At 41.7% G+C, this 404,751-nt stretch overlaps 5 protein-coding genes, 3 long non-coding RNA genes and 1 pseudogene across 22 annotated transcripts; 4 read left to right on the top strand and 5 right to left on the bottom strand.

Annotated features, from left to right (window-relative positions):
- Positions 1-32,381: 32,381 nt before the first annotated feature.
- LOC143841813 (uncharacterized) lies at positions 32,382-36,351 on the top strand. Its single transcript, XR_013232857.1, has 3 exons — positions 32,382-32,494; positions 33,088-33,222; positions 34,131-36,351. It is a non-coding gene; the product is annotated as an uncharacterized LOC143841813 (long non-coding RNA).
- Positions 36,352-144,066: 107,715 nt separating this feature from the next.
- On the bottom strand, positions 144,067-238,569 carry AGTPBP1 (ATP/GTP binding carboxypeptidase 1). 9 transcript variants are annotated; one of them, XM_077344625.1, is made up of 27 exons: positions 238,437-238,569; positions 218,578-218,649; positions 200,795-200,922; positions 198,577-198,644; positions 197,594-197,657; positions 195,124-195,270; positions 193,522-193,653; positions 191,726-191,819; positions 190,574-190,611; positions 188,577-188,785; positions 186,409-186,586; positions 184,960-185,057; positions 175,177-175,293; positions 171,967-172,673; positions 171,413-171,451; positions 169,697-169,780; positions 168,253-168,339; positions 168,021-168,169; positions 164,078-164,165; positions 163,621-163,765; positions 159,446-159,599; positions 158,860-159,040; positions 155,800-155,929; positions 154,429-154,560; positions 150,712-150,888; positions 148,721-148,881; positions 144,067-147,232 (listed from the first exon to the last, which is right to left on the bottom strand). In XM_077344625.1, the coding sequence occupies exons 2-27, from the start codon at positions 218,607-218,609 to the stop codon at positions 147,055-147,057; spliced, it is 3,717 nt and encodes a 1,238-aa protein (XP_077200740.1). In that variant the 5' UTR covers positions 218,610-218,649; positions 238,437-238,569; the 3' UTR covers positions 144,067-147,054. The 9 variants fall into 9 exon arrangements, with proteins under 9 accessions (XP_077200740.1, XP_077200741.1, XP_077200743.1 ...); XM_077344626.1 differs by having other exon boundaries at positions 238,260-238,440; XM_077344628.1 differs by lacking the exon at positions 238,437-238,569 and adding an exon at positions 238,247-238,428.
- On the bottom strand, positions 213,540-218,531 carry LOC143841033 (peptidyl-prolyl cis-trans isomerase A pseudogene; annotated as a pseudogene).
- NAA35 (N-alpha-acetyltransferase 35, NatC auxiliary subunit) lies at positions 238,506-273,412 on the top strand. Of its 2 annotated transcripts, none has more exons than XM_077344634.1 (23): positions 238,506-238,626; positions 239,138-239,271; positions 240,068-240,101; positions 241,433-241,547; positions 243,027-243,101; positions 248,125-248,292; positions 250,487-250,553; positions 250,823-250,866; positions 251,388-251,438; positions 251,774-251,857; positions 252,912-253,026; positions 259,445-259,623; positions 262,315-262,374; positions 262,456-262,562; positions 263,063-263,129; positions 264,185-264,283; positions 265,065-265,243; positions 266,315-266,451; positions 267,518-267,585; positions 268,325-268,465; positions 269,044-269,166; positions 271,506-271,586; positions 272,676-273,412. In XM_077344634.1, exons 2-23 carry the CDS (start codon positions 239,148-239,150, stop codon positions 272,733-272,735), a joined length of 2,178 nt encoding a protein of 725 aa, XP_077200749.1. In that variant the 5' UTR covers positions 238,506-238,626; positions 239,138-239,147; the 3' UTR covers positions 272,736-273,412. The 2 variants fall into 2 exon arrangements, with proteins under 2 accessions (XP_077200749.1, XP_077200748.1); XM_077344633.1 differs by having other exon boundaries at positions 238,601-238,761.
- A 288-nt stretch (positions 273,413-273,700) lies between these two features.
- GOLM1 (golgi membrane protein 1) lies at positions 273,701-304,260 on the bottom strand. Of its 4 annotated transcripts, none has more exons than XM_077344635.1 (10): positions 304,051-304,260; positions 294,869-295,013; positions 291,537-291,716; positions 289,068-289,122; positions 287,793-287,895; positions 286,953-287,079; positions 282,439-282,613; positions 278,192-278,515; positions 274,982-275,107; positions 273,701-274,692 (listed from the first exon to the last, which is right to left on the bottom strand). In XM_077344635.1, the coding sequence occupies exons 2-10, from the start codon at positions 294,995-294,997 to the stop codon at positions 274,685-274,687; spliced, it is 1,227 nt and encodes a 408-aa protein (XP_077200750.1). In that variant the 5' UTR covers positions 294,998-295,013; positions 304,051-304,260; the 3' UTR covers positions 273,701-274,684. The 4 variants fall into 4 exon arrangements, with proteins under 4 accessions (XP_077200750.1, XP_077200752.1, XP_077200751.1 ...); XM_077344637.1 differs by having other exon boundaries at positions 273,701-274,689; XM_077344636.1 differs by lacking the exon at positions 304,051-304,260 and adding an exon at positions 300,248-300,266.
- Positions 304,261-304,590: 330 nt separating this feature from the next.
- On the top strand, positions 304,591-310,046 carry LOC143841034 (uncharacterized). The gene is made up of 2 exons (XR_013232534.1): positions 304,591-304,985; positions 305,551-310,046. It is a non-coding gene; the product is annotated as an uncharacterized LOC143841034 (long non-coding RNA).
- A 10,777-nt stretch (positions 310,047-320,823) lies between these two features.
- On the bottom strand, positions 320,824-326,892 carry ISCA1 (iron-sulfur cluster assembly 1). The gene is made up of 4 exons (XM_077344622.1): positions 326,650-326,892; positions 325,519-325,572; positions 324,206-324,311; positions 320,824-322,689 (listed from the first exon to the last, which is right to left on the bottom strand). The coding sequence occupies exons 1-4, from the start codon at positions 326,728-326,730 to the stop codon at positions 322,541-322,543; spliced, it is 390 nt and encodes a 129-aa protein (XP_077200737.1). The 5' UTR covers positions 326,731-326,892; the 3' UTR covers positions 320,824-322,540.
- Positions 326,893-328,491: 1,599 nt separating this feature from the next.
- TUT7 (terminal uridylyl transferase 7) lies at positions 328,492-378,405 on the bottom strand. Of its 3 annotated transcripts, none has more exons than XM_077344618.1 (29): positions 378,238-378,405; positions 374,964-375,479; positions 372,764-372,942; positions 368,660-368,776; positions 366,739-366,916; positions 366,028-366,116; positions 365,119-365,170; positions 362,776-362,845; positions 360,944-361,070; positions 360,077-360,196; positions 354,848-354,982; positions 352,880-353,060; positions 349,592-350,673; positions 346,881-347,031; positions 345,632-345,718; positions 344,806-344,906; positions 343,871-343,928; positions 342,499-342,602; positions 341,651-341,740; positions 341,447-341,560; positions 341,272-341,349; positions 338,209-338,386; positions 336,967-337,014; positions 336,794-336,885; positions 332,926-333,041; positions 332,365-332,690; positions 330,849-330,922; positions 330,118-330,181; positions 328,492-329,474 (listed from the first exon to the last, which is right to left on the bottom strand). In XM_077344618.1, exons 2-29 carry the CDS (start codon positions 375,457-375,459, stop codon positions 329,407-329,409), a joined length of 4,575 nt encoding a protein of 1,524 aa, XP_077200733.1. In that variant the 5' UTR covers positions 375,460-375,479; positions 378,238-378,405; the 3' UTR covers positions 328,492-329,406. The 3 variants fall into 3 exon arrangements, with proteins under 3 accessions (XP_077200733.1, XP_077200734.1, XP_077200736.1); XM_077344619.1 differs by lacking the exon at positions 378,238-378,405 and adding an exon at positions 378,033-378,186; XM_077344621.1 differs by lacking the exon at positions 378,238-378,405 and having other exon boundaries at positions 375,190-375,339.
- A 14,497-nt stretch (positions 378,406-392,902) lies between these two features.
- On the top strand, positions 392,903-404,497 carry LOC143841027 (uncharacterized). The gene is made up of 3 exons (XR_013232533.1): positions 392,903-396,053; positions 397,274-397,398; positions 400,029-404,497. It is a non-coding gene; the product is annotated as an uncharacterized LOC143841027 (long non-coding RNA).
- Positions 404,498-404,751: the final 254 nt, after the last annotated feature.

The following is a 404,751-nucleotide window of genomic DNA, read 5'->3' as shown; positions in this document are numbered from 1 at the left end:
CCCAGTTGTGTGAAGCACTCAATTGTGTGAAGCACTCAATTGATACCTGGCTCCTTAATCCTGCTTGTCAGTTGACCACATGGGCAGAGCTGAAGAAAAAATTGAAGAAAAAAACAGAGCTGAAGAAAAAACCACTGCCTTGCTCCCAAACTAATTCTGAGAACGCCAATGATTAGGGCTGAGGTCTGGGGCCAACTCCTATATACAGGGGAGGGGTGGGCAAAGCTCACAGTACCACCTGCAGCCCTCCCCCCTGATGCTAGCACTGCACACAGGGGGCTGCTGGACCTTGCCCAGACCATGCAGGCCACAGAACACGGCTCTGATGCCCTCCTCTCAGCTCTGGAGCCCACAAAAGCAGCAGCAGGGTAAGTCCCAACCATGTCTGGTGCTTGCACTTCCTGAACAATTTTTAAATAAATATGATTCTGGGCAGTGATGTGCAAACAGTGCAAAAACAATGTTAGTTTCCAGGGATCACTTAAGATTTCACTTATAAGAATGAGTAACCATGTGTTAATTACCACTCTGAAATTATGTATTCTTTGAAAAAGTTTTTATGAACTAAACCTTATTATTTCCCTACTCTTTATATGTCAATTCCCCTCATGATAAGGATACAATGGATGAGAGGAGAACATTGTAAGCTGTCAGCTTCTCATCGCAAAGTTAGGTGTGGTATAAATGAAATAAATAAATAAATTCATCTTCCAGGTTCTTCCCTCCTTTCCCAAAGCTCAGGTTACTGTTTGCTTACTTATATAGATGCCAAAATTGCTGTTTACCATTACAAATTGCATAAAGTTCAGCACCCAAGCCAAATGATAGAACAGGAGATACTTTGGTTTCTGTTTTTCATCACTATTTCAGTCATTTAATAGTTATTTCGGGAGGGTGGGGGGGCCGAGAAAAGGCCGTTTGTGTCTTTCGGGAGGGTGGGGGGGCGGGAGCCGGCCTTCTCTCGGCCCCGGGAGCTGCCTTGCTGCGGTGAGGCTGCTCCCGGGGCTGAGAGAAGACCGGCTCCTAGCGCCCATTTTATTAAATAATAAAATGGGCTTTATTTCTAGTATAGACATATATTCAGAAACCCGTGTGTGTTTGTGTGTGTCTGAATGGAAGCCAGGATTTCCTGAAATACCAGGAAATCAGTGCTCAGAAAATCCAAGAAATATTCAGTGGTAACCAGGAATATCAGGAATCAGCATTTAAAAGCTCTCAAGTCCATTTTTCTTTAATTTTGATTTTACTTTGTGTCTTTCCAGTGCTTGGTATTGGCTTGTCATGGTGGTTTGACTTTCATTCTGCCCTTTGAAATTGTTTTCCTTGGACTTGCAACATTATGTCCTTTGCTCAAGTTGGTTTGTAGTGGGTTTGCAGTTTGTAGTGGATTCTTGGGTTTGAAATTGTCTTTTATTCTCAAGTTGTATGGTTTTTGGACTATCTGATTTTAGATTTGTTTGACTTTCAACAGTATTCCAGTTTAGTTTGGCTTGGAGGATTCTCTGATTTTACATTGGCTTGAATTCTTGGGTTATGCCTTTGTTGTATTAGGTTTGCCACATTGTCCTGCCCTTCTGCTGGGATTCCCTGGTTCTGCATTGGTCCTGTAAGCATGTTAGTTCTGACTGCTTTAAGATGCTTTTGGACAATAGTTGCTTTCAATAAATGTATATATTTTGCTGGTTTTGCCCTGGATCAAGAATGAGAGCTTGGTGGTTATTTAATGGACAGTAACCAGTAGCCCTGCTGCAATTTTGGTGCCATTTTCTTATAGAACATCCCCTCCAGCTCTCCAGAAATATTCTCTGTAGGGAATACTGGAGTCAAATGTTATTGGGATCCCAGAAACAAGCCAGATCTAAATACCAAACAAGTATTTGGAATTTGGTTAACTGGAAATACCATTTTTTTCCAGTTCTCTGACACTGAGATTTATAAATACTGATTTTTTTAGGTGCACATCCCAGAAAGGATGTGAGGATTTCCCTTTTGTCCTTCTTTGCAAGAAACACAGCAGTCTAGCTCTACCCTGCTAGTTTCAAATGGAATGCTTCTTCTGCTTGCACTGCAAGAACTAGTGGGATCAGCTTTCTCAAGCCCTAGTTGCTGTGTGGAACATACAAGTTAGTATGCTGTCACAAAAATGTAGTGCAGGAATAAGTGTCCTAATGGATTATGTCACTCTTATGTGCTCCAAAATACATTGTAGCACATGGATCAGATTGTATTACCATTTCAACATTAGGTTTTTTTCTAGCTATGCTGATGGATAAACTCTCCCACAAGACCTGTAAAAACATAGTGCATCTGAATTTGTTGTTAGCTGAATTGGTTGTTTTCTGTTTCAACAGACTGAAAAGAAATAGAAGGGCTCTGGAGACCAGAGCAGAAACTGTACCAAATGTCCCAAGAGTAAGCTGAAAATATGTAATAATAAAGACCATATTCTCCTCAGATTTCCTCTCCCCTTGCTTTTCCATTTTTTAAAAACCCCTTTGGCTTAAAACCTTTCTAGACCTCACACCACAATCATTAGCAATAAGACAATTAATCTTCTTGAAGACTTTCAGACAATAAACCACAAGCAGTAAAAACAGCCAGTTGGGAGTGATAAAATGTTAAAAGGATTCATCTTATAGACTTGGTGTATAACCGCAGTAGGACAGCTGAACCTCAAGGAAAGAAAAGCTTTTACAGTCTGCTCACTTCCTAGGGTGAAAGGCTGGAATGAGGAAAGTAGATGGTCACCATAACTGAAAATGTCTAACACCAGCCAATGTGATCTAAGATCCCTTTGAGCCCATTTGTCAAATAAACCACAATTTATTTTAAGCTAAGAGTGATACTCCCCCCCATTTTCCATGCAGTTTTGTTTCCCAAATAAAAGGACTCCTGAATTTAATTGGGGAAGTTGGAGGTTTAGTTGGAGACTTAGCGAGTGGTGAATAATTATGGGATATCCACCTATCTAAATAAACCAGCCAGGTGTAAATTGGGAGTTATCTTTATTAGAAAGAATCAAAGTTGTACAAGCACACAAAAAGCATGTAAAACATCCCCAAGCACTAAGGAAAACAAGGGGTGAAATTGTATAGTTTTCTGGGAAAGAGGCAATATTTACCTTCATGACATGAAGAGGGAAGTCCACAGATTCAGTGAAACAGCCAGCGTTTTGTGGAAAGAAAGAAGAAAGCTTCCACACAAGAAGGCAATGTATACAAGGCACCCAGAATACACACAGAGAAGAGGAAGGCAGGCTCACACACAACTGAGGTGGGTGTGTAAAGTGTAAACAAACTGACCTGATTGGTCCTAGGTACTCTATTTTTGTAAGGGAAATGTTACCTTGGGCTATGCTGACATGTTAGCCCTAAAACAATACACTGATGAAATTTCTGGCATGTGACACTGACTTTAGGAGGCATGTGATGGGTTTGCCTGTGTATGGACAATGTTTCTGGGAGAGACCCTGATGGGCTCCCAGGAGGCAGACAATAACAGTGATTGCTCCGCTAAGTAGAAATAATTGTTGTTGTGATTATTAATTCAATTTATTGGCCACCCCTCTCTGACTGCAGACTCAGGGCAGGAAACAACAATAAAAATCCATACATAGTAGATATAAAACCATCTTATCCATTTGGTGCCTCTTAATAATTGTGAAACAGCCTTGGGGGATGAACTGTCTGGTCTCTCCAATGCCAATCAGGGTGCAGCTAACTGCACCGTGATTGGCCCTGCTCCTACAGCTCCCGCCCTCCCTGTCCGAGTTGGAATAGGGCCAATCAGGGTACAGCTGGCTGCACCTTGATTGGCCCTGCTGCACCCTTATTGGCCCTGCCCCTACAGCTCCTGCCCTTCCTCACCGAGCCCTCACCCCTTGCCTCACAGACGTGCCTGGCTGTTAGAGCCAGGCATGTCTGTGACTCCGCCACTTCACTTGCAGGGCCCCAGGTAAGAGGCCTGGCCGTGGGGGGGGGGGGGAGGAAGGGAGTGCTTACCAAAGGCCTGGAAAGCACACCCGGGGCCTTGCAGAGCCCCTGTGTGTGCTTTCCAGGCCCCTGGGAAGCCATCTAGCCGGGGGGGGAGAGGGGGCGCTTCCCAAAGGCCTGGAAAGCACACCCGGGCCCTCGCGGAGGCCCTGGGTGTGCTTTCCAGGCCCCCGGGAAGCGCTCCCTCTCCCCCACTCCCCCTCGCCTTCAGTGCTTTCCTGCAGCCTGGAAAGCAGCCAGGACACTAACAGGGAGGACCCTTTCAAGCTAGTTTATAAATAACTATTTAAAATCTGAGTTCCCTATTGTACACATGGATCAGAACAATTCTGGATTAAATTCTAGGTCCAGATGGGGATGGAGGTGGAGAAGAGGGGATGTTAAAGATGTTAATGTTTTGTGGTGACCCTTGAATCCTGGATGGAAAGCTATCAAGATGGGGTAGGCTGTTAGGAAATGCTAACAGATGCCTATGAAAGTGAAAGAAAGGAAAGCTTGAGAAATTGACAGGATTAGTTACTAGTTCTCAGACAGTCTATTGCCCCAAAGGTATGCATCTTATTTAAGTATTGAAACAGCCCCTATATTCCTACAGAATCTAAGTGTTCATTTACAGTTATGTCCTGAGAACTGACATCTAGCTGATGTTCATTTATTTATTTACTTATTTATTTACTAGTAAAAAAAGCCCATTGCACTTTGAAATGCAATGGGCGCTAGCAGGCGGGGACCAGAGCGAGGGGCAGGCGAGGGACAGAGCGAGGGACAGGCTACCTGAAAGAGGAGGCGGGCGGCGGCTCCTCGGCGTCTCGTGGTTTTTCCGGGGAGTCCCAGGCGTGGTGCGCTGGGCTGCGGCGGTTCCTCCGCGTTTTTTTGTTCTTCTGCGGCTTTCCCGGCGGCTCCATTGTGTTCTGGGGCCATGAGGGCAGGGAGCTCCCAGCAGCCGCGCTGTGTGCGGCTGCCGGGGCTCCCAGGGCGGGGGCTTGAAGCGGCGAGAGGCTGCTCCTGGGGGTTTTTTTTGTTTCCTGCTGCTTCTCGCCGGCGCGCCGGCTTAAAGGGGGGAAAGGCAGCTCCGTGTGTGTGTTTTTTTTTCCCCTTCCGCTTCTCGCCGGCGCGCCGGCTTGAAGGGGGGAAAGGCAGCTCCAGTTTTTTTCTTTTTTTCCCCTTCCGCTTCTCGCCGGCGCGCCGGCTTGAAGGGGGGAAAGGCAGCTCCGTTTTTTTTTCTTTTTTTCCCCTTCCGCTTCTCGCCGGCGCGCCGGCTTGAAGGGGGGAAAGGCAGCTCCGTTTTTTTTCTTTTTTTCCCCTTCCGCTTCTCGCCGGCGCGCCGGCTTGAAGGGGGGAAAGGCAGCTCCGTTTTTTTTTCTTTTTCTCCCCTTCCGCTTCTCGCCGGCGCGCCGGCTTGAAGGGGGGAAAGGCAGCTCCGTTTTTTTTTCTTTTTTTCCCCTTCCGCTTCTCGCCGGCGCGCCGGCTTGAAGGGGGGAAAGGCAGCTCCGTTTTTTTTTCTTTTTTTCCCCTTCCGCTTCTCGCCGGCGCGCCGGCTTGAAGGGGGGAAAGGCAGCTCCGTTTTTTTTTCTTTTTTTCCCCTTCCGCTTCTCGCCGGCGCGCCGGCTTGAAGGGGGGAAAGGCAGCTCCGTTTTTTTTTCTTTTTTTCCCCTTCCGCTTCTCGCCGGCGCGCCGGCTTGAAGGGGGAAAAGGCAGCTCCGGTTTTTTTCTTTTTTTCCCCTTCCGCTTCTCGCCGGCGCGCCGGCTTGAAGGGGGGAAAGGCAGCTCCGTTTTTTTTTCTTTTTTTCCCCTGCCGCTTCTCGCCGGCGCGCCGGCTTGAAGGGGGGAAAGGCAGCTCCAGTTTTTTTCTTTTTTTCCCCTTCCGCTTCTCGCCGGCGCGCCGGCTTGAAGGGGGGAAAGGCAGCTCCGGTTTTTTTCTTTTTTTCCCCTTCCGCTTCTCGCCGGCGCGCCGGCTTGAAGGGGGGAAAGGCAGCTCCGTTTTTTTTTCTTTTTTTCCCCTGCCGCTTCTCGCCGGCGCGCCGGCTTGAAGGGGGGAAAGGCAGCTCCGTTTTTTTTTCTTTTTTTCCCCTGCCGCTTCTCGCCAGCGCGCCGGCTTGAAGGGGGGAAAGGCAGCTCCGTTTTTTTTTCTTTTTTTCCCCTGCCGCTTCTCGCCGGCACGCCGGCTTGAAGGGGGGAAAGGCAGCTCCGTTTTTTTTTCTTTTTTTCCCCTGCCGCTTCTCGCCGGCGCGCCGGCTTGAAGGGGGGAAAGGCAGCTCCGTTTTTTTTTCTTTTTTTCCCCTGCCGCTTCTCGCCGGCGCGCCGGCTTGAAGCGGCGAGAGGCTGCTCCGGGGTTTTTTTTTTTCTTCTTGGTTCCATGTCGCGGCTGCCGGGGCTCCCAGGGCTGCGGCGACTGCCGGGGGCTCCCTCGGGGCCTCGGAGGCTGTGGCTTTGGAGGTCAGGTGAGCGGCTGGAGTCCTGTTCTTTTCGCGAGTGGCTGGAGTCCTGTGTTTGTGGTGGCAGCGCCTCTCGCCGCGTCAGGCCGCCGGGCAGGGAGCCCCCGGCAGCCGCGCTCTGCGCGACTGCCGGGGGCTCCCTCGGGGGCCGGTCTGACACGGCGAGAGGCGCTTTGTGCCTCTCGCCGCATCAGGCCGGGAGCAACTGCGAGCCGCGCTGCACGCGGCTCGCAGTTGCTGGGGCTGGGAATCAGAGGGACCAATCGGCAGGCGCTTTGCTTTGCGCCTGCCGATTGGTCCCTCCGGTTGTCTTTTATGAGGAAGGGTCCAATCCGGACCCTTCCTCATCCCGGACACATCCCGCCCCAGAACCCCTTACTCTTTTATTTAATCCGTGGCGCCCGCGGGCGCCACGGGCGGTGTACAGATTTATTTATTTATTTATATGTATATTTTTATACCACCCTTCCCTACGGTTCTGGGCGGTTTACATAAAACATTTTTGAACATTCACATAGAACACTATCAAAATCAATATCAAAAATCAATATAACAATATAACAATAACAACAAAATATCAACTGGAACAATTAGAACGGCACTTCAACAATAACTTGACAATCCCTCAGTGGGTTCGTTCCCTCAGTCTGGGGGGCACCTGTAGGTGTTATGGCTCAGTCAGCCCCACCAAATGCCTGGTGGAAGAGCTCCTTTTTGCAGGCCCTGCGGAATTGTGGAAGTTCCGGCAGGGCCCTGATCTCTTTGGGGAGCTCATTCCACCAGGTGGGGGCCAGGACAGAGAAGGCTCTGGCCCTTGTTGGCCGCTTTTCCCAGGCCCCCCAGGCATTCCAGACCTGCCTTTCTCTCCAGGGTACCCTCTTTCCCCTGCAGATCCAGCTTCACCCTTCTGTCCTGCTGGTCCGGTGAGGCCTGGTTTTCCAGATGGACCCTCTTTGCCAGTTTGTCCATCAGAACCTGGCTCACCCGGTGGTCCTTGGTGGCCGGGTGGCCCTGGCTGGCCTGGAATCCCACTGAGGCCTCTTTCTCCAGATGCTCCCCTCTCACCCTTCAGTCCAACTCCAGCGAGTCCAGCTGGGCCGGGTTGCCCAGGGCTTCCGGGAGGACCAACGTGCCCAGGAGGACCTGGTCTACCTTGAGGCCCCACTGGACCAGGCTCTCCCTCAGCCCCAGTCCGGCCAGGATTCCCAGGGAGCCCAGGTTGGCCACAATCGCCCTTTTGCCCTTTTCATGTCCATGCCTTTAGTCCTGCTTGGGAGCAAACACTACATCTGCATTTGAGAAGTAACTGACATCTGTTCCAATGTCAAATTTGGCCTGGCAATGTGCTGCAAATTAATATTTGATGCAATATTAAAGAAATGTGTTTCTTTGTGTATATAAAGTATCCCTCATTGTGACAGAAATTACCTCAGTGCCACACAGCATGAATCCAAAGCATTACTTTAGTCAGGATTTACAGTACAATCCTAAAGAGAGTTACTCCAGTGTAAGCCTATTCACTTCAATAGACTTATTGGAGTAACCCTTTTTAGGATTGCACTATCCACAGTTGCATAATGCTTGGAAGAATGATTCTGTATACATTAACCTGGATTATATGCAAATCACAACAGAAGAGGCTGATAGAAGTAATTTTGCCCAATTACCCCTTCCCCAAGCATCTAGCCTCAAAAAAGTGATGCCAAGGATGGATGGTATATGTGAAAAGTCTTGTAACAACCCCAGAAAACAGAGATAGAATTCAACGACCAGGGTTTATGTTAGGGTTAGGGTTAGCTTAGATATCGTTCAAATTGGGGGGAAGTTAGGTTTAGACAGAAGGTCGGGGCAAAGGAATAATTAGAGGCATGGTAAGGAAAAGCCATGGGTACTATTATTTGTTTAAAGCCCGTTCCATGCTATTCCAGGGTATTCCAGAGGCATTTTGACTTGGAAAGGGTTAATAAAGCTCCTCTAACCTGCCATGCGGCCCTGGTGGTGGTGGTGGGGGCTCGGGGCGACCAGCGGACCCTTTGCCCCACCTCCTCCCACCGCCCCATCCTCTTTACTCTCGCCTTCTTACCTTCCTTCCTTCCTTCCTTCCTTCCTTTCTCTCTCTCTCTATCCCTTCTGTCTGTCTCTTTCTCTGCACTTACTTTGTCTATTCCATTGTCAATCCTGTTGAATCCAGATCTTTTTGAACTCTCTTCCCCCCCCCTTCCCCATTGAAGCAGGAAAGTGTTCTGCACGTGTAGTTCAGAAGGGGAGGGGCAAGCCTCTTTCTTTTCTTGAAGGGGGGTGAGAGGAGCCAAGCAGGGAGCTTCTTTATTTTCTTGGAGGGGGGAAGAGGGTCAAAAAAGGCAGAGAAGGGAGAAAAAATCCAGGACCGACAGAAGTTGAGAGAAATTAGGGGCTTCTCCTTTAAGGCAAGTTTGTCACATGAGCAGGTGTGGCCTATTAGAGGTTCTCTGCCACAGAGCTTGCTTTCCTAATCCTGATTTGAAAAATATTGAGCGTTAAAAGCACTCTAAGATATCGCACAATAAAGGTAGGGTCACTCCGGATCTATCCTTCTTGCTGCAGAAGGAAAATTTAAATCGCCCAAAATCCAAACTGAAATCGCATTCTGTGTAGAGGGCAGGGACTGAATCGTTCTGTGCAGTTTACACCCTTCACATTCTTGCCTGTTCACCTTCCCCTGCCTCCGTCCTGGTCAGCCCCATCCTCCCCAAACACTTCTCCCCTGCACTCTTCCATGGCTCTGGCGCTTGCCTCTGCCCCCCCCCCCCCAACTTTCCTGTTCTCCTGGCTAGCTCTGGCACCTGCTTCGCATTCAGAGGACGGGAGGAGAGCGACTAGAGTGGCGGGAGCTGGAGAGGAGTGGATCTCTCTCTGGTCCCCCCCCCCATCTCCCGTCTTCTTCCTCTCTCTGGCATGCTTCTCTGCCTTTCATGCCTCTGATCTGGAGCAAGGCTGAGGAGTCTCTGTCTGAGCATCACAAGGACTGTTCAAGCCCCCCCCCTCATTCCGTAGCTCTGGTGGTTTGGCTTGAGACAGCCCTGAGCATCCCGGTACCCCCTCTATGCAAGCAGACAGGGGCCGCTGCCGTGGGGCACCCCCCCTTGCCTCAACCCCCACATGCCTTCTCAGGTAACAATTCCAAACAGAAGACTCCACCCACCCACCAGGCTAGCGCCCGTTATATTTACAGCAACAACGGGCTTTCTCTCTAATATAGGTATAGTCTAGTCTAGTCTAGTCTAAAAATTCATTAATAATTCAATTGGTATTCTGCCTCTCTCACATAGTGGCTCGCAGTAGGTAAGAATAATCATAAACATCACAATAATATCCCATAAAATTACAAAATCTCCATCTCCCTGCCTATTCCCACCCAAAGAGCCCAATGGTCTGCCACAGCTGGTGATCTGGGGCTGGTGATCCCTGGCCCCAAAGAAGCATGCCATACCTCAACCAAGACCAGAGCCTTCTCAGTCCTAGCCCCCACCTGGTGGAACGAGCTCCACAAAGAAATCAGGGGCCTTCCTGAACTACCACAATTTTAAAGGGCATATAAAAGTAAGCTCCTCCACCAGGCATTTGGTTGAGGCCATCCCATTGAACAACATCTGTTGGTCCCCCAAACACCTGCTCCATGTTCTGAGCCATGCTGACCTTCCACAGGTCCATGTTAAAAGTTGAGAGTAAATCTCTTATAGTATTTTGTTATAATTTGTTGTGTTCAATTTTGGAACCACTGTTAAGGTTATTATCACTAGATTTTAATGTATACCCAGGACGTTTTATGTAAACTGCCCTGAGCCTTATGATAGGGCGGTATGGAAATTTAATTAATAAATTAAAACCCTCCAGCAGCAATCTAGCTTTCCTCCCACTTGTTTCCAGACTTGCTTCCAGTTACACTTCTTTTATTAGCCACAGATCTTTTAGATTTGAGTCTATAGATTTATGAACAACATACATAGCTTCTTGTCTGCCAGTGTGTTACGCCTTCCATGATTTCTTTTTGGGGCAGGAAGATGCACTATTTCCAAAATCTAGCCATGTGCCCTCTTTTATGGCAATTATAGCGTTACACAACTTTATTCCCATGTCTTAATTGCAAGACAGACATGCTTTCAGATGCTTCTTCAAGTGACCTCCCAGTCTATTCATCTTTAATGAAGGTTAAAGTAAATGGGACCGTATCTTCTTCCACTGAGTCAAGAATAGCAACTTGACTGGCATGTGATTTTGGAAGATTAGTAGTTATTATAGCCTTGGTTTCTTCTGGGGGAACAATCTTACCAGCAAGTTTTAATTCATTTATCATTTTCATCATGGTGTTTAAATGCATATCCATATCTCCATCTTCTCTTAATTTGAGGTTATGTCACCTCTTTCTCGGAAGCTGGGTATGCTTTTGAGATTTCTTAGCATATATCTTCTCTTTAGTTTTCCAAACCTCTTTTGCAGTCTCTGATCCAGTGAGGAAGCTGCTTTGTGTATCAAGTAACAAATTTGCTATTATAAAATGTGCCATACCATCAGCTTCTAGGAATTTTTCTTTTTCTTGAGAATTGCTGGGGGGGGGGGCTCTTGAATTGCACACAGTGCCTTTTGGACTCCTAATGCACTATTTTATTCCTCAACACGGAATAGGTCTGATCTGTAAGTTTAGCTATCTGGGGCAGAGAAGGAATGGATTCACTTATGACCTGTTGAACAGAAGTGCCTTCCTCTCCAGCTACTGCAGATTCTGATTCAACTGAGGTGTCAGTGAGTGCACTGTTTGAAATGGTGTTTGCAGGTTACTGTTTTAGAGATATTTTCCTGTTGTTCCTTGGCTTGAAGCGAACAGGAGGTTCCTCCACTGTCTCACACGGGTAGGATTTTCTTCTGCTTGTAAGTTCTCAGCCTGTGCTGCAAGCACCGAGTCATGACTGACCCTTGGGGTGACGCCCTCTAGCGTTTTCATGGCAGACTCAGTACAGGGTGGTTTGCCAGTGCCTTCCCCAGTCATTACCGTTAACCCCCCAGGAAGTTGGGTACTCATTTTACCGACCTCGGAAGGATGGAAGACTGAGTCAACCTTGAGCCGGCTGCTGGGATCAAACTCCCAGCCTCATGGGCAGAGCTTCAGACAGCATGTCAGCTGCCTTCCCACCCTGCACCACAAGAGGCTCATCCAGCCTGCTGACATGGCTGCTGACCACAGCCTACCAATGAGCTCCTAGTACAATGGATGAAGTATCTTTTTACTTGAAGAAAGCTCTCTCAAATGCATAATCCTTTATTCAGTCTACTATGATATGCAAAAAAACCTCGCATGTTTTAAAAAGGGGTGATTTTAAAAGGGGTAATTTAACAGGCAAGTGATATTCAGGGGTGGTTTGCCATTGCCTGCCTTCAAGTCATGACTTGGAGTCTTCCATCCAAATACAAGCCAAGACCAATCCTGTTTACCTTCTGAGATCTCACAAAGTCAGGATAATTTGAGCCTACCTATGAACTTAGAACTGGTGAGTCACTGCTTTATGTTTCACCACACTCAGGTTTAGAACGGCCAGTTGTCAGAAGCCTCCCCAGAAGTCCCAGTTAATTTTTCAAACATTTTTGAAGGCTGTATTTTTTCAGTATTTAGATTGGGCTGATGATACGGTGGTTAGTTCATACTGTTTGGAACATTTTCCTGGTTTTAAATTCTTAACTTTTAATTCTTTGTTTTATATGCTGGATCTTGCCAGTCTACACAGCTTCATCTGGTGCAAGAGACCTTCTTACAGAGGAGGAACTTTTATCCCAGGCAATACAAATTATTCCTCTGGTGAAACGTTCCTTTGCTCAGGATGAAGGGTCTTGAATTCAAGACTACCCAGTATTTTTACATGTTCTGGTTTTACTCATGGCTGGTTTATAATGTGCCATTTTATTCATGTTTTTATTCTTGTTACCTGCATTTGTATCCTGTTGTTCTGTCTTTTTGTTGTTGTTGTTAAATAAATTCATTAACATTATTTTTCATTTTTTTAAAATTATACTTCATTAAAAAAAAATCAAATTTGAAAATACTCTGGAAAAGGAAGGTGCATATTTAAACAAATAAATATAGAGGTTGAAAACTGTAGAATAAGAAAAAGCTGCAATGTTATGTTGCCTTCTCTATCTGGGATGTGTCTTTTTTCAGTGGGGCTACAATATCTGCTGTTTCATGAACTATGAAAGGCTAGAGCCAGTTTGCTCCAGTAAGATCTGTGCTGCAGCTGTTAAGGACAAACAACATGGAATAGTTATAGCCTTGCCTATTGTCTGAACTTCCTAAGGACATCTGTCTGACCACAGAAACCTGGCTTAGAAAGAATGTTGGTCTGATACAGCAGGGCTATTTTCATGTTTATGATCTCTGAACAAGGATGTTCAACATATTCCGTGAAATCTTCCTTATATCCAGATAAAACTACTTCAGCTGTACCAAAATAAATGGAGAAAGAATGTGGATGGATTCATCTACTGAGTTTGGGGAAAGCTACATTAAAAAGCTGTTCCATATGTTACAGGTATTCAGAATTTGTTCTGTGGCCCTGAATTCAACATTTTGAGAATATTTTCTTTTTAAAAAACAATAAACAATTTTTATCTCCCATTATTACAGAGCAAAACTTGAACATTTCTTGTCTCTACTTTCCTTAGCTTCATTCTTTTCTGACTACATTCTAACAAAACTGAAAAGGTGGACCATGGAAGCATAATTAATGTATACAAAATTGCACACATATGTGCACATTTGCTCAATTTGCTAATTTATTTATTTTGCTAATTTAATTTAGATTTCCCACTCATAGAACAGGAGTGAAGACTGTATGCAGCAAACACAATATCCTGATCTGGAAAGTGTCAGAGGTCTTTCCTAGCAGTTCTGTTGCACAGTTTGGGGCCAGAATGCTTTGGGGAGTGGTGTTAATTCATTCATTTCCTTGCAAATCTCCTTGTTTTGTCTGTGTAAAAATCTGACCACATCATTCATATAATATCCAACCATTCTTTTACAGGCAATTTGGTTTGGTTACATTGTTACCTTTCTTGTTCCACCTAGGATATGAAATTTCGATGCAGATAAGTTAAGACTGTCTTTCCCTCCTTTGTATTGTGCATCAGACCTGTGCAAAGCTATTGTAAAGAATCTCTGGTCTTCATACAAAAGACTGGCATTGAAAAGAGAAGAGAATCTGTTTCAAGGCCATAGCCACAGATGGGCAGGAGGAGCAGAACCTGCCCTGAAATTTCCCCTGCCCAATCATGTACCCACCCACTACCCTTATGGTTGGCTGGAGGGAGTAAAAGTCTCCCCACATTGGAGTACAGTGGTATGAGGCCATTTATCTCCCAGTGCTGAGGGGAGGAAGATAAAGGAAGCCAGTGGGGCTGCAGCTCTCACCAAATTTTCTATGGTGGCTGATAGCGGACAATACAAAAAGATAGCCTGCCTTACTACTTTCAGCTTCTGATTGGATGTGGCAGCTGGGAACAGGGATTATTGGCCTCCTCGATGCTTTGCACGGGAGATTTCAGAAGCACCCGCCTTCTTTCTTCAATACACATCCTTTGCTTTCCTTCCCAGTCTCCAACACCTGCCTGCTTGGAAACAGCACAGTGCAAAAAAACATATACACACATTTATTATCTGCGCAGCCCTGGGGTTCAATAGCAAGAGCCCCACAATGGCCACCTACATGCCAGATGCCTTTCTTGCTGTCAGAAGTCTGTTCTTGCTTGGGAAGCAAGCAATCCAGAGGTCTCCTCATGAGCAGCTATCTTCCTTCAGGAGCTGCAGACTCATCTCTTTCTCCTTGTAGTGCTCTGCTCTCTATTCCAGCAGTAAGTGCTAATGGCTACCTTGCATCTAAGGACTGTACAAAAGTGGTATACTCAAGTGCTGGGGGTTGGGTGCAGAATAAATGTCCATAAGACATTGGTTTGGATAATCACTGTGTTGAAGATTTTAATTAAAGTGTTCATTTGTCCATCATTGTAGCAAAATGGATAGTAAAGAGTTAACTGGAACCTGATTAAGAATTTGTTGTATTCTGCTGCTTCAGACCAACACAGCTACGGAACAAATAATACTGCAAACAAGCAAACAAATTTGAAATGATGCTGATGGTCAGTTGTACTTAGTGTTTTGCAGAGCAAGGGACAAAAACAAGTTTTCTTTTTAGTCAGGAAACACAGAAATCACTTGGTAGCCATTGTATTATCTTTTAAATGTGGAGACAAACTGCAAATGCTATATGGGGTGTAAAGTCATTTGAAGACCAAACTGGATGGTTTTGCTTTGTGCTGTATTCTTTTATGCACATGAGCTTGCTGGTCCATTTGTCAGATACTTTTATTTAGCTGGATAATAATAGTAGAAAAGTGTTTAGGTGTGTGTGTGTTCACCGATTTACTCTTTTCACCGATTTTCTCTTCCTTCTGTATTTAATCTCTGAAACATTCGTTATAAATATATAACTCTGACTTGCATATTGGGTTATTTGGCAATAGTTCAATAACTTCTATATTTTTTCCTTAGAAAATGGTCAGGTTCATAACTAGAAGTGGAAACCAACAATCACTCAGTGACAAGTGTAGAACTGCAGGAGTCTAGAAGTAAAAGGTAGGGTGGTTCTATACAGACACATAATGGGCTGCTGTCCATTTTGCTCTACTGCCCCCTCACAATATTTATTTCTTTATAAGTTTTATAGTATAGTCCACCTTCTACAACAATCTTGAAGTGGCTCACAATAATTGGAAAAATAAAAACCTGAACATAAAATGGTCTTAAAAATGTATCCATCCAAACACTTTCTAAAACACTAGGCACTCCATATTTGCTCATTTTTGTTTTATAGCTTTTGCCTGTTTTATGAAAATTTTCTGGCCCTGCCCTGTCTCCAGTCTGAAAAGACCCTGATTAAAACTTACAGTGATCAGAGCCCCCCTAATCTCATCAAAGTACTTTTTGCCCTAAGAGGACCCTCCCACCATCATTAGCATAGCCACTTGTTTACCATCATGAGCACACCCATTTCATTCAGAATTCATGCCCAGATTTGGACCAGTGTACTTCCTCCACAGGCACAACCGAATTCTATATCATGGTCATACTTTGATTACTTACATATCCCCCTCTCCCGTCTCTTTTGTTCCCATGTTCTGGTAGGAATATTCAATTTTTACTAGAAGACAAACTTCCTATTGGAAAAGAGAAGGTGGCTGACTTTTTGGCCACAGTTCTGCAGGACAAAACTTGCACCTGCAGGGAATAACTTGCCTCTTATATCCCTTTAGAGTGGTGTCTGTATAACAATTTTCCCTCTAGCTAATTTTATTAGCAACTAACTTTCAATTCTCATTTAAAATGTTCTATGAATGTTTCATTTAATTTAATTTATATTCTAATTTATTTTGTTATATCCATCATTCCATGTTTAGTTTTTATTATTACTATATATCACAAATATCTGTTTATCCCAAGTAGTCTGAATATATCTGATTATTATTATGCACTTGGATTATTGTTACTCTGCCATTAAAGAGTTTTGAAATTTGAAATTCTGAGAATATGCTATGCAGACAGTTACTACTTATTGAAGACTAGTGACTATTATCCAGAAGTGCTGCTGAAATACTGAGTGCCTTCCTCGAAATGCTCAACAAACTTGTACTTGCTTACTTGCTGGAGGCCTTGAAACTTGGACGGACACCCATGGGCTTGGGCAGGAACTTAGCCTCATAGTGTAGCCAATACAGTTTGCAAATACTAGCGTACAATCGGACAGTAACAAACATTAATGATCCAGACAAGGAGTATGTAAGATACCATCTACAAAAGATTAATGTGTTTGTACATGCAGTTTCCTTCCATTGAAAGACAGGAGACTTAAATATACAACACTGCATTGCAGTAATGGACAGTGAAAATAAATCCTGGTGCTGCCTTTGGTCAAGTGCTATTATATGAAAAAAATTTTAAGAACATTCTTAAAAATGGTGACATTAAAAAAAAACCCTATATAAACATAACACATGATTTTTACATCATAGAGCATGAAAGAGAACTTGAGTTCTGCTAAGTAGGAAAAAAATGATGCCACTGTATTCCATATCTGCCTCTCTATTCCCCCTGGCCGCTACAGTTTCCCTCCCTTTTCTCAGCTGATCAGTTGGGCTCCCTCCATCATAAACAATTTATCTTGGTTTCTGATGGACAAATGTCTGCTTTTCAAGTCTAGTTAAATAACTAGAAGTTTTTTGGGGGAAGGGGATGAGATAAAAACACCGGGCTTTTCTGCACGTGATAAATTTAATGAAATGGTTACCTAATATAGGCGTTATATTCATGCTGCTCCACATGACGTCACCCACATCCAGCATTTGGCCAGCCAACAGTTCACCACATCATCCATTTGGAAGTGTGAGTTTGGGAATCGCAGAAAGTGGATCCATGGTAGAGAAGCCCTGATTGGCCAGAGCTGACCTCGTGGTAGAGAAGCCCTGATTGGCCAAGGCTGTAAGCTTTTTTAAAAGGGGAAGCCCTAATTTTCTCTCAATTTAAGTTCTAGAAGCCCTAACTTCTGTGGGTAGAGATTTGCCTCGTGTTTTGTTTTTCTCCCTCCTCAGCTCCCCCTCCCCTTTCAAGAAAAGAAAGAGGCTCCTGCTGTACTTGGCTCCCCCCTCCCCTTCTGAGCCTCCCTAAGCATGTACAGAATACTTTTCTGTTTCAATGGGGGGGGGAGGAAAACTGAGTTCAAATTGATCTGGATTCAGCAGGATCCACAACGGAATAAACAAAGTAAGTGCAGAATCAGCCCTGGTTCCAGATTCAATTCAAGGTGCAACTTTTGATGTTTAAAAACCTACATGACCTGAGACCAAGATACCTGAAGGACCAGCTCTTTCCATATATCCCTGTATATAGCTTCAGGTAGCCATCTGTGGCTATCCTATCACTTAGAATGGCACTGACCAAAGCATGGCTTCTCCTCTGTGAAATGGGCTCCCTGAAAAGGTGAGAGGGATCTTTCCTTGGAGATCTTGAGAAGATGCTGCAAGTAGAGTGTGTACATTTGGAAATTCCTGAGCTGAAGATACACATAGAAATTGATGGCCTGAGTTGTAATCATGATTTACTCTTAGGATAACACAAATCCATAACTCTTAGGCATTATGAATCCCCCTATTAATTTGTTTTTTGTCTTTGATTGCCACTGTCTAACTACAGTTTGTTCTCATGTTATTTCCTGGGCAATAGCATTTTCCCCTTACAATCTGATTCTTACAAGCCAAACACCATTAGAGAGTAGCTGAAATAAGTCACAGATCCCTTTCCCTCTTGCTTTTGTGTAAGTGGAGCCCTTGTGTTTTTTGCAAACACTGGGGATGAGAAAATCGAATATCGAGGGAAGTTTGTTCAGAGGCCCATAGGGTTTGACCACTTAGATTAATTCTTTTGGAACTGGAGGTATAGTATTTAGAACATTGGACAAGAAGTGACCTCTGCCATGAAGTCTCATGTTTTCTCATCTTAATTTATTTTACATGGTTATGAAAATAAAATGGAGACTGGGAGAATCATATTTATTTATTATTTGTATTCTGCCATTTTCTGTAGACTCGTGGTAGGCTACATAAAAATAGATAACCCCCTTAATAAAACCCAATCCCTTAAAAACAGATCCAAGAAAGCAGCATAATCCCTCAATTACCCTCCCCCATCCTCATCCTTAGCCAGCATCGCAGAGTGCATTTGCAGGATGTCAAGCGTTGTCCGGAGGGGGCCCCCAGTTCTTCCTGACCCCACTGGTCCCACTGGGATGAAGGGATTCTCTCACTAGAGAGGTACTGTCAGCCCCATCCCTTCTGGCTTTCTTCATGACCATTCTTATTCAGATGGCATTGGGGATTTCTTTATTTTCATGTGTAGTTTGTAATCAATTCTTCAGTGTTGGATTGTTGGTTACAGCTTGTTCACGTCTATTTTTTAAAATGTTGTTTCATTTTAACTTGCATAATAAAGGAATAACATGTTTTATTGTAGAGGAAAGGTGAAAGGAGCAGGTAAGGAAAGGGTTGAATAATTTCCCACATGGCTATCTCTTCTTCTACTTCTTCCTTTGGCAGCAAGAGAGAAAATGCAAGCCTGGGAATCCCCACTTTGTTTCCTGGGTTCTGTACTGGTAATAAAGGCAAGGTGATCTGACCTAATACCTTGTGTGAGGAGTGGTGGCCCTGGGCAGAATGTGGCAGTGTTGCCAGATGAGTAGTCCTGGAGGGTTTATCCCTGAATTCACCAAAGGGTATTTCCTATTTGTGCCACCTGCTGTGTGCAAAAAAACTGATCAGACCCAGTACTGGTGCTTGTACATGAATATCCCAACAATACGGAACTAGGAGAAACACTTTTGTTTAATGATCAGATGTTACAACACTCTAATTGAGAGCAGGCTGGTCCAAGGCAATGTCAACAACCATTTTTTAATCCAATTTTTTAACAGTTTGGAAGAAGAAAAGGGAGGTCAGTCAATTATGCTTTGAAACTGGTGCCAAATTGCAATCACTGTCAAGTATAAATAAAGTTGGAGATGGTATCTGTTTTTCAGTGCTACAATCCTAAAACAAAACATTTATTAAATAGCAAATCTCTCTTTGTCCATTTTACTTTGAGACTTTATTGTCATGCAGCCCATGATACAAATGACATCAGCATACTAAAGAATACCCTATGAAACAGTTATGCAGAAGCTAACTTTTGGCAGCCCATAAGAAGGACACTTCTCCAGCTAAAGTATGTTGAGGAAAAATACTTCCGAATTTTTTGTTTTTGAAAATCGGCCTTTGTGTACAAATTCAAAACAGGTGCACAAAGTCAAACAGCTAAAATCCTACCAGTTAAGTGGCCAGTTTGGAGGAAATGTAGGGACAAATAAATATAGCCACGTGTTTCCTCTACACACAAAGACAAATATCTGATTGGTGAAATGTTTAGCATTTCTGAAAGATGCATGAGAGCATGGACTGGGGCAGGGAACCATGCATGCAGAGCACATTCATACATAAGATTCCTCACCTATATGCACATAATGACTCTAGCTAGACTAGGACATGCCAATATTTTAATTTCTTCAGATTTGCTACATTTAGGGGGAAAATACATAATTTGACCTTTTTAGATCACCCCATGCATTTATTAGGTTCAGCAGCATAAGACCTTTTCAGTCTGTTATACTGGCACACATTATTTGTATTGATCTGTGATATCTGAGTCTCCCATATGTTATGCAGAAAGCATACACAATGATGAATAATAAATGGTGAGCCACAGAGTTTTATAGAATGATCGACGCCCTTTACTGGTTGATGGTAGAGCTAATTGAGTAAGATTGGTTCTGGTGATTCTCTTGGGCTGTTTCTTTTTAAAATAGCTACCAGGGTTATGGCTATTTTACAGGCTTTAGAAAACCTCCTCTAAGTACAGCTCTTTGGGAAAAGATTCCCTCTCAGACTATTTTCCCCTGTACAATGCCTCTTATAGATCTGGCAAACAGAAGATAATCCATGTTGCCATATTGCTCAGTAATGTTGCTATGTAAATAATATGGTAAGGGTCTGCATTACAGCTCTTTTAATCTTATTCAGATTTACCCGTATATTAGTAAAGGTAAAGGTATCCCCTGTGCAAGCACCGAGTCATGTCTGACCCTTGGGGTGACGCCCTCTAGCGTTTTCATGGCAGACTCAATACGGGGTGGTTTGCCAGTGCCTTCCCCAGTCATGACCGTTTACCCCCCAGCAGCAAGCTGGGTACTCATTTTACCGACCTCGGAAGGATGGAAGGCTGAGTCAACCTTGAGCCGGCTGCTGGGATCGAACTCCCAACCTCATGAGCAAAGCTTTCAGGCGGCTGCCTTACCACTCTGCGCCACAAGAGGCTCTACCCGTATATTACATTAACAAAATAAGATTCTTGTTAAAGGCATCCCCCCTTCAAGTGCTCTTAACACTAGTCTGATTTCAGCTGATCCCTCACATTTACATTGGATGCTATGGTGTAACCTAAGGAGACATCCCAAGCCAAACAAGTAACTGAACCAAAGGCTGGTGGGCAAACTGGAAGAGCCATGAGGAGTGATATGTTTAGGCCTCATATACCTATGGCAGGTGGAGCCTCACAATCCCAATTGTGACTGACTACATGCACAGAGACAGATCATTGAGTGCTCTTATCCAGCCACAGTTTCATTTAGCTGGTGATTTCCTTTTAAACACCATATCTGCTTCCCATTGCAGCCCCAAATATAAGTGTTCACAGTGAATGATCATACATCACAGCAGCCATGCTGGGTCACCGCGAGTTTCTTGCCCCGCTGCTTCCTGTGTACCAAGAGGAGAAGAAATCTCCCTGAGCATATAGTCTGCCTTGGAGTTGTGCATGCACATGCACAATTTTGGGACAGAAAGGGTCTGCTGAGCCTCACCATGGCAGCAGGGGAAGGAAGGGGGGGGGGTTCACTGCATGAAGCTGGGATAGGGGCCCAATGTGATTCCACCATTGTGGGGGTAAAAAAATGCCATGTTCAGCTCTATGGAACCGTGAAGCTGAACAGGGCATTTTGTGTCCCTGCTGGAAGAGTGTGGAAGGAAGAGTGTGATTAGGTTGCACTAGTTGGAAATCTCTTGCCAGTTCATGATGATGGAGAAAAGTTATTTTATCATCAAAAACACGGGGGGAAACCACATAATCTAACATACGTGTAGAGTAGGTGTTGATCATGGACTGATCCCACATAGGGCTGGAAAAACTCACCTTTGCTGCAGAAGCAGCAGTGAACGCTGTGGGGGTGGGCATTCCCTATCCCTATGGTGTTTGCTGCTAATGCTGCTTCCATGCAATCCTTCCCTCTCCTAGGTTTCACATGGCCTAGCAACACTATTCATAGCTGAACTGGAGAGGGAGGAAGGGAGGAAAAGAGAGAGAGTGTGTGAGAGAGAGCAACACATCACTTGGAGTGAGAACAATGTCATGTAAATGCTTCTCAAAACAGTAGGGACTTTCCATGGTCTACATCAGTGGTCCGCAACCTTCTTCAGGCTGCAGACCGGCGGTGGCAGGGAGGGCGATTGCCTGGCTGCGCATGCCGTGCATGCATGGCACTCCCGCTCATGCATGCATGTGCAGGAGTGCCTCGCATGCACATTTGCGGCTGCGCATGGTGCAAACACACATGCATGGCCCTGCTTCCCTCTCCCCCCTCCCACAAAAAGAAGCTTGCTGGGCCGCAAGCTAATCGGCCGCTTTGGCCGATTTTTGGGGAACTTTGGGGAAGTTTCTTACTGGAGGGGGGGGGAGAGGGAGCTGCGGCCCGTGCCGGGCCACAACCCGGTGGTTGGGGACCACCCGTCTACATGGTGTAGGGGGAAATCCTCATTTGGAATCAGCTAGGAATTCTTCTTAGTTTGCTTCTACAATTAGGGGCTCAAAAGGATTGATGCTAGATGTTCTACTGAACTAGTAGTATGTTCTTCACACACCTTATTAAAAATGGGATCTGCTTTGATAATCTTTTGCTTGAAAAAAGTGACACTGGACAACTATTCAAGTAGCCTGTCCAGTTTATAAATGGACAAAGAGGGGACATACGTGATGTTTTTAGGGATAAACAGGTCAGTATTTAAGAACCTCTAAGAGTCCTTTCACTTCATGTGTTCCCAGAACACTTTTCTATTTCCAGGTCCTGCCTTTCTTGAAACAAAAAAACAAATGAATAACAGATGTCAACTTCTATTGAAGGCTACTTACTGAATGTGAGCTGTTCTCACTTATGGGAAACCCTTTTAGAATGATTTCTTTTTTTCTTCCTGTTACCATGACAATATTTAGCCTAATCCCATGGCTTTTTTCCCATCTAAAGAACATTGTGTAGGCAAGTTATTATCATTAAAATGAATAGTATTCACAGTTCATAATTAATTTCTTTAAGATATCATTCCTTCTGAGTGTATACTGTCGAAATGATTTCATCCAGCCAAGCAACATGTGATATACATACAACCACAGCTTTCTTTGGGAGTGCTTTAGCAATGTAATCTTATGCAATGTTATTTCAGTGTAAATATATTGAAATCTAATGAGTTAAGGTGGAGTAAGTTTGTACAGGATTGCATTGCAAACAGGCTTAATCTTGACTAAGTTATGTCCAGAGATTTTTAAAAACATGTCTCCTGACCTTCATCTGGAGATCTCTCCGGGATCTTGTTTGGATCAATAGACAGGGCAATATATTGGCTACCGGGTTGATCCACTCATGGTAATGTGCAAGTATGGTTCATATTGCTGCAAACCTTGCATTCGATTTACTGGCCAGTTGTCTCTTTGATCATTATTAGATGGGAGGTGCTAGAAAGTACTTGAAAGGAGAGAAGTAAATGGCTCCATCACAATGGAGTGGAAAGCACTTTGGCAGGAATGGGGGCGGAGGCAGAAAGGAAGCAGGAGATGACCAGTACCACCACTATAATCAACAAGATTCTGTGTCCTGCAGAATTCTGCTTTGCTAGCAGAGATTTAGATTATTGCTTTTCTTTTGGCCTTTATTGAAACCACCACGCACACTCTCTGCTCTTGGAATTAGCTGGCTGTTTCTGCACTCACTTCTGCTTTGTAGAGCTCAGACATTCAGCTTTAATGTGTTCCATGATGCATCATTTTTGATCTGACATTCACTTTGAATTTTAGTGGGTGGATAAAACAGGTTAAAAATTGCCAAGTGTTTATTACTGTCATTCTTCAGGAAATTCATACTCCACAAGGATCTACTATTGAACAGAAACACACTAGACATATGAACTAGAATATACCCATCAAACTATATCTGTTTATGGAACACAATGGGAACAGAGGAACATAAAAGCTCTCCCATGGGATATTATGGGTATTTCTTTTAAAAGAGACATGCATTAATGGCCCTGTTGTTAAACTACCCTACTAAAAATGGCATTCACTAAGGTTTTTTGCCTCCTCTAAATGGAATCTAGGATGAAGTGAAAGTCATTGGAAACTCTTTTTTTTAATTGTTTTACATACCCTAAAGCAGTGGTCCCCAACCTTTTTATCACTGGGGACCACTCAACGCCAGGGACCACTCACCGGGGACCACTCAACGCCTTTTACTGAGGCCCGGTGGGGGGGGTAGTTTACTCCTCTACTCTCAACCACTGCCCTAACGCTCTCTGATCGCTATGGTAATGTTTAAACATCCCTTCAAAGTAAGATATAGACATGCCACAACAATGAACATAAGGAACATTTTATTTTCATGGAAATTTTAACTCATGACAATGACAAATCAATGGGAACCCTGAGCTTGTTTCTCTGCAACGAGATAGTCCCATCTGGGAGTGATGGGAGACAATGACACCCGAAGTGTGTTGTAAAGGGCCAGGGGGGATGAAGTAAAGGGCTGGGGGGGGGAGAAGGCGTCCTTTGGGGCCCACCTCCAATTAGTCGAAGGACCACATGTGGTCCGCGGCCCACAGGTTGGGGATCGCTACCCTAAAGTAGCGATCCCCAACCTGTGGGCCGCAGACCACACGTGGTCCGTCGACTAATTGGAGGTGGGCCGCGAAGGACGCCTTCTCTCCCCCCCCCCGGCCCTTTACAACACACTTCGGGTGTCATTGTCTCCCATCACTCCCAGATGGGACTATCTCATTGCAGAGAAACAAGCTCAGGGTTCCCATTGATTTGTCATTGTCATGAGTTAAAATTTCCATGAAAATAAAATGTTCCTTATGTTCATTGTTGTGGCGTGTCTGTATCTTATTTTGAAGGGATGTTTAAACATTACCATAGTGATCAGAGAGCGTTAGGGCAGTGGTTGAGAGTAGAGGAGTAAACTACCCCCCCACTGGGCCTCAGTAAAATTGTAAAGCGTTGAGTGGTCCCCGGTGATAAAAAGGTTGGGGACCACTGCCCTAAAGAATAATTCAAAAGACAATGGCATCTAACTGGGTTTTGTAAAATCTGGATCAGACACACATTGAAAACAGAAAAGTTTAAATTAATTATTTTGTATCAATGCAGCAGGATTCTACCTCACTTTCAATATATGAGGAATAATTAGTTAAAGGTAAAGGTATCCCCTGTGCAAGCACCGGGTCATGTCTGACCCTTGGGGTGACGCCCTCCAGCGTTTATATGGCAGACTCAATACAGGGTGGCCTTGCCAGTGCCTTCCCTAATCATTACCATTTTACCCCCCAGCAAGCTGGGTACTCATTTTACCGACCTTGGAAGAATGGAAGGCTGAGTCAACCTTGAGCCGGCTGCTGGGATCGAACTCCCAACCTCATAGACAGACAGCTTCAAACAGCATTTCTGCCACTTACCACTCTGCGCCACAAAAGGCTCTTTGAGGAATAATTACATAAGCCTAATTTATTCCTAATTATAATTAGTGTTTAATCATGATTGATTCCAGAAACAGGAGTCAGTATCAATTGAATGAGTTCTTGGACTTGTAGTTTAATAAGAATATGAAATCTAACTTTTTACTGAATAATGCACAGATAGTTTTCTCAACTCTGCTTCCTGATCACCCAGTGCAGGAATAGCATTAAAATGTGCAAAGCATGATGAGATATTTTTTAAGTAGCTTTGTATGTGCTCAGAGGAAACAGTGAATACTAAAAATCAGGGAGTCCATTTGGAATGCAAAACTTATATGAGTAAATAACATTCATAAGAGTCTGGGTGTTTTGATTCTGTTTGGGAAATGTCTGGATGGCAAAATTGACTCATGCCCCTACTACAGTAATTTGCCTGAAGGAACTTGTTCCGGCAGGAAGAGTGTGTGCCTGGCTATGTTTCGACCGCTCTGCTATCTGTAGATTTCAGGTGCCCTGCTCTTTGTTTAAGGTGTCTGCTGATAATATTTTTGTTTAATGCTTGATATATTTTGCTGGTGCTTTTAAGGTTCCTTCAGTTTTCAACTTGCAAGTTGCCATTGGTTATGTATTTTGTATATATTTTCTTTTTCTTTTCTTTTTTGTATGCCTTTAATTTTATTATAATCTCAGTAGTTAAGAAGGTTGCGATTGCAGGATACAAATAATAAAATAGACAAATGCACCATTTCTTAAAGGTGAGCTTTGCATGCCATCCAAGAGACAACATCACAGGGGTTGTTTCAGTTAACTCATAACTGTTCCAGCAATAGCTCTGTACATTGTTAATCCTATCACCCCCTTTCCCATGGAAGTGAAGCAAAATGATATGAGGATTTAGGGGATAGATGCTGGAGGATAGGGGAACAGGAGATGCTCAAGAAAGTCATGAGAAAATAAATTATAAATTATCATGTCCCTTGAGTTAACAGAAAAAGTAGCCTGTTTCCAACCCTAGTGACTAGTCGCCACTAGCAGGCCCTTCATGAACCTCCCTTTTAAAGCCACCTATGCTCATGGTCTTCAGAATGACTGCTGGCTGTGAATCACACAGACTATTCAAATTACTGAGTGAAAAAGTATTTCCTTTTGCCATTTCTGCACCTATTATCCAACAATTTTATTAAGCAATCCCCAAATTGTAAGATTATAGCACTAGGATTATGACAGAAGTATTTACTTCTGCTATCCCTTGCATAATTTTATAAATGACTACTGTCCTCATCTTTTCCCCCAGACCCTCCAGCCTTTCTTCATAGGAAGAGTGCTCCGATCATTTTGGTCATCCTCTTCTATATTTTTCCAGCTCTGCAATATCCTTTGTAAAATATTGTGACCAAAACTGCACACAGCATTCTAAGTGAGGCTGTGCCAGAGTTCTATGAAAAGGCATTATAATATTGGCAGCTTGTTTTCAATCGCTTTCTTAATGATTTGTAGCATGAAGTTTGCCCCTTTTACCACTGTTACACACTGAGTCAACAATTTCACCTAGCTTTCCACTACAGCCTCTAATCCTTTCAATTTCAATCTGAGCTTGACCTCAACATGTATTTAAATTCACAATTTTTTGTTCCACTGTGTGTTATTTGACACTCAATGAGGCTGAATTTCACTTGCCATATTGTTGCCCACTCACCCAATTGAGAAGGGTGATCCTAGAACTCTTGGCATTCATTATGTGGAGTAATTTGGTATAATCTGCAAACTACATCAGTGTCACGTATGAGTAAATGGCATGCTGAAGTCAACTAGAAAATATTCCCTTGGTACTTCCATTGTAATAGGATATTGACTCCCCCCCTAAAAAAACCACAAATTAGAATTTTAGAAGCAAATTCATGTAATGGCTCTAATTTTGTTAACTGCTGTCTGCATGCTAATCAATGACAGAGGGAGAAATCAGGACATTGTAAGTTGCACAAAGCCCAATTAGAAATATCCTATAATATTTAATGTTACTTAATTCATGATTGAAAATAAATTAAAATTTAATCATAATCTAAAAATAGTCAGAACACATCAGACCTTCCAGTGCTTTTATACTGACTGGCTAGAGCAATTCGCTGGAGTTATATAAGGCTGAGCTTCTTTAAAAAACAGGAATGCATTCATCCCCAACATGGAGCCCAAGGGTATCATGGTGTCCATCAGTATATTTCCTGGCATCCACTTGCTTCATACCCAAAGCAAGACTCCTACCTTGACTTTTCTGTATTTCATTCAAGTACAAGGTACTTCAGAGGAGCACAGGCAGGGCTGGCTTTGGATCTGCAAGGAGTGCCTATTTGGAAACAGTTTCCTTGATCATAGGACATGGGCCTTTCTGATCCTGACCCTCTGGGGGACATCCCAATTGTTTTAAATTATATCTAGCCCCCATAGCAGTCATTTTGGGCTTAGCATACAGGTTCTCATATCAGGGCATCTCCTCCACCCATTTCTGCATCTCTGGATGTAACTGTATTACACATATGGGGAGACACACACACACCTTGCTGGCTTTTTTGCCACCACTCTGCTGGGCAGCAAGAGAATGGGGGGGGGGATTAGCAGCATCCTGGCATAATGACATTACTTCCAGTGTGACTAGGCAATGCTTTAAACATTTATTAAATGGTGGCGGAAAGTGCTGTCAAGTCACAGTGGACTTCTGGCACATTTGAAGGGTTTTCAAGGCAGAGGTGGTTTGCCATTTCCTGCCTCTGCATAGCAACCCTGTACTTCCTTGGTGGACTTCCATTCAAGTACTAACCGGGGTTCACTCTGTTTAGCTTCCAAGATCTGACAAGATTGGAAGCCTGGACCATTCATATGAGGGCATTCAGTCAATACTCTATGGTTAAACCATAGAGTGCCAATAACATCAGTGACAATAACAGATTCAAGTGACAATAACATTCATTATTAGGAGACAGGATCCTAACAGCTGTATCCATGAAGACCTGGTGGCTCACATCTGAAGTGAAGAGGCAGATGTATGACTGAACAAATAGTTTTTGAGTTTGAAACAGAGAGATGCAGAGAGAGTTTGAAACAGAGAGATGACTTAAGGATTCATGGGGCCTGTAGTAACAGAGACAGTTCGAGCATTTGCAGGGCTCAAGCAGCTACCCCTCGGGGCACAATGCCCCTCCATTCCCCATGTATGGTGGGCATGCTGGGCTGCCCTGGTGTAGCGAGCGTGTGCTTTATGCCGGGGCCAGGAGGGCCGGATCGCCGCCAGCCAAGGTAAGCAAAATGGTGGGGGAGGGGGGGCAGGCCCCTTCCACACACACTGGGGGGGCAGGGGGTCGCCCCTGCCAGCTCCGTGGCTCCATGGAGCCCGCAAGGGCATGCAGTGTCCCTTCAGGGACGTCGGGGCTGGGCGGGCCGAAAGACCCGCGCTGGTGATTATGCACAGCGCTGGCCTGCCTCAGCCCCTGCCAGCCCCCGGAAGCTTACTCAGGAAACTGCGGAAGTTCCCGCGTTTGCTTAATGCGGGCCTTCTGTAGCCCTGGGCCGGGACGTGGCGGCGAGCATTATCGGGGATTTTCCCCGAAGCACTGTCATCGCCAGTGCGGGCATTATGGCCCGTGCATAATGGGCCTCTGAGTGTCCTTAAAGAGTGAAAAGGTAGGGGAAGTAAGGATATGGCCTTGATCCATGGAGGATAAGGCAGTGCGCAGGGCACCGGGAAGTGTGGGGCCTGTAGCATGTGCTACATGGATAAACTGATCCTGGGTCTTCCCATCTTATCATCCTAGAAGAGCTGGAATTCAGCATTTTACCAAGACCAGTTTCACTTTCAAAGTCACACTTTCCACTTTGGCTTTTCCTTTCAGCCCATTGAATTCAAAATTTCCTTCCAATTTGCCTTTGTGGTTACACAAAAATGAATTGTTGCTTATATACCTTCTACAAGGCCTCTGATGTTCAACAAAAATGCAAGCTGTCTGTTGGATAAAGGGGGTGAAATTAGGATTGCCAGAATAAAGCTGGCAACTGGCTGGAGACACACCATTGGGGGTGGATTGCCAGAAACATAAGGATGCTGCTGCTGATGCACTCACATCTGTTCCAGCATTGGTGACATTCTAGCATTGTTTTAACTTGAAACAGATCTCTCTCTCTCTCTCTCTCTCTCTCTCTCTCTCTCTCTCTCTCTCTCTCTCTCATAAGTCATTCTGCTCAGCAGTTTTAATTCATATTTAATTTGCTCTTTTATTTGAAACTAATTTGACCAAAGCTGTTTAAAAATGAATGCACGATTTTGCATTAGATCCTCGGGAGGGAAAATTGTTGATTTAATGCACTCTGTGGCACACAGCATGCTGTTCAGAGAGAAGTTCACAGGGATGTAATTCCAAAAAGTCAGGAAACACTAGAATTTCCCCAATTGTCTGTGAAGCCTGATGGCAAAGTGGAATTCATGATTCATAGAAGGAGGAAAGTGTACATCTGGAAAAGTGACAAGAAGTATACTTTCCAGTCTGAAATGATATTAGCTATGAAAGAAAATGCCATTTTTTCCTGCAAGTCATTAGCAACAGTAAACATGTTGTATACAAAGGCAGTCTTAACACAGAAACACTGAAGGGGGAAATGCTGAATCGCATATAATTTCCCATGAGATAGATTCAGAAGCATATGTTCATGTCCTCTTGCATTAGAGAGACTGAAAGCTAAAATCCATTACTATTTGAGATTCTGTTAATATTGCACTAATAATTTTTACTTCAGCGAGGGGAAAGTCTACAGAGAGAATTAACATGTATGCCACCCAGCACAATTCTTAATATCCTCTCCACCATACTGCCTAGCTGTGTTGGGAAATTCCTGGAGATGAGGCAGCTGATCCTAGGGTGGGCAAGGCTTGGACAGGCAAGGGCACTCAGTGAGGTATAATGCCATAGCATAGTGAGGTATAATTGCCATGAAAGCAAGCGAAAAGCTCTCGGGGAGGAAGGGGATTGGTGGGCACAAGGGAATATTATGGAGACTATTCCCATGTGAAAGCTCTGCGGCCACCGCAAAAGCATTTGAAGTAGCAATGGGAGCAGAACAGGAAATAAGTTTAATAAGGAAGGGCAAATGGGGGACCAGCAACGATTTGTGGGGGCATCTTATTTTCTCCCCCCTTTATCTGTAAGCCCCCATAGCCCATCCTTTCCCTGCCTTCTTCTCTCCTTCCCACCCATGAGCCAACCTACCCAGCAGCATCTCCCTGGAATTCTGCAGTGCTAACTGCTGAACCAGACCCAGTTTTGTGGAAAAAATGGGAAACCCACAAGGACTTTTAAGGATTCTCTTGCTTAAATGTACAAGTGCTGCTTTTAGTTTGTTTTGTGTTGAGTCCAAGTATACCTTTAAGATCAACAAAGATTTATTCAGTGTGTGAGCTTTTGAGTGCATGAACTCTTTGTCAGACAATGGAACAAGGATCATAAGAGTACAGATATAAGGAAAAAGTAAATTAGTAGCAAATAAGTAAACTGTGTCATAATATCCAAATTATGCCAAAGCACCCATGTTCTTCAGGGGAACTGATCTCTGTAATCTGGTGATCAGTTGTAATTCTGGGAGATCTCCAGGCCTCACCTGGAGGCTGGTAACCACACTTTCAGGGGAGTCACTTTGAGAAGATTGCTACTAACACACAGTACATATATGTCCATGTCAACCCTCACTCTCCCCAATGGCCGATGATGGGCTTGGAGGGGTGGGAAGGGGATGGGTCCCAGGTGGGTCTGTACACAGCTATACTTCCCAACCATATTCTGCACGATTGTGCCACTCCTGGGATTTTTTGACACCTGAAAAATGTTTCAGGGGGGTTCTCAATAATAAAAAAGTTAAGAGAGGCTGCATAGAACCTGCGACTGCTGCTCTAGAAAGTAACTAAAATTATGGTTTTCCAGACCCAGCAGATGTGTGGCAGGCAGTTCCACAGAGAAAGCTTGCAGAGTGACTTACCTCTCCAATTAGCCTCCTTGGCCTATAAATCTGGAGCCAGGCCATAGATCAGCAGCAGAATATCTCCTTTGTACATAGAAAGTCCCAGCTTCTGTTCCTGGCATCTCCATTTAAGGTGAGATGGAAAACCTCGGAATGAGACCCTAGAAAATTGCTAACAGCCATTCTTCACAAGTGATGAACATATGTATAATCAGTGTATACTTGTGTGAGGCAAAGCACCCAAATTTCCTACAGGGGTTAATATGAATATTAGCAGGCCTGCTGTGGCTTGCATGTATGTATAACTGAGCCTTCCTGCTGACACTATCCTTATCTTTTTGAAGGTGGTAATTGTAAAGGCCTGTGAAATTGGCTAATCGTGAGAACCTGTGTTCAGTTGGGAGGGGGGAAGCAGGAGTGGATGTCATCATTACCAGGAAGGTTTCAAGAGAGATCCCTGATTGGATTTGGGAGACCCCCTGGTGCCACATGGCCAAAGCTTATAATTAAACCATAGGTAAGAGGCATGTATTATGGCAATAACAATTAAAATAGAATACTAATTAAAATAATTTAATAATAATAACAATTTCAAAAAACAATAAAATTTGGCATCCTACAAATAGTATAGGCTATAACCGCCCTGAGCCTCTTGGGAGGGTGGTATATAAATATAATAAATAAATGTGTTTGAGAACAATTAATATGAATCAAATCTGATTAGTCACTCTTTCTCTTTCTCTTCTAGATCATCGGGGTACACTACGAGTGGTAAACATCTAGTATAGTCAGATCTGCAATGGCAATATGAGCACCAATGTGGACTAGGAGCTCCCAGCCAACTTCTCTAAAGAAGCAAGAAGGAAAGAAGAAGGGAATCCAGATAAGCATACTGAAAAAGGACTAGATTAGGATAATTCTAATAAGACAGGAACCTAGCTGGATAGAACAATTGAATGGAGGGGGAATGCGAACAACATTGGTCTGAACTCTGTTGAATGTAATATAATGTGAATTGCAAATATGTATGACTATTCAGAAAATAAAAAATATATTAAAGAAATAAACCATAGGCAAAAGGAAAGCCATGGTATGATTTGACCAGGCTTTTGCCCTATGTTATGCTTCACTATGATGGACAGCAGTGTAGATAATTATTAAAGCTTATGCTTGAATTCTTGCATTCTAAGGAAGTGTGCCATCTAATACCGGGTACTGATGTATTAGTTCTCTTTGTTGTTTTCCTACTGTCTTGCTTAGTGATCTTTTTGAAAATACTTAATAAACATTTATATATGTTTAAAAGCTCTGTTTACTTCTGTACACATAATCTCTAAGGCCTATGGGCTGGGGAACTGGATTGGTTGCCCAGGGGAACATAAACTTATGTCCTTGACAACTTGATCTTTGTATGAGGTTGAGTAATTCTCATCTTACAGTTAATGTTTATACAGCTGAACATGTGATACAAATCCCACATTCATCCAGGTACTGGTCATTGGATTCATTTGTAAAGTGATCATGTGTTGGGTCTTTGTTATAAGTAGGCAGGATATAGGCATATTTGATGTACAGTACATGGGTTAGTATAAGGCAGGATCACTGGGCACAAGTTAGCGGCAACAGAGACCACAGTATCCCTTTGTAAGTCATTTTTCATCTTTCTAATTTTCTCCACTCACCACAAATGATCACTCTTCACTGATAGCTAACTGATATTAATTACACTACAGCAGCTATTGTGGTCTGTGTGTAATATTTGTATTTCTCATCTCTTATCTCTGGAGTGTGCCTGTTTGGTGCTTTTCAGAGCCTAGTTTGGTCATTCTCTACAGTCTTCTGTCTCACACCACACTATCTCTCTGTCACACATCCCTGGTATATGAAAGTGTTTTGCTCTTCATTGGGTTCTTTGGAATATATATTATTTTGCTTCTGTATGATGTAGTGGATTAAAATGAGAGCATAACATAGGAAAATTTATTTTTTTTATTTGAGCTGTGGAAAGTACTTGTTAATAGAACTGTTCTGGGCAAAATTCCGGGTTTGGTTTGACTTTGTCCTAAGTAACTTACCTACTGGTGATTCTGTTGACAAATCTTTTGTTTCTGTTGTACATCTGATTATATACTGTCTTATGTCATATTATAGAGACTTTTTGTTTGGCTTGTGAGCTCAATCAAAGAAAGAGTATAGAGTAATCTTGCTGCTGACTCTGCTGGAATTTGTGTTCACAGTTCATTGACAGACAAAAATGTCAGAAGAGGACCACACAGCAGTTTTGTAGGCATCTTTCAGCTGGATATCATGTAGGAAAGCAGCTGATGAACCCTGATGGAATGCACTTTAATGGACAGTGGAACTGCTTGTTGGTAACAAAGTCTAATTATTTGAACAATGTTTTCAGAAAATGGGGAATGCCTTGTAGCAATAAATACTCGCTAGTCTCACCACAATTTAGCCCAACGTGACCGCCTAAACTTCTGTCATCTATACAGGGCACGTGGGCGACAAGTTATGAGCTGTTGCAAAATCAGTTAGGCTCTATATTACATTAAATCAAAAGGTAACATTAATTTCCCTATAAATATAAAAGAGAGGAGCAATGAATAGGTGTTCATTTGCCAATCAAACGTCATTTTGGAGACCGCCAACTTTGCTGTGAAAAGAATATTTTCAGTATGCGCACAAAGTGCACTATTGGTCCCAATTTACAATGAAGTCCCCCCCCCTTCTCTTTTGTTTTTGAATGGCTGGAAAGTACAGGAAGCCGTGATTAATGTTCACTTAAAGATGCTTTAACATTTGAGCAACAAATATGCGCTCCCTCCATTTTTTACTGATGAAGCTAAAAAGAAGTTGGGTCCTGATAGTTCACCCAATACCACAACCCATGGTTAATAACATTGGTGTCCCAAAGCATGTAGATGAGAGCTTTGGGCAGGTCCCCCCCCCTCTTGTTTTTTGTTTGTGAATGGCTGGAAAGAACAGCGAAGTGTGGGCTAGGTTCGGTCAAAACCATGAACAACGAAAATGTATTCCCTCACCTACCTCTTTTTTCCTTCTAGGGTTGACAGGTCCCCTCTGGCTGCTGGCAGGGGAGGGTGGGTGGGGTTGCCAGATCCAGAATTCCATCTGGAGGCTGCCATCCCTATTTCCTTCACATTGTGTGGATAAAAGTGGATTTTTTAAAGATTACCTATGCAACCGTGAATGAATGAATGAATGAATGAATGTTCATTGCAATGATTAATTCTGTTTTTTTTTTTTCATTAAAAAGGGTTGCCGATGGGCTCTGCGCACATGAGTGATACTGATCGGTTGTCGGAAGTTATTGGCATGCTCGAGCTGAGTACACATGGCTAGTGGCTGAAATGGGAATAACATCAACTGTGATACTGAATCCAAAACCTCCTATATTCCTTGCTGGGTTGGCTATTTTATCCCCACGATTCCTCTTGTTACTCTAGGCTGGGGAGTTATCACCAATCCTTGGGCATTTTTTCCTTAGTCTCCTTCTGTCTCAGTACTTAGAGAGCTTCTCCACTCTTCTTCCTCCAACTCTGCCCAATGTTGTTCAGCTCCTTAAGATCCCTTTACTGTGACTCACTTTATGTGGGTTTACCCTTGGCCCTGACTGGAAACTACAGTTGGTACAAAATGCAACTGCTCGGGTACTTATCAGGACACCATAGAAGGCCTGCATATGACCTACCCTCCAGCAGCTGCAATGGTTGCCAGTTGAATTCTGGATTAAGTTCAAGGTGTTGGTTTTAACCTTTAAGACCATATGCAGTCTGGGCCCTTTGTATCTAAGGGACTGCCTCTCCCAGTATGTTCCAGAAGAACCTTAAGATCATTCATCCCTAACATGTTGGTGGCCCTCGATTTGATGAAGGTGCATCTGGCCATGGAATATGGGGTATTATCGACAAGAACATCTTTTTCAGCTGTTGAATTTTCTGGATATCCCATACTCCAGAGCCATTTGCGACTGAGTTTTCTATGAGAAAACACAGGAAGAGAAGTATTTTTTTCTTGAATGTCCAAGGGCATGTTCAACCTAGAAATGTATGTGTGTGTGTGTGTGTGGATCTCACTATTTAAGTACTACTATTTTTGCTCTTTAAATATTACAATGAAAAGCCATTGTTTCAGATTTTCCCAGTTTCTGTTTGTGTTTTTTAAAAGGAACTATTTGTACAAGCCAATCAAAGGCTGCCAGATGAGATTTCACACAAGAATCTTTCATTTCCTCCTTTACCCAAGAGAAAATTAGAGTGCCATTTTGAGGAAGAAATGTACTTCCCAGCAGAGATGTCTGATTGCCCCCTCAGAGCAGTGGATTGGGAAGGAAGCAGCCCCTGTGAGTGAGTGAAAGAGTTTTAGTCACAGTCCATTACTTTGCTCTCTGCATTACTGTCAAATGATTCCTAATAAGTGATACTTTAGAGTGTCCATTGCCTTTTACTTTGACATTCCATTGCCAAATCCCCCAAATGATCTTGTGCTATTACAATTCTGACATTATTTGATCAGCACTGCCAGCTTTGTAACAGAAATAAATATGTCTCAGATGCCCAACAGGCCATGAGCCCCCTTTCATGGGACTTCCTGTCTGAATTCAGCAGTATGTTTTCTCTAAAGAGGACAAAAAACAAACATTTTTTTTTACAGTAGATGACAACCAAACACACTGTGGGCTTATTTTCTTTGCATACATGTGTTGCTTTATGAGTGTACAGACCAGGAAAGTTTTTGTTTGATTGATGTGACTGAATGAAATCATTGCAAGATGCCAAAAGAACAGCAACTCCATCTCCCCCCCCCCTCCTTCACACAAACATACTGAATTCTCATTATGGGATGATGTTATCATAACAGGAAGAATATGACTGAAAGAACACAGAGTCCTTTCTAATATTTGACTTATCCCTCACTGGATGGAACAATAGTTGGAAAGCTTCATTTCTTCCAGTGACTTTGAAAGTGTTCCAAGAAACTCCCGCAAATGGATGGGGTTTGGATGTTTGTTTCATATAAGAAATTCTATGAGGGGGATAACAGTGCTAGGGAGACTTCCCTTGCATTTCATGCATGAAAAACACTAAAATCTAGCAGAACACCAAAAGAAAGAAAAAGGACTGCACAGTGCTGGGCAATACTTGTGATAACAGGCAGATGACTAATATTGTTGCATGTCACCTCCTGGGATGTGGTGGGGACAGAACAGGATTGAATTTAGTTCTCTCTTCTCCTCAAAGTCCCATCTCAGATGGGCACAAACTAACAATCCCTTCTAAAGAGCATAGTCAAAGAAACATAGGGGCCATTTCCGCACAAGATAAATGTTCCCGGACAGCCTTTCCATGTAGGCTGCATAATGAGCCCCTTCCACATGATGTCACCAACATCCGAAGACTGTCCAGTAGCTGGGTCGCAATTTGGCCATTTTTATGTCATGGTTTTGCGAATCCAGAAAACTGGATTCAGCACCCTAAATTGTGTGAACCACTGGTGAGCAACCAGGGATAAGACTGTATGGAGGGAGAAACTCTCAATAGTCTCAGCAGCTTTGTCCCACCCTCACACCTGCCCTCTCCTCTCCATTTTTTGCTCCAAGTAATTTTTTTTAATGCCGAGGTCAGTGTTGCAGCATGTCCGCAAACCTACATTGTAAAAGGTGAATTAAAATCTTCTTTAAAGTGTCCACAGTGTTTTTGAGATCGGGCAGGCAAAACATAACCTCTTTTCTGTTTTCTGGAGATAGGGAGTGAGCTGGGAAAGAGGGGTGGGTGGGTGATCTGGCTGCCTTCTCCCAACCATACAGGGGTCTGATCATTGTTTTAAAGTCAACCATTAGCACAAAATGCTAATGGTTGACTTCTTAGTGTGCTTAAGTCAGAATGTTTTCTTTTGATATGCCATGAGTTTAATTTTAACTGGATCTTTCTTTCCTTGCTAGCAACTTGCCGAGAATGAAAGGCAAGTAAGCAAGGGAAAAATGGTCTCAATCAGCCATATGGCACACTATGGGGGAAAAAGAAAGAATCATTTTCCAAGCTGGCTGTGGGAGATTTTGGCTCAGTTTTGTCTGGGACAAAAACATAGTAGAAAAGTGTACATTAGGGAAAACCCCATTTGAAGAAACTATTAAAAGTTCCATTCTAGTAAAAATGACCATGTTCTACAAATACAAAGTAGTGTTGGTGTACTAAATATATATCATATTTCATTAAGGAGGGCCATTAAAAGCTGTAGACAGGCAATAGAGTTTGCAGTGAATGGGGGGGGGGAGTCTGACCATGAGATTGCTTCTTCTAATGTGTTCACTTTCCCTTTTGCTGTCTCGTGAGCTGCAGGGTTGCTGCAGGATTGCAGGGTTGCTGGCCAAGTGATGGTGGGGATCAGAAGCCTGACATGAGAGGGAAAATGCCTTGACTCTGGCTCCTGGTTTCCCTGTTTTTTGCACTTTGTAGCTCCCTCAAACAGAAATCAAGGTTTAAATGGTTCTGAGCCATTTATACCAAACAGCTGAGCAGTAGGGAGCTCCCCACTGGTCAGCTGCTTTTTTATGAAGAGCAAAAACCAGAGGTAAACCCTGGCTTTCTGATCTTCATGAACTGTGCCAGAATTCATGAAAATTTGAGGCAGTTCTTCAGTTTGCGAACATCATTTTTCAAATGATGAACCAGAAAAGTTGTGATGAACTTTAGTTTGTTTGCTGGTTCATGCTCATCTCTAGAGGGAACCTTTCCAATCAGTGTAATAAAATAAACCTTACAACAGATAAGTGGGGGTTTTTTTTGGAGGGGGGGTAGATCTTCCTTTCTGCAGTTCTCCTCTAATCACTGCTAGCTTGGCAAAGATTTTCCCAGTTGTTTTGCCTGTGCTCCTACTGTTCTAACAAAGACTGTATGTTCATAGATTGTGGAGTTCTATAGAATGTATAAGTACTTTGTAACTAACCTATGTTTGTGTTAGCGGTATGTTTAGTTTGTGTAAGGTTTGCCACATTATCTTTAGCTTTATCCTGTCAATTCTAATTTAAGCCTGTCTGATCATTCTGAACTCTGTGCTGTTGCCACTATCTCTGACCATTTTCGCACGGAGGGGTAAAACGCAAGTGGCTTCCTGTTTGCAAATGTGGGATGGTAAATCTTGCGTTTGCAGCCCTCCTCATGGGGAGACACCTCCCACATTTTCCCTCTGCCCTGTCATGGCTTTTTGCCACCTGACGAGGCTGCATGGGAAAACAAGCCAAACTTCTCCCTGTGCTCCTTCACTTGTCCATCACAGCAAGCCACCAATCACAGCACAGCAGTTCTCTTGTGAACTGAAACTCCACCCCAGCCCTGAAATTGATTTTTTAAAGATATTTTACATTGCTGTGCAGTTGCTATGCAGTAATGCCACAACACAGATGCGTTTTAATTTTAAAAAATCAACACTGATGCATTGCTATGGAGAAAAGCCAGATTGATACACCATCCCCCCCCCCCCCTTTTGGAATTCCTGTTCTTTGGGACTTTATTTCTTTCTGGGTGAATTTCTGAGATGCTGAACATGGTCCCTGGAGCCCAAAAAGATATTTTGTGCTAATGATTTGCTTAAAAACAAGGTGCTCAGACCCCTGCATGATCAGGAAGAAGAAGAAGAGTTGGTTCTTATATGCCGCTTTTCCCTACCTGAAGGAGGCTCAAAGTGGCTTACAGTCACCTTCCCATTCCTCTCCCCACAACAGACACCCTGTGGGGTGGGTGAGGCTGAGAGAGCCAAGATATCACTGCTCAGTCAGAACAGTTTTATCAGTGCTGTGGCGAGCCCAAGGTCACCCAGCTGGTTGTACGTGGGGGAGTGCAGAATCGAACCCAGCATACCAGATTAGAAGTCCGCACTCCTAACCACTACACCAAACTGGCTGCCTGAGAGAAGGCTGCCTGATCATCCGCCCACTCACCCGTTTTCCCAGCTCATTTCCCACCTCCAGAAAACAGAAACGGGGCTGTTTTTGGCTGCCTGAGTTGTGAGAAGGCTGCATATGGTTCCTGGAGCCCAGAAAGACATTTTGTGTTAATGGTTGGCTTTAAAACATAGTGTTCAGACCCTGTATAATTGGGAGAAGGCTGCCCAATCACTCTCCCCTCTCTTTCCCAACTCATTTCCCACCTCCAGAAAACAGAAAAGGGGCTGTGTTTTGTCTGCCTAATCTCAAAAAGACCATGGACACTTTAAAGAAGATTTTATTTTACCTTTGTAGATTTGTTGTTGCACTGCAACACGGACCATGCCATTTACAAAAACATTACTTGGAGCAGAAAATGGAGAGGGGAGGGTAGTTGCAAGGGTGGGACAAAACTGCCGAGGCTATTGCATGTTTCCCCCTCCATATGGGCTTATCACTGTTTGCTCCCTGGTTGCTTACCAAAGGGATGCAAAATTTAGGGATGTAAATCCAGTTTTGGCTATTTCTGAAATCACTAGTTAAAAATAGCAAAAACTCGACCCAGCTACTGGACATCCTCGAGATGCAGGCGACATCATGTGGATACGGCTCTAAAACTCAACAACATTCAAAGACTGTCCCAGAACAGATTCCTCATGCAGAAATGGTCTCTGTGTTGCTGTGATTATTTGCAGTACAAATATTCAGTTAATCTATGTTCATCACACCAACTTCATAAACACCAATAGTTTGTGTGTATATGCATTTGTAGTGATTCCCACCAAGTACTCTTTATTTAATGTTTGTTTTCCACTAAGCACACACAATCACTGAGGAATGAAAAAAAGACGGATTGTATAGTTTAAAACCAAACTGTGTTTTTTCAACATTTCTAATTAGGGTGGGGGGGAGCATGCCAAACACATTCCCTTGCTTCCCCTGCTTCCTTGGAAGTGAGAGGAAACAAGCTCCACCATGTGCCTTTTCTGTATTGTTGCCTGGTTACAACTGCACAGCAAGTGAGAATTTGTTTGTCTATAAACTTGGAACTTTTTTCTATGTGCCTGATTTTGGGCAGGGAGGATCACTTCAGTAATGAGTACAATCCATTAAAATTTTGTCCCAGTTGAATAGAAAACTCAGATGTTACAGATACTGAAACTAAGAAAAACTAAAATAAAACTAATTCATGCAAAAAGGAATAAAATAGAAAAATGAAAATTTGGAAACAAAATGAAAACAATCAAGACTCCATGTTCCCTTACTGCAGGCTATCCAAGGGCCTGAGATGGGCCAGGGCAGGACTGCTCCCGGGATAGCGGCAACATCAGGCATAATCATGGGTTAGCCCCACAGCCCTGTCGCCACCAGCCCAGGCATTCTGCCCTGTGCATAATCAGTCACAGAGAATTATCTGAGATATGCATATTTTGCCTCCAACAGTAAAATAAGTTGGCAGGGGATGATTTTTACTGGGGAAAGCTATGAAAGAAGAGAGTTACATACTTGCCCCCTGATCACCCTTTAACTTGTAGCACCAGCAACTATATTGTATAAAATGTTTTAAAATTTGGTTAAAAGGACTGTGAAACTTCACAAGCCATAGGGGTCTACCAATAAATGTGCTTAAATTTTCTGGATTGGTGTTTTTAAAAATAGCTTTCTTGTGTTTACTATTTTTACTTGGGTGTTAGTTATGTAATAAATTACAATGGTAGAATCAGACAGTTCTATCAGACATTTCTCACCTATTTTACCAAGCTGTAATGTTCACAATTCAAATTTTGACCAGCTAATAGGATTGAAAATGCTCCTTTGATAATAATGGCACAAGGAGGAATCCATACTAATGACATTAAGGTAGTTATCGGCCTCCCACTTATGAAGAGTAATGGGGGCCTACTCTCATGATTTATCTGATTTATCATAATCAGAAAGGCTAATATGCTCATGATGATAACTCTCCTAGCAAGAGATTATCTTTCAAGTACATGATTAACAGGTATACAGTGAAACTTGCAAAATGGCATCAACCAGGTTCAAATGAATAAGTGTAAGTATGAATCATCCAGGAAGAAATGTTTGTATGTAGAATTCATGCTAAGTATTCACACAAACATATCCCCAATCCAGGAATCAACTCCTTTGAACGTCTGAAGGTATTCACCCAACTGAAATTAATAGTTCATATGTGAAATACAAGGGGAATAAGTAATCATAAATTACATAGCCATAAATCAGAAAATGTCCTTTTATACCCATAGCAATGTTTCCAGAACTGTACAATATAAAATTCTATTTGGTGTGAACAAACAATTCTATCTGTACTCATCAGACTGTTAGTCTGTCTTTCCAGAGGTATCCATTGGATATGGCCATCAGTGAAGCTGTCCCAAGTAGAAATCCTGCATCACTGCCAAGCATATCTAAATAAGGTGTAAGCTTTCATGTTCATGCACAGTTCTTCAGATATAATCTGCATGCACATGAAAGCCTATCTCTTGAATAAAACTTTGTTGGTCTTAAAAGTTCCAGTGGGCTCATACTTTGTTCTTCTGATTCAGACCAACACAGCAACCCCCCTGAATCTAAGTGCATCTAGTGATTCCAGGCTTCAGGAGATCAGCAGAGTGGCTTTGGGGCTGAAACCATATTTTGAGCCCCAAAGCCAGACTTTGTCAGCTAGGCAGTGGAGGGACTCCATGGTGGCTGGTGTGGCAGTATCTGCCCTGTCTAATACTTTATCAAACATGTTAACCACTACAGCTAGGGTTGGTGGTATCCAGGCAGGACCTGGAGATGACCTAGAATTACACCTAACCTCCAAACTACAAACATCAGTTCCTCTGAAGAAAATATCTGTTTTGGAAAGTGGACTCATGGCATTCTCTATTATTTATTTATTATATTTATATTGACCGCCACTCCCGGTCCAGCCAGCTCATGGTGGTTTACACAATATTAAAACCCCACATAAAAATATCAATACAACCCCCTCCCCCCCCCCCCCCGCATGGCGGTCAAAGCACAATCTGCAGGATGTCTCTCTCCTTCACTCCCTCTCTCCACCCCAATATACACATGCATCAGCCCTCCAGGAGATAGTTTGCATGGGAGCCTGGTCCAGCAGATTTAGTGCACTCCATTATATGAACATGCCCTTACATTCCATGTGAGGATCAACGCTGCGACAAAGTGGTCCTTTCTCTGGATGTGTGTGGATGTGGATGTGTATCAGAATGGCAAAAATTATGCAACCCCAGTAGAATATTGCTTTGTAATTTGGAAGCATGGAGAGTTTAACGGCGTTTAGAGCTAGGCTGCCAGGCACCTCTGCTGTTTAGTCAGTGGGCTGGGAAAATAGTACATGGCTGTGTTGGGGTGGATTTCCTACATGATCCTAATGAGACGTCCCCTTAAGGGACCGAAGGATATGGTGGCCAGCTAAGGGGTCAGTGAGTTGATCATGCTCCCAGGAGGCTAGTGACAAACATAAATACTGTTGCCTATCTCTTCTTGGCTGATAGACAATTCTCTTTACTTGGTTAGCCACCAAATACTTGTGTTGGAGGCTTCACCGCTAGCAAGAGAGCTGGTAGCACCACCTGTTGTTTCCCTCCCATGTTGCATCAAGACCTACGAATCTGTAATCAATAACCTTGTCTGCTAATTCTGTGACATCCTTCTCTCCACTTCAGGCATAGTTCTCCTGCAAAGCAGCTATAAAATGGCTTCCTGTTCATTGCCCTTGTCCTTGACCTGGAAACTGCAACTGGTGTAGAATGCAGCTTCTAGGATCCTCACGGATACTCCTTGGAGGGCCCATATCCAGCCGGTGCTGAGGCAGCTGCATTGGTTGCTAGTTCTGGCCTGGATCATCAAGTTAAAGGTTTTGGTTTTAAAGCCATTCGTGGCTTGGGCCCTACCTATCTGAGGGATCACTTGTGTCCGTGTGCCCCCCACAGGGCTCTTTGCTCTGCAGATAGCAATCTGCTAGAGGTCCCTGGCCACAGAGAAATACACCTGGACTCAACCTGGGCCAGGGCCTTTTTGCCCCTGGACCCAACCTGGTGGAATGAGCTCCTGGGGGAGCAGAAAGCCCTGACAGAACTATCAACATTCTGCAGAGCCTGTAAAATGGAGCACTTCAGCCATGTCTTTGGTTGAGGCTGGGTTCTTAAGATCATCGGGGCCCTCTCAGGCTATACCATATCATTGAGTGAACCCCCTGGTGGTTGTCTGTGTGTGGGGGAAGGAACTATGTTTTATTGGGGTGCTGGTTTTAGAGGAGGGGTTTTAATTGGGAGTATGATTTTTCTGTAACCTGCCTTGAGCCTGGGAATAAGGCAGGCTATACATTGAATACTTAATAAATAAAATTCTAAGAAGGCTGCATAGAAGAACATCCTGCTGGATGTGGTCCTATGTATTGTGCAAAGAGCTTGTTCATGTTCTGATTTTCATTTCTGTCTCCAAATTAGAATACAGAGATTGAAATGCCAGTCCTGCAGCCTTTATTCAGTGAAACAATAGTGAAATCTTACTCCATCGAAAATTCTCTAATTATCCCCACATGGCTCCTTTCCCACTAAAGATCCATTATTACAAAACATGTGTAAGTTAAGACAAACACCATGCTTAAAGCTCATTCAACGGTATTGGCACTCTCCCTCCATAACTCTTCGAGACTGGAGAAGAATGCTACTTCCCATAGCTAATTGCATTGCCTTGGCAGAATGCAAGATGTCAAGAGTAGTTTTGTAAGTGTTGATGAATAAAAGGATTTATTCAGGCCTGGCATAAGTAGGAGCAGTTCCCAAGGCTATATCTGAACCACAACATCAGGGAGAAAGATAAGCATCTGCAAGCTTTACAGTGGACCTGCTCTTATAGGCCAAAGCTCCTTTTCACCAGCAGAGATAAGACATTCCCGCAAAGTTAAATCACTCATTCGTGGACATTTCTTCTCCCCTCCAAATCTGAGCATTGTTTAAGACACTTTTTCACAGTCTAATGAAATATAACTTGTTTTCTCAGGAACTTGATACCCCATTATTATCCTCCTTCCTCTTCCTCTGTGATTCAAATGAACTTACATGAAAAGATTCTTGGTCTACCACCAGCTTCATGAATCAACTTATACCTACACAAGAAGTCTTTAGTCCCCTTGAATGTTTTGTCCTGTGCCAACCACTGAGTTGCATAGAAACTTTTCTGCTGGGATCTTAAGAAATCATTTGGAAAACATCCTGTCACCTATCAAATCCCAAAATTATACGTAGAAATCTCAGAATTTACATTGTTGTGTGAGAATATTCTAACAAAATCACTCACAGAATCCAGTCCATCATCTGAGATAAAGTGAGAACAAAATCTCCTAGCCAGACACAAAGAACTTTGCACTTTTTAGCCATCAGGTTTTCTTACGCAGAATTGGGCACCTAGATATGGCAGACGTTAAGGCTGTGTATACTGGCAATCGCTCGTGAAGAGCAATGGCAAAGACTTTCTTCCGATTAATACTATGAAACTAAGCCCTAATCCAACACCAGCAACTTGATAATAACTGTGCAGACACAATGGGCAACAGCCTTGTTGCGGGGGGGGGGGGTTCATGTACTAATTGAAACCTAATTAATTCATCTAGTAATTGAAACCTTGTTCCCTATACAAGTCAGTTATGCAAGTCAGTTGAGTGATGATGTTGACTAGATGGGAATTGCCATTTTGTGGTCTAGTCAGTTTACTTATGAAAGAAACCAAAAAAAATAAATTAAATGTTCTTAAATTGGAAGCGGTACCTTTCTCATTTTCCCCTTCTGTTCAGAAAAAGGGTAAGTATTCATCCTTGCACATGATTTAATATTTTACATCAAATCTCAGAAATGATGCTGTCCAGTACAGGCTTACAACAATCACACTGAAATATTTATGTCTGTGTCCTGTGTATTCACCCAGTTGTATATGTAGTGCTTCTTCCATCCATACAGGTAAATTAGGTTTGAAGTCCATGTTTCACAAGCCAATTCTGCATTCACGATAGACCCATTAATAAAACCCAGTGCACAAATCATTTAATTCTGGGAATTTGAATTTAAGGTCATTCTGGACAATTCTTTTTGATTACCTTGTGGATTCCCTGTGTACATTGGCTCCAGTGAAATGTAGCAAAACCACATACACACAAATTAATAGCAAATAAATAGTTGTGGTGTTGCTAATTAATATGAGATCTCTGGGAGGTAACACCACTGGGACCTAATGCCTGCATTATCCCACAAGTATCCCATCTTTGCCCCACTTCCCATCCCCCTCTATGAGATTTTTATTGGTGGAATGACTGTGTTGCAAGTTATTTTTTTTCTGCCGTATTTCCTTTTTTGTTACTGTGATTAGTTGGATCTGTGTTATGTCTGGGGTTTTAATGGGGGTTTTTATTGGGATTTTATTTAGACTGTTGTAACCCACCATGAGCCACTTGGGAGTGGTGCGTAATAAATTGAAATCATCATCATCATCACCATACTTTGGGTGACAAGATAAATTCCAGCAGTTACATAGTGGTTATAATTATGTTGGGAAAGTTGTGGGAGTTGAAGCATTCCATAGACAAATTGGTGTTCATAATGTATGCTGTCGTGTATGAAGAACTGCAGAGAGGTCATGGTTTAGAAACTAAATGGTCCTAATGGTATCTACATGTCACAAAGCATCTATGAGAAAGCAAAATTTTAGATAACAAAGGCTTGGAAATTAATTTGCTTGGGACTTTAGAGAGCTGCTGTCCACAAGAGGAGACAATTGTGGGTGATACAGTGTGGCACAGTAGCTGTACTAAATAGAAATGGAAGATCCAGGCTGAAAGTCTGCATTCAGCCACAGAGCTCATTAGGGGACCTTCAATCAGTCACCTTCACTCAACTTGACTTGCTTTACAGAATTATTGTGAGGACCAAAACCAAAGAGGGCAGAACGAAGTGCAACCCTAAGAACACCTTACACGACATGCAATGAAAGGGTAATTTTAAACTTTTCCCATGCTCCTCCTGGCTCTCACAAGACTATGCAAGGCTGAGCTATTCAGGAGTCATTAATTAATGTATTCATTTATTTTGGCAATTTATCCACTGCCCACCAGCATAGCCAGCTCAAGGCAGTTTTCACCATTCCACCACATATACAATCTGTAAACCGCCCAAGGAGGGGTATAAATAATTCACTAAGGCTAGGGGGGGGGGGCTGAATCCAGGATAGGAAACAGGGGCCATTGGCCCCTTGGCCCCGGACTGACAATTGGAAGGACCAATCAGAAGGTGTGAAGTGCCTTCCGATTAGGCTGTGACCAGGACAGACCAGAGTTCTATCAGCCCAGCCAAGGGCAATCTGTAGACATCGCTGCCAGTCTGCTCCTGACCACCACAGGGAGAGGAGGTCAGTAGGGCAGCCAAGGGGGATGAGAACAGAGGCTTGGACAGGCTGCACCAGCCCTTTTTGCCCCAAGGCTGTCCTAACTGTCATGTCCAACTGTCAATTGCCTCAGAACCCTGACAGAGCTGGCAGGAGGCTGGTGTGTGTGCTCCCTCCCCCTCACTTCAGGCCTGCTGGGAAGGAGCTTTTAACAGCCTCTGACTGAGAGGAGGGAGGCGTTTCCGAGAGCAACACTGGGGAGCCTCAGGGCATGGGGGTGGGCATTCCTTTTGAAGGGGGGATTTCTCCTTCTGCCAAACGGCTGACAGGGAGGCCACAGAAAAGCCCCTTCTCACTTAAAATACTGCTCTGGCCAGGAATTAGACACAGCCAAGTCATGTGTATTTCTTCTTTGCAACTCTCTGCAGAGTTGAGGTCACTGCACAGTGTTATTCTGCAGACAAAACTGGATGCTGTTGCAGAGGTTCTTTTGTCTCCTGTTTCATCTTCACAACAACCCTGTGCAATAGGCCTCGAGTATTCAACAACAACCTGTGTAGGAGGTCTTAAATGTTTCTTCTGTTCCACAACCCTGACCAAAGTAGCCCTTTCTGCCTGGGGGGGCTGATCTTTATACTTAGAAGATGAGCTGTAATTCCAGGAGTTCTCCAGGCCCCACCTGGAGATTGGCTACCCCTGGGTTGGAAATATTCCTCGAGTTTTGGAGGTGGGACTACAAAATCGTATAATGCCTCAGAGTCCAGCCTTCAAGGAGGCTGTGGGTGCACTTCTGGGCCCGGGGGAAAGACCACGCCACTCCTGGGGGTGGGGGGAAGGAAGCCTTCCCCCAGGCCCCAAAAGCACACCTGGCACTCATTGTATTTACAAGTACAACGGGCTTGGTCCCTAGTTGCTTCATAAAACAATACAACACAAGCAACATTAAAACATAGTATTAAAACAGTAACATCACTTGATGGCCCAGTTTCAATTTTTGGTTTTGAGGGCAGATAGAAGGGATTCATTATCTGCAGTGTTCAGTTAGTTCTTGTGGTAGGATAGCGGTGTTTAAATGTTGTATCATAAACCTCTGTGATGGATGAAAAGCAAAAGAGAACAGTTTTAAATAAAGCTATGTGTCTCATTCTCAGCTGGGCCCCCTCTGTAGATATGACGTTTCCCAAAAACTTTGGGGAGACCTTCCAAGGTTTGCAGAAAAATCTAAGAATTTCCACAAGTGAACAGGGGTCTACTCCCTCCAAGAAACTTACCTGCACTTAAGCAGAGCTACTGCCAACATCAGGCCTGCCATTGCTCTCTCTTCTTAGCAGCAGTGATATACAAAGGAGGGTCTGTGAGCAGGTGGAGGAGGAGGAGGAAACACATCTCCCACAGCAGTGCTGTGGTCCAGCAGAGGAGGAATTGCTACTGCCACCCCAAGGTCCCAAACAAAAAAGAGAAAATATCCACCTGCAAGCCCACCATCTCTGGCTCCTTGATGGTAGTGCTGTGGTCAGAGGGAGAGGGAGAAAGAGAGCAAAAAAGTGATATGAGAGGGAGAAAGAGTGATGGAGTGGGAAACAGAAAGTGGGAAAGCAGACCTTGCAGGAAGGGAGCATGAGAGAGAAAGACTAGCATTAGGGTGAGGGAGAAAGAAAAAGAGACTGAGAGAGAAAGTGAGAGTAGGGCTGGTGGGAGGAAGAGAAGAAGAGTAGTTTTACATGCCCTGCTTTTTACAACCTGAAGGCATCTCAGAGTGGCTTACAATTCCCTTCCACTCTCCAGAAGGCCCAAAGTCAGCCAGCTGGATGCATGTGGAGGAGGTGGGAATCAAACTCAGTTCTCCAGATTAGAGGCTGCCACTCTTAATCAGTACACCAAGGGAGGAAGCAAAGGTGGGCGGAATGGGATGGTGAGTCCCACAAGTGCCTTATGGGTCCCTGCTAGTAGTCTCTGATCTCTATACATGTGCAGTAGGGATACTGACTTACAGATATTAATATGGAGTTAAATGAAAACAAAAGTGACAGATTTTAAAATTGGATTTGCAAACAAACAAACAAACAAAACCCTTCACAGGAATGCAAAAATTATCACTGCCTAACAAAAATGCAGTCTGCAAACTTAGCTTTCCAGAATTTACACTTCAGAGCCATGTCAGCTGTACTAAGAAAGCTTGTGAGTATTCTTAGTACAAACACAAGGGTTTATTGACAGAAGGGGCCGGGAATTGCTGGTAAGAAGAGATCCAAAAACAAAAAACAAAAAAACATGGAGGCTGTATAAGGAAGATGTGTGCCAATAGGACACTCAGTAAAAAAAACTGAAGTCTATGTTCAAAACGTAAAGCAGAAGGTGAAAATCCTTCAAAGAGGCAATTGGGGGGGGGGGGGAGAAAGTCACTCTTTGCAAAGAGAGAATTAACTGTACTCGGAAATTAGACCAGAGCAGTTGGAATGCAGAACGGAGTCAAATAAATCTTAGGCACATGGGGGGAGGGCAGAATCAATAAACAATTGAAATTGGGGATTTTTACATTCAAATGAAATAAATGAGATCTTTATAAGAGCAAGAAAATGTTCTGAGGCATGTGGAAAGGGCTGTGAGTTGAGAGAAGGACCATTTCTTCCCTTACACAGTTTAGATGGTGTTTAAGGCAGACCTCTTTAGGCAGAAGAGTCAGGAAACATTCTGCTGTTTTCATTTATGTCTGTGCTCTGATCAGGGTTTTATATTGGAAGCTACACTAAGCAGTGGGGGAAATGGTGTAGAAATATATTAAACAAATAAAATCACCTTATTTTTGACAATAAACCATGCAAACTTGCCTTGTTTGGCTTGGGCCTGTATAAATCCAATTAATTAAATTAATTAAGTCTCCAACTGCCGCTACTGAAGCTCTCAATGGGAGGAGAGAAAGTTGCCAGGTACCCCACCAGCATTTCTGGACCAGGCTTGGGCTGAGTTCCCTTCCCACTCCATCCAATTCCAACAGCACTGAAAAAAATTAGAAAAAGAGAAGGAGAAGAGGAATCTGCCATGATCTCCATTGTGCTTGGTGAGAAGAAACACTGCCCTTGTGGAAACAGGAGGTTGGAGTTGGTTCCTTAATCACAGTTCCTAGATTTCCTATTTGTGAATCCAACTGCAAATATTAATGATACTTTAAAAGCTCTACAAAAGGGCTTTGGAAAACCCCAAATTATATATCCTGCAACTAAGAGGACTCTTTCTTACAAGGAGATATACATGGGTGCTCTGTTCAAATACTGGCTTTGGTACTAAAATTAGAGTGTAAGGACAAATGAATATAAAGACATTGGGGCAGCTACACACCAAAACAGCTTTAGATTACCTTGAGGAATATGTCTCCAAACACTACAGATTGTACCCTGCAAGGAGATGTACATTCAGACACTACAATTATAGAGTGATGTGACAGACTGTCAAGGGTTAATGCCTAACAGAGTCTGAGACCGATTGTGCATAGACACATAAAACGTGCTCCGCCTCCTGCTTGCAAATGCATGATTGGAAGCTGCACATTTGCAAGCTTCCTGATGAGAGACCCCGCCTGAATTTTCCTGCCTCCTCATCACGGCTTTTTGCCCCAACAAGGTGGCAGAGAAGCCAAAAAGAGAACAACTCAAAATTCTCTCCCCGCTCCTCAACTTGTCAATCAAGGCAAGCTACCAATCCCTTCACAGGGACTCAATGGTTGGGAACTTAAACTGCCCCCCCCCAAAAAAGCCCCAAAATCAATTTTAAAGAGGTACTTCTATGTTGCTATGGGGAAATGCCATAACTCCAAAACTTTTAAAAAAACAAAAACTTTACACTTCTGCATTGTCCCGAGATCACACCACAACAATGAAACATTCCATCTATTTTCAGGATTCTTATAATGGTCTCTCTTTATTTTCGGGTACATTTGTGATAGGCTGGCTTTGGGAACTGGATCCTGACAATGGTGTGTTCACAGTAAAGATTTAAAACACAGAGCATGGATGCCAAGCGAATAGGGAGAGGGCTACACCCCTCTTTCCCTGTTAATATCCAAGCTCCAGAAAACACACACAGTAACGTGTTTTGGGTCCCTGATCCCAAAATTACCGAGCACAATGAGGACATTTCTTTATTGCTTGGAAAGCTTGGAAAGAGTTAAGCACTGATTGTGGACTAGGAAGGAGGCTAAGACAGTGAGTGGATGAAGGAGGAACTTCATTCAAGCCAAAAAAGAGAGACAGAAATTACTTCTAGTAAAGAGAAGTGATCCTTGCCCAGTTAAGAAGGGAAATAGCCACTGGTCTGTGAAAAAGAAGGATTTGGAGAACTCTGTTGTGTGTTCATGGCTCCTAAACATTTTGTGCTAGTGAAATTCAGAAACATATCCTTGAGTATTTATACAGAAAATGAAAAGGTTTCTCTCCTCAAAGTTTTAAAGATCTTGTTGAATAGCAGAAATGCTTGCTTTCAACAAATTATCTGGTGTTTGTGTAAATACAAAGTTACCTCAGTTTTATTATCTATTAATTCCTGATTCCACCTGACCTCCTCCCAGTTAAAAAAAACATTTTATTTATTTTGAACTTTCAAAAGCCTCTCATGTTCCATTTCAATTGCAGAAGAGAAGGTGATTTTGTTTTTTCCCTGGAGTAAGCAACCATATCCCAGAATGACTCCTGAGCTTCTTAATATTATGAATTAATTGCTATGAATATAATGAAGCTTGACTGCCTATTTAAAAAATAATCTTCCTCCCCATTTTTAAGTAAACAGCATTTCTCTCAGTCTATCTTAGCCTGATAAGGCAAGTTGCCTGGTTCTCTGGGAGGGAAATTTTAGATTGCAGCTGTCTGTTACAGAAGCCATTCTGTACTACATGTGTGCTATGTATGTGCTTTGCTCAATGTTCCTTGTGTCTTGAAGGAGATGCCTTGCTTGGCTGGCTAGAACTTGCTTAGACAGTGCTTCTCTACAGACTGGTCTGAATAATTCATTATTACTAGCCTTTCCTCTGTCCTTTTCCTCGGGGGAGTGTAGATGGGGTGGGGGGACATTTGGTGACTGGAGAAAGTTCAGTAGAGGTATTTTTTAATTTTTAAAATTTATTATCAAATTTCTAGACCACCACTATCAGCATTGCCATCTCAGAGTAATTAACAACATTATTAAAATACAGTGACAATTAAGAACATTAAAACAATTAAAAATGAGTAGAACAGTTGAATCAATCAAACAATTGGTTATATCCCTGTATGGTTCTTTTCATTGGGGCAGGCAATATGAGCTGTTGGATTGCTGTGGGGGGAGGCCTCCTATTGTTCATAAGTTCATTTATGCAAACTGGACTCAACCGTACGTCCAGTAGAAGAGCCCTGTCTTGCAGACCCTACAGTTCTCTGTGGCTTAATATATTGTACTACCTTCTGCCTTTTGTGTTTCTGAGGTTATATTTTACTAGCATCAAAGCCCATTTTAAAAATGGACCTTGAAAGGAGAGGTAGGCAGGAGGGCCTGTGAGGGTGCTAGTGCCAGTGCCAAAGGGAAGGGAACCCCCCACCCTGCAGTGCCATGGCGATGCTAGCTTCCCTTTGGACTGCAAAATACTCTGCTGGAATCACAACATATCTCCTGGAAGCACAACATATCTCCTGGAATGGCAATGGATCTGCATACAGCAGAGGACAGTTCTCCTGGGGAGGGGGGGAATGGCAACCTGAGAGGGCAGACTTGCTGTCTGTATTGCTTGCTGAGGTCCCCCAATTCCATGCCATGATACCTCCAAATCTAGAAATCTCCTAACCAGGAAGTGGCAACCCAAACTACTGCGAGAGGAAGAAACACCCTGCCAACAGAGGATCTGGGGCTCCCTCACCACACAGCCCACAGCACCTTGGCTGTCACTTAGGGGAAAGCTGTGCTTCTCTCTCCCGCTTGGATAGCCCCCAACTGAAGCAGCACCGGTCGATGGCTGGAGCAGCTGCGATAAAGGACGCCCTGGTGCCCTTAAGGCATGCTGAGGCAAAATGCGTGTGCAGAGCATCTTCCTCAAAGCCCATGGGCAGACGCAGAGGGTGTGGCGCGTTTCTGCAGCTGCATTCTGGTGTATCGAGCATTGGCGGTAGCCTGATTGAGAACCGCCAAAGCCGGGGAATCCCAGGGAAGGGGGCGGGCATGGGAAGCTTTGGCATGGCCCTTGTAGCAGGCCCACTGTGGCAGGCCTGCTCCAAACACCGCGCCCCGTGCAGAGGAGGGGGTGGCCAGGGGAGACTTCGGCGTGGCCCTTGGAGCAGGCCCGTTGTGGCGGGCCTGCTCTGAAGGCTGCAATGAAACTGGGGGCTCACAGGGGAGGGGTCATCCAGGGAAGGCTTTGGTGCAGCCCTCGAAGCAGATTCACTGTGGTGGGCCTGTTCCGAGGGCAGTGCCGAAGCCAGAGTCTCGCGTGGAAGGGGGCGGCCAGGGAAGGCTTTAGATCGGGCCTCAGGGAGGCTCACCATGGCGGGCCTGTTCTGAGGGCAGCAGCAAAGCTGGGGAGTCGCGGGGAACGTGGTGGCCAGGGGAGGCTTCGGTGCGGCCCTTGGAGCATGGCAGGCCTGCTCTGAGGGCAGCACTGAATCTGGGGACTCACGGGGGAGGGGGGCAGGGACTGGAGGCTTTGGCACAGGCCTGCTCCAAGGGCCACAACGAAGCTGGGGACTCGCAGAAGAGCGGGGAACGTGGGGGAGGCTTTGGTGGGGACGGAGGGTGGGGGGACTAACCTGGCCCTTTCTAAGCTTATTGCTCCCCACCCCTCCATCGGCCTGCCTCCTGCACCCAACCACCCGCGCGCTAGCGCCCGCTGCATTTGGACTACAGTGGGCCTTAAACCTTGTTTACTATATAATTATAAATTATTTAAAATTTTAAATTGCTTTCCATAGAATCATAGAGCTGGAAGGGACATCCATGTCATCTAGTCCAGCGGTCCCCAACCTTCTTGTAGTCGGGGACCGCCTCCGAGGGTGGGAGAGAGCCGGCGGCCTGGCCACAGCAGCTGCACGTAAACGTGCACGCACAGTTGCCGCACATGCATGTTTTCGCCACTAGGTGCCGCTAATGCGCATGCGCAGAACAGCCGCACGTGCGTGTTTTCGCCAGCAGGGGGCGCAAACACGCATGCGCGGCGGCTCCGCTTGTACACGTTTGCGTCACTGGCTTGCCAGCGGCCGTGCCTGCCTCTTCCCCCCTCTCGCTGCGGGGGGGAAGGCAGGTGCGGCCGCTGGCGGCCCGGTACCATGGTCTTAGCGGCCCGGTACCGGGCCGTGGACCGGGCGTTGAAGACCCCTGATCTAGTCCAACCCCCCTATACAATACAGGAACTCACAACTACTTTTCCATCCAATATGACCCCAATTTAATTCCCAAGTGATTTCTCCACCAAAAATATCCTGAATCCAGATGGCCTGTAGAAAATTCACCTACCCTCCCACAGTGGTGATCAGCAATTCCCTGGCAATCGCAGTGGCAATAATTATTTTCATCCTGTATTTTTCTCTGCTTTCATAATTCTCATCCTATATTTTTCTCATCCTATATTTTTCTCTGCTTTCATAATTCTCATTCTATATTTTTCTCTGCTTTCAATTTCTCCTCAAACTTCGGAATTGTTCAATTTTTCAATGTTACTTTCACCATTATTGCATGCTCAGTCAAATTATGACAGCTCTAGCCACTGTCACCATGTATTCAAATTTCTCTTCTAAAAATATGGTAGTTTATTAGGCAATATTTGTAATAACATATTCTTGGCTTCCATAGGTAATTTACATTTTAATATATTCTGCACTTTCCTGTGTTTCTTCTTCTTCTTCTTCTTCTTCTTCTTCTTCTTCTTCTTCTTCTTCTTCTTCTTCTTCTTCTTTGTTGCAAGTCCACCAAGTATGGTAGAAAGTTCCACCAATTTTTTGACATTTCCAACATTTTCCTTTATATTTTTATCTATTTTATCTATTACACGGGTTAATATAACATCTAAAAATATTTTATACCTATTTTCCCTTAGCATCATGCTGGCTGTGAATTTGTTTTCTTTTTTCCATAACTATTCCCATTGGTACTTGTTCATTAAAATCCTGCATCCATTTAATCATGCATTTTTTTCACTTGCCCTTCTTTTTCAAACTGAAGCAATAACTATCACCATAATAAATTATATTTTGTAATAATTATCTTTTCATAGTCTTCTCTCTTAGAACATCTTTATTATTAATTATTTTCTTTAATCTTGATACTGATTTATAACGTATTAGCCATGGAACATTAATACCTTCATCTTTTCTTTCTTGCCAAGATTTAAACTTTCCCATATCATTTAACATGTTGCCATGTTAAAATGCCACCTTTATTTCTCGTAGTTTTCTCATAGTATTCTTTTGATAGGGACATAAGCTTAGAGTTTGTAAGGCTCAATAAATCCTGTTTTTTTCCTAGTGTTCTGATCATTTTGATTGATTTCTTCACCCATAAAAGATTATGTATGCCTTCATCTAGGTCTGCTGACTCAAGTTTTATTATTCTTTGTTTTGGATTCCACAATCCAGACCAGACCTGTCACTTGATAGTACAATTTTATATTTGGAACTGCTAAACCACCTTTCCCCCCTCATCTTAAAGTATTGCCATTCTTGCTAGTAGGTCATATTTTTGATGGATTTTGTAAGCTACTTTGAATACAGTACATGGTAGGAGGAAAGGAAGGAAGGATACTGTTGCTATTTATCTGGTTTTCATCACCCTTCAGCTTCATTAGTGGTTTTTAAAGGTAAAAATACAGTGTGAAGAGTCATAAAACAAGCCTTTAACTCTTGGCAACCTGTTTTTCCAATGCCATTGTTACCCTGAAATTTGGGGAACACTGCTGTACTAAATGAGAAAAGCCAGACTTGGATCCCTGAGTATTATTGCATCAGCCATGTACTAACTAGAAAATGGACTTTTTATTTTCTCCCACCACACAAAAAAATTAGTTCAGTTAGGAGGATTTGTTTACTGAGTCTCTTAAGTAGCAATTTTGAAGCAGTAAAATTGTTTTTGGATGAGAACTGAGCACATAAACACATGCATTTCCTTACTCTGATCCAGAATGTAGAGAGCATGATGAATTAGAGTTCATTATTTTGATTTTCATTGTGATTTGGCCTTTTGCTGGAATTTCAGCACATAAGAACACTGCTACAGCATACACAGCTGCTATAATAAAAAAGATAGACACTTCTTATAGTATGCATGCATTCTATAATTAATTCTTCAAAAGTGTTGAATGCACAAATTATGGCTTATGCCATAATCTATTATTCAGGGAGTGAAATTAAGGAAACAATATAGAACATTAATTCCAACTAGTCCTTTGCATCAGACAAAATAGCACATAATATTATGGAATGGGTGGCTACATTATTGTTTGCCTTGAATCCTATTTTGTAAGCCCTGTCAAGAACACCTTATGGCAGTACCACTGGGCCCCCAAGATTCTCAAATGGCCCTCTTCATATAACCCATATAGAACCCAAATGTCTAATGACAGGAAATCAAAAGACCAATTCCGCACGGAGGGCTAAAACACATATGGCCTCTGGCTCACAGATGTGGAATTGTAAACCTTGCATTTGCGGCCCTCCATACAGGAAACCCATCCCACACTTCCCATCTGCCATGTTGCACCTTTTCCCCTCCATATGAGGCAGGGGAGAAGGCAGAAGAGAGAGCAACACAAACTTTACTTACCGTTCCTAGGCCTATCAATCACTGGTTGCAACCAATCTCCTCTCAGCAGAGGTTTGGGGGGTCTATAAAGTTTTCCTGAGCACCAAATTATTATTTTTTAAATTGAAACTTACATGTAACAATGCGTTAACACCACCACACTGAAGCATTGCCTTGTTCCATGATAGGGATTAACTTTCTCTTTTCATTTTTCTGGTCGTTGTTCTGTCGAGTACGTATCCCCGCAAAGAACACCCCCCCCCCTGTTACCTGTATAAGCTCACCAAGCAGCACACCTCCCCAACATTTTCCTTTGTTTCTTGAGTGGCCATTTCAGGCATATATTCACAATGGAGAATCTTTTGATGGCCATGCCGGCTCACTTGGCATTGATCGTCCAACTAATTTCTGCTATCCTACCTTGGGTCAGAGAGGACACTGCTCTTTTTCATGAGAGGATGATCCTGTTAAAGTGCCAGTGGACCCCGTACAGACCTTTCTTCATGTGTGACTGGCATAGCCAGTACATTAGGATCTTCGTAAGGTCTAGGAGAGCTGCAAGGTGAAGGTGGTACACATTTACAGATCCTTAACTTCAGGATGACCAGAGGAACCTTCAGGGAGATTGTCTCCATGCTCAGAGGGAGGCTGCAGTGTCAGGCATCCAATATGCACCTGCCCATCATGGTGGAGAAGAGGGTGGCCATGGCTCTATGGTACCTTGCGAACAGCAACCCATTCAGACTTGCCTCCCATCAGTTCGGCTTCAGCATGTACACTGGTGGAGAGATCATGCTGAAGCTCTGCTTCACAATGGAGGCCAAGCTCTATAGCAAGGTGGTGTGCCTAGAAGAAGAAATTGGCAAGGTAGGTAGGCTTAGGTCCTACTGTGTTTGTTACTTTCCTTTTTTTTGCCTAAAAGTAATGCATTAATGCATATGCACTGCTATGACCCCTGGGCATATGTAGGAAAGAACAGTGTAATTTGAGGCATGAGATTGCTTTTGTCTCAAGGGTTTGCTTTGTTTCTGTATCTCCTGCAGAACATCAATGGGTTTGGCCAGCTGGAATTTCCCCACTGCATTGGAGCTGTAGATGGCATCCCACTATGAGCCCGAAACAGGAGCATACAGAAGTATGGTAACAGAAAGAACTTTTGCTCCATACTCCTGCAGGGGATCATGACCACACTGGACGGTTCATAGATGTGGAGATGGCTGGAATGGCAGGAGACATGATGCCTTCATCGTTCAGGAGTCCCATGTGCGCACTGCCATGGATGCTGGGGTCTTTGTCCCTGGAAACCCTATGATCATGATAGAGGGGGTCAGGTGCCAGCCCTGATCTTGGCTGATGGGGCATGCCCCCTGAGGAAATGGCTCATGACCCCCCACAAGCAGCCTCGCACCAACCAGCAGGGTTACTACAACTTGAGGCATTCCCAGGCAAGGAATGTGGTGGAGCATGCCTTTGGGAGACTCAAGGAATACTGGAGGGGCCTTCTTGCTAGGCTTCATGTTCACATGGACAATGTAATATCTGTGGTCATAGCATGTGTTATTCTCCACAACATTTGCGAGAAGTGGCATGATGAGGAGATGGACACTATGTTTGTGAATGAGGAGTGCCCCTTAGTCCCTTGGCCCATCCCAGACATTCCAGACTCGGGGGGGGGGAAACAGGTGGGCACAGAAGGCTTCAGAGTGGGGCTCCGAGCCCCGCGCTGAAGCCAGAGACTTGGGGGGAGGGGGCGGGGGGGGACAGGGTTCAGCACAGGGCTCATAGCAGGCCCACCACGTCCCAGATGCGGCAGGCCTGCTCCAAGCCCTGCACTGAAGCCGGCAACTTGGGGAGAGGGGGGCGGGCGGGGCAGGGGGGCACCCAGGCCAGGGTGGTGGAAGGGCTGGGAGGGTCCTCCACACCCAGCCACTGCCCACTAGCGCCTGCTGTAATTTGGCTACTGCAGGCTTAAATTGTAGTCCGTAATAAATAAGACAGATGCCAGCTTTTAGTTAAATCGTCTGCTATATATCAGTTTTTCAATCACTAATCTGAATATAAGTTCCTTAAAATAGGTATTTGCCTCTTATGTTTAACCTAATCTGTAAAAAACAAGATACGCCTATTGATAGTGCTATATAAATAATAATAATAATAGGTATATAAAAACATCTCCAGCTTTACAAATAATTTCCTCCTTCTACATCTTATGAATTTCCCATGGGACAGTTCTGTTAAGGAAAGATCAACATCTGTTAAAAAAGGAAAATGATAACATTGCTCATTCTCAGAAGCCTCAAGGGGAGCTGCCTGGGCAAACAGAGATATTAAGAGGAGCATACTCATATCATGGGGGTCATGCCTGCAGGCAGCAATAGAGACCTAGGGTCACAAAAGGTAATTATTCAAGTCCGGACTGGAAGAGTTTGTATTTGAACAACACTGTTTCTTTAGCCACTTTTGTTAGTCAAATGTTGTGAGCTGGATATTTTTAATTACTTACTGAATACAAGACATTCATGGAACTTTCTTGATTCTAATATCTAGAGAAGTTGCTCTGGTGTCCAAGTGCTTGCACAATGGAATGTTATGAGAATCATGAGATTCTTAAGGAACAAATCTGGCCATGAAGAGAAGGGATTTTCCATAACTGTGTAATTAGCATCACACCTTATGGGCCCTAATTCACACATCCAGTTGTAAGTGAGCCCATTTCCCTGATACGCAATCCAACACTATTATGGGAATGTATGCATGAAACACTAGGCTAATTGCAAGGGACTTTCCTCTCCAGCTGCTATCTGTAGAATCAACGATAATAAACCAAAAAGGAATGACCCACATTATTCACTAAAACAATTTAATTCACACTCTCCCAGGACATCATGTGATCACATTATAGAGGTGGTTCCAACAAGTGTATGGGGGTTTATCGGTTTCTTAATCTGATTCTACAAACTAACATATTGGAACACAAGATGGATACAAATAATTATTTACCAAATAAAATGTTCTCTGGAATATAGTGTGACCACTTGATAAACCATTTGTCTGTGTCATCCTGCCAAGGCAAAATATGGATAATTTCATTGTACATCAGGGGCAGATATGGATTTTAGATGTGTGATAACACTGTAACCTGTATCCACAACTAACTTATGTTACCCAACGTATTTGAAAGTAAATGTTTAGGTGAGGACACATGATACAGAGCAGCAGCATTATATATTTTTCTCTTTCCAGGTGCAGCTTCCTTCCCAGATCAGATGGAACCAAGTCAAATGCATTTATATAAAAATTAACTTTAAAGTCTAGTGTCATGCTAATGAAACCATATCCATATATTATGACCATAACCATATTATATACTTCCTACTTCTACTGGTTTTAAAGCAGAACTTGTGATCCCAATGGTATTAAAACAAGTGTGCATGTTTCGTTTGGGTGATACAGGACTCAAAATGTGGTTGAAAAGGCCAGAAGATTTCTAAAGCCCACTGAGCATTCATCTTGATTAGGTATTTGCCTACAGTCTCAAGAGGTTTTCCTAGTATGGCAGCGTTCATTGTATAATAGTGCTTTGGACACATATTACAAAAACTCATAAAAAAACACACTCTCAGTATAATCCCATTGATCTCACACCAGATGGAAATTTCTCCTTACTTAGCAGATTCACACATGCATCATTTGCTCTCTCTTAAAGTTGATAACTCATAGCTGAAGATGTGCACAGCTTTCCTTAAAAACTATAAAATTGGTTGCAATGGCAGGTAAGATATAAAGCTGTCTGTTATATTTGATCCTCAACTGCTGTTTCTCATATACATCTTATTTCTTTTTAAAATGTTTGCATCCAGTGTTTCTCCAAAAGGGTTCAAGGCTGTTCATAAAATAATAACCAATGATATATATATAACCACAATAAAAAGACACATTTTAAAATATCATTAATATACATTAACAGCAATTTGCCGCTTCATCTACATGAAGGGGAAAATAAGCCAAAAACCAATCTAACTAAATCTTCTAGATCATTAGCAACATAATGTTGACTGGTTATTCTGTCATTAATCTTGATTGATGTACATGATGTACATGTACAGGTATGTGTGAATTCATTGTTCATCATTGTATGTGGATGGAAATGTATTTTATTTGGTGGTTTGGACTTGTCCATTGAGTTTTAAAATGCCCCCCCCCCAGCTGAATACAGTTGCTCCCAATTGCTAGTAAGTACTATCCATCAAACCTTTGGAAATGTTAATGGGGTTCCTGGCTACAGATAATGAAACAGCCAGTTCACGCCTTAACTGATAAGTCCTAGAAGGGACACAGAAATTTTGGAGTACAAGAGGTAAGATTGTATCTTCCAGAAGATCTCAAGAAAGGATTACTTGAGTAGGCCGGAGTAGGGGGGAGCAGAGACAATAAAATCCCTTGGCATGGAAGGAAAGGGGTCAATTTCTCAGGTTCATCTGTGTTCATTACATCTGGAGAAAGGAACTCTTAAACCTGAGCTCCATCTTGATGGCTGCCTTTGCAGACAAAAGGCTGGCTGCCTAGACAAGACTTCAAGGTAATGGGAAGCTTTTGGAGCTCTGTATCTTCCAAGTTAAAGAGACTCCTTTAGAACTAGATCAGCTAAGGAATGTACACAGTGAGGAACAGGGAGTTGCATGTTTCATCTTTCTTTTGTATTCCTTGCTCAATCTGTATGTATTTGTATTTGTATTTTACTTTTAACAAGTTCTGTAATACCTATTTTATAGTCATCTGACAGATATGCTGATTTTATGAACTTAGACTGTGAGTAGATGGGCAGGAAGGAATGTGTCTGTGTTTGTCTCTTGTGGCCATTCCTTGCCTGCCCAGTGAATTTCCTCTAGGCCAGGGTGGATTCTGGAGACTTTTGGTGGGGGTATCTCTTGGCCAGGTAGTTGTGAGTTCCTGCATTGTGCAGGGAGTTTGACTCTTCCAACTCTATGATTCTATGAAAGGGAGGAGATGAAGTTCTACATTCCTCTCTCTCTGGGAGTGCACAAGTATGGTACACTATCTCCATGTTGTCACTGCATATTAGAAGCCACAGGCACTAGGCAGAGTCTTAGAACAACAATACAGGAAGGGAATCTGAGAGTGCAGGCCTTCTCAGCAGGTAATTCATAGGGTGTTTCCACACAAGGACCAATGTTGCCAATTGGGCTCACAAAGCGGAAACGCTATTTTTAAAAGTGCAACCTCAACGTTACGCATACCTGCTTTTTTTAGTGGAATCCAGTGCCGTTTCTTTCGTTTCCCACAGGTTTCCGGTCTCGCAAAAATCGCTAGACAGGAAGCGATTTTTTCTGTGCTTTGTCCAGCCCCTGGCCATCAATCAACTTTCGGCCGAAAATAAAGGGAACTTGCAAACAGGGCTGTGTTGTGCTTGGAGACTTAGGGGAGCTTTAAAGCACTTCTGTGGAGGGACTGTAGCCGGAGAAGCCTCGCTGGGTGAATGAAGGCTCGCTGGTTCATTGCTTTCTGCTCGCTCTGAGAAAAAAAATGGTGATTGCTTTGCTGGAAGTTCAGAGGAGAGAGCCAGGGGGAGGGACTTTGTTGGAACCGCAACAATGGGAACACACAGGTCTTTTTCGCTAGTGTTGCAGATTGTTTGCAAGAGTGTAGCACTTTTTGGAGGGTGAATCCACTTTTCCCGATTTCCCTTTAAGTGCTACAACGAATCACTTTTTGCGGGACTGTTTCAGGAGTGTGGCAGATAGTGTGCGACGTCTTGCAGAACTGCAAATTAGTAGCGTTTACAATTTGCAAGCCTTCTGCTACATTAAAGTCATGCGGAATGGCCCATACTGTTAATGACAGCAGTACCAAAAGAACAAGAGAAAATCCCTCTGAATTTTCTGAATGGCTGAATGGAGAAGTACTAACAGGGCACTGGGGCTGTTCCACCAGTATGCTTCTCAAATCCTCTGCATTACAAGACTCTTTGGCCAGGTTCCATCTGTTGTTCAAGAACTAAGCCTGAGGGACAGGAGGCTTGCAAAAACATGAGGCTTGCAAAGAGCAAGAGGAGACACTCAACATCCAAATAGTAAGAATTCCATTATTTTACTAAAAACAAAGCACTATCATTAGGAGAACAACATCATGAGATACAATGTTGGTGTAATATTATGAGTGTGTGCTTGTATATCTCTTAGTGGAGTTGTATACCATAATTAGGAAAATCTGGTTCTAACCTGTGGAAAAGCAAGTTATATTCCCAGACCTCATTTGGTCTCCAAATGCCTGTGTGGGAGTCTTCACTGTATTACAATGTGACAGGTCCAATAAAGTTGTTGACTTGTGCTTTTGTTTCCTACAGAAATCTGTTTCTACACAGAAAGATTACCTTTCTTTGGGGACCTAGCCTGTATAACTCCACACGGAGTTTCAAGAACCAGATGCACAGAAGGTTTGGGGGATTTTTTGTCCTACAGGACCAAAAAGGGAGGAAATGTTTCAAGGTAGATTTCCACCGATGATGGTTAGGAGGAAGTCCAAATGTCAGAAATAATATCCTTGGCAAGTGATGAAAATAAGATAGACTAGAAATGTTTTTAACTCCTTGAAAATGTAATCCAGTGCACAAAAATGTTTATGGATTAGGCATGCTTGTTAATGTATTTTTTTCTTGTTTATTCAAGTGGAGTGCCGTTTACGTAGTCCTGAAAAACAGATTGTGCACCAGTTTGGAAATGTTTTAGCAAATAATGCTGTTGAAAAACAAAAATAATTTGAAAGCAAGAAAACATTTGCAAGACAGAAATAGATAAAATTAGGAACTTGGGCAGGGGGGATGAATTGAACAATGTTCAATACCCTGTATGAATATATTGTGTTACTAGATGCTTGTATATCCCGCCTTACTTTACTTGTATCAATTCAGCCCATGGATTAATAGGGTCATCTATTCAGGCCCCTGGCTGGAACAGTTATTCGTTCCATAGGAGGTTTTTAGGAAATATTATGCCGCCACTTACTTTTTCTATTTCCATTTCAATTTTACTGTTAAGGAAGGAAGGAAGGAAGGAAGGAAGGAAGGAAGGAAGGAAGGAAGGAAGGAAGGAAGGAAGGAAGGAAGGACACTGTATGTTTCCAAAACGCTCATTGTGTTGAATCTTTTGCAGCATAATAAAACAGATATTACAACATTATTCCAGCATAAGCATTTTGTGGGCCAGAGCTCACTTCATCAGAGCAGTAAAAAAGATCTGAATTTCTAGAGTTGGTTCACAGTCCAGTGTTTGTAAGTGGTCCTTGGGGGCACAAAATCAATAGGGGCGCTACAAGTAAAAAAAAACAACTGATGTGGCATATGCCCATTTTAATATCCCAGCCTGGCCAGTTCCAATGTGGTACAGAGATGTCATGCATTTCATTGATGCTAAGTGGCAAAACTATGAGTAGAGAAGGAATACAGCCATGTTGTTGCACAGTGCCCTTCCGTGTGTTTATCAACACTTAGGGTGGCAAAATGTGTACAGAATTCTAGTGTAAGTAGCAATAGATATAAAATACACTAATATTATTTTGATCTGAATGTATGCAATGCCTTTAAAAGACATTCTGAAGGTAACTTTAAAAGACATTCTGGGATTTCAATGACATTCAAAGATATTCTGGGATTTTAAAAGACATTCTGGGATTTCATAGGACCAAGCCCTATGAAGATAGGTTGAGGGACTTGGGAATGTTCAGCCTGGAGAAAAGGAGGTTGAGAGGGGACATGATAGCCCTCTTTAAGTATTTGAAAGGTTGTCATTTGGAGGAGGGCAGGATGCTGTTCCCATTGGCTGCAGAGGAAAGGATCCCAGTAATGGGTTTAAACCAGTGGTCCCCAACCTGCGGGCCGCGGCCCGGCGCCGGTCCGCAAAGGCCATGGCGCCGGGCCGCGGATCCCTCTCCCCGCCCCCCCCGCAGTAAAAAACTTCCCAGGCCGCAAACTTGCGGCCCGGGAAGCTACTTACTGCGAGAGGGCGGGGAGAGGGAATCAGGGCCGGGCCGCGCGGGCGCGGCCCGCGGGCGCGGCCCGATCCGCGGGTGCGGCCCGTGGGTGCGGCCGGGCGCGGCCTGCAGGCGCGGCCCAAAGCGTGGGCGTGGCCCACGCGGCCGCGGGCCCTGCGGGCGCAGCCCGATACCCTGCCGGTCCCCAGCCTAAAAAAGGTTGGGGACCACTGGTTTAAACTACAAATACAACGATATAGACTAGATATCAGGAAAAAAATTTTCACAGTCAGAGTAGTTCAGCAGTGGAATAGGCTGCCTAAGGAGGTGGTGAGCTCCCCCTCACTGGAAGTCTTCAAGCAAAGGTTGGATACACACTTTTCTTGGATGCTTTAGGATGCTTAGGGCTGATCCTGTGTTGAGCAGGGGGTTGGACTAGATGGCCTGTATGGCCCCTTCCAACTCTATGATTCTATGACTTCCCAATTTTGTTCCTTAAAAAAAAAAGGGATTGTACATTTCCCTAGACAGCTTTCCTCTATTGTCTCCCCTAGTAGATTCGTCCTTGGAAAATTGCATCTTCCCTGACCTCACAATGTACACTTCCTGAGAAACGTGAACATGCACTAAGAACATGCTGGTAACTGCAATAATTGCATTACTGAGTGGATTTTGGTTGTGCAAGTACCATACATAACAGCAGGTTGTATGAGTGACATTGCTGTGACTAGCAGCACAATTCCCCTTCTCTGCCAAAACCAATTTATTCCTTTTGCATTTTTTATTTCTAGCCTTCCTTCCTCTTTTAGTTCTTTTTCTTATAAACACATAAGAGACCAAGTGATGTGCAATTGTATCATTGAAGCCTGGAACATTCAGGCAATTCTTTAGAAAAAGGATGTGAGGAGTATCAGCACGCCCTTCCACCCACTTCAGAGCCCCAAACTTTCATCAATATATTTCTTTTCTGTGTCCTTTAAAAATTCTTTGGCACCTGTATATTCTCAGGTGAGAAAAGATGCCTCAGAGATCCATCCACAGGAATCAAGAATTCTGCTTTTCAAGAAATCTTGGCCACTTTGATGGGTCACAGGCAGTTTGTACATACATTGGCTCTATATAGCTATTGCATTGAACACATGAAAGCAGAGGAGCAATGACAGTTTCCCCTTCTGCACATATTTTATATGTGTGTGGATAGGGAATGTACTTTTGATTCACGCAGAGCTCAAATCAGGTCCCTAGGTTGGAATGGGTATGAACCAGGTCACGAAGTGAAGTTTATCATGAATCTGGCCAGTTCATGCTTCACAACACAGTGAAAGGTGCCAGACATGAACATTTCACAAACTTTAGTTCTGTCCATGGCAATTCATACATTTTCATACAGAATGTCTTCACTCAATTAAACTGTTTACAAAACTCCAAAGCAACAGGGGGTGGAATTCTCCAGCCATGGAAATGCCAATAGGAGTCTTCCAACGCTTAATGGTTCTGCTGCATGCACAGGGGATGGATGCAGACTGCACAGAATAACATATTGCTGCAATGATACTGAGTAGCCTGAGGGAGGACAAGGGCAGCAACAATATCATCCTTGGCTGCATGGTCATGGACACTGATGCCAACATGATGGCAGAGGTGATGGCTGTGCACCTCAGGGGAATTGTTTGCCTGGCACACACATTTCAACTGAAGGATGCTCTGGAGCTGGTGAGAACTGTCAAGGACGTCTGGAACACCATTCCTCTTGCTTGAGACTTGCAAGCACTTGGCTGCCCATTTATTGAGCAGCATCAAATCTGCCCATCTGCTGACATGCAGGAGGAGGGAAATAAACCTGAACACCAGCTCATCCTGGACTTACCTACCTGCTAGAACTCCACCTACACCATGATTGTGTGTTTGATGAAGTAGAAGAATGTGGTGCATGATGTCATCTCCTCCAAGACCATCCTGCATGGCAAAATGGAGCTCAGCATCAGGTCCAATGACCTTCCTCTGAATGGTGTGTATCCTCAAGCCCTTCCAAGACACCACCAATATGCTGCATGCCCATACAGCCAGCCTAGTGCAAGTCATCCCCTGATTCAAGGGCTGTCCTCTCTGTTTTCAAAATTGCAAAAGTTCCCACTAGAGCTCAACAAGATTGGAAATCTGTGTTCTAAAATACAATAGAAGAGATGGGAAAAGCAGAAAGACAGGGGAAGTAAAATATGTCAAGGGTGAGTATGACCAAATGTACCTGGATGCTTTGATCTGACAAGTTGTGAGCCTTATTCAGGATACTGGTTTCTCAAAAATCTCAGCAAGGTTAAAGATTAAGGTCCCTTATTGTGAATTCACTTTGTTCGATTGGCAGGGATAATTTTGTTTTGACAGTCAAGAGTTTTTTATTTATTAGTTCTTTTCATAGCCAAGAAACTGTTAATAAAATGAGCTAGGGATAATCATCATCTGATCCCAAAGTTAGAAAAGCAGAGGACTGCAAAACCATTTGCTTCACACAAAGGCACTAGGCCCAGCACAATCTGGCAGGTTTATTGCTGTTCCTTCTATGTGTTGCCAAAGTGAAATTTTGTTCACATTCTCATGTGATACACAGCGTGAGTGAAATGTGACAGACGAGTTGGATGGGCTTGAAGGTGCAAACTAAATCCAAAAGAGGAAAAGTTAGTATGCAAAATAGAAACCAGGCAGTCCTAAAACTTGGATCCAAGGTGATTTAAATTGTGTGGAAATCTAGGAAGATAGCAGCACCTTAAAAATAAACAAAACCCTCTGTAATTTCAGCTTAACAGTTCTGCTTCCTTTGACACATCTGGTTATAATTATAGATAACTGAAATGCTTGTATCTTTGCTTCATTTATGGAAATGTGTTATTAGAAGAGATTATTCCTCAGTCCTGTATGAAAAGGGCCATTCAGACATTATACTGGGGCATGTTTTCATGCATTCTCACATCTGTACATCAGGGAGAGCTGTAACATGTAAGCCCGAAGATCAAGGATAACAGCATAGCACATTCCATGATCTGTAATCCTTAAAAATGTGCATCTGAAGGAAAAGAAGCTGCCATGGCCAACATCTGTGAGCTGCTGGCTCTTGTAATTACATGGATTCTGAAAACTGGAATGCAAGTGCAATGCCCATGGATGAGGGGGGGGGGGATGTCCCCATACTTGGCTTGAGAGTTTTTCCTAAGGTTTTGTCTCCCCCAAGACTGTTCTCCTGAACTCTGTGTTACCAATCTTCTCCTATTCTCTTATATCATTTATGATTAAGCCAGTGCATTTTCCTAGCTAGTACTCCAAATATTTTGCATGATGACAGGGACTGAGAAAAACTGGATTAGAAAACATATTTTCTTCTCCTGCATGAGCTGAGTACAATTTTCCAATTTGTTTAGGTTTCCAAGTGTCAAACTCAGACCCAATCTAAAGTGAAAGTGCTAGATGCATGTTTTTAAACCTTAATCCATCTGAGAGAGGAGAAGGTCCAATTTTTAAGAGGGCAAGGAATACACGAATAGCAACAGTTCTCATCCTTCCAGTCTGTTCCATGGTGTTTCTTTTTCCTCATCTTGGAAGTGAGTCTCTGAGAGAAGAGAGCTTGGAAGGGGGTTAGTGAGTAGTGAGTAGCAGGTGGGGGAAGGTTTTGGCAGTCTTTAACTATATGATATGATTGCTCATCCTGTCCTCTCCCATCCTATATGTGACTGTGGCATGTCTGGAAGAGCCACTGTTGCAGTTGGCTTTAAGTACTTCTACACCAAAGACTTCAGTACATAAGAGCAAGTCTGCCTCTCCTTATTTTATCTGCCCTTTGTGGAGCTCCACGAGTTGATTTTTATGCAGTTACATCTAAAAAATCATAGTTTGTTCACAGATGATTTCAACATTACTTTCCCAGTCAGAAATTTTTCACAGAGTAGTTCAGCAGTGGAATAGGCTGCTTAAGGAAGTGGTGAGCTCCCCCTCACTGGCAGTCTTCAAGCAAAGGTTGGATGCACACTTTTCTTGGATGCTTTAGGAAGCTTTGGGATGATCCTGCGTTGAGCAGGGGGTTGGACTAGATGGCCTGCGTGGCCCCTTCCAACTCTATGATTCTATAATTCTATGATTCCCCAACTCTCTTTCATATTTTGTCTGTCATAGATGTTAAGATCAGGGTGGGACTCATTATACCCCCCTTCTCTACTATGTTCTCATAGCAACCATATATAATATAGATTAGGCTGATTTCCAGAGACTCAGGATACCAACTGAGTTCAGTGCTGCATGAGGATTTGAACCCACTGACTTCAATTTTAGACAGGATTCACAGATTGCCAGATATTGTGCTATTGTATTAATTCACTTCCTGAATTTTCTTGCCCAGACTGAAAAGTCAAGGAGATGAATGAGCACAGTACCTCAGTATTCAATGATGAATGATCCAGTAGACTTCCACCACATTATTGCACCCACTCCTGGCCCTCTCCATCTGGCTTGGTATCTGTATGCACAAATTGTGAGCTGACTACTAAAATCTTAATTTGCAGGCCTGGCCATCTCAGTAAACCTCTGGAGGTTTAGATTATTTGGGAGTCCGCTTCAGTGCTAGACATCGGACAGGGGGATTTGGGAGAAAGGTGAACTTGGTTTCTTTTTGATCTGGGAGAGAAACATCCTCAGCTACTACAGTCCCATCCAAGTTTCTTCCTCACTTTCAGAATGCCAATGTATGTGTGGTGCTGTTGAGAGGCAGAAGACACTGAACATATTTTATATTCTAGATTCTGATTGGAAATGTGCAGATCTGCACAAGACTTTTTGTTATAGCAACATTCTTTACTCAAATCAAAATTCTTTTTTCCCCTGTGGATAAATCATTTGACCAGGAGCTTCCAAAGCTGCCTCTCTCTCTGTGTCTCTGTCTTTTTTGCTAATGGTAAAAATGTAGTGGACAAGACTTCATGTTGATTACAGGAATTAGATCTGTGTTGTGTTAGTTGTTAGTGTGGTGAATCCTTAACAGGCAGGTGTAAAAGCCATGAGTTAGTGTATGATCTCCAAATGAAGTCCTATGTGGTTATCTTTTCAGTCCCCATGCTCTACCTGGCTGTAATAACGCAGCCTTTCCTCCATCAGATACCCCCAGCCACACCATTCAGGCATTCCTCAGAGTTTGCAGGGCAGGAGCACAACTACACAGTCCATGCCAGTTAGATGAGCATCAATGTGCATCCATTTGGCAGTGCCCTATGGCATGGGCCTTAAACAAGGCAATGCATGCCTTGCTTTAAAGTCACATGCCAGGTTAATCACATAACTGAATACAGCATCTCAGGGTCCATATAAACAATCAGTGCAGTCTGTTCATGGGGTCTGAAAAGAGCACTTACCCGAGCTGTTTCCTTACCTGTGTGTTTAATTATTCTATCTTCCATACTCCACCCTACATTTATGCTGGTATGCTTTATTATACATTTCATACAGTGGTCTTTTGATGATGATCCCCTTGGGAGAGTTTACTAGAACATGACGTATACAGCCATTCCAAAAGCAAGGTATATTGATATAGAGGAGAAAGTCTTCAGATTAGGAGAAAAGGATCAATCAGACATGATTTTGTATTGCCTGATTTGTCATTCTCTGCATTTCTAATGTGAACAACATGGGAATTTCCGCACATTAGTAAAAATAGTGTTATGCCCATGGAATCTCAAAGCGCTAAATTATATCGCACCTCCAAGGCCCTCCTCACTTTTTTGCTGTCTCACCTTTGTCTGCCATCTGTTTGCATGTCTCACCCTCCTCATCTGCTGCTGGTGGAAGAGAGCAATGTGACTTATACGTGTTGCGCTTCAGCCTGAATCAATTCAGGCAACCAATCCCCTTGCTCCTTCCTCCATATTTTGATGCAATTTAACGGTCCCGCGATGCCTGCTAATTTTTTTTAATTCATGCTTATCTGTTGCAATGCCTATGCATGGAATCATAGATGCATAGTGCTTTTTGAATGCCATGACTTATGGGATCACAAGTCCTCTTATAAATTAATATCATTCCTGATTTTGGGGGAAGAAAACTCAAAAGGCACACTTTGTGTCACAACATTGAATAAAATATTCTTTTATTTCTGGCATCACATGCACACGTGTCTGCCTATTCGTTATTCCAGATATGTCATCATTTTTAAAAAGAAAAGAAATTCCTGGTCTTGGGGAAAATGGAGAAGGAGGCAGGCTCGAGGGTGGGATGACGTAGATGACTGTAGCATGTTTCAGCATCCATACTTTCTTTCTGCTGGTTTCCTGCTGGTTGTCTGCCAGTGGATCATGATTCTTAGGGTGGTGAATCCACTTTATGAGATTCCCAAAGAAGTGCTTGAAAATGGAGGATGTAGTGAGCAGTCAGCTGGCCAGATGCTGGATGTGGGCGATGTCATATGGAGGGGTCAGAATATTCAGCTTCCATTTGGTGGGCATGACACTATTTTTTAACAGGTGTGGAAAAGCCCCATGTAATCCTCAGAAGAACAGCAGTCAACATATTTGTAGCTCACTCTGTATGCATTTCATCACTCATATCTTTGGGGTTGCAAGCATATACGCTTTCTGACAGAAAGAGTAAGGTAGATAACCAAAATCTTGCAGTAAAGTATTATCTTTAATTTTTTTTAATTACCTTTACCACAAAATTACCTTTACCGACACCACAAAATCTGAAAGACCTCTCTGAATCTTTAATTCAATCCAGTTATTTTGTGCATGGGCTCCAGTGTTGAAACTGCTTTTAATACTAGGAGCTCAGAGGGCAGCACTGCAGTATCCATAAGAGGTCTACTTCTTACAGTGATCCAAAAACTCTCATAAGACATGAAGCAAAACATCTTGCTAACCTTTTCTTCACTCCATCTCTATATTGCTTGTCAATGTCTTTATGTTCTCCCCCTCATCAGTGGGATAAGCAGGTGGGTAGCTGACTTCAGTTCATGATCATTGTGTAGTGAACAAGTGTAGGAAAATAAATACACAGCAGCTAGCATGGGAAACTTCCTGAGCAATCACCTTGTATTGAAATGACACTGTCCTCCTTGAATATTAAGGCTCCATCCATCTGCCAGAGCAATTCAGCTAGAAAATCTGCAGCTGTATCTAAATTGCTCAGGAAGATGTACTGAAAATTGCCACATTCTGTTATTTCATTGAAATGATGATCGTTGCCTCTGATTTATCATTCAGTTGCAGAGATAAGCCAGGTGACAAAATACATACACAGCCTGAAATACTTAAATGATCCTCAATTCATTTGTCCTTAACTTCTGAGGCCAACAATGGCATTAATCAGCAAGCTGCTGACAATGCTGAGTGAGGGCTAGTCCACTGAAGGCATTGGGAGGACTGTGGAATGAATGGATTGTAGGCAGTAGCCAATAGCAGTTTACAACAGTTAAGACACCAGTGGAGTGATTAATCAAAGGTTGTTGGACAATATACAAATAGAGACTCCACAAATGGTGGCATGAGGCTCTTTCACCTTCAGAAGGCTCCCCCCACTTGTGCACCAGTGGGAGACTGTTAACAGAATAGATCTGTGGATTCCTCCCCACAAATGCTGGACTATATAAATTCACTCCTTACTAAGCAGCCTGTACAACATCTATACAGTTCATGTGGATCTAGCAGTATTTTCATTGCAATTTTAAATATATATTTGATGCTCAAAACATGCTATCCTGAAGGGATACTATTCATGACCAAGCTGAGTATTATTGGACCTTAAGGGTATTTGCTTGAATGCCCACCCCTTAAAGCCATGCCGTGTGTTACAATAGAGCTCCATGGAAATATGCCCAAACAGCCCCAAGGGATGTATTTGTGTGAGGTCTATGCCCCCCCCCCAAAATAAATATATAGCTGGAGCTTCCCAGCAACCGTTTCTGCTATGACTACAGGATCAGTCACTAGAAAACTGGCTTTATTCTCAAAAGGCTCAGTTCACATTTTCCACAGAAAGGCATCCTGCAGGTCATTCAGAGTGCATTTTGTCAACTTATTTTGCAGTGTTTAAACTAGATCTGGTTCATATCTATACAACCTGTTGTAGGCTCTCCTGCTCTATATCAAAAATAAAATTAACTTCCCTCCTATATATATCAACAGTGGGTTCCCCTAACATTCAAGGTTTGGGGAAGGAGCAAGGTTTGCGGAAGTGGACGCATATGCACACAGGTACCTCCTCTCTATTTCCCTGCCACCTCTATATATCTAGAGCAGTGGTTTTCAACCGGGGGGTCACGACCCCTTTGGGGGTTGATCAACTCTTTTCCCAGGGGTCGTCGAGCCTGCTGCCGCCATGCCACTGCAGTTCCTCTGCCACTTCCTCGCTTTGCAGAGCAATCACTTCCTCCCCTTCCTCCTCCTCCCTGGGCCGGGTGTTTTGGAGGCTGCCAGGGGGTTGGTGCCTGATGCTGCTTTGCCGTTCTGGTTGTAGCAGCACTGCTTTCAAATCCGAAGCCCGGCTCAGCAACAGGAGGGGCGCAAACAGAGACCCTTCTGGGCCTCCTCTCCTCCCCCTGAGACAGAGCAGCGTGGGAAGGTGCATGGTGGGAAGGGGCAGTGATGGTGGGGGCAGGATGAAACCTCTGAGGCTGCAGCTGCTGGAGGGGCGCTGCGGTCAGGCCATGCAGCTGATGCTCTCCTGGTTTTTGCTACAGCCTTAAACCAAGGCAAAAGGATATACCAGCTGGAGCTTCCCCTGCCATCATAGAAGAAGAAGAAGAAGAAGAAGAAGAAGAAGAAGAAGAAGAAGAAGAAGAAGAAGAAGAAGAAGAGTTGGTTCTTATATGCCACTTTTCTCTACCCGAAGGAGTCTCAATGCAGCTTACAATCACCTTCCGTTTCCTCTCCCCACAACAGACACCCTGTGAGGTAGGTGAGACTGATATTACTGCTCTGTCAGAACAGCTTTATCAGTGCTGTGGCGAGCCCAAGGTCACCCAGCTGGTTGCATGTGGGAGAGCGTGGAGTCAAACCTGGCTTTCCAGATTAGAAGTCAGTGTTCCTAACCATTACATCAAGCTGGCTCTACCTGGCAGAAGGAGGGAGTGAAAGAAGGGTGAAGGCTGTGAATGTGGGTGATTATGTCACTTCTGGGGGCATGGCAGGGAGACATAGCCAGCTGACATCAGTTCTGGGGGTAATGAAGCCTGAAATTTTATTTTAGGGGCTCTTCCATTATCAAAAGGTTGGAAAAGGCTGATATAGAGGACTGCTAATCCAGTTGTATACAGGGAAATGTTACAAAATGTAGCAAAGCTGTTTGGTGTTATGCAGCCTACTTATTTGTTTCCTAATCCTTCTCTGTTTCTCTGTTGTCCCATTTCCTGACCTTCTTTGATATGCCTTCCTTATCCCTTGTCAAGGTCAATTTCAATTTCAATTTTATTGTTACGTTCTTAGACCAATCAAAGACATTTATTCTCTCTCTTGTCAAAGTCTATTCTTCCATTCCATTATGTGAATATTACAGATGCTGAACAGGGCCTGGCTTGAGTACCATTTCAATTCCCCAAAGACCTAAATAATCTATATTATTCAGTAGAAATAGGAAGTGAACAGGATGGCTTTTTTAAACCAGCTGTTGAAATTGCCATGCTATATTCAACATTATTTGACCTACCTCCTGTGTTTCTGACATCCAGACTTGTTTTCCTTTATTGTGGAATTGTTTGAGAAGGAAGGCACTGTACCAGTTATCAAGAAGGGAAGGGTCAAGTGTTATAACCTTTTCGCTGGTGCTATTATTGTCTGTATGAAGCTTACTGTTACTAAAGCTGAACATTTATACCATTTGGAATAAGCCTTAAAGTACTAAAGGGCCAGGAACCAAAATTTGACCTCTACTATATTTTCTTATGATTGTGGCTTGGCCAAGTAATAGGGGAAATGCTTTTTTTTTTAAGATACCTTGTTCAGTCCATTTTCTGCAGTTATTCTCTTTCTTATATATATAGTCACATGTGATCCAACCATCTTGCTAAAGTTCCAGTAGAACAATTTTAAAGTAGTAGAATGAACAATCAAGACTGTAAGTATGGGATGTCATTTTGAATGTAATTTGGTAAAAGTTCAGGAAATATTTCTAGTGATGTTATATTACTTCACCAACACTAACTCTTAAAGTCAACCTAGGTAGTAGTAGTAAAATTTATTAGTAAATAGCCATAGGCCTTTTGGAACAGTCCATTGAGTTTTCTTTGGCTACCTCATGAGAAGGAAGGACTCCCTGGAGAAAAGCCTAATGCTTGGAGCGATTTAGGGCAAAAGAAGAAGGGGACGACAGAGAATGAGGTGGCTGGATGGAGTCACTGAAGCAGTCGGTGCAAACTTAAATGGACTCCAGGGAATGGTAGAGGACAGGAAGGCCTGGAAGATCATTGTCCACCTAACAACAAAAACAAGCCATAGGCCTTTACAAAATATAACATACATGTTAATAAACAATAACACAGAATAAAACTGTATAAAAACATAACATTTAAAACCATAGAACTATGAAATATGCATGAGTTGGCTAACCTATGATTTTTCCACAATTTTAGAATTGCAAAATATACTCAGGTACTAAGAGATGGTAGACCAGTTTCTGCTCTCATCAGAACAGCAGGAGTTCCCCTAGGTAAGGCTAGGATTCGCTTCAAGGATATATTTTAAACATTTTCTAGCCTAGATATGATGTTTTCCTTCCATCCCCAGACCTCTACTCCATACAATAGATGAGGGATGACCTTGCACTTGTATAATTTAAGGACTGGATCAATGAGGAAGCCTCCTTTTGTATAATAAAACTTCAGAATAGCGCCCACTAAGCTTGTTGCAGAAGCTCTAACTGTGGTCAGGGGAAGTTTCCAATTCAAATTTAGTCATCAGTCTTTTATTATAATGTTATCTAAGGATCCAGCATGGTATTGCCTTATTAATAGTCTTCTTGCATGGTACTCCATCCCCAATGACCTCTTAAATCCCTTAGCTAATAACTCCCAACAGACTAGATCTTCAAAAGTGATGCCCAGATAAATAGATTACAAATATTGCAAACTAAATCAGCATCACAGTTCAGTTTAAATATGGCCACCGTAGATCCTCTTATCTAATACTTTTTATCTTAGAGCAGCTTTCATATCACTTTGTTTTGAAATGGTGCCCATAGAGGTCTTAGCTGGTCATTATAGCCATATGCCAAAAAATCAGCGTTTTTGTATTTGTGGTGGACAAGCTATAGAGGATTTACCCCATTACATATTCGACTGTTCACTTTATGCTCAACCAAGGGCCAAATTCCTTGATGAGATCTTATGTGGCTCTAACTTTCACTCTGTTGCTGAAAACATAGCGTTACATATAAAACCTCATTATTTGCTTTGGTTACAAGGAAAATAAGGGCCAAAGCTATCTCCATTAAGACAGGCTCTTAACACTGTTGCATCTCTGTATTTTTGCATGCTGTTTCATATTTACCACCTATTCATTTCTCCAGGCAGTTTGCTTCAAAAAAACCCCCATCCCCAGGAGAAGGAAGAGGGAGGTGGGTGCAAGGCGGGCACTAGAGGTGGAGGTAACACTACTTCGGCTCCAGTTAAAAGATCTGGCAGTAACTAATGTGAAAGACCTCTGCCTGAGACCTTGGAGAATTGCTGCCAGTCTGAGTAGACAATACTGACTTTGATAGACCAAGGTATAAGGCAGTTTCATGTGTTCCTATGTATCCTATGTATCTACAGCAACCAGCACCTCTTGTTAAGTGAAATGTATATGCGGCTACTAATATCTTCTCTCGACAGAGTGGCATTTGATCTTGTAAGACAGATGGCAACCTCTAACCTCTTTTGCATTTCTAGACTTCTTGCTTATTGGGAGCAGCTCCCTCACAACATGAGTTAAAAGCAATTCCTAAAAACACTCCCCCTCCCTTTTTTTGTTTCCTTTAAAGTGACAGGTTCTTTATTCTGAAATCTTATAACTTATTTGATATTTTCACAGAAATTTTTCCAGGTTTGTTTTGGTTGGTTCAACAATTGTTTTTGTCGCTGATTTATTAGCTTACCTAATAGCAAAACCACTGGATTCAATATTTACTTCACATTAAGTTTATGCTTTATTGCTGTTTGCCCTATTATGAGCTTTTTCTTAGAGTGGTTACTTTTAATAAACAAGCAATTACTGGAAAATGGCTTTGATACCCCTCATAACCCTTTGAGACAAATAAATCTTTTCATAATTTTTATTTGTAGTTTTCTCCCACCCCCTTCTTCCCCTTTCTCTACATGGGGAGTGAGGGTAATAGCAAATAACATCAAGCGTTATCAAGGAAATTATGAATCAATTGATCAACCGGCCGAATCAATTGTTCTGTTTTGACATTCTGCATTAATCAGTAACTAATTGCCCAATTTTAAAGGCTTTTAAAAACGTATTCGGGGGAATCAATAATGCAGTAACTGCTTTCTAAACCAAAGAATGAGCCCTGCTATGAAGAGGAAATGGACAGGCAAACCTGAGTCGGTTCTGCAGGGTTGCCGTCCTCCTTCATAGGCCACTCAGCTTCCCTATGCCTAGGTTCACATTTGATTACTGACAAACGCTTCCATTTGCAACCAATCAATAACTTGCCTAGAATTTCAGTAACTGAGTTTCAGGCACACAAATCTCTGGCCTCCTCTGCTCACTTGCTTTTGGTCTATGAAGAACTCAAGAACGAAAGTATGGCTTCTGTGACCAGTCATTGCTATATCTGGTGGCTGCTTGGGAAATCTGCCTTTGAAGCAGAGCTCAGTTGCGTTGCATCCTTCAACTTCTGTTGTTTTTTGTTTTTCTCTCCACTCTGCATTAGTTAAATGTTGTACAACTTCAGGGGGTGAGGAAAACCTGCCGCTCCCAAGGCTCAGGCATTCTTTCCCCTCTGCCTTCTGCTCTTTCTGCTCTTTCAGCTCCTTGGATGTTCTCATAAGAGACACAGGACTCCTACTGAAGGGTGGGGACAGCCTTTTGCAGCGCAAACCTTGTTTGACTTTAAAGTTGGGCATTCACTTTGCCTACATTGAAATCACAACAGAAGCCTTTGATGAGTAGTGAACAACTGTGATTCTTTTTAGGTACTTGTTACAGTACATAGTTGGACACAATAAATTCTCCTTTAAACACCCTCACACAAACAACTGTGCACTTTTTCATGGGTGGCTTTCAAGAGTCCCATAATTAACGTATTGCCTAAAGTTAGTATGGTATGTTAGGTTTGTCGAACATCACTATTAGAAATCTCTTATAGAATGAGAATAATTGCTGTTTCTTCTGAGCTGAAGTCGTATATTCTTCACACATTATGGAATACACAGGGTCTCTGCTCTGCATCCAAGGTAACAGTGACCTGTGACTTGTCCATGTGGCACCTGATTTGGATTATGACTGTGGCATGCATGGGGAAGGGCTTTCAGCCTTTCTCCCTGCACTCTTTTCCTGACCATCAGCAGTCTCAGGTGTATGCTATTTGCCCCACTGGGGATGCCCACCTTTATATCTGTTTTGTTCTTGTGAAAAGAGTTCACTGGTAAATCTTTGAATTTATTTTAGCAGGCTCCTCTTCAGATGATTGGCTTTGCTCTGTTATCTCACCCTCTAGAAATACTTCCTGCAAAACAGAGAAAATATGTATTCTGAAGGGACACTGCATGGGATCTATATAGTGGATTGTTGATACATTCCTTGAGTAACCTTGTGCAAACATCCTTCACTAGAAACCCTTTATTAGAAATGGGAGGGGCAATTCCAGAATACATTTCTCCACAAGGTTAATGAAATAACAGAAGCTGATGAAATAACAATGCGAGCCCCAAAATGCAAACCTAGGCAGAGCTAACCTAGTCTAAATTTACTGAGTTACTTTTTATAGGACTGTACTATCAATATGTAAAGAGCTGTGCAAAGTTAAGACTTCTTCCCTGTATTTTCATTTCTTGAAGACAAATCACATAATTGGGAAAACTGTGGCTCAGTGTTTACATTAGCTTTTTAGTCTTGTGTCTATAAGAGCTTTGGTTCAATTTTTGGCACCTCTAGTTAAAACTATCTCAATTTCCTTAGGCAGAAGACTTGGTGGAAATATCTGCCTGAGAGCTTCAAGAGGAGCATAAATGTCATAATGAAAGACTGAATAGCTTATAATAGTTGCAGCTCAGAAGCTAAACAGGTCAACCTTGGTTGGTACTTGGATGGGAGATCAACATCGAAGACCAGGGCTGCTATGCAAAGAAAAGCACTGATGAACAACCTCTGCTCATATCTTGCCTTGAAACTTCTATAAGGGGTAACTCAGTTGTGACTTGATTAATAATTATTACTACCTTTCTACCTGGAGAATGTGGGGGTTGAATTGGGCCTTTTCCATGCAGAACAGATGTTTTGTCACTGAGCCATCCCCCAGTGGTTATGCCAATCTGAACACCGCCCGTGGCGCCACGAGCGCCACGGACTAAATAAAAGAGTAAGGCGTTCTGGGGCGGGATGTGTCCAGGATGAGGAAGGGTCCGGATTGGACCCTTCCTCATGACAGACAATCGGAGGGAACAATCGGCAGGCGCAAAGCGCCTGCCGATTGGTCCCTCTGATTCCCAGCCCCAGCAACTGCGAGCCGCGCGCAGCGCGGCTTGCAGTTGCTCCTGGCCTGACGCCCGAGGGAACCTCCGAGGGAACCTCAGCAGAGTGCAGCTTCCCGGGGCTCCCTGCCCGAGAGAGCCATCGCAAGAGCCAAAAGAGAGCCAAAAGAGATGCAAGCGATGTCCTCTGTGTTTTCCGGCAACATTCCTCACATTGCCGACTGTAAGGCATTAAAGCATTTTAAAATTTGGGGGGGGGAGAGGGGGGCGAAAGGCAAACAGCCTCTCCGCCTAAAGCCCGCTCGAATTGTCGCAGAAAGAAAAACAAAACTGGGCTGCGGACTTCACAATCCAGAACCCTCCAAGGAGTGGGGAGGATTCGGGGCACGGCGAAGCTCAGGAGGGACCGCAAACTCGCATGGCAAAGCGGAGAAAGAGGCCCCGATCTTCCCACGCAGGCCGCAGCCCCCGCGCACCACCCCCTCGCCCCCAACTTACAATGGTCTCCGCCATGTCCTCGCAGCCGCTCCCGGCTCGCTTCCTGCCCCGGCTTCTGCAGCGCCGCCTCTTGCGTTATCGTGCAGCCAACAAGGTTCCAGGAAGAAACAGTCCACCAGCGGCCCTGCCAGCCAGCGGCCCGATGGGCAGGCGCGGCTCGCGGGCACGGCCCGCGGGCGCGGCTCGCGGGCGCGGCCCGGGCGCGGCTCGCGGGCGCGGCCCGGGTGCGGCCCAATGCGCGGGCGCGGCCCGTGCCGGTCCCCAGCCTCAGAAAGGTTGGGGACCACTGCATTACAGAGTGCACAGATTTCAGAGTGCACAATGATTTCAGTTGTTAGCCAGGGCTGCCTACTTAGCATTGCGGAGCGCAGCTGCCCGAGGGAACCCTGCCCGAGAGAGCCGCCGCCTGCCCCAAAAGAGAGCCGCCGCCCGACAAGGTCAGTTTCTAGCGCCCGCTGTATTCGGCATACAGCGGGCTTTATTACTAGTAAAATTATAAAGCCTGTAACTTAAAGCCAAGCTCCTCTAAGTAGGTTACTGAACCATTATAAGCCATGATAGACTCCCTATACAGTGGTTAATTAGAAAGGAATGGAAGACTTCTGCTTTATGTATCACCCAAAAAATGGCCCAGTCACTTGCCAGCAAAAATAAGTGGTCTTTGAAATGCAGAGTGGGTCAACTAATCTTAGCTGACCACTTAAAAATAGAGACAACATATATTTGAAAATAACTACCCGTATTTGCCGGCGTATAAGACGACTGGGCGTATAAGACGACCCCCCAACATTTCCACTCAAAATATAGAGTTTGTTATATTACATTACAGTACTATGGGCCACTATGGGCAGCTATGTCTATCCCAACTGAAGTGCACCCGGCGTATAGGACGACCCCCCCACTTGGAGACATGTTTTTCAGGGGGGAAAAGTAGTCTTATACGCCAGCAAATACTGTATGTAATGGGAGAAAGGAAGACCAGAGTGCGTTAGGTTTGCCAGTCTCCTTTATGTATGTGTATCATCCCCTACTGATGATGCCATGTGCTACTTACATCACAGGTTGGCCACTTGTGGATTTAAATATAAAAATCATTAATAGAGAATATATGTGAAAAGTGAGGATCTAGTTAAATTCAGCTGAGTTATTCTAAAAATGATCAACTTTGTATATTCAGAACTGTGTATATAATTTACAGTATATTCTATAGGACAGTCAGATATTACACATTCCAAAAATATGATTTGTATAAGAAAGGGATAATTGAGAACAAACAGCTGCACTGAACATTTGTGAGGTTATTTGTCCTCCAGGAAAAATTAATCATTTTAATTAACACCAAATCGATCTAAGAAGATTTCTTAAGAATAGGGCTGTTGAAAGTGAGACTCATTTTCTGAGCTGAGGATCTTGGCAGCAATTCTGTAAGAGCTCAGGGACTGCACTGCCAAAACAATCAAAGAAGCTGTAACACAAAGGAATCAAACATATTCATAATAGAAAAATACATGTGTCAGTAGGTCTTTACTGGAAATGCTGGGTTATGTTCTTATATGCAATGGCCAGCCAGGGAACAACTAATAAAAGAGTAAGATAATAATGAAGAACTTTTATGTGATCTTATAAAAAGGAAAGCTGTTGCTGAGCAGCAATAGGGTAAGAGGTGAAATTCACTCCTCAGCTATGAGAATACTTCACAACAAGGCTAGCATCTAGTACTCAATTGTAGTAATTTCAGCAAACAACAAAATGGTAATTAGACAGAATATTCTGGAACTTTGCAAATATTCCATGGTGGGGTAAAGAAAAATGGAAGCCACAATGGGGAACATTACTCCAGGGGTGATTATGCATGCTTCAGCTCCATAGATCTCAATAGGACTTTACATGGGTTTCCACCCTTGCTGAGACATTTGGAATTTTGTAGTGGGCACTACTGCAAAATGACTATTATGGGGGCAGAGTCAATAATAAAAAGGCATTCATAAGGATGAAGCTACTCATTTAATTTGTGAGATTCCAAGTCAAGTGTCATTCTGCTACAGGAGAATGAGTAAGACATCTGAGTGACTTTTCAGTCCTCCTACTGTATCCTATCTTGGTAAGAGACCCCTACTAAATTAAATTAAATCTGACCTTGAAATAGGATTGTCTTGGAACAGGATGCAAAACAGTAACACTGATCTGACATTTTATTGTTTTGCTGGATAAATAAATGCAACAACCTAACAATGGTAATACTGCTGCCTACTTCAGATCCTCAGTCTTTGTGTACTTCAGGCCTCTTACCACCTTTTGTAGTGATTAGATATGGGAACTGCTGGGTGGGGAACTGCTTTCTCCCCCCTCACACACACACACACACCCCACTGGCAGACAACTGTCCACTTGTTTTATAACAGAATCAATGGGACAGGAAGGAAATCTAGATTCTCAACATCCTTAAAGGGACACATATTGCTAGACTACACTCTGGCTGTAAAACTGCAGGGATGTTTAACTCTTAATAGATGCCTTTTAAAAAACAGGTCTGGAATACTTTATATCTTATTGCAAGATTTAGGTCTGAGTCTCCAATCCTCTGCCCTTTCCGTGGTCATTAACCTCTACAAGAAGCAGGGACCACATGAACATTTTGCAATCATTTGTATACTCTCTTTTTAGCTCACAATAACGAAGGATGGACCCCGTGACCTTCCAAGTGACAAGCGACAGACAGAAAAAGGCTTCAGGTTGCAAATCATTGTCTGAGCTATCCAACCATATTAGAGATGCTCCTACATCTCAATTAGAGCTTTGAATAGTCTCTCTTTTGCTATTGTGTGTGCAATAATTGGGCATGTGGCTTTTACAGGCACAAGACAGATGTGCATTTCCTAGAGGCAGTAAAATGCCTCCAAAACAGGGATAATCCCTAGTGAGCCTCATAAATATTTAACTTCTCACCTAAAAAGAGATGTTTGCAGAGAAAGGAAGGTGAGCAAATTACTATCACACTCTTGAGGAAAATACTAATAGATAACCGCACTCTGTAAAAGATGTGTGATATTCTTCTACTCTGTGTTAATTGAGAACATTTACTTTGATAAGGACTCTGTTTAAGCTTATTCCACAACAGGCTGTAAAAAGGCAATGTTTGAAATCAGGTAACTGTCAATCACATTGTTCTATCTGGCAAATCCTTCTTTTACATGGTGCAACTTGATTCTCTGCAATGGGTAATAATAAACTGATGGTGTCCAAAGAATCTGAGGTGTAAGACCCAGCAATGGGGGGATGTGAAGCCACAGGTGTGTTGTGTTGAAAGCAGCAGTTTGGGGAGGGGACTGATTTGAAGTTGACTGGATGTTATTGTGAATCTAGTACAGCAGTGATCCCCAACCCCCAGTCCAGGGACTGGTACCGATCCGTAGATCAGTCGGTACTGGGCCATGGCTCCTCCTCATCCTCTTCCCTGGCTGCTGCCTCAGGGGCTGCCCTGCCACTCTGCCACTGGCTCAACTTTGGTGGTCTCTGGCGGTCGCCATGGCTGAGGCTCCCCCTCAGCATGGCACTGTACAGCTGCTGCTGGCAGCGCCCCCCCAGCGGGCGGCGGGAAGTCAAGGGTGCTGGCCGGAATACAAGTGGAACAGGGGCTCAGGTGGCGGCGACATCCCTCAGTGGCGACATCCCTCAACCCCCCCCCCAGGCCTCAGTAAAATTATCAAGCATTGACCGGGCCCCTGTGATAAAAAGGTTGGGGACCACTATAATACAGCATGCATGCTCATTTCTGTACCCAGCTTACCACTCAGCCTGTATGCTCATAAATAAAGATCATTCAGAAAATCTCTTAAGTCTTCAGTGCTTCTGTTTGCAAAGGGAATCACCCCTGTAAAATGTTCTTTTGTAATAACTATCAAGGCCACATTACCTAAGAGACCCACAATAAGAGCATGGAGTTCACTTGTCACTACCAGATATCCCAGTGATAGAGATGATGGGTCCTGACTCGTGCAATGAGTCGGCTTCAGTTTAACAGCTGGGAAAAAAAATCCCCAGCAGGGTTCAATTTCTGACAGCATTCATAGACCAGGGCAGAGTCTGCACTTACTTTGTTTATTCCATTGTCAATCCTGTTGAATTCAGATCGCTTTGAACTCGGGTCTTCCCTTCCCCCCTCTCCCCATTGAAACAGGAAAGTCTTCTGTATGTGGTTAAGGTAGTTCAGAAGGTGGGGGGGAGCCAAGCCTTTTTCTTTCTTTTCTTGAAGGGGGGGAGGGGAGGGGAGCCAGGCAGGGAGCCTCTCTCTTTTCTTGGAGTGGTGGGGGAGAGGATCGAAAAAGGCAGAGGAGGGAGGAAAAATCCAGGACCGACAGAAGTTGAGAGAAATTAGGGGCTTCTCCTTTAAGGCAAGCATGTCACATGACCAGGTGTAGCCTATCAGAGGTTCTCTACCATGGAGCTTTCTTTCCCAATCTGGATATTGAGGATTAAAAGCACTCTAAGATATCGCACAATAAAGGTAGGGTCACTCCGGATCAATCCTTCTTGTTGCGGAAGGAAAATTTAAATTGCCCCAAATCCAAATGGAAATCGCATTCTGTGAAGAGGGCAGGGACTGAATTGATCTGGGGTTGGAATAAAAGCTCCGTGCAGTTTACACCTAGGACTGAATCTGCATGGAGCTTTTTTTTTTTTTCTGCTTTCAGTCCTGCTGAATTCAGATCGATTTGAACCCGAGTCTTTGTGCTCCTCCCTCAACTTGAAACAGAAACCCATCTGCACAAGGCGGTAAGTGGGCGGGGGGGCAGGCGGGGGGCAACTGAGATGAGCGGAAACAAGGACCCTTGATTTCATCCTCCAGAATTAAGAGAACTGACTCCCATGCTGATCTCTCAGCCTCTCCTTCCTAACAGGGGCTGAATCTGCAAGCGGGTCTATAGATTTTGGACCTGTTGCCCAATGCAAAAAGAACTGGATGCACATGGTAAGCTAGGAGATAGTTTTCTTCAAAGGCCTTATGTTTTTTGCATGCATTGATTGACATGATAATTCCAACATGAGGCTAGCTACTTTAATCAGAGATTCCAAATATTCCAGAATATAATGACCATTATTAATTACATGTCCCTTGAATAAGAAAAATACAGTGTGACAATGTTATAACATTTTCCTGCTGTGTCCTTCAAAGAGGAAGAAGTTGTTTGCTCATTCTTTAAATGCTTACACATGTCTGAAAGAGTCTGGCTCAGGTTATTCCACATTTTAATCAAACAAAGCTCCCAGTTGCCTCTTTTATTTTTCTCACCATTAATACAGAAATGAAAGGCCATAACCACCTTCCTCCCCGTTCTTCAACTGCTTAAGCATGAGAGAGAAACACAAGGTGAAGTCTCAATGACTTACTGTCGCCTAAGGAGCCTGTCCATGATGAATGCTCGAAATGAGAGGAATCTCTTAGGCATTTATGTGGCCAGAAGGCTAAGTGAGCCACACGTTTCCACTGAGTAAATCTGTGGTCAGCTTGATGGCTTTAATATGGCAGCAAAAGTGGCAGCAAGAGAAAGGAATGAGATTGATTTCAAAACAGGCTTAAATATGGTTGTGACCGCAGACAGTTTCTTATGTCCCCAAAGGCCATTTCTTATTCTTTTTTTCCCCTCCTCTGTAGAAATCTTAAAGTCTTCTTCGTTGTTGTTGTTAATGTGATGGGATTAGATGGTAAATAATACACAATAATAATAATAACCAGCTGTCTTGTGCAGAATAGGAAGTGATGGGCAGGCCAGCTGTCATTCTGTTTTCTTTCACTCTGGTTGTCTCTGATGCAGCGTCTGTTTCATAAGGATAGGCTAACAGCCTTATAATGGGTGTAAAGTTTAAACCCAGAACCTCAAGGGAGGCTCTCTTTAGTGGCTTTTAAAATTTTCAGGAAGTGAGCTATTGAAGGGGTTACCATTAACACTGTTATACAATATTCCTTTCTCAGGAATAGATGAGTTAGTGGTCCATGAACTAGCCTAATCTTCAGCTTGGTAGCAACACATACCACAAGAACCTTTGATGCTTCTGTTACTTCCCACGTACCTCTGCATGAGCTGACCAGTCATTCCAAATGGTAACCTTTGAAAGCAGCACTCTTGTGAAAGTTCATCAGGAGAGATCTTTTGAGACCTTTTGTGAGAGGACATTTTTGACATGGTTCTCTAAATTGACCTGCCATTGCATTGTGGGATTTTGTATGTCTGTTCTAATTATCCAAAACAAACCACTACCTGTATTATTAGAGCAATTATTCAAAACTGGGAACATACATCATTCTTATTATAATCCCTCAGAGGAAAGATTATGTTGCCAAACTTTCTGTGAAGGGAAACCCATGGGATTTGTCTTTGTTTATGCTCTCAGGCCCAAACCAAACTCTGTTTTAGATTTTCGTGCCTCCTTGTCCTTAACTAATTAATGGATAAAATTCCAATGATGTCTGAAGTATACAGCCTGACTGTTCAGCAACTTGGAGTGCATCACATGCTGGCACCAAGGCAACTGAGGGACAGAGACAGGGCAAAGTGTGCAGTAGTCTGAGAAAAGCACGCACACAGTGGGGAGGAAGAGTGTAGTATAGCAGTCCAGTGATTACATAGGATCTGTTATCCAATATCACTCAGAAGGGCCACTGTGTATCAGCTCCTGGAATACTTAGAGGAAACCTTGGCACTTGACCCATTCCAGTTTGGCTTCTAACTTGACCATGGGGTGTAGACAGTGCTGGTCACCCTTATGGACGATCCCCAGTGACAACTGGACAGAGGCAGATTGGTGCTCCTTGTATTGCTAGACCTGTTGACTGCATTTGGCCAGAATATGAGGAACAGCCTTGTAATGGCTGATCTCTTTTCTCTAGAACCGCACCCAGAAGGTCGCAGTGGAAGAGGAAAAATCACACAGTTACCAACCTCCATGCAGTGTCCCGCAAGGGGCAGTTCTCTCTCCCATATTGATTAACATCTACATGCACCCTCTGGCCCAGCTGGTCTGCCATGAATATGCTGATGACACACACCTTTATTTCCTAATGGATGGCCCACCCAACTCCCCCGGATAAATTTCCCAGTTGTTTGGAAGCAGTGATGGTTTGGCTCAAGCAGAGCTGACTGAAATTCAGCCCTTCCAAAATGGCTAGGTAGGAAAGGTCCAGAACAGGAAGCATGTCTCCCTTGCAGGTGGAGATCTCACCTCTAGCCAGAAATTTAGGGGTGACCTTTGATGCCTCCCTTTCCATAGAGGCCCAGGTCACAAAGGTAGATAAGCTGGCATTTTCCCCTCTACACCAAGTGAAGCTACTAGTGCTCTACCTGGACCTAGCCACAGTGATCCATGCAATGGTCACCTCCAGGTTAGACTTCTGTAACTTGCTCTACACATGCCTGCCCTTATCCCTAACCTGGAAGCTGTAGCTATTACAAATAGCAGCTGTGAGAGTTTTCACAGGAACACCATGAAGAGTCCACATCCAGCCTGTGGTGCGGCAGCTGCATTTGTTGCCAGTTGTGTTCCAGCTCAAGTTTAAGGTTTTGGATTTGACCTTTAAGGCCATTCGCGGTCTGAGCCCAGCTTACCTAAGGAACCATCTGACCCTTTGTGCCCCTCGCAGAGTATTGCGCTCTGTGATTTTAAACAGGTTGATGGTTCCTGGTCTTTGAGAAGTACATCTGACCTTGACCTTTTCAGTCCTGACCCCAAACTAGTGGAATGAACTCCCTGAAGAGCTACAGACCAGTCAGAGCTTGCCTGTAAAATGGAGCTCTTTCACTAGGTGTTCAGTTGAGGCCAGGTGCTGGAACATCGTCTGAGTCCCTCCTTTGCATGAGGTTGTTGGGGCAGTCTTTGAGCAGAAGAGTTGGAAGGGGGGAGGTTGGGTAGGATCATAACTTTAACTCTTGTTTTTATGCTGATGTAAACCGCTTCAAGCTGGCTGGCTGGGAATGGCAGTAAATAAATGTAACTATAAATAAATAAAATTAAATTAAATAATTGGTTTTGTTTAAAACCACTTGGTGCAATGCTGAGACTGGGAGTTCTGTGACATAACAGTTTTTAATGTCATATTTTATGGCCTTGATTTTGTTTTCCCTCATAATAGCTCCAAGGTTGGTTGCTTCCATATGAGAAATAACAACGAACCTCTGAATGCTCCTGTTAAAAGGGTCAGGTAGGGGGTGATGTAAAAACCTCTACTTAACCTGGAGAGCTCTTCCTTGACTGACTGATTATCTGACTCAGTATAAAGCAGCTGGAGATATATTCATGTGACTACAGCTGGTCCTGAGTGACTCCTATGCCTAAATTGGGATGCTGTTCTGATACTGTTGGGTGATTTTCAGGGGGTCAGCAGCCACTCAAAATGCTATTTTTAATTCTGATTGTCAGACCTAGAAGGAAGTGGTCTGGCCAAAGAAAGGAGAAGATTAACACAGAAAGGTACAAGAGTCTCAGGACATACTTTATTTGTTTGTTTGTTTGTTTGTTTGTTTGTTTGTTTGTTTGTTTGTTTGTTAGATTTATTCCCCACCATTATTAGTGAACTTTGCAGCGGGTTACATAAAAAGATAAAACCTCACATAAAAGTTACATCCATCCACAACCCCCCATTACAAAACAGAAACAGGCAGTGATAAAATGAACCCCAACCTCCTCATCCTATTTCCCAACAAACCCCACTTAGTGCCTCAGGGGAAAGTCCAGGGTTGCCATGAATCCACTAGATGTATAACCTGGAGACATAACCCTGCGATATTCTGCAGCCTGGTCTCAACCGAAGACCTGGCAGAAGAACACTGTCTTATAAGCTCTGTGGAACCACAGCAGCTCCTGCAGAGCCCTCAGCTCTTCCAGGAGCTCATTCCACCAGGTCAGAGTCAGGACTGAAAAGGCCCTGGCCCTGGTCGAGGTCAGACAAATCACTTGAGGGCCAGGCACCACCAACAAATTAATACCTGCAGAGCACAAGGCCTTGCAAGGGACATAGGGCAACAGGTGGTCCCTCAGACCATGAAGGGCCTTGAAGGTCAAAACCAATACCTTGATCTTGATCTGAGCTGCAACCAGCAACCAATGCAGCCGGTTCAGCGCTGGCTAGATATGGGCCCTCCAAGGTGTTCCAGTTCTGCATTTTGTATCAGCTGCAATTTCTGGGACAAGGACAGGAGAAGGCCCATGTAAAGCAAGTTACAGAAATTAGGTTTGGAAGTGACCATCACATGGATCACCATGGCCAGATGTTCTGGGGACAGGTAGAGTGCCAGTAGCCTTGACTGGCATAAATGGAAAAAAGCCTGACGAGCTACTATCATGACCTGCATGTCCATAGAAAGGGAGGCATCAAGGATTACCCCCAGATGCCTGGCACAGAGCATGGTGAAGAGGACTGCCCCATGTGGTTCTCCACATGGGAGCTGAAAGGGCTGCAATAACTCTTCCCCCACTGCAGTGGTCCCCAACCCGTGGCCTGCGACCCGGCGCCGGGCTGCGAAGGCCTCGGCGCCGGGCCGCAGCTCCTTCTTCCCTCCCCCCCGAAGCAAGAAGCTCGCCAGGCCGCAAGCAAATCGGCCACCAAAGCGGCCAATTTGCTCGCGGCCCGGCAAGCTTCTCGCTTCGGGAGGGGAGGGAAGAGAAACTTGCCGAGCCGCAAACTAATCGGCCGCTTTAGTGGCCGATTTGCTCGTGGCCCGGAGGGGCCGAGAGGGGAAGCCGCGGCCACCGGCATGGCGGCAGCGCAAAGGCGCATGCCTGGACTGCCGCGCATGCGTGTTGGCGCCCCTACCAGGTGCAAACGCGTGTGCGCGGCAGTCCGCGCATGTGCATTTATGCTGGGGCTGCCGTGCGTGCGCGGGCCCCCGGGCCGCCCTCTCTGCCCACTACGCCGCAGCGGTCCGCAGCAAGCGGAAGCTTGCGGACCGCTGCCCCACTGCATCCCTCTGTGTCTAGTTCTGCAGGAAGGAGAGCAGCCACTGAAGGGTTGCCCCACGTATCTCAGCCCCGGAGAAACAGGGGACTAGGAGCTTGTGGTTGACCATGTCAATTGTGGCCAACAGATCTAACATCACAAGAATAGTCAAACTGCCCCTATCCAGCTAGTGCTGGAGATCATCCATCAAGGTGACTGGCACCGTCTCTACCCCATGGCCAGGATGGAAGCCCAACTGGGTTGAGTGCCAAAGTCTCCCCCAAGAAAGCTAGGTCTGCGGTGGCCCTTTCAGCTACCTTACTCAGAATCACAAGATATGAAACTGGATGATAATTGGCCAGGTCTCACAGATCCAGCAGTTTCTTTAGCAAGAAATGAACCACTGCCTCACTGAGCACCTCAGGGAACTTCCTGGTAGACAGGGAGAGATTGTTCATATCCCTGAGTGAAAAAAAGAAGGCTGATATTTTTGTGTAAATGGATGTTTTCAGGTTATCTACAAGTGCTTACAATATTTTAATCTGTCACTTAGAGGTTTACAATGGCTTGAAATCCAAATGGAGGGGTGGTATCTCAGCAGGAAGCAAACAGGCCAGCCCCACCCCTCTAAGCAACAAACCAGAAAGCCAAGATGCTACTGAATAATAACATACTTCTTCCTGCATCCCACAAGTACTCAGAAATATGAGTTAATTCTTGTAAAGTGCCTTGAAGATGCAATCTAAGTACTAAGAATGATTAAAACCTTCAAAAGAGATATAATGATGGACTAAACATGCCTGGGATCACTCCTTCCCTGCATTCTGTCTCAGGTGTCCTTCATGTGAAGGTCTGGAAAGATTTGCTATAGTTTTATGCAGGACAAAGAACAACAATAGGAATTGGTAGGATGCTCAAGATGTCTCCGTATTTATTTTGATTTTCTCAGCTTCCATACTGCTTTATGGTCATCTACTCTGGAAGCTATTAACAAGCTTATTAGTACTAACAAATCCTTTTATGAGGCCTTTCTAGAAGGCCGTCCCTTACCAAGGAGGAATGAACAGTTAATTTCCCTTCCATGCTTTACTTTCTGTACGTAAATAATTAATCACATTGATATTCTATCAATACATCTTTCTTTAATGTTTAAAGATGTGTTAATAATTCAGATATCTATGGGTGACCTCTCTGCACTCCTGTGATTTTTGAAAGCCCCAGTGCTCTTTGAAGGAAGTCTATCATTATCATGTACAGCACAAGTTAAAAGCCTTTTGTTCTTGATCTCCCCCCCCCCTTCTGACATGTTTCTTTTCAGAAGGTGTCCTGTTTGCCCGCACAGCCCCAATGCAATTTTTAATGGAATACAAAGTTCAAGGAGTTCGAACCACCAATTCAATTATAATAAACAGGCACAAAGAAGACAGGCATGTGCTGATTGACAAAGGCAGCTCTGTGCTAAATCTTTTTACATTCATATTTTGAGGCTTTGTTCAACAACAAAATCTGAGACATCAAAAAAAAAATGGCCTAAACATTTTGACTCAGTGTACATCTTGCATAAGCCTGGCTTGCTGTAACCCAGGAGATTTTCAAATCATACTAAATAGATGTGTTTTTTTCAAGAGTTTTCTCATTTGGACTGTCCCTGTAGTAATAATGACCATATACAGCCATACAGTTTCCTTCAGCACTATGTTTATCCATCATTATTGTGGCCAGTTCCAGTTAGCCTACAGACTTCTCATATCAAGACCTAGTTCTGTGGGTTCCTTTAAAGATGCAAGATCCGAACTAGAGTAACTCATCTACCTCACCCAGGGTTGCTCCCAGCATTTGCAACAATCTAGACAATAGAGGATAAGATAGCAGGTGGTGGTGGAAAGTCACAGCTTTCCCATAGCACTTCCCATGGGCAACCCCATAGAATTTTCAAAGCAAGAGGCATTCAGGGGTGGTTTACCATAGCCCACCTCCTTCCTTGGAGGTCTCCCATCCAAATAACTAGCCAGGGCCAACCTTGCTTGGCTTCTAGGATCCCATGGGAATGGGCTAGCCTAGGTTATCCAGGGCTGATTATTCACTTACTTTGTTTATTCTGTTGTGAATTCTGCTGAATTCAGATTGATTTGAACTCAGGTCTTCCTCTAACCCCTTCCCCCCCATTGAAACAGAAACAAACATTGCCAATAATGCCCGCTTTAAATCATAGCATTTTGCCCAAATGCCATAGCATCTCCAGTGTTCCCCGGTGATGCACAGAAGTCATTTCCATGGGGATTGATAATAAGATGCTGTTGTGCCCCCTCCCCAATTTTTGGAATCATGCTCCCAATTGACCAGCTGAGAAATAATGGGGAATCCTCACTCAGGGTGGGTATCCCTTGCCCCCAGCAGAAGCCTAGAAACCCTATTCTATGCTGGCCAGAGGTTATATAGGGCTATAAAGTTCAATACCAGGACCTTGGATTGGGCCTGAAAACAAACTAGGAATGACTATAGATGGAACAAGACTGAAGTGATATGGTCCCTGCAGCCTGCTGCAGTCAGTATTCTCTGGTCACTGCATTCTGTACCTACTGAAGGTTCCAAACAGTTGTCAAGTGCAGCCCTATGAAGAGCACAGTGCAGCAATCTAATCAAGATAAACCAGGGCATGCACCAAAGCATCAAAACTTTGCCTTTATGACTATATGTCTTTCAAATATTACAGTTTTTGTGAGTATACAGCAGGATTTCTCAACAAGGGTTTTGTGAAACCATGGGGTTTCTTGATGACCCTGGAAGAGTTTCCTGAATGGGTGGGAATTAATTAATTTTAATATATTTTTAAAATTTGTTAAACATTTATCAGGTGATATGACCATATAAAACCATAAAATTTGAAGAAGTCTTTAGAACACATATAAAACTACATAAAATGCTATTTTAATTTCTGTAAGGTCACTGACATAAGTCGTCATTTTACACTTAGGCAAATTGGATTAAAAAGCTACACGCAAGAACATCAATTCAATTTCAAAATGAGTCTCTTCCACTTTCTATACTCCATTAATAATAATCAGGCCTACATGGCAGCTGTGGAATAAATTCTGCCCAACTGAAGCTATTAGTGGCAGCAACAAAATCTCCCCCTTTGAAAAAGTGTAAAGAATTGTGCTGAAGATGTATTCAGCATCACTGATTGGGACTTCATACAATTGTGCATATGTGCTGGCACTGCACATGCATAACCCCCCAATCAAATTATAATTAGCCACAGTGATCTGCTTGGGGTCAAGAGTAGAGCAGCGGGATGGAATGCAATCTCTTTTTCCCTCCGCACTTATGTTAGTTGATCAGAACTATCATTAATAATCTTATGTGGACATCCCCTGCTGCTATAATCAAACCAGGAACTGAATATCCAGCATCTATTTACTCGAGTAATTTCTTATCCTGCAAGAAATATACACACAGAAACCTGCTTTCATACTCACCTGGCCCAAGAAGGATCAGAGTTAATGTGGCACAGGTTCACTAGAAAAACATTTTCCTCTCTCATCCCCCCCCCCCCACACACACACACACAAAGACTGTGCCTGTATATACATGAGCAGATTGATCCAGAAATAGAGGAGAGGGAGGAGTTGCCAGTATAGCTATAGAGCACTGCCACCAAGTGATTAACTGATTTAACTCTCCAGCATATTGTACAGCAATGGCCCATTCCAATAGGTAAAACCAGAACATTATTATTGTTTGTCTTAGACACCAGTACTCCTGAGACATTTGACTTTATGACTTGTACCTTCCAGACTTTGAGTGTTTAAGAAATAAACACTGATCATCAGAAAATAAAAAGGACAAAGAGAACAATTAGGCAAGAGGCATGGTAAGTGGAACTGGAAGTAGAAAAAATGTGACTCTGTATGTTTCAGTTATATTAGGAAAATTAGCTTACGGTTAGTTCTTATAAAAATAAAGAACAGCTTTTCACCTACCTTAGTGTCCATATCCTGTGCTATTATATCTATTTCCTAGTTTCAGTTTCTTTGCTCTTCTTGTCTTCATTTCTGGGTATCAATATGTGTTCATTGAACTCACTAGATAAAGGGCATTCCAGAAGAGAGCCAGTTTGGTGTAGTGGTTAGGAGTGTGGACTTCTAATCTGGCATGCCAGGTTCAATTCTGCGCTCCCCCACATGCAACCAGCTGGGTGACCTTGGGCTCGCCACGGCACTGATAAAACTGTTCTGACCGAGCAGTGATATCAGGGCTCTCTAAGCCTCAACCACCTCACAGGGTGTCTGTTGTGGGGAGAGGAAAGGGAAGACAACTGTAAGCCGATTTGAGCCTCCTTTGGGTTGAGAAAAGTGGCATGTAAGGACCAACTCTTCTTCTTTTACTCGTGAATATCTCTTCTAAACACATTTAGAGTTCTACTACACATATTGAGTTCTTTGATTCTTTCTTCCTTTTAAATTCAAACCTTCCAAAGCTAGGGATAGCACATAAAGGGTGAAAGGGAGAAAACTGTATAACCTTTCCCTCCCCCCCTTCCCCCCCAGCTCAGAATTATCCTCCACCTGCTGGGTTTAAAGCTCAGGTAAACTATAATAATTTGTTAAACTTGCATCAGTTGATAAGACTATATACGGTCATGTCGTCCCACCCCCTCCCTCCCAAAATTAGCAGTGATGGGCTTGGAGGAGTTGGGAAGCAGAGGGGTCCTACATGGGCCTGTACACAGTTATGCTTTCCAACAATATTCTGCAGGATTGTGTCACTTCTGGGGTTTCCTGAAGCCTGAAGAATGTTTCAGGGGTTTAGACTGACAAATAAGCTTCTGCCTCCCCCTGTCCTACATGGTGTCAAAAAGTATTGCTGTTAAGATTCCAGTTCCTATATGCACAGGCCTATTCCAAACAAAACAATTTTCTCAAAAGGCACAGAATTATCACAGGGGCTTATTACTAAGAATGTTTAAGAACATTGAAAACTGGAATGGTGAGAAAAAGGAAGAGAAAGTAATGATGAATAAATTTTTTTTTTACATCATGACAATGTACCCACTCATTCTTCGAGGGTAGCAAGGGCTGAACTATAAGAATTTTGTTGGGAAATCTTACCCCATTCACTCTACTGTCCTGATCTTACCCTTACAGACTTTTTTGTTCCCAAAACTCTAATAACATATAAAAGGAATATGATCTGAGTCCCTCAAAGATGCCCAAAATCCTGTTTTGATGTGGTGTAAATTGAAGAGTGCAAAATTCTTCAGGAAAGGGTTGGAGAGATGGCAGCACCACCTTCAGAACTGTGTAGACCTAGATGGAGGACGTGTTGAGAAGCAATAGCTTCACTTAGACCCATTATGCACACGTTCGAGGTGGAATGGCGGCGACTAAAATCACCGATAACGCACGGAGCCGGCTGCAACCGGCCGCAGCTTCGTGCATGCCGCCGAAAAAGCTGCGTCAGCGAAACGTGGAAGAAAGCGCAGCTTCTGGGTGACCAGGGCGCAACCAGAAGTGGCGCCGGGATCGCTGCGTGCATATTCGGTTACTCTGGGTTTTGCCACCATCGTGCCCCCTCCCGTGCATAACCGGTGTGCTTCGCGTCTTCCCCCTCTGCGTTTTCCATGTGACCCGAAATCGCCGTTTCGGCGGCCATGCATAATGGGCCATTTTGATCTTTTTCTTTATTACATTTTTGTAGCAATACTTGTAGACTTACTCTCACATAACTTTTGGCCAGGGTTGGTTCTCAATACTGGATACAATGTTTATATGGAAGATGCTTTTCTATACTCACATGTGACTTCAGATAGCCATGTTGGTCTGAAGCCGCAAAACAAAATCTGAGTCCAGCAGCACCTTTAAGAGTTTTATTCGAGGTATAAGCTTTCATGGACATGCAGACTTCCTCAGGCATAATGAAATGGAAGTTGCCAGTCTATACATAGAGATAGAGGATGAGCAGTAAATTAGCATCCAACATCATGAAGATGTTTAACAGATCAGGACAAAGGAACTTAGGATGTTTTTGGATGTGGAATTGCTTAATTTACCCCTGAGAGTTCCTTTCTTGAAATCTATTAAGCTTTCCTTCCAATCTGGAGATTACACTGTGAACAATTGCTGACATGTACAATCTTCTTTTCAGCATTCCAGAATTCCCTCTAGATCTTCAAGAAAGCATTATACATATGGTCACTGGTTGATGGTCCCATCAAAGATAAAAAATGGGATGAACAAATGAAGCAGCCTGAAACCATTGATCCATCTGTCCCAGTGCTGGCTAATCTGGCTATCAGAAACTTTAAGATTGCAGCCACAGATCTGCTGTCTTTTAATTGAAGATTCCAGATGTTAAATTTGGGATGTTATTTATTCTGCCACTAAGCAATTGGCTTCCCACAAGTGTAAGCAACCATACATTATAAGGAAGTCACAAAAATATAATGAAAGTTTTCCAATATGTATGAGAAAGATAGCAAATATGAAGATTATGACCTATGGCAACATTATGGGGTTGTCATATCTGCTCTCCTGCCAGAGCCAGGAGAGTTGAGTTTGAAGGCTTTTGAGCTCCACCCCCTCCCCCAGTGAGATTCCAGGCATTGCTCTGAATCTTCTTGTGCCTCCTTGGCCAGGTTTTATTGCTCTGAGAGGCTTTCCCTCCCCCACTGTGAGAACTCTTTCTTATCTCCCCATGTCCTTGGTCTGTTTGAGGGATGCTGGAAATTTACTGCCGAGAACAACAGTAAGGGCAGACCAGATGTCTCCAACTATTCGCACCTTTTTAGATCAATAGCCGTTTTCTATGTGAACCCCTCTTTCTGCCTAAATTACTCCCCTATAAATACCTTTACGGGGAGGGGGGTTACCCATCCCTGTCTCTGTCAATCCATCCTCTGCACCTACCATGCTCATCTTGTTTCACCTTATGGAACTTTTTCTGAATAAAGACTGAATCCTTTGCACCACCTGTGTCTGGAGTGGCTTTGTAAGACGGGTTCTCTTCTGGTTGAGCAGGCCAGCCCATGGTTCATGACAGGGGGGTGGGGTGGAGGTGAAAAGTGCCTTCAAGTCACAGCTGATTTATTTATGTATTATCCCATTTCCTATACTGCCCCTCTCAAACCAGTCATCTTGGGGCTATGTACAGTATTAAAAACATACTGTCATAGTGATAAAACCACATAGAACTGAATAGAAATCTATATTAAAACCATTTAGACAAAAGCGCTAATCAACAGCCAAATTATTTGAGATGGTCCCACTGAAGAGCTGGTCCCAATTATATATTCATTTTATTTATTTATAATTGGATTTATATGACACCCCTTCCAGGCAAGCTGACTCAGGGCAGTTAATGTTATAGTTAAATAGCATTTAAATAGCAATTAAACAATCATTAACTGAAACCAATTAAAACTATCTCTCTCAAATTCCACTATCACGACAGTTTCTGAAGCCATTACCTGTAGATGCTTGTCTTATTCCAGGGAAGGTCTCTTGCAGGAGGGGACTAACTTGCTGATGTTATGAGTCATTGGTCCCAACCAAATGCCTGGTGGACGAGCTTCATCTTGCAGGCCCTTCAGACTGAGCCAGCTCTTGAAGGGCCTGCAGCTCTTCCAGGATCTTGTTCCACCAGGCAGGGGCCAGGACCAAAAAGTCCCTGGCCCTGGTTGAGGCCAGACACACATTTCAGGGGCCAGGAATCACTAGTCTGTTGATATTGGCTGAGTGCAATGCCCTGGGGGGCAGGGTGTAGTCAGTTAGGTGGCCCTTCTGACATGTGGGGCTCAGGCCACAGATGGCCTTAAATGTTTAAACCAAAACCTTTAACTTGATCCAGAATTCAACTGGGAGTCAATGCAACTGCTTAAGGACAGCCCTAATATGGGTTTTCCATGATGTTTTAGTGAGAACCCAGGCAGCTGCATTTTAGACCAGTTGCAGTTTCCAGATCACAGACAAGGGCAGGCCCATGTAGTGTGAGTTAATCCAGTCTGGAGGTGACCATCACAAGGATAAGTGTTCCATGGATAGGTGTTCCATGGACAAGCAGAACACTAGTAGTTTTGCTTGTTATAGATGGTAAAATGCCAGCTGTGCTACTCTAGTGACCTGTACTTCCATGGACAAAGAGGAACCAAAGATTATGCCCAGATTCCTAGTGGACTGTGCAGTCATAAGCTGTACCTCATCTAGGAAGGACAAGCATGCTTCCTCTCTCGGTCTTTTCCTACCCTGTCTCAAAGGAGAAGAAAGATTTATGATGTCCCATTGGGGTTTTCGAGGCAAGATATATTCAGCAGTAGTTTATCATTGCCCGACTCTTTGACCAATTCTGCACAGAGGTGCAAAACTTGAGCTGCCTGCTGCTTGCAAACACACGATTATAAGCCACGCATTTGCAAGCTTCCTGATAGGAGACCCCCTCCCACATTTTCCCACCACCTCATCATGGCTTTTTGCCTCTTGATCAAACAGCAAGGGAAAGCAAGTCTAACGTCTTTCCCCTGCTCCTCAGCTTCTTGCTCACAGCAAGCCATCAATCATAGCACAGCAGTTGCCTTGGGGGCTCAAACTTTCATCCCCCCTGAGCCCCTCTCCTCAAATTTTAAGATAGCTTGACTCAGTTTGCAAGACCTAAGCAAGACTGTTAATGATATGACATTTTGGAGGTCATTAATTCATATGGTCACCATGAATCAGAAGCGACTTGACAGCACTTAACACATGCAGAGGAAAAAACAGAAAATGCACTTGTGGTACCTCCAAGAAAAGCCTCAAGATGGTGAGCACCTGGATTCATGCCACAGTAAGGTTGATACTATACTCTAATGCACTATACATTGGGTTCCCCCTCAAAATCAGTTTGGAAACACCTGTTGGGGTAGAATGCTATCACTTGGCTATTATTGGGAGCCAGGTGGAGTATACATATTGCTTCCATCCTGCTGGGATTTCAATATCTGCCCATCAGATACCAGGCTGAATTTAAGGTATTAGCTATCATATACAAAGCCTTGAACCCTCATATCTGCAAGATCAGCTTCCCCTATGCTCCACCATGACAGCTTCACTCAGTGGAGCAGGGTCTTCTGCAAGTGCCAACCTACAAATAGGCAAAATCAATAACTGCCCACTCACATAATTAATTTCCACCCAATTGATGAAACCCCTCCAGGGCCATCAAGAAACCCCAGAGTATCATGGAACCCTTGTTGAGAAAGCCTGAGCTATGGAATGCACTAGCTGCAATCTGAATACCAGATTGTACCATCACAAGATCCTCTCATCTCATTTTACTTTACATGTATGTGAGGCAAATGATTACAAATTAGTGTGCACATTACTAAAGAGAGAAGCTGGCAGTCCACAAGAAATCACTGGAAGGGGGACCAACCAAGGGTCCCCAACAGGGTCCTTGTGAGTGCCATTGCACCTGCTGGCAATTTTCCTTGTTGTTGTTAGGTGCAAAGTCATGTCCGACCCATCGCAATCCCATGGACAATGATCCTCCAGGCCTTCCTGTCCTCTACCATTCCCCGGAGTCATAGAATCATAGAGCGAGTCCATTTAAGCTCGCACCGACTGCTTCAGTGACTCCATCCAGCTACCTCATTCTCTGTTGTCCCCTTCTTCTTTTGCCCTCAATTGCTCCCAGCATTAGGCTCTTCTCCAGGGAGTCCTTCCTTCTCATGAGGAGGCCAAAGAATTTGAATTTCATCTTCAGGATCTGGCCTTCTAAGAAGCAGTCCTTTTCCTAGTACCCACCAAATATTTTTAGAAAGTGGGTGTGGCCAACAGAGCTTCTCATTGGTCATTGATGATCTGACAGCTACTGCCAGGTGATTGTTTCTTAGGTAGTGCTATCTGCATACTTCTGTGTGGATATGAGAAAATCTTCTTTAACAATGTTCATTTTAAAAAGTATCCTGTTAAACAGAGCTTCCACCTGAAATGCTAAAGAACTACAGTGAGTTAGGCATAGCATCACTCTCTAACATTTTGTGGTTGGCTCTACCACCTACAACAGTTGTTTTGTGGTTGTGCTCACCATCCAGTGTCAGCTTTCCAAAGGTCCTCACTGGCTCAAAAAGTTTGAGGGGCCAATGATTTAGATATCTCCCCCTATCTCCCCTGTAGTCCCAAGAGCTTAAGCAGACTGATTTCTTCTTTTCCTTAACTGACATGCAGCTGCTTTCAATATTTCATCCCTTCTGGAGGACATTCTGTTCTCATCAGGCTTTTTGAGGTTCCCTCCCCTCTTTTTTTGGTAAATTTATAAAATCATAATTTTTATATAACTGAGGAAGCTGTCAAGTGTATAGAGACCTCTGCCTTGCTTCTGGCTATCCTACATTTGCTGCTTTCATCATCTACATGGAGACCGGCCAGTTTACCATTAGAAACACTCACACGGGGGCCTGCAAGAACTATTCCCCCATTTTTTCTCTCCCCCACTATTTCCTCTTTCCTTTCCTTGAAACCCCCCATTGTTTCTCGTCTTTTCCTGCTCCTTTTGCCCCTTCCCATCCACCAATCAACTTTATCTTCAGCTCTTCCTCCCTCCCTATCCTGGCTCTACCAGTTGCATCATGCTGGCTACCGAGCAGTGCCCATCCATGCCATGCAGAACCCACAGAGACTTGTGGGGGTGCCTCACTTCGCCCTGTATCTCATTCCTTACAATTCCCTCTTTCCATCCTCCTCACAACCCCCCTATGTATACCTTTCCTTGCTTCCTTCCTTCCTTTCAACCACCAATTTGCCTGTCATTTATCTGGCTTCCCATCTACAGCTGTGTTTATTTATTTCATTTATATCCCCACCTTTCTCTATAATAGGGACCCAAAACAGCTTATGTCATTCTCATCTCCATTTTAGAATCACAAAAATTTTGCAAGGTACGTTAGGCTGAGGATCTGTAAGTGGCCCAAAATCACCCAGCAAGCATCCATGGCAGAGAAACCTGGGCCTCCCAGATCCTATTCTGAAACTCTAACCAATACACCATACTGGGAGCTTACTATCACATGTAAAATACCACTTTCCAGTCTCTCCCCTTGTACCCAGCCTTGTGAAGCTTAGACATTTTACTGAAGTGAGCTTTGGCTCTTTCTCCAAGGAAAATCCATGTACCATGCTTTGTAGACTAGTTTGCTTTGCCTCAATGAAAATCTGATTCCTGAATCCAGTTGTGTACCGTTGACTGAGCCCAGATGTCTGACCTTAGCATGCATCCCACCTTTTTCTTTACTGTCTTCATGACTTCCAGTCCTGATCCTATTGTCTTTGTCCTTTATGCCAGTTCTGAGGTATGTTTTTACACCAGCACATAAATCCACACTTCACATACCTCTTCACTGAGCCATACAGGCACAATCTATTTTAGGGTTTAAAATCATATTTAGAAGCCCAAGCCTCTTTCACTGTTGCTGTGTACATGCATCTTGCTCCCTTATCTTATAGGACAGGTCTAATGGGAAACTGAAGACATGACATAATATTGTAATGTTTCCGATCTAACAGTATCCCTTAAGAATGCTTTAACTGGTAGAATTTTTTTTAAGCTGTGCATTCATCACACTGACAATAATGGAAATTATGGGTGTTCAACCAACTCTCAAAATTAGCTGAAAATGCTGACTCTTTTTAGAAACATCACTTTTCCCAAGAAGAGTAATTTTAAAAGGACTCGATTAATGCTGACAGAATAGCCTTATTTCACAAAGTAAACATCAGTATTCTGTGCCCCTCCAAATTGTATTGCTTAATGCAGCCACCTGATTAGAAGTGCAAACAAAAATGGCTATATCTCATGAATCAGTCTTCCTCAGTTTTGACTGCACTGTGTGATCCATCTGCAACTTCTCCAGATAGGAAACTACCAAAGAAAAATGAGAGTGAGAATATCATATATTTTCCCACTCCCACAAAGTAAGGAAAGAATCAAGGGACTAATGAATATGTAATGATTTGTGCGCAAATCTGGCAATTAACCAGCTTCTTCCGCCTCCTTTGTACACAGAGCTGGGGCCCACCTGCTTCTCTCCCACCCAGATATATTTCTGACATCCTTTCCTATTAGAATTCTGCACCAAAATTAAACTCATCTAACAATCAGCCTTGTTGCCGAGGAATGTTCCCACGTCATCTGTGTGTCATGACAACAGATGATAGAAACTGAGCTATTCAGGATTCAAAGTGCGTGTGTTTTCTCTCCCTCTCTTTTCCCCCAATAGCTTTTAAAAGAATTTGGAACAAAAGTGCTCACTTAGTGATGCAGTGCTGAGCTATCTAAAGCACTTAGGGCAGGTAGGCCTGCCTACATCTCAAGAGACAAAAATAAGCAGAGTGGGTTACACTTCCTGTTAAGTTGCGGGGGTGCAGGAAAAGGCACTTCCAGTGGAAAGAGGATGGCCAGAGAACAGAAAAAGACTGTGTAGAAAGAAACATCTAGAAACAATAAATACTCATCAGAAGAGAAACGGGCTATTACAGAGGCTGTAAACAGATCGCTGTAATAGGATGAGCCAACATAACGATTTACAATACATATTTTTGGACCTCTGAATGGAGTATTCTTTAGCTGTTTGTCAACATTTTGCAATGGGCAAGTTGAAATTTGTGTTGCAATTTTCATGCTTTTAAACAAGATGAATATATGAAAATGAGAAACAGCTAGTTTCCTACTCTTTAGAAGATATGTCATTCTGCAGCCCTGGGAAGAACACCAGGCAGAGTAGGGATGCCAGCTTAGGGTTGGAAAATACCTGGAGATTTGGGAGTAGAGTCTGAGGAGGGCAGGGTTGGAGAGGGGAGAGACTTCATTAGAGTTCAATGTCATAGAGGCCATCTTCCAGAGCAGTCTTTTTCTCCAGGTGAACTATTCCCTGTTTCCAGTTTGTTGTATGGCAAAAAGAGGGGAGAAGTGAGGAGAAAGACGAAAGTAGCAGCTGCCTAGACTGGCCTTTGTCAACCTTTTGGCCATGGAGGAGCCCTGGAATACTTTTTCAGGCTTTGAGGAGCCCCAGAAGTGATGTCAGCTGGCCAAGTCTCCCTGCCACACCCCTATAAATTGCATGCCATCAGAAGGACATCTCCATCTGCGTTTATAGCAGTCTTGAGGAGGACTGGGAAGGGGAGACAGAATGCGGTTTTAGGCAGGAATAAATGTGTTGGCTTTGCCCCCTCCCCAGCACAGAAACTTCAAGAGAGTTCACTAATGCTAGGGAGGGGGCAGGGGGAGCAAAGCAGCCAGTTTCCTAGCTTGTGTCTGAGTCCATTAAGACAGGAGGGGAAAAGCTGTGACCCCCTCTGGATCTACCACAGACTCCTGGCTGGGAATCCCTTGGGGCAATATTTTTTTCTGCACGGGCAACTATATTGCAAGGTTATGTCACAGTCCTTCAGATATGAGCTATCTAGACATTACCATAGTCAAAACTTTGCAAGATTCTGATATATATAGTATTCAAGTGCACATTTCAAACAGTTTTTTGAGTGAGGATTAGCTTGGGGGAGAGACTATAACACTTCTTAACTCCAAATTGACACATACTAAAGTGTCCTTTCCTTTTCATTTGTTTTAAAAGATCTTCTCCTGAGGCTCAAGATAAATTATATTAAAATGCAAAAAACAAACAAACAAACTATTGTTCATAAAAATGCCACAACTAAGCAAAACAAGCCATCAAATTATACTTTCATAGCAGCCCTTTTTAGTTTTCTCTTGCAAGGGGAATCATGCTAAGGGCCATGTTGGAGCTCTCTGGGTTCCGCAGGGGCTGCAAGCTGGATCATTTCTGCCAGGTGCTTGGTGAGGTCAAGTGGGAGGCCAAGAATGGGGTCCCTCCCTTCCCCTCTCATGATCAGGGCCCCTAGGCTGACACTGCCTTGGACCATCTTTAGTGGATAGACTGTGAGCAGCAGAGTTGAGGTTTTATAGGAAATAATAGCTTTTGTTGTTGCTGTCATCGATGATTTGTATTTGTATTAAAGTTTAATGGTTTTATATTTTTATTGTAAATTGCCACGGGCTGTCCTGGCCAAGAGTGGCAATCCAGAAATTCAATAAATAAATAAATAAAAACAGGGCAAAATCATTTCATGTGATGAGGGATGGGAGTTGTGACCTAGGATCACTGTAGGGTTAGTCTATAGTTTCTTTAAATGAAACCAAATCTTCAGGGTTATATGAATTGCATCCAAGATACTAAAAGAACTTTCAGTTGTAATTTCTGGGCCTCTGTCCATTATTTTTGACAATTGGTGGAGAACAGGTAAAGTGCTGAAGATTGGAGATGGGCAGATGTCCCCATCTTCAAGAAGGGGAAAAAGGAGGCTCTGGGTAAGTACTGACCCATCAGCTTGTCTATCGTTGGCTAATATTTTAGAACAAATCATCAAACAGCCGGTCCTTGAGCAATGAGAGCAGATGTCTGTAATTAGTAAGAGTCAGCATGGCTTTCTCAAGAACAAGTCGTGTCAGATTAACAGTCCTGTTACTCTCTTTTTTTGAGAAAGTTACTACCTTGCTAGATTATGGGAATGCTGTAGACATTGTTTACTTGATTTCAGTAAAGCTTTTGATAAGGGTCCGCATGATATTTTTATCGGCAAGTTGGTAAAATGCAGTATGGATCCTATTAGTTAGGTAGATCAAGAACTGGTTGACAGATCATACCCAAAGGGTGCTTGTAAATGGTTCGTCAACTTCCTGGTGACAAGTGGAGTGCCTCAGGAATCTGTCCTGGGCCCTGTCTTATTCAACATATACATAACTTATTTGGATGAAGGAATAGAGGTGGTGCTTATTAAATTTGATGATACTAAACTGGGAGGGGAAGCAAACACACCAGAAAACAGAATCAGGATACAGGATGATCTTGACAGGCTGGAAAGCTGGGCTAAAATGAATAAAATGAATTTTAATAGTAAAAAATGTAAAGTTCTGCATTTAGGTAGGAAAAATCAAATGCATCACCATAGGATGGGTGAGACTTGTCTTGGCAGTAGCACATGTGAAAAGGATCTTGGAGTTTTAGCAGACCAGACACTGAACATGAGTCAGCAGTGTGACTTGGTAGCTAAAAAGGCAAACAGGATTTTGGGCTGTATTAAAAGAAGTATATGTCCAGATCATGCAAGGTGATGTTACCACTTTACTCTGCTCTGGTTCGACCTCACCTGGAGTACTGTGTACAGTTTTTTGCCACCACAACTGAAGAAAGATGTAGAGAAACTGGAGTGTATCCAGAGGAGAGCTACAAAGTTGGTGAGGGGTTTGGAGACCAAGTCGTATGAGGAAAGGTTGAGAGAGCTTGATCTATTTAGCCTGGAGAGAAGAGAACTACGAGGTAATATAACCATCTTCAAATACTTGAAGGGCTGTCACATAGAAGATGGAGCAGACTTGTTTTCTATTGCCTCAGAGAGTCAGATCAGAGCCAATGGGTTAAAATTAAATCAAATTAATTTTCAGCTAAACTTCCGGAAGAAGTTCCTGACAGAGCAGTTCCTCAGTAGAATAGGCTTCCTCGGGTGGTGGCAAGTTCTCCTTCTTTGGAAGTTTTAAAGCAGAGGCTAGATAGTCATCTGACAGAAATGCTGATTTAATGAACTTAGGCAGATTGTGAGTGGGTGGGCAGGTAGTTGTTTGTTCCTGTATTGTGCCAGTGCGCCTCCCTCCCCCCCCCCCCCGGTCCCCAGCCCAAAAAAGGTTGGGGACCACTGGACTAGATGACCCTAGAGGTCTCTTCCAACTCTGTGATTCTATGATTCTATGATTCTAAATCATCCACCAAATGTTAGTCATGCAGCTTTCTGGAAAATCATATGATTATGGCCTACAGACAATTGCACTGAAGGTCTAGCTTTAACTGCTGGTTTTATTCATCTTAATAAGAGGAAACCGAGCAGGGCCTAATCTGAAAATCTTAACTGATACACAGGAAAGGGGGTCTCATGAGTATATTATTCCAGGGTTGCAATAGGCTATAAAGATCTACCACTTTGAATCAAGTGGCTGCAAAACTGTTTTTATATGTTCTCATCTCCCTTGTCCATCCAGAGGCTGCATGTGCTGTTCTACTCTGTGCATTTCTGAGTTTTCTCCAGGAGCAGCCTCAGATAAAGTAAGTTACAATAGTCAGTATTATACAGTATTATATACAGTAGTCATTGCATAATAATCTGCAGGCATGGTGAGATGTCTAAAAGGGTCAGAGCCTGTCCAGCAGATTATGGATGCCTGTAGCTACTGCCATCCCATTTTCCAAGGAGTCAAGTAGATTCCAGAAGAAACAAGTGGTTCTGAGTGTGTTTACTGGAGTATATTAGGTATGCTGCAAATTTTGCCATGAGTGTTTTTTGAAATCTGCACTTATATGTTTAAAGGTGTTGGCCAGATGTGAACCAATCACCCAGGCTGTTTCATTTGAGCTAAACAGCTGTGAATATCTGCAAGAGAAGTTTGCATTGGGGTTTTGCAAAACTGTGCAAGTGCAAATGTAACCCGATCAGCAGCCATTCCTGTCGCTAGGAGGAATACTAGAGGGACACTCAATTTATTTTATTTATTTATATGATTTGTGACAAATTCATTTATGTAATGTGCTGAGTGGAGCAGTTAAGCAGCAAGGACATGGCATAGAGGAACTTAACCTGCATAAGAATGTGCATTTCATGAAAAGCTAATTGCTCTGTACTGCATGATTAAGATGCAATACACAGAAGCAATGTGCTGAACAGTCATGAAGGGGCAATGAATAGTCAACCTGATCATCAAGAAATCAACTTTCTGTTCACAGCCAGCATACGCGACATGAGCTGAACCAGCAGGTATCTGGGCATCGCCTAGAGCAGGGGTGGCCAAACTGTGGTTCTCCAGATATCCATGGATCACAATTCCCATGAGCCTTTGCCAAAGTAAATATGATCATAGATATAACAATTCCCTCAGGAACATGAGGCTATCTGCATCAACTATAATGTATCTTCACAATACAGTACTAATCATACAATATTATTTCTTCACAATAAAGAATTTCAATTTCTTTAGTTATATCCACTTAACCATGGATTCTAGACCCAATTGAGGGCTGGGTGGCCACACTGGGTACTTAAAAGAAGAAGAAGGGTTGGTTTATATAACCTGCTTTTCACTACCTGAAGGAGTCCTCAAAGCGGTTTATGATTGCCTTCCCTTCCTCTCCCCACAACAGACACCCTGTGAGGTAGTTGGGGCTGAGAGAGATCTGTCAGAACTGCTCTTTGAGAATCACACAATCAGAACTGTGACTAGCCCAAGGTCCCCCAGTTTTCTGCATGTAGAGGAGGAAGAAATCAAACCCAGCTTGCCAGATTAGAAGCTGCAGCTATTAACAACTACACTACGCTAGCAAAGAACCATCGAGCCATATAACATTAGAATTTTGATGACAGTATACCCCAAAGCTCTTGACGTTTTTTGCCCATTTCCTTTACTTCTGTCTGTTTGTCTGTCTAACTCAGGGGTAGTCAAACTGCGGCCCTCCAGATGTCTATGGACTACAATTCCCATCCGCTGGCAGGGGCTTCATGGGAATTGTAGTCCATGGACATCTGGAGGGCCGCAGTTTGACTACCCCTGGTAACTAGTACATTTTACATGCCTTTCCTCCAAAGATGTTACACAGATATTTCACTTAATATTTCTGGTAAGACCTTGAAGGAGGAGCGTGTCTCATAGCTTAAGTGCCACTCAGCACTTAAAACCCACTCAGGGCGGTTATCCTGCCCCTACGTGCCTCCTCATCCAACCGGCTTGCCTGTCTGTCCAGCAAATTGCTTTCCGTCTCCCACCCCTTACCATATCTCCTCCTCCCGCTTCCCTCTGAGGCTTGGAGGCTGCAGATCCCTGCTGTGTGAGAACTGCCCCTGCTGGTGAATTTCATAACAGCTGCCTGCAGCCTTTGTAGGTCCTGGGGGGAGGGGAAGGCACTCCACAGAGTTCCTCCACTCCACCTCCCTAATCTAGCACCTGTTGTATTCCTGAATGCTAGAGCCTCGGCCCCTAGTCAGTAAAAATACTGAGTTTTTGGGACACTGAAGGTCAGTCTCCATGGTGCTGAAATAACCTCCCCAAACATGACATTCTGAATTCAGTCAGAGCTACATTATTTAGACTATTGGAGCACCAGTCTAGTCACCCAACCAGATAGTCAAGATAATCTTTCACAAAGAATATGCTGTCAAAAGCTTCTGAGAGCATAATTAAACCAGACAAGGAGTTAAAGGACTACTAATGCCATTCATAACCAAGCTGAAAACCAAGGGGAAAGGAGTAAAGAATGATTTGAATTGCTCTGATATCATGAATTCCCAAGGGAATGGAAGGGGCAGATCTAAAACCGACTGGGTCATCTTTTCCTAATTATCATTTTAAAGGAGTGAGTGAATACTATCTGCCATCCTCTCAAGTAGCATCCTGCACTTATGTAAAGAAGAAGCAGAGATCCTAGCCACCTGTTATTATATTTATGGAAACTAGAAGCAAAATTTAAGTCTGTATCTTTCATTCAGGAATATATCAAGACACCCATAGACACCCATATGTAAGTAGTTATGATTTATTACAAGTTGCTCTGTGTGTAATTAACGCACATTCTCATTTGTCACCAATCACATTGAAAAGAATGGGTCTGATTTTTGAACTCTTTGAAGTATTAATTTTGAAAATGCTTTTTCTCTTACATCTTTGTAAAGTTAAAATGCCCAAATAAAATTCAAGCAAATTGTGATTTAATGATGTGGGTAAAACCAAAACCAAAAAACTGTATTGACAAAGACATAAACTAGATTCATGTTCAGAAATTAAATGTGGAAAGAGGGAAACACACACACACACACACACACACACAAAACCAGAAAAAGAAAATGAAAAATATGGCCAAATATATTCAAAATACCAAGGCTCCATTTATATTGAAAAAGAATATTGTTTTCTTTCATTAAATAAGTGTTACATGGGAATAAAGCCACATCTCTTTTCTACTTTTAAGGACAACAGGTTGAGCACAGTGAAAGTTGGGGAACCCTCAAGACATGGTAGGATAAATGCAGAAGGCTGCAGCTTGAATTGGAAAATAATTTTCCCAATGTTGTATAAACTTTTGCTCCTTGTGGAAAGTTAGTAGAAAAGCCAATGGTTGCGAGAAGCCCATGAGGAAGTATGAGACACGATATAGGAAGCTGAATATACAGTTAGTTTTAATAATTACTGTTTGAGAAGATACATCCTATTTGCTAGGTGTTATGTGGCGCAGGTAGAGCCTCTTGTGGCGCAGAGTGGTAAGGCAGCTGTCTGAAAGCTCTGCCCATGAGGCTGGGAGTTCAATCCCAGCAGCCAGCTCAAGGTTGACTCAGCCTTCCATCCTTCCGGATGCAGGTCGGTAAAATGAGTACCCAGCTTGCTGGGGGTAAACGGTAATGACTGGGGAAGGCACTGGCAAACCACCCCATATTGAGTCTGCCATGAAAACACTAGAGGGTGTCACCCCAAGGGTCAGACATGACCCAGTGCTTGCACAGGGGATACCTTTACCTTTATAACAAATAATAAGGAAGGGTGCTTGCCTCCAATGGCCAGATAATGCCCTGCATATTTATTGTGCTGTTTTGACTCTTCCAGCTTACCAAAAAATACTGGAATGCAACTTGTTAGCATGTATATTTAGAAAGAACCTTTATTGTAAGATTCTTGGATCTGGATAGTGCCCTGTCTTTAAGGCGGATTGTCTTCTAGAAGCTAAGTACTAGAGAAAGAGAGAAAGAGGGGGGGAATACAAGATATTTTTAGCTGTTCATTCTAAAATAAACAATTCTACATGTAACATTTGTTATTCTGGTCCTACAATTCTGTTTCGCTAACAGTGGTCCACAGGTCTAAGGTGACTTGCTGTAGTACCATGCCATTACCATCCTCCTATGCATGAAAAATGCAGTTTGTTTCTATTTGGTCAGATATAATCTTTTAATAGAGTTTTCTTTTCTGAAAGCATGAACAGTATCATTCATAAAGCTGTTTTAAATCATGACAACAGTATGTTAACCATCATCAAATATATATAAATACTAGAAATCAAGCCCGCTGTAATTTGAAGACAGCGGGCGCTAGCGGAACTGTGTAGTTTCGCAGCGTAGCGGGGACGGATCGGAGGCCGGACGGTGGGTGGCCTGTGAAGTGGTGGCGAGTGCCCCCCCCGGGCCGCATCCTACCTGTCTTTGGAGGGGCAGGGAAGAACCGGCAATGGGCGGGCTGGAGGGCAGGAAGCAGCTTGCAGGCTCGGCGCGGCTCCTCCAGCGCAGGCGGGTGAGGTTCGGCTGTCGGGTGGGCGGGGTGGTCGTTGTCGGTGCTCCAGGATGGGTCGCCAGCGGCTGGTCCTGACTGCATGGGCCAGCGGGCAACCAGCAGAGTGTTTTGGTGGCACGGCCAGCAGGAGCAGTGACGCAGCGGCTTCTTGCTGTGGCGGGTGGCACCACAGGCCGTTCCCAGCCACACGTGGCTGCTGCGAGGGGTCGCAAAGTGAGGTGCGGCGGCAGGTGGAGGTGGGGCGATGGCCGCGGCCGCTGGGGGCACCTGGAGCCACAGGCAGGCGGCGACCTGCCTCGTGGAGGGTGAGCGATGGAATGGCGGCGGCGAGGCAGCTGCGAGCACAGCCGATGGGGGGTGGATCGGGAGACGCTTCGCGCCTCCCGATTCGTCAGTCCGGCAGCAAGGGACCATTGCCGCTGGATTGACAATCGGAGGGCACAATCGGCAGGTGCAGAGCGGCTGCCGATTGGGCCCTCTGATGGTCAGTCCAGGGGAAGGGGCCTATCGGCACCCTTCCTCATCATGGACAGGACCCGCCCTCAGGGTCCTTAACTGATTATTTTATCCGCTCCGCTAGGAGCAGTTAAAGATAATATCATGAAGCTGTCTTATACTGAATCAGACCTTCTGCAGTCAGTAATTGTCCACACAGAGACTGTAAGTGACTCCCCAGGGTCAAGGCATTTCACATCACCTCCTGCCTGGTCTCTTTAAATAAGATGCTGAGGACTGAACCTAGGACCATCTGCATGCTTGTAAGATGCTCTGAGCCATGGCCCATTCCTCCTGAATTAAGTTGGGGGCTATATATAGCAGAATGCTTTTACTGCTTTTGTACCATTTTTAAAGATTTTATTGTTATTAATTGTTGTTACCTGCCCTGTGTGTAGGAAGGGCGAGATACAAAAATAAACATGATGATGATTTAAGCGCAAAGATCAGAAGAGTAACATATCACTCCAGTAAGTTGATATTTTCTGCCATAGATGTATTTTAAAAAACCTCCGAAAAGAACATTTTACATTTAAAATATATTTTGTTTATTTAACATACACTGCGTATTATAGAACTACTGTTATAAAAAGTGTTACACTGCCATTTTTATAACACATAATAAAAAGAGAAATATATAACTTTATCTGGCGAGCACCAGCATCATATCCCATAACACATTACATCCTTTCCAATATTTACATATGCAGTCTATAAATCAGTTGTTTCTTTCCATCTTATTTTACTAATCAATATTATCAATATAATCAAAGACAGAACTCCATTTGCTAAGAATACTTTAGTTAACTGACAGCATGAGCCATCCAAAGTCGATAATTTATAAACGCCATGGATTTCATAGGCATGGATTTCAGCAAGTACTTGCTGAATCTTCTCCCACTGAAATTCTCCCACTGAACTTCAAATGATTAAAAAGTGCATATGAGGGTGGGGGGAAGGAAAGCATACCAAAGTGTTTAACCTCTGAATAGCTACTTCCTCTTTTCCATATTCAAAATCCCCATTGTTAGTTCATCTGCACTCCAAAGCACTCTAGTAAAGGCCTCATCTGAACTGTATCAAGAGAGCAGGCCTTTCAATATCTCTCCAAACCAGCAAGGCTTTTCTTAATCACCCTCTCACTGGCTACCAGGACATACAGCCTCTCTCTTTGTATGAGATATTAGCAGCATGATGGACTACAGCAGAGTTCTCATCTAATGAGATTTTGTTTATGAAACCCTTTAATAAAGCTGCAGAGAGTATATTTTCGTTCCCAGTAGATTCCAGCTCTCCTTTGAAAGAAGCAAAATTACTACAATTAATAATACCCTGTTATTCTAAATAATTCCAACAGATTGCATTCTTTGCGATACCATTTATCAACTGGAATTTTAAGTGTGTGTGTGTGTATCTACCTCAGATCCATCTCTACACCCACTAATACTCCTCGAGAACTAAAATGCATTTTATGCATATTAAAAGTACTGAATGAATCACATGATTTCTTGCTAACTTTCCACAGTTTTTTTCTACTGTGCAAAAGAAATGAGGCCTTTTTGAAAAACTATTGTTATCTTGCCTTACGAATGGGGATAACTGTGCCACTCAGCCCTGCCGCCACATCTCTCAATACTTCCTTCACTGTACTATCACATATAGTTTTGGCTTTGTTGACATCTTTAAATTAACAAGTGTTAAAGTAAGAATTTTCCAAAACTATTAATTTAGTTCAATAGTCTTGTTGAACTTTTGTAAGGGCTTACTAATGAGAGCAGTTAATTTGTATTTGGCTTTTATCTTCATAAATCACTGACTGCTTATTGCAGTCCTGTTTTCTTTATTAATATGCAAATATGATAAAAAAAAATTTTATTATAGTTATATACCACCCTCCCTTGCAGCTGAGGGCAATTTACATTAGAAATCTCTTTCCTATAGCAATTATTTTGTGTAAATGCCCACCACTGTCCACATGGCTAAGAAACTAGAAGCATTTCCTTCAGGAAAAGCCATATCTTTTGGGGATACAACTCTGCAAGTCATTGATGTTCTGTTTATGTCTAGAGCGTGTTAGGACAAGGTTGGATCATGGAGCAACTCCTCTAGCTATAAACCTGGAGGATTTGTACTCTGTTTCAAGATCCCTGAGGTCATTTGTTGGAACTCAAAGGTGGAACTGTAAGGACAGTGAGAGGAAGGTTCTGCTTAGTTGATCAAGCAAAGGCAGAGACTGGAATATTAATGCTCAGTGAGTTTGGAATCTCCATATGGACTGCCAATCTCAAGGGCCACTTCCCTATTCTCTTCTGGGCATAGGTAGCTCAGGCCTGGCTCAGGCCTAGCCCAGGCAGTTCAATCCCAGGTAACTCACTGAACTAGATCCTAATCTCAGACAAAGAGGTTCCCAGGAGTCCATGACAATAGATGTATGTGTTTCCTTGTTAAATTTGCCAAACTCCAGGTCCTATAGCAGATCAAAAACAAAATCAATTGTCAAGAAGTGGTTTCTTCTCCTAATTTATTAACTATAATCCTTGTTATTAAATGTATCAGCAGCCAAAATGGGGTCCCAGGTATATTATCCCGCTTTATTAATCTTCGTCAATGGTTGCAAGTCCTTATCTTAATATGAACCTTCAATATCAGAGTAGTCACCAACCAGTTTAAATTCCAGGAAAGTAAGACATATCACATAGGCAAAGACTTTAAAGTAACGGGGTCCTACCTTGAGATCGCCCAGAAGTACAACTACAGAGATGATACATTCTGCAGGAAATGGCTGCTTTGGAGCATCAATGCTATGACATTATACACCACTGAGGTCCTTCCCCAGATTCTGTAATGTCTCCCTTGGCTGTGGGTTCCCAGGTTAGTTCTCATTCAGGTATCTGTTCTTGGGTCATTCAGCAGAGACAAGCTGGCTCAAAGCATTGTTTATTTGGAAGGAGCCAACTCCAACAACCAACAATTTTATCTAAAATACAAAACTGGAAACTGAAATAAGAGCTCCACCCAATAAGACCAAACTAAATCACACAGACATTAGGAGTGGAGCAGACTGTTCCATTACATACATACATGTATACAATAAATACACCACAAGTTTTATCCATCAAACCTCCAGGAATTTCCCAGCTCACAGCAATCGCTTGCTGTTATGAGGAAATGTATGCCAGAAATTATTTTCTGTTTCTGTTTTTGGAAGGTACACTTGTTCATCTGAAGAAGTAAGTGCACATGCACACAAAAGCTTATACTCAGAATTAAACTGTGTTGGGCTTAAAGGTGCCACTGGACTTAAACTTTGTTCTGTTGATTCCAACCCACTTGGATCTATGCACAGTTGTAGGCAAAATTGTGTCATCCATTAAAATAAACTGGAGTATACACACATTTAGGATCTCCATATATAGATCAGTCCACATGACTCTGGAACATATATCTGTGCATAATAATGATGTATAGGAGTCATCCCATATCTGTTAAAACAAACTCAAGATCTGGCCAATTCTATAAGGCAAAGGGCTGTCTGCTTACACTATTTAACACAGCCTACAGTAAATGCACTCATTTGTAAAGTTGACCAGGAAAAGTTCTCTAATGTATTTCCCTGTGCAGCTGTAATGATACATGATAATACTTATATGTAAGGCAAGGAGATCCTGAAATACAGAAGCCTTAGCAAATTGGTTTTCTACCATTCTTTAACCACCTGTACAGAAGAAATATAGCAGTCCACAAAAACATACACAAGAGAGATGTTATTTCTGATGTTATACTGTGTTTTATTCTGCTGTTTTGTTTTAGGCAAAGGGAAAGATACACATCAGAGAATATTTATATGCTTTTTATGTTCCCAAATGCCTATTAAGTATGATGGAGCTTGTAACTAGACAACATTTGGCATTAATGAGGACTTCTCATAGGAAGGGGACTTTTATTTATTGCAATAATAAACAAACGAGAAACTAAAATTAACATAGATATTAATCTTGAAGGTTTGAAGCCTCAATAATGGTACTTCATTGATATATATCAGTGATTGTGAAATATTCGCAGAACTAGAACCTTTGAAAGGATTGTAATAGCTATTAGTAAGAGACAACATCTATGTTGTTTTTCCTGCACAATGTATAATTGGTCGAATCAAGATACCTTCTGTTGCAGTGCAAAAATATGCAGACCACCAGCAAGATTATGTCTTATTCTTTTGTACTCCATCTTTCCCTCCAGTGGGGCTCCAAAGCAGCTTATATTTTTCTCCAGTCCTCTGTTTTTTTCTTCTTCACACCAACCTCGTGAGGCAGGTTAGACTGAGAGAATGGCTGGCCCAAGGTCAGCCAGTGAAATTCCATGGCACAAGTGGGGATTCAAACTCAGGTCTCAAGAGGGAAAAAAGTGGGAAGGACAAGTTAAGGGAGGCCCAAGGATGGACTACAACGTTTTCTAACCTCAACCATAGGCCTGATGGAAAAGCTGTAATCAAGCTGTAGAACAGAAGTAGTCAAGTCTAGGGGTTATCGTCACATGGATCACTGTGGCCAGGTGCTCCAGGGCCAAATAGGGCACTAGCACTTTAGCTTGGCAAAGATACACTACCCTCATGACAAGCCTCCATAGTCAGGGAGGCAGCGAAGATCATGCCCATGTTTCTGACTTTCTGTGCAATTGTAAGCTGCATATCACCCAGCCTGGGGAGGAATGTTTTCTGATTTGGTCCCTTCCTCCCTAGCCACAGGACCTCTGTCTTTGAAGGGTTCAATTTCAGGTGTCTTGCTTTGAACCACTCTACCAGTGTCTCCAGGCACTAGACCAATCAGCTCAGAGGGACATCCAGCCGATCATCCAGAGGGTGAGAGGGTGCATGAAGAATAATGTCAAGGATACCTTATTGAAGGGACTGGGGATTTTTCTCTAGGCCTGTTTAAAGCCCTAATAGCACTGTGGGATAGAGATACATATAAACAATCTGTGTGCCGGACCCTGGGAGAATGGAATAGTGCCTCTGCTTAAAACTGGGCAAAGGTAGGGAAAGGTATGCGTAAGGCATTACTAAGTAAAGCAAATGGATGGATGACCTTACTCTGCCAGCCTGCTCATTTCAGGACACCCTTATATTCCCCCCCTGCCCATTGTTAATTGGCTGTGATTGATGCATCTTGTAACAGCAGACTGCATTAGTAATCCTTTCCTCACCCCTCCAGTTTCAGGCAACCTATCTACATGGTTCATGTCACACTAGAAACTGTTAAGAATCTGCCCCATCACTCATTCTGGTGCTTAAGGAGCAGGGAAAGCAGATGGGATGGGTCTAAGCAGCATCTTCCTCTCAGTACACAGTCCTGATGAAAAACAATAGGCATTCCTAAATGGCCAGTAGGGAGGGAAAGCAGCCCGATACAGCCTTGTCTCATCCGAACTTGGAAGCTAATCAGAGTCAGTACTTGGAACAGAGACCACCAAGGAAGACTGCAGAGGAAGGCGGTGAGAAACTACCTCAGCTTCTCACTTGCTTTGTAAACCCTTTGCTGGGGTCGCCATAAGTTGGCTGGGACTTCATGGCATTTTACATATACACAATTGGCCACTAAGTAGCCATAATCCACCTTTATCCTAAATCACTTGTATAATATGTGAAAAGCCACAGATGAGTATAGGGTGCAGACTGAAAACAAGTATTTAACAGTGAAAACTCTAACCAGCAAAAGGGGACAAAAAAGACCCAGATTCAAATCCTATGCTTGGTTTGTTCCTTGTTCTCATTTGTTTTAATTCTAATTTCAGGTTTCTGGATGCTACTACATTGAGTGGGGTAGTTAATACCATGGAGGACAGAAATAGGATAAGATGACCAGATTGTCCCACGTTTGGGGGGACATCTGGGGATACCTGGCAAATTGTACTTATGTTGAAATTAAAATATGTATATATTACAATACTATTTTTGCGTTCTATGCGTTCTATGAAACTTTTTGTTGCTCCATATAGACCAAAATTTTAATCAAGAACCCCCCCCCCCGTCAATGGTGTCCTGCTTTACCAATGTTAAAATCTGGTCACCTTAAAATAGGAGCCAGCATGGTATAGTAGTTAAGAGCAGCAGCTTCTAATCTGGTGAGCCAGGTTTGATTCCCCACTTCTCCATGTGGAGCCAGCTGGGTGTCCTGGGGCTAGTCACAGTCCTGTTAGAAGCTGTTCCAACTGAGCTGTCCTGTCAGAAGCTCTCTCAGCCTCACCTACTTCACAGGATGCCTGTTGTAGGGAGAGGAAGGGAAGGCACTTATATGCCACTTTGAGACTCCTTTGGGCAGTGAAAAGCAGGGTACAAAAGCCAACTCTTCTTCCAAGAATAAGGTGACCAGATTGTCCCACTTTTGGAGGGACATCTAGGGGTACCTAGCAAATTGTACTTATGTTGAAATTTAAATATATATATTACAATACTATTTTTATGTTCTATGCATTCTATGAAAGTTTTTGTTGCTCCATATAAACCAAATTTATAATCAAGACCCCCCCCCCAGTCAATGGTGTCCTGCTTTACCAATGTTAAAATCTGGTCACCTTATCCAAGAAGGTTCAGGGGGGGGGGCTGTTCCAGTGTAATTCAAAGCAGACTGGCTCTGACTTCTACTCAAATCTACTCAGGGGGAGGTCATTCCCAACTTGCCCATTGATCCTACCATAGCAAGTAGTTGTGGCAATAAAATAGTGATGTCCCCACATATGCTGCCTGAGCTCCTTTCAAGAAAAGTGGAATAAAAATCTAAATGGATAAAAGGTTTGTGCTTTGAAGATGACTGGAAAAGATTCAGTAATAACAGTGCAATTATAGTTGTAGTATAATATCCAAGGATGCTTTGGGCTTTTGATTTGTCCCTCTGTTTCTTTCTTTCAGTCTCTCATGTTGTTGTTGTTGTTATTTTGCTAATCATGTACTATTAAGCTTCTTTCTCCAGTTGCACTTCACATCTCTCTTGAGGGGAAAGAGCAAGGGCAATTTTGGCTAACAGAATGATTGTGAGAATTGGAACTAGTATCTTACATCTATAAGAGGAGACAGTAGAAGGAGATCCGAGGTATGCTTGGGGGGTGATTGTGGATATCTTGCAATCCGGTTTAGTAAACTGTGGCTTTTTAAAAGGTCCATTGTTATTATATAAATTGCCTTCAAAAACACTAGAGGGCAGCGAAGAGGGAGCTGCAAATTTCTCTCTCTCCAGCAGATTCCCAAGAGCTCCATATTACCTAATTCCTTATCTCCAGTGAATGCCACAGGGTGACAAGCAACAACTCCTTTCTGTTTGGAGGACAGACCAAGTCTGCTTGCAAGACTTTATAGAACCTTAGGAGATGACACAGCTGATGTACTGCGCTATTCTTTTCCAACTGGATTCCCATATGGATTTCTGAAGACATCCTCTTCTGACATCAAAGAAGTTCTGTAACATAACTGCACACACAGAGGGAGTGCCAGCATGAGAAACAGATCATACAGAGACAACAGACCCACAGTCCTCTGTAATTACAGAGGATGGATGATCAAAAAGCAGAATTGTTTTAAAATATTGCCAGAATCAGGGCAGCATGAATAAACAACCATTGCAAAGAATCTGGGTACAGGGTTTTTCAATTGCTTAGGTTTTAGAAATGTAGCAGTTTGTTGTTGTTGTTGTTTAAAAAAAAACATTTTGCTCTTCCAAAGGTGGCTCAGATTTTTCCTTTTAACTTTTGTATGAGAGAGGCTAGATAAGAATAGGGATTGTCCTGCTATGCAGTTGCAAGTGACAGAACCTACCAAACGAAAGCTATTATTAACTTCCATCTGCTGGAAGGAAGCTGCAGCTTTCTGAAGAGGTTTTGTTCCTGCAAACTATGCAGATCTGCCCAGAATTCTAATTCTTGTTTACCAATTGAAATGTACTTTCGGAAAGAGCAAGATGTTTCTAACCAAATAAGGTGTGAATATCTATCCACACACACACACCATGAATATTTTTTCCGTATTGAGCCCCAATTAAGCTCTCTGCAGTATTTCAGGTTTCAGGCTGTCTCTTGTTAACCATTTCTACTAACATCTGACTCCTTTTTTTGTTTCGTTTTTTGTTTTGGTCTTTATTGAGTACAAGAAATATGCACACCCTACCAGGAAACGCATCCTTGTACAATGGCAAAAAGATGCAGCCAAACAAGCTCTCTTATCACATTTCGATTAAAGCCTTCACTATTTCAGACCACATGTTCCCAAACATACCAGCTTCCTTCCCTTGGAATTGTAGGTAGTGAGGTAGGGGGATGTTTACTGTAGGGGTAAACTTGAGAAAGGCTCTTGTAAGCAGTGGTCCCCAACCCCCGGTCTGGAGACCAGGGCCAGTCCGTTGTTCAGTCAGTACCGGTCCGTGGCTCTTCCTCGACCTCCTCCCTGGCTGCTGCCTCGGAGGCTGCCCTGCCACTCAGACGCTGGATCACCTTTGGCGCCCTTCGGTGGCCGAAATGGCTGGGGCTCCCCCTCAGCATGGCACTGCACAGCTGCTGCTGGCAGCGCCCCCCAGTGGGCGGTGGGAAATCAGGGGTGCCGGTTGGAAAGCAAGTGGAGCAGGGGCTCAGGCAACAGTGACATCCCTCGGCAAAAGACTACTCACCCCCGGGCCTCAGTAAAATTGTCAAGTGTTGAACGGTCCTCGGTGATAAAAAGGTTGGGGACCACTGCTTGTAAGGATTGACCACTAAATGAAATTGTCACATGAAATTCACAATGTGTTTAGATGAAAAGGTGAACAGGTATAATATCAGAAATTCATTGCAACAACAAAAAAATCAGAGCATTTAGGAGGAAGGATGGGACAATAGTTGAAGATGGAGCGCATAAAACCCTTGGCCTTAAATCTTATATTATTTGAATTCCCACATTTCATTTTTTAAAGTTGTTGTGCATCACCTTTTAAAAAATAGGACTATAACTAAAAGCTTCAGTAATGGTAATCCTCATGTAATCCAGTAAGACACTTTAGCTGTAGTAGCATAGTACATTTTCCTGTCTTTGAAGAATGGAGACTGCTCTACTGCTCTATTTTCTGTCACAGAAACTTCTTCTGAACCATGGAAAACCATGAGTTACTAATCTTTTACTCACTATGTACCAGGGTTGCCAGTCCCCTTAGTCACCCATAGGGAATGGAGAGCAGGGTTGCCAGAGCCAGGCTGGGAAACTCCTCAAGATATGTAGAGCCTGGGGAGGACACGGACCTTGGGGTGAGGGAGTAAATGCCATAATGTCCACCCTCCAAAGCCTCTATTTTGCTCACTTTAGTTTGTAGAGGAACTGCAGTTCTGGAGGATCCCCAGGTCCCACTTGGGGCCTGGCATCCTTGCTGCGCACTGTGTGTCCAGGTAGCTCCCAAGCTTCAAGTTCATCAAGAACACATGTAGTAGTGCTCTGCAAGTAATCTTATGATAGTTCACAATTGGCTGGGCATTCATCCTGAACATCAGCACTGGGAGAGTGTCGGCTCCTTCCACTGGCACAAATCTAGACACTTTAGTGTTGGGTCAATGAATAAATATAAAGCTGGGTGTCTGGGATTGGCTGCTATTGCAGTAGAATGGGGCAATAAAATAGGCATAGATAGGAATTAGTATAACAGATATGAGTCACTCTTGTGAATATTCAGCTTCTGGATCAGCTATCCTCTGTTCAGCGTGTTATCCTCATCCTAAGGAGCCCCTTGTGCAAGAGTTGTTAGAAGCCTCTGCCAGAAATACCCTTCAGGGTACAGTAACTGCATTGTGATTCTGACATTATACAGAGACTCGAACATATAGTCTCTTTATTGGCAGTTGGTTCTTTCATTCCACTTTGTTATGTCCTTTCTGTCTACCTGCAAACTTTCTAACAATCCTGCTGTACTCTAAGAATCCCTGCTGTGCCTTTTCCCTCTGCATGGGGGGTTCTATCATGCAGCTTCAGCCACATTATATATGTTCTTTTCATACTTTTTTTGGAAGCAACCAGGTAGCTTTCATGCCACCAACTAGGAATGAGGGAGTATGAAGTAAATAGTGCACAACTTTTAATCTACAAATCAAGTATATACTTCATTTGACAGGGTTAGATTAATCACGGGGCCACAGGATAGTATCTTAGTCACTATGCAATTTCTACAGTGGCACAGTTGCCAAAGTCCAGTCATAACATTAGCTGGAAGCCTACCATCAATATTGGGGTAGTATGTCAAATGTCTCTAGGGGCCATTCCGCACAACGGGCACTGTCACTAAATCTGAGCGCTATTGAAAAGCGCTGCAAGCAAAAGCGGCAGGTCTCTGTAACGCACACAGCCAGTTCAGTCGAAAAAAAGGCTCTCCCACTAGCGCTGCTCTCGTAACGTGCAAGTTTCTGGTCTCGCTGAAATCGAAACAAAGGAGGCAATATTTTTCCACGCTTCCTCCCTCCCCTGGCCGTCAATCAAACACAGCAGCTAATTAACTGTTGTGTTCGTGTTTCCCTTTAAAAACTGTTTTTTAGAAACCCGAAAACACCAGTAGCAATGCATATTCGTTCATTCGATGTATCAGAAAGACCTTTTTCACTGGCTTAGGAGCTGGCGCTTATTCGTTTACACACTCTGAAAGTAAAAGAAAAATCACTCCCCCCAGTGCTATTGCTGGCTGAAATTATGGGCAGTGTCAAACGGGGGGCTGTATTGTGCTTGGAAACTTTACAGACAATTGCTTGTGGAGGGATTTCAGCCAAAGAAGCATCGCTTATTCATTGCTTTTGCCGGTTTAAGGGGGAAAAATGGCGATCGCGACACCGAAAGCTCAGGTGCGAGAGATTAGGGAAGGACATGCTTGCTACCACTATACTGAGAACGCACATGCATTTTTCGGATTTGTTGCAGGTTGTTCTCAAGAGTCTAGCGGGTTTTACAACGAAGCAATTTTGCAGGAGTGTTGCAGATTATGTACGACGTCATGAAAAATGAAGAATAAACAGCGTTACACAATGGTAACATTTCAGTAACATTAATGCTGTGCGGAATGGCCCTAGATTTCCCCTACAGATACTTTAGCCATCTCAATCTCACATTGTTGTTTCTTGGAGCAATAAAATATGTGCACCCATAAATCCTTTTGAATATTTCTGGGTTTCCTCCCTACAGTAAGCAACCAATGAAAATTAGGACAAATAGAAGAAAACACAGAGGTCCTGCATAGCTATTATTGGTGGCAAAAACATCAATCTTTCTTTTTTCAAGATTTGATCCATCACTGTGCTCGGAACCAGAAAAGAATTTTCCTCAAAAGCCAAATTGGCAGTGCTTTAGGATAGTGCTCAGTGTAGCATGCAGCTTTATCTAATATTTGCAAGAATGAACTTCAAATATTCTGCAATTTATTTGTCCCCTGTGGCACACTGGTAAATTCTGTTGGTGAAAACAGTTGATAGAGGGGCCTGCCATTTGGACTTTTTCTACATACAGTTCTGTTATCATTATGAAGCAACAGAAGGAGAGAATTTCAGACACAAGGAAAGATTGAAAGCTTCTGTAGTTGGTTGTTGGCCTGTTTACACTACAATTGGTGTATATATATGATTTATTAATAATTCTTTTTGCAATCAACCATGCCCAAGGCAACATACAGGTAAACCAGTACTTTTTGAAAAGATAAACAACTGAATTATGGTTCCCCAGCAACCAGGGAGGATTAAAAGACTTAGGGGACCTGGTGCTGAGGCCCTTCCTTGGCAATTGAAGTACTCAGCTCTTCTGTTTTCTTTTTAATGGAATCTGCTGAAGAAGCTCGTTTTATAATGTATTAGATGTCAGGAAACCAATATAAATGTTATTGCAGAAGGAAACCTGTTTTAGTTCCCATGATTACACTTCAAAGCAGCTGTGCCCCCTGAGAACAATTGAGAGATTTATTTCTCTTATAAATCCTAATTTTACAAAGAGGTCATGTTTTTCGTAAATAAAAAGGAATTTGTTAAATGTAGTCGAAATAGGAATAGTCTGCATGTTATGAATCAGAGAGACTACTTTCATAGCATTCTGGAGCACTGGCTTTCTCAAGGTGAGACTTGGAGAAAAAAATGGAGAGAGTGGGCAGACATCCCACACTCAAAAAGCTGTTTTGATATTGTTCCAAAAAGGGAAAGTTTGCTTGAAAGAAGAACATAAAAATCAAGAATTGGCTTGCTGGCACAAACCAAAGTCCAGCATTCCCCTTTAACACTGTCCAATCAAATGCTCAGACAAGAAAGCTCAGATGCGATAAACATGATAACAGTAAAGAAATTTGATACTGTAAATATTCTCCTTTGTAAATTCAAGTGTGACAGAAGCATTCATGATTCACTGAAGATCATTCATTCCATGAATATAAAGAGACCAGCACAAATTGTCACAGGTTTCCTTAAGTCATCATGAAGCAGGAGGCCATTGCATTGCAGGGGGATATTGACCACCGAATGAGAACACTGACAACCATAATTTCTTGTCTTCGGTTGCCCTGATGGGGAAAAGAGGCTGAGCAAACTCAGACCATCCGTTTAACTGACGCCTAGCTCAGCCACGCCCCCTGTTGCCATGCCTGAAAAGTCCCTGTTGGCGTTCCTCCCCCACAGCAGCAATGGCCCCCTTTAGATGAGTCTTGGAGGCTTTTTATGGAGCAGGACAAATAAAATGTGTTAGCTCAGAAATTTATTTAATAATAGAAAATAGAGGTTAGAAAGAGAAGTGATTAAACTTATAGGAAGAAATTGTGGTGAATATCAAAAGACTCCTTTCTAGAAATAAAGGGAGAAAGGGATGTAAATTGTTTATCCTATAAAGTAGTAAAATACAAAGATATAACATATCTTTACATTTATAAGACCTTGACTGGTCCAGAATGAGATCTTGGGGTCATGGTGAATAATTCAGTGAAAATATTAACTTTTGTCTGCAGCTACAACAGTGAATAAAGCAAATGTTGCTCTACAGATTATTGGGATAGGGACTGAAATTAAAATGGACAATATTACATTGACCTTGTATCGATCTGCGATATGGCTATGTCTGAAATAATGTTTTGGTCCTCAGCTCTAAGATTCTAGGTAGAGGTAGAGATATATGTAAACTCCATGCAAACTATCACAGCAAGGAGAAATCTTCTCCCCCTCTCTGTGCTTGCTGTGCTGGTTTTCTGTTGGTACATAACGGTTTATATTGGGAACTTGATAACTTGATCCACCATAACTCTCAACCTATAATCAGAAGAGGTGCAGCGACTCATTTGGTTTCTACTTTTGTACCCCTACTTTATTCTACATTGCAGATAAATTAGGTCTAAGATGGCTTTAAAAAGTGCATTGGTCAAGTTTATGGAAGATTGGACCATTAATACATCTAATTCTCAATAGGGTCTTCTCTTTGGATATTTAAATCTAGAGCCTGGGGTCATGGGCAAACAAGACAGGTCTTTCTATAAATCTGAAAAAAGTCTCCAGCTTTGTAGACAAATCTGAAAACTAAGAAAAAATATATTGTGGGTTAACCCACCCACAAAAATGATAGAAGGAAGCCTATAGCTATATGCCCTCCATAAGCCTGGCTAGTTAACAAGTCTTGGTATCTGTCAGTAAAAGGCAAAATGAAAGTCAGGGGCTTTTCCAGGGCTGATTAGTTCTACAAGGAAAGATTCACCCAGGCCAGGTCCAGCAGGAAATATGTTACTTTTTTGCCTTACCTAGCTTGACTGCTTGCTACTGTTCAAGGGCAGCTACCCCATGAATGCCAGCATGGTATATTGGTTAGCATTTCAAACCATGACCTGCGAGACCCAGATTCAAAGCCCCACTGTGCCATGAAGGTCACTGAGTAACCTTGGGCCAGACATACATATTCAGCCTAACCTACTTTCAGGGTTACGTAAAGATAAAATGGAAGAGAGAAAAATAACATGAGCTGCCTTGGGCCCCCAGCAGGGAGAAAAGCAGAGTATAAATAAATAATATAGATGAAAATGGAGAGCAGATAATGGTTGGTAGCTGGGAAAGCAGGTAAAGATATGGGGACTGCTAGGAGGAAGAAAAACTTTCTGCATGCCATAAATATAGTGAAACCGCTAGCTACATCCTCCATTTTGAAGCACTAGTTGGGGAATCTCATAGATTCCCCAACCTAAAAAGTGCAAGCTAGAGGAGAGCAACCAGCTGGCCACCAGCAAAAGAAATGTTAGGAGGCGAAGAAGCGCTATCTCCGCCTCCAATGTCCCACCCTCACACCCACCTCCCTCTCCCTTCTCCTGGGGATGGGATTTTTTTTAATGCCAACTGCCTGGAGCAACGAATAGGCATTCAGTCATGCAGTCCAGTCTGGGAAACCCTGGCACACCAACATGTTTTCACAATAAAGGGGCTGTTCAGCTGTGCAACTGCTTTCTGTACCTGTACTACATTTTTCTCTAAATCTTATTATTATTATTATTATCATCATCATCATCATCATCATCTTTCGATTTATTGCCCGCCACTCCCTTACGGCTCGTGGCGGGTTACAACATTTTAAAACCCCCAATAAAATCCATTAAAATCCCTCAACAACAATTACAATATAACATTATCAAGACATTATCCGTCACCTATCTATGCTAAAGAAATTTACACTTTGCCAATCTGATATTGGAAGCAGTCATTACAGACTTTATTTATTGATGGATTTATTTTAGGATTTATATTCCACCCTGTCTTCAGAATGGCAACAGCAGCATCAGAAAGACAAAGCTGGATGAGCTTGCCACTGCAGGGATTACCTCCTATACAAAGCTGCAAATGGTATTTTTCATATTGATTCTGAACTGGAGAGATTAATTTATAACTCACATTGTTTTTAAATTGCTTAATGGTAAGCAAGCGAAAATAGCAACGTCAGTGATGTGCAGGGGCATATTGAGGGCCTTTTCGCACGGGGATCTTTGTTGCAAATTGTTTGCGGAATGAAAAATTGCCATTTAAAATAGTGGAATTCGTCGTTATGCATACCTGCCTTTGTAGTGGAATCAGTTGCGTTTTTTAGCGTTTCCCACAGGCTTCCGGTCTCGGCAGAAATCGCTAGAAAGGAAGCGCTATTGCCAAGCTCGTCCCGCCCCTGGCCGTCAAGCAGCCAATGGGCAGCCGTTAGCATGCTCCCAAACAGCCCCTTTCCCTTTAAGAAAGGTTTTTTTTTAAAAAAAAACCAGACCCATAGCAACGAATCTAGGTAGATTCGTTGCAACGGAGAGACCCATCCAGCTGCCTAATGTGAGCTGTCGTTTGATTGTATGATCGTTGGCACGCTGCCTCGAGTGATAAAAAAAAAATCCCCCCCCCTCTCACAGGCCCGATTTTCGGCTGAATTAATGTGTAAAAAATAAAGGGACTTTATTTCAGCAAACGGGCTTTTATGTGGTTTGTGCTTAGTGACTAAAGGTGAAGGACTGAAGCCAGGGAAGCCTCTAAACAGAAAGAGGCTCGCTGGTGCGTTTATCCCCGCTCGCTCGGAGAAAAAAAAATGGCGATCGCTTCACCGGAAGTTTGGAGGACAGGCTCAGGAGGAGGGACTTTGAAGAACCCGCAACAATGGTAACGCACAGGTCTTTAGCGCTAGTGTTGCAGATTGGTTGCAGGAGTGTATCGCTATCCGGAGGGTGAATCCACTTTTCTGGATTCCCCTGAAAGCGCTACAACGAAGCGCTTTTTGCTGATTGGTTTCAGGAGTGTTGCAGATTGTCTGCGACGTCGTGCGTTAAGGCAAATTAGTAGCGTTTTCAATTAGCAACCATTGTGCTATTTTGAAGCCGTGCGAAATGGCCCTTAGAGTGTTCTGCACCTGGGGCAGTGGGTGGGCAAGACTTGGTGATATGAGAGGACGGGGCAGTGCTTGGTGATACAGGACAGGAATGAACAGGGCAATGAGATGAGGTGGTATGCTCTGCAGGTGGGGGTGCTCTGAACATACTCCAGGGCTCTACTTTCCTCACCCACTGCAATGAGCTAAGCTCTCCGCACAGCTCCTCTGGGACACACTTAGCCAGCAGGTGCTGTGTTGCTCTCTCAGAGGAGGACTATGGCACCCAGAGTGCCAGCTGAGTGGAGAATGAGGCAAGATGGGCCAAATGTTGCTGGCTGTGCCATGGAGTTGTTAGGGACTCTGGGCTGGCAGTCTGTGATGGCAGTTTGTGATGGCTGGGTTCACTGACAACCAGGCATTGTAGCTCCTATTCACAGCCCAATAGAGGTACATGGTGGGTGTCCCGAGGCCACAGTGATAGCACTGCCTGGGAGGGAGGGAGGGAGGGAGGGAGGGAGGGACGGAGGGCTGTGCAATAGGCACCAGGATTGACACTGCAGCAGGGGAGCTCCTGAGCATGGGCAGAGCACAGGGCGTAGGGAGAGGCTTTGAATCTAGAGCGCAGGTTGCTGGCCTAGCCCTTCCAGGAGCTAGAGGGAGGGACAGCGACCTGCCAAGCTGGCAAGGGAGTAAAAGCAGTGCAGGATCAGTGCTGAGTCCGGCCCATAAGGCAGAGATACCCCACCCATCCCTCAGCGTTTCTCTGCCATGTCTACCTTCTCCCACCTTCTTCCCTGGCCAGGATGAGAAGCAAGCTGGTCAGCACAGCTGGTGTCAGGTGGAGAGCCATGTGAGGGAGGAGGATCATGCCCTCCCATCCCATCATGCCCAGGGCATCTGCCCTGGTTGCCACACCTTAGGTATGCTGTTGACTATGTGTGGTCTAAAATCATTCTGCACAATTCAGCATTATAATCTCTGCTATCACTGGTTTGTACAGGACTTTTTTGAAAATTTAGAAACATATATCTGAACAAAGCATAAGGATTTGCTAGCTTGGCAGTATCATCCTAAAAACACTTTCCTGGCATTAGCTTCATTGAATAAATTGGGACATTTCTAAAAAGATACGACGAGGATCACTCACTCCCTTTAGCACTCAGCAGGTGGCTTCAGTGAAGGGGGAGGAGAATACCATACAAGTTAAAAGCTTTAAGATTGGTCAGAAAATTGAGTTAAGCAACGTGGCAAATAATGTATACTTTAAAAATAGTAGCATTAAAGCACTATTAAACGGTTTAAAGGTTTTAGAAAGCAACACATGTACAGCAATATAACTGCCCTAGTTAATGTTAGTAAAAGAAAACAAATTATTCCTTTTTTTACAAAACAGTAAGGATAATCCTGCTGTGAGATGTATACATGGCTGCTCAGAGCAATTAGCATGAGCTATTTCTTTGCTTTCTGTAAAAAAATTACCACCATAGTGTTCAAGCTTATATTTATTTTCATCCTTTCTTTATATTAAAAGGCACAGTTATTCCCCTAAAGCCCTATATTTTAAAATATGGCACTGACTGTGCGTAATAATAGCTGGGAGCTGATCTTGATTTAGGAATGGATTTAACCATTCTGGGTGCCATTACAATGAAATGATTGCACACATTAACAAGCAATTTCAGTACAGTGGAGCATCAAGTCAAGCAGCATTATCTAACATAACTGGCTGTAGAATGGCCAATTTATGGTTTAAGATATCTGGAGGTGACATCACTACAGGCCTCTATATGCTGGATATTGTAACTCTGCATGCAAGAGGATCTGGGAGGGAAAGGGTTAAGAGAATATTCTGTTGGAATATGCAAGATCTGTAGTGTGTATGATTCAACAGCATATGAAGAATGTCCAGCAGGGAGCAAGGGAGGAGATGTGCATTTAGCAGAGTTAGATTAGGAACTTCCTGATAAACCAGAGGATCTCAGATTTGTGGGACTGACAGTTTTACAAGAACTAAAATATGAAAAGACAGATATGACAAAGGGACTGCTAAAAGGGAAGCACAGTTGATTTATGAACTGGACACTTTAATACCGAATGGGCTTAACAATGTGATTGAATATTCATGGGTTTTTTTGTAAAGGACTCTCTAATCTTGTTTATTTGCAATCAGTTTTGGTAATAGTATAAGGCATCTTATGGATATATAACAGATAGGTATGAAATACTTGTGATTTTTTTATAAATGACAGACCGAAAGGGCTATGCAATACTAAAGAAATAAGTAATTAAAAATACATGGTATATTAAGTCACTTACTTTATACAAATAATAGACCCGGAGGGCTATATGATTGTTGATATATAAATTATAAAATTGTAAATTGTATTAAGTAAACTAAATTTAGGGCATCAGTCCAAATTTATTTATTTTTTTAAAGATGGCTATACAAAGCAACGTCTTGGTAAAAGAGTCAGTAATATTGAAAGGTGGGTGATACATTGTAACATGAGAATTTTGTGAAAACAAGTTTCTATTTGCTTTGTTTTATAGTTATTTTATTTTGTTTAGTGGGAAACATGATGGTTTCAGTTGAATGTATCCTGAACGTATTCTCGGTGTAGAGGAAATAGGAAACTGTGGCTTTCAGAGCCGCGCCAAAAGAAGAAATGGGAAGTTAAAATGAAGCTAAAGGATATCTAAAGGTGGGTTGTGAGAATAAGTTTCTATTTGCTTTGTCTTAAAATTATCTTGTTTAGTGGGAAATATAACGGTTTCAATTGACTGTACCCTTGGTGTAGATGAAATAGGGAACACTCTGATTTTGTGGAGCAATTATTAAACAGAGTATTTCATCCAGGCAACCATGTCAGAGATGCTTCTGGGGAGGGCAAAAGTCTCACCTGGCCCCACCCACTTCCCAAACATACTTGGCAAGTGTTGGGAAAGGGATCAATAGGCACCATGGTGCTCACTGGTACCATGTAGGGTAGCGATCCCCAAACTGTGGGCCACGGACAACTAATTGGAGGTGGGCCGCAAAGGACACCTTCCCCCCCCCCCCCCGGCCCTTTACAACACACTTCGGGTGTCATTGTCTCCCATCACTCCCAGAGGGGACTATCTCGTTGCCGAGAAACAAGCTCAGGGTTCCCATTGATTTGTCATTGTCATGAGTTAAAATTTCCATGAAAATAAAATGTTCCTTATGTTCATTGTTGTCGCATGTCTGTATCTTATTTTGAAGGGATGTTTAAACATTACCATAGCGATCAGAGAGCGTTAGGGAGTAGAGAAGTAAACTACCCCCCCCCCCACTGGGCCTCAGGAAAATTGTCAAGCGTTGAGTGGTCCCCGGTGATAAAAAGGTTGGGGACCACTGATGTAGTGGACTCATGGTCTAGATCCAAGTCTTACCTGTGTCTAAGTGGAAAAGCCAGCTCTCATCTGGTGAAAAAACAAAATGGCACACCCTCTCCTTCCTGCCTGCCTGCCTTTCTTCCTGAACAACAACCCAGGAATCCCATATTTCACTCCAGGAGGCTTTTTCTGCCTCAGTACTGCAGATGTTGAAGTGGCATAGCAGCTGCCATTTCTTCCCATTGCAGCCAGAGTATTGCATCTCCAGACAGCTGATCCACAGGCTGCAACCCAATAGGCTAGAGCTACAAGCCAAAAGCTTTTTGGATCCTGCTTCAGTTCACGCTAAAGGCTCACACCTCTGGCACTAGCCTTCTTCCGAATACCTGCATCCAGTCTATTTCTGGCTTACTGGCATCCAGTGCAAGCTGTACTTTCTATTTCTTCAACCCCTGACTTCTACCAGCAGCTTTCTATTGCCTTTAGGGATATTATTAGAAATAAGCCCAGTGTACCTGAGAGATCATCCCTCTGTCTATACCCCCAAAAGAGCACTACACTCTGCCACCTCCAACCAGCTGGTGCTCCCTGGCCCCAAAGAAGCATGTCGGTCCTCAACAAGGGCAAGAGCTTTCTCTGTCCTGGCCCCCACCTGGTGGAACGAACTCCCTGAAGATATCAGGGCCCTGCCTGAACTTCCACAGTTCTGCAAAAGGAAGCTCCTCCACCAGGCATTTGCTTGAGTCTGACCAACCCAACAACATCCATGGGTCCCCCCCTTGGACACCTCCCTCCATGATCTGCATCAGCCTGACCTCTCTGGGGATTTGTCTAAGTTGTTGTTGTAGTTCTGTTGATTTATTGGATTTATAACCTGCCACTCTTGAAACCAGTTCGCTTTGGGTAACAACAGTAATCCAACAATAAAACCGCAGAGTGGTAAGGCAGCCATCTGAAAGCTTTGCCCATGAGGCTGGGAGTTCAATCCCAGCAGCCGGCTCAAGGTTGACTCAGCCTTCCATCCTCCCGAGGTCGGTAAAATGAGTACCCAGCTTGCTGGGGGGTAAACGGTAATGACTGGGGAAGGCACTGGCAAACCACCCCGTATTGAGTCTGCCATGAAAACGCTGGAGGGCATCACCCCAAGGGTCAGACATGACTCGGTGCTTGCACAGGGGATACCTTTACCTTTACCTTTATGTTCAGGCTGTTCTATGTAAAACCTCCTGCAATGCTGTATGTGAACTGCCCTGAGCCGTATAGAAGGGCGGTATAGAAATCTAATAATAAATAAATAAACATACATTATAAATTAGGAATATTATTTCAGCAGGCTCCAAGATGGATGAAACCCAGGATCTACAGCTTCTTACACACCTTGTAGAGATTGTCAGCTAGTCATGACTGGATTCTCTGTTGCTGGGTTTCCTGAAGTGGTCCCGAGCCCCCCCCCCCCCCCCCGAAATAGCCAGAACTGGCAACCATATCCCCTAGTTACTCCTTCACTCAAAACCAAGCCCCACTATGGAGCCTACTTTTCTTTTCAAATCAAAAGGCTTTGTTACAGGCATTCATATATAAATGTATGTAACCATTAAGAGTTAAGATGTAGAAATGAACAAATGTTTCTTTTGTATGTTTGGATGGGAGAAATGTTAAGTGCAACCAAGATATTTGGGGGCTGTGCCAAAGCAGCCAGAAGAACACTGTACAGGATTACAGAAAGCTGACTGCATTGAGCACAATGAACAAAGGCAGCCCTGCTCTAGTGTGTGATTATGAGCCAGAGAAAAACTCTTCTTCATTCACAGAAGCTTCTGGTCCAACAAACAGAGACCAAAACAAACATACGAAAGCCAGGTCTGGACTCCCAAGACAATATGTGCAATTTTCTCACCCACATACACAGACAGTTTTCCCGATGAAAGGTGGAGGAGGCTATAAGAGATTGTGAGAGCTAAAGGGAGAGGGTCATTTGGAATGTTTCATTATTTTGTTTTTGAAAAAAATATGTGAATAAGGAGAGTTCAGGGTCAAACTACATGTTGGTGGGAATCATAGAATAATAGAGTTGGAAGGGACCTCATGAGTCATCTAGTCCAACCCCCTGCACTATGCAGGACACTCACATCCCTATCACTCATCCACTCTAACCTGCCACCACCTTGAACCTTCACAGAATCAGCCTCTCTGTCAGATGGCTATCCAGCCTCTGTTTAAAAATTTCCAACCCACCACCTCCCAAGGAAGCCTGTTCCACTGAGAAACTGCTCTGTCAGGAACATACCAACGTGTTTTTTTTTGTTGTTGTTTTAAAAAACAGCCATGAAGTTTGGATGTAGGGGGCGGAGTTAAACATTTCTCACATCCCTATTTTTCACATCTTTCTCCCCTGAACTGTTTCAAATTCTGCTAGATAACTAGCCCACTACTAGGGCTGGCATCTCTCAAGGTGATTTCTATGAGAGAAGCAAAACAAAGTTTGAGTCCAGGGGCACCTTTAAGACCAACAACATTTTATTCAAGGTACTAGGGGCAAAGCCAACTCCTGCACAGCTGCAGGTTGCTGCTGACATCATGAGGAAGCAGCACTAAAACCAGCAGGAAGCAGCACTAAAAAAGCAATGAGAAGCTATGAAGGGGAAAATTCCTTGTGTGGAATTGGTCTGAATCTCTGAAATAAGTGAAGAAGTGGAGTCAAACACTGAACTCTTCATACTTTGGAAAGTCACTTTCAAGAATAATCAAAAGAAGCATAGCAAAACAGAGAAACTGTGGGAGGTCAGGGATTTGCTACATATACTTTTAAAAAAGAAGGAAATAATACCAGCAATGTTTGATCTCTGACTGATGTTGGCTGCTAACGCTACCAGATGTCTGGGATTAGGTTGAATGGTAGTGGGGATTGTTTTTGTGTAGGACATCCTTTGCCCTGGATTAGTAACAGAAAGAAAGAGAAATATGTCATTACATTGTGTTTTATGTGATTAGAAATTTGGCCTGATTGGGTTTGTGGGGAGTCCAGGTCAATGACTTTAAAGTTAACCCTTTCTATTGGAAGAATACACAGAACACACAGTCAATGCTGCTTAGTATTAAACTGTTCCTGGATCCATAATGAAACCTGAAAAGGGAACTAAAGAGAAAATTGAGAGTCTTGTGGCTGAAAGGAAGTGCCTGTGTATTGGCAGTAGGTAATTGGTAGAACATGATCAATAAAAATAAGCTGTGGTGAAAAGAAGCTCTAATTTCTGACCATGAAAAGACTACATTAAGATGCTTCTGAAATTTGACACTTTTTGAGTCTTCTTCAGGCTGCTAAATGGGGGAGGAAAGCCTTGTTGAGCCAGTGGAAGTTTCACATTCATATTTCAGAAAGCCCAAAGCAGAATCTATCTCAAACCTCATCAGCAAAAATGCTCAAAGACATTAGCAGAAACAACTGGAATTCTCCTATTTCTTTTATAGCCCTGAGGACTAGAAATGTCATCTTTGGTTTGAAAAGAAAGCTGGAATCCTCATGATGTCCATATTATACTGGACTTGATAATGTTGTTTTGTTTATTCCCTGCCCTCCCCAATGAGAGCCCAAAGTGGCATCCACCGTTCTCCTCTCTCCATTTGATCTTCACAACTATCCTGTGTAACAGGTTAGGCTGAGAGAGTGTAACTGGCCCAGGGAGCTTCCATAGCAAGGATCTCCTAGGTACTAGGTTGACAGTCTTAACCCCCCACATCACACTGGCTCTCATATTACTGCACACCAACCCAAGCACTTACATATAATCATATATAATTATAACATATTCACCATTCACCAGAACACCTCTGGGTGTATATAAAGGATGCCAGCCTTCAGGTGGAACCTGGGAATCCCCTGGAATTACAGCTCATCTCCAAACTACAGAGATCAGTTCCCTTGGAGAAAAGGGCTGCTGAGGTCCCTGTTCTTCCCAGGCTCCATCTTCAAGTATCCAGGTGCTTCCCAACCTGGATCTAGCCACCCTACCCCTCATCCCCCACCAGTGATCTGGAAGCACCTGGCAACCCTAACATATATCTCTCCACATGGCTGTTGAAGCCAGAGTATTATTTATCATATGGCAGAGTTACACACAGGAAGCCTATTAGAATATAAAATTCATAGCCAAGTAGATACAACAGTTATGCAGACAGATTGGCCTATCCCCCTAAACACTAAGTTTTCATTCTACTCAATTGAAGCTGGGGAGATTGCAAAGCACTCTGTCACATCTTACTGGAAAGCATGACACTGACATTCCTGTGGCAGATGGATAATAGTTTGGTGGGCTGCACTGTAATCACATTCGGGATCTGGTATTTTGTCCTGTTTAAGCAACAGAATGAAACAATTGCCCGGGCCTGTTGATATTCAATCAGCTCTCTTCCATATTTTACATGGAGAGTCAAATCCTGCAGGCCTCTGATTGATATTTATCAAAACTAAATTTGAGTTCAGTGGCACAAAGATATAGTCAAGGTGTGAGCTTTCATGTGCATGCACATATCAGGTGGAACTGATTTCATTCTTGCTTGCAACCATTCATTCCCTAAACCGAAATGTTGTGATTGCAGGATTTCTGCAGATCTAATTGTTGGGCGTTGGGACTTTAGTCTGGATAGGTATGCATTAGCCATGTGTTGTGGATGGCAAGCTCTCTGTTTTCAATTATCTTTCTATATTCATGAAGAATCTTGTCTTCAGAAATGTGGGGAGCGCAGTGGCACAATGTAGGTAGCCAACAGGTTGAAGTGGGTTTAATATACCCACTGATGGTTTTCATAGTTGTATTGAATTGGACATAAAGTTTGTGAATGTGGTGGGCTGTTGAGCCACATCAAAGCACCGTATTCTGCAGCAAAAAGCTTCTGATTGGCCATTGAAGATCTGACAGATGTTTCTTAGCTGGTACAATGTATACTTGTTTGTAGCAAGAAAATGTTTTTAAACAATGTGCATATTTTATAAAGCATCCTGTTAAACAGAGCTTCCTCATGAAATCCTAAAGCTGCAATCAGAGTTAGGCACCTCACTCTCCATCTCCCGCAACAGCCATTTTGTGGTTGTTCCTACCATTCTGTGTCAGATCTCCATAGCTGCTCACTGGTTCAAAAACATTGGAGACCTATGATTTGCAATGACTCCTTTGTAAGAACTTAATCCTCTCAATGTTTCAGGAGTTCAGCTTTGTCTAGAGTATGTTCTTTATATGTCAACTTGCTTCTAATCTATAAGAGATCTCAAACCAGAGAAGTGATCCGGAGAGCTGTAACTGTGAGCAGAGCCTACATAGATTTTCCTCCCCTCCCTTTCTTCCTGTAACTCCACCTCGGGAACAGCAGCTCAGGAGGTCAATTTTAAGAATGCTGACAAGCTGAAACATGTCTAGATATGGTGAGGATGAAGGATCTGGGTATATTTGACTTGGAGGGGCGGCAACTGAGAAAGGCATGATAGCCATCTTCAAGCATATGAATGACTATCATATAGAGGAAGGAAAAGCGTTGTTTCTGTTGCACAGAAGGTCAGTTGGACCACAAACAGCAGATTGAAAATAAATTAAAAGAGTTTGGGGCTAAATATTTGGAAGAATTTCTTGAGAATTAGAGTGGTTCTTCAGCGGTACAGTCTTCCTCAGGAGGTGAAGTGCTCGTTGTGTTTGGAGGTTTTTAAACACAGATTATATGGCTGTTTGACAGCAATGCTGATTCTGTGAACTTAGGTGGATTATGAAAGGGAGGACAGGAACGGATGAGCCAATGCTTGGCTTTCATGGCATTGTCGCATATGCCCAGGGTAATGCTGATCATCACTTTGAAGTCAGGAAAGAATTTTCCTTGAGGCCAGATTGACCTTAGAATACTGGAAGTTTAGAACAGAAGTCAGTGGGGGTTGGTGGGTGGAAGGTGAATTTCTTGCGTTGTGCAGCGGTTTTGATGACCCTTGAAGTTCCTTCCAACTCTAGGTTTCTATTAATTTCCCCTGAAGGGAATTTCCCCTTCAAAGTACTAGTGCCAGTCCATTCTGAATACCATGATTCTGCCATAACTGGAGACTTTTGTGTAACAGCGACTTTATTTTGATGGACTTTGCAGATTGGAGAGGGTTAGTAGCTCTGTGGAATAAATTTCAAAACAAAGGACAGTAGCTAACCAATTGTTTTCTTTCTTTCTCTGCAGCCTGCAGCCTTACAGGACATAGATCTAGGAAAGGACTTGTTGAAATATAGCTTGGGTTTTTCTCTAGAATTTTAAATCAGCTCCTATGACACAAAATCCACTTCTGTACTGTTCCTCTTCTGGTTTTCTCAGCTCAGTGGAACGTTAGTGGCAGTCATTTAAGCCTATCCATTCTAAAACTGCCTTCTAAACTAGCAGCAGACAGCAATGCATCTCAGGTAACCATAGAAACTACAGCAACTAGGACACAGCTGATGGCTGCCATGTTTTGTTCTCCCCTCCCTCCCCTTAGTTTTTTTTACATTCAGTGTCTTTTTTTCATTTGCCATGTAAGAGGTTTTATCCATGACACACTACATAAAAACAGCACTTTGCTCAGTGGTTGCTTCCAATGTTGTCTAAGTAGCAAAACACATTGTGGGGATGATAATCACTGACATCTGGGCTCATACGAATTCATATTTGCTGCAGGGAAAGATTATTGTTACTCTCCCAACCACGTATGAGAACTGGATGTCCTCCTTCCAGATTACATGACGCTGTCAAACCTTTCAAGGAGAATTTTACAACATAGGAAGAGACCAAAGCCAACAAACTCTCACATTATCCCTAATGTGTCATGATTTTTATAAGCAAGCCTAAGAGGTCTCATCAGAAGTAAACCCAATTTTCTTTTATGGGGCTTATTTTCAAGAAAATGTTAACATTTGATATATATTGCATTATATCTAAAGAAGTGTCCTTGTACATGGAACCTCATACCTTGAATAAAACTTTGATCTTAAAGGGGCCCCTTGACTCAACCTTTGTTCTTAAGCTTGCACAGTTATTCTTGACAAGACAGTCTGAGACCTGTTAGCAGGAGCTGGCTGAGCCCTTTTTGCTAACCCAAACTGAGCAGTGCAACATGGCAAGAGGCTGCCTTCCACTTATACCTTTGCTGTTTTGACTCCAAAATAATCCACCTTGGAAACATCCCTCCCTCCCATCAACTCTAAGACAGGCTGCAGTAGTATGAAGGGTGAGGCTACATCCTGTGCTGCTCCAGCAAGCTGCAGGGATTCTCTGGACCCCCGGGAGCTGGTGGCAGGTGTCCCATGGGTGCATTCTTCCTCCTATGTACCCTGCAACCTACCTTGGTCCCGGTCTGGGAGGTGCCAGTTGGCACAAGACATGCCAACTGCATCCTCTTAGATGGCTCTCCCTCCATCTTGGCATCCTAGGCAACAACTTGGGCAGCAAACGATACCTGCCTTTTAGTCAAGGAAACATTGTATGGAAATGTCATGAAAGCAACCTAGCATCTGCATTGTGTAAAATTAACTGCTTATTCAAAAAACACAGGATTAACCTTGGCAAGTGTTCTAGATTTTTCAGCTGTGATAAAATAGTCCTCTTTCATTAAGATCTATAACAGTCCTATATTTTAAGAGACAACTGAGTTATTCACTTTATGCATCCAACGACTTGTACTGATTTTATGATGTTCGAGACAAATTCCAATATAGGGGGAGGGGAGGATGAGTCAATATATTAAATACTCAGTTTGCTCTTTGATGTCATCCCAAAATCTGCTGCCTGACTTTGCTTAAATTTGGCCCATTTTATCTCCTAAAAAATGATCGATGGGCTTAAGAAAAAAGAATTAAAGACAAATAAATTAATGGATAAAAGAAACATTCTAGTTTCCAAATTAATTAATTTTTTGTTACCACTGAGACCAACTGCCTCTTTTCACAGGAAGTCTGCAAAGGAAGCAAAAATAAAGTTATTCCATACCTATTTGCATGGGCTCATGTGCAGTGATCAAGCTTAAACCTGCATAACCCTGTCTCAAAATTTGCATTGAAAAGCTGTACAGTGAGGAAGAGGGTGAAGGGGGTACTAAATATTGTTTTCCTTCCCAACAACTGTTTGGTTGATTTCCTATCCTGTGTGAGCCCACCCAAGCAGCAAGTAGATCAGGGATGGAACTGCATACCATTGCACCCAGCTACAGACATGAATCCTCATTTGATAAGGCCTTCTTTATGTGTATGTCTTGTATCTGGAAAGGTACATAAAATACTTATGAGGTTGTCTTTTTGTGTTTTTAAAATCATGAGCAATATATTGATTAAAAAAAGTTAAATTACTATGACATTCCCAGCTTGAATTACTATTGCTAGAGATAGGAAATAAATTATGCAAAACTGTCCAAGAGATATATCATGTTCTTTCCATTTAATACCAGCCATAGCTCTTAGAGTTATAATGGTAATTGTTGGAAATGTCAGAATATAAATGCATCATTCTATCATATGTGGTGAACTTGTCAGAAAGCAAGGGAATATTGGATTATGATTCATTATGAGATGCAAAAGATACTGAAAGTTAAATTTGTGCTGGATCCAAAATGTTTGTTATTAAATATGGTACCAAATAATATTAAAAAGTATAGTGAACTTGTTAAGTATATGGTAACAGCTGCTAGGATTTTCTATGCATCAAGATGGGAAAAAAGAATTGTTACCAAATATTATGGTCTGCTTAATTATATTGATGGACCATGGTATAATGGCAAAACTTACACATTTAATGCACAACAAATCAACATTGGAATTCAGAAGAAAATGGAGTCCAATAAGAAAACAAAAGAAAGATGTGAACTTGTTTGTATATGCTAATTGTGGGGAAAATGTAGTCTGTGGTTTGTAACATTAAGGTGATGTAAAAGTACAAGATACGTTTTGTTAAATGCAGGCTTTATGTATATCCTTTTCCAAAATAGCCACTTTGCAGTATATAATAGGTAGGGGTTTCTTTATCCCTCTAAGAAGTATCCATGTTAAAAAAGAAATACTGGCCATAGATGTGACTATACTGGAAAGAATGTCACTGTTGGAATCAGACATAAACCTGAGGATTCATGTGTGATCAGAAAGGGGCCAATTTTACAATCCTTCAGATTACTTGGTTTAATATTTTTTTAAGTATAGCCAAGTGAGGGCCAAAGGATTCTTCCTGAATAATCTGGCACACAGAAATGTTTCCTGTCATTTGGGCCTGTTGGTAATTCCTGCAGTGATATAAAAATGTCATGCTGAGTTCTTATTGGTGACCATTTTACACCATACCATTGGAGGTCTTACACAGTGGCAATCTCACCCTGCAACACATAAACTAGCAGTGCGCTGCTGAAGTGCAATAACAGGAAAAACCCTTAGCACAAAATATGAAATAAAAAAATAATCTGCTAAAAATGCTTGGTCTTTATAAAAAAAAAGGAATATAATTTGACCCACAGGAAGAAAGAACAACATAAAGTATAAAATGAAAAATTAAAACATCCTGAAATTAACGCATTTTAACAAGCTTGGCAAGAGGAGATGAAATGGAGAATCTAGACAATCCAATCGTTATTATGCAGGTTGCTTGCTAATGGCTAGAGATGATTGGTTAGTATTTTCTCAGTTGGTGGTAATGATTATTAGAGGGCTTTTGGAAAGGCCCGTGTACCTACAGTCCATTCAGAGGGGGAGGAAGAGGAGGAGGGAGGAGATGGGGTGTGCAGAAGTGCTTGCAGTTCCTGCAAAGACAGAAAATTCTGCTGGAAAGAAAGCTTTGGACAGGATGTGTATCAGTATACTCGTGTGCACTGGGAATATGATGCATGACAAGTGACTGTGTTGCCTGCTTTAAGGAATCTGCTTCCTTTGCAAGGGCTCTTTATATCACAAAGGTTCCAAAGGACACTGAACTTGGCACGATTACCATTTGGTTTCTAGCTGGGGGAGGAAATGATGTGAATAGCAGCATTCTTTAGAACAACTTTATTTTCATAGGAACTTTGAAAACAGAAGACATCTTAATGTACCGAGTCTGATGCTGTTCTGTTGTTCTTGTTTGATTACTGCATATATGGTTTTCATTGGCATTTTTAAAGCCATTTCAGTGTAACTTGGAGATGTGTGATATATGTTTTAAAATAAGTTATTCTGGAGCATAACTGAATCCTAGTGTTTTCATTTGTCATTGTCTGTCTGAGTTCAGTTATCAGGTAGACAGCTAATATTATCAATTTTCATATCAAAAATTGAAGTCACAGTTCAAGAAAATGTTGGAGGCCATTTTGGAATGGTACAATGTCAAATATGTAAATTTCTGCTGACATGAGCCAGGTTGGTCTGGTTACTGAAGAGCACTTGTCTACATAAAAAAAATAAATCATATTCATAGTATGTGCATAGAGTGCATGGATCTTAGCATAGCTCTGCACAGAACAGGAGATGCCCAAATCTGGTGTTTAAAGGTACATGTCACATACATTCAAACAGCTGTCTGGCAACATGGGTTCGCTCTATTACACAATTACTGAGGATGTATTAGGAGATGGCAGTCTAAGTACCAGGATCTCCATTTCGACAGAGCTGTTATAGTATACTAGCCTCATAAAAACAAAATCTTGTGATGTGAAGAAACAAGCAGTATAAGACTGCCATCTAGGGCAGGAGATAAATCACTGCACAGTCCTAGAAGAGGAACATCCTTATGGTTCTTACAGCGTAATCCTAAACCATGTTATACCCTTCAAAGCCAATTGACCTACTGGTTTCACCTCGTTTAGGCTTGCATGGTTAGAAGCTATATTTTTTTTTCAGAAATGTAGATTTAGTATTTAATTCTTGCTAAGCGCATTACATGCGTATGAGAAAAAGATTGACATTATCTGGCTTCTATAGAACTTGAGAAGAAACCCTGCTGTAGCCTGGAGTTCATCTTAGTCTGACAGTCAGCCATTGTGACTGCTATTGGACATTCTCTGTATTATGATTGATGACAAGACGATCCCTTTCCTCTACAATGCTTCAATGGGGAATCATTTTAAAAGGGTTTCATTATTTTATTGCAGAAAACAATGGGTACCTCCATATGAGTGTCACCCTTTAGTGTAACCCTTTAGAAACATCTATCCCCAAAGTTTAAGATTATCTTTTTGACTGCACCCAATTTCTTTGAAGGTCATATGTGCTGTTTTCTCTCTCCTGTCCCCAAGCATATCATTTTCTAACAGTAGCACACTGAAAGGCTAAATGATTGTGCCTTGTAACAATTTAAGCCTGAGAACCAAGTAGAGAGGTGAGAATCTTGGATTTGACCTGGGGTAAGGTGTGAACAGTGAACAACAGAAAGCTGTCCATAATCTTGTCTTCATCAAGCTAAATGTTTTGGGGGAGGGAGAAGAAAAAGATATTTCAGGCCATGATTCTTGAGGATTTTTTGCATGCTTCTGTTTTGATAGACCCACAAATTTAGGCAGTGGAAGTGTTAGGGCACACAGCAGAGTTGGTGTCACTGGCCTTTCTGAGAGATGAAAATGATGATAAATTCATTGCGAACTGAAAATCCACATGTTATTCAAGTATCTCTCTAACATAACACACTGTAAAAACTCGAGAGCAGAAGAAAAACATAACAATCCTTCTAAACAGTCCTTCTATTAATACTGGAAAATAATTTTATATGATGGATTAGGTAAATGGAAGCCAAACCTACAAAGCAGTTCCCCCCCAGATCATCTTCTTACAGACAAGAAGGCCTCTACAGACAAGAGGGCTGATTTTATTCTTTCCTTTTTTAAAGATCCAACTGGGTAAAGAGTCTTGGAGCACTCCAAAGCTTTCACAAAGTTTTAATCATTCTGTGTTTAAATATTTTATGATTTACCTTATTCCTCTTCCATTCTGCCCAATAAGGAGACAAGAGGTAAGCATACTGTCCGAACCTCCTCCATTTTATCCACACAATAACCCCGTGGTGTATGTTGAGAGTGTGTGCCTGGCCCACAGTCACACAGGAAACTTCCATGGCATACTGAGGATTCATGGTTGGGTCTCCCAGATCCCATATGACATTGCCTCTCCAGTGGTATTACATGACCTTTCTTTTTGGACCAACATGACTTCTTGTAACTTCTCAAGAAGAAAAAAATAATTTAAAGAACTCTTCAAAATGCTTTGAAGTTATTAAATAACAGGAATAGTTCAGATAGATTCCCCAATTGTCTCAGGCATAAAGACTATCTCAAGGGGGTATCTGGACTCTATTCTAAGTCCCTATGCCATAACCACTCCTAGTTATGTTTACAAAACCACAGACTTTCTGAGGAAAATACAATCATTGAACAAGCTTCCAGAGAATACTATTTTAGTCATCATGGACTCCCTGTATACCAACATCCCACACAAAGATGGATTGCAAGCCATTAGGAATACAATTTCTAACACTACAAGCTGACTCAGCCACCAAACTGTGCCATTTTGTTCTCACCCATAACCACTTCAGATGTGGTGACAACTTGTTCCTTCAGACGACTCCTCAATATGTCAACATCTTCATGGAAGACCTGGAGCAACTCTTCCTAAATCTTACCCACTCATATGTCTCTTATACGATTTAGTGATGACATATTTATCATCTGGATGCATGGTAAAGAAGCCCTGGATACTTTCCATCAGGCATACAATGACTTTCACCCCACCATCAACCTGGCAATGAACTATCTATGCAAGGAATACATTTTCTGGACATTACAATAAAAATATACAATGGACACCTAGAGACCACCTTATACCTAAAACCTACTGATTGACAAAACATATCTGCATGCCTCTAGCTACCATTGTAAACATACCAAACAATCCATTGTATAGAGTCAGGCTCTACTTTACATCCTCATCTGCTCCAATCCCACAGACAAAGATTCTCACCTTAAGGATCAACAACAAATCTTGGAACTAAAATACCCACCCAATGAGGTCAAGAAACAGATTAACAAAGCCAGAAGGATACCAAGAGAAAACCTGTCAGAAGACAGACCCAAAAGAGAAAATAACAGAACACCACTAGTGGTTACATATAATTCTCAACTCAAAACAGTTCAGAAGAGTTGGTTCTTATATGCTGCTTTTCTCTACCAGAAGGAGTCTCAAAGCAGCTTACAATCACCTTTCCCTTTCTCTCCCCACAACAGGCACCTGTCGGGTAGAGGTGAAACTGAGAGAGCCCTGATATTCCTGCTCACTCAGAACAACTTCATCAGTGTTGTGGTGAGCCCATGGCCACGCAGCTGGCTGCATGTGGGGGAGCGGGGAATCAAACCCAGCTCACCAAATTAGAAAACCATAGTCCTAACCCCTACACACCAAGCTTCAGCGCACCATCAGTGACTTACCACCTCTACTAGATCATGACAGTTCTCTTTCCCAAGTATTGGGGGGCAAAACTTTTCTTGCACACAGACAACCCCTCCCCAATCTCAAACAACTCCTCACCCACAGCAATGTAATATTAATTTGAACGTGGACACTAGCACCAGGGCTTGCAACCCAGATGCCAACTTTACTGCCACATACACTCCAATAACACAATCTCTAGATCTAACATCACTCATACAATCACAGGTTTATTCACATGCTCATCTTCTAACATTGTATATGCCATTAAAAGCCAACATCAAAAATCACAGTACAGAAAAAAACCTGTAGGGGAAAACTTCAACCTTCCAGGATATTCAATAAGGGACCTCAGAGTAACTGTTTTATTGCAAAGGAACCTCAAGAACAGACTAGAAAAGCAGATTGCAGAAATGCAAGTTATTACAACACTCAAAACAATTGGACCCAGCAGATCCCTGCTGCATGAAAACTACTCCTGCCGGTGAGTTCCTTTCCCGGGGGCCTCCATCCTGCAGCCTTTCCAGGTCGTGGGGGGAGGGGGAGGCCATCCAAAGAGTTCTTCCACTCCACCTCCCTAATCTAGTGCCTGAATGCAAAGGGCTTGGCCCGTCGTATTTTTTATCTCTTCACTATAGCATGTGGAGTAGTTAGCCATTTCAGAAATTCTATTTTCAAAAAGCGTATAAAATAAAATAAGAGTTGGTTTTTACACCCTGATTTTTACTACCTGAGTCTCAAAGTGGTTTATAATCACCTACCCTTCCTCCCCCCCCCCCAGAACAGACACCCTGTGAGGTAGGTAGAGCTGACAGCTCTGACAGAACTGGTCTGTGAGAACAGCTCTAACAGGAGTGTGACTAGTCCAAGGTCACCCAGCTGGCTGTGCATGGAGGAGTGGGGAATCAAACCCAGCTCTCTAGATTAGAGTCTGCTGCTCTTAACCGCTACAGAGAAAGGATAAGCGATGGCATTCTGGGGCTAAAGGACAAATTAAACTAGTAAGTCTGGATTGCATGTAACTGAAGATTCTTAAGAAAGCAAAATATGAAATTGCTAATCTCTTAATGATAACGTGCAACATCATTAAAATATCCCTTTCAGAGATTAGTCAAGTAGCAAATGTAATCCTGATTTTTAGAATCAAGGAGAGATCTGGAAAATTACAGATCGCTTTGTCTGATGTGTGTTCTAGGTAAACTGGGAAGAGTCATGATTAAAAATAGAATTATTGCACACAAGATATATTAAGAATCAATCAGCATAGCTTCTACAAAGGGAAGAACTACTTTGCTGACCTTAAGGAGTTCTTCCAGAGCATAACCAAGTATTTAAGGTTGAGATCCTAACTGTTGTATATTTAGACTTCCAAATCATTGGTGACAGTCACCAAAGTTTCCTGTTTAAGAAGTTACAGGATAGTCTATATTTATGCTAACACAAGGAGAGCTTTAAAAATTTAGCATATCAGATTCATGCTACAAGTTTAACAGAATTACAAAAATATTTCTGAAGCAAACAAACCAGGTTGTCTATTATGCTTTGTATATATTGTTGTTAAAACATATCAGAACTTCACCAAGTAAACAGCTTCTTAACAACCCAATAAAACATGTAAGGAAACCAGATGATTATAATAATTTGCTTTATTACATTTACGTGATAAATTATATATCTGGGCCACGCACAATAATATTGTCACAATTTATCATTACTGAATTACAATGAGAAATTATTTGAAACCTGCCTTTCATAAAAGTATCTAACAATTTGACAGCTAAATTTAATCTGAGCATTCTTCATTCATCTAGTTGCGTGATATTCCACATTAAATTTACATCCAAAAGTTGGCACAAATGGCAACCTTGGCCTGAGCATTCATGTATGAAGAATATTCCAGCATTCATTAAAACATCTTACTAGTAAGGAAGAAAAAGTGTACCACATCTTGATAATCCCATTTTTTCATTGATAAAGTCTTCAGAAGATAAAAAATCCCTCACAACTAAAACCCTACGCAGTAGTTATAGCTTTTATATCAAGCCTGCATCAAAATCATGTTATGTTAAAAGGCATCCAAATATATTTTATAAATAGGAAATGATAATTCTTCATAGTTTTATTAACTACTACATTAGATTGTAGATTATAGAAGGGGGAAGTACAGCTCATTCTACCATTTTATAAACCCCCACACTTCACAGATCATAAAAAATGTGAACAACAATTAGTCATACCAGCAATTTTCAATTTTGATAAGATTGTGTTTCCATAGTTTACCCCTCAGCCATAAGTATAAACAGCAAATAATCATAGCAGCAATTTTCAGCTTTGATAAAATAGTGTTGCCGTAGTCTATTCCTTAGGCATAATTTCAGTGTAGACAGGGCACAGCAGGTTGACCCTTTAATACCTTCTGAGGTCCAGCAAATGCTTGTGTCTGCTTTTGCAAGTAACTTGCTTAATTTATTTTAGATGTTTCAACCTGCTCCCCCCCCCCCCGCCAGGAGCTGTATACCACACATGCCCTGTATAATCTGGAGGTTAAGGATGGCTAGATGCGCTGGGGCTGCAAATAAGCACCTGAACAGTACCTTGCATTTGGCTCTGTAAGTTAAAAAGTTGTTTATAGAATATTTAACCAGTATTGTTTTGAACCAATTCACTACTTATTGGCTATCAGAATATTCCATTTAAATATTTTAGTTTATGCTGTAAAATACTTCTTGGAGTGGGAGAGTCAAAACAATCAACAATGGTACTTGTTTTCCTCTGCAAGTTACAAACTTTTTACCTTTTCCTAAAAGGGGAGACTGTTCTGATTTATCTAATGAATTCAAGCAAACTGCACTCCTACTGCCCCTTCTGAATAAATACAGATGAAGTGGGGGTGAAATACTGAACGTGGGACTTATCCAGAAAGTACTACACATGCAGAACTGGCCACTTCAGAATCAGCTTTGTTGGTGTGGATTTAATATCTGATTCATAAAATCATTAAGCAATATTAGGGAATATGACAAAAAGCAGAATCTCACCGAGATAGGCATATGTAAGACTTATATATGAGCATCTTGAGTATCGGCATGCTTCTGGCTATCCTAGGTACAGTGACACCCTGCACAAGGGGCTTAGAAGGGTGCAGTTCCACGTAGGAACTGCATAGCCAGTGGCACATTCAGTATTAGGCACAAGCATACTTCACTTTCTCTGGATCACACCAGCAATAAATTTAAATGTTATTGAATTTACATAAAGAAACTTCAATTCAGACACACACCACCATCCTTCCTTAACATACACAGAACTATAACGGCAATATATCCAGATCACTTAGAACTCATTTTGACTATATGCATATCAAATAAAGTAGCTAGTAAGTCACTATATATACAATGTAATGTTTATAGTTATCCTTAGCAATAATATATGCCAGTTTTCATACCATTTACTGCAGGAAGAAAATTTGAATATGTACCTTAGATTATGTTTTACAAATATATAAAACTATGGTTCTCACAGGTATATTAGCTTTTCTCACGCATATCAGAAGAATTCATAAACCCATGTCTGGTCTGTTGGTGGTTGACTAAGTGCTTGAGTATGCCTATACTAAGAAACAATAATTCCCATCCAAACTTTCTTTCTAATATGCTAGCTATCTATGTGCGAGTTTTTCTTTTTTGAAGAATGTCTCAGTGCAATTCTAAGCAGACTGAAACTTTTTTAAGCCCACTGACTTCACTAGACTTCGAAGGATGTAAATCTGTTCAGGCTTGCATTGTCAGTATTACAGCCTGGTTCAAATCAAGAGTATAGTAAAACCATATAATTACATTATATTTAAGGCTCAAGGTATATACATGTACTGTACATGTATTCTCTTTATCTCAGCTTTGCAAAATTTACCAATACCTAAAAGGTAAAGGTAAAGGTATCCCCTGTGCAAGCACCGAGTCATGTCTGACCCTTGGGGTGACGCCCTCTAGCGTTTTCATGGCAGACTCAATACGGGGTGGTTTGCCAGTGCCTTCCCCAGTCATGACCATTTACCCCCCAGCAAGCTGGGTACTCATTTTACCGACCTCGGAAGGATGGAAGGCTGAGTCAACCTTGAGCCGGCTGCTGGGATTGAACTCCCAACCTCATGGGCAAAGCTTTCAGGCGGCTGCCTTACCACTCTGCGCCACAAGAGGCTCTTAATGCAAATATTTAAGAAAAAATTGTCAACATTCACAATGTACTTTAATAAACTGTATTTGTGTTTAGTAACTAACTTTGACACTATCATAAAGAATGAGGTTTAGCTCCTGCCTTCTGGCACACCAATAGCTTCTTATACAATTTGTTGGTGATTATAGGGATGAAGACAAAAAGCCATGCAACAATATTTACCAGGCAGTCAAGAGGTAAAGCCATACCAGTGCAAAAGATGAAAACTGGACTCTTAAAATAAAACAGTTGTCAATTAATTTAAAAGCCAGAACATTTATTGTTTTTCAGCTGGACTGACTGAAGTCAATTTGCTTGAGCAAAACTGCAAAGTTATAGAATCCACCCTGTCCATCTTCCAAAAGCCACAATACTTAATTTCTTCTCTGTTTTTCAAGGATGTCTTAAGGCAAATATGTCCTTGTAATTTCAGAGTCAGAAAGTCCATCTTCTTGAAGACTGGGCTCATAGTCACCAGCATTATTTGTCAAGTCAACATCTGGCTCATCATTGCTTTCAGCACTATAATCCACTTCTTCAAGGTAGCGAGGTTCATCTTCTTCCATTACGTATGTAGTGGGGCTAGAGCAAGAATACCGCGAAGAAAGTTTTAAGCCAATTATACTGAAATTACCTACATACTTCCTCACCCCCACTAGCATGGCAAATAATCCCCAACAATACCATGTTAAAAAGGAGTTAACTAAAATGGAATCAAGGAAGCATTTGAGTGGTAAGGTAATTGTATACATTCATATGTACTGTTTATGATCAAACTAGGTGCTATGGAGGTGACCCATAAACACTCTCCCATCTTTGTTTTTCTTAAAATGAAAAGTAACTGTGGGGAATTGCCAGTTTGAGCTGAGAAAATATGGGTAGGGAGATGCTTAATTCTTTCCTTTCCTGTTATTTGTCACCTCAAAGCAGGTCAACTCAAACTGTTTCCCTGCACACAAAGAAAAGGTATGCAAGACACAGATATTTCAATCACTGAACTCAGATCAAGGAATTCCTTGTCCCAAAAGGAATGTCTGGTTCCCTAACTTCTCATCTCCTAATGCTTAGTTAAGATATTCATATTACAATGTATTCAGAATATAAGTTTATATTTGTTAGCCACCTTCTGTGCTACATACAACACAGAAAGGCAGGGTATAGGTATAACAGAAATAAACCAATGAAAACAACTTTTATAACTGAATCAAAAGGACACAATTTGCAATACCACAATTTTCTTCACTAAAGCTTTATCTTCCTAATAGAATGTTGAGGAGTACACTATCTGTTTTCTAAAATCAATCACTTTGTATAGCAAACACCATACAAAATTCAAAGTAATGGCAGGGTAATACAGTTAGGGATACTACAAAGTACACATAACCTGGGTCATAGTATGTTAAGAGGGAACAAGGAGGACAAATTCACCACAATAAGGTATTAAGAGTGCAAAAAGTTTGAAATGATTCATGCAAATGCACCAAGCCATAGAAGGCAATGCTTCCATTCCCTGGTAAGAAGCTCAGCTGCACCAACTTGTTCAAAACAGAAATTCTGATTCTCAGCAATAGGAACATTCAGCTACTATGAATGTTGATTTAGTAGATCATCACAAACTTCTACAAAGTTAATCTCAAAAAAACAATCAATAACTAAAACCTCCCTCTGAAAGAAATCTTGTCTTCAGACTTTTAGATTTAAAACACTTAAACTGAATAAGTATTAATACATACATACTGTACAACATTTGACATAACAGGATTTTTATACTTTAGATAGAGGGCCTAATACAGATTTGTGGAGCAGATTCAGAATTGTGCATTCAATGATCCAGTTATGTTTCAAGGTATCTACATGTACACAGTAACAGTGTGGTCTCTCATGTATGGTACAAGCAATCAATTTCTTTCTGGATCCAGATGAAAGTGCTTACTAATGTTGCTATTTGTTACATTTCTTTAAAATGGTCATTTGCAAGAGAATATGCCAGTTATCTTAACTACTTCCATGCTAAGGAAGCTCCTCCTGATCAGGCTGTTTAGAAAACCCAAAACATTCAACTTGAACTACCTTGTTATTTTACAACTGGACTCAATCAAGTCATTTTCAATGTCAAAGAGGCTAGGTGGAAGATTGTATTCCAGTGGTGATGTCAATCTTTTCAAACGTAGTAAAGCAGAACAGAACTTGGCTCCCATCTCTTCAAGTTCATGCGTCCCAATTTGCAAACCCTAAGTAGAGAGAATATAAATACTGAGTGGCTAATTTATAACAATTAAGTCTGATATACAGTGCAAGTATTGGGTCGGATGCAGCCAGCATTTTCATTCAATCTTACCAAATGCCCCTCCATACTACAACCCCTGTCTCAGCCTCACTTGGAGTACTGTGTTCAGTTTTGGGCGCTACAGTTGAAGAGGGATGTAGACAAACTGGAGCATGTCCAGAGGAGGGCAACAAAGATGTTGAGGGGTTGGGGGAGCTTGGTCTGTTTAGCCTGGAGCAGAGACGACTGAGAGGGATCTGATAACCATCTTCAAGTATTTAAAAGGCTGCCATATAGAGGATGGGACAGAGTTGTTCTCTCTTGCCCTGGAGGGCCAGACCAGAACCAATGAGATGAAATGAATTTTTAAAAAAAATTTCATTTAAACATCCGGAAGAAGTTCCTGAAAGTTTCTCAATCATTTCTCAGTGGTTATTCAATGGAACAGGCTTCCTTGGGAGGTGGTGGGTTCTCCATCTTTGGAATTTTTTAAACAGAGGCTGGATAGCCATCTGACGGAGAGGCTGATTCTGTGAAGATTCAAGAAGGTGGCAGGTTATAGTGGATGAGCAATAGAGTTGTGAGTGTCCTGCATAGTGCAGGGGGTTGGACTAGATGACCCAGGAGGTCCCTGCCAACTCTATGATTCTATATGGCTTTTGTACGTCCAGGCCTCATGATTTTCACAGCATCCATTTAGTCTTTCACTAGTAAAATAAAAAGAATCCAACCTATCAAAATATTAATTTCTACTACACTGTGTCCTGATAAAAATATACAAACTTTAGATCAACAGAACAGAAAAATTCTGTTATCTTTCTTTCCACTATTTCTGACAATATGTCCTGCAAAATCAGGTCTTAAAGAGAATTCAACTAAGGCACTAGGATGATACAAGTGAGGACCTATAAGAAATTGGCAGGGAAGGTATATTCCTTCAATCCCTTTGCTTCCTTCCCTCTCCCCCTTTTCTAACCAACTTCCCCTTCTTTCTTCTCTCTCCCCTTATCTTTCAACCTATGTTCTCTCTTTTGCCCCCACCTCTTCTCCATCTATCTCCCCCTCTCCTTCTCCATCAACTTAGAAGAAGAAGAAGAGTTGGTTCTTATATGCCGCTTTTCCCTACCTGAAGGAGGCTCAAAGCGGCTTACAGTCGCCTTCCCATTCCTCTCCCCACAACAGACACCCTGTGGGGTGGGTGAGGCTGAGAGAGCCCTGATATCACTGCTCAGTCAGAACAATTTTATCAGTGCCGTGGCGAGCCCAAGGTCACCCAGCTGGCTGCATGTGGGGGAGTGCAGAATCGAACCCGGCATGCCAGATTAGAAGTCCGCACTCCTAACCACTACACCAAACTGGCTCTCTTACTTACTCCCCTTCTATTTCTCCCCCTCTTTTTATCCTCCTTCCCATCTGTGTCTTCCCCCTCTTTATCTCATGGGCCACAATAACTGTGATAGGAAGCTGCTCTAGGCCAGGAGAGTTTAACTTATTGCCAAGTCAGGCATGGCTCCCAGCCTCTGGGCCTGGCTGCAACAGCAACAGTCTGGGGACTGGTCTGGGCCCAAACAGGCTCCGAGGCAGCATTTGCCACCAATTCTACAGGGTATGGGTATGTGTGTGATTTCAGACTTTTCTGCAAACTTGGGAGGTTGCCCAAGCTTGCAGAACAATCTGTTTGGCATCAGTGTAACCCCAATCTGCAGATGGGGGCCATATGTTGCTATCAGATATATAGATTATCCAAAAATGTTAAGAACAGAGATGTTATATTCTTTTTCACTAGACGGTGTACCTTGTATTTCCCTTGATCGCATCCACACAACGTGCTTTCCATGGTATAACTTCTCTGAATGCCTATCTCTCTCCAAACTACAACACGTGCTGTAGATTCTTTAGACTTTTCCACCACAAAACTGCAGCTGCTCATACAGAATGCTGGAGCTGTCTGGCTTAGAATCTTAGGGAGTGTCTACAGGAAATAAATGTTTTTAAAAGGTCTGAAATAGCTTTAAAGTAAAAACAGCACATAAACTATTTCACACTGTATCCTTAGACAACGTATTTCAATTGTATTGGAGAACCAATTTCTATTTATGTTTTAAATACAAAATGTTAGATTTTAGGAAAATAACATTTCAGCAATACACAAAGTACAAACAACACTTAATTAAAATTGCTTATTTTGTATACATAAAGGATAACAGGAATACCCTTCTTGAAATAAACAAAAAGTGCCATACTAGCTATTCTTATGAATTTAATCCTGTGAGCCAGTTTAAAGAAGTGTCCTTCATCTATTTGTTGTAGTAGTGGTTTTTATATTAATTTAAATCAGTTGAATTCTCAGCTTATTTATGATCTATTAAAACTATCATTACAAAAGAGAGACAGCATTGATATAGACATCTTATTCCCTATTCATTTTTCTTGGAATGCTTTGTCTACTTTGGAAGAATGGTTTAGCCCAGGACAACCAAGACTTCTGCCATAGAAGACTGAATTTCCTTTTTTATTTCATCCATAATCCAGGCTAATAGGTTAGAATATGCATCTTTCCTTGACAAATCTGGAGTGGGTAAAATTAGTTCCCCCCTTTCCTGTCCTAAATTAGAGGAGGCAGTAGGGGACAGAGAATGCCCTATAGAGGAAACAGGAGGAAGGTATAAAATGTTGCCAGCTCTGCAGATACCTCCCCAGACATGGGCTCTGCAAAAACTGCTCACATCCCCACCTTGGGATGCTGAGAAAAAGGAAAAAAGGTCTGGGTTCAACCCTTCTTTCACCCTGAAGCACATAACTCACCTCTGAAACCTTGTATGTTCCTTTATAGCTATTGAAAAAAATTAACAGTCTCCCATTAGATAAACGCTTATGCCTCTGCAATCTGAACCAGGTAGAATATCTCAAACACTATCTACTGTATTGTTCACTCTAAAATTCTAGGCAACCTAGTTTGAATCAAATACTGTTTGTATTTCTGATTTGGATGAGGACCGAATTAAGTTTCTTTTGGCAGATGTATTCCTGATGGTTACACCGGAATTAGCCATATTTATACTATTATCCATGCCCATCAGGAAAAGATTTGTCTCCGATGCAACCCAGAGTCAATTATTTTTCAATCTTTTTTTTGGTCTAAAAATCTTTTTATTTTTTTTAGCCTGGATTTATTTTAATTATTGTTTGTTAACATACTGGTTTTACTTCATTTTATTTTTTTTGTTATGGCATAAGGCTGCAACAATAAACTTATTTATTTGCTCACTGACAAACTTGTAGGTTCCCTACAAGGGAAAGTAACACCACAGCACTGCCACTGTCCCAGCTGCCAAAGGCTTCAGTCTGACCACAAAGCTTGGGGCAACTGAGGAATCTCTTGTCCATAGCAAGGAGTCCCTGCACCATCTCTCTTCCTCCAGGTATAAGAGAACCTTGTTTTTTGGGGGAGACAGCTCATCATGAGTCGCAGGCCCAATCCCCCTGTCCCCTGACTAAGATTGGAAGGTGGGAGGGAGAGGAGGCTGTAAAGCTTTGGTCTTTCAATGCTCTGTAGGAATACAGAAAAGTCAGCCTGTCCTTGGGCAGACAGGGTTGAAATGGGAGCTTGGAAAGGGGTCCCTGCCACAAAGTGTGTCTAAAGGTTCTGAAACTGTCTGCTACCAAGAGAAACTTTTTACTGATGGGTCTGCCCTCCTAGACCATGAATATTACATAAAGACTTATGTCAAGAGGTTGATTTTAATGGGGATAAAGTACCTCACTGAGGAGACAAACAAATGAATCATTATGGCCCATTATGCACGGAGTGGAAAGTCTGCATTCGGGGTGGAATGGCGGCGGCCTATGGCCTATTATGCACGGCCGCTGAAACGGTGGCATGGAGAATGAGGAGGAGGAAGAAGCGAAGCAAACCAATTATGCACGGGACGGAACACAACGGCGGCAAAACCCAGAGTATCCGATTATGCACGCAGATACTCCGGAGCCGCTTCTGGTTGCGCCGTGGTCCCAGGAAGCTCCACTTTCTTCCGCATCTCGCTAATGTGGCTTTTTCGGCGGCATGCGTTGACTCTGCACCCGGTTGCCGCCTGCAGCGTGCATAATTGGTGATTTTAGCCGCTGCCATTCCACCCCGAATGCAGACTTTCCACTCCGTGCATAATGGGCCTTTGACAGTGTTCTTTTTCACATTCTGTAGGAAATCATGGGTAGTGGTAAAAAAGGGAAACCCATTTGGAAAAAGAAGTGGAGAAACTACATATCAAATTCTTGCAACCCAAGCTAAAGCACATGACACCAAAGTATTTCCTGGATAATAGGAATCTCTCTCCTCATAGCCTTCATTGAGTGTGTGCATTTGAGGCTGATCCTGAGGGCAAGTATCTTAAGTCTTGCCTACATTACTCAAAATGTTTACTCTAAACTTCTTAAGATGTCTACACATTCCATTCATAGGTAGATTAAGATCAGTGTTACTGCATATCTAAATTACAGCAACTCTAAAACCCATTATGCACGGGGGAAATAACGCACATTCGGGGTGGAATGGCAGCGACTGAAATCACCGATAACGCACGGTGCCGGCTGCAACCAGCCGCAGCTTCGGTGCATGCCACTGAAAAAGCCGCGTTAGCGAAACGTGGAAGAAAGCACAGCTTCCGGGTGACCGGGGCGCAACCAGAAACGGCGCCGGGATCGCCGCGTGCATAATTGGTTACTCTGGGTTTTGCCGCTGTCACGCCCCATCCCGTGCATAACCGGTGTGCTTCGAGTCTTCCCCCTCTGCGTTTTCCATGTGACCCAAAATCGCTGTTTCGGCGGCCTTGCATAATGGGCCTAACTGAAGCAGTAGGTGTAAACTTAAATGGATTCCGGGGAATGGTAGAGGACAGGAAGGCCTGGAAGATCATTGTCCATGGGGTCGCGATGGGTCGGACACGACTTCACACCTAACAACAACAACAACAACTGATATTTGTGAATATTTTTGGACTGGTTTCCTAAGCTGAGCTTTTTATTTCTTCTTAGCATTTCTTCTCCTCTCCATGGTAGCACAAATTCTCACAGAATAAGGGAGGCTGCCATACAGATTAAAACATTAGCCTACCTGGCCCCACAATTGTCTTCTCCAACAAGTGGCGACTCGCTAAACTATTGGGCAAGGACCTTATGCTAGCTTTGCTAAGCAAGGTTCTTTACTTTTGAAACTGGGGATTGAACGTGGGACCTACAGCATGAAAATAGCACACAACTCTACACAACTCCATGAGGTATGGCCCCTACTGCTGCACATTAATCCATTTTTGTTAGGAACAATTTTCTGCACAAAATCTATTGAAAAAAAATATAATTCATTAAAGAGCATAGCAGTATTAGATATTCAAGTTACTGACAACATATTAATCAGTAAAAGCAATTTAATAATTAACCAGAATCTAAATATGAATTATAAGTCAACTGTGTAGTTTTAGTCAGGATGCGAAGAAGCATAGCAAAACAAAAAGCTCACCCTGTAACCTAGGTCTTCAATCAGATCACAAGAAGCAGCACTAACATTTGTATGCCACATTGTTTCCTTGATACTGCAGCCATACATGAACACATTCTTCTTGCGAGAATGGCCATGATAATCACAGTAAACCTGCAACGAAGAGTTTTGGCCAAATAAGGCACTTCAAAATGTCACTTCAACTAAAGCATTTGAAATACATTTCATACGACTACTTTTTAATATACACCAGCACTTTAAAAATTGTTTCATCTTTTATCTTGCCTTCTATTAGTCTGTTTTCTTAAAATTGAATTCTGATGTTACTAACTGATGTAAAAACAGGGAGGTAAGAGAACAAATTCCACAAAATTAAAACAGTTATTTTGTTTAAGACTCTTCTAATGATGAATTCCAAGATATAATGATGTTCGTATCTCTGAAAGTTCTTTACACTCTACAAATTACCCTGGCAACATTAAGTCTCCTTTTGCTGAAAGAAAATAGTAGATGTGATGGTACCATCCATATCTGTTCTACATGGGTCTATTTCATTCATATCTCCAGGCAGCATTCTATAGTGGTTAAGCTCGCCCCTGCCCGAATAGCCATGTCAGGGCTTCCTGGGTGGGTGGCAGGGAGCACCTGGCAGAGCTTACCTCTGCCCCGAGCAGACTCGCAGCAGCCTTGTGAGGCCACGGAGAGGCTGCTCAGGTGGATAGTGGGGAGCGCCCGGCCAAGCTTGCTCTGGCCCCAATAGTCTTGCAGAAGCTTTGTGAGGCCACGGTGGGGCTGCCTAGGCAGGTAGTGGGGGAGGTGGGGAGCGCCTTGCTGAGCTTGCCCCCATGCCAACCACCCTCGTGGTGGCCTTGGGAGGCCTCAGTGAGGCTGCGAGGGGGGGGGAGGGTTGGACTCTAGAGCCTGTTTTATTTTTATTTTTTAATAGGCTTTTCTGCTAGTAAATTAAATAAAGTACTTTATTTATCAGCTTTACTCACTTATGGGATCTATAAACACTCCCCCATCCCAGCTCAAACACGGCAGTCACCACCATTCCTACTTTGCTCTTTAACCAAACAGAACACATGCTTACTACCACATGCAAGGACTTTAACATTTGCTTCTAATCACTTGAAGAAAACTTATATGTTAACTACTTCATTATAACAAGAGTAAATTCAAATATACCTAGTGGATTTTTCATGGGAATTTTAAAAATATCAAAAAGTATGAAATTTGCTGGAATGAGGTACAGAAACTTCTAATGTCAAACTTAAGTATAAAATTTTACTGAGTTTGCATGTAATTTTATAAAATGCAAGGAGTGACAGTTTCATGCAATGACACAGTGACTTTTAGAGAAATGAACTGAGTAAACATACATAAGCTTACCAGTGGCAAACGTTTTATAGCAGACAGATACTGGAGGAGGCCCTTGGCATGATAAATTGTAGGATGCAGGTCTGGGTTTGGGTTCTGCCATTGTCTATTCAAGTCCTCCCCACTTAAAGAACAGCGATGGCTACAGTAAAAATATAATTTTAATGAGTTTTCATCATGTTAAAGAAAAAGAATTTCTCCCCAAATGTGACAACTTATTTTGTACTATGAAAAGGTCCTACTACATTTTATTAGGCAAAGTTTTTTTAATATTTATTTTCAGTGTTCTTTGAGGGAGTTGTTAGGCAACCACAGCATTGTAAGCCTTCAAGCCTTAGTGTCACAATGCCATGATGCACTTCTGATAAGACATAGAAGGGTTTCTGACAATAAAAGGCAGAGAGTAGTTCAGCCAGCTCAGCAGCAACTGCTGGGAGGCCTGGCTACTTGCTACTATTCAGTGACAATTACCAAATGAAAGCCTGTAGTGTGGTGGTTAACATTCCAAGCTAGGATCTAACACTCAAATCCCCACATTGCCATAGGGCTCACTGGGTGAACTTGAGCGAGTCACATACTCTAAAGCCTAATTTGCCTTGAAACCAAGTGAGAAAAACAGACTATAAATAAAAGCCTACCACACACGGGTTAGTGAGAAGATAAAAATGGAGAACCATCTAGGTTGCTTTTGGGTTTCCATTGTGGAAAAAGGCAGGGAATAAATGTAAATACATTATATATAGTGGGAGTAGATAAAAGGTTGGTTGTGGGGGGATGGGAAGCAGGAGAAAGGTGAGAAAATTGGCATCCTGGAGAGCAATAGGAAATAGTGTGAGGAGAATACAGGGGAAAGTGAGGTGGTCTCATCTACGTCCACTATTGGATATATGAAGAGGGCAGTGTAGATATGAAAACGATAAGACATATTTCGCTAAGGCACATGAATAATCCAGAGTTGATACGTTCTTAGAATCTAAAATTTTATTTCATGTGGACAAAATAGTTATATAGGAACAAATATCTACGCATAACATTCATGCGTTCTCACTGATATCCATGTCATATCATCAAAACAGGATTGAAATTTGAAAATATTTATATCAGAATGAAGCAGAAATGCAGAAAATGAAAAGTGAAAGTGATTCTTCTCACAATGAACACAACTGGTATTTCAGTTCACTCAGTGCAGGAAGCCAGTAAGGCTTATTTAAAGATCCAATTATTAATAAAATTAAAAAGCAAGAGAGAAATCATTGATTTAAAAAGATCCAAAGGGGCAGAAAAGTATCATAAAAGAAACCAAAATGAAACTACTTTCCAGGCATTTCAACTTGAAAAGGAGAGTTTAGAGATATTAGGTATATGGGAACCACCACCCCCCATCCCCCAATGTTATATATACACACAAGCAGAGATTATTTGAACTGGGAAACAAGGCTGGTAAACTGTTAGCAGTAGGCTTATACAAAAGACAAAGAAATTATTTTGGGTATTAAGACATAGAACAGTTATCTGGTTACACAAGACAGTAATAATCAAGCATGATTTTGTAACATGCTACCAGATTTGAAATAAAAAATGGCAGTAGGTATTAACATATGTTATACAACCATGACAGACTATACTTTGCTTATGCCATACCAATTGCTGCCCGGATCAGGTTCAAGGTTCTGGTTTTGACCTTTAAGGCTATACGCGGGTTGGGACCCACATACCTGAGGGACCGCCTACCGCCTTATATCCCCCGCAGGGCTTTACGCTCGGCAGGGGAGAATCTCCTGATCGTTCCTGGGCCCAGAGAAGCGCGCCTGGCCTCGACCAGGGCTAGGGCCTTTTTGGTCCTGGCCCCTACCTGGTGGAATGAGCTCCCGGGTGAGCTGTGGGCCCTGCGGGATTTACCAGCTTTCTGCAGGGCCTGCAAAACGGAACTCTTCCGCCAGGTTTTTGGTTGAGGCCGGGGTCAGCGAATGAGTGCCAGCATCCCCCCCCCCCCCCGGACCTACTAAGTTAGATCTCCTCCCCACCCTCCCTGCCGCTCTGATAGCAGGGGATAGGAATAATGAGAGCTTCCGCCATGTTGGGATTGTTTTTAAAGTCTTTTAATGGGTATTTTAATGGGGATAAGACTATTGTGACTCGCCACGAGCCTATGGGAAGTGGCGGGAAATAAATCTAATAAATAATAATAATAATTAATAAAAGGCAAGTAAACTGCACAGCACTCTTATTCTCTTCTACTAAGAAGGCAATCAATGCACTAAAGAACAAAGGGATATGCTGGCTATGGAGAATAAATAGGGTCAAACATTGGATGGCTGCCAGGACCTTGTTCAGTTCTTTGGCATGTCCTGTTTGCTCTCTCTTATTCTATCCACTTGTTCCGTTGTTTCTTAAATACATTGTAAATAAATAGTAGGTAAGTCTGGTAGTTATAAGGCTTAGTTAGATAAGTGAGTAAGGATGATAATTAAAACATTAAGCCAAAAAAATGGGTAAAACTCTTCTTGATATGGTGTTTAATGCTGGCCCCAGTTTCTGAAAGAAGAAAATTACGCTGTCTCCCTAACTGAAAAGGTAACTGAAAGCTGCACTGAAGGGAACACAGACAGTCCATTTCTAAATGAAGAAGGGCTTTTCAGCCTACTTATGCTTCAATCACAGTCATGGTTTAACTAGCCTTTCTGTGGTGAATACGCCCCTATTGCCACATACAGCAGTACATCATTTGTATGATCTATGTTTAAGAGGCACACATTGTTGCAGCCTTCACCTTAATACTGTGAATAAATACCCAACCAAATTATGTCCTGTATGTGTATACAAGAATGGTTCAAACAAAATCCTGAACCTTCAAAAGTGCATATGCTTACGTCATGAAGACTTGCATCCTCTTTGTTTTATTGATACACTAGCACCATTGTTGTTGAAGATTCTGATGCCAAAAGGCCTAAATGTAAGGGTTCATCCATATGGCCTCCCACATGGAATAGTGGAGAGTCATTCTGCTACTGTCTGAGAAGCATTTTCCATATCTCAATTTCTAAATGCTGCTAAAAACGTTTAACAACTTACTTTCCATTGATGACCCCATCGGGGTTAAGCATTGGAACAATTTTAAAAATATAAGATTCTCGTAAAGCCTGGGCCGTTGGATTATTACCCATGAGGTATTCCAGCGTTCCTTTCATAACCCAACTTGCATTAGTTTCCCCAGGATGTACACGAGCAGATAAGAAAATATAAGGCCGGTTTCCTGAAAACAATATAAAAAAGAATGATACAACCACTGAAGGAACTTAAAAACTTAAATTTGAATCCCTTCATAGGATACAGAAATATGAAATACATTCTAAGCAATTCAAGTAACTGCTGCCAACACCTTTTATATATTAAGGCTATGTATGGAACATACAACCAGACATTAATCAACATTCTAATATTCACTGGGTACAATCCAGGCAGAAATAAATATTTTTACTTAAGTCCCTTAAACAGTTACTTAACACTCAATAAAATGAATAAGATTTAAAACTACTTGATCAATTGATCATTAGATTATATAACCAGCCTACACACTCAAGGACTGCAATATTTACCAACTGTGTATTAAAGCAGCTTCAAACAGATCTCAGTAATTAGGAAAAATGATTACACTTACTGAACTGACAGATATGTTCATAGTAATTTGATTCTGGCATGGCTGTTATAGTGACTAAAGGACAGTTGTTTCCAGAAATGGTTTCACACAAAACATCGTGTCGGAAATATATCTGCTGAGGATTGTATGTAGATTCCAATTTTTGAAGGTGCATCTTTATTAAAAAAATAAAATAGCAAACCTGAGAAGGGCCTCATTATGTTTTAATAATTATAGGTGCTTTCTAAATAATAATAATGACCATATTTTGAAAACATCATGTAGTTTTAAGCTATTAAGTGTTATTAAATTGATTTGTCCTAATAATGATTTTGTATGGGATAGCTTTTAATATCTTTTCTTTTTACTACTTTTGTTTCATTGAAGATAAAGTTTTTAAAAACAGCAAAAAAACCCCACACACTTTAAAGACATCTCTACTCTAGTAAGCCTGACAGTAACAGCACCAGGACATAAAATTAGCTATTATAACAGTACAGGGGTGAAGCACCGCTGGCAGATAAATATATTAAAACAATCTGTGTTCAAAGAAATCTGGAATGTGAATCTGAGATGTTAATGGTAAAACATGGAACATGCTGAAGCACTGAAGTAGTTTTGTATGAATCCTGGTAAATGGGCCCATAAGGCCAAATCATTCCTCTGCTGGTATAGCTGTGATGATGATGTTATCTATTCAGTCATGTCTGACCCTCGGTGATTCTAGGAAAATCTTCGCCATGCACCCCTGTCTCTGACTGCTTCCTTTAGTTGGTGGTCATCCCTGTATCGGCTTTGATCATGTCGAGCCATCGGATCCTTTGGCGACCACGTTTCCTTTTGCTGCTGACTATACCGAGCATTAATTATTTTTCTAGTGAGTTTGATCGCATGATGTGTCCAATGTAAGTGAGGTTTAGCTGTAATACGTTTTCCTCTAATGACATAATTGGTTTGCTCCTCTCTAAAACTACCTTGTTGGTAACTTTGGCTATCCATGGTATTCGCAGCATTCGTCTCCAACACCATAACTGGAAAGCATCTATTCTTCTCCTGTCTTCCTTCTTCAGGGTCCAGCTTTCACATCCATAGGTTGTTATGGGGAAGTCAACGGCGTTGACTAGCCGGCACTTTGTATTAAGGCTGATATTCTTACTCTTCCATATTCGGTTCATGCCTAACATTGCATTCCGGCCCAGTGTTATTCGCCATTTGATTTCACAGGTGCATTCACCACTTTGATTAATCACAGAGCCAAGAAAGATGAAATCATCAATACATTCAATGTTCTCATTGTCAATCGTGACTTTGGTGCTACTGCCAGTAGTTGTCATGATCTTGGTCTTTTTGATATTTAGGTACAGTCCCATCTTTTTACTTTCTTTTTTAGTCTCTATCAGGGTCTTCAGATCACGCTGTGATTCAGCAAGGAATGCTGTATCATCTGCATAGCGGAGATTATTGATGTTATGACCATGTCGAAAACCAGCCTGGACATCTGGTAGCTGTGCATCAATGGTTGATTTGAGACGGTTCTGTATGATCTTCAATAAGATTTTACTTGCGTGGGAGATCAGGGCTATAGTTTGAGCAGATGCAAGCAATGCAATAACGCCTTGGGGGGAGGAGTTAGGGCGGGCTCTGTCCGGGATGAGGAAGGGTGCCGATTGGCCCCTTCCTCCAGACTGACAATGGATTGGGCTATCCGATTGCCGCCCCGCCGCCAAGGGAGCAATTGCAAGCTGCGCGGCTTGCAGTTGCTCCCTTGCCGGCGGCCTGATGCGTTGAGAGGCGCGAAGTGCCTCCGACGTGTCAGGCCGCCGCCACGCCGGCAATTGCGGCCTGCCGACTCAGGGGCCGCATGCTGCCCCGCTAGCGCCCGCTGTATTCCAGGTACAGCGGGCTTGATTACTAGTAATGGGATAAAAATGGACCTTTTCCAGTCTATTGGCCATGTGCCAGTTTCCCAGACTTTTTGGCATAATGCTGTGATTGCTGCTGGTGGAACAGATCTGAGTAGTTCCACTGGAATGTAATCTATGCCAGGAGCCTTATTATATGGGAGCTGTTTCAGAGCCCAGATCACTTCTTCTTCCAGTATAGGCGGTTCCAGTTCGTGTTGGGTGTTTTGGCTGGTGACTGAGGCACCTTGGTTTTTGCATATAATTCTTCTGCATATTGTTGCCATCAATCCTTGATGTTGGTTTGGTCAGTCAAGTCTTTTCCATTCTTGTCTTTGACGGTCACTTTACGAGCAGTGAAGGTGCTCAAAGCTTGTTTCACCTGAGCAAAGAGGCTTCTGGTGTGGTCTCTAGTATACTCCTCTTGCAGTCGCTTGCATCATTGTGCCCAATACACTTCCTTATCTTGTCTAGCAGCATGTTGAAAATCTGCATTTAGCCTCCTGAATTTATATCTCATGCCAGGACCTTTTGCATGCAATGAAACACCTCCCACTGCTCATTCTGATCTCATCACATCCTCAAAGGCCTCTGCAAAAGGGCAGGCTGCCAACCTCTTCAATGTTTTTTGAAAAACTTCTGGTATGTACATTTGATTACTTAGGTTTTTCTGAAGAGGTACTTGTTGTAGTTTCTATCTTGTAATTTAGACTGGTAGTTATCTTTTTCTTTGAAAATGCTCAGCCTGGAACAGCCTGGTGGAAGTCTCCTAAGTACCTGACTCCTCACTAGACCACTCTTCATCCACCTTGTCAGAGGCCACAGTTACTGATGTAATAAATGACTGTGTTTCTTCCCCCTCAGTCTCTGATTGCTGTGCAGCTCTACTGCTTCTCAGTGATCTGTATCTTTTCTGAAAAGGGCCCCTATCCAAGGAGTCTCCCCCTATGGGCCTTATATATGTCCTCCTCCTTTTATTAATACTTCTGCTTTCCCTGGCAATAGATTAGCTAGAAGAGTCTCCTTCAAGAGAAGAAGAAAAACTGCTTTCCCTTCTCTTAGCCTGAAGTCTGTTGGCATCTAACTGTGATTCCTCCCTTCTTTGATGGCTATTTGGTGCCCTCTAGTGATTGCCTGAGCCTGCTGGTTATTCAGTGTAGCCTAGGGAATCCGAACTTTGTGCCATTGCTGTTTCCTCAACTAAGCCATAAAGTATGCTACAAAGAAAGGAAGAAAGGTGGACCCGCAGCACTGGTTGAAGCATGCAAGCCATCTGTGTTTCTGCAAGGGACCTGGAACAGGAAGGACCCTGATGGTCTGCCGCCCAGTCCGTTCTTGATCCCCAATCTTGCAGCATTACTGGAGCTTTGGGAAAGGGTTTCCTGAAGCACTGCTATCAAGTGCTCTTCCACGGAGCTTGCTTCGACTCCCTAGTGAGTCTCCTTCCTGCCAGCATCGTACATATCCGTATCAGGGGGCCCAATCAGATCTCTGCAGGCGTTCCTTTCCCCTCCCTGCTCAGCTGGGACGCAAGGGATCCCTCAGTAAGGATGCTCCTGGACAGGTAGGACCGAGTAGGAGCTGGCATCTCTGTTCTCCCCACTCCGCTTTGCCCTTTTGGTGTGAGGGAGGTCTGAGTTTCAGAGCTCTCACCCTTTCCAGATGTCTTCTGTGTTTTCTTTTTTATTTGTCCTTTTTCTTTGTTGTGCCAGGGCAACAACTTTCTTCTTCAATTGAGACATATCCACATTATCCCTCATAGTCCTTCTAACAATCCTGCAGAGACACAGAGCTTAGCTTTGAAATATCCTGCTGGAATGACAGAGCTATCAGAACTGGGTCAGCCTCCTTGGTACTGGAAGGGCATAAAAAACCCTGTATAGCCCTGTTTAAAGTGAGTGCAGATGTGATCTAACCAGTTGTGGAGAGCTGAAGGAGACCTATTATTTCATAATCATAAAGAAGCTTGAATACAAATTGTAAAGCAGCCACTGATGTAAAAAGGAAGTAAGTATCAATATTTATGCATTTCTTAGACCAATTAGTAATACTAAACTTCATGCCAATCTTGTACATTGATAAAGGTATACAAGATCAAGGGTATGACATATAGAATTAGCTACTTTACTCAATTTTACAAGTATCAGTTTGTTCTTAAACAATATATTTTAGTATTTAGGGTCACTATTAAAATTATATAATATATTCACATACACCAGATCCATCAAGGTCTGTAATGAAATCAAATATATATTAACATACATTATACATATATCCAAGTTCAAATTAGCTCACCATTAAAGCTGAATAAGTATATGGATAATGGTAAGCAAAGTAGCAAACATCTTCTTTATGTGGGAAGCTGACAGTGAAGGTAGTTGTGTAGTAGGATTTTCCCTTTTGACCTCCAGCTGCAGCTGAACTTCTAGAAAAATGATTCCTAAAGAAGAATATTAACATAAGCTCAAAATATACTTTAGTGTCACATGGTCTTATGAATTGTAAGAACACAAGAGTTGCTTAAATATTACTTCTAGTACAAATTAACAATAATTAAATGATCCAGTATATTTTAAATGGTTAACTGACTAAGTAGGCTTTCAAACAGTAATTACTAAACTTATTTATTTACAAAATATACATCCTGCCTCTCTGACCATGTTAAAATCATTAAAGAACATAACCACCCTTCAAAATAACAAACTGCAAACAACATAGCCTAAATCTGATTCTATCAATTAACAATGCTTACTTGTAGTAACAAATATCTGTTCCTACACGAATCCACCAGGGCTGGCCATTTAATGCATCTTGAACAGAGTACATGAGAGGTTGCATACCTTCAAAAGAAATAATAATTACTAAATACAGTTGCAAATATTCTGCAGACTACACCTGTTTTTCATTCTGTTTGGCAAAATAACTATGCCATCCAAAGCACTGGAGAGAAACCTATTCTAGAAAATTATTTTTAGAAAAAGATATCTTTAACCACTCCTAGTGGAGCGGATTAAATAATTTGGTAAGGGCCCCCAAGGTGGGCCCTGTCCGTGATGAGGAAGGGTGCCGATAGGCCCCTTCCCCCGGACTGACACTCGGAGGGCCCCAATCGGCAGGCGTGAAGTGTCTGCCGAGTGGGTCCTCCGATTGTTAGTCTGGCGACAAGGGACCAATTGCGAGCCGCACACAGCACGGCTCGCAATTGGTCCCTTGCTACTGGACTGACTAATCGGGAGGCGTGAAACACCTCCCGACCCGCCCCCCTTCTATCTCGCCCGCAGCCGCCCGGCAGCCCCCATTACCTGCCTCGCCTGCGAGAGGACAGGTTGCCGCCTTGCCGTGCCACCAGGATGGTCCGGTGGCCCTGGCCCCGCCGCTGTCTCAAGACCTCGCCCCTGGACAGCGCAGCCAGGAGCGGCCCGCAATGCCAGCCGCCAATGGAGGACGCAGTGGCGGCAGCGCCAAAGGAACCCGCCCCGCTCGCTCCCTCACTGAACCCCTCAGCCGTCACGTCACATTGACCAGTGGCCCGCCCGCAGGAGGAGCATGGGGAACCATCTGCGGGGCCACAGCCTGCGCTGCCCCCGACCGCACCGCGGTAACACCACTAAATTACTGCCGCTCCGGTGGCGGCCTCACCTCCAGCTCCACTGCCGCCATTCAGTCCCAGGTAGGCCACACCGCGGGGGGGGGGGCAGGACAAGCCGGGTCTGGCCCCTGCTCCAGGACGCCTGCAGAGCCAGCCCCTGACGCTCCCAAGCCCTGTTAGCGCCCGCTGCATTCAGAGTGCAGCAGGCATTTACTAGTATTTAATATATTACTAAACTGAATCTGCATTCTGTAAGCATTATGATAAAAGTATTCAAAGCTATCTTACAGCTGAGTGACCCTGGGCCAATCAGTTCTCAAGAGTTCTCTCAGCCTCACCTGCTATGGAGAGAGGAAGGGTAGGCGATTATAAGCCACTCTGGGATTCCTTAAGGCAGGGGTAGTCAAACTGCGGCCCTCCAGATGTCCATGGACTACAATTCCCATGAGCCCCTGCCATGGCAATCTGGAGGGCCGCAGTTTGACTACCCCTGCCTTAAGGTAATCCAAAGCAAGGTACAAAAACAGCTCTTCTGGCTGAGCAGTAATATCAGGGCTCTCTTAGCCTCACCTACCTCACAGGGGAGAGGAAAGGGAAGGCAATTGTAAGCTGCTTTGAGACTCCTTCTGGTAGAGAAAAGCAGCATATAAGAACCAAATTTTCTTCTATATATTTAATATTAATAGCTGTATTCTATTATTGTGTGTAGTTGGGATAGCACACAAACAGAACAGAAAATATTCATGTGGCTCTTCTGGTTGATAATTGTGAATGTGTCTGTGTGATCTGTAATTTGAGTACCACTGCCCTAAAATGACTATTCCTGTGACAGATTTTCCTCCTCTCAGCCACTCAGAAATCTTTCTTATTCCTATCCAATTGCAACTTCTTTCAAAATTTACAAGGTTACATTAGCTTTCACTTTCATAAATTGTAATATACCATTTTATTATATTGTACAGTTAATATATAATAATAATTACTAGAGGTATCAACACTTTGAAACTGATCTATATATCTAATTCTGAACATGGTTCCAGAGGAAGATTCTACAAATCCAGGGAAACCCTCCAGATGTCAAGAAAAATACGAAAAACTCTCATTTAACAGGAGGCTTGGAGAAGAGGGCAACAAGAAGAAAAAAAGTAGGAACCAGTGAAGAAAGGATGAGATTTTCCCTATTCTGCAGTGCCCCACTTATTATGCTTTATACCCACCCTTAAACGTCAGAGGACAGGAGCTACTGGAGACTATGACTGCCAGGCTCTTTACCACCCAAGGATGGATGAAAGGTGGAAACAGACCTGCCTTTGTTACCATCTTTGTAAACCCCACAATATTTTGCCAGGACTTTTCCAGCTGGCGGTTTGTGATTCCCAATACAGACCTTTATGGTCATTCTTGGATATGCCAAAATGCCCATAACATTTTGGTACAGGTCATCACTTGTACTAGTAAAGATTCTATCTGGTTTTCTATCTACTTGTTTTATATTTATTTTATTTATTATTTGATTTATTGCCAGCCACTCCTGGATCAGGATGGCTCGTGGCAGTTTACAATAAAACCCCAATAAAATGCAGATAAAACCACAACAATTTCCTGGCAGCATAAAATCTTACTAAACCCTCCTAACATACCCATCCAACATGGACCATAGCCGTTCCACCCCTCTATCTACCATCTACAGGCCTCGGGAGACACTGCTCTGGCCCTAGATGTGCAGGGCACTCTGAGGAGGGACCCAAGATCTTCCACTACATGCACTCAATCAGATCTTCCACTACATGCACCTGGTGGAAAGAGCTCCATCTTACAGGTCCTGCAGAACTGTAACAGTTCCATCAAGGCCCTCAGCTCTTTCAGGAGCTCATTCCACCAGGTCAGGGCCAGGGCCCAAAAGGCCCTGTCCCTGGTCTAGGTCAGGCACACCTCCTATGGGCTGGGGACCAACAACAGATTCAAACCCACTGAGCAAAGGACCCTATGAGGAGCATAAGGAGACAGGCGGTCTCTCAGATATGCGGGGCCTGGACCACGGATATATAAAGGTAAAGGTATCCCCTGTGCAAGCACCGAGTCATGTCTGACCCTTGGGGTGACGCCCTCTAGCGTTTTCATGGCAGACTCAATACGGGGTGGTTTGCCAGTGCCTTCCCCAGTCATTACCGTTTACCCCCCAGCAAGCTGGGTCCTCATTTTACCGACCTCGGAAGGATGGAAGGCTGAGTCAACCTTGAGCCGGCTGCTGGGATCGAACTCCCAACCTCATGAGCAAAGCTTTCAGGCAGCTGCCTTACCACTCTGCGCCATAGAGCATATTGTAAATTATCATCGTAATAATGCTCAGCAACCTACATATTTTTCTTTAAAAAATCAATTTCCATCAAGTACAGAAAAGAATAATAAGATAAATGTATTGTAATTTCCTGTCTTCACACTGTCCCTTGGTAGCTTGGGTAGCATTATGTTTAGGATTGCAGAAAGCTGTAGTTAAAAGAGGTTCAGAGAAGGTTTATTAGCATTCATGCCTGTGGGTTCTTTGAAGTCTGACCTCACAAATTATTCAAACACTTTCACGCTATCTTGGGGAAGTGGGGAATCTTCTTGATGTATTTGTATGTGAGGATTGCCTATAAACGCCACAAGGGCTCATGATTTGTAGAAATCAGAATTCTTTAATGGGAAGAATCAAAGCAACTACATGGTTCTTGCTTGAATGGGGGGGTAATCCCCAGTTTAGGTCTTAAATACCTTTTGGGCAGTCTACCCCCACTTCCCCACAACATAACACTTTGCCTGGGGCTGCAGGCGGTTGGCATGGCAATGGTGGGAAGCTGGTCACTCTCAGTAGGAAGTAGCTCAGGTGCCGGGCTGGGGGGGGGATATAAATTACAAAAGGTGACTGGGAGGATGTGGGGGATGTGCAGAAGACTAGAGAATGTGAGCAATGTGTGGGATGTGAGAGGCATGTAGAATTCATAGGGCTTAATAGCTGCTGGCTTGCAAAGCCAAATCAAAACAGAAATACAACATATGACAAATACCACAGGGATTTTACAATTTTTCTCATTCTTTTCAATAGGAAAAGTAAAACATGTCTTACCATAATTGAATTGACTGTTTGACTTTTCACAGTTGATTATATTAAATCGGTAAGCAATGCCTGTCCTCATTCCACTGACTTCAAAGTAAAACCACTGGTGATAATGGTTGCTGTTTATATCAGCATTCAGGATAAGATCATACTCATTTCTAAATATAATTAGAAACAAAAGTCTTAAAATTAAGACAACCAAGAATGCAGAAACTGAACAAAAGCAGATACAGAATCTTACTTTCTGATCTGAATGACTTTGCGCAAGTTTCCCGATTCAAATTTGGAATTAAACTTCAAAACGTCTCCTTCATCTGGCACTGTGTAACTGAAAAACACAGCAAGAAAAACAGAATCACTTTTATAACTTGGTAGTCTTACTTTAAAAACCATCAATTTAGGATTTAAAATAATCTTGTTCATCCAATCAACAGCTACAGATTTCAGTTATACATATTGCTTATCAGTAATTCAAGGATAAATTATTTGAATAATGTAGGTGAAATATCAATGCCATTCTTATCCATCATATGGTGTAATCAGTAACACTTTTCCCTGGATGTTATTTTCATTTTCCTGTACCAGAAGCTGATTACTTTATTGTTGACTTATATTTAAAATGTTAAGCTGTTTCTCCAACAAAGTAATTTTGTTGCATAAAGAATAAAAACACTAGTTTCTAAGCTTCCTATTTCAATCACAACACAACACACAATAAATAATGAATAGCTCATTTAACTCTAAAGAGAAATCAGGAATTTTAAACATAACAAAAAACTAAAAGTGGGTACGTACTTTTAAAAAAAGGTACAATATTCATTCTAGTGGTTTTCAAGCTTTTAAGAAGGGATCCTAGGAAGCTTCTTAGGGCTTCATGAGCCCCAGAACACTTTCCAAAATACTCTAATACAGTGGTCCCCAACCCCCGGGCCAGAGACTGGTACTGGTCCGTAGATCATTCGGTACAGGGCCGCGGCTCCTCCTCGTCCTCCTCCCTGGCTGCTGCCTTGGAGGCTGCCCTGCCACTCTGCCGTCGGCTCACCTTTGGTGCTCTCCAGTGGCTGCCATGGCTGGGGCTCCCTCTCGGCATGGCAGCTACTGCTGGCAGCGCCCCCCCAGCAGGCGGCGGGAAGTCAGGGGTGCTGGCAGGAAAGCAAGTGGAGCAGTGGCTCAGGCGGCGGTGACATCCCTCGGCAAAAAAAGATTACCGCCCCAGGCCTCAGTAAAATTGTCAAGCGTAGACTTGTCCCCAGTGATAAAAAGGTTGGGGACCACTGCTCTAATACATACAGGATTTCTAGAGCAGGTATGTAGACATTCCTCATCAGACAAACTAATGTGGAAATTGTTACCCACTGCTAGCAAATGTTCAAGTCATCCAGCCAAAGAAAACATGTCTTGTCTATAATAAAGGATGGATTGAGCAGTGCATTAATTTACATAGAAAAACAGGAACTAAAATGCAAAACAATTCAAACTCATGTTAAGAGTGATATGGACTGTTCATCTCTAATTGTCTATCTAGCATAGTAACAAGTTCTCAGTACAATTACAACACTATGAACAGTCTGGCAATCACACCCCTCATTTGTCTTGTGTTAAATTTGGCTTTATGTACAAAACAACTAAAAAAGAAAATACCAGGCTGTAAGAAGAAAGATTGAGGACTCTTAAAAAGAACGTACCTGGGACTGTCAAGGTCATACACAACTCTGTCTATAATATCATTAGGATGAATTAGCCTTTCAATATCCTGGGCAATTTTTGTCCTATAAAAAAACAGAGATTGCTCTCATGTAATGTTTCACAATTTTTGTCTAGAAAGGTGTGGTGGCATGAATCTAACTATAAGAAAAAAGACTTTGAAGGGAGGCATACAATCCTGCTAAAAAATCTTTTTATTTCCTTTTACCCAATAAAAGCTCTATGATACATTGATCTTAAGCAATAGATAGTTGTTGTTAATCACTTATCACCCAATAAACAAAAGGAGGAGAAAAAAATTGCAACTGTAAGATATGGTATTGTATCGATCTTATCCAAAGTTTAGTTTCCTTGTTAAATATTTCTTTTAATTATGTCTACTTTTTATTAGTGTAAATCATAATTCAATTAGTAATCATTAAACGATTAAAGTTAGAGAACAATTTATATCAGCAATTCATGCAATTATTATAACTGTAGATAGTTTTAAAAGAGTCAGAGATGATATTGTGCAGTGATTGGGTTAGTGTGCAAGCCTTTCACCTCTGGAAACCTCTAGTTAAACATGGTGAGGTTACAAATAAGAAACATGCATGTAATGCAATATGTATTTTCTACATGTTTAGCACTTCCCTATCAAAAACTGTGTGTACTTCACGCATGCCAGGTTTTTGCTACAGGAAACACTGCAGAATTTTTAAACTAGACACCAAACTGGAAAAAGTCATGCATGTCTAGTTTTCAAGTTCCCACAGCATACGTGTGCATCAAATACACAAGATTGCCATTACATTAATCACATTTCATGCGAAATATACCCAGTATACCCAGTTCTCTACCCAAATTGTTCTGGGAATCATACCAGTGTCTGATATCACTAGTTAAGTGTGAAGCTGAAACTTTAACACATTAAAAACCTATCTTTGAAAAGTATAAAACATAAAGGGACATAAACATCATCCTTGATGTCTGAATAACATCTTGTTAAATTTCAGGCTCTCCAAACATGTTTATAATTGTAGGTTCTCTCAAGTAAATGTTATTAAAAGTCAATTATTTCCACATCCAATAGTTTGCTGTGATTCCCTGTTGTAGCAAAAGTATTAAGAAAGAATATTAATCATTTATTATATGTGTTTACACAGGCTAGATTTAATTTAATCAGATGTATGTGTCTAGACCACAAAATATATAATCTACAAATACTATTCATAAAGATCAACAAGTGGCTGATGAAAATCTGTGATTTGTCACATTTATAGCCAGTCAATTCAGCTACAGAGTATCTGGATTTGAATAAGGGCTCACTTTAACATAATGAATAATGCACAACTACTACAAATTTCAGGGTGTACTGCTAATGACAAGGTCTTATTTACCCCGTTAAATCTAATAAACTCATATTAGCCTTAGGACAAGTTTGAAATTTAGAGTTTCGTGACAATCGTGAATGATTTCAATTGTTCAGGAAATAGGAGGTGTCCTTGAGTCAGTTCTTCTAAATTTAAGCATTTTAGGAAAGGACAGAGATTGTGATAGAGATAAGGAAACTAAGAGCTAGTTTGGATGAAGGTGGTTGAATTTTTTGCCCCATCAATTTAGAATACAAGGCTCAAGGAAACTGCACAAACCCATTCACTACCAATTATCACCCCCTATGTTATGAAGGAGAAATATCCTATATTTCTTTCACATACATCAGAGTTCGCATGTGTTCAGCAGCCATTCTTTTCTTCCTTGTGGAAGAAAAGGAATAAAGTTTGAGATTATGCATAATCTATGAATTTTAAGACTTGTTTTTAATGAGAACTCTTTCAATTATACAGTTCTTTTATTCAAAGCAATGTATATATACTCTATAACGTACAATATCCCTGTAATTAGGTTGCTATCCTATATTTGTAGGAGGAATTAAGAAATAATATTGTCTCAGCCTACACCATGACAGAGGAGACATTTCAAATGGGATCTCATAGCTCAATAAATGACCTATTTTCACATTATATATTAACAAAGTTACACTGATATGCTTCTAAATAAGCAACATTATTTAAAGGTGAAGTTCTCTAATTTTTCAGGAAAAAATAGTTCTAAAATCAAGCCAGTTCACCAATATTAGCTCATACCTACAACCCCAAATATTTGACAGAACAGTCAATGTTTTTAAATTAATCACATTTTGATTCACAAACATTCAGTAAATTACAGCTTTAATTTTAACACAAAACAGCAGTTACAGAAACAAACTCACCTTTGAACACCATATGGCCTTTCAAGAATGGGCTCTTTAAATGGCGGTGGCAAATGTCCAAAATAGTCAGGATAAGCCACTTCTGAATATTCAGGAACAGACTTTGTATTTTTCACTATCTCAATATAAAGTTCTGGGTCATGGAGTTGTAACAGATCAGGTGCATCAAGCATCACTTGCTCTCCCAAAGAAACTGAGCAGGATACTTCATCCTCTTCAGGATTAGCTCCAGAACAGCACAGCTTTCCCAACTGGACAGACCGGCCTTCAAACAAAACACTTCCACAGGATGAAACATGTTGTACGGGTTTACTACAGGTAATTTCACTACAGCTGCTTTGACACTCTTTTTGATTTGTTGCTCTTGAACTGTAAGATTGTTCATTTTGAGGAGTGTTCTGCAAACTAATTCTGTCCAAGCCTTTGACTATTTCATGGTTTAGGCACTGGCATGAGGAATGAAATTTCAGCTGATCACCTTGATGCTGTAGACTATTGTCTGTGTTACTATTTTTTTTTACCAGACCCAATGAGATGGGTCTTTTATTATAGTCCTCCATTTGCAAAGGATGATTCTCCTTCACAGGAATTTCTATTATATGATTTGTGGGAGAATGTTCATCACCAGCAGTAGGAACAATAATAGGTCCTCCTACTGATACATCAGTTGAAAAAGGCTTTGGTTCTTTGGAAACTAAATCGTATTCCTTAATAATAAAAAGAAAAGGGAAAAGATGAATGGTTAAACATTTAATTTATGCACTGGATAAACAACACAGAAATGATACAATCCCTCTCTGTAGGGCTTACACTAAATTTTGAGCAGGGAAAGAGGCTTAATGAATTAGAAGAGAAGCTATTTTGATGCAGAAGGAAGACAGGCCGGGTGAAAGAAGGAATAGGAACCAACAGCAGGTGAACATATTGGATGAAACAGAAGAAAGAGAAAACCAAAGAATTACAGAGACAGTCTGAGATAAGGAACTCAACTCAAAAATGGAAAGCATAAAAACAGCTGTGCTTTTTCAGGTCCAGCACAGCACTGTTTTCGATAGTGGTCAGTCGGATGCTGTTTGAAGATCACAAATATGGGTGAAGACAATGTGAATCTTTTGTTTGGCCAAACATCCTCCATTCAGAAACATCACCTAAATGGAACCCTCACCTATGTTTAATCTCAATCATAAATCTGCTTAATTACTTTAAACAAATCTAAACGAATGGCCACCATTAGATCCTGAAACCAACATTATCTTCCTGTGTAAAAACATGGCAAATCTACTTTAATGGGTAACTTACAAGTTCCCTATATGCCCTCTTAAAACCATTCATAATTTTACAAGTGGAAGATCTGTGTGTGTGTGTGTGTGTGTGTGTGTGTGTAGATCTTATTTCACCCTCTCAATCTTTCCTTTTCCTGAAAGCACCCACCCTTTATTCCTGAAAGCCCACCCCCCTTTATTATAGAAGATACTTCTTTCCTTTGAAACCCCCTTTCCTGTCCACCCAACATGAATGCCAGCTCGCCAGTAGCTTTATGGCTTTCTATAGTTTCCAGAGCATTCCCTTTTATTACTTTGATCCGGGACATCCTGGATAAATCACCCTTTTGGAGCAGCTGAACCCTTTGTCAAAAAACTCACCTTTTGGCTGCAGGGTTACCACCTTAAAAACCCTTCCTTGTAGGCCCTTGTGCACTCACCTGCTCTCTCTCTCGCTCCCTATAGTGATGCCCAACTCAGATGCTAGCTGTTCAGGTTGCTGACCTCCCCCCGCTCCAGGCACCCAGCTTCTCCAACTTTCTCAAGATAGGTAATCGTATGATTTCTGCTGCCCCTTCCTTCCCCCCTTAGAACTTAGCTATATCTTATTGTTTTCTGCTGTTATTGTTAGTGTTGGTCTATGTCTTAATTTCTTAAATAAAGCATGCATCTTATTATTAGTTATTATTTGTCTCCCATGGATTCCTTCAAGGCTTAATCACCTCGTTAACACAGCAAACAGATTTCGCTACTTATCCCTTGTGCATAGCTAAATCCCCCAAATTTTGATAGAGCATAAGGGGTACTTGAGCATTTCACTTAACAAGGCTTTAGCCTTCTTTCCCTTGCCTTTTTAAAAAATGAACTGTCCTGAGGAGAGTCCTACTGGCCCTGGTGCTGGACTATCAAGACTGTCCCAAGACTGTTCAGCTCAGGAAAACAGTGCAAGGAGAAATTCTGAAGCCTCTCCTTTCCTACACTGAAGTCCTGAGCCATCAGGCCCCAGCATGTTTGGGGACATTAGTCCCTAAATGTCATGTGTGACTGCATAAAAAAGAAGGAACACTTGCTAGAGGAAAGCTGAAAGAATTATACTTTATTTCTTTGTGTGTAAGAAATATTTGATGACTGAAAGCAGATGTTAAGGAATTAGAGGCCAATGTATGGACTCTGATAAATTGTAAGAGCAACTGAAATTTCCTCTACCTTCAATCTGAAAAAATATGTATATGGTGACCTTTCCACACAGGTTATGAGCCCTTGGGGTAAATTTGGGAAGATTTTCTTGCTTCCGCACAGCATCTTGGTACATTCATGCACCTCTAGGAGTTTTTCCCTGACCTTCATCCAATCTTTCCCATGTTTGTTTTGCTGTGAAACTTTGAGAAAGATCACAGATAAATCTGGAGACTGCCTTGTCAGAGTGAAAGTTTGGAAGTTCCCAGTCTCATCAACATAGCAGCCATTTTCATTGCCCCTGTAACTGCTATTCCTGCCCCCACAACCCCCAGGGGACTTTAAAAAAATGGCAATTGAATATAGTTAAATCATCAATACAATCCTTATACCAGGTTCCTTGAGTTGCTTTTTTGTGTATGCCTCTAGTGCCTTTTTATTGTAGAATTTGCCTTTTATCATTGCTTAATAGGGGTGAGAGATGTTTCTTTAAAACAGGAAAGCTGGGAATTCAAAGAACCTGATAATACAGACTGCTGTTATAACATTACAATAACATACCAATATTAATTTACCTTTTCTAAAAAACCCAGTGGCAAGGGGAGGAATGGCTGCTGTACTGTATTAAGCAGCTGCAGCAGCAATGGGGAAACTCAAGGCTTTCTCCATGTGAAAGATATTTTTAAGTAGCAGATATATAGCAAAACTCTTACCTAATTTGTGTCTCGTGTAAGCTGTAAACAATTATTTAAAAAAATACTAAAATGTATACCTGAAAGTTCTCCACAAGTTCTGGGAAAAAAATTTCATACATCTTTAGGTCTTCTATAGGTCGACCCAACTCTTGCTTTGGTTTCAATTTGTTGATATCAGTCTCTATATCATCATTCTAAAAAACCAAAAAAGGAAAACTTGCATTTATGAAAATGTCTTGGGGAATTACATTTTTGGTTTACATTTATCAGAACAACAAATCCTAATGATGCATTCAGATGTCGTGAAAAAAACAGATTTGTTTATGGTAAGACAAGGTTGCACACATGGGGCTGTGCTTTCACAGGCCTGCTGCAGAGAAGAGCTAGCAAGGTTTAAAATGACATTTCAGATCCCAAAAATGTTCCCCCTCCCCTCACAGAGAAGGCTGACTTTGCGTCCCAAAGTCAAGTGAGGTAGGAGGGGCGAGCATTCCTCCCTCAGTTCTCATCTGCTGCCATGGGAAGGTAAGTATCAAACAATAAGCATAAGCCCACAGCAGGGAAAGAAGACAAGGATGTGTGCTTACACAGAATACCACTCGATTAACAGATAAATACAACCCTGTTTTCATCTTTGTGGAATCTGTGCAGTCCCACATGGGAGAACAGCAAGATCACTCACTATGAGAGAGGGTGTGGAAACAGCGGAAAAATATACTGAAGTATCCCTCTGCCCAAAGCAACCTCTCTCCAGGAGTTGTCATCTATAGCAGGGGTAGTCAACCTGCGGTCCTCCAGACGTCCATGGAGTACAAATTCCCATCGGCCCCTGCCAGCGTTTGCTGGCAGGGGCTCATGGGAATTGTAGTCCATGGACATCTGGAGGACCACAGGTTGACTACCCCTGATCTATAGCATAGTGATGGACAAATGTGGCTCACAGGATTCCTATTTGGGGGGTGGGGGTAGGAAAAGGTGTCTAATCCCACAGCATGACCTGCATTGCTTCCTGCAGCAAATGGGCACCATGTACAGTTCTTCTTGCAGCAGAAAAAAGGAACTACGTTACATTAATATGCGACTGAGATCATTGCTTAATCTTCCATGCATCAATCCAATTTAGCATATGAGCTGCATAGGCCAGCACCATGTACATTGAGGTTCCATGTCATGCAGACGGCTGAGACATGAATAATGTACAGAACCCAAGCCTTGTGGCTTCATGACATAATCTCAAGGAACCATTCATATAACCCTTTGCCATCAAGTCATCTTGTGGGAAAAAGGACCTGCTGTTCTTGAATCATGCATACCAAGGAATCAAAGTCCTGTTTAATAACCCCGAATTTCGACAGTCGTATTTATAGTCTAAATTCATGTCCTGACCAGGTACCCTGTTTGACAATATTAGCATTATGTGTTCCCCAGCCACATAACAAGGCTTTGGTGAAGATCTCAAAGTAATGGGAGTCAGCATAGAGGTGTTCCCCCATAGAGATTACATGCAGTGTAGTGGTAGAGGGTCTGAGAGACCCTGCTTCAAATCCCTACTCTGCCATGAAATTCTGCAGGTGACTCTCAGCAGTCCTTTAAATTGTGAAAATTCTGGTGGAATTCATATAGACCCCATGAATTTCACACTTCAATAGGGAGTGAGCAGGAGTCGACTAAAGATGGCGCCGTAATTGCTGGACTTCTATCCAGCTCTTAAGCCATGCCGAGGGTCAGGAGCATCTGCATCTGCACCTGGCAGACCTGAGCAGATACGCAAATCTGCTCGCCGGTCGCCCCAGGAACCGGGAACGGCATCCTGAGGGTCCTACAGATCCGTGGGGAGGTAGGGAGACCGAACTCTCCAGATCAACAGCGGCGTGTGCTCAAGGTCATGATGGCGCCCTTGTCACAAACAACTCTCTAAGCTTGAAACGACCAGCTGACCCTACATTCTTCCCAGACCATCTTTTACCAGACTGACAGGAGCTGAAGTTTACAACAGTAAGGATTGAAAGCTTTCTGGCTTTTCCTTTTCTTTTCCCACAAGCTCTTCCCCTCCCCCCAACCAATTTACAAGTGAATTCCCTCTTTCGTCGAGTGAGAGACTCCCAGCTAATTATACCCACTAACCAAACAAAGAGAGAGCTTTGAAGATTTGTTGGTGAAAGTTCAGTGGGGGAAACTGACTTGATACGGAGATCGACGAACTGATAATTTGGGATCGCTTGTGCTCCCACGAGACCTCACGAGACTTTCTGTTTATAGTTTGTGACTGCCTAGAACTATGGAAGAATTAACTAAGGCACAGCTTTTCCATTTGTTATGCGAAGGAAACTCAAAGATACTGAAAGCAGTCAATAAGCTGGAAAAGGAAATCCGTGGGATTAAGGGGGAGCTTTTGGACGGAGCCCATTGTCTGGAGAGACCAGCTGATGACGCAGCTCAGCCAACAATAAATCAAACGAAACTTCAATGTTTGGAAGTTAATCAACAGGAGAGGGAGAGAGCTAGAGATGTAAAAACTCAAAGTACCTTTGAAGAACTTGGGAAAACAGATTTAAGGAAGGAAAGCACCGAAAACCTGGAAGTCTATTTAGAGCAGGAAGTGACTTGGATCAGCAAAATAAAAAGAGTCTATTCAAAAGCGACAGCACCCAGGAAGCTATCAGGAGATATTTCTGACTGACCAGAGGAAGAGATCCAGATAGATAAAGTATACAGAGCCTACTCAAAGGCGACTGCAAGCAAGAATCAAGTAAGAGACTTCTTTGGCCCTGACAGAAGGACAATCAGAAACACTCTACTATGGAAAAAAACACAATTTCATTTGCTGCGACCACCTGAAGGATGAGTTGAACAATGGAGTATTCTCCTGGCTTCCTGTGGGAAAGACAGCAGCAGTAACTTTTAGGACAGGACCAATATATGAAGGGAACTGACTTTATATCATCTAAGGCAATAATAGAATATATCCTTATAATAGATTATACTCTCATATGTATTAACAACTACTCTGCTAAGAAAGATGGTAATAACTTCTAGATCAGGATCAATAGGTGATGGGAACTGAATATGTATGCCAATATGTATGCTAAAAGAGGATGACAAACTATACTTCATAGGTATTAACAAGACGGCAGCAGTAACTCTTAGGTCAGGGCCAATTTATGAAGGGGACTGACCTTATATCATTTAAGATAATAACAGAATATATTCTTATAATAGATCATATTCTCATATGTATTAACAATCACTTTGCTAAGAAAAATGGTAAAAACTTCTAGATTAGGAATAATATGTGATGGGAACTGAATATGTATGTTAAAAGAGGATGGCAAACCATATCAGCTGGTCGCTTTTTTCTTAATTTTTCTGTAAAAGCTTCATATAATAATAAATAATAAAATTAAAAAGAGGATGACAAACTATACTTCATAGGTATTAACAAGACGGCAGCAGTAACTCTTAGGTCAGGGCCAATTTATGAAGGGGACTGACCTTATATCATTTAAGATAATAACAGAATATATTCTTATAATAGATCATATTCTCATATGTATTAACAATCACTTTGCTAAGAAAAATGGTAAAAACTTCTAGATTAGGAATAATATGTGATGGGAACTGAATATGTATGTTAAAAGAGGATGGCAAACCATATCAGTTGGTCGCTTTTTTCTTAATTTTTCTGTAAAAGCTTCATATAATAATAAATAATAAAATTATGAAAAAAAAATAGGGAGTGAGCACAGATTACTCATGAATGGTGAAGAATCATAACCTGGACATCATGTCTCTGGTTGAATATTAAGACTGGAATCAAAATGTGACAGGAAACATGCCAGAGTATCCAGTCACTGAAATAGGGATACCCCCAGCAACTATGTAGCCTGAAGCGAGCCACTACAATTGCAATATAAATTGTGAATAATCTAGTTGAAAAGTATCATATTATACATAATGAACAGCATTATGTACACAGGTAGGAACGTTGTACTTGGTATGCCACCCAAAATACAGGATAGACCTTTTGTCTATGCTCCTTAGTATTATTAAATTTCACTAGAAATATAGCCCATTGCAGATTGAAATGCAATGGGCGCTAGCAGTTATCCCCCCCCCCCGCTCCGTGGAGCAGCCTACCTAAAGCGTAGGAGGGAGGGAGAGCCATTCTCCCTCCCTCTCTTAGTTTCGTCCTTCCAGCTGCCCTGGCCGGTCGTAGTGAGCTCCTCAGGCTCTTCTCTGAGCTTGGCTGGCTGATGGGCAGGAGAAGGAGGCTTCGAGCCAGTGGCAGCAGCAAAATCCTTGCAGCAGGAAGAGGCGATGGGGCGTCAGGGGCGGGGCGGACGTCTCCGGCGGCGCCGCTGATGGGGCGGCGAACGTAGCTTCCGGCGGCGGCGCAGCAGAAGCGGCTGTACTGTTGGGCTGACGGCCCCACCGGCTTCGGGGCGGTCAGCGACTCGGCGGCGGGCTGCGGGGCTCGTTGTTGTTGAGCAGGCTGCGGTCCAGCTTCTTCTGCCTGGGAGCCAGCTGATCCTGCAGGCGCCGCGTCCGCCAGTCCAGGTACCGGCTCCACATGCAGCTCGCCTGCCAGCCCACCAGCAACGCCGAGCCGAAGGCCAGCAGGACAGCCAACAGCAGCGGCCGTTCCGACAGCGGTAGGAAGCGTCAGGCCGCGTCAGGCAGGGAGTCCCCGGCAGTCGCGCTGTGCGCGGCTGCCGGGGACTCCCTGCCCGGAGGCCTGACGCGGCGAGAGGCGCTTCGCGCCTCTCGCCGCGTCAGGCCTCCGGGCAGGGAGCCCCCGGCAGCCGCGCACAGCGCGACTGCCGGGGGCTCCCTCAGGCAGCGGCCTGACGCGGCGAGAGGCGCTTCGCGCCTCTCTCCGCGTCAGGTCGGGAGCAACTGAGAGCCGCGCTGCGCGCGGCTCTCAGTTCCTGGGGCTGGGAATCGGAGGGACCAATCGGCAGGCGCTTTGCGCCTGCCGATTGGTCCCTCCGATTGTCTGTCATGAGGAAGGGTCCAATCTGGACCCTTCCTCATCCCGGACTCATCCCGCCCCAGGACCCCTTACTGCTTTATTTAGACCGTGGCGCCCGCGGCGCCACGGGCGGTTTACAGATATGGGTGAGAGTTAATTTTAAATATTTTTAATTTGTTATATATTTATCAGATGATATGATGGTATATATTAGCCTCTTGCAGTGCAGGGTGATAAGGCAGCTGACATGCTGTCTGAAGCTCTGACCATGAGGCTGGGAGTTCGATCCCAGCAGCTGGCTCAAGGTTGACTCAGCCTTCCATCCTTCTGAGGTCGGTAAAATGAATACTCAGCTTGCTAGGGGGCAAAACAATAATGACTGGAAAGGGAATGGCAAACCACTCTGTATTGAGTCTGCCAAGAAAACGCTAGAGGGCGTCACCACAAGGGTCAGACATGACTCGGTGCTTGCACAGGGGATACCTTTACCTTTATGACCGTATATGGTCATGCTGACCCTTCCATCCTCCATAAAAATGGCCAATGATGGGCCTGGAGGAGGTGGGAAGTAGAGTGTCCCTAGGTGGAAGTGTACACAGTTATGCTTCCCAATCATCTTAAGCACAACTGTGCCACTTATTGGGTTTCTCAATAATAAAATAGCTGAGAAAGGCTGATCTATATACACGTATAAACTGTTATTAAGGATGGCTACCACTTCATTGATCAGAAACAGTGAATGGACAGAAGCTATATCAAGTGCTCTGCATCATAAATATACAAATACAAAAATACAGATTATTATTATAATAGTTTCCCAAACATGGGCACAATAGGATAAGTTTCCAGAAAATATACAATACACTCCCAATGCTCGGGCTATGGATTCCCTGGGGCTTGTGGGATTTCCATTCCTGGCATCCCCTTTGAGTGGATGGGATTGGTTGGTAGATCTGGCCAGGATACCAAAAGATCCCAAACTATGTGGAACCTGCATGCTTACCATTGCCAATGTTTTGGCCATCAATCTGAATACCTTAATATGCCCAAGCATCTCATAAATCAGGGCACTAAATAATAGCTTACTCTCAAAGATCCCCCAGGTTTTAGATCTAATTCTGGGTACCATGATTAGTCAAGAATAGTGTTGTATTACAATATTGGCTGGCACTGCTGTATTGTGGTATTTTGCCTCACTTCTTGAAGCATTTAATTGTTACTTTCTCCATTCGAGCCATTCAGCCACTATGGACTTTTGCCAGTGGATCCTTATACTCAGGAAGGCATCAATGACAGATGACCAACTTGTCCCAAAGGGACCTTTGATGCATGCTCACTACTGACTTGCAGTTCACTGCCCTTTGTTCATGGTACCTAATGAGGTCTTATATGTACCATATGTCCTTCCCTACATTTCAAAGGGAGGGGGAGTGACAAATAGATCTAACTATTGAGGTTGTACATCCAAATAATGGAGTTGTCTCTGGGATGCTTAATTTAATACAATCTAAAATAAGCCTACACATCCTATGCTAGAAACTGCACCAAAGATTCACTCATAGCAGCAGCAGGCAATGGCATCTATATAGACGTGGACCCCATGTCTATCCTCCTGCCCAATCTGTCATAGGAGTTAGGAATGTGGACAGAAATGATGCTCAAAACTAGGGAAGTGCACTATTACCATTGCCTAACCTTTAAATTTCCCCTGTGCTATGTGGCAACACTTGGCAGTGATGCTCAGTGGTGCTGCTTGGCAGCAACTGTTGGTACCAAGGCTCAGCAATACCAAAGCTTGGCAGCAACATTCGGTGGTATCATATTTGTGGCAAGCATGCTCATGGGCATTATTCATTGGAGACCTGACAAAATGGTGAGTTGCATCTCGACACCAATGGTATCCCTCAGCACCAAATGACTTGCATCAGTGGTCCCCAACTTTTATATCACCGGGGACCGTTCAACAATTGACAATTTTACTGAGGCCCAGTGACGGGGGTAGTCTTTTGCCGAGGGACGTCGCCCCTGCTGGCTGAGCCCCTGCTCCCACTTGCTTTCCCCCTGGCGTCCCACCACCCGCTGGGGGGGGGGGGTGCCAGCAGCAGCTGGGCAGTGCCATGCTGAGAGGGAGCCCCAGCCATGGTGGCCGCTGGAGAGCACCAAAGGTGAGCCGGTGACAGAGTGACATGGCAGCCCCCGAGGCAGCAGCCAGGGAGGAGGATGAGGAGGAGCTGCGGCCCGGTACCGACTGATCCACGGACTGGTACCGGTCCCCAGCCCGTGGGTTGGGGACCACTGACTTACATGATCAAGGATTCTCAATGCCGGGAAGTCCTTAGATTGCCAGCATCAAGAGAGAAAGAGCGTCTGCCAACATGTATCCCCATACGATGTTGTATGTAAATCGCCCTGAGCCATATGGAAGGGCGGTATAGAAATCAAATCTTTAATCCGCTCCTGCGGAGCGGATTAAATAAAACAGTAAGAGCTCCTGGGGAGGAGTTAGGGTGGGACCCGTCCAGGATAAAAACTTGGAGGGCCCTCCAAATGTCCTCATTTCTTGCCCCCCACAAATCCTCCAGCACAATCCCTACTACCTCCCTCGCCCCACAGACCCCGCTCGCTGCCGCTTCTTACACTACACGCACAGACACACACACAGCCCTTCGGGAATACTCTCCCTCGCCCCCAAGGCCCCTTCCCGCGTCGCCACCTCTCTGTCCGCTACACAAACACACACACACTCCCACCCACGCATCGAACAATCAACCCCCCCTCGGCCTTCAGAACCCTCCCCGCCACGCCGCCAGACACCGACCGACACATTGCCCATCCCGCTTCGCGAACGTCCTCGCCCTTCCGGACATCCCTCCGCCACCCATTCCCAGACATCCCTCCCGGACATCCCTCCAGACACCGACCGGCACATAGCCCATCCTGCTCCGCGAACGTCCTCGCCCTTCCCACCCTCACCCCAACCTTCCCTTTACCCTGCCGATCACCCCGCGCCTCCTTACCGTTCCCTTCTCCTCTCCTCCACCGCCCATTCCCGGACATCCCTCCGGCCCTGCGGCTAGGCCGCGCACCCCGCGCAGCCCCAGCCACGGCCCTAGACTGAGCCAGGCATGTGCGGATTCTCGCACATGCCTGGTTGCCCTGCCCTGCCCCCTGCCCCAGGACTGCCCCACGCCCCTCCACAACACATGCACGCCCTGCCGTGCATGTGTTTCCCCTCTCCCTGTCCCCCGCGCCGCACACCCAACACCCCCGGCAAGCCGCAGCAGTCGCCGCACCGCCACAGCCGATCTGGATCCCCCCCCAAAACCCCATGCGCCTGTACGCACGCACCTGCCCGCCGCCGGAACGACCCGTCCCCACCCCGCGCCCTCCACCCAACACTCCCTAGCACTGCCGCCCGCCCTCCCCGACCTTCTACTCCCTTGCCCATTTTTACAAATGGGCTCTAGTAAATAAATAAATAAATAACATCAGATTTTGATATTGAGGAGAAGGTGCCTGCCAGCAGTGAAGAGACAAACAGCATCTACAAGGGAACAATAAATGGGCCGATGCCCGACTTCTTTTGTCTCCTTCACTGGTGGGCTAGGTGTGGCCCTAGAGAGGGCAGATCCCTCATCCAGTTAGGCACCACCAGGACTGGCACTGAGCTCACTGAGGTATCTACTGGCCCATAAATCACTTGCTTTTTTTGCCAATGGGCTAGGTGCAGCCCTAGACAGAGCAGATTCCTTGTCCAATTAGGCAGCACTGGGACTGGCACTGAGCCCATAAATCAGCCACTTGCGCTATCTCTCCTTGTGGATTTGAGGCACGGAGACCATTTCCCAAAGAGTTTCCAGCCTCTGCCCTTCCTTCCCTTAATTTTTGGGGTGATTTGGCAGCAAGGCTGAGGTACTACCGAGGTTCTCTGTCAGGACAGAGGCAACAGACTCAGTGCTCCCCACTTTGGGTCATTTCTGTCTCACCTTTATTTGTTGTTTATTTAAATAAACAAGGCCATATCTTCAACAACAATGGCTGAAAATATCAGAATTACAAGTCATTCACCTCTCATTACGTATGCAAGGTAAATATTCTGCTTCAGCTCGATAAACAGACCTCTCTCATCAGCGGGAAAAAGAGCACTGAGGGAGGAGTGCTTGCCCTTCCCACATCACATGATTTTGAGGCGGGAACATCAGCCTCCTCTGTGAGGGTAAAGGGAGAACTCCTGTGATCTAAAAATATTGATTTAAAGCTTGCTAGCTCTTCTCCGCAGCAGGCCTATGAAAGCACAGTCCCATGTGTGACTACACAGAAGCCACAAGATGAAAAGCAAATTATTTGAAGTCCTCAGGGACTTTCTCCCTTGTTTTGTGCATAGAGCACAGACTGAAAACTTTCTAGTATGCTACACTACAATGTCCAACACAGCAAAATGATCCCAGTTTGTAGGCTAGAAGTTAACCACAGGTTTTTTTCCAAATCAGACACCATAGCAATTATAGTCCAAATAAAACAGTGTCTTAAATTTGCATGAAGAGAGCTTCTGAGGTGGATGACAGCCAAGGGATTTTACAGGCTCATTTGTGATGTGTAAATGCTGCACTATTGCAAATACTCAAGATGATCCAAGAAAAATTCTTACGGACTCATGCTGGTTAATTGGCACATACATTTTGTAATCACTGTACTGCTTAATGCCCCAATATGTCAAGTGTCATGCTACACAATAAACAAATACCTACAAATTAGATCTCACAATTACATTTATTAAATAAGCAGTCAATAATATATATGAGAAATACTTTAGTAGTGTGAAACAGATATTAGTGTGTTTCTTATTCTGAGTTTTTCTATGACAGGCAACAACAATTCTAGCACTAACCTTAAAATGTTGCTCTATGTCATCTTCAATAGCATTTTCAATCTCAGTATCTGTTTCGGTGTCATCATTGTCATCACTTTCATCTACTACGTCATCCACTGTGATATAAAATGCTCTATAAGTAGGGCAGATGGTACGCTTTCTACAACATATACATCCCAGAAAAGAAATGATGCATGTGAAACTTTTCACTCACCAACTGAAACCTAATACCACATATGAATTCAAATCCCCATGAGACCATGCATACTTGACCACAGATTCTCCTTCTCACAGCAACTAATAGACTTTTACAGCTAGGTTAACGTGAAGCTGATGGATCTGAAGTAGATCCATGGCACTTCATGTTGTGTTGTTTTAGAATTCTTCTCACAAAAGGGAAAAGTTTTCTGTTTGCAAACATGTCTTCTTGAAGTCTGCATTGGCAGATATAGGAATGCAGAGACACAACTGGCAGTAGCAATGAATTTAACAGCATGGGAGATAGGTGGAGGAACAGCAAAGAATGAAGAAAAAGAAAGACAGCCTAATTACTAAGACTGGCTTAAACAAGGGTGGACCTATAACTGGCAATGTTCTCAGGAACACCTTTCCATGCCTGAAAAGGCACATACCCAGTAAAGTATGAATGGAAGCAAAAGTGACTTTAAAAAAAACAAGTATACATCAGGAAGCCATTACTTATCACTATTTCCAAATGTACCACACACTTATGCACTGTCAATGATAAACCTAAGATGCTGATGCTTGTAAAAACTTTCACGGCAGATACAAAAACCAATTTCAACTTAAAAAAAAAATCTAATCTTCTATTCAAAAAAAGGTTTGATGATATATAGAACACATTTTAAGACTGACATCAGAGCAAGGTTAATGCAGTCAGATAAATTAAAGGCAATAGATTACTCAAGAAAACAAAAAAAAATGTTTGCTTAATGGATCAAAATTAAAATTATGGTTTCTTGTTTTCAGCTTTTAACATACAGACATACATCTGAGTTTTCAAAAAGCTATTAAATCCATTAAAATGTGTACATTAAGAAGAATCTACATTAAATTGTATATCAAGATCTCAGCAGTATAAACAAAAAAGAACACAATTGTAAGTTTCTACAGTTTATACGTTTCTTGTGGCGAAAGGTGGTAAGGCAGCTGACATGCTGTCTGAAGCTCTGACCATGAGGCTGGGAGTTCGATCCCAGCAGCCAGCTCAAGGTTGATTCAGCCTTCCATCCTTCCGAGGTTGGTAAAATGAGTACCCAGCTTGCTGGGGGGCAAAACGGTAATGACTCGGGAAGGGAATGGCAAACCACCCTGTACTGAGTCTGCCAAGAAAACGATAGAGGGCGTCACCCCAAGGGTCAGGCATGACTCGGTGCTTACACAGCTATATAATTTTCTTTACGATTGAGAAAAGAGGAAATCATTATGTTTCAGAATTAACCATACCTTCGGGAGGCAAACTGTACAGCTGAGCCACTGGTCCATTACCAGGGATGACAGGTAATTGGAAATGGAAAACACTTTTAATGGTGGGTAGTGGAAGACGATTTTTTGGATAACATTTTCTCATTATCAGACTGGAAGTGTTGACTAATGGATCAAGAGTTCTTACTGCAAGGCATTCCTAATAACAAAAATAAGTCACAATATAGTAAAACACTGTGTGCCATGTACTTTGCTTTTTATGAACTATAGCTGTTCTGTGATAGTAGGCAAAAAGCTTTTTATATATATATATACTGTATATACTTGCATATAAGCCGACCCACCTAATTTTACCACAAAATCTGGGCACTTATTGACTCACATATAAGCTGAGGGTGGGAAATGCTCCATCATCACAGGATCTCCCATCCAGCATTGTCATTCCTTTTGCCATTGAATGCAAAAGGAAAAAAAGATCAGAGTCCCTCAGTCAAACCATTGATGTCCTACAAGCTGCCAGAGCAAGCTCAGCTTGCACTACACATTTGCAAAAGGCAATGCAACGATTGGCTGGCTGGAGCAGGCTAGTTCAATAACTGTATATACCCACGTATAAGCATTGTCTCCAAAGAAATCTCCAAGCTTTTAGAAATGGTTCAGAAAATGAAACTGATCCAGAAACTGGCACAAAAATGCTAAGAAGCGATGAAAATACAAATAGGAACCCTTCAAAGCTTGACAGGCACTGTGGCCTGCCAATAACTAAGTTCCTTCCCAATTGTTGCTATGGGACTCAGATCTATATAACCATAGGACGACCGCATTCCAATTGTTGGCTCTGCAGTTTTGGATAGAGAGGTGTACTTGTGAGATAATTTTGCTGTGCCAAGGGGCTTTGCTTTGTTCCTTCCTGTTTTCCCACACCCCAGGGCTGCTGATTGGCGGTTTGGAGCTGGACTGACAAGCGGAGGGCCCAATGGGCACCCTTCCTCAACCCGGACAGGGCCCGCCCTCGGGGCCCTTACTCTATTATTTAATCCGCTCCGTAGGAGTGGTTAAAGATATATATTGGCCTTTGGCTCACAGGTATGGGGAAGTTTTAGTCCAAAGACTGTTCCCCAACTGTCAGATTCCTTTGGTTTCCAGTACTTGGAATTTAAAACAATATTTTGTGAGTGCCAGGGGGACTGGGGCCAGCCATTTTGTGGGTTGGTCATATTAACCATGGCAGCCATTATGTGAAAGCACAAAATTTCAAAAATATTCATTGGCTCAATGAGATTCAGTACCCTGAAATAGATGGTTCAGTTAGAGGCTCTCTTGCTACAGCTTTACTGTTTATAAATTAATGTTATTCCTAGATCATCCTGAGACCTAGTTGCAACTGCTGCTAACCATTTGGGAAGTATCATAGCCCATGGAATCAATGCATTATTTTAAGCAGCTGAAGAAGATATTTAATTAAGTGCAAGGGCTGGATAAAAAAAATCAAAGCAGCAAACAAATAGCCATGAACACATTTATTTATTTATTTATTTATTTATTATATTTATATACCGCCCTCCCCGGGGGCTCAGGGCGGTTTACATAATAACATAAGAACACTGTCCCAAGTGGGATGCTATGGCAAGGACTGCAATCCAGTTGTTTGACCCTAATGACCCATTCATCAGTAGAAATTGGAGCATACTTTGGAGCACAGCTTCTGTACAAAATCATTTGAATCAGTACTGATAGATTCAAATGGGTAGCCGTGTTGGTCTGAAGTAGCACAATAGTCTGACAAAGAGTGCTTGCACTCGAAAGCTCACGCCCTGAATAAATCTTTGTTGGTCTTAAAGGTGCTACTGGACTCTGATTCTATTGAATCAATACTGTAACTCTTGTTTTCCTTTTTTAAAATGTACATGCATAGGCCTTCCCTGTGATAATAAAAAGCCTAAATTACAAGGGAAAGAATATTGATTATGAGACAAAATCATTATGACATGTATATTCAAGTGCAAGGTACCCATCAAAAGTAGCTGATCAGATTTCACCATGAAGGAAGGTTTTTCAATTAAGAAAAGTAACAGTTTCCAGGATTTTATTCAACACAAATTTTGCAATATTTAGGAAAGATTTTTGGAATGATATTAAGAGCACATAAAAACACTTCCCTGTTCAGTCATAGCAACTCAAGTACTTACTTGTGATGTGTTGTAAAGAATTTTCATCCCATTGACATCAAGAAATGCTTTTCTTCCCAGCTTGGTGTTTGTAACATTCTTAACACACTGCAAGATTCCTTTGCGGATCAACATATGTCTATGCCGACTATCATGACGGTGCCAGTCTACATAGATTGTTAAAAGCACGTGGACATAGCCTCTGTCTACCGCTCTTCTAGAATTCGTTTCTTGGGGGGAGGAAATGTCAAAGATATCAAGCCATTTTAAAGTATCAAGCCATAACTATCAAATGAGTGATTTTTTGAGAAAATTTTCTGATAGCAACCTAGTACCAATAACCTGGTACTACCAGTATGATATATATTAATTTTATTCTCACATAACCAGTTTAGGCAAATGTTAATGTTGGAACATATAAAGTGGTTCTTAAAGTTTCTTAAACCTGACAGAGAATCCAATGTTTCATTGCCAAAATATTGATCTTAACATATCCAGTGTAGTAACTCAGTATGATATAATGGCTAGCTTGTTGGATTTAGATTGGGGAAGATACAGGTTGAAATCCCCACTTAGCCATTAAGTCTGAATAACTCTAGATCAGTCTCTCTCTCTCTCTCTCTCTCTCTCTCTCTCTCTCTCTCCCCCCCCCCCCCCCAGTTTAACCTAACTCACAGGGCTGTTATGAGGACTAAATGGTGGAGCGGAATAATCATGTAAGGATACCCAGAGCTCTTTTGAAAAAGGAAAAGACAAAAATATCATAAATTCTAAGATTAGCCTGAATGCTACTAACAGTCTGTTTCAGTAAAATAAAAAAGAAATCTAGTCCAGTAGTACGTCATATGCTAATTAAATTTATAAATTTATGAGTCATTCTATACTTCTTCAGATTTTAATAAAATGTATAATTGCTTTGCGACACTTTATATAGGGACTAGGGACAATACCCATTGCATTCAGGAATACAACGGATGCTAGATTGGGGGTTGGGGTGGAAGAACTCTGTGGATGGCCTCTCTCTCTTCCCCAAGGACATGGAAAGGCTGGACGCCCCTGGGCAGGAAACTCACCAACAGGGGCAGCTGTCACACAGCAGGGATCTGCAGCTTCTGAGCCTAGCCACTGAACAGAAAGGCAACCCGGTTAGAGGAGGAGGTACTCAGGGGTGGGACAGCCGGCTTGAGTTGGTGCTAAGCGCTGGGTGGCATTTAAGCCATGAGACCAGCTCCCCCTCCTAGGCCTTACCAGAAATATTAAGTGGAACAGATGGGCATGAACTAGAAAATTCCAAATGGGGAGAAGCAAAACAGAGTTAAAAAATGGCTTGCAGCCATTTCAGCCTTACAGAGGATGGACACACCCACCCCACTGTAAGGCTGAAATGTACAGCAGCCATTTAAAACTCTTCTTTTTGCTTCCCACTGTTCCAAACAAAGGAAAGTGAAATGGACTGCAGCCTTACAGCAGATAGATGCATTAATCTGTTTCCCTTCCCTCTGTTTGGAATTGGGAAAAGCACAATGGAGACATTAAAACCTAACAGATGATGGGGTTGATTGTCCTGCTCAGCTGCTAGGTTTAAATGAATCCAACGAGACAAAAGGTCTGGGGAAATGCTTGGGGGAGGCACAAACCAGTGAAATTCCTGAGGAATTTGGAGTTAGTTGCAAACAGATTTGTGCCCATCCCTACTTTTATACTCAAAAGTGACAGAGGATATTATTCTGGGATAAAGGGGTCTTTATAAAATGATTGTAATCCATATGCATCTGAAGATCTGAGAGCTGACTCAAGAAAGCTGCTACGAACATATTATAAAAGATTATATGGGATGGATTTTTTGTTTTATTTATTCAATTTATTTGGAATGTTTTTTTCTTAATTTCCTTAGCAGAACTATCAGCAAGACATTCCAAAGTCTTTCAGCACACAAAATGATATGCTCCATTGCAATTATAAATTATCACCTTTTATCACTGTATATAGTTTTGTTAAATATTAAACTATGCACTTACTTGATTTTAGTAATGCAGCAAGAGTGTCTAAAGCAACCCTATGAATATAAAAAATAAACAGATTTAAACCATAATCCTGATCATAGTTAAGCACCCTATAAAGAGAAATGTACTCCTAAAATCTGATAATACAATGCCTTGTTGAAAAGAATATGAATTTCAAGTATTTCCATGTCTTTTATATTCAGTAAATGTTTCTTCTGCTGTACATATGTGCACCTATGTACACATACAGATAAAATGACTGGCTAAATGGATTTCTTTTCAGAAGCATATTTCTTCCAAATTTACAGGCATCTCTTTTTCATTTTGGTGTGTGCATTTGTGATGGGGGAAAATTAAATACACAGAATTTAAGATAAACAATAGTTCATTATTAATAATACAACTGGTTCATCAACTTCCAGCCTGGCTACAATCCCTTTTCTACAGCCTTACAAAAATCTGTTACATTAGCTGCTACCAGCACAGCCAACTAGAAAATGCCACTTCTTGACTACCATAGCCTATACTCTAACAGAGCAAACTTGAGAACACTTTTTTGGGAATAACCATACTAAACAGACCTAAACAGGATTCTGAGTAGACCTGTTTAGGATTATTTTCTTAGCAAAATAGAGTAAAATTGATAGCATAAGGTAGCCTATTTGCAAGTTTATGGAACTGTAAATCTATAGTCAGAAGTTTTAAATTCATGTAAGACATTATAAAGGGGAAATGAGAAATGCACGTGAATTTCAAAAACAAGATATAAAAATGAAAAGGATAGGAAATGCACTGCTGAACATGCAGAAATGTTTTTTTAGCTTAGCTTTGTTTAGTTTCAGATTTTTTGCTTCGTTTTAATTTCCAAAATCCTTATCCTAGACACTGATGTCTTGAACGTGTACATTGTATAATTTGCCGTCTCAGTGAGAAAGACAGATTATGAACAATGTGATCAGAATAAAAACTCATTTAGAAATCATAGTCCTTTTCCCGCAAAGTGTTATTATAGATGGCTATAGCCATATTGCTTTTCCAATACGGACAAAAGTCACGCAGATTCAGTCATGCCATTTTCCTTCTCATATAAAATATTAGTTAGCCTTAAATTTAATATTTCAGTGGCAAGTCAAAAGTTCTAGTCAATTTACTGAGTATTTTACTTACTTCATAAGGCCAGTGTTCTTCTTGCTGAAAGGACCGATGATCTTAAACATCAGCTCCACAACCCCATTCTTACCCAAGGACACAGCATTTACAGCTGAAATGTTTTAAAAATATTATTTTTAACTGATGTGCAAAAGTATTAATGTGATACTTTATACTTAAAAGAAAAGCATGTTGCTAAAGTACCATCTTACCATGTCACTAAAGTACTATCTTACTATTTTTTCCCTTTTGCTAGAAATTCCATGTTTAGTCTTCAAATACTGTATGCAAATATTTACTGTATGCAGATACTGTTGCTCTTTCATTTGATTTCCCATTTATACAACACTCATTTTATCTGTAAATTTTTAAATACCATGGCACCACAATATGCTAACATCTTTATTTATATTTTATTTTTATTTATAACTTGATTTATATACTGCCATTCTCAGAAATTCTGGCTGATGACATCTTTGTTGTCTTGACTTATGGTAAAGAAGCTCTGACGAATTCTACCAGGCACTCAACAACTTACACCCCATCATCAACCAGACAATGATCCAATATACGCAAGAAATACATATACTGGACACCACTGTAGAAATACATGACGGATGCATTGACACCACCTAATGCTGACAAACATAGCTACTATCCTAAACGTACCAAAGAATGCTCTATACCGGAGGTCGTCAACCCCCGGGCCGCGAAGGCCTTGGTAATGGGCTGCCAGCAGCCATGCCTGCCTCTCCCCCCCCCCCCCGCAGTGAGAAGCTCACCAGGCCGCGAGAGAAGCGGCCACTTTGCTTGCGGCCCGGATAGCTTCTTGCTGCTGGGGGGGGGGGGGGGGAAGAGGCAGGCGCGGCTGCCGGCACGCCGGCAGACACAAACACACATGCGCGGAGTGGCCGCACATGTGCATTAGCGCCCCTGGTGTTCAAAATGCGCATGCGCAGCAGCTCCGCGCATGCACGTTTTCACTACCAGGGGGCGCTAATGCACATGTGCGGCAGCCAGGCCGCCGGCACTTCCCCACCCCCGGAGGCGGTCCTCAACCATCAAAAGGTTGGGGACCACTGCTCTATACTACAACCACATGTTTCAATCCTATAGACAGATTCTTAACTGAGGGGACTAACACAAACCTTTTTAGAACTAAAACATCCAACTGATAAAGTCAAGAAACAGATTAACAAAGCTAGAATGATATCCAGAGAAAGCCTGGTACAAGATTGGCTCCAAAGAGATGATAACAGAACATCACTAGTGGTCACACACAGCTCTCAACTCATAACAGTTCAAGACATCATCGACAACTTACTATCCCTACTGAAAAAAGACAGTTCTCTTTCAATAGTATGGGGGGGGGGAATCTTTTCTTATACACAAACAGACTTTCCAATCTTAACTCTTCAGCCACAAGAATACAACATTTAACTTGAAGATATATACTAGTAGCAAAGCTTGTAATAACCCAGATGTCAACTTTGCTGCTACATACACAGAAATAAAGAGAGCATGCTAAAAAGAGAGCATGTGTCAGCACCAAAAGGGTAGGATGTCCTTCTTTGGAGTTTTTAAGCTAGAAAGAAAATGTCCTGCGGCTGGCCTGTGCAAGCATGGTTCCAATTCTTGAAAAGAAAAAATATACCCACAAATCAGCAATTAAGGACAGAAGATCTGGTACAGCATATGGAATACATAATCCCTTCTACTAGTTTTTGTAATTACTGTAAGTGTATGTATTTTCATCTTACATACCAAACATCTACATAAACAGTATCAAACGGGAAAAAAGTTAAAGTTCTTACAATTGGTTGAATATACACGTAACACTTGAAGACAAGGCAGTATTAGTCTTTGATTCTGAAAGTTCTGCTTCACTATATTTAGTGTTATATTTAAAGCACCGCTAATTCTGGCTTTTACTCCAATTTTTTTATCTGAAAAGAAAAAAGATCAGAAATCAGAGCAGAAAATAAAATTTACTCACATTTTAAAAACTACTACATATAAGGTAACTAACTGAACTTCTGTGGTATGTATGCAACCATGCAGTTCATCTGAAAGAGTATTCCCATTGTGCAAAAAGGGGTGGTAATTCTCCTGATTCTTCCCAACCATTTTGCCCCTATGCTGTTCTGGAGGATCTGATACTCTGGAATAGTTTCATGGAAGAGGACTCAGTGAACTACAGCAGGAGCAAGAAGAGGGTAAATCTCCCTTCTCTCACAATGGAACCATACCAACAACATAAATAGAAAGTCAAGTCAGTATTTCAAGTTGAACACATTTCTTTACATCCATATAACCAACTTTTCTTCCATTCCAGTACATTGAATTGCTCAAATTCCTTATGTATCTTAAGTACCAAACCAAAATACTAAGTTTCAAATCTCAGGTCCTTCAAGACTTCCTCTTTAAATCTAACGTGCCTTTTAATCACCTTTGTAAAAGTATTACTGCTATGTCCTAATCAGATTTCAGTTATTTTTACCTTGTGATATCTGCTTATTAATTAATCTATTGTTAAACATTCAGAGGATGACTAGAGATCATATAGTTTGAAGCCTCATAAAACAAATACACAGGTGATCAAGAAACCAGATTAGTAGCTGAAACTGTTGGGATACCTCTCTCTAAAAGCATACAGTGCATGTGGCAAGAAAGCCTACATCAGAAAACTGAGCCAGTCATAGGTAGTGATGGGACAGAGTCCACATTTTGAAGGGGGAGAGAACACTGGATTCCATGTATACATGTACCTTTCTACTGATCTACTCTGGATTGAGCCTACTCCTTCAGTCCAGGACCAATTTGAAATGGTCTGCTGTGGATCTCATTCACCCTTCATTTCCCTAGGAATGTGGCAAGGAGGGTTATAAAAGCCAGCTAGTGGTTAAGAGCGGCAGTTTCTAATCTGGTGAGCCAGGTTTGATTCCCTGCTCCTCCGTATACAGCCAACTGGGTAACCTTGGGCTTGTCACAGCCCTGATAGTGCTGTTCTCACAGAGCAGTAACATCAGGGTTCTCTCACCCCCACCTGTCTCACAGTGATTGTTGTGTGGAGCGGAAGGCAATTGTAGGCTGCTTTGAGACTCCCCTAGACAGTGAAAAGCGAGGTATGAAAGCCAACTCTTATTTTTAAATGAAAATGGACTTTATTCAAAGCAACTGCATAAATTCCAAACTGCCCCTGTACCTATCACTAATCTCAAATACTGCTATTTTATATCTATGATCCTAAAGATTTCATAGATGGTAAACAGATAAATCATTTATCCAGCTGCAGTTTAAAATCAGTAGTGACTTAAAGTAGATCCCTGACTTGTCAACAAACAAACATACAGCAGCCAATCACAATTGCTTCTTTTTCTTACTGCTATGCAACAATGACAACAAGCGCAGCTCACCTTTTGGACCAATTTTTGCAAGGAGAGAATGAAGTAGCACCATTAAGTCTTCATTTGGTGGGGAATCTTTACTGACATTCACAAGCAATTGCAGTAGGAGTTGTGTCCCTCCTTTGGAAACAAGAATACTTGTTCTTCGGCTACTTCCTAGAAATAAAATATAAGCAACAGCAGTCCTAAAATATACAGATCTTGCTGAGTTCAAGGCCATATCTACTATCATTTATAGACTAATAGTGGCTGGCACAGTCTTGGGATATTTGAATCTACTGACTGGAGCTGTGAAACAGGTAAAACAGATCTTTCTACAAACCTGAAAAGGGTCTCAGGTTTGCAGCAAAATGTGAAATCTTTAAAAAGCAGTGGTTTTTTTTTTAAGGGGCACTTGTAGCTTTAAGAAACGAATTCCCTCTGCAATAGTTGCTAAGCAACAACAGAGCTTCAGGGTTTGGTTATGTTGGTAACAGGCAGTGGGAGGTGGCAATGCCCTTTCCAGGCTCATTTATGCTTTTGTAGGACGACTCAATTGGGCCAGGCCTAACTACAGTTGCCAGTTCCAGATTGGGAAATTTATGGAGATATTATGGAAGAGTCTGAGGAGGGCAGGATTTGGGCAGAGGACAGGCTACATTAGGATATTATGCTATACAGTCTATCTTCCAAAGCAGCCTTTTAATCCAGAGGAACAGATCTATGTCATCTGGAGTTCAGTAGTGATTCTAGATCTCCAGGTCCCATAATCAGGGTGACCCAAGCTTGGCAGCAACCTATAGTTGGCATGATACCACCTGACTTGTATGATATGATACCACTTGACTTGTTTTTGAGACTGATTCGATATTGTTGATATTGTTAATATTTTAATGGGGGAGTTATGGTTTATATTGCGTATTCTTGATTATGTTGTTAGCCACCACGAGATGACATCATCAAGAGTGGCGGGGTATAAAATAGATGACTTGACTAGGTCTGGCTGCTGTTGCTGTTCAACCACTGCCACCCTATGAAAACTAGTGATATAGCTGATCAAGCTTCAGAGTAGGGTCTGAGAGACCAAAGTTCAAATCCCCATCTTGCTGTGGAAGTTCACTGGGTGATTATGGACCAACAACATACTTTCAGCTTAACCTACCTCTCAGGGTGTTGCATGAATAAAAAGGAGAGGAGGAGAATGTGAGCTGATTTGGTCCCCACTATGGAGAAAGGTGGGTCATAAACAAAGAAATGGGAGGTGATGGAAGGCAGACAAAAGGCAGGTTGATAAATGGCTGAGGAGAGGTAGCCAGTAAGGGGAGAGGATATGGGGGTTGCTGGAGGACACAGAGAGAAAATATTGTGGGGAAGAAGACAGAACAGAAAGTGAGGTGCCCTCCCCAAGACATTCAGGGTTACCTACCATCCACATCAGAAAACTGGACCACAGTTTTCCTAGGAACAGGGGGAAGAAAAGCTTAAGCAGAGGAGATAAAAGTATGTTGGGTGGAAAGCAATACTAACTTCAGGTTCTCCTGAAGAAAATGGCTGCTTTGGAGGGTAGACTGTATGGTATTCATGACAATTTCACCCTCCCTCACAGGATGTCCCTTTATATTGTTCTTAACTGAGCAGCCCCTTTCTCCATGCTTGAGAAGATCTCAGCTAACTGCTGTCAGCAACTGATTATCTAATCACCTATTATTCTCTTCATGGAGACATGTTTATTGAACGAAGAAAATGTTTCTCGTGCAATCCAATATCAAGTGAACCCAATATATCCAAATTGTTGTTTTTTTCTTCCCATTTATCTCTGGTATCTAGGCACGTATTTGGGTCTATTTCAGATAAATGAAGCACATGGAAATGAGATTCCCAAAAGTGGGGAGCATTGCTGCAACTTATCCTTGGAGATTCTGGACGGATCTCAGCCATAGCTACGCCAAAAAGTCACACAGTTATTTGATCTAGAGAGCTGAATCATCCTAGCTCTCAACTGAGTAATTCTGATTGAACCCCCAGTCACTCAAGGTTCTCAGACAGGGTAAACAGTATTAATCATTTACTATAAATTGTAGTATTATACCCTAATTAGGTCACTTCCCTCCCCAAACCTCCCCTCCCCCAGCTCCATAAGAATTTTCCAACCTGGCACTGGCAACCTTAAGAAGAAACTTATCTCTGTAGATAGGAGATCTGTTGTGATTCCAGGACATTTCCAGGCTCTACCTGGAGGTTGGCAACCCTAAAAAGAAGCAGGAAAAGAGGAAAGGCTATGGGGTCTTTAAAAAACAAAACGTTTTTAGTGCAAATAGTGTGTGCATGTGGGGGGGGGTTGAGGTGTTGCCTTCAAATCCTTGCAGCTTCCCAAATGTTTATTCTATTTGTGCAAGTAAAACAAGCATTCCTTTTTTAAAAAGTATCTGAGAAAATAACAATTCAGAATACCTTAAGTTTACACAAATGCAACAGAGGTTACAATTTGATATAAACTTACCTACTGCTACCAACTCAATCAGGATGTTCAAAATATTTAAAGTAGTCTGAAGATCTTTTGTATTCTGAAATGAATAAGAATTTCATATATTTTAATGTAATTTTTCCATGCATATAAATTTGCAGTAAAGACAAAAAAGTATGATTTGCTAGTTTAAGGTTTGCCTTAAAACACTGTAAAATACCCCTCTTTACAAAATAAATACTTTTTTTTGCTGTCAAATCACAGCTGATTTATGACAATCCCATAGGGTTTTCAAGGCAAGAGACTTTAAGAGGTGGTTTGCTTTCATGTCCTTCAAGTCATGACACAGGTATTCCTTGAAGGTCTCCCATCCAATACTAGCCAGAGCTGACCCTGCTGAGCTTCCTAGATCTAATTAAGATTGAAGAAGAGCTGGTTCTTATATGCCGCTTTTCTCTACCTGAAGGAGTCTCAAAGCGGCTTACATTTGCCTTCCCTTTCCTCTCCCCATAACAGACACCCTGTGAGGTGGGTGAGGCTGAGAGAGCTCTGATATTACTGCTTGGTCAGAACAGCTTTATCCGGGCTGTGGCGAGCCCAAGGTCACCCAGCTGGCTGCATGTGGAGGAGCCAGAATCAAACCCGGCTCGCCAGAGTAGAAGTCTGCACTTCTACCTAGCTTCACATAATATATACTAAATCTCCATTTCTGACATAAATGAGACTTCCAAAGGCTTTACACTGGCTGTACCATGCCCTACATTTTTTATTTATACACCTACTGTAGTAAAATAAATTTCCATTTTTCTGAAATGTCTCAATTGCACATCATTCTGTTATGATTTGAGCATGTTATTTAAAATAAGTTTTCATTGGGAGAATATTTAAGAAACAGTCTCACGCAATTACCAACATAAGAAGACAAAGAGTGAACTGACGTTGAAGACCGAGCAACTGAAAAGCAAGCTATGGTTAGTATAAAGAAGTTCTAGTGATTTGCTATTTTAAATAATCAGTACCTCTAAAGTAGAGAGAATAACTTCAATACTGGTTGATCCTTTTGCAGTCATCTCCTTCTTTATTTTTTCTGAAAATTAAAGGTGTACTTTTTGTATGTACATACATATTTGTGCTGAAATTTACTTATAAATGTAGATGATATCAAAAGATTCAGAAGAAACTATACATGTATTGAAGATACAAAAGCCAAGCCAATAAGCTAATTTTACTACTAACGGATACATCTTTTAGAAATGTTGTTTTTTCATGCTCTTTTCAAGATACATCCTTCCCTCTTTGTAAATAAATAAATTTGATTACTAAAATGGTTTCTTTACATTTTAGGGTCCCTTATTCTGGTAGTAAAATATTATCTGACATTCAGTATCTTGTGAAGGTAATTCTAGCTGCTGTTATCACTTGAAAGAGCATTGTTTAAAATTATTTTGGAACCATGGGCATATATTTTAACAAAGTGACCTTAGAAAAACAGGGAAAATCCATATGTAATACAAATTTCATAATGTCTACAACTGATAACCTGCATTTTTGGCTTGTCTAAACATCTACAACATATGCAAATGTATTTGACAATTTGCAATACCAACGTGTGTCATATGAGTTTAATTCTTTTTGCTATTTTGTGTACTGTAAAGCAGTGGTCCCCAACCTTTATTAGGCTGGGGACCGGCAGGGCATTGGGCCGCGCCCGCAGGGACCGCGCAGGCCACGCCCACGCTTCCGGCCGCGCCCGCGGGCCGCACCCGGCCGCGCCCGCGGGCCGCACCCGCGGATCGGGCCGCGCCCGGCCGCACCCGCGGGCGGATCGGGCCGCGCCCACGAGCCGCGCCCGCGGGCCGCACCCGTGGATCGGGCCGCACCCGCGCGGCCCGGCCCTGATTCCCTCTCCCCGCCCTCCCGCAGTAAGTAGCTTCCCGGGCCGCCAGCTTGCGGCCTGGGAAGTTTTTTACTGCGGGGGGGAGGGGCGGGGAAGGGGAGCCGCGGCCCGGCGCCATGGCCTTCGCGGCCCGGCGCCAGGCCGCGGCCCGCAGGTTGGGGACCACTGCTGTAAAGGAGGGGTAGTCAACCTGTGGTCCTCCAGATGTTCATGGACTACAATTCCCATGAACATCTGGAGGACCACAGGTTGACTACCCCTGCTGTAAAGTGATATAGCATCAGTATTAAATTTTCTTGAAATCAGAAAGATGTAGATTTTTCCTCTGAAATTTCATACTTCAAATCTTTCCCCCATTTTGATAGAACTTTGAGTTGCTACCCTATTTATGAAAATTTCAGATTTCAGGAAATAATTGCTCTTGTTTTCAATTTTACTTCAATTTTTGTTAAAATTTATTATACCTAAGCATCTATGTATACTTTTATTTAAGGAGCTTTTGAGTTGTAAGATCAAATCATTTCATATTGCTATTACTTGATTAATTTCCAGAAAGTCCAGGGTAATAACTCCCTTCAATTATTGTGATCTACACACACATGCGTGCACACACATACATTTTTATACCACCCTCCTTTCTCTGGTTCACAGAGAACATGAATCCAATATGACAGATACAACACATTCTGCAAATCAAACTCAGTAACTGCATCAACATCCTGAACATTTAATCATTAACTATTTAAACCATATATTGTTTGACCAGAAGCCAGCAGATTGGTGGGATCAAAATTGCCCGATTGTGTATCCAGTGGGTATATCTGATAGGAAGGGGTTCTGGAGGGCCCAGTAGATGATGATGATGTTCAGCTCACTGGCCCCAACCAAAAGCTTGGCGGAAGAGCGCCATTTTACAGGCACTGCAGAACTGTGCTATCAGTACCATAAGATTAACAATTTACTAATTAATTAAATCATTCATTTTTAATGCAAGTGCCTTGACTATAAATGAAGTGGGGGTCTGTCTTTAAATAAAAAATCCTATATGTTCCTGCTGATTTCATCCCATGCACAACTACAAAGACTCTAAACATACCATCACGTGTCTCTAACTTCTCCAACCTACTCTAGAATCAAAGCAGGGTTTGGTTTCCATTGCCATTCCCCTAGATGTACCTTTTGGGATTATTGGCTCCTGGACACTATACCCTGGTTTCAGAATTACACCTGTGCCTGCTATATTGCATAGCTGCTAAGAAAGGAAAACAAGGGTAATTTTTAAAATGGAATTCATGAAAGCATGGTTTTTGTTGATTTCAACATAATGTACTGGTATTTACCTTGACTTTGAGTCAGATGGAGTATCTTTGATGTAAGGTATCTGGCTGTGTCAGTTTCCACCAAACGTTCTGCATTGATCTTCTCAAGTTGTGTCAATAAACTTGCAATCCGAGAATTGTTAGTTAAACTGGACAAGGGAAAATAATATATATTATAGATACAAAAATAGTATAAGCAGTTACTTGTGCTGAAAGAATTTGCTTCCTACTCACCCACAGTATACTTTTAAGTTCCATGTTACAAACATATAAGAGAACCAAACATGCAGCAGGCTATTTTCTTGGTTCCCCCCACCCCAATATTTTTATGGGTCTCAAGTTAAAATTTCCCAGAAGCCAGAAATCTCACTGTTAAATTTTATAGTTAGCATACCTAAACATCTTCAAGTAGTAGCATTACGTATGATTAAAACAGATAGATTGATTTTTCCTAGGAACTAGAACAAAAAACCCCACGAAAATCACAAGCACCAAATTCATGACTGATTGGTAAAACTAAAAGAGTTTCATACTGGTGAAACGAATAGCCTACAAAAACACAGATTAGAGTAATTATGGTAATTAATTGTGCAGAGAACAGAACTCGCAATAAAATATGGGAGGCAAAGTTCTTAAAAGTTCCCATTAAAATATATTAAAAGGAATGTGAAAGACAACCTATTCCAGTTATTAATAAACAGTTCCTATCTTACCAAGAAAGAGATTCTGTGTTTGGCATTCTAAAGTCTTACTAAAATGTTAAGCATCACCATTTCAGCTACATTCTCTATTTCCCACATTAAACCTGCATCAATTAGTATATCAGGCATTTGCCTTTTTGCTGAAATTTAAATTCAGACCAGTATCAAAATGTTCATAATTATATTCTACTGCTACAGTAGTAACTCACACTTCCCTAAAGGCTCAGGAAGGGTAACATCATCATCACACAAAAAACAGAGTAACATAATAATAGAAAATAAGCACTGATTTGTCCTTATCTTTCAGTACCTAATGCTTACAAATGTATTGATCTTTCAGGAGTCATAAATCATATATTAAATATTTGCCATCAAATTAGAGATTTTTTTAACTAGCATTGCACCAGGTGTGTGTGTGTGTGAGCATAGGGCATCTAAAATTATAAATCTTTAATTTCTAATAAACTTTGTTAAAGGATGGCCAATAATTTATTGTTCCATTTAAAAAGCTTTTAAACACAGGTAGTTATTCTCTTGCCATTACTATTTATTATTTATCTAGATCTGATTATTTTAAGATGTTGCAGTATTTATGATTTATGTTACTAACAACAACGCATACCTTGCCGTGACGAGGGGGCGAGCTAGCCTATTGAAGAGGCACGACGATGGGTCTCGAGTTCCGAGTTCTCTACTACGCTTGCCTCCAGCTATTTTGAGGCTAGAAAAAGATGCCAGCTTACTTTGGCAGAAAAGGAACATGACCATGCCTTGAAGAAATGGACCCGATTACTGAAAGCAGTCCAATCAAGAAATACTAAAGACTTCTGGGCAGAGGTATCGGGCTCCATTCAGCCACTTAATGTGAACTACTCTTCATCTATTTCAGCCTTTGATTGGATGAGACATTTTTCAAATCTTTTTTCAGAATCAGTACTAACAGAAGCCTTGGATGATTCCCTGATTCCATCTAATGTACCTCTCTGGCCTCCTGTTTCTCAAGAAGAGCTCTGTGATCTCATAACTTCAATGAAATCAGGTAAAGCACCGGGCCCTGATGGCATTCCTATAGACCTAATTAAAAACAACCAAGAATGGTGGTCTGAACCACTGACTCATCTATTCACCTTAATTAATAAATTTGGGGTCTTACCCGATTCATGGCTGAATTCCATTATAGTCCCAATTTTCAAAAAAGGTAGCACTAACATTCCTAGCAACTATCGCCCCATAAGTCTATTATCTGTACTGGGGAAACTATATTCAAAACACTTATTGGGACATTTATTAGACTGGATGACTATTAATAATCTACCAGGCAAAGAACAAGCAGGATTCCGCTCTGGATGTACCTCACTTGACCATTGTCTTGTATTATCCTTTCTAGCAGAAAAGTACTCCTTACATCTAAAAGGCAAATTATATGCAGCTTTCATTGATTTACGGGGAGCATTTAATTCCATCAATAGATCCCTATTATGGAATAAATTAGCTGCTCTGGGAATGGACAAGCGATTGCTTTTCCTAATTCGTAAATTACACACTTCAAACAGCTGTCAAGTGAGGTTTGACAGTAACGGTTCCTTAACTGAAAAGATCCCGGTCACTAAAGGAGTGAAACAAGGATGCCTTCTGGCCCCATCATTATTCAACTTATTTTTAGTAGATCTTCCTAATCAATTGGCTGAATCTGAAGGTCACGCACCTAGGTTAAATTCCCACCCTATTCCTCTCTTGTTATATGCGGACGATACAGTTCTTCTTTCCATCTTTAAAATTGGGCTCATGCCTCCACTCTCAGCATTCTCATCCTTTTGCTCCCAAAACAGCCTGTTTATCAATTTTGATAAAACTAAGATAATGATCTTCTCTAAGACCTGGAAATGCAGCCAATGGAAAGCAGATGGAAATGCTGTGGAGCAAATAAAGTGTTTCAGATACTTGGGCGTTAGTTTTCACCACCAAATGAATTGGTCCTTGCATCGGAAAGCAGCACTTGCCGCGGCAAAGAACCAGTTAAGTGCAGTCTCACGTTTTTACTTTCGTAGTGGGAACCAGTTTGTGCCAGCAGCGATCCAGATTTTTCAGGCGAAGGTTGTTAATCAACACTTATATGGGATACCAATCTGGATTGAGTCTTTGAATGATGAAGTGGATCGTATAGCCGCAATTTTCTTTCGTCGTATTTTGGGTCTTCCAAATATGATTAGTCTTGCCACCCTTTGTAATGAGTTGGGTCTTGGTCTGTTGTCATCTAGATCATGGTTATCCACTATCAAATTCTGGATAAAATTGCATTATCGCTCCACTCCTAATAGTCTCTTGTACGATCTGCTAAGTTATCCTTTTGTTTCTAAATGGTACTGGCAGAGCCAACATAAAATTCACACTCTGGGTATCAACTTGGAGCCTCTGGCTAATTATGAGGAGTTTCAAATATACAGTATTATTAGACAGAGAATCCGTGATATTGAGAGACAGACCATCGAAGTGGGAATCAATCGGACTTGTTCCCCCCGCTTCTTCGGCCTTACTTCCAACACAGGTCAGGGAGCTACTTATATGCAAAGTCTTATTAACCCACTCCATCGTCATGCTTTTATGCTTGCTAGATTAAACATTTTCCCATCAGCTGTCCTAGCAGGCAGATACAGCGATGTACCAATTGGGAACAGATTTCGTAAATTTTGCCAATTAGAGCCTGACTCAGTGCCACATATTCTACTCTACTGCCCATCACATTCTATGCTTAGACAACGACTTGTTGTCCCTATCACGATGGACCTTTCTGGCCCTATGGACAGAATAAGCAGACATTTGATAGCTGATAGGTCCCCAGAAATAACGGAACTGGTGGCCGAATTATTGGCTACTGTGATACAAAAGGACAGTCGGCTAGGCAAGAATACGTCCTTGTTGAGTCCAGGGTATGCCATTGTTTTGAGTGTTGTAATAACTTGCATTCTCTGACCCAAAGTAAGAAAGGGGAGGAGTTCGTAGTCCAGAGCTCTGCAACATGGAATAAAGAGAATACAACCAGTCCTGAAGAGGACAAGGAGGTTGACCACAATAGGGAGCCTCTGCAGGCAGTTCGGAAAAAGACTGAACGGCAAAGGGCGAGACAGTTCTCGGGGCCTTTGGAGCTCCAGAATAGATTTCAGGCCCTTGCAGAGGAGGTGCAAGGGTCAACAAGGGAAGAGGTCCCAAAACAAACTCTAAGACAAAGGGAAGAGGCCACGGGGACAGAAGGAAATGGAGTTGAGAAGAGAAAAAAAAGGAGAGTACTGGTAATTGGAGACTCCCTGCTAAGAGGAATGGATCGCCATGTGGCTGGGCCCGACCCCCTAACCCGAGAGGTGTGTTGCTTGCCAGGGGCGAAAATTAAAGATGTTTCAGAAAGGCTGCCCAAACTCCTCAAATCTACGGATCGCTATCCATTTGTGATGGTCCATGTGGGAACGAATGACATGTCCCTGAATACCATCGCTCCTATTAAAAAAGACTATCAAGATCTGGGGAGGAAGCTCAAGCAAACGGGGGCACAAGTGGTATTCTCTTCAATCTTGCCTGTCAAGGGAAGAGGAATGCGTTGGGAGAGGAAGATAATGGAGGTGAATCACTGGCTGCGTAGTTGGTGCCGGCAGGAGAGATTTGGTTTCTGGGACCATGGGATAGGCTTTCTTGAGGAAGGCCTACTAGCACCTGATGGACTGCACTTATCGAAACTGGGGAAGAATGTGTTTGGCAGGAACCTGGGGAGATTCATCAGGAGAGCTTTAAACTAAAGCCACTAGGGGAAGGAGACGATCAACATAGGGAGTGTATGGAAGGAAAACTATCGGAGGCAGCCCAACTGGCAAGGCCAGCTCATAGGGAACCAAAAGTAAAAGGATTCAGATGTCTTTATACTAACGCCCGAAGCATGGGCAATAAAAAGGAAGAGCTGGAACTTCTCATGCTGATGGAAAAGTATGATCTAGTAGGCATCACAGAAACTTGGTGGAATGATTCTCATGACTGGAATGTAATGGTGGATGGATATGAACTGTTCAGAAAAAACAGAATAGATCGAAGAGGTGGAGGAGTGGCACTGTATGTGAAGAAAGGGCTTACCTGTCAGGAAATTCTAGTGAAGGAGAGCATATCTACAGTGGAAAGCATCTGGGTGAAAATAAGCGAGGGGAAAACAAACAGTGTGGTGGTTGGTGTCTGCTACTGACCGCCTGACCAACGAGAGGATGTGGATGCTGCACTTTGTGAGCAGCTTGAGAAAATATCCAAACGGCAGGACCTTGTCATCATGGGTGACTTCAATTTCCCAGATGTGTGCTGGGAAACAAACTCTGCAAAGCGTCCTCAGTCATGCAAGTTTCTGACCTGCCTGGCTGACAATTTCATTTATCAAATGGTAGATGAACCCACAAGAGGTTCAGCCATACTGGACTTAATACTGACCAACAGGCAAGAGTTGGTGGATGAGGTGAAGGAGGTGGGGACCCTAGGGGGAAGTGACCATGTCCTCATAGAATTCCTTTTGAGATGGGGAGCCAAGGAAGCTTGTAGCCAGACGCGGATGTTGGATTTTCGTAGGGCAAACTTTAATAAACTCAGAGACATGATGAGTGTCATACCATGGACGAGAATGCTGGAAGGGAAGGGAGCATGTGAAGGGTGGGCGCTACTCAAACAAGAGCTATTGCATGCTCAATCAATGACTATTCCAGAAATACGAAAACACTGCAGGAGCTCTAAGAAGCCTATTTGGATGAACAGAGAACTTCAAGAGGAACTAAGAAAGAAAAGGAAAATGTTCAGGAAATGGAGGGAAGGACAGAGCTCTAAAGAAGAGTACCTACAGGTTACTAGGCACTGTAGATCAATCATCAGAAAGGCCAAAGCTGATAGTGAGCTAAGATTGGCCAGGGAAGCCCACTGTAACAAGAAAAGATTTTTCAGTTACGTGAGGAGCAAACGTAAAGTAAAGGAGGCAATAGGCCCGCTGTTGGGTGCGGATGGACAAACTCTAACGAAAAATGCAGAGAAAGCAGAAAGGCTTAGTGCCTATTTTACATCTGTTTTTTCCCACAGGTCAAAGTGTTTAGGCACATCTAGAGATGGTTGTAGCCAAAGGACAGTGTCTGGGTGGCAGGTTAACATGGATAGAGAGGTTGTCGAGAGGCATTTAGCTGCACTGGATGAGTTCAAATCCCCTGGTCCAGATGAAATGCACCCGAGAGTACTCAAAGAACTTTCCAGAGAACTTGCACAGCCCTTGTCCATCATCTTCGGAACCTCTTTAAGGACTGGAGATGTCCCGGAGGACTGGAAAAGAGCAAACGTTATTCCGATCTTCAAAAAAGGGAGGAAGGATGACCCGGGAAACTACAGACCAGTGAGTCTGACCTCTGTTGTGGGGAAGATAATGGAGCAGATATTAAAGGGAGCGATCTGCAAACATCTGGAGGACAATTTGGTGATCCAAGGAAGTCAGCATGGATTTGTCTCCAACAGGTCCTGCCAGACCAACCTAGTTTCCTTTTTTGACCAAGTAACAGGTTTGCTGGATCGGGGAAATTTGGTTGATGTCATTTACTTGGATTTTAGTAAAGCTTTTGACAAGGTTCCCCATGATGTTCTGATGGATAAGTTGAAGGACTGCAATCTGGATTTTCAGATCGTTAGGTGGATAGGGAATTGGTTAGAGAACCGCACTCAAAGAGTTGTTGTCAATGGTGTTTCATCAGACTGGAGAGAGGTGAGTAGCGGGGTACCTCAGGGTTCGGTGCTCGGCCCGGTACTTTTTAACATATTTATTAATGATCTAGATGAGGGGGTGGAGGGACTACTCATCAAGTTTGCAGATGACACCAAATGACACACTGGCAAATACTCCGGAAGATAGAGACAGAGTTCAACGAGATCTGAACACAATGGAAAAATGGGCAAATGAGAACAAGATGCAATTTAATAAAGATAAGTGTAAAGTTCTGCATCTGGGTCAGAAAAATGAAAAGCATGCCTACTGGATGGGGGATACGCTTCTAGGTAGCACTGTGTGTGAACGAGACCTTGGGGTACTTGTGGATTGTAAACTAAACATGAGCAGGCAGTGTGATGCAGCGGTAAAAAAGGCAAATGCCATTTTGGGCTGTATCAACAGAGCCATCACATCAAAATCACAAGATGTCATAGTCCCATTGTATACGGCACTGGTCAGACCACACCTGGAGTACTGTGTGCAGTTCTGGAGGCCTCACTTCAAGAAGGACATCGATAAAATTGAAAGGGTACAGAGGAGAGCGACGAAGATGATCTGGGGCCAAGGGACCAAGCCCTATGAAGATAGGTTGAGGGACTTGGGAATGTTCAGCCTGGAGAAAAGGAGGTTGAGAGGGGACATGATAGCCCTCTTTAAGTATTTGAAAGGTTGTCACTTGGAGGAGGGCAGGATGCTGTTTCTGCTGGCTGCAGAGGAAAGGACACTCAGTAATGGGTTTAAACTTCAAGTACAACGATATAGGCTAGATATCAGGAAAAAGTTTTTCACAGTCAGAGTAGTTCAGCAGTGGAATAGGCTGCCTAAGGAGGTGGTGAGCGCCCCCTCACTGGAAATCTTCAAGCAAAGGTTGGATACACACTTTTCTTGGATGCTTTAGGATGCTTAGGGCTAATCCTGCGTTGAGCAGGGGGTTGGACTAGATGGCCTGTATGGCCCCTTCCAACTCTATGATTCTATGATTCTATGATTTCTGCAATCTCCCTTTCTAGTTTGTTCTTGACGTTCCGTTGCAATAAAACTGCTACTTTGAAGTCCCTTATTGAATGTCCTGGAAAGTTGAATTGTTCCCCTACAGGTTTTTCAGTCCTGTGATTTTTGATGTCAGACTTATGTCTATTAATTCTTTGGCAGAGGGTTTGACCTGTTTGACCTATGTAGAGAACAGAGTGGCACTGTTGGCATTTAATGGCATATACCAGTGGTTCTCAACCTTCCTAATGCCATGACCCTTTAATACAGTTCCTCATGTTGTGGTAACCCCCAACGATTAAATTATGCAAGTGTTCTTTCACAGAAATTAAACCAAAACTGAAGATCCATTGTTCGTGATTGTATGTAAATTGTATATAAATTGACGGGCACCTTCAGGAGCAGCAGCAACTGTGGCGGTGCACCCCCCCCCCCCAGCCATGCTGCTCACCCTGCCGCAACCCCTGTGAAAGGGCTGTTCGACCCCAAAAGGGGTTCCGACCCCCAGGTTGAGAACCACTGGGATATACAATGTTAGAAGATGAACAAGCAAATAAGCCTTTGATGGTGTAGGTTATGTTGTTAGGTCCAGTGATTGTTTTATTGGAATGTCTGTGGCAGCAAAGTTGGCATCTGGGTTTGTTGCAAGCTCTAGTACCAGTGGCCATGTTCAAATTAGATGTTGCATTGTTGTGGGCGAGGAGTTGATTGAGATGGGGTGTTTGTCTGTGCTCAAGAAAAGGTTTGTGCCCCAGAACTTGGGGAAGAGAACTGTCATTATGCAGTAGGGGGTTATAAGTCACTGAATAGGGCATGCAGAATACTTGCTTGATTATCAGGCACCTCATTGTAGCTTCAAAGGGCAGCTGTTTTGGTCTGCAATAGAACAGCTAGATTTGACTCCAGTAGTACCTTAGAGACACTTATGAACACATGATACTACCTTATAGTGAATCAGACCCTTGGTTGTTTCATCAAAGTAAGTATTGCCAACTCAGACTGGCATGGCTTTCCAGGGGCCTCTGGTGAAGATCTTAATGTTCTACTATCAGATCGTATAACTGGAGATGCCAGGGATTGAACCTGGGAGCTTCTGCATGCCAATCAGGTGCTCTGCCACCCTGAAATCTTTTTTTTAGTCTAAGGTGCTACTGTAGTCTAATCCAGATACTAATTTTAGCAGCAGGTGTCTAAAATATAATTCAAAGTTTATCTTATTAACAACATACAAAATGCAAGGCCACTAATAAAAGTCACTCACACTTTCTGGTGCTACAGCCAGTTGATAGCTTTCTTTACATCACCTTTACAAAATCACAGACTACTGTTTTAACTTGGCATCATAAACCATTCTGGTTGTCAATTCACACTGTGTTATACTGCAAGGGACAATTTGTTTTACACACGCTATGAAATATGGCTATCCACAATAAAGCAAAAGGATACGACACTAGTTTAATAAATACTGTCAAGTCAAAGAAGGATTAATGTTCCTTGCTGTGCAGCTGGTGCTGCAGTAAGAAAAAAATTCTGCATTTAGAATTAAGCTACTATTCGTTTATTGCCTCTCTTCATTAAATACAGAGCAGAGAAAAAATAGATTTTTAATTAGTCCAGCTTTATGTAAGTTAGCATTTCACATTTTCTGTTGCATGGTAAAACACTATTTTTTAAACTACCAGTGTTCTATTAATGCTAGTGTATTTCCAAGATTAGAAAAAGGAGAGCAAGACAGTTTATCAATTTCGTAGCATCTCCTGCTTCAAAAACAAACACATAATACAAATACCTGGACTCCAATGTTTGGAAGCGGTGTCTGAATGGTTCGAGCAGAGTCACCTGAAACTCAACCCCTCCAAGACAGAGCTCCTATGGCTGGGGGTAAGGGGTGGGAGCAGGCAGCGTGCCTACCCACCCTAGCAGGGGTGCAACTTACCATCGTGCCCCAAGGTAGGAATTTGGGTGTGACCATTGACGCCTCCCTGACTAGGGAGGCACAGGTCAAGAGAGTAGCGGGCCAGGCATTTTTCCATCTTCGCCAGGCTCGGCTACTAGCGTCCTACCTGTTCCCTGACCATGTGACAGTCGCATCCAGAATAGATTTTTGTAACTCACTCTATGCAGGCCTACCCTTGTCCCTGACCCAGAAACTATAGCTAGTGCAAAATGCAGCTGCTAGGGTCCTCACTGGAACATCCTGGAGGGCTCACATCCAGCAGGTGCTGAGGTATTGGATGCCAATTGCTGCCCAGATCTGGTTCAAGGTTTTGGTTTTAACCTTTAAGGCCATACGCGGGTTGGGATCCACATACCGGAGGGACCGCCTACCACTCTGCCCCGCGCAGGGCCTTACGCTCTGTGGGTGAGAACCTGTTGGTCATCCCCGGCCCGAAGGAAGCGCGCCTAGCCTCAACCAGGGCCAGGGCCTTCTTGGTCCTCGCCCCCACCTGGTGGAATGACCTCCCGGATGCACTGCAAGCCCTGCGGGATTTGTCAGCTCTCCGCAGGGCCTGTAAAATGGAGCTCTTCCACCAGGTGTATGGTTGAGGCTGGGGTCAGCGAACCAGGGACATCGCTCCCCTCCTAGGAGTCGGACTGTAAGTTACTCCCCTCCATCCTCTTCACCTTTTTTTGATAGTGGGGGAGGGATGGGATCTTTAGCCGTCATGTTGGTAGTCCAATGTTTATAATGGGAATTTTAATGGGGTGAGATTGCTGTGACCCGTCTCGAGCCTGTCGGGAGAGGCGGGAAATAAATCTAAAAAATAAACAATAATAATAAAAGATACGCTAGCTAATACAATCCATATTTTAACAACATCTCTAAGCCAGTTGCTAGGAAAAGTTGAAAAGAGGAAGACCCAACATAAGATGGATTGACTCAAGAAAGGACATCATTGCCTTCAGTTTGTGAGGTCTGAAGGAGGCTTTTGGAGGATGTTAATTTATGGGGTCATGCTAAACTACTTGACAGCACAACATACAGACCAGACCAGACTATGTCCTTTCATTCAGGAATGTAAATGGCAAATCACTACAAATAATTTAAAATATTAAAAATTTCCCCAGTATAAATCTTCTCCTTGGTAATAAGTCATTAGGCTATCCAGCAGGCCAGTATTCCTTCCACTACCCTTTTTAAAACGAATTATATATACAGTATTTGCTGGCGTATAAGACTACTTTCCCCCCCTGAAAAATATGCCTCCAAGTGGGGGGGGGTCATCCTATACGCCGGGTGCACTTCAGTTGGGATAGACATAGCTGCCCATAGTACTGTAATGTAATGTAACAAACTCTATATTGGAAATGTTGGGGGGTCGTCTTATACGCCCAGTCGTCTTATACGCCAGCAAATACGGGTATTCCCAGGGTAATGACCATGGTCAGTTTTCACCAGGTTGTATATATCCAAGGTGGAAGGTGGCAACCCTTTCTAAAAAAATTATAATATTTTTCTTGAATACCTCCATATGCAGGTGGACTTGTTTCATTGCCTTTGTGATAAACTTTTGACCATGATGTCTGTTGTAAGAGAATACCTGGGGCCTGGCAAGGAATTTTCAGGATGTGGGGGGAAACTGGGAAATGCAAATCCTCGTCAACCCTTCAGATTGTTATAAGCAGCTGTCCCCTTCCTCTTTTCTACAACTTATGTTTTCTGCTCTCAACATCCCAAGGCAAATAGGATCTTCTTATTAATTTACAGAATCATTGTTTCTGTATACTTGGGGAACACCAATGCCAAGTATGTAGATGCCTATCCTGTCCATACGTGGCCTAACTTTTGGCATGCACAATACAGTTTATTAAATATAGTTAACAAATATAGCTTGGAAAGAATTGCAGAGTAAGAAATAACAGACTGAGAAATTCCACTTCCCAGATGTTCTCCCTGAGGAATCTATAAGCTTTTTAAAGGCTTGAGAAGGCAAATTTACCATTTTTCAGTATGCTTGGAAAGTCTGTGTACCCAGAGATACTAAATTTGTTTTTAGAAGGGTCAGTTAAATCACTGTCATGGTAGGTACACAAGCACAAAGAATGATATTAGAATGGTAATCTAAAGTCCAGTGGGAAAGAGAGCAAGCTTGCCATGAAGAAACGGTAGTAAAATCACCACCAGTCTACTTTGGCTACCTTGTTTTCCTAGGGGGTGGTTTTACTCTCTCCTTTGCAGTCAGCTTCTTCTCCTCTCCAGCATGGAGGTGGTGCCATTTTTAGGAACAAATAAGAGCCCTAGGTCAGAGGTAGTCAATCTGTGGTCCTCCAGATGTTCATGGACTACAATTCCAATGAGCCCCTGCCAGCAAATTCATGGGAATTGTAGTCCATAGACATCTGGAGGACCATAGGTTGACTACCCCTACCCTAGGTGGAATTGTCAAAGAACCACATGCAGCTCCTGAGCCATTAATCAAGTATCACTGCTCTAAGGATAATTGTCTTTAAGGAATACTGTTTTAATTGTTGATGATGCAAGAGTTATCTAGAAATTTATACCTTTTCAGCCCATACATATACAATAAATTGTTGTTAAGATTGCAGCAGTTACTTCCAGAGTTCATGGAAAATAATGAAGAATGTGTTTGGTTTCAGATATTAAGTGAAATGTATTAAATGTAATGGTAAAGGTATCCCCTGTGCAAGCACCGGGTCATGTCTGACCCTTGGGGTGACACCCTCTAGCGTTTTCATGGCAGACTCAATACGGGGTGGTTTGCCAGTGCCTTCCCCAGTCATTACCGTTTATCCCCCAGCAAGCTGGGTACTCATTTTACCGACCTCAGAAGGATGGAAGGCTGAGTCAACCTTGAGCTGGCTGCTGGGATTGAACTCCCAGCCTCATGGGCAGAGCTTTCAGACTGCATGCCTGCTGCTTTACCACTCTGCGCCACAAGAGGCTCTGTGAAATGTATTAATCACTATTAAAATAAGTCATATATGAAGGAAAACTGTCTTCAATATTAGCATCTATCCATGACCTTTTCATTCATCAGAAAATGTTTTCTACCGACCAAGGGTAAATGGAGTTAAGATGTACTCACTTTTCAAGAGGTCTAAGCATACTGACTGCATTGGAAGCAATGATCATGCCTTATGTCCCCATTATTTCCTCTATAACTGGTTTTCAACAAGCTGTAAACTAAGCATGATCAACAGCTTGATCATGTCCTCCTCAGTGACTTAATTCTAGAGCTTAGCCCAAACATAACTACATCATGTAAGTTACCAGGGCAACCATTTTGTGTCATAAAACTACAGTTCCTTTATGTCTGCAATCAGAAACTTGCTTAAATAATGACAAATACTTCAGATTTATGTAACATTTTCAAATATTCAAAATGCTTTATATAATCTTATTTTGTTACATTCGTTACAACAGCAATTTCCACACCGGGGGGAGGGGGAAGATAGCTTGCCAGATGAGTTGATAGAGGCACCATTTGAATTGGCAAAACATTCTGATTTGTACCTTAGTTCCTTAGTAACTATGCTATACTAGCTAACTGCAATATTGGTTTATTTCCCAATACCCACAGACTACAAATGATACTGAGCTCCCACCATGACCCCCAATCTAAAGAAAAGAGATTCGTTCATATAGATGGCATCTAAGAAAGGGGAAGGTTCCAGGAGAGGATGGAATCACAGCTGAGCTTCTCAAAAGAGTGTAGGCCCCTTTCCTAGCTTCACCATTTATATATTTCAACTCCACTGGCCATATTCCTAAAGACTGGGGCAGGTGGTCGTGGTACTCATCTTTAAGAAAGGGAGAAGAGATGACCCTGCTGACTATAGGCCTATAAAACTTAAGTATGGTCAGCAAATTATATGCTAGACACCTGCTTGATAAGCCTATCTCCTGGCTTAACCAGGAAAAAATAATATCAGATTCAGGCAGGCTTCAGGGACGGCAGAGATATGCTTGACCATTGTTTAGTTCTTCAATATCTTATAGAAAAAATATATTTTAAATAAAATAATTTCCTTATATGCAGCATTTATAGACTTTAAGGCTGTGCTTGACTCCATTCTCAAGGGTACATTTATGGTCTAATCTAGAAGCATCATCAATTGATAAGAGGCTTCTCAAATTAATGCATGCCTTCCATAGGTAGACAACTTTTACAATCAGGTGCAATAAAAATGTCCATCTCACTAAGCCTATTATAACAAGCAAAGATGTTAGAAAGGGCTGTTTACTGGCCCCAATGCTCTTCATCTACATTACTGACCTAACAAACTGCCTCAATACTGTTGGCTGTCACTCTCCCAAATTAGCTTCTAAGAGCATTCCAGCATTACTTTACACAAACATTGTTATCCCTTGTCAAGAACTCCAGCAGGCCTACAAAGAGCCCTGGTAAGGCTAGTGGATTATTGCAGGTATCAAGTTCTGACAATTACTATGGAAAAACACCAGAAAAGAAGTCTATAGCTGGCAATGCAACAAAACAGGTAGGATCTTTCGGGGGTAACCTTTCAATCTTCCGGTTCCATTCTGGAACACTGTAGGAATGTATCAAATCTGCATGAAAGTTATGCCCAGAGTGTAATGAAATTCTGTCGTACCAGGGGAGCCGTTTTCATTCTAGCTGCACTTAAGGTATTTATATTTATTATTTATTTATTAGATTTGTATACCGCCACTCCCATCAAGCTGGCTTGCGGTGACTCACAGTAATATAACAAAACAATATCCAGTTCCATAAAACCACATACAATAATAACCTAAAAATAGTTTCCCAAAGCTATAAATCAATAACATGGCAGTAAAATACCAAAAACTCCTCTCCCTGCAGCAGAGCCATTGGTATCGGTCCAAATTACGATATTGGTGGTGGTAAAAAGAAAATCTCACAGATGTTGTATAGGATCCTGTTAGGGCCTCCTTCTTCATGTTTCCTGCCACCAGAAAGGGCCAATCAAAACATCTTAGATCTGTCTTTCAAATACCAAAGTGTATCTTGAGCTCATGGATCAGGTTGGAAACAGAATCAATAAAAATGGAGGGCAGAATTGTCATAGCTTCAATCTATCTTTGGCTCAAAGCTCACTGAGCCACTGATGGGATATTGCCTCTACTTCTCTGTGATAATTTCAAATCAAAGTGGTTGCTTGTCATGGAAAGAAAAACAGTAAGCCTTGGGTTTACCTCCTATCCCTGCTCCATTTTAGCATAACCCTAGTGAGACTTACGGTTAAACAAAGACTAGAGGATACAGAGCACCAGTTAAATCTTCTGAGCTTCCCAAATTTCTTTGCTCCTCCCAGGTCCAGATATATTCAAGCTCCTGGTTGGAAATTAAAAGCCAAAGGAGGGCCTTCACACTAGCAAGGTGTGATGTCTTCCCATTTGTGGTGTTGGGGGGTGCTTTAAGAAAATCCCATGAGCTGAGAGGCAGGGAGAGCTGGAGTCCCTAGAGCATGTATTTTTTAGATGTTCTCTTTATGAGGCACCTTGCTCTAAAATAATATTGCTTCTGCTTAGGGATATAACTTATAAAATGGACCAAGAAAAAATCAGGGAAAGAAATGCCACAACATGCAAGCAGGTAGCTAAACTCTGCGCAACAGCCATTAGGTTAAGGTAGCTATTTGTGGAAGCAAATAAATAAAATCATCAACCACAGCAACCTACTCCATTTAATTACAGAACAGAAATTCTAGTTTTGTTTAAATGTTCTTAAAATATATTAAGACTAGCAATAAAGCCCATTGCAACCAGGAATGCAACGGGCGCTAAGACCCAAGGGACACCGGCAGGCACAGATTTCTCTCTAGCAGCAGGAGCCATAGGAGGTAATCAGGACTCCTTCCGAGCAGGGAAGCAAGGGTTGTTTGCAGTTTGGGGCTCGTTTACAGTTTGTCTCTGTTTGTCTGTCTCTCTCCCTTGCAGCAGGAGCCATAGCAGGTAATCAGGGGTCGTTTGCAGTTTGGCAGGGCTCTCTGTGTCTTTGTATGTCTTTGAGGCATCTGAGAGCATAGTGGCTAGCCTCCAGGGAAGGAAGGCAGGAGCTGGAGAGGGAGGGCCAATCAGGGTGTGACCAAATTGGCCCTATTCCATCTCGGACAGCCAAGACACTCTCCACCCCCAGGGCTGTTTCACAAACATTAAGAGGAACAATGGATAAGGATATAACATATAGTATATCAATAATGTATGAGCCTCTTGTGGCACAGGGTGTACCCAGCTTGCTGGGGGGTAAAATGGTAATGACTGGGGAAGGGAATGGCAAACCACCCTGTATTGAGTCTGCCAAGAAAATGCTAGAGGGCGTAACCCCAAGGGTCAGACATGACTTAGTGCTTGTGCAGGGGATACCTTTACCTTTACTTTTTATATCAATAATGTATAGCTCCTGCATTTATATGCTTTTAGCCTGTATTTATTGGTATTTTTTTATAATATCAGGCATTATGCTGTACTTAAATTAAATAAAATCAATCAAATATTGCTTTATTTAACTCAGTAAAATGGATGTGAGGATGTAACAAGCATGTTTATTTGGAAGAAGCGAACCATGACTCATGAAAGTTCATGCCTGCCACAAAGTTTCTTAGTCTTTAAAGTGTTTCTGGATTCTTGCTCTTTTCTACTGCTACAGACAAACATGGCTACCCATCTTGATCTAATTGTCTCCACAACAAACACCCTGTGAGGTAGGTGAGGCTGAGAGAGCTTTGAGAGAATTGTGACTGGCCCAAAATTACCCAGCTGGCTGCATGTGTAAGAATGGGGAATTTATGTTATGAGTTCCTATAAAACCTGCAGATCACTTTTGATGATTAACAGTTTTGCACTACTGGCAATATGTTAAGCAATAGTTTGCAGCAAATTTATTATTGAAGTAATATATGGAACTGTTACACTTGCATTACTTCATTCATTGTATCAAAGTCCCTGATGTTTTCTCTACAAACTATACACAGCTTTGTTGTTAAATATTTTGTTATGCATATATTTTGCTGAAAATTGTATACAGTTTAGATGAGATTATGCTCCGCTTTTTACTACTTGAAGGAATCTCAAAGTGGATTACAATTGCCTTCCTTTCCTCTCCCCACAACAAGCAGCTATTTGGGGCTGAGAGAACTCTGAGAACTGTAACTGACTCAAGGTTAGCCAGCGGGCCTCAGGTGAAGAGTGGGGAATCAAACCCAATTATCTAGATTAGAGTCCACCATTTTTAATTACATCACACTGGCTCTTGATAGCATCTTCTACCACCACCAATGCCTTCTTTAAAGCTAATCCTGAAGGGTATGGCATGGAATACAGCAGAAGGGGAAAATCATTGGAAATCCATTTTTCTTGCAAAAGAATTTCTCAAGCAGAACAAGAGGAACTCGTTCTGGTTAAACAACTCATTATACAACTGTAGAACTTTTGTACATATGATTCAAACCACGATAAAGACACAAAAATTATCCCAAAAGCATATGCATACTTTTTGTGATAGTTTTAACTTGTTTTATTCATTTTGTAAACAAACATCTTCAAATCCAGCTGAACTTGTGAGGGAACAGAAATTGAAACCCAATTAAAATGCATCAGTAAGTCAGGAGTACAAGGGTCACAGGAAAAAATGGTTGACTGGTTAAGACAAAGGAATTTTATGACAACTGCCCAGTCAGAGATGGTGATCTTCTTGCTTGTCTTGCAATTCCTGGATTCAAAATGTTCCATTGCTTCTGCAACATTCATTCCTTTTTTCACCTGGTCAAAGACTACATGTTTACCATCCAACTAGTCAGTCTTGGCAATGCAGATGATGAACTGAGATCCACTTGTATCGGGGCCAGCATTTGCCATAGACAAGATGCCAGGTTCTGTGTGCTTGAGGAGGAAGTTCTCATCAGCAAACTACTCACTGTAAATAGATTTGCCACCTGTTCCGTTATGGTGAGTAAAGTCACCACCTGGGCACATAAACCCTGGAATGATTCTGTGGAAGCAGGATCTCTTGTAACCAAACCCTTTCTCTCCAGTGCTCAAAGCATGGAAACTCTGTTGTCTTTGGAATCTTCTCAGCAATGTGACATGCCCAAAAGGCTAACCATCAGCAGCTATGTTGAAGAAGACCAGTAGATTGGCCATGGAGGGAATGAATGGGGGGGGAGATAATAAAAGCAGTGGTGACTCTAGCACCAGCAGCCATGGCGCTATACGGGCAAGTACGGTCTAGCAGAAACAAAAGCATATAAATATTTGATATTTACTAGAACTGTACATTTATGTCCCCTCTGGCTATAGATATAGGCATCTGAAACGTACTTCATACTCAAAAAACAAACTTGCCAGCAAAGGCAGCCCTAAATACAGCACAAATTGCTCAAATTTTTCTTACCTTTTTTCTGATGCTGTTCTTACTTTATTCATCTTGGAAAGAATAGTTGTTCACAACAACATCTCAGGTGATCTATAAAAACAATATGAAGAACATGAGGGCATGCTCCAATGCAAAAATTTTCCTGAGATACTGACACAAACTTTGTTAATTAATTTATGCGACCATTGGCTTGGGGACTAACAAAATCTGGAAAAGGCTAGCAGTAGAACCCAAATAATCTTCACAGAATGAGACAGTGTCCCTGGGAACTGCAAACTAAGGGAGAGAGAAACAGTCATGCGGTTATGACAGTCATCTTGAACATTGTGGCTGATGAGGCAGGAAAACAACTAGCTTGGACTTCTGGTTAAGCAGGGAGCAAGAAACTAGAAAGGGGTTGCAGGGGAATGTGTATTAGTGGCAAATGCAACTGAAAATGAGAAAACTCATGGAGAAGAAGTGTGCCTAAAAAGAATATTGATGGAAATAGCAAAGAGAGACTGTTGTATTTTTCTTTTGGCAATATAAATGTTTTGGCTTGTAGTTTATTGCTCTCATTTTAGATAACAAAACAGTAAAGAATATGCAAGCCAAGATATTCCAAGATTTATTTTCAATAAAAACTTTGTAAGCAGAAAAGATTTGAGGAATGTTATGTGAAAACTGTAGACCAGTCCTCATAGGAGTGATTTTGGACTATTATAACATCATCATCCCAACAGTTCTGTATTCAAAGCTGTCTGGAACACATATTCAAACTGATTTACAACATCACCAAAAGCCTTGACATTTGTAATCCCTCCTTTGTAATAAACAAATCCAGTTTTTATTATTGTATCATTGTTCAAAAGAAAAAAAATGTTCAGCAGAAAGCTATTTTTCTGTTTGCAGACAGTCATGTTATTGCAAATGGATGGCAGTATATTTCTCAAACCACAACTACCAAGTAAACATAGCAAGTTAAGGTATTTTTTTTGTAAGAACAGTATTGTTTGCTTCCAACATTATGACTGCAATTTCTCCCCAGAAAATAATTAACTATTATGCTCACAATGCGAAACTCTCCCTGTATAATACATTTCAACATTAAGTTTAACTCAGTATTCAAATCTGATCATAGTCATTTAGTCTGACTGTAGGAAGACTAAGTCTAAAACAAAAAAAAAACAATATCTTGCTTACTGGAACCATCATGGCTTCTATTAATTTTGTTTTGCTAGTTCTCAGATGTCTAAAATTAAGACATATGCTTTGGTAACACAGAGTGGGATTAATTTGCAGAACACTTTCTCTAAGAAGAGGTAAACTAACTGTGTTGGAATTTATATTTTTAAATTGCATAAATACAATTTTATATGCTAATACATTTATGGAAGCTATGATCTGCATTCTTAAACCAGTAAAATAACTTAAACGTTTGATAATTAACTATAGCATACACTTTGATTTTACTAAAAAAGTTTTTTCTTGAGGTAGAGTAGGGGGAAAAGAATGGGGAAATCTAGATCCCCCCCCATAGATACAAGGTTCCTAGAAAATTGCTCTTGCTCTCTCTCTAGCCAAATTTTGAGCTTGGCTATTTACTTATAAAACCATCTAAAGCTCGATGTATATCTGCCATTTCCTTTATATACATTACAATGTATATAAAGACATTAGGTACTTATTCTGAAGTACACTGCCATTCTGATTCCAGTGTAATCCTAAAAATACCATTTGGAATTCTTCATGTTCAAAATACTATACGGCTACAGCTAACACAAGATTTTGATATCTGAAGTATAGCTTTTTAACATGAATACCCAGACCTGGCATGTTCTAACATTTTCATCTTTCTCAGTTTCCCATTTAGCACAGAGGACTCACACCTCTATGCTTTGTTATGCAAGCTGATCAGGTCACTTCTTCCCATTAAAAAAGGTTCGCAGAATGGACATGGACTAGATAAGCTCCTTTAGAATCTTGCCATATATTGGTAATACTAGTAAATAAGCCCGCTGCAGTCTTAATGCAGCGGGCGCTAGCAGGGCTTCAGGATCACCGGGGCCGGTGCAGCCGTGCGGCTTGTCTGGACCCCAGCAGTCGCCGGGGCTGATGCGGGCGTGGCGCAGCAGGGCTCGTTGCCCCCCCCCGTGGCCGACCTGGGCCCGTGGCGAGTGTTGTGGCTTTGTGCCTCCCGATTAGTCAGTCCAGTAGCAAGGGACCAATTGCGAGCCATGCTGCGCCTGCCGATTGGAGCCTCCGATTGTCAGTCCAGGGGAAGGGGCCTATGGGCACCCTTCCTTATCACGGACAGGGCCCACCTTTGGTGCCCTTAATGATTTTATCTACTCCGTTAGGAGCGGTTAAAGATATTAGGTTCTATTAAACATATTTACAAACCTAAGCAAATGCAACAGAAACATCTTCCTCCTTCCTCCATCCAACAGTCAACCCAGAAATCTTCTTGCTCCAGGCCAGCTACAAGCATGAGGAAACATCAGTCCTTGACCCATTCCATTCCAAGTTTTGGTCTGGCCACGAGTTGGAAATGGTACCCGTCTCCCTCATAGATGACCTTCCAAAGCAGCTGGCTGGAAACAGGTCAGCACTGCCAGTATTGCTCAACCTCACAGCAGTGTTTAATACTGTCAACCATGAGCTTTCAAGCTCACCATTTCACCAATGTGGGGATACAGGGATCAGCCATACAGTTGCTGATCTCCTTCCTCCAATGTCAGGGACAGAGGGTGGCTGTTGGAGAACAGCAGTCCTGTCATTGTTCACTCCCATGTGGGGTGCCTCAGAGCATGATTCTCTCTCCAGTGCTATTTAATATCTATATTCCTCTCCTTGCATAGCTGGTCCCAGGGTAAAGGCTAAGGTGTCATCAGTATGCTGATATATAACCAACAAGATAAATGCCAAGTTTTGTTGGCAGGTGTCTGGAGGCAATCAGTGGGTGGCTCTGACAGAGCCATATAAAACTTAATCCCTCAAAAATGGAGGTCCTGTGGCTAAGAAAGAAGGGACCAGGAAAGAAAGTGTGCCTTCCCTGCTTTGACAGCATGCAACTGATTACTTTGCATGCTTCCAGGAATCTGGGTTATTCTTTGATGGCTCCCTTTCCACGGATGTTCAGATAATAAAAGTAGCTCATCTGGCATTTTATCATCTGTGCCAAGTGAAGCTAGTAGTGCCTTATCTAGCCCTGGAAGACTTTGCTACAGTGAGCCATACAATGGCCACCTTTAGAGTGGGGATTACTGTAACTCAATCTACCCTTGGCTCTGACCCAGAAATTGCAGCTGGTGAAAAATGCAGCTGCTAGGGCCCTCACAAGGACCTCTGGGAGAGCATATATATGCCCTGCCCTGCAATAGCTACATTGGTTGCTGACTGAGTTCTGGATCAGACTCAAACTTTTGGTAATGACCTTTGAGACCCTATGCGGTCTAGGTCCAGCATATCCGAGGGTCTGTCTTTCCCAGTAAGTCCCACAGAGAACATTCCACACTTCAAAGTGCCTATCTGTTGGTAAACCTTGGTCCCACCTGACCTTTGCCAGAGCCTTTTCAACCATGCCCTCAGGCCGGTGGAATTAATTGCCAGCTGAGATCAGAGCTATCACAGTTCCACAGAGCCAACATTCTTCTGCCAGGCCTGCGAATAAAATCAGGGTGGTTTAACAGCATATGGTCATCCCTCCTTTTCGTTTCCCTCCTCTCCTTCTTCTGCTGGTACATATTATCAACTCTGCATGTCAGATAGAGGATGGTTAGGGGAAAAGGTGGGGTGTAGTTAGCTGCTGACAATTAATTATTAATTTTAGTATTTTATGTTGTTTTAACTGTTTTATGTCCCTAGCCTGTTCATGGAGAGGGGTGATATACAGCTGAATAATAAAGAAAAATATAAATAAAATTAATTTACTCAATCTCAGACCTATATCTACTTATCATGCTTTTCTGGCTAACAGGTTCTATTGTGCACAGTATTACAAATTTCTTCAATAGCCAAGAAATCTCCCCCCAGCCCCCCACTAGGGATGTAATACTGGTAATAATCATTGTTTGCTACTGAAGTTTTCAAATTATAAGGCCTCTCTTTGATGAAAAAATTCTCCAAAATAATAAAATACATGGCTCAAACTATCAGTTCCTCAGAGCTTTTATACATATAGCAGTAGCCTGGGAATCACTTTCCTTGGTTTCATCTTGTGCTGCTAATATAAGAGAGAAGAGGCGGCAATTTCAGTTTCTTGTCCCTCCTTCCAGTCCAGAAAGCTGTTCCTCCAAATAAGTCGTGTGACTCCTAGAATTTCCTCTCCAGGTTCAGTAGGGGTTACAAGAATACAGAGAAAACACAACACATCTTCCATGGATGTACTGTTAGATACAAATCACCATTTCAATCAACATGTCTCTGCTAGGGTGGGGGTCATCAACCCCCGGTCCATGGTCCGATGCCAGGCCGCAAAGGCCACGGTACCGGGCCGCCAGAAGCCGCGCCTGTCTCCCCCCCCCCGCCCACAGTGAGAAGAAAGAGAAGAGGGAGGCGCAGCCGCTGGCACGCCGGCAACACAAACATGCATGCGCATTAGCTCCCCCGGTTGCAAAAACGCATATACACGGCAACTGCGTGCATGTGCGTTAGCACCACCTGGTGGCGAAAAGACGCATAGGCTGCAACTGCGCGTGCGCGTTTGTGCAGCACCCGGGCCGTCAGCTCTCCCCTCACCCTGGAGGTGGTCCCTGACCTGAGAAAGGTTGGGGACCGCTATGCTAGGGCACAAAGAACTGTCTTTGTGATATTAATTGGATAAAACATGACTCACTTTCTGAAGGCTCTGAGGAAGAAGACATATATGAAAACCTGAGTGAAAATTGGCATTAAAATGATAAATTGTAAACATATGTACAAGGAAACAGAATAGAAATCTTGAAATTACCCTTCTAAAGATCCATAAGATTTTTAAAAATGTAACAATTAAAGTCTGAACAAGAATTTTGGCAGAAAAATGTACAATCTGGAAAATATAGAATAAGAAATTCTGCCATCAGTTCATGTGAGTTCCCCAAAAGACCCACATGAATTGATCGATAAGACTACATCACTGCAACTTTACTAATGCTCCCCATACATTTACTGATTTTCTATAGCATTGTACCCAATTTCAATTATATTTAACATGACAATTTTGAATTATTTCAACAGCAAACACAAAGCAAGCATTTTTTACATGTAATGAAGGTAGGGTACATTTTAAAATACTATATTCTATTTTTAAACAACTTACATGACACAGTAACAAGCTCATATTAAAATGAATATCTGTTCAAGTGCATAACAGTAATAAAGATATTGTTTTTAAAGTCATATATATAAGGCTTGCGGAATGATTTATCAATATATTGCTCAAAAACAGCCTTCCATCTAGCACAGTGTTCATCCTCCAAGGTTCAGCCACCCCACCCCATAGGTTATTTGCCCTGAATTTGATATTGTCAGGAAGTATTCCCCCACCCCTACCCGGTTCCCAAAAGAATCCTGGCACATTCATTCATTTCTGGAAACTTACTTGGCTTTTCTCAAAACATTTTGGAAAAACTCTCAAGAAAGCCTGGGTCATTGCTGTGTGGGTGGAAAAGTTTGGATTTTCTTGGCCCTGCTCGTACATCACCGATTTTCCCTAGGGTGGCCATTTCTTCGCTCTACTGCAGAGGGGGTTTCTTTATTTGTTAAAAAAGGTGATTTAATAATGTTATATCAATACACCATTATATCAATATTTGTGTTCTGGACTCCTGATTTTTTTTTTAAGTAAGTCTCTTTCCTCTTTCCTTGTGGTTAACATATGGGGGGGGGGGAGCGGAGATCATATCTCCACAATGAAATATATTAGAAACGTACTTTTTATATAGCTAGGAATTCAGAGAACCCATGCATATTTTAGCATACTATATGAAATCCCTGTTGCTGCTCTGCTGTACTAGCAACCACAGCAGTTAGAGGAAAGCTACACAAGCCCATTTGTGTATGGAAAACACCATTATATCTCTGCTGGAAAACATGGGCTTTCCTGGACTTAATTATCTTTGCCTTGCTTCACCCTTCCCTGTTGTGGAGAGGCTGCAACTCAGCAGTCTACCATCTGTTTTTACATGGAAGAAACAAAGTTCATTTGTCAGCATCTCCAAGTTGAAAGAATCAGGTGGTGTGAAATACCTTAACCTGAGACATTGAAGACCAACAGCTTGTCAGAGTAAAAAACACTGACCTTAACAGACCAATGTTACAACTCAAGGTAAGGTAGTTTCATGTGTGATTAGCCAAGCACTTTACAATCTCTACACATTCCTTTGTGCTCTGTACTCTCATGGTTTTTCTTTCCACTTTGTTCTTACTACCCTGTTGAAGTATGTTAGGCTGACAGCATGCTATTGGTCTAGTATTGCCCACCAAGTTTCATGGCAGATGGAAAACTGTTACCAAGGTATTAAGTTCTAATACTACTAAAGCAAAAAGCAAAAAATGGTAGTTTATGGCAATCAAAGAAGCAGGTACACAATAACAGAACTTCGTAAGTAAACCAAGGCAAAGTTTTCCTGAAGAGGACACAGCATTGTTTTGGAGCAACAGAACACTGAAATAAGGTGATCCAATCAATGATACTGTCAATGGAGGGGGGGATAAACAAAGGGAAGTGAAGAATTTGTCTGCTCACCTCCTGAGAAATTATAGAATCCCAGTGAGAGGAGAGCAGTGGGAAATTAGCATGACTGCTGTTAGACTGAAACACAAAGCATAATGTATGTAGTTCAGACTCCATTTCTCACTTTGTGCTTTCCCCCTTCCTATAAAAGCCTTAGCATGGTTCTTTGGCTTACATCAGTGCTAAAGTCTTCTCTCATACTGCACTAGGCTTGACTATCATTTAGAACTTTCATCTTTGCTTTTTAAGTTACACTAATATCTCATCCCTCTATTAAATGTATTGACTTAATTCTGCAAAGATTCTTCATCTCCAGCCTTGCAACTGGAATGACAGGACCTAGAAATCTTGAATCTTCTATTACATCTGAAAGACAGATGACAGTGCCTTTTAAATATTCTAACAGAAGATCAACATCCCACCATATGTACCAGCATTCACTCCTTTGGTGTTTAAGGCCATAAAAACTTGATCATCCACAAATTCAGGTTGTAGTCTACTTGCAACCTGTAATACTCAAAGCACTATTCATCTTTGACTGAACAGCTTAGATGTGTGAAAAAGGAAAACTGTGCATAAGTAGTTACATGCTGCTCTACCACAGCTGCCTACTCTCACTTCCCCTAGCCACCATGTCCACCATCATCACCTCTAAATACAACTTTAAAAGTAAACAAACATTTCACATTTGATATGAAATTTACTATCTATGTATATGTATAGGAGCATCACATACCATGTGCGACTGGTTATCTAATTGACTGAATTCAGACATGTCCATGCATTTGTATTCTTGCATTACCTCCAGGGAATTTTAGTTTCTTTACTCCACATCTTATTTTTCAAACTTTTAGATTTTAAAAAGCTCGAGGCTTTTTTTACTTCAGTGACTTAGTCAAGCACCTGGGAAAAATATTCCATTGCCGCCAGACCCAAGTTACAAATGTAATCTATTTACTATGATACAACCTGGCTATGATGGTGTGATGCAAGTGGTTACAGTACAGGTGCAAGCTATTAGGTGAGGTATTTGAGCCAAAGTTCAAGCAAGACAGAGATGAACTGATGCATGCGTAAACAAATAATTAATTTCAATAAGGTTGACTGGCAAGAGCATTCATTTCTAAGTTCTCAGTATCCCTATTTTAAACTCAACTATTATAATGTGCTCAGTTTATAAGGAAATGCCAGTGATGATTACCTGGAAGTTTCAGTTGGTACAGAAGACTGTAGCCTGCAACTTTATAAGAATTGGCTACCAACTCCTCATCACATAGTCATTCTAGTATTTCTCAAAGCTTATGCCTTAGTAATAGCCTACTTCTATTACAATATTTTAATTGTAACTATTAGAAATACAAAAAGCAGGGTATGCAGAGAGGCATTCTGAAAGACTGCTCTACAGCTGTGCAACAAGTTTCCTGTAGACTCTTGTTCAAATCTAAGTTTCAACAGTTTTCAGAAGTGGTGAGGGCCTTCTTTAAGGAGACTCTCCATAGACTGAGCTAAACAAGGGTACACAAGTTTCATCTGTTTTTAGATTAACATTTTATATTTTTATTATTAGCTTTTAATTCTGAAATTACAGATGGGGTAGATTGTCAAACTGCTCAGATCTAGAATTAAAAATTCCCACTGTAGGTAAACACATCAAGGTAACTATTTTTCCTCAGTGCTAAGATGACTAGGTCCAAGGTATCATCAGAAGTGTCTACTCCTTGTGAATTAAGACCTCCTGAAAAAAGCTTACTCTGTGTAACTTTCCTTTTTGTAATAAGGATCCATTATAGGGATCCCCAATATGGTGCCTGTGGGTGCCACACTTTTCTGGCACCCACCAAGTGCTTTCAGGGAGTGGGAGCAACCAGGTGACGCTTTTGCTCAGTAAATCTTCTGACTGGCTCTGCAGAGTTTTAAAAATGTTCCTTTGGCAACAGCACAAGGATCATCACTGTGTGACTTAAGGTAAACTGCGGCAGGCATTTTGTTGCTGGCTCTGTCTCCTGCAGCAGCCATTTTGAGGCAGTGCCCACCACACTGAATTAGAATTACAAAGGTGCCTTATGTAGCCTGCACGGCTAGAACACCAATAGACTTCCAAAAACAAGTCAAACCACCTTGACTCAGTAGACCTTAGAAAAAAATTAAAACTGAACAGTTTCCTTTCCAAATGTGTTTTGTATACACACTGAGGACATGTCCAAGTATACTGCCAAGACCTCCTTTGAAGAAGGGCAGGATAAAAATACAAGAGATTAAAATCAACTGTAGCACCAGCACAGCAGTGCACATTGATTACTGTCTACGTGTTAATAGACCCCTTCTCTCCCCCATTTCATACAGACACACAAGGGTGATGCAACTAACTGTAAAAGAAAAGTTTGCAAGCACCTCCCACATCTCCACTGCACTTCCTCTGTACAACTTGCAACAAGCGCAGAGGGACATCTGAATAAGGATATGGGTTCAGAATGTCAGTTCTTTCTAACTGTTGTATTGGTATAGTTATGAAAAAGAACATCACACAAGTTTCTACTGAGTCCTATGGGAATTTGCCACAAGTGAGTTCAGGCTTTACTTGGATTTTAATGCTCTGGTCTGCTTTTAAGGTGTTGTTTATTTTAATTTGGACTGTTTGTAATATTGTGGCCTTGTTTTTACTAGCATAAATAATCGGACAGACTCCTTATAGGAAAAGAAAAAGAAATAATAAAAACAAAGAGTATGCTACAAAAAAACAAACAATTAGCTAAAATTATCTAAAAGAACTTCCACAACCAGTAACTACTAGCTTGCATTTTACTTAAATTTGGTGGATTAGACATTGTAAATTCATTCTAGAACTAGCCCTCCTGCCAAATAAAAAGCACAGACTTCGCCACTATGTTACAGCGCTTAAGTTAGGAGGCTCTTTGGCACAAACCGTGAATGCAACAGTCACCCTCCCTCAGCTGCATGCAGAGCCCACCCGCCTAGCCTCGGGCTGTGCCTCCGCCACACCATCCGCCCGAGTTCCAGGGGGCCCTTCGGCGCTTGGCCGACAGGCAGGGACTCATTAAAGGGGAGGCCGACCTGCCTGACTTCCCAGCGCAGGCTGTCAGCCGCCTTCTCCTTGGGGTACTCCTCAAAGCTCGGCCTCCTTCGCCTCGGGCGCCACGCCGCCCTCAGCACCGCCGCACCCAGCCAGGTCTCACCGGTGGAGAGGATGGAGCAAAGCTTTCGGCCAGGCAGGGGGGAGGAGGCCGCACCGGACAACACGGCAGCCGAGAACCGCTCCCGCCCGCAGGCGTCGAGCCTAAACCGAGGCGGCGGCGAGAACCTGTCCGCATCCCGGGGACGTCACTGCGCTCTGCCTCCCTCTTCCCGCGCGTGCACTTGCCGAGCCGCGCGCCAGTGCGCGCGCCCCTCCAGGAGCGGCGGTTAAGCGCCACTCCCGTTCGTCCTCCCCCTCTGCCCCGCCCCGCCCCGCCCCGCAGCGGGAATGGCCCGAGCTCAAACTTGCCCATCACCTCAACCCCTGCCTATGGAAGGCTGAGCTTCTCCTCTGGAAAAGACGTTGATAACAAGAACGATCGGCAGGGGGAAGGAGTTAGAGTCGCTCTTTCACATAAAGTCAACCTGCATAAGAGACTAAGGGTGCCTCTGAAATACCCCTCCTCTTAGGCTTTAGCAAGCCTGCTAAGTAAGGGAGCTCAGGACAGAGCATCTACCGCACACATCTCTTAATACCCACCTGGCTTTCTAATCTGGAGGAGCAATAGTGTAGTAAAGGTATAGTGGCACTCTTCCAATAATTTCACACAGTTTTGCCTCCACACAGTGCTTCCCTAAATCATCCTAGGGATACAGTAATGTGAACAAAGCCTGGGGTGAGTTCAATCTCAACAGATGTAGCAAGAATTTCTTTAACTTTGGCAACACATTTCTCAACTGCCACAATCATTTCCTCCCTGAGGACTAGTAGCATACTACTCTCTGAAGAAGTTGGTTCATATAACACATTCCCCACTTGAAAGCACCAATAGGGAGCATTACCTGGAGACAAAACTACCTCACAAGCTCTGCAGCATCACAATGTGACACAAGGAACATGGGATATGGCTCATAAAGGGAAAGAATAAACGTTAAGAATCTCGATTAGATAAATGGTGTGTGTGTGATGACACTTCAATATCAACAGGATGTTTCCAACTGTCCTCATATGGCATATGAGGTTAAATGTAAGTATACAGTTATGTTCTTTGAGGCAAAATATATACACTGATGATGAGATCTGACCAACCTGACACTGACTAGGAAAGATATTTTGGGTTGTGATAAATAGCTGGATAAAAAAGGCAACTCAGCGTGTGGCAAATTCTGACAGACATTATTAGGAAAGGGGTGAAAATGAAGTCACCATTATTGGAAATGTCTTGTATTGATCTATGGTGTGGTTGCACTTGGAATACTTTGTACAGTTCTGGTTGCTGTATCTCAAAACCAACAATGTAGTGATGGGAAAGTGCAGAAAGGGGCAACAAAAATTATCTGAAGGTAAGGACGCTTTCCCTACAAGGAAAGATCAAGAAGTTTGGGGCTTTTTACAATTTAAATTTAGGGGGAAAGTTGACTAAGAGCTGATATGATAATGGATTATAACATAGAATAGATGTTTATTTACTATACTCATTGTCCACCTTTGTAACTCAAAGTGGATTATGCAGTGTAAATCAATATAATCAGTATGATGAGACATTTACTAAGTAGTGGACCAACCACATCATTATAGACATGATATAGAGTGCAAAGAGATGGTTTCCACATGGGGATAGGTCTGTGTCATTTCCCTCTTGCTGCTGTGGCTACCAGTACAGCACACAAGGAAACATGGTGGGTTTTCTGCAGTTTCCCGCATGGGTTTCCCAGCAGCAACAAGCCCAGCCACCCTTCCTGAGTTTTCAGGGTTTTTAAACTGGTAACTGAATATTGCTACATTGCTATAACATTGTAATGATTTGCAACAGGTTCTCTGAATTCCCAGCTCTTTTTTAAAAAGGTCTCTCTTTTCATTGCAGTGATGTGCCTTTCTCCTTATATCTTTGCAGCAAAAAGTGCAAGAGAACATTACTTTTTCAATGAAAGCAGGGAATTATGAGAACCTCTACACATATTGTTATGTTATATTTATATAACGTTAGTAGGGTGAGGAAGATACAATCAGGGGGGCCTGCCCTATCCTATGCATTCTTATATTGAACGCAGAAGACCATGGCCCAGTTATACATCATTAGGACCGTGTTATTGGTCCCAGTCGAGATTAGTTGAGCTGGGTTGGGGAGGTATTGTTGAATTAGACTGCCAATTTATAATTGTATTTCTAAATGTCTTATTGTTCTAATGGGTTTTAAGGGTTATCTTGTTTTTATGGTTTTTATGCTGTAAGCTGCCTCGAGGTGACATTTGTCAAGAGAGGTGGGATACAAATGTTAAAATAAAAATAAAAATAGAAGTAAAATAGAAATAAAAATAGAAAAATAAAAATAGACCAGGGAAAACCAAGACTTTCCTGCCACACAGCACGCTTTGCTACAATCTTTCTCAAAACCTTTTAGCAAAGTAGATTAGGGAAAAATTGGGGGAAAGAACAACAACAAAAACAGCTTCTTAACAGCATCAAAACCAAGACAAATAATCTATGTGGCTACTTTTATTTCTCTCCCATAATAGTAAAAATTATGGCACCCAACTGGCAGGAGTGGATGGACAAGCATACTTATCTCATAAAATTGAGGAATTTACTGCCACAAAAATATAGTTAAGTTAGCTTTAAAGCATATTTAGACTAATTCATGAAACACTGGTCCATTAATGGCAATTATCCATAATAAGAAAATGGAACCTGACTGCAAATACTCGGGGAGGGGGGCACAACTGTAGAGGCTTTGACCTACATGCTCTGCTTGTAGCCTTTCTGGGAACATCTGTTTGGAAACTGCATGAAACATGATGAACTACGTACTGTTTGACTAATAAAGCACAACCGTTCTTATGTTCTCTTTTTGACACACCCCTTTTTATTTCCTGCTTCAGGTTAGGTCAACCTAATGATGATGACACTTCGATGCAAAGTTTTATGTCAGTCAATCTTTATTATGGTTCACAGGCCATTGAGAAGCAGGAAAAAATCATTTACTGTAATATTAATAATGTATGTAAAATCTCAGCATCCATCATCCATCCAAATACATCTAACAGTTTAAGACAGGCTTTCTCAACCAGGGCTTCATGAAACCCTGGGGTTTCTTGACAGTCCTGTAAAGGTTTCCTGAATGGATGGGAGTTTTTATATTTTAAGAATATCAGGCTATATGACCATATATGGCAGGCTTTCTAATTTGTTTTTACTATTGAGAAACCCCTGAAACATTCTTCAGGCTTTGAGAAACCCCAGAAGTGGCACAATCATGCAGAATATGGTGGGAAAGCACAGCTGTGAGGATGGCCACCCAGGGCCCCTCCCCTTCGCACTTTCTCCAGGCTCATCACTGGCCGTGGGGGAGGGGAGGTCTACATGACCATATATGGTCATACTACCTGATTTAATATTTTAACAAATTTTAAAAATATATAAAAATTATTAACATGCACTGATTCGGGAAACCCTCCCAGGGCTGTCAAGAAGCCCCAGGGTTTCATGAAACCCTGGTTGAGATAGCCTGATATATGGCCATGTTGACTGGCCCCCTAATGGCCAATGATGGGACTGGAGGGGGTGGGAAGGGGAGGTGCACCATGTGGCCATGTATACAACTATGCTTCCCAATAATATTCTGCACATTTGTCACACTTCTGAGGTTTCTCAAAGCCTGAAGAATGTTTCAGGGGTTTCCCAACAGTAAAAAGATTGAGAAAGGCTGGATTATGGGTTTGAATCTGCGTAGATTATACCCTAGATATTAAGTGCCTCTGTTTTCATTGCATAGATCAGAATCTTAGCCACAGATTATTATTTATGCTCTTTCAAAGTATTTTTAATACTTTTAATCTGTAGGACACTCTTATAACATGCAATACATTTACTGGAACATTTAAAAACTTTTAATGCATTGTTAGCATAAAACCAGCAGGAGTCCCATTTGTGTACAGCAGAAAATATCATTAAAATTTTAAAATGTTTACTAGAACAGCGTTCCTAGAATATTAAGATAGCATTCCACACGTTTACCAACTATGACTCATATTATGTTTTAAGGAATGGAACATATTGAATCATTATAAGAATATTCTTTGATTTATTAATGTAGGTCATTCAAAATAATTTCTTCGTTTATAGGTGACTTGGGCAGGGGAATTAGTAATGTGTAATAGTCCCCAAGAAACTATAATACCTTAAACAGAATTGCTAATGATATTAGAATATGATATTCTAATATCATTAAATACCTTAATACCTTAAACAGAATTGTTAATGATATTCAGAATATTCACTGAAATGAATTTTCATAAAGATGGAAACTAGATTCAGTGTACAGACTGAATACTGCTTTTTAATAACTGAGAGAAATTTAATGGAACACCTAAAGGGAGCTTTCAGTACTTTTACAAGTCAGAATTCTTGTTTCACTACAGTTTCATTATTTTCCTGCAGTCAAGAAAACGTTCACTTTAAGTTGTAGTAAGAAGTGTGTAGGTTTCTGGTTCTTAGGATTACAGACAAATCTTTACACTTTAAAATGGATGCCCTGATGAAGAGCAGAACCACCACTTTCTAGTCAGTGCTCATTAGGCAAGTATACAAGTGCCCCTGTATAAAGTTAATTATCAAACTTTTTTATACATTCCAATTAGGATCAGTACAAAAGAAGAAACTATGTTGTGGGAGATATCCCTATAAAATCATAGAATCAGAGTTGGAAAGGACCTCCAGGGTCATCTAGTCCAACCCCCTGCACCATGCAGGAACTCACAAATACATCGCTACTCTATAGAAATTTCTGTATAAATCCAATTTAATCCATATAACATTACTATTTATAATTTTTAATACCACTTGACAAAATCCAACACACTAACTGCAAGTGGACAGATTTCAGTGTTCTCTTCTGGTTCTTAAGGTCTTAATGTACCCATTTGTCTTCCTATGTGTTATAAAACTAGGATACCATCACCATTTCCATTTGTGGATTTCCATATAAATTTATATGGTCTATTTTATTGCATATGTTTTAGCTGTAAAATAGTGATAGTAATGCAATGAAGGAATAAATAAAATGTTGCTTAGAATTTAGCAGTATCTAAAATACCCACCATTGTATAATTGTACAAGATTATTGTGTTTTTTAATATATATAATTAGTTTTAAAAACACTTATTGCTACTTCATCAAATCCTCACTTAATTGATTTTTCACCAAACATGAGTAATTGGTTTTAAGGAAATAGTTCTATGTCTTTGGAACAGTTACCATATTATTAATGGAAAACAAATTAAAACACTTACCATAACCACCATAAGGTTATGTCGGTGTAACAGCAAATGTTTTTTTAAACTTATATAGAAAAATCTATATAGTACTAAAGGGCATTTTAATTGCTTAATTTTTAATACAATATAAAAAGTGGCAAAAGCTGTTTTAAAAACATATATGGATTAAAGCTCATTAATTTGATTCCCAAATACAGAAATGCAAATTCTGAGCATACATTCCTACGATCAAAATATATACTGGCTTAAGTTCAGACATAATGGTTTATATCATCTCTTCTGCTGTATTTCAATTTGCATGTAGTACTTCGAGAACTATAATATCCTCAGTGTGGGTATGCCAGGCAAAAATATAGTAGGTACTGGGACTACCTTTCATATATACCTTTGAAGAAAAAACGTATCATAAAATTTTATTTAGTATATTTTTATCCTATTCTTTCTCCATGGTGAGAATGGTCACTCAGCAAGTTTTGCAGTTCAATAGGGATTTGAAGAAGAAGAGTTGGTTCTTATATGCCGCTTTTCTCTCCCTCTCCCCATAACAGACACCCTGTGAGGTAGGTGAGGCTGAGAGAGCCCTGATATCACTGCTCGGTCAGAATAGTTTTATCAGCGCGTTGGCGAGCCCAAGGTCACCCAGCTGGCTGCACGTGGGGACATGCAGAATCGAACCCGGCATGCCAGTTTAGAAGTCCCCACTCCTAACCACTACACCAAACTGGCTCTTTGAACCTGTGTCCTCCAGAGTCACTGCCAAAAATCTGAAATGTGTAGTTCTTAAATTTAGTGGGAATCTTTGCATCCATATCTATGCCAGAATTTTCCTTCTTTAACAATAACGAGCTTCAGAAGAAAAAAAAAGGAAGGAATAAAGACAGCACGGAGGAGGAGAGATGGCTAAAAATGGTGCGGGTGCTGGTTATGACTGGGAAAACCAAGGGGGTGGAAACTGAGGGGCTCTGTGAAGCTCTAACTTCATCATTAGTTTATATAATTCTGTAAATTTCTGATCATGGATCTCCAAAGTCTCATCTGTTTGGCCTACAAGATCCACTAAAGACTTCTGTGAGCGATATTTGAGATTTCCTCTTCAAGTAGCCAACCCTTCCCAAGAAAAGTAATAATTTTCTGGGTTTTTTTGTTTTGTTTTTTGTTTTTCTTATGGTAAGAAGACATTCTTGTGCTCCATTAGACTGGATATCCAACTCGGACCTATGATTATAATATTGCTTTAATTAAATATTACAGCACACTAAAGGTTTCAAATATGAAAAGCTTGTCTTCTTTCAGTTGAGCCAGTCAGAACAAGTGGAGAAATATATGTTGCATCCTGTATATATGCCGGTATCATGTTTCCTGTATCAATAAAATCTTTTGTTGACAAAAGCATTTCTGCATATAGTATGACAGATAACACAAGCGACCTATGAGACCCAAGTCTGAAATTCAGCTTTCCATAGACTGGCAGTAATGTGATATGTTTTATCAGAGGGTGAGACAATGATTGAAAACTAGTTTGCATATTAAAATATGTTACATGAAACTGCCTTATACTGAACTGGTCAATCCAAGTTAGTATTGTCTACTCTGACTGGCACCAACTCTTTTGGGACATTACCTAGTACCTGATTCTTTTATAACTGGAGATGCCAGGGACTGAACCTTTTTCGTGGTGAGCAGATGTTCTACCATTGAGCCACAACCCCTCACTACACCATATATTATAGATTTTATGTGAAACCATGTAGCCTCTGTACAGAACTGGCAGCAGGACAAACTCCCCCGACAGACATTTTTGCTCAGGAAAACAGCACAGGATGGAAAGAAGAGCACATCCTGCTCTGATATGCTCTATAGCAGAATTACACCCAAAAGCAATATTTAAAGCAAGTTCCCAATCACATGTGTAACATGAATCGAGTAAAGGGAATCCCAACCTAGTTCACATTACACATCTTCTGAGATATTTTTGAATGCTTCCTCAGTTGGCAAGGGTAAAATTTAAATTGGAAAAAAACACAAATAATTCAGCCTTTGGGAATAACATGGACATACTAATAATAGGCTGTAGCAATTGACCTTCATTCCCATGCCACTATATTTGTCTTGGATCCCTGAAACATTTCTCAAAATTTTCACAGCAATAGACTACGTTGTTGTTTGCATCAAACTGTTTTTTGGTTTTGCATTATAGCTTCAGAAACTTTTTAAAAATAACAAGGGAATTTAAGGGAAAAAACTCACTATCATAATCCATATGGCATAGATTTCAATAAGTAAAATAGGAGGACTGTTCCAGCAACTTAACATACCGTGTGATATAAATAACTAACTCTTACTAATAAGTATAGACATGTTTCTTGTAAATAGCCAAGCCACTTGGATGTTGAGCTCCGAAAAATTGTATGTGTCTGCATTTTAGTTGCTTAAAACTATATTTATAGAAGTACTTGAAAACTGACCACTGGAAGACATGTATAATGAAGTCTATTAATAATCACTGAAAAATTAGTACCCAATTCTGCAATGGGATAGGAAAGGTTAGTTATCACATCACTATAAGCTTCTTCAGGAGGCAGTTTAAGACATTTTAGGACAGCATTTGACTAATTTAGTTTTATTTACTGGCGATCCTAATTCAGATTTTTAATTGCTGTTTTGTTTACATTTGAAGCCAACTTGAGTTCAACAAAGTAGAAGGCACTTAATAAAGGTGTGATTTATTAAAAATTAAATTATGCTTTTTGAAAACTTTAAAATTCAAAATCACAATTCAGTGGTATTGTAGTGATGTGACTCCTAGAAGTACTATGTGGAATAATACATCCATCACTAAAGCACTGCTTATTCCCTGAGTTATCTCCCTCCTTAATATTTATCATGATAAATAGCAAACATTTTATCCCAGTCTTCTGGGAGAACAACAGGAAGGGAAAAGTCCACTATGCCCCTTGAAGAGTTTGTTGATCACCTTCAGAATAATCAGTGCTGTAGCCTCTCCAAAAGACAATGGGAGGACTGTCGTTGCAGGGTTTATCTGGCATAGCGCTCATTAAATCTTAGAATCCTCATTTCAGATGAGTAACAGTTGCTTAATATGTTTTACTAATTTCCCAGTTAGCCAATAATGATTGATTAATATATGTAAATTAAAATAATTTTTTCTTACATTAACAAATATGTTACAAGATATTTGAGCATCAAAGGAAACAGATCTTCACTGGTATCCTTTTAAAATCCTTGTTAGATATTAGGGCAGAGATAGAAGATCCAAGATAGTAGAACAAGAAAGTAAATATAGTATTGCCTAGTAATGACTTTCAAGTGTTATCCATTAATATGCATAGATATCCCTATAAAAGGCCCTAGAACCTCTGAAATATTTTCCTAAAGAGCCCAAGTGATGAATTCCTTCATACATGCCAAAGGCTTAAAGTAGAACAGCAGAACACATCATTTCAGACTATGAATTCCTGCTCTGGAAATTCCTTCACCTATTCAAAAATTTCCACACATATTTAAAAACTAGCACTGCAGATTAAAGCTTCTCTGTTTGCTTACTATTTCTATTTGCAGGCAGTTTTAAACATAAAGGTATTCCAAAATGTGATCTTACCTGCAATCTAATGTGGCACACGTTCTACCACTACAGCATTCTTTCAATTGACTCACCTGCAAAAAACTTCCCCAATCACCATTTAAGACTTACACACAGCAGAAGCTTTACCTGCATGGTCTTTTTATACTCTCCTTATTTTTTTTTTAAAAAAAGCAAGCAACCAGTAGCTCACTACTTAGTGACTTTCAGTTGTCTCCAATTCAATGATTACATTAGAAGAAGAAACAAGAGTTGGTTTTTATATGCTGCTTTTTCTTTACCAGCTCACCAGACTCTATGTCAGTGCTCCTAACAACTACACCAAGATGGCTATTTATTTATTTCATTTGTACCCTGCCTTTCACTCCTATCAGGACCCACTGTCACTCTCCTTGCCTCCATTCTGTCTTCATAACAACCTTGCAAAGTAAGCTAGGCTTGGCCAATATCACTGAGCAAGCTTCAATGACACAAATGCGGATTCGATTCCAAATCTCCCAGATACTAGTCAATTTCACCACTACACTACATTGACAACTACTGCTAGAGTTTGATTTTTTTTCTTCCAGTAGACCAACTCAGCTTGCTATGTTTGCTTCATACCCCCCTAATTTACGGTATTACCTGAGATCTGTGCTAGAGTGACATAAACATCGTATGTCTCTACTCAGTTACAGCAGAGCTGTTAAAAGACGTTCTGCCTCAACTCCAGCCACGCACAATATAGGATTAGTTCTGAACTGCACTTTAGCGTCGTTGTAAAGCACTCAATATCGGTCGTCGCCCTACGTTTTTATAAAATAACAGCCCATTATTCCCAAATCATTTTCTCATGCATGCACATTATTTATAACAATATTCGACAGCTCCTTTTTTGTTTGCCAATACAAGAAACATTTGCAAAACCATTTTTTTTAAAAACCAACCAGCAAAAATGACCTCAGTATGAACGTCTATCCTTCCATTATATTTCTGGAGTGGGCGGAGATTGATCCTTCCAGTTATCGTAATGATAAGAATTACTATAAGTCTCTACTCTCTAGCAAGAGAAAGCCGAGCCTTCTCAAATCGGCTAGGAAATCCGGCCTCCAGCCAAAACAACAGTCAACCGGGTACCTTCTTCGGTGTATGCGGAAAGGAAGTACTGCGTTTCATACGCACGCGCTGCAGCCACCATATCCGGAGTCGGTTCGTGGGTAATGGAACCATGCGGTCCCTCTGCGCATGCGCCTCAAATCCATGTATGTTGCGCTTGAGAGGGGAAGTCGGTTCTCTTGATTGTGGGAGGCGGAGGCAAACGGACACGGTGAGGCAGCGCCCCGCCCCTTCTTTTCGCAGCCCGTGACACGCGGGGCACCGGAGACCAGGCAGTTGCGAGGGGGCGGGGGGTGGTGGCCGGCAGCTCCCCATCTCCTCCAGCCGCTCCCCTGAAGGGCCCGCGGTAAGTCCCGTAGTGTGCGGACTAGAAGCTGGTGGGCATTACCCCCTTGAGCGAGGGCAAGGAGGAGTAGCCCTTCTCTCCCTCCCCCCCCCCCCTTATCTGACGGGCGGGTTGGTGGTTCACAGTTGATTCGAAGAGCCTGGTGCTACCCAGCCACTTCCGCGCTCCACCCACCCCACCCGGCTTCTCTTCGTTTCTTCTCCCTTCCCCCACCCCTGCCCCAGCATGGCGATGGTCCTCCTGAGATCGCGAATGTTCAAAAGTCAGGCGAATGAAAGATGAATGCGGTTGGCCCTCCGTCTCTTTTTATTTGGTAAAGACTTGTTGTTTGAAACCACCTTTGATGCCCACTGCTAGATTTCCAATGTCTGCACAGGTGTGGGATCATGGTAATGAAAGCTTCAGTAGAAGATGATGATTCAGGATGGGAGCCCAACATACCTGAGAAAATGGAAAAGAGTAATACAAGCTGGATAGACATTACCCAGGATTTTGAAGACTGCTGTAGAGGTAAATTTAACATGAGGTTTAGAGAACACAGAATGAGATTGTTAGAGGTTGTGGAGCAAAGTGGTGGATTTGGGGGTAGAGCCTAGCATTGTCTTGTGGGTGGAGTCTAGTGTAAAATGACTCCATTATAAGAATGTGCAGAATTATGTGTTTGTAAAGATGTTTGTAGTCCTGGTAGCCAATCAGAGTCTTTACCAGGTCAGGTATGCTTGAAAAGAACCCCTGGGTTCTTTCATACTTATGTGGATAGTCACAGAGTGCCTGTCATTTATGGAGATAGCAAAATGGAGGATAGGATACATGTGTGAAAGAATATTTGTAGACCTTGGAAATACAAGCCTCTCTTATACTCATCTATGCAGTTACTGCCAGAGTTGGAGCAAGCTGAGGCAAGCGGGCTTTTCCTTCATGCAATTAACCCAAAACACTGTTCTGTTAAAAAGCAACAACACCCAACACCAGACGAGTAAATGGCTGTGGACTGGGTGCCCCACTCCACAGTTTCTCCCTGTGGTCTAAGAATAGATTCAAGAAATATGGAGCAAATTGTGAATTAGAAAGCAAAGTATCCTGTTACTGCATGCATTTGCTGAGGAGACTGGCAAGTCAAGTAGAATATGGAATAGAGTTTTGTTCCTGACTGAAACTAGGACCAAACTGAAAAGCATTTAGCCTTTTACTATATACAATCCATGAGAAAGATACAATTGTTTTATAATCATGTTTTATTTTGTATATATAGTATTGAAAATATTTCAGTGCCTGTGTTATGATTTAATATTTCATTTCCTTTTAGAATTGAAGTTGGGGGAGCTTCTACATGACAAACTGTAAGTCTCTATGTGTGTAAAGTATTAAGTCTCAACTTAAAACATAGAAGCTGTTTCTGTTAATTTTTTGTTGCTTAATTTCATTTATGTTCTTATGATTGCTGCTTTAGTCTATGTTCTGCAAATGGGGAGGGCCACTTAGCTGATCTAGGATTTATTCTGTATAATTTAAGATGCCATTAATTTGACAACTATATTAGGACTACTGTGCACATTTACTAGAAGTATTTCCCACTGAACACAGAAGAACTTAGTGTGTTTAAGATTGTGCTTAAGGCTACAGTCTAAACATTGGTTGTTGGTCATGGGTTGTTGTTTTTTTACCCCTGGACAAGTTATTTTGGATCAAGAGAAAAGATTTCACAAATGGTTGCTTCACATACAACATTATTGACTTGCCAGCACTCTTTTGGTGTGAGTCGGTCCAATTGATTGGAATGTAATATACTTCCAGATAAGCAAGCTTAACAAGTACAGTATCATAACTTTTTTGTTCTATTGCAAATCCTGGACTGATTCAAGTTTTAGATGTGTATGGGGAAACCAATGGACTAGCCAGTGCCTTCCTAGCTTTAATAGGTTGTACATAGGCAGCTCAGAGGAATGGAGGAAGGCAGCATTTAATTGGGGCTAATGGCAGTCTCTCACATTAGGCTAAAAATAATATTTTGTGTTACAAGTTTACATGCTATGAGTTAAATTGTATAATGGGTGAGAGAGGTTTCCCTCATTATTATTTATTATTATTATTATTTTTAGATTTATTTCCCACCTCTCCCGACAGGCTCGAGGCGGGTCACAACAACTAACCCCGTTAAAATTCCCATTAAAACATCAATCTACTAACATGACGGCTAAAAATCCCATCTTTCCCCCAATTATTAAAGAGGTGAAAAGGATAGGGGAGTAGCGTACACTCCAACTCCTAGGGGGGGAGCGATGTCCCTGATTCGCTGACCCCAGACTCAACCATAGACCTGGTGGAAGAGCTCCGTTTTACAGGCCCTGCGGAAAGCTGACCAATCCCACAGGGCCCGCAGATCACCCGGGAGCTCATTCCACCAGGTAGGGGCCAGGACTGAAAAACCCTGGGCGAGGCTAGGCACACTTCCTTCGGGCCGGGGACGACCAACAGGTTCTCACCCGCAGAGCGTAAGGCCCTAATACATGTGGTATAATCCTCCGTATAGGTACAGATGTATGCAAATTATTGTTTCTAGTTTTTTTTTTCTTGCGGAGTTGAAGATAATGCTTTTCTTTACATAATGCTTTTCTTTATATAAATTAATTTGTTGTAACTTTTTTTTCTTTTCTGTGTATGCTGCCGTTAGTTTTGGTCTTTTTGAAGCTATGTCAGCTATTGAAATGATGGATCCCAAAATGGATGCTGGTATGATTGGAAATCAAGTTAATCGAAAAGTTCTTAACTTTGAACAAGCTATCAAGGTTGGTCGTGTTTCTAAATTTGGCATATATTCTTAATAAAATAAAGGTTGTTTTTGGACATTATAACAAATGGGCATAAAAGCACATATTTAATGGAATATATAATTTCATTTATCAGTCTTTTAAAAAGACCTCCAAGAGCAAAGGATGTTTTTAGTTAGTTGTTAGTCACTCTGGGTAGTAGCTCAGTGAGATCTATTACCTGGATTTGTTTAATCTATTTTAAAGCTGTTTATACCTGTGGCCATCACTATAGCAATGGCAAAAAATTTAGACAACGAAATATGAATCCAGCAAAGATTTATTCAAGGTGTGAGCTTTCATGTGCCTATACACTTCCTCAGACAATGGAACAGGGATCATGAAAGTACAGAGATAAGGAAAAGGGGAATTAGTAAACAGCATCACAAATCCTAAATATACAGTATGATAATTAATTGCTAGAAAAGCAAATCATTGTTAGAAAAGCAAACCAGCAAATATTTCTTATTCTTCCCCTGGGTATTGGAGAATCCTACTGTGTGCTTCTCTGAAGACAGGTCTTTGGCTGACGATTCTGCTAATATGAACACCTTGCAGGGCCAGACCTATCCATAACAGACCAAATAAGATTTTTTTTTTTTACACACCCCTTTTGAAAATTGTAAAAAAAAAAATTATTTACATCTATGTACATTTGTACAATTCACCTCGAAGATCTGTTAGATAGAAACATGTTAGGTCAAGGTCTAAACTTGTGGGGAGAGGAAAGGGAAGGCGACTGTAAGCCTTTAAGTCTCCTTCAGGCATGTAAGAACCAACTTTTCTTCTAAACTTTTTTAGCATTGATGGTGAACTCACATGTTTTATGTGTGCCAAATAGATATTCTTTTAAGGTTTTTAACATTTGAGCTCTTATAATAAGCTCTTCACATTTTTCCAAAATTGATTTTATCCCTAGCCTTTTTGTTTCTTACCTGTATTTCAGGTTGGATTTTTGTTTCCATTTATGTTACTTGTGATCACTATAGCCTCTGGCAGTAAATGCCACATTTTAGTCACTCATTGTGTAAAGAAATATTTCCTTTTGTCTGTCCTGGTTGCCTCGTTGTCATTCGGTTTTCTATTCCTAGTCATACCGCATTGTTCATTTGATTTTACATTTTTTCTTTTTCTGTACTCTGTAATCTGCCTTGAGTCCCAGTGAGAAAGATGGGTCTATAAATAAGGGGAGGGAGGGGGATGAGAGGAAGAGAGCTTTCTTATCCTCATGTGTACAGAGGCTGTGCAAATGGACATGGTTCCGCCTGCCTGGAACACAAGCTCAGTGGAAAGATGCACATCCTGCTACAGTATTAGTGTCTCCCCTCTTTTAAGATACAGGTGCATGCTTATGCAAAACTAAACAAATGATAAATGCAAGAGATTTCTTTTTAACTTAATAACTCATCATGTGCTTTAAATGCAAACTCATGCACTTTCTCTTTCATTCTTTTAAAGGATGGCACAATTAAAATTAAAGACTTATCTTTACCTGAGTTGATAGGAATAATGGACACTTGCTTTTGCTGCTTGGTAAGAATATTATTTTTATGCTCACTTTTAACAGAATAAGATTCTTAAAAAATTACAAGCCTAATGCAGCTACTTTTTAATTTTATAAGTTTTAAAATAGGGATCTGGATTACAATGGAGCCCATCCCCAAGCTAGCAATTTACAAAAAAGTTTACATAGTGCATTTAGTACAACCCCCCCCCCCCACACACACACCTTTTAGTGCTTTGTTTCCTCATCAGAAATTAATTTATAAACTTAAAAAAGCCTAGCTCTAACATACCGGAGTCAGGATGAAACTGCCACCACAGCTCTCCTGCCATTGCACCCATGGCTGGAGAATGAATTGTTAGATGTGGTAGATGATGGCTATTACTCCTCTAAGGCCATGGTCTGCGGGCAGGGAGGGAGTAGAAGAGGGCCAGCGTACATCTGCAGGACGTAGAATGCTCTTGTGCTACAAAGCCTCTTTTGTTGCTCCCTGTCCTATACTTGTGCTCAGGTAACTATGGTATGCTGCTTGCAAAAGCATTATCAAAGATAAATAAGGGAAGGAATTGACTTACCAACAGAGCATCAAGAACAGATGGCAGGAATACCTAGAAGAACTGTACACATGTAGTACAGAAGTTCGTTCTCTTAAAATTGAAAAAGAAATAAGAACTTGAACCAGCCATTCTTGAGGAAGAAGTTAAATGAGCCTCAAGTCAATTGCCCAACAAGGTGCCAAGCATTGATTACAGATTTGTGCCAGAAAATCTGGGAAATTAATAACTGGCCAGAGGAGAGATAACTATCTGTGTTCATCCCACTATCAAAAAAGGGTGACTCAAAAAAAATTCCAGTTACCGTACAATAGCCCTTATTTCTCATGCTAGCAAGATCTTGCTCAAAATCATAAAACAACGCATAGCAACAACCATTGAAAGAGAATTACCAGGTGTTCAAGCTGGATTTCGATGAGGGCGTGGCACTCGTGATCACATAGCAAACCTGTGCTGTGCTGGAAAAGTCACAGGAATATCAGAAGGATGTCTATATTCTGCTTTATTGATTACAAGAAAGCTTTTGATTGTATGTATCAACAAATTGTGGAAAGCCCCACAAAAATTGGGGGTGCTAGTGCATTTGATCAAACCGATGCAGTCACACTACGCAAGCCATTTGGTGACACTGACTGGTTCAAAATAGAGAAGGGAGTGCACCAAGGTTGTATTCTTCCCCCCCCCCCTCCTCTTTAACTTGTATGCTGAGATTATTATGAGAGAGGTTAAACTCAAAGAATCAAACTCTAGAATTAAGAATGGAGGAAGGAATATAAATAATCTTCAGTATGCTGGTGACACTATCCCCCTGTCAGAAACTAAAGAAAGCCTAGAACAGCTGATTACAAAGGTCAGTGAAGTAAGTAAGAAATATAGCCTTAAACACTAAAAAGACACAAATACTGGCCACTGCAAAAAATATACATGTCCCATATCAACTAACAATTGATAGTGAAGAAATTGAACACATTGAAGAATTCATTTTTTTGGATCACAAATTTATGTGTGTGGTGATTGCAATATGGAAATAAAAATTTGAATTGCTATGTGTTGCTCAGCAATTATGAGCTTGAACTGAACATGGAAAAGCAGGGACTACCAAATGTAGATTAATTAGATCTGTCAAATTGCCAATAGCCACTTATAGCTGTGAAAGTTGGACAATGAAAAAATCAGATAAGAATCAATACATTTGAACTCTGGTGTTGGAGAAGGCTTCTGTAGGTTCCATGGACAGCAGAAGTCACAAACAGGGAAATATTACAGCACATACAGTCTGATATATTTGATAGGCAAAATCACAAAACTCTGACTCAATTTCTTTGCCCATATCATGTGATCCAACTCAGTGGAGAAAGCCATTATGCTAGGATTGGTCAGGGAAAAAGGAAACTAGGCCAACAGGGCACAGTGGTTGGATGCGATTGGAATGGACACTGGCCAGAACATTGCACGGCTGAAGGAGGTGGTGTGGGATTGAGGATCGTGGCAGTGGCTTTGCCATGGGATTGCCAACAGCCGGACATGATTGAATAGCTGACGACAACAGCAACAACAACTGTGGTACCTTTTTCCTTTCTCACACTATTTCCTTTCTCACACTATTGCTGCAGTAAAGTAATTCCATTAAGCTTGCTTGAAGACTGACTGGGATCCAGTCCAGCTGTGTGAGATGGAGGCTTTCCAGTATCCCTTATGCCAGTTTGGTGTACTGGTTAGGAGTGCGGACTTCTAATATGGCATGCCGGGTTCGATTCTGTGCTCCCCCACATGCAACCAGCTGGGTGACCTTGGGCTCCCCACGGCTCTGATAAAACTGTTCTGACCAAGCAGTAATCTCGGGGCTCTCCCAGCCTCACCCACCTCGCAGGGTTTATGTTGTGGGGAGAGGAAAGGAAAGGCAACTGTAAGCCACTTTGAGCCTCCTTTGGGTAGAGAAAAGCAGCATATAAGAACCAACTTTTCTTCTATGCATTCTCTTGCCCAGCTTGTCCAGGCATGTGAATGACAGCCAGCGCCCCCTGTTAAGGAGCAGCTGGTTGAACATTCCACCTACCTCCTTGAACAGGTTCTGGAAGCTGTGACGGAGTGTCTTCAACATAGTCTCCAACAAAGAATATCTCCCAAGCACCTGACCACAGTGATCCATGCGATGGTCACCTCCAGAATTGACTTCTGTAACTTGCTCTATGCGGGCCTGCCCTTGTCCTTGACCCAGAAATTACGGCTGATGCAGAATGTGGCTGCAAGCGTCCTCACTGGAACATCTTGGAGGACCCACATTCAACCAGTGCTGAGACAACTGCATTGCCTGCCAGTTGTGGCCCGGATCCAGTTCAAGGTTTTGATTTTAACCTTTAAGGCCCTTTGCAGTCTGGGACCCTCTTATCTGAGGGACCGCCTATCACCCTAAGCCCCCTGCAGGGCCTCGTGCTCTGCAGGCAGTAACTTGCTGGTGATTCCGGGCCCCAGGGAAGTTTGGTTGGCCTCAACCAGGGGCAGAGCTTTTTCGATCCTGGCCCTGACCTGGGAGAATGAGCTCCCAGATGAGCTGAGGGTCCTGCGAGAGCTTTCAGCATTCCGCAGAGCCTGTAAGACAGAGCTCTTCCACCAGGTCTATAGTTGAGGCCAACCCAGAAAGATCTGATACCCCCCTGGATGAGAGAAGAACAAAGTGCGAGACTGGATGCCCCCACTAGCTGGCTATCGCTGTGGGCGAGGGGTCGGCGCTCAGTGCTCCCCCTGTGACCAGTTTTAAGCTTTCAGTTTGCACCATGGGATTGATTTGTCACCACCATAGGGATTTTAATGGGTTAATATTGTATTTTATTGGGGTTTTTAGTATGGCCTGCTGCGAGCTAGTTTACTGAGAGCAGCAGGATATAAATCGCAACATAAAATAAATATAAATAAATAAAGCCTCCTGAAGCTTAATACCCTGAAAACAGAGGTCCTGTGGCTGGGAAAGAAGTAATAAGAGGAGAATGTATGCCTCCCATATCTTGACAGGGTGCAACTGCAAGCTGCATAAACTGTCAGGAATCCAGGAGTGGCCTCAACATGACATCACAAAAGTAGCTCATCAAGCATTTTTCTTTTTATGCCAGATGAAGCTACTAGTGCCGTACCTGGACCCAGAACACCTAACCATAGTGATCCATGTGTCAGTAACTTCCTGGCAAGATTACTATAACTTGCTCTACATGGGCCTAACTTTGACCCTGATCCAGAAATTACAACTGGTCCCTAATGTGATTGTCTGGATCCTTACAATGACTCTGTAGTGAGCTCGCATTTGACTTATTATCCAGCAGCTGTACTGGCTGCTGGTCTAGTTCCAGATCAGGTTTAAGATGTTGGTTCTAACTTTTAAGGCCTTGTGTGGTCCAACCTTCAAGTCCTTGTGGTATCTTAAAGACCATACCTCTGAGTAGAGCCCCCCAAAGAACATTTTGTTCTGCCAGTTCCAACCTATTGGTGGTTCCTTGCCCCAGAGAAGTGGGCCTGGTCTCCACCTGGTAGAATGAGCTGCCAGCAGAAATAGAGGCTCTCTCGGAACTGTCAAAATTCCAAAGGGCCTGTAAAATGGCACTCCACTACACATACAGTTGAGGCCATGGCCAACACTTATTGACATCTGATAGGTTCCCCAACCGCACTCCCTCCAAGCCTGGGTGTAAATCTTTTGATCTATTTGTTCCTAGGTTTTTGCGATGGAGCATGTTTTCTTTCAACTGATATTGCTTTTAAATGTAAAAGGATTATATTTTGGCATGGAGTTTTAACTGTTGTCAGCTGCCCGAAGACTGCTGCTAGAGAGGAGTGGCCTAAAATATAGCAAACAAAATAAAATGACAGCCACCTTACTTTCTTGCTTTTATATACTGCTTTACAATCTAAAATATTATATATTGTAGCAGTAAAAAGTGTTTCAGGCCGTGATGTCCCTAGGCTGTCGGTTTCTTGCTTTGGGAGTACAAATCTAGTAAAGTACTTTGGATGTGTTCAACCCTTGGATGTTGCAAATACCCCCTTCTGTTTTTGCTTGGAGACTATTGCTCCTTTCCAAGGTCCTGGATTGTGCACATTTCTTCATATTTAGATATTATACCCTAATACTTTCCTCTCCAATGGGGACCCAAAGGGCTCACAACAGTGTTATCCTCTCTTTTATTGTATCCTTATAACAACACCCCTGTGAGGTGAGTTATGCTGAAAGGCAGAAACTAGCCCAGGGACTCAAAGGATAATATAATGTTCTTAACACACAGTTACAGATGTGTTATTTTATTGGAATATGATATATAGATACAATTTTAATGTAAGAAGCTGTATTACCCCCTTCAAACTTATGGGGGGAAATAGACTGTATATAAATTTTAAATAGCTTCTCTACCTGTTCATAATAAAGGAATTGAAAGAATTCATTAATGCAGTGAAATATTTATGAAGGATTATAATATCACCCTGTTCATGTTTTTATTTTTAACGTTTTTAGATAACATGGTTGGAAGGCCATTCTTTAGCACAGACAGTGTTCACTTGCCTTTATATTCATAATCCAGATTTTATTGAGGATCCTGCCATGAAGGCATTTGCTCTTGGGATTCTGAAAATTTGTGATATTGCCAGAGAAAAAGTAAACAAAGCTGCAGTATTTGAAGAGGTAAGCATCTATTAAGTGGATCGTTTCAGAGAGTACCTGAGTTTGGTCTACTGTAGAGAGGTAGACTCTGACAAAGGGAACTTTGATTCTTGAAAGTTTACATCCTGGAAATCTCACAGATCTCTCTAAGGTGCTTTCAGTGGATGATTCCTCCTCCTTTTCTGTTAGTAAATATAGCTTGCATTCTGCATTATAGATGTCTCTGGGCTTCCATTGCAAGTGTTGTATCCCAATCCAAAGGTGAATCCCACACATGATCTTTCACATCCCTCCATTACGTTTAATTTGTGGATTCACTTGCTCTCTGCTGGAATCCTGGCTGCTATTATAAGAGACATTACCCATTTAATCTATGATATGTGTTCAGACATCTCTGTTGATTAAATGTTTCTTGGGATATACCTGTGCCAAGTTTCATTTTGCTACTAGTTATGGAACAACTAATTCCCAAAGTAGTAATTCTGTGCTTGGAAAGATATATGCTAGACATAAGTCTCTGTGAATTAGGTCTGTTTTGTGCTTGGATCCTAATAAATGAAATTGACTTTAACTGAAGGGAGCTGTCAGTTCAGGCTTCAACCACCCATATAAGGAGATGATGTGCAGACCTAAGCAATCTTTAAAACAAAGGGATGAGCTGAGGCAGGAAGCAGAACAGAGGCAGGAATTAATCAGGTTAATCGGGTAGTTTGTTGAGTGAATGCAGTCAGAGTGATATCAAGCCCACTTGTAGCATGAAAAGAGGACTACTAACAAGGGGTGTTCCCATGTGAACAAACACCTGGGCCCTCTGTAGCTCAAGAGGTTTGAAGGAGGAAGAGAGGTGGCATGGAAGCTGAGTACTATATAACTTCTCTGTGTGATTCTGTGTAGAGAAACTATGTGGTATAAGTTATCTAGGCAAATGATGCCCTTCAGACTTTCACAAATCAAGGCCACATGGGGATTCCAGCTAGCTAGTCCAGGTAAAAATGTAAAAGGCAGATCTAGGAGGAAAAACATGTGGAAGTAGCCATACAAAGAGGCTGAAACTGGGAGGGAGATTATGCAGCAGAATTGGGCCACTAAATCATATTACTGAGCACAATTGGAATGATGAAGGCAGCTCTTTATGTAGGAGCCGAGGCATAAAAGAAACAATAGCTCATTTGTTCCTTGGTCTGGGGTAAGGGTGAGGGAAAGTCCAGGTAGTGGCAGAAGGTAACCTGAATGGGGGCAAGGGAGGCTTTGAGGCAGCAAAGTCTTGCCTTAGATAGACTTTCACAGAATGAAGTATTCCAGATAGAGAGTGAGATGGGAAGGGGCTATAGATGAGCTCAACACTAGCTTTGGAGAGTAAAATGTATCAAGTTAGAAGCTGTAGTCAATAGAGGGGGGGGGGCTTTTGTCTGACACCCTAATTCTATTGAAGCAAAATTGTAACTATTTCTTGATTTGGTTGTTTAGCATTTTTGTACTTCAGATGACTCTGATAGCTTTTTGTGTTTTCAAATCATCTAGTTTTAGGCAAACCTTGATTTTTTTTCATTTTAAGAAATTATTAGATGGATAAATATTTTGCTTTGGAAGAAATCTAGGACTTTGAGTTCTCCTTTGTAGAAAGAGGTCTTCTTACTACACACCAGCTGTAATCCCATTGGTTCTGGAAAAAAAAACATTCAGAACAGCTCCCAGATAGTGAGTGATATGATGGGGTTGGATCTGCAGCTGAAAAATTGAATTGGAAGAAATTGTAGAACACTTCCCCTCTTACATGAAGTGCCATCTTCTTGTACAAAAAAGTCTATAGATCCAGTCCATTAAGTCTTTTCTTCCATGACTTTTTCTACGCTGAGTCAACCTTGAGCCGGCTGCTGGGATTGAACTCCCAATCTCATGGGCAAACAGCTTCAGACAGCATGTCGCTGCCTTACCACTCTGCGCCACAAGAGGCTCTTGAGCTGAGCTGTATATACTGTTATTTTTGGAAATATATATTGTGTCCTGATATGTTGATAGAATAATGACTTAAACCCCCCACCTTGTATTTCTTGCATCTTACTAGTTACTTAATAGTATTCTGATCACACATAGTAATATAGGTCTAAACTAAATTTGGATTAGAGTTGAGAGTTTTGTATTTTGTGCACCATGTGTGTGATGCATGCTGTTACTCCTGGTCTTTGTGGTAGCACCTAATTTCTCCTGTGTTTAGGAAGATTTTCAGTCCATGACATATGGATTTAAGATGGCAAACAGTGTGACAGATCTTCGCGTTACAGGTAGAACTCAGATGGATTGTTGAAATACTGTTACTGCTTTTTTTTGGAAGAATGCAACTTTTGTTTACTTTCACAGAATATTTCTCAATATATAGAGTCCTCAAATTCTAACACAAATTGTGTTTAAGTTAGTCAATGCCAATCAGAATAGATGGTTTGGAATTGTACTCTTTGGGATATTGTCTCATTTCAGATTATTGTTGTTTACAAGATAGCTTATCATACAAATTATTCATATATCCATACTGAAAACAATGTGTATTTTCCAGGTATGCTGAAGGATGTTGAAGATGATATGCAAAGGCGAGTTAAGGTACATTTTTTTAAAATGTTACAAAAGTCTTATTTGAGAAACCTTAACGTTGCAATTGGGCATACACAAATAAGACCATTCTATGAAACCCAGCTTTTCCCTGAATCTTGATATCTCTAGAGATGTCACTGTTGCTTGATAAGAGGGCAGAGATTGCTGGTTCCTAAGAGTGCACATTTGTGTTCAGTCTTTCCTCCTTTCCTATGAATCTGTATATGAACAGGGCAGACACCTGAATAAACAATTGTGTCTGCTGTTGAAAGATCAAATTTAAGCATGAGCTTCATGTCTGAATGGGGCTTTTACCCCACATTTCCCTAAAACTGCTCTCTATTCACTGTACTGTATTAACTTAATTTTTATTAACAGATATACATAACAAATTTTTAATTTGTAACAAATCTGCCTTTTAAGTCTATGATTAGTCTGTATATATCAGGAAGGAATAGGATTGGGAGACTTTTTAATAGTTTTATATAATACAGTTTCAGGGTACTTTTGAATAATGTATTTTATTTCAGAGTACTCGAAGCCGACAAGGAGAGGAGAGAGATCCTGAAGTGGAACTAGAAGTAAGAACACAAATGCTGTGCAAAGTAATACTTTGAAAAGGTCCTAAAATTTGTTTTCTTAAAATCCCAGATTGCCTTTTTAGTGTCAAGACTTGAATCGGGCACCACAATAACTAATAGTTACGTTTGTGATTATTTATTGTTGTACATGGTAAAGATTCTTAAATGCATAGTGCTAACAGTTTGATTATTAGTTACTCAAAAGTTTACTTTAAATTTAGTTTTCATTTTAAATACTGCAAACTAGGAAACCTATTACTAGCATTTTATCATTTTCAGCCTTTCTCCTGAAAACTATTTGTAAACTATTCATTTTTGATTGCTTTTCTCGATAGCATCAACAGTGCTTTGCAGTATTCAGCAGAGTGAAGTTTACCCGAGTGTTATTGACTGTATTAATAGCTTTTACAAAAAAAGAGGTATGGCTTCCCTTGGTAATATTTTAATTATATGTGTGACACTACAAAATATTGTTGCTTAAAATATTTAGTGCTAACTAGAATTAATCTGCCTCTGAATATCAGAGGTTAGATGCATCTGTCTAGCCAGAAACAGGATATTGGATTGGATAGCTCTTTTGTTTAATAAGCAGCTCTTCTTACATTGCCATCCCCATAGCTATTACCTTTATAGGCAGTATTCTTTTGTGGTAATCAAGCTCTAAAGATTACTTTTTAGTTTTCATAGGAGAGATCTATATTAAATGCAACATGTATCACCCATTAGTAGGCACGCATATACTTGTTTTCCAATTATGTATCTGAGGCTATATGCTTTTGGTAGAATAGATGTAACAAGTAGAGGATCCAAGAGGATTTGGGACAGAATCCTATCTCCTACTTTTGTTACTTCTTTCCCTCTATCCAGTTATTATCTCCCGCCTACCCACACACACACACATACACAGCACCAGTCTTCAGCTTTCCTCTCCTTCCGCCAACACTTTTCTGTTCCTCCCATTTTTGGGTTTCCCTCCCTCCCATCTTCTACCTTTACTTCTCTCCCACCTCTGTCACTAAATGAAGGATGGAAACCTGGCTAGTGTTATCCAGTATTGCTAGCAACCCCTAACATGCCTACAGAGATCTCACAACATATTCTCACAAGATGTTCACCAAGTGCAAGCTTGTGAGAATATTACATGAGAGACCAGTGGAGGTTGCTTGACAACGCCACTGTTGAGGAGTCCATGCTTCATTTAGTTAGGGGCTTCTGTTAGGCATGTAGAAAAATCCCTCCATTGATTCCTGTCCTGGATATTTGATCTATACTTTGGGGACAGGTTCAGAATTAAGTATGTTGATGTCAAGTTTATTTATATGGTCACAGACCAGAAAGCAGCTAAAACATTAAAACTTTTAAAGTATATTGATGTTAATGGAAAGAATACTACAGGTTCATTTGTTGATATTTGCTGAATTAATAGATATTACTTGTTAAAATGCCTCTGCTTGTAAAATTACTTTCTAACAGACCAGTGCTGTTGCAGAAGCTCAGAAACTAATGACTCAAGCAGCTGACTTGCTGTCCGCTATCCATAACTCATTACATCATGGCATTGAGGCTCAGAATGATACAACAAAAGGAGGTAAGAAATAATCTTCAGAGTTCTCTTTCCCCCCTTTATGGTAATAAAAATTCCTGTATCATTCTGAGGGCTACAATTTTGTTCATTTACCTTAGTACCTTGCCTTTTTCCTCAATGGAGATCCAGTGAGGTGTACTTTTTACTACAACTCTGAGTTAGGTTAGACTGAGGGTGTGTGACTGGTTCATAAATATCTAGTTCATCTTCGTGGGTTCTGTGCAGTCCCACATGGGGTTCTGCGAAGATCGCAGGCCTGCTTCGGAGAAATAACTAGCCAGCTTAAAGCTCAAAACACTCCCAAGAGTGCTAGCCCCTCCCTTCACAGGGTGACTTTCCCGCCCAAAGTCACGTGATGTGGGAGGAGCTAGCAATCTCCCCTCAGTCCTTTTTTTGCCGCTGGTAGGAGAAGGACACTAGCTAGCTAGCTCTATTCACCTCAGGTGAGAATTTAATTTTCTGACAGAAAAACTTTTGCCAGTAGACTGGAAAATGACTTTATTCAAGAAATGTGGTCAATGTGGAGCCAAGATGGCTCAATCCGACCACCATTCTTCTTGCCTACTTTGTTTAGGCGAAGGACACTCAGTGTCTACTTGCCCCGCTTGTAGGAGACTCACTCCGAAAACGAGGGATGAGAGGGCACGACGTTTGAAGGCAGCTCTTTGGGAAAAATCCCTTATGGCTCCTGAAACTTCAGGGCCTTCTACTTCTACAGCCCCCCCTCAGGGGCCTTCTGGTGGTAAGGGCTTGAACAAGGCGGCCTCAGAACCACCAAAAAAGAAGAGGAAGAGGGCTGCCCCTCGATCCAGAGCCTCAACCCCCTTAAATCCATCGGGGACATCCAAAAGGATCACGAGGCAATCTTCTCCCTCGCCACCAAGACGGAGATCGGGATCGAGAGGCCGTTCGGGAGACCGGGCCTCGGCCTCGGGTATGGCTGTGCGAGCTGCTGACTCACCCTTGCAGCCTTCGGCGCCGGCGCAGTCTGTTGCTCCCTCGACGTCGATGGACCCTCCCGAGATGATGTCTGAACCTTCGATGTCTAGAGGACCTCAGTTGGAGTCATTGGAACCACGGCCAGAGCAACAGCCGGATGATGCGAGCCCTCGCCTCCGGCGCTCGCCGCCGACGCTTCGGCGCCATCTTTCTCCCTCGTCGTCGGACGATGACGTCGTACGACCTCGACGTCGACGCCGGCTTTCGTCTTCGGCGTCGTCTACTGAGTCCCTGGTACCTATGATGGTGCCAGCGTCTTGGCACCGCTGGGGACGGCCGTTGCCGAAGGACATGCCTTTTTCGGGACGTCGTTCTTCCGTTCCCGCTGCGCTTTCGCCTACTCGAGGCTCTGACTTTGACGAACCTCAGCAACAACGACAGGCCTCTTTGTCTGCTCGACGATGAGGGCATTCTTCCTTACCAGGTCGACGTTGTGACCCTCTGCCACTTCGCAGTCAGGAGCATTCTTCCTCCCCATCTGATCGACGTCGAGGCGATCGCCTGCCTTCGTTGCCTGGTCGACGCCGGGACCACTCCTCTCCCCCATCTGTGAGGAGTAGAGAAGACCTGTCTCTGTCCCCGGTACGCGTGTCGTCGCCGAATCGACGTCGAGACCGTACTTCTATCCCGTCGTCACCTCGACGCCGACGGCAAGCTTCTCCCTCGACGTCGAGACTGCCACGTCGAGACAAGGACATGGACTCTTTTATTGAGTATGAGGACCTTGATGACTCTGTTGATCTATCCCCCCCTGAGGAGGTTGGGGTTGTTTCGGGTCAATCCCCGACAGATGAGATCAAGCCTTATGCTGAACAATTGATCCGCATGGCGAATGCACTTAAGTTGCAGTATAGGGTTGTCTCTGAAAAATCTGAAGACCCCTTAATGGAGTTTTTGTACTCCCCTGATTTGGGGCCTATTATGCTCCCCCTTATTTGCGGTGTGTCAGAGGTCTTGGAGAAGACCTGGCAGACACCTGCCTCCGCCCCTCCTACCTCACGGAAGATAGACCACCTATATAGAGTTCAGGAGGAGGGCTGTGCATATTTATATAAACATCCCAAATCGTCTTCTGTATTTTCTGCCATATTACCTGGCAGAGGTAAAACTGAACAACACTCCACGCCCTTAGATAGGGAGGGTCGGAAGATGGATGCCTTTGCAGGCGTCTTTACTCTTCGGCAGCTTTAGGCATTAGAATTGCCAATTTTCAGACTATCATGAGTCGCTACCAGGCTACTCTCTGGGAGAGGTTGGAACCTGTACTGGCAGGTCTGCCTGATGAATACAAAGCCCTGGTTCAGGCCCTACTGTCTGAGGGAAAGGACTTGGCCAAGCAGCAGGTCAAGGCCTCTCGACACGCAGTTGACTGCTTAGGTAGAGTAATGTCTACCTCTGTAGTCATGCGCCGCTATTCGTGGCTGAAATCCTCAACACTTCCGGCTGATATTAAAACAGCCCTGGAGGACTTGCCGTTTGAAGGGAACGAACTGTTCAGCCCTCAAACGGATGACGTGCTTGAAAGAATGCGTAAATACAAGCTCCAGGCTAGATCACTGGGCATTGGAGGCTCCACTGCGGTCCAATCCCGCCCTTGGCAGTGGACCCACCCCTCCTTTCGTACGCAATCCTTTCGTTCCCGATTTTTTGAAAATAGGACCCGGGCCTTTTCCCCTGCCCCAAGATTTCGGCAACAGTCGAAAAGGAGAGGAGGGCCCCGTAATAGGTCACAAGGGGGGTGACAGAGATGCTAGGGGCAGACAAACCCAGTCGCAATGACTGGCCGTCCCTGAACGCCCTGTTGGCGCTTTAGCTGGTTTTGCGCAAGCATGGTCCTTGATTACTCAGAGTTTATGGATACGCTCAATAATAAACTTTGGTTATTTTTTGGAGTTTTCTGAGACACCTCCTTTAAGGTTCCCATCTTTGCAGGATACATTGGTGGAGCCTGATATGGTACAGGAGATTGGTGAATTGTTGCATAAAGGGGCTATCAAGTGTCTGGGATCATCCCCCTCGTCTCCGGGATTCTATTCCAACTATTTTATTGTCGATAAAAAGGATGGTGGAAAAAGGCCTATTTTAGATCTTAGGCACCTTAACGAATATATAGTGCCCAAACGATTTAGGATGTTATCATTGTTTGATCTCCTTCCACATTTGTCTGGAGACCTGTGGTTTGCCAAGGTAGATCTGAAAGACGCCTATTTCCACATCGCTATACACCCAGCCTGTACCAAATACTTACGCTTCTACGCAGCTGGGCTCCATTATGAGTTCACCGTTCTCCCATTTGGTTTATCCTCTGCCCCGAGAGTTTTTACTAAGGTCACAAACGTGGTGGTCTCTCATCTCCGTACCCAGGGTATTTTACTTTATCCATACCTAGACGACTGGTTGCTTGTCGGGCATTCTGCGGATGAGCTGCATTCTGCTATCACCCTTTCTGTAAACCTCCTAACATCGTTGGGGTTTAACATTAATTCCGACAAATCTACGCTTGTCCCTACTCGGTCTCTCGAGTTTATTGGTGCACTTTTGGATAGTAATGCCCACATGGCCTTTCTGCCACATAGCAGAGTACTGAGGCTGTCTGCTATGGCACAGAGGACAAGGTTTCACAGGTACCAAACCGTTTATCATATACAATCCCTGCTGGGCCACATGGCTTCCACTGCAGCGGTCACACCACATGCTAGGTTACGCATGAGACCTCTGCAGTTATGGTTCCTTTCCGTTTGTAAGCCACATTTGGTCAGTATGTGGAAGCGTTTCTCAATTCCGAGACGGGTGGCACGTTCCTTGTCCTGGTGGGCGAATCCTACAAACCTTTTGAGGGGCGTTCCTCTAGGACCGCAAAAGGAGGAGTTGATTTTATATACCGATGCTTCTCTTTTTGGATGGGGCGCCCACTGTGGACAACTCTCTGCACAGGGTGTTTGGTCTCCCTACGAAGCATCCTTACATATTAACTTATTAGAGCTTCGGGCAGTAAGGAATGCTCTTCTTTAGTTTACAGATATCCTCAGAGGAAAACGGATACTGGTCACCACCGACAACGTGGCCACAGTATATTACATCCGGAAGCAGGGTGGTACAAGATCAATAACCCTATGCAGGGAAGCCATAAGGCTTTGGAACCTAGCAGCCGGCGCCAACATTCAGCTGTCGGCAGTCCATATAGCAGGAGACCAGAACACCTGGGCAGACGCCCTAAGCAGGGACGTGAACCGGCTACAAGAGTGGTCCCTAGCTACCCAATACCTCGAGCCTGTGTTTCAAAGATGGGGGACACCCTCGATAGATTTGTTTGCGACGGCCGCAAATACAAAATGCCTCCATTTTTGCTCCAGAGGGGGAGCAGACCCCAGGTCTCAGGGGGATGCTTTCGAGTGCCAGTGGGAGAGGTTCTTTTGCTATGCATTCCCTCTCTTCGGTCTTCTAGTGCGTGTGGTGGCCAGGCTTCTGTCAGGGAGCATTCACGCCATACTAATAACACCCTTTTGGACCCAAAAGACCTGGTTTCCTGCCCTGTTTCGGCTGGCTCAGGGCCAGTTTTTGCACCTACCATGCCAGACCAACCTGTTACATTGGGGGAAATTCCTGCATCCCAACCCGCAGCCACTTCACTTGACAGCGTGGCGCATCCAACCTCGAGTGCCCTGTCAGTAAAGCATGTTTTGGAATCCGCTAGAAGGCCTTCTACTCGCCGCTCATATTCGAGTAAATGGCTCAAATTTGAGCAATGGGCTCTTTTAAATGACTGTAACGCTGTGTCTTGTGACATTTCTAAAATACTCTCTTATTTAACATCACTGAAGGAGTCAGGCCTCTCCACCTCTTCAGTCAAGGTCCACTTGGCCGCGATTTCGGCCTCCCATGAATGGGTGGAGAGCAAACCAGTTTTTTCGCATCCGCTATCTCGTATGTTTTTAAAGGGTTTGAAAAATTTGCTTCCCCCAGTCTCCCCTTTGGTTCCCCAATGGAGTCTGTCACTCGTTCTATCTGCTCTCACCCATAAACCGTTTGAACCTATGGCTACAACGGATCTGTCTTTTTTGTCATACAAGGTAGCCCTCCTTGTGGCTGTTACATCAGCACGACGAGTGGGGGAACTGGCGGCCCTGTCTATGGAGCCCCCCTTTTTACAACTGTTCACAGACAGGGTAATCCTGCGACCTAGTGTAGCCTTTTTACCTAAGGTGGCTTCTAGATTCCATCTGGGACAGTCCCTGACCCTTCCAGTTTTCTTCCCAAATCCATCGTCACACTTCAAAAAACAGATGCATACTTTGGACGTTAGATGGGCCATTTTGTTTTATTTGAACAGAACTCAACAATTCAGAAAGGTGAATTCACTTTTTGTATGCTTCAGAGGTGTCAACCAGGGTAAGGCTGCTACCTCTCAGACACTTTCCCGTTGGATAGTACAAGCGATTCGGCATGCATATAGACTTTCCAAACTGGATTGCCCTTTCCGGGTTACCGCGCATTCCACTAGAGCTCAGGCGACGTCAGCAGCGTTCGCAGCAGGGCTTCCCATGGCCGACAACTGCAAAGCGGCTACTTGGTTGACGCCGGGGACTTTTGTCCAACATTATTCCCTGGACGTCGACTCTACTAGAGATGCGGCGGTGGGAAAAACAGTACTCCAATCACTACTGCGCACATAGCCCACCCCAGCTCCATGGTGAGTGATCTTGTTAATCTCCCATGTGGGACTGCACAGAACCCACGAAGATGAAAACAGGGTTGCACTTACCTGTAACTGTTGTTCATCGAGTGGTTTTCTGTGCAGTCACACAACCCTCCCTCCATCCCCACTGGGCCGCTATGTATTGATTGGAAATGGTTTCCAGCGGCAAGGGGTTAGGACTGAGGGGAGATTGCTAGCTCCTCCCACATCACGTGACTTTGGGCGGGAAAGTCATCCTGTGAAGGGAGGGGCTAGCACTCTTGGGAGTGTTTTGAGCTTTAAGCTGGCTAGTTATTTCTCCGAAGCAGGCCTGCGATCTTCGCAGAACCCCATGTGTGACTGCACAGAACACCACTCGATGAACAACAGTTACAGGTAAGTGCAACCCTGTTTTCTTTCATATCAGAATTGGTATTAACACCTGGGTCTCCCAGATACTTGTCCAACCATACTACACTATTGGCTCTGTTTTATTCAATTTTTTTTTTGATTGCTGTTGCATAGGGTATTCTAAGCAGATAATAAAATTTAATAAAATTTTATTTTCTGATAATTTAAATGGTTTAATTGAAAATAAGAATTTGCTTATGACTTGCCTTGCTTTTTAGATTTATGAAGTTAATTAATTGAAATCTTTTTCCCCTTTTGATGAAATAACTAGCTTGTGATATGGTGGCTCTCAATAAGTGTAACTAAAGAGTTTTTTGTCCTTTTGGTTCTTTTTAGATCATCCTATTATGATGGGATTTGAACCTCTTGTTAATCAGAGATTACTTCCTCCAACTTTTCCTCGCTATGCAAAAATTATTAAAAGGGAAGAAATGGTCAACTATTTTTCAAAGCTTATAGACCGAATAAAAACTGTGTGTGAAGTTGTCAATTTAACTAATTTGCATTGCATCCTGGTAAGTGTCAACACTTATTAGTTTTTATTCATGAGTATGAGGGCATATTATGAGAACTAACTTTTAAAATCAAATACAACTTTAGAGAGCATTTGTATGCCTGCCTATCCACAGCTTGATGGATGTGATAAAAAACGTTAGTTCAAAGTTGGATGAAAACAATATTTACTCAAAATTGTTTGAAGACTGAGTCTTAAAGAGGATTCTTTCCCTAGATGACAAAAAGTTTTGTTTGCATTGAAGTAGAAGCTTTTTGATTACAATAGGAAAAATTCTTATTTACATTTTTTGCCTCGCACGGGTTTATCTTTTTTAACTTTCCTACTGTGTGGCCACATATTGGTTACATGTTATGAGAACAGCAGTGTTATTGTGCATATGAACATTTCTTTACCTTGTTTCTTTAACTTCATGCCTATTTCAGAAGCATAGAGATAATGTACCACTTATGCATCATCATTCCAGTGAGTCAGTTCTGCAAGGTCTTATTTATTTATTTATTATTTATTTATTATATTTCTATACCGCCCTCCCCAGAGGCTCAGGGCGGTTTACATTAAACATATAAATAATACATGGAACAGTCTTCATTAATACTCATACATAATAATAATAACAGTGGTTGTAACAGAAAACAGTATAGTGAACAGTATAACAATAATAATAATATAATAGTATAACATACTTATTCCATACTTTCCTGGAAACATCTAAACAGTCACATTTTGATGGGGCTGATTAATGTGGTCCAATCCCTTGTGGTCTGCGATAGATCCAGGGAGCTACTATGTTGGTATAAGTAGTAACAACCCTTGTGCCCAATTGCCATGGTTCCTGAAACCTGAAAGTGGATCCCACTTCACAGTGGTAATATATGGATTAGATTTTAAACTCCTTTTTTGTGGTAGTTGAAATGATTCTAGGGAAACGATTGTCATTTAAAAACTGAATTTCTCCCAAAATATATTACCGTGCAGTTGCTGGTTATTATATATCATATGTATCAAAAGGCTGCCTAGTATCAGAATGGAAATTCTGCATGTAAACAGACCTTTTAGGTGCCAAAATATACTCCAAATACAGTGAGATGACCTATCTCATTTTTTTCTGTTTTTAAGGAAATCTGACATCAGAAATACAGCCCCATTATCCAAAATAACCTAGAGCTTGGCATAAACCAAATTACTCTAAGCCTTGTGTAGTCTTGTGTTGGACAGTAGATAAAATGCTGTGATTATTTTTAACTTAATGATTGCATAGAACAAACTCCAGTAAAACCCATATGTGATATATATTATCAGGTAGTAGTTTTTAATCATTAATTGTGGATTAGTTCCTTTTTTGATAGAGGCCTTAGAAATTTAATGAAGATGGTTTTATGACATGTCTACCGGATTTGGGGAGTACTTATGAAAGGAGTACTTATGAGCCTATTGTGGCGCAGAGTGGTAAGGTAGCTGTCTGAAAGCTTTGCCCATGAGCAGCCGGCTCAAGGTCGACTCAGCCTTCCATCCTTCCGAGGTTGATAAAATGAGTACCCAGCTTGCTGGGGGGGGGGGGGTAAATGGTAATGACTGGGGAAGGCACTGGCAAACCACCCCGTATTGAGTCTGCCATGAAAACACTGGAGGGCGTCACCCCAAGGGTCAGACATGACTCGGTGCTTGCACAGGGGATACCTTTACCTTTACCTTATGAAAGGTGGTTATTTAAGGTGAACTGTAACTCAGGGGCTGTTTCCTAGCCCCAGCTTCCTTTTCTAGTAAGATCTACCCACGCTTGTTTTTATGTTGGTACCTACTTCCTCTTCTTAATCTCCCTTTAAAACTTCTGCCTGCTTCCTTAATCCGAATTCTTGCACCTTGCATTTTCCAGTTGCCATTTCTGTTGCTTTCCTTTATAACCTGTTTCTGTGCAGTATTAGCAAACATACCACAAAGGAATGTTACGAAAATGCATCCTAGAGAGGTCCATAGACTGTTTATCAGAGTTTATTGTTAGCTTCTGTGTGCCTTGTATAATGCATTGTAGTGGACTAGTGTGTGAGTTGCATGGGGGGGGATTCTGGAGGATTTTTTAAGATTGTTGCTTCTATTACAGTTGTGATCTGCTGTGAACCAGCTGTGCTGGGAACGGTGCAATATAAATATAATAATAAATAAAATTAAATCTTTCACTTTTTATTTAGTTGTGTCAGGACTTTAAAGCCTGTCAGTTTTTCCTTCTGCCTTCCCCTCCCCCTCCTCCTCCAAAACAGGAGCTGTATTAGTTGCTAAGCATGTAAATTGTTCAGAGAAGAGCAGTGGCTTGGTGAAATGGATGCTGATGTACCAATTATACTGATGGCTTGCCTAAAGCAAAGAGGAACCATGATATTATTTCACACTATTTCTGCAGTGAAAGACTATTTGTTCTCCAAATTATCGCTTATCTGCTCCATCCTATTCACTTTCTAAAAGTGCCATTGCTTCTCACACCAGCAAGTTGGTTAATCAAGAAAGGGTAGAGTGACTGACTCATAGGCATGAAGTTATTGTAGAATATTTATATAATATATAACTAGGCTAGATTAGAGTTCTTGCACAGTCAAATTCTGTTTAATGTGTCTTGCACAGTCAAATTCTGTTTAATGTGTCTGCTTTCTAATGCATAGTGTTAACCTTCGCTTTCTTCTTTCTGTTTATATAATAGGATTTTTTCTGTGAATTTAGTGAACAGTCACCATGTGTTCTTTCAAGATCACTGTTACAGGCAAGTCAAAAATATGTGTTGGAAATTGTTCGAAGTGTGCTTGTAACTAGATTCCAGTAACAAAACGACTATTTTTTGCAGACCACTTTTCTTGTGGATAACAAAAAAGTGTTTGGTACTCATCTCATGCAAGATATGGTGAAAGATGCCCTGCGGTCTTTCGTCAGTCCTCCAGTACTTTCACCTAAGTGAGTGTTACAGTAATTATGTTTGAACATAACTCCTTACCAAATCAGGATACATTGTTCATGACTTTGCAGGTCAAAAAGGAGGTCAATATATACATGGTACAGAACTGTTGGCAGGCTTTTTTTTTCTGGTCATTTATTCACTTATTAAATGCAAAAGCTGACATCTTTTTGCCAGAGTAGTTAAACATGGCTACAGTTATGTTTAAGTGATGCCAAAGTTTCCAGAGAGACACAGACCAGGAGACTGTAGAATGCAAATGTGCTAGAAGTACTGTACTTGAATATTAAATGTCTCTTAGTCACTGTTTATACATTTGGGATCTCCCAGTCATTTGGATTCCATTGAGAAAGAAAAACACAGATGAAGAAATTTTGCACTGACCTTTCAATGGATTTTTTCCACAGATTTTGATGGAACAACTCCATGATGCCAAAACAAGCTCTCTTCGTCAGAATAATTATTTTATTATTTAAAATATTTTTTATTCCTTTGACAGGTGTTGTCTGTACAACAATCATCAGGCTAAGGACTATATTGATTCCTTTGTCACACATTGTATTAGAGTGAGTATTGATCATATCACTTTATTTCAGGTTATTTATATCTGGCCTTTCTTCCATATTTTATTGTTAAAAGGTTAGCACAACAGGCAGTGAAGAGCTGTGTTATGTGGATGCACATTTAAAGGGCTGAAATGGGTAAAAACGCTTTTAGGATTTGTGACTGTAGTGTGGCATACAATCATTTACCTGTGGAAAAGTGATTACTTGCTTATAATAACACAGTAAACTCTTTTCACTAAAAGCATGTGTATATTCTCATGAGAAATGTTTTGAACATTAGACTGTGGGTAGGAATCAGAACACTTTTGGAAAGTGGGAGGAATAGCTGTGTAATAAATGCTTTAGCTATTAAAATGGGAGACTCTAGAGTCTAACCTGAAAACTCATTCATGGATAGGTAGAAATGTGTGATTAATATGAAGTAAGGGAAATAACATATTCCACTTAGCATGCATAAAGTGCCTTTTACCAGTGAATAATCCCCTCGAAAATCCACGATTAGGGCTAAAGGAGCTATTTTGCTGTTGTCACCTTAAATATGAATATAGTCTTTAAGGGGGGTGTAAATAAATGTGAGCCAAGAACCCCATTTCTGAATTCCAAAACTGCAACCAGGAAAACAGAATACTGTGGGCATGTGCAGAGTGTATTTCACATGGGCAAGTTGCCAAAAGGTTTATAATTAATGACTAAAAATAGGTATGCCAAGTGTAGCCAGATTCTACATTGATCCCACCTAATTCTGCACCAAATTTGTTACTAAATGAAATAAAAAATATAGCATGAAATAAAAAATGCTATAGCACTCACTGGATTTCTGTCCAGTGCTGTCAGTTGTCACTGTTGACATCAAAGATAAAAACAGGAAAAAAAATGAAGAGACAAGGAGAAAAGTGTATGAAACACAGAAGATAAAGAGGTCAAAGACTGGCCCTACTTCTGTTTCCCTGAAAGATAAATCTTAAAACCTATATTAACATTGAAGTTCCAGATTCAAAAATGAACTTGAGATCAGAAAATTAATCCACGTTTTCATTTTCTGTTTTTTTTTTCAGCCATTCTGTAGTTTGATTCAGATACATGGGCATAATAGAGCTCGCCAAAGAGATAAACTTGGTCATATTCTTGAAGAATTTGCTACTTTGCAGGATGAGGTAATGTACCGGACAGACAGAACCCTGTACAAAATAAGATTTCAAGAGAACTGTTCTGATTTGTCCTTTTCGCTTCCTAGTTGTTGTCCTTCCAGACAAGATACACAAGCAGCATCCTCTTCAAAGCCCTGAGAATGTTGAGCATGGCCTCTCAGGGTCAGGCTGCATGCTGTGCCTGTTCCATTTCCTTCCCTGTGACTTCCTTTTGCTTACCTTGCTTTACTAAAAGCCTACATGCTTAATCATAATTTTCAGTGTCTGGAAACAGCCACCTCATATTTGGAGAATTTGCTTTTTGTATATATATGCAATTTGCAATATATTCATGGGGACAGTGGGGACACTTATTTGCCAAATATATATATAGCATATTTTTTCCTTAATTGACAATGCTGACAAAATGACACAGTACACCTGATTGAAAATAGGGAGCTTAACATCACATGATGCTTTGGGATGAATGAAAATAGTTCAATCATCTGATATTCCTGTGAACACTTCGCTAATCTCACTGTTTTAAGAAACGATGGCCATGATACATAAATGCTTCCAGCTTTGAGTCAAAATGTGATGCTGGTATAAATGCTGGCTCTGGAATGTATGGTTCCACTAAGCTAGTGCAGGTGAACAGGGAGCTGTCCTCTGATTCAGCAGTATCTTGTGTTGAAGTTTCTTCATGGAAGAATGAAGAGTCCATGGGACCCGTCCACTTTGCCTATGTTCGCTGCTAACTTGCAGATGTGATACTTGAGCTTAACCTCTGCTCTTTTTTTCTTATTAGGCAGAGAAAGTGGATGCTGCACTTCACAGTATGCTACTGAAGCAAGAACCCCAGAGGCAGCATTTGGCTTGCTTGGGCACTTGGGTCCTTTATCACAACCTTCGCATCATGATACAATATCTCTTGAGTGGATTCGAACTGGAGCTGTACAGCATGCATGAATATTATTATATATATTGGTAAGCACCATAAAGCACTTAGATGTTGAAAGGCAGCACTTGCCAGATCTTGTTGTTATAAAAATAAAGTGCTCTCCACTTGCAGCTTCACTTCCTATTATACCCAGTAGTAAAATGGTGGCCTAAAGCAGTGGTCCCCAACCCCCGGTCCGGGGACTAGTACTGGTCCGTGGACTAGCTGGTACCGGGCCGCAGCTCCTCCTCGTTCTCCCCGGCTGCTGCCTCGGGCTGCCCTGCCACCGGCTCACCTTTGGTGCTCTCCAGCAGCTGCCATGGCTGGGGCTCCCCCTTGGTGTGGCACTACGCAGCTGCTGCTGGCAGCGCCCCCCAGCGGGCGGTGGGAAGTCAGGGGCGCCAGGGGGAAAGCAAGTGGAGCAGGGGCTCTGGCGGCAGCAGCGACATTCCTCAGCAAAAGACTACCCCCCCCTGCCGGGCCTTAGTAAAATTGTCAAGCGTTGACCAGTCCCCAGTAATAAAAAGGTTGGGGACCACTGGCCTAAAACACCAAAAATGTGGAATCCAAAGACGGCAGGTGTTTATACAGTTAAAAAGGAAGAAAATTGCTCAACCCCCTAAAAACTTGCATCATCTTTGATGGGACAGTGTCAGTAATTTATCTTTCTTTTATTCCTTGAGAGTCAGCTTGGTGTAGTGGTTAAAGCGGTGGCTTCTAATCTGGAGAGCCAGGCTTGATTCCCTACTTTTACCTCATGCAGCTACCTGTGTGACCTTGTGCCAGTCATAGTTCTCTCAAAGCACTCAGCCTCACTGACCTCACAAGGGTGTCTGTTGTGGGGAGAGGAAGGAAAGGTGATTGTAAGCCTCTTTGAGATGCCTTCCGGTAATAAAAAGCGGGTTACAAAAGATGAGCTCTTCTATTCCTCCTCTGCTTATAAGTCCCGGGCTTCTGCATGGATGGCCATGGCTATATATAATGCACCAAACCTGTAACGATTCTCCATACATTGCAAAGCTGTGTGTTGCTCATAAAAAGTGTTCAGTGTTCAGTGTTCATATTTTTTTTTAAAAATCTAAAGGTTGACCCTAAATTGAGTGTTCTGTTTGTTACAGGTATCTCTCAGAGTTTCTCTATGCCTGGTTGATGTCAACACTGAGTCGTGCTGATAGCTCTCAAATGGCTGAGGAAAGAATTGCAGAAGAACAACAGAAAGGCCGGAGTAATAAAAAAACAAAGAAAAAGAAAAAAGGTATAGGTACAGCAAATTTCCTGAGAATTAGCTTAACTGATATAGTCTCTCTCTTTCAGTTAGAACACTGAACTTGGGTCTGGTCTAGAAGATACCACTTACTCTATGTTATGAGTAGTAATGTGTCTGGCAAGATGAGTGTTCATTATCACATACATTAATCTGCATTGCGTGGTATAATTTTAAAAAAATCTTTCCCGTTGCAATGTTTTCCCCTCCTCCCCTCTTGGAACTTCCATATCATTGCAAAAGGAAGTCATAGACAAATGAAGAATTATAGACACATGGATGTCTAGATATTCTACTTTCTTACAAATGTTTTGGAATAAAATCTCTATGGTTGACCCATAATGAAAGCATACTTTCCTGAGAGTGCAATGCAATTATTATTCTAATTTCCCTGGTTCAAAAAGATCATGTGAAATAGTCAGAGTTCTTCAGGCTAATTCCTGAAATGGCAAGCTTACCCTACTCACCATGCCAAAGGCAGATCTTGTGAAAATGGAAATATCCCTGTCATGGTAGCAGCATCTAAATTAGATCTTTGTGTATTACTTGTGTTCAGCTTTATGCAGCTAACTAAACTAACATGTAATATTAATGCTTTGCTGATGGATGTTGAAATTAAGCAAATTTGTCTGGGTTTCCTGAATCTCTAAATGCATTTTCCCCCAGCAACAGTTGCAGTATCTGGTACTAAGTGATCATAGATGGTGATCCATAAAACACTTGATTCACCTACCATCAACATGTGATTGTACCTCGTTAATAGATCAGCAGTATGAGATTTTATTTTCAGTTGTTCACGCTCAATATTACCATTTGTTGAAACCCCATAAGCACAAATCTTTGTCAGAAAAGGGTTTTTTTGGATTTCCCTACCATGCTTAGTGTATTTTCTATCTGATAATATGACAGACGTTACTCCAGTCATGACGTACTGTGCCACTTGCAAGAGAGATTTGGGGGTGTGAAAACTGTCTTATATGCTAATATACAATATTTATATCCATGAAACTGCTGTAGTCACGCTATGGTAAATCATTTTTATGTGTGACGTTTGCAGCTCGTCCTCTGAGCAGAGAGATCACTATGAGCCAAGCCTATCAAAACATGTGTGCTGGAATGTATAAGGTGATGTATATATGTAGCTGTGTGAAACTACTTTCCATTTTGTATATGTTTTAAGATAAGAAAATACAACTGGATTAATAATGCCATACACAGGGCAGCTGCAGGCCTAGGGCTGCTAATTACTTAGCCATGTGGTGGATGTGTGTGTTTCATTTCTGAGTTAAGAAGAATTGGTTAGCTCTAATTATGGTTAATGACAGTGACAATATAATAGCTAACTGTGGTTTGGGGCCAGGAGGGAATATACACTGAGAAGAGCAGGAGCATTCAGTTCAGTTATCTGTTTCCAACTGCTTAACAATTTTGCAGTATTTACTTCTGCGTTGGCCGGTGTTTCTCAGAGTATTGGATTAATTGGTCAGTAGAAATGTTTTCATTTAGTTGTATGTCCATATTTAAGTGAAAAGATGCCACATAAAAGAGCTTGTGCTTGTGTGCAAAGTTGTGAAATGCCATGTAGTTTTAAAGAAAAAGAGCTTTGTTTTGCCAGACACACATGGATATTCCATACCAGAAGGGACTTGCTATTCTGATACTGTGTTGAGAGATGTAGCATAATTGTTCTCTGAGGTACCAGAATATTAAATGCATATAGGTCATAGCAGATACGTTGAAAAATCTGACTTATCTGAATTCATTGCACTTATTTTTAGTATGTCATCTTTTGTAAGCAGCTTATATGTGTTATTTTCTAATTTGGCTGATTTTTATTCCTCTATTTCTCTTTTTTTTCCTGAAGACTATGATTGCTTTTGACATGGATGGCAAAGTGAGAAAACCAAAGTTTGAACTTGATAGTGAACAAGTACGGTATGAGCACAGGTTTGCGCCATTCAACAGTGTGATTACACCACCTCCAGTGCACTATTTGCAATTCAAGGTGAACCACAGTCATTTATAGAGGGTTTTTATATATTGCAGGAATCCTTCTTTCAGCAGCTAAACTGTTTCCTTTCTCACTTCCTCCACGATGGGCCATATTTACAAATTGGATGTATTTCTCTCCTTTGGACTGGAGGTCCATGACTCGATTGGAGCTCCCCATATTCAATAGTCAAAGTATATTGCAAACATTTCCTGTTGGTCTGCCTGCCTTGGAAAAATGCACATTTAAAAGAACTGTAAAATTGTTCTCAAGCTTTTGTGTAGACTTGCAAGACAGAATGCGTTGCTTTTTTTTTGTATTGTAAACAAATAGCTATCCTGTATTTATTGCAAGTCACCTTGAACAATTAGGAAAAGTGGGGTGTAAATGTTTAATAAATAAATTTCTTTACCAGTGTTAGAGCTGAATTACAACAACCCACTATTTTGCTTTAAGGTATTATCTGATCTGTGGTGCCAAAATGTAATATAAAGTTTTGCTTGTTTAAAAAGAATTAGGACCATTGTAAAGAGGCTTTATTATTTTCTCTCTTTTTGGTAACAATTTTATTACACTCTTTTTCTAATATTTAGGAAATGTCTGATCTAAACAAATACAGCCCACCTCCACAATCCTCTGATCTCTACATGGCAGCTAGCAAGCACTTTCAGCAAGCAAAAATGATACTGGAGAATATTCCTAATCCAGATAATGAGGTGAGACTTGTTTGAAACATGAGACTTCTGTTTGTAGATACACGAGCTGTGATTTATTAGAAAAACAAGCACTAAAGCCTGTTGTGTGCAAAATACAACAGGCTGTAGGCAGCGGTTGGCGTGAATGGCTGCCCAGAGCCTATCGTCCAGGTGGGACACAGCCTCATCACTCCACCCCTACCTCAGCCCACAGGCCTCCATTCATCCCTGCCGTCTCTCCTCAACTCTAGACTATAATAATCAGCTCCCCAGGTGAAAATGGCTGATTTGGAGGGTGAGCACTAAGGCTCTGTGCCCTTTTGAGGCCCCACTACCAAATCTCAAGGACTATTTCCCGCCCTGGATTTGCCAGCCTCCAGGTGGGACCTTGATATCCAAGAAATACAGGTTATCGCTAGACTATAAAAATCAGATCCCCAGGTGAAAATAACTGTTTTAGAGGGGGGACTCTATGGCATTGTACTTCACTGAGGTTAAGGGATGCCAGCCTCCAGCTGGGACCTGGAAACCCTCAGAATTACAGCTTTTCTCCAGGCCGCAGAAATCAGTTCCCCTGGAGAAATGGCGGCTTTGGAGGGTGGACTCTGGGGCATATCATTTTGAAGGTTCACTCCCAGAGCTCCTGGAATCTGGCAACCTGGGCCTGCCCAGTTCCAGGACTTTTGACTGCCATAGGCTTGGGGGCCCAGCCTCTGTATGCTGCCCAGCATCCTACATGGCCAAAGCCAAGCCAGGCCATCATTGTTCTCCCTTGTTGGAGATGTCCCCTCTTGCCTCCTCATCATTTTACTGCATCACCCCCTAGAAAAGATGTGGGAGAGCTTTCTCTCTTTCAGCAGAAAAAGGTGTGCAGAAGTTTGGACAAAGGTCTCATTATGCAGCTTTTTGAAAGGGTGTGTTGAAAAAGATGTGTATGAGGGAAGAGGCTGAAGCTGTGGCAATGAGGGCTAGTAGGAGTCTGGAGGGGAGAGGAGAATAGACGTATCTGGCTTGGTTGCATCTTCTCTCTACTGGTGAGGCCAGCCACAGCAAAATTATAAGGGAGAAGGGTTTTTTCCTATGGACACCCCTGCATCACTCTCGGAAGAGCAGTGGCGATGGCTGCCCTTCAACACGATACATGATGCATGTACACACACAGAGAAACATATTCCTCACCTCAGTCAGGTTCTGTTAGAGGCTTCCAGCCCAGCAGGCCTGAAGAGAAGGGGGGGGGTGCAGAATCTGGAGCTACAATTAGCCCTGCCAGTAGGAGAAAAACAGTCTGGCATTGTCAGCAGTTGCTGGGCAGATTACTTGGACTGTCTTTTTCCTATTGGTGGAATATCTCCCACTCAGAGCCTATCATCACCTCCTTTCAGAAGTGAGTCATCACTGCTATGGCTTGTGTTTTATTTATATGGAATGATGATTGTAATAGTTTCTGATGAAATTTGCATAAGCTGTGTAACTCCGTAGACTTAGCATATTCTTTGCATATTATTAGTTTGGAAGAAGGACACTTCATGCAAATTTTGCCTAAATTTGCTAGTATGTACTCCCAATTGTGAAGTACCTCAAGTTTCCATAGATAGGGTATCTTGTGACAGTTTAAGGTTAGAATAGATTCTTCTACTTTTGGGTCTTTGGGTTCCTCTTGACTTTCCAAATTTAGTGATGGAGGTCTCCATTTTGATGAGCTTATAGCAAAATAATTTTTTTCTTTTCACCCTTGCCCTTTTCCAGTTCCCAAAATATGTTGTCTGAGAATATTGTATTCCTTTGTTTTAGTCTGATGCATTCTGTAATGGTGTTGCTTGTCTCGGTATGTAAGCACCTCTTACGTCCATTAGGTAATTGCTTTTTCACTGCCATTGGATGGATTGCTTATTCAATGCTAGCACTTGGTGGTCCACTGAGTATCCCTTCTAGTATGCCTTTGTACATGTATCCTCTTAGATTTTCTTCAAGACTGGTCATAATTGTCTATGAGCTGGAGAATCATCTGTACTGCAGTGGCTTACCTGGTGCCTTCACAGTCTGTTCTAGCTTGGGATCTGTGAGAAAGGATTATCAGCCCTGCCTGTCCCTCAGTGTTTAAAGTGATTTTATTTTTGAGAAAATATTTTTGAAAAATCATGGGACACAGTGCTTTAGCACCTACATTTGATGAACACTATATTAGTTTGACTAAATATTTTGCTATGAAATCAGTATGTTGGAGATCATGTATAAAAATTCTTTGTTGAATGATTTAGTATGTAAAGAATACAAGCAGTTTTTAAATAAACTATTGTTGATATTGATACTTCTGTATTTTCTATCTGCAAATTCTATGAAATTTAAATATTTTTATTTAGGTCAATCGAATTCTTAAAGTCGCAAAACCCAATATTGTAGTCATGAAGTTGCTGGCAGGAGGTCACAAAAAGGAGTCTAAAGTAAGTAAATCATAAGTAAACTACTTTTGAAAACATGATAATAAAACATGTAAACCAAAATGGTCTGTGTTCTACCATTCCCCTCAGCAAAATTTGGAGTTATGACCCTTCTTTTAACTGTTCTTCTGGTGAAAGAGCCACTTCAGTCAGAGAAAAGTGGCCTAGATTGGAGGAAAGGTTCAAATTGTACTGAGTGAAGGGATATGCAATGCGGGCCCCAGAACACGGTCATGGCTGATGGTTGTATTCCAATTGATATATAATTTTGTTAACCCTGAATATGAGCCCTTTAAAAAAGTTATATGCCCAAAATAAATAATTATTGAAAATGACTTGTTTGTCAATGTAAGATGGTCCCCTTTTAATAGCATACCTGTGGCAAAAAACTAGGCTTGCATTTGATTAAATAGTATATTTGATGTATCAATTAAAATGGCAGATTCTAAATGACTTCTGGTGATCATGTTACAATACCTACACCATAACAATCTTATTTTAGGCACATTAGCAGGCTATTATATTTAGAATTGCAGCCTTAAATACATTACCATAAACATGCTACACACTCTTGAGTCAGCCTTTGCAAAATCTTAATACATTGAGAGGGGAAGGAGTGGGCAAGAACTAGAGTAGTTCTAATACATGAAGAATATAAGAGGTAAGAAACATACTAGTTGCAGGCTAAGGGTATCTATACATCTTGCATGTGTCTTAGATCCTTTTCATGTGACATTCCAGTTTCTCTTTGCTACTGATTCATGTTAATGACAAAGCAAACATTCTTCTATAATAATTGTGTACATGGGGGGCGGGGGAGGGATCAAAAGATTGTCTTTAAGTAAAACCTCCCACCAGTGTGTTCTCCCAGCTTTTACTAGAACTGGAAGTGAAATTTCTCTGCTTCATTCTGTCTCTGGTAGATTCTGGAACTGTATTGTCCAAGCTCTGAGAACGTCTGATATAGTGGAGCTTGCAGCACGTGATACAAGCAAGCTGTTGCAGTTTATATTCAGGATATTTTCTTTGCTTTATCCTTTTGATATATATGTATATATTTTAATATTCTTTTAAAATGTTGTTTTCTTTTAGATCCCTCCAGAATTTGACTTCTCTCCTCACAGATACTTCCCAGTAGTGAAGCTTGTTTGAAAGAAGAAAAAAATGTTCTGTAACTTGTGCAACTACGAGCTGCTTCTGGTCTGCTCTTTTATATACTGTGCTCAGAAGGGACTTGGTGCTCTTGAACAAAAGTATAGTTGTGTTAAAAAAAACTACTCTGACTTCTTTACATGGTCTGAGTGTCAACTGCTGTTTTACAGTGTCTTGTACAATGTTCTTCTGCTGGAAATGGTTTTATCAACTACATTGTTGAAGCATTGTGCATTGTTTGATTTTATTACAGACTTATAAATAATTTTTATGAATTACTGGACATTTGTAAACATTTCATAACACATTTGACACTTTAAGAGAATAGGTTATTAAGGGAGCAGTTACATTTTGATTCACAAAAGCAGAGTTGAACTCCAAACAAATCCTGATGCTGCATATTTTTCTTCTTGAATTTTGATTAGCTTTGAAGTTTAATATTTTCCCCCTTCACAACTTTTAGAAAGATTAACAAGTTCAACCACTTTGGTTTATTATAGACACTGCTGATGCTTGAAGCTTCCATACATTTTTACCCAAGATTTCTAATTCTATGCCCAGGAATTAAACATTGTACAATGTTCTCATTTAAAAATCTGCTTTAGACAGGCATAGATGTTTATTTTCTCTTAATAGTGTTATGGCTATGCAATTAAAGAGTCCCAGATCTTCTGTTAGGTAATTGTTGTATTCTTTAAAATTCTCGTGTATTTGGTGATACTTTAAACAAACCTGTTCGTAAGAGACCTTCAATTAGTCTGCAAGACTTCTGCTATGGGCAGAGTTTTATACATGGCACAAATGGGTTTATCAATTTTGGAATAGCTGATGCAACATATTTTACAGAATAGTATACTGCTAGTTTGCCTGAGTTTGGTGCTTCATTAGTTGTGGAATATTGTTATTAAGAGTGATAAAGTTTTATAAACCCACTAAACTGATCATAGTACTTAAGCCCAGAACCCTTTCATATTGACAGAAACACATGGCTCAGTTTTATTAAAGTAATCAAAATCAAGCCAATGCTTTTGTACAGAAAAGAAAATTTACAATCAGCTTTAACAAATTATTATAAGTAATCTTTCCTTGTGCAATACATGGTACTTTTATCACACTTTTTTTACTCTTAGCTCTTGGGCACATTTCTGTGACTAGTGAGATTAAGATCATGCTCAAACTGAAAGTTCTTATGAGCAATGCTCATTGTATCCAGTCTTTGATACAATTACAGTACTACAGCTCTTTATCTTAAATTTGAACAAGATATGTATATATCAGTAAACATACCTGGGGCAAACGTATTCCACTCAGTGGATCATAAGTACATTGTCAGCTACCTGCATACCAAAAACAATGTCAAGATAAATCCATTCTACTGAAGTCTAAAACATTAGTGCATAAACTAAACATCTCTAACCCCTGTTCTATCCAAAGAACATGCAGTTTGAAAGAGGTTGTAAGAGAATATACTTGTAGTCCAACCCATATTTGTTGAGAAGTCAAAACGGGTAGAAGCATGTAAATTTAGATCTGTCTGAATCCACTATTATAAGCAGAAAACTTGGAATGGTTATTCAACGAACTGTACCTAACTTGGGTAACTGGAAGAGGCATTAGCAGTATTTCTAAAGCTAAAGGCCACCTACGAACTGCCACCATGGGTCTTCTGAAGACTAACTACAGACAACACTCTTCCTCCTGAAATGTTATAATGGCCTGATTTGTGTGTGATACCAGAAAAGTACTTCTGTTTTGAGTGTTTCTTCTACAATCAGGATTCAGTTCATAGTAGATTCAACTGATTCAAACAAATCATAGCAGCAAGATTCTAGATGGACTTTTCAAGTTTGGAGGAACTGGACTGGTTTCAACATTTTCGCTGTGCCACATGTCGACCTCTTCCTTCACAGCTTCTGTTGACGTTCCAGTAATTTTGCATATAGGGATATTCAGGCTGCTGAAATGAAACAGGAACTTTAATGTAATTAAATTGAGAGTTTGAATTACAGTAATAATATTTATATACAGACAAGCAATGCCTGTCCTTGTAGTATTATGCAAAATCCATGTTAACAATTGTGATTAAGAACCTTTCCTTCCTCCAAGGTACATCAGCAATTTGATTTCATTTTAAATGAAAGATGAATATTTAAGTTCTTGCAGTAACCAAAAGTGTTTTTAGAACTCCCAAAAGTAAACAACTACTTACAACAATGCAGAAACAACATAAAATTAGGAGGGTTTACCACTCAGATTATGTGGATGTTCAACAAGGGCAGCTTCTTTATCTGTTTCAGATTCTGCCTCATTCACATCCAGATTATAGTCTGTGCTTTTGTTATCTTTCCTTGCTGTCTTGCTTCCTAGTTCACCTGCAAAGACAAGTGAAAATCAAACCTATTCATATCTATATAATAAACTGAAGAGGGGGAAAAAATTCTGCAATGGTATTTAAAATTTTAAAAGGGCGGTCAGAGTGCCTCATCTGCTTTCAGTTTCACAGAAACACACATAAAGAGGGACCCAGTTTGCTGTAGTGGTTAAGAGCGGCAGCTTCCTAATCTGGTGAGCTGAGTTTGAGTCCTCACTCCCCCACATGCAGCCAGCTGAGTGACTTTGGGCTAGCCACAGTCCTGATGGAACTGTTCTTACAGAGCAGTCCTGTCACAGCTCTCAGCCCCACCTACCTCACAGGGTGTCTGTTGTGGAGAGAGGACGAAAAGGCAATTGTGAGGCACTTTAAGACTCCTTCAGGTAGTGAAAAGCAGGGTATAAAAACCAGCTTTCTTGTTGAACGTTGGCAATTAAATGATCTTCATTTGAAACAGCATTTTATGGGAAAACCAGATTAACTTCTTTAAAGTAGAGGTGTACACTATTTAGTTGTAGCATTCCATAAATAAAACTGGCAGAATTTATAGTAATCTGCTTTATTTATAATTTGCCCATTATTCCTAATGGTCCTTCTCTATGCCAGGAAGCAGATTCCTACAAGTCACTCTTTCTTCTGTCCCCAACTGGAAAAAGTTGCAGACTTCGGTATTTGACATGCTGTTCCAATTTCAGGTGATTCCTTGTTTGAAAACCAAAGAAAGTACTATATATAGGTTTCCTGGGGAAACCAATACAAAAAAATTCTGATTCAAACTTAACTACATTTTAAAATTATATAAATGGTTAAATAATGTTAGCAAATATACCATGTACAAACCTGGACTGTCTATGTTTCATATCCCACCCAAAGATAAGAGGATCCACAGAAATTTCACAAGATATCAGCTAAGGAGTCAACAACTAGGCTGTGTATATAGGCAGTATAATATAACATTATTTTGATGAAAGCTCAAAGGCTGAAGCGTGTTCAGTTCTCACTTCTTTATTTTTAATTCTCCAAGTCCTGACAGAATATCCGGTTTGTAGTCCTTGTTTCAAATTACTACATTCTTCAGAGTCTAGCCAACTTGGAGCACTATTAAGAAATAGTTGAAGCTCTGTTAGTCGGCAGTAAATCCTTCAGAAAGCTCAAGTCAAACTCAATTTGAATATTAGTATTAGGATCTGGAGAATGTTGTAATTTGAAACACAGATTGAAATGCAGATGATTTATCAGAATTTGGAGAACTGGAAATGAAGTGAGAACTGAACCTGCTTCAGCCTTTGAGCTTTCATCAAAAGCATTAGTTGTACTACACTGTCTATATACACAGATTGGTTGTTGACTCTTCAGTTATTATGCTTCATATCCCACATTTAGCCCTTTTAACATGACTGGCTTGGAACACAAAAGCCTTGACAGTTATAGACATAACTTACTATAGTTAATTTATTGTCTCTACCTCATACTACTTTATAACTTTTTAGCGCTTTATAACTTTTTAGCTGTAGGCAGATTACTAAAATAAAAAGTAGTTTTGCATGGCTTCAAAATTCAATCACAAACAGAACATTCCATATGTTTACTTACTGTAAACTGCAGATGACAAAATGCTAGTCTTTCACATATTTACCCCTCATTAGAGGCAATAAGAAATAAATATTCCTATAAAAATTCATTTTGTATCATTTTGGATAAATTTAAATAGGCACGCTAGGAGAGGGGCTGTGGTTCAGTAGTGGTATAGCTGTTGTGCTTGCAAATGGTCCCATCTTCAATCCTACAGCATCTCACGTTAAAAGGACTGGGTAGTAGTAAATGTGAAAGACCCCTGCCTGATACCCTGGAAAGTCACCACCAGTCTACTTGGCAGACAATACTGACCTTGATGAACGAAGTGCATGAATATAAGTACCTTTCCCCAAGGAAAAGCTGCTAAGAAATACTTTCATGAATATTCAGTACAGAAGCAGTAATCTCATGTTGCACACATTAGTACAACTGATTGTACAACCTTTACCACATAATATTTGAACAGTCCTGGGTAAAGACTAAGTAGGTTAGTCTAAACACATTGCACTGTTTCCTGGAGCATTTCTGCACGGTGATTAACACATGAAATGCTAAGCTTCTAAATGTGCTGGTTGAACATGTGTTATTCATGGCAAGAATGTATTAGATATGAACAAAGAGCTGTTACCACTTGCTTGGCAATATCTGTGAGCCTTGTTTGAGGATAATGGATGTATGTTCTATATGGGGCTCATCTTGCTATGGCAATGCAGCACAGGAAATAATATATCCATAGCATAGTCTTCTACTATATCAGTGAAACTCAGTTCTAGATACTGTAACAAGAAGCTCTTGCTAAGAAAATTAAAAAAAAAGACTTTGTTTACAAAGTGAAGCAAGTTGACAGTTACCTAAAAATAACTGTAATGGATCAAACCAAGCTCTTTCTCTTCCAGAATTCTGTTCCCAGGGCTGGCTAGACAATTAACAGTTCTCTACCTCAACTGCTCAGATTTACTGCAGCTAAACATGAATGTTTTAGTTAACTAGGCTAATACCTGTTTATACACCAATCCCTCCTTATATCTATCTAACAAAGAACACACTTTTAAAGCTATGGGTATTACACGGATTTTGCTTCTACCAGATATCTGTACATAATTTTTCCAGACAATACTTTTGAAAATCTGGTGATAACTTGTTATAGTTTACTTCAACATCATAAAAAAAATGTTTGTATTGTATTCCCTTGTTAACTGAATTATTGTAATCAGGAGTTGGCTTGTTCAGCCCTGAATACCATACCCAAAATACCTCAAAGTAGATCTGAATAAAAAAAATTGTGTATCGTTTCCATGAACATGGTAGCTGACAAGCTATAGGTGACAGATGTGGTGTACTTGCTCAAAAGTTGCTCCTACAATTATGGCCCTTTTTGGTCATATGGGAATTTTTTCCCCTTGTGATATTTATTTTGTGAATTGCTTTAAGTGCTTTGGGGGGAGGGGTGGTACAGTAATATCTAAACTAGAATCTGAATTAATACTTGGAAAGTGAGCTTTATACTAACCATCTTTACTGAGCTCCTGGTCATCCTGCTGCAGATCATCATTTAACAGTTGCTCACGTTCAACTTCTTCATCATCATCTGCATTTGCCTGATTGGTATTCTGATGTCCTAGAGGTCCTGGCCATCTGTCATTCTGCCGTTCTGCTACAACCTCATCCAGTGCATTTCTAATATCCTCATATGGATTCTCTTCTGTACCAGGTTCTAGATGCAGGTCCTTGTTATCTCTGCTAGGCTTAGCAAGTACAGGTGTAAGGCCCTCTTCAGCAGGATGCTTTTCCTTTTGGGGGGGACCTTCCTTATTTATGGCAGCAACATCATTTCCTTGTGCAAATAAGTAAAAAATCATGTAACTCTTGAAAACACCAAAATTAAATATGTACAATCATTACTTCATAAAACTGCAACTTCAAATTTAATTAGAAAATCTTAAGATTCCAGAGAATAGTCTTTGCAAATCATTTGTTATAAAAAGGCTGTTTGTAAAAGCCAGTACTGTGTAGCTGTTAGAGCAGAGATTTCAAACATATGGCCTGCAGGCTAGAACTGGCCTGTCTGGGGCTGTTATCTGGTCTTCATGTAACAGGCCCAAGGAAGAAAAGACAGGAGATTGCTGGGGTGGGGGGGGGGTGAACAGGTACATGCAATGTGTGAGGTCAAGAAATAGGAAATGGCTGAGCGGCAAGGCTAGGAGGCTAAGGTCAAATAGCCTGGGAGGAATGGCAGGGAAGGCAGATAAAAGAGGAGGCTTTCCCCCCTTCTACCTCTATCAAATGCAGCTCATCAAGGATTGGCAAATCACTATATGCTGGCTCAGCAGAATTATAAATCATATCTATATAGTAATTGCATACATGAGATGTCAAGTCAGGGAAAATGTGGTCTGTAGATCCTCCAGGTTATGTGGTGTACTAGTTGTCTAGTACAGTATATAAGTATATTTAGTCTAGTGTAAGTAGTCTTGCTTCCAGGTCTTTTGCCTCTTAGGAGTTTGCAAATAGTTTAGCTCCATTTTGCGTCTTGTAGTGGAGAGAGAGAAATTCATTCTGTTTTTCATGGGGCATCACAAGCCTTCAACAGCAGGACATCTGGAATGTACTCACCGAATATGTGAGTCAGTCAAAATCCTGCTTAGGTTCTGTGTAGGTTTTAAACCAATAAAACAACAGAAGTTCTTCTTGTGCTGTTCTTGTTGAACACTTACCTGAGCAAGAAGACTCTCATCCAGGAATACACTATATGGGGGGGGGGGTGTGGAGTTGAATGGCCAGTGCTGCCACCACACCAACCAATTTCATTTCCCCCCCCCCATATTTTTGGCAAGAGTGGGTACATGGAGCAGTGGTTTGCTAATGAAGAGACAGCCAGTGAGGAGGAGGACTAGCATGTGGACTGGGAGATGACTGGGCTGTCTTGTGCACACCACTCGGAGGATAAAGACATCCCAGTCTCAGAAGTGAGTGGAAGAACGAAAGGAAATTGGGGCACTGGTGTTACCATTGCCTGTCTGAATAGCTAGTGAGTCAGGAAGCAGCGTATCAGGGCAGGTGGGGGATGGCAAACCACCTTCTCCTCTCGCTTGTTCTCAGCCCATGAGGGAAAAGGAATCAAGGGAGGACAAAAAGTGCTCTACAGAGATTTCAGAAACAGCCTCTCCATCTGTTCTTCCTCTTCTGTGGGAAATGTAGGAAGGATGAGAACTGGAGGTGGGAAAATCTGAAATAGCCAAGTTCATACCCTGCTTTCTCCTGAGTCTGGCCCCTGTTGTTTGAGTCACCTAGGGCCAGTTGTTCAGCCTCGCCCACCTCACTGGGTTGTATATGAAGAGGTGATAGGGAGAGCCCAGTGTGCCTCCTCAAGATCCTCAAAGGTAAGACAGGGGAAGATAGGAAGCAAAGAGCAAGCGACAAATCGTAGCCATGCTTGGCTGGGTGTATGAGATACTGACACCAATCAGAAACCATTCAGTTACTCCATATTCCGAGCCTTCCGGAAGAGGCGGGAAATAAATCAAAATATAATAATAATAATAAGTAATAATTAATAATTAATAATTAATAATTAATAATTAATAATTAATAATAATAATAATAATAATAATAATAATAATAATAATAATAATAATAATAATCTTCCTAACAGTGGTCTCCTATCCAAAGTATAGATTATACATCAAAACAATCAGGTCCTGTGGCACACCCATTTCCTTTTAAACCAACCATAGTTTTTTGTGATCAACACAGTCAAAAACTTCATTGTAATCTGTGAACCACAAGCTGATTTTCTTCTAAAATTCTCTCATATGATCCTGTAACCAATGTAAATTTGCAATATGATCTCTGGTGCCTCTGGTGCCTCTTCCTTTTCCAAATCCAGCTCGAACATCTGGCATTTCTCATTCCATATATGATAACAGTGTTCGTTTTATTTGATTGAGAAACTAATATGATGGTTCAATAGTTGTTGCAGTCTTTGACATTGCTTTTTCCAGAACTGGAATGTTAATAGAGTGTTTCGACTCTGTGGGCCACTGGGTTTTTTCATATTTGTTAGCACAATCTAGTTAAGATTTTGATGGACTGTTTGTGTCTCATAATAACTCTAATGATAACCCATCTATTCCTGGTGATTTGTTTCTCCCAATTGCTCTCAGTATAGCTTTCTGCTTAGCTTCCAAGAACTGAAAAGACCAGGTGTGCCTAGGCTGTCCAGGCCTGGTCTGCACACCCCTATGAACCATGATCTGTGCCACAACAGACTTCTGGTCTTATTTTAGTAAAGAGAATACAGCTTATCCATCTTCTGCTTCCTACACATAATGTCTATATTGGCTGTTTGGTGATGTCTCTGTATAAAATGATCTGTTTAATTGCCTGAAACATGAATATACAAGAAACAAGTTATCTTCACAGAATTCTATAAGTCTTTCCTGCTTCATTTTGTATTCCTAGCCCAAATATTCAAACCATATTTGATTCTGCTTTATTTCCTACTGTTGCATTCCAGCCACCTATGATTAGCAGCACATCTTGTTTTGGTGTATGATCAATTTCACCCTGGACACTTGCATAAATGTTTTTAAATTCTTCCTCATCAGCATCTGTAATTGGGGCACAGACTTGAATGATGTTTATATTAGTTGGCTTTCCATGAAGCCTGATTGATATTATTGAGTCAGACTTTGTAATGTAGCCCTTGACTGCCTGTGCTACATCTTGCCCTCACTATTGGAGTAACTCCATTCTTTCTATGTTGGTCATTCCCAGAATAGAACACTTTGTAGTTTCTGACTGAAATGTCTTAATCCAGGATTGCAATTTGGAAATGTTTCACTTCTTGTTTTACAATTTTGAACTTACTTGTCACATTCCATGTTCCTATTATATGCTTTGAACAGCTTCAGACTTTCCTTTCATGTCAATAACTGAATGTCCTTCCAGCTTTAGTCCAGTTGCATCATGAAGAACAGTGCTCATTGTGGTTGTCCTCAGCTCTTCTCCAGCAGCTAACTGAGTGCCATCTGACATTGGGGGCTCCATTTTCCAGCACTATATCTTTTTTTTTTTTTTTTAAGTTGGATAGTCTCTTCATAGCGTTTTCAGGGTAAGAGTTGATCAGAAGTAGCTTGCCACTGCCTATTTCTGAGCAGTATTAATTGGGATTTTCTGAAGTGACACTGTTGTTATCTACAAAAGATCCTCTGCCAAAGTCACCTTCCACTACTGCTGCTGCCCAGTAGCTACCTTTTGAGGATTCCTCTGTCCCCATCACCTTTGGATCTGTCTGTTTTCTTCTGCTGAAGTGGTCATTAATCCCTGAAGGGGTTGATGCATCTTAGTGTGATGACTCAGCTGTGACCATTCTACCTTAAGTGACTTTGCTAATACTGCATTACAGTATTGCTCTCAGCTTGCTGACACACATGCAAACCCACTCACCACATTAAGGTCCAAGAGGGTGGTTGCAGATAGGTGGACTCTGCTAAATGACCTGAGCTTCAGAAGTTACCACCTTTGCTGGAAACAAGATCCTACTAGTGTAAAATTGACATGCTTATATAAATTACTAAGATAACATTCTCCTTACACTGAAAGAAGTTCATGACCACAAACATTTTCCTACAGGAAAAAGTAGTTGCGACTGAATTGGAACCTGATTTGTGAAATGCAATTTCACATTCTATAAGAACAATTGAACCCTTTATTGCTATTCATCTTAGCTGAACGTTATGTTGCAACCAATCTTACCTTTGTCTTTGTGGTAATCCAGTTCTACATTTTTTATGAAGGGTGTTGGTTTTGGTACCTCTAGAGTGGCTGAGTTTTCAGATATTTTTTGTTTTTCTTCAGGTTCATTTCCTTGTTTTGTCAGATCACGCTGCTGAAATTCTGGAAGTCCAAATGTTGGTACTGGAATATTAACCTTAAAATATACATGCACCTGTATTATTCAACCATCTAAATACAGACAAATGATGCAGAGATACATGGCAAAACCAGAATAAAATACAGGCTGGAAATGGAAAAGCAGAAAAAAACTCTCTCTCATCTGCTTCATATCACCCAGAATACAAAAAGGTAACACTGCAAGCAGCTATTTGCATTTATTTCATTCCATGTATACATGCTGGGGAGTTTCTGGCAATAACTGCTCCTTCCTTTGTGTATACAGGCAGGAATTAGGACTGTAGCCACAATAGGTAAACAGTACCATCTGCAATATAAGGTTATTCCTTGTTACTACCACACTCTTCCTTCCCAGTTTAACAGCCATCTTAGGCAGCCCCACAGAGTTCAATGGAGATGGTGTCCACATAAGTATGCAAACCATGAATATCTTACATTTCTGAGTTTTTCCTCCTGTCCCAGTTGACAAAACTTAAGATGTATATTAACTATTTTTAGGAACAACAGTTTGGATCCTGTACAGAATTTCTGTAGATCAAAAGTTTATTTTCTCCCTCCCAATTCCCTCCTCTGGCAGCAGACTTCCTATTGCCCCCTGATGTTCCTGGGGTGCTTCTTTCCTCAAGCAACAGCACCTTCACCCTAGACATTCCCTGGATGGAATCTCTACAGCCATTCAGGAGTTGCCATATCAAGGTCTGGATATGTGTGGTGTACTCTTCATGATGGGCTTTGTTACTAGTCATCATCATTCAAAAAATCATGACTATACATCCTGATGAAATGACAGCCCTTTGATTTGCCATTGGGGAAGGGACCTCCCTCTGAGAGCCACCAGAAGCTGGTGTGCGGTCACCTCTGCGTGGCCTCTGATTGGCCCTCACTGGGGGTGAAGTCCTCCCCCACTATCAGGAGCTTTTCTGCCTGTCTGCTCATCCTCCCCACAGGCTAACCTACACTGAAGCCCACTTTGCAAGTACCTTGTGAGCCACCGGCAGGCCCCTCCCCACGGCGAACGACTGGAAGCAGGTAAGAGGGCAGGCAGCTTCCTCTCACTGCTGCAGCCTGTACTCCTGCTGGACCCAATAGCACCAGAAACTTTTGTACCAGCCACCTACCCCCATAGGAGTGACGAGTGGCACTGCCACAGTGACAAAGACACAGCCTCCTCCGGCCCCACATGGTCATAGCTGTTGCCCACTTGGGGGGGAAGGCTTCCATGCTGTCTCCTGGTACAGCACGTCTCCATGCTGGCTGCGCACCTGCCTCCCCATGGGGTGAGGGGCAAGGCCAGTGTGGTGGACCCTGTGCTTCCTAGCCCTGTGCAGTGCCAGGGCCACCAGGAGCCTCTGTGCTGGCTGACTGGATTCCTCCCCACCACCCAGCCCCACACAGTCATGACTGCTGCATGGGGGGGGGGGGCACCGACTCCCAGCCAGTCCCCAGCCTCCCAAGCACAGAGCTTGTGCTTTGACATCCGCCACCACCTAGCCTCCCATGCTGAACATGGGTGCCTGCTGTCCCCCAACCACCCATCTCAGATGCAGAGAGAGTGAGTCCATGGCTGCCGCACTGATGCCCACTTCTAACCCAACCTAGGAACCACCAGCCCTCCCCACAAACACTCCCTTTTGCACCACAGGCTCCAATGGTCGGGGAGTGCCATGACTGATGGGGGGAGGGCTAACGCCAGCTCCCACCTTCCTGCGGAAAGAGCTTCAGTGGGGGAAGCCTACTGCCTCCTTCCTGCCCACTTTTAAAGCAGTCTTGACAGCCAGTCATTTATTAAAACAAAGACATCTATAAAGTAACATTTCTGAACTACACCAAACAGTCCTATGTTATATAGTAAGAACTACATGATAAATTTCATGTTCTTAGTTAAATGGAATTTTGTTTAAATTCAATTTTGTTAGATAAGGAAAGAACTTAAATTCTTTTAAAAGCAAATTGTTCCTATGTCCAAAATTTCTTTTTAAAAATTTAATGTCCAACCTTTTTATTTTAAAATACATTTTATCTGCTCAAATAATTTATCTTACATTATGACTATAATTATCACATATCTTCTGCTTACTTCTTGTTAACCATTAATTTAGATGAAAAATAATCTCATTTATCCACACAGTGTAAATGTCATTTGAACAAGTGGCATTTCAGCAGTTTACATGCAGAGAAATTTACTGATGATCTATGGTGTTTTAGGTAATAAAGCCAGTAAAATCTTGTGCAAATAAAGTAAGCTGAGTTGGCAGATCCTTATATTAGTATAGAAACTCATTTGTGTTGAACAGCATTTATCATCATCATCATCATCATCGGATTAATAAACCACCCATCCCATGTTAACATTAAAGTATCACAAGAACTAAAGAAAGATTTCACCTGTTTTCATTCCAATAATTATTAATTATAGTCATCCTATAAGAAACTTATACAATCTAGCATAATGATTATAACTTGTTATCTTTCCTTTCAGTTTCTTCTTCACAAGCCCCCTCATTTGAGAGAAGTTATCGCTTCTAAAGTTAAACGTGATTGTGTTAAGTCTTTTGGGGCAATTCCCTATTTATATAAATGCAAAATGTAATAGTGTTTATGACAACTATCAACCAATTTTCTGTCCAAGCTCATATGCTCCCTCCCTCATCACATACAAAACATGACTGAAGGCTTCCGGGCATGGAAGTTTTAAATTAAACACTTAATTTGTCATGGCATACAAATATGGGCACCTGGATAAACTGGAGCTTTCTTCTCCCCCATAAGATCAGGTTTGTCATAATCTAACAGGTTTGTGATATGTGTCTGCAGTGTGAGAGTAAAGAGATGGGGTCACTTACTTCAGGAGTACAAGCCTGTATTTCAGTTGCACTGGTACACTGCTGCAGTTTAAGGCAAGCCATCAGACTAGGCTTCTAAATGTGCCTGAAGAAATATAGCCACCTATGTCAAATTGATTAGGCAGCTACTGAATTATACTGTATTTTAGCTCATCTTTAATCCGCTCCTGCGGAGTGGATTAAATAAAGGAGTAAGGGCTGTTGGGGAGGAGTTAGGGCGGGCTCTGTCCAGGATAAAAACTTGGAGGAGCGAATCAGGAGCCGCAAAGTAGCTCCTGATTCGTTCCTCTGAGTGGCACTCCAGGGCCAAGTGTCCAATTGGGAGTGTCCTGTTGGACACTTGGCCTGTCTCCCGGACGCCACACCACAGACTCCACTCCGCCCGAGCCGCCATCCTGCACGGATGGCCGCCAGGGAGGAGCCTCGCCCCACTTCCCTGGACTTAGGGAACATTGCTTTTCCTCCGCCCACGGAATGCCCTTCCCCGCCAACCACACGCGATCATCCTCCGCCTGGCCGCCCAACGACGAACGTACCCTTCCCACCCGTACCCCAGATTCCCCTCCCTGCCCTCCACCCCGATCCCCAACGTCCTGCCACGGCTGCCGCCGCCCGCACACTTTCCCCCCCTCAACCCCATCCCCACCCCACTTGCGCCTTGCCACTTCCCCGCCTGTCCCCAAGCTTACCCGCTGCCGACACGCCCACGCCCCGACCTCCAAGCCCACCTTACCCGCTTGCCCTCCTCTCCTACACTTCGCGGCCGCCGCGGCCCGCACTCCAAGATGGCCGCGCGGACAAAGGCGGGCCACCGCCCATGCTCCAAGATCGCTGCCCAGACGAGGACGCCGGCGACAAGCCGCCCCAACACGCCACGGCCGCCCTTCGCACGTCCTCCTGCCGCCCAACGCCACTATGAGGATGCTGCCGAGCCGCCACCCATGCCCCCAAATGGCCGCTCTCTCAGGTACGCCTCGCGCTGCCCTCTACGCTGTCCTCCCTTTCGATACCTTACCTCGCCTCTTCCTCGCTCTGCCTCCAGGACCCCTCGCTTACTCCGCCCTGCTGGTACAGGGCTGCTTCCCGGGACCCCTGCCAGCGCCCCACGGGAAGCCGCGCCGCCTGCTAGCGCCCATTGTATTCCCACTACAATGGGCTTTATTCCTAGTTTAGAAATAATCTTAATCAAAATGATCTAAAATACTGTACTTGACTTTAATAAAAAACATATTCCAAGAGAGATTCAAAGAAGAAACTTTCAAGGTCCCTCCCTTCTCTATTTGGAGCTTCCATCTAGATTATGCTTAAGGTAGCAGCAACCAGAAGCAATTATGTGTTCTTGGTGTAAAAGGTGTAGTACCTTAGTTCACTAGCCATCTCACGTTTCTTAATATGGGCCACCCTCCAACACAGTGAATTACTCTGGCACAGCATTCTGAACAGCAGGCTGAAATCATCTTGGCCTACTGTTCGTGTAACATTAACCCTTTAAAAACAAATGTTTTATCTTACCTGGTAATGCTTGTCAGACATAGTTTTTTCCTTGCTTTGTGGTATCTCATTGCCTTTTCTTGTAATTTCCTCTATCCTTTCTTCACATTGTTCTTTCAGTTCCTTCATCTGACTGATACATTGAGACCTTGAACCAAAGAAAAAAACAGGATTGTTCAAATATATCCTTTTAACCAAGGCCTATATAAGTTGTGTGTCACTAAACAATTACATACACCCTATGTAAGGCTGCTTGCTAGATGTCTGAAGGCTTTCCTATTTCTGCTACCTGCCTAAGACTGCTCAAATATAATTGTATCAACAGTATGCAATTGAATCAGCCTCTTGCAGTTTTTTCTTCTTGTCTTGCACATAGGTGGTATTAAGCATTCAAAACAAAAGGCCTACTTCACCAGCCCATAAAGCAATATACTTAAGAAGAAGAGTTGGTTCTTACTTGAAGGAGTCTCAAAGCATCTTATAATCACCTTCCCTTTCCTCTCCCCACAACAGACACCCCATGAGGTAGGTGAGGCTGAGAGAGCCCTGATATCATTGCTCTGTCAGAACATCTTTATCAGTGCTGTGGCAAGCCCAAAGTCACCCAGCTGGCCGCATGTGGGGGAGCAGGGAATCAAACCCGGCTTGCCAGATTAGAAGTCCTCGCTCCTAACCACTACACCAAGCCTTATTTACTTGAATTTAAGTTGATTTACATCACAAACCTATGCTTTACACTACAACAACTTCATAGGATTGTTAGCATTGACAAGTTAAAAGCAAGAAACTATCAAGATGGAAGTCTAAAATTAGCAACTTGGCTTATAGACATTACATATATAATGCATGGGGAAACCTTACATATCATATGTAAATTTTTTCTGAAGGTTAGTCTGATTTTTCTGAAACCGATATACATCCAGTTGGAGTTTCCCATATTCCTTCTGCAACTCTTTCAAGTGCTCTGGGTCAAAATACATTTTTGAAAAAATAAGGGAAGAAATAATAACAAGGAGAAATAGAGACAAAAAATGAATTATTATTTCATGAGGGAGAGCAATTATCTATACCACAGAGACTTAAATCCTACTTCTGTCCAATCTGTGTAAAAGTACAAGTAGAATGCACCAAGATACCATATCTAGCTTTCTGGCCAATATATCAGAATGATAATTCATGCAGAGCCTATGCAGATTACTTTCTTATCCAGGCCACCACACTATACCTCAAGCAGAACACAAGTGCAGTTTATTTACTTTATTTCTAACCTATCCTTTTCACTGAGATTCAACACAGATTACAAAATGTATCAATACTACAGGTACCAAAATATTTAATAAACCCTGTAATATGAATGGCTTACAACAATGAAATATAAACAGTATATGACATAAGAAACTCAAAATCTAGTTGTAAGGAATTAGAAAAAAGGCACTAAAACATTTAATACATACAATAAATAGTGTAACAAACTATACCCATCCCTTTGCAAATGTGTTCTACTGCCTTGTTCTCTTTCTAAAACTTTACATTTTGGAGTTTCTTCTCAACACTGCGCAACAAATACCTTGAACATGCCTGTTCATTCTTGTACAAAATAATTATATCAGGAAACTACATTTTAAATCATTCAAATAATATAAGCCACGTCCTCATGCACCACAGCACAAGAAAGACCTTAAACTTACCCTTTCATCTTGGCTGCCACTAGCTGGAAACCTGCCAGCCCATGAACCAGTCACTAGATGGAATCCTAGCAGTTCTTTTACATCAGTACATAAATGTATGCTTGCAGTAAACCCTGGGCAATGTTAAACTTACAAACCTTCATGAATGTATTTCTAAAATAGCGGTTTCCTTACTCTGTCATCTAGTCCCAATCTTCCGATTTTATAAGAACAATTACTTTCCCACCATTTTGTATTCTTAAGAACTTGAGACTATCTTTTTCAACATATTTAGGTGACACAGTAATAGCCTAAACATAATTCTACTTAGCAAATGATATTCTGAAATAACAGCAGAAGTGACTTTCTACATTGGGATGGAAATGTTTTACCAATAGAGATATGATATATAAGTGAGAGTGACGTAAACAGTAGTTTGATGTAATGATATTGATTTATTGAGATTTACCTTGGAAGTTCTGGATCAATTTCTCATTTACTGTGATGTTATTCATTAACATAGCCTGGAAGAGAAAAAAAGTGATTGAGAAGAAATGCCATCCTTTTATGCTGTACTTAAACACTGCACAAAACAAACACCCACAAAAGCAGTGGCATACTTCTTGCATGTTTCATAAGCAGGAAAACAACACAAGAGCTTGGAAGTAACCAAGCACAAGCAGCCTGCACTGAAATTTGCAACCATGTACAGATGGGAGAGGAAACTGAGTTAATTCTTCACATGGTAACTAAGTGCCAATATAATGAATCTCCTCTAGAAGAAATTGTGTAAAGACAGATACAACATAACACAGAAAATTACAACTGTTTCACCAGTTGTTCCTCTTATGAATAAGCAGTCCTTCAAATGATTTTATTTTCTTTCCTTCTTATTCTCAGTATGCATCAACAGTATCAACATGAGTCAATCTTTCCTCACTTCTGATTCTGCTATCCCTTTAACATGAAACTCTCTCATATCAAACTGTTTACCTACACAATTAAAAATTGTACGGGAATGTTCTTCAAACAGCAGCTCTGTAATATGCAGTGTTTCTCTTCTTTTTCTAAACAAAAATTATTTTTAAAATTGTATAGGAATATTATATGCTTTTATTAAATAAATGTGAGATATGGCTGAGGAAGAGTTATTTGGGAAAGGAAAATATATTCAAGGCCTTTTCGTCAGTTTTGCCATGAGAAAACTATCTGGAAATAAAGTGGAATCCAATCATTCACTAGCCTAATATCTCTGTTTAACTGCTGTCATAAGCGCTTCTGAATGTCAGGGCGGTCAAATCTAATATTGTAATAGAGAATTTAGTTGGAATTCCCAACTTTTAAGAATAAAAGGGTACAACAGCCCCTGTTCATATAAAGGGAAAGCAGAGTCATTTATCATTGCTAGTGCTCAGCAGTCTCCTCACAAAACAATTATCTTACTAGCTATTCAGAGAAAACAAAATACTGATAGCTAAAAATCTTATGGGGGAAAGGACACCTGTATAAAATGTCCAAGACAACCACTTATAATGTATGATTACTTTATGTGTAAATAACAATTATCTCAGAGACTTAGTACAACAAACTGTCATAATCTTAAGTGGCTGAACTACATTGTTATGCAAATGCAGAGAATATGCTATCACATGAGAATATTTTCATTTTAATTGTATAGTATGTTTTCAGTCCAGAGATGTGAGGTTGGAAAACTGGGCTAAAATGAATTTCAATAGTGATAAATGTAAAGTTCTCCATTTAGGTAGGGAAAATCAAATGAATCATTATAGGATGGATGAGACCTATCTTGGCAGTAGTATGTGTGAAAAAAGATCTAAGGATCTTAGTAGTCGAAACACTGAACATGAGCCTGCAGTGTGACTGAGGGGCTAAAAAGGCAAATAGGATTTGGGCTGTATCAAAAGAAATACAGTGTTCAGATTGTGCAAGGTGATGATTCCACTTTAATCTGCTTGGAATACTATGTTCAGTTTTGGGCACCACAACTGAACAGCATGTAGACAAACTAGAGCATGTCCAGAGAAGGGCAATGAAGATGGTAAGGGGTTTAGAAACTAAATCATTATGAGGAAAGGTTGAGGGAGCTTGGCCTGTTTAGCCTGGAGAGAAGAATCATAGAATCATAGAATAATAGAGTTGGAAGGGACGTCATGGGTCATCTACTCCAACCTCCTTTAGTTGGAAGGGACCTCATGGGTCATCTAGTCCAAGATGACTAGGAGGTGATACATCTTCAAGTACTTGAAAGGCTGTCACATAGAGGACGGAGCAGAGTTGTTTTCTGTTACCCCAGAGGGTCAGACTATGGGCTGAAATTAATTCAAAAGAATTTTTAGCTAAACATCTGGAAGAAGTTCCTGACAGAGCAGTTCTTCAGTGGAACAATCTTCCTTGGGAGGTGGTGAGTTCTCCTTTTCTGGAAGTTTTAAAGCACAGAAAGACTGATTCTGTGAATTTAGGCAGATTGTTAGTGGGTGGGCAGGAAGGGTTGCGTCAGTGCTTGGCCTTTTCTTGCATGCCACGGAAATGCAGATTGCCACTTTGAGGTCAGAAAGCAAATTTCTTCCAGATCAGACCAACCAGGAATTCTGGTTCAGGGGAAAGCATAATCTGGGCATGGAACTAAAGTCACTGTGGGTGGGCAGGTAGTTGTGAGTTTCCTGCACTGAGCAGGGGGTTGGACTAGATGACCCTGGAGGTCCCTTCACGCTTTATGCTTCTTTGATTCTAATGCAGAAAGGTTGTTCTTCAATGAAAGACTCTTTACCTTAAGCTGGGATGGGGAAGAGTAGCACCAGAAATAAACCTGCATGGAGGTGACCTTCAGACAGGAGATGCCCAACAGCAACATTGGATGCCAAACATGTAACAATAATACCATTAAGCATAGAGCAAAACTAAGGAAAAGAGCTCTCACCTTTTCATCCCTGTGTATTTTATTAGCATTCTCCATCTGGAAGTTATGTAGGCTCTGGATTTTGTCAATCTGTTCCCTCTGTTTCTGTAGCTCTCCTTGGAATTCATTCTTTTTTAGTTCAACAGCACCTCTTTCTGCTGCAGCCCTACGAACTCTGCTTTCTAGTTCCGTTATACGATTCTGTGGGGCAGCAGGCCCATAACAAAAAAGAAAATACTGTTATAAAGAATCTCTTCAGAAACATGAGCAATCATAACTTAATTTCCTTTTTTATATTTGCAAAATGCAAACTAGACATACAATGGCTGCCAGCCAGTAAGTGGCACCAGCCAGAGGTCTGGGGAGCAGGGACATGGGGCAATGATGTCATGCTTATCAGGGAATCCACAGAGTTTCTGGCAATCCCTAGAGAGGCATGACATCACTCTTGGATTTTCCCTGTTAGTCTCTTAATGCTATTGCTCAATGGAGACTTTTTAACATGAAGGTCTCATATCCGGCCTATTCTCCACCAGCTGCAATGGTTACCAGTTGAATTCCGGATCAGACTAAAGGTTCTGGTTATTACCTTCAAGGCCATACGCGGTCAGGGCCCAGTGTACCTGAGGGACCGCCTCCCCGCCTATGCCCCCAAAAGAGCTCTGCGCTCTACTACCACCAACCAGCTAAGGATCCCTGGCCCTAAAGAAGTCCGTCTGGTCTCGACCAGGGCCAGAGCATTCTCTGTTCTGGCCCCTACCTGGTGGAACAAGCTCCCAGAAGAGATCAGGGCCCTGACGGAGCTTAAACAGTTCCGCAGGGCCTGCAAAAAGGAGCTCCTCCACCAGGCATTTGGCTGAGACCAGATGTAATCAACAGCAACCAAGGGCCCCTGCTCCCCCCCACCCCCCCTCAGAATTCAATCAATAAACCACCCCCCTCAGAATCCCATCAATAAGCCCTGGACCTGTTTGTAGTACTATATTGTTATACCGTTATATTGTGCTGTTATTTTGGTTACAATTATTAGTTATCAGTTATACATGTTACAGACTGTTTTATGTATCGTTCTCTGTTATGATGTAAACCGCCCTGAGCCTCCGGGGAGAGCGGTATATAAGTATGATAAATAAATAAATAAATAAATAAATAAATAAATAAATAAATAAATAAATAAATAAATAAACATCTCATAAGCATCAAAGATCAAATCCAATGCTTTATATTTAATATAACCAATTATACAGATTTCATGTAACACCCAGTTAATAAAGAACCCATAAATATTAAGGTTGAATCAAGAACTTTCCTCTTTAGTAAATGAGTAAGGGGCTTTTTGCACGGCTTCAAAATCGCACAATGGTTGCCAATTGGAAACGCTATTGATTTGCCATAACGCACGACGTCGTAGACAATCTGCCACACACCTGAAACCAATCTGCAAAAAGCGCTTCCTTGTAGCACTTTCAGGGGAATCCCAAAAAGTGGATTCACCCTCCGGAAAGCGCTACAGTCCTGCAACCAATCTGCAACACTAGCGAAAAAGACCTGTGCGTTAACATTGTTGCGGTTTCTTCAAAGTCCCTCCTCCTGAGCCTGTCCTCCAAACTTCCGGCGAAGCGATCGCCATTTTTTTTTCTCCGAGCGAGCGGGGATAAACACACCAGCGAGTCTCTTTCTGTTTAGAGGCTTCCCTGGCTTCAGTCCTTCACCTTTAGTCACTAAGCACAAACCACATAAAAGCCCGTTTGCTGAAATAAAGTCCCTTTATTTTTTACACATTAATTCAGCCGAAAATTGGGCCCGTGAGGGGGGGGGGATTTTTTTTTTATCACTCGAGGCAGCGTGGCAACGATCATACGATCAAACGACAGCTCACATTAGGCAGCTGGATGGGTCTCTCCGTTGCAACGAATCTACACAGATTCGTTACAATGGGTCTGTTTTTTTTTTTTTAAACCTTTCTTAAAGGGAAAGGGGCTGTTTGGGAGCATGCTAACGGCTGCCCATTGGCTGCTTGACGGCCAGGGGCGGGACGAGCTTGGCAATAGCGCTTCCTTTTCTGCCGAGACCGGAAGCTGTGGGAAACGCTACAAAACGCAACTGGATTCCACTACAAAGGCAGGTATGCATAACGACGAATTCCACTATTTTAAATGGCGATTTTTCATTCAGTGACCAATTTGCAACAAAGATCCCAGTGCGTAAAGCCCCTAAGTTTCAACATACATTTATTTGCTTTTTCCTATTTGACCGTCGATATTTGGGGCTAATAAAAACCTGGCTTCTGAAATTGGATAAAACTACCTGATCCTCTTAGGAAATCTTTCTCCATAGTTCGATAGAACAATGTCCAGCAGGAAAAGAATCACAAATTCAGTCCAGTTCCAATTTCCCCTAAACTTTTCATAACATGAGGGCAATGCCACCACACATGGACAAAATGCTCTCGTGGAAAACTGCAGTACCAACAATGCAAGTGCAACATCATAGCTCTCTGTTTTTCTTGTTGTTGTTTTTGGAGTCATATAAAGTTGGTGGACCATTTTAAGTGAATTTTCTTTAAATACAAGTGAGATCATTAAAAAGATCCCTTAGAAAAACATATCCATAATCACAGTACCAATATTATTATTCCCTTCAGCTTTGTTCAAGACTGATTTAAAAATAATCCTCACATTGGATGCTAGAGTGCTGGCAGGCAATGGGTACTAAGGTTGAGTGATATCTTGCCCCCAGCAAGCAAATGGCAAACCTAGAACATACATGTAGAATCACACACAACCCTAGCTGCAGGTCATCTATGATCCCTCCCTGACAATGGTTGAGGCAATAAGATACCACAGAAAAGCAGACAATGGTTGGGAGTAATGGTAGTCATTTGAACAGGGATTTAGGGATAGAAATAAGGCAGAGGAGCTGAGTGTTAAATTTTATTTTTTTTAAATGTAAGGTATTCAATTAAAACTTTGGCTTCCTATGTATGTATATTAGAGACACATACAAAGAGAATATGGTATTAGTTTTTCTCAGTCAGCCAACAGTGGAAGAGTAAAGCTACAGTTTCCTGTATAAGCAGGATGTTACATTTAGCTACTGCAATTACAGTCTCCTTTCCTATGTGTGTACTAAAAATAGCTAACCCATGCTCTCTACTAATAATTCAATCAACTATGACAACTCAAGTAGCCCCGTACACAACACTGTCTCTCATGGCCAACATCCAAATGACATTCAGACTTCATGTTCTGAAAACTTACAGTGTTTTTAAAAACTTGAAGCATTAATGGCAATTGCTAAATGAAGAAAAACCACTACACCAGTCAATGTGGAAACAATAAGAAAAGCAGTACCTGCAAATCAATGCTGCGGCAACTTGCAATCCAGTAATTGAAGCCCAAAACAATAATGCAAGCTACCAGTGCGGCTACTAGAAGAGGTGGAGACTTCATCCCTCGACGACCGTTTCCCAGTCCTACCATTTCAAGCTAGAGATCTCTGTTGGGAGTGGGAGATAAATTTATTTTTCACTTTATTGTAGCAGAATCTGAGACTTAATCTGATTGGAGCTATTTTCCAAATCTTAAACACATTAACACATCCACTCATGCGTTCTGCTCTGGACTTGTTTGTATCATTATATTCCGTTACCCCTGTTATAGTTTTAATGTTAATATTATTATTTTGAAAAATTAAGTTCCATGTACTATTTTCTACGTTTTATGTAAACCGCCCTGAGCCTCAGGTGACGGCAGTGTATAAATACAATAAATAAACAAACAAACAAACCTAGTTCTCAAAATATAAATATGTTCACGATACAGCAATCTGAATCCAGATTAAACCAGCTAATCATAAAATAGAACTAAATTACTTGTAAAGAGAATGTTTTTTCAAAGTTGTCTATATTTATCATTACGCTATACAACTTTCCCAGACACATCAATGGATTGTTTTCAAACTATTAGGATTATGGTGAATTTGATAATAGAGATATCTGAGTAATTGAGTGGTATGTGCTTTCAAGAAGCATTTTTTCATCTTCTAGTCTCATTTTTCAAAACATTCTTATCCTACTTTGTACTAATTTGCATATATGTTATATATCCATATCTACATTTTGTGCATCTGATGAAATATGCTCTTGTCCATACATGCTAATATCACCAATTAGTCTTTGATGTGCTGGTTTCTCATTTCATTATGATTTCAATAAAGAGTGATCAATGTTGAATACTAATTCAGTTGCATTAAAGAATTCCAGGAGTAGGGAGGGAAACATTTTGATTTTTACTATAGGAGGAAGGGTAACAGATGAACTATAAGTAGTCTTAACATAGGTTTTAATCCATAAGCGTTTTGTAAGTAACAAAGCTATAGCATTTGTATTGTAGAAAGTATAATATACACACAAAAATATTTCAATATCAGCACTAGTATTTTCATACGTAGTTTTGTTTGTATCTGCTAAGATCTTAAGTCTTCATTGGGTTTACCTTTTTCACTATTGATTGGCACAAGATAATTCTATTTGATTCATGTAATTTAAGATGCTGCAATAAAGCTACTGGATATAGCAAACATCTTACTAATCAACTAAGTTGTTCTATATTATTTTGTAATGGCTGTGATTTTAAGCAGAGAAACTGAGCTAAGGTATGCTACAATTTGGAAGACAGTATCTTATTAATAACAATCTTTCCATGAATTATCTAAGTTTTGAGTTTATGACATGAGGGAAGGGGACAAGCAGTTCTTTGTTTACAGGGAGTATCTTTCAGGTAAGACTGCCTTAAACACAACCAGCTTGTTCTTTATTTAACAATGAGGGTGTGATTTCTTTTTCCTTTTATCCCTTGGATTCAGATTTGACAACAATTGTGAACTCCTCCCTGTTTTTGAAGCTAGACCTGCAGGGTTGCAAGGCTCCAGCTGGGAACTGGAGATCACTCAAATTGCAACTGGTCACCAGGTTAGAATCAGTTCCCCTAGAGAAAATGGCTACATTGGGAAGTAGACCCCACTGAGGACCTTTCCCTCCCCCAACCCCATCCTTCCTAGGATCCACCCACAAGATCTCCAGCAATTTTCCAATCCAGAAGTAGCAATCCTAACTACAGGACACTGCAGGTCCACTAACACCTCAGGTCAAGGATATCAGCAGCACCTGATGCCACAGGCATCTCCTGTAAAGCAGAGCAAATTACCACTTGGGTTCCAAAGCTCAAAATATTGGATATAATCTACAATGCATAGATAGCTTGAGGCCCTGGGTACCCTGACAACCTTAGCCTAGCTAACTAGTTGTCTAAAGGCAGCATCAGGCCCACAATGTGATCTTACTTAGCTTCACAACCAATTACTGCTCCATTGGCCATGATGGCAACAGAAGTGAATGCGAAGGTTAATTGCTTTCTCCACTCAGTGCACTTCTAAGTACAGCCATGGATGACAACAAGCAGGAGAGGACTGGTAGGAAAATACAGCCCAGAAAGAGAGCCCTGACTTGCCCTGAACTCTCATCCAAAAGGTGTGAGAAAGAAAGAGCCTGCACCACCAACCCTATGTAACTTTGTTGCACAAGACTTTGTGGCATGGGTACCTCATACCCACTCAACCAAGGGGAAGGGCTTCTCTTTCCTTCAGGCCAAAATCACCCTGTCAAGTAGAAAACTCCAGGCCATCTGCCCACTGAGACTTTTCATGGTGGCCTTAATGGCCAATTCCTGCCCACCCAAATACATACACAGAGAACAATGAAATTGGGTGGTTTAATTATTATTTCTCTACAGACTTCCAAGGGACTACTGTAAACACAATTAGACTGTAAAGTACTGTAAACACAGACTACTGTAAAAAACAATTAAATCATGATATAATTTTTATTTATTAAAAATAAATTGCATAATACAGAAGATAGAAAACAAAAAGTAAAGAAAAAGACACCACAAGCTTCACCTATAGAATTGTGCATTAAGCTGACACATCACAATATGTCTTATATTTTTTTCCAGAATACCTATTATTTCTTTCCCTGGGTTCAAATTTTCATCATTTATATATACCTCATATAAATCAATTGTTTCTTTCCACCTCATTTTATCAATATAGTCTAATATTAAAATCTGATATTGATCTATTTTGCGTCACACATGTAAGTTTTGCCATTGACCCATATTCCATCAGTTTATCTAACTACTCTGCAAGATCTGGTAAGGATTCTTTTTTCCATTTTGATGTGTATAAGATCCTGGTGGCTATAACCATATATTTAACAAGTTCACTATACATTAAACTACTGTTTGGTGTCATATTTAATAACATATATTTTGGATCCATTACAAATCTAACAATTAAAACATTATAAGCAATACAAGGCACTAGGGTTGATAGACTCCAGGTGAGACCTGAAGATACCCTGGAATTACAGCTCATGTTAAGACAACAGAGATCAATTCCCCTCAATATGTGTTGTGGCTGCATTGGGGAGTGGAATTGATAGCATATTCCACTGAGGTCCCTGTCCTCCACAGGCTTCATTCCCAAATATCTAGAAGCTTCCCAAACTGGATCTGGCAATCTTACCACCCCCCACCCCCCCCAATCCCTGCTGGTAGCTAGGGAGGGCTTGGCAACCATACAAACCACCAGTATAAGTGCCACCCTAGCTGACTATTCAAAACTCAAATTAATTCATAAATTCCAAAACAGTGATGTAAGGACACATTTTGAGTCTGCACTCTCTCCTGCTGCCTTTTTCATTCATAAGGAGATAAGAATCATACAAAAATAACTTAGTATTTTGTACCAGAAGAAATTCCAAACAGCAATCAAAGCAATGGAATGCATTGATATAACTCCATCTAGATAACCTGAGGCCAATTCTGCCCCATTCAGGTATAGCTGCTGGAGAAGCACAACTATTAGCAGGGCAAAGGCACTTCAGTAACAGAGGAGGTCCAATGAAATCATGTCCCCAAGGTGTGAACTTATTATTTCAGGGACCATATAACCACTTCCATAACAAACAAACTCTGCAACTCTTATCTACCAATAGCATTTCTGCCTTGTCTGGACTGAGCCTCAGGTACTGCCCATCTTTTAGCACATTAATTACTGCTGCTACAAAAGGGTTTAAAATAATGCTCCACTGATTCTGTTGAGATAAAGTTAGGTTTGTCAGAATAGCAGTGACACTCCTAATCTCTGAATGAACTTACCTTGTAAGTACATGGAGTGATTAAAAATATAATTATGAACACGTAATAGCTGATTACATGTTACAGGCCCCTGAGCTAATTGGTCAGGGGAAGGCTCATTCTCCCAGGCTGAGAACAATGCCCATCACTATTCAGTATATGTTTGATGTAGTCTTTAAATCCAACCTCAGTATTACTTTCTATGCACTCTCAATGTAGTTCTTCTTGCACAAGCAAGTAGCCCTAAGTATACTGTAACACCTGTCAAACTCAAAGAGTATATGAACATTCTGTGTAAGTTAAAATGCAAGTCGAGATACAATAAGCTGAATGAGGCACAAGCTGCAGCCTTTTCAGTAAGTTTCTGCTTGTAGAATGGTTCTAGTGCACACAGAAATATTGTACTGGACCCCAGCATCAGGTGTGTTAAAACCAACAGTGTAATCTCTAGAATGCTAAAGCACAAGGCACACAACACACTATGCTAGAGAAAAGTCAAGTGACTCCTAACATTGCATTTACATACTATTCAACAGTCAAGTTTCCATCACTAAAACATATGTAGAAAGTTAATGAGTAACCTATACAGCTTTCACAACCATAACTAGTTCCGGAAGGAGCCTAAGGAGGAAAGGCATACTGAAATAGGTAAACACCGTTCTTTTAAAAATGCATTTGTTTTGGACATATTTTTAAAGATCCTACAAGGCACAGTCAACTGCTTTAAAAGTGATGTCTTATTGTGCCTCCCCTCTATTATCAGCAAATAAGATCATTTAACACAAACAGATTAGATGGATAGGTTTGGATAGCTATGGAGAAAGGCTCTTCAATTAGGAAAACTCAAAATAGAGACAAACTGTTAATACCATCCTTTGTACATGGCTAGCTCTCCTTGCATCCCCACCCTTTCCCAATAAACAGCACACTCACTTGTCTAGCATCTCTCCAGCTTCTGTTCTCTTCATCAGTCTCCCCAAGATGCCCACCCAACTCTCACAGTTATTTCCCAAGAACTCAAACACTTACCCTGACTCTCAAGCTGATTTACTGCTATTACTTTTCTCCAAGCTTAACAAGACATTCCCCATTACTAGAGGCTATATTACAAAACACTTTCCTACATATCTTAGAAACTGGATGTCATTTGTAACTAAATAATTAAATCAAGGTTCCCTGCCCACCACATTTAGGCACAAACATAAAAGTATCCAACATCCATCTATGCACAACAGAGAGGCAAACAAAAATCATTATTCCACCTTTGTGTAATTAATTTGAAATTCTAGTGGCATAGTAATGTTAGTTTATTGCAGAAAAACAAAGAAAAGTCAGTGATTGATAAATTTATTATAATACAATCATCCAGGATTTTTAAGGCCATCTTTTCAAATAACATCTAAATGAGTTTTGAATGAACAAGAATCCCCCATTTTCAAATCAAATAATGCATACTAAAATTACTATTTACTAGATTTACATATTTGTTGTCATCATCTTATCAAAAAGCAGAAGTAACAATGTAATGCTTACATTTTAAAATATTTTCACCTGCTGTACAGTCTATGACGTTTCTGTCACAGCTCTGGAGAGCAAGATCTATTCATGTAGAGAGGAAGGAGGAACTAAAGGTTAAACAATAAAATCAGAGTCCAGTAGGACCTTTAAGGCCAAGTACAGCCATAGGATGTGTGACACAGTTTACTAATTTAACAGAATTAATTTCTGCTTTATATTGCCACTGTCATGATGGAAGTTCATAGTCTGAGGAAGAGTGATTGCACTCGAATGCTCACGCCTTAAATAAATCTTGGTTGGTCTTAAAGGTGCTACCGGACTCTGATTTTATTGTGCTACTTCAGACCAACAAGGCTACCCATTTGAATCTAAAGGTTAAACAGTTTGGGATTGCTGACATATAAATCAGAAACAGAAACATTAAATTACTGAAACAATGTTTAGTGTTATAAAAAGACATTAAATAGAAGCCCCTAGATAAGTAAACCCTACATGACAATTAACACTGATAACCGTCTGAAAATGTATTGATTTGACATAGACAATATTGCCATTTTCAGAAGGAAAACTTATGAAAAAGCTGTGGACTGCAGACTACAAAATAAGAACAACTCTGATGCACTTTAGGAAATGTGCTCCTTTGCCAACAAGATAATTTTCACTGTACAAAGCAGGGGTAATCAAACTGCGGCCCTCCAGATGTCCATGGACTACAATTCCCAAGAGCCCATGACAGCAAATGTAGTCCATGGACATCTGGAGGGCCACAGTTTGACTATCCCTGGTACAAAGTATCACTGACTTGTTCTGAAACAGTCTTCTTCCGCTTCTTAAAGTTAATGCTAATGTACTTTGTTTGTTACTATAAACCAATATAAAACTACAGCCTTGTCATAAAAGATCACCCTGGCATCCTGGTCTATAAAATTCCTTCAACACTCACAAAGGAAACACTGGAAACCCCAAAGAGGCAGAAGCAGAGCAAGTTAAACTAGTTCATCTGAACTTACGCAAGGACACATTAAATAGACTTTCAGCAGAAAAAAACCCTATAAGATTAAAGAGCTTTTTAAAACGTTCCTTTTCAATTAACCCAGTAAGATTTTCTTGCTTAAAGTATTACTATTTGGCCAGTAAACAGACTGGAGGAGTTTTTATTTGTTTTTTTCCTTTTGTTAAAATTAGAAATCTAGAAACCATTAGGTATCACAAAGAAGTCAGCCAGTAATTCAAATGTACCACATAGGTATTTGACTTAATGCACACTGTAAGTGCTTTTCTGCACATTGGGCATTGTAGTGTGAAGCCTGCTGTATTGCAAAGCGTGAGAAATAATCGCAGCTCACCGGCACTCCACACTTCTCAAACTCTCTTGCATGTTAATGGCTGCTTTTCCCACTGTAGCCTTGTTGCGCTTCGGTCTGCCTACCAGTGTCAATCACTTTGGCCAGCCAATCCCCACCCGGTATGATTGACAAATAAACTTCTGAGGATCGACTTTTTAAAAAAATACTTATTTGTTTAAATGCCTCTCCACGTATTCATAGAGGCACAGACCAATACTGCCGAGGCATGTGTCCACCTATTTGTTGCTTCAGGCAGTTCTCCATTTTAAAAAGGCACTTCCCATCTCCAGGAAGGAGAGAGACAGAGGCGGGTGCAAGGGCGGGATATTGGAGGCAGATGTAGCACTTTTTTGCCTCCATACCTTTCTTTTTCTGGTGGCCTGCTGGTTGTCCACTGGGGGAAAGCGCTTTTAGTTTGGTGAATCCACTTTATGCGATTCCCCAACTAGCGCTTTAAAATGGCGGATGTAGTGAGCAGTTTGCTGGCTGGACGCAGGAGGTTGGCAATGTCTTGCGGAGCGGCCGGAATATAGCGTCTTTTACAAGGTAAGCATTTCACTATATTTATCACATGCAAAAAAGCCCTAACTAGTCATAAAACATCTGCTTTACTCATACTATATTCTGCACATGTTGGATAATGCACTTGCAAAGGAGATTTTCCTGTTTTGCACAAGAAAATCCTGCTGCAAAAGCACACTGAAAGTGCATTATCCAACATGTGTGGAATGACGAGCACAAAGGCATATTAACCTGAATAAAAATCTGAATACATACTGACCACAGTTACTGACCAAATTATTGATAAGAGAACAGGGAACTGCGCCAAGGCAAAATGAAGAAGAAACAATTGATGGTCTGTGAAATTGTCATTAATTTTATCAACTTTTTGAAATAATGTATTAAATATATTTTTGTTTTTTATTTATTTTTATGTCTAGTACATCCCCCTGAAAAAGCTTCACACAAAACATGTAGGGGTTCAATTATTAAAGATTATTTTCCTTCTGCACTAATTGTTTCTTCTTCATTCAGATTACTGATAAAGCATCAATTGTATGCTTTTTCAATAATCTGAATGAAAAGAAACAGTTGGTGCAGAAGGAAAAAAAGAGGAAGATTGGATTACCTAATTTGAAATTATACTTCGCTGCTAGTTGTTTAATCTGAATGAATGACTGAGTGTTGCTGAAAAATTGGAAGCTGCTTCTTTATATTTCTTTTCAACTTTTTATCTTTTTTCTTTGTTTCTGGTAGTTTGTTAGGCTTTAAAGCCTTAATAACATTTTAAACAATTAATTATGGATAAAACCATTATTTACAGTAAAAAAGGCTTATTTTTATAGCAATTCCCTCCTTCCTATTAAAAGTTATACTTCAAAGTACCTGATTGAGTGCAACAATTAGGAATTATTTCAGTGATATACATGAACCACTGGCTTAATAGGAAAACTAGGCTACTAATATTAATAAATACAATCCAAAATTGTAATATGTATTTTTCATCCATTGTACATAAAGCTGAAAATGCCACATATGTGAGTTAATTTCCACATGTCTTGCACATGAAAGTCTAGTGTGCCAACACCAACACTGGCATATTTCACAGTAACCATGACCCAGCAAGTTCAATTTTTAAACCACTGGTTCGATACATCTCTCTATAGTAGGGAGCTCTTGCAATATGAGTCTCTTGTGGCGCAGAGTGGTAAGGCAGCCGTCTGACAGCTTTGCCCATAAGGCTGGGAGTTCAATCCCAGCAGCCGGCTCAAGGTTGACTCAGCCTTCCATCCTTCCGAGGTCGGTAAAATGAGTACCCAGCTTGCTGGGGGGTAAACGGTAATGACTGGGGAAGGCACTGGCAAACCACCCCGTATTGAGTCTGCCAAGAAAACGCTAGAGGGCGTCACCCCAAGGGTCAGACATGACTCGGTGCTTGCACAGGGGATACCTTTACCTTTACCTTTTTATGCAGTGCAAATTCAAACCTCAAGACAACTTTTTAAATTGTCTTCCCAGACTGAAGGGTCAAACTTTCCTTAAGGATCATCAAACCCGACATCAGATTGGAAAACCATCTTTGCGTCTTCACCACCATCTAGATGTGTTGCTTGGCTGACTTCAGCCCTGGAAAAGACCCACAGACACCCCCACCCTGCCAGCCCATTTTGTCATGCCAGCATGAATCCCGTGCAGGACAGAGGCAGCAAAAAGAGCCACCACGTAACCCAGGGGTGACATTCAGAGGAAGCGCCAGCTCTTCCTCGGCTCCCTGCTGATTCTGAGGGAAGGGAATTGCCTTTTCTCCGCGCTCCCTCCTCAGACGTGCCCTCTGGAGGGAGTGACGATGCCTCCGCAGCCCAAAAGGGGACGAGCGGAGGGATGCCGAACGAGGACCCTTCCTGCCGACTGGCCGGGAAGGCTGCGGGGGAGAAGACCAGGGAAGCGGCGGCAAGCATGCCAAGCACTCACCTCCGCTGCCCCTCTTCCTCGGCCGCAAGGCCGGCGCTTCCTCGGCAGGCAGCCCCGCAGGGAACGCTCAGCTGCCCGCCGCCGCCCTTCAAAAGCTCCCCGCCCTCCTTCAGCAACAACAGCAAGGAGGAACTGTCTGAGAGGGAAGGAGCTGCGGCTCCTGGAAAGCCGGACGCCAGGAGGAGGAAGGAGCGGGCGCCTCAAGTGCCGCGGGGGCTGCAGGCGGCACTGCGGGCAGAGCAGGAAGTGCACGCAAGAGGCGGAGGAAGGCCGGCAGGAGCCGCCGAGGGGCTGCCAAGGGGCTGCCAGGCTGGAGCAGCTCCCCCTCTCGCCGCACGGAGGCGGCCGAGGCCCTTGGGGAGGCTCCGGGGCTGCCTGCCACTCCTAGAGAAAGAGCGTGCCGGGCAGGACGGCTTCTCACCACACCTGCTTCCCCCCCCCCCCCCCCCGCTCTTCTCGTGGGTGGGTGGGCAGCAGAGGCTAAGCGCCCCCTTCACGTGGCGGAGGAGGTAACTTTCCTGCGCTTGAGGTGGTCATGTGCAGGATGGAGCACGCGCGACAAAACCGCAAAGCAACACTTGCGGCACCTTTAAAAACCTCGCATTTATCGAGGCAGGAGGTCTTGCGGGTTTAATTTACGCAAGTGTGTTGTCGCTCCTGAGGCTAAATCGTTCAGGAGCCGCAGGGCGCCTCTTGGCGTGCGCGTGCAGAATGTAAGCTTCACCCAGGCCTCAGTGCCCTCGCAACTGGCGGTGGGAAGAGGTCGGAGGTAGAGTAAGCCATCAGTGTAGGGCGGCAGCGGCGATAAAAAAAAAAGGTTTTGTTTCTGTGGGATAACTGCATAGGATGAACAGTCTGATCACTGCTTCTCCAAAAAGAAGTCACGGAGCCCGAATCAGTATGCAGAAAACCTCGCAATGATCAAATCACTGAAGGTATGAGAACTGAAGGTGTCTGGGATTTTTGTTTACCAAAAAAAGATAATGGGGGTATGATGATATATATATGGAATTACTCATAGCTTCAAGAAAGTGATGAAATGGGGGAGTGGGGAAGGTTCTGGAGGGGAGTCACCCAATAAAAATTAATGTGTAGTGGATTGGTACAGAAAAAGTACTTCTGTACACAGTGCATTATTAATACAAAACTTGTTGCCAGGGTTATGGTGATGCCATCCTTTAAAAGAATATTAGACAAAGCCATGAAAAATAAGTCTTTATGATAGTTAAGTGCCACACCAGAGTATGCATCTGATTCTGAATGCTGGTTGCTTCAGGAACAAACTGCAAGGGCCGGGTTTAAGTTGGCTTCATGCCCCTTTTGTGCTCTTCCTCTGTGTTTTTTCCACGCCGCATATTTTCCCCAGGTTTGATCGTATTGGGAAACAGATTTGTTTTTTTCTGTTTCCCCATATAGCATCATGGTATGCAGATGAATCTCAGGAGTTTTCCCCGACTTTTCCATTATCTTTTCCAAACATTTTCTTGATCATTCCCACAGGTGTCAAAATGCTGGACTAGATTGAACTTGGTCAGCTCCAACAGGACTCTTCTTATATCCCAGCCTCTTTAAAGCCTTCAGTCAGATGAGTCATGACAGTGAAAATGTAGAAATTCCATAAGATGCAGAAAACCACGTGCTGAGCTATGTTATGCATTTCAATGGAAATGTGGAGATGTCTTCTTCAAAGCATTCATGCAGTGAAGTTAACATGAAGATAGTCCTTAGTCCCACTGAAATGTGTGGGTGTGACTGTGGCTGTTGCTCAAAGAGGGAAGAAGGAAACAATGAAGTACTGAATAACAGTCAAGGGAGGTCAAAAGCATATGTAGGAAAGGGACAGTTATGGAGTTCTGTAAGAGTTGAATTCACTAGCTGGCATGAAGTAAAGAGATCAGGCAGGGCAAGAATGTACCAGAGTGTGGATAGAGTAGCAGAACAGACAGCAATGAAGATGGGATGAAGCAGCATGATCATGATCCTATTTTATTTAGAACGGGGATTCATAACTACAGTAGGCAAAAACAACAACACAGTACCGGCCCACATGCATAAAAGGGATGATTTAAAAGGGTCAGCAGACTGAATTAAGTGAAAAAAGCTGTGCATAATCCACCTAGAGTGAATAAAGCAACTTGAAGTCATGATATGTGGCCTCTGGCACCCTCTTTCACCCAACCACTATCTAAAAATTCTTAATGTCTTAAGAATAAAGAAGTTGACCTTCCTTGGTTTAGATAATTTAAAGGAGAGATAAATGTAAGGCCATTGAGGATACATTCACTTAATTTATATACTGCCCTGGGACACTGTACATGGAACAGTAGAAAAAGAAAGTACATAGAAACATTTGCAACAATGAACATAATAGTCATGAACAGTTGGATGTTGATCAGCATATGGGAACAATATACCCTGTGACATCTGTGGAAAATCGGAGGGGCCACAACAATTTAAAAGCAGATTCAGACCAGGGACATGTGAAGAGTCAGAGTTGTCTAGCAAAGGGACCAGGTGTCAGGAAGGCCCCCATTGCTGGCCTCAGCCAAAAGCATGATAGAAGAGCTCTTTTGTCCAGGCCCTACAGAATGTCTTGGTTTCTGTAGAGCCTTAATTTTGTTTGGGAAATAATTCTACCAGGTTGGGGTCATGGACAAAAAGGCTCTGGCTCTTGTTGAGGCAGATGCATGAGGCAGGTATTCATTTACCTAAATCTACTCTGGAAGTGATGCATGATTGATGCATGATTCATATATAGGTACCAAAACCAAGGTGGACTGTCTCATTTTACCTTTGTAAGACTTAACAGTGCTTTCAAAGCATGTGTTTCCCAAGTAAAAGCATGATTCACATAGTGTTGATGGATTATTGACAACCTAGCCATTATCTTAAAATCAGCATAGTCTGCTCAAAAGATACTTTCTGGAGTCTGATAATTAAAGTTGTTGAGGTTTTGAATAGATAAATATCTACTTAGCAAATGATGGACTGTGGTTATTTATTTCTTACCTATGGATCAGTCTCATTGCATTCAGTGGGGTTAACTGCTAAATTAAATCCAAAAGTTCATTCTGTTACTAAATAGTGCAGACATTGACTATAATTGGACTGCTCTCATCTACTCCAGGCATATAATGAAGGTGAAAACTTTAGCCTCCCTCTGCTTCAATAGCCATAGGATCGGATGTTGCTCATTAGATTTGACAGCATCTTACACTCCAAATCACAAAAGTCTCTAACCCACAAAAGTCTCTAACCCAGACCTAGAATTCTGTGATTAAAACTGCCTTTTAAAAATGTGAAAGAAATGTAAACAAAATGGCACAGGTATTTAGGAACTGAGTTTTATTATTCACCACTGATCTGTGCCACAAATGTATCTTCTAGTTGCCTGTGTCATTGGCTCAATCACGTTCTACACCGCAGATAGATTCAGGTGTGTAGCCATGTTGGTCTGGATCAGCAGAATAAAATTGGAGTCCAATGGCATCTTTAAGACCAGCAAAGTTTAATTCTAGGTATGAGCTTTCATGTGCACGCATACTTCCTCAGACAATGAAATAGGGATCATCAGAGTGACTGATAATCTGTTATGTCCTTATATCTGCACTGTGATGATGCCTGTTTCAGGCTACTCTATTCCATCTGATGAACCCCTTCGTGGACAGTTGTGTGGAGGCTGGAGGATTTTGCTTTCTGCCACCTTGTGTTGGTGATTTTTATAGCATCAAGGTTTTAAAGGGGATTTTAGGGGGTTTTCTGGGGTGTTATGTGATCAGGCTTGAGTCCGAGGAGGAAAGCGGAAAATAAATTTAATAAATAAATAAAAATTTGCTGGTCTTAAAGGGACCATTGGACTCAAATTTTATTCTATACTGCAATCACAATAGCGATTAATGTGCTACATGGGGAAAGTTTAAATTTCCCCAGAGTTGTAATATTACATTTTGCATAGTGTGAAAATATGATGTGGTGGAAACAGAAGCACAATCTTAAGGGAACATGTGAGGACTAATAAAAAATAAACATACATTTATTACTAAATACTATCACCACGGGAGTATCTGGCTATATGGACTCTGTTCTAAGGCCCTATGCCATCAAGGCTTCTAGTTGTGTTCAAGACACCACAGACTTTTTGAGGAAAATACAATCTTTGAACAGCCTTCCAGAGAATACCATTTTAGCCACCATGGAAGTGGAAACCCTGTATACCAACATCCCACACAAAGATGGATTACAAGCCATTAGGAATACAATTTCTAACAATGCCATAGCTGACTCAGCCACCAAACTGTGCCAATTTTTTCTCACCCATAACCACTTCAGATTTGGTGATGACTTGTTCCTTCAGATCATGGGCACCCACATGGCGCCTCAATAGGCGAACATCTTCATGGCAGACCTGAAGCAATGCTTCCTGAATGCTCACCCACTCACAACTCTCGTATACCTGTGATTCACTGATGACATTTTTATTGTCTGGACATATGGTAAAGAAGCCCTGGATACCTTCCACCAGTCATACAATGACTTTCACCCCACTATCAATCTGACAATGAACCACTCTACACAAGAAATCCATTTTCTGGACACTACTGTAAAAATAAACAATGGATGCCAAGTAACCACCTTATACCGAAAGCCTACTGACCGACAAACGTACCTGCATGCCTCTAGCTACCATCCTAAACATACCAAACAATCCATTTTATATGGCCAGGCCCTACATTACAACCGCATCTGCTCCAATCCCACGGACAGAGATTCCCACCTAAATGATCTACAACAAACCTTTTTGGGACTAAAGTACCCAGCCAGTGAGGTCAAGGAACATATTAACAAAGCCAGAAGGATACCAAGAGAAAACCTGTTAGAAGGCAGACCCAAAAGAGAAAATAACAGAACATGACTGGTGGTTACATATACCTCTCAGCTCAAGACAGTATGTAAGGATCAGTACAATGCATCATCAGTGACTTACAACCTTTACTGGATAATGACAGTTCTCTTTCCGAAGCACTGGGGGGTAAACCTTTTCTTTCATACAATTAGTCCCCCAATCTCAAACAATTCCTCACCCACAACAATGCAGCATCTAATGTGAACATGGACACGAGTGCTAGAGCTTACAACAAACCCAGATGCCAACTTTGCTACCATATACAGTACAATGCCACAATTACTGGACCAAACATCACCTACACCATCAAAGGCTTATACAATTGTTCATCTACAAACACTGTATATGCCATCAAGTGCCAACAATGCCCCTCTGTTTTCTCCATAGGGAAAACAGGTCAAACTCTCCACCAAAGAATTAATGGACACAAGTCTGACATAAAAAACCACAGAATTGAACAACCTGTCGGGGAACACTTCAACCTTCCAGGACATTCAATAAGGGACCTGAAAGTAGTTTTTTTTTATTGCAAAGGAACTTCAAGAACAGGCTAGAAAGGGAGACTGCAGAAATGCAACACTCAAAACTATGACATACCCTGGACTCAACAAGGACATAAGTTTTTATCTCACTATTCATACTAACCTTGTTCAACTCATGTATCCGTATTCCTCACAATTTATTTTATTTGTGATAATATGACTGTAAGGTAATGGTAATGCAATGGAATTTTGAGTTTAACTCCCTGGTCTTGGGATAAGATAATTGCCAGTAATTCCCTTACACGAATGTTTCACACTTGTATGGTGACAGGTGGGGCAAACTGCAAATGGTGGGGTGCGAGCCTTTGATCATTGACATAGTTTTATTTCTCCTATGTTTTTGTGAACTACAACTGAATTCCAGGGGATTGATTGGCTGTTTTGGCAAAGAATTATCATACGGCTGTATTTGAATGTGTGACATAGTTTACTAATTCAACAGAATTAATGTTTGCTATATATTCCCACTGTCATGTAGGGAGTTCTTAGTCTGAGGAAGAGGGCTTGCACTCAAAAGCTCATGCCTTGAATAAATCTTTGTTAGTCTTAAAGGTGCCACTGGACTCTGATTTTATTATACATTTATTACTTAGTAAATTATGTGGAAAGTGAAAGTACTGGTTCTGTGTAGGATCACTTGCTGCTCTGTGTTCCATGAGTATAATTAAGTTATGCAATTCCACTGCTGAAGGGAAGAACAGTTAAGTTACAAATCCTTGTAAGTTTGTTTTATAATCCTATGTGTAAATTGCACAGTGGTAGATGCCTTTTTCTTGTCTTATACATACACATCTTTTAAAGTTTTATTTTGTTTTGAAAAATGCCAACAAGTTGCTTAATAAGGAACTAAGTAGGAACCTGACCAATAGTCCAAGGCCTTACTAGCTAACAACAAAAAATGTAATTTCATCTGTCTCAGGAGACAAATGGAGAAACATGAACTATAATTGAAGACAGAATTTAGCACAAGAAATGGCTTAATTAACATGACTGTTCCTCTCTGGAATCTGTATGGAACTGTACCCATTATGAATAACTAATAATCATGCATGTCATAAATATAGAGTTTAATATAACTGCAAGCATTTTCAGAATTTGAGCCTTGAATTCAGCAGAGCTACCCTGATGTTTATAGCATAACATAAATCACTAGCCAAAAAGCTCGTTGTATCTGAAAATACAATGGGTGCTGGGGCACCTCCACCTGCCCTGGGTAGGCCAGCCGAAGGCTGAAGAGGCCTTGGTGGGCATTTTCGTGGTGGTGGGGGGGTGAAACTCTGGTGGGGACCCAATTCCTTCTGCCTCCATTCCAAAAAAGCCTGCTGAAGCCTCCGTAGACCTCAGTGGGCATTCTCGGGACAGTAGCAGGAAGTAGCTGGGACGTTGCTCCTCCTTCTACCACCACAAAAAGGCTCGCCAAGACTTCAGTTCTCGGGGTGGCAGCAGGAAGCACTCGGCAAGCATTCTCATTGTGGTGGTAGAAAGCGCTAGTTGGAATGCTGATCCTCCCCCCTGCTGCCCTGAGCAGCCCAGCTGCAGCCTGGCAAAGCTGCAACCCAAACTACTCGGGGCAGCAGGAGCACTGGTAGGGACTGGCTCATCCTCTTTCCCCACTGCCCCCACAGCCCCACTGAGGCCTAGCAAGACCGCAGTTGGGGCAAGCACTGGTGGGGGCCTCCCTCCTCCCTCCCCACCCCCACAGGGCTCGCAATCCCAGGCCCCACACCCTCCCTCCAGCTCCCACTCACCAGCTGGCACTTCTTCCACATTGAAGAAGCTGGAGGGAATACGGCCAGGGGCAGGGCACCTTTCCTGATTGGCCATTCATTGAACAGATGGCCAATCAGGGAAGGGATTGCTGGAACAGCATATCTGATTGGTTGGCAATGAGTGCCAACTCCTCCCTGCACCTTCTTACCATTTTATTTATATGGAAAGATTGCAGATTCAGTTTTTAGTGTTTACCATAAACCATTATAATTCCTGTCCTACTTTGATATTTTAAACAACCATATCATCAGAGACTATTGAAATTAAAATTTTCCAAAGAATCTTTGGGTTCTGAGTAGTTAAGTTGCTAGTTAGGACACATCTGATACTTGCTCTAAAAACTGCATATTCAGGATACACAGAGAAAGGAGTTAGTCTGAAATATCTTCAGTTGTAATTTCCTGAAATCAGAATAGGGATGTGGCATTTCATTGTTTGTTCATGTTGGGTGAGGCTTTGGTACATAGCAATCTATAAAGTTTCTGATGCCAGTGGCAACACAGTTTGTACACTATGATGGCATTCCAGAGCACTTCTCCTAGACAGGGTAGGGGTTTTATTGTTTTGTGAAGTGGTAGAGTTTTTATTGGAGTGATCTTCAGATCTAGTTTGGGTTACCAGCCTTTTTCAGACTGCCTTTGTATTCCATTTTAGTAACTGGTAGCTAATGGATTTTTTTAGTCATTTCAGGCAGACTCATTTTAGTAACCAGCTGCTAGCGGGATTTATTTGCCTGTTTATACAAACCTATTTGCACTGGGTTAGCAAAGCATGGTTGAGCTACTTTTGAGGGAAACTGCTTTCTTCTGTGTTCCAACCCTTTATTGCACTTCTGAATCACTATGGCGTGCTGTTTAAAATGTCCATAATGCTGCTCAGAATACTGCTCTCCCCTCCCTACCCTTCCTCACTGCACAATCTTCTATGGACTTTCCCCCCTGAATTTTCTAAGTTGAGCTCTAGGGCACTAAACTAATATAGCACTTCAGTGCTATAGTGGCACCATTAAGATGTCATAGTATTCAAATTAGAACATTTTTAAAAACACCAAGGAAGATTATGTGGCAAAAAGGGCAAGGTAAATAAGGCAGCACTATCTGAAATGACCGTAATGCTTCAGAGACAGCTCATTAAAGGAAGGAAATCTACTGTATTAAAGCCCTGTCCCTGTACCACTTTACTTGAACAACAACGAATAACAGCCACAAAACTATTTTTCAGAATGTGAGGAAATGCTGCCAGTTTGCATAGAATGGTAACTTTAAAATCTTCACCATCAAGACTACCAAAACTTCCTTATCTAGAATATGGGAGAGCAGGGTTGGAAACAGAATCAATTTCTTAATCGAAGCAATAAGTATGCAACTTATACAAAATACTATGGTCCTCCTGCCAGGCACAGCTTGTATCTGCTGTCTTTAATTTTAACAAGTTTAAACATTTTCCTACATTGATGAAGAGCTTTTGTATTACTCTTCTGTTTTTATTCTGTGTTTGTATAAAAAGAATAGAATTCAAATTAGGTTGGATCCGAAAGTACCTTGCCATTCACAGAAAAGAAGGTAGTCTCAAGGGAGGGAGTCCTTCACATGAATAAATAATCCTATGAGCAAAAAAAAATACTTTTGAACCATGGTCATTGTTTTGGCATTGTAACTTAGACTGTATTGTTCCAGCAGGGAATTTTTTTTAGTTGGTTAATGCTCTTCTACCACTATCATTATCAAAATTTTGTAAATTAGCACAAACACAATTACTTTCATCCAGAAGCATCTGTTGATTGAATATGAAGTATTCAAGGAAGGTACTAGGTCAGTACTAGGTACTAAGTTAGTGGTTCTCAACCTGGGAGGGTGGGACTCCTTTGGGGGTCTAACGACCTTTTCACAGGGGTTGCGGCAGGGCAAGCAGCTTGGCCAGGGGTGCGCCATCCACACAACAGCCTTGCGGGGTAGATCGAGATAGAGCAGCAGAAAAGAGCGAGATCGACAAAAGGCAGAACTGAACTGAGAAACTCTGAAAAAAACCAATTTATATACAATAATGAACAATGGATCTTCACGCCATTGGTCAATTTCAGTTTAATTTATGTGAAAGAACACTTGCATTATTGTATGGTTGAGGGTCACCACAACATGAGAAACTGTGTTAAAGGATTGTGGCATTAGGAAAGTTGAGAACCACTGGACTAGAGGTAAGGACAAACAAACATCACAATCCAATTGAGGTGGGAGGGAAATCCATCCAAAGCACAATTTCTAGAGGAAGAGCCAGAAGAAGAGAAAGGACTGATGGGGTGGATATTGAGTCACCAGCTGGAACCGCATCTTGATTCACACTAGCAAGGAGCCAAAGCTCAGTGATGGATTTATATGTAAATGTTTTCAAGTTTAGTTTCTGGTATTTCCAGGTGAAAGATCACAGGGTACAAGGCTTGGGAGCTTCTTACATACAGTTGACTTTTCAGAGTCCTTTTAGCAACATGAAGCTGAACAGAAGAAAAGTTTTGTGTGATAGTAATGTTATGCATGCATCCATTGGATAATTTTAACAATGAAAAGTCCAACCCTGCCTGCATGTTTTGCTTTCTGATTTGCTGCAGTTATCCTGGAAGACGTCTTTCCCTATGAATCTCACTTGTTTGGGGACTAATTTATACAGAGGGATGAGGATTCCAAGTAATGAAGAGTGTGGTGAAACTGCGTTCTGTCCCTCTTCTTATTCAACCACTGCCACCTCATGGCAGTTGTAGAAACTACCTGCTGAGAGAACCAGGGTGCTCAGCATCCCTCCTCTACATTGCCATTGCAATGCCTGCACTTGTGCATCACTGGGACCTCATCCGCACAAGGGATCACCGCTTGTTTGCAATCAGGGCTAATTACCACTTCCAGACGGAATTGGGCCCAGTCCAGGGTGGTCCGAGGCCTATCTCTACTCAGGGCCCTCAGTTGCCCCGCAGCAAGGGAATATGGAGACAGCATCACTTTGCCAGCTCCCACCTCACTCGCTAGGCTCCCAGCTCAGGCCCTCCCACTTCTGCCACTGTTGACAGAGCCTGACCTGGCTTCTTCCTGCCCTCGCCTGGAAATCGCTGGAAAAAAATTAAAAATTGCTTTGTGGGGCTCTGATGCACCACAGAGTGGCGGGAAGCATTTCCTTTATTTTCTTAGGAGTCTTTCTAAGAAAAGTTTGTAAATGCTACCTGCTGCTTTACGGCATGGCAGAGCCACGGGAAGCATTTTCTTCCTTTTATTAAAAGATATACTCCTTCTAAGAAAATGAAAAAAGAAAAAGCTTCCCACTGCTCTGCTTTGCTGATCTGAAGCCATGGCTCCCCACTACAGTTGTGTTTTTATTATTTTAAAAATAATGACTTTGGGGTATTTTAATTTTTAAAAAGATTTTGGACTTAGAGGGGGGAGCTCAACTCTGACAAAGTGGCACTGGAAGATGATTGGGGTGTTTTCACCACGCAACAATGGCACATAAAACAAACAGTAGGGAGTTTTGACTTCTTGTCCCTCGGCTATTCTCTGTGTGCACAACTCCTGGGGGCAAACGGGGCAGAGCAGGGCAAGGACTCCCTGTGTGGTTATGGGAAAAATCAGGGCAACTATCCCTGGGCCAAAACCAGGGGTCAGCACAGCATGTCACCTCCCATGCAATAGATATACCTGCTTGCCAAATGATGGCATCTCCTCCTGATGTAACTTTTAAAATGGTGTGTCTGAAATTGTGGAGGTCTATATGGTACAGAAAATCACTGCCAGCAATAGAAGTTATAAAACATTTACTAAAAAGAAAACATTCATGTGGATATCAACATTACAAAAAACTGGGCAAGAGTTCCCAAAGGAAAGTGTAAATATACAAATCTTCCCTCCCTCCCTCTGTACATGCCTTAGCTGACATTAATCCAAGGAAGGCTCCTTATCTTAAAAGTAATCATGGTTCTAAAGAATTCCTGTTACCCTGAAACCTCTACTCAGGCCTTTGGTCCTCTGCATAAGAGTGGCACTTGAAAACTGGATTTTGTGCTCTGCATCAATTCATTGTGTCCAAACAATACATGATCACGGTCCAGCTAATAGCACTCTTTGTCTGTTCCCTTTCTGATACAAAACATGAAGTCATCACAATCAACCATCCCCTCCCCATCTACATTTCTCTGGAAGGAATTTTTTGTTTTTAGGTAAAATGGGCCTGCTGTGTAAAGCCAGGAGATTTGAAAATATGAGTTTTTGATACTTTCCAATAACATGATCCTGTCGCTTTTAGTCAACTAAAATCAGATCATCAGGCATTTCCCATCTGAGAAACATACCTTAACCAATAGCAGCATGAATTCACTTGTTATTTGTCACCTCCTAAATTGCTTTCAAATTTAATACAAAATTAATTCATTTGCTGCAGCTACACAAAGGGGAAAGGTTATTGTCAAAATTATTAGCAGCAGTAATTCATCCATGTTTCTACCCTATCAGTTTTTTTAAGGAGTTTATTTTATTTTTATTTATTATATATATTTATATACTGCCCTCCCTTTTGGCTCGGGGTGGTTTACATTTGAACTCTCATAAACAATAACATAAAGTAAGCATCCTGACTTAAATATATAACGTCTTTAATGAAAACGTGCATTGAATAAAACAGTTTATAATTTAACATTCAACATACAGTGCTGAACAACTCAGCTTTTTACCACAGTGTGGCTCCATTTTTCTACTGTGGGTGCAATTGATGGTGGGATGTACCCCTGGACTCTGGTTGATGGTTTGGTTCCCTTGTCTTGGCTGTAAGCATGGTGGAAGAGCTCCCTTTTTCAGGCCCTGCAGAATTGCTTTAGCTCTATCAGGGCTAAAATCAATTAAAAATTGAAAGGATCTCCTGATGGATACAGCACTTCTAATACCACTATCTATCATTTCATTGATGAAAACAAGGACATGCTTGTAAAAGTCATATCTTTATGGCAATGATCATAGTCTGTGTGAGTGCAAAATTATACCTACAATAGGATACAATACTAGACTGTTCTCTGCCTTCTACATGTTAAACTGCCCATAAATGTTTTTTAAAAAAATAATAATATGTGCTTAGCAAATTCCTAGCAGCATGTGCCAGATGCAGTTTGGATGTGACAAATCCCAAGTTTCTTAAGTGATAACTTCATCCAGAGCTCATGCTCACAATATTTCTAATTATCACCCCCAATTTGACTACAGAAATGATGCACAATCCATCTGTGCAAATGGGAGTGCTTTTGGTCTTGATGTTGTTTTTTTTCTGTGGCTTTTGAATAACGCAGAAACAAAATTGATTTCATAATTTTGGCAGGCACTTTGAAACAGCATCTGTGCATTGATCGTAGCTTTAAACGGCATAAACCTTTCACAACAATACCAGACAGAACATAAGGATGGATTTTTGTAAGCCCATGTAAGTTTAGACACATTAAATTGTAAACAGTAACATGCCTAGGCCCATAGGCTACATAGAGGAGCTTAAAAAAAAACCCTAAATAAACCACTGGGTGGCAGCAGTCATATATTATCAACATATTATGCCACACCAGCCTGATACTTATGGATGGTATCATCTAGTGCAGGGGTAGTAAAACTACAGCCCTCCAGATATCCATGGATGGCTCATGGGAGTTGCGGCCTGTGGAGCTGCCGTGCATGCGTGTCAGTGTCCCCTGGTGATGAAAACGCGCATGCGTGTTAGCGCCCCCTGGTGGCCCCCAGGCCGCCGGCTCTTCCCCACCCCCGGAGGCGGTCCTCAACCGTAAAAAGGTTGGGGACCGCTGTTATAAAGGGTTGGGGGGTAGTAAAATGTTTTAGTTAGCAATGTTTGATTTTTCCTTGCAGATAACCTTTATTTAAATCATTTCTATGCTGCCTTTCTATCCAAATACGGGCCACCAAAGCTTTTTAAATGTATATCTGTTCTAAAGTAGTTAATAATACAATTATAACATACAGACATACAAACACAATACAACCTAGGAGGAGGCTTGCCAAAATGAAGCAGATAAGTCTTGGTGGAAGACAATGACAGAGGACTCTCCCTTGTTTCAGCACCATGATGGAAGAGGACCCCTCTTTCTTAAGCTGCCTCCCATTTAGCCTCAGATAGTGGGGTCAACCAAAGGAAGGCCTCCAAAGGTGAATGGGTTGGGGACCAGAGAGGTTCATGTGGGAGAAATCAGTCTTTAATGTGTGCTGGACCCAAGCCATATAAAGCTCACAGGGCGGAACTCCAGGGTGGCCAGGATGCTTTTTTCCCCACCATAGGAGTTATAAAGCAATTTTTCTCCCTCCATGTTTTGAATTTATCCTTAATGTTAAGAGGTACCATTAATGCAAACATGCCTTATTTTAGAAGACTGGAGAAGATGCAGCCCTTGATCTAAGATGATAATTATTGTACAAGCAATTGTGTGTGTGTGTAACAGCCTTTCTCAACTTTTTTACTGTTGAGAAACTCCTAAAACATTCTTCAGGCTTTAAGAAACCCTAGAAGTGGTGTGATAAAGCAAAATATGATTAGGAAGCATAGCTCTGTACATGCCCACCCAGGGCCCCTTCCCTTCCCCTCCAGGCCCATCATTGGCCACTTGGGGGAGGCAGGTCAACATGACCACATATGATCATATCACCAGATAAATGTTTAACAAATTTAAATATATATACACATTAACTCTCATCCATTCAGGAAACCCTTCCAGTGGTATTTGGAAGTAAGGTCCAGTTAGTGAGGTCACTGGCACAAGCCCAACTGAAATAAAGGTTATTTTATGGGGGGAAATATTAACTGGGGAGAAGTCTCCATTTAATCAGTTTGTATCATGGGAAGAATTTAACCTGCATTTGCTTGCATATCAAAGCATGTATTTGAAATAAATTAAAGGCAAAACTATGGACAAACATACTTTACATTTTTGTTATGTAATTTGTGATATATATGTTACTGAACCAAAAAATAGCAGGACAATGGTGTAGTGGTTAAGAGTGGAAACTTCTAATCTGGAAGCCAGGTTTGATTTCTGCTCCTCTACATGCAGCCAGCTGGGTGACCTTGGGCTCCTCACAGCCCTAATAGTGCTGTTCTGACTGAGCAGTAATATCAGGGCTCTCTCAGCCTCACCTACCTTACACGGTGTCTATTGTGGGAAGAAGGGAAGGCGACTGTAAGCCGCTTTGAGCCTGCTTTGGGTAGGGAAAAGTGGCATATAAGAACCAACTCTTCTTCTTCTAAGCCACTTTGTGCAGTGAAATGTGGGGTATAAAAATCAACTCTTGAAGCAAACTGCAGAACAAATGTCAATCAAGTCTGTATAGTTGCTAGGAGACATAAATTTGTGCTGGCTGTGGCAGTCTTCTGATTTGCTTTTCAAACAATTTCTCAGGAACACATATCTCTAGGCAACTCAGTACTCTACAACCAAAAATTCACAAAAATAATTGTCCTATATATTAGTGGTCCCCAACCCCGGTCTGTGGATCAGTTGGTACCGGGCTGCGGCTCCTCCTCGTCCTCCTCCCCGGCTGCTGCTCACCTTTGATGCTCTCCGGCAGCTGCCATGGCTGAAGCTCCCCCTCGGCGTGGCAGTGCGCAGCTGCTGCTGGCAGCACCCCCCCAGTGGGCGGCGGGAAGTCAGGGGCGCCAGCAGGAAAGCAAATGGAGCAGCGGCTCAGGCGGTGGCAGCGAGGTCCCTCGGCAAAAGACTACCAACCCGGGCCTCAGTAAAATTGTCAAGCGTTGGCCGATCCCACTGCTATATATGGATTCCAAAGGTTGAAAAGGTAGTTTTTAACTACACCACATCTTCCTTTACCAATATCTGAAATGGGCACCTTTAAAGGCAAAACTGTTTCCTGTAGTTTTACACAAAACTTATATACAGCTTATTAGTGACACAGCAGTTCCTATTTACAACAGCCAAAAATATGTAGCTGACAAAGGTAGAAGTAGTCATTCAGTACGCATATGACTCCCAGGAACCTTTGTGATATTGAGGTCTTGACCAAAGGCTTCCCTGCATTGTGAGGCATCAAAAAATCTGTCTCAGACTACTGTAGAAGGAAATGTACCACAACTAAAGGAGAGGCTGCCCCTCCCCCAATCAGCTACTAGTCCTATCTTGAGTCCCTCCTCATTTTGGTAGTCTATACTATTTTTATGGAGATACAAGGAAGATACGTAGTCCATATTCCAGTCAATTACTTGGTAAGATGTAAAGATGTACTGAGAGGAAATGGCTGGATTGATATTTTGCAAGCAGATTTGGTATTGGAACAGAATTTGAGGTTCTTGGGAATACCAATATCTGGTTCTTGAATGCTTCAATAAACATCTGCTCTGTCATGATGGATTTGCTCATTTGCTCTCTGAACAAGAGCAAAGAGCAAAACAGCCATGGCTTCAGCTTGTCTGTATTCCAGGTAAGATCTATTTTTTTGAAACTGTGTGCTGCCACTCTGAGGTGTCTTCTTGCTTCAAGTCTGCTTCTTGTTTTGTGCCAGGTCTGATTTCTCTTTAAAATATTATTTCACTTTTTGTAGTGTGTGTGAGGTTATCTGGGAGGTTGTGGGGAACGGGGGGGGGGGGACCTTTGGCCTCTGTCTGGTTCTTTTAAAAAAAGCTTTCCTTGGTTTTGTTTTGCAGTTTTATAAAGACTTGTGCTGTTTTGATAGGGTCTGTTCTCTTAGTTTATTTCAGAGTTTAACTTTTACATTTTATTTTTGAAGTGTTTATGCTTGGAAATATTTTTAAAATTGGATTCTATGGTTTTAAATTGGTCTTGGTTCTGCTAGCATTTGGAGGCTTTTGGCAAGTGGCTGCTCTTGTGCATTTGGATTCTTTGTTCTGGAGAAAGTGTTTAATATTTTTCTCTGCAAAAAGCAATGGAGACAAGTAACATAGAGAGATGGATGGAGGCACTTTATTGTGGGTTCTATTCAATTTGACACCTTAAATATGCAGGGTTCTTATGTGGACACGGAGGACTAAATTCCTTGCCATTCGATTGAAACAGGCCACCACAGACCGCCCAGAAAAGAGGTAGGAAGCAGCTGCTAGGGAAAAAGGAAGTACTCTCCAGCCTGCCTGGAGTGGTAAAAAATAAGGGCAGAAAAAAGTCTGCAAGCCAGTTTTGTTCCAGAGCAACACAACGTCACACAAAGTAATGCTTGCACCCTGCAGAACCACACCATGCCACTGCTTGGCCTGATTTCCAGAAATAAGTTCCTCTGGAGGAAATGGCAGATTCACAGGGTAGACTTTATGGAATCACATACCTGCTGAGTTCTGTCCCTTCCCCAAGGTCCACCTCAAAATTTCCAGGAATTTCCTGGGCTAGAGGTGGCAATCTTATCTCTGCCATTCATTGTAGAGATGTCAGGGACTTTTCAAAGTATTGTTTGGGCACTTGGCCACTGTGTTACAAGCAGCTGATCATATATGACACCATTTTAATATCAATCACTTATGGTATATTCAGCTAGATAACAATTACAAATAAACTAGAATAAGAGAAACTCTGGAAATGTATTTCACATTTAACCAAAAGGCAATGATATTTATTGCAATGTAAGTCTACAACACAGTATTGCACGCATGATTAATAACATTATGATAATCCATAACTTTAAATAAAATTATCTTTTATTAATTAAAATTGTGCGCTAGGTGCTTAAATATGACAATTTTTAACATTTTCATGGGATGGTAGTGCACTATCATTCAAGATGCCTGTACACCAAAACAGACTACATAATATCCCTCAAAGAAAATGTAAAAGATTAAATACGTCAGTACCACAGAACATGTTACATTCACAGTTCATTCTTCATCCATCCTAATACAGTTCTGTCAAACACTAGAGAAATTCAGAGGGTGCAAGACTGTAGTAGTCGCCACTCATTATATATTTTAAGCAACAAATCTTTTCTTGGTAGCTGGAAATTCAGCATGCTATGCGGGTATTGTTGTCTTCTTCCAGTAACATGTTGCGACACGCCTGCCAGTAGCAACTGATACTGTACTGTAGCCAGCAATCTTATATGGCAATATAGGTATAACTGGGAGACTATATTTGCCTCTTGTAACATGGTTGGTATGAATGTCTGCCTACGAAAATAACTTTAACAGTACAAGAACACAGAAGGCCAATTTGGAAATACCTTTCTAGATGGCTTGGTTTTATCTTAACCAGATGAGAAGAAAAATAATCATTTTACATATACAAAAACATAAGGAGGGTGTTAGCAAGCCTTTGACAAACTATTTCATTTGTGATAGGAATCATAAATCTTGTTAAAGGATTATCCTGATTTGTATTTTATATTATTCCTGCTGTATGCAGATAGCTTTGCAAATCAAGCCCCTGCTCTTATTTAAACAGAAGTATTTAAAATTAAAACAGTGCAGTGCCAATTAACAACATTGCAAAGACCATGACTAATCAAAAAAGACTTGGAAAAGCTAAAGCAAGAATTGTATTCAGAAGTAGGCTCCAAAAATATTAGTATGAAGAAGTAATGAAAACAAAGGATCAGATGGTAAAGCACAAGAAGATTATTCATTGTCGACGGCAAAATCTTAATGATCAGAAAGCCACCTTGCTCCTTAAAATATTGATGTCTTCCCTAATAGAAACAAGAGTAATCGCCATCTTAGAAGGTAGCCAATGGTTGGAGGGGGAAAGGGGAAACGTATCTAGGAGTAAATTATATTTAAAATGGAGTTTCAATGATCTCAGACCTTATCAGGCAGTACGCTCCTTTCATCCTAAATTCATTCCTGAAGAGTTTTATGCAATAATACAAATGAAAAACTCTTGAAAATGTCCATCACAGGTAAGGCTTAGTTTTGTTTCAGATAATTCTTAGGATTTATTTTAGCCATAATTCATTCTATCCCAAAATAATGACTTCACATCACATATTTTAGAGCCTATGTTGTGAATAACCAATAATATGCTGAAGAAGACAACTGAAAAGCAGCTGTATAGTTTTCTACCAATCTGATTTGAAATATGTTATTGTTATCTGTTTTCAGGTTTTCCAGAAAATTCTCCTACCTCCAACTTGACTGTGTAAGGGCTGCTGAAATTCAACACACAGATTATATTTTTTTAAATGCAGTGCTTTTATTTTCTTGGAATGGCAGACATATTTCACAAAGCCTAAAGATATGAAAATGTTCCAAGTGATTACTTCAGAAAGCAGTTTGGTGGTATTAAAATCATGGGATTAGTCCTGAGGTTTCAAATGTTGAAACTTTCTCCACAGCCACACGTTCCTTTGATGTTTGGATTATTGAAGACAAATTCACTGGACAATTTGTTTTCTATATAGTCCATTTCAGTTCCTAGCAGGGTCAGCTGTGCTTTCTTTTCTATAAACACTCTAACACCTTGACAATGAGAAGAGGGAAAACAATCTGATGAGAGTTGAAGAGGCTGTGCTTGCTCTGGTGTTATTTGCTTTATGCAAAACAGCTGTAAAGATTCTTACTCCTGCAGGTCAGCAGAGTGAATTGTCACACTCCAACCTGCTCTCTTCTATTAGCACTCTTTCAATCTCTGAAAGAAATCTTGATAAGCATAATCCTAAAGGATTTTCCCCAGTGCCTAAAGCTATGAACTTAAACATGCACTTACGCTTAACACAGAAGAAGGAGGAGGAGGAGGAGGAGGAGTTGTTGGTTCTTATATGCCGCTTTTCTCTACCCGAAGGAGTCTCAAAGCGGCTTACAGTCACCTTCCCTTTCCTCTCCCCACAACAGACACCCTGTGAGGTGGGTGAGGCTGAGAGAGCCCTGATATCACTGCTCGGTCAGAACAGTTTTATCAGTGCCGTGGCAAGCCCAAGGTCACCCAGCTGGCTGCATGTGGGGAACTTTCTCACAAACAAATTAAAGAAGTCAAATGTAAACAAGCAATCTAATCTACAACAAGAATACTGAGTAGGGTTGGGGGCTTCAGTGTCTGAAGCAGCTGTTCACACCCGAAGCTACTAGCGCGTGGCACGGGTGCTGGTACGCGCACACACGCAGTAGCTGAGCTCTGTGCCTGTGTGTGTGGCAGCTGCCGTGCCATCCCCTTGCGCCTCCCCTCCCCCCGTGCTGCGGCAGTGGCCACTTCAGGCGCGAATAGCCGCTTCAGACACCGAAGCGCCCAACCCTAGTTGTTTTTTTTGAAGGAAAATATCTACTTCATCTGATAGAGCCTCTTGTGTCGCAGAGTGGTAAGGCAGCAGACATGCAGTCTGAAGCTCTGCCCATGAGGCTGGGAGTTCAATCCCAGCAGCCGACTCAAGGTTGACTCAGCCTTCCATCTTTCCGAGGTCGGTAAAATGAGTACCCAGCTTGCTGGGGGGGGGGGGGTAAACGGTAATGACTGGGGAAGGCACTGGAAAACCACCCCGTATTGAGTCTGCCATGAAAGGGCGTCACCCCAAGGGTCAGACATGACCCGGTGCTTGCGCAGGAGGTACCTTTACCTTTACCTACTTCATCTTAGTGCACTATGCTAGTTCTACCTTCCACTTTACAGAATGGGGAGGGTGGTGGAAGAGGCACTATTTAATATGCGGTTTTGAGTTTCTGATATGCAGATTCATTTTCAATGAGCTTACTAGCTTATAGAGCTATCATTTAAGAAAATAGAAAAAAGCAAGAATCCAGCAACACTTTAAAGACAAACAAAATTTGTAGCAGGGAAAGACCTTTCGTGAAGCACCTCTTACTTCTTCAGGGCCTCACAAAAACTCATACCCTGCCACAAATTTTGTTAAATCTTAGGTGCTACTGGACTCTTTTCTACTGCTACAGTCAGACAAACACAGCTACGTGTCTTGATCTGACAAATAAAATGTTGAAAAACTGAAGCAAGACTTTACATCACTTTTAGCTGTCAAGACATGCTTACCATCCTGTACTACTTCTTCATCGGAATCCCCCTTCATTTTGGTATATTCTAGAGTATACGAGAGTCCATTACAACCTCTTGTACGAACACCAACTTTAACTCCTACCTGCAATAAGTTTTAACAATTAGGAAAGACATTAGTATGAAACATTCAGTGTGTGCATTTTCCAGGCAGTAATACAAATTTCAATTTCAAAAAACACTCAGCTTCACCAGAGTTCTTCCTTTAATGCAAATCTGTTATGATTCCTACTACTCTGACCAGCTGCAGTTTCTTAATTTTCTATTATTTCTATGTCCTCATCAGAGTTGCATCATTGAAATCAGTGAACTTAGAAGGATATCGCCTGTTTAGTACTGCACTAGACTCAGTAAGCCTGCAAATTTAGAAAAAGTAAGATCTCCTGAAAAGTTATGCCTCCATAGGAACTTATAGGTGTCTCAATTCAGAAAGAATTAACTATACTTAAAACTTAGTGACGTTAATTATACAGACAAGAAATATCCCAGTTATTTAAGTAGAACAAGAATTACTAGTTTTTGCTAGATTCTGGGATCAGAGAATGAACTAACCTAGATAAGCATAAGCTAACAGATACATTTAACCGGGGGGGGGGGGGTCAGCCTTTTTTGAGCAAGTGGACAACTTTGGAACTCTGACAGTGGGGAGACACAGCCACAATATGGCTGTTGGACAAGGTCTAGCCAGCCACGTAATTGCTACTACATTTTACCTCTAGTGAAGGTCCTTGTACAGTGATGGCAGCTACTGTCAAAACGTTTTTTAATCTGCATAGCCAATCAAATTTCCAATGGACAATAAGAAGGCTTGCTGGGCAAAAGCATCACTTGGCTCTGCCTACTTTTTACAAACATTTTGTGGGTGCCAAGAAAGGTGATAGTAGATGCCATGGCACCCATGAGCACCATATTGAGCACCCCAACCTACGCTACTTATTCTTTGAATAACAAGAGAACACGCATTAAAAATATTAATCCTAATCTTGCTAAGAATTAAAACCATACTAGCTCCTTCATTTTCAAAGCTTATTGGCTTGAACAATAGCCTTAAAACCAGAAACTGCTACACAATACTAAGAGGCTCAGTGACAGCCATTACTACTAAAAACAGTTTTAAATTTTGTATCTTTCTACATCCTGCTCACCTACAAGTCTCATCAACACTTCTATTTTCACAAACTATTGAATGGGCAAATCGCACACCGAGACCATTGCTGCTACTACACTATCATCAGCTTGTTGTATTATTAAACGTATGAACAATACCACAAAAAACTTCTCATTTTACTTACATGGTCAGGTTTGTCTTTAAGCAACTGTTTTATCTTATTCACAGCAGAGGGGGTCTGAAAAGAGATAGTGATTAACAGTTTTGTGTTATATTTGTAAACATGCCTGGAAGCAACTGACAAGCTAAATCCCATGTTATCTTCATCTGTGCCTCCAGCATGCCTTCACCCAACCCAGCTGTCCTTACCATTTTACAGTTCTTCATTCTTTGGAAATGACACAGCAAAAGAGGCCTGTCCAACTACAAACTAAACAGGAATGTTCCTTTTCCAGAAAGTCTACATTTCAGGTTTTCCTCTTATTCAGTAAGGTTGCCAGAACACAACACAAAGATGTTCTCTGCACCTTTACAATCACAGCTAAATAGGGAGATGCAACAGCTCTTGCTTTTCCCATCATTTTTTCTTTAGCACTTTTGCCATTGTGCTCCTTACAAAGTACAACTTGCCCAAGAGAATAATTACACTATTAACTTATAAACACACACAGGTATAATGCAGACATGTAAACATACACCCACCCTAAACAAAGGCACAGAGTTTTAAAACATTTTAAAAGCTGGCTTAATGTGCATTCTCCTTACAAATAATGGTCTACATACTGACTTATTTAGAACTGTTAATGAAGACAATTCGTGCTGTCCGGTTTGAAGGAGGATATGCATACTGACCAGAAAAGAGCAGGGATTAAGACTAAAGACTGGGCATTCTGAAGCAGCAATAAATGCACGTTGGAACACAGCAGGCTCAATGAGAAAGGCGTTGGACTCCAAGTTGCCACTTTTTCTGCGTGCGAGGTAGCCTTAAATAGTTATAGCTCAGGCAGAAATCCACCAGGTAAAGGCTCTTCCCCAGTTTAGAGACAGGAAGAGAGGGATAGTAAGGATCTACCTATTACACCACCGTAAAATATAGGGCCTGTCCTGGGAGGGAGGCCAGAGTTGTGTCGTGTAAGGGGAGAGAAGAAAGACGCTAGGCAGGCTCACAGCTCTAAGAGCACGGAGACTCCACAGCAACCCCGCCAAGGAAGTACCCCAGGTGCGCCTGCGCAGCATGCTTGTTTATCATCCGGCCGCAGCCCCGCCTCCGCTGTGGGGCGTGCTAGGCAAAGGCCCCCCCCCCCCAAATACTGACCAGCGTCAGCGCCGCTCTGGTCGCCTGGATCTTCCTCTTACTCACGGCCCGGACTGTAGCTCTGACCATTGACGAGGCCATGGCGGCTCCAACCGCTTCTTCCCGGCCCCCTCCCTCAGCCCTGTCCTCTGAGGTTGGCCATGGACACCACCGACGAGGGGACGCAGCGCGCGACGTCCGGCGCACTGTTTACGTCACGAAGAGGGGCGGGAGGTTCTAGCGCAGCTCACCCGCTGAGTGGCCAGTTCCGAGACGTTATAGCCGGGGCGGGGTCTCCCGTCTCTTTTCACCACGGGCAGCCAATCAGCAGACTAGGAAGGCGTGAGCGGGGCGGGAGAAATTCGATCCGGCTGTTGTCCGGCCGCGAAAGGGGGCCAGGGGGTGGTGTCGCCCGGGGCACGGCCTAGGGCAGGGGTGGCCAAACTGGCAGAGGCTCATGGATCTCTAGTCCACCGCCAGGCCAGCCCCGCCTTAGGGTTCACGGGCGGAGGATTGAGCGGAGCTCAGCCCGGTCTGAGACTAGAATGCGCTGGAGCGCAGAGAGAGAGAGAGAGAAGAGGATCCGGGCCCAAGTCTCCCACCTACGAACAGGCTGACTGGGATAGAGGACTCCTGTCTACAGAAACGTCTGCCGCCGCCTCCCCTGCTGTTTCGTAGGGATCGCTCCTTGCCTCAAATCCCTTGAGAAATGTCACTCCATCAGGAGGGCCCTCTGGAAGGGGCTGCCTCACTTGCTTTTCTCACGGCATCCCGCTCCTAAGACTTTCGAGAAGGACTGAATGTTTACTCTCTGGCCTGCTTCGAGTTTTGAATTAGCCACCCCACCATTCTGTGGGGAACCTAAAGCAGGCCTGATGGATTTACCCCCCCCCCCCCCGTGTATGTGAAGAAATGAGCTGTGACTCAAAAAAATTTATACCAGAATAAAATGTGATTTTTGAACTGCTGTGGGACTTCAGTTTTACAATACTATTTTTGCATTCTATGCATTCTATGAAATTTTTTGTTGTTCCATATAGACCTAATTTTTAATCAAGAACCCCCCCCCAGTCAATGGTGTCCCACTTTACCAATGTTAAAAAGTGGTCACCTTAATCTAGACCTTATAACATTAGTCATACCATGAAGTGCCCATTCATTTGCATGTTTACACTGGACAAACTAACCAAGAGAATAAAGTAACACAAAGAGAAACCAGGAGGATAGGAGCTCAGCATCCTGAGTATTCAATAGAACTTACTTAAAGCTTGATGCAGTGGTTAGAAGTGGTGGCTACTAACCTGGTGAGCCAGGTTTAATTCCCAGCTCTCACACATGCAGCCAAGTACAGCTCTGATAGAGCTGTTCTGACCAAGCAGTAATAACAGGGCTCTCTAAGCTTTACCTACCTCACAGAGTGTCTGTTGTGGGGAGAGGAAAGGGAAGGTGACTGTAGTACAGAAAAGCGTCATGTAAAAACCAACTCTTCCACAGAAACTTTTTCCATAGGGGGACTCCAATCAGAAGCTGCTGAACTGGATTTCACATACGGGCTTGATACTATCAGTTCCACTAGGTCCAAATACTTCAACCATAAATACTTCATTCTCTTGAGCAAGTTGTATTTTTTGGATAACTTTGTTATCTATAATTAGGTACATATGTAAGGTTATAAATTTTAATCCTTGATTTTTATTTTTGTATGTAACTTGTGCTGGTAAATTGCTTGGCTGATCTTCGATTGTAACAAATGTTGATGATGCATTTCGGCAAAAGAAAAGAACTGCTATGCAGCTGCAACAAATGCTTCCTATTTTTTAAGTCTTATGGAGAATTCAAATAATACAAAGAAAAAGGTAGAAATTTACACTTTTCAAGTGGCTGTTTATTTCAAGGTCATAAATAACAGTGGCTTAAATTTATGTTGTGTACTTCCCTTGAAAGGAGGTATTGCAGCATCTCCAGAAAATACTGACATTAAGCCTTTATGACAATAAATCCTTGGTTAGCACATGGTTCTTTTCAACAGTGTATTTTCTTTTAACTGCCCACATACCCTTTTGTTTTCTCTTTGTGTGTGTATTATAGATCATGGGAAAGTATCATAGCAGCAAAAAATGGAACTAACCAGCTTCTCAGTCTTTCTGTGCACAAGGACAGCAGCATATCAATTATCATATCAATGATCATAAAACAACAGCAGGAAGAACTCACTCGATGGCACTGCTGTTCCACAAATTTTACATAAAAGTTTACTTAATGTCAATGTATAGTTCTCCATAGATAAAATATTTGTAAATTATGGCAGTAGCAGTCCAGAAACACTTCAGACACTTAACGCAAGAAATCAGTAAATGCTCATAATTAATAAATACCCATTTTTCGCCTTCAAAAATAATATTTTGAAGGCAATGTTAAATTTGGCTTGCACCCCATTAAGTGCACTCAAACATTCAGGCTGAATATAGAAAACTTTTTGACATGGTTTGGATTAGGGAATTCCCTGATCTATATGTTTTACCTAGTAAATGCAGACATCATGGTTTTCTATTAAAATGCTCAAACTTCTTATGAGCAGAGAGACCCACGGTAAGAACAAACATTAAAATCCATTGCTTTTTCCTCTTAAGCAATTTAATTAAAATTAAATCTCTTTAAACTTAAGTTGAAGACTGCTTGTGCTGCTGTTTTGTGAACCTGGAGACTATAAACAAAAATAAACATTTCTTAAGTACATGGACGGCCTGTATTGCAAAAGAAAAAGATTGCTTCAGTCTCTCATGAATCTTGATGGGGCCTCTTCTGTGAAGCTTTTCCCTGAGTCATGTATTTACTGGAAAGGCTGCCTGTATATGAATAGAAAATATAATTGAAGGTATAATCACAAAGAAAGAAATTTTTCCATTAATGTTTGTGTTTTTGGTTTACAATGCTGGGAGCCATTCTGCAGCCACAAAGAGAAACTGGATACTATCTATGCTTGAACTAAAAATCTCTTAGGACTTCTAGAACATTTTGTTCATTCCATGCCACCCACTATGACTTTGTTCGGTACACATTACTAACCAGCCATTCTTCTATACGTAGGGAGGTAAATCCTAGTCTGAAGTTGTACCATTCATCATCATGAGTGTCAACGGCACTGTGACGCATGCAACAAGCAATTGCTTCAACATGCTTTGAAATAACTGGTTTTGATTACAAACTGTACAAAATATATTTCAGAACACTATTTCAGCAATTCAAAAACATACATTTCATGAAGGACTTGACACCTACAAGGTGTTCAAACGAAAACATTCAATTTTACAATGTGTGTTACCGCTTTTGTTGCAGTCCATGCAATTAAGCACTCACCAAAGGAAGTTAGCCCGCCCAGCCCAAACTTTAAGTTCTTTAACTCATATGGGTGTACCAGGGGAAGGGAGGAGTTTATGTGTATGTCTTTACATTTAAATAATGGGTACTGTAAAAGTATAAGTTACAAACCTGACTGGGGACTCAAGAATATCTTTCCTTTTTGTTTCTTTTTTTCTTCCTGAAGAAGCAGCCCCTTCAAAAGGATTAAAGATTGGATGAACGTATGTTATTGCTGCGTGATGCAGATTTTATTATTTTAACTTTTTATTTCTATCATGCCTTTCTCCCCAGTGGGGACCCAAAGCAGCTTACATTATTCTCTTCTCCCTCTATTTTATCCTCACAATAACCATGTAAGGAAGGTTAGGCTCAGAGTATGTGAATGGCCAAGCAAGCTTCTATGATAAGAGAGTGGATTCAAACTCAGGTCTCCCAGCTCTTAACCATTAATGCAGAAACAGTATACTACTTGAAACATATAGCCTGTGAGGCATCTTTGGAATTCTGACGAAGTATGGTGTGCTCAGGCACAAAATGGCTGCCCAGCTCAACCTTCATTCATACAGTAAAGTTTGTTGTACTGTTGGGGCAGTTCTGCCAAAGAAACATTTTCTTTTCTTTTTTTTTAAATGCAGAGTTTACCAAACTTCCAATGGCCAATCAGAATCCTTGGTGGGCAAAAGCCTCATCTGGTCCTGCCACTTACTAAAAAAACTTGATGGGCACCAGAAAAAGTGTTGGCAGATGCCATTGTGCCCACACGCACCACATCAGGCACAGCAGATCTAGCTGAAAATATAAAATGAATGACACTTAGAAAAGTAGGGTTTAGAAAACATCATATATGTTATATCATTTACCTGATTTAATCTACCAGAGTGTTTAACAGCACTGGATAAAGGGGACCCACATGAACCTTCTGACTTTATAACACCTGAGAAAGAAGAAATAAAAGGACGGTTTAATTGTAAAAGGAAATGCGATTTCATTTCTCCTTTAAAAGGAATCTATTTGCATACATAAAGGAATTTATTCATAGATGCTTTAATGTTTAAGATACAATACTATATTTGGGGAACTAAAGTAGCTGAATGGACTTTACACAATAAATAAGGCCGATGCATGGTGTAGGAGTAAAAGGAAAGAGTTGTTTAGAAATGTATGCAGCACCAGGAAACAACACCTGAGCCTTTGGGGAAGGGCAGCATAAAAACGGAATAATAAGAATAATAATTTAGTTTACAAGAAGTGAAACAGCTGAGTTGTACTTGTTCCATGCACATTCCCACCTTCCTACAGATGTCATGGATCCACTGTAGTTTAACTGTCAGCTGCACAACCCCGTTGTACAAGCCACATACCTTTTTTGCAATCCCCAGTTAATCTACTGCTTGTCTCCAAGAACAATCATTATATATTATTCTGAGCTCTCTTGCATTGCCACACTACTGGCAAAGCCTCATTATGATTCAGCTGAAATAAATAGATAGGGAACTAGTAAGGCAAACTAAGCCTTTTCAGAGATACGTTCCTGCCTCTGTCTAGATGCTTCATTACATTCCCTAAAGATTTTAAACATTCTGAAACAGATCTTTTACAGCTCTCATATATACCTTTTCAGCCTTGTTATTCTGCCACATTCCCTAGCTTTGTTTCCTCTCAGAAATGAAATTTTAAAAAGAACTGGAAGACAGATGTGATTATGGAGAGATGGTCTTATGGGGAGAAAGGTTTGGCAGCAGGTATGTTGTGAATTGCTTTCAACTGCAAAAATGATCTGTGTGGAACCATTATTGCATATGTTGGTAAACTGAATACAAGCGGTACAAATGTTTTGTCCCACTGTCTTTTGCATTTTCCCCTCCTGGAGTTGCAGTATCCTGCATGGAGAGTCACCATTACTTGGGGGGGGGGCAGGAACCAGCAGGGAGAAGACAGAGGGCAGGAATATCCTGAAAAGACACTATCAACAGCTGAATGACTATGGTGCAAGCAGAATTTTCTCCCACTCTTTGTAGGAGACTATGTACCTAGATTGGGCAACTGAATAGACTACTGCAATTTTTCAGTTAAGGCATAATGAGAAATCACAGCTGAGCAAAAACACATCTACACTATAATGAGTTACACCCTTCTAAATTCATTAAGGTCAAGGGTCCCACAGTGTCAGGTCTTGGAGGCTTAGCAGGGTTGGCCCTGACAAGTATTTACATGGGAGACCTCCAAGGAGTACCAGGGTCATGTAGGCAGGCAGACAAGCCCCCTCTGAATGTCTCTTGCCTTGAAAACCTCATGGAGACATCACAGGTCAGCTCTGACTTGACAGCACTTTCCACCATCAGAATATTCGTATTGGACTGTATACAGATTTCATACCTGCAGCTGCTTTGTGCTGTGGGCAATCTTTTTTAATGTGGCCTTCCCTTCCACAAATAAAACAGCGCTTCTCTCTTAAATCCCTGTCTTCTTGGCGCTTCCATTTTTCTACTGGCTGCTTAGGAATCTTCTCTTTTGCTATTTCCATTGTTCCCTTGCCCAATTTGGCTTTATGAGGCGTACATATCTGTAATCTCCCATCCTTCAGCAAAACTTCTCGTTCTGTAGCTTTAACCGGCGTCTCTTTGTCCTCTTTACATTTTTTTTCTTTGTTTTCTGGATACCTTTGATATTTGGGATCTTCATTATCATGCCGTCTTCTTAGTCTAAGAGTACACAGTATAACTTATTATCTTAAAGGTGAAGAAAATGCCTCATATGCCAGACCCCCCTTATCTTAGATGTCTGGAAAAAACACACCAAGAGAAGCAGCAGTGTAAGCATTATGTTCCCAATTTCTTAGAAGTTAGAAGACAGGAAATGTAACATCTATCTTGAGTCACTAAAACATGCATACTGCCAGAGGCAAATTGCTTGTAGACAAATGGGAAAAATACTCACTTCCTTCGCATTGGACAGTCTTTCATGAAATGTCCTATTTTACCACAAATTCGACAACATCTATCATTTGGAGCCAATTCTCCTTCTGTCAGGACTTCTGGGTCAAAAAAATACTCCTACAAACAACAAAATGACAATGAACATTGGACTCCTGAAAGTAATACACAGCATCATAAATTACCATGGCTTTCCCAGAACGTCTTTTTAATTCCGGTAATGTTCTAGAAAATCACGTTAGGAGGCATCCAGAATTAGAAGCCTGTAATTTATATTTATCCCACTTCATGCACTTAGGGCTGCCAAACCATAAGGCTCTTCAAGGGTCACCTTGCACATGGATTACCCAGAGCATACATATGCTTCCCTTATTGTCATTATTTTTGAGGCCAAATGGTTTAGGAATAGCCCTTTTTCCCCAATTGTATGAATATAAAAGTAAAGTATAACTTCATTTTGGATACATGTTCAGACTGTAAAATACTTAGTGCAAGAACCGTGCTACAGAGATTTAGTGACATCTCTTTATACAATTGGAATACTTTAGTACTCCTTTATTGTAGACATTTTATTTTTTCCTTTAGTAAACCCTTAAGAATTGTTTGCATATTGATGGTGGAATTTATTTATTTAATTGTTTTTATATATTGTTTTTATATTTATTTAATTGTTTTTGTATGGCCTTAAAGGTGTTTACCAGAATCTCAAGTCTGATCTGGAAATCAACTGGTAGCCAGTACAGTTGTTGGAGAGCAAGCCTGATGTGGGACCGCCACAGTGATCCTGTGAGAACCCTGGCCACTGCATTCTGAATCAAAGGATCACAGAGTTGAAAAGGACCTCAAGGGTCATCTAGTCCAACCCCTTGCATAATGCAGGAACTCACATCTACCTGCCTGCCCACAGTGACCCCAGCTTCATGCCCAAGTGATTCCCCCTCTCCACCAAAACTTTCCAGAATCCAGCCTGGCCTGGAGGAAATTCACCTTCCACCCCAAAGTGTCAATCAGCAATTTCCTGGATATGCAAGGGCCACAGGAGATAAACACTGACAAATCCCTTCCTGCTCATCCACTCCCAATATGCCTAAATTCATAAAATCAGCATTTCTGTCAGATGACTATCTGTGATCTGTGCCTCCACGCTGAGGGAGATGCCCAGGATCATGCCCAGGTTCCTAATGGAGTGAATCAGACAGTTGTAACCCATCCAGAATGGGCAGTTTTGCTTCCTAATGTGGACCTTTTCTGCTTAGGGTTGAGCTTCAGATGCCTCTGCTTGAGCCACCTCATAATTAGCTAGAGGCTTCTGGGGGTGAATCAGGGTGGTCCTCAATTAGGAAGTAAAGCTGGCTGTCAGCTGCATACTGATGACATCCCAGCCCGAACCTCCGCACCAGCTGGGCAAGAGGGCGCATGAGGATGTTAGATAGGTTTGGACAGAGGATCGCTTCCTGTTGGACTCCACATGTGAGCTAGTGGTGGCTTGACCGTCTCTCTCCAATTGCTACCCTGTGTCCATGACCCTGGAGAAAGATCAGTCAACGGAAGGAGGTCCCCTGTATCCCAGCATCAGTGAGGCAGTGAGCTAGAAGCTCATAGACGATTATGTCAAATGCTGCTGTGAGGTCTAATAGTACAAGCAGCTCCAATCCGCCTCGGTCCAGCTGACGGTGGATGTCATCTGTCAGGGCAACAAGTGCTGTTTCCACCCCATGGCCAGGCTGGAAACCTGACTGGGATGGGTCTAGGACTGAAGCTTCATCCAGGAATGCAGATATTTAGTCCACCAAAGCTCTTTCCACCATTTCCCCCCTGAAATGCTAAATGTGAGATGGGTCATCAGTTGACGGGCTCTCACAAGTCCAGAGATGATTTTTTTTCCAGCAAGGGGTGTACCATTGCCTCTTTCAGACTCTCTGGGAATTCTCCTGTTGAGAGGGAGAGGTTGATTATCTCCTGAAGTGGAACTCCCCTATCCTTTCATCAGTTGTTTTCAGTAGCCATGATAGGCAGGGGTCTAATGGGCATGTGGTTGGCCGTGCTGAAATTAGCATCTGAAGTCACTCAGTGTTCCTTCCAGAGGTGGCCAACTTTGCTTTCTGTGTCCAAGGTTAGAGGGAGGTCATGGTGGAATGTCAAGATTTTGACCACGAAGTAGCTAACAAATGCCTCACAACTGATTTCTGATTGACTACTGTTTTAGTGCCCTTCTTCCAGGGCAGTGAGTGACCAAGCTATCCTAGACAAGTGTGCTGGGCCTGAGTGCGAAGACATGATGGAAGTCAAATAAAAGTTGCATTTTACTGACTTCACTGCCATCTCAGAGGCTTTCATGTGCATTCTATAAGATGTCCTCAATGCTTCATTGTGTGTCTTCCTCCAAACTCGCTCTAGTCATCTCAATTCCCATTCCTTCTCATGAAGATCCTCTGTATACCAGGGAGCCTGCTTGGGACAGGGGCAGAGAGGATGTTGGGGAGCAATCTCATCAATGGTGGTCAGCATTCTATTATGCAGACACTGACCAATCCATTTAGAGGAGTGCAAGGAGGCATCAGGTCTTGCAGCACATTCAGGAATCCATTAGGATCTGCAAATCTCTGTGGGTGAGCTAGAATCTGCTCAACACCCAACTGAGGGGGAGGTGGCCATTGTAGCTGAGTCTTCAGAGCACAGTGGTCTGACTATGGCATGGCATTTGCCATGACCGGTTTCGCATCCAGCTCCTTGTGGAAAAAAAGGTCCAGGACATCTCTGCCTCGTCCCCTTATTATTGGGATCCCCTTGAGCCACCCACTGTTGTTTCTCCCTCATTTTTGTCCGCTGATTGTGGGCCATGAATCTCTGATGTTTAGTTCTGCGTTCCACAGTTTGACTCTCCTCTGGGATTTACAGTTGGTTCCTTTTGTTTTTCAGAGTTCTTTCTGTAAGCTGGTTTTTCTGCTTTGAGGTTGGGTGGTTGTTGTGGTTTTTATTTGGTTAATGATGGATTTGTTTTGGGAGGGATGGACCTGATTGTCAGTTGTGATATCTCAGGGCTGGCCTGTTCACTTTCTTATTGTGGTTTAGGGTGCACTTTCATGTTGGGGGGTATGGGGGTAAGAATTAGGTAAAGGTATCCCCCTGTGCAAGCACCGAGTCATGTCTGACCCTTGGGGTGACGCCCTCTAGCGTTTTCATGGCAGACTCAATACGGGGTGGTTTGCCAGTGCCTTCCCCAGTCATTACCGTTTACCCCCCAGCAAGCTGGGTACTCATTTTACCGACCTTGGAAGGATGGAAGGCTGAGTCAACCTTGAGCCGGCGGCTGGGATTGAACTCCCAGCCTCATGGGCAAAGCTTTCAGACGGCTGCCTTACCACTTTGCGCCACAAGAGGCTCTATGAATTAGGTACATAGGTGGATTAAATTTTATTCTAGGGTTTGGTGGGATGGATCTGAGGTGTTCTGTGTTGTTTGAAATTAATTTTGGGTGTGGTTTTATTTGATTTCAGGGGAGTCCAGGGAGAGTGCTTGATTACTTTTTCAATTAATTCTTTTGGGGGGGGGCAGTTCTGGATTACTTCTGGGATAGCTGAGTTGGGTTAAATAATTGGTACTTTGGAGTGCATTGAACAGAATCTGAGGGTTCTATGTGGGTAGTTCCTCCTGCGGGGGGTTTTCACATACACGGCAAAATTTATCCCACCCGAATTCATGGTCTAAATCAATAGGTGCCTTGTCTATATTTTCAGCCTTGGTAGATGAAGGCTAGACCTAGTTTGGGGTCTCCTTTTGTTCCTTTCCCTCTCTGCCCCCTCTTCTCTGAACCCCTGTGCTGTTTAATACATTTTTGTACATATTCATGCTCTCATATTACCAATACTCACCATTTTGGAAGGGTATTCTTTAGGAAATCCTCTTACTGGGATACCAAATACCCTCCTGCCATTTATAAAAGCCTTCATTATAAAGTTTGTCACTAGAATAATAAAAAACAATTAATTGTTTAAATGGGAAAATTAGTAGTTTTGTACAATATACATAAGCCAAGAAGCCTTACTTTTTCTTGATAATCCAGCTCCAAGATTATGATTCAGATCAAAAGGATCTGCAAGAAGGATACATACTTCAGCAAAATCCATATAAAGGCTTATGAACAGAAAATCAGTGGAAATGCACTACAGAGAATCAAAAAGATTTTATCCAATCGTGTTTCTTTCTTTTAAATACCCATGAAGACAAAACTGAACTTTCTGAAAATGAAAAGCTTTTAAGTGAGGAAGTGCAGATCTGTACATTTCAAGATTCAGCATAAGGAGGAGGGATAATTGAAATACCGCAACTTTAAGTATGAAGGAGAAGGTACTCACAGGAAAAGGTGCTCTGTACTAAATGAAGGGATGGAGGACTGGCAGTTATGGATTTCTGAACCAGGGTTTCATGAAACCCTAGGGTTTCAACAATGATCCCAGAAGCTTTTCTTCTATTGGGTGGGCGTTAAATAATTGTTTAGATTAAAAAAAAACATTTAAACATTTATCAGGTTGTACAATCAAATATGGTCATGTTGACCCCTCTCCCAAAATCGCCAATGATGGGCTTGGAGGTTGAGGGGGGGCCTGGCCAAACAACTCCTTGTTGTCTGAGGATCATTGAACGCGGTAACAAGTGGAGTCCAGAGAGATAAGTACTCTCATTTTAACTTAACGGGGGGGGGGGTCATGGAACAGCACAGGCCTGCCCCGGCCCTGTTTCTGGTGTTGGATGTTACGGAGAGGCATAGGCTTGTCCCAACCCTGTTTCTGCAGGCTCCCTTTGGTGAAGAACAGTAAAATGGTAGCCAGTCCAGGGTACAGATCTGGTTCAGTTCACAAATCATCTGAAAATATTTCTATGTCACTTCCTGTGCTATATAGGAACGGCCTGATGATGTCACATCCAGTGGGTGTGTCTGGGTGATGTAACTTCTGGTGACATGTTACTTCCTGGGGCATGGCAGGATGGTGTGACCTGCTAACATCACTTCCAGGAGAATTTCTGATACAATCAGAAGGAAGCCATCATGGGTTTGAGTTGTGTATTTTACTGGCTAATCTGCACTGCCTGAAGCTACCCCTTCCAAAGATATAACTTTTAAGTTCTCCATAACAGCTATCAGGGACTATACTAACCACCAGGGGTCCTAGCATCTGACCCTGCAGCTGGATCTGCATAGCATATATGGTATAATACGAAATTTGGCCTCTGCAGCATAAAAATATCCTAATCCTAATCCTAATATATACATAAAACTCTCTCATACCTTCAATAACAATGTATTTTGAAGTCCACTGTTTCTTGAATGTTGTAAGTAAATTTTTTCTCCTGACGCAGATAACGTGTTCTTTAAAATCAAATTCTTCAGTATAAAAACGTAAAAGTCCTAGCCATAACTCTCCAATGGATTCATTATTTTTACCAAAGTCAGGCCAAAATGCTGGCTGTAAATGAAACACACACACAGAATATTTTGCTTCAGTGTTCAAAGCTTCAGATCAATTATCTACAATAAAGTATCAAATAACTTTGAGAATATATAATTCTACAACGTTCAAAACTACTCCTCTCTGTTTCACTCTGAGTTGTCTATGCTGTGATGCTGTGTAATGCAACCTATGCCCTTTTTCTCCCTTTACTAAGGAACAGAAGAATACTGATTATGGGTTATTAGTTGGCTGCTGACAAATTTCCAGTGTCCATAATAAACCCTCACATTGTTGCCTCTGTGATCCTCAGGTGCAACTGCCTGACATGTGTGAGGAACACAGAAGTAGACGGGGTAATCTCCATTCCCTAGCCAGTTGAGTCTGATTCAACTCCAACAGATCAGACTATAAAAATGAGATCCTGGAAAGAACTCCCACCTCACCCTGAATCTTGCCATATTAAATATAGCTTCAGCCACCATCAGCTGCAGAAGTCATAGAAGAGAATTGTTAAGCACCCTCACTTGCTCACTGCGTACCTTCTAACACCTCCAGCAAAATGTCTAATGGTGAAAGCTGAGCTGAACAGGGTGGAGCCAAAAGGGGACAAGCTTTTGGGGATCTCTTCCTTATAGCTCTCTCATCAAAACAGCTAGCCTTGTAGCAGCAATCAACAGTCTCTGAATAGTACATTGCTCAGTGTGTGCAAGTGAGAGTGAAAAGACTGTGGATGAGTGGATATGTATGTATGCCTCAGTCATTAAAGAAGGGAAAGGGATGAATTTTCTGCATTTTTACCCGATGGAGACACCAGCATCATTTAACCATTTTGGCAATGCTAAATGGGATTCACATTACGCTCTTTACCATGTTCAGCATTTCTTCACATGTGTACAGATAGTTAGGTGGATAGGGAATTGGTTAGAGAACCGCACTCAAAGAGTTGTTGTCAATGGTGTTTCATCAGACTGGAGAGAGGTGAGTAGTGGGGTACCTCAGGGCTCGGTGCTCGGCCCGGTACTTTTTAACATATTTATTAATGATCTAGATGAGGGGGTGGAGGGACTACTCATCAAGTTTGCAGATGACACCAAATTGGGAGGACTGGCAAATACTCCGGAAGACAGAGACAGAGTTCAATGAGATCTGAACACAATGGAAAAATGGGCAAATGAGAACAAGATAAGTGTAAAGTTCTGCATCTGGGTCAGAAAAATGAAAAGCATGCCTACTGGATGGGGGATACGCTTCTAGGTAGCACTGTGTGTGAACGAGACCTTGGGGTACTTGTGAATTGTAAACTAAATATGAGCAGGCAGTGTGATCCAGCGGTAAAAAAGGGCAAATGCCATTTTGGGCTGTATCAACAGAGGCATCACATCAAAATCACAAGATGTCATAGTCCCATTGTATACGGCACTGGTCAGACCACACCTGGAGTACTGTGTGCAGTTCTGGAGGCCTCACTTCAAGAAGGACGTTGATAAAATTGAAAGGGTACAGAGGAGAGCGATGAAGATGATCTGGGGCCAAAGGACCAAGCCCTATGAAGATAGGTTGAGGAACTTGGGAATGTTCAGCCTGGAGAAAAGGAGGTTGAGAGGGGACATGATAGCCCTCTTTAAGTATTTGAAAGGTTGTCACTTGGAGGAGGGCAGGATACTGTTTCTGTTGGCTGCAGAGGAGAGGACGCGCAGTAATGGGTTTAAACTTCAAATACAACGATATAGGCTAGATATCAGGAAAAAAATTTTCACAGTCAGAGTAGTTCAGCAGTGGAATAGGCTGCCTAAGGAGGTGGTGAGCTCCCCCTCACTGGAAGTCTTCAAGCAAAGGTTGGATACACACTTTTCTTGGATGCTTTAGGATGCTTAGGGCTAATCCTGCATTGAGCAGGGGGTTGGACTAGATGGCCTGTATGGCCCCTTCCAACTCTATGATTTTATGATTCTATGATTCTACAAAGAGAGGCTGCAGAAGTGGTGTACAAGTGGGTCACAGAGTGCTTATTCAAGATCTTCCCCCATTCCCAATTGTGAAATTCAAAATATGCCCACCCCTGCCTACATCACAAGTATAAGCCAGCATGTATCCCATAACATACAGAGACATCATTCTGCAAATGGGCCCTCAGCTGAATGCCTAGCTATGCTGTTACAATAATGACATCACATTCATGGATCAAAAAAAGCAAAACAAAAACCTTCCACTCCACAGCAGGCAAACAGGTCCAGGAATACTAATGCACATCTATGACATTATCCTTGGTTTGTTCCAATCTTAGAACCATGCTCAAAAGATAACTAAGAGTTGCTTGGATCCACAACTGCAGGATCCACCATCAAAACAAAGCTCAATATCACTATCTTTCTTCTGGTAACATGTCATAGTCCCATCCCGCATAATTCGCAGCATGACCAGTGGCTAATTGCATACTGTGTGTCCTACCAAAAAATAAACCTCACAAAACCCAGGCATGAGGAAAAATCTACTCTGTTCACTCTGCTCTGTTCAATCAGGGAACAGCCAGGTCTGCTGCCTATTCAGCAGCTAAGAGTCTCCACTTATTTTCATAGCACAAACTTTGTCTACAGTTGCACTGTGGGTATAAAACCTTTGGCACAGAACTTGAAATCCTCAGAATCTCAGCTTCCATTTAAGAAGTTTCTGTTTCTACCAATCAGTTGATTCACCTAATATAGGCTTAATGTTTTACCATTATTCAAATATTTCATTATAGCTAGGCCTATCAGGGTATCATGTTAAACAACTGAAAAAGAGAAAAGAATTGTTACTAGGCATGTGGTTTCACATTACCCATCAGGTAATGTGGCGGCATGTTTAAGAACGGTATATGTTAAGATTACATATCTGTTTGTTAATATAAAGAAGAGACTTACCAGTTCATCTATTTTGTCAAAGTAATAGACATTCCAGCCATCAACTAAAATCTCAGGCTTCTTTTGCTCTTCATAAATCTAAGAACAGATGTATTACACCATCAAGTTTAAGACTTGCTGTTTCTGAATTATTTTGTGAGCATGCAACTGTTCCAAAAATAAACATGCACTGTACCTCTTGAAGAACAGGAATGACAGGTGGGTTTCTTTGCTGAAGGAAATAAAGCACCATAAGGGTATATGCATAGGAGGACAGACTGCCCCTAGATGCATCACCAATATCACACATCTGAAGAAGAGGGGGGGAAGGTAATTAGTTAAAACAAAAACAAATTTGACTGGCACTACATTTTCTTACATCATCTGGAATACTGCTTACCTTTGTAAAGACTTTCATTGTGTAACAGAGATATTTTACTCTGGGATCAATAGCTGCATAAGAGGATAAGAGTCTTGTGTTATGCAGGGCCTATAAAATATAAATATATTAAATGTAAATAGATCCAAAAAGCTTTTATCTCTGTAAGACTCAAGCTTGGAAAGTCCTTCCAAATATCATGTGAGGTGACTCAAACTGGAATTCTGAGTAACAAGTATGCATGTGAGATGTGTATATACATAGTAACATGCAAGTCTATGTGCATACCCCTCTTACATTTTTGATCCTGATAATTCATCAATAAGAAAATACCTAATATGAGAACAATGGGTTCAGAACAAGCTTATTTCTTTTAAATTGTACTTGGTGGCAACCGAGCATAATTTCAAAAAAATAAGCTTGTAACATGGATCCTCAGAAACATGTTTTTAAAGATTTACAGTATCTACAGTTCAGTGCCAGTCATGTCTGTTCCCCCAAACTCCATGACAAGTCACAGTTTCATATTTTTGTTTATATAATTCTCATAATGTGTGTGTTCCAGTACTGTCAGGTTGCTTTCAACTTGAGGAGATCTTAAGAATTAATGTCCTCCAAAATGTCCTATTATTAGCAAGCTTGCAAACTGAGGACTGAGGCTTCCTTGATTGAGTCAATCCATCTCATGCTGGGTCTTTCCCTCTTTTCCTACTGCCTTCAACTCTTTCTAGCACGAGTGTCTTGTTTTTTTCATACTGTGACCAAAGTATGACAGCCTCAGCTTAGTGATTTTAGCTTCCAGAGAGAGTTGAGGCTCGAACTCCCACAACTGCTAGTAGAAAAGGTTAACAGTACCAATGTGCTCTTACCAATGTGTTATACAAGCTGATATCTACTTCAAGACCACTTCGGACATGGAAAAACTTGACAATTGGCACTTTAGCTGTGGTTATGGGCAAGACATTTCTTAGACCTAAGAAAAGTACAGGGATACTGATTCACACCCTTTTCATTCAACAGCCAAGTAAGTAGCAATTTCAATATCACATGTTCAATGTGGTTTATATGCTACAACTTTATACACAGAAGAAAACACAACAGGATTAAGCACATTTTGTTTTAGTGCCATGGTTTTTGAACTAGGTTCCAGAGAAACATGAGATTCCTTGGAATCTAATCCGAGGTTTTTCAATGAGAAAGTGGATGTACTTCAGCCAGAATCAATACAAAATATGCCAAGTGTTTTGATACAGTCTTTGGAAAACACTACAAAAGTACTCATTTGTCAGACTACATTTGGTCTGAGCCTGGACAAAGGATGAACACCCTGATGGTTGAAGTATGTATTGTGTTATTATTTAATTGTAAAGCATTATTTTAAATGGTTTATATTGCTTTTGCATTATTGTTACCCACTTTAGATCCTTGGATGCCTGGGGGAAAGGTAGATATATAAATATTTTGAATAAATAAATTTGGTATTGCTGCTCCTCAGTGTCATAATTCCTTACACTCATTACACGTTCACAAAAGTCAAGCTAATTAATCTCTATGAACACTATGATATACAAAAGATTTTGTGCTATTTTTCTCACTGCACTACTGACTGCATGGAGAATGTGCATTTTTTATTGGTCTCCAAATCTAGGTTTTATCTGGAGGTTGTGCTGGTAGCAAGCCACGAGACAGCAGGAGAAATTGGAACACAGATATTAAGAAGGTATGTCTATGAAAAGAGACTGAAAGCCAAGGAACAAGTAATATACCATAGGCCATATCATGAACACTAGAGCTCTTTGGAAATGCAGCCATATGCGAATCACTCCATTTTTAAGAGTTAGAAATGTGATTTTTCTCTTCCTAAAACTGTGGTTATTAATATGTCACACACAAACCAAACACATGTGTGGTAAGTGGCAATTCCCATATACAACTGTAAGCAAATTGCTATGTTTTTAAGGCTATGCAAAAATGTAAAGCAAGAAATTAATACAAGCACCTTAAAGTACCAAATTGACTTTATCATTAGTTCTCAGATAAAAGCATCCCTGATGAGTCAATATACAAACCGTTCATATGGCCTGCTTCCTAAAACAGCTCAACATTTAATATTTACAAAAACTGATGGTTAATCTGAATGCTCAGTTATGTTCATTATATTTGATTATTAATTCTGGAGCCATCTAACATATTTTACTCCAGTATGGATTAAAAAGAGAGAGAATATTTAACCCAAGTTACCTGAATGTTTCTTGAGCACTTTTGCAAGTTCTTCAATAATTCTTATACAGTCAAGTCCCTGTGATGGGGGGAAAATGACACCAGTTTAACAACAATAGCTACCTCAATACAAGAAAAACAATCTTTTTCTGAATTACATTCAGTTACTACAAGTGGAAGGATTCAGTGGTTAATTTCACTGTGTAAAAAACTAGCCTACACTATTTACAATGTACCAAGTTTCCAATACCACTGAAATTGTATAAGCATGCTATAACATTATGGCTTAGAATTGAGTGTTTCAGAATAACCTTTGCTGAAGAACACAAGCATCTCACAGCCATGATGAACTAAGAAGGATATTTCCCCCTCTATGGTATGCAGTTTAAAACTGAAACCCCACATCTCCTTTATTGTTGATGTCAACATCAGTTTGTCTTTCAAAAACAAACTGTTATCGTTCATTTAAAGAAACACTATCTTGTTTCTATCAGTTTATTTCATGTCTTCGCCACTGGCCACAGGCTTATCCAAAACTCAAACTCTGCCCTTCAATCTTTTAAAAATCCTGCACAAAACTTCCAGGGCAGTGGGGATGATGCATAAGTGATGAAAAATCACCGTGGTAGACTTTAGCCCCAAGAACTCATAACTATAGAAAGACTGATTTTTAAGAACTACAACAAAATTGTATTTTCCTTCCATCTCCCAAGGAAACCACTACATTGCTTTTATTGCACTTTTCTCTTTCAATTTAGTACCTTAAAAAACAAACTGATAACATCTGTTTTGTGCATATGGAAAATGAGCAATACAAGAAAGAAAGATGAAAGACTGATAATTTAATTAGATTCGGGATTATTCAATTTGGCTAATGCATAATTTCTTCAAAAGCGAAGTTCAATCATGTCACAGAAATTGCCCATATTTACGTTTGTTTAGATGTCTAGATTTACCTCAGCAGTCTCTAGCCCATCAATCGTCATACAGATATCAAGATCACTCTGCTTGAAGCCAAATCCATTCTTTGAAGACCCAAACAAGCTTAATTTGGTGCCTGTAGGGAATAAGCGCAATTTTTAGCATTTGTTGTAGCACTCACCACAACCAGGACCCATTCTGCATATATATATATATTAGATAATGCACTTCCAATGCACTTTAAAGTACACTTCCCTGTTCTGCACAGAGAAAAATACATTGAAAGTGCATTACCCAATGTGTACAGAAAGTACCTTTGTTATCACAGAGTATAAATAGAATCATAGAATAATAGAGTTGGAAGGGACCTCATGGGCCATCCAGTCCAACCCCCGGCAACATGCAGGACACTCACATCCCAATCACTCGTCTACTGTAACCTGCCATCCCTTTGCCTTCACAGAATCAGCCCCTCCGTCAGATGGCTATCTAGCCTCTGTTTAAAAATTTCCAAATTGAGCTGCTTTGTACAAAGAAAAAAGTTAATAAAATAATGCACTTAATTTATTATTATATTTATATACCGCCCACCCCGGGGGCTCACATTCTGACTGAATATTATTTTAAAACTCTGAGTTGGATCCAAAACCCACAAGTAGAACTTTGCTTGCTAGACAGATTTTTCCCAACTTCTGCACCATCCAAAAAGTGCTGCTGAAAGCTGGGAGAGACTTGGGAACAGCATGGGATAGCGTGGACGGGGAACTTAAGTGGGAACTTCTCCCTTTCTCGATGGAAAACATTTGGATTTTACTCTCTGACATTAATAAAATTTAAACTTCAAAAAATGTCTAGACGCACCTGGAAATTCTTGTCGGATGAAAGTTTCAAGATTTTGTCTTATATGTTCTCGTGCCTGATCTTCTATATTACTTGGAGCAAAATCCTCTGTTGAAAAGACAGTCAGTTCAAAAACAGGATTATGACAGCAATAAAGCAATGTGAAACAGACATTTCTTCCAAAAAGTTTAGGATGTTAATGCACAACACTTTTAGTTTCATCCTACGGAAGACTCCCCCCCCCTCTACTTCTACTGCAACCCCAAACATTCCCCAAATCTTGCATGCAACATCTGCTGCCAAAGAGGGCTGTTGGTAAAAATCACCCCCACACAGCCCAATGGAAATGTCCACTGGAGTTCACCACTTAGTTATCCAGCAGTTTTAGAAGCTCTAGAAAACTGTTGCATAATCAGAAGAGTTCTATGACAAAGCTGTGACAGAATTAAGCAGTAGAACTGATGTGAATTATTAGGGATGGGTACGAGCCAGTTCACAAGCTGAAATTTGGCACAGACTTGGTTCCAGTTGTAGCCCCCAAACTGATGTTCAGTGAAGGTGCCTGCCTTCCCTGAACACGTATCGGACTTTTGTCCAGTTTGGCTGTTCAGAACATTTAAACCTAACAGCTGAGCAAAGTGGGTGTGCTTGTCTGAAGCTATTAAATACATCTTTGACACACCCCCTGTCCCCACACATGCATACTTCTAAGCAGATGGGGGGAAGCAAAATGGATGGGTGATTTCCTGTTCACTTGGCCACAGTGAACTGGCTGGTTCGGTTTGGGAGAATTCTGCCTCACTTCTGGCCAGCCCCAACCTTAAACTGAACTGGAATTTTTAGGTTCATACTCATCTCTAGAATTTATAAGCGTAAGCTTTTTGGAGGGAAGAAGAGTATCTTTTTCTCTCTACAGTATGTAGGTAAGGAGAAATATAATGATCTCAGTAAGTTTTGTTAATAATAATACATGTCGATTTTTCAAGACATTCAGTGGCAGAACTCAAGTCTAAAATTCAGACTACCAACATTTGGGAAGATGTGCCTCATGGCACAAGAGGGGAATTAAATGTTCAAATGTACACTGCTTCTCCAGTTCAGCATCACTTGTACCTCTACTAACACATATCTGAAACTCTGGCTAGGAGAAACTGGAATGCAGAAGAAGTAGAGAACATGCGCAGGAAACACGATTATCTGGCATTCTTGTAACATCTTTGTATAAAATAATTTCCAGAAATGTGCAAAAAACAAAGTTTTACCAACTTACTGTAGCACTGGATACACACTTGATCCAAAATAGCTGAAAACTTGGGTGTTAATGGTGGCAAAGGATCTAGTTCAATTTTTTTGAAATCTTCTGGACAGTCCCTCTTTAAATGACCCTCTCGCTTACATAAGCTGCATACAACTGTAGGAGACTGTATCAAGAGAAAGCATAACATCATTAAAATTTCTCTGATCTGAGTTCACTTACACTTTCTAGTCCATCAGCTGCTATGGAAGAAAGCTCATGTAGCCAACAGCCAGCAATGGGAGTGGGGGGGGGGGGGGAGGAATTTGTTTATACCAGAGAAAACTCAACTTCTGTATTGGGGAGGGAAGGAAGCAAAACTTCTCCAAAGTCTGGCTGAGATGTTCAGAACAATTTGATTCATCTGTAGTTAATCATGAGGAATATTATATCACATAGGTTTAGAGTAGCTGATTATAGGCGGTTAAATTTTTTTGTTATGTCATAACGCACAATTAAAGCTAGTTAATATGATTATAGATAAAAATTATTAATGCTAGAATGATTCACTTGAAAAGGCCGTGGGGGAAACTGAGTTCAGATCACATCCTTTTATTCCAGATTCATCATTATGAATTAGAAGAAGAAGAGTTGGTTCTTATATGCCGCTTTTCTCTACCCGAAGGAGGCTCAAAGCGGCTTACAGTCGCCTTCCCATTCCTCTCCCCACAACAGACACCCTGTGGGGTGGGGGTGAGGCTGAGAGAGCGCTGATATCACTGCCCGGTCAGAACAGTTTTATCAGTGCCGTGACGAGCCCAAGGTCACCCAGCTGGTTGCATGTGGAGGAGCGCAGAATCGAACCCGGCATGCCAGATTAGAAGTCCGCACTCCTAGCCACTACACCAAACTGGCTCTCTGGAACAGCTTTGCTGTATAATATAAAAAGCACTTTCCAATTGGTCCAAAGATCAGACTAGCCCCACCCTCTAGACTTTGAACCAATACAGAGGCGACACAGCCTGCCCCCCCAGCCCGGCCAGGGGCAATCTGGCTGTCAGAGACTTCCTTCAAAGCAGGCCTGAAGGCAGGGGGGGAGGGAGAACACTCATCAGCCACCCTGCCAGCTCCATCAGCTGTCTGAGGCAAAGTTGTTGGATATGACAGGCCTGTGCAATAGGCTTCAAGTGTTTAAACTGAACAACAACCTGTGTGGGAGGTCTTAAATGTTTCTTATCCACAACTATCCTGTCCAAACTCCAAGCAGCCCTTTATGCCTGGGGAGCTGATCTTTATACTCTGCAGGTGAGCTGTAATTCCAGGAGCTCTCCAGGCCCCCCCTGGAGGTTTGCTACCCCTGGGTTGGAAATATTCCTGGAGGTTTGGAGGCGGGAACTGAAAATCATACAATGCCTCAGATTATGGCCTTCAAAGTGGCCATTTTCGCCTGCAGAGCTGATTATTATAATCTAGAGATGAGCAGCGATCTAGAAATGATGGGAGAGGCTTGCAGACTGAGGTTGGGGTGGAGTGGTGAGGCTGGGTCCCTCCTGGGCTATGGGCTTTAGCCAGCCCTTACCAGCAACTGTTTGTATTCTGGGGCACAGGCAGACCAGCATCAGTCCTGCGAGTCTGGAAAGTACAGGAAGATCTAAATAAAGAATATTTTCAGGCTGAAACTGTAAATAGTGAGCAACTAAATGGATGGAGAGACATGGGAACTGAAGTAACTTTTTTCAATCTTGGCCTGGTAATTAGAAAAAAGTACTTGCTAGCAAGGTCCTATGAACTCAAAGGCATAATTTCAAGTGGAGTTAGCTTTACAGGAGGCTCTGGGGAAAACTAGATGATCCACTTTTATTAGGTAACAACTTGTGGACAACAACAGGGACTGCAGTTGCCAGCAGTAGGCCTCAGGCTTCAGAAGAGGAACTTCCTCCTCACCATCACCAGCCAAGCAACCAATGGGTGTCTGGGACCACATGCATTCTTTTTGAGAGGATGCATGTGAGGGGAGAGAGCTTTCCCTTCAGCTTAATTTCCTGGAGATGAGCTGTACTCAGACCCCACCTGGAGGCTGGCATCCCTAAGTAAAGCTATTTAGGGACACCTTTGGGTAGTAAACAGCAGGGTACAAAAATCCAGCTCTTCTAAGGAGCAACTGTGAAAGAAGCATGTAGGCACATAACATTTTATCAACAGTTAAAAAATGGAGACAGAAGGAGCAGTGCACTGTGACTACCCCATGTGGATTAGGGCAGGGGGACATTTTGGTGTCTGTGGCCTAATTCATACAAGAAGGGAAATGATGTTGAATGCAGAACTAGGAGGAATTGGTTGCCATGTAATCTTCCCCTAAGAAGGGTATCCAACCTGATTTTCCCTTCACATATCTGAAGTCATGGTTCTGGAAAGCTTATCTTTAACCACTATGCCACAATTCCCAGAGGTCAGTCCTCTCCCACACGCAACAAATATTCCAAACCACAGGTTCTTGATATCCATCTCTCCACATGCCTCATTTGTCACCACGCCACCATAACCCCCCCCCCATAACACACACATTCAAGCCCATGCCCTTACAGACTGGACAAGTCCTCCCCTTCATCTTCCCACCGCCAAGTTCTAGCACCCGTTGTATTCCTGGATACAATGGACTTTACCGCTAGTACTCAAAATCTTATTTCTACAGATTAATATGCAGGAAAGTTTAAACAGTATATTTTATAATACTTAAATATTATTACCTTGCCTTTTGTGAAAGCAGTTTTATTAAATTCATAGAAGAATTCAGATATGCTATACTGGTCTATAGGTAAGCTGCTCTCAAAAGTCTCTTCTTTCTCAACAGCATCTTTTGTAATCAAAGATATCTTTGGAAGCTCTTCTACATTTTCAGTGTCTTTATATTTAACTGATATGAACAATTCTTCCTCTTCAGAAAGAACTTCATCACCAGATCCAGTATAAATGTTGTCCAGTTCATCCTCAGTATTGGTAATATTACCACGTTGTTCCTGATTTATGATCTGTTCTTCTTCCTCTTCCTCTGAGTTATCCATTTCATATCTCAATTCCTGAGTTGGTGATTCCAATTTGATCAGAGAATCATCCAGTTCATCAGTATCTCCTGTGCTCCCTTCATCAATGTTGACCTTTTCATTAAGTACCCCACTACATTCTAAATTAAATTCATCAACAGCAATCACAGTGTTCTGAAAATTTTCTAAATCAGAAATGCTGTCCGTTTCAATATCATGCTCACTAGTTGGAATTGCAAGATCTCCACTTTCACTGTCTTCATCCAAACCCTGGTTAATGCCCAAATGTGTCTGCCATTTTCTAGCATGTTGGTTCCCTTCATCCTCTTCCTCTTCATTTCCACTTTCGGTGTCTTCACAGCTTGGCTTAAATTCCTCATTGTCACCAGAAATAAATTCTTCAATTATGCAATCTGAGTCTCCAGGGACAATTCCTAAATGTTCTAGGTCATCTTCCAACTCTTCTACAAGGCTTTCAGTGCCAAAGGTCTGAGAAAGATCAAACACATGACCTGAACATTCCTTGATAGTAGTTCCAGAGCTATCTATGACTAGTTCCCCTGCTTCATTATGTGCATCTTTCATGCCAGAAATGCTATGTTTCAAAGCATCCTTTTCAAGCTTTTGCACTATGGAGGATTCCAGAGGTTCCTTTTCGTTGTTTTTTGTTCCATTCTTGTGGGGCAAAGCAAAATACTTATAAGTTGCCCGTAAACAATGAAGGATGTACTCATACACTAGTTGACTATTAAGGGTCCTTGCCACATTTCTCTTCACTGAGTAAGGATCTGCCAGAAACAAAAGCCAAAGAAAATCCTTTCTTTAAAAGTGTATATTATTGGAAATGCTACATGTCGGACCACTATACTTCATTACATGAAATCACTTGATTCAGAGGTGCTCAAGTGTGCAGCAAACACAAACACACAAAACCCAAAATGGTATTTTTCAAGTTTAGGTATATTGAATCTGATAAATATTGGCATAGCCCAATATTTATGAATTTCAATAGTCCCCCTAGGCCAGTGGTTCTCAACCTTCCTAATGCCGCGACCCTTTAATACAGTTCCTCATATTGTGGTGACCCCCCAACCAAAAAATTATGCAAGTGTTCTTTCACAGAAATTAAAAGGAAACTGAATGATGGCGTGAAGATCCATTGTTCATGATTGTATATAATTTTTTTTCTGGGGGGTTTCAGTTCAGTTCTTCCTCTTGTCCCACCATGCCGATCTTACTCTTTTCTACTGCTCCAAACAGACAAACACTCTATGTTGATCTACCCTGCAAGGCTGTTGTGTGGATTAGCGATCCCCAACCTGTGGGCTGCGGACCACATGTGGTCCTTCGACTAATTGGAGGTGGGCCCCGAAGGATGCCTTCTCCCCCCCCCCCCAGCCCTTTACAACACACAGCAGGGAAAGGTTCCTGTTGGCATTAGAGGATAGGACCCACAGTAATGGGTTTAAACTACCGTATTTGCTGGCTATAAGACGACTGGGTGTATAAGACGACCTCCCCAACATTTCCACTCAAAATATAGAGTTTGTCACATTACATTACAGTATTATGGACCACTATGGGCAGCTATGTCTATCCCAACTGAAGTGCACCCGGCGTATAGGACGACCCCCCCCCCCACTTGGAGGCATGTTTTTCAGGGGGAAAAAGTAGTCTTATACGCCAGCAAATACTGTACATGGAGAGTAATATTGGATAGATATCGGGGGGGGGGGGAATTTCAGAGTCAGAATAGTTCAGCAGTGGAATCGACTGCCTAAGGAGGCACAGTCCTCAAGCTGGAGAAAGATTCATCCTGGATGCTTTAGGATGATCTTGCATTTAGCAGTGAATGGACTAGATCAGTGGTCCGCAACCTTTTTAAGGTTGTGGACCGGTGTGGGGGGGGGAGGGTGATCTGGTGGCCGCGCATGACGCAAATGCGCATATGCGGTGGTCCGCGCATGCACGTTTACATCACGCATGGATGCAAGTGCGCATGTGCGGCAGTTTCACGCATGTGCGGGAGCACCGCGCATTTGCATTTGCACCCGCACATGGCGCAAACGCATATTCGTGACACTTCCATGCATGTGCACATGCGCTGGCAGCCGCTCTTCCCTCTCTCCCCCCACAAAAAGAAGCTTGCCGGGCCGCAAGCTAATCAGCCGCTTTGGCGGCTGATTTGCTTGCGGCCTGGCAAGTTTCTGACTGCGGGGGGGGGGGGGAGAGGGAGCCGCGGTACCCTGTGAGTTGGGTGAGGCTGAGAGAGCCCTGTTATCACTGCTCAGTCAGAACACTTTTATTAATGCCGTGGTGAGCCCAAGGTCACCCAGCTGGCTGCATGTGGGGAGTGCAGAATCAAACCTGGCATGCCAAATCGAACCCAAGAACCAACTCTTCTTCTTCTACTAGCATCTGTTCTTTGTTTCTTAACTGAAGCCAATTTTAGGGTGTGGCACAGGTTACAGTGTGATGCTTATGCAGTGTGCAGTGTGATGCTTATGCTGCACACTGATGGGGATGCAGGATACCAGATGTGAAACAGGCTGAGCTCCTGTGTCTTGTTGGGAGTTATGTATACACTTTATGATTGACTATGAGGAGACATTTAGCAACAATGTTCTTTTGTGACTTTTAAATGAACCTTTGATTACTTATTGAGTATACTGGATTCAAGAATAGTTTTGTAGGGTTTGCATATTGTCATTAAAATTATGCATATTCTTTCAATTTGTACTTTGTGGATGTGAGGTTCTTTGTGGTTTGCACATTATCCTTTCTGAATTTTGCCACAAGGTTCCCTGTGCTTTTGTTACTTATGTAAAGAGTACATATGCAAGAGACAAAAATTTCTCACCCCTCCCCCTGTTTGCTTGCAAATATCCCTCACACACTCAAAAACTATGGGTCTATATTGAAAAATGACACAAACAGATTTCTCCAATATTCAATAGACTTGCACCCTCCTGCAGATAAGCAAATTCCAAATACCTTCCACAGCAATCCGTTTTTTAGGCCAATCCTTGGATTCACGAGAGACTTTTTCTTTGAGGCGTATGCTGATGACCAAATCTGCCAAATTAAACTCCAGGGCATAGAAACGAAGCAGTTCAACCCAGAGCTGCCCAACTGCGACTGAACACTGATGGTCTGACTCAAACACTAAAGGAACCTGCCAATTAAAGCAAAGTCTGAACTATTCTGCATGCCAAGGACAAATCCATACATTATCAAACTTTTCAAAATAGAACATAGAGATATCAATTTCCTATAGGATTTAAGGTGTAAAACCACTAGGAAATAAATGGAAAAGAGAATACCAATAATCCTGTGTTCAGCCAAAATTAATAAATGGAATTTATGTTTTACTATAAGGAATTTGTAGCGGATATGAAAAAAAGAAGCAAAATGATACTTCACTATTTTAAACAGTGCAAGATAGGCTACAATTTCTATCACAAGCCTTTTTACAATCTAGTTATTATGTGGCAAACTATATAAATAAAGTAGCAGGTGACTGTATTAGTAACACAAAGTGAGGGCATTTCTGAGATAATCAATGATTTTCCTTTTTTAACTGGTATTTTCAGTGTTTATTCCATTCCAAGTGCTTCATTGTTCTGTCATGCATTAATCAATATATTATTAACTCAAGATGTTACGCTATATTAAAAGTGCATTACATACCAAGTTAAGCATCACATTTTTCACAGGAAAAAATAGCAACAATAAATCGTATTATGTATTTATTTGATTTGAAGCATTTCTATGCCATCTTGTCTTCTGGGACTCAAAGTGACAAATAATGTAGGAACTGAGTTGCAAAGACATTCCCATTTGAATGTCTAATTCCATGATTTTCTTTAATAATCACTAAATTATATTATCTGACCCAAAAGTAAGCACAATTATTCATTCTCTGTTGCTAGGGTTGGAAGACTTGATAGTTTAATTTTTCAGTTCTCCAATCAAATCCACAGAATCTGTGACACCTATCAAGAACCACTGAAATCAATGCTTATGCTCTAGCAAATATCCCTCTAGAGCTTATGCTCTAGCCTCTAATATTTTAATGATGATGCCACTTATATTTGACCATTATCAATGTAATTGCTCCATGCATACTTTGCATATAAGCTTCAAAGCCCTGAGATGCTTTAAGCGATCAGGACTCTCTCCAAAGAAACACACTTTCACCAAATACAACAGAAGCCATTCCCTAAAAAAAGAACCAGGGGAACCCTAGAAAAACAAACCACCAAACAAACTAGACACCTATTGAGACCTATTGAGTGGTCTGGGCCCAATATACCTGAGCGATAACCTCTGCCTACACTCCTCAAATGGCCTTGCGCTCAACCACCTCCAACCTCCTGGTGGTCCCTGGGCCCACGGAAGCCTGACTGACCTCAACCAGGGCCAGTGTTTCATCCTGGCCCCCACCTAGTGGAAATCAGGGCCCTGACGGAACTTCAGCAGTTCCACAGGGCCTGCAATAGGGAGCTCCTCTGCCAGGCATTTGATTGAGGTCGGCCTAAACCACTGCTTCCCATTGAGACCCCCATCCCTCACTCCTACGACAACTACTACAAATCTGTCCAACCCACTAGGCCTAAATGAGAGTTGAACTGATGCTCTTTGCATTTTCCACCGTTCTTTAATGTTATTGTGATTATGTTATAGTTATTCTTGTTATCACCTTGTTATTACTGTAAATGGAGTTACCTGTATCATTTCTTGTTTCATATAAACCACCCTGAGCCTTCAGGGAGGACGGTAAGTAAGTAAGTAAGTACATACGTACATAAGATGAAAATTACAATTATAACTAACATCTTCATTTTTAAAATTTAGCAAACAATAAATGATTTAAATTTTACTCTTAAATTTCTCCTCCATTTACTCATTTACTCCTCCAATTGCTCTTAATTTTCTCCTCCATAAAATATATTAACACACCTTGCCACTCTTGGGAGAAGACTCCTTCGAAGAACTGGGTTCATCAACAGTAGGACTGTGTTCCCACACCACAATGTCATTTTCGACTTCCTTTAGATTAAAGTTCACTAATTTGTTTAATGAAAATCCTCCAATCTAATAAAAGATGTACAAAGAATATACATCATTAGAAGTAATTACATTTGGGAGTAAAATTCAGTATTATAGACTGTACACTCTGGCAAGGAATGTATGAGGTACTCATATAGGAAACTTAACACAGTGTTATGGTGAGTATTAGCAAGCAAAAAATACATGTATAATTATATGCTATAGTAACAAATACAGATATAATACATTATAGAGGACACAGTACTTACTAGAAGTGATATTATTAGACAGCTACCTAAAAGGACATGAGCTTCTTGTTGCAAAATTTAGGCTTAAATTGAAGAAAGTAGGGAAAAGCACTAGGCCACTCAGGTATGAACTAAATCATATCCCCGACGAATACACAGTGGAGGTGACAAATAGATTTAAGGAATTAGATCTGATAGACAGAGTGCCTGAAGAACTATGGACGGAGGTTCGCAACATTGTACAAGAGGTAGCAACTAAAACCATCCCAAAGAAAAAGAAATGCAAGAAATCAAAATGGCTGTCTGAGGAAGCTTTACAAATAGCTAAGGAGAGAAGGGAAGTGAAAGGCAAGGGAGAAAGAGAAAGATACACCCAATTGAATGCAGAATTCCAGAGAAAAGCTAGAAGAGATAAGAATGCCTTCTTAAATGAACAGTGCAAACAAATAGAAGAAAACAATAGAATCGGGAGGACCAGAGATCTTTTCAAGAAATTTGGAGATATGAAGAGAACGTTTCATGCAAAGATGGGTATGATAAGGGACCAAAATGGTAGGGACTTCACAGAAGCAGAAGAGATTAAACAAAGGTGGCAAAATTATACAGAAGAACTATACAAGAGCGAGCTTAACATCCCTGATGACCACAATGGGGTAGTTACTGACCTGGAGCCAGACATCCTGGAATGTGAAGTCAAATGGGCCTTAGGAAGTCTGAGCAACAATAAAGCTAGTGGTAGTGACAGCATTCCAGTTGAACTATTCAAAATCTTAAAGGACGATGCAGTAAAAGTGCTACACTCAATATGCCAGCAAATTTGGAAAACTCAACAATGGCCCCAGGATTGGAAAAGGTCAGTTTACATTCCAATCCCAAAGAAGGGCAATGCCAAAGAATGTTCAAACTACCGCACCATTGCACTAATTTCTCATGCTAGCAAAGTTATGCTCAAAATCCTACAAGCTAGGCTCCAGCAATATGTGGACCGAGAACTTCCAGAAGTACAGGCAGGATTTCGAAGAGGCAGAGGAACTAGAGATCAAATTGCCAACATACGCTGGATCATGGAGAAAGCTAGGGAGTACCAGAAGAACGTCTACTTCTGCTTCATTGACTATGCTAAAGCCTTTGATTGTGTGGAGCACAACAAATTGTGGCAAGTTCTTAAAGAGATGGGAATACCAGAGCATCTTATTTGTCTCTTGAGAAATTTATATGCAGGTCAAGAAGCAACAGTGAGAACTGAACATGGAATCACTGACTGGTTCAAAATTGAGAAAGGAGTTCGGCAAGGCTGTATACTGTCGCCTTGCCTATTTAACTTGTATGCAGAGCACATCATGAGAAATGCGGGATTAGAGGAGTCACAATTGGGATCAAGATTGCAGGGAGAAATATCAACAACCTCAGATATGCAGATGATACCACTCTAATGGCAGAAAGTGAAGAGGAACTAAAGAGCCTGTTGATGCGGGTGAAGGAGGAGAGTGCAAAAGTTGGCTTGAAACTCAACATCAAGAAAACAAAGATCATGGCATCCGGCCCTCTCAATTCCTGGCAAATAGAAGGGGATGAAATGGAGATAGTGACAGATTTTATTTTCCTGGGCTCCAAGATCACTGCAGATGGGGACTGCAGCAAAGAAATTAAAAGACGCTTGCTCCTGGGGAGGAAAGCTATGGCAAATCTAGACAGCATCCTAAAAAGCAGAGACATCACTCTGCCAACAAAAGTGCGTTTAGTCAAGGCTATGGTCTTCCCAGTTGCAATGTATGGCTGCGAAAGTTGGACCATAAGGAAGGCCGAGCGTCAAAGAATTGAGGCTTTTGAACTCTGGTGCTGGAGAAGACTCTTGCGAGTCCCTTGGACTGCAAGGCGAACAAATCAGTCAGTCCTAGAGAAGATCAGCCCTGACTGCTCTTTAGGAGGCCAGATCCTGAAGATGAAACTCAAATATTTTGGCCACCTCATGAGAAGGAAGGACTCCCTGGAGAAGAGCCTAATGCTGGGAGAGATCGAGGGCAAAAGAAGAAGGGGACGACAGAGAATGAGGTGGATGGATGGAGTAACTGAAGCAGTAGGTGCAAACTTAAATGGACTCCGGGGAATGGTAGAGGACAGGAAGGCCTGGAGGATCATTGTCCACGGGGTCGCAATGGGTCGGACACGACTTCGCACATAACAACAACAACAACTAAAAAGGATTCTAAAGAACAGCCAAGCTGTATCAGATCAAGACATAGTCAACACAGAAGCTTCATTTTGGGTACTAAGCTTAGATTTGAAACAGGACTGAGTTTACTCCTCCCTATGTTTATCTACCTTTTGTTCAACAGTATTTAATTAATGTTTTATTCAGCTTTTCTCCTATTTATTGTAATCAAAGGCTTATGACAAATAATTTATGACATTCAAAGTAAATTGTAAATAATTATTTTATGGAAATTAGTATTGTACTCTAATCACTCTCCTACAATTTTGGGCACAATCTAGGATCCCTTTATGGAATTTTACCTTGCTAAGAAAAGAGTTTTATCTTTTGTTCAGAGGAAACTGAGATAAGAAGCAAAGGGAGAAGTCTTAAGAGCCATTTTTATTGTTAAAAATGAAGTCAAAAGAAGTTGGTTGTAACACTTAAGTATTAAGTGCCACAGGACTTATTCATTGGTTCTCTTCTGACCTCCAGTGGTGGCAGTGATTTTTTTTTTTAATTCTTCCTGATACCAAGAAGGGAAGTATTTCAGTGGTATTGACTCTGTTGTGACAGTGGACATCTCTGTAGAGAGCACATCACCACCACTTCTAGTAATATGAAAAAGGGAAATAGAGAGAGCTTCCTAATTTATCTGCTAGTACCATGAGGCTGGGAGTTCGATCCCAGAAGCTGGCTCAAGGTTGACTCCTTCCGAGGTCGGTAAAATGAGTACCTGGCTTGCTGGGGGGTAAATGGTAATGACTGGGGAAGGCAATGGCAAACCACCCTGTATTGCGTCTGCCAAGAAAATGCTGGAGGGCGTCACCCCAAGGGTCAGACATGACTCGATGCTTGCACAGGGGATACCTTTACCTTATTAGTTCCAGTACTATGAAAGAGTTCTGTCTTTATTATATCGTTAATAATTTTGGAGACTTCTATTAACAGCATTCCATAGTTATTACTTTTCTCTGGTGCAGCCAAATCTAAGGTCTTAATTTGTTTCAATGTGAACCTGTCTATTCATATCTATCACTTGCTTAACTAGTTATGAATTCTTAAGACAACTTTTCATCTAATTTCATGACTGCTAAACTCATTTTATGAGAAAGTTGCAAGGAACGTTCTCCACAACTTTTTGAAAAATCCATATTATGTCTACATGTTTGTTGATGCCCTATACGGCTGATGAAACAATATCCATATTACATACACCTTAAAGGTAAAGGTAAAGGTATCCCCTGTGCAAGCACCGAGTCATGTCTGACCCTTGGGGTGACGCCCTCTAGCGTTTTCATGGCAGACTCAATACGGGGTGGTTTGCCAGTGCCTTCCCCAGTCATGACCGTTTACCCCCCAGCAAGCTGGGTACTCATTTTACCGACCTCGGAAGGATGGAAGGCTGAGTCAACCTTGAGCCGGCTGCTGGGATTGAACTCCCAGCCTTATGGGCAAAGCTTTCAGACGGCTGCCTTACCACTCTGCGCCACAAGAGGCTCTTCTTACATACACCTTAGAATTGTTTTATTTTTGGCCTGCGTCATACCATAGATTTAGAAGCCTGTAATTTTGTTAACACTTAGAAACAAATCATTCAATAAAGCATTCATTAGCATTGAGATGGAGATGGTCAAATCTCCCTGTCTCCAAACTACCATCTTAGCACTCCCACAGCTGCACTAGTTTCATTCCTCCTCCCCTTGAAGCAGGTGTGAGTAATGAAACAGGGTGTCAATTACTGCCATAATTGTATGGATGATGTTTTATGGGGATTGTATTTTATGTGGGACTTACTGTGTCACCGGCCATGAGACGGCTTGCTATGGGTGGTGGGATAAAAATTGAATAATAAATCAATAAACAGATAGGTTCACTGGTGGGCACCCATTTAACCCTTCCTGGGTGCTCCCCTTTCTCCTGACCCTGGTGAGGGGCAGACACAATAAAGGCAGAAGGGAAGACTGTGGCTTGGAGAATGGAGAAACTAAATTTGCTAGACTGGCTCAGTTCAGGTGGGGCCGTTTTGGGTTGGTTTGAGAACCATTCCAAACCAAACCACTTTTTTGGGTTTGTGCCCATCCCTATACAGAAGTGACAGACAGAAAGTGTCAGAAAGAGTCTGTACTTTAAATCAGTGGTCCCCAACCCCCAGTCCAGAGACCGGTACCGGTTCGTGGATCAGTCAATACCGGGCCGCAGCTCCTCCTCATCCTCCTCCCTGGCTGCTGCCTCGGGGGCTGCCCTGCCACTCTGCTGCCGGCTCACCTTTGATGCTCTCCAGTGGCTGCCATGGCTGGGGCTCCGCCTCGGCGTGGCACTGCGCAGCTGCTGCTAGCAGCGCCTCCCAGCAGATGGCGGAAAGTCAGAGGCACCAGTGGGAAAGCAAGCGGAGTAGGGGCTCAGGTGGCGGTGGTGACGTCCCTCGGCAAAAGACTACCCCTCTCCCCGGGCCTCAGTAAAATTGTCAAGCATTGACCGGTCCCCGGTGATAAAAAGGTTGGGGACCACTGCTTTAAATAATAACCCTTACTGTACACTCGGGCAAGAAATGTATGAGGTACTCATGTAGGACACTTAACACAGTGTTATGGTGAGTATTAGCAAGCAAAAAATAGTATATTATTGTGAGTTTAAAGACATAAATGTGAATTAAAATTTCATAAACCTTTACACAAACTTAAAGCAAAATACACATACCCATGATCCTAAATAAACAGGCAGAAAAGGTTCTCTCCTCTGCTGCAGAAAGAAAATGACCATTAAGGCGAACACATAAGGTGGTAAGCCACCTTCTTCAGGGCGATCTGCGCAACACAGCTGTAAACAGATGGGGAAGAACACTTTTAAATGCCTTTGTTAGACCAATATTCCAGAACAGCTTATATACAGAAGCCTTTCAGAAATATACAAACTGAAAGGTAAACACACAGCCCTAATCCTCTTCTGCTCCTTAAATTGCACCAACCCAAAGGACAGTCCTACAACAGCACTCCATACAAGTCAAATGCAGCAGAACCACAGAGCATCATTGACAGCAATGTCAGTTCCTTCCACCATATCCTGGGCCCACTGCAGAACATACCACTTGTAATACATGAGAGCTCAATAGCAACATTTCAGTTTTATTGTGACTAAATATGAATAGTGTGTAATTTTTAAGTCCCACAGAAGATGGGGGGACTGGACTGGATTGCCCTTTGCAGTCTTTTTCCAGCTCTGTATGATTCTGATGATAAGGTCCTCAGTTGCCCCTTAAAGACTAACAACAAATTTATTTAAGGTGCTATAGGACATAAATTTTATTCTATCACTACAGATTACCAGGTTTAAAAAAAAGTGCACACCAGCTGAATTAAGGGAAAAAATCTGTTTCAAAATGTGTAAAGCCTTAACCTTGACCACAGACAGACAGGATAAGTCTTGACACCTCCAAGGTCCTCCCCAAATAGAGGGTAAAGAAATATCTACAACTAGAATTGATTTGAAAAATATCCCCTGGAAAAATATACAACTGATAAAATCATATTTAAATATTTGTTACGAAAACAAACTGGCAATACCTACCTTCGCCCAGTACCTGAAGGCAACAATGAGAGACACCAGATGAGGTTCCAGCTTTCCTAAAGCAGCCAAGTGATTTGTTGTGAGACAAGCATTTTCATTTCCTGCACTTACTCTGCAAACAAGGCCACTAAAATGATGAAGAAAAAAATGTAAATATCTTTTTTAAAACCATCATTTAAAACTGAGTATGGAACCAAAGGCAACTGAGGAAAATGTGATTTTGTACTTCTCTCTCCCTCGGTAACGAGCAGCAGAAGTGTGAAAATGACATTACCATGTACAAGATCACATCTTATGTTTTTAATGAGCGGCAGAAAAGGCAAAGCAGTTCAGCAGTATTGACCAATTTTCTATGACATACAATTCACAGAGAGGAGTGGTGTACAAGCTGAATAAGTAATAATAATTCTGCCAATTACATAAAGAATAATTTGCATCCCTAGTTGTCACAGATTATGGATGACAATGCTCTCCAAAAGCCACAGAATGTAATTTTTCTACTTGAAACTATACTATTAACATTCCATTAAAAATACCCAAGGTCCAATGTTGTTTGATGATAGGCATTATCATATTCAATAAGAAAAACCATCTAACAGAGTATGTAAGCACATCTGTACCACACAAGCCCATTTAGGTCAGGTTTCTTGATGGCCCTGGAAGGGTTTACTGGATGGGTGGGAGTTAATTTTTAATATATTTTTAAATGTATTAAACATTTATTGGGTGATATGACTATTTATGGTCATCTCATCCCCTTCACAAAATAGCCAGTGATGGCTGGAGGGAGCAGGAAGGGGAGGGACCACAAGTGGGTGTGTACACAGCTATGCTTTCCAACTATATTCAGCACAATTGTGCCATTTCTGGGGTTTCTCGAAGCCTGAAAGATGTTTCAAGGGTTTCTCAATTTTTAAAAAAACGCTTTTGACAGAAATGTTAATATTTGTATCAAAGTGTGCATTATGTTATGTTTTCTGGCTTTTTTTGTTTATTAAGTACTTATAATTAGATGCATATTTATTAAAACTGGCAGCTGCTCTGAGACCTCTCCAGAAGCCTGGACAGAGGGCAGACTGTTTTCTGAACTAGGGGGAAGGGTGAGGAAATACTAGCAGCAGTCACACTAGATGCTGTACATGGCTGCAGTGCAGTTGCTAGGCTATTTAACTTCTCTGTCATTTTACAGCTCACTGGTAAGCCGGAAACTGACACAGCTGGTGCCAAACATGGTAGGAAGAAGTGGAGATCAGTAGTAGGCACCAGACTTGCTGTCCACATCCCATCTACAAAGGCTTTCTTTATGGCAGGGATGGAGTGACTTGCTAGGCACACACATTCAGGAACAGGGTCTTTATAAACAGACCAGAATAGGCCTATTAAGGACAGGCAGGCATTTGCTCCTAAACAGAGAGGAAGGCTGGAGACCGGGAAGGCTATCGAGGTAACAAATAAATCCTTTCCCCTCTCAATTTAGAGGCCTTAGTGAAAATAGCTGAGCAGTGCACAGGCATGCCTTGGGAAGATGGGGCCAGTATCTTACTGAATGCATTAAAGCTTACTTCTGGGACAAGGTTATATGTCTACACTTATAGACAAGGCTTTTTTCACTATGTGCCAATTCAAAGGAAAAAACAGAATAGAAACAATGCTTAGAGAATTCGATACAGAAGTAATCCTCTTAATTCTAAACCGAAAATGCTTGTAACCATTTCATTATTTTTACTTGTAAAGAACTGTGGAGTTACGACTACAGAAATAATCCTTTTTGCATATGGGACTCTGTAGTTTCCACTGCCACATGTTGGAACACCAGATAAAATTGCAGAGACCTTTCTTTTTCTTTGCACACCACCACAGGCACTCTAGCATGGAAATCTGCATCAATATCGATAAAGGATTCTAAGGGGGGGAAAAGAAAGTCACAATCTTGACATCAAAGACAACTAGTTTGTAAAATCTCTCACATTAAAGGAACTTCTATTCCCTTGCTCACCATTCAAAGGTAGATTTCACATTAATGTAATTTTCATGTGATATTAAAAGGTATTGATCCTGCAACCCATCCATCTAAAACTATCATGTTCTGCTTCTCCCCAGGATATCTTTTTGATACATGGAGGTTGTTTCTGTGTTTGCAGTCACAGAAAAATGTATCTGTTAGAATACAGAGGTATTTATGTATGATGCTGGCAGGGGCTCATGGTAACTGTAGTCCACGAAGAACCAGTTTGGCCACCTTTGGTTTAGGTCCTTCTTGCTTTCTAGCTTAAATCTTTTAGGAATTGTTTAACTTTTAAACACTCTTAATTACATTTCAGCATAGCACTTTATTTCCTCCTTAATTAACTAGGGTTGTGTGTGTCTTCAAAACAGTGGTATAATAAACCAGATTAATTTTTTAAAAAGCAGTGTGCAACATTCTGAGCTTCCGTGAAGGCAGGTTTATAGATAAATATAGATTTATAGATAAATTTCCTTTGAGATTGTCCTACAGTTTCTCAATTTCTGGAGGGAGATCCTGCACTTCCAATAAAGGAAATCAAGCTTGTTCCAATAGAATTTAGTGAGAAGTTTAATAAAGAGTCTGACACATTTTTAAAGCTGTACCATTCCATCTCAAGAATAGTTTACTAAACCATAGTCTGCTGTAGAAGAAGTAGACACTGACCAGTGTTCCATCTGATCAGTGACATGTGCACTTGCTGGAACTGTGCCATTCTTGAGTACTTGGTAAAGCAGACTGGGGCAATTTAGAAAATAAGTGGAAGAGTGGTTGACCATCTCTCAGATTGTGGACGTTCTTAGGCCGTTTAAAAGTTACACAGGATGCTATTGTCTGACACGGCAAGTCTGCCTCTAGTCATCCCCATGATCCAAGGTCCAAACAGCTAGTGAGGCCTTGGCCTCCTTTCTAGACCCAGCTGCAGGATGTACAGACATGGTTCCAATGGTGCATGTGCTGGTGAAAAGGCTGCAAGACGGACTCAAGGACTGCCCTAAGCCTCTTACACAGCCTGACAGCCATACCTGTACCTGCAACCTCTCTCAATTCTAGGAAGTTGGGGTGAAATGATCTTCCCAAATTAAAACAAGGAAGAAGTAACAGGGCCATTAGCCCATTGGACTGGCACAGAAATGCCCCATCAATCTCTCCACTGCCATTATAAATCCACCTGCCCCAAAATACCTCTACAGAACATTGGTAAGAGTGATGTCGAAGGTGATGTGCTCAAGCTCACTCACTGAGTCATCAGCCACCTCAAGCCAAAATTGTATGTTGAAATTAAAAGCAGCACAAAAAATATTCCTCAAGTTGATGAAGATGAAAGGGTAGAGTAGTGAGACGGTGTACCAAATGTAAGCTATAGAACTCATAGGAGCACCATAAATAATGATCCTAATTTGCTTTGAAATATTGTTTTTGGGGAAGTGGCCTTGTATCGCCTTGCTATTTTTCTCCCATTAAAAACAATGGAGGACGGAGACTTTTGAGGAGAAGCTCTAGCGGTTATACTGCAAATTTGAAGCCTCTACCTCAGTCCCCACCAGCATCCACCAGATATACCCCAGGAAAGACTTTAATTCTCCCCATAGGGTAAAAATGATCCTGAAAAAAATTCAGGATTAATATTTACTAAATCCTAATACCATATTAGTATTTGGATTCCAAAATACCACTGAAATACTGATGTTTGGGGGTCCAATATACCAATATTAGAAAATTGATTTTTTTCTTCCCTTGTACACCTCTATTTAATTCCTGACACTCACAAGCAAATATGCCTCACTGAAGGCATAGTAATAAATAAAATGGCAATTTTAATCCACATTTGTGACCAATTATGGAGCCAGCAGACAGTAGCTATTCCAGATTGATCAAGATAAAGCACAAAGGTAGAATTTTGCATACATTCCAACATGCGTTATTCTTGCTATGCCAGGCCAAAGGAAGGCCAGGGACAATCATTCCAGCATTCTCACCCTGTGGTAGTTCTCATGGAACTTCTCCCACTTGCTACATTCAAAAACAGATAATTAACGTAATAATTAAACAGTCTTTCACACACACTGACAGTAAATCTGTCTGTAGTGCTACTGGCACAGAAGTAACTAATTCTTAGTGGTGTGAGTGACCAAATTACTAACTATAGATTAAAAGGAATGCATCTTACCACTGTTCTTCAGGCTTTCTTGTACAAGTAAGAGAACATCTGGTTGGGACATCTATGAAGATGGACAGTACAAGTTATAGAATTTTGATTTTTTTTAATTGGCTAAGTATTAATACTTACCCCATTACATATTTGACTGCTTACTTTATGCTCAAGCTCAATGAGATCTTACGGGGCTCTAACCTTCCCTCTGTTGCTGAAAAGACAATCCATCTTCTGATCATGTTGATAATGTAACATATAAAACTGCTCTGCTTTGGCTGCGAGGAAAATAAGGGCCAACTGCTAGGACAGGCTCTTAATACGCTTGCACTTCTGTATCCATGTATGCTGTTTCAGTTCTTTGATCTTAAATTTTATATTTTATATAGCTCCTTTTATTCTATTTTACTGTTTATAAATTTGTATTTTGTATTCTGTAAAGGCCTATGCTATATACAAATAAAAATTTATCTAAGTATTACTACTTCACAGTATTTTGAAGTATTTGTGTGATGGGTTTTCTTTTTTTTACATTTAACATGAAAATCAACCAAATCAAAACCAAGATCAACATGTTAGTTTTTTAGTCTTTTATTGAAGATTTGATTGATATAGAAGAATATTGGAGAATAAAACAAGCTAACCTCATGTAAAGGGATAATCTTCCAATAATCATATTGAAGAGAGGAATCTTATTTAGATTTTAGTTTACATCAGTATCTATGAAACTAGAAATTGTATGTATATGTGTCATACTACCAAACAACATTTAGTTCTATTTTGCTTTAAGAAATGGCTCAGATTTAGACATTTTTCCAGAATATTATCTAATAGTAGCATTACGGCAGTTGTCAACCATTTTACTTTAAAAAATAGTGTAAAGCCCTATTTTATACAATATTTAGTAATGTAAATCATCACACTTACACTGGCTGGAAACTGAGTATCGAGATTTACATCCGAATTTTTGAAACCAAATCTGCTACAGGAAGAACCATACAGTCTTAGAGAACAATCTATATGTGAAGAGAAATTATACATTTTAATTCAGACCTTAGAATCAAGAAGCATTCCTATGTTCTGTATAACACCAGAGTTTTTCCTGTTCTGGCACACAAGCTACAAAGGGCTTCACTTCCAAAACCTTCCAATGTTTATTATGATTCAGAGAATATATACACTTTGTTAAAACTAGAGAAACTCAGATTGAAAATTCTAAAAATGAAGATTGTCTAACACAGTGGTCCCCAACCTTTTTATCACTGGGGACCAGTCAACGCTTGACAATTTTACTGAGGCCTGGGGGGGGGGGGGGTAGTCTTTTGCTGAGGGACATCAGCGCCACTACCTGAGCCCCTGCTCCACTTGCTTTCCAGCTGGTACCCCTGACTTCCCGCAGCCTGCTGGGAATTGCTGCCAGCAGCAGCTAGGCAGTGCCACACCAAGGGGGAGCCCCAGCCATGTCAGTCGCTGGAGAACACCAAAGGTGAGCCGGTGGCAGAGTGGCGGGGCAGCCCCCGAGGCAGCAGCCAGGGAGGAGGATGAGGAGGAGCCACGGCCCGGTACCAACTGATCTACGGACCGCTACCAGTCTCCAGACCGGGGGCTGGGGACCACTGGTCTAACAGATTATATTACCTGGCAGTTTTTGATGTAATACATTTTCCATGGCAGTTCTAATCCTGAGCCTTTGTTCCAAGTCCTCACTATTTAAACCAAACTCTTGCACTACTTTTTCAATGGCAGCACCAATAGCTTGGATTTGCAAAGGTGTTGGTGGAGGGAGGGCTGTCAGCAGTTGTTCTTCCTGCTTTTCCTTTAAAGGCAAATGCAAAAAAAGGATTATTTTTTCAGCAGTATCAACAAACTGTGAAAGTGTGACCCAAGCCAACATTATATACAATCATTGTAACTGGTGGGTTTTTTTTTCTTTTTCTAGATAAAAATAGACCTGAAAAGCTCTCAACTCCTGCTGCCCTGACCGACTCTGGGCTGGCTCCTCTTACAACTTGGTATAAATTGAGCAGCATGGAGCTCTTAGTTCTCACTACTCCAAGTGATCTTTGGTATAGATGAAAATATGTGAATAAGCACCCCTCAAAATTGGCTTTATTTGGTCTCATGTATACCAGTAGTCACTCAGATTCTCTGATCTTTACTTGGCTTAAATAATAATTTTTTTCAGCTTGGTTTATGCTGATTGCACAACCCCAGTTATAATCCACCATACTGTACAAATGGAAATAAGTAAACCCCACTGCAAAAGCTGTTGAAGGAGTACTCCTACAGTTGGAAACAACAAACTGGATGGGTGGGCAGATTCTGGGGTAGATGGTTATGCTAGCTATTATCTGCCTTTAGGTAATGTAAAAAGTCATGGTATCTGACATGGTAACCCAAAGGATAGTGTAATGAGAAAATAAGTGGAAATCCCAGCAAATAGACTAATTGGGAATGCCAAAATAGAAGCAGCAAAAAAGAAGCAAACAAGGTTCCTCCTGTACAAACACTGATGGAATGACTAGATATGTTGAAAGTGGATTAGCTGTCTGTGAGTCCAGCAAGACCTATACCAAGACAGCAAAGAACTGATGAAAGAAGAGGATAGATTAGTCAAAGGACTTTTGGATCATCAGGCCATGGGAGTAAAAAGGGGTCTGAAGATAATCAAATAGACTAATAGATATTAATATGATATTCCTGTATATCACTAAAAATGCAAAAAGACTATTTATTTATTAGATTTTTATAACCTCTCTTCCATATGGCTCAGGGTGGTTTACATATAACATCACGGGGAGATACATGGAATGGCCTAACATATAACATAATCAAATACAACAACAATAATCTGTGGTTTTGAATAACATAATTTCAGTGATCTTAAACAACAACAGTCTTAAACAACAAATTGTCACTAATCTCAGCAAGTTACCACTTTCACATTAATTTATTATATCTAGTAATATAGAGTTCAGAAGGTGAAAGAGTAACACTGTGGGCCTGATCACAATGACTGGGATCCAGTTTCTATCAGTGAAACAGCAGAATTACTGTGGCCATTATTAACACAATAGTTAATAATTATAGCCATCTTCCATGTCATCTTCAAAGATACAGCACACATTAAACTGGTTGATGAATCAACTACTAAAGGACACAATGCTCAATCCACAGTGGCACCAACACATGACAGCACAGAACTCAGAGTGGGCTGAATCCATTCTCCAGTCTTTTGCAAATGCCCTTAATTCTCAACTATGGCCCTGTGACTGGACAAAGTGCCACAGCAGGTAGCCATGCATTAAACCAATTATATCTACAGTTGCTAACCTTTCCACTCACATTTTGTAATACTAATTCAGGCACTTGTAATCTCTGTGACTAACAAGCACAATATTGAAATAACCCTTCTTTTACAAGCCTTAACAAGTGAAAAAATACATTAGTACTCCAATTTCAGTTTTTGGAAATAACCAAAATATAGCTAACTTAAGTTTTACTTTTGATGTGTGCAACATACAAAAATGTAAATGTTGTTATACTTTGGCTAGCTCACCTTTATGTTTTTCTTGTGTCTTTTTTCTTTTATATGCTTATGAGCAAATGCCACAGACTCTATCAAAGTATCACATAATCTGCAAGTATATTTGGCTGTTGGGTAGCTTCGAGGTCGCTTTAAACAAAAAGAAACATTATGAGTTATTAACAAAACTTTTGTCAAGAATTGCAAACTGAATGCAGAATTAAGAGAATACTGAGGATCATTTAATAGCACTGAAACTAACAGCACAGTCCTTCAGAAAACCTAGAAAGAGATATCTCGCTCCAGCACTCCAGCAGTACAGAATCCTGTTTTTAGTTGGCCTTATATTAGAGTGAGAAAAAAAATCAATCTTTTTTTTTGTGTGGGTCTCTTGGACCCCCCCTCCCCAAATTCCAGTATTTCCAAAAGATCCCAGGTCTGAATTCCAGCACTGTATTTGGATCAGAGATTTTTCGGTAATATAGTTGTTTTTTTCTGTGTCCAGAAGACCTGAGAGGGGGGGAAACAGCCTATATATTAAAATGCCAGCCGAGGGGTTGGGCTGGCTTGGCTTCTCCTGTGGTGAGGTTTGACCTGTGCTGCAGGAGAAGTCCCCAAGAACTATGTGGTGAGGATGTCTCTCTCCACCACACGCAGACCCAACTGGGTCAGCTTCTGCTGGTGGGAAGTTTAAACCATCTGGAAGAAGCAGCTTTTTGCAGGATCTGCATTCAACTGGAAGAGACCTTTGCCCCATGCAGACCTGACTGGGAGTACATCTGGTGCTGAGCAGTTTAAACTGCCTCACAGTCCGCAGGATCTGCGTGTGGTAAGGACGTCTCCCACTGTGGCATCCAGACCCAAGAGGATAAGCTGGGGTTGTTTGAAATAGCTGAATATGCCTGAACAAAAGCCTGAAAAATTCAGGTTTTATTCAGGTCGATCAGATAAAAGAATCTGTTACTGGCTTAAATAAACACCCAGTTAAATTCCAGATCAAGTTCAAGATATTAGTACTTACCCAAAAGGCCATTCACAATTTGAGTCCTGCACACCTGAGTGATCGCCTCTCTATCTATACTCTCCAAAGAGAACTTTGTTCCATGAATACCAAATAGTTGGTGGGCCCTGGACCCAAAGAGGTATGCCCGGCCTCACCCTTGCCTGATGGAACGAGCTCCCAGAGCACATCAGGACTCTGCTGGAGCTGGCATAATTCTGCAAAGCCTGCAAAACAGAGCTCTTCTGCCAGGCTTTTGGTTGGGGCCAAAATTAAGTTAACATCTACCAGTTCCCACCTACCCATCTACTTATTATTGATGCAAGAATCTCCAGCTTGACCTTTGGGACTGGGAATTGTTGTTATTGATATTTTAATCTCCTTGTATTACTGTAAATTAATTTTAATTCTAATTTACGTTTGTTTTTAACTATTGTATTTTATATACAGAGCTTCTTGTGGCGCAGGGTGGTAAGGCAGCATACATGCAGTCTGAAAGCTCTGCCCATGAGGCTGAGAGTTCAATCCCAGCAGCTGGCTCATGGTTGACTCAGCCTTCCATCCTTACGAGGTCGGTAAAATGAGTACCCATCTTGCCGGGGGGTAAACGGTAATAACTGGGGAAGGCACTGGCAAACCACCCTGTATTGAAACCACCCCGTATTTCATTTCTGCCATGAAAACGCTAGAGGACGTCACCCCAAGAGTCAGACATGACCTGGTGGTTGCACAGGGGAAACCTTTACCTTTGCCTTTATTTTACATACATCATCGTACACTGTCCTGAAACAGTTCACTGGGAGAGCGGTATAAAAATAATTGAATGAATGAATGAATGAATGAATGAATGAATGAATGAATGAATGAATGAATGAATGAATGAATGAATGAATGAAGCAAGCTGGTAAGGTATTTTCCAGATAGACTTTATATGCATGTGATGGCCTATACATTAAAATAGGCATGCATCTATCAAAATTTTTATAGCTATTTTCTGTTAATATTGCCTATGATCACAGGTTGTGCCTCTCAGTCCACACTATGCTTTGTTCATGCATACTGAAATCATTTTTGCATATTCTCACCTACCGCATGGAAAGCTAATCCCTCCATCACATTTCATAACACTGGCTAATATGGCTAATAAAACCCAGGCACATATTCATATTCCTTCTCCTTCAACATTTCACTTACATTACTAGCTTCAGTGCCAGACCGAAACTATCTGCTTTGAGAGATTTCTCCTCAGATATTTTTCTCCCTTGACAAGGGATGAGTCTGATTTGAGCAATCAATACTTTCGTCTTGACTTGAACATGTCTACGGACACAGAACGTTGGTAGCATCTACTATCACATACTCAGCAGTGACCTAGCTAAGTCTTTCTACTTGTTCTGACACAACTTCACACTCTCACCAAGAAGTATGCATACTTTGAATCCATTCTGATTTTCCTTTTTCCTTCTGTTAATTAAGACAAAAATCTGTTTTTAAATTACATATGGGATCTGTGAGAATATAAGTGGTGGAATCTCAGCCCCCATGCAATCCATCCTCCTTCCAACATTATCTCAGCTTCCTCACCTGCAGCTTCTTTTCTTTCTCTACTTCCTTCCTTCCCACCATTCTCAGAAATATCTCCCCTATCTGTATGTGTCCACACTGTGTAGAATTTAGATCTGCACTCTGGGGCCAAGTTCACGATTAAACATATAGACTTTGTTTCTTCATACAGGTTTTCCGTTGTAAAATGTATATGTATCAATAAAATCATAATAAGCTTTATTTTTCTTCCCCGCCCTTTCCACAAGGCTCAGGGGAAGTTACATCAGTCATAATTATATTAAAATTTAAAACCATAATAATGTTAAAGCAGTTCCAACTAACCCTCCCACTGCTCATGTACACTGCATACAACATAAAATAAATATTAAACATCAACTTTGTATATTTAAACAATAAATTACAGGTCTATCTAAACTCCTGTTGTACCTTCTGGCCTGCTGGTTGCAACAAAGAAACAATGTCTTTCAACAATTTTCAAATATATATCCTTGATTTAAAAGGCTATACGTGTTTAGTTCTCTTATTCTTCTATAAAAATGTAATATCATAGCTCCTCAACCTTCCAGGACATTCAATGAGGGACCTCAAAGAAACTTCAAGAATAGACTGGAAAGGGAAATTGCTGAGATGCAACTTATTTTAACACTTAAAACAATGGAATTCCCAGGATTCAACTGGGATATTGGTTTCTTATCTCACTAGGCTAACCTCATTCAGCTCTTGTATCTGCATTCCTTACAATTCCCTTTTCATTTTATTTCATTTGGGACAATGGGACTGTAATGTTATGTAATGAAATGTGTTAGAATCTCTCTCTCTCTGGTCTTAGGACAGGAGATTAAACTCAGCACAGCTTGTCACTTGTGGGGATGCTTCCATGCTTGGGTGGAGATGGATGGGGATAGCAACAAGTCTCTTTTAATTACTTCTTTTCAAAACTGGGAAAGAAGCTGACATTAATCACTAACTTTAACATTTTTATTCCCCTTATATGTTTTTGTGAACAGCAACTGAAGCCAAAGTACTGATAACACTGTTATTCTAGCAAAATATTACGTGGCATATTTGTTGGATATATTCATGATGTTGTTTACTAATTTCCTGCTAATCTGCACTCTGATTATTCCTATTTCATTGTCTGAGGAAGTGTACACAAAAGCTAACACCTAGAATAAAGTTAAGTAGGTCTAAAAGGTGCCATTGGACTCAAATTTTGTTCTGCTACTTCAGACTAACATGTATATGCACCTAAATCTCTCATAGCTCTTAACTGATAATATTTAAAGAACAAGGAAAATCAAATTGTTAAAGCATGTTCTACAGTCCAGTTGACATATTCAACTTTTGATTCAAATCTGTATTTAAAACAGTTATATAGTAATTTCCCACCCAATTTAGAGCCCCAACAGTGGAGAATAATCAAAACAATGTTTAAAATACAGATTTAATACTTACAAATATTTACAACAAATAAAAATGTATAAACAAACATACACACACATAATCAGGGAGATGGGCAAAGAGGGAACACAAATAAAACAAAAAAGTATGAATATTGCAGAAATAGTTACCTTTCTCAACCTGTAAATAAAGTCTCGCTTTAGTCGTTCTTCAGCTTGCTGCAATCCTAGCAATTCTTTTGCAGTCAGTGTAGACTCATCTATAACTGGCCCATCCATATCATCATCTTGATCATTCTCTTCTTTTCTCATCCTTCTTGATCGCCTTGGCTTCCTATGTTTCTTCATTTCTTTTCAATAGTTAGCAAAACAAAGCTGCATTCAACACCACTGCAATAACTTACAGAATTTCTTAAAAGCTCAATGAATTCCTGTCATTAAGCAAACCACTACTGAGAAACCTGGAATACTCAAACTGCAGGTGGAATCTACATTTCTAGTGCAAAAACATACTACAGCACAAAATAAAATATTAAAAAAATGGTCTCCAGACTATAAGCATGTTGGCAGCCCCATCATGTATATATTTACTCATATGTCTCATAGTATGTAATGGGACATGCTTCTTGCGACCTAACACTACTTTCCAAATGATAGTCAATGTTAAGGCCTACTGAATTCAATTGGACTTAAGTCCTTGGTAAAAGCGTGCCCAGGTTTGCAACACTAAACTGTCAACATAACTAGCAATACCTTCCTACAAACCATATTTGTAAAGCCCTAATCGCTTAGTAGGCATTAAAAAGGCAGCCTAGTTAGTTAGTTTACAAGTCAACAGTATCCAAAGTACTTATGGTCCCATTTTTAAAAACCCAGTCTTTCATTCTACTATCACTAAAAAAAACCCCTAAAAACTCTTTTACAATGAGAGAAATTCTTAAAGCAATATTTACATACTCAAAATGCATTGCATGTAAAGTCTGAGGATTTCTTTCTTTTCCCAATGGAAAAATTTGGAAGCTTTGAGGAACCACTCTGGAGGGAAAATCTTCTATGAAATATTTTCTCATTTTGAGTGAAAAAAGCTTTGTATTAAAAGAGAACAGTTCTCTCAGGACTATGACTAGACCAAGGTCAGCCATCTGGCTGCATGTAAACATGAGTTAAATTAAACCTGGCTTGCCAGATTAGAAGTCAACAACCAGTCCCAGTGTTTTCAATGTCAGAATATTTAACAATATCCAGTTATGCTGGTAGCCCTATCTATTATGACTGTAGGAGTGTACTTCTATCCAAATAATAATTTTCTCTTTGTAAAAAAAAATGTAGTAAAAGTCATTATTTTTTTGCCTCTCATATGGCAAAACATTGAAAGACAAATGTGCTATGATAGCAGAGGATGCAGCAGTTACCAATTATTTCTGACTGAGAGCCAGCTTGGTGTAGTGGTCAGGAGTGTGGACTTCTAATCTGGCAAGCCGGGTTTGATTCTGCGCTCCCCTACATGCAGCCAGCTGGGTGACCTTTGGCTCCCACGGCACTGATAAAGCTCTTTTGACCGAGCTGTGATATCAGGCCTCTCTCAGCCTCACCCACCTCACAAGCTGTCTGTTGTGGGGAGAGGAAAGGGAAGGTGAATGTAAGTTGCTTTGAGACTCCTTTGGGTAGAGAAAAGCAGCATATAAGAACTCTTCTTCTTACATAAAATGAAGACATTTATACTTTTAAATTTCATATGCACAGGAGTTTTTCCCTGTGGACTGTGTTCTTAGCTATTTGATCTTGGTAGCTGGAATTCTGTACATTATGTAAGCTTACAGCCTACTAGACTGCACCATATCTGCAAATATGAAATAAGCTTTTCAGGCAGAGCTGGAAAATTATTAGAGATGTATGTATGGGAGTGTCAGAAAAGCTATGACTTGCTTCCATCTCAAATGATACTGCTTTATCTAATGTTGGGCAAACACAGCTTTTGCCATATATACTGCAGGCAGCAGGCCTGGGGCGAGCCTTATACAAAATCAGGCCATTGGCTCAGTACTGTCCAGTATCTTACACAGAAGAAACATCTCTCCTAGCACCCACCTGCTGAGACTCTTATGGACTGAATTTTGCATGTTTGGCCTGCGAAGCATGGGCTTTACCATTGAGCAAAGGCCAATTTTGTAAGGATAATAGTTTGTACCACAGTACAACTGAATAATAAATATGGCATAAAATAATTCTTCCATAATACCCATGATATTTTGCAGAGATGTAGATAAAATAGATAAGATTCATAAAAGCAACTTTGTGCTTTGTGCAGTTAAAGCAAGGTATCTAAAAGAGTTTTACTTTAAAGATACTTATCTAAAAATATGTACATTACCAGGATTTCCTTTTTTATCTGACATGTCTTCACTTGTAACATCTCTCTGAAGCTGCCGCCGTACATTTCTGCTTCCCTGGTCCTCACAGTCATGAACAGAATTCTTCCTTGGTCTGATAACCACAGGAATCCATGCTGTAGATTTATATTCTCTCCAACTGTCTAAGTTGGTACGATGGTTGTCAGATACCCACTTTCTAATTTGGTCTTTTTGGGCATCACTTACCCTCATTCCCTGATTGTGACCAGTATTTTTAAAAGAATTTGGACTACTCAAAGCACCATGTGCTCCCTTCCTGGGACTTGTTCCATAGTGACCCAGTGGTCCCTTTCTTTTCTCAGTTCCCATGTCCATCTTGTTGCTGTGCCCATTTCCATAATCATCCATTGCTTGGTAATCATGACGTAAAGCATACTTCTGGAAGTCCTCTTCATTTACAATTCCCCGTTCCTTATTGCGCCTGGCAAAACAAGGTTTTGCAGCTTCTCCCATCATAATAGCTCTTCACTTTTACCCTGCAAGGAAATGGAAAAGAAATACATTTACCAGATAAGACCAGAAACACTGAACAGCACTGAGTTAAACATAGAATCTGAGATTCACACTGCCATGCAACAAGCTGCTTGTGTTGTCCCAAGTTAAATATTGACTCTCATCTCATCTCAAGGTAGTATAAAGTGCTGTTATGAGTAAGAAAAAATGTTCCCTTTAGACCAACTGGGATCTTGTCTAGATTTCTGCAGCTGGAGGGGGGGGGGAATGCCAATCCCCCCTCCAGAAAGAGATCTCCAGTTCTTTCTCTGCTATTCCTGGGGGGGTCTCCATCTCCATTTTAGGCTGCCATGAGAATGGAGAATGATTGAGAATTGCACCCACCTCATCTGAACCCACAAAAATCTATGTGGGATATAACCATACACATGCAACACAGAAATCTATCACTGTCCTTTTAAAAATTAGAGCATGAGATTATTGGAAACATAAGCACGTCACCCAAAGAATCACTTTAATAAGGGACATATTCTGATTGCTCATGGTAGTTATACTGATGTCACCTAGCACATATGGATAACCTAAGAACAGATGTTCCATCAAGACTACTGATTTTAAAAGCATTGTCAAGAAAATATACAACACCCAAGGAGGAAGTAAGGCAGCAGACATGCAGTCTGAAAGCTCTGCCCATAAAGGTGGGAGTTCAATCCCAGCAGCTGGCTCAAGATTGACTCAGCCTTCCATTATTCTGAGGTCAGTAAAATGAGTACCCAGGGGGGAGAGGAAGGCTCGGGGACTGGGAGGGGGAGGGAGGTGCAGGTGCCTTCCTCTCCCCCACCGCGGCCTGGTACCGGTCCATGGAACGGGGGTTGGGGAAGACTGGTCTATACAACTGTTGCTGTAATTCTGATATGCAGGTTTTCTATTGTTTACATGTCATGTTAATATGTCTACTTTACTTCAGCTCTGTTTTCAGATGTCTGGTTACTTCCCAGATTTCTTCAATCCAGATCACATTACATGGAGGGGGGGAGGGATGTCCCATCCCCTTGATTAGTAATGGAGACAAACTTGCTCACAAACAGGAGGAGTGAGGAAACAAATCCAGTTCTCCAGATTATAACTCACTGTTCTTAACCATTATACTACACTGGCTCTCAAGAATAGCAAAATAGCCATTCTTCTGTGAAATGCACTGGTTTTTAGTAATGCGGGTTTTCTGGAAAAATTGGGGTAGATATTATTTTTTCTGGAAAACTATCAGGGATCTAGGTGCAATATGATCTGATTTAGCATTTTTGTTTTGATATAATGAGTAAAAATAAAGTAGTAGCCCATAATCATTTTATGTCCCAATGAAGGAAGAAATTAATCAAGCATGGTTTAAATGTTATTTAAGTAAAACTAAAGTTGTATGTGGAAATTATTTTTATTGGAATAATTGCTGCAAAAATATAGAGACAATAAAACCTGCACTCCCCTAACATTTAATTTTAAGAGGAACCTTCCCAGCAATGAAAACTGGTGACAATTTTAACACAACCAACAAAGTGTGTGATATGCTTTGTCCATTCATCTACTTTAAACTAACATTTGGGGCACTGTATCAGGGGCATAACTGGCATTATCCCTATCAGATTGGTGTTTACAGTATCCTTTCCACCATGTGAGCAGAAACAAATACAATCTTGTCTTCACTTTTCATTCAACTTGCATATACTAAGCAGGTGAATTTGTAACTTGATTTTTAAAATTTGGATTAGTATGTTTTATCTCCCCTCACCACTGGTTTCCATTCCAAACATACATGTACTCTCTCACACAATCTTTAGATTTAATTACTTCAAATTCTTTAATTACAATTTAGAAACTGCCAGAGTTGCCTAAGACTGTATTAGCAATGGCACTCATTCATTGTTGTTAATCATATGAATCAATGAATCTTTAGAAACGTAAAAACTTTAAAACACAGAGCTCTGGACAATTCTCTCTCGCACATCTCTTCTGGTTTTAGCCGTTCATTTATAGTGAAAATAGGGCATGATGCCTGAAAAGGGCCAAACAATGGACTTCTGGTAGACACACATGACACTGAAGACAATGCCAAAACCTCTTTTTTTCTCTCCCCCATATATATTGTTTAGCAGAAAAACACACACCAACTATACATACTCCATCTACTGGCCTACACTGCACTTGCATTCTGGGTCTAGAGTAATTTAACACAAACCTAAAGAACCGTCCCTTAGAGTGAGATACTGAGGCCCAATTTAAGCGTGATACTGGGAAGGCAAAAAGATAGGTCCAGAGTCTTGTTTAAACGGCACCATTGTTCATGTTCTGCGGAAGCGCTCACAAAAAGATCACGGCAGGAGCTTCCGTGGGCCAGAATATCCCATACGCCTCTTGGGCAAATAACACGGGGAAGCGAAAGTCAAAAGCACCAGGTCAATCCCGATTATGCATCCCCTCTGCAGAAGCCATGAAGACCACCACGTACTACTTAGTTGGGCTACGAGGAAGGCTGGCATTGTCTGTGTCCTCTTTTCGTCTTTCGTGGGGCTCGTTATTACCTCGGAAGGAAGCGAAAAGGGTGCTGTGGGAGTACCGCCCAGGCCCAACAACAAGGGCTGCCGACAGTCGCCGCCAGGCCTCAGGCGCTTCTCGGAGGTAGTCGGGACCGGGCTGCCCCCTCCCCAAACGGCAGCCACACGGGCGGGGCCTCCCACCTACTCGCGGGGCGGGAGGGGCACGCACGGAGGAGGCGGAGGAACTTACTGGGTAGACAGTTCGGCGGCCTCTGGGGCCCCGGCGTCGATATCCCCCCTCCTTCCGTTGCCACGGCCGCCGCTGTCCTCACGGCCCGTCACTGGGCTCGCTCCATCGCACCCAAGCGGAAGCCCCCGCCGCGCAGAACCCTCCGAACTCGCTGCTCGCTGCTCGCTCCTCCCCCTTCCCTCCCCCCGCCCGTCGCACGGCCTGACCTCATCCGGCACGTTCTGCTGAGCTCACGCGCCAGAGCGCCATGACGCCCTCCGCCTCGCCCTGCGTCGCCATGACTCTCGAAGTCAGGCCGCTCTCGCTCCCTCGACGGTACTCGCGCGAGCAGCGCCGTCAAATAAAACGCCAGCCGCCTTCTAGGAAGCGGTGCGTGAGGGGGCTGTTGGTCTCGTTCACAGAGCTTTATCAAGCCGAAACATGAGCTAACTAGAACAGTGTCTGTGTGGAACGCCAGCCTCAGCGTTTGAGGGAATAAGAGGGTCTCAAAAGCTGAACAACTTTCCCTCACTTAGGAAATCATTCCGCATACAAATTCCTCCTCATTAAGCACAGTAGTCTACCGGGCCACGTATCTGATGAAGCTGGCATGCGCGGAAAGCCTATGCCACGGATTGCTGAACCTGAAGCTTTCAGCAACCTTAATTAAATTTTTTTCCCCGATGACCAGAAAGGAGGGTGCATTTGGGGTTCTTATTGCAGTCATATCACAAGTACCATCTAATAGTTGCTGCAAGTCACGCAATTCTAATTAGAGCAACGGTTTGCTTGGAGATGGGGCTGAGTTGCATCTCAACTGTGTCAAGATTACGGCATAAATGCTGGGGAAAGAAAGTAGAAAGCTTTTGTAACATTTTAATTGTATTTAGCAAAATTAATAACAAGTACAGTAAAAATAACTATTTGAAAAGGCACTAAGACAGGTGTGCTCCAGTATTCCAGTTTGACTAGTTCTTAGACCAGACTCAACCTTCTGATTTTTGCAAGGTTTACGCCTTCATTGTATACAGAAATATTTCATAAATATGAGCCTGTATGATACACTACTACTCCAAGCAGAAACTAGGTCAGGCTAGTATAAGCTGTACTAGGAATGGTGCTGATTCATGGATGGATTAAAAGTGCATTTACTTAGATGTGGGAGTTTCTCATTTGTTATAATTGCTTCCAAAGCATTAATCATTGTTTAAGGTTTGTCTTTCTTATATTGCCATCTATTACAGTGTACTGTGGAATAGGATACCTAGTTTACAGAAGTACAGGCTGAAGTACAGAGATGGCTATTTTGGGATATGTTCATATATGAAGCTTGAAGTTTTTGTTTTGGTTCTGAATATAAAAAGCTAGCCACATAGGTTCATATGTATTATTGTCTTTTCCCTCCACTATCTTCCTCACAATCAGATGTTAACAGAAATAGCAGATGAGATATTCAGAGATTTATGTATACTACAATAAATAGCAGAGAATCATAGAATCATAGAATCATAGAATCATAGAATCATAGAGTTGGAAGGGGCCATACAGGCCATCTAGTCCAACCCCCTGCTCAACGCAGGATTAGCCCTAAGCATCCTAAAGCATCCAAGAAAAGTGTGTATCCAACCTTTGCTTGAAGACTTCCAGTGAGGGGGCGCTCACCACCTCCTTAGGCAGCCTATTCCACTGCTGAACGACTCTGACTGAGAAAAACTTTTTCCTGATATCTAGCCTATATCGTTGTACTTGAAGTTTAAACCCATTACTGCGTGTCCTTTCCTCTGCAGCCAGCAGAAACAGCATCCTGCCCTCCTCCAAGTGACAACCTTTCAAATACTTAAAGAGGGCTATCATGTCCCCTCTCAACCTCCTTTTCTCCAGGCTGAACATTCCCAATTCCCTCAACCTATCTTCATAGGGCTTGGTCCCTTGGCCCCAGATCATCTTCGTCGCTCTCCTCTGTACCCTTTCAATTTTATCGATGTCCTTCTTGAAGTGAGGCCTCCAGAACTGCACACAGTACTCCAGGTGTGGTCTGACCAGTGCCGTATACAATGGGACTATGACATCTTGTGATTTTGATGTGATGCCTCTGTTGATACAGCCCAAAATGGCATTTGCCTTTTTTACCGCTGCATCACACTGCCTGCTCATGTTTAGTTTACAATCCACAAGTACCCCAAGGTCTCGTTCACACACAGTGCTACCTAGAAGCGTATCCCCCATCCAGTAGGCATGCTTTTCATTTTTCTGACCCAGATGCAGAACTTTACACTTATCTTTATTAAATTGCATCTTGTTCTCATTTGCCCATTTTTCCATTGTGTTCAGATCTCGTTGAACTCTGTCTCTATCTTCCGGAGTATTTGCCAGTCCTCCCAATTTGGTGTCATCTGCAAACTTGATGAGTAGTCCCTCCACCCCCTCATCTAGATCATTAATAAATATGTTAAAAAGTACCGGGCCGAGCACCGAACCCTGAGGTACCCCGCTACTCACCTCTCTCCAGTCTGATGAAACACCATTGACAACAACTCTTTGAGTGCGGTTCTCTAACCAATTCCCTATCCATTTAACGATCTGAAAATCCAGATTGCAGTCCTTCAACTTATCCATCAGAACATCATGGGGAACCTTGTCAAAAGCTTTACTAAAATCCAAGTAAATGACATCAACCAAATTTCCCCGATCCAGCAAACCTGTTACTTGGTCAAAAAAGGAAACTAGGTTGGTCTGGCAGGACCTGTTGGAGACAAATCCATGCTGACTTCCTTGGATCACCAAATTGTCCTCCAGATGTTTGCAGATCGCTCCCTTTAATATCTGCTCCATTATCTTCCCCACAACAGAGGTCAGACTCACCGGTCTGTAGTTTCCCAGGTCATCCTTCCTCCCTTTTTTGAAGATCGGAATAACGTTTGCTCTTTTCCAGTCCTCCGGGACATCTCCAGTCCTTAAAGAGGTTCCGAAGATGATGGACAAGGGCTGTGCAAGTTCTCTGGAAAGTTCTTTGAGTACTCTCGGGTGCATTTCATCTGGACCAGGGGATTTGAACTCATCCAGTGCAGGTAAATGCCTCTCGACCACCTCTCTATCCATGTTAACCTGCCACCCAGACACTATCCTTTGGCTACAGCCATCTCTAGATGTGCCTAAACACTTTGACCTGTGGGAAAAAACAGATGTAAAATAGGCACTAAGCCTTTCTGCTTTCTCTGCATCTTCCGTTTGTCCATCCGCACCCAACAGCGGGCCTATTGCCTCCTTTACTTTACGTTTGCTCCTCACGTAACTGAAAAATCTTTTCTTGTTACAATGGGCTTCCCTGGCCAATCTTAGCTCACTCTCAGCTTTGGCCTTTCTGATGATTGATCTACAGTGGCTAGTAACCTGTAGGTACTCTTCTTTAGAGCTCTGTCCTTCCCTCCATTTCCTGAACATTTTCCTTTTCTTTCTTAGTTCCTCTTGAAGTTCTCTGTTCATCCAAATAGGCTTCTTAGAGCTCCTGCAGTGTTTTCGTATTTCTGGAATAGTCATTGATTGAGCATGCAATAGCTCTTGTTTGAGTAGCGCCCACCCTTCACATGCTCCCTTCCCTTCCAGCATTCTCGTCCATGGTATGACACTCATCATGTCTCTGAGTTTATTAAAGTTTGCCCTACGAAAATCCAACATCCGCGTCTGGCTACAAGCTTCCTTGGCTCCCCATCTCAAAAGGAATTCTATGAGGACATGGTCACTTCCCCCTAGGGTCCCCACCTCCTTCACCTCTTCCACCAACTCTTGCCTGTTGGTCAGTATTAAGTCCAGTATGGCTGAACCTCTTGTGGGTTCATCTACCATTTGATAAATGAAATTGTCAGCCAGGCAGGTCAGAAACTTGCATGACTGAGGACGCTTCGCAGAGTTTGTTTCCCAGCACACATCTGGGAAATTGAAGTCACCCATGATGACAAGGTCCTGCCGTTTGGATATTTTCTCAAGCTGCTCACAAAGTGCAGCATCCACATCCTCTCGTTGGTCAGGCGGTCGGTAGCAGACACCAACCACCACACTGTTTGTTTTCCCCTCGCTTATTTTCACCCAGATGCTTTCCACTGTAGATATGCTCTCCTTCACTAGAATTTCCTGACAGGTAAGCCCTTTCCTCACATACAATGCCACTCCTCCACCTCTTCGATCTATTCTGTTTTTTCTGAACAGTTCATATCCATCCACCATTACATTCCAGTCATGAGAATCATTCCACCAAGTTTCTGTGATGCCTACTAGATCATACCTTTCCATCAGCATGAGAAGTTCCAGCTCTTCCTTTTTATTGCCCATGCTTCGGGCGTTAGTATAAAGACATCTGAATCCTTTTACCTTTGGTTCCCTATGAGCTGGCCTTGCCGGTTGGGCTGCCTCCGATAGTTTTCCTTCCATACACTCCCTATGTTGATCGTCTCCTTCCCCTAGTGGCTTTAGTTTAAAGAAGGGCTTAAAGTTTCTGGCAGTAACCCAGAACTCTTCTGCTAATTGGAAATTCACCGTTCAAATAAGAGGACTTCATGGAGACAGCAGTATGAAACTGCTGAATTATAGTTTAGCAGTAGGTTTAATAGTATTAACTAAAGCTTATATAGAGCTTACATATTTCTCACCCACCACAGATGTTAAATTAGTTTGAGAACTAGAGAGTTTAGTATCATTATCATCACTGTATTGCATAGCAATATAACACCATCAAAATAAGTTTTTTATTACCTATTGCTGTGGTTTTGAATGGTACATATCTGAAATATTTTTGAGCTCAGCATAGATATCACAGAGTATACTACTTATGATGATTTAATCAGACATTTCTCTGTTTCTCTTTCCATGTATATGTTCTGGCTATGGATCCTTTTCATGCATCTAATGCAGTTTATTCCTCAAGAACTGTGTTAAGTTTTAAGGCTGTGTTTTGCTGCACGGGGTTTGGGCTTGCTGCAACAAAATAACACAGCTATGACTGGTAGATGAAAAGCAGTACATGTATGGTTGTCATTTTCCAGGTAGGGCCTGGAGACCTACCAGGATTACAGTTGATTTCCAGAGATCAGTCCCCCTGGAGAAAATGGCTCTTTTGGAGCAAGGTCCCTCCCTTCCCCTCTCCAAACCTCACTCAGTGGCAAATCTAAATACACACTTGTTTATATGTACATTTTCAAATAAATAATCAATTTGTTACAAACTCTATTTCTTTGTAACATCCTGTCCTGCTCCATTTTAAAAACCAAGAGGATATTTGTTCTTTAGTTAAATATATGCTTGAAAAACCTAATTGTGCTACAGCCTGTTATCAGTAAGAACGCCAGTTGTAAGCAGGTTGTTGTTGTTGTTGTTGAGTCATTCACCTCTGTGTGAGTAGCTAGAGCCTGTTCAGTGAATACTTTCGACCTATTTAAACAGGCCCTTACAGTATAATCAAGCAGTACTTCACACGTACATTGTCTGATGGGTTGTCTGAGTTCCACCCCCTACTAATTATCCAGCTCTGTCATTGCTACATACAATTGGACAGCTAATAATTTGGATAAAGGATGAACAAACCAGTCAGTCAACTAATGATTCTAAGATCTTATTTTTGTAAAAGAAATATTATGGGGTGGTGCTTATATAAGTCCATGTTATCATTGTGTCCATGTTTGTGTTTTCAAACAGCCCTATATAAGTCACAGCACCTCCCCTGCACACACATAATTTAATTGCCTGATCTGATCATACATGATCCTGTGGGGGACCTAATTTAATCTAATGTGCACATTGCAAAAGCAGCTGGAAGGCAGAAGGAAAGGAAATACCATCACCAGAACTGCTGTGTAGGTAGGAGGGTAGTGATGTGAGGATATCAAAGGCTTCGTTTGACAGTGGCTGTCAAAATCTGAACTGACAGTCATATTCAGTGTGATGTTAATTGTTCCTCATGCAAAATGAATCTCACCAGCATTTTAAATCTATTTACATGCATGTACGCTAGAAATAAAGTACATCCATAATTCAGAGGTTTAAATTCTAGAGACTCGAAACAGAGGTGAACAATTATAGCAACACTAGCAATCAAGCCCGCTGCAGCTAAATGCAGCGGGCGCTAGACCACAGAGCCCCCGGCATTCGCGCTTCGCGCCTCTCGCAGCATCAGCCCGCCGGGCAGGGAACCCCCGGCAGGCGCGCTCCGCGTGGCTGCGGGGGGTTCCCTTTGCGGGCGGCCTGACGCGTCGGATCAGGCCGCCCTCGCATCAGGCCGCCCTCGAGGAAGCAACTGTGAGCCGCGCTCTGTGCGGCTCGCAGTTGCTTCCTTCAGCAGGTTAGGAATCGGCCGGGCCAATCGGCAGGCGCTTCGCGCCTACCTATTGGCCCGACCGATGGTCAGGAGGAAGGGGCCAATCCGGAATGAAGCAGTGGTATCAGGGCTCTCTCAGCTTCACCTACCTCCCCAGGATGTCTGTTGTGGGATGAGGAAAGGGAAGGCGACTGTAAGTCGCTTTGAGACTCCTTCAGGTAGAGAAAAAGCGGCATATAAGAACCAACTCTTCTTCATAATAATAAGACTATAGTATATTGGTGAAACACTAAACAACTTTTAGAATTACAGGTTGCTTTGTATAGCTACCAACTTTTTTGCTTTCCCAGAAAGTTCTGGGACTGATGTTCTACAAGTAAAAGATTTGACTGGTAAACTTTACTGGATCAAGTCTGACATCTGCAATTTTTAGAAATTAGGAATTTATTTTCACTAGATGGCAGTAAATTCAGCTTATCTGAATATAGAACTAGCTCTGATACACTGAAATAATTTTGCTTTGTAAAACTTATCTTTAATCATTACCCATAACAAAATTCCTGCTTGAGAATCACCTTGATATTCTAGTTTGTACAAACCTTGCATATATTTTGTTATATGTGCCTATCCCTATGTATTTTTATAGATTGAAAAACCTCTGTTTACCACAGATTCCCCAGCCAAAGCATTGGAGCTTAGCAAGCTGTTAGCTTCTGGACTCCTGTGATGTAGTCATTGAGTCTGAAAAAAATGCTAGTGTTAATAATTTTCCATTCCAATATATATCACTAACTGTTACACAATGTTTATGTACAGTTTCCTGTCACTATTGTTCCCATTGATGAAATACCCTATTATTTGTACAGTTGCTAACCTCTAAGATGAGCCTGGAGATCTCTTGGAATTAGAGAACAGCTCCCTTGGAGAAAATGAAGACTTTGGAATGTGAACCCCCAAATCTCCAGGAATTCCCCAACCCTTAGCTGGCAACCCTAGAGCAATTACAGGATTATAAGTGAACTCTTTTTACCTGCCACCCATGTCTTTACCCATTTTCTCCCACCCTTCTTTTTCTTGTTAAGGATGGGGCATTGGGGAAATCATTTTTTAGAATTTTAACATTTTTAAAATTTTGTACATTTTAGATTTATTTGCTTCTAAAAGTTGTAATCCAGCCTGACCTTTGGGAAAGGGTGGACTAGAAATATAATAACAAATTATTGTTACTTACATATCATCAGTATGGTGCTTATCTTAAACCGCCGCGGACTAAATAAAGCTGTAAGGGCTTGGGGGGAGGAGTGCCGATTGGGCCCTTCCTCTGGACAGACCATCAGAGGGGCCAATCGCGCCTGCCGATTGGCCTCTCCGATTCCCGCCCCGCCGGCAAGGAAGCAATTGCGAGCTGCCGGAGGCCTGACGCGTCGGGAGGCGCAAAGCGCCTCCGCCACGTCAGGCCGCCATGTCCCGCGTGCCGGCGGCCTGCTGACTCACCGGCCGCGAGAACATGATCTAGCGCCCGCTGTATTGTAAGTACAGCAGGCTTGATTACTAGTACTCGTATAATGCTGCTGTGAATCCATGGTGCAAATAGGGCTCTGCTGGCACTATGGAAATTTTTCCCGATTTCTATCCTTGTCCAGTATCAGTAATTTGAGAATAGGATTTCTCTGCAAGCTGCTGACACCCCACCAAGTCAATGGGATTCCTTAGAATTTAATATCATAAAATAGTATTTGAATGGAAAATGGGATATGTTGGCCAAAGGGACCATGATTCCTGATTGTGGTAAAGAACTCAGTCTTAACAGGGCAATCTACCTTTCCTTTTCTTACTGCAGCCAGCATATTCATAAAAAGTTGCAGTTGCTATGGAAAAATTAAGTAATAATCCACCAATTTGATTTCAGTGCATATGTGTAAACTAGATGGAAGAGTCCATTACTGTTCTGTTTTGACCGACAGTTTTACAACCCCCAAAGGTATTTTTTCCAATTACCAAGTTATCTAATCTCTCAAAAAATGTAGAATTCATCATAAGGCGTTAAAATACATTCATGTGTAGCTTTTTCCCAACAAACAGTTGGAAAAAAGTTGATTAAATGTAAACTTTTTAGTGTTCATACAGGGTTAGTGTTAATTAGTGCCACAGTAAATGGATTGAGAAACTTTACATAGAACAAGAATCTTACCTGTAATTAATTAACTTTAACTTTCTGCAGTACAGTGATATAGCAGTTATTATTAGAAGACTAAAAATGTATGTACCATCAGTTTGTACAGCATTTAGGTCTAGATTTTGGTATATTCTATTTCTGTTAGCTTTTACTTTTGCTTCTTGTACCACTATACATTTGTTCATTGTTTCTCTACCATCATGACCAACTGATTTGGTATATTTCTGTAGCACCACTACAAAATCTCTGGAGTTATATACAAACCACTAGGGGGTGCAGAAATCCCATGAACCTGTTATTTCTCATATACTGTGCGGATGGAACTGCTCAGTGTATCCTATAAAATGTGTGGGTGTAGGTGTGGGTAAAATATGGGAGGAAGAAAACTACCTGGATTATAAATCTGATACTTAAAAATCAGCAGTGTGTGTCTGGGGAGGGGGGATACTGATATATCCAGTATCCATGTCATTTGAACCATGGTTCACATGCTCACATGCTGATCCTAGCCCAGTTTCTCCTCAGCCTACATCCATGTCTATTAGAAGCAAGAACAGGTCTTTGTATTGTTGCAATTGGAGAAACAAGCTCAGGCTAAATAATCTTGTACCAGAGGATATCAGGTGATCTGCTAACTGGCCTATCAGTTCAATGAGGCTCTCTGAAATGGCACTGCTTGTTCCCTGCCATTTTCTTTTGCCCTGATTTGGGTGGAGTTGCACAGGCTAAAACCTGGTTTGTAACACAGGGCATGAGTTCAGTTTGAGAACCTACACATTATCCTGCCTCACAGAGTTGCTGTGAGGAGAAAACAGCATATTCTCCATGTACCCTATCATGTATTCTGTGGAATGGGATGGGATATAAACCTGTGCCAAGTATTCTCCAAAGCAGTTTTAACTGTTGCTATTATGAGCAGGAAGGTCAGAGGGGGGAAAACATACACAGTTGTATATTGCAAGGTATATTTACCTTTAGGAGTTCCATCTTGTTGTTGTTTCTAATTTTGTAGCTAAATGGGTGTTGAATGTCATTGCCAAGGAAATGTGTTGATTCAGAAAAATAAGTGGGGTGGGGGTTGCAGATGTAGCTCCCTGAAAGCAAATGACAGAGATTAAATACTGTACTACTACTAGCTTGCCCCTGGGCAGATTGTATGCTATGTAAAAGGCATGAAGTCTGGTTGGCTTTGGCCTGTGCGAACAAGACTGAATTGGTCCCCCTATTTCTGTGTCAGCCTGTGATTTTTCAGGCCTGGCTAATATAAAGGAATGCCCTACACAATGTATACAATTTGTTTCCAAAGCAGCATTTCCAAAACAGAAGAGACAGATACCATGTAAAGCAGAGGAGGAGAACAGCCAAGTGTTTGAAGTTGAGTCAGAAATACTTTGTATTGAAGCACTTGTGGTTTTGATAAAAGTAATGTTACATGCTCTGCTTTTAGTCAGGAGAAGTGCCAGACACAGCACAGCTCAACCTCTGGAGAAGAGACCACTGGAGTCTTTGTTGGTGTCTTTACCAATTACAAGTGAAACAAGGACTTGACAGAGAAGAGAAAGAGGCAGTCCTATAGAGCAGCAGAGCTACTTACCCACATCAGCTCTCCAGAGCTGATAGATCTTGGATGCTTCAGCTCACTCAGACCAGTCTATTTGCTTCTCTCTCTTTCTTCCAGATTCAAACTGCTCCTTCACACATGTACCAGTCATCTTCTTCAAAACAAGAAAGGGGAGACTTTCCTCAGATTCTGATGGGCATTTTAATAGAATCATTTTGCAACCATTTTCTGACAATGATCTCTCCTGTGGAAACATCCGTCCTTTTCAAGGCCTTTTCTCATAGGCCCTAGTTCTTGTTCCCTTAGGCTGACTCCATTCATATTCGTCAGAAAGCAATCTCACAACAGTAAGGTAATTTTGGCTGCAACCCTATAAATTGGCAGTGAGACAGGAGACTGAACTCAGTGGGAGATCATTCTGTGTAAACATGCACAGGATTGAAATGCTTGATACAGGAGAGAGAGGAACTTGACTATATGGTAGAATTGACCAAGCCTGGAATTAAATAACTAAAATTTGTAGAACAACCTCTATGACATTCTGAAGGATATACAGACATGTAAAAATCACGAATCTTGGCAGGTGGATTGAACATCCTTGAAAATCATAAATAGTTGTGTATTTCTGCATGTTGGGGCTGGAGTGTGAGGGTCAAATCAAAGTACTGTTATCCTGGTGCTTAGGAGTGTCCCAAGGCTGCCCTCTTCTTAGAAACCTAGAGATCATTTATTGCGGTTGTACAAGGGGCAGTCATTCAACATTTGAACAGATCTTTGACACAAATCCTTTTCTGTTTCCAGGGCAAAAGACAAGATATAGGAGATCTGACATCTTTTTTCCTTCAAAGCAGCTAGAGGACTGGGAAAGTACTTGAAGATGTGGTGCTGGAGGCTTAACTGAAGCTGCTGTTAATATATCTGGGAGGAAAATAAGCATACTGTGTACTGGTACCTATATTTTCCCTACAATGGAGCTACTGACCTACTTGAGGGTGTAGTTACAGCTAGGGAAATAAGGAAGAAGAAATAGGTTCATCCTCCTACTCCAACACTGTTCCCTCTATAAAAATATCAGCCTCACATAGTTGTTCTGAAGTAGAGGGAAAAAATGGGCAGCTCAGTTTCCTGATCTCTTCATCACATATGATTTGGGCATTCAAAGCTTGATACAAATGGCAGCTGATCATGTGAGTGAAAATAAAGACAGCTTTGACTGTTTAGAGTTCTGAAGATTCCTTCCAGTCCTGACAGATGAGGAAAACCAGTTGGGATTGACCAAAAGTAATAACAAGAGGGAACAAATGCCACTGACTGGTCCTGTTTTCTCTCATTATCTTGCTCAGTTAATTTTCTTTATCATCTTGGCGAGGGTGAGGAAGGGAGATTAGCTAGACGTGATAACTCAGGATGAAAGAAGGGGAAAGCACATGAACTAGTTGTAGCTCCTTTCCTCTCAGCATGGCTTCAAGGCAAGTCCCTCCAGCTTCCCTTGCCTTTGGGGAGAGAGCCTTCAGGAGGCAGAGCCTGGATGATAAATATAACTCAGAGCTAGGTTCCAGCTATATGACATCAGTTCCTGTATTCCCATGACTGGGTTGTTTCTGCTTGTAGGCCTTTTATTTATACTCACCAGCATGTAGGAGTTTTATTCTATGCATGAGATATACACAAGGTGTCTAGTTCAGTGAGTGATGGACGTTGATTGGAGAAAAGGTTTCCTTGCCTTTTTTGCTTTCTCTGGCAACAGCTGAACATGCACTGACAACACACCTTCCATTACCAATATTTTGGAACCCAGAGCAAGAGAGTGCCTGACACGGCAGTCCTCTAACGTAATGAAAAATTCACACAGCTGTAGTAACAACCATGCAATTATTTAATTAGCCCTTGACAGGTTCAAATTGCACAAGCAAAGAAATGCCTGAACCACATTTGGAAAGCTGCCCATAAAGTGTTGTTTTTTAAGTATGCTGATAATTTGTGAACTATTCAATACAAAATGTGCAGTTTTACTGTGAGTAAATGTAGTCTTTCTGCTACTCCTCTGTAGTTAAGAGTAAGATTGCTTTACTTTTATTTGTGCATTCTCAAAAGTAGAAGATGGAGGCTGAACTTAAACTGCTAGTCTATTCTCCTTTTTGACAATTGAAAAATCCAATAATGATGTCCAATCAGTATTCTTGTCATCAAATTATTACAATTAAACATATTTAGTACTAATTTGAATGATGGTGATCATTAGTGGAAACATCAGGGTCTTATGATATTCTGTCTCCAATTCAGATCAGTACTTAGAGGGGATAGTAATCATTGGAGCACAAACCATGCACATATGAAGTTCCATGCTCAGGTCTGAATTACTGAACAGCTGTTGCAGGTCAGAGTTGTTCAAATTGTAAATAATTTTTTAATTATTATTATGGCTGTGTTACAGTGAAGTTAACATTATGTGAGTGTTGATATTTCCAAGTGAATTATGCAATTTTCCAAATTGTCTTAGTCTCAGACTAACAGACATGACATAGCCATGGATCAACAGTAATTTATTTAAAATATATATGTATCTCACATGCCTGTCAAAGTATGGATGAGGCAGTTTACAATTTATCAACAATAATTAAAAAAATAATGAAAATGTTTTTAATGACTAAACACCTAACTGACAATTTAAAAATAGCAATAAAATAATTAAAGTTTGCCGGATAACGTCATAATATTCTAAAATCAGCAGTAAGCCTCTAAAACCATGGTCTTGAATAATTAAAACCAAGATGGGATCGTTAAAACCAACAGTAGGTGGTATGATGTATGCCATCATAAGCCCCCTCACTACCCAGAGTAGTGTGACTACAATGCTTTATGCCAGGGGTAGTCAAACTGCGGCCCTCCAGATGTCCGCGGACTACAATTCCCATGAGCCCCTGCCAGCATTTGCTGGCTTGGGCTCATGGGAATTGTAGTCCATGGACATCTGGAGGGCCACAGTTTTGACTACCCCTGCTTTATGCACTAGCCATGCTAGCAGAGTAAAATGTTTGCCACTAAAATTACCCCAAAATAGGCACAATTATCTGCTCTAACCTGTATCTGATTAATTCTGCATGCACATGAAATCTCATACCTTGAATAAAACTTTGTTGGTCTTAGAGGTGCCACTGGACTCAAACTGTTCTGATGCTGTGTTAGGCATGTTTTCCTTCTCTTGTACTCAAACCATTTTTTCACCCTAACATCATAATTCAAGTCATAAAACTTCTAGAAGCAACTATGTGAACTACCTTGGCATTTTTCATTACATGTATTTGAACAGCTATAGAAGCTGAAAACTCCCTGAGCAATTACGTAGTGTTATATAATTGTAATATCCTTAAAATAATAAAAATATTATTGAAGGTCATTATTTTGGCTAGAGAAAACAGACCACAGTTTCTTCTGAAGTGCTGAGAATTCATAAAAGAAGCTTCAGTTTTGAATCAAACCAAAGTAGTCTCAAATTCAGTAACATCCCAGGCTGTAACTGGAATAAAACCTTTTCCTCCCACTTTGAGCCTGGCTCCTCTTTTCTGTTAAATGCGTATTGTATTCAGATTGCTATTGTCAGTATTTGGATTGCTTGGGGATTCAAGTCCTTCCTATGAGAAGCCTTGCAGGTTGTGGATGTTATAGGTATCAGCTGCTTCCCAGCTATTCATGGCAGAATTGAGATCTGTACTGAATAGGGGACTCTTCACAGTCCCCTGAAAATGCATTTGTACTTCTTCTGAATGGGATGGGTGATACAATAGGGTATTTGGTTGCCAGTATGCCTTGTTTAGTGCCATCTTAGTGTATATAGGTTACATCAACTGACATGGTGTATGAATGTGGTAGAGTATCTTTCACTGGTGCTGTCTCATCTGTACTTGTTATTTTTGCATAGCACATTATTGGGTATCAGTATAAATAAGGGCCTGGTGTAAATAAAAGCCTAAGGCTAAGGGGGGTGGGCCGAGTACGAGATAGGAAACAGGGGCCAATCAGGCCCCTTGGCCCCTGAATGAAAACGGGCAAAGAGCCTTTCAAAGAGCCCAATCTGCCCACTCCCCCCCCACGCCGACCGTTGGCTGCCTTCAATCCCTGCGGCCCTGCCAGGAGACTGGACGCCAGGGCACCCACTCCTGCCCGAACGGAAGCAGGTCAGTCACGGGAGGGCGGCAGGTGGCAGGGCCTTCCCTGCGGGCCTTGGAGTAGGCCTGCAAGGAGGCCAGGGAATCACTCGGGAGGGGGGCGGATGGGGTAGCCTTCTGCATGGAAGCAGGTCAGTCACAGGGGAGGGGCCAGCCACCGGATCCTTCCCTGCAGGCCTCAGAGCAAGGCCGCCGCGTCCCTAACGTGCCAGGCCTGCTCCAAGGCCTCCACGGAAGCAGGGGAGTCACCGGGGAGGGTGGCGGGGCCTTCCCTGCGGGCCTTGGAGTAGGCCCACAAGGAGGCCAGGGAATCTCTGGGGAGTGGGCGGATGGGGTTGCCTTCTGTGCAGGCCTCGGAGCAGGCCAGATGCGTCCCCGATGCGGCGGACCTGCTCCAAGGCCCGCGCAGATGCCAGGGAATCGCCGAGGAGGGGGTCAGCCGGGGTGGCATAATAGCCATCAGCATAGCAAGACCATGAGTATCACTTACTTATCTATGTATGTAGATACTTTGAAAGGGATGAAGGTGAATAGACAATGAACATTTATATTAAATTTGCACTCACAGACATTCATTTAACTGACCCTGGTCACAAAACTAAAAGGACTAAGCCTTTAAAAGCTTGGGAAAGATTTGCAAATTCCAGATAGCAATGGGAATGTAATCTTCAAAATCTCAAAAGAAATTTCTGGTGTTTACCTTAGCATTAGCAATTTGTTTTTCTATTATAGACTAATCTCAGGGAAAGGAATGTATAATTTAGAAAATTAATTGAAACCATTATGCTGTAAACATTTGAAAAAGCACCAGCAAGCTCACCTAGTTGTTAGCAAAGGGTATGATAGTATACTGGAAGGCGAATGATTCACTCTCAAGAGCCTTAATTAAAGTTGCTAGAATAAGAATTAATTGAAACATTAATACAACTTTCTATTCATATCACCCATCTCAACTCTGTTTTGGCTTTTTATCATAATAAGATACTAAGTCTTTGAACAGAATAAATAGTTCCGTGAAATTTTCACAACAGGAGCTCAAAACGTGGATTAGCCATGACTTTATATTTTATTTAAAAAATATAAAACTCACAACCGGTTTGTTGAAAGATTAAATAAAGTCTGAAAATGTTTTGAGTTATATAAGGACTAATTTCATGTAAATAAAGGCTGGTTTGTGGCTTCAAGTGGAATCCACAAGCCATTTGTGGTTTGGCAGGGTTTGAGATGAAGTCTAGTGGTTCTCTGTGAACTTCATAGTTACTTTGGGGGTTTATTGTAAAGAACCATCTTAACTATTTTCCAAATCTGTATGTTCTGACCCTTCATGATCACTGCTGTAAGAACAATGTTTGGAAAGATACTGTTCCCAAGTAGAAAGTCTAGTTCTTGTTTTATTATTGTTTTGATGTTACATCCTGCTCCTCAGGCCTCACTGGCCATTTTGTCACACTACTGTGACTAGCTCAATCTCAGATCCATCCATGCTGCATCATGTTTTGCAATCTATTAATTAAGATAACATTTTAGAGTTATCTTAATTAATAACTCTAAAATGAATGAGTTATATTTTAACTTCCTTTAAACTCATACACCATCAGTAGCTGACAGGAAAAATGTGAGTCTAGGACTTGAGACTCCTTAAGTCCAACCTCTCTTTGGCCACAAACTTTAGTAAATGAGTGAGTCACCATCTGTCGGAGAAAACTACGGAATTTTATTTTTGCATCACATTCATCTTGAATAGTGGTTAATGGGGTTTTAGTTTTAAGGGGTATTTTATTAGGGGTTTTAAAGTTGTATTGTATATTGTTATTGTGTTGTGTTCCGCCCCGAGCCTCCGGGGAGGGGCGGGATATAAATAAATAAATACATCTCTAAGTCCAGTTTACCTCACAGATTTGTCATGAAGAAAATAACTCCAAGTAAACCATTCTGAATTCCATAGAAAAAAGAGTATGCTGCATGATATAGCAGGTGTGCATGCCTTTTCTATGCTAGACATTAATTAAGAGGAACTGTCACAATACTCTTTCAAGATAGACACTCCTGGAGTCCGGCCCTCAAATATGGACCCTTGTTCCATTTGAAAGCGTATACACTTTGACAACAATGCCTGCTCAGAAAACTTGCCATAATGAAATGCAGAGAGAGAGCTGAGGAATTATTAGGTTGCTTTTGCTTCTTTCTATATATTTATTTTATTTATTTATGTGCAAAATTTGTAACCCACGACTTGCCCTTACAAGAGCAACCAAGGCAGCTAAAAATTTAAAACACACGATAAAATTACATTTTAAAATAATTAAAACCAGAGTGGCAGGGCAGCCCCCGAGGCAGCAGTCGGGGAGGAGGATGAGGAGGAGCCATGGCCCAGTACCGACTGATCCATGGACCAGGACTGGTCCATAGCCTGGGGTCCTGGTGGAAATTATAATAAAGAGATAACAGAACTCATATATTTGAACCGCCCAGAACTGTAAAGAATGGGCAGTATAAAAATACAAATAAATGAATAAATAAATAAAATAAGATTATTTGATTAAGCCATTGGACAGATTTTTTCCCTCTTGTTTGTTCCTCTTATGTGATCAGCTGTGGCTAAACTACAGGCATTTTTAGTTTTTGCCCCTGATTTTATGGAACACCCTCCCTTAACATGAGAATGGCATCCTCATTGATAGCTTTCAAGAAAGACTGTAAGGCTGAACTTTTGAGAATAGCATTTAGAAAATCATAGAGGGGCAGCAGCAACAATTTAAAGATGGTAAAGTATACATACTTTGGATGGCTTCTAGCATAGTTTTTAACTCTATTTTTATTGTTCTGTTTCTGAAATAATCTGCTTTGGGTCCAGAGATCTAGGAGAAAGATGAGCTTACAAATATTTGGAGTTACATAAATAAAACTACTGCTACCTCCCTCTATCTGCTGTAAGAACAATTACCATTATTATGCATGGCTCTTCACATAGCACCATATTTCCTCTAATACAGCAGTTATTCTACAATCATTATTCTAAACATGTTGAATTAGACCCTAAGTCAATGGACTTACTCAGACTGAAGTATATTTAGGAATGCAACATGACAGCTATTTAATAAATCTTTCCTGCACATTATGGCCTTTGGCAAAGCAATGTGGTTTTCTGTGTTTCCCAGATGTATCTCCAGTGCAGTGCCTCTCTCTCCAGACACTCAGCATTCTTGCCTTTTCATCCAAAGTCAGGCTAGTTTTGAAAATAGAAGAAATCCAGATATAAAGCCAACAGCCAGCTTGGTGTAGTGGTTAGGAGTGCGGACTTCTAATCTGACAAGCCGGGTTTGATTCTGCACTCCCCCACATGCAGCTAGCTGTGTGACCTTGGGCTCGCCACAGCACTGATAAAGCTGTTCTGACCAAGCACAGCACTGATAAAGCTGTTCTGACCATATCAGTGCTCTCTTAGTCTCACCTATCTCACAGGGTGTGTGTTGTGGGGAAAGGAAAGGGAAGGCGAATGTAACCTGCTTTGCGACTGATTCGGGTAGAGAAAAGTGGTGTATAAGAACCAACTCTTCTTCTTCTTACACAAGTAAGGACAACCGACCAGCTAAGACTGTTCTGCTAGACATTTGGAGGCATAAAGACCAGGTAGGAGCCCTCCGCCTTTTTTCCATCCGTTTTTCTTTGCTTCTGCCATCATTGCTTCAAGAGGGAGTATGTTCTTTTCCATAAAGCACATGTCATCTTATGGAAAATTTAAAACATTTTAAAAAGCAGAATGAGATAGAAAATGAAAATGAGAACTTCCACATAATCAAATTCCATTTGGCAAAAGTATGTTTCTGTCCCTTTACAATTTCCACTTTCTTTTCTGTTGCTTCTGATGTGTGGTTTAATTATTTCTAGTTCACTCACAACAGCCAAAATATCACTACTCAAATCACTACATTAATTCTTTTGAGGCTTTAATTACTCTTCTTTTTTGAGGCTTAAGGAGTTACTCATTTATTTTATTTCATTTTGCACAATAATGAAATTATACTTAAATGGCAGAGAAATAACAGAGGAGACATGAGAATACTATGGGATGCTATCTGGATTATCTGTAAAAATGGTGAACAAATGTTATCTTTTAAAGTTTATTTATTTATACAGTCCTAGACCAGGATATAAAAATTAGACAGTGAAATATTAAGATTTTAAAACATGTTGGGAGTGAACAAATGCTATATTTTGGACTAACTGGCTATCATGGAAAGAATTATGAATTATTTGAAATTGACAATCAGTGAAAGGGTTGGATTAGTATTAAGGATGGTAATGAATGAGTTCACATACTAATGTTTGTGATGAATTTTGGCCGGGTTCAGTCTGTGGTCATAAACTTTTAAGCAGTTTTTGGAGGTTGGTGCCAGTTCATGAACAGATATATTTCCAGACAGACTATATTCAAATAAAATGTTTATCAAACTTCAAAGCAGTATATGGAATTCTCCAGCTTTGGAAACACTATTGTCAGTTTCAAAGTAATCATGTCAGTTTCAAGAAGTCTCCTGCTGCTTTGCTGCATTCCTTTTTCACTTCCTATTTTTTGCACAGAGATTTCAGAATCCCAGCCCCATGGCTTGGATTTGTGACTCTGTGCTTTGAGATCAGGCCTTTTAAGTTTGCAATGCCAGTGGCACTGGGTTCTGCTGGGCACTCTGTGATTGCACTGATACTGCTAGGCAGTCTGTACTTGTACTTGTTTTGTACTTGTTTTGCTAGGCTTGTAGAAATCTCCGCCACCTTGAGTTTCTACTACAGAGATTCTTGGGGACTTTGACTGTGTCCTTGTTTGTTTTACTTTTCCCCCTTCCATTGGAAAGAATGAAAGATGGAGGCTGTAATTCTGACACTGTACATTCAGGGAACTTTCAGAAATCACCTAACACAGAGGACACATAGAGGAGAGTCAGCTGGAGATCCCCTGCAAGTCTTTAGCACACTGGAGGTGGGTGTTTCTACTGCATCACAAACTCAGACAGTTCATTTAATTTGGGGATAGCAAGGCTTGGGGAGAGGAAAGTCCTCATCATGGTATAATACCATAGTCCCCCCCCCCCAACAGCTGTTTTCTCCTGAGGAACTGGTTGCTGTTGTCTGGAGATCAGTAGTATTTGCAGATCTCAAGACTCCATGCATAAAGTGGCCATCCTAAAAGATCATGGGCCAGAGGGAGGGAGAAAGGGTATGGACACAGATAGTACATAGTTCTTGTCAAGAATTTGAAACATCGTGGAACAGGTCATTGTTTTAAAATCAAAGGCTCAAATACTGCAGTTGCTTCCAGTGAACATTTAACACATTCCCATTGACATCTGCTCTGTACAACTGTGTGATTGGATAGTTTGTAAGTCATATTAGTCAAGAACTTAAATATAAACCATAAGGATTGATTATCAAATTAATTGTGAATTTCTGAACTTGTCAATCTCTCCCATGTTCATCTCCCCTGAAAATGCTCTCTAGTAATTTCCTTTCATTTTCCCATGCTAAAATCAGAGTCCAGTAACACCTTTAAGACCAACAAAGATTTATTCAAGGCGTGAGCTTTCGAATGCAAGCACTCTTCCTCAGACTAAAAATGCCCTATATGACAGTGGGAATATATAGCAAAAATTAATTTTGTTTAATTAGTAAACTATGTCACACATCCAAATACAGCCATATGATAATTCTTTGCCAAAACTGCCAGGCAATCCCCTGGATTTCAGTTATGGTTCACAAAAACATAGGAGAAATAAAACTCTGCCAGTGATCAAAGGATCACACCCCACCATTTGATGTTTGCCCCATCTGTCAGCATGCAAGTGTGAAACATTTTCCCATGCTATTAGGCTTATGCCAACTCTTGAAGTAAAAAGGGAAGAAATTGTTTAATACAAATTGAGAGACCATAGCAATAAGGGATTTCACTTTAAAACTTTGTTACAAATAACAAGCTGCAGCTCAGTAATAGCCTCACTCTGTTCCAGGACAATATAAAGGAACTTCAGAAAAATATGAGCCATACACAGTGGCAGGTCCAACAGCACATTTCCATAGGCACAAAAGCTTCTAGCTGCAGTGTGTGACTTTCATGCACCGCCCCCTCTCATGACAAGATGAAATAGCCCAATATCATACTCCTGGGCTATGTGGTATTGTGACAACTCTGTCCCTTCAATCCAGGCCAATGTTTTAGACTGCCCTAGTTCAATCCAGAACTTGGTGTGGGCAGGTGCTGTCTCTTTATTTTGATACCAGCCAATAAGAAATTGGCAATGCAGGAATAATTACAAACCTCAAAAAACAGGAAGATGGATTACAAGCTCTTCATTGCAATCTTTGCAAAGAGATTAAGCAATATTCTCTCAAATTATATAGGTATTGATCCAACAGGATTTATAAAGGGAAGATTAATGTAATGGAATATGAGACAATTGTTTACTTAATTAGTTTAGCCCAGGCTAAACGAGTGCCTTCCATATTTTATTTTTCCATTGCAGAAAAGGCATTTGACAGAATAGACTGGATATTTCTTAGAGAAGTACTGAACTCATTCAGTTTGGAGATGTATTTTTCAAATGGATAGATCTACTCCATTAATCATCATAAGCAAACATAGCAATGAGTGGATTCTGTTCTGCATATTTTCCTTTAGTAAGAGGAATAAAACAAGACTGTCCTGTTTCACCATTACTATACAATCTATCAGTTGAATAGCATTAGCCATACAGTAGTGAAACAATATTTATTTTCTTATTTTTAGACTTCTACACTGTCATTCCTCAAAAAGGCTCAGGGTGGCTTCTAACAGAGATTAAAATACAAATTAAATAATACAGTTTAAAATCTAAAATTTAGCTTAAAAACATAAACTAGTCCAATTACAAAAACCTATGGCTACATCTTTACAAAATATTAAGATAGCTTTGCGGCTCCTGATTCGCTCCTCCGAGTTTTTATCCCGGACAGAGCCCGCCCTAACTCCTTCCCACCAGCCCTTAGCATTTTATTTAGTCTGTGGCGCCGCCCGCGGCGCCACGGGCGGTTTAAAGATATGCCTACAAAGGAAAAGAAACAAGAGAGAAAAAAAAACACTGCTTCCCCTTTTTCATAAAAATAGCAATGTAGGATACAGTATATGTTGTTAGTACAGAGAATAGTAAAGTTTCCAGGGTTAGATTAAATGCTTAACATTAAACATAGAACAATATAAGCTTTCAGTCTTCTATAGCTTCTCCTTATCCTTAATTCAGATACATCTACAAAACAATTTATACTTGACCCATTCTAAGAGCCATCCTGACAGGTATATTTTCAGATTTAAGTTGAAAGCTTAACATTAAACGTTTTCTACAGGTCAGTGTGGGCCACTGACATAATTATTGCACCTTGAAAATGCTGGAATGTGATGGACCATTTCTAGTTCATGGAACTGACATAACATTTTTTACTTGTCAGTTACTAAACTATCCTCTCCAGCTCACAACAGCTCCTGCCCAGTTAGTTAACTTTCAGCCATGTTAGTCTGATATATAAATAAAAGGATGAATGTGATTGTTTTAGTTAATAAATAATGATTTTCTGTATCTGCAGAGCTGGTTTGTTTGCAGTGCTTGAAAGAAGATGAAAATTTGAGAGAGTATGGTTCAAGATCTCAGAACTGGACAACAACAACAAAAGTCACTTTTGATGTCCATATAAAGAGACAGGCAAAAAGATCTGGAAGATGTCCCTTTTGGTGCAGAACCTTCCTCTTTAGGGATGTGCGGTGAGATGGTGGTAGTGGTTGTATAGGTTGCCTCTGCCTGTGTTCTACTTGCCAATTTGTAAACAAAACAAATGTTTACAAAAAAGTATTCTCTACAGCTCACTCATCCAAAGGAAAGCAAAACCAAGTAGTACCTCTGATCCTGACATTTCTATTGGCTTGATGAACTTCTAGATAACTTTAGACTAGTCCTTTTTTCTTCATTTCTATTATCAGAAAGATATTATTAGCTACTATAAACACATTCTGAATGATGGTTGAGTTCCCATTAATTGCAATAGGATCATTACACTAACCTTTAAATTTTCCCACTGATCTAAATGTAACTCCAAAATGCTTTCCTTTTAGTGCTGTCCGAAGCAGAGTTGCGCCCTTCTAAGTTCAATGACTGCAGCAAACGTAGAAGAATTCTGCTTAGGCTTGCTTAGGATTGCACAGTTAGGCTGGATCATACCAGAAGTGTGTTTGCCTTTGTAAATCAGAATGTATGAGTTCTTGAGTTTCTTCAGGAAGAAAATAGAAGTCTCAGGTTGACCTGGATGAATCCAATCAAGTGTCAAACTCATGTGGGGAGTACGTAGTTGCTTAAAGAAAAGATAATAGTAATAAAAGAGAAATGGTTAAGCATAACTCCCTGAGCTCTGCGCTTCTAAAAGATGCTTTTTACCTTTTGAAGGCAAAAATTGGAACCTTATGGCTTGTTAAAGCCCCATGTGAGAACCAAATGTCAGCATGAATTTTCAGTAGAAACCCTCTTTTTAAAGCCCTTAAGATGCATTCCAGTCTTTGAGCTCTTGGGAGGAAAGTTTGCTAAATTATTTCCCGTTGTTCAGTTTTTTAAAATATCTTGACAAGGGGCAAGCTAATAGACTCACGGAACTAGTAAAATAAAACATCAGAAACGGATAAGTCACATACCAAAAATAGTTGTATGCTAGCTTGCTTCAAACCCTTGATTTGAACTAACCCTTTAAAGTGATTTTTTTTGTATAACATAAATAATGTTTTACAACATAGCTTTGACACTATGAACTATGAATACCACTGTCAGAGGCCTAATTCAATAAAGGAGTTGATCTGGTGCTGTCCATCATTGATAGTAAATCACTTAAGCAGTTGCTTAAACATGAGCACGTGCTTAAATTCTCAGAGGCTAAAAGGGACCAAGTTCAATTCAAATGTTCTTCAGGCCTAGCTGGAGAACTACTTCCTTTTGCTCATTTTATCATTCCTTTTATGACAATGGCCATGTAGTGCTGCATTTAATGAAAGTCTTTTGTTCTCCTAACATTGACCACTCTCCTCAGGCTTACCTGGCCTCTGTGTCATGCTTCTGTTTGATGTACTTTTCAGATGTGAACAATGATAAATGCCACAGATAAGCCTGCTGTTGACAATAACTTTAAGAAAACCATCCTTGTCATGGGTCAAACTAACAACTTGAAGATATAATAGCTACAATGCTGAGGACTCTTTCCAGACACTTTTTCCTGAGCAGACCTGCTTAGAATTGCTCCCAGGCCTGCTTAGGAATTCATCCTTTCCTGCAATGTGAAAGTTTTTTTCAGCAATAAAACATTTACATCATAAAATCAATGCATAATCAAAATTGTATTAGCTTCCAGAAAGTACAGTTAGTCTGAGAAAGTTAGTCTGCGTAAATGTTGTAGTGCTGATCTTCAATAAGTTCTAGACCTGATCAACAAATAAAGATTAATTAAAAAGCAGGGTTTATATTTTTTATATACAATCAGCTTCCCTTTAAAGAAAATGCCAAAGAACAAGGCTTCAAAATAGTATGGCTTTTAAAATGATTATTTCACCATCATTCTGAAAGATATTTTCTCCTAACCCAATCCCCTCCAGCATTGTTCAAAAGACTTTGGATTAACTATCATGCCATATCGAAAAGAATAGACTCTTCCATCTTGGGTCTGTTCCCGTTACATTTTATTGGTGCAGTCCTCTTTCTGATTTGCAAGCAAAGGCATATTGATTTTAGATACTGAATGGATCAAGTGCTCACTTTACTATCTATTCAAGTCTTTGCACCTTAAGGGATGATCACTGGTAACTGACAAATGTTGATGCTGAAGCCTTCAAATTAACTGTGCCATCCCAAGCGCACCTGTTGAAATTCATCAAAGCCAAAGGGTTTAGAAGAGTGTAAGTCTGCTTAGAGTGGCACTGTAAGCATTTTAGCAAACACAGTTCTCAGAGTGGAGGTGCTCAGTTGAATTATTATTATTATTATTATTATTATTATTATTATTATTATTATTATTATTATTATTATTATTATTATTATTATTATTATTATTATTATTATTATTATTTCCGACCACTCCCGAGACCGGCTTGTGGTGGGTTACAAAATGTCCAGTAAAAGCCCCAATAAAACCCCATTAAAAAACAGGACAACAAACTCATAACAAACTGGAACAAATATGGCGGTAATTACTTGATCTCCCAACCAGCCTCTAGTAATTCATTTTTTGTTACCAATTCAGGGCCAAAATTGACATGATGTTGGCTGTTTCTGCATGGGAGTATAAAAACATGTACCTGCCACTGCAACAATAGCAAGTAGCATGGGAACAGGCAGAAACAGCTCTTGCCAACCCATCAGTTCCATGTCTCTCCTGTTGCACACTGTGTCTCTGCAGAAATGCAAGCACACTGATGATGGCACCAGCTCCCCCACAGCCCAACCTGGAATCTTGTCTCAACAAATACAAGGTGCCCCAAGAGCCAAAAAACAGCGGGGATGAAAGGGAGGCAGAGCTGAATCGCATCTATTCCTTTGAACAGCCAATTTGGGGCTTCTGGCTTTCCACACTGCTGCCTCATACTAGAAAACAAATTGGTTCCCTACCTCATAGTGGGTTGAAAAATAGTTTCAGAGAGTATTAAAAATCTGAATTACATCAGGTTTTGAACATTGCTCTGGAAAATCCTGTCTGTGTGAGGCTGCCAGTTCAGCTTGACAGATCAAAGGGGAATAACTGCAGAACATTTGGGTGCTCAACCAAACTGAACTGTCAAAGTGTTTAGTAAGTACCAGTTCATTTTATGCTGCAGTGAGCCATACAAGAGGGGAAAAAATGAGAACCGAAAGGCTTATGAATGATCAGATTGTTTGCTTTTTTGATTTTCTGTTTGTAAATTTTCAAGTTTTAGCTAGCTATGTTAAAGAGGTGAGAGCTCCCAAATCCTTTGTTCCTTCTTGAAAGTGACCTATACTACCATTTTCTCCTTCTTTCTTTGATTAGCTGTTTGGAAATAATATCCCACCTTACTTCTGACTGACAATATCATCCTCTGTGAGCTTCCCATGGCATAGATCAGACTTTCTCTACAAGGCTTTCATGAAATCCTGGGGTTTTTCAATGGCCCTAGAAGGGTTGTACTGATTGGGTGGGAGTTAATTAATTTTTATAGTTTTCTTTAAATTAAAAATTATCAGGTGATATGACAATATATGGTTATGTTGATCCATCCACCCCCTCCCAAAATGGCCAATGGTGGGTCTGGAGGAGGTGAAAGGGGAGGAACCCTGGTCATAAACATTCTTGCTGACTGCGGCTCATTGTACATGGTAGCCACTGGAGTCCAGTGAAGTAAGCACTCTCATTTTAACTGCATTGGGAGTGGGCAGGGGACAACAGAGAGGCAGATACCTGCCCTAGCCCTGTTCCCGGTCTAGTGGAGTAGGCCGCTAGGCCATGTAGGGGCTAAAGCTTGCCTGTCACATCCGGCGGGAATGTCTGGTTGATGTCACTTCAGGTGATGTGACTTCTGGGGCATGGCAGAAGAATGCTGAAATTGAAGGCTCTTGGTATAGCCAGGAAACACGCTTACATTCTACAACTCAACATGCTTCAGATTTAGGTCTTCGCCATGCAGTTGGGCCAGATGTATGGCTGAAAGTTACATGATGCATCACCCTTGCTTCAGGTCTGGCCAGGAATCTTAGGTATCTTAAAATAAAAATAAGGTAAACATTTGTTTAATCCCTTGCACTGTTTTTATTGGTGGTTTTAGGAGACGTGGGATGGAGGGACGGAACTATAACAAGGATTGTAATTTATATTCAAGTGGATAGCCATGTTAGTCTGAAGTAGCACTACAAAACTGGAGCCCAATGGCACCTTTAAGATCAACAAAGACTTTTTCAAGGTGTGAGCTTTCATGTGCATGCAGGCTCAAATTTTATTAAGGCTTGTAACAGGCTGTATAAAACAGGAATCCTCTTTGATCCCACTAGATGGCAGAGCATCCATTCCTTGGTGACTGTGGAACTATGGTATGTGTACTGGAGAGTGCTATTCCTTTACCAAAGTCTTCTCTTTAAACTGCCTGCCTTGAGGGACATAAGGACCTTTTAATGATTTTAAGATGGATTTACATCCCAAAAGGCTCTTGCTCATCAAAGACTTTTTGACCAAGCGCTTAGCCTCTATGTGTCACAAATTTGAATTACATGCAAAGCTAACTACCAAGATTTCCATAGATGATGCTCTATAAGTTACTATTGGTTTCCCTAGA

Source organism: Paroedura picta, chromosome 7 (assembly GCF_049243985.1).
Source record: "Paroedura picta isolate Pp20150507F chromosome 7, Ppicta_v3.0, whole genome shotgun sequence".
Classification (NCBI taxonomy): Eukaryota; Metazoa; Chordata; class Lepidosauria; order Squamata; family Gekkonidae; genus Paroedura; species Paroedura picta.
Note: the sequence above shows the minus strand (reverse complement) of the source record. Positions and strands in the feature narration are given on the sequence as shown.

Excerpts from the sequence above, each read along its gene's own strand:
- AGTPBP1 (XM_077344623.1), bottom strand. The coding sequence starts at position 213,317 with ATGATCATTGCTTCCAATGCAGTCAGTATGCTTAGACCTCTTGAAAA. Across the intron at positions 168,340-169,696 it reads TATGACCTTGACAGTCCCAG|TTACACAGTGCCAGATGAAG; the intron begins GTACGTTCTTTT and ends TGTGTTTTTCAG. Across the intron at positions 147,233-148,720 it reads TCCAGTTGTAAAATAACAAG|CCCCACTACATACGTAATGG; the intron begins GTAGTTCAAGTT and ends TTCTTGCTCTAG.
- NAA35 (XM_077344634.1), top strand. The coding sequence starts at position 239,148 with ATGGTAATGAAAGCTTCAGTAGAAGATGATGATTCAGGATGGGAGCCC. Across the intron at positions 241,548-243,026 it reads ACTTTGAACAAGCTATCAAG|GATGGCACAATTAAAATTAA; the intron begins GTTGGTCGTGTT and ends ATTCTTTTAAAG. Across the intron at positions 250,867-251,387 it reads ATATGCAAAGGCGAGTTAAG|AGTACTCGAAGCCGACAAGG; the intron begins GTACATTTTTTT and ends ATTTTATTTCAG.
- GOLM1 (XM_077344635.1), bottom strand. The coding sequence starts at position 294,997 with ATGGTAGGACTGGGAAACGGTCGTCGAGGGATGAAGTCTCCACCTCTT. Across the intron at positions 282,614-286,952 it reads TGTCTGACAAGCATTACCAG|GTTAATATTCCAGTACCAAC; the intron begins GTAAGATAAAAC and ends GTATATTTTAAG. Across the intron at positions 278,516-282,438 it reads GGATTACCACAAAGACAAAG|GAAATGATGTTGCTGCCATA; the intron begins GTAAGATTGGTT and ends TATTTGCACAAG.
- ISCA1 (XM_077344622.1), bottom strand. The coding sequence starts at position 326,730 with ATGGCCTCGTCAATGGTCAGAGCTACAGTCCGGGCCGTGAGTAAGAGG. Across the intron at positions 325,573-326,649 it reads CCAGAGCGGCGCTGACGCTG|ACCCCCTCTGCTGTGAATAA; the intron begins GTCAGTATTTGG and ends ATCTCTTTTCAG. Across the intron at positions 322,690-324,205 it reads TGAAGAAGTAGTACAGGATG|GTGTTAGAGTGTTTATAGAA; the intron begins GTAAGCATGTCT and ends CTCATTGTCAAG.
- TUT7 (XM_077344618.1), bottom strand. The coding sequence starts at position 375,459 with ATGATGGGAGAAGCTGCAAAACCTTGTTTTGCCAGGCGCAATAAGGAA. Across the intron at positions 372,943-374,963 it reads AGATAAAAAAGGAAATCCTG|AAATGAAGAAACATAGGAAG; the intron begins GTAATGTACATA and ends ACTATTGAAAAG. Across the intron at positions 341,741-342,498 it reads TCAGCTTGTATAACACATTG|GCCCTGCATAACACAAGACT; the intron begins GTAAGAGCACAT and ends TATATTTTATAG.